The sequence below is a fragment of the Oryctolagus cuniculus genome, chromosome 4 (genome assembly GCF_051225735.1).
Source record: "Oryctolagus cuniculus isolate XC-2025 breed Fujian yellow rabbit chromosome 4, ASM5122573v1, whole genome shotgun sequence".
Lineage (NCBI taxonomy): Eukaryota > Metazoa > Chordata > Mammalia > Lagomorpha > Leporidae > Oryctolagus > Oryctolagus cuniculus.
In genome coordinates, this window is record NC_142870.1 from 19,504,336 (window position 1) to 20,081,051 (window position 576,716).

Below are 576,716 nucleotides of genomic sequence, written 5' to 3' on the forward strand. Positions count from 1 at the left end.
TTACAGTTTCCTGTTGTACTAGTTGTTTCATTTCATTTTGATTCCTCCTTAATATTTCATTTTCACGTGAGAGATTTTCTATCTTGTCCATTAAGGATTTCTGTAGTTCAAGAATTTATTTTTGAGAACTTCTTAATGTTCTTATCAATTTTTTGAGATCTGTTTCTTGCATTTCTTCTATGTCATCATCTTCATAATCTTGAATTGGGGTGTCTTTTTCATTTGGGGGCATCATGGTGACTTCCTTGTTTTTATTACCTCGGTTTTTGCATTTGTTATTTGGCATATTGGAGATATTTGGTTTCTTCACTGTGGTGCTTTTTCTTGTTATACTATGACTCTAGATTAAGTGGACTGTCTGTTTTTGATGGAGCCTTAGAGGCTTGAGATGGGTGTGGCCTGAGAGCTCTGTTTGGTGTGCCAAAGGTGACACTCCCAGGTTAGGCATGGTAGATCTCTCTCTCTCTCTTTCTTTCTTTCTTTGATTCAAAAGGGAAGCAATTCCGCACAGCTGAACGAAATTGGAGGTAGTTATCAGGCAAATGATGTATCCACAGGAGCCAGAGATCGGAAGCTCTTTCCCAAGGACCACACAGGGAATCTGTTCTGCCCTCAGAGTGGGCTCAAATTCTCCTTCAGTCTCCCACTGGGTTGCCAAAGTTATGTAATTGTAGTGTCTCTGGAGAGTACTCACGTGAATTCTGTGAGTTCTCTCCCCCACCGTCTCTTTTTTCAGTCTCAGTTCAGTAGCACCACAAATTCACTAGGTCCTAATCTCCTGTTAATTTACCCCGCCCAGAGTCAGGTTTTTCTGCTAGGCTCAGGGCCGGTGCAGACCTGAGGTCGCTCTGCTTATGACGTATGTCCAAGATGGCGCCTGCTCTTTGTCTTGCTCGCCTTTGAGAGGTGAGAGGAGAGAGAGAAACCCGTGTCCGTATCAGTCACTTTTTTTTTTTCTCTTTCTCTCTCTTCTAGTTAGCCTGGTGAACTTTTCCCCCTCGGGGTCGTTCCCTCTAGTCTCCTCTTTCCACTTGCCTGCCGGTGTCTCAGGCTATTGAGGTTCAGCTCACCTCGCGTTCCAGCGCTGGTGTGTTGAGTCTGCCGCTGGTGTCCCGAACTGTGGGCTCCCACGCTCTCCTCGCAGGTCCACTGTGAATCACTCGTTCTGGAAGAGTTTCTTCTGCTGTTTCTTCCCCTACTCTTCCTTGAACCTGCAGTATCTCCACTTTTATTAAACTGTCTCTCCCCGGACTATCAGTGTGCTCCCTTCCTATTCCGCCATCTTGCAAGCAGAGTTAGACAGTGATAGAGAGAGACAAAGAGAAAGGTCTTCCTTCCATTGGTTCACTCCCCAAATGGCCACTACGACCAGAGTTACGCCAATCCCTGGATTGCATTGTTTTTGACTGCTGTATCGTATTCTATAGAGTACATGTCTCATAATTTCTTTATCCAGTCTACTGTTGATGAGCATTTGGGTTGATTCCAGGTCTTAGTTATTGTGAACTCCACAGATAAAAGCAATGTCAGTATTCCACCCATAAAATAACCAAACACTCTCTAAGCCAAAATCAGTAACTGATACAATGTAGTCTGTCAGTCCTCTTTTCAGAAGAAAGTTAAGAAACTCCACCATAGAATTGCCCCACCTTTTGACAGCATCCCATCTAGAGTTAACATCTGATCTCTAGACCCTACCTCTTTTCAATCAATGAAAGCTCAAGTCCTGTAAGAGGATGTGTCTATCACCCTGCCAACTGAGACACCCTGGAGATTCCTATGGTGTCCTTTCATCTTCATTGCAACATGTTGTAAATCCCACTTGTGCAATTACGGATGTGCTCCTGATGGTCTTTTCCTAGAGGAAATTGGCACCACCAAGTTGGATTCAAGACAGAAGTCCAGTTTTAAGGAATAGGCAAATATTCACAGGATAGGCTCTTGTAACAGTTGCAGTAGGTTAGGGCTTACACAGGCACCCACAGCTTGCCTTTAGATTCTAGAAATAGTTCTCATAATGTCATAATTCCAAACTATACCAGCAAATGGAGTTGATGTCATCATTTTAGCTGTGAGTGGAATTCTATGAATATCAAGATATGTTTGGGCATGTGGGGAGCAACTCGGACTAGACTAAGTTACTGGAATTAAGACTTATTCTATGCATCTGCTTTCCCACAATATGGCACTGAGAGAGGAGTAAACAGCTTCTACACAGCTGCCTCCAGTTTGACCAGTAACCTGCAGGAGCTGATCCTGCTCCTGATTGGAGGAGAGCAGCATACTCAGCGTGTGGGTAGCAGAGTTGGGATTGGTAGAAGAGGACTATAAAGGAGGAGAGAGACAACATGCACCAGGAACATCTAAGGGGAGCATCTGAGGGAACACCTGTGCAGCCCCCGAGAGAGCCGGCCGGCGGTGTGCCGCTCCCCCGTGGAAGTGGGGAAAGTGGCCAGGGGGAACCGCCCTTCCACGGAGGTGGAAGGGTCGGTAGCCAACCTGGGAAGAACCAGCAGCAAACCCGGGGAGGGCCGAACAAACCCGAACAGCGCAGGGTCCTGTGTCATTCCTCCACGAAGAGGGGGAGCGACATAATGGTGCCGTGACTCGGATATGAAGCCTAGGCAGGGTTTAGTGTCGTTCCTTCATGAAGAGGGGGAGCGACAGGGCATGCAGTAAGAACTAACAGAAAGAAGCCATAAAGAGGGAAGAAACCATATCTGATAAACTGAGCAGTTTTCATAATATTCTAAAAACTCTGGATTTTTATAGAGCAGGGTGTTCATGATCAAATTTCCAACAGTTATCAATCACCTAGAGGCATATTAAAGAAACCTAATCATCATCATCACCATACAATTGCTAGAAAATAGAAAACACTTAGAGAAATCTAGTTATTAGGTCATTGGTTGATTCTATATCCAATTTGTTAGCTTATTTAGTGTATTTTATCTTACCCTTGCACGCACACACACACACACACACACACTTAATATTTCTTTAAGTTTTGTATGTTTAAACCTTTTATACACTTGTCAAGTCTAGATATTCTAACCTGCATTATTTTCTGCTTAACGCTGCACATTAAAATCACCTACAAACCATTAAATAAATAAATAAATAAATAACAAGCTCAACGACCAGGGCATGCCCAGACCAATTAAACCAGAATCTTGGGAGTGAGAATACCTTGGTTTCGGTTTTCTTTTTGTTTTCAATTATTCTTTGTTTTCTGGCTTAGAGTTTCTTCTTCCCCTTGACAAAAGGGTCTCACTGTCTAACTGATGAGCCCTTCCCTCCTCAGTCACTTTCCTCCAGCACAGCTATTCTTTTTTATTTATTTATTTACATTCATTTCATAAATACAACATCAGAAACACAGTAATTCTTCCTACCATACACACCCTCCCACCCACTCTCCCACTTCTCATTCTCTTCCCTGTCTTATTCTTCACCAAGATCTATTTTCATTTAGCTTTATATACAGAGGATTAACTCTGTATATATAGAGGATTAACTCTATTCTTAACTAGTTTGTCTGGTGAGTTACAATTTGAAAGTTCTGGGGTAGGTTCAATTAGTTGTTTAGATCCTAACCAGCAACTGAAGTTTGAGAACCACTGCTATCCCCCGAGATACACAGGAATATTATTTAAAATAGTTAAGAACTTCCTGGCACTAAGCCCTCAGAAAGGATGATGGGAATTGTGAAGGAAGGGGCAGGATTCAAACAGACCATGACATGTACCAAATGTCAAATCTTGATTGCTGGACCATGGTGAGGCACAGAGAAGCCTACAGAAGAGCTCAGAAAAGCCAGAGAGCATCAAAGGGTCATTTGGAGGACCTGGGACACTTACTGTCAGACTGTCAGCCAGTAAAGAAGCATGTTAATACTTTAACATCTGATGCCAGCTCCTTCTGTGGGTGTTTCTTGAATATCAGCCTTTTGTGCGCCCTGTTGCTAGGGTAGCACCTATCACTCTCGTATCACAATGATGTGTTTGCAAATTTGCTATTTCAAGACATGTATTATGTGTTCCGCAATTGCCTGATAAAGGAATGAGTGAATAAACTTTGCCTAATCCAGAGAGCTCTTCTATTCTTTCTCACAGTTTGTCAAAAATCCATCTTTTATACTGTCACCACCATCTTAGTGTCTTTATAAATGTCAAGACTGTAAAGAGTTTCATATTTTCATTTTTTCAATTCTGACTATTTTGTGTACTTACCATGGTATTAGATGTGCACTTATCATGCTATTGGATGTTATATGGAATAAAAGGAAGAATAAAATGAGATTTCTGATTCCCAAGTGCTTATATATAGATAGCACGATTGTATCTCATTGTGCTACCAAGCCCTGTGGAATTAGTATCTACAATGGCAGCATCTCATGGACATGGGGTACTGGGAAGGGCCATCCTAACCCTTGGTTTCTGCCTAGCCCATCCTTGACTATTGCAACAATTTGGGATGAAATATCTCTCTCCCTCACTTTGCCTTTCAAATAAATAAAATAACTCTTTTTTTCCAAATGGTTTATTGATTCCAAAATGGGACTAATTTAAAATAAGCTGGGAAAAATTTTTTCTTTATATTGTTAGGTATGCAATTAATATATTTTATTTTGCTTAAATATTTGATGTTTATTAAATCTCAATATGGTACATTTATTTTAATGTCTTGAGAATTAATTATTATAATTAATGATTAGGCTCAAAGATGTTCTGATGGGCATACAGTGTGAGAAACAAGATACTCTTTGGTTAGGAATCTAAATTTAAGGAACACCTCCCTGGACTTTCTCCAAATGGTGCTTCCAAAACTATCTTGGCTTTGGAAACATGACACCATCTGTAACTTGCTACTTTAAGTCCAATCTGGCTATGGGTTTTCTCTTCTAAGAATATTTCTTTGCTATGGTAGCATTAATAATTATCACCAATAGTTAATATTTAATACCAATCCATGAAGATAAATACTGCCCTGCCCCATTAATGACAAGGATAAATTATTCAGTTTTCCATTGCATAAGAAAAGCCCATTTTCAATGTTGATGTCAGGAAACAGATTGAGTGACCATAATTTAATCATGTCACTACAGGGTATTATAGTATGCAGCTATTATTATTCAGGGACTTAATTTGATGGCTTCTATTCTTTTTGATAAATGTCTCTATAATATTGGATTTTACTCCAGTTATTTGAATACCCAAAGGATACTTAACATCCTATTAAGGTCAGGCTTCTGAAAATAAGCTGTGGGTTCAGACTCTTTTAATGTAGTCTATCATGGGCATCTCTTTACATTTGATTTTTATGAAAACCTGTTTCTGGGACTGGGACTGTGGTGTAGTGGGTAAGGCCACTGCCTGCGGTGCCAGCATCCCAAATGGGTACCATTTCAAATCCCATCTCCTCCACGTCTGATCCAGCTCCCTACTAAGGTGCCTGGGAAGGCAGCAGAGGATGGTCCAAGCTCTTGAGCCCCTGTACCTCAGGGGAGACCCAGAAGAAGCTCCTGGCTCCTGGATTCAGATTGGCCCAGCTCCAGCTAATATAACCATTTGGGGAGTGAACCAGTGGATGGGAGACTTCTCTCCTTCTGCCTCTGCCTCTCTGTAGATCTGCCTTTCAAATATATAAATAAATCTTTTTTTAAAAAAAGAAAATCTGTTTCTATAGGAGACAGCTAAATGAATCTCTGACTCCACTAACTTACAAGTAGGAAAATATGCTGAGAGTGCTTATGAAGACATCCAGCTTTGAATAAATGGCCCAACCAGCAGCAAAGTAAATTAGCTCAACACATACCAGCTCCATATAAAAACAGAAAAACATTTAAATCCAAAAGATGGAGAGTAAACTCAAACTCAGGCCTCCACAACCCCACTGGTGATGGAATTTAAGTTAAGGACTCACAAGGGAATGAAGCATGAGAAGTTGCCTGGATCACCAGAACTCACCAAGTCATGGAAGACAAGGTCGCTAACCGGGGGATTTTTGGTTGGAAACATAGAACAGAGGGCCAAAAGCAAACTTGCAAAAACCTAGGGCATGGATTAGAATGAAGTGGCAATGGTAGACGCCCTAGCCCATTCCCCACCACCAATATATCAGAGGTCAACACCCCATGTGTACCCAGCTGGGTCACACAGGAAGGGCATTCGCTTAATAGAGTTGCTATGAAATGCTCTTGTTCAGCACATAACTTTCTATTTGCTTCTGGATACTTAATGGCAGCATGGAGAATAATTGCAAGTAGCCTAGGCTACTAATTGGGGGTGAGGGGAGGGAGGGGACAGAAGCTATGTATGAAAAATAAGCTAGAAAGGAGAATGGAAAGGATTGTAGCAGTACTAACGCAAGGCTTCAGGACTTGCAGATGTTCATGTATTATGAGGAAATCAGATCAGTTCTAGGGCATATCTGCATTTCCTCAAGTTCAAATGCAAACACAGATCAAACTCTCCAACTCAAACCCATGAGATGTGGAACTCCTCAGACCTCATAGAGCAGAATGGGAGCATCCAAAGCCCCCAGCCATTCACTGCTGTCTTCACGCAATGTTCAGCAAGGAGTGTACAGGAATGTTATCAACTCATATTATTTTCTACATGTACCACAAGAGTAAAAATGCCAGACAACTGCTATAAATCTTACCATCAGTAAGAGCACTTCATGCTCAACTTTACCTGAACAACAACTTTGATTTTTCTTCCAGTTCTCAGCTACCCTTGTTCTAGCCGCTTTTCCATACTTACCTGAATCCAGCTATTTTTAACTTCGTCAGAACCAACATGCCATTGAACCCTCCAGAAAGAGTATTTGCTGGATGAAGGGATGAATTTTCTTGTCACCTCTCTAATTCTTCCTTTATTTAATCATTCTTTTTCTAAAACTCATAAGCATGGGGCTGCTGGTATTTCATTGAGGATGATTTAACTTTCCAATCACATAAAAAAAAAAACCAAAGAAATTAATCCCTAATTAAAACAAATCTGTGGGACATAGTCTGAGAGTCAGGAAGTCCATACACCAACCACTCAATCCATCTTTTCTCATGTGCCTCAACGTGGCTGTGAAGAAAAGATGGGGACTTTGTGTCTCAGGGTCCTGTATTTCTTTAGATGTTATTCATCTAGCTCTGAATAAATGTGAGCATTTATGTGAGTGTCTTCAAGGATAATGGGAAGCACCCACTGACATTCTGCAAAGGGTTGTGCACATTTTATTTAAGGATTAGATGTGACAGTATATTGTGCCAAAAAATACATGAAATGGATAGAAAAAATTGAATGTCTATAGAAAATGCTACAATCTGCTCAGATGTCCTAACGTTGTTTATCTAGTGTTTTGAAAAATGTATGACTTGCTACCTTCTAAAGGTTTATACATGTATCTCCAAACCCTCTTGCTCAATTAATCCTACTGAGCCATGAAATTGTAACTCTTGGCAAGACCATCAGACTTCACATTAACTGCAGCTTCCCTGCCAGGAGGAATAGTCTCCATCTTCCATTTGTCATTGATTAGAAGGATTTCATCCCCACGGCCACTTAAAATTGTCTCTTTAGCAGCCCTCATTACCCAACCTATGCCAGTGTATCAGTTCTTCTTTTTCTCATTGTCCAATTCTAGTAACTATTTTACTTTTAGTACTTTAGAGTCTAGACAATTCATGTATGCTTTGTAGAAGGCATATGTTCAAAATAAAATTTGAAGCACTATTGAATACCATTCTTCAGCCAACTGGGAATTTTTTTGGAAAGAATATTTAATGTGTGTTCACATCTCAGAGCTATATTTAAAACTACATATGGTTTTACTGTTGTCATTCTTAATGACTAGCTAGCATCTTGCTCATACTTTGCAACACTTATTGTTGTATACCATGATTAACCATTTAGAAATTCATTTCTCCAGCTAAACAATGAAATTTTCAAGGGCAGTCAACAGACTGTATTCACATTTATATCCTCACCCATAATCTTGCCAAGGGCCAAGTGCCTTAGTTATATTCAATAACTATTTGTTGATTTTTTTTAAAAAAAAACATGAAGTTATTTAACTTTGTGTTCATATTTGTGATAGATCATACTTACTCCAGCAAACTAAATAAATAAGATGAAATTATAGGTTTTAAAAGAAAATTAGGGGAGCTGGCATTGTGGTGTAGCATGTTAAACTGCTGCCTACAATGCCAGCATCCTATATGGGCACTAGTTCCAGAGCTGGTTGCTCCTCTTCCAATCCAGCTCCCTGCCAATGTGCCTGAGAAAGCAGCAGAGGATGGCCCAAGCGCTTGTGACCCTGCATACACATGGAAGACCTGGATGAAAGTCCTAGCTTCTGATTTCAGCTTGGCCCAGCCTTGGCTGTTGTAGCCACTTGGGGAGTGAACCAGCATATGGAAAATCTGTCTGTCTCTGTAACCCCTTCTCTCTCTCTTTCTCTCTCTCTCTCTCTCTAACTCTCTATTTCGAGTAAAATAAAATAAAATTTTTAAAAAGACAATGCATTCAACTATGCCAGAGAGTCATTGCATAAAAAATAAATAAGTAAAAAATAATTTTAAAAAACTAGGGGGAATCCAACATGGTCAAATAGGGAGAAGACATGTTGATTTTAACTGCAGGAAGATACCAGAAAAACAAATGAAGGTTCATGTACCAGGGGACAGTTGTAGAGAAATTTGCAGTGGGAAACCTATAGAAGACATAGAGTCTCCATGGAACAAGAAGGACAGGATACAAACACTTAACTGACAGCTTGTAGGAGACAGCATCTATCCAGAGCAGGGTGAGAGGTGGCTACAACAGCCTATGCACCACGGCTGATTTTGTTGCCAGAACTGTAGCACCTACAAATGCTAGACAGAACTCCCTAGCCCAACCCAGTACACACCTGTGAATGTCTTCTCTAAACCCCAGCCATTCCACCAAACCACAGAAGTATGTTTCCAGAAACAAAAACTTCAGAAAAGATACCAACAGGTGATTCACCAGATGCATAAAGATAAACATAAAAATACAAAAAAAAAAAAAAACACAAGCAAGGCAGACAATGTGGCTCCCCAAAATGATTACAATAATATATCCACATCAAGCTATGAAGATGAGATTGATAACATGCCTTAAAAATAATTCAAAAGAATGATTGTAAGATTACTCAAGGGACTGGTACTGAGGTATAGCAGGTAAAGCCACTGCTTGCAGTGCCCTCATCCCATATGGGCTGAGGTTCAAGTTTTGGCTGCTCCACTTCCAATCCAGCTCTCTGCTATGGCCTGGGAAAGCAGTAAAAGATGGCCCAAGTCCTTGGGCTCCTGCATCCTTGTGGAAGATCCAGAAGAAGCTCCAGGATCCTGGCTTCAGATCAGCACAACTCCAGCTATTGCAGGCATCTTGGGAGTGAACCAGCAGATAGAAGGTCTCTCTCTCTTTCTCTCTCCCCACCTTCTCTTTAATTCTACCTTTCAAATAAAATAAATAAATCTTTTGGCCGGTGCCGCGGCTCACTAGGCTAATCCTCCGCCTTGCGGCGCCAGCACACCGGGTTCTAGTCCCAGTCGGGGCACCGGATTCTGTCCCGGTTGCCTCTCTTCCAGGCCAGCTCTCTGCTGTGGCCAGAAAGTACAGTGGAGGATGGCCCAAGTGCTTGGGCCCTGCACCCCATGGGAGAAAAGGAGAAGTACCTGGCTCCTGCCATTGGATCAGCGCAGTGCGCCTGCCACAGCACACCGGCTGCAGTGGCCATTGGAGGGTGAACCAATGGCAAAGGAAGACCTTTCTCTCTGTCTCTCTCTCTCACTGTCCACTCTGCCTGTCAAAAAATAAAATAAAATAAAATAAATAAATAAATCTTTTAAAAATTTTACTGAAAAACATAAAGAAGCAGTTACATGAAATAAAGAAATCTGTATTTTACATGGATAAGAGATTCTGCAAGGAGATAGAGATTAAAGAAAAATCAAACTGAAATATTAGAAGAATAATATGACAAATAAAAAATGCAGTGGAAAGCCTTAACAACAGACTCAGTGAGGAAGAAGGAAAATGTCTGAGCTAGAAGACAATCTTTTAAGATACCTCAGTAAGGAAAAAAACATTCTTTAAAATCTATGGGATAGCATCAAATGACCAAATATACAATCTCAGACATTCCTGATGTAACTGATAAACAGAATGGCTTAGAAAACTTATCCAGTGAAATAATAGAAAATTTTCACAGTTTCCCAATTTGGAGAAAGATACGCACATCCAAGTATGGGAACTGCATAGAAATTCAAATAAGTATGATTAGAAAATATCTTCAACATGACACATTATAATCAAACTTTCAAAAGTAAAACATAAAGAAAATAGCCTAAAATGCATAAGAGAGAAATGCTAGATCATCTTTAAAGTATCCCCAATTATATTGACAGGAGAGCTCTTATCAGATATCCTACAGGCTATGAGACAATGAAGATATATAGTACAAGGCGTAAAAAAAAATGTCAACCCAGAATACTGTGCCCAGTGAAGCTCTTATTTATGAATGGAGGTAAAACAAAGGGCTTCAAAGATAAAAATTGAAAGAATTTGTTGCCACCCCGCCAGTATAACAAATTTCACTTAAAGAGGTACTGCACACAGAAACGAATGAAAATCAACATCATGATAGAATGTGAAAGCAGAAAACCTCCAAGTAAAAGTACAAAGGAAATCTAAAACAAGCAATAGGAATATTTATGGAAAAATGGTAGGACTAAGCAATTACTTATCAATAATAACCTTGAATTTAAATGGACTAAAATCTCCAATTAAAAGATACCAACCGACTAAATTAGAAAAACAATACCATCTATCTGCTGTGACCGACAAAGAAACACAGACTGAAAATGTAAGGATGGAAAAAGACATTCCAGGAAAATGGAAATTTAAAAATGAGCAAGAGTAGTGACCCTCATATCAATAAAATAGACTTGAAGATACACACCTTTAAAAGAGAAGACAAATGTACTAAGGGATCAGTTCTACAACGCAAAGTGACTATAAGATGTATATGCACTTTGAAATTATTTGAAGTTAAAAATCTTAATATTATTCTTTTTAAAATGTTACGTGTTTAAAAATGTAACCCAATAAAATGCATGACTCAATATTTTGTTACTAAATGTAATGAAATGTTTATCAGAAACATTCATGGAGAAGACCCAGTAAATATACTCTCATGTAAAACCCCTTAGATAGCCTAGTATATTATGTTCCAAGAACCATATATATATATATATATTTAACATAAAAATAAGAATGAAAAAGGGGCTGAGGCCATGGCACAGTAGGTTAATCCTCCACCTCTGGTGCCGGCATCCCCTATGGGCACTGGTTCTAGTCCCCACTGCCCCTCTTCCAATCCAACTCTCTGCTATGGCCTAGGAAAGCAGTAGAAGATGGCCCAAGTGCTTGGGCCACTGTACCCACATGGGCAACCCAGAAGAAACACCTGGCTCCTGGCTTTGGATCAGCACAGCTCCGGCCATTGTGGCCAACTGGGGAGTGAACCAAAGGAAGGAAGACCTTTCTCTCTGTCTCTCCACTCACTGTAACTCTACCTCTCAAATAAATAAATAAAATGTTTTAAAAAAATAAGAATGACCAAGACCAAAAATTTTCTTTATCCATATGCTACACAGCATAAAACTATTCTATTTTAAGAAACAGTCAGTTCAGGCCAGACAAACCTTATTTAAAAATAAACAAACAAATAAAAACAAGTTTTGAGGCAGAGATCATGAGCTTTGGAATGCACATTTTAGAGAGAAAACTATTCTTCAAGTTTAAGGTGACTGGAGTAGGTCACATGCTGGCTTTCCCTATTTTTACACTTGTATCTACATGTTTTGGGTCAAAATGTAAAACTTCCATCTTGAATATACTCCTTTTTAATAATTTATGTAGTAGTCCTGGTTGGTGCTCCAGAGATACAGAAATATTAGGTTATGTAGAGATATGTTGGCAGAGATTCATCATAGGAACTGGCTCACACAATTGGAGAGGTGAAGTGGTTCCACCGTCTACTGTGGGGAGCAACTCAGACTAGACTAAGTTACTGGAATTAAGACTTATTCTATGCATCTGCTCTCCCACAATATGGTGCTGGGAGAGGAGTAAACAGCTTCTACACAGCTGCCTCTTACCAACTTGACAAGCTGCAGGAACTGCTCCTGATTGGAGGAGAGCAGCGTGCTCGGCGTGTGGGTAGCAGAGTTGGGATTGGTGGAAGAGGACTATAAAGGAGGAGAGAGACAACATGCACCAGGAACATCTATCTGAAGGAACACCTGAGCAGCCCCCGAGAGAGCCAGCCGGTGGTGTGCTGCTCCCCCACGGAAGTGGGGAAAGTGGAAGGGGGAGTCGCCCTTCCACGGAGGTGGAAGGACGGCAGCCAACCTGGGAAGAACCAGCAGCAAACCCGGGAAGGGCCGAGCAGACAAAAGAACAGCGCAGGGTCCTGTGTCGTTCCTCCGCAAAGAGGGGGAGTGACATAATGGTGCCGTGACTCAGATATGAAGCCTAGGAGACATAATGGTGCCGTGACTCGGATATGAAGCTTAGGAGGGATAATGGTGCCGTGACTTGGATAGGAAACCTAGGAGGGAAGAAGCGGGAAGAAGTGGGAAAATACTGAAGAGAGAGACTAGCAAAGAGCTTAGGGGAAAGCAGGACGGAAAAGGTGCCAGAAGAAGCTATCGAAAGCCTAGGCATAGACTCGGATATGGACTGTGGGAGAAAAGCTAGGAGATTAAAAGCGAAAGTGAAAGCTAGAACAAACAGACTCGGATACGGACTGTTGGGAGAAGCCAGGAGAAATGAGAGGGGAATATTGTTGGAAGAAAAGTTAGGAAACATACCAGGTAGAGAAAAATATGTTAGGGAAAGTGAAGCCAAGGGGGCAGGCCGAAGCGGAGACGTAAGCTAGGTTGGGATTCGTCAAGTCAGCCCGGGGAACAAAAGGCGAAAAGCTAAAACCAGAAGCGGAGGCGTAAGCTAGGTTGGAATCCGTCAGATTAGCCCGGGGAGCAAAAGACGGGAAGCCAAACCGAAAAAGCAGAGACATAAGCTAGGTTGAATTTCGTCAGGTTAGCCCGGGGAACTTGGACTGAAAGCCAGTGGCGGAAACGTGAGCTAGGCCCTGATTCACGGAAGCCGCCGCGCACAGAGAGAGCGCACGGGGCACAAGCAGAGAGAGCGCACGGGGCGCATGTAGATAGGAAGTGCAGGGCTGGCGCGGAGGCTGTGGTGCGGACACGAAGGGCGCAGGGACCGCAGAGCGCGCACAAAGCCGGGAAGCTGCGCAGATAAGAGAAGTGCGGGCTGAAGCCGGGAAGCAGCCTCGGGGCGGGCGCCGGGAAGCTGCGGGGATAAGAGAAACAGAAGTTTAGAAGTAAAATGAGAGAAATAGGAATGCTGGCAGATAGAAGTAAAATAGGAGAAATAGGAATGCCCGGAGATAGAGAAATAGAGAAAAATAAAGTCTCCCCACAATACGGCAATGAGAAGGCTCAGATTCGGTTTGCCTGATTGGTAGGGCTTGTAAGCACCTGTGGGCAACTCTAGCAAGCAGAGCAGAGTATGTGCTGCAGGTCACCGAAGAAAGGCACGAATCAACATCAATAAGTCTCCCCACAATACGGCAAAGAGAAGGCTCGGATTCGGTTTGCCTGATTGGTAGGGCTTGTAAGCACCTGCAGGCAGTTCTAGCAGAGCAGAGCAGAGCATGCGCTGCAGGGCACCGAACACAGGCACACATCAGCGCCTAAAAACCTCCTCACAACATGGCAAAGAGAGGACCCGGATTCGGTTTGCCTGATTGGTAGGGCTTGTAAGCACCTGTGGGCAACTCTAGCAAGCAGAGCAGAGTGTGTGCCGCGGGGCACCGAAGACAGGCACGTATCAACGCCAAAAAATAAAAAGAAAGGGGGAACTGTGGGGAGCAACTCGGACTAGACTAAGTTACTGGAATTAAGACTTATTCTATGCATCTGCTCTCCCACAATATGGTGCTGGGAGAGGAGTAAACAGCTTCTACACAGCTGCCTCTCACCAACTTGACAAGCTGCAGGAACTGCTCCTGATTGGAGGAGAGCAGCGTGCTCGGCGTGTGGGTAGCAGAGCTGGGAATGGTGGAAGAGGACTATAAAGGAGGAGAGAGACAACATGCACCAGGAACATCTATCTGAAGGAACACCTGAGCAGCCCCCAAGAGAGCCAGCCGGCGGTGTGCTGCTCCCCCGCGGAAGTGGGGAAAGTGGCAGGGGGAGTCGCCCTTCCACAGAGGTGGAAGGACGGCAGCCAACCTGGGAAGAACCAGCAGCAAACCCGGGAAGGGCCGAGCAGACAAAAGAACAGCACAGGGTCCTGTGTCGTTCCTCCGTGAAGAGGGGGAGCGACAGTCTACCATCCTCAAGCCAGAGAACCAGGAAAAACAAGGTGTAATTTAGTTTGGGTTCAAAGCCTGGTAAGTGGGAAGCTGCTCTTGTTGTTCTATTTGTCTGGACCCTCAGTGGATTGAATGATGCTCACTCCCATCATCATCTTTGCTAGATCTACTGACTCAAATGCTAATCTCTTCAGGAAACACCCTCAGAAACACACCCAGAAATAATGCTTTACCAGCTATCTGGTATCCCTTAATTTAGCCAAGTTGCCACCTAAAATAGCCATCATGGTCTACTTAGCAGAAGTTCAGCTTGAGAAAGTGCCAGCTCCACATCTCTTACTAGAGTGAATTGCCAAAGCAGTGGAAATTTACTAAGTTCTCTTTTGAGTTTTGGCTTCTTATGTGCTTGTAGATGGTCCCATTGTTTTAAACTGGTGTCTTATAGAAGACACCAGTTTAAAACGTAAGTGAAGAATTTGTTCAAGGCTTACATTTTATATGATATCATCTCTCCCACAGAGCATTCTTTCCTCCTGATAACTTTCCTGGAAGCCAGAGAATTCCAAAGTAGATTTTCTTAAAGCTCTAGAACAGAATATGCTACCATTTTCACCATGCTTCATCTGCTTCACACACATTATACAGATTAGCTTTAGTAGACACTACCGCTCCCAACAATGGAGCTGGACATGAAATCAGGAATACGAAGTACTTTTTGCCTTCCTTCGATTATTAATGTTTTCTTTGATATTCTTCTCAAAATAGAATGGACATATTCAAGATCACTAGCAATCAGGGAAATGCAAATCAAAACCACAATGAGGTTTCACCTCACCCCGGTTAGAATGGCTCACATACAGAAATCTACCAACAACAGATGCTGGCGAGGATGTGGGGAAAAAGGGACACTAACCCACTGTTGGTGGGAATGCAAAGTGGTCAAGCCACTATGGAAGTCAGTCTGGAGATTCCTCAGAAACCTGAAGATAACCCTACCGTTCGACCCAGCCATCCCACTCCTTGGAATTTACCCAAAAGAATTTAAATTGGCAAGCGAAAAAGCGGTCTGCACCCTAATGTTTATTGCAGCACAATTCACAATAGCCAAGACCTGGAACCAACCTAAATGCCCATCAACGGTAGAATGGATAAAGAAATTATGGGATATGTACTCTTTAGAATACTATACCGCAGTAAGAAACAACAAAATCCAGTCATTTGCAACAAAATGGAGGAATCTGGAACACATCATGCTGAGTGAAATAAGCCAATCCCAAAGGGACAAATACCATATGTTCTCCCTGATCGGTGACAACTGACAGAACACCAAAAAGGAAACCTGTTGAAGTGAAATGGACACTATGAGAAACGGTGACTTGATCAGCATAGCCCTGACTGTTAATGAACAACTTAATACATTATCCCTCTTAGTAGTTTTTTTTGTCTGTTCTACTTAATATGACTGGTTTAATTCTGTAATTAATACACAGTTATTCTTAAGTGTTGAAATTTAACTGAAATGTGATCCCTGTTAAACATAAGAGTGGGGATAAGAGAGGGAAGAGATGTACAATTTGGGACATGCTCAAGCTGACTTGCCCCAAATGGTAGAGTTAGAAACATACCAGGGGATTCCAATTCAATCCCATCAAGGTGGCATGTACCAATGCCATCTCACTAGTCCAAGTGATCAATTTCAGTTCACAATTGATCATAATGAAAGGACTAAGAGTCAAAGGGAGCACATAAACAAGTCTAGTACCTGCTAATACTAACCGATAGAATAAATAAAGGGGAGAGTGATCCAACATGGGAAGCGAGATACACAGCAGACTCATAGAATGGCAGATGTCCTAAATAGCACTCTGGCCTCAGAATCAGCCCTTAAGGCATTGAGATCTGGCTGAAAATTCCATGAGAGTATTTCAGGCATGGAAAGCCAAAACACTCTGGCAAAAAAAAAAAAAAAAAAAAAAAAAAAAACCACCCACCCTAAATGAAAGATCTCTGTGAGTGAGATCCCAGTGGAAAGAACAGGTCTTCAAAGAAGGAGGTACCTTTCTCTGAAGGGAGGAGAGAACCTCCACTTTGACTATGACCTTGTCTAAACAAGGTAAGAGTCGGAGAACTCAAGGGGCTTCCATAGCCTTGGAAACTCATGACCGGAGCATAGGGAGATTACTGATGCCATAAACATCAGAGTGTCAATTTGTAAAGTCAACAACAGGAGTCACTGTGCACTTACTCCTCATGTAGGATCTCTGTCCTTAATGTGCTGTACATTGAGATTTAATGCTATAACAAGTACTCAAACAGTATATTTCACTTTGTGTTTCTATGGGGGAGCAAACTGTTGAAATCTTTACTTAATGTATACTAAACTGATCTTCTGTATATTAAGAGAATCGAAAATGAATCTTGATGTGAATGGAAGGGGAGAGGGAGTGGGAGAGGGGAGGGTTGCGGGTGGGAGGGACGTTATGGGGGGGAAGCATTGTAATCCATAAGCTGTACTTTGGAAATTTATATTCATTAAATAAAAGTTTAAAAAAAAATAGAATGGACAGTGAATATTAAAGTCTGTGCTTATACTTAGTGAATAAATAACCCTGATGTGGAACAATGCTGGCATTTGTATTCTGGAATTTTTAGTGACATTTATAGTATTATATTTTGCATTTATATTATATTACATTATATTATTCTAATCTATTATCATTTTGTTTGATTCTCACAATAACCTACCATAGAGAAGAAGACAAATATGTACATTCATAGTTAGAAATCAGAACAATTTCTCAAGTTCTTAATAGAATAAAACTAGAAACTAAAGCATTAGTCTTTGAAATTTTTATTATATATCTCCAAGACCCATTATTATTTGAGCATTCAACAAATATTAATTTATCATCTTCAGAGAAAATAATAGGCAATTCCATAACAGAGAACACAAAGTATTTTGGAAATATATATGTTTTTATATTTATTCCTATTTATTCTGTGAGACCTTCAACTAAAGTCTTAAAGACTTATCTTTCACACATGACATAAAATTAACCATCAGGCCATACAGACAACAAGCACGCTTTTTATGAGGATTGCATAAGACATTATGAAAATATCATCACACATAATTACAGGGATCTTTAAAAAATACAATGTATTCAAGAGAAGAAATTTAGAGCAATTTGTTAGATTAAGTTCCAGTGGCAGTGCTAATAGAATTTAAAATGGAAGGGCATGGAAGGAAGATACAAGGGCATTAATCCATAGGGCTTTTCCAACATCCTACATTTAGAGAGGGTTGAGTTTTGAATTTAACAAAATCTGAACTATATATAATTGAGGAATATATAAGTTAAACACATTCAAGTATGAGTAATAGAAAACCCAATATAATTGTTTAAAGAATTTATTTTTATCACATAGAAAAATCCAGGAGATGATCCAGGGCTCCTATATTTTATTAAATAATGTAGTCAAGCAACCAGGGTCCTTCTGTTGCCGAACTCTGCTGTCTTTAATGTGGGACTACTATCTTCAAGGCCACAAAGTGACTTTCTGACCTACTAGCATCACTTGCACATTCCAGGCAGAAAGGTGGAGAGAGAAGAGAAAACTAATAGCTTTTGCTCATGGGTCTTTCCCCTCCAGCTCATTAGTCAACATTAACATGTGACCACTTATCAAGGGCCCCATGATACAAAATGCAAGGAGCAGGCCATCAACCCATCACATCTGCCACATAAGGTTAGGCTGCACGGTTTTTCTAGAAGCGCTTTGAAACATAACTTGGAAACTAAGTATAGAAGATAGTGAGGTAGAGGAAAATAGAGATTCACACAAGGAAGAATCTTAAGGGCTACTTTTGTTTTCTCTTTGACAATGTAAAATGTTAGTTAAGATGCACCCAGGGTATATTCAAAGTCAGAAAAACCAACAAGCTCATTGGAGTGCATATTAAGTGCTTGATAAATATTTATGGTGTAAGTTAATGGATAAATTGTAGCCTTGCTTCTTCTTTTACACAAGTCAATTGCTAATTTAAGTTAAAGCTTTTGTTACATAAAGAAGTGTTCATATTTGAAAGTGATTATTTAAGTTTGGTTCACTAGAATGAAAGGTGAAAGCATGTTCTCAATGCTGATATCTAGAATTAAATCTGAAACCTGTTCTTAAAGAAGCCATTAGTTTTATCACTTGAAAGCTAACGTGAAACAGATCATTTGCTTTGTTTTACTCCCTACAACATTTCTAGAAAATAATGACCACAAAATCTCTATTACTTTTAATCTCCTTTAAAATAAATGAAATTATAATTTCATAAAGTACCAAGTGAAAAAAGTAGGATGAAGCTTTTGCAGTGAACTGGAAAAAAACAGTGGAGCTTTTTTGCGAATGACACCTCACCCAGCTGATCTCGCTTGATCTGTAGAAAATGAAGGTAGACAATACAATGTACAAGACAGAGATGTGTTCTTTTGCACAGGACAAGAAAATTATAAGTTTTGGCTCAAGTAATAATCTGAACGAGATAGGTTTTCTTTCTAAAAAGTAAGAAAAAGAAATTGTGAGTACATGATATAATTTGATTCTTTATATGAAAAAAAACAACAGGGACTCTATAACAGTTTTCACTCAGGAAACTATTGTTCTAGAAAATAGATTATAAATGCTAATCAGAAATATGTAATGGGCCGGTGCTGCGGCTCAATAGGCTAATCCTCCACCTAGCGGCGCCGGCACACCTGGTTCTAGTCCCGGTCGGGGCACCGGAGACTAGTCCCGGTTGCCCCTCTTCCAGGCCAGCTCTCTGCTGTGGCCCGGGAGTGCAGTGGAGGATGGCCCAAGTGCTTGAGCCCTGCACCCCATGGGAGACCAGGAGAAGCACCTGGCTCCTGCCTTCGGATCAGCGCTGTGCGCCGGCCACAGCGTGCCGGCTGCGGCGGCCATTGGAGGGTCAACCAACTGCAAAGGAAGACCTTTCTCTCTGTCTCTCTCTCACACTGTCCACTCTGCCTGTCAAGAAAAAAAATTTAAAAAAAAAAAGAAATATGTAATGGGGTCCAGGATTGTGGCAAAGTGGGTAAAGCCACTGGCTGTGACAGTAGCCTCCCACATGGGTACCAGTTTGTGTCTTGGATGCTCCGCTTCCCATCCAACCCCATGCTAAGAAGCTCCTTGCTCCTGACTACAACCTGGTCCAGCACCAGCCAGCCATTGAAACCATCTGGGGAGTGAACCAGCGGATGCAAGATTGATCTCTCTCTCTTTCTCTTCTCTCTGTGTATCTCTGATTTTCAATAAATTAATCAATCTTTTTTTTAAAAAGAGAAATATGTAATGATCCAATTCCATGTAATCTACATCTGTTGGGTCCTCACTTTGTGCCTACAAATTTCCATAAGCCCAAGAAACATAGACAAAAATGACAGGCTCTGCCTTCACATTACTAACAATGTGAGAAAGGCAGATGTAAACAGGCACCCAAACAAGCTGCACAGTCCTACCAGGGCTTTCGTGGAAGCACCAGAAAGGTAAATGTGAACAAATTTGACTAAAGGAGATGAGAAAAGAGGAGAAGTTGATAGCCCCAACAATTTGACTCTCGGGCATTGAAGCGTTATACAGTCCCCTCCATTAAATCAGGGCTTTCCTATGGAAGATACAGGGTTAGGAGCCAAGACTAGGTTATAAAAGATATGTCCATTTCTGCCTTGCTCTCACTGGAGTCACTCACTCTAAAGAAATTCAGTCTCCATGTTGCAAACTCAGTGAAGCAGCCCACAGAAATAGTTTACAAGCTGAGCAACTGAGGCCTCCTGCCGACAGCCAACACCAACAGGTCAGCCATCTGAGTGAGCAAACCTTGAGGCAGAACTCCACCTAAAGCCTTCGAACTTACTACATCCTGATTACAATTGCACCAGAGACGCCCAAATTGGAATAAGCCAACTAAGTGACTCCAGAACTCCTGGCCCCCTGTATGTGGTAAGTGATTGTTATTGTGTTGTGGCACTCATTTAGAGAGTAAGTTGTTATGCAGCAAAAGCTAACTGATATAGGTTTTATAGATCAACTAAAATGAGCTAGACAGATACGTGGTAAAATTCATCCTAAGAAGAAGAAACAGAATATGCATAAGCACAGAGGTGTGAAACAGCATGACACATTCAAGAAATGATGAGATGACCAAGTGCAGTAGCACAGAATACGTGCAGAGGCAAGGTGAAGACAACAGCAGGAAAGCTAGGGGCATCAGCTGAGGATAAATGAGGATAACGAATGCCGATAGAAGGACTTAGTTTTGCCACTATGGCAGTGAAAACTTCAAGATAGTAGCGATGATAATCATCACAATAGCAATCGTTTGTGCAAGAATTGCTATGGGCAAGACACTGTTTTAAGCATATTACATAAATTCATTTTATCCTGTCCAGAATCCCATGAAATAAATGCTTCTATTATCCCCATTTTACAGAGTAAGGAACCAAAGTACAGGAGAAAAGGTGTGGAAGATGAAGATTTTTTGCCAGAAAGTGATTTAACAGAATGGATCAGGAAAAGAATGGAATTAGAGACAGACAGTAGGTACCAATCAGTAATTCAGGAAATGATAAAAATCCTTTGAGGTCACAGTGATGTTGACATGGGCATACTTGAGGGAGGCTAAAATGCAGGAGATTGTGGTTTCAGAAAGGAATCCAGAATCAAGAGAAATATTATCGTTGTTAAAAAAGGAAGCTAATTATTTTGCCTCTATACTACAGGAAGGTTAATAGGTCCAAGATGAATCAAAGACACAAGGAAAAGGGAAAATAAAATTAATAGGTAAAAATAGTAAGAGCAAGATATTTAAAATAGGGAGGAAGTAATGTTTCAAGAGTGCAAGCCTGGGGGTGGCACTGTGGCGCAGCAGGTTAAAGCCCTGGTCTGAAGTGCCAGCATCCCATATGGGCACAGGTTCTGATCCCAGCTGCTCCTCTTCTGATCCAGCTCTCTGCTATGGCTTGGGAAAGCAGTAGAAGATGACCAAGTCCTTGGGCCCCTGCATCCACGTGGGAGACCCGGAGGAAGCTCCTGGCTCCTGCCTTCGGATCGTCCCAGTTCTGGCCATTGCGGCCATCTTGTGTGTGAACCAGTGGATGGAAGACGTCTCTCTCTGTCTCTGCCTCTCTCTGTAACTCTGTCTTTCAAATAAATAAAATAAATCTTAAAAAAAAAAAAAAGAGTACTAGCCTGGAGGCAGGCGAGGTGGCATAGTAGGTAAAGCCGCTGCCTACAATGCGAGCCTGCCACATAGGCACCAGATCGTGTCCCAGCAGCTCCACTTCCAGTTTGGCTCTCTGTTAACTGCCTGGGGAAAGCAGTGGAACAGGGACCAACTACTGAGGCCCCTGCCACATGCATGGAAGACCCAGATGAATCTCAAAGCTCCTGGCTTCAGCCTCGTCCAGTCCTGGCATTGCGTCCATGTGGGGAGTGAACCACAGATGGAAGATGTCTGTCTGTCTCTGTCTCTTCCTCTGTAACTGTGACTTTCAAATAAATAAATCTTGAAAAACAAGAGTGCAAGCCTGGAATGTTGGTTTTCTCTATGAAGCAAGATTTAAGGTCATCTGTTGAAAGTGAGACCGAATATTTAGGACAGCACAAAAGATGCCTGTCTCAGGAAGTGAGAAGGGAACCAGCAAGGACTCCAAAACATCGCTAGACAATGCCAAGAATTCTTCATAAGAGTGATGTATTGGCCAGCGCCGTGGCTCAATAGGCTAATCCTCTGTCCGTGGCGCCAGCACACCGGGTTCTAGTCCTGGTCGGGGCACCAGATTCTGTCCTGGTTGCTCCTCTTCCAGGCCAGCTCTCTGTTGTGGCCAGGGAGTGCAGTGGAGGATGGCCCAAGTGCTTGGGCCCTGCACCCACATGGGAGACCAGGAGAAGCACCTGGCTCCTGCCTTCGGATCAGCGCAATGCACTGGCCGCAATGTGCTGGCCGTGGCGGCCATTGGAGGGTGAACCAACAGCAAAAGGAAGACCTCTCTCTCTCTCTGTGTCCACTCTGCCTGTCCAAAAAAAAAAAAAAAAAAAAAAAGTGATGTATTGACAAGAAAATAATCATTCACAAAAATCCAAAATGTGAACACAAAATGGACACAGAATTGAACCTTTGGTTTTATAATTAGCAGTAACTTCTAAATATCCAGTGATTCTAGGAATCCCCCCCACCATCCCCAAAGTACCAAAAACATCAACTGCAATAAAAATGGAGTACCATTTGAATATAATTTAAGCACATCCTTCTGTATACTTCATATCATCTCAAGATAGCTTGGAATATCTAATACAATGCTAAGTGTCAGGCATGGAATGATGACAAAGAAAAAAAAGCCTATACATGTTGTACATATTCAGTACAAATAATTTTGAAATCCATTTCTCATCCACATTTGGTTGAATTCTCAGATGTGGAAATCACAGACTCCAAAGATCAACTGGAATTGTGTAAAAGTGGTCCCCTAAGAGGAAAGAAGACAGATTTTTCTTTTGACTCAATGCTTTGTTCCAAAAGAGTTTACTTTACTCAAAAAGTATTATGTTCTCAAGTACTGTATACTAAGCAAGAACCCCCCTGACCCCAGACCAGGATTGTGGCACAGCAGGTCAAGCCACCAGATGCAATGCAGGTATCACTTATTGGAACACTAGTTCAATTCCAGGCTGCTCCACTTCTGATCCAGCTTCCTGCCAATGCGCTTGAGAAAGCAGCAGATGGTAGTCCAAGTATCTGGGTCCAGGCCACCCATGTGAGAGTTCCAGATGGATTCCAAGCTCTCAGTTATGGCCTGGCCCAGTCCCAGCCCTGAGGTCATTTAGGGAGTGAAACAGGAGATGGGAGATCTCCTTTTGTCTCTCCCTCTCTTTGTAATTCTGCATTTCAAATCAATAAAATGTCTTAAAAATTAGCCTCCCCACCCTCATATATTTTACACTTGGTTTGGTAGGGCAACATTAGTTGATAAGATAGTGTAATCAAATATTAAATACAGAATAACTCCAAGCAAGTTCAGTAAAGCTTTGAGTATGTAAAATTAGGATCCAATCTGGATTTATCATTTAACAAAGAGCTGAATAATATTGGCTACAGCAAGTAGTTATTAAAGGTTTGCTATTGTCATAATAGTGAATGTGTACTGAATATGTCAATGGCCTTGTTTACCACAAAAATATTTTCTCAAAGATATTCTTGTTTATTTGAAAGGCAGACAGAACAAAAGACATAGAGAGGTTTCTTCCATTGTCTGGTTCATTCCCCAAATGTAAAATCCAGAATTGGGCCAGGCTGAATCCAGGAGCCAAGAACTCAATTTAATCTCGCAGGTACATGGCAGGGACCCATGTACTTGAACTATCATCTGCTACCTTCCCAAGGTTTACATTAGCAGAAAATTGAATGGGAAGCAGAGGAACAGGGACATAAACGAGGCACTCTGGTATGGGATGCAAGTGTCTCAAACAGCAACTTAACTATTGGGACAAATAGCCTGTCAAGGATATTTTTAGGGTGGCTATAAAATCATCATATAATCTCATTTTTCTTTTCCACAGAGAGTCTCTGGGAAAACTGTCTCTAAATAGAAGCTATGATTTTTGTCACCTTCCTACTGGAAATTCTCAATATGGTTGTTTGCATTTTGCAAGATGTTTTTAAACTCCCAGGAGGAACAAGTGTTGTAAAATCACTATTATTATCCAACTCCTGTTTTCATCTGTGCTAATTTCTCTGTAAGTCCTATTCAGAGTTTCTGTAAAAGCCAAATACAGAATGTTACTTTGAGAGTGTTAATGAACCATTAAAAAATCTCCCAGAATTGTTTCTGAATTAAAAGCAAAATGCAACAAAAGTAAAAGACCATCTAGAAAGAAACCCAGAATGAATATACTTATTAATTTAAAAACAAATATTGCTTTAACAATCTCCTATGATGTTCTCAAAAAATCTACTAAAGACCCAATTTATTTCCTTGAGACTGAAGTTTCATCAAAGCCCACTCCATCTTGATGACACCATATTGTGAAATAATATGAATAAAGACAGCCCTGGTCCCCTGGGGTAGCCTGCATGTATGTCAACACCAAGATTTGTCATCAGTTGCACTTCTTCACTCCCTCCTCCACACGCCCACCCACTATTTGCCTAGCACTTATAAAGGTGCATTGTGATTATATCCTTTTCTGTTTCACTTAATCTTCCTTAAATTAATCCGAGTCACTAACTACACCTAACTCAGTTTTAGACACTGCTGTGCCTAGTAGAGTTCACAGTAAGAGAAGCAAATGCTCTTATGCTAAATTAATCACTGGCTCAATTCGATCCAAAGATCAGTAAAGTTGCCTAATATAGGTAATCCCTAAATTACATCTAAAGCTACTACTATAAACATGGAAGTCAAAGGTGAAAGGTTTGCCAAATAGAAAATAAATTGAGTGAGCAGTTCCTTGGATGTGCTAAAGGAAGCCTGAAACCTATTGATCAAACACTCCTTCCAATCAATCATTATCTCTATGGAAGTCTGTTCCATAGTATACAAAATAGGCTAACTATGTGTTGTACTAGACTGAAAGTTTCCTTGTTTTATTCTATTCATCTTTGTGTCCCCAGTGTCTAGAACAGTCCTTAATATAAAATAGATGCCCAATAAATATTGAACTATTAAAACAGGGGATGCTGAGACTTAAGTTTCTAAGGATAATAAAATTCTTAAAGCTAAGATAGATTTTCTATGCATTCTGGTTTATCTTTAAAGAAATGACTTTCCTTCTCTGCTCTGCCTCTCTTGAGCACAATAAACTCACTCAAATTTCTACTCAATTTCCACCTCCCTCAAGAGGTCTTCCCTGACCACTCTTCAAAGTAGTTCCCTCTTGGTAGCTCTTTCCCTTGATTTCTATCCTCTTTGTTGAACTTCACATTATATGAAGTCATCTTACTGATATGTTTATGATACTTCCTTTTCACATCAGAATAAAAATTCCCTTCCAGAAAAAAATCATCATCTGTGTGGCTCACAGTTATATCGAGCACCCAGAACAATTACACTTAAACCAAAGGAGATATTAAGCAAAACGATGCTCAGATTCAAGGCATAAAAATTGGATCAGAACCTTGGGCACAAGGAATCCAAGTGTCACTGTTTTGTCTTATTTTGAAGTGGACAAAGAACTGTAATTTCCAGCCAAGTTTGAGAATCCCTGATTTAGAACATACTAAATGATTATGTTAAATGATTGAGTGAATAAATGAAAGAACAATTGACTAGAATTCACCTTCTAGTATCTGATTTTTACATAGAATGTCACTGTCTGTGGTTTGAAGCCAGAATTTTACCCTACATAACTGTTTGGAAATGATGAATTTTAGCTGAAGCATCCTTCTTTTATTACTACTAGAAAAGCTACTCATGGAAGATCAGAAGCAGATTCTCGGTTACTAAAGCAGTGCCTTATGGAACCAGAGTGAGTGAAGAGAAACCTTGGAAAGTCTGAAGATAGATAAATGTGTACATGACAGATGGATTGGCATGATCAGGGAATTGGTTAGCACAAACCAACCCATACACAGCTTTTGAAAAATGGGAGATGTCAGCTATATAGACAAAGCAGATATACAATACCCAAAAACCAACAGAACATAAAATCTTTTGAAAATATTTTACTCTGGCTCCTCTCAGTTGATAAACTCCTCGTTCAGTTCTCAGAAGAGGAAGCATTCATGATTATAACTTGTCCTTCAGTGAGCTTCTTGGACTAGATGGATTTATTCCTATCTTTTATAAATTATTCCATCACTCACTCATTCTCTGCTTCAGCCAATAATACAGGAAACATTAGAAATCCTATCAACTGACAATATAAAAGACAACCCCAATTTTCCTTTTGAGTAATCCACATTTTTCTTTAGTGCTTCCCACAGCCATGGGGTAGTCAAAATAATAAGATGGTTGAAAAGATTTACTTATTTAACTGGACAAGAACTTTTTCTTCTCTTCATGAAACTCTATTCCCTTTATCCCAACTGCAAGTGTTTGGTGCCAAGCCCCATGGATTTTGATGAGAATCACTGTTTCCATTTTCCAAATCATTAAAGTGCTGCAAATATTGACTATGAACAATAAATGTCTCGTGGAACTAACAATTTTGCGGCATGAATATAAACCCAAAATGAACTTTGGTTTAACTATTATTGGATGAGTTATTTATGTATAAAGTGAGAGAGATATATTTGATTCTAGGAATTGCTCAAATGCTTTGGAAGATTGTTTTGTGTTTGCCTGAAGTGGAAACCATGTGGTAGGACGCTCCTTCTTCATCCCTAGGAGCATCATCTGAGACACACTTTAGGGAGTAGAAACCTTGCATCCCTGCTCACAGTTTTCCTCCATTTTGATTATCAATCACACCAGATCCACGTTCTTCAAATGCATAGCGCTAGAGGGATTTCTATTTTCTGCTGAGTGACTGTCCAAGAGTGAGAAGATGGTAGTTAACTTCCTACCTCTACAGAATATCCCTGACAGGTCTTTCCCAAAACCTGTACTCACTGGGTAAGCAGTTTTAGCTTTAAGAGGTGGTTCTCAAAGAAGGAGGTACCTTTCTCTGAAGGGAGGCGGGAACTTCCACTTTGACTACGGCCTTCTCTAAATAAGAGCGGAGTTGGCAAACTCAAGAGGCTTCCATAGCCTTGGCAACTCATGACAAGAGCCTAGGGTGATTACTGACATCATCAATAAGAGTGTCAGCTGTTAAATCAACAAGAGGAGTCACTGTGCACTTACTCCCCACGTGGGATCTCTGTGCTTAATGTGTTGTTCTATGTGAATTAACAGTATAACTAGTACTCAGATAGTACTTTATACTTCGTATTTCTGTGTGGGTGCAAACTGTTGAAATCTTTACTTAGTATATACTAAATTGATCTTCTGTGTATAAAGATAATTGAAAATGAATCTTGATGTGAATGGGATGGGAGAGGGAGTGGGAGATGGGGAGATGGGATGGTTGTGGGTTGGCGGGAGGTTATGGGGCGAAAAGCCGCTATAATTCAAAAGTTGTACTTTGGAAATTTAAATTTATTAAATAAAAGTTAAAAAGAAGAAATGATTCTGAAGTTGTAAGGGGATGTCACAGGAACTTGATATCATGCTCTTTGTCTTAGACCATTATCTGTTGCAATAAAAAAAAATAATAGCCTGAGATTGGATGACTTATAAAGGAGAGAAATGAATTCAACTCATGACTCTGGTAGCTGGAAAGTGTAAAGAGCATGGCATGCAGTCTGGTGTGTGTCCCACAGCCACGTCACCACACAGCAGATAATCTAACACGGCTGAAGAATGAGAGAGCTGAGTGAGGCCTGGGGGAGGTCACGTGCTAAGAAAAGAAGCAAGAAAACACTCCCTGTAGCCAAACTCACTCTATAACAACCCACCTGCACAGCAACTGATCTTATCCTACATAGCCTACTCCAACCTCAAAATAACTAACCCAGGCTCTTTATAAAACCATGAATCCATTCACAAACACAAACATCTCTTAAAGATCCCACCTTCTCAACCCTGGTACCCTGAGAGTTGAGTCTTAGCATGAGTTTTGGGAGGGAGAAACCACATTGACACCACAGCAGCATACGACCACAGAAGCTAGTAAATCTTTAAGACTTGGCTCTAATGAGAATCCCCTGAAGAACTCTCCATTCCTGGCTGCCCTCCCACTCACTCTGTCCTGTCCCATTCCTGGAAAACCTTATTCTGCCCTTAGAAATAGAGATGTTAAGGCCAGCGCCGCGGCTCACTAGGCTAATCCTCCACCTGCAGTGCCGGCACCCTGGGTTCTAGTCCCGGTCGGGGCGCCGGATTCTGTCCCGGTTGCCCCTCTTCCAGGCCAGCTCTCTGCTGTGGCCCAGGAAGGCAGTGGAGGATGGCCCAAGTCCTTGGGCCCTGTGCCTGCATGGGAGACCAGGAGGAAGCACCTGGCTTGTCTTCGGATCGGCGCAGTGCGCAGGCCCGCAGCCATTTGGGGGGTGAACCAACGGAAGGAAGACCTTTCTCTGTCTCTCTCTCTCACTGTCTTACTCTTCCTGTCAAAAAAAAAAAAAAGTAATAGAGACATTAAGTGCCCATGTTCCTTTTTCTGTAAACTTGAGCACCCATTGAAAATCCCTGGCTGACCAGGCCTAGTGTTAGCTGACTCTGCAGATGGGAAGGGAGAACTTTGGCTTCAGGTTGGAGATCCAGTAGGAGGGTGCAGTGTGACAAACCCACTCATGATCCACAATGTCCCAGATATTCTTCTTAATGCCAAGGAAGTAAAAATGAACATGGTCCCTGTTCTGAGGGAGATTACAGGCTATGGGATAAGAAGATGCATAATTGAGTGGGTTTATAATAAATGCCATAGAGTGAAAAATCACAAGATGCAATTGAACCTAAAACAAACCCATATAATCTCCTCAGGGGTGGTGGTGATGGGAACTGGGTAGTTATAGAAGGTAACTTCTCAGTATATTGGTCCTAATAGAAATGAGAAGTTATTACAGGGTTTTAAGTGGATGTGACATGATCAGTTTTCTAGTTTATAAAACAAGTAAGAACTTATACCGGTAGAACCTAAAGGGTAAGCACTAGTTTTATCACTTGCTCACTGTGTCACCTTCAGTGCCCACCTCTTTTTTTGTTTTTTTGTTTTTTTTTTTTTTTGACAGGTAGAGTTACACAGTGAGAGAGAGAGACAGAGAGAAAGGTCTTCCTTTTTGCTTCGGTTCACCCCCCAAATGGCCACTATGGCCAGCACGCTGCGTGGATCCGAAGCCAGGAGCCAGGTGCTTCCTCCTGGTCTCCCATGCGGGTGCAGGGCCCAAGCACTTGGGCCATCCTCCACTGCACTCCCGGGCCACAGCAGAGAGCTGGACTGGAAGAGGAGCAACCGGGACAGAATCCAGCACCCCAGCCAGGACTAGAACCCAGGGTGCCAGCGCCACAGGTGGAGGATTAGTCAAGTGAGCCGCAGCGCTGGCCTGCCCACCTCTTTAAAGTAGTAAATCAATGATTTCTCCTGTGAGAGTTATTAAGGATTAAATGAGATAATCCATATCAAGTGTATCCAAAATATACCAGCTGTTTTTAATACAAGACAAAGAAGATGGGGACTTGAACCAGTATGGGAAATGCTTAGGGTTTGATTGATGATAAAAGAAATCCTGCATTTCTTTCCCATTAATTATGTCTTTTTAAAAAATTAATAACTGACTTTTGGACATCTATAAATCTACAGCAATTTTTTCAAAATAAAAATAGTCAATTTAAAAACTAATGATTAATGAGAAATATCTTCAGGCAAAAAACTAATAACCCATTATAAGAATCTGGTGTTCTTAGGCTACATCCATTGTTCATTTACAAGACTACCCATTCAACTAAAATACTAACAACAGCAAAGTATTTAACCACAGCACCATTTTCCTAACTTCATAGTTCTGTCATGTAGCTAGTCATGAACATTACACATTGGCCCAGTCAGGAATTAACTTGCATTTTATGACTCTTGCTTAAATATTTCATCTTGTATTGTTCTAACCATTCAGATTTTTTTAAGTTCCCAGATTTTTCACTTCTCTACCCTTATTGCCACTGTAAGCAAACAAGAAAACTATATAAGCCTACTTATTTTTCTCCACCAACTTATCTGCTGTGAACATCATGACAAGATAAAGTACATTATTCCTTTGTTTCTTAAAAATATTTGGCAAATGCTAAATTCCTTTTCCTATAACTCAGTGATAGACTTATTTCTTTTCATTTTTCTTTTGGGAAAAGTTTTGTTTTCTTCATATACATCTGAAACAAAAGCTTTGTTTTATTTATATACATTTGAAAATGGGAGTAAAGAATAACTGTTAAGGTCACCACTGCCGTCCTCAATATGGAAAGTCAGAGGGAGTGGAGAGATAGGTTTGAGATGGAAAAGGCCGACAAACTAATTTAGCCAGATGATCAAGGTCAACATCAACAGTCATAAGCCATGACGACAGTAGGGGTCTTTGATATAATGTAATGAGCACACAACACCACAAGCACTGCACATGCTACTCAGAGTGCTTTCCTGGATTAAGGCAGTGACTTCTGAAGCCAGACTTTGCTCTTAATAGTTGCACAACATCTGTAAGCCTTTCACTGATGATGTCTGTTTTGCTGTCATCTGTAAAGTAAAAGAAGTTGACCAGATTGGAGGTTATAAAATTCATGGTCTATGGACAGAGGTTCATTAACAGCCAAATAAACTATTCTCTTCAGCCCACAAAATGCTAGATAGCCAAGACATTCACTTTCTGTTACACTAATAGGCTCTAGCTTTTCCTTGAGTCTTTTTTTTTAAGTTAATAGCCTTCTTTTTCATCAGTAAAACTTTTGTTCAGAAAGACTGATCAGGTAGTAAGGTTCTGATATATTCCCTGCACACAATTCCCTTTGTGATTATCGTCTTAGAAGAATTCATTTGTAACAAGTAATGATCTAATATTGATACGTGATTAGTAACAAAAGACTATAGTTTATTTGGCTCTCCAAACATGTTATATAATTTTTCTATTCCAGAATCCCATCCATGATGTCACATCACATTTAGTCAAGTGTTCTCAGGTTCCCTTGGGCTGTCAACTTCTTGTTTTTGATGATATTGAACATTTTAAGGAGTACTGGCCAGTTATTTTGCAGGATGCTGAACTACTGGAATCTGTCTGATGTTTTCTCATAAATAGAGTGAAGTTATGGGGTGGGTAGAGGAAGATTACAGAGGTAAAATGAGAGGGGGGAGATGTACAATTTGGGACATGCTCAATCGGATTTGCCCCAAATGGTGGAATTAGAAACGTGCCAGGGGATTCCAGTTCAATCCCATCAAGGTGGCATGTACCAATGCCATCTCACTAGTCCAAGTGATCAATTTCAGTTCACAAATGATCATAATGATAGGACTAAGAGTCAAAGGGATCACACAAACAAGACTAGTGTCTGCTAATACTAACTGATAGAATAAAAAAGGGAGAGAACGATCCAACATGGGAAGCGAGATACTCAGCAGACCCATAGAATGGCAGATGTCCTAAACAGCACTCTGGCCTCAGAATCAGTCCTTAAGGCATTCGGATCTGGCTGAAGAGTCCATGAGGGTATTATAGGCATGGAAAACCAAGACACTCTGGAAAAAAAAAAAACTAAATGAAAGATCTCTGTGAGTGAGATCCCAGTGGAAAGAACAGGTCATCAAAGAAGGAGGTACCTTTCTCTGAAAGGAGGGAGAACTTCCACTTTGATTATGAACTTGTCTTAATAAGATCAGAGTTGGCGAACTCAAAAGGCTTCCATAGCCTTGGCAACTCATGACAAGAGCCTAGGGCGATTACTGACGCCATAAACAAGAGTGTCAATTTGTTAAGTCAACAACAGGAGTCACTGTGCACTTACTCCTCATGTAGGATCTCTGTCCTTAATGTGTTGTACTACGTGAATTAATGGTATAACTAGTACTGAAACAGTACTTTACACTTTGTGTTTCTGTGTGGGTGCAAACTGTTGAAAGCTTCACTTAATGTATACTAAATTGATCTTCTGTATATAAAGATAATTGAAAATGAATCTTGATGTGAATGGAAGGGGAGAGGGAGCCAGAGAGGGGAGGGTCATGGGTGGGAGGGAAGTTATGGGGGGGGGAGGAAGCCATTGTAATCCATAAGCTGTACTTCAGAAATTTATATTCATTAAATAAAAGTTAAAAAATGCTATTTTTTAAGATTTATCTTTTATTTATTTGAAATGCACAGAGAAAGTTCTGAGGAGATGTGCTTGTTCCTATGAGGGTGCTGTTTCTTTTAGCCTTTCTCAACTGACAGATCCCACTCCCCTTTAATCTTACAACTGCCCTAAATCAAATAGTTCATTATTAGTCTAACCATTGGAGACATTGAATTTTTCTGCCCTAAGACTTCGATTCTATTTAACCTTTCAACTCTAGTAGCCTTGTTAGAATTTGCTCACTTGGGGAATATAAGGCAATTACAGATCTAAATTATATGTAAGTAATGACAATGGAAAATTTTCAGGACAAAATTTTTATGGGTTCTTCTCAAACAAGAACACACTGTTATGGGCTCCTTCCTTGCAATGTTGCTGATGTATGTGTTTCTTTGATTTGCATTTCATGCTAGTCTCACTCAATCTACCTCCTTTCCACTGAACTCCTGTATGCAATATTTCTCAACCTTGACACTATTGACCTTTTGTACTGCATCATTCTTTGTTGTGAAGAACTGTCCTCAGCAATGTAAGATGTGCATTTATTCTCACCCTAGTTCTGAAAACCAAAACCATCTCCAGACATTACTCAATGTTCTCTGGAGAAAAATCAACCCTAGGCTGAGAACCACTGAGAACCTATACTGAGAACCAGTATAGAAGTTTAAATTTCAGAACCTTTTGCCGAATCTTCCAACATTGTAGTCACCATTCCTGCCCAGACAGATATGTTCTTTGAAAGTGGAGTCTAACTGAAAGAATGCTGCATGAGCTCTGACTGCCTGCACTGTCCCTGTGATATCAGGGGTCTGTTTTTCCTACCCAAACCCTGGACAGTGACTGATTTATGACAGTGACTGAAAGGGTCATGGCTGTGAACAGCTCATTGTGTCTATCTTTCTAGTGTTAGTCACAAGGAATCTTGTGCTATTATCTCTATGCTAAACTGAAAACCCTTCAAAGTCAATTATTATAATTTCAGCTTCTGTTTATCTTTGACACACCTAGAAATGGCTACCATATATAATTGTTGGTTTTTCAACTCTCCATTTCTCAGAATCTCAGTTCATCAAAAGCATTTAAAAAATCAATAGTAATTGGAAGCAAGAGTAAAGCATGTTTAAATTCTCTTTTTTTTGCCAAGTTAACAATGTTCCTTTAATGGAGCTGTAAGATTTTATTGTTCTGGATCTATACTCAAAAGTTTATAAGGAACATTGGGGAATTATTTCCCCTGAAATTGATTGTTGAGTTCTTCTGCAACCATTACCCCTTGTTTATGGCAAAAAAAAAAATTGTATAACTTTGGGAGTAGAGGAGCAAAAACTCATTAAATCAAGATAGAAAATCTCACAATTCCATATATGCTGTTCATCCTCTAGTCTAATGCATTTCAGTGATGTTATAGCCACACACACTTGGCATTGTTTCTGGACTTTCTGTACATTCATCTGTCAACAGCTCTCCTGCCCTCCTTTAGGGAAACACTACCATTTTCCCCTTCATTCAAGGCGGAATAAGAACCAGATGAAATTCTTTGCTCCATTTTGACCACAGTACTCTTGGGCACATGATCATGATCAATGAGCTGTGTCATTGTAAAGCAAAAGCTCCCTCTAATAAGGGATGTTCAAGGTTAATCCAAGGAAAGAAATCCTTTTGTTGCTAATGAATCTAGCACTGCTATTGACTTCTGCTTCATGGCGGGAAAGAATGCAACTAAAACATATGGAAGCAGAGATAGTCACAATGATGTCCACTTTTAGTCCCATCCTTATCTTCAGTGAGCCATCCCAACATCCGTAGTGGGTCATATCAATGTTCACAATTATCTGTTGTCCTCTTTGTAAGAAGACTTGTCCATCCTGTGGTCATCCACTTCCAAAACCTCCTTTGGGAGGAGATTCTTCCCTCACCCACTGACACCATGTTTGACCAAGTGGTTTCCTTTAACTGGTAGAATATGTACAGAAGTAACCGGTGATAAGTCTGAGCAAAAACTTAGAGAGCCACCACCTAGTACTACAAGTATTTTTTTTTTAACTTTTATTTAATGAATATAAATTTCCAAAGTACAGCTTATGGATTACAATGGCTTCCCCCCCATAACATCCCTCCCACCCGCAACCCTCCCCTCTCCCACTCCCTCTCCCCTTCCATTCACATCAAGATTCATTTTCGATTCTCTTTATCTACAGAAGATCAGTTTAGCATACATTAAGTAAAGATTTCAACAGTTTGCACTCACACAGAAACATAAAGTGAAAAATAATAGATGATTTTTTAAATGATGATGAAATCAGATCAGACCTATTGTCATGTTTAATCCCAGTGAGAGTCAAGATGGGAATTGATAATTTCTTCTTTTTTTTTTTTTTTACAGAAGATCAGTTTAGTATACATTAAGTAAAGCTTCCAACAGTTTGCACCCCCATAGAAACACAAAGTGAAATATACTGTTTGAGTACTCGTTATAGCATTAAGTCTCAATGTACAGCACGCTAAGGACAGAGATCCTACATGAGGAGTAAGTGCACAGTGACTCCTGTTGTTGACTTAACAAATTGACACTCTTGTTTATGGCATCAGTAATCACCCTAGGCTCTTGTCATGAGCTGCCAAGGCTATGGAAGCCCCTTGAGTTCTCCGACTCTTATCTTGTTTAGACAAGGTCATAGTCAAAGTGGAGGTTCTCTCCTCCCTTCAGAGAAAGGTACCTCCTTCTTTGAAGACCTGTTCTTTCCACTGGGATCTCACTTACAGAGATCTTTCTTTTAGTTTTTTTTTTTTTTTTTTTTTTTTTTTTTTTTTTTTTTTTTTTTTTTGCCAGAGTGTTTTGGCTTTCCATGCCTGAAATACTCTCATGGGCTTTTCAGCCAGATCTGAATGCCTTTAGGGCTGATTCTGAGGCCAGAGTGCTGTTTAGGACATCTGCCATTCTATGGGTCTGCTGAGTATCTCGCTTCCCATGTTGGATCACTCTCCCCTTTATTTATTCTATCGGTTAGTATTAGCAGGTACTAGACTTGTTTATGTGCTCCCTTTGACTCTTAGTCCTTTCATTATGATCAATTGTGAACTGAAATTGATCACTTGGACTAGTGAGATGGCATTGGTACATGCCACCTTGATGGGATTGAATTGGAGTCCCTGGTATGTTTCTAACTCTACCATTTGGAGCAAGTCAGCCTGAGCATGTCCCAAATTGTACATCTCTTCCCTCTCTTATTCCCACTCTTATGTTTAACAGGGTTCACATTTCAGTTAAATTTCAACACTTAAGAATAACTGTGTATTAACTACAAGTATTTTTTTCTCCAGCTCCATAAGACTAAGAGAGGGCCTTTTCCTTCTGCCCCGTCCCAGGTTGAGAAGATATGTGGAGTAGAGCTACAACCAGAATATAACATGAACAAGAAATGAGCTAAAATAAGGTTTATTTTAAAATATCTCTCTTCCCCTCTCCCTCCTCCTATTTCTTTCTCTCTCTTCCTCTTCCCAAAGATGGTAACACAAGTTCTCTATATATAACTAGAAGTATCCTAATTATCCTGTGACTAGTGAACATTCTTTATTCCATGACTAATGCATAAAATTTAGCAACATATATCTACAAGGTAAATTACTGAATTCAACATATGTAAATAAATACATATTGAACTAGGCTATGCCAGAAATGGCTATTTCAATGTCTAATAAGAAATTATATTCTGCATTAAACATATATTCAAGAATACTAAACAAGTTTTTTACGGCAACACTAATTTGTTCTAAGTCATATTTACATTATAGTTGATGTTTTCTTTTAAGTCTCTTCTCATCAATACACTAATATGATTTCTACTTCCTTTTAAAATCTTTGAAGATGTTTAACTACAAAAGTATCATTGTACAATTCAATAAAAATTGATTAACTCAAGAATTGTTCAATTTACATTGGACATACATATGATATTTTTACATTAAAATTGAAATACATTAACCTTTTTCATATGTTTAGATATGTGGTGAAATGATAAAGAGTCTATATTTTCCACAGCTAACATGTGGCAAATAACTAGTGTCCGTGGACGGTTCTCTTCTCCCTCTTAAAAATACAGGAAGACTTTTCTTCCCAAGAACCTTGCTCTTAGAGCTAAATTATAGTTTTACTTCAGGTGGTTTTCAACCAAGAGGAACTTTCCCATTTCTCTGAATCACGTTAGTCATCATTGGCTTTCAGAACTGGGGGTGATGCTACTAGCATCTGGTGTGGATGCACCCTAAAATGAACAGGACCTCCCCTAATAAAAATACAGGAATATTCATCCCAAAATGCCAATAGTGCCAAAGTTGAGAAAACTCATCCTAAGCACTGACGTGTAAGTGAAAGAAATGCAGATCATGTCAATGCTGACAGGTATCAAGAATTCATCTTCTCTATCAGAGGCAACTGTGGAAGCCATCGGTTGAAGCAGAGGCAAGGTTGTCCCTTGGTAGCCGAGGGGGATTGCTTGCAGGACCTCTTGGAGAAACCAAAATCTCCAGATGTCAATCAGTTATATAAATGGTGTAGTGCTTACAAATAACATACCTAACCCTCCCACTTACCTCACATCACCATGAGATTACTCAAAATGACTATTGCAATGTAAGACCTATGTACACAGTTATTACACTATATTGTTTAAGGAATAATGAAAAGGAGGAAAAACATGTGCAGTTACAGATGCAACTTTTTTCAAATATTTTCGATCATCCATTGGTTGAATCTGCAGATGCAGAACCTCTTGGGCGGGCCAACTGTACTCTGAAGAGCAAATGGCCAGGGATTCTGAATCATAAAATAGACAGGAGCTAGCCTGGAGATTTTTCTGTGCCTTAACAAAATTTGTGTTATCATTGCATAAATCTTTTTTCATTTTTAACTTTTGTTGGCTATCTTCAACCAGATTGAAAGGTTAATTTGTCACTGCAGTATAACCGATCACATCCTTGTTAATACAGTTACCTATATGAGTTTCCACTAATATGCACGTAAATATAATACATTCTAAAATTACAGATCATGGAGTATACACAGCATTAAGTAGTTTTCAAGCATAGCTGATTTTTCAAGTAAAAAATCATACAATATTCCAGTCAGCAGTACATGGAATAATCCTCAGAATGTAGAGTATAATTATATGTGTGTGGAAAGAGGGGATCATCAGAGTCTGAAAATGAAATAGAAACTATAACTTTTAGGGCGTATTGAATGTTTTTGTCCAAAAGTCTTAAGAATGTGAAATAGAAGGTTTGTAAAGATTTTTTTTCCTTAACATAGCAGATATTATGCTGCATTTCACAGCTGTCTAGCTATAGAAAGTGATAAATGTTCCTAACAATGGATGGTGGCTTAGAAAGGGAATCCAATAAAATCTGTGTTGGAGCCAAGAATAAAATCCAAGGGAAATGCTGCTAGTTAATCATTCTAATCATTCCCTCTATGCACGGGAGAAGGGCTCGCACTCAAAGCCAGCTTCACTACAGGTATTTAGATTAGTCAAGAGCAGCACTGGAGGGCTGAAATCTTCCAGATTTTAATTCAAAGGCAAGAGTTTTCTATGTTTTATGCTTTCCAATTTTTCCTTCTCAGTTGAAGTCAGAAAAATAATTTGTGAAGATTTCAAGACATGTTTCGAAGTCTTTCATGACCATCTTTAAAAAAAACAAGTTGTTTGAAAAGACACAAAAAATTAATAAGAAATGTTAGTCCAACAGTGGTGATACTGAATTGCTCAATATAGTGATATCTGCAGCAACTGTACATTTGAATTTGGATCTCCCAGTGGAGGCATTGAATTGCCAAGAAGGTAATTAAAACCAGAACTTGTATGACTCAATTTTTTTGAAAGATGAAGTTAATACTATATGAGCATATCTCATGGCTAGGGACTATTTAGATGCAAGCAAAGTAACAAGTTCCCTGCAACTAATTTTGACCTTACAATGTTGCTCATTTTCTTAATATGGTTCAGCAGAAGTGAGACTGTCTGAAATCCTGGGAGTTGCTCTTGATTAGTAGTTCTGGAATTTAAACCCTGGTGCTAAAATTTTAAACTGTTTTACAAATATTGCTGTGTCTCATCTCAGCTACACTACTGAACCCTACCACCTTACTGTCATGTAAAGGGGGACGAAAAATCTACATTTGAGAGCACTGGATTCTCAACTCTACTGTAGAAGTAACGAACACATTAATGCATTTTGTTCAAAGTCATTTAGAGAAGTCAACTTGGTTCACATAGGTCAGAATACCCAAGGAGGTCCCATCTAAGTGATGGAAGGGGCCAGTAGGAAGACATATGACAGGATTTGGTTTCTGATGAAGCTCTGAGAGAGATGACAATCACGTGGCTGATCACATAGGAAGCATATGTTATAAGGGAAGCACTACGTCTTTGGCCTCACAGATTGGAATTCAGGATTGAGTTTCAGGCACTCGGGGACACCCGAATGTCAAATATACAGAAGTACAAATACAACCCCACAACCTGGGCTACCTCAACAGATGAAAGTACAGGTAGCCCAAGTGAGAAAATCACTAGGATAGTTTCTGTAATGATTATGTCACATTCTACCTTTGTGTGGATTTGAAACTCCCAATTTCCTCCCTTTCCTACTAAGAACTGGTGTTTAAGACCAGGAGTACAGATTGTTTGTTGTTATTCACTTGAGAGCCAGAGAAAGACAATGCTTGAAAGAAAAAAAAAAAAAAACAGCAAGATTAAATTTAGCTCCTGACTTGTTTGTTTGGTCATCTTACATTTTTAAAAGAATGCTTCTACACTTCCCTTGAAAGCACTAATGTAATCTTCTAATTCAAATAGTATTCAGTACATAAGTCTAGCAGTGGGGATATATGAGGTCAGTATTCTACTCATAACTGCACATTGGCAGAACATAAGAAATTTGAAATTTAAGGGATAATATTAAGAGAAAATACTGCTGTCTAGAATTTCTACACAGTTACAAAAGAATAAATATTGAAATCAGTTTGTTCAAAGTATAAAATAATTTATCATTATATGAAACATTATATTACATGGCCTTTATTTTCTCACAGCATTTGAAATGCATATCAACTATGGCCTTCACTAAACAGTAAAGGTGGAGAATGCATATTATTCATACTTACAGTTCTTCCCATAACCTGACTCATAGTAGGTACTCATTCAATTAATGTTCTCACAGGGAATACTTCAAAACCAAAGTTATAATGTTGCTGGAAGACATTAGTTTTATGATCTCCATTTTGACTGTAGGTTAACTATATTGAAAATTATTGCTGTTCTACCCACATGGTTGGTCAGTAAAGCAGTAATATTATTAACACCAAGTAAAAGCCCCTTGGGGTTTCCTCAATTCAGTTTTAATTTTTTCTGTGTGGGGAAAATTCCAAGGAAGTCATGGTGGGTAAAGTTCTAAAATACAATTATCAAACTGCATCAATGGAACTTTGTTCATGCATCGCAAAAAACAACTGATTGGAGTTGAGTAATAGTAGTCCTTTAACCAAGCACCAATTCTCTGGTTTCCTGTCATCACAACCACTTCTTGACACTAAGACCTAGTATTATTTTCTATTGATCACATTTGCAATAATTATACCTACTCGTGGTTTACAGTGCAACATTGCAATACACACGGATAATGTGTACTTAACAAATCAGGGTAATCAACATTTCCCCCTCTTCAACATTGCTTTGTGAATGGAGCCTGGGAACTCCTTTGTTCAACTTGTTCCTAAACTCTCTAATACATTATGGTGAACTCAAAGATACCACTAGAGTGTACTCCTTCAACCTAATTCTGATTTGGTACATATTATGTCTGGCTTATTTCATCTCACATGCTGTCCTCCAGTTCCATTCATTCAATTGCACATGACAGGATTTCATTTTTTATGGTTGACTAGTATCCTGTTGTGTATTTATATCACATTTTCTTTATTCATTTAATTACAGTGCTTTGAAAGCTAGAAATGAACAGATATATGATCCAGCAACCCACAAAGAGGTATATATCCAAATGACATGAAATAATTTTATTAAAAGATACCTGCTTCACCCTGTTTATTGCAACACTGTTCACAATAGCCAAGAAATAAATCTATATTTCTAAAGGAGAAAATTCAAGAAGTGTTCTTCATATCATAATGTTATCATTATTTATCATAATGTCACAAGCTAATTATTTAGTTGCCAAAAAAATTCAAAGATGAGGTCTTGTTAAATAGAGAGAGATAAGAGATATTGGGAATATATTATTTTGCTGAGGTTTTTTTTTAAGATTTATTTTCTTTATTTGAAAGTCAGAGAGAGAGAGAGAGGAGAAGGGAGGAGGGGATGGAGGGAGGGAGAGGGAGAGATGGAGAGAGATGTTCCATCTACTGGTTCACTCCCCAAATGGCTGCAATGGCTAGGGCTGGGCCAGACCAAAGCCAGGGACCAGGAGTTTTCCTGGGTCTCCCACATGGGTGCAGAGGCCCAAGGATTTGGGATCCCTTCCACCGCTTTCCGAGGTGCATTGGCAGGGAGCTGGATTGGAAGTAGAGTCGCTGGGACTTGACCCAACCCCTACATGGAATGCTAGTATTGCAGGCAGCAGCTGTACCCACAACTTCACAATGCCTTGCTGAAGGCTCTTAGTCATTCACCAGATTCATTTTCGTGAATGCCTACTTTTCCCATCAATGGTTTCTATTAAAATTCTGGAAATAGATGCAACTATCTTGTAATATAGCAGACAAGATGAAAACCAGATTGTTTTAATCTGCCACCAAGTTTTAAATATTCTCTCTCTTGTCTCATTCAGAGTCAACCTCATCTATGATGTATTTTCATCCCTCTGGCTCCTTTCAGGTTATTGATCTTTGAGTTGTTTCTGCTAACACAGAGAAAGGTTTTATTACATCTGTATTAAACCTGTGATGCATAACTGCTTTACTCAGCTGAATATGCCTTTAATATAATTCAAAATGAATCCTTTAAGAAAAAAGGTTTCATTAAGAGCAGCTTCCCATTATAACTTCTAAAGTTAGTTGACAGCCTTATGCATTTTTACAACATGCACTAAATATAAATGCAGAGCAAATAAAAATAAATATATACATCAGAAGTGCTCATAAAACCACCATGTAATTGTTCTGTCTTCTAATCAAATCCCAAAAATGAGGGCCTAAAATCCTATTTTGAATGTTTTATACTTCCTGTTTAAACTTTATGACTGCTCCCAAAATGAGAACATGTTTAAACCAGCATTAGGCAATTTCTGTTTTTCTCACCATTGAAATTATAACACAACCCCAAAAATCCAGAAGGCATAGCTTTGCAATACCAGCATTTTTAATTAGGAATATAAAGACCTTTGATATTAAAATGAAATTGTTTATTCTTCATGGACTAATTTTTCCATAATATATATTCTGCCATATTGCTCTCAACACATAATTTTAAATAGAACATGAGTCTTCTGGTCTAAAGGCATTTATACATTCCATGTTATTCTAACAATCAAAAAACAGTTTATTCTCTTAATTTCAGTGTGTAATAATATTTATTAGTGTCTAGTAATATTTATAAAACAACTAATAACATTTATTATAAATAATTAATATTATTTCTTATCTTAATATTTCTCATGTTAAGAAAATAAGTCAATAATTATTTACATATAGAAAAGCATGTCTCTATGGAGACCATAAAACACAGCTGAATGAAGAATGGAATTTCTGGGTAGATGGGAGAAGGGGACTCTAATGCTAATATTGAATGTCCAGCTTTATATGAATATTTTGTTCTTTTAGAGTTTGTTATTATTAATAGCACTCTCATCCTAATTGTACTAATACAATTAATATTTAATTAATAATCAATTACAAGGAAAGTATGATTTCTCTATCATCCTGAAGATTATGAATACTGATACCAATGTTTCAAAAGCTTATATTCAAAATACATTTTGGTAACTTAAATTATAATAGAAAACTATGCAACCAGTGTCCACACCTCTGACATATGGATACATAAAGTGAGAAAAATGAAGCAAAATTTAAAGTTCTCTGATAATAAACCAGTTCATAGAAAATTCCACCTGTGAAGGACTATTTCTAAACATGATTTGCTCAAGTAAGAGTAGAAAAGTTTTCAATAAGAAAAAGGGGAAAAATAATAGGCAAAACAAATAATAACAAAAAGATTATCAAAATGACCAACAAAAGATGTTCAGTTCTTACTCAGGAAAGAAGTACAAATTAGAACCCTAAGTAAGATACTCCTAAATATCTGTAAGAATGATGAGAATTTAAAAGGCTAACAAGTCTAAGTGTTGGCAAGGACATGAAGCAATTGCAACTCTTATATATTGTTAGTAGGAATACGAATCAATTTAATAAAGTTGAATAGCTCTTGACAGTACCTACTAAAATTAAACATGTCCTACCTATTATCAACTAATTCTACTCTAACATACATTCTCAAGAGAAATGAATGCTTATATCCACTAGAAAGCAAGATCAGATTATTCTTAGCAACTCTGCATAATCACCTGAAACTATGCAAATGTCCATTAGCAATAGAATAAATAAATGATTTGTGAAATATTTACCCATCTAGGAGTTAAAAAGAAAAAAATTTATTGCTTAACACAAGTAATCTAAATGGTTTTTATGGCTTGTTAATGAGCAAAGGGACACAAGAGAATGCAAACTACATCCTCCCACTTTTATAAAGTTTTGTAACTGGGAAAACCAATCTTTCTTCAGAAAAGGAAGAACATCTGTTTGGGGAGGAAATCGTGAATATCTAGATTTTGTAGAATATGACAAGTATGCTAAAAATGTCCTATAGCTTCCTCTGGGGCAGAATTATAGTTAAACAATTGTGTGTGTGTGTGTGTGTGTGCGTGTATGTGTATGTGTCTAAATGCAAACACACTAATACATAAGTCTATAAGTAAAAATTCGTCAGTTAAGTTTGTGTACTATATAGAGGATATTTTATACATCAATAAAAACTAGCAGTGGTAGTAGAGGCAGGTGAACGACTTACCATAATGTTTTTCCAGTGACAGCACAGGAGCTAATCCTTCCTGACTGCTAGCTGTCCTCCCTATCACCCAGCATAAAGAACTAACGAGTTACATGTTTTGTTTAGCACATTGTCTCTGCCTATAGGAGATATGTATGAGTTTCTTAGGGCTTCCCTAACTTATTGTCGCACCAATGAAAGCTAAAAACAACAGGAATGTAGTCTCTCTCCATTCTGGGGACTGGCAGTCCAAAATCAAATTGTCAGCAGGTTCTGCAGTGCTGTTCTCCTTCCCCAGGACAGCAGGGAGGGGAGCTTGCTTCCTACCTCTTCCAGCTTCTGCAGCTTCTGGTGGCCATAAGTGGTCTCTGGCATGAGCATTCATGACTTGAATCACAGCCTCTGTCTCTGTGTCTCCGTGTCTTTGCTTCCATCAAAAGGGTGCTTGTCTTTGAATTTGAGACTCACACAGATAATCCAAGATGGTCTCATTTAAAGACTGAATTCCAGGCCGGCGCCGCGGCTCACTAGGCTAATCCTCCGCCTTGCGGCGCCGGCACACCGGGTTCTAGTCCCAGTCGGGGCGCCGGATTCTGTCCCGGTTGCCCCTCTTCCAGGCCAGCTCTCTGCTGTGGCCAGGGAGTGCAGTGGAGGATGGCCCAAGTACTTGGGCCCTGCACCCCATGGGAGACCAGGATAAGTACCTGGCTCCTGCCATCGCATCAGCGTGGTGCGCCGGCCGCAGCGTGCCGGCCGCGGCGGCCATTGGAGGGTGAACCAACGGCAAAAGGAAGACCTTTCTCTCTGTCTCTCTCTCTCACTGTCCACTCTGCCTGTCAAAAAATTAAAAAGTAAAAAAAGAAAAAAAAAAAAAACCAAAAGACTGAATTCCATCAGTAAAGACATTTTGCTATATAAGGCAGCATTCACAAGTTCTCAGTATTAGGACATGCATGTACCTTTTTAGGGGTCCGCTGGTCTATCCACTATCATGAGTTGTATATTAAAATGAATGCAACTTATCATCATAATAAATTTAAGATAATATGATATCTTGTTTTGAAGAATAACAAAAATATAAATTTCCTTTTTGTTTTCCAAATATAGAAGAGTTTTTTTCTGATTTGACCTTGATAATCAAAAGAAATAAATTTACTATGGTAGACAAGATATACTTATTCATCACCCATCCTTTCATTTAACCAAAGGAAACTCTCCGAGGGATATGAGATGGAAATTTGCAGTCTTAGTGCCTGAGAGAGAATTGGTTAGGGTCAATTTTAAAGAAAAGGATTATGGCATTTAATTTCGGACTCTCTCAGAAAACCATTCAAAATCACTTCAAAGTAACAACATTTTATGGAATATAGAGGGCTATTATTAAGTATAAAATTGTTCAAGTATACTTTCCTAAGAAGCAGGTTAAATACTACATAGAAACATTGGATTAAAAATATAAAACTGGTTTTTATCTACAGCTAACAAACTCTGTTTTCTCTCATCTCCTTTTATAGCTGCTAGTATTTACATACCTTAAGTCATAACGATACATTATTATTATTTCCTATAATTTAATACATGTGTTTCAATTATCAAACATTATATTTACAATTTCAGAAATATTACAATGTCTAGAAATACTATATTTACAATTTAAGGAAAATACACTGTTTTTCCCCAAACTTATATAAGACAAATGTGCTTACTTTCTCATGTGTAATAATGTGCTCCTTTTTAAAACAAATTCACTAGAGTAATTAAATAGCTGAAGTTATATCAGTGAATATTGGGTAACTATTTATAGAAAACATGTTACTAACAAAAAATCTTGCAAGCAATTTATGGGTATTGCATATTAAAATTGATATTTCATTTACAAGAATTCGATATCCATACAGCTATTCATCTAAGCATAGAGTAAAACCCATCTGTGTTACTTATTTAAAATGCAGTGGTTATTGCTTTATAAGGAAAAGCTTTGGCTTTCACCAGCAGTATAAGTAATTATCTCAAGCCAAATACACTTAACTGCATTTTTGTCCTTGCAAACTTACAAAGGCAATTTCAATTTGCTCAATAACTGCATAGAAATGGAGGGTTGCCTTTATTGTTGTGCAAAAGACAAGACTTTATGAAAACTGTTAAGAAGAAATTCCCCATAGTAACACATTATGAGGTGTAGATTTAAAAGGCTTTTCTATTACCAATACTATAATTGAGCAGATGTCTAATGCATATACCATGTCCACATTATGAGCCAGTTTTTTTCTAAGAGTTGACTATTGGAAACATCTTAGATAATGGCACAAAATATTCATTGACTAATTTGCAAATGCAAATTTTAGTTCTCTTGAAAAGTTGGTAGGTATTTGTCGCTCCCGTCTTTGTGGAGGAATGACACAGAACCCTGCGCTGTTCTTTTGTCTGCTCGGCCCTCCCCGGGTTTGCTGCTGGTTCTTCCCGGGTTGGCTACCATCCCTTCCACCTTCGTGGAAGGGCGGTTCCCCCTAGCCACTTTCCCCACTTCCGCGAGGGAGTGGCACACCACCAGCCGGCTCTCTCGGGGGCTGCTCAGGTGTTCCTTCAGATAGATGTTCCTGGTGCATGTTGTCTCTCTCCTCCTTTATAGTCCTCTTCAGCAATCCCAACTCTGCTACCCACACGCCCAGTATGCTGCTCTCCTGCAATCAGGAGCAGGATCAGCTCCTGCAGGTCATCACTCAAGCTGGCGAGAGGCAGCTGCGTAGAAGTTGTTACTCCCTTCTCAGCGCCATATTGTGGGAGAGCAGATGCATAGAATAAGTCTTAATTCCAGTAACTTAGTCTAGTCCGAGTTGCTCCCAGTTGCTCCCCACAGGTATTTTAGAAGACCTTCTTAAAAGAACATGAAGAGTAGAATCTGAGTCATACATTTTACAGAAGCCAAGAGCTATGCCATATCATGGAAGCATTTTCCTCAAGGCTTCCTGGTTTTCAAATACCCTGCAAGATAGGGTCAGATGCCAGGAATTAGCCTACCTGGGTTAAAAGGGACCATTGGCTATCAATGCTAGTCAGTAGGCAATAGCTAGCAGTACAGCAAAGTAATTTAAGAATATGTTTAAGCTTCATGCATTCCCAAATTCAAATATCAGGTGAAGTATTTATTCATTAATGAGTTAAATTTTTCTACTTTATACATTATTATAGTATGATTGTGTCCCCTCAAAATTGATATGTTGAAATCTAAGTGCAGGATAATAGCTTAAGAGATGGGATATTTACTGTATGATTAGGTTACACTGGAAAAGTCTTCATAAATGGAACTACTATTCTTATAAAAGAACCCAGGGGATTGCTGACTCTTTCCACCATGTAAAACCATAGCAAGTAGACATGAAGTAGGCATGATCTATGAAGAAAGAACAAGCCCTCACCAGATACTGTATCTGCCAGTACCTTGATCTTGGATTTCCCAGCCTCGAAAACTATGCACAATTGTTGTGTTGTTTATAAGTGAGCAATTTCTGTTTTCTTTTTATGAATTACCCACTCTATGGTATTTTGCTATGTCAACACAAATGGATTAACACAGATGTGCTAAAATGATGTTTTTTAACCCAAAAAACAGGAATAAAAATAACATCTATGTACATATGCTTCAAAGCATCATGTTGTACACAATAAATACATCCAATGTTATCTTTCCTTTTAAAATGGGTAAACATCTACCTATTAAATGTATGATTGGCCTTTAGTGATTGCCAATAGATGGTATTAGTATTTCTATTACAGGGAAAGGTGGTGAAATAACACTCAGTTTTACTTGTTCATATTTCATTGTCATCTGAGCGGTGACTTTTGCACAAACAGCGGTTTCTGAAGGGTGGTACTGTCAACACAGCAGCGGAGCTGTTAGTCAACCATTTCAGTGTGAGATCTCAGGCAACACTCATTAGCAGGGGAGAAACCGGTTCTTAATTAAAGATTTGTATCAGAATATCATTCATAGGGTTGCCTTAGTCAAAATACATCTTTTCCTTCTTTTCTCATGGAGCTCTATAGTAATTCTGATGCTCAACCTCAGGTGATGGTTTCCACTGAAAAGAAGTTTTCAAGAGCTAAGTCACCCCCTACCCCAGTGCAGATTAATATATAGGGTAGCTGGAGCATGCTGTCAGAGAGGAGTAGAAAGGACCAGATATACAGATTTAGAAAATTCAGTCGTCTTTTGAGAAGATCCTATCTCTGCAGGATAAGTAGATCTTGGAGTCATAACTACAGCCTCATACTTAGGCAAACCCTTCATGCCAATGGGGCCATGGCTCTTACTCTATCTCCAGGATTCTTGAGAATTAGCTGCACAAAATCAAAGAGCACAGATTCTACCAGAGACAGATTGTCAAGGGCTGAATTGTGTCCCTTCCTCCCAAAATTCATGGGAGTCCTAACCCCTAGAAATTCAGAATGGAACCATACTGGAGATAGGATTTTTAGAGGTATCTAGATCAAAACAAGGTCCTTAGGATGAGCCTTGATCTGACTGGTGTCCTTAATAAAAAGAAAATTTGAATACAGAAATATGTGGTGGGGAGAGAAGGTGCGAATACACAATTACAATCCAAGGAGGGAAACCTGAGACCGGTTTACTCAGACTTCCAGCAACTTCTAGAACCATGAGCCAGGCACTGTCTGTGATTACGTGGCTCAGCCTGTGGTGCTGTGTTATGGCGGCCCCAGCAAACTGGTACAAATGCTCAAGTTCTGACAGCAGCAAAATGGGAAACAATGGCCTATATGGATGTGCTGAGATGAAAGACAGTGCCTTCTGTTCGTAAGAGGTCAAAAGAGACAAACAAGGTGATAAAAGTGGAAATTCAAGAAGGAACTGTGGAGTACAATTGTGGAATCTAATACAGGTTGCCCTAGGGAGTTGGCTACCCAAACCTCCAGTGAGGGTTCTTTGGGCCACTACACTGCCTTGAACTTTATTTGGGCACTGTTGATCACAAGAATTCAGCAATCACAGATCAAAATTAAGAGAAAGAAAAAACTATCATCTAAATTCCCTCTAGATGCTTAGCTTACTCTTGAATAGGAGACAAGGACCTAAAATGAATTAGCTTGAAACAGCAGAAAGTTGTTTTTCCCACTGGATACAAAAAAAAAAAAAAGATGACTGAGTTTTTCTAGCGCTTCCTATCTGCATCTCCATCATCTCAACCACACTAAGGTACCCACACAAGCACAGGCAAACACCACATGCACACTAACACACCTTCACACTTCAGCACATACAATAGAGCAGTATTTTGTTGAAAATCTCAGGAATGTTCACTGTGCCTCTTCACCAACCACCGTGGGGACTAGACAGTTGTTTTACCATGAGCATTTTACAGTCATCTGCATTTCTGATTCTAATCTTACAACTCCCACCACTGCTGCAAATTTAATGATCTTATAATTAACCAGCTGTGTATTGAAGGTACTTAAGAACAGGGCCTTTAGCAGAGATGCAACCACCTATTTTTATCAGTAAGAAAAAAAAAAAAAACTTGTTACTTGTTCTTTTATAAATATCAGATTTTAATAAGAAATGAGTTAAGTAATGTGAAGGTTGCCCTTGGATACCAGGAAAGTCCCAAAGCTAAGAGCAGTACAGGCTCCCCAGTCCTACCCAGAAATGCAAATAACCTACCTGGGGAAACCTGTCGGGTCATGGGAAAAAACTCACTGTCCCTGAGAAGATACTGCAGTTACAGGTGCACCTCTGTTCCGGCAGTAGTCATCTTCTAGCTGTTCTACTTGCACTGTGTTCCCTGAATCTGATTCTGCTCATTCTGCCTGTTCTGATGAATTCTTCCTTTTCAGCCAACCACCCCATTAGGGATTATCTTGGATGAAAAGACTTGACTCCTCGAGGGTGAATACTTTTTGCCTCTTGCGTCCACATCTAGATTGGCAGATTGGCTCCCCAGCATCAGAAAAAAAAAAAAAAAAAAGCAACTTGTTGCTTGTTCTTTTATAAGTATCAGATTTTAATAAGAGATGAGTTGAGTAATGTGAAGGGTTGCCCCTGGATACCAGGAAAGTCCCAAAGCTAAGAGCAGTACAGGCCCCCTTCCCTCTTCAAAGTGAAGGATTGGACCTTCTCTTTGCCAAAGAAGCACTGAATGACCTATTGAAGTGAACACCCATTTAAACTGAGAGACACAGAAGGGTTTGCCCTGGTAGCCCCTCAGTCAAACCATTTCAAAAAACAGGAACACGTCTTATTCACCACTGGGGTGTACTCTAATGAACTGGGGTAAGCTTAATCTCCACACTGTGAAAAAGAACATCTAGTTTTCCTTTGTCTGTCCCCAGTATATGTTTTCAGAATGGGAGATCTGACTCCTGCATGGAACACTTAGTTATAATACTGTCCTTCAGCTTTCTCTTCTCTAACAATCTCTCCAAGTGGCCTGAGGTCCCTTATGTTCAAGACTTCGTGGCCCTTTTCCAAAACCCTACCCAATTTCCTTCTAGACTTGCTCAGGCCCTGTGCGAATATATTAAGTTAGAAAGTCAGGAAGACCTTGACATCCTGGCTGTCCATTTCACAAGTCAGACCTCACCAGACATCAGACAAAAACTTCAAAAAGTAGACCAGGGATCACAGACTCTTTTCTCCACTTTGTTAGACATGGCCTGCAAGGTATTTAACAAACAGGAGGAGACATCAAGGACTAAAAGAGAAAAAGAGAGAGAGAGAGATGGACAGATAGTCCCAGTACGTGTCAACTGCCATCACTAGTTCCTTACCTACCCAAGGATTCACAGGGCATAAGGGTTATGGGACCAGTGCCTGCCAGGGCACCTCACACTTGTTTCCACTGCCACTTTCTGGGACGCATAGTTGGAATTGTCAAACCTTATCTCCTGGATTCTGCCCAGTCTGCAAGCAGCAGGGGCACTGCAAACAGAATGATCCCTTTCTCCTTCCTATGAGAGGCTCATTCCACAACCAAGGACCCCAAAAGTGAGGTAATCCAGGAGAAGGACAAATGCCCCAACGCTAGCCCTTGACTATGAAGAAACCAATGAAACATAGCGGGTGGGGTACTCCCTTCATCTCAACTGATGGGCTCAGAGGCTACACTAGCTCTTGTGTTGCCCATCTCCATGGTTGAGCCTCAGATCACAAAACAGCACTTTGTACACACAGGGTTAGCATTCTCTCCTTAATATTTTCTCTGGACCCATCTTTTCGTCCTTGGTCCTCCAGACAGGCACACAGAGCCAATCCAAAGCCTGGCTGCTTCACCTCCTCTTTTGTGCACACTTTGAGAAAATATCTCTACTCATACCTATCTTGTCCTACCAAACTACCTCCAGGTATCTTTCAAAGATCTTTTAAGTTACCCTTCTTATCACAGGCCCGGGGTGCTTTCTAAAATGCTATATGCAATCTTTAACATGATTATAAATTGGGTCTGCTTGTTAATTGCTGGAATTTATAATTTTAACCATGGCTATTTCAAGTTTTTGTCATCTATAATTCTGGTTCTTCTCTGAAAACATTTACAATCAGATTCATTCATATTAGAGAAAACTCTAATAAATATTCTGGAATCATAGGCTATGACAGCTTTAAGATCAATAAACTAGATAAGAATTTCCAGAAATCTGGAGGAAAAAAACATGGAAAATCCATGAAACAGCAAATGGAGATAAAACAAGAATTAGTTACATGAGGTTGATGAAACTAATGTAATCTGTAGATTTCTATCTTTTATTTTTTAAAAATTATATATTTGAATATCTTCTAGTTTCAGGAAAACTTTTTTCCTGTGGCCTCCATAGTTTACAGCATTTTGGTAAAGAATAGTTTTGTAAACAAGATAGAAGTCTTTACCATTCTCACTCTACTTGGTTTCTGTAAAATACAAAACTTTTATAAGGATTTTTGGACTTTTATGGTAGTGTAGTTGTTTGCATGAGTTCAGTAAGATTATGTTCTCATAACAGTATATAATTGGGAATATTAGCATACTAAAATTTATGCATAGAACACCTGTGTTAAAGCTTTTCAATGATAAAGCCATTGTGATCCATAAGCTGTACTTTGGAAATTTATATCATTAAATAAAAGTTTTTTAAAAAAAGCTTTTCAATGAGTAAATGGAGTTGCCACTTCTTAGCAAGCCCCAAAATTTCAACTGATTAAGCACTGTAGTTTTAAAAATAGGTCTGCCTTGCATGAGCACTTAGCTGTGAAAGTTTCCCAAATTAATGTACAATGATTTCCAAGTTGATTAGTTTAAGAACCACTCTTAATACCTCTTTATTGTTCATATGTGGCTGAACTGGTTATTTACACTGACTCCTGATTATCAATTATCAGGTGAACAACCAGGTCAAATCCAACCTGGCAACAATCAGGTCTATGCAACCTGGAATGAACAGAAGCTAGCTACAGAATGATCGATCAGCAATGTTTTCAGAAAAAGACCTTTATCACAGGAGAGAACAGAAATCACGATGGACTCCCAGGTGTCAACCCTAAACAAAAGCAGATAAAACTCAGAGGCTCTAAAGGAAGTGTTCTTATGCCTGATTACCTAACAGTAACTGTTGCAAATTACTCTGCCAGAACTACACCCTCTAGAAAGGATCCCCATTTCAAAAGAGAGATTTTTTAAAGGATTATTTCAAAACATAAACTAAATGAACCAATAAAGAAAGAGAGAGAGAGAGAGAAATAAAAAGCCATATGCATGAGAATGTATTCCTGGTAGAGAAGGCTAGGAAAGGAGCATTTTTGGATAAAGAAGTAGAATATGTGTGAAATTTTTGTCCTAAAGGAGAAAGGCTAGGTTATTCTGGATTGGAAAGGCAAAGATAGGGCAAATAACCAAATAAGGAATATTCAAATATTGCAAAAGGCTCGTAGAAGTTGAAGATTTTGTGAGATTGTGAGATTAAGATTATAAATAAATTAGAGATCCTAAGCTTGGATTCTCAACTCCCAGGTTGGAAAATTGACTTCTATTTTCTGTCCTGTCCCTAGTGATTCCTCTAATTTCTCTCCTCTTCACCCTAATTGTTGGATCTCCTCTTTTGAACAAACTGATTCAATTTATTTCCTCCTCCTGAATATAGAAAACCCATTTCCACATGGTAATGCAACTCCTTTAACATCAAATTCCTCCAGATGAGACCACTGACTGTCCCCTGTATAACATGGCAGACATTTCCAAAATGGGTCAGCCCCTCTTCCCTGGGGTTCCATTACCTACTAAATCTCTACAGCAGGGTCCGAGGGACATCTCAAAAACCTGGCAAATCAACACTCAAAAGCAGGTCCAACACAACAGTCTCACCCAGCATGAAACAGTTACAGAAGACAAGACTGGGGCCGGTGCTGTGGCGCAGCGGGTTAATACCCCGGCCTAAAGCGCTGGCATCCCATATGGGCACCGATTTGAGATCCGGCTGCTCCATTTCCAATCCAACTCTCTTCTATGGCCAGGGAAAGCAGTTGAAGGTGGCCCAAGTCCTTGGGTCCCTGTACCCACGTGGGAGACCCAGAAGAAGCTTCTGGCTCCTGGCTTCAGAACGGTGCAGCACCAGCCATTGTGGCCAACTGGGGAGTGAACCAGCAGATGGACGACCTCTCTCTTACTCTCTCTCTCTCTCTCTGCCTCTCCTCTCTGTGTAACTCTGACTTTCAAATAAATAAATAAGTCTTAAAAAAAAAAAAAAAAAGAAGAAGAAGCCAAGACCTTCACTCAAAACGTCAAAGATTTGTCTTTTTTGATCAATCAGGAGGGAATGTGGAAGGTTGCCCCAGGGCATTGGGAACATCCCAAAGCTAAAGGCAGAACAAGCTCCCTAGAAATGCAAATTACCTACCTGGGAAAATGTACTGGATCATGGGAAGAACTCACTCCAACTGAGAAGATACTGTAGTTACAGGTATAACCAACAGACTGTAGTCCATGTTACAGCAATAGTCAGCATCTAGCTGTCCTACATGGTTACCTCTCCTTGTAGTGTGTTTAATAAATCTGACTCTGTTCACTCTATCTTACTGAGCTGGTGAATTCTTTCAACAGCATCAACATCGGCCTCAATTGGTCACTTCCCAGGATAGGAAATTATCGTATGTGTTTCTTAAATGTAAATATTTAAATTATGTTGGCTCTTCATTCATGTGACAAATAGTCATACCATGCCACATTAATTGTAACACAGGGACCAGAACAGGTTTGGTCTCTGCTATTAAAGTGTTTATTCTCAAGTGAAACAGAAAGAAAAATAGTAAATGAACTAACAGTCAAATAATTAAATAGCTGTGCATAGCATTAACTATGTGAAAGAAACAAGAGTGAAACAGAGTGATGGCATGAGAAGGGTACCTATTTTAGATGGGTCATCTGGAAAAAGCAGTGGCATTTCTTTCATTCTTGACAATTGAACCATAACTACAGTAAATTCTGTGTCATGACCAAAATCTGAATACTTTAGCCATAAGTTACAGGGCAAGGGTGGACATTTGATACAGCAGTTAAGCCTCTGCTTGTGTTGCCTGCATTCATATCAGGGTATCTGAGTTCAAGCCCCAGCTCTGTTACAGAGCATCCTCAAAGCTAGTTGCCCTACAACTCTCAAAACTGGGTCAGCTTGCCAGACTCCAGCAGGCCAGTTACTGACACAGGATGGGTGGAAGAAACCAGGAGTCTATTTGCAATGCACAGAACAAGGGGAAGGGCAGCTAAAGTTCAATTCTCAGACTCCAAAGGGATTAAAGACATTGAACCTTATAGCTGGAAATTTGGGGATGTGCATTGCAGAATCAGCCATATGTGAGTCTCTCATTGGTCCACAGTGCATGTGGTCTTCCTTTGATTGGCCAGTTATAGGGGACAGTGTGCTTGTTCTGGGATGGTAAAGCTGAGATCCAGTGTATCCTAGTCTGAGGGTAGAATGGGCTACTGCTTTGTTTGGTTTGGGCCTGTGCCTACAAAACTCTCAGAACAACAGCTACCATTGAGATGTTAATTATGCTAAGTATAAGGTCTATTTGAGATTTCAGTAGTTGTGATTATGGATCTTGATTCTGACTGAACATTTCTGTCATGCCCTTAATTTAATAAGTTACCCTTTATAAAGGAAATTCAAGCTAAATAAGCTATATTACAACCTGGTAAAGTCTACATCAAGGGTATTAGGGTAAGAGTGCACCTTCAGATCCACTTCTTTTTTAAAGATTTATTATTTATTTGAAAGAATTACAGAGAAAGAGATAGGGAGGGACACAGACAGAGTGGATATCTTCCATCTGCTGGTTCACTCCCCAAATGGCTGCAATGGTCAGAACTGGGCCAGGGCGAGGCCAGGAGCCAGGAGCTTTGTTAAGGTCTCTGGAGTAAATGGCAGGAACCAAGTACCTAGGCCATGTTCTGCTACGTCTCTAGGCAAATTAGTAGAGACCTGGGTCAGAAGTGCAGCAGCCAGAACTCAAACCAGTATGGGATGCCGGTGTTGCAGATGGCTGAATAATCTACTTTGCCACCACTCCCGCCCTTCAACTCCACTGCTAATTCCAACTTTGTGCTAATGCACACTCTGAGAGGCAGTAGGTGACAGCTCCAGTAGTTGTATTCCTGCCACACACAGGAGAGACCTGTATTGAGTTCCTAGCTCCTGGCTTTGGCTTGGCCCAATCTTGACTGTTGCCGGTATCTGGGGAGTAAACCAGTGGGTGGGAACTTCCTCTCTCTCTCTTCTCTCTCTCTCTCTCTCTTTATCTTTATGTCTCTCTTTCACATTACAAAATTAAAATAAAAAATATTTTTAATTACAGGGCAGAAATGAAAAATATCTTCAAACAAATACCTATATTTGTCAAAAGTTGCATATTCCATATCACTCTAAAAGCATGAAGGTGCTATAATCCCTAAAAATTTCATATAAAATGAGGAAAATAAATGAGTAGACTCTGTTGTGTTTGAGTTCTGTGGAATTCCAAAGTCCCTGCAAACAACTTACAGAATCAGACAATTCACCGGTTTGAGTTCCTGGCAGGACAGCACATGGCATTTAATCCCAGCCAGAGAGCTACTTTTATATCCAAGTCTACAAGAGAAAGAAATCTCAGTATTCAATTATCAGATCCAGACGCAGTGAACAGAAAAAAAGTAAAGATGTATTTACCTGGGTAGGACAGTAACCTGAGAGCTCAAGCAAATTGGCTGCTTTGGTAATTTTTAATAAATTAATAAGAACTTCAAGATATATGATGGCCAAATGTACACAGTACATGATATTCATTCTAAATTTTCAATTATTTCAGTCTACTACAGACTAGAAATTTTCCTTTATTAAATTAGCTATAGATGTTTACTGTACGATAATCACAAAGTATAAAAATGCAGAAGAAAACAATTTTTAAACTATCCTTTTGCTAATAATGGTGCCAGTTTGCCACTCATCTTGATCTCTATCTCTATGCCTTTTGTGATCCTATAGAATTCTCTCCCACTCTGGGCTCAGTTCCACGACTTGTTTTAGGTCAATGAGATTCCAATAACTGTGACACAGCAGAGGCATGAAAGACACTTGCGTGATTGAGCTTATTTTTATTTTTAACCTTCTGCTGCTTCCAGAAGAGCATGTCCGGATTCCAAGATGACTGAATAGGGAAAAGACGTGCTGCTTTTGACAAGGGGAAAATAGCAGAAGAAAAGTGAAAGAAGTGCATTCCAACAGGAGAGCTGGAGAGAAGCTTGTAAGGGGTATTCTACAGAAGGAAGAGGGGTGTCTTAGCAACAAGCAGAGAAGCCACACATGACCCCCACAGCGAGGAGCTGGAGGAGATGTGAGCTGTGGATAGCAAGGTGAGAGCAGGCTGTGGCAGGCCCTGCCACTGGTGATACTGCATAAGAGTCTTTCAGACCACACTGTCTTTGAGTCTAGCCTGAAGCCCTAGCACGGGGTGGGTACTCACATAATCCAGGGAAAGAAAAGCATGGTTTCTATCTCCCCATCCCCTCAAAGAGGCACCTGGCAACTGGCAGGGAGAAGGCACCATTTCAACACAAGTAGGGGCCGTAGTGACTCTAGTGTGCTTGTGTGACCAGGGGATTTTACCAAGGGGAAAAATCTGCACTCCCAGAATTTCCGTCTGGCTGGGAGGCTTGCCAGGGGACTGGGCATCCACATAGCACTCTGATATCCCCCATCCTCTCAATACATAACAAGCTCTGGGCCTCAAATTGCCAAGGCAGAAGACCCACAGGCAGCTGGCTATGGGAACATGTCTGCTCTCTCTGAGGATGGGTCAGGCTCGAAGGGCTCCCCATGACTGTGGGAGGCCTTGCATATGCTGACAGTGGGAATTCTGTGACTGCATGATAGGGTGTACAGTGTAGCTGGGTCCCTGGGCAATCACTACATCTGGAGTCACAGGCTCAGAATTCCCTGACAGCCTGGGATGGGTCATTGCAGAGGGTTCCTTGCTCACACTGAGGACCACACAGATCATTTGCTTGGTTCATGCACCAGTGTGGATGAGAGATGTACCCACTGTGGAACTAACCCTGGGCATTGATTAACACATTGGAAGAGAGGAGGTAAAGCGGTGATTATAGAAATAGGTGTGATCACACCCTCTCCCCTGCTGACAGTAGAAGAAATCTACCACATTCAACTTGGGTGTCATCCTGGATTCTTGCCCTACCCTGGAGAACTGACCAGAATTCCTACCGATGCCAAAGCCAGCACCTGTCTCTAGGTAGTCACTGAGAGAGCAGACACTCTACTAAGCCAAAGAGGCAATATTCTAAGATAAAATTCATCAGAAGAGAAAATTAACACGTATTTCCACAAATGCTTAAAAATAAATGCATTAATTCAAGAAAGAAGAATAAGGAAGACAATATGACTCTCCCAAAGGAACATAGCAATACTTCAATATTAGAATGTTAAGATGAAGAGGTTGGTGAAATGCCTGAAAATGAATTAAAAGAATGATTATAGGAATATTCAGAACCAATGAGAAGCAAATTCATGAGTTAAAGAAATCCATAAATGACATGGGTGGAAAATTTTCCCATAAGATTAGGATTTTGAAGACAAACCAAACTGAAATACTAGAAATGAAGAATTCAACATGTCAAATAAAAAAATAGAGTGGAAAGTTTTAACAACAGACTTGGTGAAGTAGAAGAAAGAATATCTGAGTAGGAGACAACTTTTGGAAATAGAAAAAAAAAAGAAGAAATTAGAAAATTTGAAAACATTGTTAGATAATAAGATAATATCAAACAACTCAACATACAGATCTTTAGAGTTCATAGAGGTGTGGAAAGACAGAATGGATTAGAAGGCCTATTCAGTGAAATTATTGCAGAACACTTCCCTAATTTGGAGAAAGAAAAAGACTTTGAAGTACATGAAGTATATAGAACTTCTTATGGTTGAACCAGATAAGATCTTCACAACACATTGTTGTTAAACTTTTGGCAGTAAAAGATAAAGAAAAGATTATAAAATCTTTTTAGAAAGAAACGCCAGATGACAGTCAGAAGATCTCTAACGAGACTCATAGCTGATTTCTCATCAAAAAGTCTACAGGCTAGTAGAAAATGGAGAGATGTAGTCCAAGTCTTAAAAGAAAAAACTGTGAACCCAGAATACTGTACCATTCAAAGTTCTCATTTATTAATGAAGGTGAAATATAGACCTTCCATAACAAACAGAAATTGAATTTGTCACCAGTCAGCCAGCCTTACAAATGATGATTAAGGATGTGCTACACACAGAAACATAAAAGATAGTCATCTTTATGAAAGAATGTGAAGGCAGAAAATCTTCAAGTAAAATACAAAGGAAATGAAAGCAAATAATAGGAATATTTATGGTAAAATGGCAGGGCCAAGTTGTCCTTTATCACTAGTCACCTTGAATGTGAATGGCCTCAACTCTCCTGACTGGATTGAAAATCAGACCCATTTATTTGCTGCCTACAACAGAAACACATCACCAACAAAAATACACAGAATGAAAGTGAAAGGATGGAAAAAGATATTCCATACAAACAGGAAGCAAAACCAAGCAGGAATAGCCATCCTAATATCAGACAAAATAGACCTTAACACAAAAGCTGTCAAAAGAGACAAAAAGGGGTATTATGTAATGATTAAGGGATCAATTCACAGGAAGATATGACTAAAATAAATGTATATACACCCAATTATAGGGATCCTGGCTATTTAAAACAAATGTTAATGGAGTTAAAGTGAAATAGAGACTCCAATACAATAGTAATGGGGGACCTGAACCCCTCACTATCATCAAGGGACAGATCAACTAGACAGAAAATCAACAAAGAAACATCGGAGCTAATTTACACTATGGACTAAATGGACTTGACTGATATCTACAGAACATTTCATCCCATAATTGAAGAATACACATTCTTTTCATCAATGCATAGAACTTTCTCTAGGATAGACGATATGCTAGGCCATAAAACAAGTCTCAGCAAATTCAAAAAAGCTGAAAACATGCCATGAATCATTTCTGACCACAATGGAAAGCAGATGGAAATTAACAACTCAAGACCCTCTAGAAATTATGCAAACACATGAAGAATCAGCCACATGCTCCTGAATGAACAGTGAGTCATAGAAGAAATCAAGTAAATAAATCTTACTGCCTATCCAGTGAGAGATACTTCAGAACGCTGAAAATAGATATACCATATGACCCAGCAATCTCACTCCTGGGAATTCATCCAAGAGAAATAAAATCAGCATACAAAAGAGTTATCTGCACCCTCATGTTTGTTGCAGCTCAATTCTCAATAGCTAAGATGTGGAACCAACCCAGATGTCCATCAACTGATAAATAGGTAAAGAAATAGTGAGATAGATGATAGATAGATAGATAGATAGGTAGATAGATAGATAGATAGATAGATAGATAGATAGATACAAAAGGAAGGAAGGAAGGGAGAAAGAGAGGAAGGAAGGAAGGAAGGAAGGAAGGAAGGAAGGAAGGAAGGAAGGAAGGAAGGAAGGAAGGAAGAAGAAGGAAGAAGGAAGGAAGGAAGGAAGAAATACTACTCAGCTGTAAAAAATGAAATCTTGCCTTTGGCAATAAAATGGATACAACTGGAAACCAGTATACTTAGTGAAATAAGCCAGTACCAAAAAGACAAATACCATATGGTGCCCCTGATCTGCGGTAACTAATAGAGTACTAAAAAACATAATGTATATGAGTGAAATTGACATTTTGAGATTTGATGATCATTTATAGCCTTGTCTCTACTGTTGAGGGACAGTCAGTGTTTTTTTTCTTTTTATTATGTGTTGAATTCTTTACTTACAATAAGGTTAATCTTATGAGGATAAAATAAACTGAAAGTAGATCACTGAAAAAATTAAAAAGAAAGAATAAGAAAGAAAGGATGAGGGAGAGTGGGAGTGCAGGTGGAAGGGAAGATAGCATGAGAAGCATCCTATGCTCCTAAATCTGTATATATGAAATACATGAAATCTGTTCACTTTAAAAATTTTTTAAAAGGAGTATGCCCAGGCTATCCTTCCTATTTCTGAAGAAGGATAAGGGATCCAAGAACCAGAGCTGAGCAAGCACTATCACCTAGGCAAAGCCATCCTAGATGTTACCAAGACTTGTGCGAGAGCCTACCAAGATCAGCAGAGCCAGCAATGACATTTCACAGCAAATCTATGAATAGAAATAACCCCCATCCTGAGTAGCTGAGCACTACAGAAACACAATCTATATAAACACTTGTTGCCAACACTTAGGTTTGTAGTTGTTTATTAATGAGAATTATTTTAAAAGTTCACTTCTGATAACTCTGATACAGAATAGTTTAAAATTGTTCTCATTTTATTTTAGCACTGTGTCCAATGTATGGAATTTATTTAAAGATTTAGTTATTTATTTATTTGAAATGCAGAGAGACAGAGACAAAAAGAGAGAAAGACCTTCCATCCATTGGATCACTCCCCAAATGCCTGCAATGTCCAGTACTGGGCCAGGCCAAAGCCAGGTGTCTGGAACTGTATCCAGGTCTCCCACAAAGGTGGCAGGGGCCCAGTTACTTGGGCCATCACCCTCTGTTCTGTTAGATGCACTAGCTGGGAGCTGGATCAGAAGCATAGCAGCCATGATTCTAACTCTGCTTTTTATATGGGACATGGACGTTGCTGGCAACAGCTTAACTCACTGCCACAATGCCAGCCCCCAGTTTATAGCCTTCTGAAAGGTTAAGGATTGCTATCCATATCAATATAGGACAAGATATAAGGCTATGATTTTCTGGATTTAATGTACCCCCTAGGACTAGAGGAGGAAGTGATATGGGTTCCAAAGCAGTTTCCAGAACATTTTAGGAAAAAATGAGCTGGAAAATTTTTCCACAATTTCTATCTCTAACCCTACATCTTAACTCCACCCCTTACCTGCCAATCCAGTACTCCCACTCTCCCACCTGAGTCTCCTCCATGATGAATGAGAGGACACCATGATGAGCACATGCAGACAGAGCTTCATGTAAAGATGTCATGAAACTCTCAGAAGATTTATTTACGAATACAACTCCACTCAAGTCCACCCCTTTTGTATATTCAATTAATGCACCATCTATACCCTGTAAAAGGGACAACTAGACTTGGGGGTGACCTTTCTGACCCGCTCTCCTGTTTTCTCTTTGTGGGCAGCCCTCTCTTTCTCTCTGGCCGTCTCATAGACTCCCCCACACTCATGCCTGAATATGTACTCACTCTCTCATTCTAAATAGTTTTCGTTCTCATTATGGTACCTTATCTATATCTCTGTATTGAATTTTCTAGCATGGGGTTAAGGACTTGGAATAAAAACTGAGGAGCACATTTTTACAACAGAACTAGAGAGGCAAACACAACTTTGGCTCTCATAGTGAAAGTTCATTATGATAGATGAGAGCAATTTCTAATTTGCTTCCCAGGCAATCAGCAAGGAAAAAATTCTAAAAAAAAAAAGAAAGAAAGAAATACAGTCTTCCATCAAGTCAGCAAGGCAAAATGGGCTAGAGATAGGAAGGGAAGCTGGAAGCAAGAATGGGTTGGAGGAAGGCATTCCTAATGGAAGGAGCGGTACGTCACTTAAGATTATTTTGGGGCCTCACTCTGGTTAGATTGGCTTACATACAGAAATCAACCAACAACAGATGCTGGCGAGGATGTGGGGAAAAAGGGACACTAATCCATTGTTGGTGGGAATGCAAACTGGTAAAGCCACTACGGAAGACAGTTTGGAGAGTCCTCAGAAACCTGAATGTAGCACTACCACAGGACCCAGCCATCCCACTCCTTGGAATTTACCCAAATGGAATTAAAGGGGAGAAAAAAAGAGCCATTTGCACCTCAATATTTGTTGCAGCTCAATTCCCAATAGCTAAGACGTGGAAGCAACCTAAATGTCCATCAACGGATGACTGGATAAATCAACTATGGGATATGTACTCTATGGAACACTATACAGCAGTAAAAAACAATGAAATCTGGGCATTTACAACAAAATGGAGGAAGCTGGAAAACATCATGCTGAGTGAAATAAGCCAGTCCAAAAGGGACAAATATCATATGTTCTCCCTGATCGATGGCAACTAAACGAGCATCTAAAATGATACCCATTGAAGGGAAATAGACACTATCAGAGACAATGACATAATCAGCCCTTGTCTAGACTGTTGAGGAACAACTTACTATTTTATTCCTTTTAGTATTTTGTTGTTGTTGTTGTTGTTATTGTTGCTCAGTTTGTTCTACTTAATACCACTGGTTGAACTCTGTAATCAATACACAATCATTCTTAGGCATTTAAAAATTAACAGAAAAGTGATCTCTGTAAAATATAGGAGTGGGAATAAGAGAGGGAGGAGATATATAGGTCGGCACAGGCTCACTCGGACTTACCTCCAATGGTGGAGCTAGAAATGAGCCAGGGGATTTCAACTCAGTTTTATCAAGGAGACATGTACCAATGTCAGCGCACTTGGTAAAGTGATAAGTATAAGTACACAACCAATCAAAAAAGATAGGGTAAGTGTCAAAGAGATTTTACAAACAAGACCAGGATAAGCAAATAGTGAAGGACAGAATTAAAAGGGAGAGAATGATCCTGCGGGGGAAGCAGGACACACAGCAGACTCATAGAATGGCAAACACCCAAAACAGCACTCCGGCCTCAGAATCAACCCTTGGGGCATTCGGATTTGGCTAAAAGGCCTATGAGAGTCTCACAGGCATGGAAAGCCACGACACAGTGGCAAAAAACAAACTAAATGAAAGATCCTGGTGAACAAGACCCCAGCAGAAGGATCAGGCCATCAAGGAGGGAGGCACCTTTCTCTGAAGGGAGGAAGGAACCTCCACTGTGATATGGCCTTGACTAAACAAGTTCAGAGTTGGTGAACTCAAGGGGCTTCCACAGCCTAGACAGCTCATGGCAAGAGCCTCAGATGATTGCTGATGCCATAAATAAAAGTGCCAATTGTTAAATCTACAACGGGAGTCACTGGGTACAGGCTCCCCACGTAGGATCTCTGTCCTTAATGTGTTTTACTATGAAACTTAAAAACAACACTACTAGTCAAACAATACCCTATACCTTGTGCGGTTGTGTGAGGGCAGCCTGTTGAAATCCTTGCTTAGTGTATACTAAGTTGATCTTCAGTATATGAAGGTAATTGAAAATGAAACTCAATGAAGGGCGGGATGGGAGAGGGAGTGGGAGAGGGGAGGGCCGCGGGAGGGAGGGAGGTTGGGGGGGGGAGCCACAACAATACAAAAGTTACACTTTGTAAATTCACATTTATTAAATAATAAAAAGAATTTTAAAAAAAGATTATTTGGGGGGACAGCACTGTGGCATAGCATGTAAAGCTGCCACCTCCAGTGCCGGTATCCCATATGGGCACTGGTTCAAGTCCAAGCTGCTCCACTTCTGATCCAGATCTCTGCTACAGCCTGCGAAAGCCGTAGAAGATGGCCCAAGTCCTTGAGCTCCTGTACCCTGGTAGGAGACCTGGAAGAAGCTGCTGGCTCCTGGCTTTGGATCAGTGCAGCTCCGGCCATTGTGACCAACTGGGTAGTGAACCAGCAGATGGAAGACCTCTCTCTTTCTCTCTCTCTGCCTCTCCTTCTCTCTCTCTGTAACTCTGACTTTCAAGTAAATAAATAAAAATATTTAAAAAAAAAGATTCTTTCATAACAAGCAATTCTTGCCAACTTCAGTAAACAAAAGAACTCATTGGAAAGATTCTGGTTAGCTCACAGGAACAAAAAGAAAGCCAATTCAACAGGCCCTGGCAAGGACAAGATAAACGGTTCCCCCTTAGAGCTAAGTAGCAGTGACACGTCTGTTTTGGGTGCTTCCTTTAGAACAAATCAGGCCACACCACCTTGATCTTAAGTGTTTCTCCACTCAGAAGCTAAGCTTTAGCAAGGATCTTCTAAATGGTCTAGAGTCACATGCCTCATCCACCCACACCACTCCTTCTGTGACTAGGGGAAGGAAGGCACCTATCCCAGATCCATGGAATAGGCAGGAAAGATACCCATAAGTATTTTAGGGCAGACAAAAAGTAGACCAAGAGCAAGTGAACAAGTGTTGTAGTCAATGTTCAACAATAAAAGGGAATAACCCGCTTACTTTAGACTGGCCTCTGCTGAGAGGAAGGGAACGGGTCATTTGCATTCAAGGCAGATGTCTCCAAGGTTTCGCCATCTGAGTAAGGCCTGCTCCTCTATTACCTAAAGGAGCTAAACAGCTGGGAGATGTGTCCTTTCTATGAAAGTGTGATTACTTCCTATCACATTTGCCACAGACCCTCAGGATATGGAAAACAACCAAGGGAAAATAGTTACTACAGCCCATGTAGATCTGGACAAAAGCAATTCGTAAGACTGAATTGAATGGATGGAGATTTATATGATCACAGTAGGAATTCTGCATACCCCATCATCCTTTAATGAGTGATGGGTTGAGCACCTCAATGGATTAGAATAAAGATTAAATAAAGGAGGGGAAATCTGAGGCAGGAAATAAAGAAAACTCTTTGCTGGAGTTGTCTCAAGACGAATGAGAATATTCAACTTGAATCTGGCCTCCCAGCTTGCTATGAAAACATTCCTCAGACATCTTGAGAACACACTTTGTGTGGCTATATTTTCTGTCTCTGACTTCCTTTCATTTATTTAATCTTAAATTCACTCCAGTCAAGTCCTCCCCATCACTCTACTTCACTACACTTATCAAGAGCACCTTTCTAAATTCAATACTCAGCCCTCAGTCATCTTCTTGCTTAACCTGTCAGCATTCTTTTGCCCCTTGTTACCTCTCTGACCCCTTTCATTTCTTCCTAATGTATTTTCTTTGCTTCTTATGATTTCTTTTTCTCTTATATCTGCTTTTCCATCTCAGTCTCATTGGTCTATTCTTCTCATTTCCCCACCAACCCAACTGCAGAATGTTCAAGATATCCATCTGTTATAGAAAGAACTGTGTACTCTTAAAATGTGTATGTTGACATCCTACCCCCTGCTGTCTTAGAATGTGACTGTATTTGGAATAGGTCCTATAAAGGAGTAAAGGTTAAATGAAGTCATAATGGAGAGCCTTAATCCAATAGCATGTGTGTTCCTTACAGAAAAGAAAGAGGCATCAAGTATATACATACACAGAGGAAAGGCCATGTCCACAGGAAGAAGGCAGGCACCTTGGTCTCAGACTTCCAAGCTTCAGAATTGTGAGAAAATGTATATTTGTTGTTTCAGCCACCAGTCTGTGGTATTTTGTTACAACAACCCTGGAAGGCTTATCTATTATCTTTATATCGCTCCTCTTTTGTATCTATATATGGTCAGTCTCATACTCTGTGGGGAATTCCATCCAGTTCCAAGATTTAAAATATCATGTTGGCCGGCGCCACTGCTCACTAAGCTAATCCTCCACCTGCGGCGCTGGTACCCCGGGTTCTAGTCCCGGTCGGGGCACCGGATTCTGTCCTGGTTGCTCCTCTTCCAGTCCAGCTCCCCGCTGTGGCCCAGGAGTGCAGTGGAGGATGGCCCAAGTGCTTGGACCCTACACCTGCATGGGAGACCAGGAGGAAGCACCTGTCTCCTGGCTTTGGATAGGTGCAGCGTGCTGGCCACAGCGGCCATCGGGGGGTGAACCAACAGAAAAGGAAGACCTTTCTCTCTTTCTCTCTCTCTCACTGTCTAACTCTGCCTGTCAATAAATAAATAAATAAATAAATAAAATATCATGTAAATACTAGTGATTCTCTGATTTTCATCTCCTGTTCTTACTGTGTTTCTTATTTAAGAACAAACTCATCTCTGCAATCATATTCTTTACTTGAAACCCCCCCCTTGAGAGTAATTAATAGGCAACCTGTATTTATTATGTGGAAAACTGAACTTTGATAGATCCCCTCAAATCTTCCCTTCTTGTCACTTTTCCAGCTTAGCAAATGGCAAGTCCAATTCTTCCAATTTCTCCCCCAGATGTGTCAGAATTGTCCATGACTCCTCACCTCTGTCACACCTCACATCCCATCCATCAGCAAATTCCATCAACTTCAGCTTCAGTGTATATTCAGAGTCAAACGCTTCTCAACACCTCCACTGCTAAGACTCAGGAACAAGCTGCCTTTGTGTGGGGAGCAGGGCCCATCTCCCGTAACATGGCAGGGCCCGTCGCCCGGGAGACAAATAAGTACTAAGACTGTGGACGAATAAATACTGAGGACAAATACTGAGATTACCGAGACTAGACTAAATTACTGAAACTGCTAAGACTAATTCTATGCATCTGATCTCCCATCATATGGCACTGAGAGAGAGTAAACAACTTCTACACAGCTGCCTCACCAATTCGACTAACAAGCTGCAGGAGCTGATCCTGCCCCTGATTGGAGGAGAGCAGCGTGCTCAGCGCGTGGGGAGAGAACGCCAGCAGAGTTGGGATTGGTGGAAGAGGACTGTAAAGGAGGAGAGAGACAACATGCAGGAGGAACATCTGAGCAGCCCCCGAGAGAGCCGGCCGGCGGTGTGCCGCTCCTCCGCGGAAGCAAGGGAAGCGGCAGGGGTGCCACCCCTCCGCGGAGGCGGGGTACTGGCAGCTAACCCGGGAAGGGCCTAGGAAAGAGAACAGCGCAGGGTCCGGTGTTGTTCCTCCACGAGTGGGGGAGTGACACCTTTGTATTTCTCCTGAACTATTGCAACAACTTACTGATATCTGCTTCCAACCTTGTCCTTCTAAGTCTACTCAGTACAGCTATCAAGAACAATCTTTTTGAAGCTGAGATCCTTGTGCTGAAAATTCTCCAGCCATCACCCATCAAACTCATTGTAAATAACAAAGACATCCAAGTCCCTGTGTCAGCTAGCACCTTGTTCCCTCTCTGACCATGTCTCTTTCTCCCCCCACCTCCTCACCTTGCTCAGTCACACTGGTCTGCTCAGCATTCCTAACGCTCCAAGATTGTGCCCACCATGCATGTGGTAATTCCTCAGGTGGAACATTTTTTTTCCTACAGATAGTTACTGGCATGGCCTATGCCCTCACCTTCTTCAGATCTTTATCCAAATGAGAACTTTTCAATTAGGGCTTGCCAGGCCACACAATCAGAACTTGCATCCACCTCTTCCCCAGCCTATTTCTCATCTCCCCTGCATTTTTCTCCTTAGAACCTATAAAGTCAAATATTCTACTTATTTATCGAGCTTATCTTCTGTCTCCTCCACTAGAATGTAGCTCTATGGTGGTCAAAATCCCCCCACAACAGTGCTGCCCAGCACTCGATCAGCACTGATACACAATGGCTAACTTAGGCAACTGAGTGTTCTACAAAGGGAAGGGGATGCACTTAGCATCTTTGGGAAGGAAGGGAAAAGGATGATATCTTCACACAGCAGAAAGTGAAAAAGCTCGGCCATACTTCTTTCATGAAGTGACTAGTCTAACTGATAAGGGTTCTAACTTTATGACTTAATCAATGTCTAAGGGCCCCACCTATTAATACTATCTCATCAGTAAAGAAACTTCAACACTAACACCTGAGTTTTGGAGGTCCATGAACATTCAGACTATAGCAGCAGTGTCATAAAGTCTGCTAATATGATTGTGAATTGTCCATATGTTACTTTAATTCTGTAAGTTTTAACATCACATATTGTGGTATTCTGTTAGGAGAAGTATATGTGTTTATGATTTTTGTGTCATTGCTTTGTAATGACCCTTTTATCACCATATACTATTTTTTGCCCCCAAAAAAAGGTTTGTATTAAAATACACTTTGTCTGATATCAAATATGCCAGTCAAAGAAAAAGATGATATCTTAGTTAATTTAATTAGTTTATTTAATGAATATAAATTTCCAAAGTACAGTTTATGGATTACAATGGCTTCCCCCCCCCCAATAACTTCCCTCCCACCCACAAACCTCCCCTTTCCTGCTACCTCTCCCCTTCCATTCACATCAAGATTCATTTTCGATTCTCTTTATATACAGAAGATCAGTTTAGCATACATTAAGTAAAGATTTCAACAGTTTGCACCCACATAGAAACACAAAGTGAAAAATACTGTTTGAGTACTCGTTATAGCATTAAATCACAATGTACAGCACATTAAGGACAGAGATCCTACATGAGGAGTAAGTGCACAGTGACTCCTGTTGTTGACTTAGCAAATTGACACTCTTGTTTATGGCATCAGTAATCACCCTAGGCTCTTATCATGAGCTGCCAAGGCTATGGAAGCCTTTTGAGTTCACTGACTCTGATCATATTTAGACAAGGTCGTAGTCAGAGTGGAAGTTCTCTTCTCCCTTCAGAGAAAGGTACCTCCTTCTTTGATGACCTGTTCTTTCCACTGGGATCTCACTCATGGAGATCTTTCAGTTAGGTCATTTTTTTTCTGCAGAGTGTCTTGGCTTTCCATGCCTGAAATACTCTCATGGGCTTTTCAGCCAGATTCGCATGCCTTAAGGGCTGATTATGAGGCCAGAGTGCTGTTTAGGACATCTGCCATTCTATGAGTCTGCTGTGTATCTTGCTGGAAGCTGAGTCTAAGAGGCAGAAAGTCAGATAAAGAAGCAAGGGGGAAAAAAGTAGCAAGGGACAGAGAGTCAGATGAAGAAGGAGGAGAAACAGTATACCACACTTTTCTGAGCCCTGCTACAGCCAACAAGCCTGGGATTTTGCCAGAACCTCTAAGAAGTCTAAGTGGAATGCCTAGCAGAATGATCCACCCAAAAGATGGGAGAGTGGAAATTTTGAGAGGTATACCCTGGGGATTTATCCCTCCCCTGTCCCAGCACCTTTGAGCTGCGCCATGCAAGCCAACTGGGAGATGTGTGTGCTGGAGAAGGCATTGGAGTAGAATGCAGAGAGGCACTGGCAAGAGCTTGCAGCAAGATCCTGGTAGAGAGTGAAGAGTCTGAACTTCTACAGACCGGCCTTCAGTGCTGTGGTTGAAATCAGCAGCATTGAAGGAGTGTAATGTGACTTTTCCGCCCGCTCCCCCCTACCCCCGAGGGCCGCTCCGGCTGCACCGCGCTCGCTCTGAGCTCCGGGCTCCTGCCAAGCTAGCGCCGCCGCTGTCGTCTCCTACCAGCCGCCATCATGATTATCTACCGGGACCTCATCAGCCACGATGAGATGTTCTCCGACATCTACAAGATCCGGGAGATCGCGGGCGGACTGTGCCTGGAGGTGGAGGGGAAGATGGTCAGTAGGACAGAGGGTAACATTGATGATTCGCTCATCGGTGGGAATGCCTCCGCCGAAGGCCCGGAGGGCGAAGGTACCGAAAGCACAGTGATCACTGGTGTTGATATTGTCATGAACCATCACCTGCAGGAAACCAGCTTCACAAAAGAAGCCTACAAGAAGTACATCAAAGATTACATGAAATCAATCAAAGGCAAACTTGAAGAACAGAGACCAGAGAGAGTAAAACCTTTTATGACAGGGGCTGCAGAACAAATCAAGCACATCCTTGCTAATTTCAAAAACTACCAGTTCTATATTGGTGAAAACATGAATCCAGATGGCATGGTTGCTCTGCTGGACTACCGTGAGGATGGTGTGACCCCGTTTATGATTTTCTTTAAGGATGGTTTAGAGATGGAAAAATGTTAACAAAGTTGGCAATTTGGATCTATCACTGCTCATCGTAACTGGCTGCTGCTTGTCATCCACACAACACCAGGATTTACAGGAAGTGGGACTGATGTTATCTTGAGCTCCTCACTTATTTTGACCATGATTTACTTCAAGTGGAGGCATTGTTTTTAAGGCAAAAAACATTGTCATGTAGGTTGTCTAAAAATAAAATGCATTTAAATTCATTTGAGAGAATGCCTATTAGTTTAATGTACATTTAAGCTAAATCCATCCTGTAGTGTGTTCCTGGAGAAGCTAAAGCCTGGTTTGTAGACAACTACTAGAAAGTATAAGACTGTCTTCAGATAACTTCTACAGTGAAAACTGCTGGGACTGGAATATAAACTGAGAATCCAAAGTTAAATTCTGAATTACAGTAAAGGGAAAAACCATGCTCATAGCAGTGCCAACATTTGAAGTGGAGCCTTAACACATTTCATCACCTACAACGGAAGTAGCTAACTCTGGAAGAGATTACCAAAAGAATAAAGAGAGACTGATTGAGTTGAAAAAAAAAAAAAAAAAAAAAAAAAAAGGAGTGTAATGTGACACCAGGAGCATCGGTCTAACAGGAGGACAACAAAATAGGAGCATGTCATTTGCAGTTGACTAGCACCTAAAATTTATCATGATTAAAGCAATAATTCCTAATATTTACATAACACTATCACACGTTTGTGTTTCTCAGTTTCCCCAAGCAACAAATACTATGATTATTTGAAGGTTAAAAAAAGAGAAAGGAAAAAGAATACTTCCTATGGAGCTGCCAATATGGCAATTAAACATAAGAAGGTAAAAATAATCAATACAACAATCAGAGATAGCTTTGTCCAACACAATGGCAAAGTTGTTCTCCAGCATCTTATTACTCAGTGGCTCTGAGAATACAATGAAATTACACTCTGGTACACCTGAAGGCAGAAACTGACATACTCCTTCCAGTTTTAAGCTTGAAAATATGCATTAGATATCTTTTTTAAAAACACTATTTCATGCACTTTGACCCTGTGATCCTTTCAAGGGTGAATAGAAAATTTATACACAAAAATATTCATCATAATTTATTTGTAATGTGCAACAGCATGGAATGGTAACATAAAGTACAGTGTATCCATGTTTTTATTCATGGATTTTAAAAATCCATGTTTTAAGGAAAACTCAATGGCAATTGTTAGACAACGCTGCATCATTTAAAACTATTCATGAGCACGTGTTTGCAATGGCAGCTAAGAAACTACTGGGAGTGCCCACATCCTAGATTGGAATTCCTGGCTTTGACTTTAGCTCTGCTTTCAATTCCAGCTTCCTTCAAGTGAAGATCCTGGAAGGGGCCAGGGAATGGCTCAGTTGTTGCATCTCTGCCATCTATGTGGGAATATATTGTGATCCTGGCTCCTAACTTCTGCTCCTGGTCTGGGTTGTTGTGGACATTTGGGAATGAACCAGAAAATGGGAGCTCTCTAACTGTATGTGTGTGTGTGTGTGTCCCCCTCGCAAATAATTTTTTAAAAGTAATAATTTTTAAAAATAAGATAAGCTACTCAGAACATCATAAATTTGGTTTAGGCATAAACATATACATATTTTCAGTATATTATATATTCACTAATATATCTGGATACAAAAAAACTAGGTAGAAGTAATCAATATATTTACATGGGTATGCATTGGTTTCAAAAATGTTTACACAAAAATAAACATTTTAATTCCACTTTTCTATGAACTTTTTTTTTTTTTGGACAGGCAGAGTGGACAGTGAGAGAGAGAAAGACAGAGAGGTCCTTTCTCTCTGTCTTTCTCTCTCTCACTGTCCACTTGTGGCCGGCGCGCTGCGGCCAGCGCACCGCGCTGATCCGATGGCAGGAGCCAGGTGCTTCTCCTGGTCTCCCATGGGGTGCAGGGCCCAAGCACTTGGGCCATCCTCCACTGCACTCCCTGGCCACAGCAGAGAGTTGGCCTGGAAGAGGGGCAACCGGGACAGAATCCGGTGCCCCAACCGGGACTAGAACCGGGTGTGCTGGCGCCGCAAGGCGGAGGATTAGCCTAGTGAGCCACTGCGCCGGCCTCTAGGAACTTTTTTGATCGAGGGGCAGACAACGGAGAGAGCAATGGAGGGAGACAGAGCTCCCATCTGCTGGTTCACTCCCAGAACCTGGAAGTTGTGAACTCAGCCTACATATCCCACATGAGTGGCAGGAACTCAACCACTTGAGCCATCACCATTGCTTCCCAGTTTCTGGATTAGCAGGAAACTGGAGTCAGGAGTATGTAACGAACCCAGGTAATCCAACATGGGATGATTGCACTGTCAAATGCCCAGTCCTCCACAAACTCTTTGAAATGGATTCATAATAGATAATTCTAGACAGTGGTAGTAGGATTGAAAGTACTTTTTATTATGTTTCTATACTGTTATATGTGTGTGTGTATATATATAATTTATTTTCAATTTTATTTGAGAGAGAGGGAGAGAGAGAGAGAAAATGAATCTCCCATATGCTGGTTCATTCTTGAAGCCAGGAACCTAGAACTGCATCCTGGACACCCATGTGGGTAGCAGTGATCTAAGTACTTGAGACGTTATCAGAAATAATGTACAAATTATCAGAAATAAATTATCAGAAAAGTACAAAATATCAGATACCTGAAATTAGAAGCAGATCCATGTTTTGAATCAGGAATTCTGACAGAAGCTGCAAGCATTCCAATTGGTTCCACTGAGCCAAACACCCACCCATATTCAATATAGTTTAAATTTTTAGACATAGATTAAGAAATTATTGCTTTTTTAGATGTATGAGAAAATAAGTACCAGAGTTTCCAAAATTTGTGACCTTTGAGGGGAATCATGATAAAAATCACAATTTTAAAAACTGTAAAAGCTGAATCAGAAATTTATACACAAAGTATTATACCCTATCCTAATGATTTGGCAGTTCTTTGTTTAAAGAAAGAGGACTGCTGAATATTCTGAAGATAAAAAAGATATTGAATAATTTATATTCTTTTCATTTTGGACCCCTTACATTTTTAAAGCAGTGGTTTTGCTGCATTTGGAAAGACCAATGACAAGCCACTCTCAGCTAAAACTGGACTTTACATAAGTCAATATTAAGGAGGGAAGGTGATCTACTGAGTCCCTTCAGAAAAAAAGAAAACTACAGATCACATTGATTGTGAAAATTCTTAAGGGCAAATGAAGAGCAAGACAGCAAACCTATACATTTAGTGCAGATTCTTGCCTCTAGTTAGAACACAGAAATATCCTAACAACTTGGTTTCTGCAAGGTCATGGTGGAGCAGGGATCTGTCTATAAAATTCCTCCAAAGTCAAGCAGGTCACTGAATCAGCCAGGGTTACAGAGTCAGCTGTAAGTACCATTGGGAAGCCAACAACGTCTATCTTTGTGCTGTATGCATCACACAGGAGTACGTCTTTCTTCACTGGAGTTCTTGCCTCTGCTCTGTGCCCACAGTGCCAGCCTGTCCTGTATCTGAACACACCTACCCCCATCCCAGGTGTGCGGTGTGAGGGCTGATTCATCATGGATCATGCTGAATTTCTGATCAGAGCTCAGTCTAATTTTCCAATTATCAATCCATCTGAAGAACTACTTTGCCTTTTAGAAAAAAATTACAGTGGCTGATGGGGCACGAAAATTGGTTATGGAGCTTCCCTTCAGGCAGCCGACTCAGAGCCCCGTCAGAGGCCCTGAGTAAGACAGCAGAATGCCTGTGGTGTTCAGAACTGCAGATGTTGTCCGATCTGGGTGGAAACTGTCTGAGTCAGGTAGGTATTCTGAGTCAGCAACCACCCGTTCTGACTAGTAGTGCCAGTCACTGATGTGTGGAGTCTGTGTGGACAACTTTAGTAACACCTAAGCAACATTCTATTGGATGTGCCAAAAGTGGTAAAAAGGGTGGAATATCATTAAAATGTATTCCTCCTGTCTACCTGAAATTTTAGCCTGGCTTGGTAACCATGGTTAATAACCATATATGGAAGCAGGCATTTAACCTAGCAGCTAAGACACCACATCTCACACTGGAATGCCTGGATTCAGGTCCCAGCTCTGTCTCCTGACTCTACTTCCTGCCAAAGCAGACTCAGGGAAGCAGCGATGACAGCTCAAGTCCTTGGGCTTCTGCCACCCATGTAGAGACATGGATGGAGTCGCTGGCTCCTGCCTCTGGCCCCAGCCTGGCATAGACTATAAAGTTATTTGGGTAGTGAACCAGTGGATAGGAGTTCTCTCTTTCTCTTACAAATTTTTTAAATTTAAAAATAACAATGTACTATACACATGTATACTTCAAAACAGTTCATGAAAAAAATGAAATTAAAGTTTATTTTGGCATAAATAATTTTTGAGATCCACACTTTTTTCATAACACACACTTTCTATGAACTTTCTGAAAACTCCTCATATATGAAAATTGCTAAGACAGTAGGCTTTAAATGTCTTCACCCCCCCCCCCAAAAAAAAAAACAATGAGAATCAGTAGGTGAGGTGATGATTAGGTTGACTGAATCATTCCACAATGCAGACAAGTTCAAAACATCACACTATTTCCCATAAATATATATAACTCTTTTTTGTCAATCAAAAATTTTTAAATTTTTAAAAGGAAAGATGAGAAAAAGAAACAATAAAGAAACCCAGAATCTGAGCTTATGAAAGTGCCTATAGGATTCTATAGAAAGAGGATTTTCAATATTCAACAGATCACCTGCCCCAAAGCTAAGGTATGGACTTCTTTCTGTTACCTCTCATCCTCAGTAATGTTTCAGCTCATACCTGTGAGTGTGCTTGATGGTCTTCATTGGAAGCAACTCATTGAAGAAAAGGATGGGAATTCTTAAATTGCTAAATGAGTCATATCCTGCAGGTCTACTGCAAAACTGGAGACTGTGAACCAGAGAAGATTAGGAAAAATACAAGATACTTTTCTACCTAGGAGCCCTATAAGCTTCTTCTGGTTCTGATCTTCTACTACCAGTGGAAAGGGGCTCTAACCAATCTCATATGATTTTCCAAAAGCAAGCTATATCAAAAAAGGTGTGGGCTACAGAAGCTAAGGTGAATTACTGGTGTCATCTGTGCTACGCTATAGTTTAAGAACGTGTTCAAGATACTGAGTGCTGACCAAGATTTTTCCTAGGCAAGTGACTGAGCAAAAGCCATCTGGTCCAAAACTTCTTTGTTCCTAGTCATTTCACTTATTTACACTTTGTGTAGCAATTATCTATTGAATAACTGAAAGTCCCTTGTCTTGGGCCATGTTGTGGCAGAACGGGATAAGCCACTACTTGTGACTCCAGCACCCCACGTTGAGTGCTGGTTGGAGTCCCTACTACTCAACTTCAGAACTTCCTGTTAATGCACCTGAGAAGGAAGTGGAAGAAGGGTCCCTGTCACTCAAGTTGGAGACCAGGATGGAGTTCCTAGCTCCTGTCTTTGGTCTGGCCCAGGCCTAACTGTTGGGGCCATTTAAGGAATCAAACAGTGGATAGAAAACCTCTATCTCTCCCACTCTCTGTGTTGCTCTGCCTTTCAAATGAATGAATCTAGAGGAGAGAGAGAGAGAGAGAGAGAGAGAGAGAGAGAGAGAGAGAGGAGGAAGAAAGGAAGGAAGGAAAGAAAGAGGGAAGAAGGAAGGCAGCAATCAAGCTGGCCAGTGTTGTGGCTTAGTGCCAGCATCCCATATGGACATTGGTTCGAGTCCTGGCTGCTCTATTTTTTTTTTTTTTTTTTTGACAAGCAGAGTGGACAGTGAGAGAGAGAGACAGAGAGAAAGGTCTTCCTTTTGCCGTTGGTTCACCCTCCAATGGCCGCCACGGCCGGCGTGCTGCGGCCGGCACACCGCGCTGATCTGATAGCAGGAGCCAGGTGCTTATCCTGGTCTCCCATGAGGGTGCAGGGCCCAAGCACTTGGGCCATCCTCCACTGCACACCTGGGCCACAGCAGAGAGCTGGCCTGGAAGAGGGGCAACCAGGACAGAATCCGGCACCCCGACCGGGACTAGAACCCAGTGTGCTGGCGCCGCAAGGCAGAGGATTAGCCTAGTGAGCCGCGGCACTGGCCGGCTGCTCTACTTTTGATCCAACTCATTGCTAATGTGCCTGGGAAAGCAGCAGGAGATGACCCAGGTACTTGGGCCCCTGCATCACGTGGGAAAGCTGGAAGAAGCTGGCTCCTGGCTTTGGCCTGCTCTCCCCAACCCCCCACTCTTGGGGCCATTTGGGGAGTGAAGGCAGGATGAACAGGATAGAAGTCTGGTCTGATAGTCCATTCCCCATTTCCACTCCAAGTAATTGTCCCAGATTGAAATGCTCTCTTCTTAAGGCTTTAAAATTTCTCCTCCTGGTGCATCAACCACAAGACTGAGTCTGCCCAGTCACTTGAAAGGCCCACTGATGGTGGTTGTCGGCACCAGAGACGCTGGGGACAGCAGCACTGGCGGAGGGACTGACCCGGTTTTCTGGGATGCTGGGTGGGTGCCGCACACCAGGCCACCCCAATGGCTCTCTTTTTAAATAAAGATTTACTTACTTATTAGAGAGAGAGAGGAGAGACACATAGAGAGGCCTGCCTTCATTTCAGTCCTTCCACATCATTATTCCAGGTTTGAACTGTGCAGGAAAGACAACTGTCTTATGCAGACTTCAGTTCAGTGCATTTGTAAATACTGCACCTACCAAGGGATTCAACACTGAGAGAATTAAGGTAACCTTGGGAAATTCTACAATAGTCACTTTTCACTTCTGGGATATAGGTGGACAGGAGAAAATTAGGCCACTGTGAAGTCTTATACGAGACACACAGATGGCATTGTGTTTGTTGTAGACTCAGTTGATGTTGAAAGGATGGAAGAAGTAAAAACTGAACTTCATAAAATAACAAGGATATCAGAAAATCAAGGAGTCCCTATACTTATAGTTGCCAGCAAACAAGACCTAAAGAACTCACTGTCTCTCTCCGAAATTGAGAAATTGTTAGCAACAGATGAATTGAGCTCATCAACTCTACTGCATTTGCCGCCTACCTGTGCAATCATAGGAGGTGGACTGAAGGAAGGACTTGAGAAACTGCATGATATGATAATTAAAAGGGGAAAAATGTTGTGACAACAGAAAAGGGAAAGATGAATCCCAGTACCTTTTATATCTATATGGAGTAGATTTCTGCAGGCTGATTTTGACAAATGGAAGTATTCTACAACCTGGTTTGCCTGTCTGCCCTCCTGCTTGCTATTTAAGGCTCTGTTTTGTTGAACAATCAGATGTCCAACTCCGTTGCCTTGTGGAAGAAGAATAAATGCAAAGTGGTCTCTTTCTCCCTTCCCCACAAATCTTTTGGTACTACCGTTTGGGGAAGCTAAGTAAGGATAGTAAACTGACCAGAAAATAGTTGTGGAAATTGACCCAAAGTTAGAAAGTTTTTGTGCTTAGTGTTTTGTGCTCATATCCTTTTGGGAAAAGTCTTTGCAAGGAAATTGCATTCAAGGCTGTGTATGTTAAGATGAAAAGCAAATGAATGGAAATGTTAAAGTAGATGAATAAACCCATGGTTATATTGGTCACATTGGCGCAATCAGTCCTTTTTTGATGTAAGGAATGAGAAGGAAGGATTTGCTTTTTCAAAGTTTTGGCCAAATGATATTTTGATATTTTCTAGAATCTCATCCTATATCTTAATTCTAGATTACATTAAGTTGACCTAACTTTAATAAACAAGTAGATATTCCAGTGCAAGAATTAATTTTCCTAACTAAACTTGTTTTGCTGTGTAGTCGCTTTAGAAATAGCTATGGATCTTTTTATACAGGTTTAAAACAACATTTTGGGGATGTAGGGCCATTATAGAAAATTGTTTGTTGTCAGAAGCACTTTCACTTGAAGAACCTAAAATTATTGACTCTCATGTAATAAATATGGGTATGTAGACTAATGAAAATTGCACATGGTTGGGAACACATAGGGGTTTATGAAGAAATCAATTGATGAACTCAGCCAAAGTTTGTAGTTACAATACATGGTCTCTAAACAATTCCAGTTAGAAGACACTTGTTTTATTAATATTAGCTGGCTGAAAGCAGATAAGATTTTTCATATATTTTTGTATTTTGGAGGAGCAAAAGCATTATAAACAACACCTAATGCATTGTGCAATGAAAACATAAAAGATACCCTATATGTATCATGAGTTTTAATGTTTTGTTTTCAAGCTGAATGGTGTTGCATGGGCTTTCCAGTCTTGATTATAGGAAGGAAGAATGGTGTCACTGCAGATAAGAATTATGATGACAGGAAATGAGGGCAAAATAGAAAAGCTGTTCTATGAAAATTCACTGGTACTGTTTACATTGTAATGAAAAACAAATAACTAAACCACCAGATAGAAAGACCTTTAATTCTTACCTACAGCGAATTCCTATGATATATATTAGCAGATAGGCGTATTTGCTATTTGTAAAGACAACAGCTACTTGGAAAAATCACCAAAAGAAATGCACTTTGTTAGCTAAGTTGGTTGGATTGTGTGGGTTTTGTTGTTGTTGTTGTTTTTTGTTTTGTTTTTAGTGGCATAACTGAGTTTTGGTACCTTGATTCTTGTCACATACAAAATAAAGTAGCTTCCTGCGAGACTTTCATATGTTAAATGTGCCTACACACTAGTCATGGTCACTTACAATGTTTATATGTATAGAAACACAAACGCTAATTACCAATAAACTAAAAAAAAAAAAGAAAGAAAGAGAACAGGAAAGAGAGGGAGAGAGAGAGAAAGAGAGAGAAAGGAAGGAAAGAAGGAAGGAAGGAATGAAAGAAGGGAGGGAGGGAGGGAGGTCCTTTCCCCTTTCAGGAGCTCTGCCCTTCCCCTGGAATTCTTTCCCATGGCTATTTGGGTGTCTAGCACAGTCTTATCCTTAAGTCTAACCCCAATTCTGACATTTCAGTTGCTCTTCTTAAGACTTTCTCTAGTGCAGGCCCTGGTCCCAGTGTCTCAGCCCCTTTTCTGTCACTAATGAAACAATACCACCTGCTGGAGAAGGTATGGAGAAAAGAGGCTTCTTTTGGCTCTTGGTTCTGGCCCAGTGTTGTGGGGTTGCATCTAGTGATGACATTCTTGCTGGCAGAGTCCTGAGGAGGCATACAGAACAACACATGGCAAAAGACAGAGAGTGTAAGAGAGACATAGCCAAACTGGCTTTTAGAACAGAGACCCACTAAGGGATGGCACACTGACCCATTAAATCTATTCACCACATGGATATGTTAATCAGAGCCCTAACCACCTTTTCAATGTCCTACCACTTAATATCTCACAATGGGGGTTGAAATCAATCAGGAATCTCAGAGGAGTTCAAATAATATTCATTCTGTAGCATACAATACTCTCTTAGGCATCACCCTGCTAATTTTCTTTATAGCAATATTCACAATCTGTAATTATCTCATTTCTTTCTTTATTCTTTCATGAACATCTGTGTGCTAGGTTTTCATTACTACAACTAAAACACCTGAGAGAAGCTGTGAAGGATGCAGGTTTATTTAGGCTCTGTTTGGGAGGTCCACAGTTGGAGACCATGTGGCTCCATTGGTCTGATGTCTGATGAGGGCAGTGGAGGGTGGAACACTTGTGAGAAAGGATCAAGACAGGAAGCAAGAGAGAATGGCTGGACCTGACCCAGGCTGACCTAAGCAGCTTTCTGACAAGAATTCCTTCCAAAGACATTCCTCCAGTTACCCAAGGACCTCCACCAGGCCCATCTCCCAACGACCATAATTGCATTAAGTATCCACCCTCTTTAGTATCAGTAACTTTTGACTTAGGAGTGTGAACATATGTATGAATTGGAGAGCCAAATTCTGCACAAACTATAACAGTCTGTCATGAATTATCTGAGAGCAAGAGCCATGACCATGCTGTCTACAGCTGAATGCAGAAGTCATTCAGAATTCTATTGAAATGATAACGACCCAATCTCAGTTGTTCCAGCTGTACTGGGGCTTTCTGCCTAGGACACAAAGCAATAATGACCAGATACCCAGGCAGTCATTTTTGAGGGCAAATAGTTTTGCTTACTTGCTAGGTTTGCACTACCTCTTAGGCTTGTGTGGTATGACACTTAATCCAACAGTATGAATCTCACCAGTTATTAGTGCAGGTGTTTGTATATAGTGCAACATAACAAGTCCATAAGCAGAGGTTCAAATTCACACCAGCCAAGAGGTACACAGTTGCAAGAGGATGGCAAAGATCTTCCTTCTGCATATCCCCCAGTGATTCTCCCTGATCTTTGGCTTTAGTTTTTTCTGGTATACTCAAATTTTCTTTTCTCTTTTTGTTGTAAGGGAAAAAAAATTGACTATTCAATCAAAAGGTTTATTAGTCTTAAAATTGATTTAATTTTGTTCCAAACTTCCACAATAACTGTGTTTTTTATGAATGAAACTGATATTTGCAAGTTAGGATGTTTACCACTTGACATGTTTATATAAATTGACCTACAAAGCTCAGCATGTGCACACACAAGTCTCCTAATAACTAGCGAAGCTTCTGCTGTTAAAATGTCAATTTCTCCTTTTCTAAATGCTGTGATGTTTTCAATTCATGGAAAAATTAGGTTTTAATGATGTTATTAAGATTCTGGATAATGTCATCATAAAAAAAATCTGGCTTCCTTCAAATTCTCTTTAAGACAAAGTTATGACTTTGAAGCATATATTCATTTCCCTAAGAGTATAACATTTCTTGATAAAAGAAAACTTTTGTGTTTGAAAACAACTTGCTGCTTCAGTTTTTCATATGGTTGTTGAATAATCTGCTTCAATCTTCTATCAAAATGTCAGGTGAAAAAAAATCTTGTGCACAAGCAACATTTTATTGTGTGTATATATATATATGTGTATGTGCTTGGGTGAGTGTGTGAAGTGTCACATAATCAGTTAGGAAAAGTGAATTTGTGGGTATTTTTAAATAAATCACTCTGGAGTAAAAAGCAAAATATTAAAGACAGAAAAACCCATGTAAACTAATATAAAATGTGATCTCTTGCTCCACCTAAGGTAGCTACAGATGGTCCCGTTTTCACAACTGTACTTGCAATTTTTTGATTTCATGATACTATTAAGGTAATATGCATGCAGTAGCAACTATACCTATTTGAACTTTGATTGTTTCTTGGGCTACCAATATACAATAGAATACTCCCTTGTGATGTTGAGCAACAGAGCGCCCACACTCACAGTAATGTCTGTGATCACAAGCTGAAACCGCTGATGCTCTACTGCACAGTGTTGCTAAGCTAGGATGATCAGGAGTTGGAGGTAGTCAATATACTTTCAGAATAGGCATTCAGCCTCCCGTTTAAGACACCAGTGTTACACCAGTGCCTAGGTTCAATTTCCAGCTCCAATTCCTGACTCCAGTTTCCTGTTAATGCACAGTCTGGGAAGCAGCCATGATGGCTCGAGAAATTGGGTTCCTAACACCCATGTGGGAGAATCTGGATTGAGTTCCTAGCTCCTAACTTTGGCTCTTGCACAGCCACAGCCATCAAGGACAGTTGGAGAGTGAACTAACAGATGGCAGCTCTCTCTCTCTCTCTCTCTCTCTCAAAAATAAAGAAAGGTTTAATATTTAATGCATTTTTTACTTATGATATTTTCTACCTATGATGCACTTACCAGGATGTAACCCCATAGTAAATTAGGGAGCGTCTGCATCTGTGATGCTCCTTGACTTACTATAGGGCTATGTCCTGATAATTTAGTATTTTTATCAGAGCCAATTCATCTTATGCTTTTCTTTATGATGTTTCCTCTTTTTCCCTCCCACTATGGATTAGCAATTAATTTCTCTGTCTTCCCTTACAACTTGATATATCTACAGTTACCACATTAGATGTTCATATATCTGTCTTTCCCCCTTCCCATCTCCCAACCTGCTTCAGGACAGGAATCATCTCTTATTCATTTTTGGTTTCCTAGTACAGAGACGCGTTCTAGCACATTCTGACCCATGTAAGCACTCAAAGGTTGTCTGAACTATTTGCTAATTATTTAAATCTACCAATCCATGTTTCTATTTTGGCTTGATTTTTCCAATTATTATCAACAAAAGAAAAAATCATTCCATAATACAGACTGTCAGGTAGTTTTGGATCATTTAAATAATGGTCAAAACAATGGAAATCATAGAATACATTTCAAATATATTCAAATACATCTATGCATTTGAAAAATCCTTATTGATTTACTGTCTTATATTATCAGGGTGTATTGTTGAATCGAATAGCCGCATCTCCCATCTTCTCCTTAAAACAGAGGACCAGATGTTGTGGTGCAATGGGTTCAGCTGCCACTTGGGATGCTCACATTTCATATTGGAAGGCCTGGTTCGAGTCCTGGACACTGTGCCTCCAATCCAGCTTCTTGTTAATGTGGCTAGGAGACAGCAGATTATAATCGAAGTACCTGAATTCCTGCCACCTCTGTGGGAGACTTGGATGGAATTGCTGGCTCCTGGCTTCAGCCTGGTCCAGCTCTGGCTGTGTGGCATTTGGGGAATGGACCAGTGGATGGAAGATACCACTTTCTCTTGGTCTCTCCTCCTTTCTCTGTCACTCTGCCTTTAAATTGAATTAATAAATAAATCTTTTTTAAAAACCATGGGGGAAAGCATGTGAGTTATTTTGAGAACAAAAGAAAAATACCAAGTTGCTTATGCCTTGATAATTCTTACTAATTTAAATAATTCATATTTTGTGTGATTAAGTTTCCAAACCAAGATTACACTGGGAAATCAAATGAAGAAAAGCATGTTTGCTGAAAGCCCTGGTGAAAACTTTAGGATGAGGATAAATCTACACCAGGAAATGATGCTTCTGTTATTAGCAATCACATTTTAAAATCAAAACAAAATCATAGATCAGATAAGCTAGCTCACTTATAATTTGTCTCTCAACCTTGGTTCAAAATGAAATTTTCATCTCTCTGGTACAAAAGGGTTACTGTATAAAGCCCAATTCTTTGCTGAAGTCAGATGTAAATATATGTATGTGTGTGCATGTTATTTTTACTGATATTCCTTTACTATTGATTGCATTGTACTATAAATGATGCTCATGAAAACTAGGGATCGGGGGTTAGCAAACAGTGCTGTGCGGTTTGCGATGGTCATGCAAACTGACTGCCTTTGCAGCCAGGATAATCATCATGCACAGGGTCAGTCCATACCACTGCTATGCACTTCCCAGCATCATCATATTGACCAAACACGTAAAACACTTGTGCGCCCATTTTGCATACGTATGAATGTGTACCAATACGTCTTTTTCCAAATGTCTATTCAATAATTTCACCAACCTCTGAAAATTCTCCTACATGAAATTACATACATCCTTCAATTAAAATTAATATTTAAAATTCCAACATATACTAGAATGAAATAATTTAAGGTAGACTTAGATGAAGAATAGACAAGAAATAAAAACTGAAGTTTAGATAGTTGAAAAAATTTTTCCTTGGTGATCTTAATAAAACAGTATTACTTAATAAAACAGTATTTATGGAGAAAATAAAGATAAAACTCCAAAGCACTGGAAATGCTACAAAGGGATTTGTGTCTTGTCAGTACGTAGAAAGCAACAAGGTTTCCACAGTGAATGAAGGACAGCTAACATCTGTGGACACATTTTTCCCGAGAAGGTTTACTCATGCAAAATTTCAATTTCACATTAAGATGTTCCATATCATGTATTAAAACGTTGGGGGTGGGGCGCTGTGGCGCAGTAGGCTAATCCTCCCTCTACAGCACCGGCATCCCATATGGGTGCCAGTTGGAGACCCAGCTGCTCCTCTTCCAGTCCATCTCTCTGCTGTGGCCTGGGAAAGAAGTAGAAGATGGCCCAAGACCTTGGGCCCTTGCACCCGCACAGGAAACCCGGAAGAAGATCCTGGCTCCTGGCTTCAGATTGGTGCAGCTCCAGCTGTTGTGGCCATTTGGGGAGTGAACCAACAGATGGAAGACCTCTCTCTCTGTCTCTCCCTTTGTCTGTAACTCTAACTCTCAAATAAATAAATAAAATCAGATGTCCTAAACAGCACTCTGGCCTCAGAATCAGCCCTTAAGGCATGCAGATCCGGCTGAAAAGCCCATGAGAGGATTTCAGGCATGGAAAGCCAAGACACTCTGGAAAAAAAAAAAAAAAAAAAACCCTAAATGAAAGATCTCCGCGAGTGAGATCCCAGTGGAAAGAACAGGTCATCAAAGAAGGAGGTACCTTTCTCTGAAGGGAGGAGAGAACTTCCACTTTGACCATGGCCTTGTCTAAATATGATCAGAGTCAGTGAACTCAAAAGGCTTCCATAGCCTTGGCAGCTCATGACAAGAGCCTAGGGTGGTTACTGATGCCATAAACAAGAGTGTCAATTTGCTAAGTCAACAACAGGAGTCACTGTGCACTTACTCCTCATGTAGGATCTCTGTCCTTAGTGTGCTGTACATTGTGATTTAATGCTGTAACTAGTACTCAAACAGTATTTTTCACTTTATGTTTCTGTGTGGGAGAAAACTGTTGAAATCTTTACTTGATGTATGCTAAACTGATCTTCTGTATATAAAGAGAATCGAAAATGAATCTTGATGTGAATGGAAGGGGGGAGGGAGCGGGAAAGGGGAGGGTTGCGGGTGGGAGGGACGTTATGGGGGGGGAAGCCATTGTAATCCATAAGCTGTACTTTGGAAATTTATATTCATTAAATAAAAGTTAAAAAAAATCTTCAAAAAAAAGTAGAGGGGAGCCAGAATTTTGGTGCAGCAAATTAAGCGCCTGCTTGTGACACCAACATCCCCTATCCAAGTGCTACTTCTAGGCCCTGCTACTCTGTTTCTGATTCAGCTCCCTGCTAGAATGCCTGAAAAGGCAGTAGATGACAGCCCAAGTGCTTGGACCCCAGCCACCCACCTGGAAGACATGGATGGAGTTCCTGGACTCTGGCTTTGGTCTGATCCAGCCCTAGCAGTTGAGTCATTTGGGGAGTGAACAGGAAGGTACATATTCTCTCTCTCTCTCTCTCTCTCTCTCTCTCTCTCCCCCCTTCCCCCCGGATGTTCTGTCTTTCAAATAACTAAATTAATAAAGATTTTTTAAGTTAAAATTTCAAATTTTTAAGACTTTAATGCCTCATATATTTCAATTTTTCTACTTCAGAGTAAGAAATCCTTATTTCTATCAGGGAAACTACCTGTTGCATAGTCTATACCTGCAAAGGTAGTACTGGTTTTCAACATCATAACATGCATTAATTTTATTTGCCTAATCTTCCCCTGCAGACTAGTCCTTACAGACAACAACATTCAAAGAAATATTGTAAATAAAGAAGACAGGAAAAAATGAAGTGACAATTTTAACTACTAGTTATATATAACTACTAGTATATAATGTTCCTAAATTAAGCTCTCAAAAAATGGAAAGCAGCTTAAGACCTACTTTAGAAAGAAGTCATAATCATATGCAAAATATTACCAACTTAGATTCTGCTTATTAAAGTTTGAAGACTTTAATCTTGTGGCCTTTCTCAGATGTAGTATTTAAGACTTGATGCTTGTCTCATGCTATTTGTACACACATCAATATGTGAAGAGATCAAAGTGAAGCCTGAAAGTAAACAGCAAATCATCAGAATGCGCTAATGCCTGGCAGGATCTTTTTCCAATTTAGGAACCAACACAAAATCCTTAACCAATAAGAGAGCTACTGTGAGCAAATAAAAATTTTCTCTACTTCTATTCAATATTATACTGGAAATCCTAACAAGAACAACTGGTACATATAATTATGAGGAAAAATATAAAACAGTCCCTGCTTATGCACAACATAATCTTTTTACATGGAAAATCCTAAGGAATCCAAACACACAAAAAAATTTCTAGAACTATTAAGTGAATTTAGCGAGAGTCACAAGATAGCGAGGGTCAGCATATTAAACCCAATCATATTCCCCAAAACTGCCAACAAACAACAGGCAACCCAAAATAATTTTTAAACATACATTTACAATGGCTACAAAAAAAAAGTGACACCTGTGTTCATGGATTGTAAGACCCAGTATAGTCAAGATACCAGTTCTCTCCAAGTGGATATACAGAGAAATTCCAATTTTGTAGACATAGGCAAACTGATTCTAGAGTTCTTATGGACAAGCAAACTTACAGCAATTTAAAGAGGAAGCACTGTGGCTCAGCAGGTTAAATCTCTGGCCTACAGCACCAGCATCCCATGTGGGCACCAGTTGTATGCCGGTTGCTCCACTTCCAATTCATCTCCCTGCTAGTGTACCTGGGAAAGCAGCGGAGGATGGCCCAAGTGCTTGGGCCCCTGCACTCATACGGGAGACCTGGAAGAAGCTCATAGCTCCTAGCTTCAGCCTGGCCCAGCCCTGGCTATTGCAGACATTTGGGGAATGAGCCCGCAGATAGAAGATCTCTGTTTCTCCCTTCTCTCTCTGTAACACAACCTTTCAAATAAATAAATAAATATTTTTTCAAAAAAGCAATTTAAAAAAATGAAACTGGAGGAATCATAAATCTTGGCCCTACAGTATGCAATATTTGTGGAAAGATAGACACATAGCTCAGTGGAACAGAATGGAGAAAATAAACAGATTCTCACATACAAAATCAGTTAATATTTTTTCCCTAAAAATTCTCTGTGCTATCCTCATTCACCCTTCTCTCTTCAATCCCTAGCAGCCACTGATATTTTAACTGTCTTCCTTCTTCTGGCTTTTCAAGAATATCCTATAGCTGAATTCAACAGTACATAGCCTTTAAAAATCTGCTTCTCTAAGTTAGTAGTATGCACTGACACTTCCCCCATATCTTTTCATGGTTTGATAGTTCATTTCTTTTTAGTATTTGAATAACTTTCCATTTTCCAGATACACCATGATTTATGAATCTACTCACTACTGAAAGACATTTTGATTGTTACCAGGTTTTGGAAATTGTGAATAAACTTGCCATGCACATCTGTATAAATATTTCTATGTGGACATAAGTTTCCAACTCATTTGGATAAGTACCAAGAAATACAACTGTTAGATTTCACTGTAAGATATGTTTAGTTTTACAAGAAACTGTCAACTGTCTCTCAAAGTTGCTGTACTGTTTTGCAGTTAAACAGGCATACCGATTCTCTGCATCCTCACCAGTATTCGATGTTGTCAATGTTCTGGAATTTTGCAATTTTAATAGGTGTGCAACAGCATTTTATTTTTTGCAGTTTCCTAAATGACATCTTCCGGAAGCTTGTTTTCTGTCTTTCTATCTTTGTTAAGGTATTTTTTCAGGTATTTTCCCATTTTCTTAAACTGAATCGCTTATTTTCTAATTATTGTCTTTTCCATTATTTACGTATTATGAATAATAGTCCTTTATCACAAATATCTTTTGCAAATATTTTTCCTCAGTCTGCAACTTACCTTATTGTTCTCTTGAAACACTTGACTTTTTTATGAAGGCACAGAAGCAATTAATGAAGAAAAAATCATCTTTTCTACAAATGGTTGGAAAAAAACTAAACATATATAAAGAAAAAGAACCCCAATTTAAGCCTCATCTTCACACAAAAATTAATTCCAAATGAATCACAGATCTAAACTTAAAAATGGAAAATGTTTCAAAAATAGGAGGAAATCTTGTTATCTTGCTGAAGCAAAAAAATCTTTAGACATTACATTAAAAACACGATCCCTACAAAAAAATTCATAAATCAGATTTCAGAAAAATTAAATTTTTTGTTCTGTGAAAGATATTATTAAGGGAATAAAAAGACAAGCTACATACTTGAAGAAACTGTTTGCAAATTACATATCTAACAAGGACTTACACCCAGAATGCATGAAGAACCTTCCAAACTCAGTATGAAAATAAACAATGCAATTAAAAAACAGACAAAGCCTCAAACGGACTCTCTACCAAAGAAGGTATACAGAAGACTTAGAAGAAAATAAAAAAGATGTTCAAAATGATCATTAGCTTTGGGGAAATGCAAATTCAAATTTTGTCAGTTATCACCACATGCCTATCAGAATGGCTAAAAATACTTTATCCATTTTAGTATTTTTTTTGGTTCTAGTACCATTGGTTGAACTCTGTAATTAACACACAATTATTCTTAGGTGTTTAAATTTTAACTGAAAAGTGATCCCTCTTAGGAATTTGGAAAACATTATGCTGAGTGTATAAGCCAGTCCCAAAGGGACAAATAATCCATAAGCTGTACTTCGGAAATTTATATTCATTAAATAAAAGTTAAACAAACAAACAAACAAACAAAAAGAATGGCTAAAAATAAACAATACTGAAAATACTAAGTGCCCAGAAGGCTACAGAGCATCTGGAACGCTTGTGTGGGGCCGGCAGGAATGTGGAATGGTGAAGGCAACCTGGAAAACCACTCAGCAGCTTCCTATGAAGTTCCCCACACTCACCATATGATCAAGCAATCCCACTCCTTGCAGTTCCCCTCTGCCCAGAATTGAAAGCTTATGTTCACACAAAAACCTGTTCATAATTTTGTAGCAGTCCTACTGATAGTTGCCAAAAATTGGAAACAACCCAAATGGCCTTCAAATAAATTAATGAACAAATTGTGATTCATTCACTGGATGGAGTACTGCTTAATAATAAGGAATGCACTATGTATTTGTTCAACAGTTTGGATGCATTTCAAAGACATGCCCAAGGAAAGAAGTCCATCCTGAAAGTTTACGCACATCTATAAGATTCTTCAAAAGACAAAGCTGTAGTGACAGTGGGCAGATTAGCATTTGCCAAGGGTTGAAAGAGAGAAGGACCAGAAAGCTCTGGCTATTAAGAAAAAGCAAGAGGATGACTTTTAGATTGATAGAAGTGTTTTATCCAGATTATACTGTAGTAACACAAACTTGTTCACGTGTTAAAGCTTTTCAAACTGTACATCAAAAATCTTATCCTATACTCTTAAAACTTAAAATTTTGGGGGCCAGTGCTGTGATGTAGTAGGTTAAGCCTCTGCCTATGGTGCTGGCATCCCATGTGGGCACTGGTTCAAGTCCCAGCTTCTCCATTTCTGATCCAGCTCTCTGCTAACAGCCTGAGAAAGCAGTGGAAGATGGTCTAAGTGCTTGGGCCCCTGCACCCATGTGGAAGACCCAGAAGAAGCTCCTGGCTTCTGGCTTCATTGTGGCCAGGCCCAGGCTGTTGTGGCCATCTGAGGAGTGAACCAGCAGATGGAAGCGCTCTCTCTCTCTCTCTCTTTCTCTCTCTTTCTCTCTCTCTCTCTCCCTCTCTGTAACTCTGCCTCTCAAATAAATAGCTCTTTCTAAAAAAAAATTTTTTTGAAAACCAAATTATTTTAGAAATAGCAATATATGTGAACCACTCTAAGATAACTTCACCCTGAGATGTTTCTCTGAAAAGTATATTTCTTTCATTTTCTTATTCTTGGCTTTTTTTCCCTGTTGTTATTACTTGTGGTGTCATTTGCTCTTGTGTTCCTTTAAGACTCTTTATTCTTATGTTTTAAGGAAAACTGATACTATGACACCAGGGCAGCATTCTTCAAACTTATGCACATGGAAATCTGATGAGATGTACATCAAAACCCGATTTCTTATCCTAAGAGTCTCATGCAAGAGTTCTAGACTAGGTCTGTAGGAACCACCATGGCATGCCATATGAGTGCTCCACTGAGCACTCTGAAAAGCAGTGCATTAGCGGCACGTGCAGTAAAAAGTGGGCACTCTTTTAGTACTTGGCGTCACTCCTTGAACTATCTCAACCAAGCTGGAAATTTGTAGAGCATAAAATTAGTTGGAAGCATTTCAGTGATTACAGTATAGAAGGTTCTCTTAGATGTAGATATTTGAGTAAAGCGCCCAGCTATTTGTTGGAGTTTTGATTTTTGAAGGCAACTTTTGTAAGAGTAGTGGAAGTCTGATACAGACATCCTCCACAACTCTCACAAAAATTAGGTCAAGTCTTTTCACAAAAAAGTATAGTCACAGTTTGTATTTCCCATAATATTGCAACCCCAAAGTCACAGACAGACTTAGCAGTATTCAAAAAAAAAAAAAAAAACATAAAGCTACAACCATTTGCAAGGGGTTTGCTTAAATATTTAAATAATACTCTGAGCCCTTGAAAATGGAAATGTGGGGGTGTGTGTGCCCGCATGTGCTGGGTGTACTAGCATAATATAATAAATACAAGGCATACGTATATGTCTATATACACTTGCATGTGTAAATGTATTTCCAAAAATTGTGAGAAAATGGAATTAAAAGAAAAGTTAACTCTGGTGCAAAAAAATTTGAAATCTATGCATATGAGGGCTCTTTGAAAAGTTCATGGAACCGCATATAATGAAGAAACTATTCACGGATTTCAAAGTGTTTTTGTATGCATGTATGTACTAACATGAAATATACACTGTGTACTAGGCATATGCTAACCGTTTTCTTGTATCTTCCTTTTTAAAATGATTTGTTTATTTATTTGAAAGGCAAAATTACACATACACACACAGAGAGAGAGAGAGAGGGAGAGAGAGAGAGAGGAGGGAAAGACCTTCCATCTGCTGGTTGACTCCCCATGTGGTCTCAAGGGCCAGGCTGAAGCCAGCAGCCAGGAGCTTCTTGCAGGTTTCCCACATGGGTGACGGGGGCCCAACCACTTTCTCAGGCCACTCTGCAGCGAGCTGGATTAGAAGTGGAGCAGCCAGCATCACAGACAGTGGCTTTACCTGCTATACCACAATGCCGGTCCCTCTTGTTTCTTCTTGACAGGAGGACATATTATATTACCACTTTACAAATTATAAAATCAAAGGGCCCAAAGAACCTAATTTTCTTGCCTGAGCAGAAAGTTCTAAAGCATGTAGAACCCAAATAAAATACATTTAATCTTCTGAATGCATTTAAATACATTTAATCTTCTAAAAATAGTTTTACAACTCCAATAACAATAAATGAATCATTTATGTTTGCTCCAAAGCTTCTCTGAAGATAAAAATCATTCTTGGGAAAAATAAACACTATTTGGTATTATATCAATGTCAATTTTCTTGTTTTAATATTGAAATGCAATTATATTATATAAGTTACCACTCACTGTTTGTGAGCAAAAGGGCAAGGATTCCACAGACTATATGTGCTTTTTTTTTTTTTTGCAACTTCTTATAAACCTATAATCATTTCAAAATAAAATAAATAAACTTCACTGCATCCAAATGTTAGAAGGCTTTTCAGAGCTGATGTATGGAGAACTCCCTTCACCTTTGATTCTCTCTCTATCCCAAACCACAACTGAGAAATAGCTCTGAAAGAGTAAAGAAATCTCACATCTGTGTTTGTGTGTGAGGAAGTGTAGACAGAAGACCAATAATAGTCCTTGTCCTTGGTGCTACTGAATTGTTGGAGCTGTTAGGATGTTTCATTCACAGCTAATTAACTAGCAAGCTAGTTTAATGATAAAGTCTATGCATTGGCTCATAAAGTCCAAAAGAAATTTAGGCTCAGAACACCAATCCATTTCTCTATAGTTCCCTGAGCATGACTCATCCTGGTATGTCATTTTTATCCTGAGGTTGAATTTCCTTGTGGTCACAAAGTATCTGCAGCAGTTCCAGGTCATATCAACACACTATACCACCCAGAAGACAAAATAACTTCTTTTTTTTAAGATTTATTTTATTTATTTTAAAGACAGAGATACAGAGAAAGGTAGAGACAGAGAGAGAGAGGTCTTTCATCCGCTGGTTCACTCCTCAGATGGCTGCAATGGCTGGAGCTGGGGCGACCTAAAGCCAGGAGCCAGGAGCTTCCTCCAGGTCTCTCACATGGGTTGAGGGGCCCAAGAACTTGAGCCATCTTCCACTGCTTTCCCAGGCCATAGCAGAGAGCTGTGTCGGAAGTGGAGCAGCTGGGACTAGAACCAGCGCCCACATGGGATGCCGGGGCTTCAGGCCAGGGCTTTAACCCGATGCACCACAGCTCCAGCCCCGACAAAATAACTTCTTTTCCTCCAATTTTGAATAAATGCTAACAATTTCACTTTGATTAGCACCACTCATGTCCTGACATTCATGAACCAATCACTGGAACTTCGAAGATGGGACTGCACCACAGACTCAAGTACAGCCCAGTTTTGAAGCAGGAGGTCTGTCAGTTATCCAGATTGGTGGCTGCTCTACCAAATAGGAGCAATGGAATCCATACTAGAGAGACAGCACTAATGTTGCATCTGACAAACTCACATTGAAGTAAAAGTTCACGGTGGTGTAGTGAGCTAAGCTGCCACCTGCCATGCTGGCAACCCATATCCAAGGGCCTGTACAAGTTCCAGCAGCTCCACTTCTGATCCAGCTTTTGGCTAATGTGCCAGGGAAGGTAGTGGAGGTTGGCCTATGCCTGTCATGTGGGAGATCTGGATGGAGCTCCCAGAGCCTGGCTTTGGCCTAGACCAGCCCTAGCAGTTGTGACCATTTGGTGAGTGAATCAGGGGATGGAAAATTTCTCTCTCTCTCTCTCTTGCGAACACTCTGCCCTTCACATAAATAAATAAATAAATAAATAACTCTTTACATAAGAGAAGTTGTGTATGTCTGACAACCATTCAGATAAAACCAGGAAAGTCTATTCCTTCAATCAAATAACAGATCCATTTAATCAAATATTCATAAGTAAGTTGAAAGATATTTTTCAATAAATCGATCCATCACTCTGTTTTCAAAAATTGTTAGAGAATCAAATCATTGTTTCACTACTTTAACAATATGCCTTGGAAAAGAATAGATGTCCAAATATTGGTTAAATTTTATATGAATTATATATTTAGACTATATTCATATTGGTCTAGTATCAAAAATTTTACTGCCGATTTTTTAAAATCAATCCCAGTACCACCAAGTAACAATAGTTTTAAGAGTATTAGTCAATAACCAATTACCAACACAATTGCGTTTTGCCTACTCAGTGTAAATTCATCTAATTAAAAGGAGTTGGAGGAGGGGGAGTAGACAGGTATTTTCTTTGTTCAGCAAGTTGACAGGTAACTGATTCATTACTTCTGCCTCCTCCATTGTCAAGATTACTTGTACTGTTAGAAAGTCAACTGGACCCAAAATATACATTCCAGCTGTTTGCCAGTAAATTAATTGCAATATCATGGGGCCATTTTTCATAAGCAAATGTATAATATGAAAATCACTGAACCAAACTGAAAGATAATAGCAGTTTCCCCTAAATTTTGAAAATCAACTTTAAAAATTTATCTTCCTTAACCATCTGGTCATGACTTAAGCTAAATGACTTAGCAGAAAAATAGTGTCACAATTCACTGACTTGAGAGGTAGGATAAATTTTTGTTTTAAATATCTTGCATTAATCTTATATTCAAAGGGAGCTAACAAACCAAATATTAGTGTATCTCTTATATAAAAATGTTATAAATACTGAATGCTATTTCTGCTCTTTTAGACTATTTTCTGTATATTCTCATTTAATCTGTTTCACGATTCTTCTCTGCTAACCACATCAATCTTTTTGAAAAATAGCTTCATAAATACAAAAAGAGCTTTTCCTTTTTGTTCTGATTTATCTTCTCATGATTAATTCACAGTAACCAGCTTCTTTTATTCTGATTACACTGCGTCATCCTCTACCTGAATCTGGTGAGCCTGTTAAGTGCAAAGGAGGGCACATTCCTGTAATGGTTTGGACGAGTTTGGATGTCTGTCAAAGGACCATGTATTGGGGCTTAGTTCTCAAAGTCTTATGTGAAGGGTTAATAAATTAACATGAATGGTTAATGGATAAGACAATTTAATTATGGCATCTAGGAGGTGAACCAGAGAGCAGTCTTTAGGTCACTGGGGCATGACCTTAGAAGGCAGTTCCCTTGAGTGTTGTTTACAAAAACCAAGTTGAATCTAGCAACTCTCTCTTCTTCCTGTCTTTCTATATGCACATCCACCAGCACCTGTCCTGCCTTTATCCCATACCTGAACCAATGGGGCTGCCTGATCTTGGACTGTGAAGCTCTAAAACTATAAACTTAAATAAACTTTTTCCTTGGTAAGTTAGCTCCTCTAAGGTATTTCAAAGTAATGAAAAACTAATACAAAAATTATTTCTTTCATGGTTTTATTATCAACCTATTTGTAAATAATTTAGTATCCTTTTTCACAAATTCTCAGAAATAAATGTTGTTTTCTTTTTCTCTCAAGATTTACTCTTCAGAGATAGTTTTGAGATTTCCTGGAACAGAAAATAAAGTATTACAAGTTATCTGCCCAATATGGTAATTGGGCAATGGTAGAACTATTCAAATGTAGGATTTTACCACATGCGCATCTTTTTCTCTTTGATTTAAATGTAGTTCTAGTCTAAACCATAGTTTTTAAAAAGCAAAAGCTAATGCACTAAATCAACATAAAGTTCTACAGCAGAACGGATTAGGAACACAATTTCCACCACCAAAGTTATTTCCTCTTTCTCTTAATATTCAGAGAGAATCACAATACACAGTGTGCCCAAGGATAAAAAGATCGCATTTCCCAGAGGTCCGTCCGAAATACTAATATCTCTTCTTGCTTATAACTTGAACTTTAACCAGCAAAACACACACCGAAAACATGCTATTTTGCAAGCATGGCTTTGTCTTATATTCTTGAGGAGACAAATGCCAAGTAATTTAGTAATTACATGGCCAAAGGACCTTCCATACATTTTTTTCTACCGAAATAAATAACAAAACCAAAGACAGAAGATCTCAGAAAAAGTAAAGCTAATGTCTCCTCTGTCTGACGTCACCCAGGAGAAGCATCTTTGCAGCAGGTCATCATGGGGAAAGGACATAGCTCATCCATATCCCACGTGCACACAATCTTTAAGCCCAATGCAGGGGCTACCTCAGTAGCAATGCAGTAACACGTCACTTATTTACTTTCAGATCCAAAACCCCAGTCCTGCTTCTACCATCCTGTGATCTTATTTTTCTTCCAAATATAGGAGAGAGACAATTACAGTGCCAACCTCATGGGATTGTTCTGAAGATTAAGTGAGATAATATATCAAAAATGTGAAACATAAGTCTTTATTTAAAGTAAATTTCCAATCTCACCCTCTTTCAGCAAAGATCTAGAACAAGATTCTTTTTTTTTTTTTTTTTTTTTTGACAGGCAGAGTGGACAGTGAGAGAGAGAGAGAGAGACAGAGAGAAAGGTCTTCCTTTTGCCGTTGGTTCACCCTCCAATGGCCGCCGTGGCCGGCGCGCTGTGGCCGGCGCACCGCGCTGATCCGATGGCAGGAGCCAGGAGCTAGGTGCTTTTCCTGGTCTCCCATGGGGTGCAGGGCCCAAGCACTTGGGCCATCCTCCACTGTACTCCCTGGCCACAGCAGAGGGCTGGCCTGGAAGAGGGGCAGCTGGGACAGAATCCGGCGCCCCGACTGGGACTAGAACCCTGTGTGCCGGCGCCGCTAGGCGGAGGATTAGCCTAGTGAGCCGCAGATATTTTTCTTTTAAGTCTCCCTGATCCATATGGAGAATGTTGAAGGAAATCTTCCAATGTCAATCTCAAAGTTATTCAAAGACAAAGCTTTTGGTTACAGTCAGCATTATTTAACTTATTTTTTTCATTTCAGCAAAAGACACAGCCCCAGTATTGAAAACGCTACAATCAGTTAGTGCAAAACTGAATCCTAATATTTTTCTTTAAAAACTGAACTTTTTTTTTTTTTTTGACAGGCAGAGTTAGACAGTGAGAGAGAGACAGAGAGAAAGGTCTTCCTTCCGTTGGTTCACACCCCCCCCCCCAAAATGGCCACTATGGCCGGTGCACAGCGCCAATCCGATGCCAGGTGCTTCCTCCTGGTCTCCCATGTGGGTGTAGGGCCCAAGCACTTGGGCCGTAGCAGAGAGCTGGCCTGGAAGAGGAGCAACCGGGACAGAATCCGGTGCCCCGACCGGGACTAGAACCTGGGATGCCGGCGCCGCAGGCAGAGGATTAGCCAAGAGAGCCGCGGCGCCGGCCAAAAACTGAGCTTTGTAATAATACCCATCAAGTACTCACTCTTTGTCATGCACATTTGTTAGTCATTAATTTTTTAGCAATCTATGAGAGAGGTGCTACTATTATCAATGCACATATTTTACAAATAAGAAAACTGGAAAACAGAGCACTTCATTTTTCCAAGCAAAGAATGCATAGAGCAGTCCATCATTTAGCTATAGAAAGTGCCTCCTATGGATGAGATTCTGTAATCAGGCCAGACTGGTGATACTATTGCCTAGCTTTTGATTCCTACAAAATGCGAACCAGCTGTTTCCTAAGACACATTTGCAACCGTCCTCTTGAGATGACTGGTTGGAGCTGCTCATGTAGAAGTACAACAGTACTTTCACAACATAGCCTTGTAGCTCTAGCTCCTGGTTAGCCAGTTTAGCCTCCGGAAGACGCACAACATCTTTGATGATTTAAAGCATCTTTTTGATATTAACAAAAAAAATCCAGAATGCATTCATCTCTATCTTGCACACAAACTAAATAGGACAATTGTTGTGAATTAAACAGTATTATCTAGTTATGTTAATTAGTATGTTTAATTGACAGGCTTTGATTAGCAAGTTATTCTGCTGGGTTTGAATGGTAATTTACTCTCTCAAAACAAGTATTCCTTCACCTCCCACGAGTACATTTGAAACCTAGTTTCTGTGTTGATCGTGCTGTATCGCTCAGTAGTTAAAATGGTGGTAGATGTGGTGGATGCTAAGATGCGCCCGCTTCAGAACTGAGGCAGTTATACCTCTGGATACTGTAAGCCTCAATTGCTGAGAATTCTCAGCTGAGCGCCTCTGCTGACACTGCCTATGCCTAAAGGAACTCACTTCACCCAAGGTTCTGACCCTTTCTCTGGGTCAGTCAACATTCAATGGCAGTCAGTGTTAGGGTACAAGACCTTGACTCCTTTGCATTCCAACTCCACCACACCCCAAGCAATCAGCTCCTTTCTTGCAACTGCACCAAAATCAAACTTTTCCCTCTGCCAGATCCCACTTCCTCCATTCTTCCAGAGAGCACTCCCCCAATAAACCAGCACACAAAGCATTGTTTAGAGTCTGCTTCCTGGGAAACTTTCCTGCAACAATTATTTAACAAGAGGAGTCTGTAGGTATTCCTATCTGCTGCAGACCAACCTGACATAGTCCTGTCTTCACATAATGAACAATAATTGTGTTTCTGTGATTTATAGGCACAGACACAGTGGCAAGGATATATTCTCAGGTCAATATAATTATAAACATTGCTTCAGCCAAAGGCTGCCATTGAAGAACTTTATTGTAACGTCAGCACACAAGATGACATCTAAGAAATCTCTAAAACATTAAATCTGACACAATGAAGTTTACAAAATGTGTTCTCATGACTTTACTGGACCATTGACTCAACTGACAAAATTCAGCTCTCTTTACAACAATCTTTTGAGAACAGTTCTATTGACACTTATTTCAACAATCATAAAATTCATAAGCCACTCATATCAGGTGAGTTGGGATAACGTTTTTCTAGAAAACAATGCTTTTCCCCCAACTTTTTAGGAGCACACATGTGCTTCAGAGTACCTCATTTTGGCATTGTGGTACAGTGGATAAGCCCCCACTTTGGACTCCAACTTCCCATATTGGAGTACCGGGTTCTAGTCCTACCTCTGCCTTCAAATCAGCTTCCTGCTAATGTGTATGTAAAGAAGATGCAGATAATGACTCAAGCACATGGGTCCCTCCTACTCACATCCAGACCTGGATGGCTCCTGGCTTCAGCCTGGGCGAACCTCATCTGTTGCAGGCACTTGGGCAGCAAACTAGCAAATAAAAGGGGTGTGTGTGTGTGTGTATGTGGGTGTGTGAATACGCCTATCTCTCTTTCTCTGCCCCTCTCACCCTCCCTCTGTGTGACTCTTTCTGTCTCCCTGTCACTCTGCCTTCCAAATAAATGAAAAAATATTTTGAAAGATTTGTATGTAGAGAACTTTTCACTGTAATAAATGGAGATGGATGACATCAAAATAAGGTATGCTCCATGGCAAGGAGTTTTTTTCTGTTACCAACCAACACCTGAGTCTCTTGTCTAGCTTCACATTGATTATGTTCTGTTCTTTCCTAAAACAAGAAAAATAAAATGATTAGACAACATTTTTAAATGGATCAAAAATGTATAATTGTTCTAACAACAAAGCCCATTTTCACAAAATTATTTTTAGACAACTATGAAATCCTGATAGACCAACACATTTGAAGTCTAAATGAACTTGAACAATTTCCCAAAGAATCCAAAGTTTGAAGCTATGAAAAGATTTAAAAATTACTATTGCATCCACCAGCTATGTTCCCTAGAATCTATAACTTTTAACATGCTTCATGTTGATTTTTTTAACTTTTTTTTTTTTTTTTTTTGACAGGCAGAGTGGACAGTGAGAGAGAGAGAGACAGAGAGAAAGTGTCGCTCCCCCATTCGCGGAGGAACGACACAGGACCCTGCGCTGTTCTTTCGTCTGCTCGGCCCTTCCTGGGTTTGCTGCTGGTCCTTCCCGGGTTGGCTGCCGACCCCTCCACCTCCGTGGAGGGATGGCTCCCCCTGCCACTTTCCCCACTTCCGCGGGGGAGCGGCACACCGCCGGCCGGCTCTCTCGGGGGCTGCTCAGATGTTATCCTTCAGATGTTCCCTGGTGCATGGTGTCTCTCTCTTCCTTTATAGTCCTCTTCCACCAATCCCAACTCTGCTACCCACACGCCGAGCGCGCTGCTCTCCTCCAATCAGGAGCAGGATCAGCTCCTGCAGCTTGTCAAACTGATGAGGCAGCTGCGTAGAGGTTGTTTGGTCTCTTTCTCTCAGCGCCATATTGTGGGAGAGCAGATGCATAGAATAAGTCTTAATTCCAGTAACTTAGTCTAGTCTCAGTTGCTCCCCACAGAAAGGTCTTCCTTTGCCGTTGGTTCACCCTCTAATGGCCGCCGCGGCCGGCGTGCTGCGGCCGCACACCGTGCTGATCCAAAGCCAGGAGCCAGGTGTTTCTCCTGGTCTCTCATGCAGGTGCAGGGCCCAAGGACTTGGGCCATCCTCCACTGCACTCTTGGGCCACAGCAGAGAGCTGGCCTGGAAGAGGGGCAACCAGGACAGAATCCGGTACCCCGACCAGGACTAGAACCGGGGGTGCCGGCGCTGCAGGCGGAAGATTAGCCTAGTGAGCCGTGGCGCAGGCCTCATGTTGATTTAACATTATTAATATCCTAAATTCTGCCTCTACATTTCTTTAGTTTTTTATTTAGTTCAAAAGAGAAGAGTGATTAAATTTTAATTAATGTTGGTTTATTTTTATATTACTTACAAGAGATTGTATTTTCTGAAAATTGCCTTCTTACATGTTATTCTCACAATGTCATGTTAGCATCTCTCCTCCACCATAAAATGTGGATCTATGTCCACTGTTTTTTTTAAATTCACTGGACCCTTGTGATTGTTCAAAAGAGTATGGCGAAAATTGACTTATTGTGCCTTTCAAGGTTTCATCACAAAAATGTCATACACTTTGGCCTTAACCTCTTGAGACTTTATTCTTTTTTAAGATTTATTTATTTATTTATTTGAGAGGCACAGCTACAGAGAGAGGGAGAAACGGGGGTGGGGAGCTGGCTGTGGGTCTTCCATCTGCTGGTTTACTCCCCAAATGGTGGCAACAGCCAAGGCTGGAGTGATCCAAAGCCAGGAGCCAGGAGGTTCTTCCAGGTCTCCCACATCGGTTTAGGGGCCCAACAACTTGGGCCATCTTTCACTGCTTTCCCAGGCCATTAATAGAGAGCTGGATAGGAAGTGGAGCAGCCGGGACTCTAACTGGCACCTATATGGGATGCCAGCATCAGAGGAGGAAGCTTAACCTACTATACCACAGCACTGACCCTGGGACTTTGCTCTTAAAATCCAATTTCCATGCTATAAGAAAACCAAGAGTACTGAACAAATGCAACCCTTCATAAAGCAAAAATTATCCCCATCCTCCCATTCCAAGTTGCAGTAGCTAAAAATGTCCCTGAATGCCAAGATATATTCCAAGTCTTAAGAGAAAAAAACTGCCAACTCAGAATACTGTACCCTGCAAAGCTCCCATTTTGAAATAAAGACCTTCCAAAACAAACAGGAATTGAAAGAATTTGTCACCACTTGCCCAGCCTAACAAAAAATGCTTAAGGATCAGAGTTCGGGTGGGAAGACAGGTAGGGTGGGAAGAATCACTGTGTTCCTAAAGTTGTATTTATGAAATGCATGAAGTTTGTATAGCTTAAATAAAAGGATGTCTCTGGACATTGCCAGATGTCATCTCGCAGGCAAGATGCCCTCTAGTTGAGAAACCCTGGTCATAGAGAAAACACACAAAAGCTGCCAGATGCTGTCAAGCGTTTGCCTAAAGGGCACTGTGACTTTCACTCTGACACTCAGGGTGTCACTGCCTACACAGTATGGATGTCACCTTTCCAGCATTTCCTCATAAGTTCTAGGAGTCCTGGCTATACTCCACAATAGCCTCTCAGGGTATTGCTGTTGTATATTGAACACCTAACAAAGATTTTAGAAAATAACTTTTACATTTAGTTCTTTTATTGTAGTACCTCTTCAAGGGTCCTAAGATAACGTCAAATATCCCATCCAGATACAAGTGATAGACACATGCTACATGGAACCCTATTACCCTCTCAAATGTTTCCCTCAGAACTCACAGTACACATAGGAATCCAAGGATGAGCATAGCATGGCTCAACCTGGACCCTTCACCACAATTGTGTATGAAACAAGTAATGTTCGTAGTAAGAGCATTAAACAACTTATTTGACTTCTGTTCACATATTTTTTCCCAAATCTTGCTGGAAAATATCAGCTCAAATCTAAGGAATAACATTTGCTTGCAACCATAATGCTCACCCATGGGAATCCAGGCAATTTAAAGTGTCATGAAATGAGTATCTCTCCACATTGCCTAAAATAGCCCTGGATTTTCCAATTGTCTCATTTCAAATGGAATTCCCTCAAAATTATTACTATATTTCAATGCATTAAAATTGATGTTGTCTTCCAAGTCCCAGGCAGTAGGAATGCAATAATTCATGGTTTCTTGCTTTTCTGCAGGTCTGTTAATAAAGGAGAAAGCCTGCTTACAAATTATTGAAGTAAAGAAAAAAACAAAAATGATGCATTTGAGAACAGCCTCTGAAATACTGCTTATGTTCAATCCCTCTTGTGTTTCAGGGCTCACTGTGCTCCCTGGCTGTGAGAATTCCGGTTTAATGGGAGTGAAGCAGCTGTGGTCCACCTCCTATGGACTTTCTTTTAAAAGTAAGAATTCCTAAACACAAACCATTAGGATACCTTGAAAAGTTTACAGAAAGTGGAATTAAAAAGATACATTTTTGCAGCACAAATATATTGGAATACATGCATAGCTTTTTTTTAAATCATATACACTTTCCATGAACTTTTTGGAGATCCCCTATAGCTATTCCTATAAACATGTGGTGGCCACTAACAATGATTTTAAAATGTATAACTGTAGCTATTCTTATCTAGGATTGACAAGTTAGGATGCAGTGAATTTGCCTTCTTTCATGATCTTGCCCACTGTTCTAGACACGAATTTACAGGTATTTTTCAAGGCTGATTGACTTCTAAATTCATGCTTCAGTTGCTATGTGGAATGTTTGAAAATTATTTATGTTGTATAGAAGTTGGTAGAATTCTTTATCTATTATAGAGTAATACAACTGGGAGAAAATGTTTTCTTTTTTTTAAAACTATAATACTGAGAGTGAAATTAAAGGGTTTAGATGACATTCATGAGATATAGGTGATATTCGTATCATATCTATGAAAAGGAAGTTTCTAGAATCTTAAGTAGGCTAGCTCATGAATATTCAAGTTATTTATCATGAAACAGAACTCATCATTCACTTAGATGCCAATGACTACGATCTACCTGCCATGTATAATAGAATACCTGTCTGCGAAGCATTTGGGACACACAGCACATGTTTTGGAGAGTGGTGTAGCTAACCAGCAAAGCCCTAGGCAGGAAAAGCATCCTATTCCTTTTAAAAGGAGCAAGTAAATGGGAAGTCGCAGATCATAGACCAGCAATGTTTCTCAGTTGGTTATATCCTAAATAGTAACAGGTTCAACAATATTCAATAGAAAAAGATTGGTCTTTCATTTTAAGCATTTTCTGTCATTTAAAATTCCAATCCAACCAAAAAATTATTTCAAGAAATAGTGTTCTTCTATTGGTAAAAAGAAAAAAAAAACATTGAAAATAAAAGCACATGACAAATCATGAATTTTGATTAATTTGAGAGATAAGAGAAAGTAATAACATAAGATAATCAGTAGTTCATTAGTTCAAATAGAGCTTTCATTTTGGTGGAAACTTGCAGCTTCTCTGTTATCTAGTCGACTTTCTGTTCGCTTGACAATGGATAATAGTTTTTGCTTCACCACTCTCTGAGACGAGAGTAGCTGAAATTTTTCCACCTAGACTATTTCCAAAATCCAAAGCAGGTAAACCTCTTAGAATATAAGGGAGAGAACTGTAATGCAGAAGTCATGGTATTTGAAAGCACTAATCTGAGCTTGGGATAGATTTCTGAGTCTTCTGCTTCTATTGGTATTATCAGCTAATTTCAGAAAAGTAAACATGGTGGAACAAATGAAGTAAAAATGGCACAGAAAGTCAATTAAATAAACAGATTCTGAAATACTCTGAGAAACAGCAGGAGCTATGACAAATAGCAAACATAAACATTATGTTTCCTAAATGCAGATAAAACTGTCAAAAAATTCAATTTTTAAACTTTTTTTACATTTTGTATTATTAATCAATTGTTTATTTAAATATTCAATTTTACCATTGCTGTGACCACTGTTGGAATGCCTTTGTTGCTATTGGAAACCTCTAGTCTGTATTGAAATCTGACATGCAGGGAAAAAAATGTGTTAAATAAACTCTAGTTCATCTTACCCATGGTATTAAGGCCTGAGAGTTGGGCTACAATGTAGATACAGTGCTACTATAGGCTTTCTGGACTCTTTCTAAAAAACAGATCTACCCAATCCCCAATTGTGTTAGAGGGTTCACTGGAAATTGCCTCTGCCACTTCCTGGGACAGATGGTCCCACAGCTAATGACTAGCTGCTGTGCAGCCATAAACGCATATCCCTCTTGCTTCCATTTGGGAGAACTTAAAAGTCCATCCTAGCTCTAGAGCTCTCCTTGGTATCAGCTGAACATTAATGTGTAACTGAATTTCAGATCAGCTTCTTGATCTTCCCAATCTTGTTAGTCTGACTTCTTTTTAGTGTCTGCTCTCCAATAAACCTTCTATTGCTGCCTGCAACCTCTTATCTCAGAATTTCCCAAGGAACTCAGTATAAGCAAGTTTATGCTGGGAGCAATCCCTGGAAGAAAATCCTAAATCAGGATTTTGAAGCTGGATCACTTGATGATTGGCAGTGAGGCCCCACTATTAGTGACAGAGTGAAGTGTTAGAACCTACCATGCTCTAGTGATGTAATTATCAAAATTTCCCTGATGGTATGGTAAAACGTCCTGGAATGGGATACTAGTAGAAAGGAACACACTAGGTGATTCAATACACCTATTTATGCCTTTTGAGACATGAAAGATAACCATAAAGATGGAATTGGGTAGCCGTTGAGTGAGATTGGGCCATGAAAAGATATAATGATTGAATAAAGAGTGCCTATGGTGCTACAAGATGTGGCAGGAACTTGGAGAGTATATCTACAACACAGATACTAAGAGAGGGCTAGACTGAGGTGGCAAGGACAGGTACGTGAAGTTGAACTAGAGAAAATTTATCCATAAAGGAGCAGTCTCTCAGAATACAGATTTCACAGTCTGACAAAGACTCTCTGAAATAATGCTCATCTAGTCTGAGTTGGCTCTTGGAAGCTTAGACATAACAGTAGACCCCATTAGGTGAAGTGGAAATGTCGGAATCAACATAAGAGAGGCTCAAAAGCTGAATAAACATGTTGTCACAGAAGCAAAAGACATGTGCAGCCTAAGAGGGTCATTCTTCTCCCTTCCACTCAGGGCACTCAGGAAGCTGAAACAGCAGCGAGTCCACTATAAAATGGGGATCCCATGCCCAATTCCCAGACATGAGCCTTTTTCAGACCCAGAACCTATTGAGTAAATGGCAGAACTACTCCTTGGAAGGGACACTCTAATACACCACAGCTATCTTCTTGTGATACTGTCAGAGATCAGAAATAGTGGAAAATCTTTACTACCCCTAGATCTAAAGGCATAAGAGGTGGGGATGGTAATAGAGAGAGGTAGATTTCAAAGGTAAAGGCAAGGCCATCAAAAAAGCTAAAGTTAAGGAAGCTTAATTCATCCCATAAAATATGAACAGAGAGGGAAAAGAACCTACAAGAGCTATCTCACCTCTCTCTCACCTGGTGCCAGTCTTTGGCGACAACTGGAAGCCAACTGACAGTCAAGGCACCCTAGTGATATACTGCCAGGATCTGCTTCTCCAGATATGGATACTAGCAGAGATGAAACATGATCTGGGAGCGGGGGAAAGAGGGAAAATAGAGACAACAACATGGTAAGAGAGGTTTCACCTTCCCCACTTTAATAGAAGAGAAAATCGAAGCTGCCACCATCACACAAGAGGCAGAATTCAAACCTAGGACACATAATTCTAAGCTCGTTGCTTTTAATCACTACTATATTTACTCTGGGCAAAGACTTGAATCTCCATACGTTGCTTAAGTTGCTTTTATAACTGCAGAAACACCTACAAATAAGACAGCTGATAAGGTGACAATACCTTACAAACAGACCTAGGAATCTGATCACAGAAAGTCATTTGGTCAATGCATCAGGTTTGGGGTTTACCAACACTTACAAAGGGTACTCCTTGCCATTCTGGCCCAATTTCTATGCTTGACATGGAAAAAAAATTGCAAGCATTCTGCCCATTGCCCTCTTTGCTCATACTACATAAAGACGTCCCAGGGCATATGCATCGTGGCAGTTTTAAGTGAATCCTTCTCCAGATTCTCAACTTCCATATGTGCAGTTCTAACATTTGCCTGACAACATGCTTGCAAGCTGCTGGTTCCCTTTCCAGCTGCCCATTTTGTAATCACACTTCTGTCATGTTACAGAAAAAAAGAAAACCTTTTACCCTCCTGGGAGTGCCTAGTGCCCTGATGCCTTGTGCCCTGGTGCCTTGTGCTCTAGTCTGAAAACCTCAAAGTCACTAAACAAAGGAACAATCGGAGAATACATTGCTCTGGAAGGTTGCTGTCTCAGTGCACATTAAGAAATGATGAAGAAATTACTCGTGGCAAGACCCCCTGCTTTAGCTAGCTGGCTAACTAATTTTCTAAGTGTCTATCCTCCAATTAGACATTTGTCTGCAGGGTGCACATTAGGTCATTTAATACAAAAAAAAAAAAAAAAAGCAGACATTTTCCAACCAAAAGGAAGTCTGATTTAGCTGAACAATTTGACTTTATTAATCAGGTCATGTGGCAATATGTAGCATGAACTGAACCAGCTAAATCCATGTGCTAAATGCATATATATTTAAAACTCTTATGCAGTATACAAATTACTGGAAACTACATCCTTTGTAACAAATTATATTTATGCCATGCTGACTTAAAAACATATACACCTTTTTAAAATTCTGTTACCAAGTACATGAGCAAGAAGTTGGAGGATCCTATTCTGGAACCTATAGCAGAAAAAAAATTGATCTGGAAGGGAGGGTTATTTAGTACAACTTTCTTTATGGAGAAGGAAATAATACAGAGAAAATAAACAACCTGAAATTAATTTGTGACAGAACTGGATACAAACCTGAAGATCCTGGTACTGAAGGAATGTTTGCATTTCAAACTCTTCATTTATAGAATCTGCCCTTGTCATACCAACCCTCCTTTCAGGAGCCAAATGAGCAATTCCTTTCAGAATGGAAGTGCCCACATGGGCAGACTCTGCATAATTGCTTATTCTTAATGGACTCTCGCTGTGACACAAGTGGAAAGACGTGGGATGAGGTCCCGGGAGTGTGGAGGAGTCACATTAGTCACAAGAATATCCTATTGGCCACAGGTTACTTCACAGTCCCGTGCCAGCCATTGGACTAGAAGATAACTCTCACCCACATCTCACACAGTGATCACATCTGTCTTCGGAAATGTGTGTTCCTTGAGTGTTCCCAGCTCCCTTTACTTGGTTGCCAGACGCCAGTCTGACACCTGGTAGCTATGTCTCCCTTTCAGAATTAATTAGTCCAATGCTCTGGATGACTCCACAGGCCTCACAGAGGGACAGGAGCACATGGCCCTCAGAATACTAGATTAGATAATGTTTTGTAAGCAATGAAGTTATAGCCACTGTGGATCCAGTTATAACTTCCCTATGACACTTTTAGGCTTTCTTTCCTGGAGTTCTTGTTTATTTGGTTGGTTGATTTGGTTTTCTTCCTATTACAGAAAATGTCTATTTTTCTGTTCTGCTTAACTGAAGATGTTTACCTGCTTTGGGTTCCAAGAACAAGGGATACATAAATTATCTCTGGGAGCCAGTGAATGAAGGCATTTGAGTTTGTTAGAATCCACTGACTTTCATTTGCAAAGACTTATAGTGCTAACTAGACTAAAATGGAAAACTCTATGGTAATAGAGAAAGAATCACCATGTTAAATGGGCATACAATTACAGTGGAACATTTAATAAGCAAAGCCTAAGAGCCATGAGGAATCATAATAAAAATCACTGAAAGAAGTTCAGTGAACATTGATTTTGAAAGGAAGGCATTAATTTATGAGCAATCAATATTCTTTTAATTGGAGTTGTGCTGTCTCTGGGTCCCTATATAATACAACCTATTAAAGCTAATGATGAGGCTCCTTTGTTTTAGAGCTTACAGCAGGGAATTAGACAACAGATCTTGGATTGGGGCCTTTATTTCATTCACAACTATCATTTAGCTATGAAATAATATTGAAATAGTATCTCTGCTTATACCAGAGATTTCAAATCTAAAGAAGCATTCTCCTCCTCTGTGTGTGTGTGTGTGTGTCTGTATATATGTGTGTGTGTATATATATACATATATATATATATTTTCTTTTATAGAAGCCCGCCACCATCCCCTTTATAATCCATTATTTCAGATAAAGCATGCAAAGATACTTTGGGGACCAATTTCTCCCCTGCTGTGATTTGAACATAATTTGGCTCCCCAGCTCATAGGGTGTTTAACCCCAAAATCATAATTTGGTGGATTAAGGGTGGATGCTTGATCCAGTTATGGTAATTGATGTCAGGCCCTTCAGAGGGGATTGGATTGGATTAGGTTGCTGTGGGGGAGCCCCATGGATGAACTGGGATGGATTTATAAGGAGAGCCCACAGAGGCAAGGGAATCCACTCTCTGGCTTTGCTTCCTGGTTCCCTGTATGTTCATTTATCCAAACACACTCCATCCACCACCTTCCTGCCTCTCCGAATTGCAAAGCCAATGCAGCCCACAATACTTGGACTGTGAACCTTCAAAACTGGGAGAAAAAGTAAATTTGTTCTGTTTCCTAAAATTTTTGGTGCCCCATGTGAGGAAGCACCAATTCTATGCCTCTTTTCCTAACATTTTCCTTTATTAGTCAGCTTTTCTTAGGTATCATAATTATAGTGCTGACAAGTTAATACACCCCTCTTGAGAGATTCTATGCTAGAAAAGTCTAGAAACTAGAGTAGGGCTCCAGTTTTCATGTCCATGCTGTCTCTATCAGCAATGTGACACCCCTACACTTTCACTGCACCATTATAGAGTGCAGATCGCAACAGTGTGACGAGGACATTGCCACTGATCACTTCTGAGTGAATATTTCATCATATTCCAGCCTTAATTTCTCACTCTTCATCTAAAACAGAAAAGTCCCTCAAGATTTTAGAGACTAGGTAACTCCCGCACGCAGTCCACCATGACCACTTCTCTATCACCTGTCCTTGCCCTTCCTGAACCTCCACAATGCACAACCACAGAAGACCCCAGAAAAAGCCCACTGCCATGTGAGCAAATCTGACCGGGGCTTATTGAACACCATCAAACCCCTTCCAATTCCACACACACAGAAGGGTGGTTGTGATGTGACCCTGCTAACAGGGGAGGGCAACAAGAAGAGGGCGGAGGCTTAGAAGGGCTTGCTGTCCTGTGTGGCCTGGCCCTAGTGCTAATCAGTCCTGAGCGGACATTTTCAACACACGCACTCACCTCTCTGAGGGAACATTCCGTGTAGAAACCTGTGAGAGGGAAACCGCGTGAAAAGGCTAAGCTGCAGCAAAATGGTGAAAGCCTTGACCGTGGGTGGGGCTTGGAGTCTTCCAGAAGAAGAAAGTGGGAGCATGGTATGCCCAGTGCATCATCTTTTCTGACAGGCAAACTTCACATGGAGCCGGCGCCATGGCTCACTAGGCTAATCCTCCGCCTTGCGGCGCCGGCACACCGGGTTCTAGTCCCAGTCGGGGCGCCGGATTCTGTCCCTGTTGCCCCTCTTCCAGGCCAGCTTTCTGCTGTTGCCCGGGAGTGCAGTGGAGGATGGCCCAAGTGCTTGGGCCCTGCACCCGCATGGGAGACCAGGAGAAGTACCTGGCTCCTGCCATCGGATCAGCGCCATGTGCTGGCTGCAGTGCGCCGGCCGCGGTGGCCATTGGAGGGTGAACCAACGGCAAAGGAAGACCTTTCTCTCTGTCTCTCTCTCTCACTGTCCACTCTGCCTGTCAAAAAAAAAAAAAAAAAATTTCACATGGAGCCAAACCTTGGCAGTTCTCCTCCTCTGTTTTTAAAAACTGCTTTCCTTGCAACCCCTTACTAAGCTGCACAGTCACACGGCATTTCAAGTGCACTCTGTACTGCCATTCCCCTCCCTGTGAGGCTAATTTATTCAGATGAATGGTGCAGGTGGAGAGTGATGGGGTGGGCAGGAGATGGGGCCACTGCTGAGCTCATGCCCCCCAAGAAGAGCCCCCAGTGTGGGATAAGACAGTATATTTTTTGATGCTCAGCTCTTGTAACTGACAGATTTTCTATCTCCAGAATGCTATTGAGAGGCAACAAGTTAGATTATTTGCTTGGGGGCATTTGTTTTATTTCTTTGAGAGAGTAAGTAGGATAGCAAGACAATGCGAATTCACTATGGGGTGTTATGTTTTATAAACATCAGAGAAGAACTAGCAACACAGTGGCATATCTCACAAATAATAGGAACTTTGTGTATTTGAATGGTGAAAGTTAAAGGCAGTAGACAGAAAGGTTAAGAATAAATAAACAGGCCAGCGCCACGGCTCACTAGGCTAATCCTCTGCCTGCGGTGCCGGCACCCCCGGTTCTAGTTCCAGTTGGGGCACCAGATTCTGTCCCGGTTGTTCCTCTTCCAGTCCAACTCTCTGCTGTTGCCCGGAAAGGCAGTGGAGGATGGCCCAAGTGCTTGGGCCCTGCACCCGCTTGGGAGACCAGGAGGAAGCACCTGGCTCCTGGCTTCGGATCGGCCCAGCACGCCGGCCGTAGCAGCCATTTGCGGGGGGTGAACCAACGGAAGGAAGACCTTTCTCTCTGTCTCTCTCTCTCACTGTCTAACTCTGCCTGTCAAAAAAAAAATAAATAAATAAAATCCACATTACAATGTTTACAATGTGATAGTATAAAATGCATGCCCACAAATTTTGGAATATGGAAAACTACTGTAAAGAAGCAATTCTATCCTTAAAAAAAAATTTTTTTTTTGAGAGGAAGATAGACAGACCCAGCTGCCAGTTCACTCACCAAATACCTACCATGACAGGGACTGGGCCAGGACTGGAACCAGGAACCAGGAATTCAATCCAGGTTGTTCCATGTGAGTGGCAGGAGCCCAATAACTTGAGTCATCGCCACTGCCTCTGAGAATTCACATTAGCAGAAGCTGCAGCCAGGAGTCAGAATCAGGAAGCAAGCTCAGACACTCTGATGTAGGGCAGGAGAGTCTGAACTACCAGACTGAATGTTTACACCATAAGCCCTATCCTTGAAACCTACCCTTTTAGTAGAGGAAGAGACAGGTTTATGATTTTTAATAAATATTTACTTTCTATAGCTATCTATGATCAAAAGGAGTTAAGGCTATAGTTTTAAGTTTGGCCTTAGTAGTGGTTGAATTATTATAGACAAATGCTAATTCCACTCTCTATAAATTTATAGCGAGATGATGGGATATATTTTTCCACTGACTTACGTATTTCTATTTCAAGCTCTAAAACATCTCCCTCTGTCTTGACCCAGAGGTGATGTGAAGTTGAATCAGAATATTTCACAGAAATGTGTCAGTCCTTGGACCTCTTAAATAAGCTTACTATTTGTCTCGATGGATAGTTTTTTTCTATAAAAGGACAAATGCCTGATTGGTATGCTTTCCCAATAAATTCAAATAAGTTACATCCTGCATTAGTCACCGTTCTCTAGAGAGGCAGTCTGTAGGTTATGTACACAGGTATGTAAAAGGGAATTTATGAGTAATTGGCTCACAGAATTGTGACAGCTGAGAAATCTCAGGATGGGCTGTATGTAGGCTGAAGCCCCTGGGATGCTGGCAGCATGGCTCAGTACAGATCCAAGGGTTTCAGTACCCAGGCACCTGAAGGTATAACTCAGCAGAAACTGACAGCCTGATTACTACCAGGGGCTGAAGTGTGTGTAGGGAAAGAGAGAAGTCAGTGTACGTCCTGGAGTCCAAAGTCCAGCAATGGATGTCCAGTAGGGAGTCAAGTGCATCAAGCACATCCCAGGTCTCCGAGACAGATCGGCTTGCCTTGTGTATTTATTCTCTCCAGATGGCCAGGCAATTGATGGTGCCACCTACATCCAGGTGGGGTCTTACAACCTGGTCTACTCAGACTCATTTGCTAATCTCATTTGGTAACACTCTCACAGATGCATCCCAAATAACCCTTTTTCAGGTCTCTAGGTTTTCCTTGATCCAGTCAAGCTCGCTCACTCTCTCTCTCTGTGTTTCACTACTTTTCAAATAAATAAATGCATCTTTTTTTTAAGACTGTCAAAGGATATCACATACCCTTTGCCCTCAATCCCAATTCCTCTCCCTAGTATGGCTTACTTAATGCTACATACAAAGCATTGAAAAAATAAATGAAAATTTAAAAACCCAGCTATAATTCTCAAAATATTTTCCATCCAATAAGGAAGATGAGATAACAAGTTTAAGAGAGAAAATAATATTCAAAACAAAAGCATAATAATCTAACACAGAGTCTGTGCATAAATACAATAGATACAAAGAAAACAAAACACCAAATTCCTAACATCATTGGAAACCACATTTACCAGCAGGCCAGACCAATGAGCATTTTCAAGTCATATAGCAATGATTGTCAACATGTCACAAAGGAACAAAAGATCTTTCACAGTACAAAAATAAAACATGGCAAAATAGTATGTTTTCCCAGTAGAATGCCAGAATAAGTCCAAAGTCAGATGCAGGAAGGCAGGAATGGAGTGAGAAAGTATTTTAGGAAATTAACTGAATAGTGGTGTGAATAAGACAGCAATCTCCACCCTCTGTTCTCACACCTCCCAAATTCACCTCAATGGTAGAGTTTCTATGAGCAGGTAAGACTTTCAGAGCAGCTGGAGTACAATTCAGAAGTTCAAGCCATCTTCACATCTTCCTAGCCACACTTTGTCCTTGACTCCTATAAAATCACCATGGAGTTTACATAAATTACCAAACAGGTATCTATATCTGAGCAGAGAAACACATCCCAAAAAAAATAGACTGTTCAATCTAGATCATCATCTACAAATAAGAGCCAATAAGAGATGCTAAAGATTTCAAGAATTTAACACCAAAAAAAAAAAAAAAAAAGATTCTCTGGACTCAATAAATCACTATTATAGGAAAATATCAGGAAAAAATGGTGCAAATATTGAAAAGAAGACAAAGTAATTATTGTTATCAGACAATATGAATGTCCATCTGAAATATACAATATATCAAGTAATAAACATAAGGAGATATTATAACCAATATCACTGAGATACAAAGGATCATAAGAAACTACTGTAAACACCTATTTGCTAACAAATTGGAAAACCTTGAAGAAATGAAAAAATTCCTGGATTTATATAGCCTACTAAGACTGAATCAAGAATTTATATATATATATATGTATGTATGTATGTATATACTCTAAACAGGTCCATAACAAGCAATGAGAGTCAAGCTATAATTAAACATCTCCAATCAAAGAAAATCCAGGACCTGATGGCTTCACTACTGAATTCTATAAAACATAAAGAGAAAATAACTCCAATACATTCAAGCTATTACAATATCCTTGATGAATATAAATGCAAAAATTCTGAACAAAATACTAGCAAACCAAATCCAACCCTATGCCAAAAGATCACATCATGATACAAGTGTGGTTAGCATTCACAAATCAATAAACATCATAAATCACATCAACAGATTGAAGAACATTAATCATATAATTGTTTCAGTAGATGCAGAGAAAGCATTTGGTAAGATTCAACATCCTTCATGGTAAAAACCCTACACAAACTAGGTCTAGAAGGAACATACGTCAAAATTACAAGGTCTATATATGACAAACCAACAGCCAATATCACACTGAATGGGGAAAAGCTGGAAGCATTCCTCATACCATATGTAACAGAACAAGGATGTATACTTTTACAACTCTTATTCAACATACTATTGGAAGTATGAGCAAAAGCAATTAGGGAGGAGAAATAAAGAAAGAACATCAAAATTGGAAATGAGAAAGTCAAACTATCAATGTTTGCAGATGACATGATGTTGTACACGGAAAAACCCAAATACCCCACTAAAAAGCTGTTAGAATCGATAAACCAACTCAGTAACATCACAGGTTACAAAATCAACATGCAAAAAAGAGTAACACTTTAATGTGGCAATGGTGAATTCATCAAAAGAGAAATACCATTCAGAATAAGGAAAAAAAATCAAACGTTTACCAAGGAAGTGAAAGAACTCTACAATGTAAATTATATTATAAAGCATTGATGAAAGAAATCATCAAACACACAAAAAAGGAAAGGTATTCCTTGCTCACAGATTGAAGAATTAATATCGTTAAAATCTATATACTACCTAAAAACAATCTACAGATCCAATGCAATTCCTGTTAAAATACCAATGACATTCTTTACAGAACAAGAAAAAAAGATCCTAAAACTCATATCAAATCACAAAGCGTCCAGAGTAGCCAAAGTGATCCTCAGAAAAGAAAAGACAAAAAGAAAAAAAGTCAAGCTGAAATAATTGCAATACCTGACTTCAAATCATACAAAAAAGCTATAAGAACTAAAACAGTGTGGTACTGGCATAAACACTGGCACATAGAACAATGGAAAGAAGAACAAGCCCAGAAATTAATCCATACACATGCAGCTGATTTTTGACCAAAGGATCCAGATAATAGTCTCTTCAGTAAATAGTGCTGGCAAAACAGGACACATATATATGTGGAAGAAAGGAATTTGATCCCCACCTTTCACCTTTTCACAGAGAAATCAACTCAATGTACCAAGACCTAAGTTTAAGACTTAAGGCTATGAAATTCCCAGAAGAAACATTTCAAGACATTGGTGTAGGGCCGGCACCATGGCTCACTTGGTTAATCCTCCGCCTGCAGCGCTAGCATCCCATATGGGCACTGGGTTCTAGACAGCTGCTCCTCTTCCACTCCAGCTCTCTTCTGTGGCCTGGGAGACAGAGGAGACAGTGGAGGATGGCCCAAGTGCTTGGGCCCTGCACCCACATGGGAGACCAGGAGGAGGTACCTAGCTCCTGGCTTCGGATCAGCGTAGTTCTGGCTGTACCGGCCATTTGGGGGTGAACCAACACAAAGATTTTTCTCTCTGTCTCTCTCTCTCACTGTCTAACTCTATCTGTCAAATAAAAAAGAAGACATTGGTGTAGATGATGACTTCTTGGATAAGACTCCCGAATCACAGGCAGTAAAAACAAAGCTATATAAATAGCATTATATCGAACTCAGAAGCTTCTGCACAGTAAGGGAAACTAAAGAGACATCTATCAGAATGGAAGAAATATTTGCAAGCTGCTCATCTGTTAAAGGATTAATATCCTTTCTCCAATATTCTCTAGTAATTTGATGGTATCACATCATAGATTTAGGTCTCTGATCCAGTTTGAGTGGATTTTTGTGTAAGGTGTGAGGTAGGGGCCTTGTTTCATACTTCTGCATGTGGAGATCCAGTTTTCTCAGCACCATTTGTTGAAGAGATTGTCTTGGCTCCAGGAGTTGATTTTTGCTCCTTTGTCAAAGATAAGTTGGTTGTAGATGTGTGGATTTCATTCTGTGATCTATTCTGCTCCATTGGTCTACACGTCTGTTTTTGTGCCAGTACCAGGTTCTTTTGGTTATAACTGCCCTGTAGTAGGTCTTGAGAAACCCTACAAGCATTAGCATAGGAAAAGACTTCTTAGAAAAGACCCCAGAAACACAATCAAAGCCCAAATTAACAAGTGGGATTACATCAAACTGAGGGCTTCTGCACTGCAAAAGAAGCACTCAACAGAGTGAAGAGGCAACTGACAGAATAGGAGAAAATATTTGCAAACAATGCAACTGACAAAAGACTAACTTCCAAAATCTACAAAGAACTCAAAAAACAACAACAACAAAGCAAAGAATCCAATTAAGAAATGGACAAAGGAACTGAATAGACATTTCTCAAGAGAGGAAATTCAAATGGCCAACATACATGTGAAAAAATACTCAATACCACTAGCCATCAAGGAAATGCAAATCAAAACCACAAGGAGTTCTCACCTCACTCCAGTTAGAATGGCTCATACAGAAATCAACAAACAGCAAATGCTGGCAAGGATGTGGGGAAATGAGTACCTTAATCCAGTGTTGGTGGGAATGTAAACTGGTACAGCCACTGTGAAAGACAGTATGGAGATATCTCAGAAAGTTGAATATAGACCTACTATATGATCCAGCCATGCCACTCCCGGGAGTTTATCCAAAGGGTATGAAATCAGCATAAGGAAAGAGTGATCTGTAACCCCCTGTTCATTTCAGCTCAATTTACAATAGCTAAGAAATGGAATCAATAAATGCCCATCAACTGAAGACTGGCTGAAGAAATTTTATTTATTTATATATATATATATATAAATAATACACACACACACACACACACTGTGGAACACCACAAAGTGGTAAAAAAAAAAATGAAATCCTGTCATTTGCAACAAAATAGGTATAACTGGAAACCATTATACTTAATGAAATAAGCCAGTCACAAAAGGACAAATACCATATGGTCTCTCTGATCTGTGGTAACTAATAGAATACTTAAAATGTAATCTATATGAGCAAAACTGACACTTTGAGATGCGATGATTTTGAACAACCCTTGCCTTGACTGTCAGGGAACAATATTTTTTGAGTTTGTTTGTTTTTGTTCTTTACTACTTTTTTTTCTTCATACTAATTGGTGAACTTTCTACTTGGTGTATGGTAAATATTCTGAGTATATAAATTAACTGAACACTTACCTCTGTAAAAAATAAGAGTGAAAAAAGGAAGAAGAAGGAGGAAGAAAGGTGGGAGAATAGGTGGAAGGGAGGTGGGGGGAAGAAGCATGATGTTCTCAAATCTGTATATATTAAATGCATGAAGTTGTATTCCTTAAACAAAATTTTAAAAAAGAATGAAATTCTATCCTTAGCAAAAAAATGGTTGCAACTAGAGAACAAGATGTTGAGTAAATTATTCCAGATACAGAAAGACAAATATTGCATGTTGTCTCTTTAATATGAGAGGTAAAATTTTTCTTTAATTCAAAAAACAAAAGCAAGAAAAAAGTTTGTGTGTATTTGTTTTTCTGCATCCAATGTTTTGTCAGACTTTGCTTTAAATCTTTGTCAAACAAATTTATAGGACTTATATACTACTATACTTCAATGATTTGTGATTATTTCAAAATTTACTTCATATGAGTCAAGCTGAGCATCATTTTATTTGATAATTGTTTATTGCCTTTGTTTAGTTTCCTGCTGAACTACGGTATTTTTGGTTTTTATTTGTTGAGCATTATTTAGTGAAGCATTAAGTATGTGATTGTAATGTAGATTTAAAATGTGTTATTTCAAAAAATCGCAAAAAAAAAAGTAAAATAAATAAGAAGAATTGAGGTTATGGAAAGAAAACTTATAAAAATCTGAAAACTTGGAGGCACACATTTGGCTTTACAGTTAAGGTGCCTCTTGCAATACCTGCATCTCATACAGAAGTGCCAGGGTTTGAGTTCTGACTGTACTCCTGATTCCTGCTAATGTGCACTTTGACAGGCAGCTGGTGTTGTCCCAAATAATTAGGTCCCCTATGCCCACATGAAGATTGCATTGAGTTTCTGGTTATTAGCTTTAGCCTGGCCAAGCCCCAGCTTTTGCAGGAATTTAAGGGAGTGAAACAGCAAATATAAAATCTCTCTCTTTCTCTCTCTCTCTCTCTCTTTCTCTCTTTCTCTCTGTCTCTGTGTGTGTGTGTGTGTGTGTGTGTGTCTATCTCCATAAATTGGTATCACTGTCTTTCAAATGTATAATTTAAAAAAAAAAATCTGAAAATTTAATTAGCAAAGAACAAAGAATCCAAGGTAACAAGAAAAATAAATATGGAGGAGAGAGCAACACAATCTTGACTAACCAAGAAAGGTCAAATAAATGAACCAGAAAGTAATATTCAAATATTAAATAGAAGAAAATGTTCCTGAAATAGAGGAAGTTTTTAATTTGAGGATCAAAAGTACACACCATGTTCCAGGGAAAAGCAATTTGTTCTGGTAATCAACACGATATATCCTTGTGAGGCTGCTTACCTTTAAAAACAAAAATGAAATTGTATGAGTGTTTGATCAGAAAAAATGAAAAAACAATTTTGAGCAATGAGTCAGAAAAACAATTAACTTCCCCAGAAGGAAAATTAGAGTGGCCTCCAATTTCTTTGAAGTAACATTTAGCACCAAAAAAAGTGAGAAAATAGGTCATAGACAACCCTTATTAAGGAATATAACATTATATAATTATAAATTCTCATCAAACAAGTGCTGTAATCAAAAAAAAATTTAGAAAGGGAGGCTTCATGCCATAAAACTTTTGCTGGTTTTCACTAAACTGGTTAAAACATGCAAGTAAGGGTGAAAAATTCTTCAAGTTAATAAAGCCTGAAACATATAAATAAGGTGATAAATAAGAATAAAATGGGCAGTAGAGAAAACAAAAGATCAGGAAAAAAAAAGGCAAGTCTGCAACTTCCTGAACTTTCCTATCAGTGAGTTAAGTTATATTTATTCTTAATGTGCCAAGTTTCCTTCTGACATAATTTCTTTTCTGTTTGGAAAAGCTCCTTTAACAATTTTTTCAGAGAAGATATATTGGCAGTGAACTATCTTAGTTTATCTTCATCTGAGGTCTTTATTTTACTTTCATTTCTGAAGGATAGTTTCACTGGATACAGAATTCCTGGTTGACATTAATTTTCTTTCAGTGATTTGAAAATGTTGTTCCACTTTCTTCTGACTGCCATTGTTTCTATGAAAAATGTGCAGTCTTACTATCATAGCTCCTTAATAAGTAGTGGGTTGTGTTTCTCAAGCTGCTTGCAAGACTTTTCTCTTTTTCTTTAGTTTTCAACCATTTACAATTTCTCTCTGGGTGTCTTAGTCCATTTTGTGTGACTATCACAGAAAAGCACAGACTGGGTAGTTCATAAACAACAGAAATTTATGACTTGCTATTCTGGGAGCTGAGAAGCCCAATATTAAGATGCTAGCATATGGTGAAGGTCTTTGTGCTGCAGCATCTCATGGCAAAGGCAGAGATGCAAGAGAGAAAGCAAAGACAGAATTTGCCTTTATAATAAACCCACTCTAACAACAACTCACCTACTCTCTGATGATATTATTCCCTAAGGACTTATTAGGCTCATTTCCCAATGTCACCACACTTGAGGACCAAGCTTCCAACACAGGAACTTTGGGCAACATGTTCAAACTACATAACTCTAAATGTGAATTTCTTCGGTTTACCTTCCTTTGGCTTTTTTGAATTCCATGAATCTATTGTAGTTAGGCAGAAATTTTTTCAGGGGAGGGTGTCATGTTGCAGCAAATTAACTGCTGCTTGGAATGTCCATGTCCCAAATCAAAGTGCCTGGATTCAAGTCCAACCTCTGCTTCCCATCCAGCTTTCTGCTAATGTGCACCCTGGGAGGCAGCAAATGATGCCTTAAATACTTGATTCCCTGCCAAGGAGACATAGATGGAGTTCCTGGCTCCTGGCTTTGGCCTAGCCCAGTGCATTCCTGTCTCTTGTGGGCTCTCGCTCTCTCTCTCTCTCCTTTTTGCCTCTTCTCCTCTCTCTATCCTGCCTTACAAATAAATTTTTTAAAGCACAATATACATCTTAAAAAGAAATTTTGCCTAACTTACAGACTTAGCAACATTTCTTTTCAAGTATCTTTTTTCTGCATCACAATATTTCTCTTCCTTCTAAGACTCTGATAACACATGTATTAGACTGCATGGCACAGTCCCACAGATCTCTAAACTCTGTTTTCTTTTTAATTTTTTTCTCTTCGTTGTTATATAGTTTCTAATCTTAGAATTCACTATTTCCACTGTCATCTCCATTATGTTATTAAAGCCATCTGGTGAGGCTTTCATCTTGATTACTATATATTTCAGATCTAAAATTTCTGTTTGGATCTTCTTTAAGTCCTCTGTTTATTTGGAGGAATTTCCCATCTTTTGATTCATTTCAAAAGCATTCACTCTTACTTTCCTTCAAGACTCAGTCGGATTATTTCAACATCTGTGTCATCTCAGCATTGGTATCTATGGATTTCATCTTCTCCCACGTGATTCAAAATTCTCCTGACTCTTGGAGTGTTGAGTAATTTTAGATTGTATCACAGACATTTGAATAAAGTGTTGTTAAACTCTGGGTCTTATTTAAATCCTTGGAGAATGTTGACATTTTGTTTGTTTGCTGTAGCAACAAATCCAATTGGGTTTGGACCACAAATTACAACTACCTTCTCTGGGTTGTAGTTTCAATATCGTGTGTGTGTGTGTGTGTGTGTGTGTGTGTGTTTGTTTCTCAAAGCATTTGTAGCATTATTCAGATGTGTTTCACATGTATGTCACCCAGTGGCCGAGATGGAGCCTCGTTGATGATGTCTTCCTTAACCCAGGTCTCAAAGTCATTCATATACTGTTTAGGATTAGATCCAGGAGGAGTAAGCCTGTGAGTTCATAAGCAGCTCTCAGGAGATCACTGCTCTGAGCATCTCCCTATTCTCGATTCCCTGATCCCTTTAAGTCCTTTGGATAAGGAGCTGAGGATTTAATTATCCTGCTCTGCCATATTCTTCCAACAGCTGTATCCCTTCTGGGGCCCGCTGGTGAGAGGACAGAAAATTAAAAAGCAATTTTGTTCATATCACCCTGTTGGGATCAAGCTCCTTCAGTGAGGAGTTTCCTCCCCCAGTTTTCCCCCTGCAGGCCACTGCTGCTATTGTCACCGGCACAGTGTTGGTTTGGTACAGGGGAAGGGGAGGGGAGAAAACTGGTACATGACTCCCACTATCTGTGAAGATTAAGAGGCCACCTTTGCAGCCCTTGAGCCAGAGCTTCGGGCCTCTCCTGGAGCTCTGCCACTACTTTCTTCCTTATGCTGATGTCCACTTCCAGATTCTTGAGTTTCAGACTACATTGAATCCAGCCCAAGGGAGAGCAATGCTCTGCAATGATAAGCTGACAGTGAAACTTTGGCTTCTGCTCTTTGTCTCGAATCTCCTGCTATTACTTACTTTGAAATGTCTGTGTATAGCTATTTTATGCATTCTGTCAAGGTTTTTAAATTGTGTTCAGTGAATGAGCTGTATTCAGGGTTCGTTCAGAGATAGGGGAAAGTGTTTATTCCTCTACACTCAAAACCAGAGTCCCAGAAGATGGTATTTAAAGTTAAGATATGTAGAAATAGAAATTTAAGTATATATGTATTGAACATTTTAAATGTAACCAGCAGAAAAACTACAATCAAATTGAAAGATTTTCATATTATTAAAAAAGAATTTATATGCCATTATAGGAAAACTACAGACTAAGATTCCTCATGAACACAGATATAAAAATCTGTGAAAATACTTTAATCAAATAAATATGTACGAAAAATAAAATATCATATTCAAGTGTATGCAAGGTTGGCTTCACATTAGAAGAATAAAATGAGTTATATTAATAGACTAAACAACTATATGATCATCTCAATAGATGCAGAAAAAAGTATTTGAAAAAGCTCAAAACCCATTTATGGTTTTTTTTGTTTTTTTTTTTGTTTGTTTTTTTTTTTTTTTTTTGGACAGGCAGAGTTAGACAGTGAGAGAGAGAGAGAGACAGAGAGAAAAGTCTTCCTTCTGTTGGTTCGCCCCTCGAATGGCTGCTACAGCCGGCACACTGCGCTGATCCGAAGCCAGGAGCCAGGTGCTTCCTCCTGGTCTCCCATGCGGGTGCAGGGCCCAAGGACCTGGGCCATCCTCCACTGCCTTCCGGGGCCACAGCAGAGAGCTGGACTGGAAGTGGAGCAACTGGGACAGAATCTGACGCCCCATCCGGGACTAGAACCTGGGGTGCCGGCGCCACAGGCAGAGGATTAGCCTAGTGAGCCTTGGCGCCGGCCCCATTTGTGTTTTTAAAAGAAGCTTTTTCAGCTAAACTATGGATAAAACAAACTTTTCTATACAGTATAAGACATCTATGAAAAACCTATAAGGAATGTCATATATTTGTAGATTATGGCCAAAGACTGAATATACTCTAAGATCAGGAACAAGACAAGAATATATTGCTTCATCATTAAAGATTATACGAGTAACTCTAAGCAATACAAGGCAAAAGAAACAAACAAGAAAAAATATACAAATTCGAAAGAAAAGAAATAGTTATTTTTAACCATACACAATATCATTATCTTTGTACAAAATTCTGAGGAATCTATAAAACATCTCCTAGAACTAATGGAGAGTTCTAAAGATTCAAGGTTAACATATCAAAATCAATTGAATTTTTAAATCTGAGCTGTGAACACTTGGAAATTAAAAGAAAATATCATTTAAATATAATAAAATATGAAAGCATGGAATAAATTTCACAAAATATGTACAAAACTAGAAAACTACTACACATTGTTGAAATTAAAGATGACTAAAGAGGAAGATATATGCTCATGAGTCAAAAGTATCAGACTTGCTAAGATATCAATTCTCCCAAAATTAACCTACAGATTCAACACAATTCAAAAATTCCAGCATTGTTTTTTGTAGAAATTATTAAAAGATTCAAAAATGTAGGTAGAAATGCAGAATACCTAAAACATATGAAATAAGAGAAATTGGAAATATTCTGAAAAGAAAACACAAAATTAGAAACCTCTCACTTAGACCTAATAGGAAACTATGGGAATCCAGACAATGTGGTATTGATATATAAACCAATGAAAATTGTCAATATATTTCAATATGAAAAGGATACTCTTTTCAACAAAAGGTGCTGGAAAAGTGAACATTTGTATACAGGGTGGATGAGAGAACTATAACACTCATCTTCACACCACATCCAAAATTTAGCTCAGAAAGAATCACAGACCCAAATGCAAGATATAAAAAAAAAAAAGTGGGGCCAGCGTCTGGCATAGCAGTTTAAGCTGCCACCTGCAATGCTAGCATCCCATAGGGGCCCCAGCTGGTGTCCCTGTTGCTCCTCTTGCTGTTCAACTCCTTGCTAATGGCCTGGGAAAGTAGGTGAAGATGGTCCAAGTGCTTGGGCCCTGCACCCACATAGGAGATCAGGATGAAGCCCCTGGCTCCTAGTTTGGCCTGATCCAGCTTTAGCTGCTCAAGCCATCTGAGGCATGAACCAGCAAATAGAAGAGATTCTCTCGCGTGCGCTCTCTCACTCGCTCTCGCTCTCCCTCTTTCCCTGTAACTCTTTCAAATAAATAAAAAGGAAGGGAGAGATGAAGGGAAGGAGAGAGGGAGAAATGGAAAGAGGGAGAGAAGGAGGGAGGGAGAAAAGAAAACAGCAAGTCATAGAGAAAATATTTGTAAAACTGGCTGACACAGGATCTACTTCAAGAATATACAAAGAGGGGCCGGCATTGTAGCGTTACACGTTAAGCCACTGCCTGTGATACTGGTTGTTGTCCCAGCTACTCCACTTCCAAACCAGCTCCCCATTAATGCGCCTGGGAAAGCAGTAGAAGATGGCTCGAGTACCTGGGCCTCTGTCCCCCTGTGGGAGGCCCAGATGAGGCTCCTGGCTCCTAGCTTCAGCCTGGCCCAGCCTGGCCATTGTGGCCATTTGGGGAGTGAGCCAGCAGATGGAAGATCTCTCTCTCTCTCTCTGTCTGTCTCCGTCTCTCTCTCTCTCTCTCTCTCTGTAACTCTGCCTTTCAAATAAATAAATAAATCTTTAAAAATTACTTGATTCTGGGTAATTTGAGAAGAACAAAAATTTATTTTCTCACAGTTCTAGACCCTGGGAAGTCCAGAATCTGCATTGGCAGGTACCTTGTCTGGTGAGGGTCAGGTCTTGACTTCTCAGCCAGCGCTTTGAGCACCACGTCTTCCAGGGGAAAGGATTTCTCTATCCTCACTGGCAGAAGAGCAGAGGGTAGACCCACACCCATGAGTCCTTTTTGTAAAGACTCTAATCCATTCAGCAGAGATGCATCCTCATGACTCTGTCACCCCCCTGCACACAATACTGTTGCATCAGCGATTAGGCTTCCAACACCTGAATTTGGGGCCAGGGGTACATTCAGACCACAGCAATACAAATGTTGTGCAAACAGAGCAACCAGATCATTCATACATTGCTGGTGGAAATACAAAACGATACAGTCACAGAACTTGTCATTTCTTATCACATTAAATACACTCTTAGCATGCAACTCAACCATCTTACCCCTAAGCATTTGCCCAAAAGAAATAATACGTTACCCCGAACCTGCGCATGAATATTAACAGCCTCTTTATTCATTAATATCCCCAAATTAGTAAGCAATCCAAGTGTTCATCAACTAATGAATATAAATAACGTGTTTTATAACCATATAGTGGAATAGTAGTATTAAAAGCCAGCCACAAAAGACTACATACAACATGATTCCAATTATACAAAATTCTAAAAAGAGCAAAACTACAAAAAGCTGTTTAGTAGTTCCAGGGAACAGGGATATGGCAGGGCAATCTACTGAAAAGGAGCAAGAGGGAACTAGCAGGTGAAGTCTGTTTGTTCTGTAACTTGACTGTAGCTGTATTTAACAATTGTATATGCTTGTCAAAATTTAGAAACGCAAATTTAAAATTGGTAAAATTTTGTTATATAATGTACCTCATTTAAGGTGATTTTTTAAATTAGGGAATTAGGGGGTGCCAGCGCAGTGGCGCAGCAGGTTAAAGCCCTGGCCTGCAGCACCAGCATCCCATATGGGCACCTGTTCGAGTCCCAGGTACTCTGCTTCCAATCCAGCTCTCTGCTATGGACTGGGAAAGCAATAGAAGATGGTCCAAATCCTTGGGCCCCTACATTCGCATGGGAGACCCAGAAGAAGCTCATGGCTCCTGACTTCAGATCAGCTCAGTTCTGACCATTGCAGCCGTTTGAGGAGTGAACCAGCAGATGGAAGTCCTCTCTCTCTCTGTCGCTCGCTAGCTCTCACTCTCGCTCTCTCTCTGGCTCTTTCTCTGTAGCTCTGTCTTTCAAATAAACAAAATAAATCTTTAAAAAAGAAAAACCAGGGAATTAGAAAGAAGCTAAGATTCTATAATAAATGTACTCCATAATAGAAGTCTATCTTCATAGATAGGATGCTTTATATTATATGTAGATAATTATTGTAATTTTGGAAAATTCATAAAAAAAATACACACTATCATCTGGCTTATTTAACTGCTGTGATTTGACTGTGTCCCCCAAGTTCATGTGCAGGAAGCTTAATCTCCAATGCAACAATGTGGAGAGCTGGGATCTTTAAGAAGTGCTTAGGTCATGAGGGCCCTACACTCATAAAAGGATGAAAGCCATGATGGTGGGGATAGGTTAAGAATTACAAGAGTGATTTTGTTACAAATAATGAGTTTGTCCCATCACATTTGCCTTCCCCCTCTTATGATACAACAAGAAGGTCCTCACCAGAGGCAGCCCTCAGTTTGGAGTTCCCAAAATGTCTGTTCTTTACCAATTATCCAGCCTCAGGAATTCCTTAGAGCAGCACAGAACAAACTAAGACACTCACTAGTGTTGGTAAAGATACAGATAATAATCAAATATTTTGCCATCGTGCTAGTAGAACATACACAGCTCTTTTCAGTTTGGCAAAAGTTCTCAAGTTTCTGATAGTTACACACTCTTGTTGTTTATCTTGCAACATGTACACCCTAAAAGGCAAAAAGATTATATATGCAAAGATGATTACTGTAGCATACTGATCATAGGTAAAAACTGGAAACAAATGTTAGATTATCAGTAAGGATTTAAGTAAGTCAAGGTGTATCTCATAGAACTACCTTGTAGCCATTAGGATGAATGCAATACATTTATCATGCTTAAATGGAAGTGTGCCCACCATGTATAATTAAGTGTAAAGGGTAAATTTCAGAAGAGAACTTGGGGTGTGATCTTATTTTTTTGGTCAAAATTAGTAAGATTTTTCTCATTCATACAAGATATGATAGATCATATGTATAATATAATTGCTATGGTCTAAATGTTTGTGTACTCCCATAACTCATATGTAGAAACCTCACCTCCAAGGTGGGGCCTTTGGGAGGTGATTAGGCTCTGCCGTTATGACTGGGATTGGTGTCTTTCTGAAAGAGACCCCAGAGAGCTCTTTTGCCCCTCCTTCCACCGTGTGATGGCACAGAGAGAGGACAGCTGTCAACGGACACAGCCACTCACCAGACACAACTTGTGCCAATGCCTTTATCCAAGATTTCCCAATCTCTAGAACTGAAATTAACTTCTGTTCTTTATAAGCCAAACAGTCTGTGGTATTTTATTATCACAGCCCAAGCAAACTGAAACAGTGATATGCATAACGATATGATCAAACACTTACACATGCTCGTAATATGCACACATGTATAAGTGCAGATAGGATCTAGGAAAGCTCCCTATGGAGTTAGCCTAGGGAAAGGGGTCAAGCACCTCAGAAGCAATGAAACAGTATGGCTGGGGAAGAAGAGGTGTGACACTGGGTGGCACTGACTATAATGTTTTCATGTTGGCATTAATGAACAACAAGTCTTCAAGCAAGTTCTTGGAAAATGTCTATTATGAAAAACTAGGCATGGATTTTAAACTTTTGCTTCACCAAAATAAAATTACCTTTTAATTCTATTTTCCACAAACTTTCTGAAGTATCCTTGTATACTCTAACAATTTATTTTAAAAACACAGCAACCGACATAATATTGCCAATGTCTCAAACTTTAATAATTTTTATCTATTGATTATAAATAATTTGCCATGGTATCTCACTGGGAATATTTTTTGCCTGGTTTATACCCATTGTGCATAACTGAAATAAATAAAGCTATGCTCATGAAAAATATAAAAATGAAATAGAAAATAAATAAGGTACCAACAACACACAGGAATTCAGTCGGGATTGCTCCTGCCACTCCTTGTCCTCTGTACATTCATTTTAATTCCATCACCAACATCTTTTTACAAATTTTAGCATCATTATTGAACATGACAATATAATCTAAAATGTCTTACATATCTGCAATGTCTCTGTTGACTCAATAGTTCCTTCATTAAACATAGGCTGAGGTGGTATGATTCATGTCAACTTTATGTTTCTGCCATTTCTGTAAATTCTGCACAATTTTCATACCAGCAATGACAGAATGTGATGATGATGCATGTGCCAGTATATGATGACCATATATGTGCCAGCAAATGATAATAGTGAAGACCTAGAGCCTTCCTTGTGGCAAGGGTGCACCTGAAATTAGCTTTACATGAGAGAAAATAGGAAATTATCAACTGGTAAAAAGAAAATGAATGGATTCTGTTGCAGGTCTGATATTCAGGACTTTCAGGCAGCTGGGTCAAGCTGGCATTTCGATATGCAAAACCTACTGCTACAAAGGATAAGGCCAGCTCTCATGGGAGAGAGAACAGGGCTAGAGGTGCAAACCAATCTTAAGCGTCTCAGAGTCATGAAGGCTTAAGCCATGAAATAAATATTTATAAGGCTTGATCTTTTTAATAAAATTTCTCCAAAAAACCATAATGGAATACTATCTCACATTTTTCCTCCACCTGAAGGAATGAAAACTTAGAATTTTCTCTCTCTAGAAAGCACGTGGAAGAGGTTTTTCAGTGAGCTGTGATCTCTGAGCACTGCCAGACCGAGCTGCTAATTGTCCCCTCTAGAAAGGTTCTATCACTTGGTGGAAACTGTGACATCATCACCAACACCAAAACATACCCCAAATTTTACAAATCAAGCAATGTGAACTAAAAAGTTTCTTGACATCCTGAAACCAGTTATCCTTTTTTCTTAGCAAGGCAAAAATATCCCATATGTTATGGGTCAAGTGCCAACAGATAAAACATTTTGGTTTTGTTCCTAATTGATTTACTGATAACCTTTCTTCACTGCAAAACTCCATGTGTTTTCCATAGTCACCTTAGATAAGCTTAAAAATACTCTAAATGTTCTGTTTTCTACCTCTATCTAACTCATTCGTTTGATGACAAGCCCATCATTTGGGATGCATGATAATATCACTGCACCCTTGCAATTGCATTTGGTGAATGGGACTGCAATTGAGAAAGAGAAAAAGCACTGAACTACAGATGGAAATCAGATACTCAACTAATGCAAAAACAAAAACAAAAAAAAACTTTCTAACAAAGAATCCCAGTTAAATCTGTGTCCCTGGCTTTCTCTGAGGAACTCAAAGTGCTTTATGGTGATTATCAAATGAATCACCCAAACATCCTTGCACATCAGCAGAGGGAATGTACTGTAACAGACACTTAATGGATTGGAAAAACTGCACCACAGAAAGGTTAAGTGATTTACCAAATATTGCAAAAAGAATCAGAATTAGAACAGAAAACAGTCCCCGATGACTTTGATCTGGTCAGCAGTCCTAGATGAATAAGCATCTTTGTTTGTTTGTTTTAACTTTCTCCATGTAATAGAAACTAGCGAAGGATGTAATCTTCTCCCTATTGACTACTGTTTGTTGGTTTTCTTTTGTTCCTCCTCATTTTCACTGCAGAATAATGGAAATGTTGTTAGTAATATTTGGATAGCATTATATCTCACAAAGCATTCTGACCTTGCTGATCTCATCTAAGCAAATAAACCTCATCTGTGTATCCTGCATTGCTCCAACCTTGACTCCAGCTGGCCTAGAATTGTCCAAAAACACCATATATGAAGTGCAGAAGGGAGATTGGATATTTCCTTTTAGCCAGAAGTTTAATTATAGATACCCAAGATAACTAGGCTATCTTTTGTACTTTTATTCAGCAAACATATACTGGGCACCACAATGTATACAATAATGCAAATACTAAGAGCATAAAAATAATGAAGACATGGTTCTTAAATATAGGAGCTAGGGTTTAAACATGGAAATAATTTATATATACAAGATCACAGAAGCCTCAGTTGAGATATGACTAGAATGTCCTTGGAATATCATTGAAGGAGTAATGTATGTTGCTTGGGAAAGTCAAAAAATAAAAAGCAGCTACGTTAATTGTCCCCAGGTGTCCGCATCTACCCCACATTCTCTCACTACCTACTCTGTACCATCAGAATCTAACTCTAGTGGACAGTATCACCCCTGCTTTCCTACTGACTCTCTAGCTTTTGGTAGTGTATGGCAATGGGTGGCATCAATAGGAAATGGAGGAATAAAAAAGTGGCCTAGTAAGTTTAGAGTAAAGAGTAATAAGTAGGAAGATCTGGAAAACATGGAATATAATTAGGTAGTGTTGACATTTATACAGTGAGCCAGAAATGAATTAGAACAATCATAGCTCAATAAATAAAGGAGGTCACTGACTCGCAAGGTATGTTTAGAAGTTGAATTGCTATGCTAGGTAAGAGAGTAAGGGAATGAATGAAGATAAAATTGATGGGCAGAGGTAGGTGATGTGGAGCAAAAGGTTAAGCCACTGCTTGGGACACCCACATTCCATATCAGAGTGCCAATTCAAGTTTTGCCCCTGCTTCCAATACCGCTTCCTGTTAATGATCCTGGTAGATAGCAGATGAAGTTCTAAGTACTTGGGTTCCTGATACCAACCTGGGAAACCCAGCTGAAGTTCCTGGTTCCCAGCTATGGACTGGCCTAGCCAAGTACCACCAATTGCAGGATTTGGGGAGTGAACCAGTGGATGGATGATCTCTCTCTCTCTGCCTTTCAAATAAATTAATAGATAGATAGATAAAACTTAGAAAAAATTGATTGCCAATATGTTAGGTTAAAATACATTTCTTTTACATTTTTTAAAACTATATGGTGGTATTTGTGAAACATTTTTGCTTACTTAATTATTCATCTATTTATTTGAAATATAGAAAGACACACACATAGAGAGATAGAGACAAAGATTTCCAATCTGCTTATTCACTCCCCAAATGCCCACAATAGTCTAATCTGGGCCAGGGCTGAAGCCAGGAGCCAAGGTTGCAATCCAAGTCTCCCATGTGACCAGCAGGAACCCAATTACTTGAGCAAACACTATCTTCCAGGTTGTACAATGGTGATCAGCTAGAGTCAGTAGCGCAAGTTAGGAATTTAGCTCTGGTACTGTGATGTGGGACATGAGCATCTTAACCAGTAGGCTAAGCACCTGCTTCTAAACATTCTTTTAATTAGCGATGATGGCCTTAAATGTTGTCTATTATTAAGTCACCTACCCTTGCATTTAGCAAGAAATCAATAGTTCTCTTCAAAGGAGCTTGCACAGCAGAATTAGGTAGTTTAAAACATACCTAAACACATATGTGCTTCTCAGGTATACTCCTCTGCTGTTGCATACGTATGCAGCTCCCAGAACTCCTTGTGAAGCTGTGCAAAGCCAGCCAGGACTGTAGGGAAGATCACGATGCCTTTGCAATCCAATCTATTCACACTCATTGAAGTCAATACCTTTTGACAGTTTGCACAATGAAATTATCCCTCCATCTAAATACGCAGGGATGATCTCAATGTCAGGGAGGATGAGGGCATTACATTCCAACATTCATCTGCAAGTTGATAAAACTGGTGCTTTCTTTCAACAGCTTGGCTGCCCACCTGCACTTCAAATTTCCAATACCTTTGAAAGCACAAAGTATAAACAAAGGCTTCATTTAATTTTATTATCAGACTACTTGGTCAGAATTCCTAGAGAAAAGCTTGTAAAATATGCACCTATAAATAGGTGCAACCAAGGTGAAGGTGAAATCCAGAGATAATAGAAAATAGGTTCTTCTTTCTGTAATAATAATAAGGTATTATGACCATATTGCAAGTGAATTCCAATTCTATCAAAGAAGCATCTGTAACCTTAACAAGTATGCATACTGAAATAAAAACAGAGGCTCAAATCACCTTATTGCTTCTTCCATTTATTAAATCTATTACTTCTTTATAAGGAAATCATTTTCTTACAATAAAATCATGTTTAACCCAAAGAAGCAACAAATTTATGCAGGTACTCTACCCAAATATATTATGTAAAATGTACTTGGGCAAATAAAAATGAAGAATGTATGAAAAAGTGCTTTTGGGTATTGATGGCAGTATTCATAATGAATAAGTCCCACACACATTAATATTCAGCAGTAGCGAGTTGCAAGGGAAATTGACAAACATGTGCGGTGGACAAGCAGACAGACAAGCAGGTGGACAAGACAGAATTGCAGATGGAATTGGAGCACTGGTTTAAGTGTTGTCCTGTCTCTCCATTATCACATCAACTGGCAGGGAGACTAGGTCTATATGCTGAAGAAACTTGACCCCAGGCAATGACTGACCAGGTTGGCTCACCCTGCTGGTTTTCCCCTGACAACAAATCACCATTAAGAAACACTTCAAGGTGCTCATGATTCAGCAACTGTGACCTGTCCCCCAGAAGGTCCCTCAAATTTGATAGCTCTTCCGCCACCTGCTTTCCCTGTCCAATGCCATAACAAAGCTCCTCATTCCGAAAGCCTTAAAACCTTCTTTTGCTCTGGTTCTTTAGAATCCAACCTCTTCATTGTCTTTGATCATGCTTCTGTAAGGCAATCAAGTTAGCAATCCCCTTAGAGGGGATGAATTTGAATCTTTTCACATTTTGAGTTAGTGTAAGGTTATTAAAGATAAAAATGATTTGAAAACAAAATCAAGGAACAGTAGAATTGGCTCAGTACATCTCCTTGGGCTCCAAGGAGATAGTTACTTTGTTCAGCCTCTTGTCACCAGCCCTTGATCCTTCAGCATAGGGAAGCACCAGGTTACTAACACCGCCTTTCCTCTCAAGGTGAATGTGTCTCTGGGGTTCTTTGTGTTCTTTCTCATCAGCAGCAAAGGTTTCCTTAACAATGAATTTTGCAAAGACAGATTAGTGTCTTTTCCAGAAGGCACTGGGGCTCCTTATGCAAATTACCCCCCACCACTACCACCTAATTCTGCATTCCTAGAGAAAGGGCAGACTTCAAAAGTGATGCGGACTTCTAAACGTGGCTCAGGTTGAAAACATGTGTTTACATCATCTGTTCTCTCTCAAAATACTGCTCAAAGGAAATTTTTAAAAATCACCTGCAAAAACAAGGAGAGGAGCAGAGGCAACAGCAATCAGGGCTGAATGCCAGGAAATAGATGGCAAAGGCATAGCAGAAAACAACAGCAACAAAAAAAGCTAACCACACCCACAGGTCAGGAGTCAGAAGAGCATGTGTCTGCTACCCAGAAGCTCTAGACACCAGAAAACGATAAAGCAATGCCCACAAAACACTCAGGGAAAATGATTTTTAACTGTCGATTCTACGGTGTGCTGTATTCTGATTAGAATAGGAGGGGAAGATAAAGATTTTTTCAGATATGCAAAGTTTCAAGATATCTTACCTCCTACAAAGCATCACTCAGGAAGCCACCAGAGTAGGTGCTCCTACAAGAGTTTACTGAGAAAGCAAAAGTCAGAAACTAGGAGTTCAATGAGGACCAACTGCTTAATTTGCAAGACTTATTGCCAAATGAAAACACAAGTCTCCTTTTTCAAAATAAACTAAGAATTTCAAACGTCAGCAGCAAAGCACTGAGCCAAATTCAGAGCCCTTCTAAGTGTAGTTGTACAGGCCACAGAGTCATGATACCAGCCCTCTGTCCAATTCAGGAGAGGGACAGCAATTGCCAGGATGATGATGAAGGGAAGAGACCCCTGGACAATACCCGTGTAGTAAGTCTAGCGAATCGTTAGCTCAGAATGGGGCTAGAAAATGGCATTCTCCAAGTAGCATGTTGCTATGGTTTGAGTAAGAGTTTGGGTGCCTCCCAAAGTCCCAGGTGTTAATGGTCTAGTTCCAAAATCTTATGTTAATGGATTAAATGAAAGAACTCAACCCAGTAATATCATCTGTAGGTGGGGTCATTGGGAAGTGATTACATTGGATCAGGTTGCCAAAATGGAGCACTCAGAATGGATCATGTTGGCTTCATAAGGAGAGACCCCTTACATAAGCACGCTTCTCTCTCTCTGCTTCCTGGCTCACCCTGTGACCTTCCGTCTACATGTATCTTCCATCTGCTGCCCTCAGCAGATACCAGTTTAATGGTGCCAACTGATGTTGAATTGTGACTCTCCCACACTGTAAGACAAAATGAACCTTGTTCCTTCCCAAGTTATCACTCAGATATTTTAGTTACAATGGCAAAAATCTGACTAATACAGATGTTTTCACGGGAAGAATGAAATGTACAGACTACCCAGGTGTTTTCCTGTATTGAGAGGCCATAGCCACTTGGAGAAATTCACAACGGATACAGTTAAAGCAGCTTTCCAACTAAATTGGCTACTGGCAAGTGTCAATATTTTATATCAGACTTGCTGTAAAAGCAAAGGCTTTTGAAATGGCCAATTAAAAGATTTCTCTGATAGAGATGTTTAAAGAGAAAGATCACTAGATAACTTTGTAAGCCTGGGTATAATAAGGTCTGACTGAAGTTTATGAAGCTCATCATGAAACTGACAACTGGGCAAGGAAATTCAGCTTCGGAGTGAGCTCTTAATCTTATTAAAGTCCACCAGGAAATGGTTCAAGAAATTTATTAGGAATTCTAGATACTTTTCAGACATCTGGAGCAGTAGTTACAGTGCTGGTTGAGACACCAGCAACCCCTATTTGAGTGCCTGGTTCAAGTCCTGGCTTCTCTGCTTCTAATCTAGTTTCCTGCTCATGTGAGCTCAAGGAGACTGCAGGTGATGGCTCAAGTTCTTGGATCCCTAGACTCACATAGGAGACCCCCAGACTGATTTCCTGGCTCCTGGTTTTGACCTAGCCCAGTCCCAGCCATCGTGGGTATTTGGGGAGTTTGGGGGTGAACCAGAAGCACAACAGTAGATGGAAGATTCTTTTTCTCTCTCCCTGACCCTCTCTCTCTCTTTCAAGTAAAATGAAAAAGATACATTTTCTATAAAAAAAAATTCTACCCCAAACTAGTTATTGTTATTAGTGGGAATTAGGATCTTTTTCCCAACTGCTGATTAAATATACTGCTTATACTAGCATAAACATGCTGCTTTAGGAAAACTCAGCATATGAGGATGAAAACCAGCCTCCAAAGGCAGAAGAGTCTAAGTGAACAAAGAGACTGACAAATGAAGGATTACACAAAGTACAATTGATTGTGGGAATTTACGACACAGAAGCACAATCCCAGGTGGCTGTGAGACATGGATTTTCATACTACAAGGCAAAAGGAAAAGGTTTTACAGACAAAGGTAACTTGTAACTAATCAGAAAATACCTGATCTTTTTTTTTTTTCAGGAAATACTAACATCCATATCAGCTAAGAATGTAAGGTTAAGAGCAGCAGGTTACCCTAATGACTTTGTTTATCCCAAAGGGCTTGCATTGACATCCAGAGTTACTTAAAGGGCAAGAGGGTGGTTATGACTAAAATGGCCTTGGTCTTATTAAGCTGAATCACTCCAGTCTCAGAAAACAATACCCCAAAGTACAGTGCATGGACATCAGCCAAGTAACTATTATCTATAATAATTTATGATATATTTCAAAATAATTATAGTAGTCTGAAGGTTTCCAACACAAAGAAATGATAAATGTTTTAGGAGGCAGAAATGCTAATTATCCTGATTTATCATTACACTTTACAGACATATATTGAATTATCATGATTTTGAAAATTATCTAAGTAGAAGGGCAAGAAAAGCCAAACAAAAGTTTAAACACTGACCAATATTCTTTCCCAGGGATAAGTAAGAACTCCTGGCCAGCCTTACATTTGCAAAATGCAAAATCTCCAATCTGTTCAACTAACCCTTCCAAGAGTAAAATGCATCTCCTTTAAGTGTCTTTAATTGCTTTATCTTATCAACAACACAAATATATGCACATATTTATGCATGTATAGGAAAGTCTGAAAAGATGAACACTAAAACTTTAATTGTTCATCTGTAGGTAGTGAGATATCAAGTGATGTATATTTCTTTTTTATACTTTTCTCTGTAGTCCAAATGGTTTACATTGAATGTACACTAACTTTGCAATGAGGAAAAATTATAAGATTGTTTTTCACTTAAAGGAAGAACTAAGATCATGTCAGATGTGGTGGCATTTCCTTTTCTGAAGTGGAATATTATGTATATGTAGAATTTGTGGGTCATAGTGAGAGCTATGAGAGTGGGCAGGTACAAGCAATGAGAGGGAGTGTCAAGATGCAACCATATGGGGCAGACATTGTAGAACAGGAGATTAAGCCACTTCTTGAAACACTGGCATCCCATTTTAAAGGCCTGGTTCCTGTCCTGGCTACTCTGCTTCTGATCCAGCTTCCTTCTAATGTGCGTGGGAAGGCATACAGATGATGTTTCATGGGCCCTGCCATGCATGTGAGAGACCCTGATGGAATTCTTGGCACCTGGCTCCAGTCTGGCGCAGCCCCAGTCAGTTGTAGGCATTTGGAGAGTAAACCAGCAGCAGAAGAGAGATTCTCTCTCTCTCGCTCTCTCTCGCTCTCGCTCTCACTCTCGCTCTCTCTCACTGCCTTTTAAATAAATCTTTAAAAAGAAATTAAAGAGGCAGCCATACTGTCTTTGCAGCAAGACAGACCCCAACTCCAATGACTGACTCTAATCTCCCTCTCTTTAGCACCCTTATAAGGTCTTTCACAGTCTGAGCACTGCTTGGCTGGGTGCATTCATTCATTCAACATTTATTGAGTGTTGATGGTATTCCAGACATAGTGCTCTGAAGATAGGAAAATAAATGAGCAAGAAATTGGTCTCCAAGCAATCACACAGTTTTGGGATAAATAAATGTGAGTCAAAGCCAGTCTTGGTCAAACAATGGGACTTCTCTAGGCATTCAAAGTAGGGAAAGACCTTCCAGCCCAGTACAGAACAGCATGAGCTCAGGAACAACTGAGCACGAACAAGACTGGGTGAATTGGAACTTCCTGGCTGATGACGAGTGCCAGAACTGGAAAATGTTCTAAATCTCTCTGTCATCATGCCCCCAAACTTCCATTCCAAGGTGGATGTGCTAGAAATATATGCTAGTAAATTTCCTATTTGAAATCTTATTAGGACATATTTTAAAAAAGCAAGTTTTGTTCATATTGATTCTGGTCTATTGATTTTAATTTATTTTCTGTAATTATTGCATGAAAAGTCAATGAAAATAGGCTAACACTCTTCTGTTACACCATCTCTCCACATTGCTAGTTCATTGGTATTCCCTGATGGCTTGAAAGTAAGAATTCAGGGTTGCAGTGTTTTCATCCCCAACAGTAAAGGAGAAGCAATCCCCACAATTCAGAGCCAAATGTGTTTTCTTTGAAAGTAGTTTTATTATTGTTTTTATGATACACACTGGGTTTCTTTTAAAGTTCTAACAGAAGACGAAAGTCTCAAAAGAGAAACAAAAAGTAGGCTCCCACTCTCCCACCTAGAGGTAAGCACTTGCACTTTTCCATGGCATCTTGCTGTGCATCAATCCATGCACAGAAATACAAACAGAGAAACATGCACAATTTCACACCAATGATAAAAGACAAAAGGTAAAATGACATTGTTACTCTGTGACCCACTTTATTCACTCAACAATATATTGGGGGCACTTTAGATGTCAAAATACTTATTTCCATATCATCTTTTTTAATAGCTACATAACACACCATTTATATCTTCCAGTCATTAACATTAAAAATTTCTGCTGCAAAATGCGTCTCCAACATTTCTTCAGTGTAAAAAAAAAAGCTTCAATAACTTGATTTGCAGTAAGATAACATTTCACATGTTGGCAATTATCTCCTTAAGGTAAATTCCTACAAATGGGCTTGTTGGCTCAAAAGACAATGAAGTTGCCAAACTGCCCTCCAGTGATGTGTTTTCACAAATCTCTTCCATTAACAGTGTAAGACTATAGAAATGAAAAATAAACTAAGGAAAAAGTACTCAATGTCATTAGCTACCAACGAACTGCAAATCAAAACTACAGTGAAACACCACTTCACATGCACTAGCATAGCAGGAATCAAAACCAGGCAAACGTTGCTGAGGTTGCAGAGAAATTGGGACCCTCGTATCTTCCTGATAGGATTGTAAATTGGTACATTGTGGAAAACACTCTGGTCATTCCTCAAACAGAATTAAAATAAGGCCCAGCAGTTCCACTCCTATGTAGTTACCCAGAAGAATTGAAATTAGAAAAATCAAGCAATGCTTGTATGCCAGTGTTCACTGCAGCACCACTCACAGTCACCCAAAGGCAGAAACAGTCCACATATGCATTAACAAATGAATGTGTAAACAAAATGTGATCTAACCTTACAATGCAACATTATTCACTGAGCATTAAAAGCATTACGTTAAGTGAAATAAATCAGAAACCAAAGGACAAGCATGATCGGATTCCACTCACATGAAATACCTCGAATAGGCAAACACATAGAGACAGGAAGGAGACTAAAGGTCACAAGAGGCTGGGAAGAGAGAAGAGAGGAGAATTATTTGTTTATTTCTTAGTTTCTTTTTGGAGAGATGAAAAAGTTTTAGAAATATGGTTGTACAATATTGTGAGTATAACTAATGCCAGTGAATTATACGCTTAAATATGACTACAGGGGCAGGCCTTTGGCCTAGTGGATAAAATACCCACATCCCATATCAGTGTGCCTGGGTTCAAGTCCTGGCTCCAACTCAGATCCTAGATTCTTCCTAATCCATTCTCTGGGAGGCAGCAGGCGACTGTTCAAGATGAGTCTCTGCTGCCCATGTGGGAGACCTAGATTGAACTCCTATCTCCTGGCTTAGGCCCGGCTTGGTCCAGGCAATTGTGGACTTTGGCAAGTGATCCAGTGGATGGAAGATATCTCTGTCCCTCTGTCTCTTTAATTAAAATAAATAAAACTGATTACAGTGACTTTCTGTCTCTGGCCCCTGTTGCAGGAGTGGCCATGCGTTTGCAGTGGTTGGAGGTATGAACCACTCCTATTTCAACATCAAGAGGAATTGGCAGAGGTATAGTAGCAATTCAATAAATTGAAGGCATGAAACTGCTTCTATTTCAAGGAGTTGATTCATCACAAGACTGTGGGTGTGGAGCCAGGGACAGGGGCCAAGGTGTAGAGGTGGTCACAAAGCGAGATCCAGCCAGTGAGTGCCAGCCACTTGCCACGGGCAGGTCACCCTCAGCATCATGATCTGCAAGTGAATGTACCACCATGATGTGCTCAGAGTACGACACAGAGCCAGGGTCATCCTGAGCAGCCAGCAGCCCATGATGAAGAAGCAGCAGCCCTGCCCCACCAAGAGCTCCTGAGACCCCAGCCACCAAAGCAGCCATCAGCTGACATTTTCTCAGCAACAGTAAAATGGTCACAGTGGCAAACGTTAAGTCATCTATGCTTTACAACAATTTTCAAAAAAACAAAAAACTAACATCTGAGGTTTAAAGAAGGAACTGAAGAACTGAACCGTGCCACAATATGTATAAATTTTAAAAATAATTCATGAAGTGAAATAAACTAATCACAAAAGACAATACCTTGTATAATTCTATATATTTTTTAAAAATCCAGAATAGGCAAATTTAGAGACAGCAAATAAATGGTGGATACCTAGGGTTAGAGGCTGGATAGTGGAGGAGTTTACAGATTTAATAGAATGGAATGAAAGAAAGCATTCTAAAATTCATTATGGTGATATATGCCCAATTCTGTGAATGTAGGGGGGAAAACTATTGAAATATACACATTAAATTTATGACTCATAGAGTATGTGAACTCTACCTCAAAAAGTTATTTTTCTACTTCATTTATTTTAATTTTATTTGAAAGGCAGAGATACAGACATACAGAGAGAGGCAGAGAAAGAGACAGAGACAGAGACAGAGACTCCCTAAATACCTGCAACAACAGGGGCTGGACTAGGCCAAAGTCAGGAGGCTAGATCTCAATCCAGGTCTCCCAAGTGGATGGTAGGGACTCAAGTACATGAGACACCACCTGCTTTCTCTCAGGGTGTGCACCTTCAAAACATGGGAATCAGAAACAGAGCTAGGGCTCAAACCCAGGCACTCCAATGTGGGATGCAGACATCCCAAGTGCCATCTTAACTACTGCACCAAACACCTGCCACCTCCTCCCCAAGAAAGCTGTTACTTTGCCAAACTGTGGATCTCTCTGATGATGGATGAGGTTAGACTATTTATTGATCAGTTGTGTTTGTTCTGTTGTGGGTGGTTTGTTTCTGTTCCTCACTCTAGTTGCTTGCTTATTTGTCTATTTTTTTTCTTCTTAAGAATATAGATTCATTCCAAGTTCACATTGATAAGTATTTAGTAAGTACATTATGTTCTTGAAGTTGATGCAAAATTCTGCAGATGGCATGCCTCAAGCCAAAACTGAAGGCCAGTTCTTAAGACACTTATGGCTTACAGGTTGAATTAATTTGATTTGTAACAGGATAAACTTGGCATGGAAGGACAGTAAAAAAGAGAATATTTATTTGAATCTACAGTACCATATTAACTGCTCTACAAATATGATCTCCTGGAAACTATCATGCACACTTACAAAAGAGAGATGTCAAATTCCCCAAGGTCACAAAGCCATCCATTGCAACTGGGATTGAAACTCTACCTACAAAGTGCTGATTCATCTTAAGCCCCCTCTGGAAAGTAATGATGACATATTCATGGCCAGTAAGAAGGAGCAGATGATGTGGCTGCATTTTTTGAAACCTACGACTGGAATAGGAATGAGTAGTGAGTGACATTATGAAGTTGCACCTGTCAGAATATACATTTCTCTCATTTCTCCCAGATAGGCCATTCAGAGAAATCTACCAATACAAACATCAGTTCTTCAAGGTCTGTCTTTTGAATGTCCCTAGAGGAATTATGAGCCTCCTTAGGTCATAAGGACTGCACTTGGACATCCCTACTCACCCAAAGCTGATTCAGGATATAGCAACAATGGGCCAGGGGTCGCAAGACCTGGAAAGATGAAAGTCACATAAGAAATGACACCCAGCCATCAGAAGAGCTAATAAACACCATACTTGGGAATCAATGTGTATATTCCACATGGTTAGATTATACTTCTGTACCATTATGTATACTGCCACATATGGATCAAATTTTTAATTGGAAAAGAACCTTAGCATTTATCTATTCAAACCTCTTATTTTATTGATGCAGAAACTGAGACGACTCTGAGATTTTTATTAACTATTTATGTAGAAAAAAATGTCAGGGAGAAGCAGAGAACATAAATCCAAACTCTGTGACTGTGTTGTCTTTCCTTCCCACTCTGAAAAAATGCCTATCCTCAATTTCCAATGGCCAAGCCTGAGCCTGTGAATTTAATATTTTCTAGCTTTCTTGGTGCTCTGGGAATTGTTCCACTCTCCTTTTTGCTATGAAAACTGGAAGAGAATATAATTTTCAGCACTGATCACTTTTTAAGTTGCATGTCCTCAGGTGGATAAAAATTTCTAGTCCGTGAAACACTAAATGAAATGTCAGGATACTATTTTTGATTGACACAGAAAGCAAGGAAGCCAATTTATAACCACTGGAAAAATCTTATGCTGATGGTGAAAAATTGCTAATGATGAGATAAGTGACCATGTAGCACTGATGAAAATTCTACTTCTGTTGATTCAGTCTCTACTTTCTCACATCCCAAAAGTAGATACTCAATTTTATTTTTGAATTAATCTTAAATATAGAATAAGTGTGATTCAGTAACAAAGAACATCAAAAAAAAAACCCTCATATGGAGCTCAGCAAACACTTGCAAATTATTGTCTTCCATTTTATCTATGATTTCCATCACTTGGAATTGAATTATTTTAATGGTGTTTGATGTTTAAAAGTATGCCTTTAAATGGCTATGCTAAAAAATCCATATGAGTTATCTTTTCAAATATGTAAAATATTCAAGGGACAAAACCTAGTTCAACAATTGCATATATGCTTTTTAATCCCAGTGTATGCTCTACAATATTATAGGATGTTCCAAAAGATAGACCATATTCATTCAACTGTAAAAACAAGACTTCACATGTATTTTCGTATTGGCCAATGCTGTGCCATAGTAGCTGGCAATTTGAAGATAAGCACACTTAACATATAAGCAAATTACTTAAAATTTCAACATTTGTGGCACATTTATACAATAAAGAAGAATTTTATTTCACTTTTTTAAAGATTTTATTTATTTATTTGAGAGGTAGAGTTATAGAAAGAGGGAGAGACAGACAGAAAGGTCTTCCATCCACTGATACACTCCCTAAATGGTCACAATGGCTGGGCCAATCCAAAGGCAGGAGCCAGGAGTTCTTCTGGGTCTCCCTTGTGAGTGCAGGGGCCCAAGGTGTTTGGGCTATCTTCCACTGTTTTCCCAGGCCATTAGCAGAGAGCTGGATCAGAAGTGAGACAGCAAGGACACGAACTGGCATCCATATGGGACACCGGCACCAAAGGCAGAGGCTTAGCTCAGGACACAGCAGCACAGGCCCCTCATTTTACTTTCTTATTAGTGAATATAGTAGTCAGACTTAAAAACAAATATTTGAAAATACAAAGCAATTGAAATCAATTGAAAAGTTCAAAATATAATTCAATACATATAATATAAGCACTGAATATACATGCAATTTATATAAATATGCATTAATATAAAATTTTTGCTTGATATGTATCAAACTTTTAATGTATAGATATTTATACACATATACATACATACAAATATATATACATATATATATATATATATATATATAACACATGCAGTCATGCACACAGCTACGCACATGCAGAAACAGGCACACACACACACACACACACACTTGTAAGTTGAATATATTCTCTTCCAAGTGGAATTTTTTCATATGCTAGATAATTTCATATCCATATATAAAACTGACAGCTTGGGATAGGCATTGTGGCACAGTGGGTTAAGCTACTTCTTGATATATTTACATCCCATACAGGACTCTAATTTGAGTCCCAGCTACTCTGCTCCTGATCCAGCTTCTTGCTAATGTGCCCTGGAAGGAGGAGATGAGGACTGAAGTACCTGAGTCCCTGCCACCCATCTGGGAGACCGGAGAGAGTTCTTGGCTCCCAGCTTTGTTGTGACCTAGTTCTAAATGCTGACTTCTCTCTTTGTTTGTCTCTCTCTCCCTTTCTGTCATTCAAACAAAGAAATCTGAAAATAAAAACACCCTGACAGCTTCTTTTTCCTCATTCAATTAATGTATTGGTCATTTGTTTTCACAACCATGAAGCAAGCATTCGCACTTATATCGTCAGACAAAAAAATCTCTATATTTTGATCTTTTCATTTTGTTAAAATGTTCACTTATTCATTTTTAGTTATTTGAAAGGAAAAGTAACAGAGAGAGACAGAGAGAGAGGAAGAGAGCAAGCTTCCATCTTCTGGTTCACTCCCCATATGGCCACAACAGCCAGAGCTGGACCAGGCTGCTGAAGCCAGAACCCATGGACTCCATCTGGGTCTCCTATGTGGGTGGCAGGAATTGAAGTTCTGAGCCATCACCTGCTGCCTCCCAGGATGTGCATTAGCAAGAATCTGGATCAGAAGTAGAAGCAGACTTGATCCCAAGCACTCCAACATGAGAATGCAGGCATTCCAGGCTGCTGGGGCAATTACTGCTCCTCAACAGCCTGTCCCTATCTTTTCATTTCAATCTCTCTTATATAGCCCCTTATTTTCTCAGTTAAGGGACTATTCCTAGACTTCAGAATTTTTATATTAGTTTTTCCCAGTTGATTTTGTTTTATTGTCTAAGCCCATGCCATTATTAACTGACAGAGTGAAATGTGAGTTACAACACAATCAGCAACCAACGGGAGAACATACTATCTGGACCCTGGGAATGCAAGCAGTAAAGAGAACATCAGTATCGACCAAAAATAGAAGGGTTCCTGCTTGCAGTCAGTCATCTTTGTTTGCTTTAAAAATCTCTTACTGCATCTCATCATAGGTTTTTGTTTCTTAGGCAGAGTGGAAGGAACAAGTCAACATAAAAACTATGTTTTTAAAACAAGTCATTTTTATCTCATCAAATTTCAGTATGTGTGGTTAATAACCACTTCAGATTGCTATTCAAGAAGAAACTACTCTCACCTAATTGCCTGCCAAAGCTCATAAAGCTCTTCTGCATCATTGGCAATTCATTGGTCTATTGATGTCATAATTCATGTTGATATTTTCTGGCTCCTATTTTTTACTCGCTCTGATGTTCATTTCCTTTGAGTTTTAACATTCGGTAGTTCCAAAATAAAGACATGCCTTCACTATACAATTTTCAGCAGGTTCTACACTAATCCTCCCATGTAAGTAGATTTTTTTTATTACAACATGCACATACACAGTCATGCACATGTAGAAACAGGTGCACGCATGCGCACAAACTCACACACACACACACACACACACACAGACACTTGTAAGTTGAATATATTCTCCTCCAAGAGGAATTTTTTCATTTGATAGATACATTTCATATCCATATCAAACCACTGTGCCCTTTAAAATGCTCTGACACCTCCTTATGTGACATATTGGTGATCAAACCACTTTATTTCCGAATGCCAAAATTTTTGCTGCTCAAATTCTGATAATGAGTCAGTTTCCAGTATGGCATCAAGAGGCTCGGTTCCCAGAATCAAAGCCTTCTGTCAGTTCACTTCACAGCAGCAGGCCTCTTCTCTGCTTGGAGAGTGTCACACGGTGGCCAGCACGGTGCGACAGGAAACAGCCTCACATCAGGACAGCGCCATCATTTTCTCTGACGACTCTGCAAGATGGGACTAAAGACCAGTCACCCCTGCCTGCCAATTTGGCCAAACTTCATCTTCTCCTGCTACACACCAATTAGTTTCACAGTCTCTTGATGCATATTAATGTGAAAAACCGCCTTTGGAAGCAACATGATGGTCCCCCACTACCCCCACATGAAGGTGGCATTCACCCTCACTAGTGAGAAGCAGAGAAGCTATAGAGGTCAATGGAAGGTGATTCCCATAAGGACAAAGACTTTCCTGGTTGTGTCAATTCATTGTTACCTCCCCAGGCACAGCTCAGGGCTCCTCCACTTAGATCCACTTCCTGAGATAGTCCATGTCCCAAGCAATGGGTGGAAATATCATCATGCATTCCAAGACTGGCCAGGTGAATTATCACCAAGAAGTCAGTCGCTAAACACGAATCGATCCACTTCAGCTGCAAGCCTGCACCTGAATCACAGCTTAGAATTCTGATGAAAAAAGTAACATCTGATCATTTCCAGGAAGTAGTTAAGACATTTCATACCACTTACATTTGCCTTTAAAAATACTCCAATCTTTCCAAATCCTTCACAGCATCTAGGTATCAGCCACTGAGTTCCCGTCTTGTTTGTATACATCTTAAAATAACTCAAGAGAGCAATATGAATGACTACATAGGAGTCATGGATCTGTTTGAAAAATCATGTTCACCATCAAGTCACCTCAGTAACTGCCCCCGCCTGTCTAGTCAGCTCCTTCTTTGGTCTTTCTGCTGGGACTGCTACTACCGTCACTACATTTTCTCATATAATCATGTGAACTTTTTAGTTTTTCTAGCTGCTGCCTCATGAAAGTCATATTTTGGAATATTTCAAAAGAAATGTTATTGAGGGGCTGGCATGGTGGTGTAGCTAGTAAAGCTGCCACCTGTGATGCCAGCATGCCATTCCGGTTTGAGACCTGGCTGCTCCACTTCCAATCCAGCTCCCTGTTAATGAACCCGGGAAAGCAGTGGAGGATGGTCCAAGTGCTTGGGCCCCTGCACCCATGTGAGAGACCCAGAAGAAGCTCCTGGCTCCTGGCTTCAGCTTGGACTAGCCCTGGCCATTATGGTCATTTGGGGAGTGAACCAGCAGATAAAGGACCTCTCTCCTTGTCTCTCCCTGCCTCTCTCACTGTAACTATGCCTTTCAAAAAATAAGATAAATATTTTTTAAAAAGAGAAAGAAATTCTACTGCTGTCAATTCCACACCCAGCATTCATGTAAGTGATGTGCCATAAAGAGGAGAGTCTGAGACCCAAACACAAATTTATTGAGTGGGGAATGGGGACAGGATGGGTAAGAGCATGGTAGACAGGCACACAAACAATCTTAGCAGGGTTACCAATCTTCCTCCAAATTTGACAAATTTGACATGAAACAAAAAAAAATGAGATCTCAGGAGGAAACATTTGGTGCAGCAATTAAGACCAGCAGGATGTCCACATCCCACCAAGAAATGCTTGAATTTGAGTCCCAGCGATGGCCTTTACTCCAGCTCCCCTCCTAATGCAGACCATGGGAAGCAGCAGTGACGGCTGAAGTGATTAGGTTACCCACAGAGGAAACCCAGATGGAGTTCCCAGCTCTCAGCTTTGCTGTCTTCAACCCCCTAGATGCCACCAGCACACTGGCCATTGTAGACGTTGATGGAGTGGGGAGGTTTGAATCAGTGGATGGGATCTCTGTGTCCATGTCTCCCTCTCCCGTGTCTCTGCCTCTCAAATCAGAAAGTTGATTTTTTAAAAAATGAAATCTCAAAGATCCAAAACATACACAATATAAGTGTACTGATTCCACTCTTGGCTGTAACCCTATAAAATCAGTATCAAGTTCTCCTGAGGTTTACTCTCCATTATTGTTCGGGATATAAGGGCATTTCGCAAGTCAACTGCCTCACTTCTTACCTCTCAAAGTGAAGCCTGCCATGGAACGCCAAGACACCATGGCAAAAAAATATCCTACATGAAGGATCTCTATGAGTGAAACTCCAGTGGTAAGAAAGGGCCAATCAAAGAAGATGTACTTTTCTCTGAAGGGAGGAGAGAACTCCACTTTGCGTATGGCCTTGTCTAAATACTGACGGAATTTGTGGTCACAAAAGGCTTCCATAGCCTTGGCAGCTCATGGCAAGAGCCTCAGGTGATCACTGTCAAAAATAAGAGTGTTAATTGTTAAAGGAACAACAGAAGTCACTGTGTACTTACTCCCCATGTAGGACCTTTGTCCTTAATGAGTTGTACTATGAGAATTAGCAGCAAAACTTGTTCTCAAACAGTACTTTATACATTGTGTGTGTGTGTGTGTGTGTGTGCAAACTGTAGAAAGTTTACTTAGCATAGAGTTGATCTTCTGTATATAAAGTTAATTAAAAATGAATCTTAATGAAGAATGATATGGAAGAGGGAGTAGGAAGGGGATGGGAGTTGGGGTGGGAGGGTGGTTTGGAGGGAAGAACCACTAAATTCCAAAAGTTGTACCTATGAAATTTGCATTCATTAAATAAAAGCTTTTTTAAAAAAAGTGAAGCCTGCATCATCTCATCATGTTGAGCTGCTGGTGTGATGAGTCTGACAGAATCTTGCTATCTGGATTTTCAGTCTTTTCAGCCCTGAGAGCAGCCCCTTTGCTATGAGTTCCAGTATGTCAGTTGTGTAGCTGCTCTGGATGTCTGTGGAGTCCAGAACCTCTGAATCCTACAGGGAAAAGTTTTTCCAGGTCTTTTGCCCAGATTTTGCCACGCTTTCCTTCACCCATCTAGAAACCTATGCTTCTGGGCATAGGGTTCTTCCCTTGCCTCCTCAGTAGTGCGACTTCCACCACTAACAACTGCTTTAATGCCTTGAAGTAGTTCAGCTTCTTCATCTAGGCTTTTACACATGCTGAAGTGTCCCTTGTATGTGTACAAGATGATGAACTCCATGATCTAAATCCCTCCTTTTCTCACTATCTTTTAGGTAAATCCCAGACTTGTTCCAGGGCCCACTGTCAGCCACCTGTTCACTATAGCCTGGAAAACGCAACTTATACTCAGTTCATTTCCAGCACCTATATGATTTACATACTTGAGGCATAGCAATGCTGTCCTTGATCAGTCCAAATCTCTACTATTGCTCCCAACTGTAGGATGCTAACTCTTGCCAACCACAATCTTAGCACAGAAAAGTTGACACCAGAAACCCTCCACATACATCCAAAAATGCTATCAGGCAGACAACAGAGCTATCCTCCCAGACCACTTCAGGAGGGAAGATGGAAAATTTATGGACTTTCAGTAGAGCTTTTCCTGACTCTTGTCACTGGTTAGACAGAAACGGAGAAGATTTATTTTCTGACTGGCGCTCATCTCTGCAAGCTCAGTCATCTGCAACCCAGCTAATTAGAAAGTTCATTGGTACTTTTTGAGCAAAGCAGAGAAACAGACCTGAGCCGAACTGCAGGTGCACAGATTACTGATGACTGCACCGCACTGAAGCAGGGAGAGGATTCAGAATAATGTTCACACCTAGGAGAAAAACCTTTGTGAGAAATTTTTAAGGCAAAAGAGTGAATGCCACTTGAAGAGAACACTGCCAGTGGGCTTTGTGCAAAATTAATAACCCAGCATGGTTGGTGTCATGTGTCCTTGTTTCCATAGAGGAGGATGGCTGCTTTATGAATAAAGAAAATTTATAAGAATAAGGGATGAAAGATATAAAGTATGAAATATTCTTAACGGAGTGCATCTGGGCACACAGAGCTACAAAATGCAACTTATACACTGCTAAAAAATACCACCTACTTCTTTCCTCCAGTGTTATAAAGAGCACTTTAGTTCTTGTTTATTTGATATGCTTCAGATATTGCGTTAAGGTGAATTTCTATATCATAGAAGTAATATACTATTATCCTCTGTTTGTAATGCAGAAATCAAAAATTCAAAGAAATAAAATAATATATCCAAGTAACAAAGCCAGCATGTGGAAAAGCTACAGCCAGTGTATCTGAATCCAGAGCCCATCTTCTATATACCAACTGCAACTCCAAAGTGGATGGGAGCCAGCGCAGCGGTTCACTAGGCTAATCCTCCACCTTGCGGCACCAGCACACCGGGTTCTAGTCCCGGTCGGGGCGCCGGATTCTGTCCCGGTTGCCCCTCTTCCAGGCCAGCTCTCTGCTGTGGCCCGGGAGTGCAGTGGAGGATGGCCCAAGTGCTTGGGCCCTGCACCCCATGGGAGACCAGGATAAGCACCTGGTTCCTGTCTTTGGATCAGCGTGGTGTGCCGGCAACAGCGTGCCGGCCACGGCGGCCATTGGAGGGTGAACCAACGGCAAAGGAAGACCTTTCTCTCTCTCTCTCTCACTGTCCACTCTGCCTGTCAAAAATAAATAAATAAATAAAACACAAAGTGGATGAGTAAATGCTATTAGCATCAGATTACTAGATACAACATTGGTACTTTAATTTTACTCCTCTATCAAAATTAAATGATAATATAAATTAATATTAGAATGAATTATAATTAAAGCACCAGGACAGTAACTAGCACATTTGTTAAATAATACAACATATACAACTAATTTTTGACACTAGTACTTAAACTAATCGAAGTACATAGACTAAACTACTAGAAATACACAGGCATAAATTCATTTACTTCACTATGTTATTCGAACAGCTATTATCCAAATAGCTGGGTGGACTTTTGTTAGATTACATTCTAACGCAAGAATTACAAGGATGCCCAGAGCCTCAGCACATTAATGTATATGTGAGATCTTGGTGAAAAATTGTTCTACAACATATCAGGATTTGAGTACAACAAAAAATTATGCCACCTGTAGATGTCAGAATACTTTGTGAAGTCCTTTGCTGCTGATATGACTTTTGGTCTATCTACAATGGGAAGCACTACCAAAAATTTCCCAGCTACCGGCTCAAAGTTCTATCTTTATTCTAAATTGGGTGGTTTGACATATCCTCCAGAATGAATGTCTACCCTAGGTGTGAATAAAAACCCTCCAGCATGCCTGTGAATGGCCAGATTCATCAACTGCACATCATCAAAATTTTACTCCTGTTGTTCTAAAGTAGGCCCCAGGAATCTGCATTTTAACATGCATCAGTTTCTGACACAATGAGTCTTGTGCCTTGAGAACCACTAGACTGGCGGGTCCTTTGCTCTGGTTAAAAATGACTCCCTTGGGTTCATTCTGGCAAGACTCACAAGTGGCTTTCCGTCGGGTCTAATGTGCTTGAGGTTTTCCTAGCTTCTCAAATAGCTGAAGTATCCCCTACACTGAGTCAAGTGCATGTGTGTGAAATCAGGACCCCCCTGCCTGAGCTGGCCTGAGACTGACTAAAATGACTGCTGACATTCTGCTTAGATAAGGATTTGCCTTTCTTATTTTTTAATCTGCTCAGAGCTGTGCTCAAAATAAAACTTCAAATTAAAGAAATTGTGTCCTTGTAACATATTTCTTATGTCTTCTATAGTTCTGGTATCAAAAAACTGTAGAGTCCCTTGGCCAGCCAGGATCACCAACTGAGTTATCCAACCATAATGGATTTTTCCCACTCAAAATTCTCTTCCCTCATTTTTCATCAGGTGAGGACCATACCTTAATCACAATGACTGGACTTCAATATAATATATTAAAATTAACCAACAGATTTATATTTTATTTATGAGCCAAACTAGAGTTAAGAGAGACATCTTATACATTTCACATATTGCAAAATAAAGTTAATCAGTAAAGTCAAAATGGTGGTGTCAGATAACGAGAAAATGAAAGGACATTCTGATTTTTTAACACAGTTAATTAATCAGTAATCCACTGTCTTTTTTGACCATACAACAAGGTGATAGAAATCCACAAGACAAAATCTATATTCAAAATAAGTTTTAAATTCTTAAAGGGACACTCAGAATTACTTATTAGAATACAAAATATAATCAAAATCAAAGATAAGGATCATATGCAAACATTATTGCTGAGTTACACATGAGACCAATGGCAATAACCAAAACCATCTGCTGTAGCATCTTTGATGGACACAACAGCCAAGCACCATTCTCAGGGGAAAGTGGGGAAGAAAACTGGTTCTTCTTTGAAGCTCTAGAAAGGAAGATAGGCCAGTGTGGGAAAAACTATTCCCCAGCCGGTGCCGCGGCTCACTAGGCTAATCCTCCGCCTTGCGGCGCCAGCACACCGGGTTCTAGTCCCGGTTGGGGCGCCGGATTCTGTCCCGGTTGCCCCTCTTCCAGGCCAGCTCTCTGCTGTGGCCCGGGAGTGCTTGGGCCCTGCACCCCATGGGAGACCAGGAGAAGTACCTGGCTCCTGCCATCAGATCAGCGCGGTGCGCCGGCCGCAGCGCTCCGGCCGCGGCGGCCATTGGAGGGTGAACCAACGGCAAAGGAAGACCTTTCTCTCTGTCTCTCTCTCACTGTCCACTCTGCCTGTCAAAAATAAATAAATAAATAAATAAAAAAGAAAAGAAAAAAAAAGAAAAACTATTCCCCTTAGTCTCATGGCCCTCTCCATTTGCATCATCCTTGCCTGCCTTCAGCAAACATCCTATCAAGTCAGATTAGCCAGAAACTCCTTAACTTTCATGAATCCTTTTGGTGCTTTCCCATCCACTGACTCACATCCTGCTCCTTGTAAATCCCAACTTGGCTTTGTTGGGGTCAGAAATAGTTCTATTCTTCTCCCCACTGAAAGACTGTATCACAGTAGTTACGTATCTATTGCCATGGCTCCCATTAAATAAAGCCCACCTTTAAAAATAGATACATAAATGTTCAAAATAAAAGGTAGCAAACTCACAATATTCTAGAGCCTTCTTTGATGACCTCACAGTATCTGGTATGACTGGCATTTAAATATAGGATGAAATAATCATAATTTAGGATAAAGATGAAGGGAGGAGGGAAAGAGCCATAATTTATTGATATTTTTGCATCATTAGAATTATTTGAACTTTCGGCTCGATCCTTGGATTCAGGTATATCTAGAAGCCTTTGATTTCTTAGTAATAAATCATGTAGCCATAACTATCAAGCTTCATAATTATAATTAACACGTTTATCCTTAGTATATCACCATGAGTTGCTTTTCTTATGTAGCATGTTACTTTAGCAGAGGCTTTTACCAAGGCCTTACACATTGCAAGGAATGATTCTAACAGTGGAAATTTCATGAAACTGAGGATATGAGAAAAGATATTGGGGAGGGAAGTGAATGGTCTTATAAACCCCAGAATAAATAACTCTACATTGTTTATTGTGAATGGTCTTGTATACCACAAAATAAATAAATCTATCTACTGTCCCCCATGTATAAAATACACTCTACACTTGCTTTGACACAGGACTTACTATGTGGTCTAATTTCAGCAACAATTCCCTTAAACATGTCCTTAAGTAGAACATGTGATACAGATAGAACAAGAGAACCATCAGAGGCCCAGCCCAAATAGGTAGAATTCTTACACCATCACTACTTGTCAGATAACTCATTTGCCTTGAAAGTTTGTTCTTCAGGCTTAGTTACAGATTTCTGAAGAGATCTTGATTGCCTTTGGAGAGTCAGATTCAACCATAGACACTCACTTCTAGCATTGTGTGAGGTCTTGTGCAGTCAATGTGACTGGACTGTAAATATTCCACATAGGAGCACATATCTGGGGCTCAAAGTTGACATCATGTTAGTAATAGGATGGTCCTAGCTGCCATTGACTATTCCCCTACTCAGTTCCCCACTGTGTCAATACAGGATAGTTCTGCATTTCTCTCAGCCTTTGACTTTGCATCTGTACAATGGGAATGATAACTTCTACCTACAAGACTGTGATGAAGATGAAATGAGACTGCAGTAAAAACACTTGGCAAGTGCTAGGTACCACACAATTCTTAAAGCATTCCTATGCAGAATCATATGTTTTTCTCCTCTATGCACATTTTGCTATAAATGAATAATTGGCCCTAGCCCAAATCTGCAGAAGCCTTAAGAATCATTCACAAAACAACTAAAATATTAACACATTCTTTAAGAGAGGCTTATTAACAATCTCATTGATTAAACTTCTGGTAAATATAATTGGAAGCATTATTTAACATGTTTTAGAGACTTGGAAGAAATTTCAGTTCAATTGAGTAAGATAATTGGAGACCCAGAGACTCTGGCAGTTTATCTGCAGAAAAACTGATAGTAAAGGGTTAACTCCACAGCCTCATCCCTCTCAGGCCATATGGACCTTGTATGCCTGCATGGCAGGCATTCTGCCCTCATTTCACTTAAACAGCTCCGTTCAAGGTCATCATCTCAAGGAAAGAGAACCACTGACTACATTCCAGTCTGAGACCTCTCTGTTAACATTCGCTCATAGCAATGTGGGTTTTCTCTCTTAGCACCCAGCATAACTGATGATTAAGACTTATCTGTGTGACCCTGAGTAATGTCTCCCTCTTCTTCAATGGAAGTTCATTAGAGTAGAAAGCATGACTATTAAACTCGCCATGGTGCCAATACAGAGCCTAGCACTGGGTCTGGCATAGAGAGGAAATAAATAAATATAGATAAGAAGCATCTATATTTATTCATTTTAATTAATTAATTAATTTAAAAATATAAGTAAAATTTAAAATATTATTTACATATAAATAATAAAGATAAATATGGATAAATATTAGACAGCTTTAATGAGCAGTGAAAATTTGAAGCCAAATGCTCTGACATCAAAGCCAGTGTTCATTTTACAACCAAACAAGCAGCTCTGTTTAAGCATTACCTGGGGAGCCCATTAAAACACATGTACCTAGGTCTTGCTTCAACCCTATAGAATTCCAAACTCCCAGGACTGAAGAAATCTATTTTCAGTTCATGGATTGGCTGCAACACTCTGCACTGGACTCATGCATGAGCTATAATCCCAAGAAGTGAGTTCATAAATAAATCCAGAATCCTGGCATCTTCACTTCCTGTCCTCTGCCCAACGCTGGAAGAAAAATCCTGTGACTTGTTCTACATGGCATCAGGGAAGCAAATAAATATCAAAATCAGCTCCCACTTCTTCACACAGAACATGGTAAGAAGAACCTTTGTCATTAAGTATAAGTCACATGCATTTTAAAAAAAGAAATCTTAAGGCATATTGCTAGGTAAAAGAAAGCAGTCTGAAAAGGCTAGCTACATACTATGTGATTCCAAGTATATGATATTTTTGAAATGGCAAAAATATAGATATAGCAAAAAGATCAGTAGCTGCCAGGGATCTGGCAGAAGGGGTGGCTGTGAGCAGGTGCACAAGGGAATTTTTAGGGTGGTGAAATTGTTCTTTATGAATCTGCAGTGATGGTGTAGGGAAGAAAAAGTTTCCTCTGTCCTCTTAAATTGGATTCATTGGACCTGAGAATTAAGCAGACAAACCATACAATCTCAGGAGAAGAGGACAATGAAGTTATTTTTAGTTTATGTACACAGGGGTCCTGAAGAAAACTGAAAACCCAAGAGGTGGTTAGACTCAGGAGCTTATATACCATTTTAACAAAGGATGATAGATCGTGGAGAAATGACTAGAGAAAGGAGAGGAGGAGAGTTTGGGCTTCTAGAAGTGGTCAATTGTGAGATAAGGAGGAAATAATTGGTAGAAAAACATTGTTGGCATGTTGAGTGAGATTTGTTATGCAAACTTAAGTCCTCTCCAGTTAAGAATCATTCAGGACTTCCTGGTATGTGAGAAGAACAATTTTACAAGAAGAAATTTATGGTCTGCTTTTAGGCAGAGAGTTTCTCCTGAGTCTGCATTTTTTAAATTGCCTTCAGCTCAAAATAATCCTTATGCCAAAGTAACATTTTAGAGTGGCATATTCTGTTGCCGTCCATGGATATATGTCATTATACATTTTTTTAAATGCCCATAGCACAATACAACACAAAAAATGAACCTAATGTAAGACACTTGTTATAGTTAATCACAACATATCAAAATTGGTTCATTAGTTGTAAAGAATGCACCCACCCATGCAGGTTTTTAGTAATAAGGAAAATTGTGAAAGGGAATGGAGATGAGGTGAGTGTATGAAATTCTCTCTATTATCTGTTCAGTTCTTCTGTAAAGCTAAGGTTGCCTTTTTTAAGGTCTAAAATATCACAACACACACACAAATATCTGTAGGAGTAGAGCACAATAGCAATCATTACAGTTCATATTTACCAAGCATTTACAGTGTGGGCAGCACGGAATGAAGAATTTTCAAACACTGCCTCATTTAACCTCAACAACTCTACTGTAAGGTCACAAAATGATCACACATATATGAGGGTTGAGGGAACTGAGAGTGAGAATATGTCAGCCCTCGGCCAAGGGGATGTAGCCAGCAATCTCAACGGATTTTAAACCCAAGTCCAGGCTTTCCCGAAGTCCACATATTTATGCACTGTTGGATACTAACTAACTCATGGTTGCCTTTTCTTGTGCACGAAACAAATAGGTTACTACTAAGTTTGATTGGTGACCATCAGCCCCAATACAGTAGTCCCTCCTTAGCTATAAGGGATAAGTTCCAAGACTCCCCATAGATGCCCAAAATCACAGACTGTATCAAGTCTGATATACACTTGTTTTTTCCCATATACACACATTCCAATGAAAAAGTTTAATTTATAAATTAGTCAGCAGAAGATAAACAATAACTGCTATGGTTCAAATAAATTTACAGGTGGGGCTTTTTAGAAGTGACTATAGCGGGTATAACTTCCCTGATTAAATCTTGTGTGGTTTTATAAAGGGAAGAGAGCAACTACATAAAAAGATATGCACACCCCCTGTCTACTGCCTTGTAATGCCCTGTGCCATCTCGGGACTCTGCTAGCAAAAACATTACCACCAGAGGCTGAGTCAAATGGTCATATTGGATTTTGAGCCTCTAGAACCATGAGCCAAAATAAACCTCTTTTCTTTATAAGTTAGCCTGCCTCCAGTATCTCATTATAGTAATGAAAAAAGACTAGTTGAGTGTTAATGGAGTATATAATGCCTCTCCCCAACTGAGAAGAAATCTTGAGACCAAATAAGAAAAAAGCTCCATATAAGAAATAATTTATTAGGGGCAGGCATTTTGTGCAAGATGCCACTTGGGACATTCTCATCCCATATCAGAGCACCTGGTTTCAAGCCCCAGCTCCTTTCTCCCAATCCAGCTTCCTTCCAATTCACACCCTCAGAAGCAACAGGTGATGGTAATTTGTCCTTGCTTCCCACATGGAGACCCCTATAAAGTTCCCAGCTCCTGACTTCGGCCTGGCCCCCTGCTGTGGGCATTTGAGGAATGAATCACAGATGGGAGATCTCTGTCTATCTCCATCTGTCTCTCTGCTTCTCTGCCTTTCAAATAAATTAAATGAATAAAAATCTAAAAACAGGGGGCCAGTGTTGTGGGATAGCACGTTAAGCCACAACCTGCAATGCCAGCATCCCATATAGGCACTGTTTGGGTTCCAGCTGCTCCACTTTCCAGCTCCCTGCTAATGCACCTAGGGAAGCAGCAGAAGATGGGTTGAGTGCTTGGACCCCTGCACCCACGTGGGAGACCTGAAATAAGCTCCTGGTTTCACTTGAAGAAACATTATGGCTTCTCTGACATATCTGAATTGCCAACATTGCTTCTCCAGAGCTTTAGGGCCTTTAGCAAGTAAAATAAGGGCTACTTGAACACAAGCACTGCAATAGTGCAATAGTTGATCTATAACTAAGACAGCTCCTAAGTGACTATTGGACAGGTAGCGTATTCAGTATGGGTTTCCTCCATATCTATTCTGGACAAAGGAATAGTTCCCATGCAGGGCAGAAGACCGGATATGATTTCATCATGGTAATCACAATGCTGTACAATTAAAAATTTATGAATTGTTTATTTCTGGAATGTTTCATTTTAATATTTTCAGACTGCAGTTGACCTCAGTAAACAAAAACAAACACAGATTGGGGATTATCAGAAACTAATAAAGCAGGGTCAGATTAAAAGTTGCTCATGATTAATCAACGCCTATTAATGATCCAGAAACATATACAGGGTAAAACAGACTTATATCCTGCCCTCCAGGAATTTGCAAAAGTAGGAAAACAAGTCGGGTGGGAAATATCATGACTGCCTTGGCAAAAGGAAAAAAATCCCTGTTGCAAATAAACCAATAATAATAACATTGATGTGTATACTCAACTCTAAAACAAAGCTACTCATTGACAACCAAAAAAATGGCAGGGGGTAGGGGGCAGTGGGAATAATGAATGCCCACAGATTAAAGGAAAGACATATGGGTCTTATCAGCCTAATGCAATATGTGAATTTCAAAAGGATTTTGATCCAAACAAACCAACTACAGGAGAGTGACAAAAAATGAGCAAAATTTGAATATAGCTTGGATATTAGGTGACAGTAAGGAATTAGAAGCTTTTCTGAATGTTGTTTATTGAAGTTAGGTTTTTTAAACAAAAATCCTACCAAAGACTATTAAAAATAAAACAAATGGAGATAAAATATTTTACCTGGGATTTGCTTCAACACCAGTTGAAGGGGGATAGAGTGGGTAGTGATTAGATAGAACTAACTGTAAATAGATCATTTCATAACTGTTACAGCCAGCTGACCTGGGCACACAACTTCATTGCACAGTTCTCTTTGAATACATTTGAAATCTTCCTCAATGAAAGGGGTGGTTTTATTCAAGCTGATTATAAAGTACTTGCCTCTAACTTATCTAACCTTTTCTTTTGCTTTTCTGTTTTTATTTAATAAATACAACAGAGAAACATTGATTATAAAAATAATAATTAAAATGAACACATCAGAGTTCTGCACACAGACATTTCCACTCACTATTTTGACAAATCACACCCTGTGATTTCTGTTAACCTTTCTAGGAGACAGCACTCTTGCTTCCCCTGGCTCCTCTGCTCTGGGACTCTCCTTATTCATTTCCCTCAATGCTTGTGGCTAGAAAAAGGCATTGCAGGAGAAGGAATGAGTCCAAGGGGTCCATTACCTGTCGATGTTTTTGAACTCTCAGCGCTGCTTCTTGCTGCTCAGAGTACCACAACAATCTCCTTCACCCCTGGGCATCGCCTGCTACTGTTTTCCACCCCAAAACTAAGAGTCCTCTTCCTGGTGAGATCAATTAGGAAACACACCAGAGGAAACTGTCACACAAAGTAATGTATTTGCAGCAACTAAGGAGACCACAGGGAAGGGATCCCAAAGTGGTGGCTCCCAAGCCAGGAGGAACATTTTATGGAGGTTGAGTGCACAGAGGGAAGGTCTGAGCATTGCATAAGTGGGTACAAGTTCACACAGTGGCAATTCAGAAATGTGTTTTGACATGTATCATATGTTATGGTAATAAGGCTTACAGTCCTCCTGGAGTGGAGATCTTACTATTAAAATTAAGCCAAGAAGAGCCAGTGCTGTGACCCAGAGGGGTAAGCCTTGGCCTGAAGTGCTGGCATCCCATATGGGCACTGGTTTGAGTGACAGCTCTGACCCAACTCTCTGCTAAAATGCCTGGGAAAAGTAGCAGAAGATGGCTCAAGTACTTGGGCCCCCTACTTCCTTGTGGGAGACCCGGAAGAACCTCCTGGTTCTTGATTTCAGCCTGGCCCAGAGCCAGTTGTTGCTACCATTTGGAGAGTGAACAAGTGGATAGGAGATCCCTCTCTCTCTGTAATTCTTATTTCAGATAAATAAATAAACATTTAAATAAATAAACAAAATAAATGAAGCCAAGAGAGACCTTTGGATAACTTTTTGACCCCTCTGTTGTGAAGTCTAGACCAGCTCAGAGTGGATGGTGATCGCACAGGGACCCTAGTACAGACCCCTGTCCTGGGACCCAGGTGATTTGTAGATTCTCAGAAGACTCTCCAGCATTCCCACTGAATTTTGATTTGGTCCTGCCTTTGTGATGTCTGAGCATAATTCCAAGGACTTTGAATGACAAATAGGAGATGCACAAGAGAAAAAGGAGTTCTATCTCCTGCCTATACACTAACTTGGGTCTGGTTCTAAACAGGAGGAAACAGTGGAAATTCCATTTCCCCAGCAACAAAAGCATAAACCAAAGTCCCAACACACCTTCATGAAATCCATTGTCAGAGGCTGGTGAGTGATTTTGTTGTAGAAGTTCCTTTGACAGTAATTTCCTAGGCCTTCTCTGACTTGGGATGGTCACAGTAGTCTGAACTCCACACCATGTGCTTCCTTGGATTCAAAGGTTGAGATATGGGTTAGATCTAACACCTGAGAATAAACACGTAGCATTATGTTTCCAGAGATGGCAAGAGCTGAGTGTGCCCTCTTTTCCCCTAAGGAGTCCTTCACTGCTAGAAAAATAAATTTCCAGAGCAGTGAGAGGATGCTTCAGTTTTAGTTGATTCATCCAGCCATCTGTTAGGCATGCTTTTTAAAGGTACTTTTACCTGCACACTTACCTGCACTGGCATTGGATTTTAGTATTCAAAGCATCCCAACAGCCTGCACTCATATGCCTTTCCACCAGTTTTTAGAAGTGTCTGGGGGATTCCGCTAAGCCCAGTGATTTAAAATTCTAAAGGTCAGGGAGAGTATCTCTGTGTAGTTAAACAATGATCCTGCATGGTCCAAAAGTGAAATATTGATTATGCAAATTGACAAATGCATATTCTCTATGATGGCATTGCAGAGTATTGAAATGAATTCCAGTATGAACAGTCTCAGTGCATCTACTCACAAACTACACATTAGGCAAATTACTAATTTCTGTTAGCCTCTGTGTGAAATGGGAAATGCATATTAGATGATTGTTAATGGTCATTCAAAATCTCACTTTCCGTGAACTATATATTACCCTGATAACTCTTCAGTTTACAACTGTTTGGTTTTCCTTGGGATGAGAATTTGATACATGATGATAAGGCTCCCAGACGCTGCCTGGAATCTGAGCTCCAATAGGCTATTTCATATACTGGGAGCTTTATCTGAAAAAAGTCCATTTGCACAGGACATTCTGTTCCTGAGGGTAGGTCCATCTGGGACACCAAATTACAGATCAGTCACTGCTTAATGAATTTAGGATCAGAACATATGGCACTGTGTTTCCAAAAACTGCTTCTTTCAAACCAGGATAGCTTATTAGACTTTAGCCAGTATAGAAACATATCAGTTTGGATAGCCAACATTAATCATGACATTCACAGCATACTCTCTTCTCAGTAATGCTAGAGAAATGCCTTTAGCTCTCATTTTGAATGGTAAGGGAGGAAAAATAATTTTCTCTTGACACTTACAAGTATAGTTCTTAGTTGAGAAGGACCCCTGAAATAAAAGATAGACTAACAAGACAGAAAAAAACCAGTTTAATAATGTGTAGGCTTCACGCTTATGTGGGAGACACCCAAGGAAATGAGTGAATCTTCAAGAAGTGGTTTCAAATTCATTGACTGCTGGAAGACTGAAGGATATAAAGGAGGCCAGTGATAGGGACGTGAGTAGGAAATGTACAGTAAATAAAAGTAAGGTTTCTTATACAGATTCCAGTATGTGCCTTCTCCATTGATTGGTCTCTAGCTATTCTTTTGGTATCTGATGGGCAGAGACACTCTTACAGATAGAGATTTCCTTTCTAGATGTTAATTGTAACTTACGAAAAGCTAACTCCCATGTTTTCAATGCTTTTCCTGTTCCATGGTTTCTCAAAATAATCAGTCTTTTTGCTTGGGTAATGACGTTCTGATATCATACACCACACTATTCTGACTATGATCCCACAGCTATGACATTTTCTCACTTCTTTATAAAGGACTGAATAATAACTTCCCTTCCACTATTTGCTTTCTCCTCTTTACAGCAGACACCTGATGCCTCAGCCACACCCGTGACCTACTGTCCTGCAGCACATTCCTAAATAGTAATGCTGTGTGCGTGACCAGCACCCTACCACCCTCAGGCTGTGCTGGGGCAGCTCTCAGATTTGGGGCTTTCTCTGAAGTCTCTCAAATCAACTGAGACTACCTCTTCCTTAAAGAGGCATAGCTCAGAAGTGCATGGTGCAAAGGTAGCTCTTCAAATAACTCGCAACCATCAGGAAAAAGGAATTAGTGGATGGGTACCCCAGCCTCCTCCTGGCAGAAGTGAAGGGAAAACTTGCTTTGCAACTTCTGAAGGGTCAGTGGAGTGAAGTGACAATTGACAGATTCATAGGAAGAAAGATAAAAGTATGTGTGTGTGTTGGGTAGGAAGTTAGTCATTAGCCTATGAGTGTGAAAGGGGCTGAAGAACAAAAATGGTAACTCCATGTGGTTGAATAAGGGAAGAAACTTAGAAGTATGCCTCAAAGCAGACCAGCACTTGCACCTTAAAAATCCTGCCCACATCTGATAACTTTTGTCAGGCTGGTCCCAGCCCTCTTCCAGATGCAGCTTAGGGGAACACTCCCAGCACTGCGCCAGGCTGCTAGTAGGTCTATTACACTGTGCTGATAAAGCCCTGGGAGGAATGTCATGAATTCCATGCCTAGGAAGTTGTCCACCAATATCCCAGAAGAGGAAGCAGGAGGGAAAATGGTGGTCTCATATCTATAAAAAAAAAATCTAGTCTGAATACAGATAGGGCTCCAGTTCTTCGCTGAGATAGCTGCCTGGGCTCTCAGATGTATTCTCCTCATTGAACTTGACTAGTATTCTCACTGCTATTCTGTCTCATGTCTGAAGTTCTTCTCTTGCATGATCACAAGGATCTCTGATCCAGCTGTCTCTGGTAACACATGGAGGAGAATCAAAGGAGGGTACCCACTACCCCCAGTGAGTTCAGATGCTTACTACGCTTTATAGAAGAGGGTTTGGGGGAATACAGGCAAACTTGTGGGATAGTGAATAATTATTAGGGAGAATGAATGAGCCCAGGAGGCAGAAATTAACTAGTAAATGATTTTCTTTGGAATTTGAATGACCTCTAGAGAAAGACATTGTTCTGTGACAAAACACCTATCAGGTATGGTTGAGGAAATGGAAGATAATTGTGTTCTCTTTGGTGGGTCCAGTCTTAGGCAGGCAAGGCAGTATCAGAGTCTTTCTCCTATACCTATAAGAGAGCAAAAGCATCAAGATAAACAGAGAATGAGGGGGAAGATCAGAGACATTTCAATTCTAACACTATATCCTCAGCTCAACAGGTCAAAGTGCTACAATTTGAAGTATTGTTTTCTGAGCCCTGGAACATCCTGGAGGGGAATTCTACAAAGTTCCTTATGTCTCCAACGGCCCACAGGAACAGCTAGCTCAGTGAATGGATATTTCCCCCACTTAGTTTCTCAGTCTTTTTTCCTCACTTCTTCCTATGATTAACTCCCACGTAAAACACCTGTGCCCATATAGTTCTCATAGAAAACACAACCCAAGGCGTTTTTCTTGATGACAACCAGAAGTTCAGTCTCATGAGCAAGTGACTCTAAGTTGATGATTCCCTTAAGAGAAAAATGTTATCAATCCTTTCCTAAAATTTCAGAATTGCTTCCTCTGTGGTAGATGCACACCCTCCTGTAACTCTGGGTATTTCAGGCCATTTCAGTGCATCTCATTACCTAACTTAAGATTTTGGAACTGAGTTTTCTCTTAACACCCCCTCTCCAAAAATCAAAGGCCTCCTACTACATTTTCCCATTTCCTTCCCTGAAATTTCCCCACCCTATACTTCAACAATAGGCTCTAGCTACAAAGGTCTGGTTACATCTTTTAAAGTTTCTGTTTTATTGGAAATTTACTCAAAGCTTGTGTTACTCAGGCACAGAGGGAGTACAGAACCAAAAACTTCAAATCATACAACCTGGACATGAACAGAGAGGAAACCTCTAGCCGGTACAACCAAGAAGATGGAAATATGACTGGAATCCAAACAGAACCCTTTGAGAAGCTTGGGTCTGTTGACTAGGAAGATCCAATGCAGACATCCATTTTTACTCAACCTTACCATAACTGGCCTGGTTCCAACTCCCACCCCAACCCCCATAAGAACTTTCCTTCTCAGCTTTCACAAACCTGTTTAGCTCACTTAATCCATAAAACCTGCTTCAGGCCCCAGATCAAGGAGACACATTTGGAGCCTACCTCATCTCCTGGTTGGTCAACCATGCAAATAAAATCTTTATTTTCCCAGAAGACTGGTGTCACAGACTGGCGTTTGTACACATCGGACAGTGAACCTACCTTATTCAGTAACTATCTCAACAACATGATTAATTAAACTGCTGAAAGCTCAAACCAGAATATAACAGATCTTCCCATGTGCGGAAGGATCACAAAAGGGATCCATTTTAACATGAGTGTCAAAAATTCTATACTTATTTTTGGTCATAGAGACTATTATGATATAAAAATGGTTCAGTAATAATTTTTCAACTTTGTGATGGGGTTATTGTAAGTCAAGGAGCACATGTATAATAGAGAAATTAAAAAGACTTTGTGGGATTTAAAATTATTTCAATATTTCTAATTGAGAGATCAATATTAATTTCCAATTTTAAGACCAAAGAATTGTTTGAAAGAAGGTTGAAAAACAGAACCCATTGAAATTTTTACAATATATTTTTAAATGTGGAACTTTAAATCATAACCAGTGAAGTCAAAATGGTTGAATTTTAATAGAAAAATCATTATTTCAAAAACTTGTTTTGATTATCTAGGATGATTCCTATCAAATGTTACTTGCTTTGGTTCAGTATGGGGTTTTCAGTGTACCAGTGAATAAATCTTCCCTTGTGATCAGGCCAACACAGTTCTCCCCAGATAATTTCATACATTCTTAAGTTAATAGTGGCTAAAAGAGTTGCTATAATGGGCCTATGTAATGGTAATGCCTGATCCAGTCTTCTGGAAACTCTAAATCATTGCTTCTCATTTTCATTTTATTAGAATATAAGCTATCTGACTAGGAGTCAGCTGTTCAACTCATTGTGAAGACATAACACTTCCCTTTACATTAATAGACTCTTAAAACTGTTATTGCTTAGGGATGATTTGGGGAGTGAATAGCCATATTGTCCTTGAACTTAAACTTGTTTTGAAAGCAAGACACAGACTTTTGGAGTTAAAATTTTTGAAATTCTTTAGAACTTATAACAACTACTTGAATGTTGAAACAATAAATATACTTGTATTCATTAAATCAGAAAACAAATTTATATTTGCAAAAAAAATCCCTAAACCATTCAGAGGTAATTTGATTTATTACTTGCTTTTAAGTTGAAATTTTTCTTGATGAATTCTTTTGCCCTTAAAGAAATGACTTTATACAAAATACTAACTGTGCCTTTCCTTTGCATGGCATGTTCAAGTCTCAAGATGATTTTAACTTCAGTTTTTTTAGCTGAGGCTCAGAAAAAAATTGTGAGGCAATGCTAATGTTCTATTTTACAAATGGGGAAACTGAGATCACACTGCTGGTAACTGGCAATGTCAGAATTCAGTATAGGTCTATCAGCTCCAATTCAACAATAAACCATTTGTCAGAGCAGTATCAACATTTCCATGAAGAATACCTTAAAGTCACTTCAAGTATTCTGCAAGGTAAAATAGAAGTATAAGTGTCCCCAGGGATATTCAACACCAAAAGGTGAGATTTTCCTATCATGGAATGACTAGGAACAACTGGTGACCCCAGCCCATCTAGAAAGGATGATGATCACCTCCAAGGTATCTGGGAGCCAGGAAAGATGTTTTCACTGAGCAGGTAAGGCAACTGAAGCAACCTGATTAAACATGAGAGCTTAACAAGATTCATTTTGATCTATCAATGCATTAGTCCATAAAGTTAATCATCATCATCATCTCTCAAGCAAAACTTGACACTATTTAGTGTAAAAATTCTATGGTACCTGTTTGGATTTGCCAATTTAACAGCATCCTGTATTTAACCAATAGACTAGAACAAATCTTGAAGGCAAGCTGATATCAAGAAAGAAGTGGCCAGCATCAATGCCTGAGGTGATGGGATGCAGCCCTAATCAAATACCCCTTCTGTCCCCACTTGCATAGCCTATGACCTGCTTTTGTGTGGTAATCTTTTATTTTGTTATTATTTAGGAAGAAGAGAGACAGAGACCTCCCATCTAGTGGTTTACCCATCAAATGCCCAAAATGTCTAGGCCAGGACCAAAGCCAGAAGCCCAGAATTCAGTCTGAATCTCCCTCATACAGGGTAGGGAACCTACTTCTTGAGCCATCACCTCCTGCCTCCCAGAGTGTGCATTAACAGGAAGCTGGAATCAGGAGTGTCACCAGAACTTGAATCCAAGAATTCGGATGTGTTAACCAGTGCACCAAGTGCCTGCCCCCATGTGGTATTCTTAATATTGCTGTGTATGTTAGTCGGGTTCTCCAGAGAGACAGAAACAATGGGGTCAGGAGGAAGGATTACTGTATGCCATATGGAGATTAAGGAATACCAAGAGGTCATCAGCAAGCTGGAGATCCAGGGAGGCTGATAGCATGACTCAATACACTTCTGAAAATCTCAAAACCAGGGAAGCCAATGATATAACTTATTCTGAAGCCAAAAGCATGAGATCCCAGGAGGACTGAAGACTAAATCAGACTTTACCATAACATAGGCCAATTATAGCAACTCTTTTAGCCACTATTAACTTGGAAACCAAAAGTTGGAAAAGCTGGAGTTCTGTTGCCAAGGGCAGGTGCAGAAGGGTGGCCCAGCTCCAGAAGAGAGAGAGAACACATTTGCCTTTCCTGTTTTTGTCCTATCCATGACCCTAGCCAATTCAATGATGCCTGCCCACTTCTAGGGCTCTTGTGCCAACCTCCTACAAAATCACCCTCACAGACAGATCCAGAAACAATATTTTACCAGCTGTCTAGGCAGTCCTTAATCCAGTCAAGTTGGCATCTAAAATTAACCATCATACCATGCTTTTTTCATATTTTCTAGCACTCACATTTTGAGGAAGTGGATTCCTATATATCATATAAAATATATGGTGCTTTATGACCTAGTAAAGCTACCAATGACTTACAGTGACTTAATACCTCCAAGAAAATATCATTTAAAGCATTATCTTTTCTGTTCCAGAAAGATCTGCCCTTTACAACCACAAAATCCAGGACTATTTTTCTGTAGCAATGAAATGAAAAAGAAACCTAACAACCAATGTATTGTTGAGTGAATCTTGACTGAAGGAGGACATAAATTGATCCTAAATATTTGTCTTTAAATCTTTGATCAAGACTTTCTGAAACAAGCATTTGGACAGTAGCCAAGTTGCCACTTGAGACACCCAAAACCCATATTGGAGTGCCTGTTTCAAACCCTGGCTACTCAGCTTTTGATCCAGTTTCCAGCTAATGCACATTGAGGGAGGCAGCAGGTGATGACTCAAGTAATTAAGTCCTTGGCCACTCACATGGGAGACCTGGATTAAGTTCCTGGCTCCTGACTTTGGTCTAGCCCAATCCCAGCTGTTGTAGCATTTAAGGAGTAAACCAACTGTTTTTTAAAAATTTCAAGGCTTTCTTTTTCATAATGCTATGCTTATTTTTGTTTAGCCTATGTCTAGCACTATTTTGCTAAATTAATACAAAAAGAAAAGATTCCAGAAATATATACCATCCCTCTCCTTGAATAATATGACTTTTAAAAATCTTTTAAAAGTTTAGCATTTCATTTTTTTATTTTTTTAAACTTTTATTTAGTAAATACAATTTTCCAAAGTACAGTTTATGGATTACAATGGCTTCCCCCCCCATAACTTCCCTCCCACCCACACCCCTCCCATCTCCCACTCCCTCTCCCATTCCATTCACATCAAGATTCATTTTCAATTATCTTTATGTACAGAAGATCAATTTAGTATATATTAAGTAAAACCACTATGGAAGACAGTTTGAAGAGTCCTCAGAAACCTGAATATAACCCTACCATACAACCCAGCCATCCCACTCCTTGGAATTTACCCAAAGGAAATTAAATTGGCAAACAAAAAAGCTGTCTGCACTTTAATGTTTATTGCAGCTCAATTCACAATAGCTAAGACCTGGAATCAACCTAAATGCCCATCAACAGTAGACTGGATAAAGAAATTATGGGACATGTACTCTATAGAATACGATACAGCAGTCAAAAACAATGAAATCCGGTCATTTGCAACAAAATGGAGGAATCTGGAAAACATCATGCTGAGTGAATTAAGCCAGTCCCAAAGGGACAAATATTATATGTTCTCCCTGATCGGTGACAACTAACCAACCACAAAAAAGGAAACCTGTTGAAGTGAAAGGAACATTATATGAGAAACAGCGACTTGATCAGCCCTTGTCCTGACTGTTGATGTACAATTTAATACTTTATTCCTTTTAGTATTTTTTTATTCTAGTTAATACTATTGGTTGAACTCTGTAATTAACACACATTTATTCTTAGGTGTTGAAATTTAACTGAAAAGTGATCCCTGTTAAATATTAGCATTTCATTTTTAAGTCTAATGAGTTTCTGTTTACTTTTCCTTCCTTTCCTACCTGTACAATGTAATTATAAATCTGACAAATAGGTCAAAGTAGAACACCCCAACTGCAGTGGAGTTAAGAGAGAGCTGAATGGCCCAGTTCAGGGTATTAGAGACTGAGGGGCATGACAAAGACATTGATGTAGGAAAGCTACCCAGAGTGGAGATGTCAGAGCCCAAGCAGAGTGAGATTGTATCCATGCAAGGCAGGAAATAGATCAGCAGTGGAAGCTTGCCTAATATAGGGAGCAAGGGGGTGGCTGTTGAAATAGATGTATTTAATATAATTGGAGTCAGGTTTCTCACTATCAGAAAAGAAAGTTACAAATATCAAAATGGAAAAAAAAAGAGTGAACTCAGTGCTATTAGATTGAAACTGGAAAAACTGATGAATTCATGGATTTCGGTAAGATATACAAGTATAAGTGAGAAAGAAATACATGAGTGGATGTGGGCAAATTATCATATATTCCTTAGTTTTCTCCCTCTGAGACAACCTGGGAGAAGTAACACTCCAATAGCAGTGAACACACTTAGCTCCATGTGTTAGTCAACTTTGCATCTATTTAACTATAAAACCTGCGAAGAGCAAGTTGGAAGGGAATAAGGTTCATTTGGCTATGGTTGGAGATTCAGTGTTCAAGACTGGGTGGCCCCATTATTCTGACATCTGGTGTAGACTGGCGATGGTGAAGCAGGTGTGGAAAAATGATCACTTGGAAAGTCGGGAAGCAGAGACAAGCACAGCAAGCTAGCTTGGCTTATATAACCAACTCACTCTTGGAGAGCAATCTCTTTTAGGGCAGGCCTCCCACAAGAGTCACCTCTCAGATGCCATAGATCAAGTTGCCATTCTTAATCCATCAGCAGTGAACATAAGACTTAGAGGTCTAAATACATGCATGACTTTGGGGAGCCAAATCCTATTCATAACACAACCAAATCTTTGTTTCTGAATACTGTTCTCCACCAGAAAAAAACAGGACTTCTTGACAAAATGATCAATTCCAGGATGAGACAGGTTTAAGTACAAAAGAATAAAGACTTGTCGAAAGATTCTACAAAAACTATCAGAATGACTCCCACAGCAGTAATTTGAGCATTAAAATAATGATAATATTGGATTTTAGTTCACTAAATAAAATGGTAGATCACAGCCTTAAAGATGTAAACAAATAAGTCACTTGAAAGTGCTTGCATAATTTAAAAATACCTCACCATGAAATAGTGATTATTTACAAAGAAGGAAAGAGTAAACCTGACTGTGAAGGAACCTGGCAGATACCACGTTAACCAAGTTATTTGAATATTGTCATTCATCATACAAGTCACAAGCAAAGACTGCGCACAGGATGCAATGAGAAGGGCATGGCATCATTCTGAGATATTCCTGTCAAGGATGCATGAACAGAATCGTGAGAGAAAATCATACAAATCTGATCAAGGAGGCATTCCATAAAATAACTGATCTATGAACTTCAAGTGTCAAATTTATGAACTTCCAGGTAAAACTGAGGACTTTTTTTTAAAAAGATTTATTTATTTATTTGAAAGGCAGAGTTACAGAGTAAGAGAGAGAAGAGAAGAGAAGAGAAGAGAAGAGAAGAGAAGAGAAGAGAAGAGAAGAGAGGAGAAGAGGGAAGAGGAGAGGAGAGGAGAGGAGAGGAGAAGAGAGGAGAAGAGAGGAGAAGAGAGGAGAAGAGAGGAGAAGAGAGGAGAAGAGAGGAGAAGAGAGGAGAAATATGGGATTGAGAGATCTTCCATCCAATGGTTCACTCTCCAAATGGCTGTGATGGCTAGAAGTGGGCCGATCCAAAGCCAGGAGACAGGAGCTTCTGCTGGGTCACCCAAATAGGTGCAGGAGCCTAAACACTCGGGCCATCTTCTGCTGCTTTCCCAGGTGCATTGGCAGGGGGCTGGATCAGAAGTAGAACAGCCGGGACTCAAACCAGTGCCCATATGGGATGCTGGTGCTGCAGGTGGCACCTTAACCCACTATGCCATGTGCAGGTCCTGAGGACTTTTCTAAACCCACAGAGGCAAAATAGACATGGCAAGTAAACATATTTGCATGATTCTGAACTGGATCCACCTGCTCTGCTATAAAGGATATTAAAGCATGATGTTTGTAAGATATCATTGTTAATTTTTTATATTAATGGCTATATTTTGGTGATATAGTAGAGTGTTTTGGTTTATAATCTGCTTGAGTATCCTGGGATATTGGAATGTATTACCTTGCCTTCCATTACTTTAACTAAAATGCCGGAGAGGAGCTTCATTGGGAAAGGAAAGGTTTACTTCAGCTTCAGGCAGCCCCAGAGTTCAGTGCCTGGTGGTGGCTGGACATGGCATGTGTAGAGACACATCACATGGTGAGCCAAGAAGGAGAGAGAAAACCCAGGCCAGACTCAAAGGTGACAACCCAACCTCCCTCTCGAGGTTGACCAATGACCACTGACCAAACGACCCAAAGACCTCCCACTTGCCCCACCTCTCAGACACCACATTAGATCACATCTATACACTTAGTCAATAAACCATTTAGACATCAGACTCCAAACATCTGAATGAATTTGGGGGAGACATGGCCTGGTGTACCCAAATCATATTAGCAAATTTTATTCATAAGAGTCAGGAGGAAGCAAAAATTCTTCATTCTTTTCTTCAAGTTTCTTGCAATATTATGATTGTTTTAAAAATGTTTATACTTGATGAGTTATTATAAATATTTTGGATATATGATTGAGGGTACAAATACATGAGCTTTAATTCTCATAAAATAAAACAATGTGTAATCTGTAAAAGACTTCATAGGTTAAATGTTTTTATTCTAAACTCTATACAGAATAAGATTAAACCAGGTTAATCTATCATATGATATAAATGACAAATAGAATGCAGAGAAAAGGAATTGAACAGAAATTAAATTTGACTCAGTTAATATCCACCCCCCAATCCACATTTAAACAGTAGTTGGGGTAATCATTCAATAGACTACAGTTCTATCTAGTTTCTTTCATGGAATGGAACAGGGATCGCTTTTAAACGCCTTGTTTTGTCTTCCCTGGTCATTTCCATGCAAGTTTGTGTACGAAACAAGTTCATCTCAACTCATATCGAAAGGAAGGAAGGAGAGAATTTCATGCCTGAAGAAAATCTACTGCCCTTTCCTGTGTACAAGGAGATGTAAAAGTAGATAAAGTGTTTTAAAAAATTTGATTCATGATTAAATTCAGCTGATAGAATTTATGTCATTATATCACTGACTGATAACTGATAAAAGCAAAGATGCAAATTGTCATTCTGGCTTGCCAAGGCAGAAATGGATATTCCAGAATGGTGATTCTGCCTCCAAAGAGTCTTGATTATACTACATTTATTTCAGTCCACATGTGATTACATTTCAAAGTTTTTCAATTGTGTTTTCCTAGGCAATTACAATGAAGTGGCACATTGTCTTCTGTTTATAAAAGGCAATGTCGGCCGGCGCCATGGCTCAATAAGCTAATCCTCTGCCTGTGGCACTGGCACACTGGATTCTAGTCCCGGTTGGGGCGCCAGATTCTGTCCCGGTTGCACCTCTTCCAGGCCAGCTCTCTGCTGTGGCCCGGGAGTGCAGTGGAGGATGGCCCAAGTGCTTGGGCCCTGCACCCCATGGGAGACCAGGAGAAGCACCTGGCTCCTGCCATTGGATCAGCGTGGTGCGCCGGCCGCGGCGGCCATTGGAGGGTGAACCAACAGCAAAGGAAGACCTTTCTCTCTGTCTCTCTCTCTCACTGTCCACTCTGCCTGTCAAAAAAAAAAAAAAAAAAAAAAAGGCAATGTCATGCAAAGATGTAACAAGAGGCAGAACCTAGCTCTGCCACAATCTGTGACTTTGGATGAACATTTAACCTCAGTATATCTAGGTTTCTGAATACATATAATTAAAGTACCAAATAAGACTACTTTTTGTGTTCCCTTGAGCTTGTCTTAAGTTTCTTCATTTGTAATCAAGCTATTAGCTTAATTAAATTGCAGATGACCAACTTTAATTTCCTTTCACTTCTTAGTGTGTACCATAATTTTTGCTTATCATGGCTTCTCGTAACTATTAAACTGTCATATCTTGTCTTGAACTTGTGGAAACTTTATATAAAACTAGTGCAAAAATTATATAGTACAAGCAAATACTTCTGTGTTGTTTTAGTTCTTGGTAACAATTTTGCACCCAGGAAAATTCTTTAGTGGAAGTGACAAAATTCCACTAAATTTCACCAACCTTTGTGTTTTTCTTCTAATAAGACACCTACAGACTAACCCCAGTAATATTAATCATGTTAAAAATTCAAGCTATTTATAGGATATTAATGAATCAATACACATGTATTATTGAAGCAGTGAATGCAATCTGTAAAATGTAAAATTTCTATGAAACACATCCACCATATCAAGATACTTTAATTAGTTTGCTCGTTAGGGCTTTCCTTAGAAATTAACAATTTCAGATACTAATTTAGAACTAATGAGCTATGGATTGGATTATAACTATTTTGAATTTTTAATACTTCTTAATGTATATAATTTGTGCTCAGTGTTTCATTATATGGATAACTTGCAGAACATAGGCTGTTAACAATGTAGTGAGATGGATACAAAGTTACAGGGTCCAGCATGGTGGTGTAGCAGGTAAAGCCATCACGTGCCATGCTTTGGGCCAGTTAGAGTCTCAGCTGCTCCACTTGCAATCCGGATCCCTTCTATTGGCTTGGGAAAAGCAGCAGAAGATGGTTTAAGTGCTTGGGCCCCTGCACCTACGTGGGAGACCAGAAGAAGCTCCTGGCTCCTGGTTCCTGGCTTACGCCTGGCCCAGCCCAGGGTGCAGCAGCCATTTGGGGAGTCAACCGACAAATGGAATCTCTCTCTCTCTCTCTCTCTCTCTCTCTCTCTCTGCCTCTCATTCTCTCTCTGTAACTCTGACTTTTGAAATAAATAAAATTTCTTAAAAAGAAAGTTGCTAATTAATATAATTAATTTTTCATAAGTTTCTCAGACATGACATATCAAAATTAAGATCTCTTGGTAACATTGCATGAAATATTTCTTTTCTTCTTATTCACATATTTACTCTTCTATAAAAAGCCCACTTGATACAGATGGATTTTTAAAACTCTAACAAGAATCTCACTCCCAAGAATCTCAAAGGGCATTAAATTGACACATGCATAAATATAATGGTAAAATTTCAGTGGTAAGGATAGTTTAAATAAATAATGTTTTATACATCAAGTTAAGACATGCTCCTTCTTAGATGATGTGGTTTTACAAAAAGGAAAATACTTGGTTCCCAATATCCAAGTTTTACGTACATATTTCCATTTAAAAAGATACAAAATCTTTATAATCACTAAGACAAAAGCACCACTCTTATTAACAGGTGAATGAAATATCATAAATAATTTTCTTTAGGATCCTTAGGAAATTTATTTCTATCAATTATATAAGAGTATAATCAAAATAGTCATTGAAATGTAACAAGCTACCCTAACACAATAGAACAAAATTCTGTCTTCTAGAAGGTAACATTCTAGTTACTTATCCAAACCTGACTCCTGTACTGATCAAAGTTATATATGTGATTAATATATTTGATTTACTAAGAAAAATCTTCAAAGTTGTAATAGGTTAGATGAAATAAAAAGATATTCAGAATTACTAGTCAGTATGGTTACTGAAATACAGGTGGGCTAGGGGTTGGCAAGAAATTAATAAAGACTCTGAACTCCAATGCATGACACAGATGCCTTAATCACTCACCTTTGGCAGTTCTTTCATCCCAGAATCTTGAAAAATCTTACGACTTGGATACTAACACTCACCAAAGGACTTGCTGAGATGTACATAGTATTTTCATTTTTCAGGGAAGACAATTACAGAATATTTAATGAAGAATATTCACACATTAAATGGTTTGTTTCTGGAAGGGAGGGAAGATCCATTTCTTCTCATCACAACTCTGGAATATGAATTAATCTAAGAGTTTAAGGAAATCAGATAAAGCTTAGAGATTTTTAAATATTTGAAAGCTCCAGGACATTATACAAATGTGGACAGAATCTATAAACATCAGAATGATTTGCAGCAGGAAAACAAAGACCGGAAACAATACAATTCAACAAACTGGACTTGGGAGTCCATTTCTGCCTCTCCATGTCAGTAACCACAGCAACAAGCCCAGGACACAGCACATAAGAGGTGTTCTCCAAACACTGGTTGAATCAATAAGTGGATGAACTTCAGGCTCACGTGTCTAGTCTTTTTCTTTGGAAAAAGAACAGAACTTTTCGTCCAGGATCTGACTCAGCACTTGGCATTTCCCTCTGTGATCATCCTCAGGCTTTATGCTCCTTTAGACTCACACAATTCCCTCTGGCCCTATGACCTCATAAGTACAAAATGATAGGAGAGATGTGCATTCCATCCTTTGATCATTTAGGGTAAAATATGATTGTTTCATTTTCTTTGCCCTTTGAGAACCCAATTTGAAGTATTTGTAATCCTTGTCCTCTGCAAACTAACAGATTTTTAGTTCACTTAATAAAATGTGTTAAATAGTCTATTTTGCATGATTCATAATGCTAATGAATTCATCAATCTCATTATCACACATCTTTCTCTAAATGTCAAACAAGATGTAACTGACAAGGTCACCACCATTAAATGTGGGTTCATAGACATACACATTTGTACTTGATGGGAGTCATCTATGGCTAATCTTTGACTTTTTTATGCTTCTGTTACTTGAATGTCAGTAATTGTACAGTTCTCGCATTATTCTATCACTATGTATCAACATCTCCAAACATCCATGAATATTTGTATATATTTGCATGTATGTCCTTTACTATTTTGTAAATGAATGCCCTTTTCCCATAAGTGGTTTCTATCGTTTCATTTTAACATTTTTCAGTACTTACTCTCATTTGGGACTGTTGTGGTTTAAATTTCCCCTCCAAAACACGCGTTGCAACTTAATTACCCCTGTGGTGGTGTGATTAGGCCATCGTGAACGGATCAGTGATGCTGCTGTCATAGGAGAGGGTTTATTATCATGAAAACGAGTCATTTAAAAAACAAGTTTAATTCAGGCCCCCTCTTTCTCGCTTGCTCCTGTACTTTCGCCCTTCCAACTTCCACCAAGGGATGATGAAGCACAGATGCCAGAATCACGCTCTTAGTCTTCCCATCCTACAGAACCAGGAGCCAACACATTTCAGTTCATTATATATTATCCAGTCTATGTATTCGGCGATAACAGCAGAAAGGGATTAAGATAAGGATTAAGGGGCATTTTCACACACAGTGTTACTGAGGTTCCCTGGAAGCTGAGCCTGAAATAGATTCTTATGCAAGTGATTTGTTGAGACAATGATTCAGAAGAAAGAGCAGGGGAAGAAGTGAACCAAGGATGCGATGTCAGCTAAGGGTAGCCTTGGTTTGATGACACAGGAAGCTTTGGAACAAGAGTGACAACACAAAAGTTATCCCACCTTGAGGCAAAGGAGCAGGACCTCCATACTATTCAGCTGGGTTTGTGCTATTATGTTTGGGGGTTTATATATGCCCCAGGCAACCTCCCACCAGGTGGTCCCTGTCCGTTGAAGAAAATTCTCTGGACAATGGGGTAGTTGTGGGCCTTTAGCAGCTAACACAGCAGACAGGATGTGGGCACACAGATGGATTAGATGGGTTCTTTTCTGATGCTTAATTTTAACCAAAATAATGACAGAATTTCTTTTGGACTGATGGTCTAGTATCATTGTCTTAGTAACATACTAGTATTTATCCTATCATGAAAATATAAATATACTATTCAAAACAAGAAGACTATAGAAAAATGGTAATCAATTACTGGAAGAGTCAAGATTCTAAGCAGAGATTATATTAGGAAGGGAGGGAACCATGATGGCCCTCAGCCACAGAAATAAACATAAAAAACAAAGGAAGGACCATGTTTCCAGGAGACTAACTGACAGAAATTTTCTGTGGAGAAGTAACAAAACGGAACAGAGACTCCATGGGACAGCTGGCTGCCAGCTCCCCAAGTTCAGATAGGAAGAACCGTTCACCCTGCCACCAGCAGCTTTAACTGGGGGAGAATGCCACAGGACCTCACGATTCACCCCCAGCCTGAGGTGCTGACTGGGGTCTTGGCAGCTACTTTGCTCTGCAATGGGAAGCTACATTGCCTCCCTCCCCCAACCCCAATTGCCTGTATTGAGTCATGCAGTTGAATCAGTTCTGCTGCTAGCAGAAGTTACAAGAGCCACAGCAGGGCAACACAGGGCAGAGAGCAGACCCCTTGCATCCCGCATCTGTGGGAGTTTTGGGCATAAGCTACAGAGTTGCACTCACTTACTTTATGTAATCCACAGAGGTTCTCCTCAGCTTGGAGCTAACACCATCAGCAGCCCATGCAATATCTGGACCCAACCTGAGGAAGTTCTCTCTGTGCCTCCTAGTTCATGGTGCTGGGAGACCTGGGGACAAACCCAGCAATACCCTCGCATGCCATGTAAGAACTAGGGGTAGTTCCATCTGTGCCTTGTGGAACTGGGGCTATTGATATTGGTAGTATAATCTTTGGAGTAACCTGAACTTAACTTGTGGCAACTGAGTGCTCTATCTGCATCACAATGTTTCAAGCAGGTGGCTAGCACCATCCTCAACACCTGATCCCACCATGGGAGTTCTGGGTAGCAACCTCAGTGTATTCTGCATCACTAGAACTGTAACAGTACTAACTTCCTGAAAACCACTGGAATCTACCCAGTGGGACCTAGAGAAGAACCTACATGCATTCCACCTCTCCAGAACCACACCTGCCAGTGCAGAATCTCCTGTATACCTTGTGTTCACCATGTAGGACCGGAGCAAGTTTCAGTTCACATTCCTCAGTCCTGGAACAACGACTTTTGATGTTAAAAGCTGTAGCACTAGTCACATTCTCCTAGCACAACCTGAGGAATGTCCCATCTACATCATGATTCTTCAGTCACAGGATCAGTGCCACAAGTTCAACAGCACTGAGGCTTACCAGTGGAACCAGGGGACAGCCCCCTGTCACTCAGCACCAAGAATGAGGCCCTGGCTCATCTCTAGGTAAAATGATTCAGAACTCTCAGGGACACACCCTAGGAAGCCCACATCCACTTCATAGTCACATTTCTACCGCTATGAACTGCTACAGATTAGACTCTTGGTCACTTATAGACACAGCTGACACTCAGAGGTTAGACTTCTGGGCTCACCTAGAGAAAAACAAGCCAAACAATCCTCTGCATTCCAACTAAAAATAAACTGTTTTCCAATAAAATCTGCTCCATAGAAAGGGGACTAGGGGCTGGCATTGTGGCACAGTGGGTAAAGCCACCACCTGCCATGCCAGCATCCTCTATGGGCACCAGTTCATGTCCTGGTCATTACACTTCTGATCCAACTCCTTGATAATAGCCTAGGGAAAACAGCAGAATATAGCCCAAGTCCTTGTGTCCCTGCCACCCGTGTAGGAGACCCGAATGAAACAGCTGGCTCCTGATTTTGCCTGGCTGTTATAGCCATCTGAGGAGTGAATCAGCAGATGGAAGATTCTCACCTCCCCCCCAACCATTTTCAAATAAAATAAATGCTTTTTTTTTTTAAGATGAAGGGACTAAAATGTCAGATTACTGACATCAATGAAGGAACACAGGAATCATGAAGAAGTAAGGTAGTATGACACCTCTTAAAGAACATCCAGAAATATATACTGATCTGAAGAAAATATATGAAATGCCAGAAATAGAGCTCAAAATAATGATTGTAAGGAAACTAAATATTATGCAAGAGAATCAGACAGACAGCTTAAAGAAATGAAGAAATCAATAGGTGACAGATATGAAAAATTCACTAAGGAGATGAAAATCATTAAGAAGAACCAAAGAAAAATTTTTGGAGACAAAACCTTCAATCAATGATAAAAAAAATGTCATTGAGGGCTTCAACAGCAGAACAGTCCAACTAGAAGAAATAAATTCTGAACTTGAAGACAAGACTTTTGAGATAACCCAATCACACAAAAATAAAGAAAAAAAGAATAAAGTTAAGCATGAAATATGGAATATCATTAAGTGAACATATATTGATATTATAGAGATTTCAAAAGGAGAAGAGAAAGAAAAGGGTGTTGAGAACCTACTAAATGAAATAGTTGAGAACTTCCCAGGTCTTGAAAGAGACATAGATCTCCAGACACAAGAAGCACAAAGGACTCTAAGCAGACAACCAAAGAATATCTTCTCCAAGGTATACTGTAGTCACATTGTCAAAAGTTAAGGACAGGAGAGAATTCTAAAGACCCCTGCACCCACGTGGGAGACATCACAACAACTTTCAAATATTTGTCACAAATGCAATAATTTTGCCATCATCTATACCTTATAAGTCATCAATACACATGCTAGCACTTCCACCAAGATTCGGCCTCCCTTCATGAACAGCAATTCCTGAAGGAGCATTGTAATGGATAATGCAATATGATTGCATTTAATCTATATGATTGTAGAGCAAATGCAAAACAGATTTTTCATTACATATTTAAACCTGCTTTTTGATTTCATAGTGCGCTTTGCTTTTTATTTTCTATGCCCCTTATATTTAGTGTCTTGCAGCTTCCACCATAACTCCTTTTACAAATCCTTTGCTGCTTTTTCATGGAGTTGACTATTAAAGCAGCAAAACAACCTCACAAGTAGATCAAGTGAATGGAAGAATTAGAAACAGCCCTGTTATTTACCTTTTGTGTTTGTGTCTATTTATGGTGCGGCTCATCATTTAGGGACAATTATGTGTGAGCATCAAGGCAATTCCCCTGGTCTTTCTTGTTCCTTCATTAACACAGAGTAGTGGGTGACAGCAAATAATCTGAAGGCTAAAGTATGCCCAATTTTAATTAAGCCTGTGATTATAGAGTGAATTAAAACTATGTCTGCAAAAATCAATGAAAAGAAAATAAAGGAGAGAAGAAAGGGATTAGGGGAAGGAATGAGAGGAGGGAGGAAGGGAACTATGGTTATCTTCTTAGAACTATACATACAAAATACATTAAACATGTTCTATTTATATTAATAAATTTTTAAAAAAGAATATTCAGAACTAGAAGGCAAAATAGGAAGGCTATAACTCCTAAGACACATTAAGCATAGATACATTAGTCACTTGTGAATATTGGCTTTAGACCTCACTGGGAATGCTTCCAACTTTTCCCCATTCAATATGATGGTGGCCATGCGTTTGTCATAATTGCCTTGATTGTGTTGATGAATGTTCTTTCTAAACTCAATTTGCTTAGCATTTACATCTTGAAAGGGTGTTGTATTTTATCAAATGCTTTCTCTGCATCTATTGGGATAGTCAGATGGTTTTTGTTCTATAGTTTGTTAATGTGACATATCACATTGATTGATTTGCAAATGTTGAACCATCCCTGCATACCAGGGATAAATCCCACTTAGTCGGGTGAATGATCTTTCTGATGTGTTGATGGATTTGATTGGCCAGAATTTTGGCCAGAATTTTGTTGAGGATTTTTGCATCTATATTCATCAGGGAAATTGGTCTGTAGTTCTCTTTTTTTGTTGTGTCTTTTCCAAGTTCAGCATTAAGGTGATGGTGGCTTCATAGAAAGAATTTGGGAGGATTCCCTCTCTTTCAATTGTTTCGAATAGTTTGAGAAGAATTGGAATTAGTACTTCTTTAAATGTCTGGTAGAATTCAACAGTCCTGGGCTTTTCTTTGTTGGGAGAGCCTTTATTACTGCTTCCATTTCCATCTTGGTTATGGGTCTGTTAAGGTTTTCTACATCTTCGTGGCTCAATTTAAGTAGGTTGTATGTGTCCAGGAATCTATCCATTTCTGATAGGTTTCCCTGTTTGCTGGCATACAACTCTTTGTAGTAATTTCTGATGGTTGTTTTTATTTCTGTAGTGTCTGTTACATTTACTTTTACATCTCTAATATTGTTGTTTTGGGTTTTCGCTTTCCTTTTCTTTTTTAGTTATGCCAATGGTGTGTCAATTTTGTTTATTTTTCAATAAACCAGCTCTTCATTTTGCTGATCTATTGTATTGGGGTTTTTGTTGTTTCAATTTTGTTAAATTAATCTCTAATTTTAATTATTTCTTTTCTCCTAATAGTTTTGGATTTGGTGCACGGTTGTTTTTCTAGATCCTTGAAGTACATTGATAGTTCATTTATTTGGTGTCTTTCCAATTTCTTGATGTAGGCACCAATTGTTATAAACTTTCCTCTTAGCACTGCTTTTGCTGTATCCCATAAATTTTGGTATGTTGTATTGTTGTTGTCACTTGTTTTGTTCATGATATATTAAGAGTATGTGAGGTATGTCAGTCATTCTACATTCATGAAATCCTTCCATGAGCCTTCAGAGACTTCTTGTCTAACGAAGAATAGAGAAGTCCCATGGCTGTTCAGCATGCAAACAGGAGACCTATAGCTACTGGCCAGGTATATTTGTCACTTCCTCTCTCCTGTAGGGAAAGTGAGCATGATTGATTTAAGCCAATGATGGGTCCTTTTGGGTCCTCATAATCACACCATTCGCAGGATTCAGGCAGTCTGGTCCCTTCTTTCTTGGTGTTCCATCCTAAATATGTTAGCCTGCTCTCTTTTTTGTATCTTCATGTGTTTTAAACTTATTTAATAAACTGTGATTTCAGCATCAAAAAAAAAAAAAAAGATGGATAGCTTTCAAAGAGGAAGAAGTGAAATTATGGGGGCAGAGCCAAGATGGCAGAATAGTGAGGGCGCACACTGATAGTCAGGGAAAAGATAGTTTAATACAAGTGGAATTACTGTAGTCTCAGGAAAAGGCTTGGGAAAAAATTGCAGAGGAAACTCTTCCAGATCTAGTGGATGTGACACGGAGGACCTACAGGGAGAACAAAGATGCACACAGTGCAGAAGCTGAGGCTCGGAATTTGCGTGCCAGCGCTGGAAGGGGAGGTGAGACAAAAACCTCGGTAAAGCGTTGCCTGCCATCAGCCAAGCAGAAAAACCTGATTCTGGTGGGGAGAAAGAACTGGAGGTTAGAACCTAGTGAAAGTGTGGAGCTACCGAACTGAGACTGTGAAAATCTAAGGGTGGGTGAGAAAACTCACTGAGTACACAAACTCAGTAACCTTGGCAACCTGGTGAGAGACTGCAGAGAAATTTGAGACCACACTGAGGGCAGCTTAGACCCTTTGTATGGTTCTTGGGGTAGAGCAGACTAATACCCACAGGGGCCAGGTTTCATACATCAACTACCCTCAATTTCACTCAGCTGTGTGGAATTACTTCCCTTCTGAGTCAAAGAGAGAGAGAGAGACAGAGAGAGACAGAGAGAGACAGAGAGAGACAGAGAACAACCTGGATGAGATACCTTTGGTACACCCCAAACCCTGAAGAACCAAACAGAGCTCTCTGGCCACACCCATCACAGCCTCTAAGGATCCATCAAAAGCAGACAGTCCACTTAATCTAGAGTCATAGTATAACAAGAAAAAACACCACAGTGAAGAAACCAAAGAATAGCTCCACAATGCCAAACAACAAACATAGAAACCGAGGTAACAAGAACAAGGGAGACACTATGATGCCCCCAAATGAAAAAGACACCCCAATTCAAGATTATGAAGTTGATGACATAGAATAAATGAAAGAAGCAGATCTCAAAAAATTGATAAGAACATTAAGAAGTTCTCAAAAACAAATTCTTCAACTACAAAAATCCTTACTGGACAGGATAGAAAACCTATCTCATGAAAATTAAATATTAAGGAGGAATCAAAATGAAATAAAGCAACTAGTAGAGCATGAAACTGTGATAGTGATGAGAAATCATAATGAAATAATGAATTCAATAGATCAAATGACAAACACATTAGAGAGCCTTAAAAACAGAATGGGTGAAGCAGAAGAGAGAATATTGGACTTAGAAGACAGAGAACAGGAAAGGATACAGTCAGACCAAAGAAAAGAAGAAGAAATTAGAAATCTAAAAATATTGTCGGGAATCTACAGGATACTATCAAAAAATCCAACATTCTGGTTCTAGGAGTTCCTGAAGGCATGGAGAGGGAGAAAGGATTAGAAGGCCTTTTTAGTGAGATACTAGCAGAAAATTTCCCAGTTTGGAGAAGGACAGAAACACCCTAGTACAGGAAGCTCATAGAACCCCTAAAAACATGACCAAAAGAAATCCTCACCACGACACGTTGTAATTAAACTCTCCACAGTGAAACATAAAGAAAAGATCCTAAAATGTGCAAGAGAGAAACGTCAGATTACTCTCAGAGGATCTCCAATCAGACTCACAGCTCACTTCTCATCAGAAACCCTTCAGGCTAGGAGGGAATGGCGAGATATAGCCCAGGTACTAAGAGAGAACAACTGCCAGCCCAGAATATTATATCCTGCAAAGCTATCATTTGTGAATGAAGGTGAAATAAAGACCTTTAATAGCAAACAGAAACTGAAAGAATTTGTCGCCACTTGTCCAGCCCTGCAAAAAAATGCTTAAAGATGTGCTACACTCAGAAACACAGAAACACGGTCATCAATATGAAAGAAGGTAAAGGAAGAACACCTACCAGTAAAAGATAATAGGAAGCTCAAAGCATATACTAGAAAATATCTTTGGGAAAATGACAGGGCAAAGTCACTACTTATCAATAGTCACATTGAACGTTAATGGACTCAATTCTCCAGTTAAAAGGCATAGACTGGCTGAATGGATTAAGGAACAAAACCCATCTATTTGCTGCCTACAAGAAACACATCTTTCCAACAAAGATGCATGCAGACTGAAAGTGAAAGGTTGGAAAAAGATATTCCATGCCAACAGAAATGAAAAAAGCAGGTGTAGCCATATTAATATCAGACAACATAAACTTTACCACAAAAACTGTTAAGAGAGACAAAGAGGGACACTACATAATGATTAAGGGTTCAATTGAACAGGAAGATGTAACTATTATATATGTATATGCACCTAATTACAGGGCACTGGTTTATTTAAAAGGTATGTTAAGGGACTTAAAGGGAGACTTATATTCCAATACAATAGTACTGGGGGACTTCAATACTCCACTCTCAGAAATAGACAGATCAACCGGACAGAAGATCAACAAGGAAACAGCAGATTTAATCGACACTATAGCCCAAATGGATCTAACAGATATCTACAGAACTTTTCACCCTACACAGAAATAATTCACATTCTTCTCAGCAGTGCATGGAACCTTCTCTATGATTGATCACATACTAGGCCATAAAGCAAGTCTCAGCAAATTTAAAAGAATTAGAATCATACCATGCAGCTTCTCAGACCACAGCAGAATGAAGCTGGAAATTAGCAACTCAGGAAACCCCAGAAAGTATGCAAACACATGGAGACTGAACAATATGCTCCTGAATGAACAAAGTGTCATAGAAATCAAAAAGAAATCAAAAACTTTCTGGAAGTAAATGAGGTTAATAACACAACATATCAACACTTATGGGATATGGCAAAAGCAGTGTTGAGAGGAAAGTTTATAGCAATAGGTGCCTACATCAAGAAATTGGAAAGGCACCAAATAGATGAGCTTTCAATGCATCTCAAGGATCTAGAAAACCTACAGCAAACCAGACCCAAATCTAGTAGGAGAAGAGAAATAATTAAAATCAGAGAAGAAATCAACAGGATTGAATCAAGAAAAACATTACAAAAAATCAGCCAAACGAGGAGCTGGTTTTTTGAAAGAATAAACAAAATTGACACCCCATTGGCCCAACTAACTAAAAAAAGAAAAGATCCAAATCAATAAAATCAGAGATGAAAAAGGAAATGTAACAACAGACACCACAGAAATAAAAAGAATCATCAGAAATTACTACAAGGACTTGTATGCGAGCAAACAGGGAAACCTATCAGAAATGGATAGATTCCTGGACACATGCAATCTACCTAAATTGAACCAGGAAGACATCGAAAACCTAAACAGACCCATAACTGAGACAGAAATTGAAACAGTAATAAAGGCCCTCCCAAAAAAGAAAAGCCCAGGACCAAGCGGATTCACTGCTGAATTCTACCAGACATTTAAAGAAGAACTAACTCCAATTCTTCTCAAACTATTCAGAACAATTGAAAAAGAGGGAGTCCTCCCAAATTCTTTCTAATAAGCCAGCATCACCTTAATTCCTAAGCCAGAGAAAGATGCAGCATTGAAAGAAAATTACAGACCAATATCCCTGATGAACATAGATGCAAAAATCCTCAATAAAATTCTCGCCAATAGAATGCAACAACACATCAGAAAAATCATCCACCCAGACCAAGTGGGATTTATCCCTGGTATGCAGGGATGGTTCAACATTCGCAAATCAATCAATGTGATACACCACATTAAAAAACTGCAGAAGAAAAACCATATGATTATCTCAATAGATGCAGAGAAAGCGTTTGATAAAATACAACACCCGTTCATGATGAAAATTCTAAGCAAATTGGGTATAGAAGGAACATTCCTCAATATAATCAAAGCAATTTATGAAAAACCCACGGCCAGCATCCTATTGAATGGGGGAAAGTTGGAAGCATTTCCACTGAGATCTGGTACCAGACAGGGATGCCCACTCTCACCACTGCTATTCAACTTAGTTCTGGAAATTTTAGCCAGAGCCATCAGGAAGAAAAAGAAATTAAAGGGATACAAATTAGGAAGGAAGAACTCAAACTATCCCTCTTTGCAGATGATATGATTCCTTATTTAGGGGACCCAAAGAACTCTACTAAGAGACTATTGGAACTCATAGAAGAGTTTAGCAAAGTAGCAGGGTATAAAATCAATGCACAAAAATCAACAGCCTTTGTATACACAGGCAATGCCATGGCTGAGAAAGAACTGCTAAGATCAATCCCATTCACAATAGCTACAAAAATAATCAAATACCTTGGAATAAACTTAACCAAGGACGTTAAAGATCTCTACGATGAGAGATACAAAATCTTAAAGAAAGAAATAGACGAGGATACCAAAATATGGAAAAATCTTCCATGCTCATGGATTGGAAGAATCAACATCATCAAAATGTGCATTCTCCCAAAAGCAATTTATAGATTCAATGCAATACCAATTAAAATACCAAAGATATTCTTCTCAGATCTAGAAAAATGATGCTGAAATTCATATGGAGGCACAAGAGACCTCGAATAGCTAAAGCAATCTTGTACAACAAAAACAAAGCCAGAGGCATCACAATACCAGATTTCAGGACATACTACAGGGCAGTTGTAATCAAAACAGCATGGTACTGGTACAGAAACAGATGGAGAGACCAATGGAACAGAATTGAAACACCAGAAATCATCCCAAACATCTACAGCCAACTTATGTTTGATCAAGGATCTAAAACCAATTCCTGTAGCAAGGACAGTCTATTCAATAAATGGTGCTGGGAAAATTGGATTTCCATGTGCAGAATCATGAAGCAAGACCCCTACCTTACATCTTACACAAAAATGCACTCAGGATGTATTAAAGACCTAAATCTATGACCCGACACCATCAAATTATTAGAGAACATTGGAGAAATCCTTCAAGACATTGGCAACAGCAAAAACTTCCTGGAAAAGACCCTAGAGGTACAGGCAACTGTGGGGAGCAACTCGGACTAGACTAAGTTACTGGAATTAAGACTTATTCTATGCATCTGCTCTCCCACAATATGGCGCTGGGAGAGGAGAAACAGCTTCCGCACAGCTGCCTCCAGTTCAACCAATTAACTGTAGGACTTGCTCCTGATTGGAGGAGAGCAGCGTACTCGGCGTGTGGGCAGCCGAGTTGGGATTGGCGGAGGAGGACTATAAAGGAGGAGAGAGACAGCATGCACCAGGAACATCTATGGGGAACATCTGAGGGAACACCTGTGCAGCCCCCGAGAAGAGCCGGCCGGCGGTGTGCCACTCTCCTGCGGAAGTGGGGAATGTGGCCAGGGGGAACTGCCCTTCCACGGAGGTGGAAGGGATAGTAGCCAACCCGGGAAGAACCAGCAGCAAACCCGGGGAGGGCCGAGCAGACGAAAGAACAGCGCAGGGTCCTGTGTCGTTCCTCCACGTAGAGGGGGAGCGACATAATGGTGCCGTGACTCGGATAGGAAACTTAGGAGGGAAGAAACGGGAAGAAGTGGAAAATATCAGAGAGAGAGACTAGCAAAGAGCCTAGGGAAAAGCCAGATGAAAAAGGTGCCAGAAGAAGCTATTGAAAGCCTAGGCATAGACTCGGATATGGACTGTGGGAAAGAAGTTAGGATTTAAAGTGAAAGCAAGAAGAAACTTAGACTCAGATACGGACTGCAGGTTGAAAGTGAAAGTGAAACCTATAAGAAACTTAAACTCGGATACGGACTGTGGGGAGAGGCCAGGAGAAATGAGGGAGGAATATTGTTGGAAGAAAACTTAGGGAAACATACCGGGTAGAGAAAAATGTTAGGGAGGATGAAGCCACGAGTGCAGGCCGAGGCGGAGACGTAAGCCATCTTGGAATTCTTCAAGTCAGCCCGGGGAGCAAGAGGCGAAGATCTGGAACCAGAGGCAGAGACGTGGGCCGCCAGGTTGGAATTCGCCAGGTTAGTCTGGGGAACTTGGATTGAATGCTAGTGGCGGAGACGTAAGCTACGCTGTGTGACTCGTGGAGGCTGCCGCGCGCAGAGAGAGCGTGCAGGGCACAAGTAGATAGGGAACGCTGGGCTAGTGCGAGGCCGTGGTGCAGGCGCGAAGCCGGGAAGCCGCGCAGATGAGAGAAGCTGGCTGAAGCGGCTCAGAGCCGGAAAGCCGCCGAGAAGCAGCCTCGGGGCGGGCACCGGGAAGCCGCAGGGATAAGAGAAACAGAGGTTTAGAAGTAAAATGAGAGAAATAGGAATGCTGGCAGATAGAAGTAAAATAGGAGAGATAGGAATGCCTGGAGATAGAGAAATGGAGAGAGGTGAGGCCTCCCCTCAACATGGCAATGAGAGAGCTTGGATTCGGTCTGCCTGATTAGGGAGGTGATGAGCACCTGCGGGCGGCTAGCAGCTTATGCGCCGCAGGTCACCGAAGACAGGCATGAATTAACATCAATAAGGCCTCCCCACAATACCGCAATGAGAAGGCTTGGATTCGGTCTGCCTGATTAAGGCGATAAGCACCAGCAGGCAGCTCGACCAGAGTATGAGCTGCAGGTCACCGAAGATAGGCACGAATCAACACCAATAAGCCTCCCCACAATATGGCAATGAGAAGGCTTGGATTCGGTTTGCCTAATAGGGCTTGTAAGCCCCTGCAGGCTCGACCAGAGCATGCGCTGCAGGGCACCGAACACAGGCACGCATCAGCGCCTAAAAACCTCCTCACAACATGGCGAAGAGAGGACCCGGATTTGGTTTGCCTGATTGATAGGACTTGTAAGAGCCTGCGGCAACTCTAGCAAGTAGAGCAGAGTGTGTGCCGCGGGACACCGAAGACAGGCGCGTATCAACGCCAAGAAATAAAAAGAAAGGGGGATCTGTGGGGAGCAACCGGACTAGACTGAGTTACTGGAATTAAGACTTATTCTATGCATCTGCTCTCCCACAATATGGCGCTGGGAGAGAAGTAAACAGCTTCCGCACAGCTGCCTCCAGTTCAACCAATTAACTGTAGGACTTGCTCCTGATTGGAGGAGAGCAGCGTACTCGGCGTGTGGGCAGCCGAGTTGGGATTGGCGGAGGAGGACTATAAAGGAGGAGAGAGACGGCATGCACCAGGAACATCTATGGGGAACATCTAAGGGGAACATCTAGCTGAAGGAACACCTGTGCAGCCCCCGAGAAGAGCCGGCCGGCGGTGTGCTGCTCCCCTGCGGAAGTGGGGAATGCGGCCAGGGGGAACTGCCCTTCCACGGAGGTGGAAGGGATAGTAGCCAACCCGGGAAGAACCAGCAGCAAACCCGGGGAGGGCCGAGCAGACGAAAGAACAGCGCAGGGTCCTGTGTCGTTCCTCCACGAAGAGGGGGAGCGACATAATGGTGCCGTGACTCGGATATGAAGCCTAGGCAGGGTCCTGTGTCGTTCCTCCACGAAGAGGGGGAGCGACAGGCAACCAAAGCCAAAATTAACTATTGGGATTGCATCAAACTGAGAAGTTTCTGTACTGCAAACAAACAGGTGAGTGAAGAGGAAACCGACAGAATGGGAAAAAATATTTGCAAATTATGCTAAAGATAAAGGATTAATAACCATCTACAAAGAAATCAAGACTCCACAACAACAAAACAAACAACCAACTTAAGAGATGGGCCAAGGACCTCAATAGATATTTTTCAAAAGAGGAAATCCAAATGGCCAACAGGCACATGAAACAATGTTCAAGGTCACTAGCAATCAGGGAAATGCAAATCAAAACTACAATGAGGTTTCACCTCACCCCGGTTAGAATGGCTCACATTCAGAAAACTACCAACAAAAGATGCTGGCAAGGATGTGGGGAAAAAGGGACACTAACCCACTGTTGGTGGGAATGCAAACTGGTCAAGCCACTATGGAAGTCAGTCTGGAGATGCCTCAGAAACCTGAATATAACCCTACCATTCAACCCAGCCATCCCAGTCCTTGGAATTTACCCAGTGGAAATTAAATTGGAAAATAAAAGGGCTGTCTGTACCTTAATATTTATTGCAGCTCAATTCACAATAGCTAAGACCTGGAATCAACCTAAATGCTCATCAACAGTAGAGTAGATAAAGAAATTATGGGATATGTACTCTACAGAATACTATACGGCAGTCAAAAACAATGAAATCCAGTCATTTGCAACAAAATGGAGGAACCTGGAAAACATTATTCTGAGTGAAATAAGCCAGTCCCAAAGGGACAAATATCATATGCTCTCCCTGATCGGTGACAACTGAGCACCAAAAAGGAAACCTGGTAAAGTGAAATGTACACTATGACAAACAGTGACTTGATCAGCCCTTGCCCTGACTGTTGATGAACAACTTAATACGTTATTCCTCCTAGTATTTCTTTTTGTTTGTCCTACTTAATACTATTGGTTGAATTCTATAATTAATACTCAGTTATTCTTAAGTGTTGAAACTTAACTGAAAAGTGATTTCTATTAAATATAAGAGTGGAAATAAAACAGGGAATACAATCTGGGACATGCTCAAGCTGACTGCCCCAAACGGTATAGTCAGAAACATACCAGGGGATTCCAATTCAATCCCATCAAGGTGGCATATACCAATGCCATCTAACTAGTCCAAGTGATCACTTTCTGTTCACAATTGATCATAATGATAGGACTAAGAGTCAAAGGGATCACACAAACAAGACTAGTGTCTGAAAATACTAACTGATAGAATAAAAAAGGGAGAGAATGTTCCAACATGGGAAGTGGGATACACAGCAGACTCATAGAATGGCAGATGTCCTAAATAGCACTCTGGCCTCAGAATCAGCCCTTAAGGCATGCAGATCTGGCTGAAGATCCCATGAGAGTATGTCAGGCATGGAAAGCCAAGACACTCTGGCAAAAAAATAAAATGACCTAAATGGAAGATCTCTGTGAGTGAGATCCCAGTGGAAAGAACATATCATCAAAGAAGGAGGTACCTTTCTCTGAAGGGAGGAGAGAACTTCCACTTTGACTATGCCCTTGTCTAAATATGATCCGAGGCGGCAAACTCAAAAGGCTTCCATAGCCTTGGCAACTCATGACTAGAGCCTAGGGTGATTACTGATGCCATAAACAAGAGTGTCAATTTGTTAAGTCAACAACAGGAGTCACTGTGCACTTACTCCTCATGTAGGATCTCTGTCCTTAATGTACTGTACATTGTGATTTAATGCTATAACGAGTACTCAAACAGTATTTTTCATTTTGTGTTTCTATGTGGGTGCAAACTGTTGAAATCTTTACTTAATATATACTAAACTGATCTGTATATAAAGAGAATTGAAAATGAATCTTGGTGTGAATGGAAGGGGAGAGGGAGCAGGAAAGGGGAGGGTTGCAGGTGGGAGGGACATTATGCAGGGGAAGCCATTGTCATCCATAAGCTGTACTTTGGAAATTTGTATTCATTAAATAAAAGTTGAAAAAAATGAAATGAAATTATGACCCTACTGCTGGCATACATCTAAGAATAAAATGTGATGTAGCCCCTGTGGGAGCATCCTCTAGGATCTTAAAGACCTGAAAGTAGCCAAATTTTCCAGGAGCGCATAGCAACTACACTATCTGTGAAGTAATAGTTATCATTGAATATCTGCATCAGCCCAGAACATTCAAACAACCCACAATTTTCAGTGACTTATTAAATATTCCAAAACAACTATTATGGGAGGAGTTGAGGTTAGATAAAAAGGCGTGCCCCTTCATGAGTCATGAAGGGTGGAGTTAGGGGAGGATAAGTATAGACTTGAATTTGTAGTTTGGGAATTTTCTTCTCTAGGCTGTGGCATGAGTGGGGTTAGCATCATTTGGGCCCAGTTTCCAACAAATTTGAAATTCTTCTGCTTCCTTTTTTTGTTGTTGTTTTTAAGTTCTTCACATTAGTCTGTTTAATCTGGAATCTAATCTGACCTATATCTCCTTTGTCATATAAAGTTTTATGTGCCTCAAGCATGGGCCATATTTTAGACAATATTAGAAAGTTATTTTTCCTTTTTTAAAAAATAGATTAATTAAGCTCCAGCATTTTGGCATAGTGGGTAAAACTGCTGCCTAAGGCATCAGTATCTTGTATGGGTGCCTGTTCGTGTCCCAGATGCCCCACTTCTGATCCAGCTCCCTATTAATGGACTGGGAAAAGCAGCTGAAGATGGCCCAAGTGTCTGGGCCCCTGCCACCCACATGGAAAATGCAGATGAAATTCTTGGCTCCTGGCTTTAGCTTGGCTCAGCCCTGGCTGTTGTGGCCATCTGGGGAAGTGAATCAGCAAATAGAGGCGCGCTCTCTCTCTATCTGTCTCTCTGTCTCTCGCTCTCTCTAACTCCGACTTTCAAATAAATAAATACATATTTTAAAAATTCAATCATTCATTCATTCATTTGAAAGGGAAATTTAAAGGGAGAGAGGAAGAGAAAGAGAAAGAATCTTCCATCTGCCAAATCACTCTCCAAAGGCTGAACTACCAGGGCTGGGCCAGGCTGAAGCCTGGAGGCAGGAACTCCACCTGAGTCTTCCACATGCATGTCAGGATCTCATGTATTTGAGCCTTCATCCACTGCTCCCCGAATGCGTTAACGGAGAGCTGGATCAGAAGTGTAGTAACTGGGACTTGAACTGGCACTCTGACATGATGTGTATACTCCAAGAAGCAGCTTATTCCATTGTGCCACAGCACATCCCTATTCTAATTTTTTATGTCTATTCACTCAATTAATAATCACATTGAGCATCTTGCTAATGATGTCTGCTCTTCATTTTTTGTCTAATTTCTAAGGCCCTAGAGTTCACAAAGACAATGGACTCTTGTATTGTGATCCCTTTTTTTGCTGTTGTGTAAAAATAACCATCCAAACTAGATGAAGAATCTTGTCCAAGCCCAGTTCACAGTTTCAATACCAAACTGTCATTTATTATATATGTATAATGGGCCAACCACTTAGCATTGCCAGCTCTCGGGCTCATAACAACTTCAGAAAGTAGGTTGTATTATTCTCACCACATAGTGTATGATAGAGACAAAGCTTAGCTCATCACTCCAAGCTTAGCCTGGAGTCACCATGAGGGAACTTATAGATCCAGATTTAATTTGTAAGTGTCTGTTTCACCTAATCTAAACTTCATTCCCCATTTGCCTCCTCAAAGTCTAGCATGGGGGACAGAAATGCATAATTCCAGTTTGCAAGAGAGGAAACAAAGGAGAGTGTGGAATGTCCGATAAAGATCCATAAATCTATTTTATTCAGTGTTCTAATGTACAACAGTGATGTGAGAATCTCCATTTTAAAAATAAAAATAAGGGGTTGGACACTGACAAAGAGTTCTCCTGGATTTGGGGCTACTCAAGCTATCTGTCTACAGAGGCAGATTTTTTCACTTGTGTTTCATTTGAGCAAGCAACAGCATACTCCCAGATCAGATACTTTTGAAAAAGATTTACTCTTTGTTTCTTAATTCTAGTTGTCAGCCCTATTATCCAACACTTGATGGTACAAAGCGCTATACTCTGTGTTAAAATATCAGATTGTTTATTTCCCACTCTTTGGCCATCAGTATGGAGACCTCATGGGCACCCTTGGAAGTTTGTTCTCCAGTCTATTTCCTGTTTTTGTTTCTGTGAGGATGTCTAAAGAACACTTTTGTCTGTTGCTTCTGACTCTATCATACCTTTCATTCATTTTCCCTGGTGTGCTTTCATCTAGACATTTCCACTTCCTTTGGCAGTTTAGTTTCAAGTCCCTTTGCTTGGAAGACTGGCCAATTTCTTTTCATGGGGAGCTCCATGAAATGCAAGCTCCTTCTTGCTTATAATACTCTTGAATCATAAATGCAGGTCCCATAAATCAAGCCCAGCTTTGCCACAACCAACAGGGCAAGTGATTATTCACTTTTCCATCCTCTTCTGTCCTCCAAAGTCAGTAACTGCAACGGGCAGAAAAAAGAAAAGATCACAAAGAAGAGTAAGCAGGTGGACCACACTCTTAAATGGTTGACATGAGAACACACAGGGAAGCTGAAACTGACATGGATTCACCAGGAAATGTACTCCAGGTTAACCTCTGTTAGATCAGTGTGGCTCACATGGCATTTTTGGACCTAAACAGAATATGACTAAGACTCTCATGATACTTTTATGGAAAAGCCAGATTGGATTAGATAAGACTGTAATTATATATAATCATAGCTGGCTTATTTAAGATTGAACACATTACAGTTTGTATTCTGAAAGGGTGCTGCATAGACATCACTCAGCACTTACAATCTCACCACTACTGTGCAATCCTGGACTGTTCACTGAACATGTGGCTATTGGGCACCTAATATGGGTCTAAACCGAGTTGTGCCTTAAGAATTCAATGCACACAAAATGAAGTACTACAAGAAAAGGACATAAAATATCTCATTAATATACTTTATACTGAACACATATTGAACTAACAGTTTGCATAGATCAACATAAATTATATTATTAAAATCATCTACTTGTTTCCTTAATGAGGTTAACAAAAAGTTTAAAATTATTTCTGTGGTTTGCATTATGTTGCTGATTTAGACCGCTATGGCAAACCTGTATCCATTCTGTATCAGTCATCCAAGAAGCCCTGGATTCCCAGCTCAATGCTCATCACCCATCAGCCTCAAATACTCCCACTCTGATCCTATCTCTATTCCTCTCCCCAGCTCTTGAATTCCTTTCTTTGCCCCTGGTGGAATCCATGGCCCCTCAGTGGCAAAGCTGCACATCTCTCACCTCTTCCGTGTATGTGGCCTTTACAACCTCACCCTAACTCAGTGCTTCTCTCCAAATTTGTGCATTACAATCACCATGGCAGCTTTAAGTAGATCGCTCCCCAGGCTCCATTTTAAAAGGCATCAATCAGAACCTCAGTCTTAGGGGATGAGTCTTCTGGTTTTTTTTAAAGATCAGGTGAGTCTAATACACAGCTACTTGGTGGATGAGTGCCAACTTCCCAGCCAATCTAACACTGTATTCTTCCTTGTGAACATGGCTGAAGGAAAACAGCCAGCATGCTAACTGGTGGCCATAAATGAGTCACCTATTATAATGCACTTTAAATTAGTCCAGCAAACCTACTATTTTCCTCCTGTCTATCCAGTCCCTACCTCCTACAGAAACATTCTGCACTGCATTAGTTTCCTTTCTGTTTCCACAGTATTATACCTGTCCCTGGATAATTGGTAAAGGAAAGAAGTTTATTTCGGCTCAGGGTTCTGGAGTGTGGGCACACGGCTGCATCTGGCGAGGGCCTTGTGCTGCATCACAGCATGGTGGGAGGGCAGGTGGGTTTGTGCAGAAGAGATTACATACAAAGGGCAGTTACTTTGCAATGACTGCTCTGGAGCAGTATTGTGGCTCAGTGGGTTGAGCCACTGCTTGTGATTCTGGTGTCCCATACAGAGCCCTGGTTCAAGTCCTGGCTGCTCCACTTCCCATCCAGCTCCCTGCTAATGTGCCTGGATAAGCAATGGAGGACGGCCCAAGTATGTGGCCTCTGACCTATGTGGGAGGCCCGGTTGGATTCCAGGCTCCTGGCTTACAGCTTTGCCCAGCCCTGGCCATTGCAACCATTTGGAGAGTGAAACAGTGGATAGAAGACCCCTCTTACTGTCTTCCCTCTCTGTATCTCTAACGCTGCCTTTCAAATAAATAAATAAATCTTAAAAAAAAAAAAAAAGCTTGCTCTCTCTCCAGGTAACTAATCAGGCCTTTTAATTGCCTGATTACCTCTTAAAGACTTCAGCTCCCAAAACCACCACAATGGAAATCAAATTTCAATATGCGTTTTGGCAGAGACAACCCCATACCTAAAACAAAGCATGTACCTTTTCCTCAGAGCTACACCTCCTGCTCTGTCTTTAATCATAGCCCATGGCATTCCTTCCTATTTAATTGAGAAAAGAGAATAAATCAGGAAAACACCTCCCACCACCACATAAACCCACAAACTTATGTGTGTGTCCATACATGTGCCTGCCCTCCCTCCCTACTCAGCCTAAGACTATCCAATAAGACTTTCTATGATGATCAAAACATCCTTTGTTGGTGCTATCTAGTACTGTAGTCACTAGTCACATGTGCTATTTTTTTCAGGTAAAACATTTGTTTTTATTCATTTATAAAGCAGGGAGATAGAGATTTTTCATTTGCTGGTTCACTCTTCAAACGCCCACAATAGCCAGGGCTGGGCCAGACCAAAGCCAGGAACTTGGAATTCAATCCACGTCTCCCATGTGGGTGCCAAGGACCCAAGTACTTGATCCAACACCTGCTGTCTCTCAGGGTGCATGTTAGCAGGAAACTGAAATTGGAAGCAGAGCCTGGACTCAAATCCAGGCACTCTGATGGAAGAGGTAGTTATCTCAAAGTGGTGTCTTAACTGCTGTGCCAAATGCCTGCCCCACATGTGATATTGAACACTGGAAATATTGTTAATGGGGCCAGCACTGTGTGGAAGCAAATGAAGCCACCACTTGCAATGTCAACATCCCATGTCAAAGAACCAGTTAAAGTCCCAGCTAATCTGCTTCCAATCCAGCTTCTTGCTACTGTACCTGGCAGGGCAATGGAAGATGGCCCGAGTACTTGGGACCCCGCCACCCATGTAGGAGACTCAGATGGAGTTGTTCACTTCTGGCTTTGGCTTGGTCCAGACTTTGAGTGGATGATTCCTGCCCCCCTTTCTCTGTATGTGTGTGTGTCTGTCTCCCTTTCTTTCTCTGTAACTGCCTTTCAAATAAATAAATCTTTTTAAAAAGAAAAAATATGGCTAGTGGAACTGAGGAATTAAATTTTAAATGTTCTTTATTTATAATTAAACTTACATGTGGCTAGTGACAACTATAAAGCAACACAGCTATAAATGTTGGATTATTTAAGACTAACTCCACCATGTACATACTGTCTGCTGTTCCTTTTTATCTACTCTAAGACATTGTTCCAACAGTTGTTTCCTTTCTTTCTTGCTCAGTTTTCTCTTGTTACTAAATCATTTCCATTTACATACAGTTACACTGTAATATCTTCCACTTAAAACAACCTTCTTAATAGATAAATGTGAAATGCTAATTATAAGTCTGGGAAAAACTATGAATCTTAATTTCTAACATTGATCTAATTTTCGATATTGGATGAATATGTTGTATTTAAATGGTATTAAAAATGACAGCCTACTCTATTTATGTTAAACTATAAGTGTTGAAGTTTACATCAAATCAATATTTCACAAATGAAATTTTTCTTTAAATATTTATTTGAAAGACAGAGTCACAGAGATGGTGGAAGAGAGAGAGAGAGAGAGAGAGAGAGAGAGAGAGAGAGAGGTCTTCCATCCAATGGTTCACGCCCCAATTGGCCACAATGGCCGGAGCTTTGCTGATCCAAAGCCAGGAGCCAGGAGCTTCTTCCAGGTCTCCCACATGGGTCAAAGAGGCCCAACCCCTTGGGCTGTCCTCCATTGCTTTCCCAGGTGCATTAGTAGGAAGCTAGATGGAAAGTGAAGCAGCCAGGATTTGAACTGGTGCCCATATGGGATGCTGGAGTTGCAGGAAGTGACTTAACTCTCTATTCTACAACACCAGTCCACAAAAGAATTTTTTAAGGCATAATCAGGGTTAACATTCTAGGCAGCGTAAATGCAAGCAATAGATAATCCAGAGATGAGAACTTTATTGCTATGTGGGAATTGCATTTTAATTTGAGAACATTTTATATAAAGTAAAAAATGCAAGTCTAGTAAGTTTGGCATATTCATTAAGTTATCATTATTTTTTTTAGAAAACAGGTGGGGTTTGTACCATAATAAATATTTTTATGCAGAATCTACTGCCTTAATCTAGTTCCATCAAGAAAATTAGTTTTATTGCATTAGTAACTCAAAATAAATTATCACTTTGAAAATTTACTTTACCCCAGTAATAGAGGTTCAGGCTAGATTTAAAACTCCAGGAGTTTTTAATAAGGACTGCTTTTATAAAACTGCCATTGCTTCCAAGTTAGAAGTTTATTTTAGAGGAAGAGAATGTCCTTTCCCTAATGCCCCATGCTGTGTCTTAAGAAAAGTCAAGTAGGTACCTTTATGATTATGACATTGCATGGGTAGTGTTCAGGATTTCTTCGTCAATCAGTGGCTACAAGGAAATGGACAATGTTGAAGTGTTGTGGATGGTTATTTCGTATAATGTGTAGCAAGAGTTCATCCAGAATGACTGTGACTGATTGCTTCATGTTATAGATAAAGAAACCAAAGAACCTCAGTATACCTTATCCATAACTTTTGCAAACCATGTTTTATAGATAAATTTTTAGCTATCCAAAAATACGGATATAATTAAATATTTTTAATATATCAGCATTAATACTGAATTAGCAGAGGTAACCTCAACAATTACTATTATGTCTGGTACTAAAGGATATACCTTTAAATAAGGTTATCAAAATGCAAATAAATAATCCTCTGATGGTATTTCATTTTAGCTACTATACACCTTCTTTCCTCTTTCACAACAAAAGTCTTCAAAAAGAATATTTTTATAATTGCTGACTCAAATTCCCCTCCTCAATCCCATCTAGGACCCACATGAGAGACCTGAGCTTATTTCACTCAAAGTGATGTCCTCCAGTTGTGTCCATTTTCCTACAAATGGTAGAATTTAATTCTTTTATTATAACTGAATAATATCCCACTGTGCATATAGACCACATTTGCTTTATCCGTTCAGCTGATGATGGACACCTTGGTTGATTTAAAATTTTGGCTACTGTGAACAGTGTTGCTGTGAACATGGTGCTGCAGGTATCTCTTTGATATAATATATTCAAGTCTTTTGGGTATATACCCAGTATTGGGGTAGCCAGATAATATGGCAGGTCTGTTCCTAGGTTTTTAAGAAATGTTCACACTGTTTTCCACTAATTCTGATTCCCATCAACAGTATATGAGTGTTTCCCTTTCTCTATATTTGTTACTCTCTTTGTTTTCAATTTTAGCCATTCTGACACAAGGGGGAGGTGATATCTCATTGTGGTTTTGATTTGCATTTCCCTGTTGTCCAATAATGCATAGCATTTTTTTCATATATTTGTTGGCTGTTCATATTTCTTCCTTTGATAACTGTCTGTTGAAGTCCTTTGTCCATTTCTCAAATGGACTGGTTGTTTTGTTGTTGTTGAGTGTTTTATGTTGTTGGTATATTTGGGATATTAATCCTTTGTCAGATAGATGGTTTGCAAATATTTTTTTCCCATTCTGTTGGATGTCTCTTCACTCTGTTGATAATTTTCTTTGCTTTGAAAAGCTTCTCAGTTTGATATTGCATTTGCTTAGTTTTGCCTTTGTTGCATGTGCTTTGGGGGTCTTAATAGATAAACCTCTAGAAAGAAATAGCAAAAACTCAAATAAATAAAATTAGAGATGAAAAAGATGATGTTACAACTAACAGCACTGAAATATAAAGTATCCTAAGAAACTACTATGAAGTTCTATATGATAATAAACAGAAAAACTTCAAAGAAATGGATAAATTCCTGGATTCATATAACCTGCCTAGACTAAATCAAGAAGATATAGCCAACCTAAACAGCCCCATAATAAGCAATGAGATTGAAGCAGTAATCAAAAGTCTTCCATCATGGAAAAGTCCAGGACTTGATGGCTTTACTATTGAATTCTATGAAACATTCAGAGGAAGTAACTCCAATACTCTTCAAAATATACCAAGATATTGAACAGGATAGAACTCTGCTAAACTCTTTTTATGAGGCCAGCATTGTTTTGATACCAAAACCAAAGACATGACATTAAAAAAAACTACAAATCTATATTCTTAATGAACACGGATGCAAAGTCTCTCAAAAAAAATACTTGCAAATTACATCCAAAACCACATCAAAAAGATCATACATCACAATCAAGTAGGATAAATCCCAGAGATGAAGGGTGGTTCACATTCACAAATCAATAAGTATCATAAATCACATCAATAAAATGCAGAAAAAAATGTCATCTCAATAGATGAAGAGAAAGCATTTGATAAGATTCAATACCCCATGTTATCTAGCAACTACATTACTGGGTATATACCCAAAAGACTCAAACATATTGTATCAAAGAAATACGTGAACCACCATATCAGTAGCAGCATCTTTCACAATAGGAATTACTTGGAATCAACCAAGGTGTCCATCATCAGATAAATGGATAAACACCCTCCATAAATTGAGTATAGGAGGAACATTCCTCAAAATTATAAAGGCTATAAATTACAAACCAACAGCCAATATCATACTGAATGGGGAAAAGCTGAAAGCATTTCCCCTCCGATCTGGAACCAGACAAGGTTGTCCACTTTTGTCACTCTTATCCAACATAGTACTAGAAGTTTTAGCAAGAGCAGTTAGGGAGGAGAAAGAAATAAAGGGCATCAAAATCGGAAAAGAGGAACTCAAATTATCCCTGTGTGCAGATGACATGGTGTTGCTCATGGAAAAACCTAAACACTCCACCAAAAAGCTATGAGAATTGAAAAACCAATTCAATAAATTGTAGGTTACAAAATAACATACAAAAAGCCAGTAGCTTTCTTGTATGTTAATGATGAACTCACAGGAAGAGAAATCAAGAAATAAATCCTATTCATATAAGGAACAAAAAAATCAAATATTTAGAAATAAAATTTTTGTAGCTTTTACTTAAGGTACACAAATTTCATATATAGAAACAAATTTAACAAAGAAGTGAAAGACCTACACAATGTAAATTATCATTGATGAAAGAAATCACATACAAAAAAATGGAAAGGTATTCCTTATGAGTCAGAAGAATCAATATCATTAAAATGTCCACACTACTTAGAGCAATCTACAGATTCAATGCAAGTCCTATCAAAATACCAAAGACATTCTTTACAGAATTAGAAGCAAGTAATCCTAAAAGTTAGATGTAATCACAAAAGGCCCCAAACAGTAAAATCAATCCTGAACAAGAAAAATCAAGTGGGTGGCATCAAAATATCTGATTTCAAAGCATAGTGCAAAGCTATAGTTATTAAAACAACATGGTCTAGTCCCGGTCGGAGCACCGGATTCTGTCCCGGTTGCCCCTCTTCCAGGCCAGCTCTCTGCTATGGCCCAGGAGTGCAGTGGAGGATGGCCCAAGTGTTTGGGCCCTGCACCCGCATGGGAGACCAGGAGAAGCACCTGGTTCCTGGCTTCGGATCAGCGTGGTGTGCCGGCCACAGCGCACCAGCCGTAGCGGCCATTGGAGGGTGAACCAACGGTAAAGGAAGACCTTTCTCTCTGTCTCTTTCTCTCACTGTCCACTCTGCCTGTCCGAAAAAAAAAAAAAAAAAAAAAAAAAAAAAAAAAAAAAAACACATGCTACAGGCATAAAAACTGATACATAGATCAGTGGAACAAGATAGAAAGCCCAGAAGTTAATTCACATACATACAGCCAACCAATTTTTACAAAAGTGCTCAGACAATAAAACGGAGTAGGATAATCTCTTCAACAAAAAGTGTTGGCAAAACTGTATTTATACATGTAGAAGAATGAAATTACATTCATATCTCTCACCAGATATGAAAATCAACTCCAGATGGATCAAAGATCTACATTTAAGACCTAAAGTTGCTAGAAGAAAGCATAGGGGAAACACTCCATGACATTGGTGTAGGGGATGACATCTTGAATAAGAAACTTATTTTCTGATCATTCTGGAGACTGGAAATCTGAGGTGAAGGTGTTAGCAGGGTTAGTTTATTCTGAGTACTCTCTCCACTGTATGTAGACAACTGGGTTACCCTTGGATCTTACCAGGGTCTTTCCTTTGTACATGTCTGGGTCCTAATCTCTTTCTGGGAGGCCATCAGTGATACTGGATTAGGGCCCATCCTCATGAGCTCATGTTCACTTCATTACCTCTTTAAAAAGCCTGCCTCTAAACACAGTCCCATTTGAGGTACTGAGGGTTAGGGCTTCAATATAGGAGTTTTGAGGGGACACAGTTCAACACAAAGCAACCTTCCTGACCTTCCCTCCTGCCACTACCTTACATCCCCAAAGGGCTACTTTGCTACTCTCAAACTCTGTCACACCCATTCCTGCTTCCCACTATCCTCTCCCTTAAAGCAGTTGCAAGTCCCCACTTTCATCTCCCAGTGCTTGCCTGAAAGTCACCCCACCGGTGAGGGCTATCCCTAGATAGCTAGAAACAAGGGCAAGCCTCTGACCTCTAACCCCATACACACGGTCTCCATTTCTCATTGCTCTGCTCATTTTTTGCCATAACCTGTATCATTATGTACCATGTTCCATACTTTCTTATTTACACATTACTTTTTATTATTTTATTTATTTGAAAGAGTTACAGAGAGAGGGCCAGAGAGAGAGAGGTGTCTCCCATTCTGCTGGTTTACTCCCCAAATGACCGCAATGGCCAGAGCTGTGCCGATCCAAAGCCAGGAGCCAGGAGCTTCTTCCAGGTCTCCCACGTGGGTGAAGGGGCCCAGGGCTTGGGCCACCCTCTACTGCTTTCCTAGGCCACAGCAGAGAGCTCGATCAGAAGAGGAGCAGCTGAAACACATACTGGCATCCATATGGGATGCTGGCCCTGCAGGGCTGGGCTTTAACCTGCTGCGCCACAGCGCCAGCCCCCTACATGCTATTTTTAAAAAGATCCCTCAACTTGGTAGATGATTGTTAAATAGTTGATGAGTGAGTGGATGAAAAAAATATAGTCATCTGAAAAAGGAACACGTTCACAGTTCAGCACCATGAGGCATCTAACAGCTATATCCTATGACGGACAGTGTAAGAAAAGTAGACGTTTAGTTTTGAGAAGAGAAGTCCAAGAGAACATGGAATAACTTTTTTTTTTTTTAATTTGACAGGCAGAGTCAGACAGTGAGAGAGGGAGAGAGAGAGAGAAAGGTCTTCCCTCCGCTGGTTTACCCCCTAAATGGCCACTATGGCCGGCACGCTGCACCGATCCGAAGCCAGGAGCCAGGTGCTTCCCCCTGGTCTCCCATGCGGGTGCAGGGTCCAAGCACTTGGGCCATCCTCCACTGCCTTCCCAGGCCACAGCAGAGAGCTAGACTGGAAGAGGAGCAACTGGGACAGAATCCGGTGCCCCAACCGGGACTAAAACCTGGAGTACCGGTGCCGCAGGTAGAGGATTAGCCTAGTGAGCCGCAGCGCCGGCCCATGGAATAACTTTTAACAATTCTGAAGGAGAGTGCTGTGGATGAAAGCAGAGTCTCTCTTTGCAATGAGCACTACTACTCTGTGTGGCAGCAATGGGGCTCATGGGTAAAAGTGAAGGCAAACTTTATCTCAGTCTTACAACAGAAAAATTTTAGTGAAATGCTTCCTGAAGCTGGCTCCCAATACTGGAAAATAAGGAATTAGAAACTGGATGGGTGCCCCAAGAATATTGCAGAGACAACTGCCTCCATGGAAGAACCCAACAGGGGATTTCAAGTTTGTGGGGTTCCAACTTGAAGATTCTAGAAAGAAATCCCAACGGTGGGTGAGAAAAAAATGTCACCATTTCATATGTGGGGCTGGTTTCAGTGCGCCATTGATTTCATGACAGGCCTGGAGAGAGCACCGGAGCATGAATGGGATCAGAAGCCAAGGGGACCCAGGTTAAGCTTTCCAATAAATAATCAAGACGGTATGCAAGTTAAGCCTTGGCCTATGTGACCATTCCATACCTTTTAGTTCTAAATACTGTAATTCTAGATTGTTCTTCAACTCACAGGAACTGGAATAGAGTTGTTAAAGAAAGCGTGCAAACCGCCCTGGAGCACAAATCGGGGAGAAGAGGTACACTATAGTGTTCAGATTGAAGGGGAACTGTGACACAGCAAATTCTTCCTTACCAGAGGAAAAAGTCCTCTGGGCAGGCTGCTCCACATGTTTCCTCTAGTGGGAAAGGTTAGAGTTCTGAACCTAAAATATCAGGATGGAGTTGCCACGTACTCAGAGAAAAGTTAATCCCACCTGTGATAGCAACTGCTTCTCATTCCCAAGGGACCAGGAAAGCGCTAGGCTGTGCTGTGCCTTGGCTGATGGAAGGGCTTACTCCAAAAATAAATAGGCCTGTGAGTGAATGCCTGTCACAGTGTTTGCCTGCGCTTCTTTGTTTCAATTGATAAAATACCCTCCCTGGATATTTTCTAGGTGTTGAATTACTTGGACCAATGAGACAGTATTAGAGACTTGAATTTACTTCAGTTTGGTTTCCAGTATGTTGGCCTGCTAAGATGTTTTTCCAGGCATGGCCTGCATATGCTTTTGTTGTTGCTTACAGATTTTGGTGGAAAAACATGAACAATGTTGATAGAATCTGATATTTTTTAAATTCCCAGTAGCTCTCAGTGTTGTTAAGGCTGAAAGGGTACAACTGACTTTAGGCAATCTATGACTCATTTGCTCATGAAAGTCAAAAATTACTATTCTATTTGATATTTTCCAGGATTTATGCCAGTGTATATGTTAGCATTCTGGAATTATCTTAAAACCAAGACTTGTGTTTTCACAATTTTTCCTGTTTATTTCCATCTCATTTTACTCTTCCTCTGAAACAGGAAATGGGCTTGTTATTCAGTATCTCTTACCAGGCTTCACAAATTCACCAGACAAGGTGGCTCTATAACCGTTGTCTCTGTGAGGTTTAGATAACACAATCTGTTTTCACTGATAGTTGGAAAACAGAAAGAACAACATTCCTTTTCAGACTTGGCTCCCGAAACCTTTTCCTTATTTTTCTTTTTTTGTTCAATAATGAGAGCTGACAGGGCCACTTGACACCATTAGTGGTAAATGACTTTTTCAATAAGGACTAACAGAGAAAAACTATAAAAATTCAGATTTATTTTTTGACCCTGAGAGCTCTATATCTCCTTATGCCCTTGCGCTCCATGTATACTTTATGAGAAATCTCAGCAAAGGCATCTCTGAAAATTAACCCACTGCTGTCCCCTTCAAGCATCCTCCCTAGAATGCTCTGAGCGTCTTGGAAGGGGTTGTGACCACTCCTGGAGGGCCCCTCTCCTGGGTAATTAAAGGGAACTCAAGTCTTATCCTGAGGCTTATCTTAGTAAAGTTAGCAGTACTTCCTCCTTTTCACATAGGAACACTCAACAAGAAGCAATCCCAAATGTGAATTGAATTCTGTCCCATTTCTCTCCCAAACTGAGAACAAGCTGGTCACACACTTGCACATTTGTGCAATAAATATTCAGAAACTCTAATCCGGTATGTCTCTTGTTAACATATATTTTAGCTCTTACTTTAAACTTTCAAGATGCTTTTTATGGCATGTTATGTCCTACTTTAAAGTATCTATCATCCTAATATTTCTACTTTCTTCCTTTATTCATTTATCTTCAAGGTCATGTTTAGAAACATCTTTCAGTGGAAAGAACCCATCTGCTGTTTAAAAATTATTGGAGAATCAGAGACAAAGAGAGAGACAGACAGATAGCTCCCATTGACTGGTTCACTCTCCAAATGTCGGCAATGGCCCTAGGCCAAGATGGGGGCCCAAATCAGGAGTCAGGAACTCAATCGAGGTCTCTCACGTCAGTGTCAGGAATCCAATTACTTGAGCCATAACCTGCTTCCCCCCAGGATGTGCATTAACAATAAGATGAAGTCATAAGCTGGAGTCCAGTTACTCCAACATAGGAGGCAGGGGTTTTAACTGCTAAGCTAAACATCTGCTTTGACAAAAATGTACACTAGAAACCTTCATTTCTACAGAGGTCTAATTAGGATACAAGCAAAGCAGAGTTTCCTAAAGCTGGCTTTGTAAAAGACAAGTCCCAAGAGCTGATTTAATAAACAAAAAACAAAACCAGGGAAATGGACGGATGCTGCATACTCTCTTTAAAATTCAAACTGCATGCTAACATTTTAAAGCGTGGGGATATTTGTGTAACTTTATTTAACCCCTTATTTCTGAAAGTTATTTGATGACAGAACTCTTTACACATAAGCATGTAACACCCAGTGACATACTGCCACAGGTGGTCCCACAGTACATAGCTTGGAAATTGTGCAAGAGATGTTATTCTTAAAATTCATTATTCCAATGTAGCTGTATGTTGGAAAATGAGGAAATGAAAATATAATTCAATTATATCTCACATGTGTCGACTAGACTGAGTTAAGGGATGCCCAGATAGCTGGTAAAACATTATTTCTGGATGCATTTGTGAGGGCGCATCTGGAGCAGATTAGAATTAGATGCAGTAGACTGGGGAAAGAAAATCCACCCTCACCAATGTGGGTGAACATCATTCAACCCACTGAGGATGGGACTAGGAAAAAAGCAGACAAATAACAAATTTGTTCTCTTCTGGAGATGGACATCAATCACATCAATCTGTGGCTTTGGACATCAGATTTCCAGGTTCTTGAGCCTTTAGATTCTAGGATTTATACCACTGACCGCCCTGAATCTGAGACCTTCAGTCTCTGACTCAGAATTACACGAGCATCTTCTCTGGTTCTTCCATTTGCATACACACACACACACACACACACACACACATATCTGGTCTGTTTCTCTGGAACACTCTAACACACAGGTGTATCTCCAAGTGATCACTGGGTTCCTATGAGGAAATATTAAACATACTTGCTTATTTGTAACATGATGTTATTTACTTCACCTGAATAGTTTTCATCACATTGGCTGATGAGAATAAATTATTAGTTCTGATGGACAATATTCCCAATTAACTCTCAGCCTTCACCTACATTTCACCTTCCGTTCAGACTTTACTTACCATACTCATGTCACTTCCCATTGAATGTACTTCTGATTCCTAAATACAAATTAATTATCTTTCTTATTTTAAAAAAAAGTTTCAAATTACCTTTTCCCTTTGGCAGGCAAGCATCATAATTAAAGATGTCCAAGTGAGAAATCTGAGTACCAATCCTCCCTGATGTACCCCTTAGTGGCTGATTCAACTTCTCTCGCCTCCTCATCTGTGATATGAAGTGCTGTTAACCCAATTCAGCTCATGAATATTCAATGAGTTCTTGTCTGTACGTCCTCAAGGGCGTCCTACCATGATTTTTTCACAACTTTTCACTGATCCCATCTATGATTATACCTAGAACCTCTGGTGTATTCTTCCTATTCTTTCCAATCCCAATTTCTTCACCGCACAAATCTCCCTATTCCTGTCCCTACTGACATACCTTCTCCAGAAGTGTTAAAATATGCCATATTGGGACTAGCAAAATTGTAGTGAGTAGTTGCCCATCTTACCTAAATTCCTCAGCATTTTTGTTTGTTTTATTTTTTGTTTTTGTTTTTTGACAGGCAGAGTTAGACAGTGAGTGAGAGAGAGAGAGAGAGAGAGAGAGAAAGGTCTTCCTTCCGTTGGTTCACCCCCCAAATGGCCACCACAGCTGGCGCACTGCGCCCATCCGAAGCCAGGAGCCAGGTGCTTCCTCCTGGTCTCCCATGTGGGTGCAGGGCCCAAGCACTTGGGCCATCCTCCACTGCCTTCCCGGGCTACAGCAGGGAGCTGGATTGGAAGAGGAGCAACCGGGACAGAATCCGGCGCCCCAACCGGGATTAGAACCCAGGGTGTCGGCGCCACAGGCAGAGGATTAGCCTAGTGAGCCACAGTGCTGGCCTCAGCATTCTTACACAAAGATTCCCCTCTATGGCTAACTCCATGTATCATTCCCATCGTGAACACTCTTGATGGATTTGTTGATCTTTCCTTACAACATCTTCCTTCTTTCCCTCTTTTCTTCTTTCATTACGATTACTTTCAAATCCCCTACAAAAATATTCCTCTTAATATTCTGAATTCACCCTCCCCAGTGCTACAGGTCTTTAACTCCAATTTGTTCTTATGAATTCACATTCATGTATACAATGTTTTACATCAAATTGTACTTAATAATGTATTTTTTTCATTAGGCCTTTTTCTCCCCAGATATTTTCCCCATGTAAACATAAAAATATTTAAGTGGGGGGCCGGGCTGTGGTGTAGTGGGTAAAGCCGCCGCCTGCAGTGCAGGCATCCCATATGGGTGCTGGTTCAGGACCCAGCTGCTCTACTTCTGATCCAGCTCTCTGCTGTGGCCTGGGAAAGCAGTAGAAGATGGCCAAGTCCTTGGGCCTCTGCACCCATGTGGGAGAACCAGAATAGTCTCCTGGCTCCTGGATTCAGATGGGCGCAGCTCCAGCCATTGCAGCCAATTGGGGATGGAATGGATGGAAGACCTCTCTCTCTCTCTCTCTCTCTCTCTCTCACTCTCTCTCTCTGCCTCTCCTTCTCTCTGTGTAAATCTGACTTTCAAATAAATAAAAAATCTTTAAAAAAATCTTCAAGGGAAGTGAATCTATCAGTTTTCTTTTAAAATTTCCCAGCCATAGTGGTAATGTAAATGGAGTTGAATGGACTAACCCATACTGCACAGGTTCATTTCTTTCTTTTTTTTTTTTTTTTTTAAACTTTTATTTAATGCATATAAATTTCCAAAGTACGACTTATGGATTACAATGGCTTTCCCCCCATACCGTCCCTCCCACCCACAACCCTCCCCTTTCCCACTCCCTCTCCCCTTCCATTCACATCAAGATTCATTTTCGATTATCTTAATATACAGAAGATCAGCTTAGTATACATTAAGTATGGATTTCAACAGTTTGCTCCCACACAGAAACATAAAGTGAAAAATAATAGATGATTTTTTAAAATGATGATGAAATCAGAGCAGACCTATTGTCATGTTTAATCCCAGTGAGAGTCAAGTTGGGAATTGATAATTTCTTTTTTTTTTTTTTTTTTTTTTTTTTTTACAGAGGATCAGTTTAGTATGCATTAAGTAAGGATTTCAACAGTTTGCACCCCCATAGAAACACAAAGTGAAATATATTGTTTGAGTACTCGTTATAGCATTAAATCTCAATGTACAGCACATTAAGGATAGGGATCCTACATGAGGAGTAAGTGCACAGTGACTCCTGTTGTTGACTTTACCAATTGACACTCCTGTCTATGGCATCAGTAATCTCCCTATGCTCCAGTCATGAGTTTCCAAGGCTATGGAAGCCCTCTGAGTTCTCCGATTCTTATCTTGTTTAGACAAGGTCATAGTCAAAGTGGAGGTTCTCTCCTCCCTTCAGAGAAAGGTACCTCCTTCTTTGATGGCCTGTTCTTTCCACTGGGATCTCACTCGCAGAGATCTTTTGCCAGAGTGTCTTGGCTTTCCATGCCTGAAATACTCTCATGAGCTTTTCAGCCAGCTCTGAATGCCTTTAGGGCTGATTCTGAGGCCAGAGTGCTATTTAGGACATCTGCCATTCTATGAGTCTGCTGAGATTCTCACTTCCCATGTTGGATCACTCTCCCCTTTATTTACTCCATCAGTTAGCGTTAGCAGGTACTAGACTTGTCTATGTGCTCCCTTTGACTCCCAGTCCCTTCACCATGACCAACTGTGAACTGAAACTGATCACCTGGAACAGTGAGATGGCATTGGTACATGCCACCTCAATGGGATTGAATTGGAATCCCCTGGTATGCTTCCAACTCCACCACTTGGGGCAAGTCAGCCTGAGCATGTCCCAAATTATACATCTCTTCCCTCTCCCATTCCCACCACCATGTTCAACAGGGATCACATTTCAGTTAATTTTCAACACTTAAGAATAACTGTGCATCAATTTCAGATCTAAACCAGTCATATTAAGTAGAACAGATAAAAAAAACTACTAAGAGGGATAATGTATTAAGTTGTTCATTAACAGTCAGGGCTATGCTGATCAAGCCACCATTTCCCATAGTGTCCACCTCACTCCAACAGGTTTCCCTCTTGGTGTTCAGTCAGTCGTCACCGATCAGGGAGAACATATGGTATTTGTCCCTTTGGGACTGGCTTATTTCACTCAGCATGATGTGTTCCAGATTCCTCCATTTTGTTGCAAATGACTGGATTTCATTGTTTCTTACTGCGGTATAGTATTCTAAAGAGTACATATCCCATAATTTCTTTATCCAGTCTATCGTTGATGGGCATTTAGGTTGGTTCCAGGTCTTAGCTATTGTGAATTGAGCTGCAATAAACATTAGGGTGCAGACCTCTTTTTTGTTTGCCAATTTAAATTCCTTTGGGTAAATTCCAAGGAGTGGGATGGCTGGGTCGAACGGTAGGGTTATCTTCAGGTTTCTGAGGAATCTCCAGACTGACTTCCATAGTGGCTTGACCAGTTTGCATTCCCACCAACAGTGGGTTAGTGTCCCTTTTTCCCCACATCCTCGCCAGCATCTGTTGTTGGTAGATTTCTGCATGTGAGCCATTCTAACCGGGGTGAGGTGAAACCTCATTGTGGTTTTGATTTGCATTTCCCTGATTGCTAATGACCTTGAACATTTTTTCATGTGCCTGTTGGCCATTTGGATTTCCTCTTTTGAAAAATGTCTATTGAGGTCCTTGGCCCATCTCTTAAGTGGGTTGTTGGTTTTGTTTTTGTGGAGTTTCTTGATCTCTTTGTAGATTCTGGTTATTAACCCTTTGTCTGTTGCATAGTTTGCAAATATTTTTTCTCATTCTGTCGGTTGTCTTTTCACTCTCCTCACTGTTTCTTTTGCAGTACAGAAACTTCTCAATTTGATGCAATCCCAATAGTTGATTTTGGCTTTGACTGCCTGTGCCTCCCGGGTCTTTTCCAGAAATTCTTTGCCTGTGCCAATATCTTGAAGGGTTTCTCCAATGTTCTCTAGTAACTTGATGGTGTCAGGTCGTAGATTTAGGTCTTTAATCCATGTGGAGTGGATTTTTGTGTAAGGTGTAAGGTAGGGGTCTTGCTTCATGATTCTGCACGTGGAAATCCAATTTTCCCAGCACCATTTATTGAATAGACTGTCCTTGCTCCAGGAATTAGTTTTAGATCCTTGATCAAATATAAGTTGGCTGTAGATGTTTGGGTTGATTTCTGGTGTTTCAATTCTGTTCCATTGGTCTATCCATCTGTTTCTGTACCAGTACCATGCCTCAGCTTCAATGCTTGTCATTAAACGACAATGCTTGTCATTGAGTGCTGGCCATGGCCATAGGCCATCAAAATAAAATAAAATAAAAATAAAAATAAAAAAAAGTACTGGAATGGAGGCACTCTGATACTAACTGCTGTGCTAAATATCCACTTCTTGACACAGACTTTAAATACCAATACAAGTTTTGGCTTTGATAAAATGTTCCACATTTTTTTTCCTTTTAAAAAGGGAAAGTGTAAAAAGTCATTTCATCCTTGGGCATAAGTAAAAAGCAAATCACCCACAAATCTGGGCCTTTGATTAGCACAGTGTTACTGAGGTACTCACCTAAGAATTGCTGAGTTGAGAGCCAGTGTTAACTGGCAGGCCCTGGCAGAGTCTAGGCAAGGTCTAAGCCAGGACAGGACCATGCTAGTCACTAGGTGACCACAGTTGTGGACTGCTATACCCTGTCATCTTGTCTGTGTGCCGTGAACATCACCGAAAGACATTGTTAAGTGTGAGGAAGACCGTGAGCCCCTTATTGCTTGTTAGGGCTGGCCTGATAAAATACAGCGGGTTGGGTGGCTTCAGCAACAGAAAGTTGTGTTCTTGCATTCTGGAGGATGGAAGTCCGAGATAAAAGTGTCAGCTGGGTTGGTGTCCTCTGAGGGCCCTCTTCTTGGCTGCAGATGCCATCTCTTTGTGTCTTTACAGAGTCCTTCCTCTGCAGGTTCGTGTGTCCTCATTTCTTCTTATGAGGACACTGGTCATACTGGGACTGGGTTAGGACTCCACCTAATGACCTAATTTTAACTCCGTTATCTCTGTAAAGACCCCTATCTCCAGGGCCAGTGGTGTAACGAATAAAGCCATAGACAGCAATGCTGATATCCCTTATGGGTGTTAGTTCATGTCTCCTCCACTTCTGATCCAGCTCCCTGCTAATGGCCTGGGGAAAGTGGCAGAGGATGGCCCATGTGCTTGGGCCCATGCTACCCACGTAGGAGACCTGGAAGATGTTCTTGGCTCTTGGCTTTGGCCTGGCCCAGTTCTACCATAACAGCCAACTGTGGAGTGCACCAGCAGGTGGAATTTCTCTCTCTCTCTCTGTAACTTTTTCAAACAAATAAATAAAAATCTTAATAGATGAGAAAATCCTGTCTCGAAACACAGCTCCATTTTGAGGGGCTGGGAGTCAGAACCTCAGCCGAATTATGCAGGAAATACAAATGGGAGATTTGGTAGTACATGTGACCAACCGGAGTCCGATGTAGCTGCTAAAGAAAAAAAAATTCACCTGGAATGTTAGGCTGCAGACTGAAGCAGCACTAGACAGACTATTCCACACTGCAGTGGTTGGAGTATGCTTGAAGTATTGCACGTAGACATACCAGAACACAGGGCGGGGAAGGAACCAGAAGCTACGCTGCTGATGCAACTACTGAAGGAAGTGCCTGTTCCATCTTGTAAGGAGAGGATTCCGGAGGCAAAAGCAGCATGAGAACTCCTGGCAAATCTGTGACGATCTGCAGTGTGGGGAAGAATTGCCCTGCCTGGTCACCGGGGATGCAGCGAGAATATCTGAGTGGGAGTTTCAAAGAAAGAGATGTAGGCTTTCAATGGGTGAAGAATTTTCTAGTAACCAGACTGTTCTAAGAATGTGCTGACTGAGGAGCTAGTGAATGTCTCCCACATGGAGGAATGCAAGAGCCAAGGCTGGGGATGATGATGACGTGGGGATCAAGCTGATGCTTGGCCCCTTCCCCGGCTTCCTAGGGCTCTGGCTAGCGCTGGGCCTGTAGCTCTGGCTAAAGGATTCTGGAAGATCCTCAGGGCAGGCAATGGCCATTAAATGCAGAAGAGAAATGTAAAAAGCTTGGGATCTCAGGACAACACATGGAGAACACCCAGCATTCTAACAAGGTCAGCAGCGAGGCATCGTCCCGTAGGGAACATCTCGACCAGGCAATGTGTGAGTGTGGTGAATTCCAGCACTGGAAACCGCGACATCGAAGAACTCCAATTTTTATAGATTATAACCTCATCTCTGTGTGTTTGAATTTCATGCTCCAGCAGCATCTGTTATTCTTGAAAGCTACTTCCTCCCTCTCAGGCCCGGATTTATGGATGTGCAACCTGTGTGGTCTCACAGGCCCTGCACCCAGCAGCAGCCCACACGTGGCGCGTCTGCTGTTGCCATCCTAGGGTTCCTAATTTTGGAACAAAGAGCCCATATTTTCATTTTGCACCAAACCCTGCAAAATGTATAGCTGTTGCTGCACCTTCCAGGGGTCTTCTCTTGGGGCTTTTTTTTTTTTTTCCTCAAAGAAGCCTGAGACAGATTGGAAATCTTGGTTGTAGGTAAATGTGTACGGGAAGCAGTGGGCTATGGAGAGTCCAAGCTGGGTTCTTCCTGTAGCCTGTTCCTTGTTGCCTCTCCTCCTGTCATTCACTTGCTGTCAGATGTGGGAGGGGTTCAATAGCTTCAGTTTCCTGACTTACAAACAGGAATGCCAGTAAGGGGCCTGCCTCACTTTTGCAGGTGGGAAACCACATGAAGCACGTAAACCCATACTGCATGGAAACAAGTATTTGTGACCATTTGCTGAGGACAAAGGACAGTGAGTCAGGACTGAACACCTGGGGCAGGGGAAGAGAGAAGATGACAAGGAAGGGAGCTGGGAGATAAATGCCCACTCCTCAGGAAGAAAGTCTGCAGCCCCCTTGGCTGGACACTGTCCAGCAGTGCACCAAACAGGTGACAGGAACCACAGGCTGCAGTGCAGTCCGCGGGGAAGGGCCAGAGTCCTCCCCGGCTTCACCGCCTCCCACCGGCCAGCCCCTGCGGACTTGTAGCCTCAGTGACACGCGCTACTTCAGCTCAGGAGCAGGGGACACATCTGGGAGGTTCCAGATCATTCTAGACTAGCTGGACCCTGCGCACTGGCCTGTTTGTATGTAATCAAGGAGCAGTGGCTTTGCGGAAGGTTCACGTCTGTTAACTCTGAGCAGACACAGGGAGAACAAGGACCAAAGGCGAGGTCACTGACAGTCCCTTTCTCGGGAAAAAAAAAAAAAGAAAAAAAAAAAAGAAAAGAAAAGAAACAAGGTAAAACGAACACAAATGCAAAAAGAAAAAAAAAAAAAACCACAAAACCCCGTCTTTCAGGAAGAAGTAAATGGGTCGCCTGATTCTTGCCTAGGTCCACAGCTTTTTCTCCTTTGGTTCAATCTAAAGATAGACATTCCAGGTTGCTGCCGGCTGCTTTTGACATGAAAAAAAAAAAAAATGAGGCTTTTGCTCTCTGAACAAGCAAAGACATCCTAGTTCCTTGAAGCCTCTCCTGCTCCCATTCTCTCCCAGAAACGCCTGCCCCACCTCTCCAAGTCGGTACAAAAACCGAAATGCGGATCAAGACGCAGCCCAGCAGCAGCCCTTTATACGACGTCCCCAGGAGGCCTGCGGGGTCGGCTGATTCAAGCTCTCGGGAGCGAGCAGGGAGCGCTCCCGACTTTTCTGGAGCCCAGACGTCCTAGGACTCACCTTCCCCCGATTGCGCACCGTCCCTCTCCTGGCCCAGGACTCTCCCTCCCACTGTTCCCAGGTGGGCGCCGGCCGGCGAGGGACGCGCGCGGGGCGCTGGCGCGGCGCCCACAGCGCTGCACCTGTGGGCGCCGGGGGCGCGGGCCCCTGCGGGCGTGAGCGGGCGCAGCTCCCCGGCGGCTCCGCTAGGGGTCTCTCTCGGGTGCCGAGCGGGGCGGGCCGGATCAGCTGACTCTCCGGGCTGCGAGCCCTGCCGCCGCACTCCGGCTCCGTCAGTTTCCTCAGCGGCGGTAGGCGAGAGCACACGGAGCAGCGCTGGTGCGGGACCCCTGGAGACGGCGGCGGCGGCGCGGGCAGAGCAAGGGCGCGGCGGATCCCACTCGCAGAGCAGCGCACTCGGTGCCCCGCGCAGGGTCGCGATGCTGCCCGGTTTGGCACTGCTCCTGCTGGCCGCCTGGACGGCTCGGGCGCTGGAGGTGGGTGCCGCGCCTCGGAAGGGGGTTGGGTGTGTGTGTGTGGCGGGGGGACATTACCCCCCCCCCCCAGTCTCTAATACGGAGAAGTCTGGGGTGGTCGCGGGGACCCCGCTGCCCTCCACCTCCGCTCGCTGGTGCCCTGCGCATCCCGCCCTCGGCCCAGCCCTGCCCTGGGGACGCGCGCTCCAGCCCTCGGAGGCGAGGGGTCGGCTGGGCGACCGGGCACCCCTGTTCACGGGCCAGAAGGGGAAGGGTCGACGCTAATGCTGGACCCCGACTCAGTCCTTACCTCGCGAGCCGGGGCTGGGAAAGGCGAGAGGCGTCCAGATGGGGGAAGGGGAAGGGAGCACGTGGGGGAAAAGCCGAAAACGCAGCGTCCCCGGATCCGGGGTTTGAAATCCGTGCCCTTGGCTTTCTCTGAGGCCCCGGGACCGCTTGGGAAACCGGGGGCCCCCTCGCTTCTCTCTGCCTCCTCCGCCCCGTTTCACCTTCCTTTCCCGCCCCCCACTCCCTTCCTTGCCCAAATCTCCTCATTCCCCTTGCCGGCTGCCGGCGGCGGCCCCACTGGCCGGGGCCGGCGTCGGGGTCGCGCACCGCCTTCCGCAGGCAAACTTTGAGCATTTCTGCGTCTCCCTTTTGTGTTAAGTTGCGAGAGATGGGAGGGGTCGGAGACCCAGAGCCAGCCCGAAGCCTGGGCGTCCCGGGCGTTCGCTCGCCCCTTCGGCTGCTTCCCCAAAAAGGGAGAGGAAGGGTCCCGGGAACAAAAGCCGCCGCACTCCGCCCTGGCGGGCCGGGGCGCGGTGGCTGAGCCGCGGGGGTCTCCGTGCGCCACGGAGGCTCCCGGCGCTGTGTGTCCGCCCGGGAGGGGGCTGGGGCTTCTCCGGGCGAGCCCTGGGGCCCCTCGGCTTCCCAGCCCCGAATCGCCTCCCGGGCGTGTGTGTTCCGTGCTGGGCTGCAGAGTCCTTGGGGGAGGAGTGCGCGGAGAGCGGGCTGTGCGTCTGGCAAAGGGCAGTGGCGGGTGATGGGGAGGCACGGGCTCTCCCCTCCTGGGCATCAAAGGAGGCGTTTGTCTGATTAAGGCGCGGCCTCCCGCCTGGCAGCTCTGGGGACTCTGGTTGAGTCCCCCCGGGGGCGCAGGATGCTGGGGAGGTCCGCAGGGTCTCTTTTTTCAGGGTGCAGATAAAAGGATTGAATTGAGTGAAGATTAAGACGGAGAAGATGGCGCCTCTGCAGTGCAGCAGAGAAAAGCTGCGAGGAGGCTGCAGCCTGGTGAAATCCACCCACCACTAGGTGTATAACAAGTCTGCCCCATTCATCCAACTCGCGAACCTTCAGCGAACGCCCTGCAAATGACTGCTTTTCTTTTTATCTAAAGATGCTCCGAAGTTGTTTGCTTGACAGTTGGGGCAGAGGAGGTTGCATTTTGCATCGGTTTTGCTCCCTGTCTTAACTATGTGCAGCCTCCCCTCCCAGTCCCCCTCCCTTTCCCCCCTACCTCATAGTAATTTTCCAAAAAAGCAATTTCCGGACTAGTGTTTTCCTGCAGTTCCACCGAAGCTGTGCAATCACACTATTACAGTTTCTTGGTCCGTAATTTGCAAGGTCATTGAACTTTTTTCCTCTCTGGTTTTTACCCACAAGTGCCTCAAGAATCACCTTAAGGCTACTTAAGATCGGTTTTTATTATTTTTTTAAAGAGTCCAAGAATTTGGTTTTCCATATTTTTAGAGAATGTATTTAAGGGAATTCTATCTGATGACATTTGTATAATTATTTCACTTTTGCCTGATTCTCTAACTTGCAAATTTGAAAACACAATTAAATCATTAAAAGCATATCACAACAATTATTTTTGAAGCTTTTATCAGAACAAGTATTTAACTTTCTTGAGCAATTTTTTTTCTTATAAAAAGCAGCAGCCTGTAGGCACCTATGCTTCAGTTCTAATTTGGGGGCTGTTTGATTGCGTTTCTTGGCTTTTTCTGCTATGCTACTGGATATTTCCATGGGTTGTTGTCATCTCCTTCCTTTCAAGGGTGCAGGTGAGATTCCCATTAATCCATTTGCAAAGTGTTGGTAGAGGGTGGGCAAGTCACGCTAATGAGGTTCACAGGGAATTTAACCAGAGCTTGGAAAACAGGTCTGCTGCAGGTGTCCGTAGCACAGAAGTATTAAAGGCAAGGATCGTGGGGCCGCGCCTTGGGAAGCGCTGGGATTACCTGGCCTCATGATCTTGTGCGCCTGGGCTCAGCAGACCTTGACGTTTATTTACTTAGTTGTTTCAACCTACTGCTTCTTAAGTTTTATTTCCCTGTAGTGAGGGCTTAGCCTAATCACAATTGCCTTGGTGGTGTTGGTGCTGATTCTCAGATGATAGAAACCCACTGCTAACACAAGCCCTGCTCCAAGGGTTAGAAAACTTGCATGCCAACTAGGGAAGCTGAGGGCTTTTGCAAGGAATGACCTTTTCTTGCTGACCCCTGGGGAGCCATAATGACTGGCCAGCTGCAAAACTCCTCACTTGTAGCCATAACCAGCAGAGGCTCCTGACAGAGGCACTTGCAAGGCTGTTAATACTGCAGAGGAGTTAGGAGATAGAATAAATCTGAGTCCAGGCTCAGGAATGCAAGATCACAGGGTTAAATTAGGACTGATTTTAAAAATAATGAAAAACAAATGTGATCGATTGAATATGGGTTTGAAGGAAAATGGAGGGTATATGATTCAGGCTTTTCCTTTATGCTGGAGGATTCCTATTTCATGTTACTGCTATGGCATAGGGGAGTCTTCCATATAGATACTTGTATGTTGATGAAGGTTGTCAGTCATTCTAGAAATGCAGGTAGCTATTATGTGCCTGAAGAAACGAATAAAAAGTACAACACAATTCACTAAAAATATGTTTCTGCAAATTTTATTACCTTTAGAGATTTATGGCATCTTTTATTAATACATTCCTTTTTGAATCTCTCTCTCATTGTATCCATTATGTATGCGCAAGTAAACCTGTACCTGTGCACTTGAAATGTAAACTTTCCAGAATGTAAGGTTTAGTTTGCATGCATGCACTTTATATCCGCCCTTTCCCAGGTCGTTTGCAAGGTAAATAAAGCATGCACATGATTATAAAAGAAAACCAAATGTGTTAAGGACCGGAAGGAAAGTACAGGGTAAGTGGCATACGGAGTAAAAGTGATCCAGAGTAAACACCTATATTTAATGTGTAAAGGAACAAGGGATGAGATAATCTGGAGCATTTCCTGGTGGTAAATTTCCAGCCAGGTTTGTATCCTGGGGCTGGAGAGTGAGGCTAATCTCGGCATTTACCATATTTGTTTACATGGCTCTCGGCACCTCTCCACACACACACACACACACACACACACACACACACACACACACGAGTGTAGGCGGGGCCTTTGTCTTCATCATTAGGGCTGGGTGAAGTTGAGGTTCTTAAATCCTAAAAGAATGAGAAGGGTTGGGCTTTGATTACTTTTCATCTATTCAGTAGGGACATTCTTATTGATTCTTTTTTTTTGGGCCAAGCCCTGTCCCTCCACCGTGATGCTATGTGGTAAGCAAAACCATCTTTTCCTTCAGGAAGCTTCCAGTCTTCTGGGGAAGGCAGACAAGGAACAAATCCTGAGGCATGGGAGCTGCAGCAGATGCCGGCGCAGGGTACTCACTGCAGAGCGGTGGGGAATAAGTGAGAGACTGAGGGGCTCAGAGCTCTGGTCTCTTCAGCAGCATCTGACTAAGGCAGTACATGATGAAAAACTGGATGGGCAAAATGAAATGTTTTTTGTTTGATTTTTGGTTTTTGCAGGTGGTTTGCTACCTCTCCTTGTTCAACTTGACCATGAGACCTTTCATTAATTTTTGCTGCTGTTATAAAAAACAGACAGCTCCGAAACCCTCTAACTAAATTTGCAAATGAAAACCTTAGTAAAGGGGCAGATGTTATGTAACTGTTTCTTCAGTTGAATTTGTGTGGCTTGAGAAATGTTTCAGTGAAAACACTAATATTTTATATGAAGAAATGGTTAGTAGATTTTTCTTGTTAGATTAATCCTCGTCAATAGATATGTTTTGTTTGATCCTCTTTTGAAGTCTACCCAAACCTGGATTAGAATGATTGTAGATAATTAGAATAGAATGATTATGTAGATAATTAATTTAAAAAGTCTGGATTTGTTTATCAATTAGTAGTTTGATAAAAGAGTGATACTTAATCTGATAGTTACCTGGCTATTCAAAGGGTGATTCAAAGGACTTAGGTTCACTTGTGTGAAATCCTACTTGCAACAGGGAGCTAAAAGGTCATTTTATTTAGATTTATTTAGCATGACTGCATTTTGAAGAAACATGTGATGATACATATTTAGGTTGAACATTGCTAGGATCTGTAATATTTTATGGAAGGAAGATAGTAGTTGAAGTAGGGAAGTTGAGAGATTAAAAAATCCAGCTTTATGGAAAGAACTGGAGTTGTTTCTACATTTAAAATGTTGATTTCTAGTCCAGGCGTATTGTGAGGCCAGTAACCCTTAGTCATTGAGTGTTTCATAGGTGTTTGTAGAGAAGGCAGCATTGCACACTGATCACGAGACTGGAGAAGGCTGAGATTGCATGAGCATAAATTCTGGCTTTGTTCCTTTTGAACTGTTTCCCATGGGCAAGTTGATGTGCCTTTGTTGAATGGGGATACTAATATTTATGGTTGCTGATGACTGAATTCATAGTAGGATATTTCAAAAAATTCATGAAAAAAATGGAATTAAAAGATGGGTTTATTTTGGTACTAATTTTTTTTGAAATCCATGAAAAATTTTTACAATATACATTTTCCATGACCTTTTTGAAAACCGTTGTATGACTGGATTTCAAGTTTTTTTTGCATCAAAGTAAACATTTTTTAATTCCATTTTCCATTAACTTTTAAAAGAACTGTTGTATATGTATAAAATGCGTGGAACAGTATATGAGTTAATATATATGGACGTTGATAGCACACTATAAGTAATGAGTGTTATTATAGGTAATGATGATGTAAAATGGGTATATTTAAATCTCACATGAAAGTTTTTAAAAAAATCCATATCTCATTTATTGACTAGTTCACTTAACTAATTAAGACTATAATTGGAAATTGGCAGTTTTTTCTCTAAAACAAGGAATGGATTTAATTTTAATGTAAAAGCATACTTAAGATAAAATTTTTATAATATTAAATTTCGCTTATTAAATATTTATTTTTCATACTTCAATTGACTTTTTCAAAGACAGTAAAATAATTCATGTTCACTGAAAATTTTAAACACTATGGAAATGTATGAAAATGATAAGCAGGTTTTACATAAATGGGGAAGACCTATTTTTAATCCATGCACTGGCAGCTTACCACACATCTAATACTGAGCGTGTTCATACACAGGCTTGGTTATTAGCTCACCTATTCAATGGCCATCAGCTATGAGCAAGGTGCTGTGGACAAACTTGGTTTAGTTTTTAGAAAAATCATTTCCAGAAGAATGAATAAACAGTCTTTGTCAATCTGATCAGAAGTGGAAGATTTGAATGCCAGCAAAAATTTGGTCTTAGATGGAATCTTGCATCACCCGAGGATGAGAAAGCCAACCAACAGATTGCTGGAGATTGCAGCACGAAATCAGTTTCAAAATGAAATGAATTTATATTACTTGCTATATTATGATCATCACATTATTATATCACATTTATAGTCATCTGGTGCTTAATAAAATTATACATTTTTTTTTTACAAGTCAGTGTGAAAAATTTCTTAATTTTCATTTATTTTAAAGGCAGAGAGACAGATCTCACACCCTCAGGTTCACTCCCCAAATGCCCATAACAGCTGAAGCTGGGCCAGACTGAAGTCAAGAACTTGAAACTCCATTTGGGTTTCCTATGCAGGTGATACCCAAGTACATGAACCATCACCTGCTGCCTCCCAGAAGTGCACATTAGTAGGAAGCTGGAATCAGAAGAAAAGGAGGACTCAAAGCAGGGACTTTGATATGGGATGTAGGTGACATGATGTCTTAACCACCACAATATATGTCCACCCACAAAAGTCGGCAGGTTTTGCTTATGAAATTATAACTCAGTTTCAAAATTAGGCTACAAATATTTGAAAGCTTTGAGTTTGTGAAACTGGTGATGCCAGGGTTAAATTATGATTGAAAAGAAGAAAGGTCCCAAGGAATCTGTGTGAGTTTTTCTTAATTAACGCTTGTTTTTATGATCATCCCCCTCAACCAAAAGAAAACAAAATTGCAAGTAGAGGTTGTAACCAGAGGAGCCATATTTTTAACAAACACTGCTCCGAGGACACCCAGGACTGAGATGGCCCCCAGATCACATATGTAGGGCTGATGAGCAGAGATGAGGAATAAACCACACAAATATTACAAAATTGGGTTTAGAAGAAGCCTGTTTTATAGAAGAACAGATCCTGTTGAACAAAATGAGTGGTTTCTTAAGGTCTTGTTAGGGATGGACCCAAAACAGTGTTTGAATTTCTTAATTTCTAGATTGTCTCTCTCTTCCTTTCAGTTTCAGAAACTTTTCAGATGAGGGATTTGACAAGAAAATGTTTTTTTTTTTTCTTTTTTGGTAATTTTGTTGGTATGGAATTGTTCTTTGCCTGACTCTTCTTCTAAAAGATCAAATCATTTCTCCTGTGCTCTCAGTTTGCCTCTGGAGAAAGCCATGTACTGTCTTCATCAAAAAATAATAAGGCATTCTACATGATAAGGGGCTGATAAATTATTTTCCAGCCATAAAGGATACTTAGTAAGACATGTTGTAGAAAGAGAAGTCATTTGTAGTTAAGTGAAGAAATGCATTAGTGCTCTTGTTGCTTTGCTAAATTTCTAATCTTTAATGACTGCAATATATTTGGGTCCTGTGGAGACATTTTACAGGAGCAGAAACAAGAGGTTTAATCCTACACTCGAGATACATTTCTGTGTTTCAGACCTGCCCTCTCACCCCCAATTACCACAAACTCATTTGTTTAGTTTTTCCTTGTCTACACCAGCCTGATTGGGATTTTACAATGAAATTAATGAGGCAATACAAATTTCATTTTAATATGAAGAAAATGGTACCCATTAAGGTTTGATTACTCCAAAAAGAAGAACTTTCATGTCTACTGTTACTGTTGCGTGAATTTTCAAAAGCATAATTACATTGTTTTTATAAATGCTATTCAGTTATTTTGTTTGTAGATGAATTGATAGGTAGACACGGTAAAGCTAGAGTATCACTATTCTTGGCCATATTGATTTTTTTCATCTTTCAAAAGATCTTCAAAAATTTTGAAAATGATAGTTTTTTGAGAGTCCACAGAGACTTCGAACCCATTATATGAGAAGTAATATTTGATAGGCAGTATTCCCTGTCCTTGTGGTCTTAGTTGCTTGTTTTGATTTGTTTAAAACAATGTGATTTTGACTTTGCAGCAGTGTATTTGTTTGAGGATGTAAGTGAAGTGTTCTTAAGAAACCGTGGTAACATGCAGATATCCAGACTAAGAATAATATATTCAGAGATACATATTAAATTAGAAACATTAAATTAATTACCTACTTAAAATCAAATTTCTATAGAAAAAGTTACCAGCTTATTTTCATACACTGAGAAGTCTAAGTTCTTTTAGTATACCCAGGAAAGGAAATTTATTCTTTCTATTTATAGGAGAGGGGTAGACCAAATAAGTAGGAGGTAGTAGGTGACTTGAAAAAAATTTAGTTGGGTAAGAGATGTAGGGAACACCATGTGGAAGAGTATTGTGAATGTGATATTTTGATGTGGAATTATCCAAGAAGGTTTCTCATTGGGTCGCTCCCCAAGGGTTAACTTAAGAAAGTAGAGGAAAGAACTATACTCATGTATTCACTTTGATGTAGATGGGTAACTGGGAACAGGGAATCTACGTTGGGTGAACAAGAACAGAAGTGGTGGAGAATACAAGTTAATATTGACTGTGGTTACACGAGATTTCCTATAGTTTATCACAATAATGCCTCACATCTAGTACTTACAAGTATTTGATACATATTTTTAGTGAGTAACATAGAAATTCTATATTATGGTGATAAGATATTATGTATATGTTCTGGACATTTGAGGTAACTACCTCTCATTTAAAAAATTGTAAACAAGCATACAAAGAAAATTAAAACCTTTTGTAAGATTTATTTTTTCAGCTTTTTCTAAAGCATTTTATTGTGGAAAGTTTCATAAATGCTATCAGTGACTTAGTTACTTAGTGCCCAGACATTTGCAGCTCTCTATTTCAGGAGTTCAATTGTCCTAGCCAAAAAAATGTCTTCTTCCTGAAATACTTCATTAATCCCCTAATTGGTTGATCCACTTTGGGTTGAGGATGCCTAGAAATGATTATATCTGAATAAGATAGTGGAGTTCAGACAGAAAATGTTGTTTGTTGGCATTAAATTGATTGGCCATTAAAATGAAAATTATATTGTCATTGCCTTTTTTCCCTAGTTTCCTACTCTTTTTTTTTTTTTTGCCATTTGACAGCTAATATTTATTTTTTACTTTATTGTGAAGAGGATTAAAACTGGTCCTTTAAAAAATAAATATTGAATACCGTTATTTCTGTCCTCTAAAAAGATTATACTTCTTAAGTTTAAGGGCTTGAAGCCAATAAGACCGTATGCCATTAACTTGACAGGCATTGAAAATCTAATTGAAGTCATTATGATTAGCCTTGTATCTTGCTAGTGTTTTCTCAAGCTTGTTTTTAATGCTTTATGTCAAGTGTTAAATCTTTTTATGCCAAAGAATTGAGAAAATTTAAAACCTTTAAAAGTCATCCTGATTTTAAAGTGCTGTAGTCATCTTGTTGAGGAGTTGCTTCTCGCCTAACCCATAGGCTATGTGAACATGAAGGCAGCTTATGTATTGCTGCTAAGCACTGTCAGGGACTCCACTTTTAAGACAAAACAACATTTTTCAACCAGTGCATATTTGTTTGGTGAAATGTGAGCGCAGGGTGTACCTGAGGGAAACTGGAAGATTTCTAGGTGATGATAGGGTGACCATGCGACTGTGTGGCTGAAAACCGTACAAGCAAAGGGCAGTGCATGATGTCCTGGAGTCTGTGTCATTCATCAGCATGGTCATTAAATTTGTCCAGGACAGAGATAATGAATGATACAGTGGCATGTAGGGCGTACTTTAAACAAGAGACCATGCAGCGCTACCTTGCTTCCTGAAGTTCCTTTTCTTTGTATTTGCTATTTGAATATTTCACTTCATGTTTGTGAACTGAACCCATAGGTTAAATTTGTGTTGTGAACTTTCTGGGTAATGTTGTAAGGACATGGATGGGAAGTGTTCGGTTTGCTGGTGTGTTTCTGTTGTATTTATTGATTTCATTAATAGCTGGCGAAGAGACATGGAAAAATTGTCAGTGTTTTAAGTCCTTTTACTGGAGGAAAAAAAATCACTGGGTAAAATGTCATTCTTACAGTTTATTATCTTTTTAAAGAATTCTGACATGTCAACCTCATTGCTCGTTTACTTGTTCATATCAGAGATTGAACATGTCAAACCCAATCCCAAACCCTGGATTCATTTGGCAAGTGAGGGGCAGGTTTAAATGGATATATGGATTATGCATTCACCTGTTCTGTCCTTACTCCAAATAGTCTCAGGGTATTTGTGATTCGTTTCTGTGATGTTAACACAGATTTGTAGCTCTGATTTCTTAGCTCTGATTTCTAAAATTAATTTCCTATCTTCTCCCTCTTGAGATTTTTGAAAATATTTATTTATTTATTTGAAAGAGATACAGAGAGAGAGAGAGAGAGAGGAGGACAGAGATCTTGCATTTGCTGGTTTATTCTCCAGATGGCTATAACGTCTGGGGCTGGCCCATGGTGAAGCCAGCAGCCAGGAGCTTCTTCCATGTCTCCCATGTAGGTGCATGGGCCCAAGCACTTGGGCCATCCTCTGCTGCCTTCCCAGGTGCATTACCAGGGAGCTGGTTGGGTAGTGGAGCAGCTGGGATTCGAACCAGCACCCATGGATGCCAGCGTTGTAGACAGGGGCTTTCCACATTACTCCACAACAGCAGCCCCCCTCTTAAATTTTTAAACTTGTTATTTTATGGGACAGATCCTAAATGGCTTTGGTGTTAGAATTGTTACTGGAGCCCTGGACTCTGGTAGGGTGTGAGTAAATGGAGGGGTACCTCAAGCTGTACCTAATAGAGGAAGGAGGAGATGCAGAAATAATTAGGTTCAACATGGATGGCTCCCACAGAAGGATATAAGAGGTCTGCATGGAGAAGACCGGCAGCATTGGAGCCAGGTTGCAAGGATGGGTGGAGGTGAAGTTGAGCATGGCAGGGCTTCCCAGACAGAAAGAACAGTGAGGATGTAAAGGAATTTGTGAGGATGAGAGTGAGATATGGTAGGAGATTAAGAGTTTTGGATACCCTTGATGAAATTGAACTTTATGTTTTCAGCAGTGGGGTACTTGTAAGTGTTCCTACAATGGAAATATTGGTGACTATGATTCTGTTAGATTTAGGAGCTTTTGCCAAAGTCGTTATCAGTGTCTGCTCAATTGTGTTGTCCAGATAGATGGTGACACCTGGCTGCAAGGAGGACTTGTCCATGCTCCATTAGCTGGGAGCATTGCCTCTGGGGTATGTTGCAGGTTCTCTTCCTAAAGGTTAAGGGAAGGTATAGGATACTGGGTGACAACTGATGTTTTGGGATTTCAAGGAAATACAATACTTTATAGACATGTAGAGGAAACTGGGAGGACTAATAAGCATTCCAAACCCAAGCAAAGATTCTCCGTGAGCTATTAGAGTAGGTGTTTGGGATTTTCCCCCTTTGCTTGTCTGCTGGCCAACCACATAGGAAGCACATCTTCCTGGAGATGGAGGAAAGACAAGCCTTTTTGTTCTTAGAGGTAACACCCAGGAGCCAACCCTTCTCAATGGCCCGTGGAACCCAAGTTGTGTTCAGACTTGTGTTCCTGGGAAAGCCATCCCACCAGAGTGATGGAATTTCTGTATCTCTGGGTATTAGTGGCAGTGTCGGCTTACTCTCCCTGTTAGTAAACTATCTTTCGTTTGATCTGGAGACTTCCCCAAAGAACTTTTTGTTGCACTTGTCCTTTGAAAAGAGTAGCAGATAAAGCAAGCTTTGAGGTTTTCAGAAAAGAGCATGATACTGAGCGTCTCTTTAGAGCAAGATCTGCCTATCGTGTCCAGCCTGCTTTCAGCTTTTCAGATCTGTGCAGGCTTACCTGTTGTTGTTAAACCAGAGTAGAAATTTCTGTGGGAAAGAGGAAAGGAAATCTTAATATATTTGCATCAATAAAAAGGGGACAGCCATTAAAAGTTTTAAATTATTCATTAGTTTCTTACTCATTTCAATTAATAAAAATACTTGGTCTTTTAAAAAATATTTACTTATTTTCATTTTATTTAAAGGGCAGAGAGACAAAGAGTTAGAGATCTTCTATCTACTGGTTTACTCCCCAGATGCTCACAATAGCCAGAAGTGCATCAGACCAAAGCCAGGAGCCAACAACTCCACCTGAGTCTCTCCCACGTGGTTGGCAGCAACCCAAATACATGAGATGTCACCCGCTGCTGCCAGGGTGCCCATTAGCTGGAAACCGGATCGGAAGCAGGGCAGCCAGGACTAGAACCAGCCACTCTGATATGGGATGTGGGTATCCAAAGTGGCAACTTAAGCCACTATAACTTGAGCCAAATGTCTGCCCTTTGTTTCAGTTATTCCAAAAATGATTCAGTGACGATATGTACCAAAAAATATGTTGATGAAAGAAAGATGTTGGAAAAACCTATAGTTCTTTGCAGGCTTGAAATAATCATCTGTGCTAGGGAGTGTTTGGAAATTTTCTAGTAGGGATTTTATCTGTGATCAAAGGTTTGTTTAAAATATGTCCCAGTAGTTTGCCATATTGTATATGGCTTTATCTTAAGGGAATGTCTAAAATGTCGTGTTTCCTCAAAAGCTGCTCTTGGTTTTATAAAGCATTTCTTTTTGAATTTGTGGTTCCCTTGAAGATTAGTCAAAAGGATAGCTCAAATTCGAACATTTTAAATCTTGGCAATTTTTTTTCTTGTAAATTTAAGTATCAAGAACATGTTTTACTTTTCCATTTTGTGCTGTCTATAGAAAAACAGGTGACAATTTAGATGTGTTTGGAATAGTTGATCAATAATGAGAATCCAGAATAGTAACCGTAATACATATATGAATGTATATTTTGATCATCTTATGATGCTCATGTTTTGGAATTGTTTTCCCCCATAAAGAGTTGGTGCTAATTTATATCATGTGAGCACGTTTGAAAATTTGTTTTTATTATATTAGAACTTGGAAATTTAAAAATCCTTAATTCGTGCATACTTTTATAATAATTTCTGCAATTTGAGCAACCTTGATTTTAAAAAGTTTCGCTAAAGAACATAGATTCTGAATTCTGTTTTGCTTTCATATATCTGAAAATAATCTGAGTCTTCCCGACTAACCATCCTTCAGGCCCCATCTGAAATCAGTGGCCTTCACTGGTCTGGACTGCAGAGGGAAGGACTGCTATTGGCCTAATTTCAGTAACTGATTTTGCAGGCATGTAGATGAACGCCTTTGCTGAAGGTCACTGAAATGAGAAAGTTTGGCAGTGAGAATACGTTCTAAGAAAAATTAATGAGTGTTTGCTCTGGACCCATCTGGATCTTATTAATATTTCATTGATTTTGTTCATAGCAAGCACTTTAGAAAATATACCTGCTTCTCATTATTTAAAATACATTACCTAAATTGATAGTGATTATAGAAATTTGTTGAAAAGTTCCTAGCTAGTATTGATACAATAAAAATATGGTCAGTTCATGGAAATTCATTTTAGTTGTACCTACTAAAGTCAAACATGAGATTAAAAAATGGATGATCTTTATGAAGCACACTAAATTGTTACTTTATATATATTAGATTCACAGGAAACTGCAAATAGGCTGAAAGTGCCTGTGTAAAGGCCCATCTATTTAGGATTATCCTTACGGTCTGCACTATAGGACTGGAATAAATAAAGTGTTATTGATTATTTTTAGACCCCGTGTTTTTTGCTGTTCATTCATTTTTGGTGCTCAAAATAAGAAAACAAAAGCATACTTCAAAGCGCCCACTTACACGCAAAGTTATGGGCATGGTAGACACTAAGTTCTAAAGTGGAGAGGCGGAATAACAGTCACTATTCCATGCACATGCTCTCCTGGGTCTTCCATCTCAGAATTCTTCCAGCCCAGGCCCTACTGTAAGGCAGCAGTCTCCAACCAAACTGTATGGGAACATTAGATCCAATTTAAAATGTTGAGGTGACCACATAAAAAGAAAAATAGGTGAAGTTGGTTTTAATAGGTAATAAATCCAGAATATTTGAATTTGTGGTCATAAAAACACTGTTTGTCAACCACAGTGCATGCTTTTTTCATGTCATGTCATCAGAACTTTCACATAGAGCATATTTGAATTGAGGCCCACCACGTGTCAAGCGCCCAGCAACCACGTGTGACTACAGTCTGCCATAGTGGATAGTACAACCCTAGAAGGTTAACCAAACCTGTTGCTGAATAGGAAGAGAATCATAGTTTTTGGAGCCGGCAGAAGCAATAAAACTATTCTAAGCTCTTCTGATTTGTGAGATGAAAAAAGTAGGACTTGGAGCTGTTTGAGTTGCTCGGAATCACACACATGCTTAGGGTGCAAAGCCCAATCCTTGTCTGACTCTGCATCTCTCTCTTCTTCACCTTGATGATTCTCCTGTCAGTTCCATGTTACTGGATCAAGTTTCTTAAGTTGTTGCTTCCAGTTAAATATTGAGTAGGAGCATTAATAAAATCTGGTCACTTTAAGAAGGCGTGGCTGTCCTAGACAAAACTGTTTAGCGGCAGTGAGAGTAGAATTACCAGGCAAATCTGCACCCTCTGTGGAATAGTGAAATAAAATGCTGGGTGAGGTGGCTAGTTTTTCTTGTTTTGGACCCAAGTTTTTTGTTTGTTTGTTTAAGATTTATTTATTTATTTGAAAGTCAGAGTTACACAGAGAAGAAAGGGAGAGACAGAGAGAGAGAGAGAGGTCTTCCAACCACGGGTTCACTCCCCATTTGGCTGCAATGGCCAGAGCTGAGCTGATATGAAGCAAGGAGACAGGAGCTTCTTTTGGGTCTCCCATGCAGGTGCAGGAGCCCAAGCTCTTGGGCCATCCTCTACTGCTTTCCCAGGCCACAGCAGAGAGCTGGATCAGGAGTGGAGCAGCTGGGACTTGAACCGGCGCCCATTTGGGGAAACTGGCACTGCAGGTGACAGCTTTAGCCACTATGCCACAGTGCTATTCCCCAGGTTTTGTGACAGAGATCACTGGTTGGAATGTCAGCTTCCTACTTAAAGGAAGGGAGATAGACATTTCGTTACCTTACACATTTTGTTGTGTGTATGAATATGTTGAAGAATACATGTTGTAAGGAATTGTACTTCGTTTCTGAGCTTCTGGAAAGGTTGGGTGGTTTAAATGGTTTAAATAGGATTTGTCTCCCCAGCTCATGTAGATGTTTATATCTCAAAGTCTTATGTTAATGGATGATGAATTACGGGGGGTGGAGCTTGATCCAGTTCTGGTATCTGGGAGGAGGTCATAGTGGGTGGTCCTTAGCTTTCAGAAGATAGTTCCTTTTTTGTTTTTAAATTTTTACCTACCTGAAAGGCGGAGAGACAGAAGCAGGCAGAGATCTGTGCTAGTTCACTCTTAAGTGACTGAAATGCTGAATCCATGAGCTGGGAACCCCGTCTAGGTCTCTCATGTGGGCGACAGGGACCCTCTGCTGCCCTCCAGTGTGTGCATTCCCAGGAAGCTGGAATGGAGAGTGGAGCCTCAACTCAAACCCAGGCATTCCCATATGGGATGCAGGTATCCCAGCTTAACCCTTGTACCCTGTGCCAACCGCCTGCCACTGGAAGATGGTTCTTCTGAGACGGTTGGTTTTCTAATTCAGGTTTGGCCCGGCCTCTCTGCTTCCTGCCTCACCATGTGAGTTTCCCCCTCATTCATTCTGCCATGCATCTCTCCCATCAGACACCAGAACAATGGGGCCATCTGGTCCTGGACTTCAAAGCTGTAAGCTGGAGTAAGCGGTCTTCCTTCCTACAAAGCTCCTCTCGGATATTTTAGTTATAGTAACAAAAAGCTGACTAATGCACTGGGCTTAAGCTTTCATTTCCCCTCCTTGTTTTGGAACATTGCTCCTGGTGTGCCTATACGTCTTACTCTGTTATATTGAAAGTATGACATCTTTTGACAGCTTAAGCCCAGTGCACTCCTGACATGTAAAATATTTATTTTCAGATTGTTAGCAAATATGGAAAGTGAAGTTGCATAGCATAGGCTGGAGAAGAGATTGGTGTGCTCCTGTTGTTACTCATTGTTTTATTTGTTTTAGAACATGGAAAAATGCATGATAGATGTATATTTAGAATTATAAGATGTTTTCAGTTCATTCCTAACATATTTCATTTTAGACATATGAATATTCCTGAAATACTTTCTTTTCATTTCATTTCATTCCTAAAATATTTATCAGCATGGATGTTATAGATTGTGTGAGAGTGCTTTGAAAAGAGTTAGAGTTTATTCATATACTAAGGTTTCATAATTTTGGATTTAGTGTTAAGAGTTTTTCTGTTTGAAACTTTGCACTTTTTCTGTGGCAAGGCCTTGCCCACAGGAACCATTGACCTTTAAGTTAAGCACACACTGTATTTTTAAAACTTTTAAAAGTGAAAAGTTTAATTTTGCCAATACTGATGTATTGGGACCATACTTAGTAGAGTCACAGTTTGCACAAATGATTTTTACTATGTACATAATGGTGAATCTATGAGATACATACAAGTTAAATAATGCATGGAGAGGGGGCCGGTGCGGTGGCTCACTTGGTTGATCCTCCGCCTGCAGCGCCAGCATCCCACATGGGCGCTGGGTTCTGGTCCCAGTTGCTCCTCTTCCAGTTCAGCTCTCTGCTGTGGCCCAGGAGGGCAGCAGAGGATGGCCCAGGTGCTTGGACCCCTGTACCTGCGTGGGAGACCAGGAGGAAGCTCCTGGCTTCGGATCGGCGCAGCATAGCGGCCATTTGGAGAGTGAACAGCGGAAGGAAGACCTTTCTCTCTCTCTCTCTGTCTAACTCTCTCTTCCGGGTCTCCCATGTAGGTGCAGGGGCCCAAGGATTTGGGGCATCTTCCACTGCTTTCCCAGGCACATTATCAGGGAGCTGGATTGGAAGTGGAAAAGCCTGGACTCGAACTAGCACCCATATGGGATGCCAGCATTGCAGGTGGCGGATTTACCACAGCACCAGCCTCTTATGTAATTTTTAAAAGCATTTTTGAGATCAGCTATTATTCCCTTCATTTTATTCCTTAACATTAAATTTCATGCTATTTGAAGCCTTTTTAAATGTAATGCTTAAAGGATGTATACATTTGCTTAGGGCAACTGAACTATGAAATTGTGAATGTGTGCTTTTTTTATTTGGCATTATCAACCAAAATTAGTCTGGAAATAATAATGTAGGGAAGGAATGTGTGTCAAATACCTTGTAATATTTTGATTATTTATTGAGTGCTTTACATTGCTGCTCTTAAGTAGTGTTCAACAGGTGGTCCCTCAGGTATAAATCAGTACTTAAAGAAAATGAGATAAACAGATGCTATGGACATTAAGAATAATAACTGAGGAAAGCCTGATCTAGGAATGCAGACACGTCTGATTTAATGGCTTTGCAATTGCTTGTGTAGGCCTAAGTTTGACTGCAAGCTGGCATCAGATTTGACAGGCAAACATAGCTGGGGCTCGGTTGCAGACAATGGAACTGTGTTTTCGGTTTACGGAGCCATTCAGTGGGACTATTCACTGGGTTATGTGATTACACAGATCTAGGTAAAGCGTCATCTTCCCCATTTCCCTGCTCTGAAGATCTCCCCTGACTTCACATAGTTAAAAAAAAAAAACAAGTTGGAAACATGAATTCTCTGAGGTTCCTGAATCTTTAGCCACAAAAGACAATTATATCTATCTCTTTAAATCTCTAAGGTTTTAATCTATTTATTTTTATTTATTTGAAAGAGAGAGACAGAGACAATCAGAGGGTTCCCATCTGCTAGTTCACTCCTCAAATGCTCACAATAGTGGGACTGGGCCGAAGCAAAGGGAAGGGTGTAGACCTAAATCTGGGTCTCCCACATGGGTCTAGGGACCATCATACTTGAGCAATCACCTGCTGCCTCCCAGGTTCTTCAGGAAGCAGAGCCAAGACTTGGACCCAGGCGCTCTGGTTTGGGATGCAGTCATCCCAAGAGGCGTCTTACCTGCTGTGCCATGTGTGGAAGGGCCATTTCCATGGAACTACTCTGTGGAAGGTTGCCAAGCCCATTCAGACACACCCACATAAGTTTGGATTAATAACTGCTGTTTGCATGGTCAGTTAACCAGTTTTATTGCCATGTTTCATACTGTAGGTTTTGGAGCAAAGTCTTATTTATTGTTTGTTTTAAAAATAAATGCAAAATTGTAATGATGTGCTGGTCCTGTTAAACTGGCAATTAATAAAAGCAAATTTCTATACCATCAAAATGACAGGAATTCTGATGGTAATAAAACAGTGCTGTAAAATGTAAACTCATTGATTTGTTCAACACAGTCATGATAAAGGTCTGGAGCCTGATCTCACAGAGTTTATACTCTCGTCAGTGCAGACAGCAGACCCAAGCATATGCTACTCAGCACATTCAGTGCCACTTGGCAGTCAGTGCTATGAAGAAAAATGAAGCCAGTGAGAGGCTGGGGAGAGAAGTGTGGTCTAAGAGTATGAAGGGGATCAGAATGTGCCACCCCAAAATATGCCACTTTGCCATAAAGATTATTTTAAGCTGAAGGCAAGTGAGAAACAGCAGACAGAAGCAAAACTTTTACTGGCTGCCATTTCTGCCTTAAGGCAGGGTGTGAGTATCTCTTTGTGACAGTAGCTTCCCTCCCTTTTCTTGTACCAGGAAGGGGAGAGGACTCTTACTACTGGAGACCATGGTACATAGTACTGGCTTCAGTCTGCATAAATAAACCTTTCTGAAATAACCATTATCTGCAGCTAATGTCCCATAAGTTACTGCCCCCCAAACCCAAACCCCTTTTCCTTTGTCTTATCATATCTCCCCAATATATTGTTCTTTGTTAAAATGGTATATAAACTCTCAGGCCTAACTGCTCCTTTGGCAGTTTCATTTCTTTTCTATGGAGTGTTGTCCCTCCTTATATAAGAAACACTAACATTAAATAAAATTTATACATGTATATATAATTATAATATTTTATTCTGAAAGTCATCTTGGGAAAATCACTAGGTAAAAAATGGCAGAAAAATCAAACAGCTGAAGAAAAATGTGAAGATACAGAAATATATATATTTCTTCTTTTTAACCTGTCTTTTGTCAGTTTAATTTGCAAGACCCCAGATACTGAAACTAAAAGAGTAAAGGGAGGAACCTTATTTTCCCTTCCCCTCCAAGTATTCAAGCTGGAGGAAAGAGTCAATACAAAGATTGTGAAGAAGGAGCACGGTGGGGTGTCTGAGGAAGTACCTGAACTATTACAGACATCCCACGGATTGTGAGTGTGCACTTTTCAGTGAGGGTTCACACTGGTGAATCATTTGTCAAAGACAAGTAGTAAGGCTCTTTGATACTGAACTCACTCAGTTAGAGAAGAATGTGTGTTTTTAAGCAAGAGAATTTGAAGAATGACTTCTGTATTCTAAATACTTGATAACTCTCAGAGTGATTAACAATTCATCTTTGCTACTTTTAAAATTTTAAATAGGGAGAAATACTGTTTCAGAGTGATTGCAAGTGTGTGTGTATGTGTGTGGTTGCGATGGAATTAACTGGCATTAGAAACTTGGCAGTCCATCATGTCATGTTGTTTGTGATTTATTAGTTGAGCAACAAATACCTGTATTTCTGGCATGGGTAAAAGTGTGCAGCAGAGAATTTTCCTCAGCTGTGGCAATAATAGCAGTCCTAATTGTTATTAACAGGCATGTAGCTGTTTCTACCAGCCAGCCCCCCTTGGAGGGGCTTCTCAGTTATTCCTCAACTGCCTGTGAGACAGCCAGTTCTATCCCCAGCTGGGAGGGAGCCTGCTTGTGGACTGGGTTCAAACTCCATCTCTCTCTTCCCACTCGCTCTCCCGCCCTGTAGAAAACGGTCCAGTGGATGGAGCTGAGCCCGTGTTTCCCCTTGTATTGGGCAGTTTAACTCCTTGAAGAAGCAAGCCTTAGCGTGCAGGAGACTGATAAGAAGCGATCCGGATCTGTTGGGCTCCCAGTTCCTGGCTGCTGTTCTCGCTCCAGCCTCACCTACAGGAAATTCTGAGTGCTGATGTCTCTGTTGCTGTCCCGTCTTCTCTGCCTTTTCTGCAACCACTGCCTCCATTCCAATCCCATTCTTTCCCTTTCTCTCAACCCAGAGAAGAGGATCCTGAGTGTAGATGTTGAAGTCATCGAGACCTTGGGTTGGAGTCACAGCGTTTCAGTTTCCTAGAGCTGTGATGCCGGAGAGTGGCTTCGCTTCCCCACACTGCATTTCCATATCAGCAAAGATCTGCGAAGGAGTCGTTCAGAGGAAACACTGAATTAAGAATCAGGTAGAAAGCATAGAATGTGACCAGTAGAGTGACTCCGATGAATGAGACATGGCTCTGACTTTAGCAGCTTCTCTCCCTGGACCCTGGGAGTTCCAGTCAGCCACGCCTTACCCCTTTGGACAAGCAGAGGCCAGGGAAGAGGCCCAGCTGCCTGGGACACTGGTCTCGCATTTCAGTGTCACCGAATACACAGGAGGCTCTGGTATCTCACCGTTTCATTGGTAATACGTTTGATGCCTGGAAACAGAATGACTGGCTTGTAATTTGGGGTAGAATTTATTTGTGATCAAGTCCTTAGAGTTTAAAATAAGCCTCATTTCCTTGGTGATTGTCCGCTGCACAGCCCCCCAATCCTGCCCAGCCCCTGCCCCTTCTCTGGGAGCCTGGAAGGGAAACCACTTGGAAAGGAATGCAAAGCACGCTTCCCGCTCCCGGGCTCCTCAGGATGAAGCCACTCTCCTCCTGTCCACTCAGAGACAGCCTTGCCTCTTGGAAGCTGGAGACAGTTACAGCATTCCTGCCTGTCTGTCGAAGATCTCCACTAACCCCTTGGAAAACAGAACTTGGTCTATCACTTAGCAAAGGGGACTGGCAAGGAGGTAGTTGAGAACGGACTTAGGGTTTCCAGCACCTGCAGAGGGTTCCTCAAAGGGTGGGTGTTACTTAGGCTTCAGGTAGAATTCACTTGACCTCTTTGCGCCTGCTCCTTCCTGGTGGCTTTGACTGTGAATTATAAATGTGCATCTACATTCACATGTTATCAGTCTGTTTCTCTATGTCATTCAAACATTTGATTTAGGGGAAAATCACTGTGTACGTTGAATGGTTTCGGGTGGCTCTTAATTTTCATTAATTTGCAGAAATCCGAATTGAGCAACCTAGTTTTTGTTTGGGGAGATTTAAAAAAAATTTTAGGGTGGGCCATTAAGCTGGTCCTCCTGGTCCAGGAGGGATTGAATGTTTTAAAGCAAATATCCCAATTCTGGAGTTTTTGATGTTTTGATTCTAGAAGGATTTAATTTCCCTCCTCTTCATTGCTTCTTGGCCTTTTGGCTAAGATCAAGTGTAGTATTCATTGCTTTATTCTGACCCAGCAAGTGCAAGGCCCTATCAGGTGTTCATCTGTGCGATCCTGTTACACCCACATCCTGTAGCTGCATCCAAGTGCTTTGAGGCCGACTTAACATGGATTAATTGAACAGTTGCTCTGTGAAAACAGATGCTCTTTGCTGCTTATTTCTAATAAATCGTTAAGCCATTTAACAAAGATTTTTCCCTTTAAGAAGTCACATCTTCCTATGAAGCTGTAGAATGATAAAGCAAAACTAACAGGCTTATGTCTCAGTTAGGGTATTACATTGAAAACCCTTGGTCTTGGACTGATCTTGCTCCTTTACTGAACTGCTAGGCAGATGCTCACTCATGAAAATAAGGCTTATGTAAGTGGCAATGTTCAGATGTCATATCAGCACTCGTTTTTGGCAGTGTGACCTTTTACAGTAGCTAAATACTTTTTACACTAAGAAAAGAATTATTTAGCATTTGTGTGCAGTAATATGTCAAGTGGATTCAAAGTCTGAATGCAACAGTGAGATACTAGGTGAGAACATGAAAACATTCCCATGTAGAAGAGAAAGTCAAGCTTACACTGTGGGGGAGGCAGTTCTGCAGGCAGAAATGAGTATAGGTTGAGGACACTTAAGAAAATGAAGACGGTTATTCTGAATGTCGTCTGGGAAATCATTAGGTAAGAATAGGCAGAAAAATCAAACAGCTGAAGAAAAATGTGAAGATACAGAAATTACAGCTGCACAGCACGTGCACAGGAAAATCAGTGGAACAACATAGACGTCCAGAAATGAACATCTGCCTACATTGGATACTGGTGTAAGATAAAAATGGCTGTTGACATCAGAGGGGAGAGATGGATTACCCAATAGGTGGTGTTGGAATATCTGACTATGGAAAGAGGCAGGGCAGTTATAGTGCCTGTAACAGAGTTCTTAAAAATCGGCAACATACTAAATATTTTTAAATTTTTTCTCTCCTTCTTTCTTTTACATATTTACTTATTTTCATTTTACTTGAAAGGCAGAGAGGCAGAGACAGGTCTTCTAGCTGCTGTTTCATTCTTCAAATGCATGCATTAGCTAGGGCAGGGCTAGGCCAAAGCCGGGAGCTGGGACCTCAATCCAGGTCTCCCACATAGGAGGCAGGGACCCAGTACTTGAACCACCACCTGCTGCCTTCTACAGTGAATTGGCAGGAAGCAGGATCCAAAGCAGAGCTGGGGCTTGGACCAGGCGCTCTAATACAGGATAAAGGAATCTCAAGTAGCAATTTAACTGCTGCGCCAAACACCCAACCCTCATTTTTTTCTTTTTTCTTTTTTTCTGTTTAAGATACAAACATCTTAACAAAAAACTGAACACTTTTGTTTTGAAACTTGCAATAAAAAAAGGAACACGCAAGAGAGCGTGGTGTAAGTTCTTAGGTATGTGTCACCCATCCTTAGCAGTTGTAATTCTTAGCTAGTCTTGTTCTATCTGTTCTTCTCCCACCATTCTTCTTACCACACTGGGTTGTTTTGAAATAAATTCAATCATGGAATTTTACCCATAAATATTTCAGTATGGATGTCTAATAGAATCGCTAAAAGAAATGGACAAAAAGACAAAGGCCTTGGATAGTACACAGGAAATAATACACTTAGCCAATAAACCTAGGAAAATATGCTTTAGCTCATTAGTAATCAGGGAAATGCAAGTTAAAACAGAGAGATGACGTTATTTTTATAACGCTATGCTTGCCAAAGTCTAAATACTCTTGCCAGAGTTGATGTTTGTTTCTGTCAGTCAGTACAAAGACTTTCAAGAGCATTCATTCAGAACTTCATGTACATACCTCATTGTAGCAATGTTAGGAATTAGTCCATCATATAGAGTATAATTGCACATGGATGAGGACATTATTACAACATTATTTGTTAATTAAACCAGCTTATTTGTTTTAACCTGTAAGTGGAATATTATGTTGTCATACATTGAATGTAGACATAACTATACTGATACAAATATCTAAAATATACTGTTTTATGAAAAGAAATAGTAAGTAGGCACATCATTTACCTTTAAAGAAATATATATAGATATATATGTAATACATAAAATTTATATGCATTGACCCTCCCTGAAAGAGTCAAGTGAAACTGATGAATTTGACCTATATCATGTGAAAATGGAATGGAGAAGGTAGTAGGTTTTTATTTTCTATGACATCACCTTCTATATTATAACACTTGATTGGTTCTATGACCTCTTCTGATGCCGAAATCCTCAGCTGCTCAAATCCCATATATACAATGGTGTAGCACATATCAGCAAAGAAGCTGCCATCCCCTGTCCAGCTTAAGTCATCTCCAGACACGTGCAATACCTAAGACAATGTAGATGCTGTATAAATAGTTGTTTTACTGTATTGTTTAGAGAATAAGGGCAAGAAGAGGAAGTCCGTACATATTCTGAAGACAGACAGTTGTTTTCTAAGAATATTTTCAATCTACAGTTGGTCAAATCCTTGGATACAGATTGGGAGGTCTGACTGAATCTTTTTAACTGTAAGCACACACTTTAGTTACTCCCTTCTGCCATATCCTGGACGTAGGATTGCTTGGTTCTGCCGTGCCTGGTAGTTGGCTAACCAGTTTCTGATACTTGTCCCCAGGGATTTCCTTCCAGGGGCAAGCCATTCCATTTCAGTGAACACATTTCTAATGTTAAGATGACATGTATCTTGATGTGACATCTAGAATCCTCCCAATGGTTCTTTAAAGGAACATTACTTCTATAAAGTTGAAAATAGCAAGGCTTATTGTATTATAGAACTAGGTCACTTCAGTGAATTTCATCTATTTATTTTTATGGATAATTGATTCTTACATCAAAACTTACTTGCTTTTGAAAATATTAGAAAGGTAAATTATTATGGCCCATTGGCCCTGTTTTGTTTGTCACATTGAACATCAAGAAGTAACTCTTTCAATCAGATTTCTAGTGCTGGTGCTTGCAGTATTATTTCTCAAGTGACACCAATGCTAGCTATGAAATTCACATGGTAAGGAAGAAGAAAATGGTTCAATGGATGGGTTCTGCCTCCCACTGCATTTTATACTGAGATGTGTAACATTTTCTGTTTTTTAAACAAAGGCTACTGAGAAGAACTCACCATAGTAAAGCATTTGTCTTTGGCTTGTTATATATTTTCATTACAAATACAAGTTATAACTGATTTTTAAATATAAGATTAGATATAGACTCTCCTAAACTAACAACCAGTATTTTAATAACTAGTTGAGCCTAAGAGATTGTAATCAAATGCGCATTGCTTGAGATGGAAAATATCTATGTAGTAACATGCAGAATTTAAACAATAAATTGAGGTTATTCAGGGATAAGGTAAAGCTGATATGAAAAAAGGAGAGTGAGCATTCTTATGTAATGCAGAGATCTGGGTGCTCATTGTGTATTCTTTGTAGCTTTATAAGAAAGGCAGAGAAAACACTGTATCAAAGTGAAATATAAAGAAAATTATGTTCAGTGAAGTTACATCATTTGTTCCAAACACCAGGAAATAATAGGGCTTGAAATCAGGCTTCTAATACTCATTATGGCCTTAAGCTAAGTGAAATAAGTCAGACACAGAAAGATAAATGCTCCACGATCTCGCTTGTATGTGGAACCTAGAAAAGTCAAACAGTAGACGGTAGATTACCAAGGTGAACATCTGGTAAGGTCAAAAAGGCTAAGTTGTTTTTCAAAATTTTATTACTTTTGAAAACATTTTCATTACTTTTTTCTTTTGTTTCAATATTTAAAATTAAATATTTAAATATTTCACTTTAAGCATTTGTTCTACCTTCAAATTGATTTTCCCATTCATTTTATGTATCAAAACTTATCAAATTCCATTCTCATTTCACTTTGATTATGAAAGTTGAAGGTTATGGAAAGCAAAGCACTTTCGAATTGTTTCTGTCTTTGACTTTGAATGGAGGGCTGTCTTTGACCTTGGGTGGAGATTTGAAAGTTTCCTGTAACTTGAGTATGGGTATGAGGCTTAGGGAAAATAAATGCGCATTCTGTCGTGGGTGTTAGTCCCTGCAGTAAACCAGCAGTGGAATTCTTAGCAAAGCTCAGAGAAGAATCAGGCAGTCCTGCAGACACTGTGGAATGTACAGCTTCTTAAGCTCCTCCCCGTGTTCAGCCTGCTGGCTGTGACTTTTTGCCTGTCTGGGGTGAGTGCCAGGATTAGGAATGTCTCAGTGGGCATTTACTGAGCTTCTTAGCCTCACAGACACGTAGTGATGAGACACCAGCATCGTCATCAAGCTTCTTTCACTAGGACCCGGCATCTGCATTCCAGGTATCATTTCTTCCATCTTGTTGCATGGTTCCCAGGTTCCCTGCATAGTGTGACCAGGCGGCCACACACGTGCTGCCGGCTCACAGCCATACAGAGGAGATCGTCCTGGGCATCCGCTGTTGGTTACAGGAGTTCGCATGGAGAGCCTTCCGCAGGTCCAGCAAAAGAATTCATTGCCTTTTTGATTTGAGTGCTTTGTGAAATTCTTGATATAGTAACTGTTTATATTGTTACCTTACTTTTCTCAGTTTCTTTGTAATGTGGGACTATACTGTAGGATAGTTCCTGACTTCTGGGGTTGTTGTGAGCTTATTAAAAGAAATAATATATCTCAGTTTCTTTTTTTTTTTTCTTTTACTTTACTCATTTATTTGAAAAGCAGAGTAACAGAGGGAGAGAGATTTCCCTATTTGCTGGCTCATTCCCCAAATGCCCCCCAGTAGCTGTAGTTTTGCCAGGCTGAAGCCAAGAGCCTGGAACTCAATCCAGGTCCCCCACATGGATGGCAGGAACCTAAGTACTTGGGCTATCACCTGCTGTGTTCCAGGCGCATTATCAGGAAGCTGGCTGATAGGCAGGACTCTATCTCAGGCACTGTAATGGGAGTCATAGGTAGTTGTTCAACCTGCTGTACCACCATGCCCGCCTCTATTTGTGTTTCTTGTTACTATTGCTACTTTGGTCAGCATTAGTGATTGGCTCATTATATGTCTGTTTCCAAGGTGTTCCCAGTACCTCTGTTCATGTCACACCTGTGTTTATAAATGTCAGAGTGTAACTTTCTTAAACCTCTGTCTTGTCTTTCCACCTCACTTCTTGTCCCTCAAGTACAGAACCCTGTCTTTCAGATCAATTTTTCAAAATTAAGCAGTTAATAGAAAATCATATTCAATTTCCACTGGTTTTGTTCTTTTCTTTGCTCTCCTAATTGTGGTTGTGCCCAGAATTTAGGAAAAATGAAGACATTATAAAATGTGTTGTCAGTCTAGGTCTATTAAATGTAAAACATTAAATGATGCTAACTTAAGGCTTGTACAGACTTCAGAAGCTTGTAATGTAATAATGACATGTAATTGCTGAGAGTTTTAATTAGACTCTTTGTGTTGGTATTAGCTGCATGAGATTTACATGCCATCATTAGCATCTCTATTTTTTTGAGTGTTTGCTATGTGCCAGCACCCTCTCTAGCCATTTACTGACACATTTCATTTTACCCCATGGCAACCTTATTTTACTGATGAGGACCCTAAATCGTAACCTTATGTCCAGAATCAGATAATGTTAGAATTTAAATCCATGCAATCTGATTTTAAATGTTCTTATTTTTTTAAAAGATTTATTTATTTGAAAGTCAGAGTTAGAGAGAGGTGAGGCAGAGAGAGAGAGAGAGAGAGAGAGAGAGAGAGAGGGAGGGGTCTTCCATCCGATGGTTCACTCCCCAATTGGCTTCAACGGCCGGAGCTGCGCCGATCCAAAGCTAGGAGCCAGGAGCTTCTTCTGGGTCTCCCACCCAGATGCAGGGCCCATGGGCCATCTTCTACTGCTTTCCTAGGCCATAGCAGGGAGCTGGATTGAAAGAGGAGCAGTCAGGTTTCGAACCGGCGCCCATATGGGATGCCAGCACTTCAGGCCAGGGCATTAACCCACTGCACCACAGTGCTGGCCGCAAATGTTCTTATTTTTGCTCTTCCAGAATGCTCTGCTTAATGAACTGTATCTCAGCATGGGACAGTATTAGAGATAGAAAGGAACTTGAACTTTTAGTCCAATAACCCCATGTTTGTGGGCAGTACTTCTTTCCGTTTCTTTCAATAACAGATAAGTTATTGGAGTTTAAGGGGAAATATCTGTGAACTGACACCAGCACCAAAATCCAATGAGAAGATGATGTAAGCAACTGCTTTTTTTTTTTTTTACCATGAATCAGCTATCATTGCCTAACAGATTTCCTGTATCCATTACTTAAAACTGTGTGATTGTGATGTAGGTGCTGTAGGCTTTGAATTTGTCACAATTTGATTTATCCTCTTGACTTCACCTGTTGTGTCAGAATCCTGATGTGGAAGAGGGAGTTAGTGGGGATGAAATCACTGGTAATTTTAAGATAGAATTTGGGCCAACAATGCCCCTTCCCCCACCCCTGACACTAGTCTTTTTGTTAAGAAAAACGCTACAAAAGGAAGTTGATTTACTGTACCCAGGACAGGCAAGAGTTCTTGTGGATGTGGTTGTCCGTTGTTGGCTCCAAAGTTGGCAAATGGGCTTGTGGTCTGTGCCTCTAAATAGCACGGCCTTGCTGTGCCTGGTGGACGTTGGGTTAGTTCTGACTCATCCTCCCAGGGATGGGAGCTCCATCCTGGGTCAAGCTGTGGTCACTGCAGCAACAGTGTGTTCATGGCTGAGAGCATTCCATTGCTGCTGATGTAATCGTAAGTGATTGGAGCCAACTTTCCCCCAGATTCAAACGGACCAGTTAGAGGCCTTGTTGGCACCCAGTTTATTAGCTGTAGTTTTGTGAAGTAGCGTAGTGTGTTTTGGGGAAGGTGCAACTCTGTTCTCAGACATGAGCATATTGTGTGAGGCACACTGTAATTCATAATGCCCAGGGTAAGGATGAGGTTTACAAATGATTTGGTACAGATTTAACTTGGTAATCCATGCAGTGCAATTCTCGAACCAGAGTGATGATAATTCTCTTTAGAAAACATTCATGCTCAGCCTGAACTTTTTTTTTTTTTTTTTTTTTTTAAGACTTATTTATCTGAGAGGCAGAGTTACAGAGAGAGGGAGAGACAGAGAGAGAGGTCTTACATCCTCTGGTTCACTCCCAAAATGGCTGGAGCTGGGCCAATCCAAAGTTAGGAGCCAGGAGCTTCTTCTAGGTCTTCCACGTGGGTGCAGGGGCCCAAGCACTTGGGCCATCTTCCACTGCTTTCCCAGGCTGTTAGCAGGGAGCTAGTTTGGAAGTGGAGCAGCCAGGACTCCAACCGGTGCCCATATGAAACGTTGGCACTGTGGGCGGTGGCTTTATCCACTAGACCACTGTGCTGACCCCATATAATTTTTTAAAAGGAATTTTAGATAATAGCTGTTAAGTGTTGTCTTTTCTGTGTAGTTTGCATTGGTCTTGATACATAATGAAGGAAGTTGAAAATGACCACATTGAATTTGACCAAGTTGAATTTAACCATATTGGGGTGGTCAAAGTGAAAGAGGTCTGTGAAAAGTAATTGGATTGATTTTGCTCTGTGTAAAGGAGAAAACTACTAAATTTTGCATCATTCATCATACTTCTATGATTGGTAGTTAGGAACTGGTATGAAATTTATTTACATTTGAGATTACACTTGAATGTCTCTAAGTTATCAAAGTCATGCATATGGTGCAACTGTTTAACCCCAATAAAGTTTCTGACAGGTGGGGAGATCCTGAATTCCTGAGGGAGACGATCTAATGTTGCTGCTATAGGTGATTACAACAGCCAACTTAACCTCGATAAGCTCTGAATTTAAGAAGCTAATGATAATCCTGGCTTTACTTTGGCTTGCTGCATGATTATGCACACATAATTATAGTAAGGGATAATGTCTCTTGCTGTTTCATGCTTGGAAATAGTTTGAGTGCAAGGCTCATAAAAATATTAGGAAGTGGACACTATTGTGTGTCAAGGGAGATTTGATGAAATGTCAAAATATTGGGTGTTAAAGATGATTTGATGAGAATGTTGCAAACATAATGGCGGAAAGTTATTTTAAATCTCACATATATATCTTACATGTTTAGGAACATGCAGATTTTATGAAATACCAAATATCTTGACTGCAAAAAATATGGGCAGCAGTGGTTTTTGGGTGAATCTTGAAAACATATAGTGCTATGTTTTTTTAATTTATATTTTATTTACTTGAAAGGCAGAGATGCACACATAGATAGATAGTTGAGACATAGAAACATGGGGAGAAACAGCCTTGCTGTCTACGTATTCATTCTCCAAGTTACTACAACAGCCAAGGTTGGACCAACCTGAAGGCAGAAACTGAGGACTCCCATGTGGGTGGCAGGGACCCTACTACTTGAGCCATCATTTGTTGCCTCCTCCCTCAATGCCCATTAGCAGGGAGCTTGCATTGGGATCATAGCCAGGACTCCAACCCAGCTGTTCTGATGATGTGGGATGCAGGCATCCCAAGCAGTGTCTCATTTGTTAGGCCAAAGGTGTACCCTCATTCTGAATTTCAACTTATTCACAGTAGATTTTACAATGTAGTTTTGTAAAATTATTACAGTTCTGAGGTGAGAGAGAAGGAACTGAATCACACTTAAAAATTACTGCAGAAATTGTTTTTTAAAAGAAAAGGATTCACACTTTGTGTTAACTAACAAGGACTGAAAATTCCCATAGGAAAAATTGCAAGAATGGGTGAATATTGGAAAAATTTTTGCACAATATGGCCTTGATCTTATTTACCTGTTTAAATTGTTACTTGATTACCTGCTGAAAACAATTATGTAGGCTATTAAACTGATTTTAATTGAGTTACAGCCAAGGTTGTCTTTTTTGCAGAGTTTAATAATAATGATGATTTCATATTTTTTGAAAGATTTATTTTATTTATTTGAAAGAGTGAAAGGGAAGGAGCGAGAAAGGGATCTTCTGTCTACTGATTGATTCCCCAAATGGCTGCAACAGCCAGTGCTGGTCCAGGATGAAGTCAGGAGCTTGGAACTCCTTATGGGTCCCCAGTGGGTGGCAGGAACCCAAGTCCTTAGGCCATCTTTTGCTGCTTTCCCAGGTGCGTAAGCAGGGAGCTGGATCAGAAGCAGAACCCCTGGAATTAAGTGGAGCTCCTCTAGGAGATGCCAGTGTCAGAAGCAGCAGTTCAGCCTGCTGTGCCACAAGCGAGCCCTTCATGTTTTTATTGTCAGTAATTTTCTGTAAGAGTGTGTGTTAGGACGGTCCTTCTTAGAGGAAGTAAATTATGAGCTGGAAACTGACGTATAAATAGTTATTGACAGGAAAACATTGTTTCTCCTCCAAATGCTGCACTTCTTCACCACCTTTGAAAACTCCTGCAAAATGATTTCAACATAGGAAGTCAAGGATTAAACTATTCAGTGTGAGTTGGCAGACATGCTCTTCTGTAGACATATTCTTTGGTGGAAGGCCCTCTATCAAGGGTTCAGGACTGAATATTTCTAAATACAGAAATCAGAGGAACAAGCAAACGAAGTACCAAATCTGGGCCAGGAAGAGAGACTTAGTACCTAGTCAATCATGTCAGAACTGTATTTGGTGAAGGAAAATTTTCTATTATTGGTTCTTGTTAATTTGATATTGAAAGGGGAGTAGTTTTGGGGCTGGCGCTGTGGCTCAGCGGGTTAATGCCCTGGCCTGGAGTGCCAGCATCCCGTCAGGGCGCCAGTTCAAGACCCAGATGCTGCACTTCCAATCCAGCTCTCTGCTGTGGCCTGGGAAAGCAGTGGAAGATGGCCCAAGTTCTTGGGCCTCTGCACTGCATGGGAGACCTGGAGGAAGCTCCTGGCTCCTGGCTTCGGATTGGCACAGCTGCGGCCATTGTGGCCAATTGGGGCGTGAACCTTAACCTTAGGATGGAAGATTCCCCTCCCCATCCCCCACCCCCGCCGCCTCTCCACCTCTCCTCTCCCTGTATAAATCTGACTTTCAAATAAATAAATAAATAAATCTTTAAAAAAAAAAAAAAGGGGAGGGAGTAGTTTCTTTTATTCTAGTTGTCAATTAACAGGCAAAAAAAAACCATGGAACAGAGTTGTATACCTAGTTGATAGTCTAGTGCTTCATATTCATATAATTCTAATGAATAATTAACACATTGAAAGTTAATCTGTATTTGGCATCACACAAACGTTAGGTTATCCTAAAATTAAAATGCTGACAAATGTGTTAATAAAAATTGCGTATTTCCTTCCTTAGGCTAGTAATGACTAGGAACTATCAGGTATTTTTTTTTTTTTAATCTTCTCTTTGACATTGATTGAGCTTCAGCAATTAAGGAAAGAGAGTAAACTTTTGGTATAGAATACATTGACCCAGGAAGACCACTAGCTGCTTATTCACTTTCTCATATCAAAAGAAGATGGTTCTTGGTGCATTTTGACTCTTGGGATCCTTGTGGCCGTATAAATAACAGTGTAGGCACTAAAGGGGGGGTTCTGTTGTGAGTTCACGTGGGTTTTTTTCTTAGAAATGGTCTTGAAATTCTGCGTACTCTATTCTGTCTGATGAATAACTTCAGACTAAGTTGAAACATTCAAGTATTTGCATGTTTTTTTTGGGTTTAGATGCTGTACCAAAGGATTCAGGACTTCGTCTTGTGAATGTTTAACAAATAGCGGGTAATAAGGTGGATATCATATACCATGTAATAGAAATGCAAAGGCCTGTGCTAGTTGAGCAGTAGGACAGAGAGTTTATTTTTTAAATGTAAGGGAGAACTAAAGTTAATTACTTAAAGGGTGCATTTTTAAAAATCTTGGGTGGGGGCAGCATTGTGGCATAGTGGGTAAAACTGCCTCCTGCAATACCAGCATGCCAAATGGACATGCCTATTAGAGGCCCAGTTGCTCTACTTCTGATTCAGCTCCCTGCTAATGGCTTGGGAAAGCAGCAGAAAATGGCCCAAGTGTTTGGGCCTTTACCACCCACTTGGGAAACATGATGAATCTCCTGATTCTTGCCTTTGGCCTGGCCCAGCACTGGCTGTTGTAGACTTCTAGGTAGTGAACAAATGGATGGAAGATTTCTCTCTCCCTCCCTCTGTAAATCTAACTTTCAAATAAATAAAAACTTCTTTATTTTATTTTTCTCATATCTTGCTCAGGGAGAATTATACTCAAAACAATAAATTGGAATTTATTCTAAGTAGTGAATTCCTATCTAAAAGATGGTCTTGTCCATTTAAGTAGAATACTTTTTGCTGCTTTGTTTTGTTACTGTGGTGGTGAGGAAAGAAGGAAGGGAAGGCTACTACTAAAAATACAGATTGCTAAATTGAAGTTAAGTTCCAGTTTGGGTATTGAAGCTCACGTATTTGTGCTGTCCAGACCTGACACATTTAGAAACAGGAGTTTGCCTTTAGCGTAATCTTAGCCAAACAGTTGAGTCATCTCTACATATTTTCATGTTACAGAATGTCTCATGAAACATTATGAGTATCTGACACTGGTATTCTGTGAGGATCTTATTAATTTTGTGATCTATGGAAAAGAGCTTGATTTCCACAGCTGCTACCTGAAACTCAAAAGACCTTAATTGTGAGTTGGTATGTGCTTCATCTTCAACCACGATTGTCACTGGCAAGCATATCTCTTTATGAATAGAGGCCTTGTTCTTTTCTGCCATAGTATTCTTGTCCCTTGAAAAATCGGTGCATTTCTACCTCCAAGGAAACACGAAGAAGCTTCAGGGTCTTCAGAGAACTTAAGGAAGTTTTCCTTTTCTAAAAAGAATTCATTTTATTTGAGAGAAAGAGGAGGCTTGCATCTGCTTGTTCACTCCCCAAATGCCTGCAACAAATGGGAGCTAGGAACTCATTCCATATCTGCCAGGGGTGGCAGAAACCCAATTACTTGAACCATCACCTGCTGTCCCCCAGGGTGTGCACTAGCAGGAAATTGGAATTGGGAGTCCAATTGGGACTTAAACCCAATACTCTGACTATGTAATATATCGGTGTCCCAATGGGCATCGTGACTACTAGGCCAAACACCACCCTCAGACATGGGAGTTTTTTTTCACAAATGTTTTAGAACTTGGCCAAATGTCATTTTGTGAGGAAGTGTTTGAGTAACTTTTGTTTTAAGCAATATATAGACATTAAAATGTAGCACTGTGTATCTAGTTTCAGTGTATCCATCTGGCTTTTTTTAGTGTTGTGTTCAACACTATATGGTGATAATTACCACAACATTTCAATATTATATTTGAGGAAAACCTTATTTAGAGTTAGTAAGGTTCTTGGTACTCTATTAATTATCTTTTATTTACCTGGTTCTTTTTATTTATTGCCATGGTTACTAAGATCACAAGACCTGGTAATCCTACTTTATAAACATTTCCTAAGGCTTTCTCTTTATCAAAAGGGCATTTTTATGAGATTCGGGGTGAACTCTCTGTCTCTTATGTGAGAATGGGGAAATCAGAGATGAGTAGTAGACCTACTGTGAAGTCAGTAGTGACATGTGCTCTGTGTTGTGGACATAAAAGAACTAATTTTCTCCTCCCATTCCATATGTGCTTCAGTTTAGATTATGATCCATGTCTTTTGCCTTTTATGTTCTTAATTCTTATTCAGTTATTGTCTTTATTGTCATCACTTTATTGAATTTTACAAATGTGATTCTGGAATCTGGGAATGATTTATTACATATGTGCACCTGTCATTGGCCATCTTGCTTTTATTTCATTTAATGAATCTAGCTTTAATAAACCATTTTCATTTAATTTGCCAGTATAGTAGTACAAGAGGCAAAAGGCCTGGGATTTTGCACTGTTTTGGGGTGTTATAAAGTTCTTGATTTTTACTTTCTTGCATGTTGTGAATGCTCATGAATTGCTTTGGAAATATTTTGGCCTTTGGAAACCATTTTTAATCATCCCTTTTCTTGCTCTGTATTCCATATGTCATATAATTATTTTTCCTCAAGCCAAATCTGGTGCTTTATTATGATCATCAAGTCTGCGTACTTGGTGACATCAACTGTTCTTGTTCCCTTTAAAACTGCTTTTGGTTTTGTTCATTTTACTTCACTCAAAATGATGTGGTTGAGTTTTGCTTGATCATCCATTTCAGATCTCTCAGAACATTTTTCCAGTTCTGTTTCCAATATGCTAAAACTGCCACAATGGAAGGGTTCCTGACCAAATGCATTTGGGAAAACTTGGTTTAGAGAAAGTTAACCTGGCTTAATTACTAGAGGACTTTCTCAAAGCCTCCAGTATCCATCTTGATGGATCCATTTCTCATATGTTTAGAGAGCAGAATTCCTCCTATTGGGAAACTGTTTAGAGAATGCTTATTTAGGAATTACATGAGGCATATATTCATACTTGGAAAAAATATCTTGAGCACTCCTAGGCCATTGTGTATATATATTACTTAACGATGTATGAGAGTACTTCCAAAGTTCATGGAAAATGGAAGTAAGTTTCTTTTGATGCAAGAAAAGTGAAATTCATGCATAGAAAGGGTCTTAAAAATTTGATAGGACAGTGTGTTATTAAATTTTTTGCAGCAAAGTAAACATGTTTTAATTACCTTTTTCCATAGACTTGTTGAAGCATCATTTTATTTAATAACTTAGTATGAACTAGTAATAAAAAATTCTTAAAGACAAAGCTAATACTGTAGTTAAACATATGAAAAGTTCTTATCGTCTTGAAATTTCTCCTTAACCCTGTTTAGAATTATGAATCACTGATAGTAAAATGTCAGAGTGGACTTCGGAAGCTTCTATTAGACATTTTGAAAAGAGCTAAAATTGCCATTAAATGGCGCGTATTAAAATATCTTAGATGGTTTAAAAATACTGCATCGACTCGGTGAGTCAGAGCTGTCACAGACGGCCTGTAGTGTCATGACTGGGACTGAGGACATGGCCTGCCATGTCCTTACTAGCTTGTCTCTTTTAGACACAAGTTGGCAGGCAGATGTCTTGCAGATAAATGAGGAAAGATTGTCTATTTCAAGTGGCATAAGGCATTCTTTAAGGCAGTGTGTCATATCTGGCTATGCAGTCAGCGTTTCCTGTAGAGCAGAAAATCCTCTCTCAGGATTCCTGTATAAACAGCAGTCACTCTGTAAGGCTAGCTCTCAGGAGATTTCCAGTGTTCTGTATTCATGACTTCGGTCTCCCCAGATGACTCAGGAAGCTTCTCCTTTCTTTTCATTCTTCCTGCTAGGTTTAAGCAGAGTGAATATTATTGGCTCTTAAAATGCCCCCAGTCCATTGTATGTATGCAATCAGGTGCCACATGACAATGCATAAACCCTGGTGGTCTCCTGCGATGCTACTGGAACCAAAAAGTTCCCACTGTGAAAGGGGAGGGTTGTGGGTGGGAGGGACGGTATGGGGGGAAAGCCATTGTAATCCATAAGTCGTACTTTGGAAATTTATATGCATTAAATAAAAGTTTAAAAAAAAAAAAAAAAAAGTTCCCACTGTCCCGTGACACTGAAGTGTGATGCTTTACTCATGTGTGTGTGCTGATGCTGGGTAAACAGACCTACTGCACTGCCAGTCATATAAAAGCACAGGGTGTATAATTACATGAGGTAACTCATGCTTGATAATGATAGCAAATGGCTATATTACTGGCTTATGTATTTACCTTTATTGTTATTTTAGAATGTACTCCTACTTATAAAGAAAAGCTTACTGAAAAGCAGCATGTGTGTTCCTCTGGCAGCAGCCTTGACCTTCTCGTGTTTACTGCATTTCTTGATTGTATCTAGTGTCCCACCTGTCCCATCTGCGTTGTGGAAGTAAGCACTATGTTTGCTCAGTGGCAAAACTGACAGCATTTTTCAAGACATGTTTCCATCATTAAGGGATGCACAGCTGTCCTACTGAATTTTAATCCTTGTAATAACATGTGAAGTAAGGTGCTAGCATATCCATTTTAAAGACAAAAACAGTTGATAAAGTTAAGAGGCTTCCCCCAAATGGCTGGCAGTCTGACCCATGCCTTCAGAAATCGTACTGGTACCTTCAGGTGTGGATTTTCTCAGCCTATTTCTAGGAGGCTCCTGAACCAGCTCTAAGTCCTCCGATAGAAAAGGCAATTCTGGGTTAGACCGTGTTCACAGCTGTAGATACGAAGTGTAGAGAAGTTTCTTCCAACAGTTTTTTTTTTTTTTAAACTCATATGTTTTTCATAGGACTCTTGATTTATGTAATTATTAGCATACACTTGTTATTCCAGCAAGAGTTAGTCATTATTCAAAGGGATTCCAGCGGTTTAGCCATCTCCATCTAAGTCACTCCATGTGAAATGCTTGGCTAGAATTATAATCTTTATCCACAGAGAAAAGATTCAGATTGGCTTTCTTGGTCTTAGAAAACCTAGTTTAGAGTTTGTGATCCTGCTATGTTATGAACTTTGCTCAGAAATGGTTACTACCGATTGTTATTATCTTTTATATAGCTTGGATAATTAACCCTCAAGACTTGTTAATTAATAGATTGCTCTTATAGCTTGACCCACAGGGAGTTAGTACAATAAATGTGTTTTTGATCAATGCATAATTATGGGCCAAGCTTGTGTGATCTGAGTTAAGTAGGTTATCCTAGTTAATGTTTATAGCTCTTGATCTCATAGCTACCTTTAAACATTTTTTAAACTGGTACATAAAAATTATTCATGTTTATGAGGTAACATGGTGCTTTCATACATACCTTGCAAAAATGGTCAAATCAGGGTAAACATACCTTCTTGAATACCAGCTACCTTTTAAAAATTAACACGTATATTCTATAATAATATGTATGTTAATATATATTTGCATTGGTGGGAGGTAAGCTGTAGGATTTATACAGTTAGAATTTTACATTATGCAAGTTAGATTAATTGTCTCAGTATGTACTGTGAGGAAAACCTATTTGGTTGAACCAGTATTTGCATGCCAATTTTGTTCTTAGCATCATCCTAGTAATACAGAAATGAGTAAGATGTGGTTCTTTTCCATAAGAAAAAGCTTAAGTTTTAAAGCTGGACACTGTTGGTATTTTGGGTCAAATAACTTTATGGAGGGGAGGTTTGGAGGCCAGCCTGTGTATTACAGGATCTGTAATAGCGTCCCTGGCTACAAGATACCACTAGGCCCACACACGTTTTGACAACCTTGAGCCTTCTGCTAGTAATAATTCATGAGGCTCAAAAAGCAAGATAGCTTAGGGTCCCTGTGGACTAACCAGCTTTTCTCAGGGAAGAACCACTGTGTGGCTGAACAATGGGAGAGGCCCCTAGCAGGGCAAAGCAACTAGTGACTGAAGATTGGCTGTGCAAATAAAAGAAAGCAAATGCATGGGATATTTGAGAATTTAGCCCCCATTTAGGCTTGAAATTGTTAGCATTACATATAATACCCACATCATTCCTTCTTTAGAAAACAGCTATGCATGTAAAACACTTTTTGCAAATCTGAGTAGTTGCCTCTTTTCTAATTACTTAAAATTCTTATTACTTAGAAGAATTATATGCCCTGAATAATGGCAGTAGAGAGCCAGAAGTGACATGTCATTTTTGTGTGTGTAATCACAGCTGTGTATTTCTCTTGGCTTATTTGAACAAACGTGTTTTTTTAAAAAAATGTTTGTGCTTACGTAGACACTCCCTGGTTAGATTTTCTGGTAGAACGTACGTCTTTCTAATACAGCGCGATACATGTTTTACTCAAGGATAGGATATAGATTATACTGCAAATTATTTCCTTATTTTTAGGGCTTGTTGCTGTGTAGGAATGTCAGAAAAAATCCCGGGAGGGTCAGGAATTCATTAGAGATTCCAGAAGATAATATGCCTGGTGAGAGTCCACATAATTCTTTCTGCAGCTTGTATAGTCAAACTTAAACAGGTCTGTTAAACAGTTACTAGTTTCGAAAATTAAAATAGTTTTCCATCTCTCAATGCAATGAAATGTAGATGGATTGCTCTACCAGATTGGCTCCAGTAACTCCTAATGTGATGAGGGGTCCACTTTGTAAGTTGCAGAATCAGAAGTTTACTGGTAAATCATGAAATTCCTTCTCTCCCAGTGACGCACTCGCACGACTGGTTCCTGTTGATGTGAAGATACTGCACACTGATTTCTCCCTGCCCCTCTGTGCGCTGTCTTCAGAACTGACAAGCCTCAGGGTCTTCTTCCACCTCTACTCCTGCGTGCTTAGCCTCACGCTGTAGTCTTGGCTGTGCATGGCTCCCCTGCCACCAGTGCGCTCCAAGATCGAGTCCACAATACCTTTGGGGGCCCATAGAAGTGTTTTCATTTTCATTTCTTTTATCAGGAAGAAAAATAATGAATATTGTAAAAATCATGAATTTACAATAATGAATGCAACTTGAATTATAACAACACAGCCCTAAAATGCAACATTTCATATTATTTATGTACTGAGAGGGTAGGGGTGGTGAAGGAGGAAGATGGGGGGAGAGAGAGGGAGGAAGGGAGAGAGGGAGGGAGGGATGGATGGATGGATGGATGGAGACTCCTATCCCCCAGTTCACTCCCTAAATGCCTGCAACAGCGGGCTGAGCCTGGCACTCAGTCCAGGTCTTGTGCATTGGAGCGACTCAGCTGTTTAAGCCAGTACTTGCTGCTTCTCAGGGTCTGCATTAGCAGGAAACTGAAATCTGGAAAGGAGCCAGAACTCAAACCCAGGCACTTGGTGATGGGAAGTGATATTTTAACTGACATTAATGGGCATTTTAATCACTAGATGAAACATTTCACTTTACATATTTTTCTTTAGAGAGGAAGGGGCCCGTACATCTTTCTCCTACTCTAATGCTGTTTTTGGAATATGGCAGTAGTTCCATGTGGCATCAAACATTTATTACAAATGTAAGGTTACTCATAACCTAGCCCTGTGCTAGCAGTCTGGCCTCCTCTCCCCACCCCAACCTGTACAGGTTGTCTGCTGCAGTCTGTGGTTCTGTCTTTATGAAAATTTCTCCCCCCTCCTCCAAATTCAGTCACTCCCTGCTCAGAGCTCTTTGCCAGCTATTGCCCCAAACCTCTGCTTTATCATCCTAGTACCTTTTGTAGCCAATTAGGCCTCAACCATTACATTGTGTGTCAGGAAACTTTGGGTCTCCCCTCTTGCCCCAGCCTTGAATATGATCAGTGCTTGGTAAATGTTTATCAGAGCACAAGGCATCAAGCCAGAACTTTCCTGAAACAGCCTAGGATTCAAGTGTGAAACTTTGTCTGCAAGAAGTGGGAGGGGCAAGTGTTTGATAGCCATCTGCCTATGCTATTGACTTTAGCTGTCAACTGTTCCTTTCTATCTCATCCTTGTATTATTTTTCAGGTGTATTTTTGCACGTTTTACTTTAGGTGTTAGGTTACCTTGTAATCTCTGAGAATCGAGTCTGTGCTTCTGCAGGCTTTTAGCTACAGGAATTTTTAAAGACGTTGATTGAGTGCTTTATTAAGGAAACCTGGCTGCCCACACTTGTGCGAGTCTCAAAGTCTGGGGAGAGAATCTGATTCTTTAAAAAATGCAACTTAAATTGCAAAATGATGCTTCTCTCAGGAATGTGTTACTAAAGAATCAGAAACTTGACATTGAAGATTACTGAGCCAGGTACTCCAAGTTCATAAGCTGCCTTGCTTTCTGAACCCTGTTGTTTCCTAGAAGGAATTGGTGAAGACAGAGAGGTGTGCATACTGTATTAGTTTTTGTCTACATTAGGAAATTATTCTCCTGGTGCCACAATAAAAAAAAAACTCATAGATATCTAAGGTGAAGTCTATTTTGTTCTGTTTGATGCCTTTGTCAATAATTACATTTTTCTACATTCTAGTTAATTATGGTTACTGTTTTTCGTGCTAAGCATTCCTTAGTTCTCAATATTCACTGTCAAAGTGAGCCTGGCAGGCAAGTGGTAAACAGGAAAAGCTCATAATGAAGCATTTACATTAAAAACAAAAACAAAAACACTTGCAGTGTGCCCTGGAAATGTCTGGATGTTATTTTTTCTTCTACTCAGAGGGGAGCTAGTTGAATGCTTCCAGGTGGTAACAACAACTGTATCCTTCAACCTCCACTTACCATTGTGACTTCCAAAGCCTTCATGATGATCCTACCTGGGCCTCCAGGCAGCCAGTTGGATTCTGTCTTCATTTACAGAGAAGAAAACTAAGAGTCAAATGTTACATAACTGAAACCGACACGAAAATTTGAAGTCCAAGAGCAAGAGTTCAGTATGATATTTTTGGCTCGTGGTCTTCCATTTTTTTTTTTTTTTTGGTTTTCTGCAACTTTTTTTTTAAATATAGCCAAGAAAATAGAAATAGCAGCTTCACTGTTGCATCCCCTTCAGAATTAGTTTCTGCTGGGTTTGCAATTTGTAACAGTCTTTATTCCGATAGGATTGGCGGTTTGAAAAATTCTTGCTGTGAGTCTGAGGCTGTGGAAAGGGAAGGCTTCTTTGATAGTGCCTTGGTGTGAATTATTTAAGAAGGATAACCTATCTCTGCTTATCACACACATAGCCTGAAACTTGAACCTTGAGTATTTTTCACTGTTATAACCCTAGAGAGAAGAACTAATATTGGCTTAAACTGAAAGTGATAAGTGAACAACACAGTTTGAACAATGAACAGAATGTTGGTTGAGAGTTACTGTGGGTTTTGCACATCAACTTACTCTTCTCTCTGAATTTCTATGTTGTTGGCAAAGCAGTTTTCTCCCATGCCAAAGCCCTAGTAATAACACAATAGTATGTGAGTTATAAATAGTAAAGGCAGATAAGTAAATATTGTGAAACATTGAAAGGAAATAAACCAAAGAGTATAATGGAGAAACAAATGTCCTTTTTGCTCATAAAAATAGAATACTTCAAGTCCTCTTGCTAAAGTATTTCTGTAAGCATGGCAAAAAATAGAAGAGTAAAGTTCTAAGACCATAAATTCTCCTAATGCCCAACACTCATAGATATTTGGGCTCTTGTTCTATGTAATGTGTTTATGAGTAATCTTTTGTTCTAATGACTGCAGGTAGCTCTTATTGACTACATACATGTAAACGTTGTACTTTTATGTACATATGAAGAGATTAGAACAGAAATGAATGATAAATATCTGAATTCCTGTGTTTTAGTGAGCTTTCATAGAGTACATTCTTTTATTTCTCTTCTTTTCACTGCCTAATCTATGACTTGCTTTTTTCCTAGGTCTTTAAATAAAATTTAATGATCATTTTTCCAGTAGCAATCTCCCTCCTGTTAACTGAAAACTGAGTATGAACAGTCAGGGCCTGGTGGTCTCATTTTATATAACCACAAGTTCATGGGCCTACGCTAAAATATACAGGTCCCTTAAATTTGGCATTGTTGGTGGCCTGCTGACTGACTTGAAGAATGTTCTGGACTGTTCTGCCTTATGCTAGGAGCAAGTCAGATGGAAAGAGATTTCAGCAGGGCTCGCATTCCTAATGTGCCTTCACTCCCCTTACCTCTTCTGAGAGCTGCTCTGAGATTTTTAAAAATTTCTATTTACTTCATAGATTGATAGCCTGAGAGAGAAAGTGATAGAGAGAGAAGACAGATATGGATCTTCCCATCTACTGGTTTATTCCCCAAATGCTTTTGTAACAGTTGGGGCTGGGCAAGACCAAAGCCAGGAGCTGGGAACTCCTTGCAGTTCTCCCACTTGGGTGGTTAGGGACTCAAGTACTTGAGCCATCGTCTGCTGTTTCGTGGGTGGGCATTAGTAGAAAACTGGATTGGAAGTGGAGCTGGGACTTGAACCCAGACACTGCAATCTGTGATGCAGACATCTTATATGTTGAGGCAAACACCCACCCCTGCTCTCAGATTTTAATATGTCAGAGGGTAATATGATAATCGACCTGGATAATTAGCATTTTGTAAGAATCTTCAGCCTAGTTCATAGTTTTGGGACATTTTGCTCCTAAAAATTGTTAGACATGAAATGATATGGACAGTGTAGGATGTGTGTGCCAGGCCCAGATATGTGTACTAGCTCCCCCATTGCTGCCCAAGACCAGGAACCTCAGTACCTATTTCTCCCCATGCTACCCCTCATTGCCTTTCCATCCACATTGGTTTCACAATGATCTGAAGCCCGAGAGCTGATTGAAGCCATAAAGGACAACAAGGCTGGGATGAATTTCTGGACTGACAAAGGGCAAGCAAATGTTCAAATAGTATGGGTGTTTCTAAGATACACGTGGGTGAGACTGGTCATATTCTACATGTTCTAATTAAATGATAAACCTGCTGCCTCTTCTGGAAGATTGTTTTCCTATTATTTTTCTCACTAGCAGCTTTTCAAAGACCTCTTGTTTTCTTCTCTGTATAATGATCAGTCGGGGTTCTGTTTCATCTCTGTTCTATATCATGAGTGGGACAGTATCACAGTAAATGAGAAGAAAGGAGAGGGAAAAGATATGAACTATAAAACTTAAATTTGCACTTATTTGTACATGAGTCATATTGGCATAAGCCATGAGCTCTAGAAAATCCGTTGTAATGTTGTGAAGCACTATTTGACAAAGTAAAAGTCCATTTTGGGGCTGTGTCCTTAGATAGTGATGAATATCATTGCATAGAAGATAAAGATCAAGGCATGTTATAGGTGATAACTGAGGCATCACAACATCAAGGCAATGTCCTAAGTTTCCAGAAAGGAGGAATGGCTTGGAAATTATGTGGGGATAGTCTGTTCCAAGATGAAAAAATAAATTCTATCTAGAGCTCATAGTTATTTCATGTATATAACTAGGCCTCTGCACTAAACCCAGTTACTGAGGCTTTCACATGGGGATTTGCTTGATGTTAACTGTGCCTGCATGGTGAAATCTGATAGGATCCCAGTCCAAGTGTCAGACTCTCAGTCTGCTTTGCCCAGCATTCCAGAACTGCATTTCTCACCCCACCCTCTTCTCTGCACACATACCTACCTCCCAGAGAGGGCTGGGCTGGAGCTATGTGTGGCAAGAACCCACACTGCTTGGGTGCAGTGAATTTCAACACATGCTTCTTAATAGACAGTGGTGATCATAGGCGCATGAGTGTTTGGTGATAAGATTCACTTGTCTTTCTGGAAGAAACACAGAATCAAATTTTTGTATTCCCACAGCCTCATGTGAAATGTGAGTGGGAACTTGTTTTATTTAATAGTGCTAGACTGTTTTCAGATTTGAAATATTTCCTTATAAAGAACACACTGAGAGAAAACAAGATGCAATTTATAAAAAATTATATGCAAGCAAACTGGTTTATCACTTACAGAGATCTAAAACACAAAAGAAAAAGTTAAAGCCTTAAAAGTGCTCAGATCTGAAGATGGCAACAGATTGTCTTCTCCCCAAAAACATCTGTGTGTTGTGTTTTGAGTATCATTCTGTTTGCCCCTACCCACATCATTGGCTCTGAGTGCAGGAGAGCATAGTTCATGCTGCGTAGCTGGTCCGACCTTGGGTAATGCATTAAATATCAAATCCTTAGGGTATTTCTGGCTATACATGTGCTGGTCTATACCAGTTAAAGTAATGGAAGTCCTCACTTTCCAAGAGCTCATAAAAGGGCCACAAGGAGGTGGTAGATGTATATACAGTAAGATTAATAAAGAAAAAATATGTAATATATTGTCGTGAACTTAATTTATGTTATATATTTTGTACAGGTTTATTTGTGGCAAGTTTAGGGCAGTGCCGTCTAACAAAAATATAATACAAGCCACTTAGATAATTTTAAATTTTCTAGTAGCCAATTCTCAAAAAATAATAGATCAAAAGTTTAGTAACACACACATATATATTTTAAATATTTATTTATTTGAAAGGCAGAGTTATAGAGGCAGAGAGAAAGGTCACTCTCCCATCCACTGGTTCACTCCTCAAATGGCTGCAACGGCCAGAGCTGGGTCGATCTGGAGCCAGGAGCTTCATCTGGGTCTCCCACGTGCATGCAGGGACCCAAGCACTTGGACGATCTTCCACTGCTTTCTCAGGCACCTTAGCAGGGAGCTGGACTGGAAATGGAGCAGGCAGAACTCTAACCAGCACCCATGTGGGATACTGGCACTGTCAGTGATGGCTTTACCTGCTATGCCACAGCACCAGCCCATGTAACATATTTTTTTGATTTATGTATTTATTTGGAAGGGATGTGTTTAAAATGAAAATATATGTTGGATTTCATGCACTTACTATAAGCATCCTAAGATGAAAGGTCTCATTAATCACTCTTACATTAATGTATAGGAGTGAAATTGACATTTTGAGATTAGATGATTGTTTACAGCCCTTGTTTCTACTGTGGAGGAACAGTGTATTTTCTTCTTCTTCTTCCTATTTGTTGAACTCTTTACTAAGTGTAGGGTTAATTTTATGAGTTTAAAGTAAACGGAGAATAGATCATTGTAAAAATTGAGAGGGATTACGAGAGGAAGCAGGAGGAGGATGAAGTGTGGGTGGGAGGGAGGGTAGGGTAGAAAGTATTACTATGTTCTTAAATCTGTATACATGAAATATATGAAATTTGTATTTTTATTTGACAAGTAGAGATATCTATATATGTATGTATACACACACACACACACACACACACACACATATATATAGAGAGGGGGGGGGTCTTCCTTCTGTTGGTTTAAACGCCCCAAATGGCTGCCATGACCGGCACTGCGCCGATCTGAAGCCAAGAGCCAGGTGCTTCTTCCCAGTCTCCTATGCGGGTGCAGGGGCACAAGCACTTGGGCCATCCTCCACTGCCCTCCCGGGCCACAGCAGAGAGCTGGACTGGAAGAGGAGCAGCCGGGACTAGAACCTGGCACCCATATGGGATGCCGGCGCCGCAGGCAGAGGCTTAACCAAGTGAGCCACAGCGCTGGCCCCAAAATGTGTATATCTTAAATAAAATTTTAAAAAACTCTAACACTGATTATATTCTAAAACGATAATAATTGGGTTCAATAAAATTTGTTACTGTGGCGGATTTGTGGTACACTGGGTTAACTCAACCCCTGGAAGGTCAGCATCCCATATGAGCACTAGTCTGAAGCCCAGCTGCTCCACTTCCAACCCAGCTCCCTGCTAATGCATCTGGGGAAAATGGCAGGAGATGGCGTAAGTGCTTGGACCCCTGCCACCCATGTGGGAGACCGGATGGAGTTCCAGACTCTTGGCTTTGGCCTGGCCTGGCCCTGGCCATTTGGGGAGTGAACTAGTCAATGGAAGAGTTTTCAAGAATAGCAACAAAAGGGAGCAAATGTACTTATCGGGGGAGGGTGGTAGAGGCCATAGGTTGACAATAAAAAGACAACAGGAAAGCAAATTTACAGGCAAGCAAACCTACTGATCACAACTTATTTAGCACAAAAACTGGGGTGGGCATCTAGGCTAGCTGTTAAGATCAGTGCGTTCCACAGTGGAGCATATGAATTTGATGCCCAACTCTGGCTCATGACTCCAGCTTCCAGCCAGTGCAAATCATGGGAGGCAGTGGTGATGATTCAAGTCCTGGACTCCTGGATTGTGTTCCTGCTCCCAGCTTTGGTCCTGGCGCAGTTCTCACCACTGGGGCATTTAAGAAGTAAACTAGTGAATGGGGCAGTTTCTCCCTCTTCCTCCCCCTCCCCCTCCTCTCCCCCTTCCTCTCTCCTCCCTTTCCCCTTCTTTCCCTGCCTCTCAGTAAATAGATAAACATTTTGAAGAATTATTTAGCAAAATATTCGAAGTGAGACAGCAGACGTTAACTGTGGTAGATGGGTTGTAGATCATACGACCTGTGTCTTACCGCCTGTGTGGGGCAGAAATCTAGGTTCCAGGGGAGGGAGAGTCTCACAGAGATGTTATTGGAGCACAAGGTTCCACTGCTTGAAAACCTTGGAAGAAAGTTCACTTCTTGTAACTGTCCACCCAGTTCTGCAGTACCTCTTGAAACAATGATTGATGGTTGTCTGGTTGTCACAGGGTATGGTTTGGCTACTTTGTCCCTCAATGGGCTCCTGGATTGGGAGCTTAGTCCTCAATGTGTTATGTTGGGAGTTGGTGGAACCTTTAAGAGGCAGATATTAGTGGGGCACTGTTGGGGCATCCTTACTGGCCCCTCTTCTCTCTTTGGTTTCCTTTCTTGCCATGAGATCTCTCCCCGTCCCACCCTTTTGCCATCTACCATCAGCTGTGCTGTACCGTTGCACTTTGAGCCTCCAAACCATGAGCTCAGTAAACTACACAGCCTCACACGTTCATTGTAGTAATAGGAAACAAACAATATACCTTTTATTTAGATGATTGATGTTTCTTAACGAATCAGGGTTCTGTATTCATTCCTTCTGCTCATATCAGTAGGTGCTGTCTGGTGACTTTCTTCCACCTTCATTTTTTTCAGATGAACTTGTCCTATTTTCTATAAAGTACTGGGATAAAATTTTCTTGCCTTCCCAGGCAACCTTCTTTAATTATTTTTTATTTAATTAAAATTACTTATAAAAATGGAGCAGATTTCATGCTTTTCATATGTATATAGTTTTAAGAGCATAATGATAGTTCCCACTCTACCCTCCCTCTCTTCCTTAGTCCCACCCTCCCTCCTCCTTTTCTAATTTTTCTTTTAATTTTTCAATGACAGAACTTTCAATTTTCTTATAATCACAAGCTTAACCCTCCCCTAAATGAAGAATTCAATAGTAGTAAGTAGAAAAACCACTCTTTCTCAATAGTATAGACAAGGGCTATATATAATAAATCTCAAAATGTTAATTCCACTCATATACATTACGTTTTTTTTGTACTCTGTATATTGGTAACCACAAATCAGGGAAAACATAGGATATTTATCTTTTTGGGACTGGCTTATTTCCCTGAGCATAATAGTCTCCATTTGCATCTATTTTGTTGTGAAAGAATTTCATTCTTTTTTATGGCTGAGTGATAGTCTATCATGTATATACCATAATTTCTTTATCCATAAACATGGGGTACATATATGTCCATCTAAACATATAAATACATCATTCTAGAGAGATTTGATGCAGCAAGGTTTCCTATCTTGGGTTCCATTTGTGAAGTTTGTGAGTACATTAGCTGTTTTTTTTTTTTTTTTTTCATCTTTTACAACCATATCTTTCCTGTCTTGTATTACTTCAGAATACAGGATTTTGCATATACTTAAAAAATGATTTAAGGTTTCTACCTTCTGTGAAATAAATGTTGAGCCCTGATTCTATCACTTAGCATTTTATTTATTCCTTTGAAATGTGCAAGATACTTTAAAAACTTTGTAAAGAGTGGAATTAAAAGATAAATTGGGATTGATGCTGTGACATAGTAGGCTAAGCCTCTGCCTGCCACACCGCATCCCATATGGGCACCAGTTCGTGTCCTGGCTGCTCCTCTTCTGCTCCAGCTCTCTGCTGTGGCCTGGAAAAACAGTAGAAGTTGGCCCAGGTGCTTGGTCCTCTGCACCTGTGTAGGAGACCCAGCAGAAACTCCTTGCTCCTGGCTTCAGATTGTCCTAGCTACAGCTGTTGCAGCCATTTGGGACGTGAATCTACAGATGGAAGACCTTTCTGTCTCTCCCTCTATCTCTAACCCTACCTCTCGTAAATAGAAAATTTCAATTTGGTGTAAAAAAAATTGAAATCCATGCATAGTTTTTTCATAATATGTATTTTCTATGAACTTCTTGAAGACCTATCTTACATGCCTCTGCTCATTTCTCTTGCTAAGTCACAACATACCCCCAGAATTTAGTGGGTTAAAACTAACCTTTCATTAGACCCATAGGTCAGCTGATCTTGGTTGAACTTGACTGGAGGTCATAGGAGACAGTCAAACCTATACAGATGAACAGATAAAATATCTCTTATGTCTGCAATCAGTATGATTAATAGATTTTGATTTTTTTCTGTGTTGTATTATGTGCTGAATGCTAATCAATCTTAGCTGTCAGAGCCAGTGGCAATCATACTGGAATATAATAAATTTGTTAGTATCAAATTTCTTTACACTGAATGCCATTCAAGCTGTTATTTCTTAGGAGTCCAATTTCTGAGTTCTCCAGCTATTGTAACATATACTTTAATAACTCTACAGTGAAATTTTAGCAAAATACCTGTAATAAATTTATTAAACTGTGCACACGTGTGTGTGTGTGTATTCTAGTACCACTACTACATAATACACAGGTAGCAGTTTAGTAGCCATATATATAGGTATTTGTCTACGGTTGAAAAAATTAAGAATATGCAGATCGAATAAGATTAAGAGTTGATGGGGTCGGCGCTGTGGCGCAGTGGGTTAAAGCCCTGGCCTGAAGTGCTGGCATCCCATATGGGCGCCAGTTCTAGTCCTGGTTGCTCCACTTCAGATCCAGCTCTCTGCTATGGCCTGGGAAAGCAGTAGAAGATGGCCCAAGTCCTTGGGCCCCTGCACCCACATGGGAGAGCCGGAAGAAGCTCCTGGCTTAGGATTGGCTCAGCTCCAGCTGTTGTGACCATCTGAGGAGTGAACCAGCAGATGGAAGACCTCTCTCTCTGTCTTTACCTCTCTCGGCAACTCTGTCTTTCAAATAAATGAAATATTAAAAGAATTTATGAACATACATTAATAGTTGCAGTATTGGAGTATTTGGACCTCTGGTTTGCAGATTCGATTGGCTCCATCTGATTTAAAGAAAGAACTAATTTCAAGAAGGTTGTTTACTTGCATTTTAGGGATATTTCTTGAAGAGGAAGGCTACTAAAAGTTATTAGTTAATATCTACTGATTTAAATTTAAGAAATGCAGACTAAATATTTTAAACTGTGGATTCACTTCTCCTTTATCTCTGTGTGTGTGTGTGTGTATATATATATATATACACGTGTGTGTGTGTGTGTATTGAAGCTGGTAACAAAGACCTACAAAAGCACTTCTGAAGGAGGAAAATTATTTGAAAACCATATGCAAGATGTAAAAGTAAATATGCTTGGCCTAGGGTCAGGAATGCCAGCTGGCTCATGTGAAAACCAAGCAGGAGTTTGCAGTCACAGCCTTGGTTGGTTTCCTTGGCAGGTTTCTGATAATAAATCCATGAGGAAGTGACTCATCTCGGTTCTACTGAGAGTCAGATGACATAACAATTTAAGATGCTCGATTTGTTTTTTTGTCCTAATCCTTTTCTTATCGCCCCAAGATCAAGGCCAGTGAAACAGAGCAGTACTGAGAGAGTCAAAACAGTATAAATATCTTAATACTCTGTGCTTTTGATGGTTTTTTGAAAGATTTCAGTAAAACTTTATGGACAAAATTAAAGAGGAAAACTATCTCTACATAAAAATGACCTTGAAAAGAGATGAATTCTTATCAATGTGAAATTACAACAGATGGCACAATTATACATGTATATGCACATTCTTAAAAAACTTCATGGGAAATGTGCACTAAGGAAGAACTATGTGGATTTTAAAATTTTGCACCAAAATACTTGTCTTTTAATTCCATTTTTCATGAACTTTTTGAAGTACCCTTGGATGTATGGTTTCATATATGTCTTTGTGTGCGTGAGTGTGTATATGCAGTTAAAATAGAGAACATTTACTTGTTAGAACTAAATACATTTAATTGGGTTGTGAACTATTTTTGAGGCTAGTAGTTTGAGGCTCTATTTTTCTTAAATTCCATTTTATATACATTTATTTCAGAGTTGCCAATGGACATTGCTTTCTTGGGCAAGCCTCAAATATGTGTTTTAAGATTGGGTTATTAATTTTGTGGGTGTTGGATAACAAAGGTTTCTATTAAGAGTTCTTTTGGTCTCCTCCTGAGCACCAGCAGCAAGGGTGGTTTACCCGGCTTGTAAGATGGTAGGAGCTCGCGAACACCCATCCTTTCAGCACAAAGAAAAGCTTGCTAACAACACGGGCCGCAAATAGCATCAAGGACTTATAACTTGTAATTTGAAGCAAGATCAACAGGGCCCCAGAACAAATGTCAAGTCTCCAGGAGTGAAATATCAGTTCTCCATAAAGAACCTTTTGCTCTCTCAACACTCTTGTGTGGTCAGTCAAGTGAGTGGCCGAAAGTCAAGCTCTGAAACCATTGTGCAGCAGATTGTGGATGCAAACAGATGTGATATCTCTCCGTGTGGGTACAGTGGAGCTGTGAACAGTTTCAGTAATCACATTTCATTTTTCTGTAGGCTTTGGCTGGCTTCTCTATTCTTTCTCATCACAGGCACACATACATACACACAGGGCAAAACATTGGAAAATTGCAATTTTCCATTTTAATTTGCTAGATTTAGCCTGGTCATGCCAACAGAATCCTTGATGGAACAGGTCCAACTCTTCTTTTCTGCCTCTGTAACTGTGGCCTTGGATACATCTTTGCTGGATTGCTGGTGTCTTTTTCCTTCTTAGAGTTCAGATGAATGGTTTTTACAGATTTCTCCCACTTCTGCAATTCTGATTTCAAATCCAGTTAGTGCTAAAATGTGCAGTTGCTGGTTCTGCTAAAGATATTCGTATGGCATTTAAAGGAAAACCTTACCAGATAGTCTTTTCCTTTAGATAATGAAAATTTACTATGCTGAGGGTTAAGTAAGGTATTTAATGATTCCCTTGAAAAGGGTTCACTCTGAAATTTTCTGAATTGTGATGGTAGAGGACGTTTGTAAATGGAAAATGTAAATGTTTTTACCATTGAGTTTAAAAGTAATGTGCGGTATAAATGTTTGTGGGGTATAATTGAATTATGTGCATGTTAAGGGAAAGCTGCATTTATGTGAGGAAACCACGGATGTGCTAGAAATAGTATCACCGTCCTGTGCTTTCAAAAGAGACATTAGATAAACATCGCACCCTAAGGAAAAGTAGTAAATACAAGCCTTTCGCTATATGGGGCCAGCTGTTCAGACCACTGAGAAGTCAGCCCCAGCTCAGAAACCAGATGATCTGCATTAGCCAGAGACCTTCAAGATTACATCAACCCGCAGACGCAGCTAAGCTGTGGAGCTGTGCCCGCTCCTTGCCAAGCAGGGCTTCTCAGCCAGCCACACAGAGCGCTCCTTGTTCCCTTCTGCCTTGTAGTTGAGACTGGGGAGGAATGTTGCCAAGCCTGCTCCATAAGGAATTTTGATCTCCTTGATGATAATAAAGAGAGAAACTTTTTTGGAGAAAGGGAACACCCAGTTTGAAAGACAGCAAGAGAACTTGTTCATGAAGTCTGCTTTGCACTTCCCTGTAAATTGCAGCCGGGTGTATGAGTATCAAATTAGCCCCGATTAGGTCTGTACATTTGTATTTGTTTATTTTAACTTTCCCTTAAGCCCTTTTGAAGTCATTCTACTGACTTAGCTAAATTGCACTGGAAAGTCCATTTCATTTTAGTACTGTTAGGTTGTCGCTCGAGAGTACCCGTTTCTGTCAGCAAAAGATTTTTTTTTAACCTAGAAACCTTTTATTTAAGGTTACCAAATTTCATGCATTTCATAAATATAAAAGATTTGCAGCCTGGTTAGGTGTAATATTTACATTTCTGTAGTTGAGAGCGTACTGTGAACAGCCTCTTGTTTTTGCAACGACGTGTGAACCGTCCTTTGTCTTAGCAAGTTATTTTGTTCATTGTCACTGAACAGTGTTTTCCCATGGGAAAGCATCTCCGGTTCTGTGATGTCAGTGGGAAGCCATTCAGTGTGCAGAAATTATCTTCATATTCAGTCTTCAGAAATGTGTCAGCCACGAGTGACCAGTTGCGTACCAGGGTTCTAATCTTTTAGGTGTTAGATTTCTGCCAAGTAGCCTTGAGTCACCTTAGAAACTGTTAAGACTTAAGTGGAATAAAAACATAGTAGTTATTTAATTGGTTATATTTTCCATCCATTGGGGTATTTATATTTTGCTTCTTTTAAGAGAAATGTTTAAAAATTTTGGGATAATTATCTTTAGAATGACTTTGAAGGAGCATGCTTTTAAACAATACTTATTTATTTATTTGAAAGGCAGAGTTGGAGAGAGAGAGAGAGGGAGAGACACAGAGATCTCACTCTCCTAATGGCTGCAATGGCTGGGGCTGGGCCAGGAGCCAGGAGCTTCTTCTAGGTCTCCCAGTAGGTATGACCCAATCACTTGGATCCTTGTCTGCTGCTTTACCAGGCCATTAGCAGGAGCTGGATCCCAAGTAGAGCAGTTAGGACTCCACTGGCGCCCCATGGGATGCCAGCATTGCAGCTGCCCTATAACACTGGGCCCAAGAGCATGCATTTTTGCTGGTGCAGAAAGGACTCAAACATTTCAATTTTAGGACTGTTCATATAAATGGGTCCTGACTATTACCCTGTATGAGATTAAGCCATTTAATAGAGGCTTCCTTCAGGAAAGGGGATTTGAACCAACCTGGTGGACTGTTGGACCACAGGTATTATTTTCTGTGTGGCCACATTGCCTGGTGTTGATGCTTTCATTCTGGCTGAATGCCAGGGATCACTGGCTGCTCCTAGCAACCAGACTTTATTTCCTAAATGGGTTATTTGATGCAGGTAAAGATGTTGTGTGTTGTTTATCTTGTTTTAATTAACTCAGGATGGATGTGTTACTTAACAGGTAGAATTCTTTGCAGGTGGGCCTCGGTAAGAATTTTGTGTCTTCAAACTAATTGCTTAAATTTTTCATGTACACATCTGATGTGGGCTTGGAAAACAATTTTCCCTGAGAAGCATGGTAACCTCATCGTATAGAAAATTCAAAAGGAACTGAAGCACTTATTTTCTAGCCTAAAATCCCATTGTTAAAATGAAGAGATTGGGCCAGCTCTGTGGTATAGGGGGTTAAGCTGCCGCCTGCAGCACTGTCATCTCATATTGGCACCAGTTCGATTCCCAGCTGCTCTACTTCCAATCCAGCTCCCTGCTAATTCGCCAGGGAAGGCAGCAGAGGATGGCCCAAGTGCTCGGGCCCCTGCCACCAATGTGGGAGTTGGCTCCTAGCTTCACTTGGGCTCAGCCTTGGCTGTTGTAGCCATTTGGAGAGTGGATCAGTGGATGGAAGATCTCTTGTTTTTCTCACTGTGACTCTGCCTTTCAAATTAAAAAATAAATAAATCTTTGAAGGAATTATAAAGCAATTTGAGGGACATAATCATTTTTCCCCAGAAACCTTTTATTTAAGGAATACAAACTTCATACATTTCATAATTACAGCTTTAGGAACATGTGGTGATTCTTCCCACCATTCCAACTCTCCCACCCACTTTCCCACCCCTCTTCCTCCTCCCTCTCCTATTCCCCCTGTTATTTTTTTACTAATATTTATTTTCAATTAACCTTATACATATATGACTAAGTGTTCCTCAACAGTTGAGACAAGGGCTGTTCAAAGTCATTGCTTCCCAGAGTGTTAATTTTACTTCTACAGGTTGCCTTTTAGGTGTTCTATTAGTTATCACATGTTAGGGAGAACATATGGTATTTGCCCCTTTGAGACTGGCTTATTTCAGTAAGTATGATGTTTTCCAGATTTGCCCATTTTGTTGCAAATGAGCAGATTTCATTTTTTTTTTACCCCTGTGTAGTATTTCATAGTGTGCATGTCCCATAATTTCTTTATCCCATCTTAAGTTGACCTGCTTTGGGCTGATTCCATCCATGTCTTAATGTTGTAAATTGAGCTGTGTAAACAGGAGAGTACAGATAACTCTTTCATATGCTGATTTCATTTCCTTTGGGTAAATTCACAGGAGTGGGATGACTGGGTCATATGCTAGATCTATATTCAAATTTCTGAGGTATCTCTATACTGTCTTCTACAGTGGCTTTACCAGCTTACATTCCCACCAACAATGGATAAGGGTGCTTTTTCCACCACATCATCACCAACATTTGTTTGTTGATTTCTATATAAAAGCCATTCTAATGGGAATGAAGTGAAACCTGGTTGTTGTTTTGATTTGTATTTTCCTGATGACTAGTGATCATGAGCATATTTTCATGTGTCTGTTGGCTATGTGAGTTTCTTCTTCAGAAAAATACCTGTTTAAGTCCTTTGCCCATTTCTTGACTGGGTTGTTTTGTTGTTGAGTTTCTTGATCTCTATATATTTTGATTATTAATCCTTAATCAGTTGTATAGTTTGCAAATAATTTCTCCCATTCTGTTGGTTGCCTCTTCACTTTGCTGAGTGTTTGTTTTAAAGTATAGGAGCTTCTCAATTTGCCGTAATCCCATTTGTCAAATTTGGCTTTGGTGGTCTGTGCCTCTGGGGTCTTTTCCAAGAATTCTTTGCCTGTGCCAATGTCCTGCAGGATTTCCCCAATGTTCTCTAATAATTTGATGGTATCGGGTCACAGATTTAGGTCTTGAATCCATTTTGAGTGGATTTTTCTCTAAGGTGTACATAATCATTTTATTTGAAGACATGTGAAAAAATTAGTCATTTAGTAGCCAGCACACACACACATATGCAAACTGATGGTCTTTGAATAACTGCAAAGCCAAAAAGAGGAAAGGAAGACAAAATAAGGGAAGAAATAAAGTGAAAAATGAAGAGGCATTAACTTATTACACTTATCTGATGGGGTGACCAGTTGTCCCATTTTGCTAAACACTGTCTTGGTTTTATCAGTAAAAGTCCCAGTCTTGGATGAGCTGTTTTGATTAGTTATCCTATTGTCAGGGCAAGGAATTTGCCTAATTTAATGCTGTGTCCTGAAACTACATCAGTGCCTAGTGCTGTTAAGTTGGAGTTGTGCTTCTGCAGTTAGGAACTGGAAGGGTAAGATCAGTAAGGAAAGAAGAGAATGTGTGATGCTGTGAAATTAGAGGATTACGGTAATAAGAGTAGTAAGAGAACTAGCATAAATTATTTAACAGCAGTCAAGGGGGACTTCCAAAGCAGAATTCATGTGTGCCAAAAAACCCGAAAAGTGACAAATACTGAAGAAAAAGCCTTTTTGGTTTCTTAGATAAGAAGTGTAGCATGTAACCCTTGAGGACCTCTGAGTTGAGTGATAAGAATGCACCCCATGGGAGACCAGGAAAAGCACCTGGCTCCTGGCTCCTGCCAGGATCAGCGCGGTGCGCCGGCTGCAGCGGCGGCCATTGGAGGGTGAACCAACGGCAAAGGAAGACCTTTCTCTCTCTGTCTCTCTCTCTCACTGTCCACTCTGCCTGTCAAAAAAAAAAAAAGAATGTAAACCATTAAAGAAGCAGTTGGGAAAGTGCTGAGTGTTTATTGTTTGCTCTCTTCAGTAGAGGAAGGATATTTGTGCGAGTGATGAGCTGGAGAAAAGGGGTGGTGTCCTAGGTATTTTTGGTTGTGTGACAGATTACTCAAATTTCATATTTTAGACAACATTTGGGGCAGGCATTTGACACAGTGGTTAAGAAACATTGGGGCCTTGCAGCCCACATGAAGTGCAAATCCCAGCTCTGTTTCTAATTCCCGCTTCTTGCTTGTGTGCATCCTGGCAAAATGCAGGTGATGGCTCAAGTAGCTGGGACCTGCTACTCAAGTGGGAGATGTGGATTGAGTTCCCAGCTCCTGGCTTTGTCCTCTCCCAACCATGGCTGTTGTGGGCATTAGGAGGAATGAACCTGTGAATGGGAGATCTATCTGACTCATTCATTTATTCTCTCTCTGTTTCTCTCTTTCTTGCTCTTTCTCTCTCTCTCTCTGTGCCTTTCAAATAAATAAAAAAATTAACAAATTTTAAAACTTGTAGAACAGCAGTTTTCATCTCACAGTTTCTGCGGGTCAGGAGTTTGGGAGTGTCCTTTGAGTGGTTCTGGCTCGAGGTCTCTCTTGATGTTGTAGACGTGGTGTCGGCCAGGGCTGCAGTCACTTGAAGGCTTGACTGAGACTAGTCTGCTTCCTCACACCACACCACTGTTGACAGCGGACCTTAGTGCCACTCCCTGGGGCTGCTTGGGTATCCTCACCCCATAGCAGGTGGAAGGGATCCCAGAAAGCAATGAAGAACCTTGATCCCCTTTGTGACCTTGCTCTGGAAGTCATACATCATCACTTCTGCTCTTCTCTGTTTCCTGCACAGAAAACTAGGATACCTTGTGGGAGAGCCTGCCCAGGGAGGTGAATACAGGAGGTGAGGCTCACGGGAGTCTTGGTGGAGGCTGGCTGCCACAGGGAAAGAGATTGTCAATGAGGTGTTCCTTGGATGGAGGGAAGGGAATCTACGGCGTTGGTGTTGATGAAGAGTTAGAACGTTGTCCTTGGACACTGCAGTGAACTGGTAGAGAAACAGGTGCAGAGAAAATCTGAAGTCAAGAGGACACCAGATTTATTCAACGGAATATTTACCATCTGTGGTACAGGTTCATTAGATTTTGAGTTAGGGACGTGGTACCAAGACACAGCTAAAACTAGAACTCTTTGCGACAGGAATAAGTTTGAAGTTTGATAAAATATCTTGGGGAATAAAGCACCTTGGGGGAATAAATTGGCAGTTCCAGCAGTAGATTGTGAGTTTACCAAGTCAAGGCCCTGGGTGGCACCTAAGACAGGGCCTTAGTCACAGATACTAGTTTCATATTTGTCTTTATTTTAGCTTTCTTGAATTCTTGCTACTTATTTCAATCAGATAGCCAAACTTTTCTGATTAAAACCAAGGCATTGATTTTACTATTAAATTCTCAGGGAAATGATGAAATTAAAATTTTATAGCATTCTGCTCAGGCTGCCTCTTTGCATCTGGTGAGGAATGGGACTGTCAGTTTCTTCGAAGTTGTAGGGAGTGGCTTGGGGCTCACATGTACAAATACAGGGATTCCCATTAATCCTTTGTCCCCAACTGCTGTTGGAAGTGAATGATTAATATTTAACAATGGAGAGACAGAATTTTGTTAAATTCAGAAGGAAAAAAACTGCGAAACAAGATTTTATAGGTTTCCTTTTTTTTAAAGAATTATTTATTATTTGAAAGTCAGAGAGAGAGAGAGGTCATCCATCCACTGGTTCACTCCCCAAATGGTCCCAACAGCCAGAACTGGGCCGATCCGAAGCCAGGAGCCAGAAGCTTCTTCCTGGTCTCCCACATGGGTGCAGGGATCCAAGCACTTGGGTCATATACTGCTGCTTTCCCAAGCCTTAGCAGAGAGCTAGATCAGAAGTGGAGCAGCCGGGATTCGAACCGGCACCCAGATTGGATGTCGGCACCGCAGATGGCAGCTTTACCTGCTATGCCACAGTGCTGGCCTTGGTTTTATAGGTTTTGCTAGCAGCTTTTGCATTCATGACTGCATTCAGTGCAAGGACTGTTTGTTTAAAGGACATAAATTGTCATTACAAAATGGACAAAATACATGTGAAGATGCCTCGACAGGGCAGATGTTTGATCTGTTTTGTATTATTTTGGCAAGAAATGTCAGCAAAATTGCATTTCTTAAACTGAAATCTTTCAGTGCAATTTGCATGTTGTTCATGTTTTTCCTCCGGGGAACCATTTTTGGAATAATACAAGTAACTATGAAATCACCCAGTTCTTGACTGTGTGAATGGCTTCTGTTGGAAGTTTATTCTTCTTAGCATGAATGTCTCACATTTCCACAGCAATGGAATTCAACAAGGGGGGGATTACACTTAATGTGTCTTTTGATTCCTTAGCATCAAATAACACTTTTATTCCTGTAGATTTATTTTTCATCTCTTGCTGAATTTTTTTCTCTTCTTGAGATACTAGAACCTGTTAAACAAGGTACAGATACTTTAGAACTTTCATTTCCCCTTCTAAAAATATTTACATAAAGATAATACTTATGCACAGAAGGGGTTAAATACAGAAGGCACCCTTTTTAAGATTTATTTATTTATTTGAAAGAGTTACACAGAGAGAGAAGGAGAGGCAGAGAGAGAGAGAGAGAGAGAAAAAGGGAGGAAGGACGGGAGGGAGGGAGGGAGGAGTCTTCCATCTGCTGATTCAGTTTCCAATTGGCCACAATGGTCGGAGCTGTGCTGATCTGAAGCCAGGAGCCAGGAGCTTCCTTCAGGTCTCCCATGCAGCAGAGGCCCAAGGACTTGGGCCATCTTCTACTGCTTTCCCAGGCCATAGCAGAGAGCTGGATTGGAAGTAGAGCAGCTGGGTCTCGAACTGGTGTCCATATGGGATGCCCACACTGCAGGTGGTGGCTTTACCTGCTACACTTCAGCACTAGCCCCAAGAAGGCACCCTTTCAAAGGTACTCTCTTGAAGTGGTGTATTGCCTGCAAACATTAGCTAAGACCCATTGCAAGTAGGTGTCATTCTGGACTCTGAATGCGACTTTGTTGCTAGTTGGGAATATGGGACACCAGCACCCTTAATATACATTTAAGAGCTGAGACAGTGGTAACCAGAGAATGTTCTAGGGAAAAACCATGTAGGATGGTCAGCATATTCAGCTTTGCTTCAGGGTGGTGAATTATACAGTAAATTTTTCTGTGCAGAAATCATAATGCAGTCACTTGCTAACTAATAATATACACTGACACCCTGTTCTTGGTGCTGAGAGGTGGCACAGGATGTCACTCCCAGCCTGACCATCAGGAGGGGATGGGCATTGTGCTTTGTATGAGTCAATGGGTGGTTGATATGAGAATGTGGTTTCCTCCACAGTGATTGTATTTATTTCAGAAAAACATTTTATTTCACTGTCAGAGCCTTCCTATAAGCACTGCAAAAATTTTCTGTGGGGGAAAATGTGTATTTTTCAGTGAATAAATTCTTTTCAATATTGTTTGTTTCTTCTTACATTTCCATAGAAAAGAATGCCCTGTTGCATGGGTAGTTGGACATTTCAGTGGCTTATAGAATACTTGATCCCAAGGAATGTGAAGGTGGGGCTAATTCATACTTAAGAATTAGCAAGAGACTTGTTTTTATGTTGTTGCCATGTTTCCTGTTCTTCGACCTAACCTCTGCCCTGGAGATTCTGTAACTAACCAAAATCTGTATTTTTTTCAGGTGCCCACTGATGGCAATGCTGGCCTCCTGGCAGAACCCCAGATCGCCATGTACTGTGGTAAACTGAACATGCACATGAATGTGCAGAGTGGGAAGTGGGAGCCAGACCCATCAGGTACCAAAACCTGCATTGGCACCAAGGAGGGCATCCTGCAGTACTGCCAAGAAGTAAGTCCTCTCAGTTTGTGGTGTCAGGATGGCACTCAGAGAGTGCGGGTATGGGAGCATTTCTGATTTCAGACTTTCGGATTATGGATGGTCAGCCAGCATTTATTTTCTTTCTTTCTTTTCTACAAAAGGTACCTTACCATAAGCAACATTTTGAACTTGGCTATTTTGGTTTAAGTTTCCTGGAAATCATGTCCTCTTCATTTGTAGAGATCTTCATGCATTGTGTAATTTTTCCTGTTGTCGTCCCCGTTATCCTGTAGGGCATTCCTATCTTATTAATTCATTTAACAATTACTGGAGTCCCAGACATTTTATCCCACATCTCCCAACAGCTGCCTGATCTGGGACATATGGCTGTTGTGCTTTAAGGATGTTTAAGGGAATTAGTCTCTTCCTTCTTGACAAAGCAAAATTCCTAACAGTGTAAACACCAAAGCAAAGTTCCTCACCGATGAAACACCAGGAGCTTCGTGACATTTTTTATCTTTTTTTTTTCTTTAAAGATTTACTTATTTGATTTGAAAGGCAAAGAGAAAGAGAGACAGACAGACAGACAGACTGACTCTTTTCCATTTATTGGTTTATTCCCTAAAGCCAGGATCCCAGAACTCCATCCAAGTCTCACAAGTGGGTAGAAGTGACCCAAGTACTTGAGGCCATCATCTTCTGCCTTCCCAGGCACATTAGCAGGAAGCTGGATAAGAAGTAGAGTAGCTGGGAATCAGAACAGCACTGTGATACTGGATGGGTACATCACAGTGGAGGCTTTACCTACTGTACTACAAAGGCGGCCCTCCCCATTTCACTTTTCTGCATATACAGACTATACATTCTGAGTGTTAAAAACTTGCTGATTAATTTATTTGCAAGGCAGATATTCAGATTTCTTATTCTCTGGTTAATTCCCCAAATGCTTGCAACTTCCAGAGCTAAGCCTGGCAAAAGCCAGGAGCCAGAATTCAATCTGTGTCTGCTTCAAGAGTGGCAGAGATCCGAGTATTTGAGCCATCACCTGCTGTCTTCCAGGGTGTTCATTAGTGGGAAGCTAGACTGGGGAATGGAGCCAGGACTCAAATCCAGGCATACTCCAATATGGGATGTGGGCATCCCAGGCACTGTCTTAACTGTTGTGCCCAATACCTGACCCCAGAATTTTTTTAGGCTAGAATTTAAATTGAGTTATTGATATTTGTGTATTTAAAATTATTATTACTAAAATGTTTAATTTTTTAGAGTGTTCTATTTATAATAAGCAGTCTTTCTTTTTAAAAAAGGTTTTATTTATTTATTTGAAAGTCAGAGCTACAGAGAGAGAGAGGGAGAGACAGCGAGATCCTCCATCTGCCGGTTCTGTCCCCAGATGGCTGCAACAGCCAGGGCTGCACCCAGCTGAAGCCAGGAGCTTATTCTGGGGTGCCACATGGGTGACAGGGGCTCAAGGATTTGGACCATCTCCCTCTGCATTTCCTAGACCATTAGCAGGGAGCTGGATCAGAAATGGAGCAGCTGGGACTGGAATCAGCACCCATATGGAATGCCAGCGTAGCGGGTGGCAGTTTTACCTGCTGTGCCACAACACCATTCCCAAAGAGCAGTCTTTAATTATTTACTCATGTTCTGAGAAACAGAAAAGCATATTATATATCAAGGGACTTTTTGACCATCATATTTAAGTGGACTTTCCTAATATTTAAGTTCTTATATGTATATTTTTAGAATATATTTTGTCCATATATTTATTAAATAGGGATTGATAATAAATAAACTTTTGCCCATACATTTAGGAAGTATGTATTTTAGAAATAATGTTCACATTCTGCCGAGTTCCTCTAGTACAGTTTTATAGGTAAGTTATGAATTCGGCAAAGTGCATGTGTCTGTGTGTTTGGTATCATTTCAGGTTTTCTGCATATGCATGCAGGTTACGCATTCTAGTGCTTATCGGATTTTTTTAATTCTAGAATTCAAATGCAATGATATTGCTCTTTGGCTATTTTGGGGTGAATGTGTGTGTATATATACAATTTCCTCCTATAGTTTCCCTTATGCATACCAGATGTTTTTACACTGTATGGAAGCCCAACAGAAATTACTCTGCTGGACCCTGGGAGCATCTGTTATTTCTTGCTGCATTTAGATATTCCACTAATTCTTGGGGAGCTTTGCTGCTTGTTTTATTCTGTTGTTTGTCCCAGGGTTAAGCACAGGGCAGTTCTTCCCAGTCCCAGACTGCGCCAGGTTGCAGGTGGCTGGGGATTCTGGTGTTGTCCTCTCTGTCTCTGCTCGTGATCCGCAGAGGTGCTTCTAGGGTGGTGCACACCAATTCTTCAACAAATGTGAGCCAAGACTGTAGCATTGCATTTCCAAATGTCACTCTCTTACTGTGTCACCGTGTACCAAGCTTCTCAGTTCCCTCAGGGCTCCTTTGCTAGAGCCTCAATCCATGGCCACATGTGGCTGTAGAGCACGTGAAATGTGGCTGGTCCACATGGATGTGGTCGTAGCTGTAAGATAAGTGCCGTATTTCAGAGATCAATAAACATATATTCATGAGATTATGTCCAGGGACTGACTCCACCCAGGAGAAGGTCCAGTGAAGGGCTTGGCGTAAGGCCCTGAGTCCAAGAGCTGTCAAGGACATAATTACCTCTATAGCAGCCGACCTCCATCTGTTTGTGGTGCAAGACGAGGCGGCCGGGCCCTTACTGATAAATCTCCTTGAGACAGACCCTACTAGTAAGCACGAGGGCCTTGGACTTTGCTTGTTTCCTTAGTCTGCTGGCTATGCGGTTTTGCACTATAATAGTCATACTGAGAAATAAAGCTTTTGGCAGTCTAAGAGTTGTCCCTGTCCTGTGTTTTCCAGAGAATATTCTCCCAGGTCCCGGGGGGGGGGGGGGAGGTCGCCCCCCCCCACATAAAACATCAATAATTTTATATGGATTTCATATTGAAATAGTTCCATTTTATAGTATTATTAAATACATTGGCATTATGCTATTACATTTTAATTTTGTGTGATTAAGATTGACTTCACCTGTTTCTTTTTACTTTTTCACATTGCTGCTAGGAAGGGTAAAGTTACATAGGCAGTGGCCTCATAGCTCCATAGAACAGTGCCATGTTCCCTGATATCTATGCCACCCGTGTCTCTGGGTTATATACAGACTTAGATATCATGACGTGGCAAGTGAGAGAGGGAAGTAGAATTGATGAATACCCCTTGATCCGCCCTCAGGACTTACTGGTGATTGAGAGTCCAGAGGGAAGTCTTGTTTTTAGCCTTTTAAAAATGTTTTGCACTAAAAATATTTTAGATATTATAATTTAATATTATTTTGCATATTAAGGTAGTTTACTTACAAGTTTTTAATTCATTGTTGTTTTTTACTTGAAAGGCAGAGAGAAAAAGAGAACATGAGACAAAGAGAGCTCTCCTGTTCTCTGGTGCACTCCCCAAAGGCTCACCGTAGCTAGGGCTCAGCCAGGCTGAAGCGAGAGTGCTGAATGAAGTCAGGAATGCATTCCAGGCCTCCCATGAGGGTGGCAGGTGACCCAGAGACTTGAGCCATCACGTGCTACCTCCCTAGGATGAGTTGTAGCAGGAGGCTGCTATCAGAAGTGAAACAGGACCCTGATATGGGACACAAGTGTCCCTAAGTGGTATCTTAACCACTACACCAAATACCCTCCCCCCCCCAAATATTTTAATATAAAATGGTCATGTGAATACCTTTCTGGTGCCCAGTGTTTCTCTCTTCCTTCCTCAAAGATAAATCTGTGGGTCCCAAGGGTGTATTAATGAATAGGACAACAGGATCTGTTCTTAAAAGGGAACTGAAGATGGAGGAAAGGCTTGTAAAATATAGTAATTTTCACAATAAAAAATTGACTTGATGATGGTTATGACACTAATGCCAGCTAACCTTTATGGAGCATATCAGAGAAGTGCTTGTGGTGATTTTACCCACCCCCTGTCACCTCTGGGGAAGAACTTTGGGGAAGAACCCTGAGGAATTGAGACATTTAAGTGGAGCAAAGAATGAATACTATACAGGGAGAAGAGCAGTGGCCAGGGAGATAGAACTGGGAGGTGTTGTGTGCTGCCAGTCAGGCCGGGTTAAAGTCTTAACTAAACAAGGGTAGTGATGAGAGCGCAAGTGTGATGCAGACAAGGTAAAATCATGTCTCTTGCAAAATGACCACATGTCGGAGATTTGACTGGCTTCACTTATTGATGAAATAATCTGTAAAATGTTAAATCTGATCCAGTTTGACTTGGATTTAAATTCTTTTCCCAGCACACTGCGATTGCATGACTAGGAACAGGAATTATCAGGAATAATGCCAATTGTTTTCACGGGGCAGGCATCCCTGGAATCACCATCAGGTGTCTACCTTGTCTCTCCGTGCAGAGTTGTAAAAGTAGCCTGAGAAAAACATGCTTTTTAGAATCAGATAATCCCAGACACCTTCCTTTCACTGTTAGGAGATGCAGAAATCTGGCCTATGTCTAAGTCTTGGAAACTTTTAGGTGACAACATTCTTTGGATTTAGAGCAGTCTCAGTGGAATAGCATGGGAAGAAGTGAAATGGCAATAGATTGTGGAAAGAATGACATGAATGGGTGGTGAAGACAGTGTGGACTCTGAGGAGAGACCTAGAGGCCAAGAGCTTGCGGGCAAATGAAGGCAAAAGGAAAGGCTTTGGGTGAGAGTTTCAATGTTTTTTGCTCTTTGCTTTTAGTTTTTTGATTGGAACAGCATAAGCTATACTGGCAAGGGAAGATATCCATAAGAGTGCGGCTTAATATCAGGGGACTTCTATAAGACTCAGCAATAAGTGAGATCCAGTGGAACAGTGTTGTAGTGAGTCCTGGAAAGGAGTGAGACATCTCCTTTTCTGAAACGGGGACATAGTCTGATTGGGTCATTTTCTAGCAGTTTTGCGAGTGTGCAGTCCCAACCTGACATCCACCCTGGGCCCTGTCACTATATTCACATGGACTCAGCAGCTGGGCGAGCTTACCTTGGCTGTGGGAATGTGTGGTCTGTTTGACAGCCCAGGTAACAGGGGACAGAGGCTATAATCAGAGAAGGAATGGCTTTTGGCATGGGGCAAAGTGGAGCAAGGACTACAGTGCCGCACAGCAGGTGTGGAGTGGAAAAGGGTTACAGGTTCGGGAGGGGAGTGGTGGCTGGGAGAATTTACAGGGCATCAAGACCTTAGCTGGCTTTGGGGAGAATGTGTGCATGAGTGAAGAAAGATTTCTTAAAACTATCAACAAAGATATTTTCTATCCAGTGTTGTATATTGAACTATCTAGAATTATCCTTATTGATATTTCAATTTCCCAGATTTCCTTATTGATATTCCAATTTTCCAAATTTCCACTACTTTCTACATTGTGGCTATTCCTGATAGCTTTCTTTAAAACCAGAAATAATGAGTAGTTTTTCTTTTGACTTGAACTTAGGTGTATGTAGCATCAATTGATTCATTGCTAAGAACAAAAAGGAAAATGACAACTCTTATTTTTCTACCTCCTCTTCTCATGGATTTTTAAATTACACTATATTTTCAAAGTTTTACAGTCTTACTGTCTTCTATGGCTATGAGTCCCCTAGTAGTAGGTCCTGTCTTTATCTGGGTTCACTGCTGATAGCCAGTGCTTTCATGAAAACAACTCAATTCCTGTAACTAAATGATTTCTCCTTTTGTTGGATGGCTTTCATGTTCATTAGGCATTTCCAGGAGTTGTTATGGAACAGCAGCTTAATTGGGTGTAGAATTTTAGGTTGCCAGTCAGTGTTTTGCTCAGCACTGTGAAGATGATTATCTACTATATTATGATACCTAGCATTGAGCAAAATCATTTCTTTTTTTAAAAAAATACACAGAAACCATAACTTTTAATTACCATTAACAGGGTTACTCATTTAATGATTTTTTTTTTCCCCTGTGTGATTTTTCTCTTTTCTTTATTTGCTCCCGTTGCCCTACTCGTGATCAAAACACAGGTGTTTAGAGACAGGTAGCTGAGTCTGAGAGGCAGCTTTTGGTGTCTGAGGTCATAGGACTGCAAAAACAATCCCCCTTCGCCTGTGTCTGTGACCTGACTTTGACCTTTCACTAACTAGTTGAACTCATTTGTTAAATTAATTTTTTCTAAGGATTGCTTTGCATTGTATGTGCTCAGCTTAGAGTAAAGTGTTAAATTTTGATAGTAAACTCTCTAGTCTGCATTTGTGTAGTCTCATATTACAGAGAGAGAGATCCTTAATCTGCTGGTTCACTCCCCAAATGGCTGCAAGGGCATTTGCATTCCCTGCCACTGAGTGTTTTTTTGTTTGTTTGTTTGTTTGCTGTTACTTTTGCCCTCCTGATTTCTTCAGTCCTATCTTTGGTCTAGAGCAAGATTAAGGAGAAAAAGTGAAAATTGATCCTTTAATGTTTTTTCCTTGTTACAAGCCTGTTGAGAAGTTCCACTGAGAAGAAAGGTTAAAATTTATGGTTTAAATTGAGTTTTTGCCTAACCTTATGTACATTATCCCAAGTCCTTCCATTTTTTTGGCACCTGTACATGTCCTCCTCTTTCCCAATCATAATAGTTTTACATTTGCTCCATCATCATTCAGTCTTGCTCTTCCACCCATCTCCCAAAAGTATGTCTATACAAATTTTTTTATGCCTTTGGTCATTTTGTTTTATTTTCTTTCTGATAAGACTTCTCTGTGAGTGTGATTTCTAGTGGGAGCAACCTCCTGTCATTTGCTTCTCAAGAAATGTGATCAGACATGTGGGCTGACCTGGGTAGGGGTCAGTGTGTCTGATGGGGCTTTGCAGATCCTGAGATTATTGCTTCAAAAAGGAGGGGAAAGATGAAAATTGTGCATGGAAAGCAACCCAGAGGGAGGAGGAGGATGCTGAGCAGAGCTCCACTGGCCAAGCTTCACACTCTTCCAGGAGGGCACACACAGGGCTGGGAGTCTTGGGCTGACCGCATTTCTGCTGTTACAAGACTTTTCTTTATGACACCAGTGTAGAAAAGAGAGCGTTGCCACCTCCACAGCCTGAGCTGGCTGGCGAGGTGCTCTGTGGGAGAAGGTTCTGGGCTCAGATGGGCTCTCCTGGACACACAGACATGAGGTGTCCCAGTGCTGTGCTTGGGGAGTATGAGTAGGAAGGGCAGTGACAGCCATGCTGCTGCTGCAGAGAGGCAACCCCACTTTTCAATGTGGGGAGACTGAGGTTCAAGGAGTTTTGGGAACTTCCCAAGGTCACTCACAGTGAGCCCACTTTTGTGGGGAAGAGAGGCAGCTCACAATCTGGGAAACTCGAGGTCACCCTGCTGGGGAGAGAGAACAGGCAGGAAGGCCCTGAGTGCTCAGAGCTGCCTGGAGGGGACTTGGCTCTTCTGAAGATGTCTGAGGGGTAGGCCTCTGGGGAGGGTTTGCCTGGCATTGGGTGCAGTGCGGGAGAAGGGGAGGGGCAGGCATTCTGTAAGAACAGCGCTTCTGGTGAGGTGGCACCTGCCTCAAAGTCTTAGCCTGAAAAGAGGAGAGAGCGGTTTTGAAGCCAGGCAAGGCAGGCTCCCCAAGTACCTACAATTCTCTGAGTTCCTCACCCCCTCAGCAGCCCCTGGCTGAGGAGCAGCACAGAATGTATGATGAGGCACAAGCAGGAGCTGAGAAACCCCCAGCTTCCTTTACTGGAAACAGGAATGCAGTGGGGGAGTGAGACCCAGTGCCAGCAGGGCCAGGCAGCCAACTGCTCTGCAGCCTGATCGCCAGATACGTTTCACTCTGTGTGTCCTCGAGACCTCGTACCATGGGGAAGGGTGCAGAAGGAAGCCAGGGTTAAAGCACGACACACTTGCCTTCTTTTGCCTCTTTCTTTTTGCTTTATGTGGGCAACATTGGTGGGTTTCTTTGTTTTGTTTTAATTTCTTCATCAAGTATTTTTTTTTTAGCTTTCATAGTTTGTCCTTTATTTTGGAGTAGGCATGTTGCTACCATTTGATTTCCTCAATAATTACTCTTTTTTTTTGCTTTTGTTTTTTTAAAATATTTTTAAATTTTTTTAAGGAATACAAATTTCATAAGTACAACTTTAGTTATTCTTCCCACCATACCTGCCCCCACCCCCCGCCACAGTCCCACCCCATCTCTCCTCCCTCTCCCCTCCCCAGTCCCATTCTCCATTAAGATTCATTTGGGCCGGTGCCATGGCTCACTTGGTTAATCTTCCGCCTGCAGCGCAAGAATCCCATATGGGGGCTGATTCTAGTACCGGTTGCTCCTTTTCCAGTCCAGCTCTCTGCTGTGGCCTGGAAAGGCAGTGGAGGATGGCCCAAGTGCTTGGGCCCCTGCACCTACACAGGAGACTAGGAGGAAGCACCTGGCTCCTGGCTTCGGATCTGTGTAGTTCCAGCCGTAGTGGCTATTTGGGGGGTGAACCAATGGAAGGAAGACCTTTCTCTCTGTCTCTGTCTCTTGCTAACTCTGTCAAATGAAAAAAAAAAGCATTCATTTTCAATTAACTTTGTACATAAAAAACCAACTCTATACTAAGATTTCAACAATTTGCGCGCACACACACACACACACACACAAACTATTTGAGAACAAGTATCACAATTAACTCTCAATACAACTCATTGAGTACAGAGGTCCTGCATGAGGAGTTCGTGCACTGTGACTCCTGTTGTTAATTTAACAATTAACACTCATGTATGATGTCAGTGACCACCAGAAACACTTGACATGAGCTGCCTAGGCTATGGAAGACTTTTGAGTCCACAAATTCTATCAGTATTTGGATAAGGCCATAAGCAAAGTAGAAGTTCTTTCCTCCCATGAGAGAAAAGTACATTCTTCTCTGTTGGCCACTTCTTTCACTGGGGTCTCAACTCACAGATATCCTTCATGTAGCACATTTTTTGCCACAGTGTCTTGGATTTTTGTGCCTCAAATGTTCTCACAGGCTTTTCAGCCAGACCAGGAAGTCTTAATGGCTGATTTTGAAGTCAGAGTGTTACTTAAAGTGATTGTCCTTCTATGAGTCTGCTGTGTGGACTGCCTCCCATTCTGGAACATTCTCTCCTTTTTAATTCTATTATTATTACCAGACACTTGATCCTGTTTATATGATCACTTTAACACTTAATCCTATTTATATGTTCACTTTAACACTTAATATGATCACTTTAACAATTAAGATGCTATTTTTACCACCAAGCTTGTGTATTGATGACTGCTAGGGAATGCAGGTTTGTTACTACCACGCCCAAATGCCTACATTGAAACTATAACCTCCAATGTTCTGATATTGGGAGATGGGACCTCTCGGAGGTGACGAGTGTTTGATGAGGTCATGAATGTGGGGCTCTCATGATGGGATTCATGCTCTCATGAGAATGCCCACACCAGAGGCCTTGCTGCCTTTCTCCCTGCTCCCACAAAGAGGTCATGTGAGGACACAGCAGCATGGTGTAGCTGAGCCTCCACCAGAGCCCAGCCATGCTGGCTCCTTGACTTAACTGTGACCAAATGTGTTTCTGTTGTGTCAGCCACCCAGTCTGTGGTATTGTTGCAGCAACCCATGCTGACCAAGACAAGGATATACTGTGGCTCCTGCAGGCAAAAGCGCCGCAAGCACCATGGTGTTGCTAAGAGTTAACAGTTCTGGAGAGCGTGCCTTCCCGTGCACGGGATCCCACACTTGGCTCTGACCCAGAGCATGTCAGTCAGCACTGAGTGCTTGTGGGTGGCCTGTTGTTGGCCTGGGTACTAGAGCAGCTTGGGCAGGAGCTCTGAGTCCATCTCAGCCTTCAGAGAGCCTCTCGAAAAATGTGGTCTGAGGCCTCCTTTTGTAGAGACCTTTTCTTTCCATTGATAGAACTCTATAAAGAGATTTTTAGGCAAGAGTTGGGGGAATGTTGGCCATTAGTTCATGTATTTTTAACCCTGATAAGATCTAAGTGCCATGATAGATACTCAGTAGTAGCAGAATGATAAATACATAGTGTGGTTTTAAAAATTCAGTTTGATATTCTGGGTGATCAGTAAGTGCACTTCCTGAATGCATGAAGCAAACCAGATCCCTGAACTGTTATTTGTTTACTGCTTGAAGCTACTGAGTAGCTTGTGTGAATAATAGGTGTCCACAATGGACACTCTTTTTTTTCTGTGTGGTCCATTGATTTAAAAAAGGACAAAAGCCTTTTCTCTGCTCTATACTGGAGGCAAAAACTGCTGACATCATGAAAACAACTCAAATATAATTATGTAAATTATTCATTTTCAACAGCATGAAGGAGCCACTTGCCTTAATGAATTGTTGTAGTACCGAAACTTTGGCCTATGGAATTTCTTCATATAAATAGACCAAAACAAGGATAACATTCCCTTTGAAACATATTCTATCGCTGAGAAATGTAAATTAGAAATTGTTATATTTCCTTTTACTCTTTCTTTTGCATGAAATGATTTTTTAAAAAATATTTAAAAAGGCTTTGAGATATATGAAGGAAAATATACTCCAGCCCTACATCTCAAGAAGTTTATTTGTTCCTAAATTTAAAAAGGCAAATTTAGCCAGTATTTATTGGGCAGTGTTAAGAATAGGATTTTATGTTGGATGTTGCTGAGTTCTTGGTCCATAAGGAGCTTGCAAACATCCAGTTAAATACAACTGAGAGGAGAGTTCAGGAACTTGACAAAGTGGAATGAAGCTGTAAAGCTGTCTTCATTGTGAATCTAGGGCTTTGGGATCTAAACCAAGAGATTAATGGGAGCCTTGGGAGGGTTTTATTTATTTATTTTTTAAAGATTTATTTATTTGAAAGAGTTAGAGGTCTTCTATTCTCTCGTTACTCCCCAAGTGACCACAACGGCCGGAGCTGAGCCAATCTAAAACCAAAGCCAGGAGCTTCTTCCTGGTCTCTCTGTGGGAGCTGGGGCCAAGGACTTGGCCAGCCTCTGCTGCTTTCCCAGGCACATTAGCAGGGAGCTGACTGGAAGTGGAGCAGCCAGTACTCACAGGTGCCCATATGGGATGCCTGAGTTGCAGGCCAGAGCTTTAAGCCGCTGTGCCACAAGCACTGGCCTCCTTGGGAGAGTTTTAAGCACAAGTTTTTTTCTGGTCAAGACATTTTTAGAAAAATTAGTTTGTTTCCAAGGGTAGGTCAAATTGGAGGAAAGGAGGACATTGAAATCACAGAATATCCCCCGGGAAGGGGACCTGAAAGATCAGGATGCCCCTCCTCCCCACCCTCTGCAGGATTTCCTGCTGCTCTGATACGGAAATCTTTGCTCTGGGCACTTGAGCAATCCAGACCCTTTCCTCACTCCCTGATAGGAACACACAGGTAGGTGTTGTAAAAGTTAAATATTGACAATTAAACGTGGCATTGTATGCAGGTACTTTAAAAAGTTCATGGGAAAATAAAATTGAAAAATAAATTTACTTTGTTGCAAAAGGTTCTAAAATCCATGCATACTTTTTTCATGATCTGCATTTTCTGTGAACTTTTTAAAGACCCCAGCATTGTTCCTCCTCTGTTGAAGAGAGAACTTGAAACATAGGCCCTGCTGCCTACCCTTTGTATCCTTGAAAGCAGAGCACCCCCTGCCAGGTGGAACCGTCCTGAACCTGTGGATGACTCAGGTGCCTATACTGGGGAGCGAATCTCTGGGGAGAACTTTGAACCAAGTGAGCGTCAAGTGCTGGCAGAAATTTCAACCGGAGAAGTTAGGTGAATGTGGGTTTGTTTATAATCTCATTAGATTCTGGGTATACTCTCTCTTTTTCTACCTGGTTTCCTTTCCAGAGTTATCTATTTTCTATTTCTTTAACCTTTTTGCTCTAGTAAGTGAAAGGTTGTTTGTCTGTAGGTTAACGGGATCAGCAAACAAAGCGCACCAGAGCCTGAACAAAACAAAAACTGCCTGTTAGATGAGTGGAACAAAACCACTTCTGTTTCCTAGCTTCTGCGCTGGAATGTGTAACTGAACGTGGGATTCCCAGACAAGAATTGGGAATCTCCACCTTTTTGTTTTTGGTCTGCAATGATTTGAAGTTAAAATTTAAATTAAAAAAAAAAAAAAAAAAAAAAAGCCGACACCGGATCTGATCTTTTAACCAGCCAGCTTTGAGGGGTTGCCGTGTGCACTGTGCGGTGGTAGAAGCCGTGGTACATTCTTGGATGTAATTTTGTGCTGTGCATCCTCCACCTTTGCAAAACTGAAATTGATCTACAAATTACAGGCACAGATACATTGAAAGATTCAGAAATTTATATTTAAGTGAAACCGTTTTTGAATAGAGTATTGAGCTACTCATGTATGAATAAAGATAGACTTCATGCATTAGTGAGTGGTCTGTATGAAAATTAGGATTCCTTGCACAAACCATAAGATTTAGGTAGGGGCAAAACATGATGAAGCCATTTTAGATATCTTAAAGAAGTAAGAAACTATCCAAATCTTTGCTGTGCTTTTCAAGTAGATGAAAATAAAAATAAGACAAAAAAACAATTAGCTATAAATTGAAAGAGAATAAATAATCTAAGCTACATGTGTGCACAGCTGTTTGCATTTTCACATTTGTGTCCTGCCCTGTTTGCTTTAGTGTCTGTCTCCCACCCCACCCCTGTTTTTCACACACACATTCAGCACTTTGGAATTAGAATGACATGTCAATCAAGCAAGTCCTTCACAGTATTTTCCAGGGCTGAGTATGAACATGTGGGTATAACAGTGCAGTGTCAGAAGCAGGATTGGGCCATATTGTAGGGAGATATGCTAAGGGCCTGCAGCATTTCACCTTCTTGGCTTTCACAGAAGGCCATGATTGTGAACACGGTGGCTGCCTAGACTTCCACTATTGCATCAGTGTTGCATCAGCTGCCTGTGGCCTCTCAGCACCTCATTAACTTGCATGCAGAGGCGCCTTCAGTTTCCAGTTCTCTGTCTCAATTAGATTAGATGTTCTGTTTTTGGGGTCACTTATTAAAACAACGTATGTTGAAAGCAGTTCAACATGTGACTTTTTTTTCCTTAATATTCCAGAAAAATTCAAAGTATGTTATTTACATCCAGAAACAGAAGTATCATGTCTAGGACACACTTTGTCTTGTTTGTATGACCAAGTCGCAAGTCACTGAAGTTCCAGCTCTGCTTCTGATTCCAGCTTTTTGTCAGTGCACACCCTGGGAGGCGGCAGGTGAAGGCTCAAGTCCCTGCCGCCCTCCCCTGGAGCTGGTTTTTTTCCAGGCTCTTGGCTTTGGCCTGGCCTCACCCTGACTATTGGCAGGCATTTGGGGAGTGAAGCAGTGAATGGAACATTGCTCTCCGCTTTTCAAATAAAAATTAAAATAAATAAATACACATTGAAAAAACTTTATTGTACACTTTAGTGTTTAGTCTGTTGTAGCTTGCCCTTCTGAAAACTAGAGCAGTTACTGATTCATAGAGGCTTATGTGACAGGCTACCCCTCAAACATTTACTGTGATGTCTAGCAGTTAATAAACCCTTCATTATTATTTGTTTTTCCTGTTCTCCTCATTTGTTTTTCTTTGAAAAAGGAATTGTATATAAAAGCTTTTGGAAGATGGAAATATCCCATGATTAGGCTGCCTCTATAACATTTTGTCATGGTGATATGGGTTACCTTTATTAATTATTTTAATATTAGTGTCTTGAGGGTCCTTGATTTCTATTCAGATAAGAATTCTGAATAAAACAAATTATAAATAAAATCACGAATAAAACAGGTGACATGGTTAAATTTTATCATTTATTTAGTGAGAGAAATACCAAGGAATGCGAGGGCTTTATTTAAGGGAGAAAGGAGTCTAGAATCAAAAGCTGAGCCCATGCCAGGCAGAGCTTGCCGGGAGCCACATGGGAGAAACAGGCCAGAACCAGAACAGAGCCAAGTGTGTCTTTAGGAGTAGCACAAGTAGCCAGCAAAGCAGAGAGAGGGGCAGCAGGAAGGCCAAGGGCCCTGGAGGTGCAGGGCAGCAAGAGAGGGGCCCAGCCCACCCCACATCTTTTATCCCCTTCCAAAAAGCATAATCTAATCAATGGGTGGTCTTTTGCAGGTATGGGTGTGAGATCATGAGAGGGGGCAAGGAGGGGTTGTGGTCTGTAGTTGAATTAATTAATTAATCCTGTCTGCCTGCAAATATCAATAGAAGTTTTAATTTTTTTTGTTTCTTGTGTATAGTCATGTATGCTAGCTAAGGTCACTTAGCATTCAATATAAATTTTAAAATGTGACTTTATGTGGACTAGATTTTTTAAAACTATTTCTAAGTTCAAAATTTCAAGCAAAAGAAAAAATAGTAAAAGGTGCTCAACAGGCGCTGATCATTCAGCTTTAATAATTTTCAAATCTGGCTACACTTGTCTTTGGGTAAGTATAGAATGCAGAATCCTTATTTATTTGAATGATTCATTCCTCAATGCCACAACAGCTGGGGCTGGGCTAGGTTGAAGTCGAGGGCTAAAACTGAGTCTCCCAAGTAGGTGACAGGGACCCAAGTGCTTGAACCAGGGTGTATGTTAACAGGAAGCTGGAATCAGGAGTGGAGCAGGGACTTGAACCCCGCTGCTCTGATGTGGGACACAGGTATCCCAAGTTGTGTCTTAACTGCTATGGCAAATGCCCACATTGGAATGCAAATTAATTATCTTTTTTAATTTTAAGATTTTATTTATTTGAGAGGTAGAGTTACATACAGTGAGAGAGAGAGAGAGGGAGAGAGAGAGAAAGAGAGAGAAAGGTCTTCCGTTCCTTGGTTCACTCTCCAAATGGCTGCAACAACCAGAGCTGCACTGCTCAGGAGCCAGGTGCTTCTTCCTGCTCTCCCACATGGGTGCAGGGGCCCAAGCACTTGGCCATCTTCTACTGCTTTCCCAGGCCATAGCAGAGAGCTGGATTGGAAGAGAAGCAGCCAGGACTAGAATCGGTGCCCATATGGGATGCCAGCGCCGCAGGGGAAGAATTACCTTACTGTGCCACTGCACTGGCCCTGCAAATTCGTTATCTTAACTACTCTGTGTGCGTCAATTCTGGACAAACACTGTGTCCATTTTGTTGCTGTCCCTTTTACTGACCTATAAATCAAGATGTCCTGGCACCATGTTACTGACTTTTTAACAAAATTATTTATTTATTTGAGAGGCAAGAGAGAAGGAGAGTGACAGAGTAAGCATTCACATCCACCAATTCACTCTGCAAATGCTTCCAAGTACAGGGCTGGGAGATGCTGAAGATGAGATGGAAGAACTCAAGCTTTGTCTCCTCCGTGGGTTGCAGAAGAGCTTGTCACTGCTGACTCCCAGATCCTTAATTAGCAGGAAGCTAGAGTCAGGAACTGGACCTAGCCTCTCTGATATGGGGCACTGACATGCCAACTTTCTTTCTGAACCACTGGGCCAAATGCCTGCCCCTGACTTTTGTATATTTAAAACGTTGTTTTACTAACACTGTAATTTCTAGCATTTTTTCAAAGAGAACTTGGTTAAAAATTAACTTAATAAATGAAATGACTGAACCATAGGTAAGTTATTTTTAGAATTAGTAGTAGTTCCCATTTACTCTAATTTTGTTTTTAGCATTTTATAGATTTTGTGTTCCAGCTATCATTGGTCATGTAGAATTCAGTTGTGTATAAACAGGACTTTTATCACTAATTAGCTGCTCTAGGAAACCTGTTTGCAAAAGGGACTTCTGGGGTTCCCTTATTTGCCCTGTATGTGAAAATAAATGAAAGTTCTTATAGATTTCTAACAACATATGTTATAAAGAAATATTTTTATATTTGTGTGTGTGTGTATATATATATAGGTATATAAGTACATGTTCTTGGCTTTCTTAAATATCATCAATATCTTTGCATTTTTAGCAACTTAAATGTTATCTTGTGTGAGATTAATATATTTTCAGTTTGGAGAGAGAGTAAAAGAAATAGAGACTTCAGATTTCTTTTTTTCTTTTTTTTTTTCATATACAACAAAAGTGTTCTAGTAGTTCTAAAGTATTTCTGCAGTGGACAAAAATATTTAGGCTACCCCCAAAACAGAGTTAAGTTTGTTTCTTTTCTACCTCTTTCCTGGCTGTGAGTATTTGGAATTTCTTCAGGTTAGATAAGAAGCTATGGTTTGCTTAAGTTGCCCTATCTACTTTGAAGAACAATATTAGAAGACATTGGCATACTTCTTTTTTCTTAAGAGCTCATAATCCAATAACTATTACAACGCCTTATTTACCCAGTGGGAGGTTAATATAAACTGGATTTCTCTCTGATGAATGGATTCTGTCCTTAAGTAGAAATTCAATAAATATTTATCAGATATTTAACTGTGCTCTCATGATGTTGGCCACTACTGGGAGAACACACAAAAATGAATCACACTTTAAGGAAAGTATATGGTGATAGGGCAGGAAGGCACACAGGTGTAGTAGGACGTAGAAAGTGATCAATCATGAGGTCCGACAGAGTAGAAGACCCGGTACAGTGTTGGGTATGAGATGGTCTGGGTGCAGATTGAAGGGATCATGGAATGGGGTTAGTGAACCAGCATTTGAGCTGGTCCTTGTTCTTGGACTGTGTCCCATGGGAAGGAACATAAAGGCTGTTGTAAGTAGCTTATATTTAAAAGGGGGAGTTATCGTATGGAGCAGGGAATTTCTTAGAATGCACACGCCAAGACTCATGGGAGTTAGAGCTCAGGTAATCCTGTGTGACCCTCTGTCTTTGCTGTCTGTCGCTGACTCTCCCCTTGGCTCTGTCTGACTCTCCCCTTGGCTCTGTCTCTGTACATCTTCCCATTTTCCTCCTCCAACCAACTGCTTCCTCCAGATGCCTTTTGCCAGTTCACCTGAGGGTTTTGACTTACGCCATCTCTGGCTCTGACTTACTCTAGCTCCCAGTCCTTCTGGCTGAGTGAGAGCCCGTGTGTGTTAGTTCAAAATTCTTGGGGTGATGGGGCTGGTCACTTAGCCTGGCTGTTAGGAAGTTCATTTGGAAGCCCATGTCTCACGTACCTGGGGTCAACACCCGATACCTGGCTCTGCTCCTGACTCTAGCTTCCTGCTAATGCAGACCCTGGGAGGCAGTGGTGATGACTCAAGTAACTGGGTCCCTGCTCTCTATATGGGAGAATTGGATTGCTCTCTTGGTTTGCAGCCTTGGCCAGGCCCAGCCCTGGCCATTCTGGGCATTTGGGGAGTGAACCAGAGTATGGGGGCTCTCCCTCTCTTTCTCTGTCTGACTCAACTTTCTGTCTGCATCTCAAATGAATAAAAATAATTAAGCTTGGGGCCAGTCCTGTGGCGTAGCGTGTTAAGCCACTGTCTGCAGTTCCAGCATCCCATATGCTTGCTGGTTCGAGTCTCAGCTGCTCCACTTCCAATCCAGTTCCCTGTTAGTGCGCCTGGGAAAACAGTGGACAGTGGAATATGTCTTAGATCCTTGGGCCCCTGCACCCATATGGAAGACCAGAAGAAGCTCTTGGCTTCTTTCTGGCCCAGCCCTGGCCACTGCAGCCATTTGGGGAGTGGACCAGCAGTTGGAAGACTTCTCTGTGTCACTCCCTCTCTGTAATTCTGCCTTTCAAGTAAATAAGTAACTTTTTTTGAAAAAAAAAAATTTAAATTTAAGCTCTTAAAGAAGAGAATGCAATTTACTGATTCTTCCCCCCCTCCCACCCCACCCCCACTCTGGCTCTAATCAGATACAAGGCTGGAGCTACAGAGTTAAAATATGGTCACTAATGAGTTCTTTAGAGAGCTGAGAAGTGGAGCACCACGAAGAGGCGTAGGGGGTTGGCAGCCTCCTGGTAGCCTTAAAACCAAAGATAATGCATGTGGATGCCATAGGGAGGCTGCCTTGTGCCAGGTTGTTTCCTGCCTTTCAGGAAAGTGCCTTTCTGCTGGAGGTGGTACAGATATGTCCTGAGCACAGATGTGAGGCCCGCTGTGATAAATGCCTTAAAGCATTCCCTAAGTGGGAGAGAGGGAGGCACTGACATTATATTTCACTGTGGCTGGAGGAGGCTTTGTCATTGTGAGGACAAAGGATGCCTAAGGAGCTTGCTGGTGTAAGGGATCTTAGGTAAGAGTATGCTTGGAACACAGTGTATGTATTTTTACAACTACCCTGAGTCACCGAAATTGAGGAAGATGTGTGGGAATTGAGGACAGTCTAATTTTTAGTAGCTGACACAGGCTAGCTTTGCATCTGCCTTATTTTAAGCGTGTATTAATATAGCTGTAGTTGTCTAAAGTTCCTTTTCAATAACCAAGAAAGTTAACTCATAATTGGGTTTTACATAAGAAACATTTAGCAAAGAAGGGATTAGGAGAATAAGGATTTGCTAATGTATTCGCAAATTATTAGCAATGCTTATTGTATTAACAATTCATGTGTTGTTTGTGTTAGCAAATGCATACAAATTAAATAGCCTAAAAAACTCAGGCATTTTTATTTCCTATAAAGATTGGAGGAAATAGTAAATATTGAGCTGATGCTTGTAATTAATTATGGTGAAAAGTCACAGAATTATCTAACCATTAGGTCATTTGTACATCTAATTATCTTAATTTTTATTCTTGACCAAAACAATAAGCTGTGCTATTTTTTCAGTAGGAAAATGCTCATTTTTCTCTGGACATATACCAGAGCTACTTAATGTAAAAAACAAACAAACAAACAAACAAACTAGGTATGGTATTTGGAATTTTTGGAAGAACTTTAGTGTGTTTCATAGTGTTCTTTGTTTTTGCTTTCTGAGGTTGCTTGTGTATGTGGTAATCATTTTACCTAACTGGGTCTTGCTGTGCTTCCAATTTTGTTACCTTGATCTTTGATGCCCCTGTGCCTTTAAATAAACCTCCTGGTTTTAGGAGGACCAAATCAGACTATCTGTGGCACATCCAAATGAGTAACTGCTTATCTCTAAATAAAAGTGAGTGAATTAGGTTGAAGTTATTGCTTCCATTTTAATGGCTAGGTAGTTAGCAAACTACATGTGGGCTTGATGTCCTTCTGATGTTATCTCCTCATCCATCTGGATCTTAATAATTGTTATCAGCAATGTAGATGGAGAGAGAAGTGGATGCCCAGAAAATAACACTTGTCCTCATTGTCATGGTGGGAACAAGAGGTAGTCTGTGTTTGCAAGCACTGTTTGAAGCTCCAGTCATCTTGAGGGAGAATCTCCATCTTGTTGAATTTTAATTTGTCTGTAATTCTACCAGCTTAGAAATTGTCAACCTGGAAATTCCTATTCTGTTGCATTAAGTAATGCCCTAGGGAATCTGATGGCATTGCACAACCAATGTAAAAGAGAGATCCTTTTCTCCTAGTGCTCGATCCACACCCCACAAACAAATGGAGAAGAAGGCAACATGAGGCGGTGTGACCGCTCTTGCTACTGAGCTTGTAGAAACTGCCAGCTCTGGAGGAGATTCTCGGCGGGGCTGTGTTTCTGTGAAGTGGCAGTTGAGCCCCTTTAGGAAATGAGTAACTCACGCTGCAGTGCACAGAAACTGGTGTCCCTCAGGGCAGGCTTCCTAGTGGCAGAGTTTATGACTCATGAGTGCGGTACTTTTGTGATACAGTAAACAAGGAGAAGTGGTGGGAGAATTATATTTCTGCACAAAGAGCCACTTTGCCTCTCATTATACATGGAAAAAACCATGGGGATATTAACGTTTTAGTGGCATTTTCAAGTAAAGCGTTATCTGTGACCTGGAATATTGAGGTGTTAGAAGACTTCAGAATAAAGTAAAAGAAGCTAGGTTTCTGGCAGTGTTTTGAAGAATTTTTCTCAATACCCACCTCCAGGATTCTGATTCAATACTCTGTTTTTTGTTTGTTTGTTTGCTTTTTGTATTCTCCTAGCATATCCACCGTTGAATTTATCTCATACTACTTTACTGATTGATGCTTTGATTTTTATTTTTTGAGTAGTTTTTTTTTTAAAGAATGGTTGTAGATTCTTTACAAAATCAAGAGGCAGGCACAAAGAATTGCACCTACCTCTGCCCCACACACTCATGGTCTCAGCCTTCAGCATCTCACACCAGAAGGGAGGGTGTTTGTTACGATGGATGGCCCTCCATTGAGTCACCCTCACCTAAAGGCCATAGTTAACATTAGGGCTCACTTTGGGTGTTCTTTGTGTTTGGACACATGGAAATGCCACGTATCTACCACCTAGAATCATACATAGTAGTTTGCCCTGAAAATCCTTTGTTCCATACCTTTTCACCTTCCCTGGCCACCCGCCAACAACCACTGATCTTTTTGTTGTTTCTATAGATGGACTTTTTCCAGAATGTTATAGTGGGAGTTATGTACAGTATGTAGCCTTTTCACATAGCAATATGCGTTTAAGTTTTTTCCATGCCTTTTCATGGCTTGAGAGCTCATTTTATTTGCACTGAATAATGTTCCATTTTGTATATGTACCCCATAGTTTATTTACCCATTCTCAGTACCTTATTTTCTAATTGAGATTTTGGGGACTGAGACTAAGGTGAAATGAGGGGGCATTAAAAAATAAAAATAAATAAAATTATAATGCAGTCTTCTTAAAAAACAAAGACAATGCAAAAATCCATGATGAATGAAATATTGGGTTTTGTTTAAAGGTATATTTATTTGAAAGAGTGGGACGGAGGGAGGTTAGGGAGAGAGGATGACAGAGGAAGAAATTTTACATCTGCTGGTTTACTCCCCAAATGCCTGCAATAGCCAAGACTGGGCCAGGCTAAAACCAGGAGACTGCAACTGCATATGAATCTCCCAGTGTGGGGGAGGGACCCAAATACTTGGGTCATCATCTTCAGCTGCCTTCTCAGATTTATTAGCAGGGAGCTGGATTGGAAACAGCCAGCAGGACTCGAACTGGCACTCGTATGTGGGATGTGGGTATCCCAAGCAATGGCTTAACCTGCTGTGCCACAGCTCTGGCCCCAATATTTTAAATAAAGACAGAATCACATGGAGTCCTCTGCATGTCACTGATAGTTGTAAGCGAAATTCTCTGTGTCCATAACACACACCATGGACATATCCTTCTTCTCTGAAACCTGATTCTCGCCCAAAGGCACTGCTTCCCTTGGTGCCTGCCCAGGTGAATGTCCTGAGTCCTCATTGTCTGTGCCGGGAGGTGGGGATGGATGTGCCCCTTCTTTCTCATGTTCACTGTCAAACCACTCCTCCTTCCCCCGGACATCCCATCCTAGCGGAAAGTCACGTCTCCAACTCCATCACCATTCTCCTGCAGTTCGTCTGCAGACCCCTTTCCATTCCAGTGTCGTTCAGCCTGAACCTTTGAAGATTCAGCTTCTGACTTTCTGTCATCTAATACAGTGCTACTTTTATGATCCTTAAGTTGTTTTAATATCGACCTTAATGATATTTCCATATTCCAGTTTCTCAATTCTGCAATTCTCATTCCTCCAACGATGTTGCCTTCATCAATATTCCTCAGCCATTCCTCGCGATGGTGATGGTCATATTATACTCCTTGCAATTGTCAATAACTGCAGTGCCTCAGAAATCTTAATTTTACTTCTCTTGACTCTCCAACTACTGCTCTTGCCACCTCACTATCTGCGGGTACCTCCATGCCAAAAATCCTTTAGCCCACTCAGGACTGACTCCATTCATCTGTCCCCCTTTAACTGTATATAACTCCCTTCACATTCTCACTTTAGATTTTATGGCTTGTTGTTATAATCTTTGCCTTGTTATCTCCTCAGTTTTTTCTTCCCATTGTTTCTTATCTAACAACACAGCAAAATGTAGTGGAATACAATATTTAGGCAAGGGAAAGCTCATCTTCGACATACATTTTTGTATTTATATGTCTCTCTGATCTCTTTAATATTATAAAAGTGATTTGATACTTCACAAATGTATTTTCATTGATTAAGCTTCATATTTCATTCCAAATTCTCAGCAAACATCATGATTTTTTGTAATCAAAACAAAAAGTTGTAGTTATTAAAGGAAGACAGTTCATAAATGCAGTTCTTAAAAAAAAAAGATTTGAAAGACAGAAAGAGAAAGAGATAACGTCCATCCTCTGGTTCACTCCCCAAATGCCCAGAGCATTTGGGGCTGAACCAGGCAAAAACCAGGAGATTGAAGCTTCATCCAGATCTCCCCTATATGTGGCAGGAACCCACATACTTGGGCCATCTTCTGCTTCCTCCCAGGAGCATTAGCAGAAAGCTGGACTGGAAGCAGAGGTTAGACTCTAACCAAACACTCCATTTTGGGATGTTAGCATCCCTAAGCAATAGCTTAATTGAGCGAAAACCTCCACCTCCTTCTGCAAATCTTTATCTCAATGACAGCCTTAGTAATGTTTTGAAAAATTATTTTTCTGTAAAGAGAGTAACTTTTTTTTAGAAAGTTTGCTTTTTGTCATATAATATATAGTAAAATATTTTTATAATTAGTGAAATAGCAGTAAGGTGAAATCAAGAATCCTTACATAAGAATTCCTCTGTGTAAGTACTATAATATTTACTTTAGAGCATTATAGAATAGCATCCCCACATGTGTTTATTTTGCATAAAAATCACCAATGTTTTAAGAATTCCTCTTCTTCCCTCTTGTTGTTTTATCTCTTCTGGAAAAAAAAATTTGAATCCTGGATGGGTGCAAGGTAAATTTCCTTAATGTTTTCAATGCTTTCACTTGTCATTTTCTCTGCACTGATGTTCTTTAGCTTGGTCAGAAATTCAGCAAGCCTGACTGTTAGGGGATAGCAATGTATTATAAGAATGATGGAAGCACATCTGGTGCCTGTAGATGTTAGCTTGGCCTTCAAACAATTTATTCTTTTGCTCTTCTAGGTCTACCCTGAACTTCAGATCACCAATGTGGTGGAAGCCAACCAACCAGTGAGCATCCAGAACTGGTGCCGACGGAGCCGTAAGCAGTGCAAGACCCACGGCCATATAGTGATCCCGTACCGCTGCCTCGGTAAGCCAACCAGGCTTGTGGCTCTGTCAGTGGGCTTGATCTTTGGGGCTTGGGAAAGAAGGATGTTCTGATTAAGCCCAGTACACAGACGCTTCCTTCAGCGCATTTCCATCTGTGCATTTCACCCTCTGAATCAGTGGGCTGCACATTCGCAGATTCAACCAAACACAACTTGCAGCCGGCGCCGTGGCTCAATAGGCTAATCCTCCACCTTGCGGCGCCGGCACACCGGGTTCTAGTCCCGGTTGGGGCGCCGGATTCTGTCCCGGTTGCCCCTCTTCCAGGCCAGCTCTCTGCTATGGCCAGGGAGTGCAGTGGAGGATGGCCCAGGTGCTTGGGCCCTGCACCCCATGGGAGACCAGGAAAAGCACCTGGCTCCTGGCTCCTGCCAGGATCAGCGCGGTGCGCCGGCTGCAGCGGCGGCCATTGGAGGGTGAACCAGCGGCAAAGGAAGACCTTTCTCTCTCTGTCTCTCTCTCTCACTGTCCACTCTGCCTGTCAAAAAAAAAAAAAAAAAAAAAAAAAAAAAAAAAAAAAAAAAAAAAAAAAAAACACAACTTGCATCTGTACTTACTGTAGAGACTCCTTTCTTGCCATTGGTCCCTAAACAATATATAAATTGTCTAACAACTATTTACAAGCATTGTTTTAGGTATTATTAAGTAATCTAAAGATGATTTAAAGCATAAAGGAGGAGGTGTATAGGTTATGTGCAACTACTATGCTTTTTATGGAAAGACTTAAGCATCTGTAGATTTTGGTGTCCATGTGGGTCTTGGGTCCAATTGCTGCATTGTACCGTGTTTTGGACTATCAAGGTAGTGTTTTATGCTCTGACAGTATAGCAACAGTATTTGTGAGCTCCCTTCGAGTGAATTTACCCAGGGTGTTTATGAGAACTGCAAATTCCTGGGTGAGTCCTATGTCTGCTGAATGAATAATGCCTGATGATGGTGCCCAAGAATCAAATTCCGTAGATGATTCTCATGTACACTCTCAGTCTAGACTTGGAATTGGGCCTTGTGTGTTTTGTCACAGAGACTTCTGTTGAAAAATCTCTTTATTGCAACAACCAACAAACTTTTCTTCCTTCTTGGTGGTAGCTGGGAAATTGGAGTTTGGGAATTTTTCTGCTTATATTAAATTAGAGGAAAGATCCCGAATGTTTCATGTGTGTTTTAAAATAAAGTAGTTTTATGTGGTATCTGCTTTTTTTTCCCTTGGGAAATAGTGTCAGAGTCCTTGTTTAATCTGGCTTGGTTGTTAATCTCTTCCTTCTGGATATTTTCATGTATTCAGGCTTTGAGGAAACATCAGTCCCTTTGCCCCTCAAATAATAATAATTAAAAAAATAATTATACAAAACTGTATTTTGGTGCAAAAATGGTTTGAAATCCACACTTAGGTTTTTCATAGTATGATTGTCTATGAACTTTATGAAGAAGTGTCATGTTGCAGAAATTACAACCTAGATAATTTGATGTTTAATAATTATTATCATCTGAAAATATTTGCTTTGTTATTGATGATGGAGACCTATCCTCACCTTGTATTTTTAACCAATTCAAAAGAAAACCACCTGAAAATGTATCATTCCATGGACAAATGTTTTCTGATGTACAGGGTGGATGGGCAAGGAAAAATAGGGGAAGCCCATAAAATAATTCTTTGAAAACCTTTAAGAAAACGTGAGAAGTTGATTCCTGTTTAGGCTTTGCCATCATCAGGTTCCAGACTACTCTTTCGTCTCTTGAACAGATGTTGTGTTCCCTAGGTGTGGGTGCAAATTAATTCAAGAAGATGGATCTCTTTGACATGTTTTTAGCAAGTTTCCCAGTTCTGCTTTAGTAACTGATATGAAATGAACGTGTTGATGCTAAATATTCATGATTACTACTAAGACTGGGTAATCATTAGATATACTTGCAGTAGGTATTTGACCTGTTTGAATCATTGGTCATGTTTTTTACATTTTGTGCATCCCAGTCTTTTTCCATTGGACCTGAAATTAGGCCCCCATATGACAGGTAGAGCATATGTTGTCTGTTGAGTTTAGGTAAAAATTAAGGAATGTGAGCACTTCTTGATTCTTTAGGAGTGACAACTTTTCCAAAAGTCTCAAGCCAAAAGTATTATACAAGGTGTCTAAAATAACCCTCATGAGTATATATAGAATGTCTTCTATTTCAGGAAACTTAAAAACACAGATATATAGCTCATGTATATTTTAATTGCACCAATAGTCTTCATGTCATTTTTTCTGCTTTCTTCCTTTGTTTTTTCTTTCTCTGTTTCCCTTTTGTTTCTCTCATCTTTCTTCTTCACTTGCCTTCTTTTTCTCTTCAACTTCTTAATCCTTTATCCATAGTGCTGTCAAGCCCTTGCAATTGAGTTATACATGCATTGACTTATTTCCTGTGTAGGCATGCAGTGTTGGCTGTGTCTTTCCTGCTTCAGAGGCAACTATCAAGAATCAGAGAGGTTGAATTTCTTCCTATAACTCACAGCTGATAAGTGGAAGAATTGAGACTAGGGCTGGTGGGCTCTAGATTCGTAATTGAGTGTTCCCTATAAAATAGAGAGAAAAATTCACATTCGAGCAAATATCCACCCGAAATCATAAGAGAAAGTCTGTGAATTAGAAGCAATAAATAATACAAAAAAGCAACTCACAATACATGTTGTGTTTATGGAGACAACTATGACCCCTGCTTCAGGGTAAATCTCCGTGTGAAAGTAATTTCTAATCATGATAATAGTAGGTAACATTATCGCTTATTACTGGCTGCTTGAATGAATACTTGGAATTTTTTAAAAAAGATTTACATATTTATTTTGAAAGAGTTACAGAGAGAAAGGAGCGGAAGAGAGAGAAAAAGAAGGAGAGATTGATCTTCCATCAGCTGGTTCACTCTCCAGATGGCTGCAACAGCCAAGCCGAAGCCAAGAGCCAGGAGCTTTATCCGGGTCTCCCACATAGGTGGCAGGGGCCCAAGAATTCAGATTACCTTCCACTGCTTTTCCCTGACCATTAGCAGAGAGCCCAATTGGAAGTGGAGCAGCCGGGACACCTGTAACTGCTATGCCACAAAGCCAGCCCCAAGAATTACTGTTTAGTCTTTTAAGTACTCTCTAAGATCTCTGGTTTTAAATGTGTCCTTTAGGCAAAGGACATTATTTTTACTGAAGTTAATTCTCACAAGGATGCTACCAGAAAATAAGATTGTCTTAAACATTAAGCACATTAAAATTCAAAAAAACTTGAAGAGAGAAAAATGCTTGTTATGTGTGGCATTTAGCCTTCCTAACCTCTTTGTCAGATGAACGATCCTGTGTTGCACTGGATTATGTTTCTTTACCCCATGTGTTTGCCTTCGACACACTTGCTCTACAGTCTCTTGCATTCCTCGTTGAGCTGGGAAAGCATGTATCAGGTTTCTTTTGCCCCTGGCTTCCCACAGAGTGGATGATTTCTGTTGAGAATGAGTTGGTATTCTCATTTTGTCCTTTGCCTTTAGTGGTATGCCTGGAACCAGAGTGTAGAATCTCTCTTAATCATATGAACATTGTATTAATTATCTCATGTGGGATTTAAGCATATCAGTTACTGTTACTCAAGGAGAATATTTTCTTTGGAAAGCCTTCAACCTTTTTCCACTTGAGTGAGTATTCTTTTTAGTGTAATGTATCCACTGTTGAAATTGGCCCTCTTCTGTAGCTTGTCTGTGGCCAGTAAAGGTGAGAGTGCAGAAGATAAATCACTGTTAATATATAAGGATGAAATCAGGTTAATAGCTTAATCTAGAAGAAGAATTAGAATTTAGTGAATAATTAAGTGACATGTCATTCTGTTTCATTTTGTAATGAAGACTTTCCAGATACATTAGTAGTAAAATCAGGAGCTATTCAGATATGGTCAGAAGAGAAATTAAAGGTTTAGTTCATCTTAATTGTGAATTTTATTTTTAATACAAATTCAGGACAAGTATGTCTTTCTAAGGTGCTGCCTTTGGGTGAATTATCTACAGCTATCTTAATTGTCTCTGGTATTAAAAGGAAGTACTTTGATATTTTGACAGATGTTGTACCAGGGTAGTTCTTTGAATTTACACTAAACAACAGTTCTCATGAGACAAATCCACTACGTGACAATATTTACGAATGTTAGGTAAGAGGAGTAGTAAGCATTTGGCACAGCAGTTAAGGGGCCACTTGGGATGTCTGCATCCCATATGCGAGTGACTGTCTCCATGCCTGATTCCAGTTTTCTGCTGATATATACCCTGGGAAGCAGCAGGTGATGAGTTAAGTAGCTGAGTCCCTGCCACGCATGTGGGAAACCTAGCTGGCATTCCTATTATCTGTCTTTTGCCTGGCCCAGCACTGGCCATTGCAGATATTTGGGTGAGTGAACTAGCAGATGGGAGAGATCTGTGTCCCTGGCATTTAAATAAATAAGGCAAATAAGTAAAAAGTTGTTTTGGGAGATTTATTACTTTATTTGAAAGGTAGAATTACAGAGAAGGGAGAGAGAGAGAGAAATCTTCCATCTGCTAGTTTACTCCCCAAGTGGCTGCAGCTTGGGCTGGGCTTTGCCAGTTCAAAGCCAGGAGTCAGAAACTCCATTTAGGTCTCCCACGTGGGTACAGGGTACCAAGCACTCGGGCCATCCTCTGCTGCTTTCCCAGGCACATTAGCAGGGACCTGGATTGGAAGTAGAACAGCTGGTGCTCAAACCAGTGCTTCAGTATGGGATGCTGGCATAGCAGATGGTGGCTCAACTTATTAGATCACAACATGAACATGAACCCCAGTAAAAAAAATTTTAAATCAGGTGAATTTGAAAAAATTCCTAAAAAAAAAAAAATTGCATAAGGGATGGGGCAATTAGAATGGCTATCAACAAAAAATCAGAAAATGAGAAAGGCTGGTGAGGATGTGAAGAAAAAGTTACCCTAATACACTGTGGGAATATAAACTGGTACAACCATTGTATGAGATTATATGAGTGCAGAGATTCCACAGAAATCTAAAAATACATGCCCTAGTCATCTCACACCTGGGAATATACTCAAAAGAAATGAATTCAGGATATGAAAGGGTTAGTTATAGTACCATGTATATAGCATCGCAATTCATAATAGCTAAGATAAGGAATCAACCCAGATGCCCATCAGCTGATGACTAGGTAAAGAAATTGTGTTATATGTACATGATGGAATACTACTCAGGCATAAAAAATTGAAATCCTGTCTTTTGCAACAAAATAGATGCAATTGGAGACCACTATGCTTAGTGAAATAGGTCAATAGGTCAGACCCAAAAGACAAATATCACATGGCATCTCTGATTTGTGGTAGCTAATATAGAGAGTTAAAAAAAAAACCTTAATATATACGATGGGAATTTACATCTTAGAATTTGATTTTGTTTTGTAGCTATTGTCTATGTGCCTGTTAAACTTTTAATTTGTTGATCTCTCTATTTGTTGACCTTATTTATTTAGCAGAATATTAAGCCTATGATTTTAAAGTGAATTAAAAATGTTATAGCAAACATTGAAGGAGGAGGGAGACAAGGAAGAACGTATCACTATATTAGAAAAATGTGTTTATGAACTACTTGGAATCTTTATATTAATAAAAAATTTTTCTAAAAAATTGGGGGTGAAAGGGCCCAGTATTGTGGCACAGCAGTTTAAGCAACCATCTGTGATGTGCACATTCCATATCAGAGTACCAGTTTGAGTCCCATCTGCTCCACTTCTGATCCAGCTCTATGCTAGTGAGCCTAAGAAAGCAGTAGCAAATGGCCCAAGTGCATGGGCCCCTGCCACCCAGATGGAGCTCTGTGCTCTTGGCTTGGGTCTGGACCAGCTATGGCCATTGGATCCATTTCAGGAGTGAACCAGCAGATCAAAGAATGTCTCTCTCTCTCTCTCTGTCTCTGTCTCTTTCTCTGCAACTCTGCTTTCCAAGTAAATAATCTTAAAAAAGGGATAGTAGTGGAACAAAAGAATAGTTTACAAAATACTTGTTTTGGAGAAAGACAGACATACAGACAAAACTCTCCTCTACTGGCCCATTCCTGCTACAGCCAGGGATGGGTTAGACTGAAGCTGGAACCCAAGAACTCTATCCAGGTCTCCCATGTGGGTGGGAGGGACCCAGCCACTTAGCCATCACCTCTGCTATGCCAAATACCCACCCCTGGAAGACTATTTTTATTGTAGACTTTAACGATCTTGAAAATGCCCAGTTGTCCCAGCATAACAATCGAGTGTGAGAGAGAGTTGGTGTCCTTGGCTCTTCTATTTTCCACTGACCTGCTCTCTGTAGATCCTACCAATTATGAGGTCCTGGGAGATGCGCTTAGGTGTACATCCACTATGGAGGGAATTGTGCTTTATATGAGCTCTGCCTCTGAACACAAGAAATTAGGAATTCTTGAATGTTCTGTGTTTTTAAGGATTGTATACATCATAGTCTCATAAGAACTTAGCACAATCACTGGGCATTTCTTCATCAGTGAAGGCTGGTCAGACAGCCTTGGAGAGACATCAGACTCCTTTAGATGTGACCTTCCACACGGCACCTTTGTAGAGTCCAATCATGCTTCAACACCAGGATATAGAGTCTGATTCTCAGCTAAGTCAAAGGAAAACACACACAGCAAATTTCTGAGGGTAGCAATTTTTTAAGCCATTAATGCATTTAGATATAATGAGAAGAATAATCCGTATTATAATGCTATATTCAGTATATATAATGCAGTATTAATATGCTGCTTATAAAAGAAATACCAGCACTGCTTGAGTTTGACCACTCATTTGTATTGTTCCTTTCCCCCTAGGATACTAGAATACAAAACTCAAAAAGTTAAGATGGTTATAAGTTATCTGTACCATGAGTTAAGACTTTTTCCTTAGTTAATAGTTTACATTTAGAATGACAATGAAGCATAGTTTTGCATTTATTTGTTCTGGATATTGTTTTTGGATTGTTTCCATGTGTGTATTTACACATGCAGACACTGGCATCCACAGATGTAATAAAAACAGTCATGCATAACTTAAGTTTCATTTGGTCATAGTCACATTTTCTGCTGTTTTGACCTACTTTCTATAGAAAAGACCAAAATGCCTACAGGTTTAATAACCTATCAACTGCTCAGATCTGACTGTCGGAAACATTAACATTTGCATTTCTGTACCAGCCAGTAAACAGCTGCTTCCCCTTCACATCTGGCACCATTGGGCCTTGGAGCTCATTCAAGAACTTCAGAACATTTCAGCTTGCTATATCACATGAGTTTAATATGAAAAACAGTAATTCTCCCTGTTAACCTCAAGCTGTTTGTCATGAAGTTCCTTTTTTTTTTCTCCTGCAGCAAATGTTTACACAGGATTGTGTTGGGGAATCAAGAAAGAAAATTGGCTTTTATCAAAGTTCTCTTCTTAATCCAGCAGCCTCTGCACACCCTTTTCTGGCGCCATATTGCTTGGCATCCCTCCTTGCCCTAAGCTGAGAGAGGACGCAGTTTCCCTTTTGTCTTCAGAACCCACTATTCATCATGTTATTTCCCCAAACAAATAGCAAATTGGAGATCCTATCTGGGATTTATTTTTTAAACTAGTTCAAGCTAGTAAGTAATTTGCCAAATGGTTATCTATAGCACAAAAACAGTTGTGTATGGCAAAACTGATGCAAGATTTGAGATTTAGTTCCGTGCTTCATGGCATGTATGTAATTGAAACCTTATAAGCAATATTAAGGGTGAAAAAAAGATTAAAGTGGTGCAAACAGTTTTTAATGTGGTTTTTGGGGAAAGACAGTGGCTTGCATCCAATATAAAGAATAGCATTAACTGAATTAACCTAGGTTCTTGCTTTGAAACCCAAATTTTTCTTAGGATTTGTTCTTTTTAATTATTTCAAAACTTTGTTGAGAAAAAGAGCTATAGAGAGAGAAACAGAAAGAGAGCTCCCATTGACTTAATGCTGGCCAGGTTGAAGCTGGGGGCCAGCAACTACTCCAGGTCTTCCATGTGAGTGACAGGAACTCAATTACTTGAGCTATCACTGCTGCCTCCTAGGCTCCCCGTTAGCAGGAAACTGGAATGAGGAGCCAGAGCCAAGCTTCAAACCCAAGTGCTCCAATGTGGGATGTGAGTGTGCTAACCGTAAACCAAACGCTAGCTCCCGGTGTTTTTGTTGTTTTAAAATGTTTAATATAAAGAGAACAGATTTGATGCATTTGCTACAAGTCTAAGGACATAATGATATGGCCCCTCGCTCTTTCCTCATTTCTGCTTCTTTGAATTTTTGTGACAGTACACTTTTAATTTATTATATAATTAGAAGATTAGCACTCAATTAAAAATGGTATTCAACAAATACAGAGTAGAAAGACCAGTGTTCCATAGGAATGTAGACAAGGGCTATAAATGATAATCAAATCATAAGATGTCAATTTCACTCTTATACAGTTTTTTAAACTAGTGACCTCTACATTAAAATAAGTTATATAAATAATACATAAAGTGTTAGGCATGAATTTATTACCATGAGAAATTATAGGATTATTTCTTTCCAAGGAAGTACCTTTTCTGTGGACTTAAAAATCTTGTTTTAATGTTATGAATTAAGTACAGCGTATCTTTATAATATCTCCCTATAGCACCTATTAAAAGATAACTATTGGGGGAGGGTGGTAGTGCTGTGGCACAGCTGGTTAAGCTGCCTTCTGCAGTGCCAGCATCCCATATGGGCACTGGTTTGAGTCCCAGTTGCTTCACTTCCGATTCAGCTCCCTGCTAATGGCCTGGGAGAGCAGCAGAAGATGGCCCAGGTCCTTAGGCCCCTGCACCCACATGGAGATCCAGATGAAGTTTTTGGATTAGGACTGGCCCAGCTCTGGCTGTTGCAGTGATCTGGGGAGTGAACCAGCAGATGCGAGAACTCTCTCTCCATATCTGTCTACCTCTCTGTAACTACCTTTCGAATAAAGAAAATAAATCTTAAAAAAAAAAAAAAAACAAAACTACTTAGAGTTGTCTTTTGATATCTTTGGGGGACTAGATCCAGGACCCCCAGGCCCCTCCTCCCACCCCTCTGGATACCAAAATCATGGATGCTCGAGTTTCTTAAATAAAATGATCTAGTAGTTGCATATAACTAGTACACATACTCCTATATACTTAACATCATCTCGTCATCTCTAGATTACTTATACTACCTAGTATGATTTAAAAGTTGTTAGACTGTATTGTTAAGGAACAATGACAAGAAAACAAAGTCTGTATTTGTTTAGTACAGATGCAGGCTTTTTTCACTCGAATATTTTCTATCCTCAGTTGGTTAAATCAGAGAATGTATAACCATGGGATAAGGATGGGTGACTGTATTTGCTTTAGAAAAAGTAAAAATTTAAAAATAAGGAAAACTTGTGAGGCTAGCAGATAAAGCCACCACCTGCAATGCTGGTATTCATATGCATGCTGGTTGGAGTCCCAGCTGCTCAGCTTCTAATCCAGCTCTCTGTTAATGGCCTGGGAAAAGCTGCAGAAGATGGCCCAAGCACTGGGTCCCCTGCCACCCATGGGGGAGATCAAGAAGATGCTCCTGGCTTTGGCCTGGCACAGCCTCAGCTGTCACAGCTTTCTGGAGATGAAGCGATGGATTTAAGATCTTTCTCCCTCTCTCTCTCTGCTTCTCTCCCTCTTTCTCTGTAACTCAGACTTTCAAATAAAGAAATAAATCTTAAAAACAATATGTTACTGCCCAGATATGAATAATTTTTACATAATGATGATACAAATGGTATATATGCATGATAAAACTACTGTTAGGATGGTGGGAAGGGAAGGTTGTTGGCTAAGGGTGAAATTTCATCTTACATGGTGTTAAGACCTAAAGTAGAAACATCAGTAAAATAGCTGTTGAAGCACACACGTTAGAAATATGAGGCTCAGTGAGAGAAGAGACAGCTGTATGGATGGCAGTAATTGTTATCACCACCCCCCATTATGGAGAAATTTATCTATTTGTTGGAATGGAAGAAGTTGAGTTTAATGCTTCCAGGTATATTTTTTTTCCTCTAGAAAATTTCAGACTAAAAGTCACAAGTCAAATTACTTTTAAAAGTGTCCTTATTTGAGTGACTTTGAGTTGGATAAAGCTTAAGAGTGACTGAATAGAAATGACATGGTTGTCTTTTATGAATCAACATGGTTGTCTTTTATGAATCAAAATTTTGTAGGGGTGACATTAATTTTTTTGATTATTTCTTTTTAAAATATTTATTTGAATGGCAGGGAGATAGAAAAAAGAGAGGGACAGAAAGATCCAATTTGGTTCAGTATCCAAATACCTGTAACGTTCAAGGGTAGGTCAGGCCAAAGTCAGGAGCTGGGGATTCAGTATATGTCTCACCTGAGTGCCAAGGACCCAGCTACTTGAGCCTCCCCTACACCTATTAGGATGCACATCATCAGGAATCTGGGATTAGGAGCAGAGCCAGGACTTGAACCCAGACACTCTGATATGGGCTGTGGGCATCCCAAGCCGTATCCTAACCATTATGTCAAACACCTGAACCTCATTTGATTATTTTTTCTTGGTGTCCAGAAAAATCTTTGAGCTTACACTCTGTTTTCATTTGTATTGCACATGTCACTAATAAGCTGAAATCTCATCTAAAATACCCATTTACTTTTTATCTATTTCTTTGAGAGCTAGAGTTAGAGAGGGAGAGACAGAGAAAGGTCTTCCATCTGCTGGTTCAGTCCCCAAATGGCTGCAAGGGCTGGACATGGGCCAACCTGAACCTATGGGCCAGGAGCTGCTTCTGGTTCTCCTGTGTGGGAGCAGGGGACCAAGCACTTGAGCCATCGTCCACTGCTTTCCTAGGCCATAGCAGAGAGCTGGATTGGAAGAGGAGACAAACTGGTGCCCGTATGGGGATGCTGATGCGACAGGCAGAGGCTCAGCCTACTATGCCATGTCACAGCCCTGGCCCATCTACTTTCTTTTTTTTCCTTTTTTTTTTTTTTTTTTTTTTTTTTTTTTTTTTTTTTTGACAGGCAGAGTGGACAGTGAGAGAGACAGAGAGAAAGGTCTTCCTTTTGCCGTTGGTTCACCCTCCAATGGCCGCCACGGCTGGCGCGCTGTGGCCGGCGCACCACGCTGATCCAAAGGCAGAAGCCAGGTGCTTCTCCTGGTCTCCCATGGGGTGCAGGGCCCAAGCACTTGGGCCATCCTCCACTGCCTTCCTGGGCCACAGCAGAGAGCTGGCCTGGAAGAGGGGCAACCGGGAAAGAATCTAGGGTCCCAACCGGGACTAGAACCTGGTGTGTGGGCACCGCTAGGTGGAAGATTAGCCTAGTGAGCCGCGGCACCGGCCCCCATCTACTTTCTTATTCTTTGTTAGAGTGCATGTGCTGTGCATCAGAATAGAAATATTTTTCCTATGTGACTTCTTTTAATAGATACTACAATTGAATTAGATAATTCAATTATATTGTAATATATATTATATATAATATATATATATATGTACACACTATATATATACTCCAGGCTAGTATTTCTGTAACCTGTAGTATCCTGGTGACAGAGCTCCTCATCATCTTTGAATTAAAATAGCTGATTCATAAGATGATAGTAGATTAGGAGAAAGTATTGAGTCTCAGGGCCTGTTGAGGGGAATGTGTAACCATAAACTCAGATGGGAAGAAAGAGTGCGGAAGATTAAGAATGCTTTCTGGCAGTGCCTGTACATTGGGAAATACTTAATTTTTTGTTTGTTTGAAATGAAACATTTTCGATAACTGGGACTTGAACACTGGGAAGGCAGAAAGCATGGGATAGCTGAAGGATTTCCAAGATTATGAGAAATGTCATTTACTTCTCTCGTGCCAGTACTGATCAGCAAAGGCAGGGTAGATTTTATTTAATAATCAAGAAGTAAAACATAGAAATCCTAGATTAGGAAAAGACAAACCGTCTCTGGATCTTGATAAAAATAACATCAATTCCTAGGAAATGGGGTCAAATCTATTCTGGATCTGTCTAATAAAATTTCATATACCAGAGTCCCCTCTATGTTTAGAGATAAAACATATTATTTTATAAGTTCATGATTATTCTGTTGTCCTTAGCTTTTAATTCTAGTGAAGAAGAATTGTTTTAATAGAAACCTACTTGTAAATATTACTCATATGGTTATGGAGTTAGGAATTTATATCTGATGTTATACCCTGATGGTTGGATATTACTTATGAATGCTGAACATTGACTCCTGTTGTCATATTTAAATGTCTTTATTAATCGACTGGATGAATATGATGTTTGAGTAGGTGCTTGATATAGATGGGGGCACTCCCCTTTTAAAGGATTAAAATTTTTATTCCATTACACCTTTTGGGCAGGCTATTAATTCTTTGACTCATATTCAAGAATATTACCCAGCTTGAGTTTTCCCCAAATGTTTTTCTTCATTGTTAACTTTTTAATTTTTTCCCCAGAATGTGGTACAGCCTTTTGAAATTTTAGTTTTTGAAGGTTTGGATATCACTGAAGATCTTTCTCATTTGTTGGCTGCTATCATTATCAGCTGAGAAGATAATTAGTTTTTAGGGGTTACTGAATTCTTATGTAACTCTTTGCTGAAAGTTTAAAATTAATCATATGTCAGGGGTTTAGGGTACTCTGCGAGACTATTTAATATTAACAGGCTCATGAGCAGTATGCCAAGAAGTTGTCTGTGGCTGACCACTTAAAGAATTTGAACTTAGTTTCTTTTTCCGTCTTAAGCTTTATTCAGAATTCTCCAATTCATGGGTACCAATGTACGTATTTTCTTTGATAGGTTTTTTTTTTTTAAAGATTTATTTATTTATTTGAAAGTCAGAGTTGCGCAGAGAGAGGAGAGGCTGATCCCGAAGCCAGGAGCCAAGAGCTCCCTCCGGGTCTCCCATGGGGGTGCAGGGGCCCAAGGACTTGGGTTGGTACTTGACCCGGTACCCATATGGACTGCCAACACTACAGGCAGTGGCTTTACCCACTACACCACAGCACTTGCCCCTGGTAGATTTTTTAACTTCATTACATCTGTTGTTAGACTTCAGAAAGAATTTGGACCTACTGACCTTTTGTTTAATTTCACACGTCAGCCTTTCTCTCTCTCTCTCTCTCTCTCTCTCTGTTTCTTTCTCTCTCTTCCCATTCTTCAGAGAACTCTGGGCCCGTACTCCAGCCTCTTGATCTGATGTCTTCCTCTAACTTCCTTTCCGCCCTTGCTCTGACCATGCACAGCCATGCTGCTGCTGCTGCTTATCTTCTTTTTTATTTGAAAGACAAAGAGACAGCCCCCATCCACTGACCACTCCTTTAATGGCTGCAATGTCCATGGCTGGGCTAGGCTGAAGCTGGGAGCCAAGGACTCAATCTAGGTTTCCCACATGGGTGGCAAGGACCCAAGTACTTGAGCCATCATGTTGGCCTCCCAGGGTGCACATTATCATGAAGCTGGAATTATGGTGGAACCGAGACATGAACCCAGAGACTCCAGCATGGGATCCAGGTGTGCTAGTCAGGGCTGTAATTGCTGCACTAGGAGCCCACCCCCATAATACAGTAACCGGAAGTTCCCATGTGACCTTCCTACCCTCTACCTTCCTCAGCAGTCAGCTATTATCAGGCATCTGTTTCTTCAGCTCTAGTAGGTGAGCTCTCTGCTGTCTTTCCCATTGTCACATCCTCAGGGCATTTTTCTGTCAGTCCTTTTCCCCCCACCATTATTGTACTGTTGCCTCTGTTTCGCACTCTGCTGTCCTGCCTTCTCTTTGGCCTCTTTTTTTTTTTTTTTGGCAGTCCACTTAAGAAATTCTACATATGGGCACTTTATAGATGTCCTCCTAATTGTTGGTTTTCTCTTAATACATACATGCTAGGACACCTCATCAGTGAAGTGGTTTCCCAAAAGCCTGAGTCATTCCAGAGTCATTATGTCTGGGGCAGGCCTCATACTACTGGTCCTTTTCCATGAATACGCCACCGAGTCTTGATCCCTAGAGTATTGTCACCTGACTCACTTAGGAATGTCATGTATGATGTGTGCCGGTGCCTGATCCATAACTCATAAATTTGGGCTTTTTAATGTAAACAAAGAACCTATGAATGTAGGATATGCCCATTATTCCATTTGTCTCTGTGGTTTACTGTTAAATACCATTGGTTAAAAATAATCTGTTTTAGAGAAAGAATAGAGTTGTTTCTAACCTCTAACCTCTATTAGTCTCCTAGATGCTTGGTTTTATTCATAAGTATTAAATTTGAATGAATTTAATGTAGAAACCCTGCTATTAATGTAGAAATAGACCTTGTACTGGGCTGACACCAGATCAAGTGTTTTTGTTATTGCTGCCTTGTTTTGTTGTGCTTTTTCTGTCAGTTAATGACAACTGGCATGCAAGAATAAAATTGTTCAAGCTTACATTCTTAGCATGACCCATGTAATGATTTTTAAAGTGAGAATATATAATTGAATAAATGTTTTTTGTGAAATGAAGAAAAAAATAAAGAATATATAACTAAACATATTCCCCTCTTAAATTTTAGGTATTTTAACTTAAATATAAACTTTCTGGCATATTACTCCTAGAAGTGACCTTAGTGTTGGAATTACCATCTCACACTGTGAGAAGGCCTTCCAGTTACACTGGGAGCTTCCAGTTATAACTGGGAAGAAGAGAATTAAATCATCAGAGAAAAAAAGCGCAGAAAACTTTCTTAATAAAGGAATTCCAATTAAGCAGCTCCTTCAGTGTGTAAAGAATGGCAATATGGTCTTATCAAATGCTTAAAATCTTGAAAAACAAAAACTCTTACTTGTTTTTTTATTGCTACAGTAGATGAATGTTCATTTGCAAATGAGAACTGCCATTAAAGATGAATTTTGTACTTACTTGATGTAACAATTGACTTAATCTATCAACTCTTTGTTTCCCAAAGAGAGTCCACTGTATATGGCCTTAAAAATACACATTTTCCAAAAGTTTACATAAAGAGCCAGCTCTCTCATTTTAGAAACTTAAAAGTGAAGGCTTCGAATTATCCAGGCAGTTTCAATATTAGACACAAGTGAGGTGAACATGTAGAATTACCATGTAACATCAGGAACAGAAGAGAGGGAACTGGCTTTTGCTTCCTTTTCCTTCCTTGTGGGTGATCTTGAGCATGCACTTCCTTTAATGATTAAATGGGTCACCTTCAGCTTTGATAACAGAGAGCCTGTGGCTGTTGATTTGATATTGTTAGAAAGTCCACCTTTGACCCCAAAATGGTAAATCATTTACTCTTTCTCAGGAAATTCAGACATGCAAGATGGTCTTACCAAAAATCAATCATTCCTTACCATTTTTCAAAAACCTCAACATATCCAGGTTTACACAACCCAGATCCTAACTATAATTTTCCTTTAATATGCATTTTAGTCATCTTTGTAGATTTAAATGAAAGATCATACATTATTTGAAATAAGGGATGCCTCAATTACAAGCCTTCCTCACTGTTTCCTCATCTGCATATGTTGATATCAAATGCCTTCTTTAAACTCTTTTCTTGTGCCTTCTATGTGTGGCTGGGCCTTGCTTTATAAAATGACTTAAGGCTTAGTTTGAGTTAAAGCTGAGCTGCTGCTTGCCTGGAATGCTTGCTCTTCAAAATATTTGCTCCCTGGAGAGGTAAACTGAAGCTGGAGTTTTCATGTGACTTTGGATTGTTGACCTGGAAGGCTTTGGGGTAATGGAATGGGCTTTGGCACAGTTCCACTGTTTTCTGGTTGAGTGGGGCTGGCAAGAGACAGTAGACAGGAATACTTCGTTTGAAGATGTTTGAAGCCTGAATGCACCTTCATTTGATGCCTTGCTTGATTGCTTAAGAGAATTTTAAACTGCATCCATAAATGTGCTGCAGCTCCTAATGACGCACATGTAAATGATTTTGCATCTAAACAATGCATTCGCTCTCTGCCTGGTGTGTAAAATTTGAATGACACTTGCGCTCTGAGTGAAAGGAACAGACGTTTTCATTATCAAATTCAGTCAAGCAGAAAAGTAGCAAAGGGAGCAGAAATTTCCATTTACATCTATGACTGAAGTTGTAGTGATAAAAGAAAATTAGTAGGTTGAGAATATCCTTGTCCTCATTCTGCTATGTGACACGGGATTTTTGTGGATTTAGAAATAGTTTTTATACTTGTGTTGCTGAGGAAAGCTTTGACTAAAAATCTCAAATATATATATATATATACTTTAACAGGTTTTTGTAAGTGATTTTGTTTTATTCTGTTTTGTAGTTATAAACAAGTTACAGAATCTCCTTTATTCTTAAAACCATTATTTCTTAGTACTAAACACTTAACTATTAGCTTTATCCAATATCTGTTCCATTATCACAGAGATGCACAGTACTTTCTAGGTTTCACTAGTAGCCATCAGCAGGTGTAGCCAGATAACGCAGTTGCCATCATAAACCACTGGATGAGGGAAGTGGATCAGAATTCTCTAGGGGAATTTTCTGCTGAAGAGTAGTTGGTGATCTGCCTTTTGGAGCCCTTAATGTAGTTATCTTCCTGCACATGCCCTCTTCCTTAGAAGTCTAGAAATTCAATTATCTCAGCTCTCTGAGGAGTGATAAGCCTTGGCAAATTGATTTACAATAATGAAACTAAGTCTTGTTTACAAATCTAAGGGGTGATTTCTAAGTCCACAGTGGCGTAGTAAGAGAAGGAGAGATTCTTATTTATGTGGAATCTATTCCCATTGAAAAATTGTATGATTTTTAAAACTTAATTCAAAGGTATGTGGGTAACTTCTAAAAGTTATTTTTATTGACGAGCTCCATAAATCTTGCATACTTATTTTAGACAACTGTGTTCTTCATCCCTAGATGTTGGCATAGTGACAACATTATGCTTATTTTTATACCATTTTAACAGAACTTTGGAATTTATAGCAATGTTCTAGTTCCTAGTGAAGGGATTGCACCAATTCAAGTACTGTATTCTAATCTTTCTGGTTGGCTCTTTTGTTCAATACAGTGACATCTTTCTTTTTCATTCTCTCCTTTCTTCTCATGAAATTTTAACCCAACAATGAAATGTTAATTTGTGGAACCTGTAGTTCCAGTATGTGTTAAGTTCATTAAACAAATGATTCTAATAAAGTTGCCAAAAGCAAACCATCCTAGTGGAAGCATCCAGCAAGTGAGTAGAACATCAAGTGAAAAGTTGCAATTGAAAGAATAGAGAAGGTTGTTGAATCCTTAGGTGTGGATGATAGATCTAAGAAAGTAAGCAGAGCAGAGGACTTTATAAGTAGAATTATTAGAAGAAGGGTCAGTGAGGGGAAAAATGATGAGCCTGAGATGGAAAATGGAGAACTGGTGCCATCTGGATTGGGGAAACTGGAAAAGATTATGTTTAAGGAAGAAAGTGATGTGGTGAAGCCGCTGGGAAACACGATGCCTGAGAAGAGACCAACACTTTTGTTGCTGATGACCTGGAAAGAGGAGTTGCAGATTGCAGAATTTTGGAGTGAGGTCTAATGGTAGTAAGTTGGAAGGAACAAGTTAGGTTTGAGGGTGACAGTCCGCAACTTGGTTGAAAAGTTGACCTCTCAAAGTGCTTCTTCCTGTCTTGATTCTAACCCAACTCACACATGGGTTTCTGAGTTTGGTTTATGAAAAAAATATGCTGTGTATTTTTATCTCCCCGTGTAATTTAAGGTTTTGGTAATGAGTGGTGGTTCACTTGCCTCACTGTACATCAGCCTGGTTAGTATTTTGTTAGCAATTATGTGGCTTTTTAAAATCCCCATATATGATTTTCATTCAGTGCATCTTTAAAAGCTATCAGTCTTTGAATTTTTTAAATGATGCAGAAAGGAAACCAAGAATTAGGAGAAAAGAGCCAATGAGGATAAATGTGTTTTCAAGAAACAAGATAGATAGTTCAGGAGGATATCCCTGCTTTTTAGCTCATCTCTCAAAATTTTTAGGACTGAACTGTTAGTTAAAGTAGGTTCAAATAGAAAGGAAATCTTATTTCACTTTCCCATCCAGATTAATCACATACCTGTAAGTATAAATTAATATGAAAACTACAAAAAGAAATAGGAGGAAGGGCAGTCTGCCAGTTAATAGGGTTGATAATATTAACATGTAGAATCCTAGTGATTTGCCTTTCAATGACTAAAATATATGGTACTAGGATAGCCTTTAGAACAAAACTGTGAAACAGTGTGTCCAATTTGCAATTTTTATGATTTATCTGTCTAGGCCTAGATACTTGCTTCAAATTCTTGCCCATAACCTCAGCCTGTCCATATTGAACTCATCACTCCTCAAAAGATGTGCCTGATTTCTGACATCTGATCCTCAGTCTGTATTGTCTGATGGCCGTGTGGCTAGTGCCCATTGCTGGAAGTGTAAATACACACCATATATCCAGCCATTAGTTTGGCAGAAGAAAAATCATGTAAATTGTTTTAGTAGCAATACTTTTACATGGATTGCATGTTGACATTATATAACGTAGAATATATTTACAGAGTTAAATAAATTATATGACTAAACTTAATCTCACTGGCTTCTTTTTTTCTTTTAAAATATGGTTAAAATCATGTATTTGGCCTTCATTATTTTTTGGACAAAACCATTTTAAGCTTTTTTGATGCAGGATTATATCTCAGTTCTTTTATATCCTACATGGAGCTCAGTAGTGTTAAAAGAAAAATTGAGACCAATTAAACTTAACAAAATTCCACTTGAAAAAACAGTTTCTAGAACAAGCATTATTGCGGACCAAAGCTGAACCAGAATGTCCCAACCTACACAGTGTACAATTATATTTATAGCTGGAAAAAAAGAAGCTACAGAAACAACCTGGTTGGCTGCAATGGGCACTTGCCTTATACAAACATGGTGCCATAAGGCATATGATATTTGTTTGAACGTGGTCTGATCATATGGCAGCCTGTGATTGGCCAGAGTTTGACTGCTGTGATTGGCTGAGACTCTGTTGCTTAGTTACAAGGATGTACCCTTAGATCAGATTGTAATTCGTTTACACACGATCCTAGGGTACCATTTATCATGTAAGGAGACTGCTTTGGACCAAACTTTATCACTTAAATATGGAGACAGATTTAAGCTAAATTTATTTCAGTTTAACATTACAGAGCGATATTTAGTAATTCTTAGTTGTAGCAGATATGTAATTCAAACAAATTATGTTTCCATTGTTGCTCTTGTCCCTCATCCTGTTTGTACTTCTCTGACCAGGAGACATTTACACATTACCTTTTATTGTATATAAATCACTAGATCTGCCTGAAACACTGTGTTACTTCCAAATCTAGAGCTCTTTTTTACCACATTTTGTAACTTCTATAATTAGACAAAGGTAAAGGAGGAGCCCCTTGGCCCTTAGAGATGTGTTAAAAGGCTCTCCGTCCTTAAGATGGCACCAAAGTGACGCATGTATGGGACAGGACACAGGCCTGTGCAAGGAAGGTGTGAAAGATGTTACTTTTTTTAAAAGGACAAAGTGAACCCGTCACAAAAGGACAGATACTTTATGAGTACACTAAAACGTGGTACTTAAAATAGGTAAATTTGAAAAATGGAATGGTGGTTGCCACAGGCTGGGGGAAAAGGGAAAATGCTGAGGTGTTTAATGGGCAGAGTTTTAGTTTTGTGAGATGAAAGTGTTTTAGGGATGGATGGTAGTGATGGCTGCACAGTGAACGTACTTAACGCTACTGAAACTGTACAGGCAAATGTGGTGAAGAGGGTAAAATTCATGTTTTGCGTATTTTGTCACACTTTAAAAGAAAGGAAAAAGTCATTCTAATAATGCAATAGCCTGTAACTTAAAGTCTTAATGAGACCAGGTACAACGGATTTTCTTAAGTAGACCCTTGCTACCTGCAGGAAGAGCTGAATCCCATCACTTGGGAGCTTGTTAGCAAAGCAGAAGTGGTCCCACCCTAGACTGCAGTCAGAACCTGCAGTTTAATAAGATCCCCAGGTGATTCTTCTGCACATGAAAGCTTGAGAAGCCCTGGTCTAAACATCATTGCTCAAAATGTGGCTCGCAAGCCACCTGAATCTGAGCCACTCTGGGGAGTCTCTATTTTCAGGTCCGTCCCACAAGGCAGAAGTCAGACCCAGGTGGTGGACTAGCGGGAGGATGAAGCTGCAGTCTGATCTTGTAGCCATTGTGATTCTGAAGCACAGAGTCTAAGCACCCTCATCTGGACAGATTCTACCCATTATTTCATAATTCCACCTTTTTACTGATGTTGGAATTACTCTAAATATCATTTTATTGATAAAATGAAGAATATGAGTAATATTTTATAAGCAATAACAGAAAAGGCACAAGTAACCACTAATTTCAGGTTAGTGAGAAAGCCATCATTCAGAATTAGTAGAATATTGTAACCCCTCACTGGGGTCATGATCGTTAGAATGAGAGGGCCCTCAATTAAATATACTTATGTGAATAGCTATACAAAAAGCTCATCATTCTGGAGACTTCTCTTTTTAAAAAAAAAAAAAAAAGAAAAAAAGGTGAATTCTATGATCTCCTACTTTTCCTTCCTAAGGCAGGGTTAAATTTCCCAAGAATTTTCTTTATTATTGATATGTGTGATTATCTGGAAATTCTTGAAGTTTTAGAAAAAAGCTTAAAAGTATGTGTTATTTACAGAAACTTTTTAAAAAGATTTATTTATTTATTTGAAAGTCAGAGTTACACAGAGAGAGAAGGAGAGGGAGAGAGAGAGACAGACACAGACAGAGGCATTTTTCCTATCCAGCAAGTCCTTCTCATCTGAAGACTCCTGTCAGATGCTTTTTGGTAAAAGTGACAGCGAAATGCAAGTGATGGCAGCACTTGCTTTTTAAGGAGATGTGTTGTTCACACGTCCTCTCTGTGCATCCAACAACTGCCCACTCTTGATTAAACCGCCTAACAGTGATATCACCGGAAAGTTAGTTGAGAAGCATCTGGGCCTCATCTGTCCATCTTCTTCCCATTTCTTGGGTTGTGCCTCCCAGAAAAAATTTCCCAGCCTCTTTGTTCACATGTGAAAGTTGCAGAATACCAGATATACTGAACAGATTTAAGAAAAAATGTTAGTAGAGCCTTGAATGGTTAGAAAAACACCTGAATAAACATGTGCTGTTGTCATTTTGATATGTACAAATGGAGTAAAAGTGTAGGTTAATAAGTACATAAATCTAGAGTGTTCTAGTTTGCACACCCATGAGGAAAATTTTGGAAAGTCTTGTCTAGTCTTTTACATCACACGCAGTATACATAAAGTATCTAACAGCTCCTGGGGTGGGATCAGTCTATATCCTTGACTTTTCTCTGTTAGATCCTTTAGATTTGACCATCACATGACCTCCAAAATCTTTGTGCTGCTCCCTTCCTGGTCTAGACCATTGTTAACTTCCCCTCTGGATTGTGAACACAGCCTCTCCTAATCTTGACCTCTAGGGCAAAGATAACTTGCTGAGAAAACCAGACCAGACATCCACATGACTCAGAATACTGGGCGGAGTGTTGACGGTGCATCAGGCCAGCCTCACATGTTGGCCCTGAGCTCTGCTGTCAACCTCCTCTGCACCATTCTGCATTTTTCAGCTCTTATCTTGCTCTTCTGTGACCCACCTGGCAAGTTTGTGCCTGAGGACCTGTGTTTTTGGCTTCCTTCAGCTAGAATATTCTGATCGTTTGTGCCCTCACTTTGAGTCTTCACTTGATGAATGTCCCCCCATTATAAAATTCCAACGTGTAGAAAAAAATCCCTATCCCCTTTCTCAGCTTCATCTCCATAATATTTCTTTTTTTTTTAGCTTTTATTTAATGAATATAAATTTCCAAAGTACAGCTTATGGATTACAATGGCTTCCCCCCCATAACGTCCCTCCCACCCGCAACCCTCCCCTTTCCCACTCCCTCTCCCCTTCCATTCACATCAAGATTCATTTTCGTTTCTCTTTATATACAGAAGATCAGTTTAGCATACATTAAGTAAAGATTTCAACAGTTTGCTCCCACACAGAAACATAAAGTGAAAAATACTGTTTGAGTACTAGTTATAGCATTAAATCTCAATGTACAGCACACTAAGGACAGAGATCCTACATGAGGAGTAAGTGCACAGTGACTCCTGTTGTTGACTTTCTTATAACCTAAGAGGCACTCTGTTTTAATCAGGGAACAACCTGTCTCAGCCAGGACCGGCACCCGGTGCAAAAGTTGAAAGCATTGATCTCTCTGAGTCATCAGTTCTGCACTACAGCACTCTGGACCATTGTTATTCATTTATCACATCATAGGCTTATGAGGCTGCAACTCGATAGTGCTAATATAGTGGAAATAAAACCCCATCCCTCTCAGTGGGTACACAGTAGGTCTAAAGGAAATAATGAAAAGTAGCTATTATGGTTCTTATGACTGTGATTATTATGAATATGAGAAACAGTGGTTATTGCTGAATGGATGCTTGGAAAAGGGATAACAGTAATGATAATTATAATTCATTGAATACTTTTGTTCTGGGCACTGAGTTCATTGTGGATATTGTGGTTATTTGTATCTGCATTAATCTAAATGTGCGTTTATCCTGATATCTTCAACTCTAGTTCATTACCCCATGGATTGTTCCACTGCCTTCCCTTGCTTCTCTGTAAATTTCTCATGCCCACCCTGAGAAACCTTGCTCCCACAATCCATTTTCTTAATTGCTTGATTTTAATGCATGTGTATAGCATAATTAGAATTGTTAACCTGCCCCATGGCTTTTTAAAAGCCACGAAATTGCTAATTCTCCCAGCTCTGGCATCTACTATGTATGCTAACTTTGTCTGGTTATGTATCCTCTCAGTCTTACCTTCTTGTCTTGGAAATTAAAGTGAGATTGCTGTAGCTGCCTCAGTGTGGAATTCTGAGGACCATGGGAAAAACTGCATGTGAATTACTTAGGGTGGTACCAGGCGCAGAGGTCAGAGTTACGGAAACTGCCCACATCTCATGCTTACAGCCAGGTCTGGGCCCAAGGGACAAGGAAACTGAAACTTTGACATTTCTCAAGTGATTCAGTAGCCAGAACATCTTACTTCCTTTTCTGAGTCATCTTTAACTCTTTTTTTTTTTTTTTTTTTTTTGACAGGCAGAGTGGACAGTGAGAGAGACAGAGAGAAAGGTCTTCCTTTTTGCCGTTGGTTCACCCTCCAATGGCCGCCGCAGCCGGCGCACCGCGCTGATCCGAAGGCAGGAGCCAGGTACTTATCCTGGTCTCCCATGGGGTGCAGGGCCCAAGGACTTGGGCCATCCTCCACTGCACTCCCTGGCCACAGCAGAGAGCTGGCCTGGAAGAGGGGCAACCGGGACAGAATCCGGCGCCCCGACCGGGACTAGAACCCGGTGTGCCGGCGCCGCAAGGTGGAGGATTAGCCTAGTGAGCCGCGGTGCCGGCTATCTTTAACTCTTTTCAAAATGTTAATAATTTTACTCTGGAGACAAGAGCTTCCATCCTCAAAATTCCCACAATTGGCTGTGCCTGAGCCAGCCTAAGCTAGGAGCTAGGAGCTCTACCTGGTCTCTGACACGGGTGGTAGGTACCCAAGTACTTGAAGCCGTAGCTGCTACCTTGCAGGGTGTGCTTTAGCAGGAAGTTGGAATCAGGAGCAGAGCTGGGATTTGAACCCAGGCACTCTAGTATGGGAGGCTGACATCCCAACTGGCTATTTTACTGCCGCACCCGACGCCTGCCTCCTTCTGTAACTCAGGAGAGAAAGAATGGAGGGCACGCCTTGGGCAGAAACCTAAAGGCCTCAGACATTTTTGGTCCTTCCATTCTCATAAGTCTGGCTGACAATACTTTTATTTGCTGTCTCATAAAAACATCTTTTTTTTTTTTTCAATGACATTTTCAAATCCGAGGTCTCTGTGCCTTGAAAAATCTCTATATGACTCTGAAATCTTTTAAATCCATCTATTCAAACTAACTCTGACTCAAAAGTTCAGCAGTCTCAACATTTTTGAAACGTTACTCTTTCTCTTTACATCTATCTCTCTGATGGTTTGGAGGAGTCCCTTTGGTTTTAGTTGGAGTACTTTGTACTCTGAATTCTGTATTCTCAATTTTGTCTTCTTTCTGGAATTCCCCGTCATTTGAAAAGCAGCGTAAAGAAGCCGCATTCCTATCCTTAACTTCCTCCCTGAAGGGACTCTGCTGCACTCCCACGTGTCCTTTTCAAAGCACATTCTAGATTTGTGTGTTCAGGGAGACTGTAGGCTCAACTGAAAATATTTCTACAGTTTCCCTTGCAGCCCAGTGTGGGCAGATCACATAGTTAAGGCATGCATGATGTTGTAAGAGTCCCTAGGGAGGATATCCCTCCCAGATAACACAGCAAAGCTTCAACTATGGGAAAAGCAATCCGGAAACCACCAACCCTTTGGTTGTTCCTCCTGCTTTCTGCTGGAATTTGAACATGAAGTGTTAGGTTTCTCTGGCCCTTTTGTGACCACAAGGCATGAGGACAAAAGCCAACGTGTTAAGGATGGCAATCCAGAAAGATAGGAGTAGCCTGTTCCTGATGGCGTCAAGGGAAAGCTTCAGCACTCCAGACTCAGTATCACTTCTTCCATGAGACAGATAGTCCCCACCGTGTGCTGCAGGCCACTGTTGACCATGTATTCTATTCTGTGCCACTGAGTGTATTCCCAACTGTTTTATATGGCTTGCTAGCTAATTTGTCTAGTTTTCTTGTCAAATTTACCATCCCATAGATGATAACATTAAAGGAGTTCACAGTCTAAAAGTGAATCTGCTTTTATAAAAGCGAAGGAAATCGGCCAATTAAACCACTTTGTCTAGCGTTTGAATGCACGAGTTGGGTTACCACTGTTGGATGGAGAGACTGGAGACCTGGATTTTCAGCCCAGATCTACTGCCAGTTGGCTCTGTGGGCAAGCACTTGACTTGGGTTCTTTCTCTCTTTGTTGCACAATGAGGTAATTTGAGCGAGATGATCCTCAAAGACCACCAAAGAGCCTGTGGATGGAAGCCTGCAGAGTCCCTATTGATGCCAGCTTCCTTGTTCCTCTTGCCAGGATGGTTTAGCCGAGAAACCAAATCCAGATTTTGTTCATTAGCTTTGAAAACTCCCTTTCAATTTGAATGTGTGTGTGTGTTTTAAATGTAAAATGTGAATTATTGAAAAAGAAGCCAGATTGTATGGTTATCCATAAATATGTATGATGTACAGGGGTACTTCATAAAATTTGTGCGAAATGTAATTAAAAATAGGTTTATTTTATTACAAAAATTTTTGAAATTCTTGCATATAAGGAGTCTTTAGAAGGTTCATGGGAAATGTATATTACAAAAAAAAAAAAAAAAACTACATGGTAACAGATTTCCTAAACAGGAACTCAATTTCTCATTAGAATAATTTGTTTTGACCTTTGGTTTCCTTCACCTGAATTTTGTTAAGAATTTTTTGAAAGATCAAACCAAGTGGACAGAGGTTTGTTTTAAAACTATACGTGTGCGTGGTTCCAGCTATATACTGATTTATAAACTTCATTTTTTTTTAGACCAGGTTTAAGTTCATTGTAAAATTGGGCAGGGAAGTACAGAGAGTTCTCATATACCCCTTGCCTAGTATGTATTTTTTTTTAATTCTCTTAGAATTGAAAAGAGAAAACACTAACCATGCTAAGCTAAGTCAGTTGTTAAAAAAAAAAGCTTCATTATATTTTTTACCACTTTTAATCTTATTTCAAAATTTTTAACATATTTTTGTGTTTTGATGGATAATATTCTAGTATGTTTTATCAGTTTTGAAGGTAATATAAGTAGTGTTGTCCATTGTTAAATTTTATTTTAATGTGTAAGTACAGTGAGTTTCCCAATTTATCATTAGTCTAGAGGGATTATGAAGTAACCAGTATTAATCCTTTTAAAAAGCAGTCTCACTCTAGGGGACTCATATTTCTAAACTCTGTGTGAGGTTAGAAACTTAAGACCGTATTTACAATATTAAATGTTTTCCAAGTTAAAAATATAGTGTCTCTTTTTAAAAACAATGGACAGTTGTTCCAGTGTGATTAATGCAGTGCGTGTGCCTTAGATGAGTATTACATTTTTCTGGAGTAAATATCTTCCAGTTGACTTTGAATCTTGATCTGGTCCTGTGCAGACTAAGGGCAAGTGAAATAAGATGCATTTGGCTTTGTTGTTTGGCCCCTATTATCTGGTTTAGGCCAAGGTTGAAAGTTTCCTGTATCTGCTGATCTTCTCAAAAACTAATCTAATATTAATAGCTCTGAGCTAGGCATTTAATCCTTCCAATAATTACTTATAAAATAGAAATGTATTACTTGGCATTTTGAATTTCTGCTAAAAAGGCTGACCAGAACTAATACATGAGCCAAGCATCTTCAGGCCATTGGTCGCTGTGTCCCCCTGTAGCCTCGGCATTTGGGATACTACAGGTTATCAAGTAGTCTCCAAGCAGCTAGGATTTAGTGCCTGACCTCATCTATCCAGAAAAGGTGTGTGAATTCTGGCTGAGATTACCTTTCTTTTCCATTCTCATATTTTATATGCCCTGTGACACACACCATAATAATGCTGTCGGCATTGATTGTCTTAAACCATTTAAGAATGACAAGATGCAGGGCTTTTTCTGCCATATCATTTGTTTAGATTTTTTTCTACATGCTATTTATGAAAACAGGTACTCATATATCATATGACATCTTAACATATTTGAGCTAATAGAAACGCATACTTTTTTTTTTAAGATTTATTTTATTTATTTGAAAGACACAGTTACGGAAAGAGAGAGAGATCCTCCATCTGCTGATTCACTCCCCCAAATGGATACAGTGTCAAGGGCTGGGCTGATCCAAAGCTAGGAGCCAAGAGCTTCTTCCAGGTCTCCCACGTGGGTGCAAAGGCCCAAGCACTCAGACCATCTTCCACTGCTTTCCTGGGCACATTAGCAGGGAGCTGGATCAGAAGTGGAGCAGATGAGACTTGAACTGGCACCTGTATGGGATGCCAGAATCCTAGGTGGTGACTTTGCCTGCTAAGCCACAACGCTGGCCCCTACATAAGTTTTGTTGAAACCTTTTTATATAAAGAGATTGAAAGTTTTTTTTCCTTCCCATTCTTAAGAACATTTATCATTCTTTATGTTACATTTTAGAAAAATGTCACATGGTATACAATGAAAAAAAAATTCATTTCTGTCTTTGCTGGTGTGTAAACAACCCATGTTCCTTGCTTAGCTGTAGTTCTAGGTTTAAATTTATTCTTGCATGCCTTGCCTGAAAGATTGTGGTGGTTTCCTGAGTGGTCCCGCTTTCATAATCTCACCACACTCTTTTAGAAAAGCCTTTTGCCATCCATCTACCCATCCAGCCAACTGTCCTTCTGTCCATCCATACATGCATCTATCCACTTACCCACCCATCCATCCATCCATTCAATATGATTACGTTTTGGAGGTATAATAGTAAACAGGAGATATATTGTCCTTACCTCATGGAACTACATTCAATTTTTTGTACATGAATATGAGTTATAATCTTTATACACAGTAATAACAATACCTAGAAAAGATTTGCATATTATACATTTTTGTAACATAGCAAAAGTCTAAGAAGCAGTTTTCATGATTGACATAATGTCATATATGTGTGTTATATAGATTATATATAAAAATATGTGTGTATAGGTTTCTTTGTTGCTTCGGAAGTAAAAAAAAATGAAATTCATATCATCATAAGCAAATTCAAATAAAGGTAGACAATTCAAGAGAGGTGAGCAGTGGCTTACTTGATTCTGTTCAAGCAATTACCTAGGCAGTGTCAAGTTTTGTGTTTTACCATGCTTAAGGAAGCAACCTAAAAGTGCTAGTTTTGCTCCAGTGCTTAGGTATTGAAGAGCTGTATCACTTCTCTGAAGTTGGTCTGACCCACCTCGCCTTAACAACCGTGACTATGTCAGATCGCTGTGGTGTAGACAGAGTGACACAAAGTGGTTTTCCTTTCTTTCAGTCGGTGAGTTTGTGAGCGATGCCCTCCTCGTTCCTGACAAGTGCAAGTTCTTACACCAGGAGAGGATGGACGTTTGTGAGACCCATCTGCACTGGCACACTGTCGCCAAAGAGGTACTAGGCCGTGGGTTCCTTCTTGTTTCAGAGTGCGGATTTCCTGGGCATTTACTAATGACTCCGGAGAGCAATTTTTGAGATGATAGCTATGTTGATAAGTTCTTTGAAAAAAAAATCTACAATCTTATTTTTAGTAGACTTTATATTTTAAAGAAATTTTAGGTTCACAATGAAATTGAACAGAAAGTATAAAGAGTTCCCATTTACCCCCTGCCCCTACATATAAATGGTTCTAAATAGTCAAAAATAGAGCCCATGGTGTGTATTTTTTTAAAAAAGTTTTTTTTTTTTTTTCATTTTATTTGAAAGGCAAAGACAGAGAGACAGACACTGGGAGATCTTCCATATACTAGTTTACTCCTCAAATGCCTGCAATAGCCAGGGTTGGCCCAAGCCAAAGGCAGGAGCCCGGAATGCATTCCCCATCTCCCATATGTGGCAAGGACTGAAACATTTGAACCATCATCTGCTGCCTCCCAGAATGCACATTAGCAGAAGCAGCTTGTACAATAACAGCTCAAAACCTACAGTTAGAATTCCATTTCTAGGTTGTACCATTCAGTTTTGTATTTGCTAGGTCATGAGGCCATCTTTCTTTTTCTAGTGGGTGAGTCTGTGGCATCAAACCTAGCCATTTGCTACCCTCTACTTTTGGCTCAACCAATATGAAACATATGACAGTTAGCTTGAAATGCCCTTTGTGGAGTTACCAGCTTCAAAAATTGTTCTTGTAGATCAAAGAGCTTGCTATGCAAACCAAACAATTTGAAGTCCAGCTATCCATCTGATAGCTCCATTTGTCATTTTTTTCAGCGCCCCCCCCCAAAAAAAAGACCCTGTATTACTATGAAACAAAAATGACTCATTTCCATAAGGTTGAAATGCATTTTGTAATATTTTCCTGGTATACCTGTGTGTGCTGACTTATTAAGATACCCTTTATCACCAGTGGATGTCTTCAGAGCTTTATGTTAATCTAGATTTGTACAAATCCCCAAAGCGCAAAACTTTCTCCTGAAGGAGAAATCTTTAGCTTCTGTAAATTCTAACTCATCCTGGCTACGGAGGATCATTCCTTCTCTTCCTGGGATAGTTACTTGGAAAGTGAGGCAGACTCAAGGGAGAGAAATTTCCACCTGTAATGGAGGTGAGCATGATGGGATTTTCATGAGCCTTCGTGGCTTCCTGATAACAAAAATAAAGCCAGAAAGCCTGGATTCTTTGGTGTTTATTCAGAACAGCAGGTGTCTTCTACATATTATTTCTCTGTTATTTTCTATTCTAAAAGATATTAGAAACCTCTGTCATATAACATCATGTTCTTGAATATGAATTAAAAAAAAAAAAACTTGTGTTCCAAAGTAACTGTGCTAAGGTAACCGTGTTGTAAATCCACACAAAAAGCAATGATCCTTTCCATTGTAGAGTTGGTTCCTAATATCTTCCATCTGTGTGTTTCTTGTGCTAGTTGGGATTTTCTCAGGATGAAGCCTGTCTGTCGCACCTCACCCTTTCTCCTTGCCTCTGCAGACGTGCAGTGAGAAGAGCACTAACTTGCATGACTACGGCATGCTGCTGCCCTGTGGGATCGATAAGTTCCGAGGTGTTGAGTTCGTGTGTTGCCCACTGGCTGAAGAGAGTGACAATGTCGATTCCGCCGATGCAGAGGAGGATGACTCAGATGTGTGGTGGGGTGGAGCAGACACCGACTATGCAGATGGGAGGTGAGGTGGCTTTGCTGCTAGGTGCCCAAATGTTTTACGTGTTCTATAAATGCACCTGTGTGTTGCTCACTAAAAACATGTCTGCCCATTCCTGTCAAAGTCTGCTGTTAGGAAAAACTCATTCTGAAGTCCAGCTACAGTATTTTAATATAATTGATGGGTCATCACAGTGTTAATTTTAACTATTTTATTTTAATCTCAAGAAGTGGGATCAGAATCCCAGTGATATTGTAGATTACTAACAAGTAGTTCTAAAAGGAAATTGAAGTCTAAAGTGAATGATATGGTGTTCTGTTTGGGTTTGTAATTTAGGAATATCCTTTGAACAGTATTCTGGGATTATTTTGTTAATCATTATGTCAAGGTAAATTTTTTGTTTACAAAAAGACAGGTTTTTGAGTTTTTGTTGTTTTGAGTATTTTGTTGCTGGTGCTATTTATCATCTTAGATGTTTACTAAAGTTTTTTTAACTGTCTTGAACTTAGTTTTCTTGATTCCAGCTCTTTTTCTTTGCGATCTTAATCTCATAACATTATCTAATTTTACTTGAAGGAAATTATCTATATTGAAATTCTAAAATTATAAAGTCAGAATCTTTGAGAAATACCATCTGGTTCAGTGGTTGGTTGATTGCTTGCTGTGTCATTCAAAAACAGGCGATGGTTCTCTTTAATTTGTCCTCAGTATTCTCTTAGATGTCTCCTGCTGTTACAGATTTCCAAACAGAACAATAAATAAGAATTGTAAGACTAGCATTAATTAATACGAAGTTTTCAGATTTCAGGCATGGATTTTCTGCATGAGTATGTAATATATTTCCTATGAATTTAGGAATAATTTTATAGATATGTAAGAGTCTATGTCTGCTCCAGAAACCTAGCTGACTTCTTTATTAGCTAATAAAACAAAGCTTCTTTTTAGTGGCTATTGGATAGTCTTATCAGAACTTGGTTTTTATTAGTTAAGCTCTTTGTGTTGCCTGTTAGCCAGATTTTTTAAAAAATGTAGCCAGATTTAAGATACACACACACACACACACACATATTCAGTCTTGGTGGCAGAAAGGTAAACAATGAACAAATTTCAAAGGATTAGAAGAACCAAGAAAGAAACTGTATGCTTGGAAATATTTCTCTGTGTTTGCAAAACTTGAAAGTTAAATGATATAAGTCCTCCTCCCAGGGGAAGATCAGTGGGGTTTGTCAGTGGGAATGCTTTGGAACTTTCTTCCATGGAATTACTCCCTTGGGTCCCATGCACGGTTGGTTCCCCACACCTGTATTCCATGTGCCAGATGTAGAATGCCTATTGGTTTGGGTTTACTGCCAGAGTGACTCTTTGAAAAAGTAAATTCTTGGCACCATTTTCTTTGTTCATTGGCTATTTGATCCTTGATATACTTTCCCATTACTTAATTGTGTACTGAAGAAACAAACCTACATAATGGTGAGAAAATGAAAAGGCACCATGCTCATTACAGTTTTTAAGGAGCTAGGTATGTTCTTGTAACCCTGTCTCTGTGGTGGTGACCTGCCACATATGATCATTCACATACAAAAGACTGAATTAAAAATGAAAACTGAGTATTACTGTGTTATCCTAGAGTGACGGGCTTTTCCTAGGCTCTCAGTCTCATCTAACACATTTTATTTATATTGTGAAACCTGTTCATTGAAAATAGACTTTGATATGTCTTAATCTTTTCCTCCAACATTCCTTCTAATTTGGTGACTAATTTAGTGACTTAATTGAAAGCATTACTGGCATCGTGTCTTAGAAACCCTCTTCATCAGCGGCCCTTTCATCTCCTACCTGCCTTCTAACCATTTCTAGAAATAGACCCATAGGGCTTCTCACTCTGACCTTGATTCCTGGGTTATTAATTACTGTCATTCAGTAACTGTAGTTTCTGTGATCTCCATCTCTCTGGTGTACTGTCCTCACTGTTACAATCATCAAACTATAGAATACTGTATTTTCTTTTAAAATTTTATTTTCTTTTAATTTACTGTATTGCCTACTACTGGGGCGGCCAATTTATTTTCCAAATAAGACAGAACACTAAGTCCACAGTCAATAACTGAGAGACCAAGGCAAACAGGATCATCTGGTCACCCTACCTTCTAGTTGCCTTCATTCCTACTGCATTGCAGTCACCTGCAACAAAGGCATCCCTTGGACTCTGTCATCCTTAGAAACACTGTACCTTAGGGTTTACAGCTAGGACCTTTTTCTCTGAGTGTGTGACCACAATCTCTCTGATCTTACACCTGAAATACGGCCAGGTCTTACTACATTTCGCTCTTCTTTCATCCTAATTTAGACTTGTCATCTGCAGTTTCCCTTCCTTTTGGCTCCTCTTTCTAACCAGCTCAGAATCATTGGGTAACCATGTTCACATTCTATTGAACATCCTGAACTTGCTAATATCCATTACATTTTCTAAATGTATTTTTGTCAGCTCTCCATATTGGAGGAAAATTAATTTCTCCTTTTAATTGCTTCTGAGTTTTCTAAGGTTGATGTTTGGAGTCACATAACCCAACCAGCTAATTCCATATCTTATTCATACTGTAACATCAGCCTGGGTCTTAATGTTACCAGAAGCACCTAATTATCCCTATCTGAAGGCCTATCATCTTCCACATAGCAGCTGATCCAAGCCGATTCCACTCTTCTTGTTCCTGGCACCCCAGCCGTCCAGCTCGGCAGATGACCTCTCACTATCATCCTTTGTGAACTTCTGCAACTTGACATTTGGTGGGCATGTGTTTGTTGAATAAATTAATGGATCTCCCTTCTATCTCAACTTCCTTGTGCTTTCTTCCCTCCTTTTGTTTCCTGTTGCACATTTTGTGATTATGATCTCTCTGGGTTCTCAGACTCCTGGCCACCTTCTCTTCTCTTTTTCTTGTCTTTTCCATCTTCCTTATCATTGCCCTGTCTACCTCTACCTATGAACCTGCTGTTTCCTGACCTGGTAATGCCTGAACTAAGATCATCATTTATCTCTTACCAGACTAACTTCTTTGATTTCCCTATATTATATCAAGGCCCTCCTTGTTTCTAATATCCTTGTTTTTTTTTGTATGTTTATAAGATTCATTCATACTGTGACTCCACTCCCATTACGTGGCATTGGTGCTCCTCCTACCCCCTTGCCTAGACTTCCTCCACTATATTCCCAGAAAATTCTTCTCCATGCCCTTGACATCTTATCACAGCCTGTCAAAATCCTATATATACATATATCCTAATGTTCATGTACAATGATACATCCTTTTTAAGTCTTTCCGAATGATTTGTTCACCTATGCTTGCCTTGCCTTGCCTTTGTATTCTTTTTCGAAGATTCACCCAAACTGTATCTTCTCATCCAATCAGTTGTCATCATACCTCTTTCTATTTGTTAAAATCCAGACTACAGTTTATATACCTGGTGTATCTTCCATATAGGTCTGCAATGAATATTACCAGATTTAATAGTGTTTTTAAAATTGTCTTCATAACTTTTGGTAAAGGTTTTGTGGTCCATAATTGAATGTTAGAGAATATCCCACATTTTAGCACAGAGCTATCCAATAGGATCTAATGTACATATATACTTTTACACTTTCTAATAGTCGCTTATTTATTTATATATTTATTTGAAAGTCAGAGTTACACAGAGAAGAGGCAGAGAGAGAGAGAGAGGTCTTCCATCCACTGGTTCACTTCCCAGATGGCCACAAGGGCTGGAGCTGCGCCGTTCTGAAGACAGGAGCCAGGAGCTTCCTCCAGGTCTCCCATGTGGGTGCAGGAGCCCAAGGACTTGGGCCATAGCAGAGAGCTGGATGGGAAGTGGAGTAGCCAGGTCTCGAATGGGCGCCCATATGGGATGCCAGCACTTCAGGCTAGGGCGTTAACCCAATGAGCCACAGCACCAGCCCCTAATAGTTGCTTTTTAAGAGACAGATGAATTTAATTTTAGCAACCTATTTAATCCAATACAAGTATATCCCAATATCATTTTGATATATAGTTGATACGAAAAAGTCATTAGTAGGATGATCCACATTATTTCTTTTGTTTAGTTCTTTGTTTCTTTCATCCTTAGCATCCAAAGTGAAATATACATCATAACACAGCAAATGTCATTTCAGACTAGCCTCATTCCAATTGTTCTGTAGTTGCATGTGGCTAGTGGCTGTGATATTTGGACAGTAAAGCCCTAAATGATTTGAAATTTCTTACTACTGTTTATTTACTTTAAGACAAAAGGTTTATGAAGCCCAAGTAATATGTTCTGATGTCTAACCCCTGAATTGCTTTGAAGTTTTTAACTGCATATGCTTTCAAGATTGGGAAAGTGAACATAACTAGGATATCAGGTCACTCCCCTCCTTCTAAAGAAGTGTTCCTGTAGCTCTGCAGACAGCTGTGCCTTCCTTCTCATCTGGCAGAGGTAGTGGGCAAAACTGGCGGAGGCATCGCCCCACTGATCCACACACAAATTAGGCTTCTTCCAACTGGCAGCCTCCTGGTTCCAGAAACAGCCCTCCTGGTGACATTTGAAATGCAGGCCGAATAGGAATGTAACAGCTGACTTAAAACATCCCCAAAGGATGTTAAATGATAATTCTTGAAGAAAGAGAAAAGAGGAGGAACTCTGATTCTCCTGAAACAGAATTTCATCCAGAGTTTATTACACTGTGCTGGTTGCTAAGTAACAAGACCTATTTTTGGTAGAAAAGGAGTGTTTGCCTGTTGCTAATAACGTATTAAGGGAACGGTCTTTATGAGATGAGCACTGTTTTATGACCTCATTGAAAAAAGATAAATCTTTTAACACAAAGTAAATATTGATCCAAAAATTTATTTATAAACGACTCAGTATATATTTCTCCAATGGTAGAATGATTGACTTATCCAACCTACCTTCAAGTACTGATTACTGCAATCATTATTGTACCTTGGGTTAATAGTATACTGATTCCAACTATCTTGGGTAAGAATTTTTTCCATAAGAACAGTTATTTGGAAAACTAACTTGTAGAACCAGCCACACAGCCATTCTAGTCCCGAGAGAGAGTCTGGCAGCTCAACTCTCCCCTACCTTTCTCCAGCACTGATAGAGACCACGTAGTGACAGAGATGGTTGACAAACAGGACAGGTGGCTAGACCCTCTGCTTGCTTTGTACTGGTACTTTTCTTTTCGGGAGAAGGTCATCACATTCTTTTTCAAAACAGAATCTCCAAAGCTATATTCTCTTGTGTTGCAGGCATTAATGAGGATGTGCTAGAGGTCTCTTTCTGGATAACTACCTGGTATATTTTTTCTCTTTCTCCTTTTAATAAGAAAAGAAAACCAAGCTTGGGGCAGATCCAGTTGAATGCTTACTTATTACCACGTCTCACCTTTCCCCTTGTGTATACTGTATATAGGTTGTGTCTCAGGAGAGTTTTCCTTAGTTTAGGCTCCTCTCCTGTGTGTGTGTGTGTGTGTGTGTGCATACACACATGTGTGAGCACACTGGAACACACAGTACCTTACAGTGCTCACTGAGCCCAGCAAGCCAAGTCTGGTGATTGCTGTAGGGACAGGTATGGCAAGACATCACCTTGCCTCATTATATCAGGAAAGTCAATCTAGAACGATTGACTTTCTGTGTAAAGTGGGCCCTTTATATTATATTATCAATATATTTTAAAATTTTCTAGGCCGGCGCTGCGGCTCAATAGGCTAATCCTCCGCCTGTGGCGCTGGTACCCCGGGTTCTAGTCTCGGTTGGGGTGCCGGATTCTGTCCTGGTTGCTCCTCTTCCCTTCCAGCTCTCTTCTGTGGCCTGGGAGTGCAGTGGAGGATGGCCTAGGTCCTTGGGCCCTGCACCCGCATGGGAGACCAGGAGAAGCACCTGGTTCCTGGCTTCGGATCAGCACGGTGCGCCGGCCGCAGCGTGCTGGCCACAGCGGCCATTGTGGGGTGAACCAATGGAAAAAGGAAGACCTTTCTCTGTCTGTCTCTCTCACTGTCCACTCTGCCTGTCAAAAAAAAAAAAAAGAAAATTTTCCAAACATTTCATTAAGAACTAAGAATCAAGAGATGGTGAGAAATAACTTTATTAAAGTTTTTAATAAAAATTAGCACTAAGAATTCTAATTTGGATTTAAATAGATATATCTAGATTTGTATTTAGTTATTTCTAAGCTTTGAATAAAAGACTTTATGAAATAGGCAGTATTTTCTGAAGGATGCCAGTGTAACCTGCCGTATGTGAATCTAGGAAATGTCCAACTGATATGTAATATTTCTAGGGTTCATATGCATCTCACTGGGTTCTAGCTTATTGTGCATCATAGTCTATCTTGCATGTGCAATGTTGTCTAATTATTATTTAGACTCTTTTTAAGCCTTGACAATTCAATTTTTGTTGGAGAGCACAGCTATCTTTTCTGCAAATTTGAATTTATAAGTACCTGTTAGAATGTTAGTCCGTTCCCCCCCACCCCCCCACAATTTCTCCAGTATCTTTTTCCTTCTAATTACCTTTCCTGACATTCTTGCCTTTGGCCTTTTTTTCACTTCCAAACTGTATCAAATTTGTTGCACAAACATCATACAGTGCACTGCACAAGCATAAATGAGGAAAGAATACTGTCACATCACTTTAGCAATCAGTGTTTTCGGTTTTGTCAAAAAATATTGTTGATGTCCTTTTGTCGAATCGCCAAGTGCATGAGAAATGATGTTTCTTTTTCAGTCTTAGAAATACACTGTTGACTTGTTGATCTTGACCTTGAGAGAATCCATCTATGATAGCCTCTGAAGGCCCATGGTCTGAAGTTTCACGTACATGACCAACTTCACTCATCTTCTGATATGTCTTGTGTTATGAATTGTCTCCTGTTATTCTTAATTTATTTGCTAATATTCAGAAAATTAAAAATTCTTATTTTCAAATATACTCAGTCCTTTTTTTAATACTTTGTTGAAAAATGATGTACTTAAGGAAAACAGTAATAAAGACATAATTTTCCAATTGCATCATCCTTCTAGGTAGTTCCATCATGCTGTCTTTTAGATTATTTAGACTTCTGTAGCACAGTTGGAAATTGATAAAGAATGATGAAATATTTCTTGGGATCATTAATGAGAAAATGTTGTAAAATACTGGAAAAATAAGGTTAAGATCCATAATGTGTCTTATGGGGTATAAAAAGTTCCAGTGGACTCATTACATTCATTCATAGAATGAATTTTATTCAATTAAAACTTTTATTTTCCTCCAAGAAGGAATAAAAGAAATCTTAATTTTTATAAGTAGTTAGAACTGCTGAGTAAGAAACCCAAAAGGTAAAATAAATCTTAGGGAAACTGATGGTATTCTAAGGGTTGGCAGCTTTTCCTGCTTACCAAGAGTTAACCTTTATTATGAGGTCTGTGTTGCTTGATGTGTGAAAACCCTTGTTAAATATCTGAATTGAACTGGATTAGCATTTACATCAAATATATACATAGATATAGTCATGGTAACTCAAAGTTAACATGTGTAACCAAGACTAACTGGTCCTAACACACACACACACACACACAAAAACACTAAGGAATATTTTTCCAGATATCAATAATTGAGTAAAATGTCATGAAGAATCTCTTTTTAAAAAATATTTATTTATTTGAGAGGCAAAGTTACATACAAGAGGGAGAGACAGAGAGAGATCTTCCATCTCCTGCCTTGTTCCTCAAATGGCTGCAACAGCTAGAACTGGGCCAATCTGAGGCCAGGAGCTTCTTCTGGGTCTCTCACACAGGTACAGGGACACAAACACTTGGGCCATCTTCCACTGCTTTCCCAGGCCATCAACTGAGAGCTGGATTGGAGTGGAGCAGCCAGGACTCAAACTTGCCCATATGGGATGCCGGCACTGCGCCACTGTGCCTGCCCTTGTCAGGAATCTTTAAAGCTAGAATTATTGGGCTAAAAACATGGAACCAAAGAAAAACTCATTAACATCTTAGCACTTTTACTGTCATGATTACTTGAATATCTTTTCAGTGCTTCAAGACGTGGAGGAAGAAAATGAAATCATAGTTACAGATGAAGATACGATTCATCTTTCTTTGGGCTTTGGTGAAAAATTATGTTCATGCTTACAGTGGCTTTTCTTCCTGGAATCAGCAAGTCTTTTCTGTTCTCTTGTATCAAGTTGGCATCCTTTAATAAAAATAAGAGTAGATAAAAATTTCAGGAAGTGGAAGCAACAGTTATGGGGATAGCTAAACTGTTGTAGCTGCTGACAGGCGTTCTGTGATCTGAGACATGAATGAACAAACATCAGCTTAGAGCAGTGGTTCCCAGCTGGGGTGATTTCCGCTCAAGGGACCTTTGTAGATGTCTGCAGGCATTTTTTGTTGTCATGAGGACAGGGATGCCGTTGACTTCTGGTGAGTGGAGACCAGGGACGTCGCTGACCACAGGACAGTCCCACAGCAGTGTCAGCTTTTCTGAGGTTAAGATATGCCGCTTTGCAAGGCTCTTCGGTCAGCATTGGAGCTAGGGAGATAACTATTTTCTAAAAAAAAAAATCTTCTGTCCAAGCTTTTGGTCATTCTAATCTCTCATGGACAGAACAGCACCACCTCAGGAGTATGCCTCTGCCTCTTGGAAGTGGCTTTGGCCAGGATAGAAAAATGTTTGGGAATAAAACAGACCATCCAAAAGGCATTCAGAGCTAAAAAATCCCATCCATAAACTCTGCTTAAATGCAAAGGACGATTAAGATTTCTTCTTTACACCTAATTTCTTCATTACTCTTAACACAAATGTTTTTTTCCTTTTATTAATATTATTGCTCATTTAGACTACAGTAGATAGTAGCATATTTTCTAGGACAAATTAATTGTTTTTAAATACTTGGTGCAGTTGGAGGTATGAAACACCATCTCCACTCAAAATGGTTTTCTATTATATGTAATTCAAAAAATACATGAAGGTTTGGGGTTACGGCAAATCATCTGATTTATCTTTTTTTTAAAAAAAGATTTATTTATTTGAAAGAGTTACACAGCAGAGAGAGGAGAGGCAGAGAGAGAGAGAGAGGTCTTCCATCGGATGGTTCACTCCCCAATTGGCCACAACGGCCGGAGCTGTGCTGATTTGAAGCCAGGAGCCAGGAGCTTCTTCCGGGTCTCCCACGGGGGTGCAGGGGCCCACGGATTTGGACCATCCTCTACTGCTTTCCCAGGCCATGTGGGATGCCGGTGCTTCAGGCAAGGATTTTAACCCGTTGCGCCACAGAACCGGCCCCCTGATTTGATCTTATTGCAAGTTTTGTCTTTTTATTTAGTTCTCCCTTTTTCCCCTACATGTATATATTTTTACTTAGTTGTAGTTAAAATATACAATTTTCCAGCTACTAGTATCTTGGGCTTTTGTCTCTCATGTACTGTTTTCACATTTATCCTTTTAATTACATGTACTGTGCATTGAATGTTTGTCATCCATTGTCAGGCATTTCACTTAGTGCTGGTATCTGATGTAAGAGGAGAGATTCATAGCACAATCAGCATTGCAATCAGTGTACAGATATGCTGTTAAAGCTGGATCTATGGGAGGCTCAGGGTCTTAGTATAGTTGAAAGGCAGTTTCATTATGATCTCTCTGCTCCAAGAACTTTTCTCAAAAAGTGATAAGCCGATAGTAATAAGCCGATAGTATTATTTGCGTTTCATAAGTTCACTATTTGAAGTTTGTGAACACTCACTTTTCAATCAGGTAGTCAGTTGTGAATATACTGCTTCCCAGACAACCAGTGATTCTGCAATACTCAAGACCTTAGCTAATGGCAGGATGTCATGTCATGAAAAGTTACGCATATTAGTGGGTCAGTCCTTTCTCTGTCTCTCAGATTGGATGAGAGAGAGAGAAAAAGGAGCTTTATCTGACTAACTGTCTTTTTATTTGGGTCTCTGGACTTAAAATTCTTTGACTTAGATAATCTTCCAGTTGCTTTTCTGCCTTGCATTTTATGAAAGTGGTATTAAATACTCAAGGGAGAAAAAAAGCTAACAACTTTAGAGGGTCACAAAGTGAATCATACAAAAGAGAAATTAAAACCTTAAATCTTTGCCAGTGGATGAGTCAAGGGAGAATGGCTTTGATGGAACAGCTTTTGGCTTTTTGAAGCAACTGTCATAATGCTGGGCTGGCAGCTTCAAGCACTGTTAGAGGCTGTCTTTCTCTTGTACTGCAATAAGGGAACTAATTTGAAAATGATGAATAGGAGACTAGCAGAAGCTTGCATTTTCTCTTGGGGGAACAGGCAGCCAATTCTGAGGTCTTATTAGAAATGCCAGATTTCTGTGTGGAACAAACTTGAACCACATGTATGTCAAGAAGCAAAGCAAAAGTCTTGAATAGCCCAGATCAGATGACAGACAGGCGGCCCATCCGGTGTTTGTTTTGGTTGCAAGCAGATAGTGGCTGGAAAAGGGGACACCTTTACAGTGCAGGGTTGGGTTGCTGCCATGGGAGCCACATCTGGTGGTGTCACTGTGTTTATTGGGACTGGGTAGCATAAGCCACCCCAGCAGCAGGATGTGCCTGAATAACAAGAACAGAAGAGTGATTCATTTGTAAGAATTATTTGGAGGGTTGCATTGTTCAGTGCTAAGGATTTTTTTAAAAAGATTTATTTATTTGAAAGTCAGAGTTACTCTGTTGATTCACTCCCCAATTGGCCACAACGGCCGGAGCTGCGCTGATTTGAAGCCAGGAGCCAGGAGCTTCTTCCGGGTCTCCCATGTGGGTGCAGGGGCCCAAAGACTTGGGCCATCTTCTACTGCTTTCCTAGGCCATAGCAGAGAGGTGGATTGGAAGTGGAGCAGCTGGGTCTCAAACCGGCACCCATATGGGATGCCGGCACTTCAGGCCAGGGCATTTAACCCACTGTGCCACAGCGCTGGCCCTGAATGCTAAGGATTTTAATGCATGGAATCCTCAAACACCACTCCCCAGTATCTTTTAATTAAAGCATCTGAATTTCCTGGTCATCACACAGTATAAAAATAGGGTGAAAATATAGATGTTTATGGTTTTTAACTGGTTTCCCAGAAACTAATTTTTTGTTGAAACCAACATCAAAGTATTATTATCTTCAATGTAAAACCCCCAGTTTAGATGGCATTCACCATTGTCATGAGTGCAAATAACCTTTAAAATTATTTTTTTACCTTGGTCTCAAAACCCACGAGTGAGCATGTTATACCAGAAGATGGTTACTTTACTTGAGCCCTGGCACTTAAAGTAGTACCAGTAACTTATTTCAAGAAATTCAGCAAAATTATAATAAACCTGTTTGTTTTGGGATGAAGTCAATCATGTAGAAAATAATTTAGAGGCATTTAAAACTATTTCCTTTGATTAGAGTTAGAGAAAATTAAAATTTTTTTCAAGTATGAGCTAACTTTACCTTCCTTGTTTACAAAGGAAGTATTTCCAAATGTTACAAAGTAGTGTTTCCAGTGTCCTTAGATGTTTATATGTTCAATCCAAGACAGTCGACTTGGGAATTTTATCCATGTACGTACACATGGGATATGCAGTTTCTTCAAAAAGTTCATGGAAGATGCATATTATGCAAAACCTATGCATGGATTTCATTTTTTACCAAATGAACTTTTAATTCCATTTTCATGACCTTTGTGAAGTACTCATATATTACTTTGTATCTTGACATCCATTAGTACTTCATGTGCTTTGAAATGGTCTCAACTGTGTTCTTTTCAGATATAGGCTCACTAATCTAAAAATGGAATTGTTTCCTCATTTACTGTGGAGTGATTTTTCTGCCTAGGAACAGACATTAAAACATTCATTGATTAAAACTACAAAATATACAGTATTTTTAAGGAAATATAGTTTGCTACTGTCAAAGAAAAACAATCAGGCAACGTGTAAAGGTGTCCAAGTTGTTTATGGTATTTTTATTTCTACTGTTATTTTACATGTGTATTTATTTTATATTATTTATATTTGTTTATGCAAAGAAATTATGATTTATTTGTAATAGAGCAGATAAAAACTAGTTCTTTCAGTTCTACATTTTATTTATCTTTGTCATCAATTTAATTAAGAAGGAACACAGAGATTATCTGGTTGCATTGTTGTCAGACATTTGAAGGTGGTTCATGGTCCTAATTTATCTGGCGTATTCCACAAAACACATTTTTGTCTTGTAAATTGTTGTAACAAGATTTGAATTTAGAGGTTGTCACTGCTTCTGGATCAACTGAACAGTTTTAGTAAAGTATAATAAGTAATTTTGGAAAAGATTTGCCCAAGAATATTCAAAAGTATTGTATGGTATTTGAAGTTCTTATACTAGAAAATGCTTACAGAATAGCACCATTTTCTTTGGAAGAATAGTAATTCAAACCACTTCCAAACGATTTTCTATTATGGGTATCTCCATATATCATTAAAATTTGCCTTTGCACTTAAGACCATTGGTTCAATCTGGTCTCCCAAAGTATTCTGCTCTGCAACCTAATTGCAGTGCAAGGTGGAGAGCTGTTCCTGTTATTGCCAACCACACAAGCAGGTGTTTGCTTTTCCCTAGAAGTCAATGGCTTCAGTGCCAGGAGTGATGAGGTTAATATTATATAGCACTAAACATGTTAACACATGACAGCTACCAACCTGGAAAGATTACCATCATGAAGCAAAGAAACTAATCTATAAGACAGTACTGGGAGGGAGCAAATCCTCTGTTAATAGAATCACTGGTTGGAAGACCTATTAGTAAATTGGAAGATCTTTGATTCAAAAATATCTTCAAACATTGAAGATGTGCTTTAAACCTAACAATCTTCCTGAACCTATTTCTTTGCCTCCGACAAGGGAAAAATTGCAATAATCTGTATCACAGTATTTGCCCCCAGAACTACTAAATAATGGATATAAAAGTACATTGACTTGGAAAAATGTGTAAGGGACTTGTTTGTCAGGCCCGGATTGAAACTGAAGTGGGGGCAGGTTGGTGTGGGGCTGGTATTTTCTTAGTTGAATCTCTCTCCCACCCATTATCTCATGCTGTCAAATGTAAAAGCATTTCTTAGGGCTCAGTGACTAATCCTCCACCTCCACTTTGATAATCATTACTATTCTAACCTGTTCCTTTTTTAATTAGGTCTTTAAAAAAGGATTGTAGGCCCTGTAATTACTATAATCAATAATAATAAATAATGGCTTCTTCAGTATTGTCCTAGATAAGGTTGAGAATATTAAAATGAGTTTTGATAGTGAACAACTAATGATATTCTTATTTTATGGATTTAAATATGTAGAACTCCTTTGTATTTTAGGGAAACAAATAATACTAGAATATACGATTTCTCATGGTTGGGAAGTGGTTATAAGATTGATGTCGAATTAACTTGGGATTTTTTTCAACATTTTAAATAGAAATACAATAGATATTCCAATACCAGTAAAATCATTCTACTTTCAATATAAGTATATATTTGAGAACTTCCCATTTAATATTTAAATTATAGTTTGGAAATGATTTCAGAAGAATTATTGTACTCTAAACTCTAACTACTAATAAGTAAAGGAAGATATAGCAAAGTTAATCTTCTCCTGCCTGGAATATGCTGTTCATTTGTTTCCCATTGCACCTTCTTGGAATATTAATCAGTTAGCCTCAAGCAGTTTTCAGGAGAATTTTATAGCTGAAGCCAAGGAGTCCTACACATATCAAAAGTGGTAATGAAGCAATTTAGGTTTATGAAAATGTATTTATAAGGTATCACAGGATAGCATCTAATGATGGCAGTCACAGAAGAAGAGGATGCATCTGTAGTATGTAGTTGTAGTGCCAGCTCATATACAACCCATTCTGTAGGTGAAACTCAATTAGCAGCACTTATGTCTAGAGCATTTATAACAAGACAGCCTTTTTAACTAAACTCCATTTCAGGATATTATTTCCCAACATGCACACCTGTAAACTGGCTGTATATGCCCCATCTTTCTGTCTCAGATACTATATCTAGGACATCTGTGATCTTTGGCAATAACTGAATGATACTTTTGCTTTGCCATCAGTAATTAGTTGACAGGCACAACTCCTTTATCTGCCTAATTAAACTACTGAGAATACTGGGAGGCCCAGGTATCTCTGGGCTCAGGAAACTAAATGTTCATAGGACAGAAATTTCCATTTAAAGTTTATAAATTAATAAAGTTATAAGCACTTAGAATTAATTATCATTGCTATGTTTCAGAGCCCTTTTTTTTCCTCATGCAGTCATTGTTTCTTCCAATCTGCCTTTTCTATATTTTTTTTTAAGATTTATTTTTATTGAAAGGCAGAGAGACAGAGAGGACATCTTCCACCTACTGGTTCATTCTCGTAAATGACCACAGTGGTCAGAGATGGGTCAGACTGAAGCCAGGAGCCTGGAATTCTGTGTGTGTCTCCCATACAGGTGTCAGGAGCCCAACTACTGGAGCCATCATCTGCTTTCCCAGGCACATGAGCAGGGTGCGGATCTCACACCCGTGCTCCTATATGGATTACAAGCGTTGTGAGCGGCAGCTTAACCTGCTGTGCCACAACGCCAGCTCCAGTCCCTGAGTTTTAAGTTGTGTGCCGTGCTGTGTAGCATGATGGAATTCCATGCTGTTTCATGCTGCCTTTCCTGAGGAGTGAACCATTCCCTTGTCCAGTGTGTCTTTGCTGTGTATATTCCTCATCCTTTAGACTGGCCCCACATGTCTGGCTTATCAGGTTGTTGAACATAATATTGCAGTGCTTTTGTCCAAGTAACCCTTATTTTCCTTAGTAAAGCACAAGAGTAGTGATAATGACAATAAACTTATGCTAAACAGAAGCCGTAAAGTGCTTCCTTTAAGTGCCATCTTGCTTTATCACCAGGAGGGTAAGTACCATATGTATTTTGAGACACACACACACACACACACGTACTTTCAAATAACTTTTACCATAGTATGTTATAATTGTTCTATTTTATTGTTAATCACTGTGCTGAATTTATAAACTTTATTATAGGCATATTAATGTACGTATGTATAGAAAACAACACAGTGTGTGAGGGTTCAATACAGCCCTCAATTTCAGACATATCCTGGAAGTCTTGGGAAAGCCTCCCTGATGGATATATGGTTTTAAACATTGTTTTTACTCTGTAATTGACAGTAGAAAAATATTTTCAGGACATTTCTCATGTAGGTCTGTGAATTGGGAAGCAGTCTCAAATTACACTTATGGAGAGGGAGGAGTAGAATTAGCCTTCCAAAGGCCAGATTCTGTCTCTACCCATGTAACGTTATAGTGGGACGTTGAGCAGTGCAGAAAGTGGTAGCCATCTGCTCCAGTATCTGTAGTATTTCAGGAATGGAGCGCTTCAGAAGTAACAACAAAAATGTACAGTGCTGTGATTTCATAGAAATACAAAAACAGTGCCTCTCAGATCTGTGTACTTGTGGTCCAGATTTCTAGTCCTTTATTTCTAGCTATGTGCTGGATGCCTCCTCCACCAGTGTCTTCCATCAGCCCTAGTCCATCATGATCAAAGCCAAACCCAGTTAGTTCTATCCCCCACTGTCCATTCTTCCTGCTGGGCCCACTGTTCCCATTAGTAACCATCCCCACCCTGTCTCCATCTCGAAGTATGACATTCGTGCTTCACTCACGCCTAGTTTTCTCAAAGCTCTTGCTTCCCTTGTCCTCCTTGGCTACACTTCTCAGGAACCCTGTCCCTATCCCACTGTCACTCCCCGACCCGTCTGACCTCCATGCCTATACCTCATGCTTGTTGATCTTACCATTCGTCTGCTTAAGTCTTGTCTTTTTTAAAAGACTTATTTTATTTAGTTGAAACATAGAGTTATAGAGAGAGAGAGAGAGAGAGAAGAGAGATCTCCCATCTGCTGGTTCACTTCCCAAATGGTTGCAACAGCTGGTGCTGGCCAGGCTGAAACCAGGAATGTGGATCGCCATCCTGATCTTCCATGTGGTGACAGGAGCCCAAGCACTCAGACAATCCTCTGCTGCCTTCCCAAGTGCATTCACAGGGAGCTGGATCCCAAGCAGAGAAGCCAGATCTTGAACTGGTGCTCTGATATGGGATGCCAGCATCACAGGCAGTGGCCTAACCTGCTGTGCTGCCAACTGGCTCCTTCTTACTTCTTTTGTACTAGACTGCATCGCTAGTGAGTTAAGTTTTGAACCTTTGAAACCTCAGCCTTGGAAACAAGAGTCCTTCAGAAAGGAGTGGTAGCCTGTCTTCTGCCCACCCCTGTTGCCCACCCAGACCACAGTACTGGGAGTTCCTGCAGACCCTTGTCTATGTATGAGTGCTCCTCTGTTTTCCTGCTGTCCTTGTTGCCATCTTTTCTCTACAGATTTCTAGTTGTTCATCTTATCCCAAGTCCCCTGTTACCTCTTCAGCAAGTTATTTCTCTGTCCGTCCCTCCCAGACCCCATCAATGGACTAAGTCCATTACTGTTGATGTGCACATCCCTTACAGCACTGTTTATGCTAGTTTATGTCTGTCTGTACAGGACCTTGGGCCTTTGGTCAGCAACTGGGAATTTCTTAGGCATGATATTTAATAAAGCAGGGATGGAGAACCTTTTTTCTGCCAAAGGCCATTTGGATATTTATAACCAATGATATTTATATAATTTACAATCTATATAAAATTATCAGCTTAAAAATTAGCCTGCTATAAGCTTTATTGAATTTTGAGTCCCACCTTCTATTGCCTTGGCAACACTAGACAAAGTGATTCCTCAGGCCTTATAGGACCCACAGGCTGGATGTTCCCCACCCTTGTGGTAAACACTAGGCCTTAGTAAAATTTTTTGAGATAATAAACCTCAAGTAAAACATTACACATTAAAAACAAGTTATACTTTTATTTATGCTATTTTCAGAACCCAATAGTATTAAAAGGAAAAAAGTTATAAATATGACTTTGAGATATAGGCTGTTTGTCAGCAAATAGGTATAGGTATTTAGCTCTTACCTTGAACTGCTCCAAGTGCTTTGTTTACATTAACTGTACACTGCGATCCCCTAAGGTAATTAATGTTATCATCCTGTGTTTAAATATGAAGAAGCCAAGACATAGCAGGGTTAGCAACTTACTCATAGTCACACCAGAACTGGTAGGTGGCAGCACCAGGGTCCAAACCCACACATTATGGCTTGGGATTAATCATCATACCATATCCTTCTATAGGATCTATATAACTGGGGTTTATTTCTATGCCATCTTTCCAAGGGGAAAAGAATTCACAAAAATAGCTATTATCAGGTATTTACCCTCAAAGATACTTTTGGCCACATTACTTTTATTGCTTTGTGTTCTTTACATATTCTATACTTGATACATTGACTCTTGAAATTTCTCAGCTATCAACTACAGATATTTCAAAAAATATATTTACCATGGTAAGGAAGTGGGCTTGTTATAAAAAGAAAAAAAGGTCACTAATGGAAAACCAACTGAAAATCTCTTTCCAGAAAATGCTTGCCATCAATATTCTGGCTAACCCAAGATTTCAGTGACTAACAGGCAACATTTGTCTTTCCTTTTACTAAACAGTTTAAAGTGCTTTCCCAGGTTTCTCAACCCTCAGAAGGAAGAGGAAAGGAAAGCCTTGGGCTATAAGCCCTGCAGCGAGAGCTGTGGGGTTTCTTTTCCTTTACGGACAAGTAGAGGAGCAGAACAGGTATATCCATTTCCTCCTGGGATCCGGGCGGGCCAAGGGCTGCTGCAGTGCGGTGTGCTAAGAGGAGAGTTTGCTATTGCTGCTTCCCACATAGAACCACATGTTTGTTTCTCATGAGAGCTCAGGGGAGCCCACAGAAGCCCTAGCTTCTCTTCTAAGGGACAGACCCCTTTATGTCTCTAAAAGAAAGCGAGGCTGGTCCCTTCCTTTGTGACTCTTCTCAAGGCTAAGTGGGCATTTTGTATGCATAACAATCTATAGCATTCTGTTAGTTCTCAAGTATATATTAGAGAACTCCCCAAAACTGGTTGCAGGAAATGCTATCGTGTTTCTAGAGTATACCAACTGGCTACACTGACCTGGTGCACAGCCAGCCAGTAACCGGCACCAGGGTGCTGGAGTATTTTTGCAGTGTGCAGAGCAAGGAGTCAGACAGTTGAACCTCAATTCCCAGGTTATCTGAAGGATTCAGGGCTGTAAATCTTAGAGATCACGGCAGGGGTTGAGCAGTATGTGGTCAGCTCGGGTGCAGGCCTCGGGTTGGTCCACGGTGTTCGTGGCCTTCCTTGGACTGGTCAGTGACAGGAGGCTGGTGTGTTCTTCTGAAAATGTTGTCATGGCAAAGTGGCCTCCAGCTTGTCTGAGGTCTACAGGTAAACTGGTGATTACTTTGTGTGAGCAAAGCCTTGAAGTGCCTGTAGAATGTCTCAAAATAGAGTCCAGTGGTGAGATGTGAGCCGTAGAGGTGATCATTGAGTCTTGCATTCCAGAGGCCTGTTTCGCCAGCCTGACCTTTGTATCACTCCCTTAACTTAGGGAGTTGATCTTTTGTAAGCAGCTGACTTGTAGTCACCACAATGAGGACAGAAGAACTACAAGCCGGGGAGAGAGACTGGGGCCTAATAAAGTCTACTTCAAAGGTATTAGGGATGGGGCTTGGTTTTGTGTAGACTCTGGAAAAGTAGGCCACACACAGTTGCTGCAATGATACTTCTTCAGTTCGTCTTTCCCAACTGCCTTCTGTTTTCCTCTCCTATAGAATTAAAAGTGCCAAGAGGATAGGAATGTCTTTGTATACCCTGCAGCATCCTCCTGGTCTGCAGGAGACCTTGGAACCTGCCTGGTATGCTCTCAAGTATTTATCAAGTGGCTACAAATCATGTTTATTCCCAGATCTCAAGTACATGTCAGCTGTACTCAACAGCTGAATCTTTGGATGAGAGGAGTTTGCTCATTCAGAGTTGTCTGTCATAGAATCTGATTAACAGAGATTTTGTTTCACATATCAACAATTTAAAAATGACTGTGAAACTTTTCATTACCTGAGGTGTTTCTCTTTAATCCTGGTTGGTTCATAAAACTGTCGGACAATAATCTGCTTTTGATTATATATGACTTCTCTTGCCTCCAAGATAGTCTTTTAAAAAGCAATTTAGCCTTTCACTATAATTATACTCCAAATTTAAAAGTCTTACCAGAGTATAATTTTCCTTCTTTTAACATGCTTTTTATGGTACTGAAATATTTTACAGAAAAGTTCACATGATAAACATACCAAATACCCCATGTATGTCTCTTAAATCTAAGAACATCTTTCCACAGAGCTCAAATGATACTATCTCATCCCTAAAATTGACAGTAATTTTTTAATGTCATGCAGTATCCAAGTCCGTAGTCAGGTTGTCTCCACGTCCCAGAAACGCCCTTGACAGCTTGTTTGATGACATCAGGTGCTGTCCAGTACCAGCACAGAGGCTTAGTTCTGACTCTTACAATTCAGAAGAACGCTATTTGAAGAAAACTGTGCCAACTATCCTCTAAACTGCCCAGTCCTTGGATTTGCCTTATGTCCAAAGGACATTTAGATTGTTTCTCTGTTACTGAAATGTTCCTCCTGCCAAGAGTGTGTATTGAAATAACAGGGAAAAGAAAGATTGCTTTTTAAATGATCCATCCAGGCACTGCTAGCCTATGTGGAAGCCTGGCTTTAATACTTCTCCTATCGCTTTGCTTGTTTCGGTCTTATTTTTTGGAAATTTATAAAAGTGAAAGGGGCAGGGTTTATAAGGATATATGAAAAGACATTGATTTTATGTGAAGCTATTCTTTTATAATCTCCCTTAAATTGTCTTCCACACCTAACTTTATTTAGTGAGTACAATTTGTTTTATTCTTAGAATTGGCAAGAATCTTCATAGCAAATCAACACACAAGATCAATACTGGATTCTGTAGCATAATGATATTGTGCTCTGTAGTACTAGACATTTCAAAATAAAATCTACAGCATGAATTTTTTTGTTATTGTGAAAGTAAAGAAATTTTGTATTCTTTGTTTAAGATTTTTACTAGGAATATCTACTGTCTTTTATGTTTTATAATAAAGAAGTCAAACTGTGTACGTAATATTGCAGAATACATTTCTTCCGGGTGTTCTGGAGGAATAACTCAGTGCTGTTCAGTTCTTATACTAGTCATTCTTTCATTCATTCAACACTTGTTTTTCCAGCATCTACTCCGTGAAATACACTGTGCCCAAGCACTGTGCCTATCCCTTTGCATTATTTGCCTTTTGAGTACCTGCAGTGGGTCAGGCGCTGTGTTAAGTGCTTTACAAATCTTACAAATTAGCCTGTTTGTCACTCCTGACCCTCCTCTACCCCACCATTAAGGGACCTGCTCTAAATTTGTGATTTCACAGATGAGGCTTAGAAGGCACAAAAAGATTATGGAACTTGCTGAAGGTCACAGAGCTGAGATTTAAAATCCAGGAAACCTGGGACCAGTATTGTGCTGTGGCAGGTAAAGCCGCCACCTGAGCAGCCAGCATCCTATATCCCATATGGGTGCCAGTTTGTGCCCTGCCAGCTCTAATTCTGATCCAGCTTCCTGCTAATGGCCTGGGGAAAAGCAGCAAAAGATGGCCCAAGAGTTTGGGCCTTACCACTCATGTGGGAGACCTGGATGAAAATCCTGGCTCTTGGCTTTGGCCTGACCCAGTGCTGGCCATTGCAGCCATATGGGGAGTAAACTAGTAGATAGAAGTTATCTCGGCCGGCGCCGCGGCTCACTAGGCTAATCCTCCGCCTAGCGGCGCCGGCACACCGGGTTCTAGTCCCGGTCGGGGCGCCGGATTCTTTCCCGGTTGCCCCTCTTCCAGGCCAGCTCTCTGCTGTGGCCAGGGAGTGAGTGCAGTGGAGGATGGCCTAAGTACTTGGGCCCTGCACCCCATGGGAGACCAGGAGAAGTACCTGGCTCCTGCCATCAGATCAGTGCGGTGCGCCAGCTGCAGCGGCCATTGGAGGGTGAACCAACGGCAAAGGAATACTTTTCTCTCTGTCTCTCTCTCTCACTGTCCACTCTGCCTGTCAAAAAAAAAAAAAAAAAAAAAAAAGGAGTTGTCTCTCTCTCTGTCTCTGTCTCCCCCCTACCACTTCTCTTTTTATCCCCCTCCCTTAACTCTGACTTTCAAAATTAGAAGAGAAAAAGAAAACCCCTTGAACAATCACTCAGTCAGTCTAGACTGACTGCCTCAGAGTTCACACTTTTGCCCACTCTCCATGCTGCACAAGCCCCTGCCTCCACGGAGCCTGCATTCTGCTCATTTAAGGAAGCGAGAAGCAGGGATCACAGTGGTTTGTGCTCTAGAGTTTTAAAACTTGGACATGCTAGAGCCCAGGAAGACTTGAACTTTGCTTCATTGTGTCTCCTGTGTTCTTTTTTTTTTTTTTTTTTTTTTTTAAGGTTTATTTTATTTATTTGAAAGAGTTACAGAGAGAGGTAGAGGCTAAGAGGTCTTCCATCTGCTGGTTCACTCCCCAGTGGGCCGCAAGGGCCGGAGCTGCACCGATCTGAAACCAGGAGCCAGGAGCTTCTTCCGGGTCTCCCACGTGGGTGCAGGGGCCCAAGGACTTGGACCATCCTCCACTGCTTTCCCAGGCCGTAGCAGAGAGCTACATCAGAAGAGGAGCAGCTGGGACTAGAACCGGCACCCATATGGGATGCCGGCGCTTCAGGCCAGGGCTTTAACCTGCTGCGCTACTGTGCTAGCCCCCTCCTTTGTTCTAGGACATAGCACATCATAGTCTTGACATAGCCACACCCAGTGCAGGGGTAGGAAACCTTCCCTCCACCAAGGGCTATTGGGATATTTGTTCCACCATCCATGGCCATACTAAATTATCAACTTAAAAATTATCCTGCTCTAGATTTATTGGGTTTCGAGTCCTCCCTGTGGTTGCCTTGGCAGGGCCAGACAAAATGATTGCACAGGCCTTATCCAACACACTGGCCAGATGCTCCCCACTGCTGCCTAGTCCATCATCTGTGTCTGGAGTCAGCAATCTTTCTGTAAAGGGCCAGAGAATTAAATGTTTTAGGCATTGTAGGCTACATACAGTCTCTCATATCCTTTTCTGTTTTCTTTTTATAACCTTTAAAAATGCAAACCGACCCTGCATCAAGGATATAAAAGAACAAGTCAGGGACCGGTTTGCCAGCCCCAGCTCCGTGCCACTGCTCCTCTGTGCCTCAAGCATGCTTTGGGTTCTTGCCCGCTAATTGCCTGTCATGTGCCCGTGTTTTCTTCCCTCCTTCTGGGCCTTTGCCACATGTTCTACCCACTCCCCTTGGTCTCAAGCAGTCTTGAATCCCCAGCTTTGATTAACCTCTCAAGCCTTCTTTAGGCCCAAATCAGTGATCCGTTCATCATGTGTAACTTACTGGATTTTGGATATGGGCAGTTCTCACCCTTTCAGGTTTCCTAGCCATTCAAAATTGTGCCTTGCTGATTATTTTACAGATAGGGATGAATATATCAGTGTCTTTTCCCTTTGGTTGTTAAAACACCACGAGCTGCTACACTATTCTACTGCTTGCTTTTCAGTGTGTCCCAAGCTCCAGGCAGAGCCTGGCCTGTCCGCTTCCACTCCACTGCCAGAGCAATCCTCAGAAACTGGGTCTCATTGAGACTTTCTAGTTGCACAGGACACACATGGCCTTCCTGCATCATGTGGTGCCTGTCAGTCTTCCATACCTCATTTTATACTTCTCCCCACCCCTAACCCACTGCCCACGAAGCCTGCTGGCTCTGTGCTGGTGTTTTCTGTGATGTGTTCAGCTCTTCTTCATGCTGGGATCTTTGTACTTGGACTTTCCTGCACCTTACCCATCCACCCCTCTCCCCTTGTTTCCTCCATGTCTGACTCAGCACCCTGAGTCTTGGTTTTCAGGACTCTTTGCCGGGGCCCTTCCATGCCCATCCTGTAGGAAATGCTCTTTCTGTCCTCCACAAACACATTATACTCACTCATCTGTCAGCACAGGAACCCCATTTCCTTTCATTCTTTCTTTTTTAAATGTTTAAATTTTCCTCCCTTCTTTCTTTGTTAATTCCTTTTTTAAAACTTGATTGGTTGGTTTTGGTTTTGAAAAGCAGAGTGACAGATGGAGAAAGATCTTCCACATGTTAGTTCACTCACCAAATGCCCATAACAAGCAGGGATGGGCCAGGCCAACGCCAGGGTCCCAAAACTCAGTCCATATCACCCATGTGGGTAGCGGGGACCCAAGTACTTTAGCCATCACCTGTTGCCTCCTAGCACTAAGCAGGAAGCTGCAATTGGTGGTGGGACCAGGAATTGAACCCAGGCACTCTGATCAGAGTCTTAACTGCTACACAAAATGCCTTCCACCTTCCTATTTTTTTTTTTTATTTCTTTGCTCATAGTTTGCCTTCCTCAGTAATAGATCTATTTTCTGGAAAGCAAGAGCTTTGTACTACTTGTTCATATACCCCTAGTTCCTGCAATAGTACCCAGCACTTTAAAAAACACAATAAATAGTATCAATTGAATGACTGGTGTGTGGCATAGGGAGGCAGGATTCTGTAGATAGATGAGTTAATACAGTGTTAGTGTTTTGGCCTCATTACCAATCTGTGCATATTCCTTTTGATTCATACCTGTCCATTGACTAAAAATAATCAGAAATCCTTGATCTCTGCAGTTGAGTTTGTCTCACTGTAAAAACTCAGTGCCCATCAGCAATTCTGTTGTAGTTAAACTTTATTAGACCTGAATGTGTGATTATATGGGTATTCCTGTGTCATTGCCACATCCAACTTTAGCATCCCAACAGCTCAGTCACCTCTGGCTCGCAAGAAACACTTCCTCCATTGACTTTCTGAAGCATTTAATATGTAATACGTCTACTCATATAGCAATTAGGGCTGATACTCTGTCCTAGAAGAGGGATACATTAAGTGTCCAAGAATAATGAATGATGTAGCCTCATTTCAGATTGTTTGTGAGCTACAGCTCACCCTTAATTGCGTGAGCCATGAACTTTTGGTATTACAGTCTTGTTGTCAAGCGGGGTCTAAGATAGACATCTGAACGCTCTGCAAGGCGTGCCTGTGGCTGCAAGTCTCAGAACACCCAGTCATTGATAGGGAGCCAGGGCTGGTACAGTGATGCAAAGATCCCTTTCATCTCTGTCCACCTAACTGTCCTTATCAGATAGTGTACCCTGATGTTCCTCATCATCACAGTTGACCCTGGCTGTTGCCTTTTTAGGTGGGAAGAAAGTGGAAGGGCAAAAAGATAAGAAAACATAAGAGCCCTGCCACTGAGTAGGAAGCTTTTGATCTAGAAAATAAAAGACTTTTAGTGAAATAAGCCAGTCCTCAAAAGACAAATATGTTTTCTCTGATGTGTGGTAGTTAATATAGAATATTTTTTAAAATGTATAAGAATGAAACTGATGTCTTGGGATTTGATTATTGTTTATAGCCCTTGTCAGTATTTCTGTGGAATGGTGGTCTTTCCACTTGTAGACATTATGGTTAGTGGTGAATTAAACCTGTGCTTATAAAATACATTGAAATTATGTTACTGAAAAACAGTAAAGGAAAAAATAAGAAAGGAAGGCAGGAGAAATGAAGAGAGAGGGAGGTAAGTAGGGTTATCTTCTTAGAATTATATCTTTGAAATACATGATATCCATTCTCTTTATATTAATAATAAAAAAAAAGCTTTCCTAGAGGCTTCTCCTAGAGTGAAAGGTGCCCTCTGTCTGATTATTCACAAAGGTGTCAACCACAAGGCCTTGCCTGCACAGGGAGGCAGGGATTGGGGGATGCTTGTGTCTCACCACCTCTGGCGAAGAGGGGGAAGAAATGAATTGGGAACAGAGTTGGGTAGCTTGCACGTAGTGTCAGCTGCCAGCGCTTGTGCCTTTGTCAGGAGCAAAGGTGGCCCATCCGATTTCCAGAGCTTCTTTAACCCAAAATTGGAAATATCCCCCCCTAAAGCTATGCCATCAAGACAACTAACTGCAGCAGTCCCCCCAAGCCAAGGGTACAGCCCAGGACGTTCTGCAGTCGCCTGGAGCTTCAGGTAGTACTGAACCCTGTCTGTGTGATGCTTAGCCCTGTGTGTACAAGAGCAATTTGAAAAGTTTATGGGAAATGGAATTAAAAGATAAGTTTATTTTAGTGCGAAAAATTTTGAAACCTACATGGTATTTTCCCTTTACACATTTCCCATGAACTTTTAAACACCCTCAAACAGCATTGGATGTATAATCTAGGCAGATTAATAGAGTAACAGCAATCACTAAAGATAACTATACTATAGCATGTAATGTGATGAAACTCACTAAAAACTTATGAACTGTTTCTTTCTATAATTTTGCATTTGATATTTTGGAACCACAGTTGACTGCAGGTAATGAAGCTGTGGACTGTAAAACCACAGAGGGGGATAAAAAGAGAGAAACTGTGAGTAGTGAAACTTAGGAGTATGCTGGAGAGAAATGTATAGGGGTCAGTTTGTAAATGATACTGCCTGTAGGCAGCAGATTCTACGTCTATAACATTCAAGGTAGGAAAACCTTTTATAGCAATCATGAAAGCCTAGGATGGATTAAATTCTATAAATATAAAATTCACTTTTAAAATATCTAAATCAATGAAATCGATTTATAGCATGAGTGAACTAATTCAGCCTAGCTGGTGAGGCCAGAATTAAAGAAGCTTAGATCTGAAAATACATATACATAAGACCATCACCAATATTGCCATCATGTGTCCCTTGTGCAGCTGGGTTGGGAGTGGAGGAGCAATCATTCCACATTTGGAGGTCCTAAAAATGCAACTTTACCGACTAAAGGGCTCTTATCTAGGCTTGTGTGAGTGAGTGTGAAAAGCAAAGTAAGACATTCATTACTTTAGCAGAATCGTTCCCTTTTCACTTTCTTTTACTGGCCTGCTGTGTACCTCAAGAAATCTGCTCCATAAATTTCAAAAACAACACAGCCAGAAAGCAGATCCCTAAACCAGCACAGAGCATTGCTAGCCCTGCAGATTCTCTCTCCTGTCCCCTCCCGGCCCGTCCTCCTGCTCGTTCCCCCCTATGAAAGGACTCCTGAGTTCTGTCATTTTTTCTGTTTCCTTCGGTTACACAAATGGGATCATAAAGGTGTGCACCTTTGCGTGGCAGAAGTGCGTGGAGTTCTCCTCCCTCCCCGTCTTGAAACATTTCGCTGGAACCATGCAGAACAAGCTTCCTTCCTTCATATTCTCTGGTACTTCCTGTAACCTCTGGTTTTCCTACTTTACCAGCAGTGATTTCTGAAGCTGCTTGCCCTGGCGAATGCAGCCACTGCACCTTCCAGGTTAAAAGATCATGGTGCCGGCACCGTGGCTCTATAGGCTAATCCTCCGCGTTGCGGCACCGGCACACCGGGTTCTAGTCCCAGTCGGGGTGCTGGATTCTGTCCCAGTTGCCCCTCTTCCAGGCCAGCTCTCTGCTGTGGCCAGGGAGTGCAGTGGAGGATGGCCCAAGTGCTTGGGCCCTGCACCCCGTGGGAGACCAGGAAAAGCACCTGGCTCCTGTCTTAGGATCAGCGCAATGCGCTGGCCACAGTGCGCTGGCCGCGGCGGCCATTGGAGGGTGAACCAACGGCAAAGGAAGACCTTTCTCTCTGTCTCTCTCTCTCACTGTCCACTCTGCCTGTCAAAAAAAAAGATCATGGCAGGGTGCAGTGTTGTGGTGTAGCAGGTAAAGCTGCTGCCTTTGATGCCCATATCCCATATGGGCACCAGTTCCTGTCCTCGGCTACTCTACTTCCGATCCAGCTCACTGCTAATGGCCTGGGAAATGCAGAAAAAAAAGGCCCAAATTCATGGGCTACTGCCACTCATGTGGAGGATCTGGATGAAGCTCTTGGCTTTGGTCTGGCCTAGCACAGGCCAGCGTGGCCATCTGGGGAATGAATCAGCAGGTGGAAGGAAGATCCATCCTCCCTCCCTCTCCCTCCCTCCCTCCCTCCCTCTCCCCTCTCCCCTCTCCCCTCTCCCCTCCTTTGCTTGTGTTAGGGCTCACTCTTGGTGTTGTATGTTCCATGGCTTTGGGCAGCCGGATGCTGCCAAGGTGCACCTTTACAGGGTCATGCAGGCTATTTCCACTGCCCGTTACACCCTCTGTGTTCCACCGCTTCAACCCATCTTCCTCCTTTGCCCAAACAGCCACTGAGCTTTTTCCTGTCTCTCTTGTTTTACCTTTTCCAATATATCATGTGGCTTTTTTTAGAGAATGCAACTGATGAATTGTTTTGCATGACTTGAATAAAAAGGACTTGCAACTAGTATATGCATCTTCCGTAAGTGGAATTCTATCAGATCAGCCTTTACTTAGAAATAAAAGGAGAGTCCCCTTTGCACTGGAGTTTATCCTTCACCAAAATTAAAATCCTGCAGGCTGACACATGAAATTGTATCATCAGTGATTTATTTTCTCACAGTGATGACCTTATTACATTTGGACACCCTTGGTGGCCAGCATTTCCAGATAAGTCCTCTCATTCTGTAGAAGCGCATCTCATTGTGAGTATTTAAAAACTGAAAACCCATTAACTGTACACTGGCAGATGTAATAGGAGTATTCTACCCTGTCTCTGAGTTGCTATTTTATTGTGAGTTGTTTTTGATTCTTTATAAGGGAATTAATTTATGAGGCTCAGTTCACACTTCTGTCAACTGCTCTCCCCTTGAGTTTCCTTGCACTGTGATCAGCTTTTCAAAACTAGCTCACGTCAGCCACATCACAGAAGAACTCTCTGGCATTTGAAGAGACAGTAGAAAAGTAATTTTTTTTCTAACTTTCCATGTTTCCTCCTGTTAATGAAAGCTGCATGTAGATGTTGGCATGGGTGGCGTTATTGGGGAAGATACCACATCCTAAAAACACAAGTGTGTGCAGCTGTTTTAAGTGGTGTCCAAACAGATAATTGAATTCATGGGCATCTAAAATTTCATTCGCAAAATCAAAGTTATGGTAATAAGAACTAGAACCGGTTCTCTCAGGCCGAGTAATTTAATTTCTCAGCCAGTTGAACTATTACATATCTCTGTTCCTTGTTATTGTGCCATTAAGTTGCTCAGGCAGACGCCGTGATGGATTATGGGCCCATAATCCACTCTTCATGGCTAGATGCATCCCAGAATGCAGATTGCTTTAAACAGCCATTGTCCTAAGCATGTTTTCTGTTCCGAGCTTTAAGAACAACAGGCAAGTCGTAACAAAGGCTGGGAGAGGCACCTGGTGGTGCCTGGGTTGTACTTTCACCATTCCACCTGGCCACAGAGTGCTCTCGGAAGCCTGAATCATGTACCCGGACCCTCTCACTCCAGCCATGGCTGCAGAGCGCATGCACAGTTGAATGTTCTGGGAGAAGATGAGTTTGATTTCATTTTTCCTGCTGGCTTTACTTTTGAATTACTTATTAGAGACCTGAGTGGCACTGTGCTTATGATTTTGATTGCATAAAGAAGAGATCTTAGATACAATAAATTAGTTGATGACATCCATTGGATCATCTTTATTTTATTTACTTGTTTTTCAGCATTGAGATTCTATAGAATTCAGAGAGAGAATATACTGAGTAAAATATGGAGCAGCTGAGCAACTGTTAAGTTTAGGAGTCTTGAAATGTTGCTTTAAGTCATAGAATTTTCTGTACAAAATCAGGTAGTCAAGAAATCTATCATTCCATTTGTCTGTAAGCAGATGAAGGTTTATGCTTTCGGGTTCAATTCCAACGTTTTCTTTTCATCTTCTCACTTATTTCTTCATGGTCTTATGGAAATGTTATGATAACTGGCTAGGGTCTTCTCTTGTGTTACCATAAAGTGGTCATACCGTGAAAGTGTCAGTCTGCTTAGTAAGTTTGTTTATTCTTTGGCCAAATACTTCAGATCTGTTTCAATTGTGTTCATTCGTTTATCTTTGCATTATATTTAATTAATCTTAAGAAAGGTGTTCCACTTGGGAGTTGGGTCTTCTATATACATTTATAGAACTTATATAAAAGTTCTTTTTTAAAAGATTTTATTGACTTACTTGAGAAATAGAGTCACAGAGAGGGAGAGACAGAAAGGTCTTTCGTCTGCTGGTTCACTTCCAAATGGCCCCAACAACTGGAGCTGGGCCAATCTGAAGCCAGGAGCCAGGAGCTTCTTCTGGGTCTCCCACACGGGTACAGGCGCCCAAGCACTGGGGCCATCTTCTACTGCCTTCCCAGGCCATAGGAGAGAGCTGGATAGGAAGAGGAGCAGTCAGGACACGTATTGGCTCTCCTATGACATTCTGGCACCACAGCCAGAAGCTTAGCATACAATGCCACAGTGCCAAATCCTTAGAAAAGTACTTTACCCTGTGTTTGCATCATATGTAATCACAATCAGGTGTTCTGTAGGAGTCATACACATCTTAAAAAGTTTTTTAAATTCTTACTTCGGGGTGGACATTTGGCACAGTGGTTAAGTCACTGCTCCATATGCCCACATCTCACATTAGAGTTCCTGGTTCAAGTCCTGGTTGCTCCACTTCCAGTCCAGCTTCCTGCTAATGCACACTTAGGCGACAGCAGGTGATGACCTAAATGCTTGGGTCCTACCACCCACATGGGAGACCCAGATAGAGTTCTAGGCTCCTGGCTTTGGACTGCCCCATCCTGGCTTTTGCAGCCATTTGGGGAGTGAACCAAGAAATGGAAGCTTTCTCCATCTCTCTTTCTTTCTATCTTTCAAATAAATGAAAATAAATTTTAAAATTTCGAAGAAACACATCCTGAGTTAACTCTCGTGCTGTATTTTCTTCTCTTTATGCATCTTTCCCTTTTCATCTTCAGCAAAATTACCTGTGGCTGTCCTGTCAGTCTTTGAATCTTGAATGCCTTTCAACTGCTATGAGCTCTCCTGCTTCTGTCATCATTGACCTTGGATGGAATCATCTTGCTCTCCTCTCTAACATGTTTGAAATCTCATTCTGTACAATACTGTGCACAGTCTACTATTCCAAAGCGGCCGTGGTAGCTGACACAAACGCCCTAGCATCCACTCACTTTCCCCATAACAAACCTCTCCTTGTTGGCCAGAGTCCACTTGCATAGTTCCCCTCTACTTTGTCTTCTTTTCTGAGGACATGCAGCTCTTAGTCCTGTTACTGTGGTGCTCCTTCTCCAGTGGGCCTGTGGCAGCTGCTTTGGTCCACTGAAATCCTGTACCACTTCCAGCTCTGTCTCCAGTATGGGTTTCAGGATGCAGTCCAGGACTTTCTCCTGCCCAGCCACATGTATGATAGATGTTCAACACGTAACACTTGTATTCTCACTTTTATCTTCTTCCAAATGATTTGTACTAGTGAGTACATGATTTCCATAAGGAATTCCTAGTGGGCCTTTTTTTTTTTTTAAGATTTATTTTATTTATTTGAAAGAGTTAGAGAGTTAGAGATAGAGAGTGAGTTCTTCCATCCACTGGTTCACTCCCCAGATGGCCGCAATGGCCAGAGCTGCACCAATCTGAAGCCAGGAGCTAGGATCTTCTTCCGGGTCTCCCACGTGGGTGCAGGGGTCCAAGGACTTGGGCCATCTTCTACTGCTCTCCCAGGCCATAGCAGAGAGCTGGATGGGAAGTAAAGCAGCTGGGTCTTGAACCGGCACCCATATGGGTTGTTGGCGTTTCAGGCCAGGGCGTTAATCTGCTGCGCCACAGTGCCGGCCCCCTAGCGGGCCTTTTTAATTTTGTCCCAGACATGTCCTGCTTTTGCCATCGAGATTTGTTGACTTATTACTCACTGCTGTACATCAGCATATAAATATTCAAGGCCATCCATGGTATTTCTGATCCTCATCCGAGTTTTCCTGTGAGTTACTCATTATCGCCTGCCATCATTCTCAATATTGCGTATTTTAGTGATTCCTAGTATATTGTCCCCTGACCTCCTGAATGCAAATTCTCAAGCCCCGCCCCAGATCCACTGAATCAGAAACTCCAGGGGTAGTGCCTAATGATCTGCATTTTAATGAGCCTTCCCTGTGATTGTAATACTCACTGAAATTTGATTACTATTGAAGTATCTGATATTCTACAAAACATAAGCAATTAGCAAGGTGGGGAGCTCAACGAAATCACTTCGTAGATGTCCCTGACCACCGTGAGATATTATGGATTCACTAAAGTCAGTTTCTGCTTCTTCTGCTATGTCTTGTTTAAGCTTTCAGTAGCAGTTTTTGAACTAATTTCCACCTACATTTTGTATAATGATTGTGTGGTTTTACCAGATGCATTATAAGAAGTAATCCCCATAATACATTAAATTTAGTTTTGGTTTACAGAGAATTTCAGCAGAATATGTAATAATTTCCCCTAATATCTCCCTACAGTTTCCCCTGTTGTTAATGGTTCACCTTAGTATGGTACATGTGAACCAATGTTGATATGTTATTATTCACTGAAGCTCATATTTTACATTAGAGTTGACTTGGTTATATCATCCCATGGGTTTTGACAAATGCATGATGACATGTGTCTGCCATTGTAGTATCATATGGAAGAGTTTCACTGCCTTAAAAGTCCACTGTGTTCCATGCACTCATCCTTTTCTCTCCCTGTACCACTGGCAAATATTGATCTGTTTACGTTCTCCATTGCTTTACTTTTCCAAGATATTGCATAGTTGGAATCATGGTGTTCCCCTTTTGAAACCACCCCAAGAAGGGAGAGCTGTGCTCCAGGATGGAAATCCTTGCAGACCCGCTGAGCGGGGATTTGTGCTTAGGCCTGCTGGCTTCATGCTTTCTATGTGGTTTTTCTTTTCTTTTTTAATTTATTTTTTATTTGAAAGGCATAGTTACAGAGGGAGAGACAGAGAGATCTTCCATCTGCTTGTTCACTCCCCAAATGGCAAGACAGCTAGTGCTGGGCCAGGCTGACACCAGGAGCCAGGAGCTTCTTCTGGGTCTCTGACATGGGGGCAGGGGCCCAAACACTTGGGCATTCTGCCATGGCCTTCCCAGGTGCATTAGCAGGGAGCTAAAGTGGAATTGGAGCAGCTGGGGCATTAACCAGTGTCTACATGGGATGCCAGCCTGGCAAGCTTAATCCGCTACATCACAATGCCGGCCCTGTCTGTGTTTTTTCTTTGATGCTGTGTTCCCTTTCAAATTACAGAATGGCTCATTAATGATTGTTCAGTCACTGTTGTTTCTATTCCTTCCTATAGTGAAGACAAAGTAGTAGAAGTAGCAGAAGAGGAGGAAGTGGCTGATGTTGAGGAAGAAGAAGCCAATGATGACGAGGATGTTGAAGATGATGATGAGGTAGAGGAAGAGGCTGAGGAGCCCTATGAAGAAGCCACGGAGAGGACCACCAGCATTGCCACCACCACCACCACAACGGAATCTGTAGAAGAGGTGGTTCGAGGTAATCTCACTGTTTGTTTGGAGTTTCTGGTTTTGTTTTTTAATTTCTTGGGGGAAAAGGAAAGCATCGTACTAGAGTTTGAAATTCTGTCACTCTACCACCACTGCCTTCCCATCCAACACAAAACGTTTCTCAAAATGATAAAACGTCTTACCCTCACTGAATTATTTTTGGTTTAACAGGCAGTCCAATAATTAATTAATGTGAACTCTTAATTATAGTATTTTTTTCCTTGTGCCTCGTGCATGCTATGTGGAAAATCCTAACTGCCCTCCAAGATTCCACCCAGCCGGGAATAGTCTCATTTGGTGCTTGCTGAGTTAAGCAGCCTCCTTGTATCCCCCCAGCAGTGGGCAGTGATTACAGAGAAGTGTCTCTTCCCTCCTTCACTATCTAGATTATGAGCTACTTGAGGGTGAGGACTGGATATTACTGTCATAGTTGCTTGCCAATAGAAAGTTTAGAGTAAGTGTTAGGTTAGTGAGTAGTTGTGATGAGATTTCACAAAAAAGGAGATTTTGTATCACATTATGTTGTGTTATGAAATTTAACTTGGATGACTTGGGTTTAAATTGTTTCATTTGGGATATGACAGTGCCTTCTTCAAGAAATTGATGTAGTGCTGGTATCTTAGACTTTTTCTGTTGAATTAATGTTTCTGTCGAGAATGTTAAGAATTTTGTGAACTCAGTGAATTAACCAAAAGACTTCCTTTTATCTCCGTGAAATAAAAGCAAGCATTTCATTTATATCAAACTACTACATGTTATAGCAACTAGTACATTGTTGAGTTTCTTCAAGGGTATGTAGTTTCTTGCAGTAGTAAAGGTAACTCTGGAACTAGGTTGAGTAAATATAAATTTATTGAATTTTAACTTCCTGTCACTGTTTGTATAGTCATTTCAGCTCTATTGTTGTGGTGGAGCTTAAAAGTTGGCTGTCTTCACTGCTTTTCATACATTCCTAATTACCACTGTTAGTATCTCCTTCCCTTTGCTACATTTTTTAAACAACTTTGTCTTGGTATACTTTGAATATCATAAGATTCACTCATTTTAACAAAATGTAATTAAGTGACTTTAGTAAATAGTCGAATTGTTTACCCATCACTGTAATTTAATCTTAGAATATTATTATTACTCCATAAGAACCTCCCCTGTACTCACCCTTAGCCAAATAACAGCTAATCTCTTTACTAAGGGCTCTCTACAGATTGGCCCTTGTCTGAACATTCAGTATAAGTTGGATCACATAATACAAGGTCTTTTGAGTGTGGCTTCTCTTACTTAACACAGTATAGTTGAGATTCTGTGTTTCTTTAATTTGTGGCTTTTAAAACTGAGACTACTCTGAATTGAACACTCAGAATTGGAAAAAAAAATCCATTGATAGTATTACATATTCCTTTAAAAGAGGATATACACTGCAACATGAACTGTTTAGCTTTGTCGCTCCCTGCTTAAGGACAGCTTCTTCTTCGTTTCAGCACATCAGAAATGTGCATGTTTTGTTTGAACTGCTGCTTGTCAGATACCTGAGGCCTCCTTTCCCAGGGTATTTTTATATGCTCATGAGCACCAACTGTGGCAGATCCAGTGCAATGAACTTGTTGACTCTGATTTTCTCCAGCAGAGAAAAACAGATCTTGAAACCTAAACAATATGTGACCACAAATTATAGTGGTTAGTATTCTATAATGCATTGAAGTTCTTGTGCTTTCCAGCAAGAAGGCTGTTTATGTGATAGAAAATGTCCATTTAACATTAGTGTCTGGGACACATGTTAAGTTCAAGAATTTTGAGCAGAACATGTGACGTATGTACATGCTCTAGGTAATCCTCACTGCTGTTAAAATGTAATAGGATATAGCCAAAGAAATACACAGTCTTCTGAGTTGGGATAAGTAAGAGCACGGAACTTCAGAGAGTAAGAGAGAATTTCTGGAATGATCTGGATCCTCCCTTGAGGACAAAGTGTTTTAACCAGGACTGGCTGATAGTGTGTCTGCCAATGGGTGTTGTGTAGATTATATTAAAGGAAGTAGAAAATACCAAAACAATTCAGTGCCGCGGGTACATAGCATGTTTGAGTTTATGATAAAGGAGTGACCTTTTTAAGCTAGAGCAAATGTCTTACGTAAGAGTGTTAGAGGAAATTAGGTTGAGACCAAACAATGGAATCTTTCAGTACGAGGCTGGCAACTTCCAGTGTGAACCAGGATGATTATTAATTCATCAAATATTAATTCATGCTCTACTGTGCGCTGCAGATTATTCTAGTGGATTACGAACAGGTTTTGTGTTGTCTCTGCTCTCGAGGTGATAGGTGAACAAATAGTACAGTGAGAGAATGCCACATACAGCCATGCCTGTATTCCAGATGAAGACAGAATTCTCCCAAAACAATGATCTTGTTGTCTTCTGAAATGCAGTTCTTTCTGTTTTGGTTTTTCTGTATTAGTCCAGTTCTTTTGCATTTCAGTTTTACATGTAGCATTATTAGATATTAAGACAGCATACAGGTATATATGCTTGTGTGTTGTATCTTATTTGGAAAGACAAAGATAGTTAAAAGATTTTTCTAAAGATCAAAAGGATAGAGGTGAAAAGAAACATCTTAACATGTTGATGACAGGAAGAGCAATAAAGGGATCGTCTGACAACGAACACCTGGTTGTAATGCCAGAAATGGAAGACGCTGTCATGGGAATCCATCTAAGACTTCTGAGATGGACAGACGGGATGATGGAGGGAAGCCTGTCTGGGAAAGGGAGCTTAACAACAACAACATATCACACAGTGTCTTCGTGTACACCTCGCTGCTTCCACAAAGAGTGGTTTTCAGTGGTAACCTGAAAGAACACGCCCACTTACAGCCCTTTCCTTCCATTTTACTGGTACGGAAGTCGAGTTATGAGCCTTCCCTGAGAGCAGCAGCAATGCCATAGATGATGGCGAGCTTTGTCAAACTCCTAGCTGCAAGGAACCTGTTTCTGTGCTGAAGGCTGTTAGAAGTGACTGACAAGGAAGACACAGGGACTTAAAACCTCATTTTCAACGTTAATGTTTCAATACTCCAAAGAAAATGTGGTTTGCAACCATATTTACAAAGAAAATTGTTTCATCACCAAGCTATTGCTACTAATATCAGTCCTTAATGTGCTTCATAAAAAACTCAATACTTGTGTAACCCATTAAATTTGAAAGAAATAGACAAAGAGAAGAAAAGTAGAAGACCTTTCAGCATGGTTATAAGATTTTCTGCCATATTGTGTGAGAATCAAGAATACCAGAGAGGGGGACAGCTGTGCTGTGTTGCTAATCCCAGAGGGGAAAAAGTATTACTTGAAAATGAGCTTGCTGTTCCAAATCCATTGTGCCTTCGCATTTGTTGTTGTCTCTGGTCATTAAGAAAGAGTTGGATATTGATCTAGTGGAATAAGTCCTTAGCAAGATGACTAAAATAATGGTGCGTTTAGATACTTGTTGCTAGTTCTCCTGTTCGAGACGATATTATGCTTCATAAACCTAGGACTTCAGGGTAGTTTCTGACTGAACTTTGAATTCTAGACTCTGATCAAAGGGGGATATTGTAGTGAGTGACATATACTTTGACTCAATGTAGTCAGTTTTGCCTGTCCAGAGTAACTCTGATGTCCCCTGTATGTTCATTTATTCAGCAGATATTCTTTGTGTTTTCAGGATCAGCCCTCCTTTTGCTCTTTAAGGCCATAATTCTGTCTTTTAATTCTTTTTACACTGTCCTGTGAAAGAAATTTTACTTCATTTTAGGCAAAGGCAATTAAGGCCTAGGGTTTTTTTTTGGGGGGGGGGGGCACAGTCATGTCACTAGTAAGTTGTGAAGTCAGAATCTGGACTCAGATGGGTCAGAGGCTTTTCTGCTACACTCATGTCCAAATTACACTTGTGCTTTCCTAGCCCACTTTGTGTCCTTTGGTAGCAGAATTTCCATTTCATATAGGTGTATGTCCAACTTACTGCCTTTTCACACTGAACACTTTGGGAATTTTAGAATTTTTTTTTTAAATAATAATATTGGTCAGGGGATTGGCAAACCAAACCAAAGTTTTCTTAGGACACAGTCCCTCATGTTTGCTTACAAGTAGTCTGTGTATGGCTGCCTTTCTTACTTACTGTACAGGTAGAATTTAGTGGTTGCGAAACAGACTATGTGGCCTGCAAAGCTGAAAACATTTCCTATCTGGCCTTTACAGAAAATATTTCTGAACTCCTCATACTGAGCCTGGTAGGCTGTTGTGGAGACTTTTGTGTTCCAGACATTACTGTATTAAGTTAATTTCTTGAAGGTATTTTTTGTTGTCATTTTTGTTTTAGTTGTTAAAGGCAGACAACTGTCTTGTTTGAGGGGAATTTTAATTGTTTTCCGGCTGTGGGCCAGTTAAAGAACTTGTTTTTCACGTGTGAAGTGTGGGTGTTAATGTTACCCTTGTGTGTTTTGAGGATGACTTGAGACAGTCTGTTGAGTTAAGCACTCAGCATCATAATGCCTAGGAAGTGATCAGGTCATTTAACAGTACAGACTGACCAGATGGGTCCTGACTGTGTGAATGTATATGAAATCCAGTCATTTTTCATTGTCATTGCTTCCTCCTATGAAATGGGAATGAGTAATACCTACCTAATATCTACCTATCCTGTGAGGATTAAATGAAGTAATGCTTGGGAAACATGCAGTACACTTTCTGATAGTAAGTGCTCCATCGACCTTAGCTACCACAGTGGTGGTGCTAAAAATCATAATTGCAGTCCTCTGTTTTCTGGACATGAAAGAACCAACATTTACAGCTAGTTAGAAATGCCAAAGGTAAGCCAACAGGTTGGCTTTTCTAATTATGAAAAGCATAAATGTGACATATCCACTATCAGTAAGAGAACACTGACATTTATACATTACAGTGTGTTCAGATTTTTTGAATACTTCAAATTTGGTTTCTTAAAATATTTTTATGAACATATGTTGCATATTAAAATATCCGCAGTTATATATTATGTCCAGGTGAAAATTGAACATTTCAAGATAGAGTTTCTATCTTGCAGGCATATTAAACCTTGTGGCAGTTCCATTCAATAGATGGATAAAGGTACTGAAGCAGTTGCCTCTTTAACCATCTCATCGTGGTTAGCCTATATGTTGCTTGCTTCGGGTTAAGTGATTTGCTTTGGCAGAATAAAATGATTGCTCTTCTCCTCTGGTGACCATGCATCTAGGAGTAGCACTATTTAATTTGCTGTGGTTCATTCCACCAATGTCCAGCTAGGCCCATGCAGATACTGGGCACTGCACTGTTTGCTGGAGGCACAGGGATAAGAGGAAGGTGGCTTGCTCAGAAGCAGAGGTGAGCTTATTAATTCTCCTGTCTCTATGGACATTTTCTAGGTATCCTATAATGCACAAGTAGGATTCTTGCTTATCATTCAAATTTAACTTTTTACATAGTTGGGGGGGTGGGGAGTGAATTGTGAGCTTGACCTGCTGTGCATGAAAATGAGCTCACATGCTGGGGTCAGAGGCCTCAATAGCAGCAAGCTGTTTGGGAAAAGAACTAGGGGGTAACGGCCCCTCCTTTTAGAGCAGATTTCTATGTTTTGACCAAGGCGAACAGGATGGACTCCTATTCCTGGACAAGAATGCAGCATCCTTTTTAATGTCAGGAGAGCCTGTGTCAGCCCTGACCCTGGATGTGACAGATGGCGGCCTGTTATTTTGTGCCCTGTGGCATGGCAGTCATTAATTTCAAGGTGTTTGATACTTGCCTTGCTGGAGGCAGAATGAAGCATGACTCTGACAACAGTCTTCCCATGCACTGTAACAGCTCCAGACTGGAAGGCCCACTCTGGTAATTAGGTAGCTTAAAGCCTGAAACCAGCCAGTGAGGGAAGTATGGCTGTCTTCTTGGAACCGTACCTATAGGATACATGAAATCTATTCTCTTCATATTGATAAAAAAATTGTTTTGAATGTGAAACTAAAGAGCAGAGCCATATAGAAGTATGTGCATGTGTGTATGTGCATACAATTTTCTATTTTATAATAAGTTTTACTGAAATTTAATTGGCCTATCATAAAGTATATGAGAGATAGTGGTTTAGTAGACTCACAAAGATCTGCATTGCTATGTAAAATGTTACATTTTTTTAACTTGGCTTTCCTTCTACTTTTATGTGGCTAGTGGTGTTTAATGATTTTGCATCTTTCATTTCTATACCATTTTATTTGTGTCAAGGTGTTTAAATTCATTGTTAGGATAATGGTAATAAGCAGATAAATGTAATTTAATACACTTGATCTAAATTTGTTGAAAATAACATACTTTTAATCCAATTCTACAGTGCTCAAAACTATGTTTTTAAAGAATATTAGTCTTATTCATGTGAAAAATTCAGAAGAAATTCTGAATCAGTTGCTTTAAAAACAATTTGCAAATGCCTGAGACACAACAATTGTATGTTTACTCAACTTAAGGAGTTTACAGGTGAGAAAAAAAAAAATGCACCTAAAAAAAGAAACCCAGGGCCAGCGCTGCAGCTCACTAGGCTAATCCTCCGCCTTGTGGCGCTGGCACACCGGGTTCTAGTCCCGGTTGGGGCACCGGATTCTGTCCAGGTTGCCCCTCTTCCAGGCCAGCTCTCTGCTGTGGCCAGGGAGTGCCACAGTGGAGGATGGCCCAAGTGCTTGGGCCCTGCACCCCATGGGAGACCAGGAGGGAGCGCCTGGCTCCTGCCATCGGATCAGCGTGGTGCGCCGGCCGTGGCGGCTACTGGAGGGTGAACCAATGGCAAAAAAGGAAGACCTTTCTCTCTGTCCATTCTGCCTGTCAAAAAAAAAAAAAAAAAAAAAAGAAACCCAGGGACCTGTGCATAGCAGGTTAAGCTGCTGCCTGAGGTGCCAGCATCCCATATGGGTGCTGGTTTGAGTCTGCTCCACTTCTGATCCAGCTCCCTGTCTGATGCACCTGGGAAAGCAGAGGAAGAATGCCCAAGTGCTTTGGTCCCTACACCCACATGAGAGACCCAGAGGAGGCTCCTGGCTTCAGCCTGGCTGAGCTCCAGCTGATGCCATTTGGGGAGTGCACTAGCTGATGAAAGATACCTCTCTTTCTCTCTCTCTCTCTCTCTCTCTCTCCCTCTCCCTCTCCCTCTCCCTCTCCCTCTCCCTCTCCCTCTCCCTCTCCCTCTCCCTTTCCCCCCTCCTTCCCTCCCTCCCTCTCACTGTGTGTGTGTGTGTATATGTATAACTACACCTTCAAATAAATAAATTAAAACAGCCTTTAAAAAAACATAATGAGAAATGGTCATGTAGACATTTTCATAGGCACACATTTTTAATTCACCTGATGTCAGATTTCCTGGGCAGGAAACAAAACTGTAGATATTTTCCTCCTGCTAAAATATTTTGCATATTAATTACTGAGTTAACCTATTAGCTCAGAGCATAGAAACAAAGAGAAAAATCATATTCTCAATAAAACATGTCTAACTGTTCAAACAACGGCGACATTTTCAGTTTGGTATGCTAAGATGATAGTGACCTTCATTCAGCATAAGTGTGTGTGCCTCTCATGCAGTTTCTTAAGACCCACATTGTTCTCCAGCCTTTCCTCCTGGAGCTGTTTGTTTTATGACCAGTTTTCCTCCAAATCCACTGGGGACCGGAGTGATTTTGTTTTCATTTCTTGGCCAGGATCTCTTGATCCTGAAAGTCTGGTGAGATATACAGTGAGGGCAGGAGTCAGGTACACACCATCACCATGGTGGAGACCAGGAGAGCAGCTGTGGGATTAAATAGAAATCCTTAGTTCTTTCCTAGCAAAATGAGTTTCCAGGGACTTTAAAAGCAGAGTGAATTACAGCCTAAACATCTGTTTTTCTTGGCCTTGAACCATTTTGCCCTCCTGAAGATCCATCTTTGATCCCCAGCCACCTCTTGGAGTATGTCTGGCCTTTTGTGATTCTGTAGGGAGAACAGTGAAAAGTCAGGGGAGACAAAATGAAGAAATCTCATGTAAAATTGATTCTCTAGAGAACTCCTCAGCCTTCAAGGCAACAGCCCTGATTTAAAAAATTTGGAGATTCTTACAGCGTAGAAACAGGAGTTAAGAGCAGAAGAAAGGTTAAAATGCACCATATTTAGCTTAAAAGGCTATTCAGCTATATAGCTAGGAGGGTAGAGTTACCTCTTTTTCTTAAACTTGTATGTGTTCTTGGCCGGCGCCGTGGCTCACTAGGCTAATCCTCCGCCTAGCAGCGCCGGCACACCGGGTTCTAGTCCCGGTCGGGGCACCGAATTCTGTCCTGGTTGCCCCTCTTCCAGGCTAGCTCTCTGTTGTGGCCAGGGAGTGCAGTGGAGGATGGCTCAAGTGCTTGGGCCCTGCACCCGCATGGGAGACCAGGAGAAACACCTGGCTCCTGCCTTCAGATCAGTGTGGTGCGACGGCCATTGGAGGGTGAACCAATGGCAATGGAAGACCTTTCTCTCTGTCTCTCTCTCTCACTGTCCACTCTGCCTGAACCTTATATGTGTTCTTGTGGTATATAATTTCTGCCACAGAACATGGAAGTGTCACAGACCATGAACAGGAACTTCATGTTGCTTGCCTGTGACTTTAAGTTCTGGATTGAAGCAAAGAAAGGCCTTCCCGGCTGGTTCTCATGGTTATTTCAGCACTCTCTACTCCAGAAACTTGCTGGCATTTGTTACCCGGATTTTCGAGGCACTGGTAACTGCTGTGCAGTAGTCTTAGTGAACACAGTGATTTAAATACAACCTGAATCCTTCTGCTATTTGCTTGGGATAGGGAAAGGTTTCTCAGCCTCAGCACTATTGGGTTTGGGGACTGGATAGTTGTGGGGAACTGACCTGCGCATTGTAGGATGTTTAGCAGCATCCTTGACCTCGACCCCATAGATGCCAGTTGCAACTTCCAGTTGTCAGGACAACTAAAAATATCCCCTTGGAGGGGATGAGAAGTAGATTCTCAGTGGCTGCAAAATGCTGGGCTTTGGTATTGAGCTCTACAGTGATGTCCACCTTTAAATATACGAACAGCAGACTACCCCACAACACCTATCTGTTCTGAACATCAGCTATAACTCTTAATTCAGTCCTTTGTACATTGTAGGTAGTTAATGAATATATTTTGTTGAGTAAGTCAACAAAAAGAAGTATGTGTCAAAACACATTATTTAACGAGTATTAGGCAAGATCCACAATGCAATCTAGTAGCTTATTTTTAAAAATGTATGTTGATTTGAAATATTGCCTGCTGGGTAGACGGTGAGATGTGGAAGTCAACTGCTTTCTAGTTTTGTTTTCTTCCAACAGCAGTTCACTCTCCTCTGAACACTGTTACAAAAGAGCAAACGGTACGTAGCATCCATGTCGCAGTCAGAGACCCTGCTGTTCTCGGCCGGAGTGTGCCTGTTCCTTCATGCTGGGGCTGTGACAAGGGGCTGCTTGCCGTGCTGAGGAGGACATGCCCAGTCTCTTAGAAGAGGACCTGGCACATCAGGCTCTTCCTTGCAACCCCTGATTCACATTTAAAGGCATCGTTTTTTGCAAGAACAGAAATGCCATGTAATCCTTTCTTTACAGACAAAGGGAGCACATGAGGATCTCGCCTTGATTTTATCTTTACTTTTTTCAATATTTTTCTAATGAAAAAAATTCAGTATTTCTAATATTCCTGCATGTTCTAAGAATGGTGTCACTTTAATTCAGACTTCAGAGGAAACTTGTTTTCATAGACTTAAGTGTGATGGGAGATTATTGTCTTGATATTAGATTGAAGGCAGAAGTATTGAAGCTATTTTAATGTTTCCTGAAACAGAACAAAACTTCAGAGTGAAAGAATTATGTGTAGATAATCTGTGAAAATTAAGTTTTTGAGATAAGTAAGTGTTTGAACCTTAAGACTCTACGAATTTATGTTCCTTCCCCAAATATGTATATTTCTTTTCATAAGGCAGAGCCTATGCAATTTTTGCTAATTCTTCCTCTCGGATTGTCCTTTTGGAAAATGATTGAGCTTTATGTCTCTAATTTTGACATTTTAATTATTTAGTTTTAAGATTTATTTTATTTATCTGGAAGGCAGAGTGACAGAGTGAGAGTCAGAGTAAGAAAGAGATCTTTGATCACTCTGAAATGGCTGCAACAAAGCCAGGAGCCTGGAACTCCCATCTGAGTTTCCCACATGGGTTACCAGGGCCCAGGTACTTGGGCCGTCTTCCACTGCTTTCCCAGGTGCATTAGCAGGGAGCTTGGTGTGGTTTGCCAGCATTTGCAAGTTTGGCTTAACCTATTGCGCCACAATGAGTGGCTCCTAGTTTTGACATTTTAACTATATTGAAAAGATATGCTTGACCATAGTCCTTCTGAAACAACATTCGAGTCACCCAATTTCCTAAACACAAATAATTTTTTTAATTTTTCATTTTATTTGAAAGACAGAGAGAGATAGAGAAATCTTACATCCAGTTTGACTCCTCAAATGTCCACAACAGCAATAACTGGGCAGGCCAGAGCCAGAATCTCAGAACTTCATCTGGGTCTTCCACGTGGGTGGCAGACATTTAAATAATTTTGAGCTATCACGCACTGCCTGCCAGCGTGTCTGTTAGCAGAAAACTGGATCAAAAGCAGAGGTGCTGGAACTGAACCAGGCACGCTGATGTGTCCCATGTGTTCCAAGTGGCTTCTTTAGCTGCACCAGAACTTGGCCCCACACATTGTATTGTTTTCATCCACAGCATAAATGTCTATGGCAGTCCTGGCTGAGTCAGGCTGACAGGAACCCGGAACTCAATCTGGGTCTTTCGTGTAGGTGACAGGGACTCAGGTACTAGGGATGTCACCTGCAGACCCCCAAGCTGTTCATCAGCAACAAGCTGGATCAGAAGTGGAATAGCTGGGACTTGAACCAGATAACTCCAATATGGGGTATGGGTGTCCCAGGCAGCATCTTAACTGCCGTGCCAAATGCCTGGCGTCCCTAAACACAAATTCTGAGTCTGTAGATCTGGAGGGAGCCTGAGCCCCAGACAATGCTGACCTTGCTGGTGCATGAATTGTACTTTGAGGATATCCTCTAGCAGTATCCCCTGCTCCCCAAAACAGTGCAGACTTGGGACATGAAGACAGGGAATAAAAAAAACACTGAAAAGGAAAACTACCCTTACGTATAGTATAGTGTTACTGCTCTTAATTTATTAATACCTACCCACTGAACCTACTTTTTTTTTTCTTTCATTTTTTAAAATTCAAATCCCAAGACCAAGGAAATGGAAAACTCTTACACTCTCCCTACATGTATAATTGCTCCCATTGGTGTGGTGCAATGTCTCCTACTAGACTATGAAAGCTAATTATTATTATTATGCTATTTCGGAATTTTGTGAGCCACAAGCATTGGTAGCTTGAAATATGAAAGGTGGGAATATTTCCACCATGGAAATTGGCAAACACTGTAACTCCGAGTATCTTACCTTTTTACCCTTGCCTCTGATTCTCTGAGAAATCATTTTGTCTTACTTTCCAACAAAGGACATGATATCTTACACCAAAGTTCTTTGTTAATACTCCCTTGCACTTCAGCTGCACCAGGAAAGTTTTTTTGCATAACGAACAGGAAACCATGGTCGAGGAAAAATAGTGAAAGCTCACTCTCTTGACACCCACAGGGAGGACACAGTTTGGTCTCAAGGTCTTACAAGTGAGCATCCTTCAGGTGGCATTTGTAAATAATTTTTCATCATGGAGAGATGTGAAATTTGGGTCAGATATGAAGAAATGACAGATTGGATTGCCTTAGAGAATGAACACAATTCAGGAAAAAAGACTAGCCAACTGCAGATATTTTCCAGAGAATGCTGTGATAAATTAGCACCCCTCCTCTCAAACTGAGTCAGTGGTTTCATTACCAAGCACAGCTGTTGGCATCATTTATTTCAACCCATGTTGGGAGCTTAAGTGAGATTTGTCATAAGACTTCAGTTCAAGCTCATTGCCTAATTTTACATGATTCCATTTATATAATATGATTACTTGGTAATATTTGATCACGAATTGCCCTGATCAGAGTAATTTTCTAGACATGTTTTTGGATGCCTACTTGCTAATATGTACAAACACATAACACTGGCACTTCTCTATTAAAAGTACATGGTTGTAGCATTGGAAAAACGCACTATTAAAAATTAACCAATTCTCCAACATGGCTGCCCCTTCAAAATTTTCATATAAAAAATCAAACACAAATCTGTTTAATCTTAAATAGAATGCAACATAATATGTCACCTTATAGCAATGGCAGAAGTAAATTAATCAAGGTAAAAAAGTGAAGTTGTTTTTAAACTGTATTGAGGTCAGCCTTCTTCATTATTAATGGATTGAATGAGTCGACACATAAATCAAAATTTATTTGCAATATAGAAGTTTGCTTACTGCATTTCAATACTGGTGTCCTTTTCATGTTTTTACTGTTAATTAAGCAAGTGATTGATTACAAAGGCAAACTATGTTTTCTTACATTAACCCTTTGTATTCTACAATTGGAGAAAAAATGTGAGAATTTTAAACTAGAGGAAAGGAGATCTATATGTGAAGTTTAACTGAGTATATGTTCTTGCAGAATTCGGAAGAAATTATGCAACATAATGTTTTTTGTATTCCTTTTTAAAATTTTTTTAAGGTATACCAATTTCATCTATTTCATATAAACAGATTTAGGAACACAGTGATACTTACCCTCTCTCCTGCCCATGCTCCTACCCTTCTCCCTCCTCCCTCTCCCATTTCCATTCTTAATTTTTACAAAGGTCTATTTTCAGTTTACTTTATACTCATAAGATTAACCCTACACTAAGAATTCAACAAATAGTATGAAGAAAAAAACATTGTTCCTCCACAGTGGAGAAAAGGGCTGTAAAATCATCGAATCTCAAAACATCAATTTCACTCCAATACATTACTTTAAGTACTCTATTACCATGGATTAGGGAAAACATATGGTGTTTGTAATTTTTGGACCTGGCTTGCTTTTTTTTTTTCTTTTGCAACTTCAGTATATATATTTCCTAGCTCTCTTTAGATAACTCTGCACTTTGATCAGAAACAGAGTGGACAAAGTGGCTTTCTCATCACAATTCAGAAATAACACAGACATATTACAGCCCTGTTCATCCAGGCTCACATATGTCTACTCCTCCATACAAAACGTATTTGGCATTAGATTATCTTACACTCTTCTGTTCATTTCTGACCACATCATCTTAACTATCCCTGCATGTAGTACGTGTTGGATCGGTTACTGTTCTTCACAAAGCTGATGTGGACTCTACTAAGGTTGTGAAACTCTTTGGGGGCCATTTGAGGTCAGGTAAACCAACATATCACCCCCAAATGAAGGTTTTCGCACATTTTTCTTTCCTTCTTCAGATTGATCAAGGCAAGATTCTGATACTGTAGATTCCCAGCAAGAGTTGTGGGTTTATTATGTAGTTTATTGTACTTATGTACTTTAAATATAAATGGACAGTAGCATTAGGGTTAGGGTTAAGGTCAGAAAAGTATACAAATAAAAATTGTCTCAAATTAGAGTTAATGTAGTTGAGTATAAGCCACATTGGCAGATATTGTATATTTTAAGATATAGTCAGTGGACAGACTCTCCAAAAAGTGAAAAATATTCAAAATATGTATAATTTATTTTATACTTGAATCAAGGCAGTGTTAGTTAGGAAAATATTTGGACATTTGTGTGAGTGTAAACTTTTGCATCATAACCAAAATAGTCCTTTTTTTAAAAAAAGTATCTTTTTTTGTGCATTTCATGAACACAACTTTAAGAACATAGTGATAGTGATTTCTTCCTACCATATCTACTCTCAAACCCCCCAGTCTCAAGCTTCTTCCTCCTCCCTCTCCTATTCCCATTCTTAATTTTTTACTAAGATCTATTTTCAATTAACTTTATACACAAAAGATTAACTCTATGCTGTTTTCAACAAATAGCATGAAAAAAAATAAGCTGTCCCTCAACAGTTTTTTTTTTTTTTTTTTTTTTTTATTTCTTTTGATTTCTGCTCTGATCCACTGTTCATTCAGGAGCATGCTGTTCGGTCTGCATGTTCTAGAGACTCTTGAGTTGTTGATCTCCAGTTTCAGTCCAATGTGGTTAGAGAAGATGCATGGTGTGATTTCGATTCCTTCAAATTTGCTGAGACTTGCTTTATGGGCTGGCTTGTGACCTATCCTAGAGATAGTTCCATGTACTGGTGAGAAGAATGTGTTTTCTGCCACGGTAGGATGAAAAGTTCTGTAGATATCCATTAGGTCCATTTGGTCTGTGGTGTCAGTTAACTCTATTCCCATGCTGATTTTCTGTTTGGTTCATCTGTCCTTTATTGAAAGTGGAGTATTGAAGTCCTCCATTACTATTATATGGATATCTATGTCTCGCATTAAATCCATCAACATTACTTTTAAATAGCCTAATGCCCTGTAGTTAGGTGTGTATACATTTATTATAGTCATATCTTCTTGTTGATTTGATCCCTTAATCTTTACACAGTGCCCTTCTTTGTCTCTTTTGACAGTTTTTGTGTTAAAGTCTATTTTGTCTGATATTAGGATGGCTACACCAGCTCTTTTTTGGTTTATGTTAGCATGGAATATATTTTTCCAATCTTCCACTTTCAGTCTGCATTTTTGTTGGTGAGATGTGTTTCTTATAGGCAGCAAATAGATGAGTTTTTGTGTCTTTTTTTTTTTTTTCCCACTCAGCCAGTCTTTTAACTGGAGAGTTGAGGTCATTTACATTCAAGGTGACTATTGATAAGTAACAACTTGGCCCTGCCATTTTTCTGTAAGTATTCTTATTTTTAACTTTGGATTTCCTTTGTATCTTTCCTGGGAGATTTTCTGCATTCACCTTCTTTCATAGTGAAGACCATGTTTCTGTGTTTTCTGTGTGTAGCATGTCCTTAAGCATCTTTCATAAGGCTGGATAAGTGGTGACAAATTCAATTTCTGTTCGTTAGGGAAAGTCTTTATTTCACCTTCATTCATAAATGAAAGTTTTGCAGGGTACAGTATTTGAGGTTGACAGTTTTTTTCTCTTAAGACATAAACAATATCTTGCCATTCTCTTCTAGCCTATTGGGTTTCTAATGAGAATTCAGCTGTGAGTCTAATTGGAGATCCTCTAAAGAAATCTGGTGTTTCTCTCATGCACATTTTAGAATCTTTTCTTTGTTTTACTGTGGAGAGTTTTACTACAGTGTGTTGTGGATAAGATATTTTCTGGTTTTGTCTGTTAGGAGTTCTATGTGCTTCCTCTACTTGAACATCCCTTTATTTCTCCAAATTAATGAAACTTTTGTAATTATTTCACTAAAAATGCCTTCTAATCCATTCTCTCTTTCCATGCCTTCCTGAACTCCTAAGACCTGTATGTTGTTTCATTTCATAGTATCCCATAGATTTCCAACACTGTTTTCTAGTTTTCTAATTTCTTCTTCTTTTCTTTTTGGTATAATTGTAAAATTTCAAGATATTTGTCTTCTAACTTGGATATTCTATCTTGTACCTCAGTCTGTTGTTAAGGCTTTCCATTGCATTTTTCATTTGTTCTATTGAATTCTTCATTTCCAATATCATTTTGATCTCTCCTTAGAATCTGCTTCATAAGAAAAATTTTCTTTTATGTCATGTACAGATTTCTTTAATTCATGGATTTGCTTCTGATTAGTTCTAAGTAATCTTACGATTAATTTTTTGAATTCCATTTCTGGCATTTCTTCAATTTCTTCATCTTCACAATCTAGTATTGAAGTATTGTGTTCCATGTTCATGTGAGTCATGTTGTCTTTTTTTTTTTTTTTTAACAGGCAGAGTTAGAGAGAGACAGAGAGAAAGGTCTTCTTCCGTTGGTTCACCCCCCAAATGGCTACTACGGCAAGTGCGCTGCGACTATCCGAAGCCAGGAGCCAGGTGCCTCCTCCTGGTCTCCCATGTGGGTGCAGGGCCCAAGGACTTAGGCCATCCTCCACTGCCTTCTGGGGCCACAGCAGAGAGCTGGCCTGGAGGAGGAGCAACCGGGACAGAATCCGGCGCCCCGACCGGGACTAGAACCCGGTGTGCCTGCGCCGCAGGCAGAGGATTTGCCTAGTGAGCTGCAGTGCCGGCCCATGTTGTCTTCCTTATTTTTATTTCTTGAATTGCTGTGTTTATTTTTAGTCATTTGTAGAGCTACTTATTGACTTATTTTTTTTCCTTGTGATATCTTTTATCTTTGGACTATGCCCCTATGGCTTAGTAGAGTGTCTGCTCTTTCAGTGAATACCCTGAGGCATGTGCTTGGTGTGGCCAGGGAGCTCTGGTCAGTGCTCCAGGGTGAGAGGAGAGTCCAATATAACTCCTGATTTGGGTGTGGTAAATCTCATCTTTTTTTTTTTTTTTAAACAAGGGACAGGTTTGTTCAGCACCGTTGATATAGTTTCACGCTCAACCTCCTCTCCTCCAAGGAGATCAATGCCTGGGCGCTAGTCCCAGTGGCACAGTATTCATCCATACTGCCACAAGAACCATACAAAGCAAGCATGCAGTCCTTGATGTGAGCCCAGGTCCCACAGCAATGACCCTCACCAGAGAATCCAGGAGCCCGAGCAAGTGGAGCCGCCCACAGTGACTGCCCAAAGACCCAGCCACACTCTGTGTCCTTACACATAGCCACAGTATTTTCACAGTCCCAGCACACAAGACTCCCAAAGTCACAATCACAAGCACCCAGCCCCTGTTAATTCTCCCAGACTCATGTGTCTCCTCTCAGCTAGATGCTAGGTGCGCAGGCACAAGCGGCACAGCTATTACATATGTCCAACATGGCACCTGCCTGCTCTTGGCTAATTACAGGACACCAGTGCCAGGTGATCGGGGAGAAAGAAGTGTGCTCCCTTTTTTTCCCCCTCTAGATTGGCAGGCATACTGACCCCCACAGGGCTCCAAGCCAGACTCATGCCAAGCTCTTCCCACTGCTTTATCACTAGTGTCTCGGGCTGCTGCAGTCTGGTCTCAGCTCCCCAAAGCTGGTGCGGAGGCTCTCGGCTGCTGGGGTGCTGAGTTGTCGGCGTCCATACCCTCCACATGGATCCACAGTGTCCCTCGAGTTTGCATGGAGTTTCCTCTGCTGTTCTCTAACTCTTCCCTGAATCTTCCACTCTCTCTACTGTTTTTTTTTAACTGTCTTCACCTGGACTAGAACAGCAAGCTCCCTCCCTATTCCTCCATCTTTGTGCCTCTCCCAAAACAGTTTTTTTATATCAGAGTTGGCGAAGTTATTTTAAAAGAGAAGTTTTATGACAGAGACTTGTTTTGATGAGTAGACATCTTTTATCATTTAAAATTTATTTAAAATTTATCTGATGATTTTGAACAGCCCTGGCCTTGACTGTTAAGGAACAATGTTTTTCCTGTTTGTTTTTGTTCTCTTTTGCTTGTCTTCATACTATTCGGTGAACTCTCTACTAAGTGTAGAGTTAATCTGAGGAGTATAAAATTAACCTAAAATTGATCTCTGATAAAATTAAGAATGGGAGAAGAAGAGGGAGGAGGAAGAAAGGTGGGCGTATGGGTGTGGAGGGGAATTGTGGGAGTATTGTGGGGGGAATCACCGTGTTCCCAAATTTATATATATTAAATGCTGAGGTTGGATTCCTTAAACAAATTTGAAAAACATCATCTGAAAGCACCTGAGTTCTTTCACCTCTAGCCAGAATGTTTCATTACTGCCGAGCACCACACTGATGGAACCAGAGGAGATGCTCAGTTTGTGTCAGGGTAACTGCAGTCCAGGGAGTTCATTCCATTCCTCCGGAAAGCCTTGGGACATGCTGCCTGACCAGCTGAGGAGCCCTGGTGACACATGGGAGGATTAATGCGTACAAGTAAACATGTGTGCATTGAACAGCAAGCCAGTGCCTTTTCATGCTAAATGTGGTTCCCCACATCTCCTCTGATTAGAGGTGTGCTCTGAACAAGCCGAGACGGGGCCATGCCGAGCAATGATCTCCCGCTGGTACTTTGATGTCACTGAAGGGAAGTGCGCCCCGTTCTTTTACGGCGGATGTGGCGGCAACAGGAACAACTTTGACACGGAAGAGTACTGCATGGCCGTGTGTGGCAGCGTCAGTAAGTGGACCCTTCCTCCAGCCTGGCCACCTTTCGTCTCTCTTGCCACTGACTCTGCTCTTTGTAACAGATTGGTTTTCCTGGTTCTTGGGAATGGGCCTGTTGCTACCACTAACCACGTTTCTGTCCACTTCTCTAATTGCCCGGAGTCTGCAGTATGTCGGATCATGAGCATACCTCCCCGTCTATCTCTAATAAAGCATGGCCTTGAATGTGTTCTTTTCTTAGCTGTGGTAGATCCATCTTGCAATCTGTAGGGGACTTTTGAATGCTTCTCTTTCAAACAAACCTAGAGTGGCTGTTTTGTCTTCTGCAGCCATTTCTGCAAATGCATACTTACGTGTTTGTCTGTGTCCTGTGTGTGGTCATGTTTATGCATGTGCACTTGGTGTGCAAATATGGCCTCTCCTACTGGAAGCCTGGCTGATGACGCTTTGGTTGTGTTCATGAGGTGTGTTGCTGTGATTTTGTAGCTCGTGTCTGTTATTGTGGGGGAGAAGAAATGTGATTGAATTGAGCTCCTGCAGCTTCAATGCCAGAAGGTAGAGATGCCTGTGCCCCCTGCACTCCCCACACAGACATGTGCAATGTCAAGTTTTTGTTTCTTCTCTTGGAAATAGAAAACTGTTAATTTAACATTAGAAACTTTAAATGACATAAAGCACAGGGAATATCATTTTCAAAGCTTTCCTCTTGAACATTAAAGCTATCGCATAACATTGGGGGATAAATACGCATATGTGAAATCATGATGAGTTTAATGCAAGATGAAATTTTTCCCCATGGAGGTAATTCTCAGAAGGCAATGCACCAGACATGAGACTTCTGCTTTTTTTTTTTTTTTAACCACTTTCTGAGGTAAATTCCCAATCTTGTTTATTTTTACTCATGGGTAAGAAGTTTGAACTACTCAAGGAGCAATCACTCAACTTGTTAAAATACAGATTAAACTCAGTCATGGTGTGTCTCGTGTTGGAAAGACTTCCCGTCTCGTGCAGTGGAATTCCTGGGCATTATATAAAGTGTTTTCCAGCAGGATGCATAGGATTAAGCAAAACAACAGAAGACCTGCTCCATTAAGACTTTGCCTTGTGAAGGAGCTCACTCTCCAGTGGAACCTGATGGAAAGTTCCTGTTGCACTCCTGCCCTCCCCTGTGTGGGTGATGACTCCTCTCCAGTCCTGTGTGAGAACAGGTGTAGGAGCGAGTAACCCAAGCATTCTTTTCTGGCTCAGATGAGATGATTGCAGCTTCTAGCTCAAATAACTCCCTTCTTCAGTTTCATACAAAGAAGTTAATTAGGTCAGGTAATATGGAACACAAGGAGGCACTGTGTTGCCCTCAGCCTTTGGAACAAGAGGCTTTTGTTACACTGACTCTTAACAGCTTTAGCGGCTGGGTGACATTTCCTGGAAGATTTCCAAATGTTTTCTTCCTCTCCCTGAGATGGATTTATTTAGCTAATACGGGTTGTATGAGTTTTTTCTTTTTTCGTAAGTTATTAGCAATGATGGATTTGCCTCAAGTGTCAGAAATCGTTTGCCCCCTCATCCTCCCACCACCATCCCACAGTACCTTTCCCATTTGATGAGTTTTAGTTGGTAGGAGCAGTGAGCACCACAGGTGATAATGGGAATGTCCTGGATGGTACGCACTTCACTGAGAGGTTCCCTCAAGAGCACACATTTTGTTGAGAGATTTGCCAAAAATAGATGCCCCCAATGTATTTGGTAAGCTGACTAGTAGTGCGTTTTGAAGTGGGTAGGGATTGCAGCATAATGTATTAAGAAGGCTGAAGTTAATTAAACGGATGGACAAATCTAAGTGGAGAGTAACACTTCCACAAACAGCCACATCTGAGAGCCAGAGGCTGCCCCATGAATGGGTGAGATGAATGGACAGACTGTAAGAAATGAATCAAAGGGAATTGGTGATACTGGATGCTAGAGAGAGAAAACAGAAGCAAGTAATCCACTAACAGATTACTTGGATGGACTGTCAGACAGTGAACTCAGCTTTGTAAGACATGAACGTCTCATAAAAATAGATCTTATGTTTATGTGTTCCCTTTGGTTCCATGGATGGGGCCAAACCTCTGGATATTTGTTTAATCTTTTGTTTCTCAATGATTTTTTTTCATTTGTTTGTTTGGTTTCTGGTCATTGGAGTCGTGTGAGTGAGCTCCGGCCATCATGCTCATGTTTCTGTTTTGTTTTTAGTTATGTTCTCTTATTTTCTCCATAGTGTCCCAAAGTTTACTCAAGACTACCCAGGAACCTCTTCCCCAAGATCCTGTTAAACGTATGTTGTTGATCACTTGAGGGGTGGGAGGGGTATGGTGCATGGCTGGGTTACAGCTGCAACATCATCACCTTCTTTGCATGGTTTGGTATTTCTGGAACACCTGTCTTCTAATGAAATGTGTATTTCTAATGCCTTGCTTGTAATTCTATCTAATTTTGCCAGACAACTTGAAATGTCTGACTAAGAACATTGACTAGGCTCCTCCAATTTCTGATCAATTTTCTATTTATTTAATGTGGCTCTCTTAAATATTGTATATACAGCATTATTATTGTGCCTTGTTTCACATCACTATTTTATTTGTGGTAAGGTGCCAAGATGCCATGATTTTAACAAGAGACCATATATGTTAGTAACTTGTTTGCTCCCCAAATATTTAAGATACACACATTATAGTATATAGACTAATTCAAGTGAATGCATTCCAATTATGTTTTACAATTCATCTGTAAGCTTAGGGAGTGAAAGGTTTCTTAAATTTGAGAACTACCTCTGCCTCCTCTCCCAGAATACAGAAAAGGGGCAGTGATGCCCTTCTGATTTTATCATTATGAGCTTGAGACACAGCTTCCTATAAAGACACGTTGTATCAGCCAGCCACTGCAGGCCTTACAGTGTCTTCCATTTCATAATTATTTCAGTTGTCATTTCTTAATTTAGGTTATATCTAGTAGATTTATCCAGATTTAGGTGAGGCGTATTATATACTATTGATGCATATGATTGCTAGAAGAGACACACAATCTCAGTTGTAACATTTTATAATTAAAATTAGCATTTACCTACCTTATTCTGAGGAAACCAATTGTTTTTTATTCTTTATTTTTATTTCTCTCTCTCTTTTTTTTTTTTTTTTTTTGACAGGCAGAGTTAGTGAGAGAGAGAGACAGAGAGAAAGGTCTTCCTTTGCCATTGGTTCACCCTCCAATGGCCACTACAGCTGGCGCACAGCGCCGATCCGAAGGCAGAAGCCAGGTGCTTCTCCTGGTCTCCTATGGGGTGCAGGCCCAAAGACTTGGGCCATCCTCCACTGCACTCCCGGCCACAGCAGAGAGCTGGACTGGAAGAGGAGCAACCGGGACAGAATCTGGTGCCCCAACCAGAACTAGAACCTGGTGTGCTGGCGCCACAGGTGGAGGATTAGCCTATTGAGCCACAGCGCCGGCCTTTATTTTTTATTTTTCAAAGATTTATTTATTTGAAAGGCGGTGTTAGAGAGAGAAGGAGAGACAGAGGTCTTCCATCTGTTGGTTCACTACCCAAACAGCCGCAAAAACCAGGACTTAGCCAGGCCAGAGTCAGGAGCTTTATCCAGGTCTCCTAATGGGTACAGGGACCCTAGCATCTGAGCCATCCTCCACTGCTTTCCCAGGCACATTAGCAGGGAGCTGGATTCAAAGTGGAGTAACCAGGACTCAAACCAGTACGCACATGGAATGCTGCTGCTACAGGCTGCAGCTTTAACCCACAATGCCAGCCCCAACCAATTATTTTTTAAAAGATAAATTATAGATGTAGAATTGCATACTTTACAAGACTTCATCCTAAGCCATTAAGTTTTTTAATGGCCTCCATAAGAAATTCATATTAATTCAAATGAGAATTTTTCAAGGATGTGGTTTGTACTCTTTCACAATAAACGTATTTCCTGCTATTGTGAGAAAGTGCTTTGCTCTAAGAACATGGAGAATCCTGCATGTGAGTAACATAGGACTAGAAAAAGCTCTGGATACTAACAATTGGTGATACATTGATTTGCATGGTGTATTGCAATATGCCAACTATTTTTAAAATGATTTACTTTTGGAATACTTTGTGGACATTCTCCTCATTTCCTTTGTACATATGAGAAAGTAAGGCTTAAAGAGCTTCCTGACTTCCCAAGCCCCCAAACATGGCAGGACTAAGCTTGAAACCTAACTGGCGTCTTGGCTGTACTCCACACCAAATGGCTAAGCATTTGGTTCTGACATTGTTTTCGAGGTTAGGAAAATTACATTTGAGGTTCAGAAGCACATTTTAAGACTACAGAAAATGATAGAAAGAGGATGAAGAATGTTACAAACATACTTTCCTGAATGTCATGGCTATAGATAGCATGCACCAATAAGCTTTTCCTCCGTTTTACAAAACAAGGATTAGTTTTCCCGTAAGTTTCATTTTAGGACATTTTGGCATATAAAAATGTATTTTTCCATTTTTATTAATCATTTTTTTCATTTATTTTCATGAGGTACTGTATACATGACTGCATCTGTACTATCTACCCTCCCAAACAGGTATTAAAACCTTCTTAGAGTTTTCTCTTTGCCAGTCTTCTACTTGCAGGGAGTTTAGGATCCTGACACCTTTCCATTCTTAGAGGATGAAGTGATGTTGGCAGCTATATTGTTTTTCCTACCTACAGAGACTGTACAATCACAAGTGTAGGGTTCTGCAGTGCTAGTATAAACAGATGGGAGAAAGCATGTAATTTCTAGTTATTTATAGCATCTGCAGCTCTGCCCTCTTATTTATAGCAAAGCTGCCCATTTCAATTGAAAAAATCCTCCTGGTCATCTGGAGGTCAAATGCAGATATACTGGATTCAGAGAAACTTGAAGGTAAACAGGCATGTTTGATGGGGCAGCTCGGGCTTCCACATTGCTCTGTTACCAACTTAGATTAATGAGATGCTATCTTTTTGCACTAAGGTGATTGGTTTTATAGGTCCTTAGTCTGGGTTGCTTTTAGTCAAATAATAAACATGAGATGAAATGGAGTAAGCTCCTCAGTTGAGCTGACACAAGATTGCATGTATGGGCCGGCGCCGCGGCTCAATAGGCTAATCCTACGCCTGTGGCGCCAGCACACCGGGTTCTAGTCCCGGTTGGGGTGCCGGATTCTGTCCCAGTTGCCCCTCTTCCAGTCCAGCTCTCTGCTGTGGCCAGGGAGTGCAGTGGAGGATGGCCCAAGTCTTTGGGCCCTGCACCCCATGGGAGACCAGGAGAAACACCTGGCTCCTGCCTGCGGATCAGCGCGGTGCGCCGGCTGTGGCGGCCATTGGAGGGTGAACCAACAGCAAAGGAAGACCTTTCTCTCTCTCTCTCTCACTGTCCACTCTGCCTGTCAGAAAAAAAAAAAAATTGCATTTATGAAGAAAATGTGTGGTGCTTTGCATTGTGAATGGAATACTTGTCCTGTCAAGACTTACAATCAACAATTTCTAGATTTTAAATTTTTGTCATAGAAAGCAATTTGTTTCAAGGATACAGATTATATGTTCTTTTGTTGTTATCCTAAATAAGAATTAAAACAAAACATGAGGGATAAAAACGTGAGACTTATAGCATTCATTTCACTGTAACCTCAGAGATTTGAATACTTTAAAAAAATCCTTTCCCATTTGGGATGAAGTATTTTGTGAGAGTTGTTTCTAACTTTAATTTTGCATCTGCCCATTTAGGTTTAGGACAATGCCAGGGTTTGTCATTAAGTCTGCATAGGGCAGTGTTTATAAATGACAAAATTATTAAATAAATACTTGGTGATTGGTTTATCTTTCAAATATAGGGAGTGTTTTTCTTTGTATTACTCTCCCATCAGATTACATCGTAAAAGGCAACCAGATCAACTCATAATAGCATTTATTATCACAATTAGGCCCCCAAAATCATTTGGTCTGGCCCTGCCAGGGTAATTGCTGGCAGGATTCGAAATGCAATAAATCTACTGCAGGCTGACTTTGCAGTAGATAACCCTGTATGGCCCATGAATGATGTTATAAATATCCAAATTAAAAAGTTTCCCATCCCTGATCTAGACCAAGGTTTCTCAGCCTCGGCACTATTGACATTTTGCTCCAAATAATTTCATGCTTCCCTCTGCATGTAGGATGTGCAGCAACACCCTTGGCCCCTCCCTACTTCATGCCATTAGCACAACTCCAGCTGTGATAACTGAAAGTGTCTCCTGACTTTGCTGGATGTGCCTTGTGGGACAAAAATCACCCTTAGCTGAGAGCCAATGAGTAGTGTTTTCCTGACATGTGACTCAGCTTTAAGGAGGCTGCTCTAAACACATGTACTTTCCACTCCTTTGAGAGATGTTGAAGCCTTACAATGTCAGTAGCCTTCAGTTCCCACAGATATTTGTGAAATTGACTTTGTTAGGCCCCTGTTCTAGCTGCCAGTGTTTGTGAGACAAGGTAGACAATGCTGTTTGCTGTTTTGACTGCAGTGTTAGAGGTCCCTTCGTTTTTCTACTCTAATGTTAAGCTACCATGGAAGTAGAGAGGAAACCAGTGAACCCTTGTGTTTGATACACATGGTTTGCCCACGCTGTTCCCATCCCTCTCTGTGTGTCATCTGGGTTTTCTGGAGTGCCAGAAGCTAGAGCTGTCAACACAGGTTACCTGTGCCTTTGGATCGTGTTTTTGGCCAAGGTGTAGATATGACCCTCTGCAGGGTTGAGGGAGGAAAGTGTCATGGTTTCTAGGGACATCAGAATGGCCCAGATATCATAGGATTGACTAGTATCCAAGTACACTTCCAGAAAACAGAGAAAGAATTGGAACTTATCAAGTCAAGCCCAATCGCCATTGCCACCTCCTGTTTGATACCTTGGACGCTCATTATTTGTAGGCTGTGGATGACTCCCTGCACAGCCTTCAAAGGGAACGCGCCACTTTAACCCCAGAGTCCTTGTCATCAAATCCTATCTGGTCATTTAGTCTTCGGCTAGATTCAGATAGTAGGATTGTTCTTAATTATATTATTCTTGTTCCTCCAGTGGTAAAATAACAAATATGAGTTCCTGTAGTGCATTTTATAATACTAATGGAACTATGATATTTATAGAAAACTGTCAGGCATTATTAAAAACAATTAAAAAGCCGGTGCTGCGGCTCACTAGGCTAATCCTCCGCCTTGCGGCGCCGGCACACCAGGTTCTAGTCCTGGTCGGGTTGCCGGATTCTGTCCCGGTTGCCCCTCTTCCAGTCCAGCTCTCTGCTGTGGCCAGGGAGTGCAGTGGAGGATGGCCCAAGTGCTTGGGCCCTGCACCCCATGGGAGACCAGGATAAGTATCTGGCTCCTGCCATCGGATCAGCGCGGTGCGCCGGCCGCGGCGGCCATTGGAGGGTGAACCAACAGCAAAGGAAGACCTTTCTCTCTGTCTCTCTCTCTCTCTCACTGTCCACTCTGCCTGTCAAAAAAATAAAAAAAATAAAAAAATAAAAACAATTAAAAGCCTTAAAAGATGTTGTAGTGCTTTAAATTACATGTCACATCAGTGCCAGTAAAATCTATCGGATTGACAAGTGTGAAAAGCCACATCTTTCATATCCAGAAATGCTTGCATAAGAAGACGTGGCTTTTTCTTCAAAGCTGTAATCATAAGAAACCCTGAAATGGAAAACAATTGAGTTGCTGAGCAAACCAGCATTCAAAGGTCATTTACCCTGACTAGTGAAAGAATGCTCATTACATATGTGTTCTCTCTTTGCTGGTTTCTACTAAAAGAATTGGCAAACAGGTCTGTAAAAGACCAGATAGTAAGTGTTTTGGCTTTGTAAGCCCATATAGTTTCTATGCTGACTGGTCACTGCTACATTTATAGCATGAAAGTAGTCACAGCCAATAAACAAATGAATAGATATGGCTGTGGTCCTGGAAAACATTGTTTTTTAAAAAGCAACAAACACGCAAATCCCTGGTTTAGTACTGTGGTTGTTTTTGATCCCGGGCTAAGGAAGTACTAGTGCTAACTAGAGATTTTGAGGGTCTAGAAATCTGACTGCATTCAGGAATTTGGTAGTTTTATTGGTGAGATGAGCCCCAAGTTTCTTATAGAATCAAATAAGAATATAAAGAGAAGTATATGAGGATACTTTAAAAAGTTTATGGAAAATGGAATTAAGAGATTTGTTTATTTTTACAATTTTTTTAATTCATGGAAAAATGCATGTTACGGAAAAACTGCATGGATTTCAAAATGTTTTGTGCCAAAATAAATGTTATCTTTTAATTGTATTTTCCACTAACTTTCTAAAGTACCCTCATCCAAGCATATGGAAAGATTTCTGTGAAAGGCTGGAGTAAAATGAAGCTGGTTTTATCCTCAAGACCTTGATGAAGGTTAACATTTCTTCTGCTTTTACTGCAAAAGATTCTGTGAAAGTGGACAATATTGAAGAGTCTGCATTTTTAAACTCTTCTATTGAGTTTAGAATGTAGCTCTGACAGGTAACTTATTTATGAGCCACAATTAGTGGAGTTGAGAATAGCTTCCAACAAATTGACGGAAAACAATACCTATGGTGAACACAGTCCACATGCCGGCCTTTATTGCTTTTGCTTTGCATATATTTGTTAGATTCAGGCTTGAGGTTGCTTTTTAATTTTGGTGCATTGTGCTAAATAGAGAGTACCAATATTCACAAAAATAATGCCAGCATTCATTCTTTCATTTTCATGTCACATATTTTGACAAAATTCCCATGTCAGTATGTGTCCATAGACATAAAAAAGAAATGTAGCTTGACTAAACACAACACAGATGACATTTTTATTGCCTTACGTCCAAGCAATGCATTGATAGTGTTCTCCAACTGTGAGTGCACTGACTATAAAATCAGTGTGATCCCAGGGCGTGTGGGGGAAGGGCCTTGGTTCGTGTTTTAGAAAATGCAGTATCACACTGAAGGATCAGGAATTTCACTTTCATGTTATAAATGGCTTCCTTGGACTTTAGGGATGACAAATGCTTGAGTTTAGAATGCAGTAGAGGTTTTAACTATTTTGGAGTTTAAGAAATAGAGGGGCTTTTTAATTTTCTTTTTAAATTGGAGTGGTCATCTAGAAAGCTCTACCATTTTTGAGGTGAAATTTTTAATGTGAAATCCTTCTTTACAGGCTTATATGTCATCCATTTACAAATTATCCTCAGTGTCAACTCTCATAAATAGCAGTCATTTCAAGGGACAGCAGAGCTAGTTCTGTATCTAATAGCATTTTCAATAATTCAGTGACTTTCATAGATCTTAATTTACTTTCATCTTCTGTTGACAACACCAGAGAGATAAATTGCCTTTCTGCCGAGGAAAGAATACTCACCACATTTTTTGGTTACCATCTAACATTAGCATATCAGCCAAATGCCATTCATGTGTCTGTCTTTAGGGAGACAGCATTGTGGCCTATCTGAGGTTCTCATGGTCATTACTATTTCAAGGTGAAGGTGATATTTTATTTTATTTTATGTTATGTTATGTTATGTTATTTATTTTATGTTATTTTATGTTATTTTATGTTATGTTATGTTATGTTATTTTATGTTATTTTATTTTTGCATCCGGAGCTCATGACAATAAAATAGTGTATCAGTCTTGAGATCGAGGAAACAAGTGAATAGCCATGTGATGGGGGCAGTCGTTCTCGCCTTTGATCTTGACCTCACATTCTTGCTACCTTTACTATGAGTGTGAGCAGAGTGCAGCTGGCCCTCCATGCTGTGGTGTCCACAGCCATAAATTCAGCCACTGAGGATCAGAAACATTCAGGCAGATAAAGTAGGTCGGTACCAAGCATGTACAGACTTTTTTTCTTGTCATTATTCCCTGACCAGTATAACTGGAGTAATCTAGAGATGATTTAAGTCTACAGGAGGATGCATGGAGGTTCTGTACTAACACTGCGATCGTTTTATATACAGGACATGAATGTCTGTGAATTTTGGTATCCTCAGGGGTCCTGGGACTGATTTTACTTTGCAGTGATTACAAAATCAGAACCAAAATGAGAGAAGCTGGTGCATGGACAGTTCATTTGATGGTTTACCGCCGGTGAAGTCCTCCAGGTGGGCAAGGAGTCGGGTTTCTACCATAGCCTGAAGAAGCTAGCAGATTTCCCCTGTTGGGAAGTCTCTTCCCTTCCAATGAGAACATTTTCTCAAGGGAAGCATTTTGCAAGCTTTGTGTCTCCAGTGATGAAGCCATATTTGGGGACAGGAACATTGAATGCTGCCTGGGGTTCATTAATAAACTGGAATTAAAGTGCTCTCCTTCCTACCCTGAAAATAGGGGCGGGTGAGTAGGGAAGACGGTGTGAAGTGGATGCGTTGTGACAAGCACCAGAGCGCGGCTACAACTGAGCTGAGCCTTGGCGTGCATGGGAAAGCAGTTCTCCCCGTGCAGTCAATGCCTCGGGTTTGGGGGATAGCGTTCTGCTGTGAGAGGAAGGAGCCAGGCGGTGATCTGCTCAGGCATGTGGGGTAGATGGGGACCTCCCGTGAGAACGTTAGTGAATATCCCTTATTCCACCCCGCCTGCCTTCCCTCCTCTCCACCCCTGCAAACACTCCACATTGACCCTGGCTCTTGAGAGACCTTGTGGCTTCACGCGCCCTGCAGGATCTGTGCTCTTTGCCTCTGGCCACATTGTCCTCCTTGTCTATCCTGGAACTTGCCAGGCACTCTCCCTTCTTAGGGCCTGTGTGTGAGTTTCTGCTGCTTCCTGTCATGTTCTTTCAGCAGCAGCTAACTGGGAAGTGTCTCAATGTCACCTTCACAGTTCAGACCGGGCCTGCCACCTACTTACTGCTTGGTCTACACCCTCCTTGCACTCCCAACACTCCTGAACCTTCTTAACCCTGCCCTAACTTTTGTTCCCTCTTTTTCTCCGTAATACAAATCATGCACCAACATTATAGCTTTTTGTCTATTTTTTTTTTTTTAATTTTTATCATGGTGGTGACTTTCTCCCCATGCTTACCATCCGGTAGGGGCTGTAATATTGGCGAGGTAGAGGAAGGAAGGGAGGGATAAGCAAGCACAGTGGCCCTGCAGCTTCTCAGATTCCTCTGACCTTCGAGGATTGCACAGAAAAATCACAGGGTGTATCTAGGAGGGGCTGGTCAGGCGGAGTGCTCCCGAAGTAGGGAAGCAGAATATTCACTGGAGGTAGCAGTGTGCTCTGAATTAGATCTGCTTCTCTGTTGCATTTTTTTCATTTGCGTGTATAGGTTCCCATTGTCACTACTATTCAGGAAGGAAGGTAGAGCCCTATTTATCCTACCATGTCCTATAAGGCTTTTGGGACTAAAATGAGAAGATGAATGGTAAGGTCATTGAACAAGTTAGGAGTCCACACATGTGATGCTGGAGAGCTGCTAGTGATTAAGCCCCTGGAGATCAAAATCCAGAGCTAATGTTGTTTGTTGGACCCTGCATACTCACTCTGTTTTTCTGGAGAAAGGAGAACACCCCTGGCCAGCTGGATTGCCAAAGTCTTGAGTGAGCACATTTGAGTAGGGGCCTGGCGCTAAGACATCATCCATATTCCAGTGCTATAGGCTCCTTTGCCTGGCTCCTGTTTTATAGCAGTGCCTCTGGTAGAGGTCACACACCAGACAGCATCCAGGGCATGAACAGCTGTTTGATAGGAAACAGGCCAAGAGATACAACAAAGTATTTTTGGCCAAGTCATGTTGTTCATAAATAAAACAATGCAGCAGAATCCCTCTCCATTACCTGGGACATGTGGATGGATTTGCCCTTTAATGCTGTAAGACTTAGCCTTTTTTATGATTCTCCTATAGCTGAATTCAGACTCTATTTGTGTGTGTTTGTGTGTTAAATGATATTATTTTCCCTCCATAAGGAAACAGGGTAATTTTTCCCCACGTGTAAGAGCACGAGGAACATGCCTAGCTCATTGCACACCAGTGAACAGTGGCTGTTGCTACCATTTGGTTAGCTTGGAAACCTGGGGCTGTAGTATGGCTTCTAAGGCACCTCAGAGATCTCTGAACAGGATGAGCTGCTTGGAGGGAGTTTAAAAAACAAAGTTAAGGGCCGGCGCCGCGGCTCACTAGGCTAATCCTCCGCCTAGCGGCGCCGGCACACCAGGTTCTAGTCCCGGTCGGGGCGCCGGATTCTGTCCCGGTTGCCCTTCTTCCAGGCCAGCCCTCTGCTGTGGCCAGGGAGTGCAGTGGAGGATGGCCCAGGTGCTTGGGCCCTGCACCCCATGGGAGACCAGGAAAAGCACCTGGCTCCTGGCTCCTGCCATCGGATCAGCGCGGTGCACCGGCCGCAGCGCGCCGGCCGCGGCGGCCATTGGAGGGTGAACCAACGGCAAAAGGAAGACCTTTCTCTCTGTCTCTCTCTCTCACTGTCCACTCTGCCTGTCCAAAAAAAAAAAAAAAAAACAAAGTTAAAGCCGGTTTGTCCCACTGCTAAGTGTTTACCATGGCCTGTGCTGTTTGAGTGACCTGCAATGAACAACTTCCTGTTCCTTTTCTGCCCTGAGACATTTCCTGACATTCTATGAGCCACTCCCTTCCCAAAAGGAAATGCCTTTATAGGATAGGGACATAGGACACAGGATTTTCTACTGCTGCCACAATCTATGCTACCATGTACCTGGACTTCATCCCAAAATAGTAGAGAAATAGAAGCTGACTCTCTGGACTGACTCCTCCTTAAAAATCTTCTCCCCTTCCTCCTCACCTTCTGCAGGGCAGTGATAATAGAACACTAAGTTCAGTGTAGAATATCAGTGCTTGCTGCCATTCTTCTCTCCTTGACTGGACAGTGAGCTGGTTTCCTGGTTACCATGAATTTAGAACAGTGTCACTCACTCATACCAATGGAGGTAGAGGCTTAGTGTGAAAATCTACAAAGTTTGAATAGAAAGTGAAAAGAGAAACAGTGTCTCTGAAATTCCTCAAGTCAAATCTGAGACCCCTAACAAAGATTTACTTGAAGAGAAATTTGGAGAGAGAGAGAGAATTATGAGGAATTAGCCCATATGGTGATTATGGAGGCTGCTAAGCCCCATGGTCTATTGTCTACAAGGGGAGATCCAGGAAAAGTGGAGACATAATTCAGTCCAGCTCCAAAGACCCAGGAACCTGGGGAGTGGATGCCGTAGGTCCCAGTCAAAGAGGAGAACACCAGTGTCCCAGCTTAGTCTACAGGCAGGACATAGGGGCAAATCCCGCTGCCTTTTTGTTCTGTTCAGGCCCTCAATGAATTGGATGATGCCCAGGCAGTCTGGGGAGGACAAACTGCTGAGTCCACCCAAATCAAATGCTGCCCTCATCCTGAAGCACCATCACAATACACTTAGAAATTACGGTTTTCATCAGACACCCTGTAGCTCAGACTAGTCGGCGCATGAAATTAATGCAGAAATACTTCTTAATTAAGTGGAATTAATTGGTAATATACTATTTGTATTGCTTCTGTGTGCCTGAAAAGAAAGTTTAATACTTGAAATATTCTTAATCCTGTTAAAGCTAAACATACCTTGCATACTTATTTCTTTATTATTCTTTTCTTAATATTGCAAAGCTACACCTCAGTTCAGTCCAATGAGATTATAGTGATTCAGATTGCTGTTTTATCCCCTTTGCATTATACATTAGATGATGTTTACAAATCATAAGAACTGAAGGAAATGATAAAATTTGCAAACCTGAAGAACTAGAAAAACTTTTTTCTACTTAGTAAATTTATGAGTCCAGTTTATGGAAGGGGGTGCCATGCTATTGGTTAAAAATGTTGCAGGCAGAAGGCTGTATTTATCAGTGAATACTGTATTTTTGTTTAATTTATTTAAGAGACAGAGCTTCCACCTGCTGTTGCACTTCCCAGTTGCCTGCAATGGTCAGGACTGGAGAGGACTTAAGCCACGCACTAGGAACTCAACCCTGGTCTCCCACATAGTTGGCAGTTACATGAAGCATCCCTAATGTCTCCCAGGATCTGCCCTGACAGGAGGCTGGAGTCAGGAGCCAGTATCAGGAATTGAACTTGGGCCTTCTGAAATGAGATGCAGGCACTCAAACTGGCATCTTACTCAGTAGGCTAAATGCCCACTCCCTATGTTTATATGTTTTTCTTTTACTTAAATTGTAAAGTATGGTTTGCTTAATCATGTTATTTTGCCAGATTTTACTATGGCAAAATGTTGCTGTTTTATTTTCTGTTTTTAAATTGCTCTCATTCACACTCTATCAGTAAAGAAGAGAAAATGGTTAAAACCATGGGAAACAAATTTAAAATACTCAATAATACCTCCATTCCGAGTTGAAACAATTATTAAGTCAAAAATACTTGCATATTGACTTGCTTGAGGTTATACAGAAAAACATTTACCTTTGAGATATCTATCTATATAAAAGAAACTCATTCTTCAGTCTCAAAAATTAAGTACTCGCTTTCAATACTTCCAGCCCTGTATGTAAAATTTTTTTTAGAAAAAGACACATTACTTTCCCCTTAGGTTCTGTGTATAATTCATTTTCAGTGGATTTCATAAAGTAGCTGGTTTTTACCATGGTTTAGCAGAAGCATTAAAATTTAAGTAGGATATAATAAGCAGGACAGAGGAGCACCAACTTGAAGTACCTGGTGTGTCAGCCTCTCTCCTGGATGACTTATGTGTGGTGTGGCATGTTACCCGAAAGTCTTACCATGTTGTATTATGCCATCTCCGTTTGATGAGGAATCTGGAACATAGAATGCTTACATTCCTTACCCTTGATCACAGAACCGAGATCCAAAGCCAGGTGTGCTTCACTACAAATTCACGCATGCCCTTTCCTTCAGCCTCCAGTTTGCTATGAATGGGAGGTGGAATGTGAGTCCCTCGCTGACTGTCCAGGATGGGGACAGCTGTATGAAGGTTCCAGGATGACCTGTGACCCCTTCCTTCCCCCCACTTGAAAGGAGCACCTGGATAGACACACTAGCTGCTGTTATTGTGTGAGAAGTAATTTGTGATAGAAGTAGAAGGGAGAAATTCAGAAGGAATATTTATCATTAAATATATTATTCAATGATTTAACAAAAGATCCCTGGTTTCAGTTAATATCCTGAGACCTTCCAATTAATATTCCACACATTTCCTTATGCCTGTATTCGTAGAAAAGATATTTAACTTAGAGTTTAGTTTCAAAATGACTTAGCCATAAAATCTTCTTGTTCACATCCTTTTTGGGATATTATATCCCAAATATAACAGTCCAGTAATTAGATAAGAATGAAAAGAATGCTGGGAACATTGGTGATATTTGAATAGTCTTTTGAATAAAACACTTAATTTGATTTGACATGAGAACATAGTGAGAACACCTCATTTCATTTTTTTTATCTTTTTTTTTATTTAGTCCAAAGTACAGTTTATGGATTACAATGCCCCCCCATAATTTCCCTCCCACTCACACCCCTCCCATCTCCCGCTCCCTCTCCCATTCCATTCACATCAAGATTCATTTTCAATTATCTTTATATACAGAAGATTGATTTAGTATATATTAAGTAAAGATTTCATCAGTTTGCACCCACACAGAAACACAAAGTGTAAAATACTGTTTCAGTACTAGTTGTAGCATTACTTCACATTGGTCAACACATTAAGGACAGATCCCACATGAGAAGTAAGTACACAGTGACTCCTGTTGTTGACTTAACAATTTGACACTCTTGTTTATGGCATCAGTAATCCCCCTAGGCTCTAGTCATGAGTTGCCAAGGCTATGGAAGCCCTTTGAGTTCGCCGACTTCGATCTTATTCCTACAGGGTCATAGTCAAAGTGGAAGTTCTCTCCTCCCTTCAGAGAAAGGTACCTCCTTCTTTGATGGCCCCCTTCTTTCCACTGGGATCTCACTCGCGGAGATCTTTCATTTAGGTGTTCCCCCCCCCCCCCCCCCCAGAGTGTCTTGGCTTTCCATGCCTAAAATACTCTCATGGGCTCTTCAGCCATATCTGAATGCCTTCAGGGCTGATTCCCTCATTTCATTTTTTAGGTTAAACACATATTCCTCTTCAAGTCAAAATCTCTCTTCATTTTCTTTAAGCTCATAAATATTCTGAGTTCTCATAGTCATTACTGGTCTTTTGGAAAACTACTTGTATAAACATTGTAATTCACTAGGCTCATAGTTTGTTTTATAAAGTAGTATAGTTTGTTTTATAAAGTATTCTTCTATTATATGTGCATTTTTGTTTCTATGTAACATACCAGTATATGTTACAACTCATATATTGCTTAGCTATATTAGTTTAATTCAAAATAAAAATCACTTCCTTTTTGACAAACAGGGTAATGAATTTAATGGCTATTGCAAAATTTGTGAAGGCAAAAGCTCCTTTTGTAATTTCTAAAATGCATTATTGACATTGATGTCTTTGTAGGGTTTCAAGTACTCTCTTGTGAAGGATGGCTTTGTAATTAAGCTACCTGGACTAGACCATGTGGAACCTACCTTTTCTCTGAGTTCTTATTCTGCAACAGGCTAATGTTCAGATTATTTAGTTTCACAGGAATCATAATGTGTGATACAAGTGATACCATCACTGAAGATCACAAAAAGTTAATCTAACAAAGCATGAGGATTTGGGAAAACAATTTTATATTAAGCACCGACTGCTCTATGCATGGCTGTTATTGCAGAGAACTAGTACTCTTCATTGTAAAATGGATTGTTTTAAAGATTTCCCTCTACCCCCGACTTGGAAAGGGTGAATGAATCACGCCCATGCTGTGCTGCAGAATGTCTCGTGGTGTTCCCTTCAACAGCATTAACATCTTGTGTGTGCTTCTTTACTAAATTCTTTGTTCTGGGAGATAACTGACAATATAGCTTCTTTGAAATGGCTGGATATTCTGTTTCTCTTCTCAAAACTCCTTCCCTTTTCCTTTGTAGTTCCCACAACTGCAGCCAGCACCCCTGATGCCGTGGACAAGTATCTTGAGACACCTGGAGATGAAAACGAACATGCGCATTTCCAGAAAGCCAAAGAGAGGCTGGAGGCCAAGCACCGTGAAAGAATGTCTCAGGTAGATGTGGCTCCTTGTCCTATAGCCCTTTGACATCAGAAAGCCAGAACTTGGTTCTGCCTCAGTCTTCCCAGGTGCCCATGGCTTTAGTCCTTTAAAGATGTGACATTTTAATTGATAGATTTATTTATTTATTTGAATGTCAGAGTCACACAGAGAGAGGGAGACACACAGAGGAGAGGAGAGGGGTAAGATCTTCTATCACTCAGCTGATTCACTCCCAAAATAGCAGCAGTGGCCCAACCTGGGCCAGATCAAGTCAGGAGCCCCGATCTCCATCTGGGTCTCCCACATGAGTGGCAGGAGCCCAGACAGTTGAGCCATCTTCCACTGGTTGCCCAGGCACATTAGCAGGGAGCTGGATCCAAAGTGGAGGAGCCAGAACTCAAACTGGTACCCATATGGGATGCCAACATTGCAGGTGGTAGCTTAACCTACTGTGCTACAACAGCAGCTACAAAGTTCTAATTTTACATGTTTTTTATGAGGGTGCCCATGACGGGATTTTTGTATCCTCTATGAGCACACTACCTAGGAAAGATCCAGATGTAGTAGGTGTGGTAGGACTTTGCAAGCAAATTAAGTCTGTAACATTCTCTAGTGAACTTCATAGATAAGTATGTGAAATGATGGATTTGTTAATTTATGTCACTATGGTAACCTTTTTACTATCTATATGTACCCCGTAAGATTTGTGTATAGAGAAGAAACCAGTACTTCATTTGATTACTCTGTGTGTATATAGTACCCATAACCACCATGGTGTAAGTTAAAATCCATTAAAATGTTTTTATATTAAATGCCAATGTTTTTATATTTAATACCAGGTTACTACAAGTTTTAATCTACCATTTATTACCATGGTTGTTCACAGGACCATAGAAACGTTAAACTGAACCATCATAGTCATGTCATCTAGTTCCATAGGTAGATAGGTAATGGAATAGAGGTTCAAGGGATTGCCTTTCTACTCTAGCACTATGCAATGTAAGTGGCACAGAAATAGAATTTCAAGCCCAAGCCTACCTTACTTCTCGTATGGTATTCTTTTCCCTATACTCTACTGCAAACCTTATTTTTCTTAAGCAGAATCATTATTAAACAAATTGAAAAATAATTTATGTCTAAAACATAGCTAATCTGACAAATACACTACAGTTTAAGTTACACCTACCTCGAGGCAGTGGACATTTTATTAGAGTTTGATCATGATTTTAGCCTTTCTCAGATTCTTTGTTCTTTGACTAATTCATTTATCAAATATATGTCTAGCATTTATTGTTTGCCACTCACTTTTCTAACTTGTGGCCTAAAACTTTAAGAGGAAATGGAAAAAAAAAAGCAGGAAAGATAAGTAAATGAAGAAAGAACTTATTTTTAAAATCAACCATTCCTCTCTCTTTGGTGTTATTCTGTGGTAAACATCAAAAGATGTGACTAATTTTTGTTTTAATTACCACAAATACTTGAAAAATGTCTCAATAGACCTAAAATGTGATTCATGAATTAGTGAGCCATATGTTGTCTAAGATCATAAAAAGTCTTTAGCAGACTATAAATTGTGTATTTTTATTTTCTGTGTGTTCTGATGTGAGGCCTTCCTGGACTGGCCAGTTCCTAGAGAGAGTAAGTGTGTGGTCTATAAGCAAGTCTTTATTATGCAAACCAACAAACCCAAAGCACATACTCCCAACTACTTTCTCTGTCTATCCACGGCTCTAATCAACCCAGGTTCAGCAGCCAGACAACTAGGGATAACCCCAATGTCAGTGAGCTTTTTGTTACTACAAGGAAATACCTGAGACAGGCTACTTAGGAAGGAAAGAGAGGTTTATTTAATTTACCACTCTGGGAGTTGAAAGTCCAAGCCACTTGATGCAGGCTCTGACGAAAGCCCCGTGGTGGGTTGTGGAGTGCCTGTGGAGAGAGAATCACTGGGATCACTAGTGACCCAGGAATCAGAGACCGAGCAAGGCCAAGCTTTTATGATAACATTTGTGTGAGCACTGTTTCCCAGGCCCATGCCCCACAATGATTGAAAACCCTCCAGTAGTGTACAAGTTCTACCATCTGGGGACCAAGCCTTGAACACTAATACCTTCAGAGATAGCCAAACACAACCCCACACCCCAGAGCCTGTCAAAATTATTCACCATACTCCAACCTAAGTCTGTATACCCTGACTCACTCATTCCTTCCCATGAAAACCATAATAAATTCTCTTGCCCCTGTTTTCCTCCCACTCCCTCTGCCTCCTGATTGGCCCGGTTGCTTCCAAGTGTACACGGGGTCTTACATGTGTGGTGTGCATCTGCCCTCTGGGAACTGTGAAAGACAAACTGTGTTTTAGTTGTGTCTTCTTGTGTTCTGCTAGCCTCGCCTCCCCTGAATAATAATAAAACCCACATTTTAAATATAGAATTAATTGTGTATCAAGAAAGATACAAATTTTTGAAAAAAGATTATCTACAAATGTGGATCTATTTCAATATAATAAATAACCTAAAGTAAAAACAAAAACATTGACTCACAATGCTTTGTGCTCTGGAATAGTTAAGTGCAGATTTAGAGGTTACTGATGATAATAACTTACTTGGAGTGCGTTAGTAAGGTGTCGCCTGAAGCCAGTACTCTTGAAAAATGGAATCTTCCGTAGGAAAGATGCTCATCGCTGTTGGGGCGAAGATGCTGGCTGAGATGTCATCACTGTTGGGGGAACAAAAAAAGCACAGGCGGCCGATGAGTCGCACTTCCTGCCACTGAAATGTGCTTTTCTAAACTTGAATCCCATCTCACTTCTTATTTCTGGAGCTTTCAGAGGCTTCCCACTGCCCTCAGAAATCCAATTCAGGGCACATTAAGTCCAAAAAAAAGGAAAATAACAAAAATAAACACTGCTCAGCTTGCCATTTCCAGTGCCTACCGCTGCATCCTGACTTCTGCATACACCATCTTGCACCTGCACTGCCACCCCCATCTTGTGTCCAACTTTAAACTACTGCAGTTAGTACACTCTGCACGCACCCTCAGCACCTTCACTAGTCCTGTTAGCACACTCTGCACCCACCCCCAGCGCTGTCTTACCCCTCCCCCCGACCCTGTGTGCTCACCTCAGCCCGGGCCTCCTGTTGGTCTCAGCATAACCTTTTTCACATTGGTAAGCCCCACCATACTTATACACCTGTGTGATTCTGAGAATGGGATGAGCAGTCATTGCTCTTACCTTTCATGTAATTCTAAATATTTGCTCTTCAGACTTTTAATGTCTTTTTTATATTTAGAAAGTATATAAAAAAGTCTTGGAAAATACATACTAAGAAAAGACTACGCATGGATTTTTAAATTTTTTTTTTGCACCAGAGTAAACAGGTAATTCATTTGAAAGGCAGTATGACAGAGTGAGTGACATAAAGAGATCTTCCATCCACTTTTTTTTTTTTTTTTTTTTTTTTTGACAGGCAGAGTGGACAGTGAGGGATAGAGACAGAGAGAAAGATCTTCCTTTGCCATTGGTTCACCCTCCAATGGCCGCCGCGGCCCGCACGCTGAGACCAGCGCACCGCGCTGATCCGATGGCAGGAGCCAGGTACTTATCCTGGTCTCCCATGGGGTGCAGGGCCCAAGCACTTGGGCCATCCTCCACTGCACTCCCGGGCCACAGCAGAGAGCTGGACTGGAAGAGGGGCAACCGGGACAGAATCCGGCACCCCGACCGGGACTAGAACCTGGTGTGCCGGCACCGCAAGGCAGAGGATTAGCCTAGTGAGCCGCGGCGCCGGCCCATCCACTTCTAAACTCTCTGTAATAGCCAGGGCTGGGCCAAGCCAAAGCTAGGACCCTGGAATTCCAACTGGGTCTTCCACATGAGTAGCTAGATCCCAAGTACTCAGGCCATCTCCTGATGCTTTTTTAGGCGCAGCGACTGGATTGGAAGTGGAGCAACTGGGCCTGGAATTGGTGCTCCATTGTGGGATGCCAGCATCACAGGCAGCAGCTTAACTCCTTGTACCACATGAATTTCCCTATAAATGTATCTTTGTTTTTTTAAGATTTATTTATTTATATGAAAGTCAGAATTACAGAGATAGAGAGGGAGAGATAGAGACAAAGATCTTCCATCCATTGGCTCACTCCCCAAATGTCCACAATGGCCAAGGCTGGACCAGACTTAAGCCACAAGCTTCATCTGGGTCTCCCATGTGGGTGCAGGGGCCCAAACACTTGGGCCATGTTCTGCTGCTTTCCAAGGCACATTAGTGGGGAGCTGGATCAGAACTGGAGCTGCCAGGACTCAAATTAGTGTCCATTTAGGATTCCAGCACTGCAGATGGCGGCTTAACCCGTTACGCCACAGTGCCAGCCCCATAAATCTATCTTTTAATTCCATCTTCCATGAACTTTCTGAAGTACTCAAATGTCTTCTCTCTCCAGCTGGGTTTTGTAGATTCATTTTATCTCCCCATTAGTTCATATCAGCCCTACTTACCTTGCATTTTATTATTGGACCCATTTAGTCATTACCTTTTAAAAATAAGAAAAAAATAATTGTGGGTTGTTTTTTCCAGGATATCTTGGTCATTTTGATTCTGTTAAGAAAACTGATTTCAAATTCTTAATTAGTTTCAAATATTACAGTTTCTAGGTGGGAGGGTGAGTTCAGTTAGCACATCTCTCTAGCCCGTTGCTAAGTTCCTACCAGTTTTCATGGATTTTCATCGTCTTTCTGTCATCAGATAGATCTGAGATAACTAAGAGCTATTCCAGAGCAGAGAATGCTGTATAGTGGATCCTAGTGACATGGGAAGGTGAAACACCTACTATCAACATTTATCTTCATAATCTAATGTGTGATTTCTGGTGACTTCCTTTGAACTTGCTTGCCTTTTAAGAATTTTTGCCTAGTAGTAGTCATTCTCTGCCTAAAATAGCCAAGTCTATGAAGACTCATAAATCCAGGTGAAATTGATACCTGTGTGGCTGTGGGGAGAATTTCTGTGTGAGAGGATACAGAGCAACTGCAAGATCCAGATTCTGAGAATCCTATTTTGCAAATTGGGGCTTAGAGTAAAACAGCAGGGGTGTCAGAGCCATAGGGATCCTTCCTTCTCCATTTGTTACCTACATCACCTCGAGCAGGTGTCATTACCTGATGCTTTAGTGAGGATGCCCATGCCTAATCCCACAGGTTGTTGAGAGGAATCAGTTAAATTAGACAGACTTTGTAAAGCACTTAATGCAGGGTTCACAGCAGTGTTACCTAATATGTGTACTGCATTGGATGCCATTGTTCTAAGGAATATGTTCAGCCTACAGTCTATGTTCATTTGTAGTAGTGTAGTAAGTAGTCCCAGGGAGAAATGCATTTTATTTGTAGGGGGTAGAATATTGTTAAATTGTTCTGAAAATCAACATTTGCTTCCTTTCAGTACGTTAGCTAAGCCTCCTTAATTATTCCATGGACCCCTAGCGCAGAGCTGCAAAGTGCAGGTTCCAAATGTGCAAGGTGCAACAGTAACTGTGTAAATGTAATATGGGAAATCGGTTTTTCACATTCCTATGAGACCTTTGGCTTCTGTCTCAAACTAATTCTGAAGTTCTTTGTGTGAAGAATTCTTGGTAGAGTACTGCCACTGTGAACATTCTGGTTGCAGGAAATTGAAATCTTTTTATGCATGGCTTATCTCCTTGCTATAAAGCCAAAATAGACTTCAATATCCCCTTTCCCACAGGTGCCCTTCATTAACTCATACAAACACCAAAGCGACTGGGACAATATGTTTCTTGTGTGTTCTGTTCTTGCTCATTGCGCAAGACATTTGTCCTCATTTTGCTGTGAATTGTGAGGTTATTTTTGATTCACTGTTCAAGAATAATAAAAAATTTATTCCATGCTTTTTCCCTTATTTATTAAAACAAAGGTGTTGTTATCTTAGGCAAAATGTAAGTAGTCAAATATTATTTAATAAAATATCTAATAGAAACCCACCCACATGGAAAAATTTATGTGACATTATCTGATAGAAATTCTGTATCCATAGTAATTTCTTGTGAGTCTCTTTTTCTTGGTGGTCTTGAATAATATCACAAAAATCAATTTCTTAGGGACAAATACCTACAGAGTACAGAACTCCAGTTTTGTCACCCTTGGAAGTACACAAAGTATGCAAGAACACATCTGGTAATAGGCCAGGATTTTGCTTAGCTCATCTTTGTTCATGCATTCTATGTAACTACACTTACAGTCCACCTGACAAGAAAACACTTGAACAACCAAAGGCTATTGGATTTCCTTTACATAGGATACAGGAGGTAGATGCTAAGGTTTTCTTTCAACAATGTGCCCAGCTGTAGACATTTGCCCTTGGCATTAAGAACCCTGAGCTTGCACTAGGAAAATCCAGGCGTCCATCAAGGTTGAGAGCAAGCTTTACCTCCCTACAAAGCACATTCACCTGGTTACTAAATTAGTGTGCTAGTCATTCAAAGTAATTTTGGGTTTATTCAGAATATTTTGTGTTTTGTTGGAATTTCTAGAGACATTGAGAGTAATCGTTGTTATTCATGACTGCAGTTGGTGGACATAAGGCTCCAGCTTCCCGCAAAAGGTGGATTTTAGGGTTTCAGACAGAAGTCTCTTTTCCCATCCCCCATTGCATGCATCACTTCATTTTGATGTTGCATTTGTGACACACAGACACCCATAAAACACTTTATTTGCTTCTCCCCCCATACTAAAAATACACTGTTTGAAATGTTTTACTTCCTTTCATAAAAGACTAAAAGCATTGTGTTCAGTTTTATATTGGAAGACACTATTTAGGAAGTATATGCTTTTATGAATGGTTGACATTTGTTCACATCAAATAAAATGACTGTCAGTCATTTCTCAGAGGGGCAAAAAAAATACACCTTGTTTCAAAAAACTATTCTTTCAGTAAATGTAAACATTTATGTTTACTACACTGCTCTGATATTATTTACATCTTAGTGGTAGGCCAAATATTATTCAAGTACACGTGGATAAGGTACTTTTTTTAGTACTAAAATTGACAAAAATGAATGAAAAGTATAATCATCCATGCAGTTAAATCTGTTTTTGAAGGAAGCGCTGATGGCTTTGATTTCAATTGTCTTCTAATTTCGTAGGTCATGAGAGAATGGGAAGAGGCAGAACGTCAAGCAAAGAACTTGCCAAAAGCTGATAAGAAGGCCGTTATCCAGGTAAAATCTTCACCCATTCCCTAACAAGGAAGACTTGTCAGCATCCTGTTTATTGAGTACCTACATGTGTACCAGCACCTGCTAGACCCTTATGTGGAGATATTCCTGTTCCCTTGAACTTGAACTATTCCTAAGCATTGTCTAGTAATTGTGCTGCATAAACTCTTATATTTGTGCCCGGTTTTTTCAAATTATAATTTGTATTAGCTTTTTGTGACTGTAATGAAATACCAGTGGTAGGCTCACGTTATAAAGAGGCCATTTAGTTCACATTTCGTTGATCCAAGGATACAGTGCCATTGTCAGTTTGGCTGTGGTAAGGACCTCATGATGCATGGCAAGAGTGTGTGCCCGAGGGAGAGATCACATCTCCATACAGGAAGCTGGAGAACAGTTCAGGGATTGGACTCATTTTTGCAAGAGCTCAATGGTCCCATAAAACCTACCTTGATTCCTTCTAAGGGCAGCTCCCCAAGTGACCTAAGGACTCCCCAGGAGGCCCAATACCTAAACATCATAACACTAAGGACCAGGCCTCCAATACATGAACACTTGATATTCATGCCAAAACCATGTCTAAACCCTAGCACAATCCATTGTCATAAAACTCAGTTATGAATAATATGTCATTGTCATTGCTATAATCTGATGCTATAATCTGCCTCTGGCAGAAATATCAGAATCTGTATTTTTGACTGGAATCAGTCTCTATTTACCTTATATTACCCAAGAGTTTATTGTGGTTGGTTGCTAAAAATACTTTAAGAGCTGAATTAAAAAAAATATGCAATAGCTTCAAGAGTATGTAAATTTGTTCAGTGTTATCTTACCCAAATGATTCTTCCAGAATCCCCTGAAAGACTGATTAAATTGGGGGTTCAGAAAATACAAAAAAGGGAGATAAACTATAAAACATGCAAAACCAATTAGAATGTTGGGAAAGACTATGCCACCTTTGGGGTAACCTTTATCACTTAAAGAAAAGAGAATAGGAGCTGCGTCTTAAAAGACATGAATTTGTACCCCATCCTACATGTTCTGTGTGCCTGTTAACATGCGTGTGTTTGCTGTGGCAGCACTTCCAGGAGAAAGTAGAGTCTCTGGAACAGGAGGCAGCCAACGAGAGACAGCAGCTGGTGGAGACGCACATGGCCAGAGTGGAAGCCATGCTCAATGATCGCCGCCGCCTGGCCCTGGAGAACTACATCACCGCCCTGCAGGCCGTTCCTCCTCGGGTAGGTCTGCCCCTGACCCAGCTGCAGGTCACAGCGCAGCCAAGAACTGAAGGTCACATCAAAGAAATTAGGAGAAATGCCATAAGCATTGTCATGCACAGGGTCAACCTCTGTCTGTTCCATTTTGCAGGCAGCTGCCTCCATTGCAGCTGCCTCCATTGGGCTGCTACAGCTTAATAGCCTGTGCGTGGAGAAGCAAACCAAGCTTCCCAGGGCATTAGCATGCAAGACCTGACTTTACTTAGTATTCCAGGGGTTCTGACAGCTGATGGCGCAGTTGAAGTCTGTGGGGAGCAACTCGGACTAGACTAAGTTACTCGAATTAAGACTTATTCTATGCATCTGCTCTCCCACAATATGGCGCTGAGAAGGGAGTAAACAGCTTCTACACAGCTGCCTCTCGCCAATTTGATTGACTGAGCTGCAGGAGCTGATCTTGCTCCTGATTGGAGGAGAGCAGCGTACTCGGCGTGTGGGTAGCAGAGTTGGGATTGGTGGAAGAGGACTATAAAGGAGGAGAGAGACAACATGCACCAGGAACATCTAAGGGGAACACCTGAGGAACATCTGAGCAGCCCCCGAGAGAGCCGGCCGGCGGTGTGCCGCTCCCCCGCGCAAGTGGGGAAAGTGGCAGGGGGAACCGCCCTTCCACGGAGGTGGAAGGGATGGTAGCCAACCCGGGAAGAACCAGCAGCAAACCCGGGGAGGGCCGAGCAGACGAAAGAACAGCGCAGGGTCCTGTGTTGTTCCTCCACGAAGAGGGGGAGCGACATAATGGTGCCGTGACTCGGATAGGAAACCTAGGCAGGGTCTTGTGTCGTTCCTCCATGAAGAGGGGGAGCGACATAATGGTGCCGTGACTCGGATAGGAAACCTAGGCAGGGTTTAGTGTCGTTCCTCCGTGAAGAGGGGGAGCGACAGAAGTCCAAATCGCAAAAGCTGTAAGGATCTCTAAGTCTATTCAGGCTGCGATAATAGAATACCATAGGCTATGTGACTTACAAGCAACAAAAATGTATTTCTTATAGTTTCAGAGGTAAGAAATCCAGTATCAGAGTACCGACAGGTTTGGTTTCTGGTTAGGGCTTGCGTCCTGGTTCATAGATTTTTTGTTTTCCATAGTGTTTTTGCATGTCCTCAAATGATAGAAGGGGCAAAGGAGCTCCTGATGCCTGTTTTGTAAGGACACCAGTCCCATTCCTGAGAATTCAACCCTAGTGACCATATCATCTCCCGAAGCCCACCTCCCACCTCACCCCAATGCACTAGGCCTTAGGATTCAGCATTGGAATTTGTGAGGAAGGGGAGCACAAACATTCACACCATAGCAAAGGACAGTAGAAGTAACCCAGCCAAGCCCCCTCATCATCTAAGTTGTGTAACAGAGGTCAAGAGAAGTTTAGACATGACAGTCGTAAGAATATCTGCTGGACCAGTAGGAACTAGAACTTGAATTCCCTGTTCAGAGCAGGTGCCTTACTCTAAGTATTAATGATATCAGCACCAAGGAAGCTTATTTGTGATTTTCATTGATTAGGCAAAGACTCCTTCACTGACACCCAGTGGGAAAGTTTGCCTTGAATGTCAGCAGCGTTCTAAGCCTCAGTGTATAGCTTTATGTCTGCTTGTTCTATTATTGAGTGAAAGGTTTTGAATTTCCCAACAATAATTGTGCATTGCTGTTACTCTTTGCAGTGCCATCAGCTTTGCTTTGTGAGTTTTGAGGTACTATTTTTAGGTGTACAAACATTTGGAGTTTTTATATCTCCTTTAACCCCTTAGCATTGTCAAATTATTTTTATATCCTGGTAATATGTTTTGCTCTGAAATCTACTCGTCTTACATTGACAGTTACTCCAGCTTGGTTTAATTAATGTTAGTACAGTATGTTTTTCATCCTTATCCTTTTGTTTAGCATTGTATATTTATCTTTGCATTTAAAGTATATTTCTTTTAGGCATTCTTTTAATTGGAAAGACCATGCATGTATGACTAAATAATGAGATTATTGATAGGGCTACATCTAAATCTGTCATCTTGCTATTTTCTAGTTGAATCGCTTTTTATTGCCTTTTTCTTTTTCTTGGAGTAATTGAATATTTTTTTTTTAGTTTGTGTGTGTGTGTGTGTGTGTGTGTATCTGTGTGGAGAGAGGGAAGGAGGGAGGGAGAAATTAGTCTCCCATCTGTTCACTCCTCAAATGATCATGAAAACTGGGACTGGGCTAGGCCAGAGCCAAGAGCTGAGAACTCAGTCCCAGTATCCCAAGTGAGTGGCAGGGGCTCACCAATCACATGAGCCAACACCTGCCACCAATCACATGAGCCATCACCTGCCATCTGTCGTGGTGTGCATCAGCAGGAAGCTGGAACTGGGAATGGCGCTGGGACTCAAACCCAGGCACTCTAGTATGGGATGCAGGTATCCCAAGCATCATCTTAACTGCCAAAGCAAATGTCCATCCCTAATTAAGTACTTTTATGATTCTATTTAATCTTCATTGTTGGCTTATAAATTATAATAATTTTACAATTTTAGCAGTTTTGTTATAGTTTATAGTAAATATGTTTAAGCTAGCAATATTATATCGGTTCAGGTGATATTATGCCACTTCACAGATGGTATAAGAACCTTAAAATAAAATGTCTTCATTTTCTCTCTCTCACCCTTTATGCTATTGTTGTAAAATGAGAGTTCTAAATAATAAGAAAAAAAAACTTCCATGTTTACCTATATAGTCACCATTTCTGCTGCTTTTAATTCTTCATGCAGATCTGCCTGGTTTCATTTTCTTTTTGCCCTAAAGCTGTGCTTTAAAATCTCTTAGAGGATGTGTGGGTTCCTAATGAATTCTTTTGCTTGTATATAACTGAGAATACTTTTATTACACCTTTGGTTTTGAAACATGTTTGCTGTTATAGAAATCTCCATTGAGGCTTTTCCTTCCATTACTTTACAGGAAATGCTGCTTTGTCTTCCTTGTGTTGTTCCCACTACGAAGGTGTTATTTTTGTGTTTCTTTTATCACTAGTTTTCACCAATTTAATTATGAGGTGCCATAGTACAGTTCTCTCTGCCCTTAATCCCACTTGGCCATTTTTCATGTTGTCAACTCACATATGAGAATTCATATGTAGAAATTCAATCTGGGCTTTTATGCTTTCCTCTGTAATATCTTCAGTATCTTTACTTAATCTTTTTTTTCCCCCACAAAAGAATTCATTGGAAACCTAATCATTCGTTTCAAGAACTGATTTTTTAAATTCTTTTTAAAAATGTATTTATTTGAGAGAGATTCAGATTGAGAGATTTCCCATTTCCATCTGCAGGTTCACTCTTGAAATACCTGCAGTGGCCAGGACTGGGCTGGGGCCAAAGCTCTGAGCCAGAAATGAGTTTCTGTGGGTGGCATGGATCCAACTATATGAGCCGTCACTTGCTGCCACCCAGAATACTCCTAAATAGAAAGCTGGAATTGAGTGCAGAACTGAGACTCAAACCCAGTCATTCCCATATGGGATGCGGGCATCCCACGCAGCATTTGAACCACTAGGACAATGCCCACCTCTTTTCTTCACTTTGGAAAGTATGGAATCCAATTAACAAAAACTGTTCAAACATCCTTGTTTGGTAATTCCAACACTCCTGCCAACTTTGGGTCAATTTTGATCTGTAGTTTATTGCTGTATGATATTTTTCCTGCATCATTTCATGTCCAATAATTTTCCAGATGTCAGACACTGAATTTTATCTTGTTGAGGCCTGAGTATTTTTGTATACCTGTAAATTTTCCTGAGTTTTGTGCTGGAGTATAGTTACTTGAAAATACTCTGTTCCTTTTAGGTTCTGCTTCTTGGGTTTGTTGGGTGGGATCAGAGGAGTTGCCTATCTGCAGTAGTTTATTTCTCACTAGTGAGGCAGCCCCGACTGTGTAAGCAGCATGAATGCTGAGCATTGCTGTCGGACTGGTGGGAACGATTGTGTGAACTCTAGAATCTGTTATCCCTTCTCTGTGTAGGAGATTTTTTCCCCGGCCTCAGTTTCCTTCACATGCGTGAGAAGATCGTGACTCAGCTCCATTCCCGAGAAGCACTGCGTGTATATATCCAGGTTCTTGTTCAGAGCGGCATTCCTCACCAGTACCTGTCCTGTGGGTTTTAGTCATTTTGGTCTCTCCCAACTCACTCCATGTCCTCATCTCTGAGGGTCCTCCATGATTTTCTTCGCCATTTTAATTTTTCTTTCCCTATAGTGTTACAGTACAGAAATCCATAAGGAGGCAAAAGAGAGCTCCTGGCATTCTTCCAGGTACTGAGATGGTATTGACTTCGCAGTACCAGTGACATCACTGCAGTCTCAGGAGACTTAGTGACTGGCTCAGGGTGACACCACTGGCAGGTGACAGGGTAGAGCTGGGAATCACTGTCGCCACTGCAGTGCCTTCTCACTAGACCACACTTCTTATCTTAACAAAGAGCTTTGAGAAAGAATATCCCCACCATTAGCAATTTCGCTTTTTATTAATCTCTGATACAGCCAGCCCACTCACTACTCAGCCAAATTCTGCTTGGATCTCTGCAGATGAAAATTCCTTGCTTCCTCTCTTTCTCTAGAATACACTTTAGGGGAGAAACCATTTGCCAGAGCTGGGCAGAGTGGTGAATATTGACCAGAACCTTAATACAGGCCCTTTGTGAAGTGGTCCAGCTGAACGGCCAACCCCTGATGAAAGAGCTTCACTAAGTAGTCATTGTTGGAACTAAAACCTCTGTGAAGACTGAGTGGAATCTTCAACAAATGTTCACTGTAGATTTTAGTCTCATCAGTCATTACAGGAGATCATTACAATGGCGAAAAGGTGTTTGCCAGTTTCATGTTTTATCAAAGGAGATAATTTTAGATTGGTTATAGTAGTGCTTCTTGTGGGCCTGTTGATCACTTCATGTGTACTTAAATAGCACATTCATTTGAAAAAAAATTAAAGACAGGCTCTCTGAAACAGCTTTGGCCTAGCATTAAGTTGCTGGTTTGAATGGCATCCCTTGTCAGAGTGCCTAGGTTCCATTCCTAGCTCTGCTGCCGATTCCAGCTGCTACTGCACACTCTTGGAGGCTGCAGAAGCTGGGTCTCTGCTACCACATGAGAGACCTGAATTGAGTTTCCTAGTCTCCACTTCTGCCCCGCTCAGACCTGTCCTTTGTGAGCATTTGGGGAGTGAATCAGCTCTCTCCTTCTCAAATAAATAGAAATTTTAAAACCAATTAGGAGTATTTTACTGCCCCCAAAAATAGATTGCTATTGATTAATCCAAGGAGTCCAGTTAATATTTTACCTCAGAAATGCATAAATCGCTTTTTTGTCATAAAAAAAGAGAAGCTACGTAGTTATGGGTCTGAGATGTTGCTATTTTTGTTAAGTTACCATGTTGTCCAACCCTTTGTTTAAATTTCAACATACAGCTTACATTGTACTTAGCTCTGCACTTTAGAAAGTTCCAGAAAATTCTAAATTCCTTCTTGAAGTCTTTTATACATAATTCATGAAAGTCAAAAATTAAGAGCTTGACAGTATTGTGTAAGGATGGCTACATCTTGAAATCAGGGTTATAAAGAAATATTTCTGAATTCTCCCTGTTACTTCATACAGTGCCTGGAAAACACAAAATATTAGGCACAGTCAATGTTGTTTGATTGTCAGTAAACAAATTAGTTGAAGTATTTCTCTCTGAAGATGTTACCACTCTTAGAACAGTTATCCTCAAATCCTTACCAAAATCTACCATGTATTCCCAGACTTTGCTAACATACAATTTTAAGACAACATGGATTGTATTTAGTTTCTTTGAAGGTCAGGTTTATTTCATACGTTTACCCATATTTTAAAATCCAAATCTGTAAATGTAAAAGGATGAGGTGGTGTCACATCAATTCCTTATTCTACTATGAATTTCATTTTGTAATTCCCTGTGTCTGTGTGAGCTGTATGTTCTAAATTTCCATTTTAATTAATTATGTTCCTACAGGCTGATAAATGAATTTCCAGCCTTGTGATGCATTATTTGATTCATATTTAGAATTGCATGTATGTGTTTGAAATGAATACTTAAAATATTACATTAAGGTTTTTATTTCCCCTGAGGGAAGAAAATCCAGCCAAGCTGAATCTTTGTGCTGGGGATAAACTCTTGCTCTGTGGAGAGCTTGTGGCTCTTCTAAGGACCAGTCCCTTAATCTGTGTACTTTCCTAAAAGTGTCCTTGGAAAATCAAGTCATTGTACTGCTTCCCCCAAGACACACTAAATTCATCTCCAAAGATGCATTTATACGTAACTTCCATTGCCTTTGGAGGCTTCAAAGCCATTGTACTTAGGATGACTTTAAAGCTAAGCTATTAACAAGTATTAGCCAGCTTTCTGCATCCCTGGGCGTCTTGCCTCTTACCTTGTTAAAGCTTATATTCATGCTACTCCTTAGTCTCATGAATTAGGAGCTCAATACAAGTTAAGTAGCCCTAATCTGAAATCCAGGATGCTCCAAAATCCAAAATTTTTGGAACAGCAACAAATGGAATATCAATACCTGACCTCATATGATGGGTAACAGTCAAAATGCAACATACATGTTACATAAAGTTATCTTTATATGTACAAGGTATATATAAAATATAAGTGAATTTGAATCCCATCTTCAAAATATCTTTGTACACATAAGCTAATATTCCAAAGTCCAGAAAAAAGTCCAAAACACTCTGGTCCCAACCATTCAGATGTGGGCTATTCAACCCCTGTTGTCTGAGATTTCCCTCTTAGTAGCTGTCAGGGTTTTACTTCTCGTTTCTAAATGGAAAGGTATCTATATTTCTCCAAAGTGAAGCTAGACTTAATATAGGATCCTGTTCAGTTAAACCAAAACCTAGGTAGGGATTTTTATATCTACATATAAACTCTTTATAGCTCTTCTGGAAAAAGTTAACAACGCCTAGTTAGTAAGAATTGAAATGTTTTGAGAGATAAAGAACCAAACCTTTCTCTGTAATTCTGAGATTTTTGCATTTTGTACATATTTAGTTTAAACCTTCTGTTAGAACCACACTGTAATTATTATCCTGACACTAACTACTTTTTAGCATCGTTGAATTGGCAGTGAGAAATTTAACATTTTCAGGTTCATCTCTGCCTGTGTGCCAGTCAGGTAGTCTTGATTTTCAATGTCTCACAGTTGCAGCCATTGTATCCATACTGTAATTTATTTCATGCTCATATCTGCTGCTTCACACTCAGACTGTCAGTATTATTGAAGTAAAAAAATGTTGACAGTTTGCTCTATAGCATCTACACTCTTTCCATTCTCATTTCTGAATGGTTCAGCCAGATGTTAAATCTTCCCAAGATGCCTGAAAACTTCTTCTTAGAATTCTTTGGTCACTCATTAATGTTGTGAGACCCTTAATTGAGAAGTATGACTTTGTCATTAAATTGAGATTTTCAGTATATTGGTGAGTTCTAGCATCAGAGCAAGAAATGTCCAATAATTGGCAGTGATCCTAGAGGAAATACAGTAGTTAGCAGGTGTTTTGTGGCAGGTAAACTGGCAAAGGTATGAGGTGCTTCCATGTGATCAATTTTCAACCGATGTGCAGTGTTCGCATTGTCACTTCGGTCTTTAGCCTGTATGGGTATGGTGTAACTATTAAGTTTTCTAAAGCAAAAGGAAATTGAGGTGCTAACCTTGCTCACTTTAGTTTCTATATGATATTGCTAACTGCTCTTCTCCCTACAACCCATCCTTTTCTACTCATGATTTGATTGCAAAAGAAATATCATACATTTTATAGAATGTGTATAGATATCGTATATCTCCAAGGTAAATATAAGACGTTTGTACACCAGTGTAGTAGGTGATGAATAAGAAATAGTTGCTGAATTCTTAATGTGTAGAGAGATGAACACTGTGGTATTTAAGGCATGCTATTAGAAAGCTTTCAATGAGAATAAAAATTTTGCAAAACCAGAATATATTCAAAAGGCCACTATATTTAAAATAATGTTTTTGAAATTTAACTAATTACCCTACATCATATATATTTATTATTTATTCATTCACCATTCCTTTTTTTAAAAGATTTATTTAAAAAAAAAAACTTTTTTTAATGAATATAAATTTCCAAAGTACAGCTTATGGATTACAGTGGCTTCCCCCCCATAACGTCCCTCCCACCCACAACCCTCCCCTTTCCTACTCCCTCTCCCCTTCCATTCACATCAAGATTCATTTTCGTTTCTCTTTATATACAGAAGATCAGTTTAGCATACATTAAGTAAAGATTTCAACAGTTTGCTCCCACACAGAAACATAAAGTGAAAAATACTGTTTCAGTACTAGTTATAGCATTAAATCTCAATGTACAGCACACTAAGGACAAAGATCCTACATGAGGAGTAAGTGCACAGTGACTCCTGTTGTTGACTTTACCAATTGACACTTTTGTTTATGGCCTCAGTAATCACCCTAGGCTCTTGTCATGAGCTGCCAAGGCTATGGAAGCCCCCTGAGTTCACTGACTCATAATTTTTAGACAAGGCCATGGTCAAAGTGGAAGTTCTCTCCTCCCTTCAGAGAAAGGTACCTCCTTCTTTGATGACCCGTTCTTTCCACTGGGATCTCACTCGCGGAGATCTTTCATTTAGGTTTTTTTTTTCCCCCCAGAGTGTCTTGGCTTTCCATGCCTGAAATAGTCTCATGGGCTTTTCAGCCAGATCCGCATGCCTTAAGGGCTGATTCTGAGGCCAGAGTGCTGTTTAGGACATCTGCCATTCTATGGGTCTGCTGTGTATCTCACTTCCCATGTTGGATCATTCTCTCCCTTTTTGATTCTATCAGCTAGTATTTGCAGACACTAGTCTTGTTTGTGTGATCCCTTTGGTTCTTAGTCCTATCATTATGATCAATTGTGAACAGAAATTGATCACTGGGACTAGTGAGATGGCATTGGTACATGCCACCTTGATGGGATTGAATTGGAATCCCCTGGTATGTTTCTGACTCTACCTTTTGAGGTAAGTCAGCTTGAGCATATCCTGAATTGCACATCTCTTCCCTCTCTTATTCCCACTCTTATATTTAACAAAGATCACTTTTCAGTTAAGTTTCAGCACTTAAGAAGAATTGTGTATTGATTACAGTATTCAACCAAAAGTATTAAGTAGAACAAACAAAAAAAATACTAAGAGGGATAACATATCAAGTTGCTCATCAACAGTCAGGGTGAGGGCTGATCAAGTCACCGTTTCTCATAGTGTTCCTTTCACTTTAACAGGTTTCCTTTTTGGTGCTCAGTTAGTTGTCACGTATCGGGGAGAACAAGTGGTATTTGTCCCTTTGGGATTGGCTTATTTCACTCAGCATAATGTTTTCCAAATTCCTAACAAGGATCACTTTTCAGTTAAAATTTAAACACCTAAGAATAATTGTGTCTTAATTACAGAGTTCAACCAATGGTACTAGAACAAAAAAAAAATACTAAAATGGATAAAGTATTACATTGTACATCAACCGTCAGGACAAGAGCTGATCAAGTCACTGTTTCTCATAGTGTCCATCCATTTCATTTCAATAAGCTTATTTATTTATTTGAGAGGCGGAGGCAGAGAGAGAGGTCTTCCATCTGCTAGTTCACTCCCCAAATGGCTGCAATGGCTGGAGCCAAGCTGATCCAAACCCAGGAGCCTCTTCTAGCTCTCCCACGTGGGTGCAGAGGCCCAAGCACTTAGGCCATCTTCCACTGCTTTCCCAGGCCATAGCAAGGAGCTGGATCAGAAGTGGAGCAGCCGGATCTTGAACCGGTGCCTATATGGGATACCAGCACTGCAGGCAGCGGCTTTACCCACTATGCCACAGTGCCAGCCCCTCCTTTCTTTTTAATTGAAGCTTGTATAAATTGGTGAGCATGAGGTGGCTCATTAACTTGAAAACTTTTAAGGACAAACCCAGTAACAAGGAGTCAGTTGAAAGAAAAACAAGAGAATTAGGCTTATAATGAACAACATTATCCTATGAACTGTGCTAAGCAGTGCGCTTGCTGTTTCGGTAGAGCATCTCAGTAGTACCTTCTTACCTTGCTTTGAATGTAACTCAGTAGACACTTGCTAAAGGCCAACAGGAAGAATTTAACCAGAGATACTTTTTTTTTGGTCTTTTTAAGTTAAGTTAAATAGAAAAACCCAGAAGTTTGTGGTGGTGGGGGGGGGGGGGGACATTCACTTGAAAGCTATCCTGAGCCATATTCATAGCCCAGATTCTCTCCACTGTGGAGCCACACTCGGGTTCTGCCTTCACAGTGGAAACAAGTCTTCGTCAGAAGCTGTAAAAACCCAAACCGTTAGGTTGCTGTGCTTCCTTCCAGAAAACACACACTATTTTAAACATTAATACCTATTTTCATTTCATCATTGAAATTGAAAAGCTACTATGAAAATACAAATAATTTCCTTTTATTAAACAAATGCATAGCCCATTATTTAAGGATCTATTCATTATTCACCTGTCTGGTATTACCGATCTTTGCTCCAGAAAGCAAAAGAGCAACACAGGACCCTTGCCCTAGAAACATACACAGATAGTTTCACATCAATGTCAAGCGATAAAACTTATCCATGGATCCCAATGTAAAGATGCTAGGTTATATTTGGATTTTAAGAAACTGTATTCTTCAGTGTTTCACTACTACAATGAGATACTTGAGGCAGGCTACATTTTAAAGAAAAGTTGATGTTGATTCCTGGTTCTAGGGGTGTAAGGTCTGGCATCTAGTGATGCCCTTCTTGTTTGCAGAATCTTAAGGCAGCACACGGCAGGAGACAGGAGCTGTGTGTCTGTGTGGTTTCTTTCCTTCTTACAATACCAGGATTCAGATGTGAGGGCTCCACCCTAATGACCTCATCTAATGCCAACACTTCCCAAGGCCCCACCCTCTCAGGAACTCACAATGGATAGTAAATTTCAATCCCAGAAGCCTTGTGGGATGCTCAAACTATACCCAGACTACCACAGAAGTGTTACCTTGAAATTCCCTATATAAATTTTTTAAATAAAGAATACCATGGAATTTCCAATAGTTCAAAACACTATTTAAGTATAGGAGTAGGAGATGGTGAAATTAAACGAAATATACATGTGCTTATCCTTAAAAATCTTAACTAGTTAGAGAATATATGAATGAAGAATATTGAAGTCCAATTATAAATAAACAAAATCCAGGCAGATTGCTGTAAATCTCTTAAAAAGTCAATCATCTGTACCACTTGGCATTTGATGATGAGACCATTGGAGAATCTTTCCAAAGGTCCGTTACTTTAAAAACATCTTCTGTTTACCATCTCTTCTGCAACTGTGTGGGCCTTGCCTTCTGGGTTGCATTAATAATCCCGCTTATGTTTAAGAGCTTAGATGTGTTTCCCTGCTTGGCTAAGCAAGACTTGAAGGCGTACAAATCCAAATAATCTCTTTCTGAAAGTACAAATCACGGGGTTGAGTCAGGTAATAAATTTCAGTTCTTTGTGCTGTCCTTCCTAATTCATAGCTGTGGTTTGTATAACCAGTCTAAGTCATTCCTGAGAACTAGCAAAATATTCTGGAGGGAAAATATGAAGTTTGCCAGATTTGAGAAAAGATCGTTACCTTGTGAGAGATAGTATTAAAATCCTTGCCTAGGGCCGGCGCTGTGGCTCACTTGGTTAATCCTCCGCCTGCGGTGCCGGCATCCCACGTGGACGCCGGGTTCTAGTCCCTGTTGCTCCTCTTCCAGTCCAGCTCTCTGCTGTGGCCCGGGAAGGCAGTGGAGGGTGGCCCAAGTGCTTGGGCTGCATGGGAGACCAGGAAGAAGCACCTGGCTCCTGGCTTCGGATGGACGCAGCAATGGCCATGGCGGCCATTTGGGGGGTGAACCGATGGAAGGAAGACCTTTCTCTCTGTCTCTGTCTCTCTCTCACTGTCTAACTCTATCTGTCCAAAAAAAAAAAAAAAAATCTTGCCTATGTTCTACCTTTTATATTATTATGAACACTCTCCTCACCTTCCATGCCACCTATAAAATTTGTGACTAGAAGAGAGTGACTTCCTAAAGGGATCCCTCCTACTGCATCTGCTAATTAGGGTAAATTTTTCTGCTCTGTTTGCAATTAACATTGTTCCAGCTTTAGTTAGCATAGTTTGAAAAGCACAAGATGTAATTGCGGGGTGAGGCAAGATTATGAAGTAGGAAGGTTGTTAGTGTGTGGAGGCTTCGGTACAGGGTTCCTCTGAGGAGGCATTCTGCTGCCGTGGGAAGGCAGGAGCAGATGGGAGATGACTTTATATTCGCTTGGATGCTGCTGTGTTCTCTCAGAGTGCAAAGTCGGCACCACAGTGGTGGCTGGATATGCTGGGGAGGAAGGTGCAGTAACTCCTTAGCCATGGGCAGAAGCTTTGCTCTGGCAAAGTGAATTAACTGCGTTAATCTCTTCTAGCATGTAACAAAATTTGAAAAAGCACTGAGGGCTCAAGAATCTACCATCATTTCTAATGTTTCTTTCTCCATCAAGGCTTTTGTTCATTTTAGCATATTATTTTTATTTGTCCACGCTCACTCATTTTAACTTAATAAAATTCATTTACATGCTTTCTGAAGGAAAGAAGGTAGATAGATTTTGCAATGAACTTTAAAAATTGAGCTCAAGCCCTAGCTTTTAAAGACAAGAGAGTTTGTGATCCACAGGTTCCCATAGAATCCTCACCGATTGTGGGATTCTTTCTCACATTTTTCTTGCAGCAGTGACAGTGTCTTTGAAATTTTAAGTGCCAAAGAACCAAAGCACACTCTTCTATGACCATCTCACACAGAGATTTAGCTGTTTTCACTGTGTATTTAAGTCTGCACATAGAGATGTTATATTTTACATTATATGCTCAGTATTTCTTGAAAGCTGAGATGTAGAACTGTGAAAATAATAGCTGTGAACCTATTTGTAAAAGTAGACTTGCTTTTTTCTTGGTAGGTGATTAACTTCCTCAGACAGTGTTGGAAACCATTAGAGTACAATGTAATGCTCCAGGAGAGGGTTTTCTGAGTAAGTCCCCTTCTGACCTGGAAAGATTCAGGTGTTCCCTCTAAAGTGAGTGATTTATTTACTTCCTTCATGGCAGGATTATGTCCAAACTCTAGACACTTCATTCCCTCCCATCAGGAAGTGGTTTAAGGCCCAAGTCTCTATTATAATAAGCTGCCAGTTTTCTAGATCAGGCAGAGAGCTACAGAGTGGGGTAAGAGGCTTGGATAGTCACGCTTTCATGTACTTCCCTGTGAACTGTTGAATAAGAAGCTACATAGTCAGTCATGACCAACGTTGAGTCATCAGGTCTGTCATCAGTTGGTCAAATGGGTCTGATTCATCCCAAGTGCCAGGGACACCAAATTATGAAATTTGAGAAACTCTGTAAAAGAATCAAACGGAAAAGTCAATACATCTGAGAAGCAGGAAAATTAATAAAAGCATATTACCTTTTATAGGAAAAGGCCATGACAATTCCTTCAAAATTACTTATATCAACCTCAATCATTAGCATAGGTAGGGGAGTATATAATATCTGTTGGAATTACTGAAATGAATCTTCATGTGGAGACTTGTTTGTATGTATGCAGTCCATGAAATATTTTCTGGGGCCAAGCAGCTGGTGAAGCAGTAAGACACCTGCATCTCATACCAGTGCTTGGGTTCAACAGCAGGCTCTGGCTCATAACTCCAGCTTCCTGTTAATGCACACCATGGGAGGCAGCAGGTAAAGGCTCATGTCACTGGATCCCTGCTACCCATGTAGGATACCCACATGATTCGAAGCCCCTGTCGGCCTGGCCTCTTCCCAACTGTTGCAGACATTTGGGGAAGTGAACCAGCGGGTAGGAGATTGCTATCTATCTGTCTTTCTGCTGTCTGTCTATCTTCCTTCCTACCTACCTACCTACCTGTCTGTCTGTCTCTCTCTATCTGTATCTATATCTATATCTATATATATATATATATTTAAAATGGCAGCTAGATGATAGGTAGGTTTGTAGGTAAGTACATAGGTACTTGAAGATAAAAATCTGAATATTTTGGGGGAGAATTCCCAGTTAAAACAACTTCCTAAAGGATTCCACTATACTGTATACAGTATCTATCTATAGATAGATCAAATGGATTTATGATAATTGGTATATTCTATGAAAATTGGGAATGCCAGTCTTCTTAGTGTAGAGAGGAATATTTTCCATTCAGATGATATGAAGGATATTCTAAACTATTGGAACTACTTTTGATGTTTTATTTAGCTGTAGATTATTCATTAATTTTATGGACATTTATTAGCAACCAGGTTGTGCCAGGAGGTAGAAGCATGTTAAAAGTTTATTCTCAGAGAGGAAAATGATTAATATTCCAAAATGTAAATCTGCTCTTTTCAGTAAATTCTTCTCCTCTTTGCTCTCACTGTAGGTGATGTGTAATCCATTTTAGTTTCCTGTTCTTAATCCTTTATGAATTTTCTTTCTGCATGATTTTTTAAAATGCACTATGATGGTAAGGTCAATTTACTGCAAACTGAGAAGTGCCACCTCTGTAATTGTGAACACAATAGGTAGCTGTGTAATTACGAGTGAAGCACGCTTTCAGAAACAATGGTGACAACAAGACACTGGATATGACGAGTCCCACTGGGACAGATTTTTCCCTTCTATTTTCTCTAATCTTCAATGGAGGTTTTAATAAGATGAGCTGAAAATGTCAGCATAATCAGATTGAAGTAGTAATAAACAGAATAGCCTAACTGTGAAATAAAGGGAATTTGCCAGGGGAAAAAAAAAAATGTGTTGCCAATTACAGAATATTTCAGGGCAATTGAAATTATATACATATTAGTTTTCAAGAAATATCTTAAAGTCTCTGTATTATCAATATACTTATCATGAGCCACTGAATTCTTCCCCTTCCAGTCATATGAAAATCTTGTTTTAAATATGAGTATTCTGACAATATTAACATTTAGCAGCAATTACTCTTAGAGAATTCATTTCTGTATTCTACAGAGCTAACCCAGTGTTTCTGTAGAGATACCAGGTGCTTTTTTCCTACTCATCCTATATGAATGTTTCTTTGTTTTTAATTAAAACTTTAAGAAATCTTTGTCCTAACACAATAAAGTCAACCTTTCTAGACAATCAGGAGTCCCTGCCATTCTGAAAGGTGTGACCTGTAGCTCTAGAAATAAATAGTTTTAAGCTTTGGGGAATTCTATATTCTGGCTAAAAGTTGTGAGGGCAGTTATTTATTTATTTGAATGAAATATACCGAAAACAGAACTCTGTTTTTTTTTTAATATTTAGTTTATTTATTTTTTTTGAAAGAGAGGGAGAAAGAAAGAGGGAGGTCTTCCATCCACTGGTTTGCTCCCCAAATGACCACAATGGCCAGAGCTGGCCCAATCTGAAGCGGGAGTTTCTTCCGGGTCTCCCATGTTGGGGCAGGGACCCGAGGTCTGGGGCCATCTTGTGCTGCTTTCCCAGGCACATCTGCTGGGAGCTGGTTTGGACGTGAAGCAGCGGGACTCCCAACATGCGCCCATATGGAATGCTAGTGCTGCAGGCCTAGGCTGTAACCCCGCTGCACCACAGCACCAGCCCCTCTGGTTTTTTTTTTTTGTTTGTTTGTTTGTTTTTTCTTTTTAACATTAAGTAGATAAAAATACAGCAGTACAGGGAAGTGTTGCCTATTTCTCCTGATAACTAAAAAGAAAAGAAAAGCGTTCATTTCTGAGCTGTAGACACAAGCACCATTTTATGTGGTTTGATTCATCTCCCTACTTTCAGGCCTAGGAGCTAATATGATTTCAAAAAAAAAAAAAAAAAAAATCCTAGAAATGTGTCTGGATGATGAAATCAACCAGACAGAACCTTTGAATTCATTTGTTGAGGGATATCCTAAAGTATTCCTGGATGATCCAATTTCCCCAGGCTTTGCTTATCAATTAGGCATTAGGGGGCAAAAAGCTTATATTTATGTAGATGCACACAGAATGTGTATCTGAACTCACATAAACAATGATGAGGTCAGACCTTATTATGAGCTTCAAGAGCTCATTATCCCAGCAGGAGCTGAAGCCTGAGCATTCCTCAGAGCCTGGTGTGTTACTGTTTCATTATCCAGCCCCAGGGACTTTTTGAGGGAGGCTAGGAATCTATTTCTGAATATATTTCTGAAGCATATACGGAAATACTGTATTAAATGATAAGCCATTGAAATCATTTGGCCATGGCATTAGCATTCCCCAGAATATTAACAGCAGTACCCTCATCCCTCAGTTGCATTCTCTATAGAGTCAGTTACCCACACTCAACCGTGGTCTCACAGCAGTAAGTAGAAAGTTCCAGAAATGAACATTTCATATGTTTTTGATAACTATTACAGAATCATTATATGTTGGTCTCTTACTGTGACTGGTTTATAAATTAAACTTCATCATGGGTGTATATGGATAGGGAAAAATGTGTATATACAAGAGGTCTTCAAAAACCTCAGGGGAAACGCCCATCTTTCAATTCCACTTTTCCATAAGCTTTTTGAAGTACCCAGTCTCAGGTTTGGTTCCACTTGTGGTTTCTGACTCTCACTGGCGGCCTTGGATAATTGGGAGGCAATTATACCTGAGTTTCTAGGAACTAGAAATTGAGGTAGAGAACATAGTGTCTTTTGTAACCATTGTCATTTATCTGTGTCAACTCTCTTTGTAATTTGTAAGACTGTCTTTGGCTTGATTACATTCTTGGATCACCTAGTGATTAGAAGGGGCTCTGGAGCCAGATAGCGGAGCCAATCTGGTCTTGCTGTGACAGTGACAAGCTGTGACACCCTGCTGTGTCTGTACTGCCTCTGGGCCTCCTACGTCACCTTGGTGCACAGAACAGCTGTCCCTCTGTCAGGGGGCTGAGAACAAGAATGGATGAGTTACCATGCATGAAGCACTTGAAATACCATCTCCTTCATATAAGCAGGGAACAAAACACAGAACTGTTATTGCTGAGAGGAAAGAAAGGGGTGGGGGAGTTGGAGGCGAGACCTGACTTGAAATAAATGTTTGTTGAGTACCTGCATTGGCTAAATATTATTTACTCTCACTGAAGAACATTGCTATCTGAATTGCACACATGCAAAATTGAGGCTTTTATACTTATTTTGAAATGGATGTTAATGTTAATAATTGGCAAGTAGGAATATATGCTGTTTATGGTAACAGTGGAAGTAGTTAGTGAACAGAGCTAATTCACTCGCCATTCTATAAATTGCAAGTTATCTTAATGCAGTCATGCAGATGCCAGTCTAGAGTGTCAGTATCCTGGTATAGTCTTTTGTTGGTGACAAAAGTGCCTTACAGAAACACGGGTCACTAGCTGGGAAAAAAAAAAAAGTGATGCTGAAAAACAGTCATTCCATTTTTAACTGAAGTGTTTTTTTTCTTATTTGAACCCCTCAACGAAAAAAAATCCCATTTTCATCAAAACAATAAATCCTTTTCAAGAGAGGAAAATGAAATAAGCAGCTATGGAAACACATTAAAATGCTGGTCAGCTGCATCAATGATGGCAGGCAGGACCATCATGGATAAATGTAATTAGTTGCAACCCTTTCTGTCGCCAGCCTTGGAAGTATAATGATAATAAAACTAGAGGGAATTTTTAGGCCTCGCTGCTTAATAACAAGCAAACGTCAAGGTTAGGTAAGACCCACAGCACACAATCCTGCATATAAAATGTCCCTGACGGTCAACTCTATTCAGCCCTTAATTTCTGACATTAGAATTTTTAATTAGTGTATGTAAACCCAAATCTTGTGAATTTCCAACTCTTTTACTACTTTTCTTCTTTTGAGATATAAAAGGCCATTCTCTGATTTGTAGATTCAGCTATTCACTGTACAAATCAGAGTTGTAATCAAATGTTGCTAGAAGCTGTTTTTAAAGCTTTGACATCTGCCTTTCTTGGCATTATGGGGAAACATACGTCTTGGAAGAAATCAGTAAGTATGGCAGATGAGCGTAGGTTTATGTCATTTTACTTGTGTATACTGACTTTCTCACGTGGAGGAACATGGTCTGTGTTGCAGGCATGCGACAAGCAGGTTCTGAGTACCCCCAAGTCAGGCACCAGGGTGATGGGGGTTCCCAGTAGAGAAAAGGAGTAGCACCACATCTGGCCTAGTGTATCTCACAGTGAAGAGGGGGCTCAGAAATATAAATAATTTAATAGAATATGTTTGGTGCAGCAGTGAGAGTTTGTGCAGCAGTTCATGGTGTCACAGAAAAGGACCATCAGATTCCACCTGGGATGATGGCACACAGATGGTCTCCAAGTTAACTGAACAAAGGAGAGGCCGAGGCACATCCAGTAGAATATGGGCCACTGAGCTAGGTCTTGTAACCTCCCCTCCCCAGTTTCTCTCTCTCTCTCTCTCTTTCTCTTCCCTCTCTCCCTCTCCCTCTCCTCCTACCCCTCCCCCCTACACACAATCTCTGGAAATAAATTCCATGCCTTCCAGCTGGTTTTCAATGTACCCATGACCTGTCAATTCCTGATGGCAAAATTTGTTCAAAGGGCCAGAGTTTTCTTTTCCCGCCATGAATTCTCATCTTTTTTTTTTTTTTTTTTGTCTTAATGAAGAAGAAATCTATCTTTGGAAATCAATCGTTTTACAAAGTCATGTAGAAAGTAGTAACTCAAAGGAGGCTTGGCCCTTTTTTTTTTTAATTAGGATGAATATTTTCATGTAAAACTAAATAGAAGCACTTAAGAAGAAACTTAATTGTTGCTGAAAGAATCTGATGGTGTAAAATGGACTTAATTAAATTTCAAATTAGAATAACTACAGTTTAGCAGTGGCCTTTCTCCTACACATAAGTAATTTCTCTTTTATCAGTTATTCCTTCATCTCAAAATGAATAACAATTAAATGACCTCTTATTTTTCTCATTTTGGTTATTATACTGTTATATACAGAGTCTTCAAAATGTTTATGGAAAATGTGTATTATCTCTCACTTTCATTTTCCAACAATATTTTGAAGTCCCCACCTGTGTTACTGTAGATGAGATTAATTGCTTGATATCATTTCTGGGCTCCAGACCATGCATGTACAAATGTTGTCCCCTACATGCCCTGTCTGTTTGCGTGGGAGAAGAGAAGGACTTAACTGAAACAGAGCAGACCCAAAAGCCTGTTTTTTCTTCAGTAGCTGAATGCTCCTCTTAAAAAAAAATATTAGCTAAAGAGGACAGTTATCATAGGAATATGTGTTGAAAACACTAACTGTTCTTGTTAGAATGAAAGGTAACTCAGAAAAATCGGTGAGATATTGCAAAAATCAAGACTTCACAGCACATTCCCATCATGGGAGATATGAGTGCTACCTCTGATTCAAAGCCAATGGAAGAAGCAAGGCCTGGCACAAACTTGAAAAAAATGTCTTATTCTTTCCCTCCAGCCGCGTCATGTGTTCAATATGCTGAAGAGGTATGTCCGTGCTGAGCAGAAAGACAGGCAGCACACCCTCAAACACTTTGAACATGTGCGCATGGTGGATCCCAAGAAGGCTGCCCAGATCCGGTCCCAGGTAAGCCCTGAGTGTGGGAATCACCTGTAGCTTTGACCGGCCTGTGTTCTGTCTCCTTTGGTGGGGATGGGATCTTCGGGTATTCCTAGAGTACCAGTGAGTGTTATACCTCTGTAGCAAAAGCTCTTTAATACCTGGAAAATGCAGAAGGCTTGTCTTATGGCAATATGTGTGTTGGCATTTTGTGAGTTATGACAATATTAGGTAATATATCTCACTTAGCTATTGTTATTTTATTATTTATTTATTTGAGACAGAGAATTCCTATCACTTGCTATTTTCCCTATGGAAATGTCCACAATGGTGGGAGCTGGACCAGGCCAAAGCTACTCGAGCTTTCAACTCTGCTTCCCAAGGGTGCACATTAGCATGAAGCTGGGATCAGGAGCAGAACTAGGACTTGAACTCAGGCATTCCAATATGGGATGTGAACATCTGAAGAGGAGCCTTACCCACTAGGCTAAACGCCTGTTCCTGCAACTGATACTTAAGAAACTGATACTTAAGAAACCATTTAAAACCTGAAAATGCAAGTTCTATGAACTAAAACCTCCAAAAAATGTCTTAATGGTATCAGGCAACCAAACTCCATTGCCACTGCAGAGTTTAGATTTAATATGAGTCTAAATGAAGCCCTGTAATAACATGTTTTATGCTTTTCCATTAAAAGTAAATTATTTAATATGAACTATCCTGTCAAATTGAAGTATGTTCTTACCTATTGGGAAATTTACAGATTCAGAGACAATTTTGGAAGCCTCAGTGTAAGAGTTAGATTTGGTAGAGGTGCTGTTTTTAACTGGCTTTTTTACAACCCTACAATATAATCATAAGTTTAAAGAAAAGTTTTATTGGCTAGGCATTTGCCACAGTAGTGAAGACACTGCCTGGGGTGCCTGCATCCCATATCAGAGTGGCTGAGACCAAGTCCTGACTCCACTCCCAGTTGGAGCTTCCTGCTAATGTGCACCCTGAGAGGTAGCAGGTGGTAACTCAAATACTTCAGTCCATGCCACCCACATGAGAGACCCAGACTGAGTTCCCAGGTCCTAGCTTTGGCCTGGCCCAGCCCCAGCTACTATAGACATTTGGGGAGTAAAACAGCCTGTAGGGGACTCTCTGTCTCTTCCTCCCTCCCCAACCCACCCTCTCTCTCTGCCTTTCAAATAAATAAAGATGAGTTTAAAACCCAGCTTAAAAGAGAACAAAAACGGGAGACAAAAATAAGGATTCCCTTGCAGTCAACATTATAACAATGTTTGTCAGTTTTATTTTGGAAGTTTGTATCTGCTTGCAGTGCTTGGTAAGGAAGAGGGCTGTTTCGGTCCCCGAGGTTGCTTACCTGGAGCTGTCACCCTCTACTGCAGGTTATGACCCACCTCCGTGTGATTTACGAGCGCATGAACCAGTCTCTCTCCCTGCTCTACAATGTACCTGCAGTGGCTGACGAAATTCAAGATGAAGTTGGTAAGTGAGCTGTTCCTTTGGTGCTGTGCATTTAAATAAATACTCCCCACCCCAAGGAGGAGAAACACAGGGTAGAGAATTCTTCTGCATCAAGAATCATCAGCGTTCAAATATATGGCCGTTAGAAGAGTTGATTGCTTTTCCCAGTGATGTGGTGGGTGGAATAGCTCTCACCTTAGCATTTGCATTGGTTCTTGACTCTCCATACTTACAGTACTACAGCAGTGCCTCCTGACCTGTGGTGTCTTTGTGTAATAATGTGCTGCTTGTTACTCAGTTCTAGGCATTGGCAAAGTTTTTCTAATTTGTTCAGTCTCATGGGTATCAACTTATAATGCTTTGGTCTTTGGTACTTTGTGGTTAATGCAGCGGCGGGGGGGGGGGGTGGTGGTGGTGTTATTTACCATAACCTGATGAGTGAGTGGCATGATCAACCCAGCTGACAAATGAAGAAACTCAAACATAGATTTAGAATAACTTACTTGCCTATGTCATACACATCCAAGTAGCACAGCCAAGACATGTAACTGTGGCTTCTGACTTCGAGGTTACTGTTACATTCCTCACAATTCTCTTTGATGGAGAAAAATGCCATGGTTCTCCAAAGGTTGTGGGTTGTTAAACTTTATTTTGAAATGATCATACTCGCACAAAATGTGGGAAGTAATAATACAGGAAGCTCTCATGCATCCCTCACCCAGTTGTCCCAATGGTAACGCCTTCCATAAATGCAGAACTTTATTAAAACCAGGAAACAGACATTGCATGCACATTGTGTTTTTTCCCCCAGAAGCCTTTTACTTAAGGTATACAGGCTTCATGTGTTTCATAAATACAACTTTAGGAACATAGTGAATCTTCCCACCATACCCGCCCTCCTACCCCTCTTCCTCCTCCCTCTGCTATTCCCATTCTTATTTTTTTTTTACCAAAACCTATTTCCAATTAACGTTATACTCAGAAGGTTAACTCTACATTATGTAAAAAGTTCAACAAGTAGTATGAAAATAAACTGTTCCTCAACAGTGTTTTGATTTCTTCTGTGACCCACTGTTCACTCAGGAGCGTGCTGCTCAGCCTCCGTGTGTTTGCATGTGTTCCTGAGATTCTTGAGTTGTTGATTTCCAGCTCCATTCCCTTGTGGTCAGAGAAGATGAATGCTATGATTTCGCCACATTGTGTTTTATGTGCCTAGTTTTCCTACTAGCGTATTTAATATGAGTAAGTTCTCCCATTTTTGTTTTCCTTGGGGAAGAAGCAAAGCGTCTGTTAACTTGATTCTTCATAAGGTTCCAAATGGTCATGTCTGTTTAATTTCACCAAGGTACACAGATGGCACTTACGGTAGTACTTTCGGCATAAAGCAAATGTGTGTACCCCACAGATTTTGTGCCATCTATCAGCAAATAAGCATACATTACTAGCATCTTCACAGTAGCGAATGTTACCGATTGTTAATGGAGTTGGAAATAAATACAAGTTATCTTTTGATATTAAAACACCCAGGATATTATCCAGGAATACACCCATTACAGTCATTCCTACTTTAATGTGCCTTAAACACTGCTCAGGAGAGCAAATGGCTTGTGTTTTGCATTTCCTGCCAGTGCTATTCTGCTCTCCTTTCTGACTTAATCCTTCCCTGCAAATGTTTGTATTGCTATCACGTAGCTGGTATGTGTCAGGTGATGATCCTTTCTGTTCAGTGCTGTGTACTAATTGGTGGAATCAAGCATACTTAAGAAGTGCAAACTCCATGTTGAGAAAGATCTTTTGAGGAATCCTTTGAGTTTTTAGTCTACATACTGGTTTAGGAATACAGATCGCTATTAACTTTTCACTCTACTGAGTTTCTTGAAAATACTCTTTTTAGATGTACTTGAAGGACAGAAATTAGTAATGAGTCATTTTTTTAATTATTTACTTATTTATTTATTTAAAAGCCAGAGAGACAGACAGAATTCCCACCTACTACTGGTTCACTCTACAAAGGCCTGCAATGGCTGTGGCTGAGCCAGGCCAAACCTGGGATTCGGGAACTCAAGCTGAGTCTCCCACACAGGTGGCAGGGACTCAATGACTTGAGTCATCACTTGCTGCCTTCTGGAGTGCACAATTGGAGTAAGTTGGAATCAGGCTTTCTGATATGGCACAGCAGCGTTCTAATCAGTGTTCAAACCCCTACACCGAATGCCCACCCTGGTAAGGAACCTTTACAATGTGTGCCTTCAATAAGCCATTATAAAGGACTAGACAGTTGATAGCCAATATCCCAGTCTCACCCAGTAATTATGGTTGACTCTTCCTCATTAAATTATTAGAACTTATTATTCAGCAATACACTGATGAAAACATTAACCACTAATGAGTCACACTTCCACAGAACAGATGGTTATTCAGATATCTTAATGTTGCAGAATGCCCAAGGATAGGCGTTTCACAGTAAACTTGAAATCTTAGTGACGGGGAGAATATTTAGAACATTAGAACCATGAAAATTTTTCCTTTATAAAGGGAAAAATACAAGGTCACTGAATCATTAGATTGGATTAAGAGCTTACTATTTAATATAGGTATGTTAAATATACTAGATGCCAAATCCTAAAAGATGGTCTTTTTTTTTAAATAGCTATTCTATTTATTTGAAAGGCAGATTTAGAGAGAGAGAGATCTTTCATTCACTGATTCACTCCCCAAATGGCCACAACAACTGGAACTGGGCCAGACCAAAGCCAGGAGCTTTAGCCACATCTTCCACATGGGTGAAAGACCCCAAGAACCTGAGCCATCCTTCCTTGACTTCTCATTACACTAGTCGGAAGCTGGATCAAAAGTGGAACAGTCGGGACTCGAACCAGGGCCCATATGGGATGCCGACATGTCAGGTCTTGGCTTAACCTGTTACACCACAACACCAGACCCAAAAGTGATCTTAAAGATCTAGGGCCGGCGCCGTGGCTCAATAGGCTAATCCTCCACCTTGCGGCGCCGGCACACCGGGTTCTAGTCCCGGTTGGGGCACCGGATTCTGTCCCGGTTGCCCCTCTTCCAGGCCAGCTCTCTGCTATGGCCAGGGAGTGCAGTGGAGGATGGCCCAGGTGCTTGGGCCCTGCACCCCATGGGAGACCAGGAAAAGCACCTGGCTCCTGGCTCCTGCCAGGATCAGCGCGGTGCGCCGGCTGCAGCGGCGGCCATTGGAGGGTGAACCAACGGCAAAAGGAAGACCTTTCTCTCTGTCTCTCTCTCTCTCACTGTCCACTCTGCCTGTCAAAAAAAAAAAAAAAAAAAAAAAAAAAGATCTATTATCTAGGGGTCAATGGCATAGCAGGTTAAAACCCTGGCCTGAAGCGCCAGCATCCCATATGGGTGCTGGTTCTAGTCCTGCTGCTCCTCTTCTGATCCAGCTCTTTGCTATAGCCTGGGATAGCAGTGGAGGATGGCCCAAGTCGTGGTGCCCCTACACCCCCGTGGGAGACCCAAAAGAAGCTCCTGGTTCCTGGCTTCAGACTGGCGCAGCTCTGGCCATTGTGGCCATCTGGGGAGTGAACCAGTGATGGAAGACCTCTCTCTCTCCGTCTCTACCTCTCTGTGTAACTCTGTCTTTCAACTAAATAAAGTAAACCTTAAAAAAAAAAAAGATCTATTATTTATAATCCTTGCTACTTCCATTTCTAAATGACTACTTCCTAGAGAAAGAGACGTTTTGAGTAATGAACTTCCATTAGGTGAAACTGTATATCATGAGTGCTCCTTATACTGAAGTTAAAGAAATATGCATGCTGGGAAGAATGGCGTTCCTGGGTTAAGCTTAGTTGTCCTTCTTCATTTGAAGGAATATTGAAAAAGAACTCCCTTTCAAGTAGGAATATAGATTAAACAAACTTGTGAGTGCTGATTGTTTAAGCTGAACAGTACCATTGAGGTTCCTTATATTAAGGTACTTAAAAAAGTTAATACAAAATGGCTGTTATAAAAAATGCATAGATTTCAAGAATTTTTGCAGAAAATAAACTTATCTTTTCATTCCATTTTCCCACAGATTCTTGTATTATTCTCAAATTTTGTTACATTTGAAATTTTGCACAAATTGTTTATTAACTTCCTTTCTACATAGGATCTTAAAAGCTTTTTCCAGTTTGTGTTTTGTACTCTAATAGTTTCTGATTATACAGCTTATCATTAGTCTAATTTGCATTTATCTGCCATTTCATATCTTCCATAATCAAGCTTTAGATTTGGAGTCAATTCAATAAAAATGGATAGGTAGGGCACTAAAAATCAGAGCCATTGGTAAAAAGGCAAAATATAAAATTACCTTCAGATGCATGCCTTTTGCATGGAAGTTTGTGCTTGTTAATTTGGGCATTAGGGTTTGTTTAATGCAATCAACCATCCAAGTTTGATTAGATAATGGTAACAGGTGCTTTCTGGATGAAGGCTCTTCACTAGTCTGAGGAAAATGCCAGTATCTCCAGTAACCAGAGCTCATCACTTTGGAAGATTATGCTCCCGTTAGAATTCTCAGTTATAGGGGAAGATGAGGAAGAAAGGAACGGGACAAGAAAGGAGAGCTGTGTGATTTGGAATCAAATGTGTAAGAACAGTGAATTGTGAGAATAGTGTGGGATTTATCATGCAGCTGATTTCCAGCCAAGGCCCTCTTGTCTCCCTGAGTCATCCCATCAATTTATGTTACTTCTGTACTAATGTCAGTAATTCCCAAATCCTTAGGACTCACAGCAATCTGTCTACTGAGTCCTGGTGCCATATTCCAAACTACTAGCATGTCCCACACACCTCTGAAGCTCTGATCAGTGTGTGTCCTGGAATTTTATTCACTTTTCACTCAGTGTTGTGGGTTCTCCCAGTTGGGCTAATTTATCCAGCATGCCTTCCTCGCTGCACCCATGATTTCTCATAATCACAAGTCTTCCTGAGTTCGTGTGGAATCCATTCTCTGCACATCCACAACCTTAGCTCTGTCCCTTCTTAGAACTGTCCCCTCCAGTCAATCTCACTGGCCTCTCAGCTGGTCACCCAAATTCTCTCACTGTATCGTAGTGGCTGCTGCCACCACCAAATTGTTCCTCTTTGAGGGTGCCCAAGCTGCCTACTAAAATAAAAATGATGTGCACTTAATTCTTCCTTGCATGAAACGTCCTTCTAGATTCAATGGAAACGCCCATGCTTCTGCACGCCCTTGCTGATTTACATAAGCAGTGAGCAGGAAGAGCTGGCATTTGAGCAGCCATGTGGTCAGCTAATGAATGTCATGATACCATCAGTGGCCCAGGTTCTTTAAGAAAGCTCCCTCTGCAGGTACAGGACTGCCATGTATCCATGTAGCAGGTGGTGTATAAAGAATAGGTCTAACATTCATTCTACATCCCACACACAGAGATAAGCCCTCTGGCACTGGACTGTCCACTCGAAGCCATAGCATTCTCCAAAACTAAATTGATCATGCAATAGTATCAAAATGAAGAATAAAGCAGCGTTCTGAGGAATGTTATTAATAATACTGTTCAACATGGGCTGACATCGTACCATAATGCTCTGCTATTTGGTTATCTGTCCCATTCACCAGCTTTGACGCTTGATTGATTAATTATAATGACCAATTTCACTATCCTCTCAGCCACAGTCCAGGGGTCTTCACTTCACTGATAAGTATGAAGTTTCAAAACTGTCCTGTTCGTTGTTTGATAAAAGGCTTACCTTTTAGTGTTATACAAGATGTTTTTGTTGTTGTTGTTCAGCTTGAATTATCTGCAAGTTCCTAGGCACAATAATTTGTTGCTTAATGTTGTCCTTTAAAAATGAATTATTTGCATCCAAGTCACTAAGCTATCTTCAAAGAAGACCTCAAGACATTGTTTACAGAGTGGATATCCCTTAATCTATTTTAAATAGTTGCTTAGGACTTTTTGGGGTCAGGGTCGGGTGGGGAGGCAGAGACACGCACAGAGTACAGAAATTCCATATACTAGTTTACTCCCTAAATGCCCACAATACCAAGGGCTGGGCCTGGCCAAAACCAAGAACTGGGGATTCAATCCATGTCTCCCACATGGGTACCAGGAATCCCACTTGAATCATCAGCTGCTGTCTCCCAGGGAGCACCTTGGCAGGAAACTGGAATCAGGAGTGGACTTGAACCCAGGCAGTCTGATATGGGCTGTGGCACGTTAACCAATGCACCAAATGCCCACCTCTGTTTAGGACATTTTTCAGTCAACAAATAATGAAATCATGATTTTAATGAAAATTGAGATCCTCTTCAATATCCACATTCTGATTCAATCAGCTATTATCTTTTAAAAAGGCAGGATTCTGGCATTCCTACTACTGTCGCACTCAACCTTTGCATTGAGTTGCATTGGCAAATAGTTATTTCCCAAGTGATTTTCTTTTTTGCCCTTATGTGATCTTCCTCAAATCTATGCTAAAAGGGTTCCATTCCACTCTCCCTGTTGGCACTGAGGTTATTTATCAAAGTGCCTCATTTTGCAGTCACCTCAAGGCTAAAACCATTGTAGCTTTCAAATCAGAGATGGCTGTTTTACAGAATGCTGTAATTACCAATTTACAAGAAAAATGGTCAGAGAAAGGGGGATGGGGAAGATAATTGTTTCAGAGGCTGTTTCTTTAGCATTCAAAATTAGTTTAAAAAAAAACAGTTGCAAGAAGGCTCTCTAGCTGAACAAATACGTAGTTAATGAGGTCAGTATTGAAAGATATGGGAAAGGATTAAGAAACTCACACTAATGAAAGAAGACTTACGTCTTAAAGCAGTTTTATTTTTTATTACAGTTTTACTGTGGCCTCTTTATACTCTTTGGGAAAAATGCAGCATACTTATTTCAAAGACAGTGTTTCTGTTATCTGTCCCTAATAAACCTATTGATTTTGGAGTTAAATTAGTGCAAAGTAGACTAGATTTAAAGTAGAATACTTATGGTATTTTCCAGTCCAACAAAACAGAACATTTACTGTTATGGATGATTAATATCCTTGTATTCAATTCTTACTCAAGGAAGAACATCAAGGAGAAAAAGTAAATATAGTGTATGTGCTGTCAGCTTATTTTGTTCTTATTCCTCGTGTTTTTTTTTTTAATAAGAAATTACTTTTTTAAAAAAGACTTATTTATTTATTTATTTATTTGAAAGTGTTACACAGAGAGAGGAGAGGCTGAGAGAGAGAGGTCTTCCAATAGTTCACTCCCCTATTGGCCACAACGGCCGGAGCAGTGCTGTTCCGAAGCCAGGAGCCAGGAGCCTCTTTTAGGTCTCCCACGCAGGTGCAGGGGCCCAAGGACTTGCGCCGTCTTCTACTGCTTTCCCAGGCCACAGCAGAGAGCTGGATCAGAAGTGGAGCAGCCGGCTCTCGAACCAGCACCCATGTGGGATGCCAGCACTTCAGGCCAGGGCGTTAACCCACTGCGCCACAGCACCTTCCCCTTAAGAAATTACTTTTAAATTAATGTAGATTTTGTATTTTATAGCTGGCTTGAGTACTTAGAAATAAAAACCTTTGTTCCTATCATAAACAACCACAGATATATTTATGTAGTTATATCACAATAATCTTGTAGCCACTTGTTCATATTTTTTTCAGTATCGTTCACTGAATAAGGCTACCTACATGTCAAGATACATCTTTGACATGCTCTGACCAATATAATTACTCTTCCAAAATGGAGGCATTCATTTTATAATTGAAAAAATGAAAATTATTGTCAAGCAAATGAAGCATTTTAATTTTTTAGAATGGTAGGAGATAGCATCCAGTTTTCCAACAATTATCGGCTGAAATGCCTCTCAACAGTAAGATTCAGATGTGTGGCTGTTAGGGGCTTTGTACTACATATCCCTGTCTGCGGACTGTCTAAGTGTTGAACTCACCTTTGTGTATCCTTTTAGCTCTCGATAGCTTTTTTGGGTGTGATATTATGTGAACACTTTTTCTTGCTTAGGAATTTAATTGTGTAATCCATAAATGTAGTCAAGTAAATACATGTCATCCAGGTGATCTGTGTAAGTCACTACTACAGACCTTGAAGGGTTGACGTGCAGTACAGCGCCAGTTTTTCTGAATAAGTCTTACAGTTTTCCCTTCCGATAAGCAGATATTTTCTTTTATCTGTTTCTTATTCATAATTTTATTTTTTATTTATTTTAATTTTTTTAAAGATTTATTTTATTTGAAAGAGTTACACAGAGAGAGGAGAGGCAGAGAGGGAAAGAGGTCTTCCATCCACTGGTTCACTCCCCAGATGGCTGCAACTGCCAGAGCTGCTCCAATCTGAAGCCAGGAGCCAGGAGCTTCTTCCCGGTCTCCCACATGGGTGCAGGGGCCCAAGGATTTGGGCCATCTTCTACTGCTTTCCCAGGCCATATTAGGGAGTTGGATTGGAAGTGGAGCAGCCAGGACTTGAACCAGCACCCATATGGGATGCTAGTGCTTCAGGCCAGGGCTTTAACCCACTGCACCACAGAGCCGGCCCCCATCTTATTCATAATTTTAAAGGAAAATCAGTCCTTAGCAATACACTTTCTAGAAAGAATAATTGTCAAAAAAGATTTTCGGTTTTACTTAAAAAAAAAAAAAACAGCACTATACTCCTCTTGTAGACAAACTTTTGGCATGTGTAATGCAGTACAGTATATTAATCTTGTTTATTATGTTGCAAATGGATGCTGGCAGTTATTAGATGGATTAAACACCAACTGTACTCTTCTCTTCATGCCTTTGCAGTATCTCACTGTGGATTATGTGTTCAGGCCAAATAAATATATAAAGTCTGTTCAGATTATTTGCACATAGTTTTAATCAGGTTGCTTGCCTAAGGTTGATCTGTTAAAGATTGGTTTATATATTCTGGATACTATACTCTATTGAATACGTGATTTGCAAATATTTTGCACATTCTGTCAGTTGCCTTCACTTTTATTGATAGTATCCTTGTGACATACAAATTTTTAAAATTTTAATGAAGTCAAATTTATCATTACTGTTGCTTTGGGATTAGATAAGAGAAACCATTGCCCAATCCAGGATCACAAAGAATTATACCTATGTTTTCTGCTCACAATTGTATAGTTTTAGCTCTTACACTTAGATCATTGATTCACTTTGAGTTGATTTTTATTTATGGTGTTAGGGAAGAGTCCAACTCCATTCTTTTGCATGTGAATATCCTATGCTCTGGAACCAAAATCAGTTGTCCATGGATATTTGAGTTTATTTCTCCACTTCCAATTCTATTCCTTTAACCTATGTCTGTCCTTTTTGCAGTGCTACACTGTTTTGATTCGTGTAGCTTTGTAGTAGGTTTTGAAATCGGCATGTGTGGGTCTTCTACTTCTGTTCCTCCTTTTCAAGACTGCTTTGACTATTCAGGGAGTCTTGCATTTCCATATAAACGCTAAAGGTTTTTTTGGTCCCTATTAATTCTAACCACCACCACTCCCAAAAAGTAGGGATTGCACTGCTTCTGTAGATCAATTTGGAATCTAATGTTAATATAATTTTAATGAGGTTTAAACAACACTGTAGCTACTAGAACAGATATCTACTATGAGATGAGGCAACTGTGATACCCACTCATGAAGTTTAATGTTCAAAAGTAAAAGAAGAATTGATTTGGCACACTGTCATCTTTTAGTCCAAGATCAGATGAGATTCTAGAGAATTTCTGTGCAAACTTCCTTGAACACGATGACCATGACACATTATTAGTTTTGGGGTTTTTGTTCCAAGCTCTCAATTTGTGTTTGTGTGTGGGCATCTTGACCAGATGGATGAAGCCTGGGGCAGGACCTTCCACACCGAGCTCTGCTGATTCCTGTGATGACCCAGTGTGGCTGTGACATTTTCTTAACTCATCAGCTCTTATGTATGACCCTGTGATGTGAAATAAAACTGAAAAGGGAATTGTAGCTAAAATGATTGGGGAGTGAAATCAGACCATAGTGGTGGCTGGAGGATGACTTCCTGGCGTGGAACACTGAACAGATGTGTCCTGATTTTTTGTAGAATCTTGGGAACAACCAATGATTTTAGACGAGAACAAGGGCTGGTTATTCTGCCTTTCATAAGCAGCTGCCTTCAAGATTCATTTTTTTCGAAAAGAGGGAAAAAATCAGTCATGTTTGCCACCCTGAATATGAAAATGAATCTAAATTGAGATTAATTTTAAAATATGTTTCCAGAAAGAGTGAGTGGAAATGGGGTATATTTGTTTGCATATGAAACAGAGTTTGGAAAGAATTTTAATTTGCCTCTTACTCTTCATCTCAGAAACAAAGTATTTTCTGAGCCCTGTTATTCTTTGTGAACTATTCTCCTATCACCTAGACTATGGAGTACTTTAGAAAATCATAGAAAATGAAGTATAACATTTCATCAAAAATAGTGGATCTATTACTATTACCTATGCCAAATTATGAGTCATGTATCCAGCTGAATGTTGATTTGATATGCATCAAAACACTAGCGATAAAGAGTCTTGGATTTGGAGCATAAAATAGTTGATAAGATGATCAAGACCAGGCTGTTAATCTCTTTAAAAAAAAAAGATTTATTTATTTATTTATTTATTTGAAAGTTAGAGTTACACAGAGAGAGGAGAGGCAGAGAGGTCTTCCATCTTCTGGTTCACTCCTCAATTGGCCACAACAGCCAGAGCTGTGCCGATCCAAAGGCAGGATCCAGAAGCTTCCTCCAGGTCTTCCTATGCGGATGCAGGGGCCCAAGACTTGGGCCATCTTCTGCTGCTTTCCCAAGGCACAGCAGAGAGCTGGATCAGAAGTGGAGCAGCCAGGACTTGAACCGGTGCCCATATAGGGGATGCCAGCACTGCAGGTGGCAGCTTTACCTGCTAGGCCACAGAGCTGGCCCCAACCAGGCTCTTAATTTCAAATCCTGTTGTGACAGATACATTGACCTTACACTGTAGATTTGAAATAGGTTATTTAATGTGTTTAGCATTTCATATTTATTATTCATTTTCCTGTGCCCATAGAAATGTGATTTTCTGCCGGTGCCACAGCTCACTAGGCTAATCCTCCACCTGCGGTGCCAGTACATCGGGTTCTAATCCCTGTCGGGGCACCGGATTCTGTTCTGGTTGCTTCTCTTCCAGTCCAGCTCTCTGCTGTGGCCCGGGAAGGCAGTGGAGGATGGCCCAAGTGCTTGGGCCCTGCACCCGCATGGGAGACCAGGAGAAGCACCTGGCTCCTGGCTTCCGATCAGTGTGGTGCGCCAGCCACAGCATGGCAGCCACAGCGGCTATTGGGGGGTGAACCAATGGAAAAGGAAGACCTTTCTCTCTGTCTCTCTCTCTCTCACTGTCCACTCTGCCTGTCAAATAATAATAATAATAATAATAATAATAATAAAAAAGAAATGTGATTTTCTAACTTCATTGAAACAACAATTCATAAGTACTTGTATCTTTGCTTTTGGTTTGAAGAGCATTTAGATGAGTCTGTCCATGCCATTCCTGAAGAACAGATTTCTAGGTGTGGATCTGTATCTTCATTTTCCTTTATAGCAGTGAACTTGGGATAGCTATTGGGTATGCCAGTAGAAAAGCTCAGAGGGCAGCTACAGGCTCATGCATCTCAGGAGCAATAGCCTGAGCCAACTTGGCATTGGCAAATGGTCCATTTCTTCTCTTTGAGAAACTGTAATAGTGAGGTGAAGCTCTGGGCTTACAGCATCTTCCTTTTGAAGCTTTGCCATGCTATGGAGAAACATCCAGGGATGAGCAGTGGAGAGCCGGGAATGAAAAAGGGAACATGTTATATTAATATGATATTTAATGAGCATTGCGTCCTGATTTTTTTTAGATTTATTTATTTATTTGAAAGGCAGATTTACAATGAGAGAGGTCTTCCAGTTGCTGGTTCAGTTCACTCTGCAAATGGCCACAACTGCCAGGGCTGGGCCAGGCAGAAGCCAAGATCAGGAGCTTCATCTGGGTCTCCCAAGTGGGTGCAAGGGCCCAAGGACTTGGACCATCTTCCACTGCTTTCCCAGGTACATTAGCAGGGAGTTGGATTGGAAGTGGAGCAGCTGGTTCTTGAACGGCGCCCATATGGGATGCCAGTGTCTCAGTCGGCGGCTTTACCCTCTGCGCCACAACATGGTCCTGCATCCTGTTTTTGTTGAGGAAACCTTAGAAGCAAACCAAATTTCACATTCTGAAAAATGTGAGGGTTTTTCTGAGAGGAAAATTGCTGCTTGGAATTCTAAATTAATCACTCTTTTGAAAACCTTCTGGGGCCAGCACTGTGGCGCAGTGGGTTAACATCCTGGCCTGAAGTGCCAGCATTCCGTATGGCTGCTCCACTTCCAATCCAGCTCTCTGCTATGGCCTGGGAAAGCAGTGGAAGATGGCCCAGGTCCTCGGGCCCTTGTACCCACATGGGAGACCCCGAGGAGGCTCCTGGCTCCTGGCTTCAGATCCGCGCAGCTCCAGCCATTGCGGCCATCTGGGGAGTGAAACATTGGATGGAAGACCTCTATTTCTCTTTCTGCCTCTCCTCTCTCTGTGTAACTCTGACTTTCAAGTAAAATAAATAAATTAAATCTTTAAAAAAAAAAACTTCCTTCATTTTATTTATGAATATTGAGCTTTGAAAGGGTTATAACACATTGACTCTGAGATGACAGTTTATATTATATATTTGATAGAAAGGAAAATTGCTTTGCATGACCCCTTTTTTTGCATAGATTTCAGATTTATTTTGCACAAAAGTAAACTTTTTTCACAGAAACCTTTTATTTAAAGAATACAAACTTCATGCTTTTCATAAATACAACTTTAGGAATATAGTGATTCTTCCTACTGTACCCACACTCCCACCCCTCCTCCTCCCCTCTTTCCTATTCCCCTTATTTTTTTACTAAGATCTATTTTCAATTAACTGTGTACACATAAGATTAACTCTATACTAAGAGTACAGCAAATTGTATTTATAAAAAGAATTCTTCTACAGTTGAGAAGGGCTGTTCTTGAAGTTAATTTCACTTCTATAGATTATCTCTTAGGTGCTCTAGTAGTTATCACAGATCAGGGAGAACATATGGTATTTGTCCTTTTGGGACCACTTTATTTCACTAAGTATGATGTTTCCTAGTTTCATCATTTTGTTGCAAATGCAGGATTTTTTTTTTCCTTTTTCCTTTTTTTTTTTTTTTGGCCACTGTGTGGTATTCCATAATTTCTTTATCCAGTCTTCTGTTGACAGGCATTTGGGTCAATTCCATATCTTAGCTATTGTTAATTGAGCTGCAGTAAGCATGTGGGTACAGGTAACTTTCATATGCTGATTTTGTTTCCCTTGGGTCAATTCCCAGGAGTGGGATGGCATGCCCTTTTGGATTGACATACACTATGAGAAAAGTATCAGCTATCTAACTAAACTAATCATTCATAATGTGACATCCTTTTTTCCTTCCTAATAACTTCGACCAAATTAAATGTAAGATTTTTTTTGCCATTTGTGTTTCCAGTGATAACAATAAGCAGTACTCTAAAATTTTGATGCACATGCTTCTTGGCTTAGAATGGGGCTGTGTCCTGATAAATGCATTGTAAGTTGATAATATTTTATGTCGTAATGCATTTAACCCACCTAACCTGTGGAATGGCACAGTTGAGCACAGCCTACCGTAAACACACTGAAAGCACATGAGCCTACAGTCAGGCCAAATCATCTCCCACAAAGCCTAGTTTGTACTAGAAAATGAAAACAAGGTCCCCAAACAAGCTGGAAACACCCTTCAGTGACTGTAGAGTGTTGTTTGCCCTCTGGAACAGGAAACTGACCGGGAGCTACAACTGTGGCCACTGCCCAGGATTATAAAAGGGGACCAGATGTCACATCACACATAGAGTAAATTGAAATTCCAAGTATACCTTTGCACCATTGTAAAGTCAGAAAGTCATCGGTCAGGGACGTTTGTATTAAATGAAACTTGAATTGTTAACAGTTACACTTTTCAAGTAGTTGGTTTTTTAATATCAAATCCTTTTGTCAAATAAGGAGAAAACTAACTGTATCATTGCCACTGAGATAGCACTACATAAATGACTTCTCAGTCATTTACCAACTAATAATTTACAAGCGAGGGGTATAGACTTCAAAAGTCTCTATCTTGTATCGATCAAAAGTGCATATTCTAGTGTTGGATTCAACAGCACAAATGCCGAAGCTGCAAGGTTAGCCTGGCCCCATGCAAGGATGACATGCAGACTAGCCAGGTTTTCCATAATTCCACTTCTTACAAAAGGCACCCAGAGTAGTAAATTCTTAGAAACAGGAAGTAGAGTGGTGGTTCCCAAGGGCTGAGGGGAGAAGGGGGTGGGGAGATAGTGTTGAGTGGGTATGAAGCTTTAGTTTGAGAAGGTGAAATAGTTCATTTGGGAAGGTGGATAGTGGTTATGTTTGTGCACCCATGTAAATGCACTTACTGTTATGAAATGTGCCCATAAGTGACTAAAATGCAAAGCTTTCTAGTAATACATATGTTATCATGATAAAAGAGGTGGATGTGTATATATTCATTGTGAATACCATGGAGAGCCAAGAATTATCAAAGATTTTCAGTGGATATTTATTAAAAGCCAAAGATGTTCCAGATTCTGTGCTCAGTGCCAGGTAGATCACAGGTTTAGGGCACAATGTTTCTTATTCAGACAACGTAGGCTAATTTAGAATTTGCCTGGAGGCTTTGGTGAACAGTTGAGAAGGAGGCTGCACTCAAGAGGGTGAAGGATGTCGAGTGTGATGTATCATGGCATAGCTGGTCTCATCTGACAGCCTTTCCTCACCGCTACCATTGCTCACTTACGATTATTAGAGGAGGAGAGAATCTCAGCTTTCCACTGATACCGTCACATCATCTCATTGGCTCAGAGAACCTATGTGACGTGCACAAGATTGGACGTCTGGTTAATAAGACAAAAGACCCAGTCTGTTCCAAAGTCTCTGTGTCCAGTGGTATTTTTGCTTACGCTTGGTGCCAAATTAAGCAGAACGGGGTTTGGGAAGCTTTTTAACTTCAGCTTTAGCATCTCTCTTGTGAGTACATTACAGGTGGAAGACATGTTCTTTTAGTATTTGTTACTCAGTAGTAAGAATCTTTCCACACTCAAAGACTGAGCACTTTTAAATACCTAAGTCACTTTGAAGTATTTAAGGAGGACATAAGTACCAGCTGCCTTGTGCATTTGTAAGGTGTTTGTGTTAGGTTGGTATTTTCTAATTACTTAGATCAGATACCAACACATGAAACATGAAAAGCATACCTGCTTCCATGCCATGATTGATGTTAGATTTTTCTGTGCAGGACAAGCAAAGTCTCTCTGAAAGCGTAAGAAGGCCATAATCCTTGACCAGGTCTTCACCGTTTGCAAGGGACAAGACATGAAGGATTTAGCTCTGTGAAGCTAAGTAGGTGGAGCCTACTGACGGATGGAATGTTTGGCCTGTCGCTCCCAGCTGTTAAATCGCACACAGTGGCCTGGCATCCCCCAGGCCAGTGAAGAGAATAATTTCATGGTTTGTAGGCACGGTTCATGTGTTGCTACTCAAATACATATTTTAAAAGAATGTTTTAAAAAAAATAAGATAAATTTATGTACTTGAAAGGCAGAGTTACAGAGAGGCAGAGAGAGAAATCGTCCATCTGCTACCTTGCTCCCCAAACGGCTACATCGGCCAGAGCTGGGCTAGTCTAAAGCCAGGAGCCAGGAGCTTCTTCTAGGTCTCGGTGCTGGTGCAGGGGCCCAAACAACACATGGGCCATCTTCTGCTTTCCCAGGCCATAGCAGAGAGCTGGATTGGAAGTAGAGCAGCCAAGACTCAAACCGGTGTCCACATGGGATGCTGGCACTGTAGGTAGTAGCTTTCCCGCTACTCCACAGTGCTGACCCCTAAACAGATTTTAATGGAAGATGTGTGTGTATTTTCCTGGTTGATATTATTACTCTTTTTATCTTCTTTTTGATTACAGGCTTTGCCCCCCTCACCCAAGTTTCACTTTAGCTTCAAAATAACCTTGCAACAAGTGAAGCCGGTAGTTTTTTCCTTTATTCTTCTTCATGGGTCTGACTTCTCAGGGAGCTGATCTTATATCCACAGTCCTGGGTGTGTTTATTTTTGCCTTCCCAACTGCCTTCAGTGCCCACTCCTCACCTTGGCCTATTGAGATCCTGTTGACCTCTCAAGCATCCCACTTTCATGTCATCTCCTCTTTTAAATCTTTATCAGCACAGAGAATGACTCTTCTAGTCTTACAGTTAATGTGGTCCATGTATCTCGTAAGGCTTTCATATATATATGCCATACAGTTGCTGCTAATTGTGAACTCTTTGAGAGTATGAATCACATCCCCTAGGAATTGTCTCCTGAAACAAATATTAGCTATAAGCTAAGTTTTAGAAATACCTGAACCCAAAGAGTGTTTCCAAGCAGTGTTCCTCAAAGTGTGGTCCATGGCCCAGCACTTGTGCATTTCCAGGAGGTTGTTAGAAATGAACACTCTCAGTCCCCACCCCAGACCTCGTGAATCAGTAGTGCTGGGGATGGGGCTCAGCATCTTTGGTTGAACAAACTGTCCAGATAGCTCTCTGATATCTGATAAACTTGGAGAATTACTGAGTTCAAGAGCAGTCAGTCAACTTATGGAAAGTCGGTAAACAGGTAAGGATTAAGACACCTATCTCACATCAGAATAAATGGGTTCACTGCCCTACTCTGGCTTCAGCTCCTGAGTCCAGCTTCCTGCTGTGGCAGACTTTGAGTGGCAACAGTGATGTCTCAAGTAGTTGGGTTCCTACCACCCAAGTGAGAGCCCTGAATTGAGTTCCCAGTCACAACAATTATGGGCATTTGGTGGGGGGGTGGTGAGTGAGAGTACTTGTTTTCTCATTCATTCTCTCTCTCTCTCTCTCTCTCTCTCTCTCTCTCTCTCACACACACACACACACACACACACACACACACACACACCATAAATAAAGAGGTAGAAAAGAAAATGGCCTAATTAGCCTGCTTTAATGAGCATGGCATCTAGCTGCAAGTCAACTATTGCATGAAAATATGAGCGAGGTTTTGCTTTCTACATCTCTCTGATGTGAAAGGAAAAGCTGGCTTCCTTCCCACATTCAGAATGGACCTCCATCCGCATACTGCTGCCAGCAGCTCTTCAAGGGAACATGAAAGTAGAATTGAACCCTCTCAGTTTTCAGATGAAGGATCCTGGGTGATGAAGTGGCCTGATCAAAATCAGAGAATGTGAATATGCTTAAAATGGTCAAGGCTGAAGGGCTTCCTCGGGTCTTGCCAAAGCCCTTGAGAAATCAAAGTAGGTCTTTACAAATACCCAGAATATAAAAAATCTGTGTTCTTTCTTTGAAGAAAAATAAGCAGATTACATCATAATCAAACGTCTTCTGTGAAAGCTGGAATTCGGGTGTTAATCTGGGCTTGAGAACCTCAGAAACTAATGAAGAATTCTCTCAACCCTGATTTTGCTTTCCATGGTTTCACTTGCTTGTGGTCAGCATGGTCAAAAAATACTAACTGGAAAATTCCAGAAATAGGCAGTTCGTAGATTTTGATTTTAAGTAGTACCCTGTCCTGAGTAGCATGAGAAATTATTGCACCATTGCTTTGAGTTATCCTATACACACTGTATATACTGTCTCTCCCTTTGCAACCATCTTGGTTATCAGATCTACTGTTAACAGTTTCAAAGTGCTTGTGTTCAAACCACCCTTACTTTGCTAAATCATGGTCTCAAAGCCCAAGAATAGCAATACTGCTGGCAGTTAGGATATACCAAAGAGAAGTCTTTGAAAAGACAGGAGCTTTTGACTTAATGAAGGAAAGAAATGTATATGGAGGTGTATTCATGACGATGAATCTTCTATCTATGGAAATGTGAAGGAAGGGGCCAGCGCTGTGGCGTGACAGGGAAAGCCATGCCATGTGCAGTGCCAGCATTCCATATGGGCTGATTCAAGTCCCAGCTGCTCCACTTCCCACCCAGCTCCCTGCTAACATGCCTGAAAAAGCAGTAGAGGATGGCCCAAGTCGTTAGGGGAGACCCAGAAGAAGCTCCTGGCTTCAGACTGGCCCAGCTTCAGCCTGGCTGAAGTCAGAAACCAGGAACTCAACCTTGGTCCTTCAAGTAGATGGTAGGACCCCAAGTACTTGAGCCATCACCAGAGTCTCTCAGGGTCTGCACTGATCCCAGACAATCCATTATGGGATTTGGGTATCCCAAGTGTTGTAGCTGCTACCTCTAAAGCCTACCCCTTGGATGTTCTGAATTGGGATGCTAGCTATTAGAAGTCCATGCAAATATTCCAGAATGGGAGAAAAAGTTATGATCTGTAATACTTTGGGCCCTAAGCCTTCCAGCTCAGGAATACTCAACCTATAATTTATTTATCAGACCCATTCTGTCCATTTTTCAGTTTTTCTCTATCATCCATTGGATTCATTTCAAATCAAACTGATACTATTTTAAGAAGAGGTAAAAGGGAAAATTGAAAAAATACACCTGAAATTGTCTACATTGCAAATGACAAACAGCAAAAACTTAGTGTTGTAGAATTGTCGGAGAACCTAGTGTCATCTCAAAATTGTGTATCATTTTAGAGAATTGATGGAAAATTATCAAGTAAAGACATGCTGGGTGCCAGTGCTGGGTGCCAATCCTGAAAGGCAACTCACTCTGATAAGCAGTAGCAGACTTCAAAAGTTCATTTAAAAACAGAATTAAAGACAGTGATTTCAGTGCTAATCAAATTGAAATGTTGTGCTTTTTTTTTTTTTTTTTTCATAAAACACGATTCCCAAGAACTTTTGGAAGTGCTTGTATGTATTTTTTGGGTTTTCCAGGAGACCAAGTCAAACTCTTTTAGCTATTATGGTGTCTCTTGTAGTGACTCTTGCCCTCTCCACCTGACTAGATTTCATAATTGGAAATATCCCAGACAAATGGGGAAGTTGTATTTGGGTTTGCCCTCTCCCTGTACTGGAGGAAGGTAGCAAAGGAAAACATTGGGCAACTTTTTTGGCAAATGTCCACAAAAAGAAAAGAGAAAGAAAGCCCAAAAGGTCAGGTACACTTTCAAGTCCTGAATGGAATACCTGAAAGAGATCATCATTTCCTTGCCATCTCTATGTTGGGGGCAGTGCAAGAAATTCTTTGCACATCCCAGGTGAGCCGCTGGTCAATGCTCTTTTCTCTTCACGGATCGCCTTTTCAAAAAAGCACAAAGAAAGAAAACACAGCCCCTCCAAAAGCTGTCCTAACTGTGGCTCTTGCTTTTGTCTGAGTGTGGCTTGGTGAGTGCATTGGTCTGTGCCTCAAGTCACATGTGCAAAGCACCACAGACTGAATGGCTAAATGACAGAGCTTTGTGTTCTCAGTAAAGTCCCTAAGATCAAGGTGCCAGCAGGTTGCTTGTTTCTAGAGATTCTACCCCTTGATCTGGCCTTTCCTTTTTAAAAAAAAAAATTATAAGACAAAATATTTTGTTAATTTTCATATCCATTATATATTGAAATGTTTTGATGTATCAAGTTAAGTAAAACATACTTAATTTCACCTGTTTCTGTCACAGGGTCCCTACCCACCACTCACAGTATCACTCCATAGGGCAGATCTTTTGAGGAGAGACTAGCTTTGTTATTACATAATAATAAATCAAGAAGGAGGTGGGAGAATGTCTCAAATCTACCTCTCCTGTTGGAGTTTGGAGAGACATGGATCCCGTCTGGACTATCTTCCTCTTATAAGCACACTTGTCCTGTTGGGTTAGGGCTCCGCCTTTCTGAGCTCATTTAACGTTGATGCTTCTTGAAGGCCCTGTCTCCAAACACTGGCATTGAGTGTTATGAATTCATTGTACACATGTGGAGGGATACGGTGCAGTCTGCAACAGTTAGCTAAATCATGCTTTTGGATAAGCCCAGTATGCCCTCTCTTCATCATTTCTGAGCCATTATTTATTTAGTACACTTTGGTTTTTTATCCTAAGGGAAAAAAAAAAGTCACCAAATGACATGAAAGAAATTTTTCCTGGTTCTGTACAACTAAGACTCTAAACCAGTGATTTGAATGTCTGCTCCAAAACTCAGGTTGAAATTTAATTGCCCTTGTGACCATATTAAGAGGCAGGGACTTCGAGAGGTAATCAGGGTTTGAGGGTACTGCCCTCACACTTGAACTAATGCTGCTCTCACGAGAGTGGGTTCTTGATAAAAGGGTGATACCAGCCTAATCTTTCTTTGTGCTCGCCTGCCCTCCCACCACATGATAATGCACCACAAAGATACTCACCAGATGCCACACCAGCTGTTGGACTTCCCAGCTCAATGTTCAGACCCAAGAGCTACATAAATCTCTGTTCTTTATAAATTACTGAGTCTCAGGTAATCTGTTAGAGAGCACAGAAATGGGCCGAGACACAGCTTTTGCTTTGGCTGTCTTCACTCTGCCTTTATGCAGTTCAACTCCAAGACCTCCTTGGTATTTGAAGGACATACACTTGGCCCACAGAACTTTGATGGATTTTTTTTAATTTGTTTTTAACTAATGAGTCCACATTCTTATCTTTGGTCTGAGTAACTGAAGTCAGGCATGCACCAAGTTAAAGCATGAGGACAAACCAGAGGGTGTAACAGCGTGGAGCGTGACAAGTCCATAACCAACACCATTAACCGTGTCTTATCATGTCTTGAGCCAGTGAGTCAGAAATATCCTAGATGTTGTCACTAATCACTCATTCCATTAAAATTATTATTCTAATCATCCAGATTCATTCAAAAATAAAAGTAAAGCTTTCATTAAACTAGTGGAAAATGTTTGTGTTAAGGCCCAATCTGTCAGAAGTGAACCCTACATTGAAATCGACATGCCAAATATCATAGACTACTCCAGCTGCTCCAGCTTCCCTAAATTTAGTTGCTGACCCGTAGGCATGACAGAGGACTCCGTTCTGACACTGGAAATGCTGGTGTTCTCATCGCCCTGGAGTGAGTAAAACCTGAAACCCGCCAGGCATTTGCCACACATTGGCTGCCAGGAACAACTCGGCGTCTGGCTTCTGAGAGAGGAAATGACATCACCTGTGGGTTTACAAGGCCCTTCCACTTGCATACCGAGCTTAAGGGTTGATGCTGGCATCCGAAATTCCCATGGTCTTATCAGGATAAGATATGCAGCCATTGTCAGCCAAGAAAGGGGAGTGGTATGTTCCCTGTGCAAGGAAACAGAGCTAACACACAAAGGAATGTTTAGTCTCCACCAGAACCCTTCCTCGTGGTGCAGGATTAGGCGAGTAAATGATAGTGCTCCTTGTTCTCTTTAAGCTGCCTAATCCCAGCCTGTCATGGGCTCCTGAGAAACCACGTTCTACTACAGTGTGTTTATTATAGCCAGAAATGGCTCTTACCAGTAAACAGTTAATATTCATTTATGTGGGCAGTGTATTTGTTTCCTAGGGCAGCCGGAACTAATTAGCACAGACTGGGTGGCCTTCACCAACAGAAGGCTGTGCGCTGGGTACTGGAAAGCCTGGAGCAAGGCTGTAGGGGGAAATCTGTTCTCTTCTTTTCTCTTGCCTCTGGTGCTGCTGACAACCCTTGGCGATGCTTTGGCTTGCAGATGCACCTCTGCAATCCCTGCCTCCGTCTTCAGGTGGTACCAGTCTCCTCTGTTTGTCTGTTTCTTCCCTAGCACAGTAAAGGGCCTATCCTCCTCCAGTGTGACCTTGTCTTAACTCAATCACATCCAAAATGACCGTCTTTGCAGATAAAGTTATTAAGGCTTCAACATGTCCTTGGGAGTGACAGTCAACCCTTAGTAGTAGCTTTATTTTTTGTTCTTTATATCTTTTTATATTAGCAACAGTTTATTAACAATCATACATATTTATGGGGCACAGTGTGACATTTCTTTTTTGACATTTCTTCTTTTTCCTTTTGCTCTAGAAGCATTTTTCTGTTTAATAGTTTTCAATATTTTGTCATATTCACTTCTTTTGTAGATATTCTATACCTACATGATTCTTAGACACCACTTTTTTCTTTTTTTAAAGGTTTTGAAAATCAGAGTTATAGAGAGAGACAATCTTCCATCTGCTGGTTCACTCCCCCAAACAGCCACAATACCCAGGACTGGGCCAGGCAGAAGACAGGAGCTAGGAGCTTCATCCAGATCTCCCACATGGGTGGCAGGGGCACAAGCATTTGGGCCATCTGCTGCTGCTTTCCCAGGCCATTAGCAGGGAGTTGGATCAGAAATGGAATAGCCAGGACACAATCCAGTCTCAATGGGATACTGGCACTGTAGGCAGTGGCTTTACCAGAGACTACAGAACCAGCCCCCACCATTTTTTCTTGAAAACAGAAACACATAAAGTGAGGATAGAAGGGTATATTGTCATGTAGATGGTATAATTCACTCGACATTTGTAAGTATTTGTATATCAAATAATATAACACCCACACATTTTTTATCTCCATATATTAACTTCCATATATGAGAAAAACATTATATTTACCTTTCTGTGCCTGGCTTATGTCACTTAGCATAATGCTAAAAAACTACTATCCAAGATTCTTTCTCAAACACTATCAAATTTAAATCAATGAACTGTGTGTCTTGAATATATGACCTCTTTGTTTAAAAAAATTAATTTCCATATTTAATTGGGACCAAATTGTGGGAAGACATTAAATGCTTTGCATTTGCTTGAGGCTGATTAATGAGTAAATTTGTAAACCATGGCTGTTTTAATTAGTCAGGGTTAATTAATGTTTACCACACTTGGAAGATGAAAAGACGTGTATAAATGCACTGTAATGTGAATCATTTTTTAATTTGTTGTAGCTTGAAGTTTCTTCAAATGAGGATTGCTTACATCATACTTTAAATAAAAGGAGCACTCGGGTAGTAGCACAGGGGCTCTGAATTTGGAGATATAGTGTTATGAAGATGATCTTGCTTTAATACTGGATCTTTAAAGAAAGAGTTGCATTTTCATGTGCTTGTATAAGGAGGAAAGAATAGAAATTTCAGATCCAACCAGTTTATCATAAGTTGAGGAGAAATTAATTTTTCTTTTTAGTTTTTTTAGAAAGCTTTTATTTATTTATTTATCTTTTAACTTTTATTTAATGAATATAAATTTCCAAAGTACAGCTTATGGATTACAATGGCTTTTTCCCCCCATAACTTCCCTCCCACCCGCAACCCTCCCCTCTCCCCTTCCATTCACATCAAGATTCATTTTCAATTATCTTTTTATACAGAAGATCAATTTAGCATATATTAAGTAAAGAAAGCTTTTATTTAATAAATATAAATTTCATAGGTACAGCCTTAGGAATATAGTGGTTCCTTTCCCCATACCCGCCCTCCCACCTCCTACTCCCTCTCCCATCTGTCTGTTTTTAGTTTTAATTGCAACTTTTTCAGAGCAGGGTGGAGATGAGGCAAGGTTAACTATACTGAGATGAAACTAACATTTTAAAATAGCTTTTTAAAAGATTTATTTATTTAAATGACAGAGAGATAAGGAAAGGGAATAGCTCCATTCACTGGTTCACTCCCCAAGTGGCCACAACAGCCAAGAATGGACCTAGAACTCCATCTGGGTCTCCCAGATGAGTAACAGAGGTGCCAAATAGTTGGGCTGTCCTCTCCTCTGCTGAGCCTCTTGCCCATTTTAATAACTTTGACATAGCTGTTAAATCTCTTAGAGTTATTCTCTGCCTACCTCTCCCTCCCTTTCTTTTCTTTACAATTTACCTGTTACTGGCATACAGGTCCCTTGTCTCACAGAATCCCTGCACTCGGGGGTTATTTATTTTACAGGTAGAGTTAGAGACAGAGACAGAGAGAAAGGTCTTCCTTTTCACTCCCCAAATGGCCGCAATGGCCAGCGCCGCACTGATCCGAAGCCAGGAGACAGATGCTTCCTCCTGGCCTCTCATGCAGGTGCAGGGGCCCAAGGACTTGGGCCATCCTCCACTGCCCTCCCGGGCCACAGCAGAGAGCTGGACTGGAAGAGGAGCAACCAGGACTAGAACCCGGTACCCATATGGGATGCCGGCGCCGCAGGTGGAGGATTAACCCAGGAGCCATGGCGCCGACCCCTGTTTCTTCCTTTACACTGCTGCTGTGCCCCAGCAGCCAGAAGAGTCCCAGCACCCAGACAACCTGTCCTCTGTGCCTTGCTGCTTGCACTTGTACCTGCTAGGACAGCAGTCTCTTCCCTGGGACTCTATTGTGTGTCAAAAAATGTTTGCATCAAAGTGAATTTATCTTTTAATTCCATTTTCCACAAATCTTTCAGGTACTGTCATGTTTAAAGAAAGAATCCGTTATGCTGCAGAGGTTGGGCTTTTAATGACAGGTTTGAAGAATTCCACATTATAATTTCTGTAAGCACCTTTATTTCAACCATAAAGTTTCCATTAGTTCAAGACACCCAGTTTCTCCTCTAACATGTGAAGAGGCAACTGAGTATTTCTTGGGTTGAAGACCATGTAAAATAATTGACAAATTTAGAGGATATGAGGCATAAAAATCACATTCATCTCATGTGTGCGTGGAGGATGTGTAGTTTGTATCTGCTTATATTGATAGTCATAGGATACAATTTCTATCTAAATTGATCCAAAGAAAGCATCCATGCCATGAATAAATCCTACAATGCCTATAGTAAACCTTTTATTTTAATATAAGACTTACAGGAGAGTTTCCAAACTATTACATAGAATGTCTTGTTTTCAAATCAAGTTGTACACATAATGGCCCTTCACACATTTTCACAATGCATTTCTTCAAAATAAGGACACTTACATATTGACCTATGAGAATTGTAGCCTCAACGTGACACACTTTCAGAGATTATTTATGGCATGAATATTGGTTTTTCAGCCTATATTTTAGATTTCTGCCAACCAAAGCAGGACCAAGATCCCCTGATTTAGTTGGAAGTAAGGTCAAGACATTGGCAGAAGTTCCACAGGGAAATGTGAAAAACGAGCCCGTTAGTCTTCTTTTAGAAGTCAAGGAGCTTGACCTTTTTTTTTTTTATTTACATGAGAGACATAGTTACAGAGAGAGGGAGAGACAGAGAGGTCTTCTGTCTGCTGGTTCACTCACCACATGGCCGTAACAGCCAAAGCTGCATGGATCAGGAGCCAGGAGCTTCTTCCAGGTCCCCCATATGGGTGCAGGGGTCCAAACACTTTGGGCCAACTTCTGCTTTTCCAGGCCATGAGCAGGGAGCTGGATCAGAAGTGGAGCAGCTGGGACTCAAACCAGCACCCATAAGGGATGCCGGCACTGCAGGTTGATGCTTAACCTACTGTGCCACAGCACCAGCCCCCATTGACTGACTTTTATCTTGATTTCAAACTGACACTACTTTATAGATCTAAGCTGTTTGATCTACACTGTTTGAAAGCCAAAAAGAAAATTTCTCTTAAATAACAAAGTCCTTTTCTTCCTCAGTGTAAGCCAGACAAGTGATATTTCAGGAAATCACCTATAATAAGGAATATTTTCACAAGTGACATCCATCCTTGTTTATGCCACCTCCAGGGACAGTTTGTTGCCATAAGTGGACAAAGTATACCCCATTTAAAAATCTATGGCCAGGGAACTACTCCACAAAAATAAACTCAGATTTAGATATGGAGTCGGAATTTTAATTCTGAGATTTCCAAAGTTGATAGTATGGCTAAAAATAAGAGCACTGACCCAATTTTCTGAAGGTCAAGATCAAAAACTAGATTTGTGGGATAGCATTGTGTTGTGATAATATGGCTATAAATGTTTACGTAGCCATTTCCTATGTGATTGTTTTGTTCTTGGCCATTGAAATATTCTGGCCTCTACACAATATCATGGATGAGAAAGGATATTTGAGTTAAGGCTGCAGAAACAGTTTGCTCTTCTACCTTTTAAACAGCTCATGACCAAAAACGTTATTTAGGATTGACTCAGAGTGGGTGGAACCTAATAGCGGTTCGTGGAACTATCATGCTCAAGCCATCCTGAGAAAGGGAGTTTGCAAAAGGGACAGCTGAAAGGGAAAACTGTTGGAGAGGGTGGAGTGTCAAAGCAGAATTGACAAGTCAGGCCCCATTTCTAGAGCAAGCCTGGCTTGCACAGCTAGGAAGCACCTGGCTTTTCAGCTCTGCCCCACCATCCAGAAGCTGTGTGACCTCTGCCTACAGCTGTGATGTCTTTCACCATGGTTTCTTCTTATGAGAAAAAGAGGTGCTGGTGAATTTGTCTGTTTCCAAATCTATCACAAATATCAAGCGTTTGGAAACCAGGATGCTTGTGATGATAGATGAGTTCATGTTTCTACAGTATCCATTACTGCCCAAAGTTAAATAGCTGTGTGCTCTATAAAATGGGGCTATCCTTGCAATAGTGAGAAGGCTTCACTAGGAATTTGGATACCTGTGTTTGAACTCTGGTCTGCCAGTTACTTGTTTAAAATACACTTGTCAGAGTGGCTGTCAGTTTGTTCCAGTGCCAACAGGGGCAGCAGTCTCACTCTAAAGATTGCTTTGGGTGATCAGTGAGCTGATGGATATGAAAAGGCCACAGAAATGGGAACTCTGATGAGTGCAATTGGTTTCACGCTTTCAAGGCATCCTAGCATAACACAGCCCTACTACAAGTCTGTGGCTGTGGCAGGTCCACGAATCAGTCAGCACTGAAACACCCAGAGGTTCTCCCCAAATCAGCACACCAAGCAACTCCTGCTGCACTGAACTTTAGATAAGAACATGCTCAGGAGAAAATGTACCCCAAGTGGCAGCAAGAGCTGCTGTTTCTGGGAAGAACCCAGCCAGGAGCTGTGTCCCCTGGTGCCCTGTGGACTTGAAGGCACAGTCTCTTCCCCAGAGTGCATCATCGTGTCCTGTTTCCTGAACACTTTCCTCTTCTGGCTGGCTCGTGGCTTCCTGTCTCACAGATGGCCTGGTGAAGATGGGAACCTGTGGGCAGCCCTCCCTTTGCAGTGTCTTTCTGGTTCAAGTGACTGTGAGTGATCACTTCAGGGCAGCAGAGGGTGTGGACTTCTAAGAACATGACTGGAAGTGTTTGGCGTAAGGTTTGCTCTGGCTGTATTGTTTCTTAGCCATGAACATCACCCATATCTCGCTTCAGTTTTGTGTTTTGTTCTGAAGCCTGTTTTGCCTTTTGTGAGGGGATGACTGAGGCCATTGCTTGGTGGTGTCTTTGCAGCCTTGTGGCTGTGGTCAGTGTACCATGTACTAGAGTCACCTGGTGACTGCAACGTCCCCTGTGAACCTGCAGCCTCTCGTTCCCTCCATCTAGATGGCACGGGGCGGGATGGGAGTGTTGCATTCGTAATAAGCTCCCGAGGACATTGTGTAGCCAAAGTACAGATGAAAGGATTCAGTTCAAAGTGGAAGAATTGCAGACTATCCAAACAACTCCCATGGCTTTATGGGTACAGAACACAAGCCTGTGGAGCCTGCAAGGTCGTGGAGATGTTAAATAGAATAAACAGCGTAGCAGCTTTATGTTGAGCCAAGACTCAGACATGCACAGACTGTGATTGGAAAATAAAATCTGATCTCCTAGTCCTGGTGTGGGCAGGATGCCTAGAATGGATGGCAGCTGATTCATAGTGGAATTCTTGTTACGGAAAAATCACATCCCCCTTACAGATACTTCCAGTGCAGCCATGCTGGTGTAGGGGCTAAAGGTCTCAGGGGGGTAGGGGTGTGCGTTCTGTGGTATGCAGGGATACCAGCACCAATCCTTGCAGGCAGATGTGTAAGGAAATATTTATTTAAAATATAAGAATTGGCCACGTGAGAATCCGTTAGGCAGCATTGAAAAATTTTTCTTTTGAGGAGAGGCAGGAGATAGAAAAATATTTATCAGAAACCAAAAGAATCATAAAATAGGAAAAAGTAATGTCAGTGGAGGCTTATTCTTAAAGAAAATCTAGCAAGATTGGGGACCTCCTGTCTCCCTGGTCTTCAAAGCAGAACTTTTTATTAGATTTGTTTTTATTGACAAACAGTAATTGTACATTTTTATGGGGTACAGTGTAGTATTTCGATACATGTATTGATTTAATGTTCAAATGAGGATAATTAGCATCCATCACTTCATATATTCAAGATTTCTGTGTAGTGTGAACATTCAAAAGTCTTTCCTTCTAGCTATTTAGAAAAATACAATGTTATTGTTAACTCTTGTTGCCCTACTGTGCAATAGAACAGAATGATTATTTTTACAATAAGGGAAAAATACTTTTTAATTCAATAAAAGTAAACCTTTCTGAGGTTTAATTTATATATATGTATTTTTGAGAAACTTAATTAACTTTGAAGAAGAATCCAGCAATGATACGTCTTTCGCTAGCAGTTATGAGACATAAGAATATCCTCCACTTAATACATGAAAACAAAGTAAATCTTTGAGAACAGTCTTTACTGTTAACTCTCACAATCCAACTCTTTGAGGACAGAGATCCTGTAAGGGAAGTTAGTGCACAGTGACTCCTGCTGTTAATTTAACAATTAACACGCTTACGTATGACATCAGCAAAGCAGAACTGTTAACAGCCAGATCATGCAAAGGAAAGGCTGAGGCAGCTCCTCCTTCATATGAAGAAAATATTCTCCCCACTGTAAGTGATTTGTTGTTCAAAGCTTGTTAAAAATATTGCATTTATTCTAGAGGTAGAGATACAATGGGAGACATTCAGACATCTCCCATCCATTGGTTCACTCCCCAAATGCCTGCCACCACTGGGGCTAGGCCAAGCCAAAACTGGGAGCCAGGAACTCTATCCAGGTCTCCCATGTGGGTGGCAAAGATGCAGCTTCTTGAGCCATCACCTGCCTCCTCCCAGGGTGTGCATTGTCAGGAAACTGGAATCAGGAGTACAGCAAGGACGCCAGCCCAGATACTCCAATATTGGATGTGGGCATCTCAACCCAGAGCTTAACTGCTAAGCCAAGTACCCATCCCCTCGTGAGTGTTTAATGTATGGAAAAGATTGTTCAGTAATTATAACTGAAATTTGTAAAAGAGAACTGATTTTATGTCTGTCAACTACTTTCTTGAAACCTAAAATGTGGCCGTTGAATTTTAAGGTGTTTGGTTAATGGATTAAGAGAAAAAAGAAATTATCTAGAATTCATGTTTTCCACTCCCCAGTCCTTTTATTTATGAGGTCATTTTTCTCTAAGTGAATGATCATGGATTTCTGTTGCTTCTACAGAAACAAAAAATGTGGAGTATGAAAAAACTGTGCATGGATTTCAAAAGATGTATTTATTTATAAGGCAGAGCATCAAAAAGGGAAGAGACAGGGAGAGAGAGATATCTTTCATCCACTGGTTCACTCCCCAAATGGCCACCACAGTCAGGGCTGGGCCACGCCAAACCAGGAGCCTTGAACTGCACCTGGTCTCCCTTGTGTTTGGCAGGAACTCAAGCACCTGAGCTATCTTCCCAGGTGCACTAGTAGGGAACTGGACCAGAAGCAGGGCAGCCAGGAATCGAACTAGTGTTCCTATATGAGGCCATCATCGCAAGTGGCAGTTTAACCTGCTGCACCACAATGCCAGCCCCATAAACTTACCTTTTCATTCCATTTTCTTTGTACTTTTTGAAGTCCCCATGTATTTTAGTCCTCTGAAGATGAAATTGCTAATGAACATCTCTTTTGATGTTGCTTTCTTTGAAGTATTTTAAATATTTTCAGTGATTGTTAACAGCAGGAATATGGGTTTTTCCTTTATACTAGAAGTGAGCCTAAATATATTTGCAAAGCATTTTTAAAAGAGCAACTTATGGGGTTCATTGTATGTTTAACATTTAGTGTTAATACCTCTGTTACTGTTTAAACCATAGGTTGAATATGATGATCACTGAACCCAGTTACATATTTCCACTTCTAAGTGCAAGGCTCAAATGTCTCTGTATTATAGAATATATTTGACTACAGAGGTAACTGCTGTAATTTCCCACAGTAACAAATAGCTTTTAAGTAGAAAAAAAGTGTCTTGGGGGAAAATGAATTCTTAGTTTAATACAGCATTTGGCAATTGTGGATGCTTGGGAGCTTTGGAAATCCCCTAAAATAGACCATCAAAGCATTGTAATAAAATATTCAATTAATTCAGATAAAAGGATAATCCATCAGGGCCACCAACATAGTGGAAGTGTGGTTTCTGTACAATTAGTCTCACCATGGAAGTCAAAGATAGAGTGCCTCTCAGAATGAACAATGAAATAATCACATTTGGCCCTGGATATTTTGTCAAAAGCTCAATTGCCCAGCACCAACGTGTTAACCATTGGTGAAATCCTGAGCCCTTAATAACGTCACAGAGTTCCCGGCTGCCTCGGATATGTTATGATCACATAATTGAATCTTGCCCCGACCAACAGGAACCTATTGCGTCTGCCCTCTTCCCTTTTTACTCACACGTCTCCGTCGTTCCAAGTGACACACCTGGGGTGGTTATTTCTAAATTTCCTTAAGAACATGTGCATTTTTTGTACCAAAAAGAAAAAAGACTAAGTGCATGCTTTTCACTCAGCATAAAATGAAACTTTTCTTCATTATTTAACATTTTCTGAAAAAGAATGAAGCAGGAAAAGGAATCACCATGGGGCTCAACATTTTGTTGGGCATTTGGGGGAGGTGTCCTGCCAGCAGTACAAGGGATAAGAGAGAAAAAGAATGCCATGGTTTGTCTCAACCCTAAATGTTCCATATATTCCATGGCATTCAAATGTAAGATTTCCCACTGTCACATTTCCTTCCTGTGCCTTTTTGACTTGAAGAGCTGAGATTGGATCAGGACCCTGTCTACCTGCTCCTGCCTGGGAAATGCCTATTTGAGGGACAAAGACAATGACTGTTCCATAAGGCTCATAGTAATTAAGTCTACCTACCAGAAGGCAGACTTCTAGCCCCATCAGAAGGGAAGATACTGGAACACAGTTATGCTTCTAATAAAATAATTGTCACAATTTCACTCTGTAATTAAGCCATCATCCAGTGATGAGACTAAGAGTCAGCCCCTCTAGGAGACTATAAGAAGTTGAAATAAGTAGGGAATAAATAGAGGGAGGTGTCTGCATGCAGCCTACAACATGGATTTTTAGCACTGATGTCCACTGGCTCTGGAATCTTGCAAAGGTTAATTCATCTCTCCCAGTCTGTTTCCTGTATTGTAAGAATAGTTGTACCCACATCATAAAGTTGTTGAGAGTAGTAACTGAGGAGGTATTTGAGCTGAGCTTTAAAGAGTTCTTATAATTTAGAAAAGAAGAGATTGGCCTCCCAAGGAGCAGGAACAAAGAATAAAAGTTGATGTGATGGAAATGGATGGTTCCCTGTGGTATAACCCATGCCATTCAGCCTCAGAGAAGCAAGGTGTAGACAGCAAAGGAACTGTGGGCCTCTTGGCTGGCAATCAAGGGTAGGCCCAGGTCACAGAGGCTCCCCCAGCCTCAGGCAGGGGGGATTCATTCAGTAGAACACGAGGGCTCACTGAATTGGGGAAGAGCTGTTCCTCAATATCAAGAAAATGTCTAGGGCACAGAGAATAAAAATTAATAGGAAGATGTCTACATTAGTTCATGCTGCTACAAAAGAATACCTGAGGCTGGGTAATTTCTAGACAGCAGATACTTATTTTTCACAGTCTTGCAGGCTGATAGTCCAAGATCAAGGCAGCTGCAGGTTTGATATCTGGGGAGAGCCGAGTCTCTCTGCTTCCAAAATGGTTCTGTTGTTGTTGCATCCTGTGAAGGAAACAAATGTTGTATCCTCCCCTGGCAGAGGAGTAGAGCAAAATCAGGCATAAGGCTTTCATCTGTTCCTGGGGTGATGCCTTCCTGCCTCGCTTGTTGCCCAGCGGACAGCATCATTGTTCTCCAGGCAGAAAGTGACTGTGGTGGGGGGTACGGTGTACTGAATGTGGAGGAGTGAAAGTGAACGAGAGTTCAGAAATAGGAGTTATGAGGAGCTGTCGGTAATGAAGCCTGGGACATGAGAAAGGAAGTCATTGATGATTCCAGAGGCCGTCAGCCTGTGGCTGGGAGAATGGTTCTGCATGATGAGAAAATGGGAAGGCGGGTTGAAGTCTTGAGCACGATTCTGGACCGGCTGCTGAGTTCATGGATCAGAGGGAGGCCTAAGTTAATAGATTACCAAGCTGTTTATAAATTAGAGTGGGAGGGAGAAGTCAAAGCTGAGAAAATCAATGTCAGTTCCACCCAAATGTAGGAGATCCTTATAGTTTTTTAGTAGGTAGATGGTGTTTCCAAAAGGGGGGAATTATAGGAAGAAATGAGTGGGGACTTCAGAAAGCTAGTGGAAAATGGAATTTAGAAGGTAAGTTTATTTGGCTGCAAAAAATTTTGAAAGCCACTCAATTTTTTCATAATATGCATTTTCCATTGACTTTTTGAATGCCCACCTCATGTACATCATTTTCAATTTTTTGCCTCAAAATAAACTTATGTTCTTAATCCTCTTTTTCTATGAACTTTTCGAAGTACTCTCATACGAGAAGAAAATACTAGGGATGAAGGTTGGAGAAAAAGGAGCAAAAAACATTTTTCAGAGATGCCTGAGGGAAGAATCTCTGTACCTATGTGAGACACAGATAAGTTCCAAGTGTAGGAGGAGGGTAGATGATGATAAGTGCCACAAAGACACCAAGAATAGCGTGGCCCCACAATTCTTTAGCTGGACAATGTTGTAAGATGAAGTTGTAAGCAGATAGATAGTGCTTCACAGCCTTCATATATATGTGTGTGTGTGTGTGTGTGTATAGATAGATCAGTGCTTCACAGCCAAAACCATAAGATTTATAGAAAAGAAATGCCCACTGAATTTATTAAATTAGACCCTGACTAAATTATTAGCCATTACCTGTGGCTCTGTTAGACATAGAAAAATTGGAGAAAATCTAATGAGGGCCTTTAATCTGTAAGGAAAAGGTCAATGCAAGCATCCAGTGCTGAGTTTTAGAATGTGCCACAGTGAATAGGTATATAACTCGTGTCAGACTTCAAAAGGACTAATTTGCTGGAGATTCTATCACTTAGAATCATTTCTTACATAAAACTGACTATAGAAGGATATTAATCACATGCATTAGGGCTATCCCATCAGAATCATTTTAGTGGGTATATTTGAACAGAAATTCAATTTTTCAGATAAATTATTTTTTGTCGATTTAAAAGAGAATGTGAAGGATAATGATAAAATGTTACAAGTCAAATTGAAATCCTGATTTAGTTTTCTTCATTTTGACCTGCAATAATACTAACCAGTGATTGATTTGAAATATATACTACAATAAGCTGACCCAGGTGTGATCAGAAAATGATATTCTAATGATATATTATTATTAGCATGTGTGCTATCTCTGGGTCTCTGGTTTAAAATATATAGTGTACAAAACAACCTGATAAGTCTTTGGTTACTTAATAGGGGATTCCTACATATTTTGTGATACCTCAGGGTCATTTTATAAAGCAGTAATTACATCTGTGACAAGGTTATATTTTAAGCTCTTTTCCAATAAAATGGGTTTCGGTAATGCAACATATAACTTGAAGATTTTTGCTAGACTACCAGAACTTCAGATAAATCAGTAATGTTCTATAGAATAGGTTTTTGTCTCATCAGCTTCTAAAGGAGGAAAGTGAGTGCATTTTTTGGAAAGGGAAGCCACAGAGAAGATCGAGGCAGGGAGGCACATTGGTATCTGCTCAGTGAGAAGTGCTGGGATGTAGAGAAGGCTGGAGCCCTCATGTCTGCAGAGCAAGGGTACCGTGCATCCTGAGGCACTAGTGGGGCACTTGAGAAAGGCAGACTTGCTCAAGGTAGAACAGTGAGAACCATTCAAGAACTGAGCAAGCTGCCTACCTGTTAATGTGTTTCTCGCCCACGGAGCAGGTGCTCAAGGAAAGGTCAAGCATTCGGTGACCTTTGGCTTCAAAGATGCTGTCTCTTGTCTGCTGTTGACACTCTGCCTCACACCAGGGCATGCTGTCCGTTCCTCTGTGGTCATCATGTGGTTGGGAAAGCTGTGTCAGAGGACAAAATGGCCATTGAGATCCCCAGGTCTTCCACTTCCTGGGAGGAGTGGCTTGGTGGTGCAGAGCATCAGCCAACTGCCAATTCTCCATGGCTTCAACCACCACCAGGGACAACTGCTAGCTGTGACTTTGCCTAAGTGGCTTAACTTCCTGGTGCCTCAGTTTCCACATTTGTAAGAGATGCTAATGGAAGCCCTACTGTGGCTCCATTAGCTCACACGTGAGCAAGTGATGGAAGTCCCGCCTCACAGGCAGCGGTAGCTGCTGCTGCTGGCTTGATCTTGTAGTTACTCACCAAAGTGATCATTGTGTTTTGTACAGACGAGCTGCTTCAGAAAGAGCAAAACTACTCTGATGATGTCTTGGCCAACATGATCAGCGAGCCAAGAATCAGTTATGGAAATGATGCCCTCATGCCGTCTCTGACCGAAACGAAAACCACCGTGGAGCTTCTTCCTGTGAATGGGGAGTTCAGCCTGGATGATCTCCAGCCGTGGCATCCTTTTGGGGTTGACTCTGTCCCAGCCAATACAGAAAATGAAGGTAGGTCCCCAGAGGGAGCGAAGGAATGTTCTGGGGTGTGTGTGCGAGTGTGCGTGAGAGAGAGAGAAAGAGATTTATTTAGTGGTTTTTAAATGTGGACCTAATATTATAATGTTTAAGAAGTAAATATTAGGGGTTGTTACTATAGAACTATCAATATAAGTTATGCTACAAAGCAAGTAACTGATGATGTGTTTATAAAACAGCAGCCTCCTGGTGCAGGTGGAAGAGGGAATGGTTACATAGAACAGCTTTCAGTGAAAGGTCTAGTGTTTGCCCAAGATCCAGGCTTGCATCCACCTGGAGCTGGCCCTCCCAGAAAAAAAGGGACACACGATAGATTGTTCAAGAAGCAAATTCCCCACCTGGAAAACCTGTGGCAATAACATTCTCCTGATTTTTATTTTCTTGTTTTCTTAATATGATACATTATGTAATAACAATAGAAATATAAACATATTATATACCATATGCAAGTAGTATTATCACTTTTTTAAATAAGGATTTGAGGCACCAAGAGATTAAATTCCTATCAAAAACCTCCAGTCAAGAACTTAGAGAAGTTTTCTCACTCAGTCATATGGTTGCATCTGGAATGAATATTCACAGTATTCAACTTGTGTTCATAAGAAAATGGCCTAGACAGGTGATGAAACTAAAACAATTACAGTTTTCCTGGTGGAGAAATTTTAGTGGATCCTGCATAGAGATTTCAAAGTCTTCAAGATAGTTTTCAGTGGCATTTTATCTGTACACAGGCTTCAGGTTGATTTTGAACATTGAAAGCAAAGATAAGCAGATTTAAATAAAATGTAATTTTGTTTAAGATATAAACAATGTTTGTGTTCAGAAAGTTAAATTTGAAGCAGCTGTCAAAATTAAAGAGCACATTGCTTTAAATGTCTTTCCCTAAGAAGCCAAGTTCAGAGAAAGTAAGATTTTTCTCTGAACAAATCTGTGCCCCTTTTGATGTCCTTTTCCATGAAGATTTCTTAGCAGAGATAACTAGGAGAGACCATTTTTTAGTTTATATTTTTGAACACGTAAAAATGACAAAATAAAACATCAACACTTCTGTTTCTAAATAGTCAAAAAAAAAAATGCTTTTCAAGATCCAAAGCAGAATTTTGCCTGTGTTTTTCTACCTTAAAGTAGCAAATTCTGATAGTGGTTTCATATTCGGAATATGGATACTTCATCAAATGCAGTCAGCACATTTCTCAGACTAAACTGATATCCAATATTAGACTTGAAGTACATTGAAGAAGCTTTATTTTTTAAACCTTTTATTTAAGAACCATTGGAGAAAATCTTTATAAAATCTGTTCACAATATGAGAAACCCCAAATTTGTTTCCTTAATTTGAAAAGGGGGCTATTACGATAATAACACCAGATCCAAACAGTAACATTATGATGTAAACATGATCAAGACTTAACCATTTATGGAAACAGTTCTTACCCCCATAGAGAACATTGGAAGGATATTTACTTTTAAGAGACCTGGTGAATAACCTCCTTATGGAATTGTGTTACTACTAGAGCACTGGTTGTGCCACTTTCTATAGGGAGATTCATTGTGGCCATTTAAAATTCTCATCATTCAGTCTCTGTTGAGAATGTTTTGTAATAAAAAACTGTCCAGTGTCATTTTCTGACTCATGCACACTAGCTTTGCCCTTTACTTAACAGGGCACACTGTGGCATTGAACCTGGGAGACCCACACACACATATACCCTGGAGCCCTTGGGTATTGCCAAGATGCGCAGCTGGAAACAGGAATTGATTTACCAGTCCTCTCGATGCTCAGGAAGCAGCTGTTCATTGCCTGAGTTTCATGAAACAAAGTCATGTTCTGATTAAGTAAACATCTACTCTTGATAAATGGCAAAATCTCACATTAAAATATTGGGAGATAATAGTACTTAAGATTTCAGAGTCTTGAGTTGTGGCTCCCATGTTTTATCAGACCTAACACCTCTTTTACAACAAATATTTTTTTTAAAACCTCAATGATTAACCTTTAAATAAAACTGATCAGCAAAGTTGAGGAGAAATTTTAATTATAGGTGCTCAGGCCCAATAATCAGAGGAAACAGTGACAATCCATGTCACATCCGGGGATGTGACACTGAGCTGCAAGCTGATACAGGTGTTGTTTCAATGATTGGGCTCTCCAAGTCGCAGAAGCATCAGTTACGGGTTTTTCCAAAATAAATAACTTACAAAAGCTCTGAATTGATCTTTTCTTAATTTACCCAATATGTGTCTCCCGAGTACACAGTTTGCATTAAAAACTTTGAAAGCACTGTTTTGTGCTTACATATAAAATTTAGTTAGGTTTGAGACTCACATTGCCTTAACCACCTGTATGTCCACTGGGAAATTACAAAATCAGGGTGCAAGACAATTGTATTTGTTGGGATTGCCCAGTGCACAGCATCTAACATTCCTGGTCCCCATCCAGTAAAAGCCCCAAGTGTCCTCCATCCTCTCTGGTCTTAGTGACAGCCAAGAATACCACCACATCCTCACCTTTCCTGCTCCACACCCCTGTAAGAGATGGATCTGAATTTAAGTCGCAATCCTACTGTGTGTTGATGAGCAAGTTACTTAGCCTCTCTGGCTGTTTCCTATTCTGTAATAATTTCTAATGCAAAGAGAATGCCATGAGTATCCAATGAGACCATATGAAAAGCTCTTTGCAAAGTGCCTGGGACATAGCAAATGTTCAGGGGTAACTATTTTTTTTTTTTAATGGAACCAGGCTCTTCTTAGACTCTATGAACCTATCTTAGGATGAATCATTGTGTACCCTGAACACGAATGAATAGAGCAAGCCTTAGAATGATTTGGTCCTAAAGTCACACCTCTTTTCCCCATCCTACCTCCTTCTCCCTCTCCCCAGAAACTCTGCAAACATGCACACACACAGAGACTGTTGAAAATATCTAAAATTCTCAAAGGATCTCCTTTCATTGTTCTTTCAGTCCTGATTGGCACAACTTCAAATGCCTACCAAAAATGAGTTGTTTTTCTCCAGAACACTCAGTCAAGTCCAGAGGAAGGTCCAATGCCCAGGCATTCTTGTAACTTACACTAAAAAAAAATAAATATATCACAAAGACAGTGTTCCTAAATTACGGGCTCTTGAACGGCTATAATTTGCTATAAAGAGTCTTCATTCTTTATGGCTGAAAAACCCACCTACCTACCGTCACTTCAGTTTGCCTATTCCATTATAGTCTGTTGTTAGGAAACATGCAATGATCTGGCTGAAAATATTTGAGTTAATAGCAGGCGACTGCCTGCAAAAGCTGGACACACAGATCCACGTGGCATGCTGTGACCACCAGGAAGTTTCTGTGGCCAGAAGTCGGCGTCTTTGTAAATAATGCATGCATAAGACACTATCATATTCTTAAAGATGCACAAGTCTTATAAGACTATACTATGTATTTGCAGAGTGAAGCAGCTCCCTGGTATTATTTTTATCAGCCCTAAAGAAGCAATGAGGAACCCAATTCAAATGATAACAGTAAATAATAATTCCTTATTAAACCTGCAAGCCAGCGTTTCCAGACTTGGCCCATCCTCCATGGAAACATGATTTCTGCTGATTCCATATGCTTAGATCTGCCAGAGAGTCCATCAAGACAACACTAGGTTAGGATTGGTCTGTTACAGGGAGCACCAGGCCTGACAAGCTCAAAAATCCAAGTATTTCAATTATTCTGGGTTTTTTTTTAAGATTTTTTTTTTTAAGATTTGAGACGCAGTTGGGGGGGGGGGGTCTTCTTCTGTTTGTTCACTCCCCAAATGGCCGCAATGGCCAGAGCTGCACCCATCTGAAGCAGAGGATTAACCTACTGCTCCAAAGCGCCGGCCCCTGTTTCTCTCCTTTTAAAGGGAAGAATTTGATTCAAAGCTGCTAAGAGCTTTGAATTTCTGCTGCCATCTTATTGTAACTTTTTATTTCTTGCTTTTCATTTACTAAGCAACCAGTGTTTTGAACGCTATATTATAGAAGTTACTTTCTGGTCCATTTGAACAATTTGAAAGTATTTCCAATAGATTGGAAAATAATACACTAGATTGTCTTGTCAGTGTACATTTTATTTTTGCATGGTCATAACTGCCTTTAAAAATGTCTTATTGTTTGCTCACTGAACTTAAGAGCCACTTATTTTTGTGAGTATTAATTCATACTAAATCAGCTTCAGACTGTTAAAGCAGACAATGACTCAAGTCGCTACTATGACTGGTTTTATCTTGCTAAAAAATAATTGCTTTCAGATAATGTGTGTATGTGATGGGAAATGAGACAGGGAATGATGATCTCAGCCACAAATATCTCTAAAAAGTATTTTGTGATACAGGTTGATTCTCCCTAATTCAAAAACTCAAATGCCCCTGTATTAGAGATGCACAATCAATAGGATATGTCAATGGATATATATATTCATATATATTTATATATATATGAAGGGGGAATTAATTAGCATAATTAGCTCGCAGGGCTATGGCACCTGAGAAGGCTCACCACAGGCTGGAGACCTTGGGATGCTAGGAGCATGCCTCAGCCCACATCTGAGGGGGTCACTCTCAGCTCAAGGCTGAAAACATGAGTGCCAACAAAGGGGACACTGCTATAAGTCCTGGAGTCCGAAGGCCAGCAACTGTCACAAGGCAGGAGTGGAGCAAGTCCAAGTGCTCAGAAGGAAAGGCCAGTTCACCTTGTGTATTTAGCATCTCTGGACACCCAGACAATTCATGATGCCCACACGCATCGAGACTGGGTCTTCCCACCTGATGCATGCACTCAGATTTGCATGCTGACCTAATCTGGAAACACCCTCACAGACACCCCTGAAGTAAGTTCTCCCAGTCTCTAGACATTCCGTTATCCTGTCAAGCTGATGATACAGTTAACCAGCACAGCGCTAAAATCCAAAACTTTTCAAATACCAACTGACAGGACCCCATCAGTGGAAAATCCCATGCCTGAGCTCATAGGACAGGTAGCAGCCAAAATGCAGGTGCACCGAATGTATTCTCCACCATGCTCCCATTCTCTGCACAAGAAAAGATCCAATCATTTTTCTCTTTTGATTCATCCAAATGGCCAAGTGCTCTCAGAAACATGATTTCCTCATATTTTGAATATTTGGCTTGCTGCCACTTTTTCCCTACTTGTAAATGCCTAGCCTGTGTTTGTCATTAAGCAACTGGGTGGTTTTATTAGAACTGCAGGTTCCAAAGCCATACCATCAAGTGGACCTGCCTCCAGTCTACACCTGTGCTCTCACTGCCTTGCCTTTTAACCTCTACACTCACCGTGCAGTACCGCAGGCACTTTCCCTATCTGGGCTTCATTTGCCTTTTGAGTATTTATTAGTTTGAAAAGCTTTGTTTCTCCCTCCCTTATCTCTTCCAAGACATGTTTTCTGAGAGTCAGACACACTTTGGAAGTGCCAAATGAAGACAGGCAATGGTTGTTGTGCACACACTGCTTTCTCTGGGTCAGACCCAGGATATACAGAAAGGAACTGTGAATCTCACAAATACAAGAGGAAATCATCTAATTTCAGCTCTGTGCCATCTATCAAGTGCAAACTGGGCTTTAAAAGAGAGTGTGGTTTACTTCTTACCTTCGGACTAAGGACAAAATTGGCTTCACTAAATGGCAGACTGTGTGTGGTGAAACTTTGCTCTCCTGATAAATTCATATTTGCGTTTTCCCTGGAGATCTAGCGGAACCCTTTTGTAGTTAATTAACTGTAAAATAAGATAAGATTAGATGGTTGTAAAGGAGGTATCTTTAAGGTTTTCCACTGGGCTGGGTACATTCTATTTTATTTCTAATCAAAAGCAAAGAAGCCGGCTCTAAACTAGCTCAGAGGGAAATCCACACTCCCCAAACCCTCTCCTTTGATGTTGCTGCGAATCCTGGGGAGTGCTTTTATTCTCCAGCTAAGGAGTAGGATTGGCACATCAATAGCGATAAACCTTTTGAAGGGGTGTCCCGCCCACTCTTGGTGCTCGGGATTAACTTGCTGTGGTTCTTTCCCAGCTGCTCCTTTTTTTACCACTTGTTTATTGCTCATGCTCTTCTCTGCTCTGTGTCCAGAAGCCACCACTTACCATCTTGATTTGTCTTGTTTGCGTTCTGTGTCTCTTGCTTCCTGTGCCCAGTTGAGCCTGTTGACGCCCGCCCTGCTGCCGACCGAGGACTGACCACCCGACCAGGTATCTGCCCTGCCTGCCTTCCACCTGCTGGCCTCCTGCGCTTGAGCTTGAGCAGACGCCATCCCCCTTCTCCCTTATAAGCCTCTCTGAATCGCACATACTGCAGAACAGAATTGGAAATGACCTTGGGAACCAAACTTGGAAAAATCCCCCTTTGCTTTTCCCTTAAACTTCATTTCCCAAATTCCTAAGTAAGTCACCTATTTTTTTGTTTCTGTGATTTTCTTTTGGAACTTGAGAGATTTTTCTTTAGTGGAAAGAATTCAACAGAACTGTCCTGAAATACGGAATCCCAGACTGGTGCATCAGCATCCTATCAGGTGGTAACTTGATTTACTGCTAGGAGCATCGCTTGGCTTTCTTGTTTGGTCTGGATGGGTGCTTGTCTAACCAAACTGGCCTCAGACTTCAATCAGTTACTGATGTAGATGTGGATTTCCAAAAGATTACTGTCAATGAGTAGCTAAAAAACACAACACATCTGTGTCTACAATTTTGCACCTAAGTCCTTTTTTATATTACCTATAAATCCTATCAAAACTAAAAACTGTTCTTTTATTACAATTACCCAAGCATGAAGAAAAACTCATATTTTCACCTTTGTTCTGTATGTAGCCTCTGGCTCCAACTTAGTTTTTGTCACACCACACCACAGGCACATCCTTGCATGGATGGTGCCTACTCTCTGCACAGCCTCACCCCCAACTGCTAGCAGCTAGTGTGGTCAGTGAATCAAAAAGGAGGGAAGTTATCGAACTGACAAACTGGTATGTTCTGGGGAGATTCTGATCCCAGTAGCACAAATCTTGCCATACTTATCTTTTTCTTTATCCTCATAATGCCCTAGGGCAATAGTCAAGGAAACAGAGAATAAGATTTCATTGAAGGTACAACACCAGAGATCCAACTGTGTCCATTGGTTCAGAGGCATTTGGCAGTGGAGTGAGAAATACATCCTCTCTCCCTCCCTCATAGAGATGGTACAGGCTTGAGCCAGGACTGCCTGTAAGCACAGTCGCTGATAAAGACTGAGAACAGAGCTTGTGGCATCTCCATGTCCTCACACCATGATTAACAGTGGCAGCAGTGACAGTGGAGTAACACATCTTGACTGCTGATCTTGTTGATTTTATAAATCTCTGCCTGTGGAGCTTTTAAGGGGAACTTAAATTATGTAAGTCAGAGACACTTTCAGCTCTCCTAATGTCCTCCTTATTGTCACTGTCAAATAAGTGAATTTCAAGGAGCCGGCAGTTGACGTAGCCATTCTGCTCAGATAGCTGGTGAGGCTCAAGGCTGAGGAGCAGTCCAGTTCTAGCTGCAATCAAAACCAGCTCAGCTTGTGCATGTATTGGGGACTTTTATTCCTGGTGCTTCACACTTTAAAGACATGGTTTTCTTTTATAAGTATAAAATGTTGTATAGAAGCACTCAGCCAACCCTCCTAAGTTCCTATACTGGGCAAGTTGGGCCTATGAGTGCATAGTGAAATAAGAAGGGTAACACCACCAGTTCATTCTTTTTTTAATCTAACATGAAAAAGTCATTCCATATACTGTTTTAAGAGAATCATTGGAAAATACTTAGTGATAAAGGTGGGAGAAAGCCAGTTGGAATCTTTGATATTTCACAAAGACCAATGCACTGAATTCCACAGAAGGCTGAAAAAATTAAATAAGGGCCTTGCTCCCAAGAGCTTAAAGCATAATAAACAATACACTTTACTTGCAAACAAGATGTTTTAAGTGAGGAGATAGTGTACTACCACAGCAGGGGCGTTCTGTTAACGAGGGACCATGGTTTAGATGAGCTTCCAGAGAGGCTACAAAAGCTATGGCCTAGCAAAGACAATGGGGACGATTCTGTACAGATGAGAGAATGGCCTATGGCAGCTTCCTGGCTTGCACCACGTAAGATCTGTGCTCCTGAGTAAAAGTCTTACAGAGAAGGAATGCTCACATAGGGAGTTAAAAAGGTCCTAATTCTGGTTTGTGTCTAGGAATAGTTGCTGCTGGATATGAATTATGATATGATATGCTTTATATTTTTGTACTTGTAAGTAAGTTATCCCTCAAGCAGTTGGACTTACGTCCCTAAGTTGCGTTGCATTCATTTGGGTTCTTCAAAATCACATTTTAGGAGACCACATGCTTGAGTCTAATGGGCCAAATTATATCTTTAGACTTTCTAAACTTAGAAACCCTTCTTAGGATGTGTCATTCAGATAATGACATTGTTTTTCAATAATCACACTTGTCACTCAGAAGCATGTAAAGAATGGTTTTTGTTTTCCCTTGCCCATTGCTTTAGAATCGTGACTGAGGAAAAATGACTTCTCCTTGAGCTTGATATCTGAAAAACCAGAATAGTATGATTTCTAGGATGTAGTGTCACGTACAGACAGACCACAATTGTAACAATAGTGATTTCTGGGCATAATGGCCATTACAGCACTCCTCCTGGCATAGTTCCAGGGAAAAGTAGACTCTGAAGGGCAAGTTACACAATTTGACTAGAATGAAAAGGAAAAAGACATTAGCAGGCTCTTCACATATGGTAGAAAGCTCCTTTTTCCATTATAATGTGTTAACACCTTTCTCCAGTCCTAATAAAGGAAACCGGTCCTTGACCCACCAAGCCATAGAAGTCATCGCATAAAAGAACATACCCTCCACCCCCAAATGAACAACAGGCTCTTCCCACTCATCATGGCTTAGAGAAAAAGAGCTGGAATCCCAGGGCTCATAATGGACTCAATAGAACTCCAGAAAGGTCTCTGGCAAGCCTGTAGACAAAGGCCCCTGCCATTTCTTTAAATGCTTTTCATTACATTCAGTATCATTACTGGTGCTAGTTCCCTATGAAAATCTTCATTAAATGACTATTCTAGGAGATTTCACATAGTTCATGGAAAATGGAATTTAAAGATAAATTTATTTTGGTGCAAAAAAGTCAAAATTCAAGGATAGCTTTTTCATGATGGATATTTTCCATGAACTTTTGGAGACCCCATCTATGCTTGAATTTCAAAGTCATTTCCTACCAACATCAATATATTTTTAACTTAATTTCTAAGAACTTTTTAGAGTACATTCATATCTGCTAAACAAAAAATTGACTAGCAAGAGCTCTCTTTGTTGAGAGTCCGTCAGACCGCTAAGTTGTAAGCCTTCATTAGCTGTTCTGCTGACTTGATAATTGAATTTCTTTTTGTGGGGGTTTTTTTTTTTTGACCAGTGAAAGTATTCTCATGTATTTTTAGAAATATTACAACTTAGCAGTGGAGAGCTCATTCCTTATTTTTTCAGTATAATGATTTGGCCCCCAAATCTAAAAGGGAAAAACTATTGAAGAGAGTTTTCTTAAAAAACCTCAGAAATACATTCTTAACTATTGCATTGCTAGATTCTGATGATAGCAAAAGGTAAGCTGTAAAGAAGTCATCCTGATTATACAAAGATCAGATTCTTAAAGGGAGTCTAGGAAAATAACATACAACTAGTGAGAATTGAAAATTAGTAGTACCGTTGCCACAGAAAAGGTTGTGTTGGATGGCTTAGGTGGAAAAAATGATAATAATTGTTAACTAAGAAGATTATTAAGATTAGAGAGCTCTGCAGCTGTCTGGATTGGGGGGGGGGTGCAGAATTGAGGTCAAAAACAGGACCAAAATGAAAGGAAAACTGTCCTGCTTTAATGGTGTCTCTTATCTCCATATCAAAGAGAGTGACCTTCTGATAAAAGGATATTAAGGCCCAGTACAAATCAAGATTAAAAAAAAAAAAACACTAGCTCTTTGTATTAGTTATCTAGGTAACTTTGCTAGGTAACAACTAGCTCCAAAATTTAGCAACTTAGGACAGCAAGCATTTAGATTCTTACAGGATGTGGGGTATGGTGCTGGGTTGGGTTTCTCGTGAGTGTGATCAAGACACTGTCCAGGCTGTAATCATCCGAAGGCTTAGGCTGGTGAGGCTATTTCCAAAATGACTCCACATGCAGCTGTTGCACATAAACTCCCTGTAAGAGGGCTGGAGCATCCTCGTACAACATGGCCACCGGCTTCCGGCACACCAGATGATCCAAGACATGGAATGAGAAGGAAGCTCCAGTGCCCTTTACCGCCTCATCTCTGAAGCACTAATGCTGTCATTTCTGCCATCTGTTCACTAGGAAGCAAATCGCTGCATCCAGGCCCACACTCAAGGGAGGAGTATCAGCAAATTTATGGATGTTTTAAAACTATTGTATCTCCATCCAAATCCAAGTCCTTAGGACCCAAACAAATCACAGACTAAGAGAACTTGAAGGTGAAACCAAACTGCTGTCAGTGGTCTATGGAACACTGGATTACAGGAAAAGAGCTAGCGTGGTAGATACAGGAAAACATACTCTGGAAAGCAGAAGGGAGCAAAGATAGCGCCACAAACTACAAGCCAGGTGCAGTTGATAATTGATCACTGATAATGATTGGGAATCTGGTTTTGCATGGCTTATGAATGGAAGTTTTGTGTGTCATTTGACAGGAACACACTGATATGTCACAGCCAGCAAGGGTGCCCTGGATTTGGCCAAATTGTCCTTACATTCTCTCTGTATGAGCTCCACAGTTAGACTCACACATCCTATGCTCTAGATTGGCTTTTCCATGTCAGCAGGTGTGTGAGAAGTTTCACAGCACCTCATGGACAAGGTTGGAAAGAGTGATAAGAGCAAGAGCAAGAAATCAGCTCCATAGGAAAGGAGAGAGCCAGGAATTTGCAGTCCATGTCGGAGGGGAATCCACAGGAACCTGCTGCCTCCCATCTGCCACCTGTCCAAGGCAGTCATGTGGTCTGGAGGGTGTGGCTTGCTCAAGGCTGACCCGGAGTAGACACTAGAGAGAAACCAGTTGGCTTAGTGTAAGAGGACCATCCTAGAAGGCAGAATTACCTAACTAGAAGCAAACTGATACTCATCTGTTCAAACAAGAGCAGACAGCCTACCTCTTGGGGGAACCCTGTGGAGGATATGATGATAAAAGCCTCAGATTCTGAGCTTTAAACCTGAAATGCTGCAACAAGGAAGCTGCTATGTATCTCGTATACTTCTGGTTTTTGTTTTAAAGATACTTTGCATTTTGTTTTTAAGCTCCAGATTATTGTTTGAATAATGAAATTGATTCTAGCAATTAGTGTAAGAGTCCTATAGCAATTTTACAGAAGGAAGAATTAGTAGGTTATATTTTCTGTTACTCTCAAAGAAGCATTTTAAAATGTACTGAACCAATTAAATTCTGTATCTATAACTGGAATACTTAACTAAATAAATTATAAATTTTTTTCAATGCTTTACTGCATAGATACATGAACATAATTTGTAATTGGAGCAGAGCCCCAAAGTAGCGGTTTTGTTCCACCAGGTAATTAATGCTCATTTCTAAAGCCTTTCATTATTTTTTTTCCTGAAGTAATGAGATCAGATGGAAAAGGCCACATAATAGGCTAACAATGAGCCCCTAAACCAAGCAAATGTATTCTAGGAGCAAAACCTTGCCAACCTCCCAACCAGCATTTAACTTCCATTTTTCTCCTTTATAAAAGGAGAAAAGGCAGTGGAAGCCTCAAGTTCAGATTTTTTTTTAACTTCTTTTTCTTTGAAATAGGTGGTGGTTAAGGCTTTAAATACAAGGTGTCATTTTTCCTTAAAGCAAATCATTCATCCATTTTCCTCTAACTTCAGGCTTGAAATAAGTTTTTGATAGCCTTTGTTTCATGGTATTGTTCATGGGTAAAACTAATTGATCATCCTGCATATTTTAATTATGATATCATGCAGGTTCCGGATTGACAAATATCAAGACAGAAGAGATCTCCGAAGTGAAAATGGATGCGGAGTTCCGACATGATTCTGGATATGAGGTTCATCATCAAAAATTGGTTAGTAAAACAATCTCCCTCTCCCCACGACCCTGTGTGCCCTGTCAGGTGACCTCTGGATTCTTGCTCCTGCTGTGCCAGCAATCAAATTAGGGAAAAGAGAAAAGAAAAATAAGATGCTTCCCTCTAATAATATAGAACTCAGAAGAAAAGTAACAATCTGTATCAAGTTCTTCCCGAATAGAAGGTAGTTAAGCCCATGTAGAACTTAAGTGGAATTAATTTCAGTGCAGTAACCACTGTCATTAACTTGCACTCTATTTTCTAGAAAAAATGGGTTTAAACAATCCTAAAATCTGAAATGCTGCAAAACCCTACATTTGTTGAGCACTGAGATGCCGCCGTAAATGGAGAAGTTCACACCATGAATCTTAGTTTCATTAAGTCCTTAAGAAGATTGTATGATGGTGTTGGCGCTATGGTGTAGCTGGTTAAGCCGCTGCCTGCAGCACAGGCATCCCATATGGGTGCTGGTTCAAGTCCCGGCTGCTCCACTTCCCCTCCAGCTCCCTGCTAATGTACCTGGGAAAGCAGTGGAAGATGTCCCAAGCGCTTCGTCCCTGCACCCATGTGGGAGACCTGGAAGAAGCCAAGCTGTCTCATCATGTGTATGCAGATATTCCCAAATCCAAAACAATATGAATACTTCTAGACCTAAGCATTTTGGATGAGGGACCCTCAACTGTAATAGGTTTATCCGAAGCAGCAGAGCGACACTACTGGGTTTTACTCTTTCATTCCCTCTCCTACCTTCCACAAAGCAGTTCTCTTGCAAGAATAAGATCACAGGGACCCTGCCAGGCAGGTGGGAGCAAGAGGTGAGCTGGACCCCATGGTGCTCCCTAATCGTGTTATTTATCAAAAGGTTTGGTCAAGAAAGATAGCTGTTTCCTTTTCAGATAAAACCACTTTCCCCTCCTAATCTTAGAATTGGAATAAAAAAAAAAAAAAAAAAGCAGTCATCTCCTTTGCAGGTAGCTCCAGTATTTATATAAAATCCTAAGCTTAGAAATTCAGATAAATCAAATCCTGCATTATGTTAGGATTCCTTCCATCTTATCTGTAAGCACTGTTAGGGCACAAATTAATAAAGCAATTTTATCACCCATTTAGTGGCAAAACATAGAAACATAACTCTCACAGCAGGAATTGTTATTGTGCGTTTGCTGTATTTCAAGTGGTAAATATCTTCCCAGAATTCATAAATATAAAGTTTATAAATCCTAATATTAATCTCCAAAACAAAGCCTGTTTAAGTATTATCGATGCCTCTTTTCACTCTAAATAATTGTGGCAACTTGAAAACTGTCTTGGGATTTAGATTTGCGTTAACTCCTATAATCTTTTTTACAGATACACAGTTAGCCTTTTCACTGGCAAACTAATCGGGTATCAATTATTGTAAAATCAGGGGTGGTCTTGATCTGACTGCTGGAGAGGTTTAAAACAGAAATGGAATTGCTGACGAGTTGGGAGCTGGCGAAGCAGAAATCTGAAGATTAATAAGCAGATCTGCGTTTCCTGGATTCTGTATCATGGAAGCCCCTCTCCATAATTACACTAACTCTTATAATGCAACAGTGATTAATGGTGGCAGCAGCAATTAGAATCAGCTCCCTTTACTGAAATAGTTGATAAGATAATGTACTATAATTAGTGCAATGAATATTACAAAATTACAATATTTTCTTAAAGACATAGGAATAGGTCCAGACATAGACCCCTTCCTGATAATCTCATAGTGATCATTAGCTAATTAATGATTTGCTCATTCTAAATATGTTGAGCTAGCATATTTGTTTAGTAAGGGGAACAATTATGGATAATTCTAATATTTCTGATATACCGTAAGTAACACCCTTTTAGAAATTTGTATAACTTGCTATTTTGTGTTGTCATTTTAGATTGCTAGGATGTTGGTTTTAGCAATCAAAATTGGTCATTTTGCAATCTTCTTTAAAATTATTTTATCATTCATTTTATTTGAAAGCAGAAAGGCAGTGAGATCTCTTATCTGCTGGTTCAGTGCTCGAATGCCTGCAACAACCCAGGTGGTGACAGGCCAGGGCCAGGAGCCTAGAACTCAATCTGGGTCTCCCACATGGGTGGTAGAACTCCAAGTACTTGAGCCCTCATCTACTGCCTCCCAGGGTGTGCATTAAGAGGAAGCTGATCTCATAAGCCAAGCTAGAACTTGAACCTTGGCACCCAGAAAGGGGAGGCATGTGTCCCAAACAGTCTTAACCACTATGTCAAAAAAAATGCCCACATTTCATTTTGCTATCTTGAAGCTATGTTGAAGGCATTATTTAAGGAACTGTTTTCATAATGGTATATTAAAAAACAGTAAATATTTCATAATAGTTTGTCTTCTATTTGATCTATTTACATTATTTGAATAACCAGATGATGTGAGTTAAAGTGTGTTCATATAATTCTGCTTAAATAGATGCAGTTGAGAAAGAATGACTTGCTTTCCAAAGAACATGAAGGAAAATAGTGCAGTAAATTTGCCGTACAGAATAATTTTCTTCTTTGCCATGTTCTCCAAATTTAATGTTCAATAGCAAGTGAACAGCAAGAAAATAGTAACACTAAGTTTTGGTTTCTGGAGACAATGTAGTCAGACAATGGGAATTAAGCGTGACTATTAAAATTCTTGCTGCCTACTGCTTCTTCCTATGGAAATTAAAGGATTGTGCTCCTCAAGGTTAATTATAATCCTGCTGAATTAATGTGGCTAACAGTGGATTCTGTTGAACTCTTTTTGAATGTTTATTTCTGTGCATTAAAAATGCCCCTCCAAGGAAGTGAGGGTGTATCTGCAGGTCTCAGAAGCACCTAGGGCACGGTCATGTGTAGTCAGACACCAGGTCTCCCGGTTTCACACTGCCATGCCTGGGAGAATGCTGGCCCCCTAAGTTGGTCATGATCCATGCCTTTCTAGCTTTTGATAGATCCAGGAGCTACATCCCACCCTTCATCAGATGTTCCTCCTGTCAACAGGTTACAGTCCCTGCAGACTTCTGTTTTGACAGATGGAGGGAAGATAGGAAGTTCCTAGGAAGTGGGGAAGCCACCTGTTGTATTTCATTAAGCAAGCACCATACATTTGACCAGCCAAAGAATGTACTATTGTGGGGCAGGCATTTGGTCTATCAGTTAAGATACCTGTTAAGATGCCTGCATCCCATCTTGGAGGGCTGGGGTGCAGTTCCTGGCTCTGGCTCCTGACTCCAGCTTCCTGCCAGTGCAGATCCTAGAAGGCAGCAGTGGTGGCTCATGGAATTGGGTTCCTGCCACTCACAGAGGAGACCTGGATTGCATTCCTGGCTCCTCGCACCAGCCCTGGGCATTTCAGGCATTTGGGGAATAAATTAGCAGATGGGAGCACTTTATCCATTTCTCTGCCTCTCAGATTATATTTTTGTTAATTAAAAACATTTTAAGGGTTAACATTGAGTTAGGACAGAATCTGTGCTAAAGCTTTTCGCACACCTCATCCAAATGTGTCCTGCAATTACAGCCCTTTTTCTTGACTTGTTTTCAAGGTGTTCTTTGCTGAAGATGTGGGTTCAAACAAAGGTGCGATCATTGGACTCATGGTGGGCGGTGTTGTCATAGCGACAGTGATTGTCATCACCTTGGTGATGCTGAAGAAGAAGCAGTACACATCCATCCATCATGGTGTGGTGGAGGTAGGTAAACATGGCTACACAGTTGCAAGTGGGAATTAAGACTAAGAGAAACTGTGTTTACCTTTAGGCAAGATGGCCCAAGGATTTCTTTAGGGAAAAAGAAAATCAGTATTCTTCCATGGTGCTCAGGTTACAGCTGTTCTTTTCTTGTTTTGATTTTCATTCATTCCAACTTACTGTGCATACTATGATCAAGCACTGAGCTTGCACATCTTCTCCTCTTACCATGTATATTGAAATTATCAATAATAATGTTAACAAGGTCTGGCTTTAAAAAATTGCAATTAACCTGGGACATTTAAAACAAAAGTAACAGCAAGAAAAAAATGTCATATGAAAAATGAGATGGGAGGTTGTTTTCCAAAAATAATCTAAATGCATTTATTCCTAGATTTTCTGTATGTGTCTCAAATAGACTTCTAAGTAAATAAGATAATAGTAAATAATACCCTCAGAAAAGGCTGTAATCTTTAAACTTTTGCAGAAAATCACATTGTACCAAAGTGCCCAGAAAAACATGCAGGATTATTACTCAAGATATGCTTCAACCTGCTAACCTGCACTTCTGCCCTTAGTATCTTAGTCTCAGGGTGCTACTGCACAGTCACAATTACTGTCCTTTGTTATTTCCTTTATAATCTCTATCCCCACAAGCCAAGCTAATGGGTGCATAGCACAGAAGTAGTGGATTACAGCAACACAACACGAAACAGTAGCCACGAGATTGTTCAAATATAATTTCTTAAACTCGTAATTCCCACCCCACCCTCTCTGAATCATAAGTTCTTTTGTAGAACTTTTAAAATGTACTTTCATTGTGGGAAAAAATAAAAAATCTCAGGATGTGCAACATCTTAGTAAATTGTATTTAGAAAGAGGAAGTCATTACGTCTTAAGAGTCATAGAATTTTTTGAGCTGGAAGATATCAGTGATCAATCAGACTGATCTCATTTTGTTGATGAGAAAACTCATGCGACACAAGTCCCACCCCATGTCAGATGAAGCAGGGTTCAAGGTCAGAGTCTGGATTTCCCCTCATGCTAATCATTACTTTTCCCATCCAAGAGAAGGCCAGATGTTTCCAATGAGTTAAACATCTCACCCCAAGGAAATGTGCTCCAAACATACAATTCTTCATTGCAGGGAGGCAGAAGCAGTTTAAATAAAGTTAGTGGTGAAACCAGAAACCGCATCCTGTTCAGCGCTTAAAATCTCCGCAGACCACCTGTTTGCAGGAGCTGCTGTTGGAAGTGGGTTGAGACTGATTTTCCTGGCCCAGACTGGAGGGGATGTGGTAAAGAGCAGTGCAGTGGACAAAACTCGAACAACAGTGGTTCACAGGATGAAAAAGAGCTGAATGGGTCACAAACTGGAATACAAAAACATTTAAAAAGCAACAATGACATCTAGTTTGAAATACTGCTTGTTTTATAATAACAGAACACAGCTTGTGTCTCCTGAAACATGTATATTTATTACCATAACATCTCTTTTCTCAAATCCATTTTTTATTTCACTTCAATGCCATGTTTGGGCAAAAATGTTTCCCTATATGAGGACTTCAGAATTTTGTGGAAAATGAATATTACAAAAAGGCTATCTGTATGTGTATTTCAAACTTTTTCTGTGCAAAAATAAGCCCATCTTTTAATTGTCCATAAGCTTTTTGAAATATTCTTGTACTTAAGTTTCAAAATGCTCTTTAACATAACTGCCTTGACTTGAGGAGTCTGCCAAGAGGCAGCTTCCTGTCTGCACAATTTCTATCAAGTAAATTACGTCTTTGATGCCAGAGGCCCAAGAGCTTCTCTTGGATTCCATAGCAAAGATCAGGAGCATAAATGTCAGAAATTAATTTACGCGCAGTTCTTGGCCGGGAAGGCAGAAATCAAGGTGTCGGCTGGTTTGGTGTCTTCTGTGGCCTCTTTGGCTTGCAGATGGACCTTCTCCCTCTGTCTTCACTTGGTCTTTGTGTTCTGTGGCCTTATCTCCTCCTCTTTTATTAAAAAAAAAAATGTATTTGAAAGAGTTACAGAGAGAAAGAAGGAGAGGCGGGGGGTGGGGAGGGCCTTCCATCCACTGGTTCACTCCCCAGTTGGCTGGAGCTGCGCTGATCCGAAGCCAGAGCTAGAAGCTTCGGCCAGGTCTTTCCACATGGGTGCAGAGGCCCAAGCACTAGGGCCATCTTCTACTGCTTTCCCAAAGCCATAGCAGAGAGCCGGATCGGAAGTGGAGCAGCTGGGACTTGAACTGGTGGCCATATGGGATGCTGGCACTGCAGGCAGCTGCTTTACCTGCTAGGCCACAGCCCCAGCCACATTCCTCTTCTTTTAAGGACCCTAGTCATACTGGATTAGAAGCCTCATAACCTCATTGAGCCTTATTTAGCCTCTGTAAATGCCCCATCTCTTCATACAGTCACATGGAATAGAGGAATACAAAGGGGCAAGGTCAGCCAACACCGAGCCCGGTGACGCTGAGCAGAAGGGGCTCTGTGCTTTGCTGTGCGTGAGACTTCCCAGGTGCTATTCTGCGAGGCCACATGCCCAGGTCCCACCCCAGACCTAGGAAAACAGAATTCCCGAACAGGAAGCAGGAAAGCAAAGTGTTAAAAATTCTCCCAGCTGACCCAGACAACACTGGTCAGTTTTGAGATCCACTCAGTATTTCACCTCCTTCTAGTTACTCCCTCAGCAAAGCTTGACAGGAAAAAATGCTATCTCTTGTCTCAGAGGTAACGAGGCGCCTTTTAATCAGCACTCCTCCAGACCTGCCTGGGTTAGACATTTCTTTTGGTCAGTTCCCAAGAACTGTCTCCTTGGACTTGAAATGTCAGAGGAGAACTAGAGGCTTTAACCCAGATTCTAAGGGAGAAAAAAGGAACATTTTTTAAGCTTAGAGACTTTGGAAGGAGCAGAGGGAGGACCCTTGTCCAGCCCTTCTGCAAGACTCCCTTTGCTGTCTAATTGACAGCAAGCTTGACACACTGTTGTAGATTGAGTGCCTCACCTTGTTTGTGGTGTTGCGTTTCTTCTTCCTTAAAGAAAGATGTTGTCCAGAGCCTGGACAGCATCCTCTGTTCCCTCTTTCCAGACCTTCTGTAGTGACCCTTTGTCCATCAGTGTTGGCCAGAACTTCACCTACGGAACTGTCTGCTGCCCTTAGGAGGTATAGCTTCTCTAGGGTGGTAGATCTTGGACACCCAGAGTTCCCAGGGGGAGCGCAGTGCTGTGAGGTTTCTGATCACCCTTTCTCCCAGAGCACCCCGGATTCAGCACTGGTTGGAAGTGCCCCACCTGCGCACATTGGAAGGGGAACACACAGTTCACCCTGCCTTACCTGCCTCTTCCACCCTCAGGCACATCAGCCCCCTGTGTCCACAGGTTCCCCATCTACAGAAATCAGCCAACCAAGTATCAAAAGTATTTGGGAGAAAAAAAGTGTCTATAACCAAACTGCCCAGACTTTTTCTTGTCATTATTCCCAAAACAATGCCATATAAGAGCTATTTATATAGCTTTTCTATTATATTAGGTATTAAGTAACCAAAGATGATTTAAAGCATACAGGAGGATGTGTGTGGGTTACATGCAAATACTACACCGCATTATATAAGACACTTGAGTATCCATGAATTTTGATATCTGAAGGAGAACCTGGGACCAGCCCCCTCTGGGTACCAGGGGATGACCACACATGGAATTATTTATGTCCAGCTGTGGTTAGCCTGCTTCATTAATGAGCACTTCTGATTCACTAAGAATAAAATGAGTAATGTCCTTCCCCCTCCCGGGAGAGAACACCGTTGCACTTGACACCATTGCTGGCTGAACAAGATGCCATGGAAGCCCTGGTCTCCAGGAAACCTCTCGTGCTTAGAGACAGTGTTGTTTGATTTAGCTTTCTGCTGAGTCATGGCATGTGACTTTTCCTGACATATGAACACCATCAAAATGTCTTGAGAGGTTCTTTCTTCCTAGCAAGAACTTGACCCTCCAGGATCGAGGCACCTGGCAGGTACTAACTGGTTGAAGAGCAGCCGGAGAGGGTGTCAGGGGTTAAATCTCAGGCTGGATCCCTGTTGTTTGGCCCAACTTGGTGCCATGTTTGTGGGGACATCAGTGATACACATCCTGCTGCTTTTACTGCACGTCATATGATTTAGTGTTCACTGCCCCTCCTGCAAGATTCCATCCCCAGGTGAATACTCCTGACACCACAGTAATGCAGCAAAACTAAATCGAGAGAGACTGTTGTATCTGGACGATCTGGTAGTTGCGCTATAAATTCCTCCGGTTATGGTGAAGCCATCCCAAGAGTCAAGTTTAGGGAGAAAGAGATGTGCAAGGGACATAAACCAAAGGGTATTCAGCAGTTCTAGTCGAAGCTATTTTAGGACGAGGTCAGTCAGGCTGTTTGGACTCAGCTCTTTCCAATGTGTGCAGCCACACTGCAGCACAGTACAGGGAGCCCCAGGTCTCTCTGGAAGATGCAATGCATGGCACCACGAGCCAAATGAAGTCTTCAGGTCAGTCACCACTGCTGTCCAACCTAGGCAGTCCAGACTGAACATTCAGAGGTGGTATGCATGGATGTTTTCCTCTCAGCCACTGACAGATGCTCCTGTCTGGGGGTAGGGTCCGGGATCTGTCCCTGACCTCTTTGTTCATCATTGCTTCCAGAACAATCACTACTCAATCAAACCTCCCCGACTCTGCTTTAAGGAAATGATTTTGCTGCGTTGGTGCAGGGACCTTGTCTGCACAGGGTCACCACGTGGCTGGCCTTTGCATGGTGGCCCATGTCACTGCTGTGGCTTAGCCACCAAGAAGGGCTTGATGAGCCTTGATGCAGAGGAAGGTTCACCCTCGAGTGGTAGCTTTATCCATAGATGTGGATTCTTGGGTTTTTCTCTTCTTTAAGGAGATCAGGGATAAAAAGACATAGCGTAGCCTCCTTGGGTGCCATCCTGTGCAGATAATCCCCTTCTGTAGCTCCTGAGCCCCTTGAAGTCTGAGGGCCAAGCCGCCCCACAGCAGGAATAGCAAGACTTTGCTGCCCTCCCAGTGGCAAAGGTTAACGAGAATTTGCTAGAAGAACCAAGGCCCCAAGAAGTCAGGTGCTTGATTGCACACCGACCTCTGAGCATTGCATTTCCAGCAGGGCTCTAAGCGGCTTTGGAATTTGAAGAGGAGGTAAAGCTACTAAACTTCCAGGTGTTCCCTGCAAATAGTTACTGGCAGCCGGTGTGAACGCTGATGTGCCTCTTGCAGGAGATAAAACTATGATATTCCAACAACCAACCAGCATTAGGGTTTTTCCTCCCTGCAAAACTACAGCCATTTTGTACTAAACAAGTTAATTTTTTTAACCCTGACATTCCCCAAAATCTCAGTTAGGAGGTGATGCAAACAAATACCCGAATGCAAGGCACATACTGCTGCAGACAGGCCCTGCCAAACAGGTCAGAGCTTGAATGGAATTCCTCCTGCTCACCTTTCACGGAGGTGGTTGAATTTCACAAGCCTGTGGCTAATGATGCAATTCCCAGGGGAGCCAGGTGAGCTCATTTGTTGACAACAAGGATGCAGATGAAAGAAAGAGGAAGGGGTGGGGAATACACCTGCGAGTGACTTCCCAAGGGTGGTGATGCGCAACAGCTCCTTGAGAAAGGTGCCCGAGTGTGGCTCTTGGGGAGCGATTGTTGGCAACATTGTTCTGAGGGAGAAACGCCCAGCCCTGTCCTTGAACTCACCAAGGATGTGGCTGCAGGTGACAGTTAATGGGGGGCATGCTGTCCTTCTGTGAAAGAACCTTTAAGAATCAGGACACCCCATGGAGGAAACACTGTGCAGAGGCACAAGGAAGCCAGATGTGTGTCTGTTCCAGCTGCCTGAGCTTAGTCAAGGGGATTCCACTTCCTGCCCAGACTAAACTGCCAGTCGGTCCATGAAGTGGGGGTCATGCAGAGGCCCACAGGGGAACCTGATTATTTACTTGCTAGCCTGTGGGGCGTAGTCATGGCATCCCCACTCCAGCCCCAGGCCTGAGTCCTGGCGCCCACACCATGTGCTCTCTGGCAGTTTTCCCAGGCTTGGTTCAGAGGCACCGCTGCAGTGGGGCGGCTGTGTGCTCTCAGAGCCAGGCCAGATGGGCTGTCAGGGAACAAGGCTGCACAAGATGCCAAATGTCAGTTGACAACTCCTAAGTGGTAGGGAAAGGGCCTGCAGCAGTCTAGAAATGAGGTGGGAGGCCAGTTTCATCATGCACACACTGGAGAATATCCCTTGAGAGGAAAACTGTCTGCTTGGTGCATCAGCACATTGCTATAGGAAACATGCTTGTTCCTCCTCATGACGTGTGTGTGTGTGTGTATTCTCTTGGCCTGCCAGTGGTTCCAGTAGGAAATTTTTTAATTCATTCAGTAAAATTAAATACCTTCTCTCTTCTCTATACTGGGAGAAGTATAGTATGTGTCTCTGTATGCACCTTTCAATTAAATTTTTAAAATTTGAAGTGATGTGTGCATATCAAGGGGGCTACTACTTGGCACAATAAAAGAAGAATTTAGGGAAGACTTGCTGGTTTTGATTATAGGAAGTCTTTTTCTGAGCTAAGCCCCAAGGGCTGTAGGATGCTAAGGGGCTACATACAGAGTGCAAGACAAAGATCTTCCACTCACTGGTTCACTCCCCAAATCCCACAACAGCAGGCCTGGCTGGGCCACCCTGAAGCCAGAAGTCCAGAACTCCATCCAGGCCTCCCACATGTTTGGTAGGGACCTGTGTACTTGAGCCATCGCCTCTGCCTCCCAGGGTGCACATCAACAGGGGGCAGAAATCTAGAGTGGAGCTGGGACTCATTCACACATGGGATGGGGTCATCCCAAGTGATGTCATAACCACTGCTCTAAACACCCACCCCTACCATTGTTTTAGTTATTAAGACTGTCAGACCTGACATTTGTGACATTTGATGAAGATGGGCGAATAGCAGTTTAAGAAACAGTGGTTTTTCTACATGGCTCTGGGTGTCACCCAGTCTGTTCTACTGAATCCCTTTCTGTGAGGCTCTTGCCTTTCTTTCTAGGTAACCACCATACTCTGAAGTAAAACAGCCTTCCATCATAGCTCTTCAACCTTATTAAGCAAACAGGGAGTTACCCAGTTACTGTTGTGTTGAAGCAACAGCAACCAATGAGCACTTTGCAGTCAAGGCTCTCGGCGCCACCTGGTGGCGAGAGGGAACATATACATAACTCGTGGCAAAGGCACTCTGCTCTAAGTCAAGGTTCAGGAGGAAAGGAGAAAAATCCTCAGTGTTCTGCAATCTTTGCAAAAGAAGAGTAGCACACTCCTTTTTACGGCTCTGCCAGTACTGTGCACAGGTATTGCACTGTGCACTTTTTTTATTTGACAGGTAGAGTTAGAAAGGTCTTCCATCCAATGGTTCACTCCCCTAAAGGCCACCACGGCTGGTGCTGCGCCCATCCGAAGCCAAGAGCCAGGTGCTTCCTCCTGGTCTCCCATGCGGGTGCAGGGCCCAAGCACTTGAGCCATCCTCCACTGCCCTCCCGGGCCACAGCAGAGAGCTGGACTGGAAGAGGGGCAGCTGGGACTAGAACCCGGCGCTCATATGGGATGCCGGCACTGCAGGTGGAGGATTAACCAAGTGAACCACAGTGCCAGCGCTGCATTGTGCACTCTTACAAGATTTTTAATTCAATGCTCATCCCTGCTTTTCAGGTTGACGCAGCTGTGACCCCTGAGGAGCGCCACCTCTCCAAGATGCAGCAGAACGGCTATGAGAACCCAACCTACAAGTTCTTTGAGCAGATGCAGAACTAGACAACCGCCACAGCAGCCTCTGACGTTGGACAGCAAACCATTGCTTCACTACCCATCGGTGTTCATTTATAATGTGGAAAGAAACAAGCCCTTCGGTTTTATTATTTACTCATTATCGCCTTTTGACAGCTGTGCTGTAACACAAGTAGATGCCTGAACTTGAATTAATATACAGATCAGTAATGTATTTTCTCTTGACATTTTGGTCACCATACTACATTATTAATGGGTTTTGTGTACTGTAAAGAATTTAACTGTATCAAATTAGTGCATGAATAGATTCCTGATTATTTATCACATAGCCCCTTAGCCAGTTGTATATTATTCTTGTGGTTTGTGACCCAATTAAGCCCTACTTGAAATATGCTTTAAGAATCGATGGGGGGTGCTTCCTGTGAGCGTGGGAGTTTAGCTGCTTCTCTTGCCTAAGTATTCTTTTCCTGATCACTATGCATTTGAAACATTTTTAAGTATTCCAGATGACTTCAAGAATTTCTTTCCATGATTGCATTTTACTGTACAGATTGCTGCTTCTGCTATATTTGTGATATAGGAAATAAGAGGATACACGTTTATTTCTTTGTGCCTGTTTTATATGCACACATTAGGCATTGAGAATTTCAACTTTTTTTGTCCATGTATCTTTGGATCTTTGATTAAAAAAAGAAAAACAAGAAGAATCCCTGTTCATTGTAAGCACTTTTACAGGTGGGGGGGGGGGGTGGGAGTGCTCTGCTGGTCTCAAATAAGCAAGAATCCTCCCCAAAACTTTTTCTGCAGGATGATTGTACAGAATCATTGCTTATGACATGATAGCTTTCTACACTGTATGACATAAATAAATTAAATAAAATAACCCTGGGCAAGACTTTTCTTTGAGGGATGTCATCCTGTGGACCTTAAACAGGCAAAATAATTTTGGGTGCAGAGAAAGGCAAATTCCATTTCCTTTTGTCACAAGAAAATGCAGACCGAAGAGGCGAAGGGCCTGGGGAAGGCATGCATAGACAGACCCTTGGGACTTGTCTTTAATTCGTACGCAATGGTATTTTTTTCATGTAAAGAAACACATTCTTAGATGAGTGCCAGTGTGCAGTGTGGATGACTGAGCTGATCATCTTGATTATTTAGTGAGCTGTAGACCAGAGAGAAACTTCCCATATTGGGCATTCATACTCGTGTGACTTAGTTGAGTAGGAAATTGGGGCCAGCATCTATCTCCCAGTGCTGCTACAGTGTCTCCTAGACCTAAAAGTTTTGACTTGGCCAAGTCCTCAAGACTGTCCCAAATAAGAGAGACAAAGTTCTGAGGACATAAGAATTAAGACCAGCCAATAGTCGTCTCTAACGCAGTTTTTTGACCTAGCACTATCGATGTTTTTCGGGGAATAATGCTGTGTTGTGGGACCTGTCCTGAGCACTGCTAGGTGTTTAGCAGCACCTACCCACCAGCAATCAAACATGACTCCAGGCCTTGCCAGGTGTCCCTAGGGGGAGCCAAGTCACCCCCACTTGTAGTTTAACTGAATGTCATGTAGACAGAGGTTTTTACTGGAGAAGTCTTCTTCAGGCTGCCATAACAGAATAGCAGACTGAGTGGCTGAGACAATGAACCTTATTTCTCCAGTTCTGGAGGCTGGAAGCGTGAGGTCTAGGGAGGGCGGCCTTCCCCTCACCTCACAGATGGCCACCTCCTCACTGGACCTCCCACGATGGAGAAGTTCTAGTCCCTGCGTTTGAGGTGGGCACCAAACCCCCCAGGAGGACTTCACCCTCCTGACCTCATCCAACTGTTATCGCCCCCCAAAGGCCCCACCTCCAGAAAACCTCGGATCTGACTGCTACTCCTGCTACTCCCAAGACCTTAGAACACATTGTCCCTGCTGTTTTTGCAGGGCTGCGCTTGGCCACGTGTTCACCTGAGACTCCACCAAGCACCTGTTAGCTTTAGATTGCAGCCTTTTAAATAACACATTAAGCCAGAGGAGTAATCATAATAGTTCCATCCTGTCACTCCGCAGTATGAACAAACAGCTAAAATTCATCTAAGTGTATCCTGTTTTCGTGAGCGCAAAATTGCCTGCTAGGGCAATTATACAGGATTGCTGTATGAGGGTACTTGGAAAAGTTCATGGAAAATGGAACTAAAAAGTTTATTTTGAAAGCTGCATATATGAAATACATGAAATTTGTTCTTTATGTAATTTTTAATAAAAAAAGTTTCATGGGAGGGGCTGATGCTGTGGCATAAAGGGTAAAGCCACTGCCTGCAGTACCGGCATCCCACGCGGGTGCCAGTTAGAGTCCCAGGAGCCTGGGAAAGCAGAAGATGTCCCTACTCCTTTGACCCCTGCACCCATGTGGGAAACCCAGAAGAAGCTCCCAGCTCCTGGCTTCTGATAGGCCCAGCTCCGGCCGTTGCAGCCATTTGGGGAGTGAACCAGTGAATGGAAGACCTCTCTCTGCCTCTGCCTCTCTGTTATTCTGCCTTTCAAATAAGTAATAAATATATCTTTAAAAAAAACTTAATGGGAAAATAGAATTTTTAAAATGTTTAATTTTTTGCCAAAAAATCCCGAAATTCATGTATACATGCGATATAAAAATGTGTGGGAAATGCATATTATTAATAAACTACATGGATTTCAGCATTTTTCAATCAAAACTTAATTCCCTTTTTTCATGAACATTTTGAAAATATGCATGTTATGATTTATATGAAAAATTCAATATATGGATACAGATTGATACATATATTAGTATATTAAAATTAAAAAATGGACACCTTGTAGTCTTGGTTCTTAAACTGACGTAGAGTGAAAGGATTCTCCAGGTATCTGGAGATTGTTCAGTGAGTAGGTCATTCATGTAAGACTAAAGCGCAAACAGATGACAGTAGTAGTTGCCTACCCAAACTCAGTGAGGCCTGGGGAAAGCAGTGGAGGATGGCCCAAGTGCCTGGGCCCCTGCTACCCACATGGAAGACCTGAAGGAAGCTCCTAGCTTTGGTCTGGCCCAGTCCCAGCCATTGTAGCCATCTGAAAAGTGAGCCAGCAGATGGAAGGTCTCTTTGTCTCTCCTTCTCTAACTCTGAATTCCAAATAAATAAATCTTGGAGGAAAAAAAAAGCCAACTCAGTAGAGTTAATTTGCCTTTTTTTTTTTTTTTTTTTTTTTGACAGGCAGAGGGGACAGTGAGAGAGAGAGACAGAGAGAAAGGTCTTCCTTTGCCGTTGGTTCACCCTCCAATGGCCGCCGCGGCCGGCATGCTGTTGCCAGCACACCACGCTGATCCAATGGCAGGAGCCAGGTGCTTTTCCTGGTCTCCCATGGGGTGCAGGGCCCAAGCACTTGGGCCATCCTCCACTGCACTCCCTGGCCACAGCAGAGAGCTGGCCTGGAAGGGGGGAAACCAGGACAGAATCCGGCGCCCCAACCGGGACTAGAACCCGGTGTGCCGGCGCCGCTAGGCGGAGGATTAGCCTAGTGAGCCGCGGCGCCGGCCTGCTTTCTCTTTTAAAGTTGTGTCGTTGTACTGTTTTCTAACTTTTAACTTTGAGATAACGTGAAGTTCACCCAGGAGTTTATCTAAGAATAGCAGAAGGGCAGGCATTTGTCACAGCAGTGAGGACGCCACTCTGGACGCCCACGTCCCATTCCAGGGTGTCTGGGTGGAGTTCTGGCTCCTCTGCTTCCAGGACAGCTTCCTGCCAGTGCACATCCTGGGCGGCAGCAGATGATGGCTCACGTACTTGGGTCTCTGTCAACCACACGGGAGACCCGGATTGAGTTCTGGGCTCTTGGCTTCAGGCTGGCTCAGGCCTGGATGCCGCGGGCATTGGGGATTGGATGAGCAGAAGTAATAGCGCTCTTCCTGCCTTTCAAATAAATATAAATTTCCTTAAAAAAAAAAAAAAAGAAGAACAGAAAGAACTTCCAAGTACCCTTTTCCCTTTTTCCCCTACTGTCCAAAATTCTGCCACATCTGGACTGTCGTCCTTTCTTCTCCATTTACCAGTGGACTGTGTGCTGTAAGGAAGAGTTTCTCTGCTCCCCCATGTATTTACTTGCTTGCTTATATTGGCCTGGATTCAGGGGTTCCTTTGTTTTCACTGGGTCACGGGGTCATCGTGGGTAACCCCTGCTTGTGCCTACTCTGTGGCCAGCACTTCCGTTCTCTGCTGGATCCACCACAGAGATGCAGATGCACAGCCACCAGGAGACTTGTGCAAGGGTGATCCTAGCGGACCCGCTCACAGACTGTCCCATGGTGGTCCCTTTGCCGTTGTCAGTCCCGTAACGTCACAGAAGAGGTTGATTCTGGCCCATGGTCCTGGGGGGGAGAGCGGTCTTGCTGGAACGTACGAAGGTGGCACAGGGCAGGGTCTTCACTCAGGTCTCTCACTCTCTTCTCACTGAGACACTAATGCAGCCCCTGGGGCCTCACCCTCGTGAGCTCGGCTAATCCTAATAGTCCCCCCACTGGGCCCCACCTCCAAATACCAAGGTCAGGTTCCTCTCAACCCTCACAATGGGGTTAAATTCCAGCCTGACTTTGAGGAGACAAACACAGCAAGCCCGACGCGGAAGTCACCACACGCCCATCCCCCGTGGACTGGATATCCAAGTGGGAGTTTATGCGAAATAATGGCAAACTACACAGAAGTGGGGGTGAGTACATACACAACTCCAAACAAGAGGACTGAGCAAAAGTAGCCAGACACAGATGAGTGCACATCCTGTATTTTATATGCAATTCAAAAGCATTCAAAGCTAGTGACAGTAGAGCTCAGGATAGCGGTTATGCTTGGGATGAGGCTTTAATTTGCATTTATCTTGTAAGTAATGTTAGATATGGTTTCCCTTTCAGAGGCTGTTTTATAGCTCTAAATTCTGTTTCTGCCTTTTGCTTTGGGCTTGAAATCTACTTTGGCATTCGAATTCCTACCCTTGCTATCCTTCAGTATCCATTTGCCCACCCCTTTATTTTTAGCCTATTCAGTGATTGCATTTTAAGTGTTTCATTGTGTACAGCAAAGAGCTGGAGTTTTGCTATATGGGCCAGTTCAAATATCTTAATAAGCAAATTAGACCCATCCAGTTGTTGTGATAAAACCGTTGTTCACAGTTCACATTTATTATAATTACTGAGTCTCTAAATTCACTTTCTATTTTGGGAAAAAAGGACCCTTTTGCACTTTTCTTTTCAATTTGCTTTATCGGAACTTTCGTACATCTTGAACATCCCTAAATTGAAAATTCAAAATCTGAAATGCTCCAAAAATCCTAAACTTTTTGAGCCTCTATAATGACCCCACAAGTTGAAAATTCCTTACCATGAAACTTTGTTTCATGCACAGAATTATTTAAAATACTGTATAAAATTACTTTCAGGAAGTGTGTAAGGTATATATGAAACAAATTAACTTCATGTTTAGGTTTGGGTCCCATTCCCAAGATAACTAACTCATCACCTATACAAAAATATCCCAAAATCTGAAAAAATCAAACATTTTTGGTCTCAACCATTTCAGATAAGAGACACTCAACTTGTGTTTTTCCTCTAGTGGTTACTTTTATTCCTACGCATCTTGTATTGTTCTTATTCCCTTTTTAATTTTTTTAACTTAACTCTTTACTTATCCTCTCTGATTACCACACAACAGCCAGTGGTCTCACTCCACTTTTCCAGTTATTGCTCTAAGTTTTCAGTATGTAACATTTGCATGCTTTTCTTCAATGCATGATCCATCCCTTAGTTTAGTCTTAGTTCTGAATGCGTGAGTTAAGTATGTGAAATGCTCTATGGGTCCTTTCGTTCCCAAAAAGTTTTTGGTGAAGAAGCATCCCCAGGCAGCTCCTCAGCAAGGACACAGAAGTATAGTATCCTTGGCGTTCCTTCAAATTCAGTTCTGATTTTTCTATGACCTTGGAACTTGAGGGACAGCTTGTTATTTCGGTTTCTTGAATGCGGTGCTCTGCTGTTTCCTCACTTTCCGGGTCATTTTTGAGAACTCTAAGGCCCATCTCAATCTCTCTCCTTTGTAAATTATTTCATCTTTTTGCCTGGAGGCTCTGATAATATTAGATTTTAAGGAAAAAAAGAACACAATTTTACAAGGTGCTGAGTTGATTTTTTAGGGCTCATTTTCCCTTTCTGACAACCATAGGTTCTTTTTTTTTTTTTTTTGACAGGCAGAGTAGACAGTGAGAGAGAGAGAGAGAAAGGTCTTCCTTTGCCGTTGGTTCACCCTCCAATGGCCACCGCGGCCAGCGCACCACGCTGATCCGAAGACAGGAACCAGGTGCTTCTCCTGGTCTCCCATGGGGTGCAGGGCCCAAGCACTTGGGCCATCCTCCACTGCACTCCCGGGCCACAGCAGAGAGCTGGCCTGGAAGAGGGGCAACCGGGACAGGATCCGGCGCCCCGACCGGGACTAGAACCCGGTGTGCCGGTGCCACAAGGCGGAAGATTAGCCTAGTGAGCCGCAGCGCCGGCCATATTATTTTAATCTTATTTGAAAGACAGATCTTCCATGGCTGGTTCACTCCCCAAATTCAGGGACCCACTGACCTGAGCTGAAGAACAGGAAGCTGAGTCAGAAGAGGAGGAGCCAGACTTGAACCAAGCACTCGGAAATAGAATGTAGTCATCCCAGGTATCAAAAGCCTGCCTCTCACCCCTACCCCCAGACATTTTTTTTTTTTTTTTTTTTTGACAGGCAGAGTTAGAGAGAGAGGGAGAGAGACAGAAAGGTCTTCCTTTTCCGTTGGTTCACCCTCCAATGGCCTCTGTGGCCGGTGCACTGCACTGATAGAAGCCAGGAGCCAGGTGCTTCTCCTGGTCTCCCATGTGGGTGCAGGGCCCAAGCACTTGGGCCATCCTCCACTGCCTTCCCGGGCCACAGCAGAGAGCTGGACTGGAAGAGCAGCTGGGACAGAATCAGCGCCCCAACCAGGACTAGAACCCCGGGGTGCCAGCGCCGAAGGTGGAGGATTAGCCTAGTGAGCCGCAGCACTGGCCAAATGTTTTCAATTTTTGAAAGCAGTTCTGAATGTAAACTGTATTTTGCAGAGATTAGCATAAAAAATGTCAAAAGGATTCTCTCATGTCACCGATCTAATTTAGAATCAGAAAATAAGTATCTTTGTATTTCTCCATCAAAAATCATGCCTCTAATGTTTTCAATATTTTTCTGAAATTGAAAAATTAAAAAAAAAAAGAATAGACATAGAAAGGAAGACAGATTGACCATAGTTTAAAGGAGCTTATACTTTGAGGCCCTCTCTTGCCTGGGCAGAGATGGATAGAAAGAGGAGCATCTGGGACACAAACTGTCACCCATGTAGGATGGTGGCACCGCAGGCGGAGGCTTAGCCTACTGCGCCACAGCACCAGCCCGGCATCGCCTTTTTCCATCCACCCGATTCTCCCCCAGAGCACTGCCCTGTGGTTCAGCACACAGTCGCATCCTCCCTCTGTGGCCAGGGCTGTGAGCCATTGTCTGTGTTCATTGCCCTTGTGTACAAGAATACTTGGGAAAATGGAATTGGAAGAAAGTTTATTGTGGTGCAAATGGATTTGAAATCCATGCAAAATGTTATATTTTTCATGGACTTTTTGAAGACCATTGTGTGTGTGTAGATTTCATTTTTTTGCACCAAAGTAAACTTACTCTTCAGTTCCATTATCCATGATCTTTTTGAAGAGCCCTCATATATGTACTTTGTTGAGTCTATTTGCAGATCCAATTGGAATACAAAGCTCCATTGTGGCAATTAAAACAACAAAAAAACACCTTCCAACTCCAAGGCTAAGGAGCAGGCAGTATCTCATTTCTAACATTTCTCTATTCGGGAAATGACTTCAGTTGCTACTAAGTTTTCCTGGAAAACATATTTTATGCAATCAGAGCATATAGCTTTAACTCCTGAATTCTTCCCAAACTGACTTCTGTTTCTCCAAACTTGAGAATCGTAATGCTCCCAAACTTCCTTCTTCGTTTTGTGAGATGGCCAAAGCTGCTTTATCTTTGGTTATTCGTTTAAAACAGCTATTGAGTACCTACTGTATGCACTCAAACAATACCAGGGACTGGGAATATATTTAAATAAAACAAACATAGTTTCTCTCTTAAGACTTTACAATAGAAGTTTCCAGGTAACTACGATTGCCTCAAACAGACATATACCAATTTTTTAAATTTTGCCACAAATCTGCCATTTAGATAGGACTCAGTGGGGAATGCTCACATCTGCTCCACATACCACCAACAGCGACAGCTCAGACAGGATGTGTTTTCAAGATAGCACACTCACTCATGTAGCTAGCAAGTTGGTGCTGGCCATCAACTTGGGAGTTTGGTTGGGGACCTACATTCCTCTTCATGTGGTGTGGACTGTCTCAGAGCATGGTGGATGGATTCCCAGGGTAAACATCCCCCAGGGAGAGGCAGACACTACATTGCATGTTATACCCTATTCTCAGAGGTTCCATTCTCAGTTGGTTCTGTCATATTCAGTAGGTTGAAGCAGTCACAAAGGCCTGCCAAGATCCGGTGGGGGGGGGGGGGTGGTGGTAAATTCCATCTCTTAATGGGAAAAATATCCTGGACCATTTAGACATGTTTCAAAACCACATTATTCTATTAGGAATAAGTACGGTTAAGGCCCATTCCTCTCTCTTGATCTAATTAGCATAGTTAACTGTATGAATGACTGTAGTGTGCAATGATATGGCTTAGTCCCCTTTGGCAGAGCAATTTCTTTGTACAGTTTCCATTCTGGGCATATCTCCTGGATTCTAGGCTCCCAGTTGCCTGCTGACATCTCCATTTGAATTCTGAACTGACGTTTCAGGCTTAACACATCTAAACGTGAAACTTCAGACACCTCACTCTTCCTTTAGCCTTTTACTTCTAATAAAGGACAGCTCCATTCTTCTAGTAACTTAGACCAAAAAAATCACAACCCCCTGGTTATCTGCCCACCTTATTCCTTTATCTCCTTATGTCTTTGGTCAAATGTCATCATTTTCATGATGCTTTTCCTCATCATGCTTGTCAAACTAAACTCCCTCTCAGCATTTTCTATACTCCTTCCCTCTACCATTTTTCTCATTGGCACCATTCAACCATGCATGTTTTACTCTTGTGTTTGCTTTCTCCTAACTGCAGGGTGAACTCGGTAAAGACAGGAATTTTTTTTGTCTTTTCCACAGATGAATCTTCAGTGCCTGGAACAGTGTCTCACACCATGAGGGTTTCTCTATAAGTATTTGTTGAATAAGTCAATGAATCTAAATTAGCACAGGTTGGCAATCAGGACAGAGAAGAAAATGAAGGAGATGGAGAAATGAAAGGAAGATAAATAACTTGCTCAAATGTTGTACAGAAACAGGAAAGAACCAATAGAGCTGTACTTTATTTCTCAAGATTGAGTCATAGACCAAGAGAACTTTAAGTACTCCTCAGAGTATGTCTGTTGGGCCTGAATAAAAGTCTATGGCATTGTCAGTTTCTACAGTAACTTCCTACAGCTGCACGTGGAATAAATGGGTTACAAGGGATTGGCAGGGAAAACAGGCTTCCCATAAGCTTGTGTAGCAAAAAGCAAGCTCCTAAATTACCTCTATTGTTCTTATTCATCCTTGCAATTCAGAGAATTCTGTCTACAGACAGTTCTCCTTTCACATCATGTGATAGAGCCTCAACAATGAGAACAGAAAGCAATCATTTGATGAAAATTATGCCTATTACTGAAGAATTTCACTTCAGCTTAACAATTATCATAAAAGCTTTGGTGAATTGCATAGAATCCTGAAATATAGACATCTAATAGCAAAGAGAAAAATGACAAACACGGAGAAATAGGAACACCTCAGGAGCAGTCAACCAATTAAACATACAGTCCAGCAAAACTGTCTACATACAAGGAGGTGGACCTAAGAGAGATGAGTTCCTGTAGCCTGCCCCTTGCCAGTATGAGTCTATCTTTATAATCACATGCCTGGCCCGGCGCCGCGGCTCACTAGGCTAATCCTCCGCCTAGCGTCGCCGGCACACCGGGTTCTAGTCCCGGTCGGGGCGCCGGATTCTGTCCCGGTTGCCCCTCTTCCAGGCCAGCTCTCTGCTGTGGCCAGGGAGTGCAGTGGAGGATGGCCCAGGTGCTTGGGTCCTGCACCCCATGGGAGACCAGGAAAAGCACCTGGCTCCTGGCTCCTGCCATCAGATCAGCGCGGTGCGCCGGCCGCAGCGCGCCGGCCATTGGAGGGTGAACCAACGGCAAAGGAAGACCTTTCTCTCTGTCTCTCTCTCACTGTCCACTCTGCCTGTCAAAAAAAATAAAATAATAAAATAAAAAAATAATCACATGCCTGGTCCATCTTAACCTGTAGCTACTCAAAAGAGCTCTGCATACATGAAAGACAGATCCTTCTTCAAACTGAAAGAATTCCCAAACCCTAAACTCCCAGGAGACATCTTCAGCACCACCCACTAGAACAACCCTGGCAGAGATGGATGAGTGTGTGGGAACTGGCCTAGGGTCTCTGAAAAGGTTTCTGGTGAAACATTTTGTATCTTTACATCCAGGAGAAGAGGGAATGTATGACACTTGACTTTTTTAATGTCAAAAAACATTAATGAAGAATTATTTGTCAGGCTCCCAATCTACTTGTCTCATTCATTTAGGTTACCAAAACTTGACCCAAATGTTTAGGACCACAAAAAAAAAAAAAAAATGTGAAAGGTAAAGGGACATCAGAGATCTTTTTGATGGATTTCTTTGTTTTACTCTGGAGAAAACTAAAGTCCAGCAATGGGATGAGACTTGTGTATAGCTCAGGTGAACAGGAGCAGGACCCTTTTCAGTCTGTTGATCCTCAACCCACCAGTTCTTATAATGCCATTCTTTGTTCTGTCTGGACTCCACACTGGGGCTTGCAATACCTTCCTTTAATATGAAATCTTGACACCACCAAAACTCTGTCCTCACCTAATGCCCCGCAGCCACATCTCAGCCTCATCGAGTGGCACAATGCCTCATGCCCCCCAGGAGGGTCAGGGAACTTCCCCAGCAGCTTTTAGGGTGATCAACAGGAGAGATGCCACCATGGCAGTGGGCGCTAAAAAGTATTGCTTGCTTTCGATCAGACATCATATGGGAATAAAGTATGTGCTACTTTTCACAGTGGTAAATGTTGGGCTACTGAGGCCAAATTCAATTTAAACACTATGTCAAGTTGTATCACTACATGAGGTACTGTTTTCAAATTACCTCAGAGAAAAACTAACTTTAAGATCCTAACAAGGTAACACAGAGAACCCCTCAGCAGGCCACATAGGTAGAGAACTAAAATAATTATCCTACACTGTCTTCTTGATACAGAGTTCCCCATCATGTTCTGACAGAGTGAACTATGGCAAATGATTTCATTGGGCAAAGAGAATGACTTTATATTCTCAGTTTTCACTGGGATATATAGATTAGTGAAGGAACCAAGCAAGCTAGTTGGAGACTGAAAATTGCTAATTTGTTAGAAGGAGTACTCACAATGATAAATTCCCTGTTCAAGGAGGTTTTTTTTTTTTTTTAATCATCAAAGCCTCAGGAACAAAGAGGTAAGGAAAGGAAAATATGTCCTGGCAGTGTTCTTCCCATCTTCTTTCCTGAAGAAGTTTAAAGGGAGAATTTCACGGTCTCGGGGAAATTTTTGTTGAGGAGACACCATTAGAATGCTCTCATTCACTCAATGAAGAACTAGAGGGACATTTTGCTTTCTCCTGTCCTAGTCAGCAAAGTTCTAAATTCTAACATCTGAAAACTTTGGAGAAAAGCAAAATAAATAAAAAGTGCCAGGACACAGATGTTTTCTTTTTTAAAAAGGACAATAGCCATATAGAAAAGAATCCAGAATTAAAGTCCAAGACAGTTTGGTCTATTATGATGCAAAGTGCTCTGAAATGGACATTCTCATTATATCTCCATTTTACGAAAGTAATTTTAATGCTATCAGTGTACAGCCTGACCATTCGGTTTTTATTGTTTATGCTAATGGGTTTTTGCGGGTGGTGGATTAGTTGCATTTTAATGCCCAGAGGCAAAAAGATGAAAATATTCAGATGACAGTAATAGATGAAAAAGCTCCCTGCTGCTGGCAGTTGCACACACAAAATTACATGACTTTTTTTTATGTATGTTGCCTTTGCTGGTTTAGCCATTTTGACAAGGGCTTTCCATTCCATGATGGTTCTCCAAAATAATTCACTATCTCCTTCTGCCAAGTAGTTTTCTCTAAATCTTTCTTAAAATTAGAGAAGTCTGATGAAGGTAGTTGGATCACCACACATAAACCTATTTCATTTCCATATATTAGAGCAGCTTTATTGAAGGAAAGGAAATAGCATGACATTAATAAAAATAATTCTTGGTTAAAGGTGACAGAAGGTTGGAGAATAGTAAGATGCTGGACTTTCAGATTAGTCAGGACCTGGTGTATATGCACCCTGGGCTGCCCAGCGGGTGAGTCCTTTTATCTTAGTTTGACAAAATATTCACACTCAGCCAGTATATTTCCTACTATGGAAAAAGGAAAACTTGGAAGACATGAATAGCCCCACTAGATTTTTGTCTTTTCTCTCCCTGTAACAGAGTCTCAGGAAACAACACGAATGCACAGGCATTCTAGAAGTTAATGAAGTCATTATCTGTTCTCAGCTACCACTGTAGAGCCATTTTAGATTACATTTGGCTGGGTTCGCAGCTCAGGCTGCCCTTTCAATGCACAGCACTGTGATCGCTAATCATTTGGGGAAAGCAGAGTTCCCACAGATGCTTAAACAACCATAACAAAATGCCACCTTGAGGAGTGTCTCCCCTCTTAACAAAGGGGATGGAAAAGTACGGTAGGAAGAAAAATTCTTACAGATGTACCAAGTGCTCCTTATAAATTACTCCTTTCCAATCTGAACGGCAAGTTGACCTTTGAAATGTTTTAAAATGTTTGCTCCCTTTCCTTCATTTTTCCAATCAACAAAAACAAGGCATTTACTGTACAACAGGAGAAGTTGATGTGAAGCTTCTAATGGATTTTTCTTGCATTTCTCAGAGAACATCCCAGGAGGGATTTTCCTAGTGTCATAGAGAACAATGAAGCCACCGTCTTGTGTTTGTGATTAATTTGGACAAAACCCAGAGACGACACCGACCCCAAACCAACACCTCCTGAAAAGATGTTGTACACATTCCCCAAAAAGAAGTACATGCAAAAAAAAAAAAAAAAAAAAAGAAGTACATGCAGGCATGTGTGTGTACGTGCATGGACACGTGCGTGCGCACACACACACACACACACGGTGGAGATGTACACTGACAAGATATCTGACATATCATCTGCCAGATATGTAATCTCTATAAAAAGAAATAAGATTTTTTCAAAAGAAAAATAATTTTTAAAAACTTTTATTCCGGGCCGGCACCATGGCTCACTTGGTTAATCCTCAGCCTGCAGTGCTGGCATCCCATATGAGCACCGGGTTCTGTCTCAGTTGCTCCTCTTCCAGTCCAGCTCTCTGCTGTGGCTTGGGAGGGCATTGGAGAATGGCCCAAGTGCTTGGGCCCCTGCACCCACATGGGAGACCAGGAGGAAGCACCTGGCTCCTGGCTTCGGATTGGCACAGCGCGCCGGCTGTAGTGGCCATTTGGGGAGTGAACCAATGGAAGGAAGATCTTTTTCTCTCTCTCACTGTCTAACTCTATCTGTCAAAAAAACAAACAAACAAACAAAAAAAAACCTTATATTCCTCCTTACTTTCAGTTTGAAATCTAAGCATTTTAAATCCTTAAAACAAACCAGAGGCAGGAACCATCATGAAATATATGGTCAGGCTTAACATATTATCTCTAGGATGTTCATATTGTTACAGATTGAGCAGAAATTGGCTCCTCAAATTCCTGCAGATATTTAAACTCTGAAGTCTTTTCTTCTTAAGATTTGTTTACTTACTTGAAAGGCAGAGTCGCAAAGAAAGAGGGAGAGAGAGAAACCTTCTATCCAATAGATTATTCTCGCAAATGGCCACAATGGTCAGGGCAGGACCAGGCAGTATCCAGGAGTCTGAAATGACATCCGGGTCTCCCACTTATATGGCAGGGGCCCAAGTACCTGGGCTATTTTTTACCACTTTCCCAGTGCATTAGCAGGAAGCTGCATCAGAAAGTGGAGCAGCCTGGACGTGAACTGGAGCCCATGTAGGATGTGAGCATGGCAAGCAGCAGGCTAACCTGCTTCGCCACATCTCTGACCCCTGAACTCTGAAGTCTTAGGTTTGATAAAATAAGGATAGATTCTTGATCTCATTATGGCATTTGAGAGGTGGGCCTGGTGGGAGCTCTTTAGATCACCAGGCTTGCCTTGGGAAGGTGGGTATCAAGAGAGAACTTGTTATTGAAGGCAAGTTGGGCTCAATCTCCCTATTTCCTAGGTCACCCTGTGTTCTTTCCTGTACACCCATTCTGCCATTGCCTGTCTCTGCCAGATGCCAGACTAATGGGGTCACCTGAACTAGGAACTCACAAAATCTAAGTGAAATTATACCTTTCCCTCCCAAGAAGAGCTAATTAACTTTCATGAAGTTTGAGCAAGAAAGCAAGCTAGAACTGGCCAGCACTACAGACCGAAGACGGTTCTGAATGCCCCGACTTATGTGGCGAGCTGTATTTATAACCAGAAAACCAGGAAATGACAGAGATTGGGGTTTGGAGATTCGGATTATTAATATGAGTCCCTGGCAAGATGATGTTGAGAGCTCTTAATATAGGAAAAACAAGCCAATATTCTGAGCCCCAGACTAAAGCGATGATTTGCCTTCCCAGAGAAATGAAGCCCAAAGCTGTTGATAATTCAATTTTACCCTTTCCGAACTAGAGAAGCAAATAAGATCTAAAGAGATGGCAAAGAAAACTATGGCAAGAGCACCATCAGCTACAGAATAGCCACCATTATTTTAAGTTTGAAATGCTAGTCCTGGTTTTGAACATTGCCCTGTGGGTCATGTAAGACACTGCATAATGGTTATGTGGCAGAAGCTAGAGCATATGAAGTATCCTATTCTATTTTTGTACTTTTTTGAATATTTAAAATTATTTCACATTATAATATTGAAACAGTATTATATGATAGAAGACTTTAAAGAGGAATTAGGAGAGGGATAAAGGAGTCCAGATACGGTCAGGGTGAACTTTTCTCTTTCCAGGGTAATCCTTGTGGCCACTTGTGGTCATTATCATGAATATTTAAGCACTCTTCTGGGAACTCAATAATGATTGCCAGTGAAACCCTCCAGGTGTCCCTTTGAATCATTTTAGGTTGAAATGACACAAACTAAGGAAGAAGCAATTCATGAGAACAGTGAACTACACCAGCTAATCCAGAGACCAAAAAAGGAAAACTAAATTCATTGTAAGCATGTACTTTATCGGCAGTCTAGCAGGGGGACATCTATTTAGCCAAAAATGGAGGGAATTTATCTTTGGACCCTATACTTTCTGGCAAGACCTTTGTAAGAGCTTTCCAACCCTTCTTCGTACTTTTAACCATCTTCTATGTCTTCTTCAGTAATTCTGAACTTCATTAAAAAGAAAAGAAAAGAAAAGGAAAGGAAAAAACATTAAACAGGCAGAGTGGACAGTGAGAGAGAGAGACAGAGAGAAAGGTCTTCCTTTGCCGTTGGTTCACCCTCCAATGGCCGCCGCGGCCGGCGCGCTGCGGCCGGCGCACCGCGCTGATCCGATGGCAGGAGCCAGGTACTTATCCTGGTCTCCCATGGGGTGCAGGGCCCAAGCACTTGGGCCATCCTCCACTGCACTCCCTGGCCACAGCAGAGAGCTGGCCTGGAAGAGGGGCACCCGGGACAGAATCCGGTGCCCCAACCGGGACTAGAACCCGGTGTGGCGGCGCCGCAAGGTGGAAGATTAGCCTAGTGAGCCGCGGCGCCGGTCCTGAACTTCATTAATGTTTACCAGCTCTCTAAAATAGCAAGAATGTTAAACAGTATACACTGAGTACTCTAATACTTTTTAAATTTTCTATGCTATTAATCAAATCACTTGATTTAACAAACACATTTTCTACTATTATAGAAATATACCATGTAATTTTTCATTGGCATTAATTACCTTTTTATTGTGTGTGTGTGTGTGTGTGTGTATTTGATAGGCAGACAAATAGAACTCTGCTCACTCCTTAAATGTCCACAAGCAGCAGATTTGGGCCAAGGCAGGAGCTAGGAGCTGGAAACAAAATCCAGGACTCCCACATGGATAAGAATCCAATCACTTAGCCATCAATCCTGCCTCTCAGCAAGAAGCTAGATTCAAGAACCAGAGCAGGGAATCCATCCTAATCAGTGCCAGGAATCCTAACTGCTAGGTTAAACTCCCACTCCATAATTTTAATGACTTCTAACTATTAAAAGTTTATACCCAGGGACCAGTATTGTTGCTCAGCAGGTTAAGCCTCTGCTTGCGATACTGGCATCCCATGCTGGAGTGCTGGTTGAAGTCCCAGTTGCTCTACTTCCAATCCAGCTTCCTGCCACTATGCCTGGGAAGGCAGCAGAAGATAGAAAAAAGTGTTTGGGCACCTGTCACCCATGTGGGAAACCCTGATAGTTTCTGGATCCTGGCTTCAGCCTGGTCCAGCTCTGGGTTTTACAGCCATTTGGGGAATGAACCAGCAGATGGAAGATCTCTCTCTCATTCTCACAAAGCTTTTCAAATAAATACATAAGCAAGCCCTTAATAAAGTTTAAAAATACATATTTATACCCAATACTACATGCACGTTCTATTGACCCCAAATTACAGTACAAGTCATTTGGGAACTGGAACAGAGGTTCATGCACAAATTGGAGGAAAAAATAATTTATTTTAGAACATTTTCCAAACCCTTTCACAGTGCAGATATCATTGTCATTGAACATGAGGCATAAAATAAACAAATGGATGATTGAAGAATATTTAAAAATTCTTGCTGAAATCCCAATACCTGCATTTTGCCTCTATTAATTTATGAACCATTTGAGAATATGTTGAAAACAGTGGGCCTTCTTTCAAAAACTATTTTTTAAAATATATTAATATATATGATAAAACTTCAAAAAATTTGGGAATAGAATTAAATATTTTGGCGCAAAAAATTTGAAAGCCATGAGTATGAGAGGTCTTCAGAAAATTCATAAAATCCATATTATGAACAAGTTATGTATGGATTTCAAAGCTTTTTGGCACTAAAGTAAACTAATCTTTTAGTTCCATTTTTCCATGAACTTTCTGAAGTCCCCTTGCACATAACAATTTGTTAAACCTCAATATCCATTGTGACTATTGTTATCACATCCTCTGAGATGTCAGAGTTTTCAGTGTTTTGGAAACCCTCAGCTGTAATTCATAAATTGGAACAAGATGTAGACAGACAAGAATTTGGTTCCATTCATTAACTCCAGCTTATTTCCAAGTCCCACGCAGCTGTCTTCATGAAATGCCAATGTTCCTGTATGATAGATAATAAGGGAGACCACACACCTTCTTCAGGTGTTAACCTGTGCAGGTTAATGCTCTGGCCTAAAGCACCGGCATCCTATATGGGCGCCTGGTTGAGAACCGGCTGCTCCAATTCCTATGCAGCTCTCTGCTGTGCCCTAGGAAGGCAGTGGAGAATGACCCAAGTCCTTGGGCCCCTGCACCCATGTGGGAGACCAGGAAGAAGCTCCTGGCTCCTGGCTCTGAATCAGCACAGCTCTGGCCATTGCAACCATCTGGGGAGTGAACCGGCAGATAGGGTTCCTCCCTCGGTTCCTCCCTCCCTCCCTCCCTCCCTCCCTCCCTCTCTCCCTCTCCTCTGTAACTCTGACTTTCAAATAAATAAAATCTTAAAAAAAAAAGAAAAAGGTGACCTCACACTTAAAAAAAGAGAGCCATGTTAGAAAAGTTATATTTGTGCTATTAAATGCATTATTTTCAGCCTAAGAAATTACTCCAGGAAACATTCACATGAAAAGATAATTAAGAAATGAAGTTGGTTGCTGAGTTGTTTTGTCATAAAATTAGGCTCTGATTTCCATAATCCAGGAAAAAGAAATTTATTTACCACTAAATCAAATTTATTCACCACAGAAAGTCATTTACATTTTAAAAGTGATGTAAAGGAAAACTGGTGATCTCTCCATGTACTATATAATCACATCCTGTGTCATGTTCCCTGGAGGAGAATCCAGTTCTTCCCCTCGGAAATAACAAGGGGAAGTGGGGGCAGAAGAGTGGGTGAAGATCCCAAACGACTGAGCTATGCATTTTAAAGCTGATCTGAAAACCACCTTCTGTGCTGTTGGGCATAGCTGTCATCGTAAGCAAGTATCTTTCTGCTCAGCACAGAATGGCACTGCAAAGTGGTTTACCATCTCAGTCTCCGTTTCTCAGAGGGATCCTCTAACATAAAAGCCACTGCCACCTGGGTCAAGTTTAGAACAGAAGAAGGAAGGCCTTCAGAAATATTTTTTAAACTTATTTAGTAAATTTCCAAAGTACAGTTTATGGATTACTGTGGGGAGCAACCGAGACTAGACTAAATTACTGGAACTAAGACTAACTCTATGCATCTGATCTCCCACAATATGGCGCTGAGAGAGTAAACAACTTCTACACAGCTGCCTCACCAATTCGACCAATAAGCTGCAGGAGCTGATCCTGCTCCTGATTGGAGGAGAGCAGCATGCTCAGCACCTGGGGAGAGAACGCCAGGAGAGTTGGGATTGGTGGAAGAGGACTATAAAGGAGGAGAGACACAACATGCACCAGGAACATCTGAGGAACATCTGAGCAACCCCTGAGAGAGCCAGCCGGCGGTGTGCTGCTCCTCTGCGGAAGCAGGGAAAGTGGCGGGGGGGGGGGGGGGGGGGGTCAGCTAACCCAGGAAGGGCTGAGCAAAAAGAACAGTGCAGGGTCTGGTGTCGTTCCTCTGCGAGTGGGGGAGCGACAGATTACAATGGCTCCCCCCCCCCCCCGATAACTTCCCTCCCACCCGCAAACCTCCCATCTCCCGCTCCCTCTCCCATTCCATTCACATCAAGATTCATTTTCAATTATCTTCATATACAGAAGATCAATTTAGTATATATTAAATATTTCATCAGAAATATTGACAACTAAGTGTGTCTTTAATACTGGATATTGTATGGGCCGGCACTGTGGCGAAGTGCTGGCATCCCATATGGGTGCTGGTTCTAGTCCCGGCTGCTCCTCTTCTGATCCAGCTCTCTGCTATGGCCTGGATAGCAGTAGAAGGTGGCCCAAGTCTTTGGGCCCCTGCACCCGCATGGGAGACCCGGGAGAAGCTCCTGGCTCCTGGCTTCAGATTGGTGCAGCCATCTGGGGAGTGAACCAGCAGATGAAAGACCTCTCTCTCTGTCTCTACCTCTTTCTGTAACTGTCTTTCAAATAAATAAATCTTTTTAAAAATACTAGATATTGTCTGAACTGTGGGTGAGGGTCACAAAAATACAGACAAGAAACACCAGGAGAAAGAAAGATAAGGTAGGGAAGTATTAAGGAGAGAGGATGCTTCTTGATACGTGTGCAAATTATCACTTTTTCTATCCTGAATAGGAAAAGGCCTGACTTATCTAGGAAAACAAAAATCGCCCAGTCGAGCAATACCACTACTTTGTCACTTTAAGTTATGATCTCTCTAACTAAAACCAAGCCCTTTCTTATTGTTAAGAGACATCCTGGTAGTTGATCTATTACAGTCCTAGTTAGGCTTTTTGACCCCTGTTTTTCTTTGGTAGATTATTTGGCTCTTAGAAAATCCCTAACAGAAGCGATGACAAACTCTTCTGTTTAATCAAATTGTGATGAGTTAATGATGTTACAAAAACTGATTCGGTTCCAAACCCCTCTGGGCTCACAGAATTTTTAAATTAATAATATTTTCATACTTGTAGAAAAATAGAACTTTAACATATTACATTTCCTTCCCTGTCATCCTAGCTAAAAACTCTCAACTCTTGATTATTTTCTTGAAAAACCTCATGAAGTACAAATCACCTGCCTGATGAAAATTAACTTTCACACATTTTGTGGATGTGGTGGTCCTATCACATCTGTATTGTATTTCCCTGTAGGGATGAATGACTCCTGAGCCAATGGAGGAGAGGCAGGAAGCCGTAATGAGTGATCTTGACCAGTTCTCTGTCTCTGAAGTAAGGAGCCTAAACTCCCAGGACTTCCCTAAGTCAGGCAGAGGAGGGACTAGGGCACAGACTGCCTGCTAGGCCATTAGAGGCAGGAAGTTATCAAAAGAGGTTTCCTGCTCACAGGCTAGAGTTGGGCAAACTATTAGAATCAAAAATATTAGCTCCTTCCCCAAGTCTGATGCAATAGCAAGTGAAAGCCTTGTGGATACCATTTACAGCTCATTGCTCATATAAAATGTAAATTACGGGGCAGGCGCTGTGGCACAGCAGGTTAAAGCCCTGGCCTGAAGCACCAGCATCCCATATGGGTGCTGGTTCCAGTCCTGGCTGCTCCTCTTCCGATCCAGCTCTCTGCTATGGCCTGGGATAGCAGAAGATGGCCCAAGTCCTTGGGCCCTTGCACCCACGTGGGAGACCCGGGAGATGCTCCTGGCTTTCGATTGGCACAGCTCTGGCCGTCCTGGCCATCTGGGAAGTGAACTGGCAGATGGAAATCCTCTCTCTCTGTCTCTACCTCTCTGTAACTCTGTATTTCAAATAAATAAAATAAATCCTTAAAAAATGTAAATTATGAATTCAGGAAGTATTGCATTTTTTCAAAATGAAGTTATCAAGGTTGATTTTTAAGTGAAACAAAAATAAAAGAAAGTTACAGTTTGAACCTTCCTAATTCGAACATCCAAAATCTGAAATGCTTCAAAATCTGAAAACAATACATTGCCCCAGAGGAAAACTGAAATCTGACTATGCATGATGGGTCTCAGTCAAAACACAGGTGCACTTACAAACATTGTACAAAATGACCCACAGGCCATGGGGATGAGGTATATTTGAAGCATATATGCATGTCATCTTTATACTTGGGTTCTCGCCCCAAGATAGCTCATTATGCATATGCAAATATTCCAAGATAAAAAAAATCTCAACCTAAAATACTTCTTGTCTAAAGCATTTTGGATAAATGACATGCAACCTGTGCTATGGTTGTATTTGTTCACAACAGCGTTCCTCAGACTCAGCACTGCTAACATTTGGGGCCAGACCATTCATTTTGGGGGTACTGTCCCACCCATTGCAAGATTTCAGGGACATTTCTGGCTTTTCCATGCTATTTTGTCACACTTCCCTCTGATACCCCAAACATAAAAACCTCATGTTGTGTTTCCCCTCTTTTCCTGAAATTTCCCCCTATTTTAGGCTTTAACAATAGGTCTGATCATATACTTTTAAGTTCCTACTTTTTAAAACATGAATGAGCATGGGCAGAAGGAACAGAGAGCATCGAGCTACCTAGCATGCAACTTAGGCTTGTGCAAAAGAAGGAAAACCTAACTGACAAAACCAAAGAAGCCAGACCAACACCCCAGCTTGGGTATATCAGACCTTTCAGAAGCAAGAGGGCCCTCAAGCATGGAAATCTGGAAATAAAAGTCCATGTGAGGGGCAGGCATTTGGCTCAATGGTTACAATGCCACTGGGGATACCTGCATCCTATTATCAGAGTGCCTGGGTTCAGGTCCTAGCTCTGCTTCCGATTCCACCTTCCTGATAATGCACACTCATGACATGGGAGACGTAGATGGAGTTCTGGGATTCCGGCTTTGGCCCGGCCCAGCCCTGCCTGTTGCAGGTACCTGGGGAATGAACAAATGTATGAAAGATGTCTCAGTCTATAGATGCCCGTTTCTCTGCCTTACAAATAGATTTTTAAAAATAATTTTAAAATTTTATATATTTTGAAGAATGCTGTGGGAGGGGGCAGGTGGTGTTTGAAGTTGGGGGATTGATCTTCTGGATACTGGTTATTTCTCAAATGGCCACTACAGCCAGGTCAGTGCCAGGCTAAAGCCAGGAACCTCATGTGGTTCCTCCACATGGTGTCAGGGTCCCAAGCACTTGGCCCATCTTCTTTCTGCCTTGCCAGGCACTTTAGCAGGAAGTTGGACCAGAACTGGAAAGGAGCTGGAACTGGTGCTCTGATAACGAGATTTTGACATGTCAGCCCATAGATAATTCAGGAAAAACATCTATCTTACCATGTTGACCTGATTCCAAGCCTCTACAGTCAAGATTTGCCTCGCCATTTTTGCCTTCCAGCTTTCTCCTACCTAATCAATGTAGTTTTCTCCCCATTTGAGGAAGCAGAGTGAAGACATATTTCTTCACTCACTTGTAATAATAAAACCTTTCTCCTTCATGGACCACCTCAAAGAGCATCAACTAGAAGCAGTGGACAATGTCCCCATAACAAAAGCACCTTGTACCTCCTTATGAGAGTCAGCAACACCTCCACACACAGGCAAATGCCCCCTGGAGAGCAAAATTGCCCCTGGTTGAAACCACTGATTTAAAATGGGGGATGGGTAGGGTAGTAGGCATGTATAACACTTTAAAAGCACCTTTGCTTTTTTTTGTAAAGCTGCTAGTTCCAAATGTCTTCAATTTTGACTTAGCTCATTGAAGACATCAAGTTTCTCATCTGAGGGGCTTTTTTCCAAAAGCTTCCAAACATCCAGAAATATGTTCATTATAGTCATGTATTGCTTACCAACAAGGATACGTTCCAAGAAACGCATCATAAGGCGATTTTCTCATTGTGTACCATCACAGGGTATATTTACACAGACTAACATGGCTGCAATATCACTAGGTTACACAATTTTAGGGGACTACTGTCATGTATTTGGTTATTATTGATTGAGCAGGATTAGGCTCCCAAAACCCTTGCAGCTACACACACATACACACACACACACACAACCAAAACTGACCTTTGTTAGATCAAGTGAGGAGACTTGATCAAATTATAGCCACTAGGAAGTGTACCCTCTAGGAGTTATTTAAGTCACAAAGACTTGCCCTTGGAAGGTGGTTCATGCAAGGGACTTGGTTGTGTAGGCTGAATTTGGCCCAGCTTCTCTCTCTGCTCCCTGGCTCACTATGAAATAGTTGCACCAAACATGTTCTGCCATTGCCAACCACAACCAGATGCTGGGCTAATAGGGCCCCTCAGCTTTGAACTGTGAACTTCCAACCTGTAAACTGAAATAAACCTTTTGCCTCCCAAGAATCTTATCTTTGCTATTTTAGTTAAAGCAGCAAAAGCTGACTAATACCATGGCCCATGGTTGACCAAACCTTTATGTGGTGTATGACTTATGCTAGGCTTGAGCAAAGAGGCAAGGAAGTTTCTTGGGGCAAGGATTGTGTATTTTTGATTTATGCTACGTGTCAGCTCCTAACATGGTACAAACATACACACAGTATGCTCTCAGTGAATGAATGAGAAGATACAACAAGAAACGAGACAGCTTAGCAAGAGATGCTATTGTTCTTTGGTTATCTTTAAGGTAGAGACAAGCACTCCATTGTCCACACAGGGTGCTACTAAGAGCATCCAAGTGATCAAGGAGAATTAAAGTGTCTGAATCCATGGTACCAGGAATCCAGGAATCCAGTGTGATGCAATGGATTCTTTCCATTCGTTGTTCTGCAATAATGTTGCAAGGATGAGAATGAAACCACCCGTGTCCCTAAGCTGGGAAGTGAGTACACACCAGTAGGCACAGACATATACCAGCAAGTACCAGTCTCTACCACAGCGCTGCTCCTTGTATTGTGGTCTGGGGACAAAGAGCTTCAGTAGGCCAGCAGTCGGTGTTATACAACACAAGCTTCTCAGGGAAAGCTGACTGCACTCGCGGTTGCAGGGCTGCCTGAGGTCTCCAAATGCAAACTCCTTTTCCAGCGCAGTAATTTAATACTCCATCTTCTATTGTGGTTGGCAAAGTTTGCCTAAATTATCCCTTCCGTGATGCTGACACTTGACCTTATAGATGTGTTTTTGGAAAATTCTTTTTGCCATCTGAAATCATTTGGATTCCAGTTTGAAAATATCATCTTTACACTATATAAACAAACAAACTCTCACAAAATACCCCCAATCTCAGAGGGCTCCAACTTTTCTAAAACAACAGTCTTGGGGCCTGTGGGAGACTGGCAGTGAGCAGTTCCTGATGTGTCAATTTTGTGGAAGAGGTTTGTATTGCCATAGTGGTAAGCAGAATGTCCCCCGTGGTCGCCATTACCATGGCCCCTTCCTTAGTGGGGCCCGCCAGCACCTCATCTCTTCGGTGAGGAAAATGGCTAATTCACAAAGCCATTCCCAGCTGGGTTATTGAGCTCCCACTGACATCCCCCGGGACCTCCTGCTTCCTGGAAATCACTCTCTAACTCAGGGAGAGGTTGCTCTCGACTGCTTGAAATGGCACCCAGTGATCAGCACCAAGGCTGAGATGGGAAAGTAAAGAGGGGGGGAAGGAATCAATCAGGCTTTAAGAGCACTGAGAACGTAAAGGAAAATAATTTAAACGTCAAATAATATTGTTCCCCATCAATGTGCAGAAGTCCGGTGTTTCCTGTCCCAGCTGTGTCTGCAACTCTCTGGGGCCCCAAAGCTCCTGACCTGGTCAAATAGGAACTATGCAAAGATGAGAAAGGAGAGAGATCAGTCCCTGATCCTTGAAGATTTCAAACCTACATGGGAGCTGGGTAAGGAATAAGAAATCTACACAAATAACAACTAAATGAGGCAGAATATAATGGGATCCGTGCCTGTGAGATGAGAAATCCTGGGACCAGCATTGTAGTGCAACGGGTTAGGTGGCGATGCCAGCGTTCATATCTGAGAGCCAGTTCAAGTCCTTACTGCTCCACTTCCAATCCAGCTCCCTGCTAATGCGGTGGATGTCTCAAGTCCTGAGTCCCTGCTACCCATGTGGGAGACTCAGAGTTCCTGGCTCCTGGCTTTAGCCTCACCCAGCCCCAGGTATTAGAGTCATTTGGGTTGTGAACCAGCAGGCGGAGGGTCTCTTTGTCTCTCTTCTGTTTGTAATTCCTGCTCTCAAATAAAATACATCTTTTACAAAAGAAAAAAAGAATAAATTAGAAAACCTATCACTGCATACAAGGTGGAGACCAGTGTCATGGCCTGTGGAATGGATCTTGTAGAATGGGACGCATCTGAACAGGAAGCGATGAAGGCACGTGCAGGGAACGCGGGCTGTGTTCTATGACATCTAGAGGAGGTGCAAAGTAGAAATGTGCAGAGGCGCTTGAGTGGTAAGGGTAGGAAGACACCCACTTTGTGTTTGGAGGCTGCTTCGCGAGATCAACAGCACTGAGAAACCACATCAGTTACTTCAAAAGAGGGAAGTTAATAGAAAGAAATTACCTACATACAAAATTGTAAGTGAGATATGTGAACAGGCAGTGTGTGCTCAGCCACATTGGAACACGGGGCAAAAGGAAAAATTGTTGATATAATTTTTTAGGTGAACTTTAGTCGAAATTGGAAAACTGGAAAAGCAGATGCATTAAAAATCATACTATTTTAAGTTTAAATGTTTTACTTATATTAAAAACTAATTTATTATAGTTTTATCTCAGCTTAAGTGAAATAAAAATTATTCAAAATCATCCCCAAGACAGGAGGAATTGTCAAATGTGCCAGTTCTCTCAACTGACAATGAAGTAAGCCACAAAGTACACTTTGAATGTATTATTGATGGACTCATTTCTATTAGAGCCAATGGCCTCGGGCTCTGGTGTGGTTCAGCATGGCACATGTGTCCATTTGAATTTTTAAATTTTGTTCATCAGAGGGGTATTTTTGTATTTAATTTTGATTGTTAAAAACATGGCATTAGAATAGAATTTTCTTGATTCCTAAGTATTCTGGTGCTCTCTTACATTTTATGTCTGAGACAAGGACCTCACCAACCTCATGCTAATACCTGTGAAAAAATAAAATTGAGAACTCATAGCCTAGATAGAAACATGTAGGCGAGGAGCACCCGGGGAACAGGAAGGAGCCTGCAGTCTCCTTCTACTGCCCCCTATAGGCATAATCTTACAGTGAGTCAGTGGGTAAAGTAGAAAATCGGGCTGCAGAGCCCTGGCCTCAGCATCAAATGTGGATTTGAAGCTAAAAGGTAGTAACCTAATAATGGATCAGAGGGGATTTCCCCTGAGTTGAATCTTGAAGAGTAAACAGCATTATTAATACTGACTTCTTCAGTACTCATTGCAATGTTATATAGTTAAAGTTTGAAATTCATGCATTTTTTCATAGCACATTTTCATGGCATTTAGATCTTCTGTGTACATAAATTTCAGTTTTTTTGCATACAAAGAAGTATACATTTCAACTGTATCTCTGTTTGAAGTACTCTCATACACGAAAGTTTCTAGTTCAATCTCATGCAAAGCCCAAGCTCTTAAGCACTAGGCCATTGGTGAAACAGGACAAGAAATGTTTCAGGCAAAGGAAAACAGAGAAAGTTAAAGAATATGGCATGGCTGAAAAAAAATAAGCCCAGTGTTTATATAATTAACATTATAAAACATCTATTGTGTGTCAGACATTTTACTCATGACTTATAAAAATTATTCTATTCAATTCTTCCAACAACCCTATGAGTAGGGACCCCTTTTAGTCCCATTTGTCAGAGGAGGAAACTAAGCCATAGAATATTCATTAAATCTGCTCAGGCTCATCCAACCTATAGATGAGAAAACAGAACACAAATACAGACACTTTGACTCCAGAGCCCTTGCTCTTAGTCATTAGCCACATTGCTTTCTGCAGAACATACAATAAACATGAGGCCAAAGAGATCTGAGAGGGCCAGTTTATGGAGGCCATCCCAAGATGCATGGGCTTAATTCCTGTAGTAAAGAAGGCTGCTAAAGTACTTTAAAATAGCATTAGTTTTACATGTTGGATGGATCACTCTGGTCTGAGGCCAGTTGGAACGTAGATTTTAAATACACTAACAGAAATTAGGGAAACCAATTAAAAGCCTAGTGCAATGATTCAAATAATTAATGAGCAGAATTCTGAGAGCAGGAGTTGAGAATAAGGGACATATTTAAAAGACTAGAGATATAAGACACCAATGACTGGATATAGATGATGAAGAACAAGGAAGAATAATGGACTTATTCTGGATGGTTAGTGGAGAAGAGTAACGACCGATCAAAAAGGAATACTCCAGCAAAGTAGATTAGTTACTTTCAGTGTTTGAGATTTCTGGATCTTTGAACATATGTACAAGGATAAGGTATGCCAAGTCTGTGCTATCTTGGTCAGCCATCTGTCTAAAAAATGTATTTATTGGGGCTGGCATTGTGGCGCCGTGGGTTAAAGCCCTGGCCTGAGGCACTGGCATCCCATATGGGTGCCAGCTCTGGTCCCTGCTGCTCTTCTTCCAATCTGGCTCTCTGCTGTGGCCTGGGAGGGCAGTGGAGGGTGGTCAAGTCCTTGGGCCCCTGTGCCCACATGGGAGACCTGGTAGGGGGGACTCCTGGCTCCTGGTCGGCGTGGCTCCAGCCATTGTGGCCAAAGGGGGAGTGAGCCAGCAGATGGAAGACTGCTCTGTCTCTACCTCTCTCTGTGGCTCTTTCAAATAAATAAATCTTTTTTAAAAATGTGACTACCATAATCATAATTTTTAAAAAATGTACTTATTTATTTGAAAGGCAGAGTTACAGACACAGGAGAGGCAGAGAGGGACAGAGGGACAGAGGGAGAGATAGTCTTCCGCCTACAGGGCCAGGCTGAAGCCCAGAGCTTCATCTGGGTTTCCCACATGAGATCAGGGGCCCAAGGAATTGGGCCATCTTCTGTTACTTTTCCCAGGCTATTATCAGGGAACTGGATCAGAAGTGGAGTGAGTCGCCAATATTCAAACCACTGCCCATATGGGTTGCCAGCATAAGTGGTAGCTTAACCCACTGCATCACAAAGCTGGCCCCAACAGCTATCTCAGTCTGTTTTGTGCTGCTGTCATGGTATACCACAAATAGGGTAACTTATGAAAAACAGTAAATTACTTCATAACATGTTAGAGGTTGGAAGTCCAAGATCAAAGGGGTGGCATCTGGCAAGGCATTCTTGCTATTTCATGCCATGGCGGAGAAAGAGAGAAGGAGAGAGAAGGAGAGAGACACCAAGAAATTGAACTCACTGCCTCAATCCATTCAATAATTAACAATCCACTTGTAAGAGTGGAGTCTGACCTAAATATCTGCCATTAGGCCTCACTTCAATACTGTTGCACTGGGGACTAAGTATAGAACATGTGCTGGGGCCAGCACTGTGGCCTAGTGGGTAAAGCTACTACCTGCATTGCCGACATCCCATGTGGGCGCTGGTTCAAGTCCCAGCTGCTCCACCTCTGATCCAGCTCTCTACTATGGCCTGGCTCAAGTCCTTGGGCCCCTGCACCCATGTGGGAGATTCCTGACACCTGGCTCCAGATTGGCCCAGTTCCACCCATTGTGGCCGTCTGGGGAATGAACCATTGGATAGAAGACCTCTCTCACTCGCTTTCTCTCTCTACCTCTGCCTCTCTGTAACTCTGCCATTCAAATAAAAAAATCTTTTAAAAATAAATAAAAATAAAAACATGTGCTTTTAGGGTACACATTCAAACTCTAGCACTAGCTAAGGAATTCTAACTCAACATTATTGAAAATGATAATCTCGATTTTTTCATTCATTAATAAAATGCTATGGGCAAAATTGTACTCTTTCAGATCTTTCAACCCAAAATTTAGTTCTCCTTTGGGAAAAACTCATCTGTTTATCTCAGTTCTTTAATATCTCTAAAATGTTACTGGTACAGTCACTATGGTTCAGCAAGTGGCTGCTTGGGGTGCCTGCATCCCATATCAGAGTGCCTATGATTGAGTCCTACCTCGCTTCTGACCCAGCCTCCTTATAACTCTCCTAGGAGGAAGAAGATTATGGCACAGCTACTTGGGTCACTGTCATTCACGTTGGAGATCCACATGGAGTTCCTGGCCCCTAGCTTTGGCCTGACCCATTCCCCAGTTGTTGCAGGCATTTGGGAAATAAACCAGTAGATGGAAGATCTCTCTCTCTCTTCTGCCCCCCTCTGCCTTTCAAATACATTTTTTAAAAATTCTGTAGAAAGTTTCCTTAACATAAATATATCATGAGACCAATTTAAAACATATTCCAGTACACACATCTGCTGAACTAATAAGCATCAAGCTACTATGAACCTGAATATAACTATGAAGGGTCTCATAGTTTGTCCTACTTTCAAGCCAACAAGTTATCAGAAATTCAAAGGTATAGGCAAGAGACACAAGACTCCTGAATTAGAGACACAGGACTTCATTACTCATAGCATTAGCAAAGACCAGTGTGTTGTCATTTCCATCAGCTCTCCAAGCCCTACACACATAATGCCTATATGAACAATTCAGTGTGTTAAATAACCCACGTGTAGGTAACCTATGTATTTTATGATAAGCAGTAAGCAAGTTGTTCCTTTGCTCCAGAGGAAAATATTATCTTTATCCTCCCACCCTAAGAAATCTATCCTTGCCTATGCAAGGAGTCACTATATCTTTTAAGATTGTTCACTATGAAAAGATAACCTGGAGCAAAGGCAGGTCTACCTGGAACATGGATATTGGTATGGGCATTGGTCTCCCAACAATTAAATTTTCAATTGTTTAATTTAATAAATTTAATTATTTTCAAATGGTTTTACAGCCACTTTGGCTAGGCAAGTGTAGAACATAAAAATTCTGAAGACATCAAATTTAAGAAGAAACAATTAGGGCCGGCGCCGCAGCTCACTAGGCTAATCCTCCACCTTGCGGCGCCGGCACACCGGGTTCTAGTCCTGGTCGGGGCGCCGGATTCTGTCCCAGTTGCCCCTCTTCCAGGCCAGCTCTCTGCTGTGGCCAGGGAGTGCAGAGGAGGATGGCCCAAGTGCTTGGGCCCTGCACCTGCATGGGAGATCGGGAGAAGCACCTGGCTCCTGCCATTGGATCAGCGCGGTGTGCCAGCTGCGGCGGCCATTGGAGGGTGAACCAACAGCAAAAGGAAGACCTTTCTCTCTGTCTCTCTCTCTCACTGTCCACTCTGCCTGTCAAAAAAAAAAAACCTCTGAAGACATCAAATTTAAGAAGAAACAATGAGAGGTTTGCAAACAGGATGTGTAGTAATACCTGAAAGAAACAACGTCAGATCAAACTCACTTGGAAACAGAGGCATAATGACAAACAGCGATTCCCAACAAATCCACCTTTCAGCGCTTGGAGAAATAAGAGACAAGGGGCCAAGAAATTACCACAGATGAGATGCCATTTATCTACAGAAGAAAGAATGCAAAATTAGAGGCTCATTTGCTCTTGGAGGCTGACATTTGCAGTTCTGTCTGCAGCAGAATATACCAAAAATTGGAGACTAGTGATTCATATCCTGCCTGCAAAGGCAATACTGCACTAAGGAGTCAAGAACTAGAATGTGTTTTAATGAGAGGTAATAATCCCATTTGTATTCACACTTGACTGTCTGAGTTTTTACATATATCATCTTATATGCTTTCAATCAGCCAGCGATCAACATAATGAGACGCTCCCAGGAGCTAAGAGAAAGGAATCTCCCCCACCCTCTTTCATTGCTTAGAAAACTGCAAACTTGTGCTGGGAATGATGTTGCTAGGTAACCACTAACTTCCATAGGCTTTGGGACTTGATGTTCCTGCACCCGAGTAGAGAGAAATATCAGATTGAAGGCCTAGGACCGAGAAGATTGATTTATTTGTTGACCTTACCTACTCCATGATGGCACCCTGAGGGGTCACTGGCCACTGGATTAGCTCAAAGCGAAGTCGTAGGTCCAAGGCAGGCCTCACTTATACCAAATTCTGGAGGCTTTTTCTTCTCTGGTAATTTACCTAGATAGCTGTAAATTTTATTTTGCCTTTCAGAAATTAATCAAAAACATAATTAGGGCACAGCCTCTAGAGAAATATATGTGGCAATTTTGAAGTGACACAACAAAAGAAATCGCTTATCTCTCAGGTCACCCAGTTTATTTTTATTACAACAGGGAAGATCAGAGAAAGAGATGGGGAGGAGGAAAAATACAATCAAGGCCCTCTGGATCAGAAATTATTCCAGAAAATAAGAAAAGTCGAGTATTAAAGCAACTTAAAATTCCATTAGCAAATGGTAAATTTAGCACATTAGAAAATTGCACATGGAGAAGAATGGAAATTATTAGACTACAAGAGACAGACATTTAACGTAAACAGTGTTTTAATGTTTATATATTTCTCTCTGCCTCTAGGCAAAGTTATTTCACAACAAATTCTAGAACATTCCACGCCATCTAAAAGGGAGATAAATTATTAGTATTGAATTAATGAATGTTTAATACTAATGGGTGCCAGCCACTGTTTTAGTTACTGGGGAGTATTATAGTGAACAATCAGATTATCAGCTTTTCAGGGTAAGCCTCTGCCTGTGGCATCTGCATCCCATATGAGCACCAGATGGATCCCTGCTGCTCCACTTCTGATCCAGCTCCCTGTTAATGGCCTGGGAAAGCAGTGGAAGATGGTCCAAGTACCTGGGCCGCTGTGCCCACAAAGGAGACCTTAGAGGAGATTCCTGGCTTCAGATCAGCAAGCTCCAGCCATTGCAGCCATTTGAGGCAGTGAACCAGCAGATGAAAGAACTCTGTCTCTCCCTCTGTCACCATAACTACCTCTCAAATAAGTAAATAAATCTTTTCAAAAATAAGAGATTGTCAGCATTTGATAAGCTAGGCCCTAGCAGGAGAGAGATTTAAGATATTAGCAGGCAAAGAAATAGGTAAATAGTTACTAGGTGTTAACTTCTTTTGTAAAGGAAACCAACAGGATGCCCAAATGCATAGAGGATAGTTAATGTAAACTTAGTGGAATTAAGCCTGGAGTGTCAGGCAGAACAGTAATAACTGGAGACTACTGGTGAGGTATTAAAATGTCAATGACATGGTGCTAGAGGTAGTGTAAATAGTTAACTAGTAGGGGATGCAGGCAGCTAACAGGAGGTGACCTGCGTAAGTGACTTTGGTAAACCTTCCCTGTTGGAGAAGTGGATGCTAACAGTCTAGAAGGCTCCTGCTCAGCTGCAGGGGGACTAGCCCCACAGCTGGGAGTGGCAAAGGCTCCACTGCTATCTGAAGAGGTGACAAATTTGCGGTCCAAGCAGGATCATGCTGCATGGCCCACATAGCTGGTCCAGGGATTCTAGAGCAGTGAGGATAGGGTCTATGGCTGTAAGTCTCTGGGAGGCTATAACACATGGTAAAGATGTAAGACTTAGAACCTAGAGGAATGTAGATGGGTTCAGAGGAGGAGGAGGAGGCCTGCTGTGTTTTAGAGATGGGGTTCATGATGCAGAGCACAGAAGTGGACCTCAGGGCAGAGATACCAGTGATTCTTATAGAGGCTTAAAGTGTAAAATACAAGTTTGAAGAATTAAAATACAAAGCATGCCACATAGGGGAGAGTTTTATTCAAAGGAATACTGAAAAGTAGACCACGAAGCCTCTACCCAGGATTTCTGTTTACAAGGGAAGGAATACAGAATTCAGCTTACAAAAGTTCTTTGACCAAGTTATAACTCTAAATCGTGACCTTTCTGCAAGTGTATTACCTAAGTAAATGCAAATGTCTTCTCAGGGCAGCAGTGCTGTCTTTTCTTCTTAAATATAAGCTGAAATGTCTTGAACCAATATTTAATATCATTCAGAAAGTATAAATATACTACCCTATGTTTAGAATATAGAAACATGCTTGAATAAAACATGAATGGAAAAATAAAACCTTACCAGACATGAAGTAGATGAAGAGTCCTTAGGACACATCTCAGGATGCCCCCACTGCATGGGGAAGAATATTTAATGAGCTTGATGCACTAGCTGTTGCTGGGGTGAGGGATGAGACAAAGGGTGGAACACAGATGATACAAACTGTAGTTAACTTAGCTATGTGGATGATGTAAGTTGAGAGCCTAAGCTGAGATTCCTGGGGCAATGCCAAAAAAAAAAAAAAATGAAAGAAGAGTCCCCTTTCTTCTCTCCTTCTTTTTGCCAACACAGCACTTAGCCTCTCCCATTTACTCCTGTTGAGAAATACCTACAAGATCATTAGTTTGAAAAGGTCCCATACACAGGGCAATCATTTAGCTCAGCAGTAAAGATGCTGGCTAAAACGTCCTCATCCCATATCAGAATGCTTGGGTTCAATACCTGCCTCCAGCTCCTAACTCCAGCTTCCTACTAATGCATGCCTAAGGCAGTCATGATAGCTCAAGTCATTGGGTTCCTCCCACCCACATGGGAGACCTTGATTGAATTCAAGCCTCCTGCCTTTGATTGGACATTTGGTGTGTTAGCTAGTAGATAGGCTCTTTTTTTTTTTCTTTTTGTATCTGTCTTTACATGCATAAACTTTATGATTCTGCCTGTAGTACCCAACATGTTTGTCAAACTGTCACTTGGTATTAAGATTTGGATATAGTTTGTCCCCAAAACATGCCTGTGTTGGAGACATAGTCCTTAGTGTGGCATGGTTGAGGTGGTGGAACCTTTAAGAGGTAGAGCCTGATGAGAGATCCTTAGCTCAGTCAGAGGTTTGACCTTGGAAAGGGTTACAGGAGCTTAGCCTCTCTGGCTTCCTGCTTGGCAGTAAGATCTCTTGTTTCTGCAATACATGTCCACCATGATGCCCTAGGCCCTCCCCAACTCCAAATCAATGGGATTTGTGCTTTCAAAACTGAACTACAGAGATCTCTTCTCTGTACAAAATAACTTGCCTCAGGTATTTTGTTAAAGCAACATAAAATGGGATAACACATTGGAGTGATTCAATCACAGCCAAATTACATTTTTTAAGTCCAATAAGGCTACTCCAAACAGTAAGCCAGTTAAACTCTGGGATGTTGACTTCTTTCCAAGCCCCAGACAGTCTGAAGCACAGCTCATCAGTGCACCACATTGATGAAGTATATAAAATGACTCTTTTGAGGAAATACTAACAGATTGAGGAAGCAAATATCACAGAGACACAGGTCACTGATAAATTTTTACATTAAGTCTGGCTCATCTGAGGACAGATTCTGACAGTGAACTGTTGAGTATTTTTCAAAATTAAAAATTAAGTTACACAAAGGGCAGGTAAATAATTCCTAATGCATACAGGGCCACGCAGCTGGTTGATCTAAATTACAGTTCTATTATGACTGCTCTCATCAGAGGGAGCCTGGGCTAAGCAGAAAAAAGGAGATAGGACAGCACTGAAATGTAATTCTCTAGGAGAACTGAGACCAATTAACTAATTAATTTAGGCCAGGTTTCATTGCCTGTCATCTTCTATTTCTAAATAAAGATGCTAATGTTTCAGAGAAAGCATTCTAAGATAACATTGTTAGGAACTTATGTCTAAGTAGCATATGCTAATCGGGTTATGTAAAAACATAAATGCAAACAATGACCCGTTCAGGAATATCAAGTTAACCATCAACATCACCAACCAGAGTGAGGAGCTTCAGCAGCCCACATACAACATCCACACAGCAGGTGACACAGCAAAGTTGAGAAACAAAACATAAGGCAAGATTTAGCTGTAAGTTTCCCCTAGTGTAGGCATTTGTATGAATACACATATATCCATTAATCTTCAAATGCTGTTTTTCACTAACAAAAAAACTTAGTATTGTCTGTGCTAGATTCTGGAGACACAAAGATATGTAAATAAAACTTTCAAAGAAGTTCAAAATCACAGAGAAGAGTTGGAAAATTAGGATTCTAACCACCCTAGTCCTATCCACCCTACTGTGCTGACTTCTCAGAGTCTACCTTTCTACTATTAAAATAACTGTCACTTTCTGATAGCAATTGTGTTAAAAACAAAACAACTTCTCCCACTCAACTTTAATCTCCCAAGGGGATGGGGCTGTGAGTCTTGTTCTCTTTGTGATACCTTGTAGAATGGATTTCCACCGAACTCTGCAAGTACCGGATTTCCTGTGGACAATCCTGAGTCACACCCACAGGAAACAAGAACAGGGGAAACTCTGAGTCCCTGTTTCCCACCTCAGTTATTCAATGTCTTTGTTGGGTTTCCACATCATTTTTATTGAAGAAAGGATTGTGCTGCTAAATAAAGAAAACCCTAGAAACTATCAATGCCTCAGTGCTCAAAGCTATTGAATAAAGACTAGTTAGAAGCACAAGGACAGCCTCGAGATGTGAAGAGTTGGAAAGGAGCTGGTTGTTGTCACACATTGGTCATTTGTGTTGTTCATGCACTGAAATCTAAAATTTAAGTACTGGGGCCAGCGCTGTGGTGCAGCGGGAAGCGCCAACATCCCATATGGGCGCTGGTTTGAGTCCTGGCTGCTCCATTTTCAATCCAGCTCTCTGCTAATGCCTGGGAAAGCAGTGGAAGATGGCCCAAGTCCTTGGGCCCCTGCACCTGTGTGGGAGATCTAGAAGCTCCTGGCTTCGGATCGGCACAGCTCCCAGCTGTGCAGCCAATTGGGGAGTGAACCATTGGGTGGAAGACCTCCCTCCCTCCCTCCCTCTCCTCTCTGTGTAATTCTGACTTTCAAATAAAATAAATAAATCTTTAAAAAAATAATTAAAATTTAAGTGTTGCCTTTCTACACAAAAGGCATCAGATAAAAACAGCTAGCAGGAGGATTTTGCATGTTCTCAACACAAGAAAGTTGGGAATGTTTGAACTGATAGATTTTGCCCTGACATGGCCTTTATATATTATATACATAAATACTGAAATATCATACTGTACCCCATAAATACAATTATGTGTCATTCATATTTTTTAAGTTATATTCACTTTCCTTCATTTTTAAAATCTTAGCAATACTTTCAACTATCTAAGCAAATCATGTATTCTACAAGACGACCAAAATGGGGCATTCTAAAATTTGACCCATTTATCACACTTCACAGGAGAACCGGTGTTATTTGTGGGGAGATTCTCAATCTTCTTTGTGTTGAAATACTAGACATAAAATACAAAACTGTGGGGAGAAAAACAACGAAAAACATGCACTGTGAATGCAGGAGACAAATTAGGTGTTCCACCTCAACCACTAATGTGAGGCCACCTTTTACACTGGACAGCAAAGTGAAAACATGAAAACTGTTTAATAAAATAACCACCAACAAAGCATGCTTATACTTATATAATTGCGATACAACAGACCTTAACAGGGGGTGCAAATTTGGCTCACCCACAGATTTTAGATGAGGCATATGCCCAATTAAAACAGGACAGTGGGAAAACACTTTCTCCATAGCAACGACCTGAAAACTCAGTTCCAATCTCCTCCGAGAACATTTGACAGAGAAATCTTGAAAGGCAGTTTTTCCCAAGAGGTTTACAGAAAAGGAATGTGGGGGAGAAGTCGAAGGAGAATGAGTGCCAGGAGAGAGTTACCAAGGTGTAGGAGGTGCTAAATAGGAGAGAAGCTCAGAGGAATCTACAGAAGTTATTTCAAAAAATCAAAAACATTGATGCCATATGGAATGGTCCACCAACCAAGTGCTGAATCACCCGAGTCCAAGCCCCTGTAAACCAATGCTGGAAAGCTGAAAAGTATATGACTCATTCTTGACAAGAAGATGATAGCCTGTCCCCGAGAAGGGACAGTGATGTCAGACCAATTTGTCCCCTGGATGGGCAAACTTGGAATCCCACAGATCGGCCCTTGCTGAGGAAGATCCAGCCTACAAACCTGATCAGGATACTGAGACACCCTGACTTTCAAGAGACAACCTCCATCCAGCACCAAACATATTCCTCTGGAGAGAACAGAATGATGACTACATGGCCATCTTTTATGCTGCCCCAAGCAACTCAAAGCTATGGCTAAAATTCACTCATTAATTCCTTTAAAAAGCATTGAGCAGTAGGCACAGAGTTAGATGTCGCAAATACAAAGATGGCTAATACACTATAGATACTCAAGGGCCCTGTTTGGGAAAGCATTTGGTTGGTGCCACGATGAAGAATTGAACAGCAGGTGCACATTGGGTCTGTGCACATTGGTTCCCTGCACTCAGGAAGACCAGGTTTGAGGTCTATGTTGAACATTTTCCAGCTATGCACACATGCGGTACTCTTATTGTGGAGAGTGATCATTCCTCCTTTGCTAGGCTGTTTTGGGGGACTTTTGTGCTACTGAATGGAAGGCTTTCAGCATTGACCCAGAACATTGTAACTATTTTTTAAATAATGAGATTCTATTCTTTACTCTTATGTAATTTTTTGAGAACCCAGAAATGACCACATAACTTTGCTTCTATATCTACCCTTGGAAATCGTTTTTCTTCTGTAGTTAGCAGTTACCAAGATGCATAGTAAAAAGGCATTAAATGTCCTACATGGATGTGAATGTAAGCTCACAGTGGCTGTCACTAGCTACCACCACCAAAGCCCAAAAGAACAAACTATTCAGGGTAGCACTAGCATAATTGGCCAAAACTCACTGTGCATTCTTTCTAACAAGTCTCTACCGATGTGTGTTAACGTATCTTTAGCCACATCGTACAATTTTGTCTTCACTCTAGTGTTTAAGGAACCCACAATTTAATTCAGCTAAAATTAAGGCTGTTCATTTCCTTCATCACATCAAAGTGTGAAGAAACTTCCTGGAGGGAAAGTCTCAAAAATACCCTATTGCAAATCATTGCAGTCAAAGGCAAGAGAAGGTCTCAATACGCAGCTATAATGAACAGCGACCTCTGGACACACTGTCAAAATGTCATTTTCTGATGACACCTACCCTGATCAGTCTCAGTTCCTCAGTTCTCAGTTTCCAATGGTGACAGGATTGAACTTCAAGGAATCTCTGAGTAATGTGGGCAGCGAATAAGTAATGAGACCCCAAGGTGCTGGCCCTCTGGATGTACTAACCTGCTCCACAAAAAGAGAGGAGACCCCTGGGCTGAAAGCCAAGGAAGTAGGCTCTGTTTGAGCAGCCACACTGCTGCATGGCTTCGGTGAGCTCCCAGCTTTCCACCTCAGAGGTGCCACTTACAAAACAGAACCATTTCTAACTGCCTCTCCCCTTCTCACATGAAATGTTGTCTGCTGGTTGTTTGCTCCCGATACACTAGTTCCATTAAAAGTGGTAAGTTCTTGGTAATATTCATGAATAGGGAATGTGACTTCACAGGAGATTAAAATCTAGAACTAGAAAGTACAGAGCTCAAACAATTTCTCTACCTCGAAGGATTTCTCTCCTCTGCTTGTTTCGTATCTATTCCATTCCATTCTCCTAAATATCTGCTTTCATTAATCTTGATATGAATGGAAGGGGAGAGGGAGTGGGAGAGGGGAGTGTTGTGGGTGGGAGGGAAGTTATGGGGTTATTGTAATCCATAAGCTGTACTTTGGAAATTTATGTTCATTAAATAAAATAAAATATATAAAAAAAATCTGCTTTCTGGAATAGCCATTTAGCCCAGTGGTTCAGATACCTGCGTCCCACAAGAGAATGCCTGGATTGCACTGGCTCCAGCTTCTGACTTGAACTTTCAATCAATGCAGAGCCTGGGAGGCGGCAGGTGATGGCTCAAGTAGTCATTGAGTCCCTGCTACCCACATGGGAGACATGCATTGAACACCCAGTCCCAGCTCAGCCCCATCCAGCCCTGCTGAAGTAGACATTTGGGAAGTAGGAGGATGGAATCTCTTGCTGTCTTAAATAAGTAAAATTTAAAAAAAATAAGCATCTATCACCTCTGCTCTAGAACACGCAAATTGAAGTAGATGCACACAAGGAATTCATACAGTGTATTCAGAAAAGAGGAGAGTTCAGGACAAAGCCTCCTATTGCTTTCTGCTCAGAAGAGAATGCAGAGATGACCCTCCAGGTATATTTGCTCTCTAGGGTTTGCAGACAAATGGCCACCCAAAATGTCCACATCCTAATTCCCCAAACAAGTAAATATGTTAGGTTAGGGGCAAGGGGAGATGAGGTTGCAGATGGAATCAAGGTTGCAATCAGCTGGCCTCCAAATAAAGATAATGCCCAGGGTTACCTGACAGGTCAAATACAATCAAAAAGGTCCTTGAAAAGAAGAGGGGGGGAAAATAAGTCAGTGTCAGAGTGATGTGACATCAGAAAGATTTGTTTGATCATCACTGGCTAAGAAGACAGAAGGGAGCTATGAGCCAAGTAACATGGCAAGCTGTAGAAGTTGGAAAAGTCAAGAATGCATATTCCCCCATAGAGCCCTCCAGAAGCAGTTCAGCCATGCCAGCACTTTGATTTTACCCAAGTGATGCCACATCAAACTTCTAACTTCAAGAACTTTAAGATAATAACTGTGTGGTTTAAAGTCACTAAGTCCATGGTACTTTGTTACAGCAGCAAAAACTCACTCTTTTTGCTGTTCCCACAGTTGGGTAACTCTTGAGAGTTGAGGCAGTAACATCCCTGACAGCAAGACACTGGCGGGACCCTTTGTCTATCCCACAATCTCGAGAACAGGGGCCTCCCCACACCAAGCATTCAAGACACAGAGATGGAGTCCTAACTTCTGCCTCCACAGAGATCCACACACGTCGGAAGTGGAAAGTGCTACTTCCATGAGTTATCAATTTTATCTGCTTCCCAAAAGCTTCCATTGAAATTTCGGAACATTGATACCAAGAGAAAATATTGATATTGAAAATTCCATTTTTAAGGACCTGTTAACCCATTCTCTAATGTATTGGAATTTAGCAGAGTGAATTGGTTGTAACCGCTGCTATGATGAAAATGATTAGTCCTGGCCAGCGCCACGGCTCAATAGGCTAATCCTCTGCCTGCAGTGCCAGCACACCGGGTTCTAGTCCTGGTCGGGGCGCCAGATTCTGTCCTGGTTGCCCCTCTTCCAGGCCAGCTCTCTGCTCTGGCCAGGGAGTGCAGTGGAGGATGGCCCAAGTGCTTGGGCCCTGCACCTGCATGGGAGACCAGGAGAAGCACCTGGCTCCTGGCTTCGGATCAGCGTGGTGCGCTGGTCACAGTGTGCTGGCTGCAGCAGCCATTGAAGGGTGAACCAATGGTAAAAGGAAGACCTTTCTGTCTCTCACTGTCCACTCTGCCTGTCAAAAAAAAAAAAAAATCATTAGTCCTTTCCAGCTCCAAATCAGACAGGTCTCTAGAGACAGAAATTAAGTTCAAAAAAATACCTCTGTCTCATGTGCCACATTTGAGTAAAGAAAAATGATAGCACAGGTGTATAATCAATTATGAATTTTAAAATTTATAAAGAAAAATGAACTCAAAGGAAACCTAATGTAATTTATAACTTTGAGAGGTGGCACCTTCTAATTGTAAAGAAAGAATTGTTTGGGTTATTTGGAAAGATCTTAATACTCCACATGCTATTCATCATGTAATTTACACACTATAAAAGGCCAATGTCTGGCAAATTTCCCAGGATAAACTATACAAATTCTGAGGTGTTCCAGTTCCAAGAAGCTATCAGGAAAACCTCTGATACATCAGTACCCATAGAAGGACAATCTGAGAGCTGGGTATTCAAATAGAAGGTGCTCCTCTTTCAGGGCAGAATGCATTGAAAATGACTATGAATTCTCTTAATTTAAGTAATTTGAGTTTTTTTAAGTTTATTTATGTTTTTATTTATTTGAAAGGCAGAGTAACAGAGTGATAGAAGCAGAAAAGGAAAGGAGGAGGAGAGACAGAAAGATCTTCCATTCACTGGTTCATTACCCAAATGCCTACAACAGTCAGAGCAGGGCCAGGCCAAGGTCAGGAGCCAGTAACTCCATCCAGATCTGTCACATGGGTGGCAAGGACCCAAGAACTTGGACCATTGTCTGCTTCCTCCCAGGGTGTGCATTAGCAGGAAGCTGGATTGGAAACAAAGGTAGAACTCAACTCCAGGAACTCCCCTTAAGGATGCCCATGTATTAAGTGGTTGCTTAACCCACTATGTCATAACACCTGCCCCATCTTACGGAATTTTAAGAGTAGGTTCATCTGGGATTTCCTGCTCCAGCACCCGACTTGCCCAGTTTGAAGAGGGAGTAAAGTGTTGTTGGTATTAGAGTGGGTCAATCTGCTTTCTACTACCAAAAATGTCAAGATATATTGACACCTTTGAGATTTCAACATCTTCCGAGCTCTCAGCTTTAAACAAAGCTTGAAATCACAAAAGCTAGGATTTGTTGCTCAGCATGCCAAGTCCTCTCCATGTGAACACTTCTGATGTGCTCTTCCAAACACCTATTCCATAATAGCCTTCTAATGGTTGAAAATTGCCCTTCCCCCCAAAAAATTGTGCAAGTCCTCACTTCTGGTATGAGTGCATGAACCAGAATTTATTTGGAAATAGAGTCTTTGCAGATGTAATTAAGATGAGAGTATACTGGATTAGGGCAGGTCCTAATTCTAAGACTCACGTCATATGAAGTTCATGCAAGGGCACAAGAACACAGAGACACATAGGGACAATGACATGCATAGAATGTAATGAAGGCAAAGAAGTTGGGAGATGCAGCTGTTGTTCAAGGAACACCCAGAACTGTTGGCTGCCTCCAGAATCCAGGAGAGAGGCTTCGAACAGATTCTCCCCCAGAACATCCAGACTGAACAAACTTTGCCAACACCTTGATTTTGGACTTCTCGTAGTTAGAGAGGATAGAAAATAGGACTGTTGTGTGAAGTCTCCCACTTTCCAGTCATTTGTCGTGACAGCCCTAGGAAACTAATACACCTTCTGCTAGATACTGCTTCAAAATTAGATTATGTTTTGCTGAAAGCTAGTTTTCATTGCCAGAAAAGTTCTCAGAAGAAATTATTATTGTTATTATGCTCAGTGAAAGTAGATCTCTCTTACGTAATTGTCCGCAAACCCATAAGGTCATAAATACATACTCTTTGTTCTTATGCCAACACACACAGGATACAGCTGCAAGAGCCCAAAGACTGAGTTCTACTACATGCACAAGTCCTCCCAGCACTGATCACCAGTACACAGCACATTACAGACATTTTCCACAATCACAGATTTATGAAGTTATGATATACTCATGATATACCACATATCAAGGCAAATCATCAACATTCACAAGAAAGGATTAAGACAGTCACCAAAGCTCAGATTTCTCATTAGAGTATCCAATATTTTAAAACAAAACAAGTTCACTATTGTAAGATTTTTCATTTACCCTCCCTCAGGTATTATGAGAACATGGCTTGCATGTTTATCTTAGGGAACTTGGAACTATATCAATCTGTCTGTCCCAAGGCTCGGGCATCCCTGAAGCCTGTAGGGAAAACACAAAAAGATGAATGCATGAATTTTTTGCAAGCTGTTAAGATACCAAATCTGCAAAGCCCTTTCTTCAAGACCATCAATTCTGTGGTACTTTGAAACCATGCCTCAAAAGGCTTTCTCTAGGGACTAGTGCTGTGCTATAGTGGGTAAAGCCACCACCTGCAGTGCCAGTATCCCATATGGGCGCTGGTTCAAGTTCCAACTGCTCTACTTCCTATGCATCTCTCTGTTATGGCCTGAGAAGGCAGTAGAAGATGGCCCAAGTCCTTGGGCCACTGCACCCATGTGAGAGACTCGGAAGAAGCTCCTGGCTCCGGATCAGCACAGCTCTGTCAGTTGAGGTCATTCGGGGAGTGAACCAGCAGATGGAAGACCTCTCTCTATGCCTCTGCCTCTATGCAACCCTACCTTTCAAATAAATAAATAAATCTTTTTTTAAAAAAAAAAAAAGGCTTTTCCTAACCTCATTGGTGCTAGCGACTCAGCAGAGACACCTCTGTCGGTCCAGATTTTCTCCACAGTGAGTCTGGAAATGGTCACCACATGGAGGACAGAGGCCTCCCAAGTCCACCCTGACCTCTCTGCATAGTTGCTCATTCCCCATGCTGTGTGGCACATCCAGGGATCTCTTATACAAAAAAAGCAAAAACCAGTAATGTTTTGACTCAAGTTCTCCTGCAGTTATGAAGTTTCTGCTCAAGGAGACTCATTTTGAAAGAGAAGCTCATGCTCCCCTGCTTCTCATTTTATCCTCAATCCATGGTCATCTTGGCTTTCCAAAAACACTCCCCCGTCCATCCTTCCACAATGCTCTCACCAGCTCTAACAAAGCATCTCGAGTTGCTAAACCAAAAAGGCAGTGTTGATTCCTGACCTCTCTGGGCACGTAATAACTTCCCCCTGGGCAGTTCTTCCTCTTGTGGTTTCTTGGGTACCACTTCTCTCCTGTCACTCAGAATCTCCTTGCAATGCCCCCTCCTGGATTTCTCCTTGATATTGCAGCTTGTATGATTTCATCCTGACTCTCCTCTTTCCATAAACTCTTCCTCAATTCTCTCTTCTAAATCCACAGCTTTAATCAAATCTAATTCATCTAACTACATCTTTCCCATTAGCTCCAGACGCATGTGTCTCCAGCTGCCAGCTGGGCACATCTACAGGAAGATCCAACGTGCAACTCAAAAATCACCATGCTTCAAACTGATGTCATCTTTCTCCACTTCCCACCTGATCTTTTTCCTGTGAGTCCTGGCTCAGGATCTGGCCCAAGTTAATGGAGATAAGGCAATGAATGAGTCAAAGCTCCTACCCTTGTGGAGTTTTATTTTAGTCAGAGGAGATGAGTAATAAACAAACTATTAGGCATTACATAACAGGTGGGGAAAGTGCTGGGGGAAAGGAAAAGCATGGAGAGTGATTGGTGTGCCTTACATTGGAGGTGAGGGATGCCTTTGTGGGTGAGGTAATACCTGAAGAGAAAGCAGGACCAAGTGAAGGTTGGAGCCAGGTGAGTATCCAGGAGCACTGTTGCAGTCAGGTAATGCCCATGCAGAATCCCTAAGGTGAGGACATACCAGGAATAGCAAGGAGTTCTGTGTGGTTGGAACAGAGGAAGTGTGGGAGTAGGGGGGGTGGGGAGGAAAGGTCAAAACAGGAACATGACGCTGTATGAGGCAAGAACTTGTAGAATGCAATAGGGACTTTGGATTTTATACAATCAGAAGTGACTATAGATATAAGATGACTTAAATTGTATTATTTTTTAGAAGTGTATGTTTAGTTCAGTAGTTAAGACACCTACTTCCCACATCAGCATGCATGGGTTCAATTCCTGGCTCCAACTCCTGACTGCAGGTTGCTAACAATACAGATTCTGGGAGGCAATGGTGATGTCCCACATAGCTAGGTTCCTGCCTCATGTGTGAGTCTTGGATTGCATTCCTGGCTCCTGGGTCTGCCCGATCCCCAGTCCAGCTCTGGCTGTTGGGGGCATTTGGGAAGTGAACTAACAAATTAGAGGACTCTCTCTCTCTTTCCCAGCCGTTAAATAAACATATCTTTAGAAACAACTCTTCTTTGCCTTGCCATGTGGAGAAAACCTGCAGCAGATTTATCAGTCAGGGTTCACTCATGAAATGGAACCTACCCAGGCTATTTCAGAGCCAAAAAGAAAAATGGGAATCGCTCTCCCCTCTCCTACTTCCCAATCTCCCCCTAGTGCCAATCGGCCTCCCAGTGCCAGTGCTCAGAACTGGCCAGGATACCAAAGGAGATGTGCAGTATCCAGACAGCAACACTGAGAGATTAAATAAAACACAAGACAAAGAAGAATCTACTGATGATGGATGGCTTAAGTAAATAAGAGTTTTTGTTTGTGTGTTGTTTTTATCCAGACATATTAGGGGCAAGTAGCTGTTGGCACAGATTCAGTTATTCAATGTGTCTATGTGTGTCATTGAAATTCTCTGGGCTGCTGTAGTCCCATGAATCATTTTGTGAACACTGAGAAGGAAAGAATTCACCAGCTTTCAGACACCCTTAATCACAGTTCTCCTGAATATGAACTAGTCACAACTGTGTCACATGCCCACCTTGCTGCAAAAAGACTAGAGAGGTCAGTGCCAACTTCCCTCGATTTTCAACTGGACATTGGCAAGGGAGAAGTGGTTGGGACATTCACATTGAGATAGACAGTAAAGGCTACTATATGATCTAAGGAGATCTAGTTTTTGAACCTATTTGGATAGTAGAGAATGCAGCAAAGGACTCAATGAACAAGTTTATTAAAACATGCTCCTTAAACAGAAAAAAACACACATCTGCTTGGCTCTGACCAGTGCAGTAGACCGAAGCAGCCACATGTGGCTACCAAACAGTTGAAGTGTGGCTACACTGGAAATAGTGTTGCGATACAGTGGGTTTAGCCACCAGCTTCCATATGGAAGCACCGGTGTGATTCCTGGCTGCTCTACTTCCAATACAGGTCCCTGCTAAGGTAATGGAAGACAGTCCAGATATTTGTGTGCCTTCCACCAATGTGGGAGACCTGGATACAGTTCCAGGATCCTGGCTTCGGCCTGGCCCACCCAAGGCCATTGCAGCCATTTGGGAAGCGAGTCAGGAAATGCAAGATCTGTTTCACTGTCTCACCTTCATTCTCTGTCACTCTGCCTTTCAAATGAATAAAATAAAACTCAGGGGCTAGCACTGTGGTGCAGAAGATTACAGCCCCAGCCTGCAGTGCCAGCATTCCACAGAGGCACTGGTTCAAGTCCCAGCTATTCCACTTCTGATCCAGCTCCCTGCTAATGTGACTGGGAAAGGAGCAGAGGATGGCCTAAGTCCTTGAGCACCTGCACCCAAATTGGAGACCCAGAAGAAGCTCCCAGCTTCTGGTTTTGGATTAACAACTCCAGCCATCGCAGTCATCTTTGGAGTGAACCAAAGATGTCTCTCTCTCTCTTGCGGTCTCTCTCCTCTCTTATGTCTTTAGTTATTTGAAAGAATTACAGAGAGAAGTAAAGTAAATCTTTAAAAAAATTAATTTTGGTGGGGGATTAAGACGACAGAATAGGGAGTTTATTAATCTAATCTAGGAGAAGACAGTTTAAGAAGTGGAGAGAGTGCAGTCTCAGGGAAGAGTTAGGGGAAAACTAGCAGAGGAAGCTCCACACAAATTAGAGGAACACTGTGAACCTATGTAGACAGTGTGGACATGCACAACTCAGAATTCCAGCAGCCAGAAACCTCGGTACCAGCTCTGGAGTAAGATGAGAATAGAGCAAGCCACTGGTGATAAAGCTGCAGCAAGAGCCCGGTGAGAATCTGGAGTGGAGTCCTGTTGGGGGACAGTACACCTGCCAAACTAGAGTAAAAGAAGGGGGAGCTCTCCCTGGCCACCCTATGAATGGTGTCCTGTAACAAGTAAATAGAGCGCAGACACCATTTTGGATATACCTAATGGCTGTGCCAGCTCATGTATTCGCGCCCAGCAACCAGCCAAGTGGAGACGTCTGGTGGGGAGAACTGACAGGGGGCTGGGTGCTTGTAACTGTGGGAGGATTGTGTGCCAGGACAATGAAACCATTCAGACTGCATGGGTGGGCTCAGGGTATGGCTGGGACTTTGGGCAGTCACTGTGGAAGGCTCCACATTCTCAGGGATCCCCAATTCCCTTGTCAGAGTCATTGCTGGAAAAACTGCTTATTCAGAGGACTGCGTAGATCCTTTGTGTGGTCCTTGTAGAAGTGCAGATGAATATTATACACACTGGGGGTAGAGCCCAGGCACTAGTCTCCTTTGAGGATAAGGGGTGAGCTAAGACTATTCAAATATAGCTGAACAAACCTCACCTCTGATGAGAGAGAGAGAGAGAGAGAGAGAGAGAGAGAATGAATGAATGAATGAATGAATTATCATGCCCAATCTGGGTGGCACCTGGGACACTCGCTTCACCCTGGAGCACTGAACAGAGCTCCCTGGGCCACACCCACCACATGCCTCTAGGTATTCCCTGAAAGCAGACACTCCACCAACCCAAAAAGCACCACAGCAAAAAAAAAAAAAAAAAAAAAAAAAAAAAGAAAAGAATCAAGTATCTCCACAAATGCTGAATAATAAATGCACCAATTCAAGAAACAAGAATAAGGAAGACAACATGATATCCCTAAAAGAATATAACACTTCAATACTAGAATGGGAAGATGAATAGATTGAAGAAATGCCAGGAATTGAATTCAAAAAAATTGATTGTATGATTACTTAGAAAGAATCAGAAGCAAATCCATGAACTAATGAAATTCATATATGAATGAAATAAAATTTTTCCAATGAAATTGAGATCTTAAAGAGAAATCAAAATGAAATCTTGGAAATGAAGAATTAAGGAGAACAAATCAAAAATGCAGTGGAAAGTCTTAACAGTATTGATGAAGCAGAAGAAAGAACATCCAACTTAGGAGACAAGTCTCTGGAAATTTTACAGTCAGATCAAAAACAAGAAGAAATTACAAAACTAAAAACACACTGTTGGCAATCTACAGGATACCATCAAATGACCCTACATATGGGTCTTAGAAGTTCCTGAAGGCATGGAAAGAGAGAAAGGAGTAGAAGGCCTTTTCAGTAAAACAGAAAACTTCCCTGATTTGGAAAAAGCAAAAGACATCCAAGAAATTCCTAATGGACATGAACAGAAAAGATCTTCAGCATGACACACTATAGTCAAACTCTCCACAGTTAAACAAAAAAGATTCTAAAAATGTGCATGAGAGAAACACCAGATTACTTTCAGAGAATCTACAATTAGACTCAGACTTATTAGAAACCCTATAGACTAGGAGAGAATGGTGAGATATATTCCAAGTCTTAATAGAAAAAAAACTGTCACCAAGGATACTGTACCCTGCAAAGCTCTCATTTTTGAGTGAAAGCAAAATAAAGACCTTCTATAACAAACAGAAATTGAAAGAATTCATCATTCTTCCAGCATTATAAAAGATGCTTAAGGATGTGCTGCACACAGAAACATGTTCATCACTACAAAAGTTGAAGGCAAAAAATCTACCAGTAAAAGCACAAATGAAATTCAAAGTAAACAATAGGAATATTTATGGAAAACGGCAGGGCCAAGTTGTCATTTATCAATAGTCACCTTGAATGTAAATGGCTTCAACTCTCTAGTTAAAAGACACAGACTGGCTGAATGGATTAAAAAAGAAGACTCATCTATTTGCTGCTTATAAGAAACACATTTCACCAACAAAGAAAGTGAAAGGATGGAAAAAGATATCCCATGCTAGCAGAAACAAAAAGACAGCTGGTGTACTCATCCTAATATCAAAAAAATAGATGTTAACATAAAAACTGTTAAGAGAGACAAAGAAGGGCACTATATAATGATTAATGGATCAATTCAACAGGGAAATGTGACTGTTATAAACATATATACACCTAATTACAGGGCAACTGGCTATTTAAAAGGATTGTTAAGGGGAGAGGTTGACTCCAATACAATAGTAATGGGAGACTTCAAAACCTCATTTTCAGCAATGGACTGATCAACCAGACATAAAATCAGCAAGGAAACAACAGTTAATTGACACTATAGACCAAATGGACCTAACAGATATCTACAGAATTTCCCATCCCACAGCCACAAAATACAGATTCTTCTCATAAGTACATGGAAATTTCTCTAGCATTGCTCCTATGATAGGCCATAAAACAAGTCTCAGCAAATTCAAGAAAATCGAAATAAGACCATGCATCTTCTCGGACCACAATAGAATGAAGCTGGAAATCAGCAACTCGGGAATCTCAAGAGCATGTGCAAATGCATGGAGACTGAATCACATGCTCCTGAATGAACATTGGGTCATAGAAGAAATCAAGAGAAATAAAAAAAATTTCTGGAAAAAAAATGAAGATGACAACACAAAATATCAAAATTTATGGAATACAGCAAAAACAGTATTAAAAGGGAAGTTTATAGCAATTGGTGCCTACATCAAGAAATTGGAAAGGCACCAAATAAATGAGCGATCAAAGCATTTCAAGGACCTAGCAAAACAATAGCAAGCCAAACCCAAAACTAGGAGAAAAGAAATAATTAAAATTAGAGAAGAAATCAACAAAATTGAAACAAAAAATACAAAAGATAAGCAAAACAAAGGGCTGGTTTTTAAAAAAAAAAATAAACCAGATTGACACACCATTGGCCCAATCAACAAAAAGGAGAGAGAAGACCCCAATTAATAAAATTAGAGATGAAAAAGAAAATGTAACAGACACCACAGAAATAAAAAGAATCATCAGAAATTATTACAAAGAACTGTATGTAAAAAAAACAGAAACTGGGAAACCTAGAAGAAATGGATAGATTCCTGTACATATAGAACCTACCTAAATTGAGCCATGAAGACACAGAAAACCTAAACAGACCCATAACCAAGATGGAAATTGAGTCAGTAATAAAGGAACTCCAAACAGAGAAAAGCCCAGGACCAGATGGCTTCATGGCTGAAGTCTACTAGACATTTAAAGAACTAACTCCAATTCTTCTCAAGCTATTCAAAACAATTGAAAGAGAGGGAATCCTCACAAATTCTTTCTACTAAGCTAACATCACCTTAATTACTAAACCTGAAAAATATACAACAGAGAAAGAGAATTACAGACCAATTTCTCTGATGAACATAGACACAAAAATCCTAGCCAATCAAATCCAACAACACATCAGAAAGACCATCTATCCAGACCAAGTGGGATTTATTTCTGGTATGCAGGAATGGTTCAACATTTGTAAATCAATGTGATACATCGCATTAACGAATAGAAGAACAAAAACCATATGATTATCTCAATAGATTCAGAGAAAGAATCTGATCAAATACAGCATCCATTCATGATGAAAATTCTAAGCAAATTAGGTATAGAAGGAATATTCATCAATACAACCAAGAAAATTTATGACAAACCCATACCCAGCATCTTATTGACAAGTTGGAAGCATTCCCACTGAGATCCAGAACCAGACAAGGATGCCCACTCTCACCATTGCTATTCAATATAGTTCTAGAAGTTTTAGCCAGAGCCATTAGGCAAGAAAAAGAAATCAAAGGGATACAAATTGGGAATCAGGAGGTCAAATTACCCCATTTGCAAATGACATGATTCTATATGTAGGGAATCCAAAATACTCCACTAGGAGACTAATAGAACTCATTGAAGAGTATGGTAACGTAGCAATATATAAAATTAACACCCCAAAATCAACAGCCTTTGTATACACAGACAACTTCACAGCTGAAAAAGAACTTCTAAGATCAATCCCACTCACAATAGCTGCAGAAATCAAATACCTTGGAATAAAATTAACCAAGGTTGTCAAAGATCTCTATGATGAGAATTACAAAACATTCAAGAATTAAATAGAAGATACAAAAAAAAGGAAAAACCTTCCATGTTCATGGATTGGAAGATTGAATATCATCAAAACGTCCACACTACCATAGCAATTTACAGATTCAATGAAATACCAATCAAAATATGAAAGACATTCTCAGATATAAGAAAAATGATGCTGAAATTCATATGGAAAGACAGGAGACCCCAAAGAGCTAAAGCAATCTTACACAACAAAAAAGAAAGTGAGAGGTATCATAATACCAGATTTCAAGATATACTACAGGTCAGCTATAGTCAAAACAGCCTGGTGGTGGCACAGAAAACAGATGGATTGAACAATGGAACAGAATAGAAACACCAGAAATCTACCCACACATCTATAACCAATTTATCTTTCACAAAGGAGCTAAAAGCAATCCCTGGAGGAAGGATAGTCTCTTCAACAAAAGGTGCTGGGAAAACTGGATCTCTACATGCAGAAGTATGAAGTAAGTCCCCCATTTATGCCTTACCCAAAAATCCACTCAAAATGGGTTAATGACATAAATCTACAACCCAGTACATCAAATTATTAGAGAACACTGGGGAAACCCTGCGATACATTGGCATAAGCAAAGACTTCTTGGAAAATACCCCAAAAGCACAAATTGAGAAGCTTCTTTACTGCAAAAGAAACAGCAAAGTGAAGAGGCAACTGACAGAATGAGAGAAATATTTGCGAATCATGCAACTGATAAAGGATTAATAACCAGAATCTACAAAGAGATCAAGAAACTCAACAACAAATCCAACTACCCAATTATTAAATGGGCAAAGGACTTAAACATTTATCAAAAGAGGAAATCCAAATGGCCAACAGACATGTGAAAAAATGCTCAGGATCACTAGCAATTGGGGAAATCAAAACCACAATGAGGTTTCACCTCAACTCCTTTTGTTGATTTCTGTATGAAAGCCATTCTAACAATGCTGGCAAGGATTTAGGGATAGAAGTACCCTAATCCACTGTTGGTGGGAATGTAAAATGGTAAAGCCACTTTGGAAGACAGTATGAAGATACCTCAGAAATATGAATATAGACCTACCATATGACCCATCCATCCCACTCCTGGGAATTTACCCATGGGAAATGAGATCAGCATATGAAATAGTTACCTATGTTTATTGCAGCTCAATTTGTAATAGCTAAGACAAGGAATCAACCCAAATGCCCAACGTCTGAAGACTGGATAAAAAAAATATGGGATATGACACTATGGAATACCACACAAAAACAACAAAATCCAATCATTTGATACAAAAATGGGTGAAACTGGAAAATGTTATACTTAGTGAAATAAGCCAGTCCCAAAGGGACAAATATCATATGTTCACCCGGACCTGTGATAACTAATAGAGCACCTAAAAAGCAATCTGTAGTAGTGAAATTGACACACTGAGAAGCAATAACTTTGAATAGCCCTTGTCTTGTCTGTTGAGGGACAGGTTTTTTTTTTAAATATTTGTTGAACTCTATTTAAGGTAATCATATGTGTATGAAGTTAATTGAAAAAAGATCTTAGTAGAAAATAAGAGTGGGAATAAGAGAAGGAGAAGGAAAGAGATGAGTATGGGTGGGAGGGCAGGCATGGTGGGAAGAATCGCTATGTTTCTAAAGTTGTAATTATGGAATGTATAAAGTTTTTAACTGTAAAGCTGTATAGTTCTACATTCATTCCTATGGACTTACTTCTAAGGGTACAATTTAAAAACTTACCATGGGAGCCCAAATCCCCTTGAGGAGGGTGGTAATATTACCATCTTAAGTGTTAATGTATCATATAGATAGGATAAGTGTCTGGTAATAATAGAATTAAAAAGGAGTGATTGCTCCAACATGGGAAGAGGTCTATATAGCAGACTCATAGAATGGCAATAACTTTAAGTAGCACTCTGACCTCAGAATCAGCCCCTGTGGTCTGGCTGAAAAGCCTACGGGAACATTTCAGGCTTGGAATGCCAATATACTGCTGCAAAAAGTGTCCTATATGAAGGACCTCTGTGGGTGAGACCCAGTGGAAAGAAGTGGTCATCAAAGGAGGTACTTTTCTCTGAAGGGAGGAGAGAACTCCCACTTTGCTTATGGCCTTGTCTAAACACTGAATGAGTTTGTGTATTCAAAAGGCTTCCATAGCCTAAGCAGCTCATGTCATGGGCCTCAAGTGATCACTGACATCACACAAGTGTTAATTGTTAAATTAACAACAGGAGTGAAGTGAAATGGAAACTATGAGGAACAGTGACTTGATCAGCCCCTGTATTAAGTTGTTCATCAACAGTCAGGACATTTTATCTTTTAGTATTTTTTTGTTCTACTTAATACTATTGGTTGAACTCTGTAATTAACACATAATTATTCTTAGGTGTTTAACTGAAAAGTGATCCCTGTTAAATATAAGAGTGGGAATAAGAGGGAGGAGATGTACAATTTGGGACATGCTCAATCGGACTTGCCCCAAATGGTGGAGTTAGAAATGTGCCAGGGGACTCCAATACAATCCCATCAAGATTGCATGTACCAATGCCATCTCACTAGTCCAAGTGATCAATTTCAGTTCACAACTGATCATCGTGATAGGACTAAGAGTCAAAGGGATCACACAAACAAAGACTAGTGTCTGCTAATACTAACTGATAGAATTAAGAAGGAGAAAATGATCCAACATGGGAAGCAGGATACACAGCAGACTCATAGGATGGCAGATGCCCTAAACAGCATTCTAGCCTCAGAATTAGCCCTTAAGGCATTCAGATCTGGCTGAAGAGCCCATGAGAGTATTTCAGGCATGGAAAGCCAAGACACTCTGGCAAAAAAAAAAAAAAAAAAAAAAAAAAAAAAAAAAAAAAAAACACAACAACAACAACAACAAAAAAACAGAAAACTAAATGAAAGATCTCTGCTAGTGAGATCCCAGTGGAAAGAACGGGCTATCAAAGAAGGAGGTACCTTTCTCTGAAGGGAGAAGAGAACTCAAAAGGCTTCCATAGTCTTGGCAACTCATGACTAGAGCCTAAGGTGATTACTGACGCCATAAACAAGAGTATCAATTTGCTAAGTCAACAACAGGAATTACTGTGCACTTACTCCTCATGTAGGAGCTCTGTCCTTAATGTATTGTACAATGTGAATTAACACTATAACTAGTACTGAAACAGTATTTTATACTTTGTGTTTCTGTGTGAAAACTGATGAAATCTTTACTTAATACATACTAAATTGATCTTCTGTATATGAAGAGAATTGAAAATGAATCTTGATGAAGAATGTGATGGGAGAAGGAGTGGGAGATGGGAGGGAAGTTATGTGGGGGGAGCCATTTTAATCCATAAACTGTACTTTGGAAACATATTCATTAAATAAAAGTTAAAAAAAATTAACAGGAGTCACTGTGCACTAACTTCCCATGCAGGACCTCTGTCCTCAAAGAGTTGTATTATGACAGTTAATAGTAAAACGTTTTCTCAAAGATTTACTTCATTTTAGTATAGTAAGTGGAGGATATTCTTATGTCTGGTAAGTTATAGTTATGTCTAAGTGCTGGCAAAAGATGTATCATTCTTGGGTTATTCTTTAAAGTTTTAAAATTAAATTTCTCAAAAAAAGGTTTAAAAAAGTGAAATTAGCTTTGAGATGCAATGAACAGCCATTGTCTCAACTGCTAAGAAAGTTTTTTTCATACAATTTGTTGAACCCTTAGTATAATTTCTGTGTATAAGTTGATTCAAAACAGATCTTAGTAAAAAACAAGACTGAGTATTTAAGAGGGAGTAGGAAGAGGGATGGGAGTATGTGTGGAAGATGGGTACAGTGGGAAGAATCACTATGTTCCTAAAGTTGTATTTATGAAATGCATGAAGTTTGTATTCCTTACATAAAAGGTTTCTTTGGGAAAAAAATAAATGAAAATAAAACTTAAAAAAAGTGTGGCTACACTGAGTTAAGGTATGCTACAAGTATAACGTATATCTAAATTTATAGTTTAAAGAAAAAGTATTCTAAGCATATTAGCAATTTGTTAGGCTCATTACATATTGAGATGATGATAGTTTGGACATATTATAAAACTACTTCACCTGTTTCTTTATACTCCATTAATGTGGTTGCTGAAGAGTTTTAGGTCTTGTGTGGGCTTGTACCCTATTTCCAATGGATGGCGTTGCTCTTGACTGCTGAATGATTCTTTCTCTAAAGTCCTGCTCACATAGCTGTGAGTCAGCTTCTCTCTGCACAATGTTGATGGTCCTGGTTTTTTAAATCTGGGCAGATTTTACCAGAAGAGCATCCCCATAATCTGATAACCCCAAAAAATGCATCTTCCAGTGCTAGCTGAAAAAATAACCCAAATTCTTTTCACAAGAAACCTGCTGTGATCACAATATATTTCAGCCTGGGGTAGTTAACAGCACACAAAGAAATCATAAAGTCAAGGAAAAGATTAAGCTAGGGATCAAATTATTCAACATCAATAGTTGCACCCTGAGGCAACAAATGAGCCAATTTGAATAACAGTGAAGTTGGGACTCTAATTTAATTTGATCTTTTACTTGACTCTTAACGTTTTTTCATTGGAGATTAGGAACCATGAAATTCTAATTGTACCACAGCCCTCTTTATGACTTGAAAAATTTCTTCAGTGGCTCCAATAAAAAATTAGATGAGTTTGGACATGAAACCTACAGCCAATGTGTAGCAGGTAGAATAATACTTTGTATTCCCAAATAAAGGTGTCTGTACTGTAATCCCCAGAGCTCATTATTGTTACCTTATCTGGTAGGGTGACATTAGAGATATGATTAGGTTGCTGGCCTTGAGATGGGAAAATTATTCTGTATTATTCCAGAAAGCCCAATCTAATCTTGTGTGTTCTTAAGGCAGACAATCTTTGCTGAAGCCAGAAGGATCAAATGACGCCATACAAACGTCTGAGAGTGGAGAAAGGCACCATGAACCAAGGAATCTGAGGAAATCAGAGGGAACAGATTCTCCCCTACAATCTCCAGAAGGGAATGGAGACCTGCAGACATCTTGGTTTTATGCCCTGGTTGACCCATGCTATGCTTCTAACCTCTAGAAGAGTTTAGAATGATAACTGTTTGAATCCAACAAGTTTCTGTTTGTCCCTGCAGTAACAGGAAATGAATTTACAACCCAAGGAAATCAGCACTAGAACAATGATGAAAACACTGATTTTGAAGATGTTGACATCCATAAAACTTTTCACCATCAAAGCCTCTTACCAGCCTCTGTGCTGGCTATCAGAATCCAGATGTAATAGAGCTCCTAGCCAGTGAGAAATGATTCCAATGGGATACTCCCCTTTGTCCATTTTCCCTTCTCCTCCAACACACAGAGCAGAGAAATATCCTATTAATCTTTCCCAGAGGATTAAAAACAAATTTTCTACTCCTATGGTTTACTCTTTTCAAATAATATACAGCAGTGAAGTTAGAACAAGAAATATCTTTTCTATTTTCATGTTTATATACTATTTTTACTGTGTTGTATATTAGTTTCTTCTGCCTTGACATTTTAGTTTCTTATGCTGCAATAGTCATTATATCCACCCTCCTTAACCACAACGCACTTAAACTACCATGCCTTGCTCAACATCCTTTGTGTAAGGAAAATATGTTCATGCAAGAGAATTTTGCTGTCTGCAACAGGAAAATGACACACAACTTCTATATACTTTGTGCATAGACTAGATGAAGTTGAACAAAGTCATGAATGATAAAATGCTACCAGCTTCATCAGCAGGAGTTTATGTGAAACTTCAACACTGTGTTGACAATAAGAACCACAGAGAACTAAGAAAACCTTATCAGGGAAGAAACTTTAGGGGAGATACCCATTTGCTGTCAATTTCCTTCATGATTCTTCTTTAAGGGCTGTAGGCAGTCTGCAGAATCTTCGGTTGACATCTTCCCAACAGAACCCAAAGCCCTTAAGTCTTTCTACTTGCTGTTAACAGCTCCAAAACAAATAACACAAAGTGCCACTCATCAAAATATGGGAATTTCAGCACACTCACGTAGAACCCGGGGTAGCCATACACCAGGCACCTTCTCCAGTGCCCTCCTCCACCATTCAGACCCTCTACCTTATGATGCTGCTCTGGGACCCTCCAAGTCTGTGTTGCTCTCATGCTTCAAAATATGACCCATTGGATTAGTCAAAATTTATTACAAGAGCAAAATACCTGACCCAGGCCACTTATGAATGAAAGATGCTTTACAGTTCTGCAGATTCAAGTCCAAGATCAGATGGCCAAGGGTAGCAGTGGCCAAGTGTGCAGTACAGGCAGTGGGAGGATCCCAAAATCACATTGATACCAGAGAGAGTGGCTGCACCCAACTCCAACTTTTACAAGCAATCCTGTCATGAGAATCACTTTCCAAGGACACACTGCCAATGACTTAAGGACCTCCCATTAGGCCCACTTCCTAAATACCATAAATAGATTAAGTTTCTATCCTGTTGGTGCCATTAACTTACGACTTTGGGGTTTAAAATCCTACATCAGTTTGGGACCCCAATCTCATTCAAATCGTAGCAGCCACCAACACAAAGCTACTGTATATGGAATACTAGGATACCAGGGAATAAATTGCTACAGACAGAAATCAGACGGCAATGACACTAAAGTTGATCCACCATTGCTTGACTCAAAGACCCTCTCCGGTTATCTCTTCTTTGTTGCTTCAATCTTCCACCGCATTACTTCAACTCATCCCCTCCCTGTCTTCTTGAGTTCCAGGAACCTGGACCCCATTCCCTTTGGAACCTGGTGAAAGAAATCACACAGTGCTTTTCATCTCATATCATTCCGTCAATTCCCAGGGAGGACACCATGTGACGTTTTCATGAACAGCAGTTTACCTGTTCCTCTTGTTAATTTCTCTTTAACCCAGGCAAATCCAATCCTTTTTTTTTATAGCCAATCCTTTATATATATAAAAACCAAAGGCCCATTAAGTACAACTTTAGGAATATAGTGATTCTTCCCACCACACCTGACCTCCCACTCACCCTCCCCCCAATCTGCCTCCTTCCTCTCCCATTCCTATTTTCCACTAAGATCCATTTTTGATTAACTTTATATACGGAAGACCAACTCTATACCAAGTAAAGAGTTCAACAATTCACACACACGCACACACACACACACACACACACACACACTATTCGTCAACAGGCAGGACAAGGACCATCTTCTCCTGCTTTCCCAGGCCATGGTGGAGTCAGATTCGAATTGCAGCAGCCAGTACATGAACTGGTGCCTATAAGGGATGCTGGTGCCTCAGGCAGAGGCTTAGCCCACTACACCACAATGCTGACCCCTTGTAGATATAATTCTAAAAACATAATGACATTCCCTTCCTCCCCCTCCGGCAGCCTCTCTCCTTCCTATCCTCCTTCCTTCTGCCTTTTTTTTTTTTTTTGTAATTTTTGAGATAACATTTTAAAATTTATGTTGCAGTAAAAAGGCTTAATACTTCACCAAATAAGATGTTTAACAAGTAAAAAGTGAGTTTAAGGCCGGCGCCGTGGCTCACTAGGCTAATCCTCTGCCTTGCGGCGCCGGCACACCGGGTTCTAGTCCCGGTTGGGGCACCGGATTCTGTCCCGGTGGCCCCTCTTCCAGGCCAGCTCTCTGCTGTGGCCAGGGAGTGCAGTGAGGATGGCCCAAGGCCTTGGGCCCTGCACCCCATGGGAGACCAGGAGAAGCACCTGGCTCCTGCCATCGGATCAGCGCGGTGCGCCGGCCGCGGCAGCCATTGGAGAGTGAACCAACGGCAAAGGAAGACCTTTCTCTCTGTCTCTCTCTCTCACTGTCCACTCTGCCTGTCAAAAAAAAAAAAAGTGAGTTTAGTCAGAATATAAACAGCTATAATAATTGAATGGGAAAATGACCACATAACCCATATATACTAAATTTTAAAGTAATCACAGATCAGTAAAACTATAATAGTAGAGGGTCTGGTGCTTTGGTGTGGTGGGTAAAGCCACCATCTGCAGCATCAGCAACCCAAAGGGGTGCTGGTTCAAGTCCTGGATGCTCTACTTCCAATCCTGTTAACGTGCCTGGAAGAGGAGCAGAGAATGGCCCAGGTGCTTGGGCACCTGCACCCAGGTGGGAGACCCAGAGGAGGCTCTTAGCTTCAGATAGGCCCAGCTCCAGCTGTTGTAGATATTTGAGAAGTGAACCAGCAGATGGAAGTTCTCACTATTTGTTTCTCTTTCAAATGAAAAAAAATCTTTATTTAAAAAAAAAAAACTATAGTAGTATAACATTCTTAACCATTGGCTTGACAAAGGTATAAAACAAAATTTACAAAACTATTTCAGCAATGTTGATACACACATTTCTTTTTCTTTGCGTGCATTTTTTAAATTTGAGCTCCCATATATGAGGGAGAACATGCAGTATTTATTTAACCCAACATGTTGTCCTCCAGTTGCGTCCATTTTGCTACAAATGGTAGAATATCACTTTTATACATGAATAATATACCATGTGTATATATACATTTACCAATTCATCTGATGAAAGACACCCTGACTGATTTAAAATTTTGGCTATTATGACAGTGCTGCTATAAACATAACGGTGCCAGAATTGCTTTGATACATTATGTTCAAATCTTCTGGGTATATACCTAGTAGTAGGATTGCTGGATCAAATGGCAAGTCATTTCTAGTTTTTTTTTAAATTTATTTATTTATCTGTAACAGTTACAGATAGGCAAAGACAGAGGGAGGGAAAGAGGGAGGGAGGGGTCTTCCATCCAATGGTTCACTCCCCAAATGGCTGCAATGGCCAGAGCTGGACCACTCCAGAACCAGGAGCTTCTTCTGGGTCTCCCACATGTGCACAGGGGCCCAAGGACTTAGGCCATATTCTACTGCTTTTCCAGGCCATAGAAGAGAGCTATATCAGAAGTGGTGTTGCCAATGGCTTTACTGGATATGCCACAGCACCAGCCCCTATTTCTAGCTTTTAAAGAAATGTCCACACTGTGTTCCACAGTGGCTGTACTAATTTGTATTTCCACTAACAGTGTATAAATGTTCCTCTTTTTCCATATCCTCACCAGCATTTATTACTCTGTCTTGGACTTTAGCCATTCTGACAGTGGTGAGGTAATATCTCATCATGGTTTTGATTTGCATTTCCCTGATATCTAATTATGTTTTTTTCATATATTCGTTGGCCATTTGTATTTCTTCTTGAGATCTATTGAAGTCTTTTTCCTATTTCTCACCTGGATTAGTTATGGTTTGTTGTTGTTGAGTTTTTCAAGCTGTTGATATATTTGGGATATTAATCCTTTGTCAGATAGGTGGTTTGCAAAATTTTTAATTTGTTGGATGCCTCTTCACTCTATTGATCATTCCCTTTGTAGTACAAAAGCTTCTGAGTTTCATATAGTCCCATTTGTTTAGTTTGACTTTTTTTGCCTGTTCTTTTGGGCTCTTGTCCAAGAAGCCATCCCCTACACCAATGTCTTGGAGTGCTTTCCCCTATATTTTTTTTTCCAGCAACTTCATCATCTCGGTTCTTAAAATTAGGTCTTGAATCTATCTTGAGCCGATTTTTATATATGACGAGAGGTATAGATCTAATTTCATTTTTCTACATAAGGAAATCCAGTTTTGGCAGCACCATTTGTTGAGATTATCCTTTTTTTCTTTCTTTCTTTCTCACCTTTTTTTTTTTAAACTTTCATTTAATGAATATAAATTTCCAAAGTACGATTTATGGATTACAATGGCTTCCCCCCCATACCGTCCCTCCCACCCACAGCCCTCCCCTTTCCCACTCCCTCTCCCCTTCCATTCACATCAAGATTCATTTTCGATTATCTTAATATACAGAAGATCAGCTTAGTATACATTAAGTAAGGATTTCAACAGTTTGCTCCCACACAGAAACATAAAGTGAGGAATAATAGATGATTTTTTTTTAAATGATGATGAAATCAGATCAGACCTATTGTCATGTTTAATCCCAGTGAGAGTCAAGTTGGGAATTGATAATTTCTTTTTTTTTTTTTTTTTTTTTTTTACAGAGGATCAGTTTAGTATGCATTAAGTAAAGATTTCAACAGTTTGCACCCCCATAGAAACACAAAGTGAAATATATTGTTTGAGTACTCATTATAGCATTAAATCTCAATGCACAGCACATTAAGGACAGAGATCCTACATGAGGAGTAAGTGCACAGTGACTCCTGTTGTTGACTTTACCAATTGACACTCCTGTCTATGGCATCAGTAATCTCCCTATGCTCCAGTCATGAGTTTCCAAGGCTATGGAAGCCCTCTGAGTTCTCCGATTCTTATCTTGTTTAGACAAGGTCATAGTCAAAGTGGAGGTTCTCTCCTCCCTTCAGAGAAAGGTACCTCCTTCTTTGAAGACCTGTTCTTTCCACTGAGATCTCACTCACAGAGATCTTTTGCCAGAGTGTCTTGGCTTTCCATGCCTGAAATACTCTCATGGGCTTTTCAGCCAGATCCGAATGCCTTTAGGGCTGATTCTGAGGCCAGAGTGCTATTTAGGACATCTGCCATTCTATGAGTCTGCTGAGTATCTCACTTCCCATGTTGGATCACTCTCCCCTTTATTTATTCCATCGGTTAGTGTTAGCAGGTACTAGACTTGTTTATGTGCTCCCTTTGACTCTTAGTCCTTTCATTATGATCAATTGTGAACTGAAATTGATCACTTGGAATAGTGAGATGGCATTGGTACATGCCACCTTGATGGGATTAAATTGGAGTCCCCTGGTATGTTTCTAACTCTACCATTTGGGGCAAGTCAGCTTGAGCATGTCCCAAATTATATATGAGATTATCCTTATTCCATTGTATGATCTGAGTACTTTTGTCAAAAATCAGTTGACTGTATGTTCATAGGTTAATTTCTGGGGTATTTTGTTCCATTTATCTATGTATTGGTCTTTATGCCAGTATCATGCTGTTTTAATTACTATAGTTTTATAGAATGCTTTTTGTAAAAAAAAAAGAAAAAAGAAAAAGGTTTGTTGGGGGTGGCACTATGGCACAGCAGGTTAAAGCCCCAGCCTGCAGTGCTAACTTCCCATATGGGTGCCGATTCGCATCCCGGCTGCTCCTCTTCCGAGCCAGCTTTCTGGTATGCCTGGGAAAGCAGTAGAAGATGACCCTTGGGTCTCTGCACCCATGTGGGAGACCTGGAGGAAGCTCCTGGCTCCTGATCAGCTCAGCTTTGGCCGTTGTGGTCATTTGGGGAGTGAACCAGCAGAATGGAAGCCCTCTCTCTTTCTCTCTCTGCCTCTCATTCTCTGTGTAAATCTCTTGCACATAAATACAATAAATATTTTTTAAAATAATTACTGTATTTATGTGAAAGTCAGAGTTACACAGAGAAGTAGAGACAGAGGGGGGAGGTCTTCCATCCACTGGTTCATTCCCCAAATGGCTACAATGTTCAGAACTTGGCAGATCTGAAGGCAGGAGCTTCCTCCAGGTCTCCCACATGGGTCTAGGGGCCCAAAGACTTGGGCCATCCTCCATTGCCCTCCTAGACACATTAGCAGGAAGCTGTATCAGAAGTGGAGCAGCTGGGACTCGAGCAGATGGGACTTGAGCCAGCTCCTACATGGGATGCCCATGCTGCAGGCTGGGACTTTCACCACTGTGCCACATTGCTGGGTCCCTGTGGTGTGCTTTGAATTCAGGTATTGTGATGCCTCCAGCTTGATTTTTCTTGTTCAGGATTGCTTTGGCTATTCTGGGTCTTTTGCAATTCCACAGGAATCCCATAGGAATTTTAGGAATGTTTTCCCTAGTTCTTTGGTTAAATTTATTCCTAAACATTTGATTTTTTGTGGCTATTGTGAATGAGATTTTTTTTTTTTGACAGGCAGAGTGGACAGTGAGAGAGCGAGACAGAGATAAAGGTCTTCCTTCCGTTGGTTCACCCTCCAAATGGCTGCCACGGCCGGCGTGCTGCGCCGATCCGAAGCCAGGAGCCAGGTGCTTCCTCCTGGTCTCCCATTCGGGTGCAGGGCCCAAGGACTTGAGCCACCCTCCACTGCCTTCTTGGGCCACAGCAGAGCTGGCCTGGAAGAGGGGCAACCGGGACTAGAACCCAGGGTGCCATCACCGCAGGTGGAGGATTAGCCTATTGAGCCGTGGGGCCGGGTCTTGATTTCTCTTTAAGTGAGTTAATTATTAGCATACACAAAAGTTACTTTTTTTTGCAGGCTTATTTTGTTAACTGCAACTTTCCTGAATTATTCTAACAGCTTTTTGGTAGTGTTTAGTTTCCATCTACAACATCATGTCATCTGCAAACATGGAGAATCTGACTTTTCTGATCTTGATGCCCTTAATTTATTTCTCCTCCTTAATTGCTCTTGCTAAAACTTTCAGTACTATATTGAAAAAGAGTGGCAAAAGTGGACATCTTATCTTGTTCCATATCTGCGTAAAAATGCTTTCAGCTTTTTCCCCATTCTCTACATCAGCTGTTGGTCTGTGATATATAGCTTTCATAATTTTGAGGAATGTTTCTTCTATATCTAATTTGTGGAGGGTTTTTCATTATGAAGCGGTGTTGAATCTTATCAAATGCTTTCTCTACATCTATTGAGATGACCATACGATTTTTTTATTCAATTGATGTGATTTATGACATTTGATTTCTGAGTGTTGAAACATCCTTGCAATTCTGAGATAAATAACACTTGTGATATATCTTTTTGGGTTTTTTTATTTTTATTTTTATTTTTTTGACAGGCAGAGTTAGACAGTGAGAGAGAGAGAAAGGTCTTCCTTTTTCCATTGGTTCACCCCCCAAGTGACTGCTACAGCCGGTGTGCTGCGCGGATCCAAAGCCAGGAGCCAGGTGCATCCTCCTGGTTTCCCATGCGGGTGCAGGGCCCAAGCACTTGGGCCATCCTCCACTGCCTTCCCAGGCCACAGCAGAGAGCTAGACTGGAAGAGGAGCAACCGGGACAGAATCCGGCGCCCGGACCGGGACTAGAACCTGGTGTGCCAGCGCCGCAGGCTGAGGATTAGCCTAGTGAGCCACAGCGCCGGCCTTGATGTGGTTTTTTATTCAATTTGCTAGTATTTTTTGAGAGCCTTTGGATCTATATTAAGGATATAGATCTCTAGTTTTTGTGTGTGTGTCATGTCCTTGTTTGGTTTTGGTATGAAAGTAATACTGGCTTCATAAAAAGTTTTGCAGAGATCCATCCTGATCAGCATTCTGGAATAGTTTGAAGAATATTAGAATTACTTCCTCTTTGAATATTTTGTAGAATTCAGTAATAAAGCCATTGGGTCCCGGATTTTTCCTTGATGGAAGACTTTTGATTACTGCTTCAATCACATTGCTTGCTATGGGTCTATATCTTGATTTAATCTTGGTGGGTTATACAGACCCAGGATTTTATCCATTTATTCAAGATTTTCTAGTTTTTTAGTATAGTTCTTCATACTAGTTTCTTACGATCCTTTGTATTTCAATGGTAAATGTTGTAATGTTTCCTTTTCATCCCTAATTTTATTTATTGGAGTTTTTCTCTTGTTTTGTTAGCCTGGCTAGAGGTTTATGCATTTTGTTTGTATCTTCTCAGAAAACCAACTTTTGGTATTGTTTATCTTTTGTAAATTTTTTCAATTTCATTTATTTCTGTTCTGATCCTTATTATTTCTCACCTCCTGGTGATTGGGATTTGATTAATTCTTGCTTTTCTGTCTTCAAGATGCATCATTAGATCTTTGAGATATTTCTCTTTTTTAAATGAAGCACTTAACACCATAAAGTTCCCTCTTAATACTGTTTTTGCTGTATCCCACAGGTTTTTAAAAGTTATATTTTCATTTTCATTAACCAATCAACAAAATGACAGGTCTTAGTTCTTATCTATCAATACTAACCTTGAATGTAAATGGATTAAATTGAATAACCAAAAGACTTAGGTTGGCTAAATTGATTAAAAAAAAAACACCACTATAAACTGCCTACAAGAAACTCACCTCACAAAGTACACACAGACTGAAAACAATGGGCTAGAAAAAGATATACCAAGCAAATGGAAACCAAATGCAAGGAGACATGGCTATTCCGATATCAGGTAAAACAGACTTTAAATTTAAAAATTGAAAAAAAAAAAAAAGAATGACATTATATTTTGATAAAAGGTTCAATTCCAGCAAGAAGACATATCATAAATATATATACATCAACACAATACATCCCAGATATATACAACAAATACTATCAGACTCTAATACAGTAATAGTGAGTGACTTCCATCAAAGAAGGAGGTACCTTTCTCTGAAGGGAGGAGAGAACTTCCATTCTGACTACGAACTTGCCTAAATATGATCAGAGTCGGTGAACTCAAAAGGCTTAAATAGCCTTGGCAACTCATGACAAGAGCCTAGGGGGATTACTGATGCCATAAACAAGAGTCTCAATTTGTTAAGTCAACAACAGGAGTCACTGTGCATTTACTCCTCATGCAGGATCTCGGTCTCTAATGTGTTGTACATTGAGATTTAATGCTATAACTAGTACTCAAACAGTATTTTTCACTTTGTGTTTCTATGTGGCACAAACTGTTGAAATCTTTACTTAATATATGCTAAACTGATCTTCTGTATATAAAGAGAAACGAAAATGAATCTTGATGTGAATGGAAGGGGAGAGGGAGTGGGAAAGGGGAGGGTTGCGGGTGGGAGGGAAGGTATGGGGGGGAAGCCATTGTAATCCATAAGCTGTACTTTGGAAATTTATATTCATTAAATGAAAGTTAAAAAAAAAAATAGTGAGTGACTTCAACACCCCATTCTCCTCAAATAGCAGATCATCCAGATTAAAAAAAAAATCCAGCATATTTCAATTCTGAGGTATCTTTACTATCAAGCAAAGGTACCTAACAGATGTTTACTGGACATTTCACTCAACAGCTACAGAATACACATTCTTCTAATCAGAACATGGAACGTTTTCTAGGAGAGACCACATTTTAGGCCACAAATCAAATCTCAGCAAATTTAAAAGATTGAAATCCTATCATGTATCTTCTCAGACCATAACAGAATAAAGCTAGAAATCAACAATGATAGAACACTCAAATAATTAGAAATTAAAGAACATGCTACTGAATGATACTAGGTCACGAACACATTTATAAGAGAAAATATTTATATACTAATTGCATGTTATGTCCTGGGTGACACCAAAAAGACAACTCACAATAAAAGTCCCCTCTGCTACAGTATCACATAAATGGAAATGTCAAATTTTAGTATCAAGAATTTCTTAATTTCCCTTTACCATTTAGGTCTGTTTTCTCAGAGAATATGTAGTCTACATCCTCTGACTAGAATAGACCATGCTTCTTACAAATGTAGGTTCCTGCCTAGAAACTCCCTTGCTCAAGTGAATGAGAATCTTCAATGTGAACCCAGAGACAAGCATTTTTAATGTTTCCAAAGTAATTTACATGGCCAGCAAGGCTTAGGATCCATAACCAGTATAAAGGAGCTTCAATGTATCCATAAAACCATTCCTATAAACATGTGATTACCCTCTTAGTCATAGTTTCCCAGAATAAAAAATAGGAGTCAAAATAAAGGGTAACTTCACAGAGGAGAAACCTAACATTTTCCCAGCCAGGTGACCAAGGTTAACATCAAGGGTATAAGTAAATGATATAATGATATAAGTAAATAATGCTGGTAATGTGTATCTTGACATGATGTGATGGGAATAGCTTCTTACCTGTGTCGTTTTCCTTCAGAAATCTGTAAGCCTACTGTAATTCAAGGGAAGTATTAGACAAATACCAAACGAGGAACATTCTACAAAATACCTGGTTAATAATCCTCAAAGCTGTCAAGATCAAAAACAAGGAACGCTTGAGGAACTGTCACAATCAAGAGCTTATTGGACTTGATAGCTGAATGTGATGTGATTTCCTAGATGGGACCCTGGAGAAAAAAAAAAGTAAAAACTAATGAAAATGTGGACTTTAACAATGTATTAACATTGATTGTGGCAAACGTACCATACTCATATTAATGTAAGTTGCTGCTTTCAGGGAAATCTGGGTGTGGACTATATTGCAATTCTCTGTACTACCTTCACTATTCTATAGATCTAAGCCTCTTCTACAGTAAAACGTTTTAAATGTTTTTAAAAACTGAAGCCAAGACAGAGTAAAGCTGATCTATACCAGTTTTCTTGGCATTACCCTAAGAGCCTACTATTTAGTCCATCAATTGAAACTTCATTCCACACAGGTTAAAATCATTCAAATGAAAGCATTGATCAAATGATCGACATCAAGGTGTGTATAACTAGAAAGCTTAATTCTTCTACATATTTCATTAAAGGCCCCTGTGTTGTATAATCCCAGAGAGGTTTACTCACACCAAGTGTGAAAGAAAATCATTCCAACTGAACACAGTGTATTTCTGGGCTTGTTCTAACTGCTGGACTATTTGCATATCACAAGTAGATATCATCCTACTTAAGCATCTATTAAGCAAAATGTAGAATAAAGATGGATGCCATCAGCAGGGGCCACTGGGGTCTGATGCTTGTTTCCCAAGTGAGTCTACCAGGAATACAAGAAAGGGCCAGCCTCCAGTGCAGCTGTTTAGAATATGCCACTAATCTTTTCTACTTGTGAATGAACACTTGTCTTGACCTTGTTGGTGATGGGACGTGGCCATTGTCCATTAGCAGTGATCACAGATCTCTCTCCTTCTCACTGCTTTCTAGATAACTTGATTTACTCCAGAGAGTAAACCCATCTGATAAAACCCAACATCTCACCAGCAAGGTCAAAACAGGGGGAGAGAGGAGAGAAAATCCCAGAGCATCTTTCTCTGCCTAACCCTTAGCCCACGTGTTACATGCTAGAGCAAGCTCTGACTGGCTTACATGAAAGAACCACTTATTAAATTTTTTTTTGACAGGCAGAGCTAGACAGGGAGGGAGGGAGAGAAAGGTCTTCCTTTCCTTTGGTTCACCCTCCAAATGGCAGCTACGGCTGGCGTGCTGCACCGATCCGAAGCCAGGAGCCAGGTGCTTCCTCCTGGTCTCCCATGCAGGTGCAGGGCCCAAGCACTTGGGCCATCCTCCACTGCCTTTCCAGGCCACAGCAGAGAGCTGGACTGGAAGAGGAGCAACTGGGACAGAATCCAGTGCCTCAACCGGGATTAGAACCCAGGGTGCTGGCGCCTCAGGTGGAGGATTAGCCAAGTGAGCTGCGGTGCCAGCCACCTCTTGTTAAATTTATAAGAAGTTTTTAAGTTCGTTGCTAAACTATTAGTGACTTTAAATCAACATGGTAGGGATATTTATACTTCAAAAATTGGCTAACATTCAAATCAGGGTTTTCTTTCTCCATTACATGGGGCCAGCTCACCAGCATATACCACTGTGCCCGATGTCATAAAGGTATCTACAGATTTCAGAGCCCTGTTCTCCTTTTCTGGTCATGCAAAGACCTGTGGGATTTTTACTCTGAAATGCAAAAGATAGAGGGGTTTTTTTGTTCTTAAAGCCCTAGCTCCACTCTCTTGGCCAAGTTTTTTGATCTCCAGAAATAGAGTGCTAGTCAGGCTAGCTCAAATAAAAATATAAGAATTGGGATAGTGAGTGAAAAGTTGCAGAAGAATCTCAGATGAGCCATATTGAAAGGGAAGTCTGATGCTGGGGTACACTGCAAACCTAACAAATCTTCACCACTCAGAGTCGGACAATTGGCTGGTCTATAGTTCAATCCATCACAGGCTGGGGGAAATCACTGGGTAAAACTGCTATCCCTTTTATAGGGGCTGTGGTTCACACAGGCCAGCACACTGAACCACAGCCTGCATCTTACCTGTCAGCTACATGGCCTGTTATCTTTCCCTACAGACTCTAGGTGGAAATTGATGCCCTATTTTTATCTCACTTTTTGCAATGAAATTCACAAGATATGTCAGAAAAGCCGAGTTCTTGAGTGACAAGATAAGTGGGGAAGAAACTATCAAGTTATATAATTCTCCTTAATGAGGAGGGAAAGGTTAGGAACTGAAGGGATTTCATTTTGACAATTATGTAGCCCTTGGTATGTGACAGACATGGTGGTCAGGCAGTGATGACAAGGATAGGCAAATCTCCCAGAAACTTAACATTTAATAAGATGTTGCTCCTATTGGAAATAAAGGATAGCAACAGCAGAGTTCATAGCCTGTTGCAGGTAGAGTGATAGAGGCTGCTGATGGTTCTGGGCCTTTGGACCTCTTTGGTTCCCCCACCCCCAATTCCCTGTTATACTCTGAACTGAAGAGCCAGCTCTTACTGACATGGAGTCTGGAAGTTTCATCACTTAATTATTTATTTGCAGAGAGAAGGAGAGTGAGGTAGAGAAGGAGAAAGAGAAGGGGATGGTGTCTCCCATCCACTGGCTCACTCCTCAAATGTCCACAATGGCCAGAGCTGAACCAAGCTCAAGCTGGAAGCACAGACGGCACTCAAACCCACACACTCCAATACAAGAGGAGACTTAGGAGCTGTGCCGCTCATTCAAAACACTGTCAACATTTTCAAAGAAAGCAGGTGGAGAGTGAAGAGAACTCTGGTCCCAATACCACTTTTGAGAAAGGTGCACTTCTGGATCCCTACACTTGAGAGTCTAAAAACATCCCATATGAAGACCAATACAAGCACTGATGGGATTTTCCAGTGCTATCCATAGCCAATTACCTATTGTGGGTAGGAAGGATCAATAAATTTCTTGGGCTACTTGTGGAACATAATGCTTAACACTGTCTCCCAGGGAAGATGCACCTTCAGTTAAGTCACCACACTGTAGCTGCACTTTCGTGAGCCCAACCCCTGACCAGTCCATTCTCATGTGGCAAGTGTATCTGCCTTGCAAGATCAAGATGTCAACTCTAAGAAGGGGAGTTTAAGTTGTTATAACAAATGAATTGAATTCCTGGGCTGGAGATTTCCAAAATGCAGACACTATCCTATATACCATTGATATATTGCTATTTTATCTTTATTCTTCAGTTATAGGAGTTAAGCTAATGTGGAAATAAACTTTCACCATCTAAGCTGTGGTGGTCACAAGACATTGCTGAGTCCAAGACTTGCTGAGCTCTTTTTGTGTTTGAGTTATAAGCATAATCAGCAGCTACTCTTAATCCCCAAATTACAGACTTAAAGGAAAACAAGAAGCAAACAGGGCAAAATGAGTCACGACGCATTCATTAGGGTACTGATAAGTCATTCACAATACATATACCACCCACCACTGATCAAGTACTGACGCTTGGCACTGACAATACACTGACACAAAGATATGCTCCCTGTGAAAAGGCTAAAGTAGTAGTACAGGTTGAGCATCTCTTAGCCGAAATCCTTGTGATAAGAAGAGTTTCAGATTTCAAACTTTTTCCAAGTTAAGAATATTTGCGGCCGGTGCCGCGGCTCACTAGGCTAATCCTCTGCCTTGCGGCGCCGGCACACCGGGTTCTAGTCCCGTCGGGGCGCCGGATTCTGTCCCGGTTGCCCCTCTTCCAGGCCAGCTCTCTGCTGTGGCCAGGGAGTGCAGTGGAGGATGGCCCAAGTACTTGGGCCCCGCACCCCCTGGGAGACCAGGAGAAGCACCTGGCTCCTGGCTTCCGATCAGCACGGTGCGCCGGCTGCAGCACACCGGCCGCGGCGGCCATTGGAGGGTGAACCAACGGCAAAGGAAGACCTTTCTCTCTGTCTCACTGTCCACTCTGCCTATAAAAAAGAAAAAAAAAAGAATATTTGCATACTTATAGTGAGATGTCTTGGGATTGAGACCCAAGCCCAAATAGAAAATTCACTTATGATTTATATTCACCTTATGTATAGAGTTTGAAAGTATTTTTGAATAGTATTTTTTGTGTGCCTATGTTTTTGTTGGGATCCATCATGTGAAGCCAGGTGTGGAGTATTTTTCACTTGTGACATTGCATTGGTATTCAAAAAGTTTCAAATTTTGGTGAAATTCAGATTTTGGATTTTCAGATTACAGATCTCAACTTTTATCTATTTAGTGCTTCTACATTAGAACCACATCTAAGTGGTTTTTCATAGTAAACTCATGTAATTAATCCTATAAAGTAGCAACATTGTCTCCATTTAGAGATAAGGAATCTGTGGAATAGACTAAGAAAATCATCACAGGGGCAGCCATTTAACCTAGTGGTTAGGACACCAACAACCCAGAGTGCTTGGCTTCAATTTTGACAATTTTTAGCCCCAGCTCCTAGCTGCAGCTTCATATTAATGAAGATGCTCAGAGGAAGCAGTTGATAGCTCAAGTAATTAGGCGCCTTGCCACCCACATGGGAGACCCATCTTTAAATTCCTAACTCCTGATTTCAGTCCAGTCCAGGGCTGGCTTTCTTGGGCATTTGGGGAGAGAACTATTGAAAGAGAACACTCCTGTGTGCACTTGCTCACTCTTGCTCTAATTCTCTATCTCCCACTCTCCTTCTCAAATGAATATATTAAAAGTTTAGAAATTGGCCAGCGCCATGGCTCAATAGGCTAATCCTCCACCTGCAGCACCGGCACTCCAGGTTCTAGTCCCGGTCGGGGCGCTGGATTCTGTCCCAGTTGCCCCTCTTCCAGGCCAGTTCTCTGCTGTGGCCCAGGAGTGCAGTGGAGGATGGCCCAGGTCCTTGGGCCCTGCACCCCATGGGAGACCAGGAGAAGCACCTGGCTCCTGGCTTCGGATCAGCGTGATGCGCCAGCCGCGGCGGCCATTGGAGGGTGAACCAATGGCAAAAGAAGACCTTTCTCTCTCTCTCTCACTGTCCACTCTGCCTGTCAAAAAAAAAAAAAAAGTTTAGAAATAAAATAGTAAGCACAATGTCATTACTGTATATATAATTTCAAGCCTATCTGAGGTCTCTCAAAGGATGTAACCCTGGTGATTGATTTCAATGTTAGACCATTGGGTCATGGATGAGTTCCTTAAGGATAATTTTGTACTTTCTTCAATGACCCATTGATCATTCAGTTTTATGTTAATTTCCAAGTATTTATGAATGTTATATTGTTCTTATTGTTGATATCTAGTTTTATTCCTTTATGGTCTGAGAAGATACATGATATGATTTCAATCTTTTAAATTTGGTGAGACTTGACTTATGGTCTAACATGTGGTCTATCCTAGAAAATGTTCCAAATGTGGCTGCTGTTGTGGTATAGGGGGTACAGCAGTGGTCTATGACACCAGCATCCTGTAGGGGTACTGGTTCTACACCTGGCTACTCCACTTCTGACCCAGCTCCCTGCTAGCATGACAGGGAAAGCAGCAGCAGATGACCCAAGTGCTTGGGCCCCTACATCCATGTGGGAAATCTGGAACAAGATCTCTCTCTTTCTCTTTCTCCCTCTCCCTCTCTGTATGTAACTCTAACTTTCAAACAAATTTTTTAAAAAAAGAAAAAAAATTTCATGTGGTGATGAGAAGAATGTGTATCCTTCAGCTGTTGCATAAAATGTTCTGCAAACATCTGTTAAGTCCATTTGCTTGATAGTTTTTTCAACTCTGGTGTATTTTAACGGATTTTTTTTTGGGGGGGGGGTCTAGGCAATTTGTCCGTCTAGATGATTTGTCCACTGATGAGAGTAGTGGATTGAAGTCACCCACTATTGTTGTACTAAAGTCTATCTCTGCCTTTGGGACTAGTAGTATTTCCTGTATATTTCTAGATGGTCTTGTGTTGCGTACATATATATTGATGATTGTTATGCCATCTTGCTGAATTGAACTTTTTAAAACTTTTTTTGACAGGCAGTTAGAGACAGAGAGAAAGGTCTTCCTTCCATTGGTTCACCCCCCAAATTGCTGTTACGGCCAGTGCACTGCGCTGATCCGAAGCCAGGAGTCAGGTGCTTCCTCCTGGTCTTCATGCACTCCCGGGCCACAGCAGAGAGCTGGACTGGAAGAGGAGCAACTGGAACAGAACCACAGCCCCAACTGGGACTAGAACCCAGGGTGCTGGCGCCACAGGAGGAGGATTAGCCTAGTGAGCCGTGGCGCCTGCCTGAACCTTTTTATTTTTTTCTAAACCTTTTATTAAAACATAATGTTGGCCGGCGCTGCGGCTCACTAAGCTGATCCTCCGCCTGCGGTGCTGGCACACGGGGTTCTAGTCCCGCTTGGGGCACCGGATTCTGTCCCGCTTGCCCCTCTTCCAGGCCAGCTCTCTGCTGTGGCCATGGAGTGCAGTGGAGGATGGCCCAAGTGCTTGGGCCCTGCACCCCATGGGAGACCAGGATAAGTACCTGGCTCCTGCCATCGGATCAGCATGGTGCGCCCGCCACGGCGTGCTGGCCGCGGCGGCCATTGGATGGTGAACCAACGGAAGGAAGACCTTTCTCTCTCTCTCTCACTGTCCACTCTGCCTGTCAAACACACACACACACACACACACACAATATCTTGGGCCAGCGCTGTGGCTCATTTGGTTAATCCTCCACCTGTGGTGCCGGCATCCCATATGGGTATCGGTTCTAGTCCCAGTTGCTCATCTTCCAGTCCAGCTCTCTGCTTTGGCCTGGGAGTGCAGTGGAGGATGGCCCAAGTGCTTGGGCCCTGCACCCACATGGGAGACCAGGAGGAAGCACCTGGCTCCTGGCTTTGGATCGGTGCAGCACCAGCCATAGTGGCCATTTTGGGGGTGAACCAACGGAAGGAAGACCTTTCTGTCTCTAACTCCATCTGTCAAAAATAAACATAATGTCTATCTCTTTTTACAGTTTTTGATTTAAAGTCTGTTTTATTTGATATCAGAAGTTACACCTGCCCATTTTTGGTTTCCATTTGCCTGGTATATTGTTTTCTAGCCTTTCATTTTCAGCCTGTGTGTATCACTGTTTGTGAATTGAGATTATTGTAGGCAGCATATAGTGGGGTTGTGGTTTTTTTTAATCCATTCATCCAATCTAAGTCTTTTGGTTGGAGAATGTAACCTATTTACATTCAAGGTTAGTATTGCTATACAAAAACTAAGACCTGTCATTTTGCTGATTGAATAGTGATTCCACCTGCTCTATTAGCCAAGTAGACGGCAACACGTTTTCATGTTTACTTCTAATGGAGGACACCCTTCAGAATTTCTTGTAAGGCTTGTCTGGTGGTGGTGAATTTGCTAAGTTTTTGCTTATCTGGAAAATGCTTTATTTCTCCTTCACTTTTAAAGGATAGCTTTGCTGGACGTAACAGTCTTGGTTGGAATTGTTCTTTTAAGACTGAGTATATCATGCCACTCTCTTCCTCCCTGTTGGGTTTTCGCTGAGAAGTCTGATGTTAATCTAATTGGTTTTTTTTATATGTAACTTGAAGTTCTTCTTACTCTTTAGAAATCTCTCCTTGTCTAATTTTTGAAAATAAGATGACAATATGCCTTGGAGAAAATCTTTTTTGGTTGAATCTGCTTGGGGTCCTTTGAGCTTCTTGGATCTGGATGCCTACGTCCCTTTCAAACCTGGAAAAATGTCAACTATTTCATTTTGTAGGTTCCCAATGTCTTTTTCCTTTTCTCCTCCTTCAGGAAAACCTATAATACAAGTATTTGGTTGTTTAAGGACCTATATTTCACATTGACTTCTTCTTTCTTTTAAATTCTTTTCTCTTTATTTTTGTCTGATTGGGTTTTTCAAAATTCTTGTCCTCAAGGTCAAAAATTATTTCCTCCAATTGGTCTATTCTGCTGTTATGGCTCTCAGTTCTATTTTTTATTTCACTGAAGATTTCATGTCCAAAATTTCTATTTGATTTTTTAATTAGTTGTATCTCCTTATAATATTTCATTTCCTCATTTCTTTTATCTGTTCTCCCTTGAATCTTATTGAATTTCCTTACAATCCTTATTCTATATCATTTGACAGATTTCCTTCAGTTTAGGATCTAATTCTGAAAAAGTATTGCGTTCTTTTGGAGGCATCATACTTCATCATGTCACCTGTGCCCCTACATTGATGTATGCCTAACTGGTGTATTCATCCATTCTTTTTAGAGTAGGTTTTATTGGAAAAGAGTTTATAGTTTAGCTAGAAGGCGGGGTATCACTTGGCTTGATGCTTTGGCTTTGAGTCTAGGTGAGCAGAGGTGTGAAGTCTCAGTGGTTTCTTCAGTTTTAAACGATGTAAACTGTATCTATAAGTGACACAGTGATCTAGTTATCTGAAGTTCATAAGGATAGAAGTGCGGCTTTGAGATGAATAAGGATTTTCTTGGGTGTGAATGTTTGGTCTACAAGAGTTCAGTGTCAGTCTCTCTGGCAAATGTGATAGCCAGGGCCATGTTCTTATTGCTGATGGAGATAAGGGTAGTTGCCCCCTTATTCTATTGGCAAGCCTGAGTGATTCTGGGGCTTATGGTACCAAATGCTGTGGCTCTAGGACCATGTTATATGGACGGATCCTTCCTCAGGTCCTGAAAGGAAAATCCAAATGGTGCTGGGCTTATAATATCAACAACCCTAGTCTGTGGGTTAGCCCCAAAAGCTATAGTGAATCCCCCTTGCTCATATAGAATATATGAACCTAGCAGTGTGGCTAATGCCCCAAAACTACTATGGCTTCAGGATGCAGGGGGTCTGTCCTTTGTTCCACATGTTACTTGACTCTATGATGCTGGTAGAACAGAGGCGCACTGCACAGCTTTTCACTGCTGAGTAGGGTGCTCTGTGTGAGTTGGGAGAGGAAAGAAACAAGATGGCTTCATTGCTCCAAGCCTGGCAGTTGCTCAGACCCCAGTCAGCTCTCCAGGTTGATGTTAAAGATAGTAGGTAACTGTGGAACTCCCTCTCAACTAAACCTGCCAATGCAGAAAGGTCCATGACAATTTCTTCCGACCTTGACATGGTAATATGGTAGGTCACAGCCAGCAGCTGACTACACCACATGGCTAGCTACAACAGTATTTCTGTCTTCTCTCCTCTTGTCTCATGGAGTCTTCATTGTTTTTTCTTCACTTCTTCATCAACGATTTCACAAGGTTAGACCCCTGTAAACATAGTGCTTCCTTTCGTCTTTTCATATCCCAGGGCAGCTTAAGTTAGGCTATACCCTATTCAGCCATCTTGGATCTCCCAATTCAAATTCTTAAGCTATTTAACACAATTGAAAGGGGGGAATCCACTCAAATTCTTTCTATGACACAAACATTACCTTAATTTCAAAACCAGAGAATGACCCCAAAGAGGTAAATAAAGATTATATATCTAAAACTAAGGTCCTAAACAAATTACTAGAGGAAAACATGGCAGAAATACTGTAATACACTGGCCTAGGCAAAGACTTCTTGGATAAGACCCCAAATCACAGGTAATAAAAGCTAAAAAGAGAAATGGATTATGTTAAGCTAAGAAGCTTCAGCACAGCAAAGGAAACAATCAACAAACTGACAGAATGGGAGAAAATATTTGCAAACTATGCATCTTATTAAGAATTAATATCCAAGATATAAGAAGCTCAAGAAACTCAATAATAAAACAAATTCAGGTAAGATATGGGCAAATGACATGAACATGCATTTTCAAAGGATGAATACAAATGGCCAACAGAAATATGAAAAAAATGCTCAAGATCACCACCCATCAGGGAAGCGCAAATAAAAATCATAATGAGTTTTCACCTTACCCCAGTTAAAATGGCTATCATACACAAATCAATAATAAATGCTGGTGAGGATGTGAAGAAAAAGGTACCCTAATACACTGTTGGTGGGAACATAAACTTCTATAACAATTATGAAAGACAGTATAGAGATTCCTCAGAAATCTGAAAATAGATCCAGCCATCCTGCTTCTGGTAATATACAAAAGGAAATGAAATCAGCATACAAAAGAGTTACCTGTACTCCATGTTTATAGCAGCTCAATTCACAATAGCTAAAATATAGAATCAACCTAGATGTACATCAACTGATGACTAGGTAAAGAAAATGTAGTACACACAATGGATTACTACTCAACCATAAAAAAAGGATGAAATCCTGACTTTTGCAACAAAATGTATGCAAATAGAGATACTTATGCTTAGTGAAGTCAGTCAGACTCAAAAAGATTAGTTTCTGGGGCCGGCGCCGTGGCTCAATAGGCTAATCCTCCACCTTGCAGCGCCGGCACACCGGGTTCTAGTCCCGGTTGGGGAGCCGGATTCTGTCCCGGTTGCCCTTCTTCCAGGCCAGCTCTCTGCTATGGCCAGGGAGTGCAGTGGAGGATGGCCCAGGTGCTTGGGCCCTGCACCCCATGGGAGACCAGGAAAAGCACCTGGCTCCTGGCTCCTGCCATTGGATCAGCGCGGTGCGCCGGCTGCAGCGGCGGCCATTGGAGGGTGAACCAACGGCAAAAGGAAGACCTTTCTCTCTGTGTCTCTCTCACTGTCCACTCTGCCTGTAAAAAAAAAAAAAAAAAAGATTAGTTTCTGATTTGATAGTAAATATAGAGTCATAAAAATTTTAATATATATGAGTGAAATTGATATCTTGGGATTTGGTTATGGCTTATATTCCTTGTCTATAGTCCTGCTGAACAGTGATCCTTCTACTTTTACTTGTTGAACTGTAGTTAGTGGATCACTAAGCCATTGACCATGAAGTAAACTGAAAAACATTATCCACAAATTTAAAAAAAAGGCAGGAAGAATAGGGGTGTAGGGAGGAAAGGATGGAAGTATCATTATATTCTGCTAATTATGTCTATTAACCACATGACATCTGTTCTATTAATTATTAAAAATTAAAAATTCATGGAGAATAGGAAAAATAAGAAGTTTGAATCATTAAACCATCACTGGAGGTATAAAGCTGGAGTAATCTCATCCTCCCTCATCAAAATGGAAATACTAAGTAGTAATAACCTGCATAACCCTAGAGCACAGAAAATCAGTGGTGACATAATAATATTTGCACAGCTGGGATGGGCATTTGGTTTAGCTGTTAAGATGCTGCTTGTGACACCTGCATCCCATATCAGAGTGCTTGTGTTCAAGTCTCAGCCATTCCACCTCTAATCCAGCTTCCAGCTAATGCAAACCTTGGTAGATAAGATGATGACTTAAGGACTTGTGTCCCTGCCACCTACTTGAGAGAATCATGGGAATTCTGGACTTTTGGCTTTGGACTGTCCCAACCCTTACTGTTACAGCCAGTTGGGAAGTAAAATACCAAATGGAACATTTCTGTCACTGTCTCTCTACCTTTAAAATGAAAATAACTAAAAATAAATATTCAAAAAAATAAGACATGCATAGTCAATTGTTTGGAATAATTTAAATATTTTTTCTTAAAGATATGATATTTTCTTGGTAAAATAGATCTTGTCAAGATGTCCTTGTACCCCCAGGTGGCTTCAGTGCCAGTCATTCAGTTTGGAGCCATGTGTGTTAGAGAACCTGAGGATATGGGTGCTATGCTACCTACTCATCCTAGTCAAAACCTGACCCAGCTAGAAAAATACCAAGGAATGAGCAATTCTGAGTCTCTGTCTCACTTCTACCTACACAATTGATGCTGATAGTTAATGATACTCCAGTGGTTCTGAGTGTAGTTTCTCAACCAGCAGCAGCAGCAGCACCTGAAATATAACCAGAAATACATTTTTTTCAGGCTCCACTTACAGGTCTGCAGGATCAGAAGTCTGGAGAGTGGCAAATGGCCTACAGAGCAACATGCTCAAGTTTTATTGTGACTACTGACACACATACCTCACCTAGGACTCTCCATCTACCAGAAAGAGAGCAGTGGTAGGAAGAACAAAGAGAATGTGAAAGTCTACTATCAGAAATGGATGACAGAGCCTGACTGAAAAAGCAATGGCTGCCTTTAGACCAGGAAAGAGACCTCCTACACCATTGTCTGCTCCTCCTCCTGCAAGAGTGATGATCCCATCACCTCCCAGTCTCCCAAGTCCTCCTCACCCCTGTATATTGCCAGCAGCCCATATTGAAGGACCTCTCATGATGCCAATAATGGGCCCTCCCCCTCCTAGGATGATGCCAACGGAACCTTCTGTAATGAGGTCACCTAAGGGAGGCCACATGCCAGTGGTGAGACCTCTTGTCCATCCCACGGTGGTGCCCACTCATCCAGGAATGACAGCCAAACAAGGATAGAGAGGCGGCCTCTTCACAGGAATCCTGCATCACTTATTCTGCTTCACCAGGAGATCACGGTGCTGGGACTCTGGGAGTTTTCTAACAGCATGACAAGGAAGACTCACTCCCCTTCCTATCAGAGCGAGAGTCACACTGGAGGGAAGCAGCAGGATTTTAACAAGTGTAGTTTTCATTTGTATTGTGAAATGTGAAAATAAAATTGTCAGCTCTTTAAAAAAGTTAAGAAAGAACCTCTGGAGAGAGGCCTAGTAATCCATTTTAAAAGACCTCCTGGTGATTCTGATGTGTGCTGTAAGGATCACCACGCTTTTCTGTAAGCTACTTAATCATCATACATTTCTAGTGAGATACAAACTCCAAGAATATATTCCATTTAATTTCTAGGTTTGTATTATAATCAGATTTTTTAAATATTCTATTTTTAAAATAATCATAGCATTGTAGAAGTACAAAAAATAGTACAGAGAATTTCTACATATCCTTCACCTAGCTTCCCTTGACGGTAACACCTTACGTAACCATAATTGTGTAACCATGGTACATCTATTATAATCAGGAAATCAACATTGGAACAAGACTTTAAACGACAGTCTTCAAAGACAACTAAGTGTGCACTTAGCCTAGCAGCTAGGAGGCCCACATCCCACAGTAGAGTGCCAGTGTTCATTTTCTGGCTCTGACAATGCAGATCCCGGGAGGAATCAACAATGGCTCAAGTAGGTTTTGGCCACTCACATGAGAGAACTGGATTGAGTTCCTGGGTCCTGACTTTGGACCCTGTACAACCTTGGATAGTGCAGACATTTAGGCAGTGAACAAATGAAGTGTTATCAACTCCAGGTTCTTTGGCTCATTTACAAATAGAAATTGGCAAGAGGCCAATGTATAACCTAGACAAGGTTTTGGGGGCTTATGCCAGGGAAGAGTTTCAGCCAAGTGACTGACTGGAGCTGAACAGATGCTGTTATAGGGTTGGGCGATTTGGCAATTCCCCCTAGGTTCATGACATTTTGATTTACATCTTGGGTTTGTACCTGGCTCAACGTTCTGCAGGCACTGCCGGGTTTTCTTGCAACACTCAAAATGGCAGTTGCTCACTACTGGTACTTCAGCAAAGTCACCTATTGGTCACATTGGGCTATTCTGGGTATGTGTGCAGGTTGAAAATTCCTTAACAAGGGAGCAGGCGGCTTGCTTTAGCAGGTAGGATTTGGAAGCTCTTGGCTCCTGATTGGTTTGGAGCTGAAGATGGACACATATCCGGTCAGGAGGACTTGATATAATGAGTTCTGTTTTCATCCTGTTCCAGGAACACTCTTGTGAATATTCTCTCTCTCATTCTCTTTCGCATAAAAAAAGCTATTGATTTTGTTTAAAAGATAATCAGATATTTAAACTGCAGTTTACATTGTCTAAAGGAATTTAAGCTTGAAAATGAATCCACAAAATCCAACACTTCATATTAGTTTCCAGGGCTGCTGCAAAAATTATCAGGAACAAAGTGACTTAAGACAACAGAAATGTACAAGTCACTCTCCCCTTGGGGAGGCCAGAAATCTGAAACAAATATGTCAGCATAGCCATGCTCCATCAGAAGGTTCTAGAAAAAAAAAATCCTTCCTGGATTTTCCCAGCTTGTGGTGGCTCCGCCCCCTCCTTACTTGTTGCAGTGTAATTCTAATCTCTACCTCCATGTACTACATGGATTCTCTTCTGTGTCTATTATTTTCTGTGTCTAACAAGGGCAATCTTGGATTTATCTAATCCAGTATTAGATTTATCTAACCCAGTATAAACTCATCTCAATCTTTACCTCAATAACATCTACAAAGACCTTCTTTCCAAGTAGGCTCATAATCTGCAGTCTGAGTGAACATAAATGTTGGAGGGGCACTATTCAAGCCATTTGTTAAAATCTGCTAGACTGATAAGTAGAGTAACATTTATAATCTAAAGATAACTAGGAACTAGGGCTTTGAGAGCATTCCTTTAGCAAACTGACTATTAATTTGGAAACAATAGAAACTTGAGTAATCTGTTCTATATCCAAGTCACTCCTCTCAAGGTCACAGCTCACACCAACACAAAAGAATACTTTTATCTATAAGGCTCTGGAAGATGGCTTTCCTTAAATTTATACTATTCTTTTTCTTTTTGAAAAGAGCAGTTTCTGCCTGATGTTCACCTGAACTGAGTAAGTAGTCCTGGGCAAGATGAACACCTGTCATGGCAAAGCAGCTTAAGAACAGTATTCTGTATCAAAAGGCCAGGAGAACACGGAGTTAAAGCAGCAGTGAAGGTCACATCTGCAGAGAATAAGCCTCACACAGAGTCAAAAATACTCTTTGCCAATTAAAAGAGAGCAGACTACAACAAAAACATAATTTGTCAGTTTGACCATTTTTAGAGTCTTCAGGGAGCAGAATTATAAGCCAGAAATGATTTTTAGACAAAAAACAGCTTGGCTAACTCTGGCTTATTTTCCAAATGTCAAATGATCCCAACTAGATAGCAACTCCCTCAGACTTCTTCCATAACAGGTTTTCCTATACTGCCCGTCTGCTGAGGGTCAAGGCAGGGGTCCAAGACTGAGCTGCCTGCTGAGAACATTCCAGAATTTCATGACTTCCATAAGACACCCGCAGAAGAGCCTGGAGGAAATGTGGGCAGTGTCTGCCTCCAGGCACAGGTCTGCAACAGGGCAGGCAGGCAACAAGGAAGCTTCTGTCAAGAGGGGCATTAGGCTCCACACAGGAGGTCCGCCGAGCTATGCTGTCAGCCAGAGAAGCAAAAGCAACAAACAGCAGCAGTTCCTGCAGGCTGACTTCACTGGGAAGTCTACCTAAAACAGGATCCCATCTCCGGAAGTAGTCTCCTTGTGAACACGCACCATGTGTGGCTTTTCAAGTTCACATTCTTTCCAGCCAATTACATCTCTAGTAATATCCTTCCTCTTTAAGGAGAAGGCAAGACAAATTCCTTGATTCACAAGTATCACACCAAGCTTTCCCTTTAGAAACATTATTATTATTAAACATCCCCTAGTTAAAAAAAATGTGTTCTCAGGGCGGTGTTATGGCGCAACATGTTAAGCCACCACCTGCAACACCAGCATCCCATATGGGCATTGATTAGAGTCCTGGCTGCTCCACTTCCAATCCATTTCCCTGTTAATGTGCCTGGGAAAGCAGCAGAGGATGGCCCAAGTGCTTGGGCCCCTGCCACCCACGTGGAAGACCCAGATGAAGCTCCTGGCTTCAGCCTGGCCATATGGGGAGTGAATCAGAAGGTCCCCTCTCCCTCTCTCCAACTCTGCCTTTCAAATAAATAAATCTTTAAAAGGAAAAAGAAAAATGAATACTCTTCAGACTGTAATCTCCCCTGAAGAGTACAAAGCACTTTAAATTACTCACCAAAACAGATTCAGAATGGCGGTGGGGAAAAAGAGAAAATATGGAAAATACAAACTTTTTTTTTTTTGGACAGGCAGAGTGGACAGTGAGAGAGACAGAGAGAAAGGTCTTCCTTTGCCATTGGTTCACCCTCCAATGGCCACCGCGGCCGGCGCACCGCGCTGATCCGATGGCAGGAGCCAGGTGCTTCTCCTGGTCTCCCATGCGGGTGCAGGGCCCAAGCACTTGGGCCATCCTCCACTGCACTCCCTGGCCACAACAGAGAGCTGGCCTGGAAGAGGGGCAACCGGGACAGAATCCGGCGCCCCGACCGGGACTAGAACCCGGTGTGCTGGCGCCGCAAGGCGGAGGATTAGCCTAGTGAGCCACGGCACTGGCCAGAAAATACTAACGTTGTCAACCAGTACAAAAATGTAGAGTAATTTTCTATGCATAGAAGTAAAAGAACGATGTAAGATGCTATCAACAAACTAAAAATCTAAAAGACTAAAAAGATGCTTTCAAAGAATAAACCAAAGAACAGAAAAGTTGACAGTCTTAGTTCATAAACAGCTTGAAAAATCACTGAGGAAATATTCATGAGTAATTTATAAATTGGCAAAAGGCTTAAAGGGGCATTACCCAAAAGAGAACAAATGACCAAAAATGTTATTAATTATGAATGAAATCCACAACAGAAGCCATTTTCAGGTATCAACAGGTACAGATTTAATATGTGTACAGCATTTAATAAGCACTATTTAATTAGTTATTTGAAATGCAGAGAGACAGAGAAAGACAGAGCTCCCATCTGCTAGTACACTCACACAATGCCTGCAACAGCCAGGGCCAGACTGTACCAAAGCCAGGACTCTGGAACTCATTCTAGGTCTCTTCTTGGGTGGCAGGGACCCAAATTCTTGAGCCATCTCCTGCTGACTCCCATGTATACACATTAGCAGGAAGTGGTGTTCAAAAGTGAGCCATGACTCAAACCCAGGTATTTTGACATGGGATGTGGGCATCCCAAATAAGATCTTAACCACTATGCCAAGCACCCACCCCACTAAGCACTACTACATAGCATGATTCTGAGGGTTTTATATTTGCTAACTATATGATCTTCGCAACTCAATATTAGTAGGTACTACTATTACCCATGCTTTATGAAAGTCAACTGAAGCACAGAAATTTAAGTGGCTTAACCAAGGTGGTATGGCTATTAATTAGTGGGGCCAGACTAAGAACTAATCTGGCTTCCTGCCCATGCTCTTAATCACAGTGTTTCACCAACTCTGAGTCCTGTGGGGACAGTGAATGCCCTCTTATGTACTGTTGGAGGGTAAGCAAATTGATAGAATTGGTACAATTAATATCATCAATTAATTGGATACTGGTTTATATGAAAGTTCTGGAGTATTAGTTTTTCATTACTATGATGAAATGCCAGAGGCAGACTACTTTGTAAAGAAAAGTTTATCTTGGCTCCTGGTCCTGGAGGTCCCAAGTCCAAACAACACAGCACTGGCTCTTCTGAGAGTCCCCCTTGACCTCATATCACAGTAGGAACACATGTGTCTCTCTGTGGTATCTCTCCCTCTTCATACAAGGCCATCAGGACCCAGTCATGGGGCCTCCACCCTAATGACCTAATGTAATCACTTCCCCCAAATGCCTCATTTCTAAATCCCACACTCAGATTAAGTTTCCACCTCTTTTTCTTTTTTTATTTAATAAATGTGAATTTACAAAGTGCAACTTTTGTATTGTGGCTCCCCCACCCAACCTCCCTCCCTCCAGCGGCCCTCCCCTCTCCTAGTCCCTCTCCCATCCTGCCCTTCATCGAGTTTCATTTTCAATCACCTTCATATACAGAAGATCAACTTAGTATACACTAAGCAAGGATTTCAACAGGCTGCACTCATACAACCACACAAGGTATAGGGCATTGTTCGACTAGTAGTGTTGTTTTTAAGTTTCATAGTAAAACATATTAAGGACAGAGATCCTACATGGGGAGCCTGTACCCAGTGACTCCCGTTGTTGATTTAACAATTGGCACTCTTATTTATGACATCAGCAATCACCTGAGACTCTTGCTATGAGCTGTCTAGGCTATGGAAGCCCCTTGAGTTCAGCAGCTCTGAACTTGTTTAGTCAAGGCCATATCACAGTGGAGGTTCCTCCCTCCCTTCAGAGAAAGGCGCCTCCCTCCTTGATGGCCTGATCCTTCTGCTGGGGTCTTGTTCACCAGGATCTTTCATTTAGATTGCTTTTTGCCACCATGTCATAAGTTTCCACCTCTTAATAGCACTCTCATTAGACTTTGTGGATTAAACTCCTGCATTAGTTCAGGGAAGGGGCTATCAATCTTTGTATGGTATCAGATCTTTAAAAGGGAAAGCTGAAAGCCTCAATGATAACAGGATATATGTGGAACGGACCACACTGGCAACCATGGGGCAGGGATGCAGAGAGGAGAGCGGCACCCACCCAGGGTGAGCTGCTGGCAAAGTCAGATCTGCAGAAGCAAAAACAAACAAAAAACATGAGGGATTGGTGACCATGTGTGACTGAGGGACTCACATCAGACGGCTTTATCTTGTCAGTAATGTTGACGGCAAAGTCACTGGCAGGCAGAATTTGTGGGAAAGGGAAAGTGGAAGGTGTTTGACACAATTACCCCATGGAAAGTGACTGGGAATTAGAAGAGATGACTCAAGGCGGAGCCAAGATGGCGGAATAGTGAGGGTGCGCGCCGATAGTCCGGGAAAATTTAGTTTAATAAAAGGGGAGTTACGGTAGCCTCAGAAAAAAGAACCAGGAAAATATTGCAGAGGAAACTCTTCTGGACCAAGTGGCCATGAATCGGAGGACCTACTGGGAGAACAAGGTCGCCCATCGCGCGGAAGCCGAGCCGCGGGACCGAGCCACGGAAGCCCCAGGATCTGCACGCCAGTGCTCAAAGGGGAGTGCGTGCCACAAAGACAACAGCAGGCAGGCTTGGGACGTCCAGGGCTCCGAGTCCACACATCGGCGCTGGAAGGGGAGCGGACCTGCGTGGAGAGCATGGGAGCCCACAGTTCGGGACACCAGTGGCAGACTCAACACACCAGCACTGGAACGCGAGGTGAGCCGAACCTCAATAGCCCGAGACACCGGCAGGCAAGCGGAGAGAGGAGACTAGAGGGAACGACCCCCGGCGGGGGGGGGGGGTTCACCAGGCTAGATGGAAGAGAGAGAGAGAGAGAAAAAAAAAAAAAGGTGACTGGTACGGACACGGGTTTCTCTCTCTCCGCTCACCTCTCAAGGGCGAGCAAGACAAAGAGCAGGCGCCATCTTGGACATATGTCATAAGCAGAGCAACCTCAGGTCTGCACCGGCCCTGAGCCTAGCAGAAAAACCTGACTCTGGGCGGGGCGAATTAACAGGAGATTAGGACCTAGCAAATTTGTGGTGCTACTGAACTGAGACTGTGAAAAAAGAGACGGTGGGGGAGAGAACTCACGGAATTCACGTGAGCACTCTCCAGAGACGCTACAATTCCGTAACTTTGGCAACCCAGTGGGAGACTGAAGGAGAATTTGAGCCCACTCTGAGGGCAGAACAGATTCCCTGTGTGGTCCTTGGGAAAGAGCTTCTGATCTCTGGCTCCTGTGGGTATATCATTTGCCTGCTAACTACCTTCAACTTCGTTCAACTGTGCAGAATAACTTCCCTTTTGAATCAAAAAAAAAAAAGAAAGAGAAAGAGAGAGAGGTTTACCACACCTAACCTGGGAGTGTCACCTTTGGCACACCAAACAGAGCTCTCAGGCCACACCCATCTCAAGCCCTAAGGCTCCATCAAAAACAGATAGTCCACTTAATCTAGAGTCATAGTATAACAAGAAAAAGCACCACAGTGAAGAAACCAAATATCTCCAATATGCCAAATAACAAACGCAAAAACCAAGGTAATAAAAACAAGGAAGTCACCATGACGCCCTCAAATGAAAAAGACACCCCAATTCAAGATTATGAGGATGATGACATAGAAGAAATGCAAGAAGCAGATCTCAAAAAATTGATAAGAACATTAAGAAGTTCTCAAAAACAAATTCTTGAACTACAGAAATCCTTAATGGACAAGATAGAACATCTCTCTCGTGAAAATGAAATATTAAGGAGGAATCAAAATGAAACGAAACAACTAGTACAACAGCAAACTGTGATAGTGACTGAAGTGAAGAATTCAATAGATCAAATGAAAAACACAATAGAGAGCCTTACAAACAGAATGGGTGAAGCAGAAGAGAGAATATCGGACTTAGAAGACAGAGAACAGGAAAGGATACAGTCAGACCAAAGAAAAGAAGAGGAAATTAGAAATCTAAAACATATTGTCGGGAATCTTCAGGATACTATTAAAAAACCCAACATTCGGGTTCTAGGAGTTCCTGAAGGCATGGAGAGGGAGAAAGGATTAGAAGGCCTTTTTAGTGAGATATTAGCAGAAAATTTCCCAGGTTTGGAGAAGGACAGAGAAATCCTAGTACAGGAAGCTCACAGAACCCCTAATAAACACGACCAAAAGAGATTCTCACCACGACACGTTGTAATTAAACTCTCCACAGTGAAACAAAGAAAAGATCGTAAAATGTGCAAGAGAGAAACGTCAGATTACTCTCAGAGGATCTCCAATCAGACTCACAGCTGACTTCTCATCAGAAACTCTACAAGCTAGGAGGGAATGGCGAGATATAGCCCAGGTACTAAGAGAGAACAACTGCCAGCCCAGAATATTATATCCTGCAAAGCTATCATTTGTGAATGAAGGTGAAATAAAGACTTTTCATAACAAACAGAAATTGAAAGAATTTGTTGCCACTCGTCCAGCCCTGCAAAAGATGCTTAAAGATGTGTTACACACAGAAACACAGAAACACGGTCATCAATATGAAAGAAGGTAAAGGAAGGAAACCTCACAGCAAAAGATCACAGGGAATTCAAAGCATATATTAGAACTTATCTTTGGCAAATGGCAGGGCAAAGTTACCACTTATCATTAGTCACATTGAACGTGAATGGCCTGAACTGTCCAGTTAAAAGACACCAATTGGCTGATTGGGTTAAGGAACAAAACCCATCTATTTGCTGCTTACAAGAAACACATCTTTCCAACAAAGATCCATACAGACTGAAAGTGAAAGGCTGGAAAAAGATATACCATGCCAACAGAAATGAAAAAAGAGCGGGCGTAGCAATCTTAATATCAGACAATATAAACTTTACCACAAAAACCGTTAAGAGAGACAAAGAGGGACACTACATAATGATTAAGGGATCAATTCAACAGGAAGATATAACAATTATCAATGTATATGCACCTAACTACAGGGCACCAGTTTATCTAAAAGATTTGTTAACGGACTTAAAGGGAGACATAGACCCCAATACAATAGTACTGGGGGTCTTCAATACTCCACTCTCAGAAATAGATCAATAGGACAGAAGATCAACAAGGAGACAGTAGATTTAAACGACACTATAGCCCAAATGGATCTAACAGATATATACAGAACTTTCAATCCTACAGCTAAAGATTTTACATTCTTCTCAGCAGTACATGGAAGCTTCTCTAGGATTGACCACATACTAGGCCATAAAGCAAGTCTCAGCAAATTCAAAAGAATTAGAATCATACCATGCAGCTTCTCAGACCATAAAGGAATGAAGTTGGAAATTAGCAACTCAGGAATCCCTAGAGCATATGCAAACAAATGGAGATTGAACAACATGCTCCTGAATGAACAATGGGTCATAGAAGAAATCAAAAGAGAAATCAAAAACTTTCTGGAAGTCAATGAGGATAACAGCACAACATACCAAAACTTATGGGACACAGCAAAAGCAGTGTTAAGAGGAAAGTTTATATCAATAGGTGCCTACATCAAGAAATTGGAAAGGCACCAAATAGATGAGCTTTCAATTCACCTCAAGGATCTAGAAAACCTACAGCAAACCAGACCCAAATCTAGTAGGAGGAGAGAAATAATTAAAATCAGAGAAGAAATCAACAGGATTGAATCCAAAAAAAAAAAAATTACAAAAAATCAGCCAAACGAGGAGCTGGTTTTTTGAAAAAATTGACACCCCATTGGCCCAACTAACTAAAAAAAGAAGAGAAAAGACCCAAATCAATAAAATCAGAGATGAAAAAGGAAACGTAACAACAGACACCACAGAAATAAAAAGAATCATCAGAAATTACTACAAGGACTTGTATGCCAGCAAACAGGGAAACCTATCAGAAATGGATAGATTCCTGGACACATGCAACCTACCTAAATTGAACCAGGAAGACATCAAAAACCTAAACAGACCCATAACTGAGACAGAAATTGAAACAGTAATAAAGGCCCTCCCAACAAAGAAAAGCCCAGGACCAGATGGATTCACTGCTGAATTCTACCAGACATTTAAAAAAGAACTGACTCCAATTCTTCTCAACTATTCAGAACAATCGAAGAAGAGGGAATCCTCCCAAATTCTTTCTATGAAGCCAGCATCACCTTAATTTCTAAGCCGGAAAAAGATGCTGCACTGAAAGAGAATTACAGACCAATATCCCTGATGAACATAGATGCAAAAATCCTCAATAAAATTCTCGCCAATAGAATCCAACAACACATCAGAAAGATCATCCACCCAGACCAAGTGGGATTTATCCCGGGTATGCAGGGATGGTTTAATGTGCGCAAAACAATCAATGTGATACACCACATTAACAGACTGCAGAAGAAAAACCATATGATTCTCAATAGATGCCAAGAAAGCATTTGATAAAATGCAACACCCTTTCATGATGAAAACTCTAAGCAAACTGGGTTTGGAAGGAACATTCCTCAATACAATCAAAGCAATATATGAAAAACCCACGGCCAACATCCTATTGAATGGGGAAAAGTTGGAAGCATTTCCACTGAGATCTGGTACCAGACAGGGATGTCCACTCTCACCACTGCTATTCAATATAGTTCTGGAGGTTCTAGCCAGAGCTATTAGGCAAGAAAAAGAAATTCAAGGGATACAAATTGGGAAGGAAGAACTCAAACTATCCCTCTTTGCAGATGACATGATTCTTTATTAGGGGACCCAAAGAACTCTACTAAGAGACTATTGGAACTCATAGAAGATTTTGGCAAAGTAGCAGGGTATAAAATCAATGCACAAAAATCAACAGCCTTTGAATACACAGACAGTGCCAGGGCTGAGGAAGAACTTCTAAGATCAATCCCATTCACAATAGCTACCAAAACAATCAAATACCTTGGAATAAACTTAACCAAGGACGTTAAGGATCTCTACGATGAAAATTACAAAACCTTAAAGAAAGAAATAGAAGAGGATACCAAGAAATGGAAAAATCTTCCATGCTCATGGATTGGAAGAATCAATATCATCAAAATGTCCATTCTCCCAAAAGCAATTTATAAATTCAATGCAATACCAATCAAGATACCGAAGACCTTCTTCTCAGATCTGGAAAAAATGGTGCTGAAATTCATATGGAGGCACAAGAGACCTCGAATAGCTAAAGCAATCTTGTACAACAAAAACAAAGCCGGAGGCATCACAATACCAGATTTCAGGACATACTACAGGGCAGTTGTAATCAAAACAGCATGGTACTGGTACAGAAACAGATGGATAGACCAATGGAACAGAATTGAAACACCAGAAATCAACCCAAACATCTACAGCCAACTTAGATTTGATCAAGGATCTAAAACTACTTCCTGGAGCAAGGACAGTCTATTCAATAAATGGTGCTGGGAAAATTGGATTTCCACGTGCAGAATCATGAAGCAAGACCCCTACCTTACACCTTACACAAAAATCCACTCAACATGGATTAAAGACCTAAATCTACGACCTGACACCATCAAGTTACTAGAGAACATTGGAGAAACCCTTCAAGATATTGGCACAGGCAAAGAATTTCTGGAAAAGACCCAGGAGGCACAGGCAGTCAAAGCCAAAATCAACTATTGGGATTGCCTCAAATTGAGAAGTTTCTGTACTGCAAAAGAAACAGTCAGGAGAGTGAAGAGACAACCGACAGAATGGGAAAAATATTTGCAAACTATGCAACAGATAAAGGGTTAATAACCAGAATCTACAAAGAGATCAAGAAACTCCACAAAAACAAAACCAGCAACCCAATTAAGAGATGGGCCAAGGACCTCAATAGACATTTTTCAAAAGAGGAAATCCAAATGGCCAACAGGCACATGAAAAAATGTTCAAGGTCATTAGCAATCAGGGAAATGCAAATCAAAACCACAATGAGGTTTCACCTCACCCCGGTTAGAATGGCTCACATGCAGAAATCTACCAACAACAGATGCTGGCGAGGATGTGGGGGAAAAGGGACACTAACCCACTGTTGGTGGGAATGCAATCTGGTCAGGCCACTATGGAAGTCAGTCTGGAGATTCCTCAGAAACCTGAAGATAATCCTGCCGTTCGACCCAGCCATCCCACTCCTTGGAATTTACCCAAAGGAATTTAAATTGGCAAACAAAAAAGAGGTCTGCACCCTAATGTTTATTGCAGCTCAATTCACAATAGCTAAGACCTGGAACCAATCTAAATGCCCATCAACGGTAGACTGGATAAAGAAATTATGGGATATGTACTCTTTAGAATACTATACCGCGTTAAGAAACAACAAAATCCAGTCATTTGCAACAAAATGGAAGAATCTGGAACACATCATGCTGAGTGAAATAAGCCAATCCCAAAGGGACAAATACCATATGTTCTCCCTGATCGGTGACAACTGACCGAACACCAAAAAGGAAACCTCCTGAAGTGAAATGGACACTATGGGAAACAGTGACTTGATCAGCATAGCCCTGACTGTTAATGAACAACTTAATACATTATCCCTCTTAGTAGTTTTTTGTCTGTTCTACTTAATATGACTGGTTTAATTCTGTAATTAATACACAGTTATTCTTAAGTGTTGAAAATTAACTGAAATGTGATCCCTGTTAAACATAAGAGTGGGAATAAGAGAGGGAAGAGATGTATAATTTGGGACATGCTCAAGCTGACTTGCCCCAAATGGTAGAGTTAGAAACATACCAGGGGACTCCAATTCAATCCCATCAAGGTGGCATGTACCAATGCCATCTCACTATTCCAAGTGATCAATTTCAGTTCACAATTGATCATAATGAAAGGACTAAGAGTCAAAGGGAGCACATAAACAAGTCTAGTACCTGCTAACACTAACCGATAGAATAAATAAGGGGGAGAGTGATCCAACATGGGAAGTGAGATACTCAGCAGACTCATAGTATGGCAGATGTCCTAAATAGCACTCTGGCCTCAGAATCAGCCCTAAAGGCATTCGGATCTGGCTGAAAAGCCCATGAGAGTATTTCAGGCATGGAAAGCCAAGACACTCTGGCAAAAGATCTCTGTGAGTGAGATCCCAGTGGAAAGAACAGGTCTTCAAAGAAGGAGGTACCTTTCTCTGAAGGGAGGAGAGAACCTCCACTTTGACTATGACCTTGTCTAAACAAGGTAAGAGTCGGAGAACTCAGAGGGCTTCCATAGCCTTGGAAACTCATGACTGGAGCATAGGGAGATTACTGATGCCATAGACAGGAGTGTCATTTGGTAAAGTCAACAACAGGAGTCACTGTGCACTTACTCCTCATGTAAGATCACTGTCCTTAATGTGCTGTGCATTGAGATTTAATGCTATAACAAGTACTCAAACAATATATTTCACTTTGTGTTTCTATGGGGGTGCAAACTGTTGAAATCTTTACTTAATGTATACTAAACTGATCCTCTGTAAAAAAAAAAAAAAAAAAAAAAAAAAAAAAAAAAAAAAAAAAAAAAAAAAGAAATTATCAACTCCCAACTTGACTCTCACTGGGATTAAACATGACAATAGGTCTGATCTGATTTCATCATCATTTAAAAAAAAATCATCTATTATTTTTCACTTTATGTTTCTGTGTGGGAGCAAACTGCTGAAATCCTTACTTAATGTATACTAAGCTGATCTTCTGTATATTAAGATAATCGAAAATGAATCTTGATGTGAATGGAGGGGGAGAGGGAGTGGGAAAGGGGAGGGTTGTGGGTGGGAGGGACGGTATGGGGGGGAAGCCATTGTAATCCATAAATCGTACTTTGGAAATTTATATTCAGTAAATAAAAGTTAAAAAAAAAAATAGAAAAATAGAAAAAAAAAAAAACCAAAACAAAAAGAAGAGATGACTCAAAATGCAGAAAGATGAACCTGAAGCCAGGCAATGGGAATTTCAGCAGACAAGACTTTGGGGGTGGCCTGTGCAATCCTCTGTCATTCAGCATCCAGAAGTTGGATCAAAGACAGAGGTAGGCATGCAAGTTTTGAAACTGATAGGAAGTTAAGGGAAGAGAGGGCTAGGACCTGAGGATTACTGAGAACATCAGCATCATGTTGGAATCGGACAGCGCGATTTGGGGGAAATGTTGACAAACAGTGCGTAGGAAGGCCATGCAGCAAACTGTGCCATCTCCTATTTGTGAATAGCTACCGTGAGAGTTCTCCAAGGAACTCATTGGCCATGTCAGAGGACAAATCAGTGTTGTTACAGAAAGCCACGCATTCAGAAGAAAGTTTCCTACGAGGTATCTCACGCTGCCTTTATCAGAATCTGGGAAGCTGGCTTTCATCCGTTTGGCTGAGAAAGAACATTTCTTCCCACAGTGCTACTGCAGTACAATCACAGCACAGTTAAGGTATAGAACATTTCCATGACTCCAGTTTCCTTGTTCCTCTCCATTGTTTGATGTTTATGTATTTTTATTTGAAAGTCAGAGCCATGACACAGAAATTTCGTCCATCTGCTGGTTTACTCCCCAGATGCCCACAACAGGTAGGAGCTAGGCCAGGCTGAAGCCAGGAGCCAGAAGCTCTGTCCAGGTCTCCCACATGGGTGGCATCAACTCAAGCACTTTGAGCCATCATCAGCTGCCTCCCAACATGCATTATCAGGAAATCAGAACAGAAGCAGAAAAACTGGGACTCAAATCAACCACTCCAATATGAGAGGCAGGTGTCCAAGCAGCAGCTTAACATGCTGGACACATCACCACTCTCCTTTATGGTCAATTTTCTGCCCTTCCCGTTAAACTGATCTGTTTTCCACTTTAATGGACTAGCTTGGCCTAGAATTTCATCTAAATGAAATCATATTATACTTTTTGTTACAATTCTTTCCCTCAGAATGTTTTAAAAAAAATCATTCAGAGACAGGCATTTGGCACAGCAGAGAAAATACCCACATCCCAAATTAGAGTGCCTGGGTTCAAGTCCTGCCTCCAATTTCCTGTTAATGTGCACCCTGAGATGTCAGAGTACTTGGGTCCCTCACTCCCATGAGAAACTCAGATTGAATTCTTGCCTCCTGGCTTAGGGCTGGTCCAGCTCCAGCTTCTGCAAGTAAGTGGGGAGTGAACCAGTGGATGGAAGATCCTATTCTGTGTCTGTCTCTCTTGCAAATAAAATGTAAGAGTTTTCAAATCTTCCATTAAAAAGTTAAAAATAAGCCATATTGTATGTATCAATAATTTTCCTTTTTATTGATAAGAAGTATCACATTTTATATAAATACCATATGGTATTTATATAAAGAGATCAAGAAACAACAATAAAACAAACTAGTTAAGAAATGGTCAAAGGACTTAAGTAGATATTTTTCAAAAGAGGAAATCCAAATGGCCAAAGGCACATGAAAAAATGTTCAGGATCACTAGCCATCAGCGAAATGCAAATCAAAAGCACAATGAGGTTTCACCTCACCACAGTTAAAATGGCTTTCATACAGAAATCAACAAACAACAAATGCTTGTGAGGATATGGGAAAAAGTTACCCTAGTCCACTCTTGGTGGGAATGTAAACTTGTAAAGTCTATGGAGGCAGTATGGAGGTACCTCAGACAGTCTATGTCTATGGAAGACAGTATGAAGATACCTCAGAAATCTGAATACAGACCATATGACCCAGTCATTCCTGGGAATTTACCCATGGGAAATGAAATCAGCATATGAAAGAGTTACCTATACCCCCATGCTTATTGCAGCTCAATGCACAATAGCTAAGGCATGAAATCAACCCAAATGCCCATTAACTGAAGACTGGATAAAGAAACTATGGGATATGTATACCATGCAGAACTACATAGCAGTAAAAAAAAATTTAAAAAACACAAAATCCTGTCATTTGCAACAAAATGGATGAATCTGGAAAACATCCTACTTAGTGAAATAAGCCAGTCCCGAGGGACGAATACCACATGTTCTCCCTGACCTATGATAACTAACAGAGCACCTAAAAGGAAATCTGTAGAAGTGAAATTGATAGTTTGAGAAGCAATGACTTGAACAGCCCTTGTCTTGACTATTGAGGAACAGGTTTTTTTTTAATACTAGTTTGTTTCCCTGAAATAAAAGGTTTCTTTGGCAGGGGTTGGGGAAACTATATTCCGTATTGAATGAAAGTTGAAAGAATGGACATCTTTCTCTGGTTTCAGATTTCAGGTTTTCCCCCATTCAATATGATTTTGGTTGTGACATTTTGAAGGTTTGATATTTTTATTATCACCCCTGATTTTACCTCTACCATATGAAAATCTAATCCTGGGATTCTAAACAGTGCAAAAGTCATGCTATTCAAGGAAATGGACCAGCTTATTTCCTTGAAGATTGTGAGAAATACAGAATTGCATTCCCAACCCAGATCAACCAACTCATAATTTGCATTATAACAAGACCTACAGATCATTATTCATATGAAAATTTCAATTTGAAAATACCAACTAGCCTGGATCCTGATTCTGTACTGATTGCAGTGACCTAGTATGAAATAGATTAATAATGCAGAGAGAAGTTGGTCCATCAAAGGAGCCAAATCCCTGGGAAGGCAAATTATTCCAAGACTTACATATGAAATAATTGGCATTTGGAAGAAGGAAGTAAAATGGAAGATGATACCTGTTTGAATATTGTAAAATAAGGATTCAATGTGAAATTAGTTACCTTGTGAGGGTGAACTTTTCCTAACACTATTCAGCTACTCAATGACTATAACGAAGATGGCAGATGGTAGATTTCAGACAGTGCTGATATTAGTCAAATGTGTCAGAAAGGAAAAACAAGGGAGTTGAGGACATTGCAAGGAGTTTTTACAATGTCAGTTAAGCTAGACAAGGAGGGAAGAGAAAATAGAAAGGGGCTGGTGGACAGGCGAGAATGTGGTTGTTGGATCAATGAAATAATGAGATTGAGAATGATGAAATTTACTAGAATAAGTGATCTTGAAATATAGGCAGAGCTGGTAAGAGAGCAAGAGGTTTCAGTGGGGATTCTACAGGTGGTAATTTCTAGATACAAGGTTAAAGATAACCATGGCACTGAGTGGCACTCATACAGAAGTCAAGGAACTGAGAGGCCAGATTGTTGGCTGGCATGCACACAAAGATTTCATTTAATATTTTGTAATGCCAAATCATAAACATACATGAAAGTAGAAATAATCACACAACTCTATGTGCATATTCCTATCTTAATAACTACCTATTCATGGCTGATCATTATTTACCATTGGAAACAAACCCAGATACCACATCTTTATATGGTAAAGTACATCAGAATGTTAGTACCAGCATTGTGGCATAGAGGGTAAAGCCAGCACTAGTGATTCCTGCATCACATATGGGCACCGGTTCAGGTACCGGCTGCTCCACCTCTGATCCAGCTCCCTGATAGTTGTCTGGAAAAGGCAGAAGGTGGCCCATGTGTTTGTGCCTCTGCCATCCACATGGGAGAGTTGGATGAAGTTCCTGGATCGTGGCTTCAACCTGGTCCAGCTATGGCCATTGTGTCCATCCAGGGAGTAAACTAGCAAATGTAAGATCTCTTGCTCCCTCTCTCTTCCTCTGTGCTGTCAAATAAATGAATCTTATTTAAATAAATGTATCAGAATGTATCTGTCAAAAATGAGGATTCTTTTTAAAAAACAGACCCACACCACATTATCACTATTGCTTCAGATGTGATAATATCAAATATCCAATCAGTTATGTTCACTGTTGAAGTTGTTGAACATTATGACAGATATCATTAATCATCTCTAAACTCAGGGTATGGGAAGAATGACAGCAACACAGGAGGAGGACTTTCCAAGTCAGGTAGCCCAAACCCCAAAGATTCAGACGAAATCTTTCCTCCCTCCCCACCCCTAGCAAAGAGGGAGAAGTGGTTTCAAAATGGCTACTAGAAGCAAAAAGCAAAACTTCAAGGCTCATATACTCACCCAGATTTACAAAGAGCATAAAAGGAAAAAACAGCTTGAGTATTAGAGTTCTCCAGAGAAACAGAGTGAATGTGTGATGGATGGATGGATGGATGGACTGGTAAAATGATACTCTATTACAAGACTTGGATATGATTATGGAGGCTGAGAAATCCCTTGATCTTCCATTTGCAAGCTGAGACCCAGGAAAGCTGATGTGACTGAGTCTGAGTCCAAAGGTCTGGGAATTGGGGGATCCAATGGTATATCTCCCAGACTGAGGCAGAAGGCTGGAAAAGTAGGGTTGCCACTGATGTAGGTCTCAGAGTACGAAGATTTCAGACGAGAAGTTTCCATGTCTGAGACCAGGAGAAGATGGCTGTCCCAGCTCAAAAAAGGAACACGAATTTGCCCTTCGGCAGCCTCTTAGTTCCATCCCAGCACTCAACAAATTAGATGATTCACCCATATTAGTCAGGGTGTTACTCAGTCTGCCAGTGCAAATGCTAATCCCTAGATAAAACCAGAAGTAATGTCTATGAGCTTCCCTTAACCCAGTCAAATTAACAAGCAAAGTTAACTATCCCAGGGCTGAAAGGAGAAGACCATTCACAAGGGAAAGTCACATTTCAGTTGAATTCAGGAAGTGAAAGAAACTTGGCAAAGAGACTAAAGCTAAGAGGATTGCGGGCTTCAGAGGCTCAGTGAAAATTATGGATACAGGAGGTGGTAAGGAACATAGAAGTTAGATTTATAGAGTCGGGTGTTTTGAAGAGTATGGGTCACAATCCAGGTGACAACATATCCACAGTTTTCCCAAGAGCATCCCTGTTTGTATCGGTCACACTGACAGGCAGTTAAACATATGTCCAAGTTCAGGCAGTAAATTCTGTGATCTCACTAGACATGAAGGTTGACTGATGAAGTTTATCCTCCTGGCAGTGGCTGAATGTGCAAGGTTGTATGGTGTGGTGAGATTAGTCCTGAGGGTACATCTGTTCTAGCTTCATGTGGGGGGGGGGGCGGTCTTGGGGTGACCACACCCACACTTGCTGCCTTGGGAGCTGCTGCCTGGGAAGGTGCTTTTTCAGCCAGTAAGAGTGTTGGGAGCGAAGACGGATAAACTTTCAACCTAGAAATTCCACAGCCAAGAATCTCTCCCAAAGGAGATAATACTGCAGCAAAGGTTGTTTACCAAGAAATTGCTGCTCAGCCTTAGTTACAGCAAACCCCACTCCTCAGGATAGATCAGAAAATAATTTGCTATTTGTTTGAATGAAAAGTCTTTACTTCTTTCCAGTGGAACAAACCAGACAGATTCATCCACCTGCTAACTGACTGTCTCCATTCACTATCTGATTCTACCATCAGCCATTATGACTTTTTTTTTTTTTGACAGGCAGAGTGGACAGTGAGAGAGAGAGACAGAGAGAAAGGTCTTCCTTTGCCGTTGGTTCACCCTCCAATGGCCACCGCGGCCGGCGCGCTGCGGGCGGCGCACCGCGCTGATCCGAAGGCAGGAGCCAGGTGCTTTTCCTGGTCTCCCATGGGGTGCAGGGCCCAAGCACCTGGGCCATCCTCCACTGCACTCCCTGGCCACAGCAGAGAGCTGGCCTGGAAGAGAGGCAACCGGGACAGAATCCGGCGCCCCGACCGGGACTAGAACC

General features: G+C 40.7%; 2 protein-coding genes, 1 long non-coding RNA gene and 2 pseudogenes across 15 annotated transcripts in view; 4 read left to right on the forward strand and 1 right to left on the reverse strand.

Moving 5' to 3' along the window:
• The first annotated feature begins 68,885 nt into the window (after positions 1–68,885).
• On the forward strand, positions 68,886–70,052 carry LOC100008854 (tumor protein, translationally-controlled 1). Its single transcript, NM_001082129.2, is given in 1 exon segment — positions 68,886–70,052. A coding segment is annotated over 1 exon segment (519 nt). The 5' UTR covers positions 68,886–69,001; the 3' UTR covers positions 69,521–70,052.
• A 3,138-nt stretch (positions 70,053–73,190) lies between these two features.
• On the forward strand, positions 73,191–76,695 carry LOC127489845 (ADP-ribosylation factor-like protein 4A; annotated as a pseudogene).
• Positions 76,696–210,552: 133,857 nt separating this feature from the next.
• APP (amyloid beta precursor protein) lies at positions 210,553–479,580 on the forward strand. Of its 7 annotated transcripts, NM_001195669.2 has the most exon segments (18): positions 210,580–210,754; positions 269,632–269,799; positions 292,694–292,823; positions 320,981–321,093; positions 322,627–322,820; positions 355,135–355,334; positions 373,395–373,562; positions 375,807–375,863; positions 390,558–390,691; positions 397,838–397,912; positions 398,989–399,147; positions 418,688–418,816; positions 420,184–420,283; positions 454,790–455,011; positions 461,207–461,260; positions 467,078–467,178; positions 470,730–470,876; positions 478,623–479,580. In NM_001195669.2, coding segments are annotated over 18 exon segments (2,310 nt in total). In that variant the 5' UTR covers positions 210,580–210,697; the 3' UTR covers positions 478,725–479,580.
• Positions 479,581–534,675: 55,095 nt separating this feature from the next.
• The window catches only part of LOC149126925 (uncharacterized), an 85,389-nt gene continuing 43,348 nt past the window's right edge, over positions 534,676–576,716 (reverse strand). Inside the window, exons 2-6 of one of the 7 annotated variants that reach the window (XR_016232295.1) lie at positions 556,696–556,769; positions 555,465–555,587; positions 545,009–545,126; positions 537,216–537,369; positions 534,690–535,914 (exon numbers count right to left, since the gene is read on the reverse strand). This is a non-coding gene — a long non-coding RNA (uncharacterized LOC149126925). Of the gene's footprint in view, positions 535,915–537,215; positions 537,370–545,008; positions 545,127–554,700; positions 555,588–556,695; positions 556,770–576,716 lie in introns of those variants that run through there. The other 6 variants (XR_016232299.1, XR_016232297.1, XR_016232296.1 and 3 more) reach the window with 6 other exon arrangements.
• On the forward strand, positions 556,864–557,307 carry LOC103350637 (U1 small nuclear ribonucleoprotein C pseudogene; annotated as a pseudogene).

What these genes read in the sequence shown, in the direction of transcription:
- APP (XM_008266825.5), top strand. Translation starts at nt 210,698, where the DNA reads ATGCTGCCCGGTTTGGCACTGCTCCTGCTGGCCGCCTGGACGGCTCGG. An exon ending in GGACGGCTCGGGCGCTGGAG is followed by an intron (nt 210,755 to 269,631) that starts GTGGGTGCCGCG and finishes TATTTTTTTCAG; the next exon opens with GTGCCCACTGATGGCAATGC. An exon ending in TCCATCATGGTGTGGTGGAG is followed by an intron (nt 470,877 to 478,622) that starts GTAGGTAAACAT and finishes CCTGCTTTTCAG; the next exon opens with GTTGACGCAGCTGTGACCCC.